Below are 572,509 nucleotides of genomic sequence, written 5' to 3'. Positions count from 1 at the left end.
TGCCAAACTGCATGATGACGGAGTGAGTGGCTCTTTAAGCTAATGGATAGCGTGACAATCAAGTGGACTACTTTTTCCTCTCCTCCGTCGGGGAGCCCATTCTAGGGCCTGTATGGCATCCTTGACGCACCCTCTTTACCCGAGGGGCTGTTCAAATGACTGGTTGCCCAGCCGCCTGGCAAAGCATTATGGTTACACACAAGGTACCCTTAATTGTTTAACCTGATAGTTTCCAGGAGAAGAAGGAATTAACCCCACCTCAGAGGGATCATCTGAACTCACACCTCTCGCTTGTGGAGCTGCCTCCCCTAATGTTTGTTCAATCTCCCGTGTTCTATAAACTTACCCGAAATGAATGAAAAGTTGCTGATAAGTTTATAGACTTAAGATAACAGGCCTCCTTTGAACCACCCACAACTAAACCTTGCTGCACGGGAACAGTGTGCAGTCCACGCAGGGCCAGGAATCAATGCGGAACATTGATAGTAAATCGCTTGGCAGGAGCACTCCAGCTGGGTATAGTCAGGATCTTATTGTGTTACAGTCAGATCCACAATGGGTTTTAAAGTCTTCAGGAACAATTAGATCACTGTAGCTGCCAACCTGGATTCAAGGAACTAATGCTACGGAGTTGCCAACACTTGTTGGAAAGATCATAGCAAATGACTTCCCATCTCCACCCACAAGCTAGACACTCCTTCATTTCCCCGACTCCAATCTTTTTATACTTAATGAGCAAAATGTTCAAAGTAAATGGAAAAAAACCCAATTTATTTCAGTCTCTCTGAAGATTTATCCCCCCCGCACGCGGCAGTTTCCTGGTGATTAATCTTTAATCCTTGGAGACTCCTGGGAAATCCTGGAGGTTTGGCAACCCTACAAGGGCAGCAGACACATGGGGGAACACCACCACCTGGAAGTTCCCCTCCAAGCCACTCACCATCCTGACTTGGAAATATATCGGCCGTTCCTTCACCGTCGCTGGGTCAAAATCCTGGAACTCCCTCCCTAACAGCACGGTGGGTGTACCTGCACCACATGGACTGCAGCGGTTCACCACCACCACCTTTTCAAGGGCAATTAGGGATGGGCAATGAATTTATGGAGCATTTTATCTAGAGTCGTCAACCCTGGTTGGCTGTATTCCAGGATATGTCATCACATGACTACTAACTTCCCGCCTCCTCCATTGGACGCCCCTCATATCCATCAGTGTGGCACACTGACCTGTCGCATGAATTGGAAAGCAAAGGGATTCTTATTGATCTGATTGGACGTTGCTCGACTGTCAATTAAACGTTCCCCACCCCCATTTCCAATATTTTAATGATTAATAAATAGAAGCCTTCAAAGAAAACGGGGGGGGAAAAAGAACACAATTTCTTCAAAGTCCCTGTGAATTTTCTCCTGGGTTATACTTGTAGCGCGAAATGAGTTCCTGGAGGCCTCAGGCTAATCCCAAAGGGTTGGCAAGTCACATTTATCGTTTTTCTCCGAACCACGTTGTAGCCCTTGATTTGCAATGAATTACTTTGAAATGCGGGGTTCATGAGACAGAATCACAAGGATATCAGACTTGCCTCTGTCAATCATTAGTCAACTGCATTTCTCTGTAATGGTTAACTGACTTATTTGTATTTACGTTTCACCCATTTTCCATTCTGAACTTATGAGCCGGGGTTAGGAGCGGGAGAAAGAGTCAGGAGTGTGTAAATATTTGCAGATGGGCCCTCCACGCAAAAAGCAAAACCCTGCAGTCTCCAGGGATTAGTTAACCTTCAGCAGTAAACCCAGCAGAAAACCTCTCACCTAGGAAAACGCATTGATTAATTTAGACACAGTAAGATCCCATAAACACCAGTTAGATGAATTTTTTAATTTATTCTTTCACAGGAGCAATGCAGGCAAGGCCAGCATTTGTTGCCCATCCCTAATTGCCCTTGAGAAGGTGGTGGTGAGCTGCTACCCTGAACCCCTCTAGTCCATGTGGTGTAGGTACACCCACAGTGCTGTTAGGAAAGGGGTTCCAGAATTTTGACCCAGGGACGGTGAAGGAATGACAATATATTTCCAAGTCAGAATGGTGTGTGGCTTGCAAGGGAACTTGCAGGTGGTGGTGTTCCCATACATCTGCTGCTTTTGTCATTCTAGGTAGCAGAGGTCGCAGATTTGGAAGGCGCTGTTGAATAAACCTCGGTGGGTTGCTGCAGTGCATCTTGTAGATGGTACACACTGCTGTCAGGCAGAGTCAACATGGTTTTGTGAAAGGGAAATCATGTTTAACCACCTCATTGGAGTTCTTTGAGGAAGTAACATGTGCTGTGGATAAAGGGGAACTGGTGGATGTACTGTACTTAGATTTCCAGAAGGCATTTGATAAAGTGCCACATCAAAGGTTATTGCAGAAAATAAAGGCTCATGGTGTAGGGAATAACATATTGACATGGATAGAAGATTGGCTAGCGAACAGGAAGCAGAGAGTAGGCATAAATGGGTATTTTTCAGGTTGGCAAGATGCAACGAGTGGTGTGCCAGAGGGATCAGCGCTGGAACCTCATCTGTTTACAAATTATATAAATGACTTGGATGAAGGGATGGATGGGATAATTGCCAAATTTGCTGATGACACAAAGATAAGTAGGAATGTAACTTATGAAGAGAACATGAAGAGGCTACAAAAAGACATAGGTAGGTTAAGTGAGTAAGCAAAGATCTGGCAAATGGAGTATTGTGTGGGAAAATGTGAAATTGTCCGTTTCGGCAGGAAGAATAAAAGAGAAGCATATTATCTAAATGGTGATAGATTGCGGAGCTCTGAGATGCAGAGGGATCTGGGTGTCCTAGTGCATGAATCAAAAAAAGGCTAGTATGCAGGTACAGCAAGTAATTAGGAAAGCTAATAGAATGTTATCATTTATTGCGAGGGGAATTGAATACAAAAGTAGAGAGGTTATTCTTCAGTTGTACAGGGCACAAGTGAGACCACATTTGGAGTACTGTGCACAGTATTGGTCACCTTATTTAAGGGAGGATGTAAATGCGTTGGCAGCAGTTCAGAGAAGGTTTACCAGACTAATACCTGGAATGGGTGGGTTGTCTTATGAGGAAAGGTTGGATAGACCAGGCTTGTGTCCGCTGGAGTTTAGAAGAGTAAGTGACGACTTGATTGAAACATATAAGATCGTGAAGGATCTTGACAGGGTGGATATAGAGAGGATGTTTCCTCTTGTGGGAGAATCTAGAACTAGGGGTCACTGTTTAAAAATAAGGGGTTGCGCATTTAAAACAGAGATGAGGTGAATTTTTTTTCACTCAGAGGGTTGTGAGTCTTTGGAACTCTCTTCCTGAAAAGGTGGTGGAAGCAGAGTCTTTGAATATTTTTAAGGCTGAGGCGGATAGACTCTTGGTAAACAAAGGGATGATAGGTTATCAGGGGTAGGTGGGATACAGATATCAGGTTATTATCAGATCAGCCATGATCTTATTAGATGGCAGAGCAGGCTCGAGGGGCTGAGTGGCCTACTCCTGCCCCTTGTTCGTATGTAGATAATCTATTTTATTGGTGTTAGTTACATCCAGTGTACAGTTCATAAACTGGCCGTTTAGCTTATACCGATGATATTCTCCACGTCAAACTCCTCCCATTCTACTTCATCACACCCTATCAGCATAATGTTGCTCCATCATGTGTTTATCAATGTAATAAACTTGGAATGCAGGGCTAGTTTCTTGTAAGAAACAGTGAACTTTATTTACAGACTCCTGATAAGACTACATGCTTGTTCCCAGACCAAGGCTAAAAAGCTCCGCCCCTAAGATTCCCCGCGCTTAGGGCTGATTCGTCTATACAGTCACATGATCCCATGACATAAAAAATGGTTTAACCTACAATTATTAAGTTTCTCCCCCTTTAATTTTGTTTTACCCTCCTATTTACAAAAACGTCTTAACCCATATTATACACAGTTCATGCCATTATAAATTTAATCCTTGAGGAGGTTTTCGGTTTGGGGTACAGCAGCGCAACTCCACAACTGGAGGTTCTTCCATTGGATCGACTTGCCCAGGAACTGCAGCATCGGGGACAATCCTTAGACAATGGCAGTTCAGAACTATTTACTTCGACAGAGACATCTGGTATGTCTATTCTCTGTCGATCTGGCAGCTCATGGGTTGAATTTTCCACTTTGATTTCAGGTGGATTAACTGTTTGCTGGAACGTTTCTTGACCCCTGAGATGATCCACATGTTTCTTAATAATCCTGTTTTCCACTTCAACTTGATAAGATAAAGGTCCTTTTCCGGGAAAATTGTCTTGGCCCAGTTGCAAAATTTCATACCAAAACTGTCTCTCCCACAGTAAACTCTCGGCCTTTACTGTGAATGTGATGATTCACTTTCTGACTACCCTGGTTTCTCTCCACCTTCCCCTATAAATTAGATGATACTAGGCTCAATCTTGTATGAAGTCAGCACTTCATTAACAGTTCTGAAGGTGTTAAACCAGTGGGGTTGTGCGATAGCTGAACAGGAATCTTGAAATTTGTGTTTCCAATGTTCCCTCTGTTAGTTTCTTCATGCTGTTTTTAAAGGTTTGTACTGCTCTTTCTGCTAACTCATTGGACGAGGGACGTGATGGTGCTGTTCTGACGTGTTTACTCCCATTTAGGCTCATGAATCTTTGGAATTCAGTAGTAGTGAAAGGAATAGCGTTGTCTGACACAATGACCCCAGGTAACTATGAACACTGAAACTCTGGTGCAGTTTTCCAATGGTTGCAGATGAAGTAGGTGATCTCATTCAAACATGTCCATCCATTTGGAATGTGCATCGATAAAGACCAGAAACTTGGTACCTAGAAATGGACCGACATAATCGATATGTAGTCTAACCTAGGGTCAACCAGGCCACTCCAACGGAAACAGTGGAACTGAAACGGGCAACTTCTGCTGTTGCTGACACTGGAGACGGTGTTTCACCATTTTTCCTATATCACTGTCTATACCTGGCCACCAGGTATAACTTCGTGCGAGCATCTGCATTTTCGAAATACCAGGATGCGCACTGTGAAGTTCTTCCAACAATGGTCCTCTTCCTTGCACAGGGATAATGACTTTTACTCCCCATAACAAGATACCATCTTGACAACTCAGTTCAGGTTTCCATACAAAGAATGGTTTTAATTCTTCAGGGACTTGTGCAATTGACCATCCTTGTAATACCTGTTAAAGGACTCTTGTTAAAATTAGATCCTGATTTGTCCAATTCTTTGTCTGTCCTGCGCAGACTGATGAGGAATCCAAGAAATTCAACACAAGTGCTACATCTTGAGGTATTGGTACACGTGTAATACTATCGGGCAAAGGGAGACGACTGAGGGCGTCTGCATTTGCTATATGCACTCCCGGACGGTGCATAAAAGTGTCCCCGTGTGCCGTATGACAAAATTAAAGCCCATCTTTGAATTCTAGCAGAGGCTATTGGTGGGATTGGCTTATCTTCACTAAACAATCCTAACAGTGGCTTGTGATCTGACACTATGGTGGTGTCAACCGTGCAAATATTGATGGAGCTTTTTTACTCCAAGTACAATAGATAAGCCTCTTTTTTAATTTGCGAGTATCCTTTCTCAGCTGCATGTTTTATTGGCTTTTCAGATTTGATTTCTGTCTTTTCCTTTCGGTATTTGCCACAGGCCTTTGCCTCATCTCTCATTTTCATTTCACAAGTCAGCCAAATTTCTCTCCGGTGAAATCTTAACCTGGTTCAGCTCGGGGGGGTTGAGTTACCCATTTGCATCTTGGAAAGTTCCAAGACTTTTCCTTCTAATGCCCCTTTTGTCTCAATCAACTGATCCTTCAGTTCTTCTGACTCAATGTTGAATCTTTTGGCTTTCTCTTGGAACATTGAAGATTGTTGAGTTTTTTTCTGCCCGTTGTTTCTCCAGTTGGTTCAGAGCGGCACTGTATTCCTTTAGCTTCTTTTCACAAATCCCCCATGGAACCAACTCTGACCTGAGGGGTCCTTGCTTCCTGTGAAGGTCCTTTGCTTCTCCTACCTCATTCCAAAAGACACCATCACATTCCCTCGTCAACTCAGGAGTTCTTCCTGGTCGGACTTGAAAAATTCTGACCAGTTTAGTTTGATTTCCTTCAACCGATCGCGGCTCAGGAGGTTAGGTCCTCCTCCAGTTACAACAATTACTGGCAGCTGAGCTGTCTGTTTGTCTGTATGATACAGGTACAGAGGTGATGCCTTTCACCTGTATGGCTTCTCCTGTATAGGTTTTTAACTGAGCAGCGGTTTTCTCCAAACCCAATGGCTGGGTACCTTCTCTGAGGTGTTTGTAGATGTGTTCTCCCACCACTGTGGTCGATGCTCCTGTGTCTGCCTCCATGAGCAGAGGCTTCCCATTTACTTGAAGTGTAACCGTGATTGGTTCAGTTTTCCTGGCCTTCAGATTGTGTTGGGAATAAACGTCAGCCTCAGCAACTCCTGACTCATCTGTATTGTGCATTTCACTTAACTTGACTCACTGTCTGAATGGCTGCCTTGATCTAGTCCTGCACTGTTTAACAACCTGACCTTTTTTGTGGCAGTACTGGCTTTCTGCCTCTTTAAATCTACAGGCTTCGGGTGCATGATTCCCCCCACATTGGTAACACTTTAACTGCTGGGTTACTGGTGAGCTGTTTCCAGTATTTCTTTTTATTTTTCTAGTGCTAGGGAGCGTGTCCCGCTTTGCGGTAGCCTCCCTGATCTTCGTGCCATGCCCAGTAGCAGGTTCCCACCGTAACCGCAGCGTGAAGCCATGTTGCACACTCTGCAGAGCCTGCGAGTCCCTCTCAGCGCTCTCCACCGCTAGCGCTATCTCCAGGGCGCGGTTCAGGCCTATCGCAACTTCTGTAATCAAGCGGCGCTGAATGGCGTCATCATTTATACTGCAGACCAAACAATCTGGAACCTGTCGTTTAAAGTATCACTGAAGTCACAGTGCTCCGTTAACTGTTTTAACTTTGCGATGTACATTACGATCGACTCACCGGGGGCCCTTACTCGAGAGTTAAACTTGAATCTTTGCATGATCATCGATGGTTTAGGCTGAAAATGCCCTTTCACGAGGTCGACTAGCTTGGTGAAGGATCTGGAATTTGACGCGTTCGGAGCTGTCAGGCTACGGATTAGATTAGAGGTTTTGCTCCCTCAGACACTTGGCAGAATCGTCCTCTGTCCCTCTGTTTCTCCTCTGCTGTTATTTCATTAGCTACAAAGTAGAAACCTAATTGCTCAATGTATTGACCCCAGTCCTTAAAGGATGAGTCATATGGGTCAATTCTGCCAAAGAGAGGCATTGCTGGTGAGTAAACTTCTTTTCTTTCTTCCCTTAAAATATCGGAACACCCACAGTCGCGAGGTGGAGGTGCTACATTGGTGCTATTTATCCTCATCGCCAGTTGTGATAAACTTGGACTGGTTTCTTGCAAGAAACAGTAAACTTCATTTACAGACTCCAGGATGAGGCTTGTTCCAAGACCAAGGCTAGGAAGCTCCGCCCCTAAGATTCCCTGCGCTTAGGGCTGATTGGTCTGTACAGTCACATGGTCCCTATAACAGTGAGAAATGGCTTAACCTACAATCATCGCAATCTAGTTTCTCCTTAAATGCATCTATACTATTTTCCTCAACCAGTCCCTGTGGTAGTGATGAATGAATGTCTGGTCAAGAATGAGACAAGTAATTCTAAGACTAATTACATAACGATAATTAAACAGACTACAGAACACTCCTGGAGTGGGATTTAATCCAGTGGTGAAGGGTGTCGCATACCAGCCAGAGAGCTGCATTGCCACCTTTGTGGGAGGCCTGCCCTATTAAGTACCAGTCAGGAAGTGGCCAGTGGTGGGCCTTCCCCGGGAACAATGACCCTGTGGGCAGAAATCGTGTACCCTGAGGGCATATGGTCAATCATTGACGTCTGTGCTATTGGGGGAGCTTAGCAGCTGCCAGCAATGGCACCCACGAGAGTTCAAGGACCAGCGAGGGACCCAGGCCACAGGTGGGTGAGGGTGGGTTGGTGGTCACGGGCAAGGGGGTCACTAGTAATGGTGGGAGGGGGCATTGGCAGCAAGGGCAGGTTGGGTGGCGCTCATTCAGACCCTGCCTTCATGATGCCAGGTCCCTCTACCAAGTATCTTTGAATGAGGGAACCCCCTCCCCAGGGAGCCTGTGAGCAGACTTGACAGGGTTTGCTTTTTGGGTGTCCCAGGTGGGCACTGCCCTATCCCCTGCTGACCGAATGCCAGCAGTGGCAGGATGCGGCCTTTAAATGGGCATTAATGAGGCAGACAATGCAAAATGTGGCAATTTGAGGCAACAATGACCTTGGGTTGCTCAAGCATTCAGTCATTGTGACAAATGTAAAATATGGCTGTTTGGGTTTCCTCCCTCCCCTTTGAGGGAGATTAAATTGGGATAACAACAGCAACAGCTTATATTTATAAAGCAATTTTAATGTAGTGAAACGTCCAAGGTGCTTCACAGGAGCATTATTTAACAAAGTATGGCACTGAGGCATAAGAAAGGAGATATTTGGTCAGTTGACCATAACCTTGATCAAAGAGATAAGTTTTAAGGACTGTCTTATAGGAGGAAAGCGAGATCAAGAGGCAGGAAGCTAGAGGGAGTATTCCAGAGCTAAGGCCAATGAAAGCATGGCCACCAATGATGGAGCAATTAAAATTGGGAATGCTCAAGAGGCCAGGATTAGAAGAGTGTAGAAGTCTTGGAGGGCTATGGGGCTGGAGGAGGATGACAGAGATAGGGATGGGGTGAGGCCACGGAGGGAACATTTGAAAACACGGACGAGAATTTTAAAATCAAGACGTTGCTTGACTGGGTGTCACTGTAGGTCAGCAAGCGCAGGGGTAATAGGGGAATGGGACTTGGTGCGAGTTAAGACAGGGGCAGCAGAGGTTTAGATGACCTCAAGTTTATGGAGGGGAGAATGTGGGAGACCAGTCAGGAGTGCATTGAAATAGTCAAATCGAGAGGTAATTAAGGCATGGATGAAGGGATAAAGATTTTTTTAGTGTCGGAAATGTTGGATACAATTACAATTCACTCAATTCACTGCACCAACAAGAGAGAATCTAACCATCGGCCCTTGACATTCAAAGGCATTACCATTGCTGAATCCCCCACTATCAATGTCTTGGGGGGTTACCATTAACCAGAAACTGAACTGAAACCTGGTTTCTGAAAAATTTGAAGGACATTGAATTTTGGACATTCTTCTGCCTGAGTTATTTTTAAAAGTTTGCAGGTTTAATCCGGGTCTGTGAATATGCCGTCCTTCAAGAAACCACAGGTCAAGATAGATGTCCAGCGGGGAACACCTGGAGAGGGAAGATATACTTTGTATATCTAAGTTAACAAAAGAGCTGCTATTGCCAGACTAAAAGACTCTTGCTGACCGGTTAAAAACACCTGGCCTAAGAAAAGTATTCTCTGAACATCTTAGTCTTAAAATCTTTCAGTCAGTGTGTGTGGGGTGTGCCTTAGAAGCAGGCTGCAAGAAAATACTCTCTCTTTCCCTCTCCCCCACCTTCAGTTTAGAGTGAGTTAAATTTTCCTCAGAAACATCTCATCAGGATAACTCATCTGTTTTATTTTGAAAGTCTGCAAAGTTGTGGCAAGTAAGAGTCATCAAGAACAATTTCAGCAGCAAATCCATCTGAAAGAACTTCCAGACCTAATGCGACCAGAATCCTGTTTGAGTAAAAGCAGGAGATCTCTTCAAATTTTATCCTTTCATGAGAAACATTCCCATCCTCCAGCCCTCAGGGGGCTGTAGGGGAGGTGGGGGGGGGTTTGAATATCTGTTTCCTTTTTTAAAAAAAGGGAGGAAAATTGTTACACTTCTAAACTACACCTTGGGCAGAATTTTCCCCCTGTCGGGAGGCATTGGCTCCCCCGATCTGGGGCGCGCCGCCATTTTACATGGGCGGGCCAATTAAGGCCCTCCCAGCGTGACGTCCGCCAGGAAGCGCTATGCGCTCCCTGTGCTGCCGGGGAGGGAGGATTCCCTAAGCCGAGAGTGCGCTCTTTCGCGCATGCGCACGAAGGAGCGCACTCATCCCCCTGAGGCTAAGTGCAGCCTCAGGGAGATCGGCTGCACATGTAAAAATGCTAAAAATAGAAGAATAAAATTTCCCTGACTTGTCCCCTCATGTGGCACTGTCACATGAGTTGGGACATGTCCGTCACTTTTGGTTGAACTTTTATTAAATTTTTAAAAACCTACATGAAGCCTCATCCCGCCGGTGGATGAGGTTTCAGGCTTTCTCTGAAGCCCGCCAGGGCTCCCGGCCTGCCCTCCAACCTTAAGGCTGGACGGGCAGGTCCATTAATGATGTTAATGTGTTTGTCAATGGCCTCAATAGGCCGTTGACAGGTCGGCGGGCGCACAGCTGACTGGGCTGAGGCCCCGCGCACCTGAAAATTGACATGACGCGGGGTGAGGTCAGGAGTTCCGCCCGACATCATCCCGTGTCATTTTACGCGTCGGCGAGCAGGCCCCGCCCCCCCGCTCGCCGACCGGGAAATCCTGCCCTTTGCATGTTAACCAATTTATTAACTTGTTTTTCAAAAGAAGTTTAAATCAATTATTTCTTTGTGTTTACTGAAAGCAGCCTGGTTAGAGTTTTTTGTATGCTGGGAATAACAGTATCCCCAGGTAACAATTGGCCAGTTTTGTGGATGAGTTAAACATTTAAGCTATTGTTATGAGCTGTGGTGAAGTGGGGCTAGAATTAACCGCGCACTCCTCTCATCTCGGTCCGTAACACCAGCCATATAAATACTGTGGCTACGACAGCAGGTCAGAGGCTAGGAATCCTGTGGTGAGTAACTCACCTCCTGACTCCCCAAAGCCTGTCCACCATCTACAAGGCACAAGCCAAGAGTGTGATGGAATACTCTCCACTTGCCTGAATGAGTGCAGCCCCAACAACACTCAAGAAGCTCAACACCATCCAGGACAAAGCAGCCCGCTTGATTGGCACCACATCCACAAAAAAACATTCACTCTCTCTACCACTGACGCACAGTAGCAGCAGTGTGTACCATCTACAAGATGCACTGCAGCAACTCACCAAGGCTCCTTAGACAGCACTGCCCAAACCCACGACCACTACCATCTAGAAGGACAAGGGTAGCAGATACATGGGAACACCACCACCTGGGAGTTCCCCTCCAAGTCACTCACCATCCTGACTTAGAAATATATCACCGTTCCTTCACTGTTGCTGGGTCAAAATTCTGGAATTTCCTCCCTAACAGCACTGTGGGTGTACCCACACCATGTTGAGTACAGCGGTTCAAGAAGGCAGCTCACCACCACCTTCTCAAGGGCAATTAGGAATGGGCAATAAATGCCAGCCTAGGCTGCAACGCCCACATCCCGTGAATGAATAAAAAAAAATACATAGGTACAATCTGTTGCAGAGGGAATTCCAAACAAGTGGTTTTGACCTGGTGTTCTAATCGATCCTAGTTTTAGAGTCCAATGGCTCTAGCCCAATCAGATGCTAGCTATAAAGAATGACTTTAACAAAAGTGGTGGGACTTGGCTACCTGACCAATGCGACCTTGTTTCTCTAACAAAGCCAACTTCCCTCCCACGAGCCTAATCAGCAGGGTGGTCCAACCTTCCTCAAGTATTGTCCCTTGATTGGTCAAAATGCAGAGGGTCGAGATGGGCGATGGCCGATCCTTTCTCTCCCCAGTCCCCTCCCATTCTTCCCTCGCCACTACACAAGGAAGCATGTACTGACAATGAAGTGCCTTGTATCCAGTCACACAGCCAAAAACTCACGTTGACCCCCAGGGGAGAACTCATTAACTGAAGTCAATAAGGTTGACCATAGAGTGCGGGTCTGGGACTTGCACTCCTGACCTCCGGCCAGCGTACAAAGCAACGTTTGACTGTCCTCCCCCCTCCAGCATGGCAGCTAAAAAAACTCCTGACTCGACAGCTCCCCTGCGCTGGTTGACAACAAACATGGCTACTCACTCATATCAAACGACTCCTGTATCGTTGAAGCTTGTGGCACATCTCTGGCAAAGCTTGCTGACATGCTTTATCACTCTAGGCTGCACATTACACAAAGCGAATCAATAAGCGAACCTTCAAAATTAATCCTTGTTCTCGCGGGAGAAGAAATGTCGGCTGTACCAGAGGAAGGAAAAGTAAATGAACCCTTCCCTCATCCATCACACATCATGCAAACTGGACTTTGCCCTCATTCTGATTGCTAAGATGCAGTAAAATGAAGCTCCACCTAATTGACAGGCTGTGTAATCAGATCAGAACTAGGCCTACAGTTTAGGCTTAGGCCCAGTTATGAAAACTCGCTAAGTGCAAATTCATTTGAAATCTCGGTACGTGTGTGTGTGTGTGCGCGTGTGTGTGTGTGTGTGTGTATGTGTGAAAGACAAACAGGAGATAAAGGTTGTTGACTGAGAGTGAAGAGAGAAAAAAATGATTAACTCAATGATTCCAAGGAATCAGAGTCTTTTTCAAATCATTTTTTCACCAAATTCTCAAAAGAGGCATGAAAGCAAGTAGGTTGGCTTTCTTTAAGAGTCACTAAACTCACCGATCTTCGGAAGGTTCTTTGAGTTTTAATTGTTCCGTGACATTCAATAGTTGCAACAGTAAAAGATGTAACTTTTAGCCAATGTTAGGTTTTAGAATTCCAGTTAATAAGATGATGAGGGGTAACTGTAATTATTTACTGTGGTTGTCACATTTGCCTTATTTTACTAACTTAGGGGGGTCAGAGAGGACATTCTCAGAGTTTAGTACCTCTGCTTTTGTTTTGCCCATCCCAGGAATTGCATGATTGGCCAGGAACGAGCGAGTGGGCTGACGATCCCCGCACTATGTTTGGATGTGACAGACTAGATGAAATTGCTGGTTTTGTCCTGGCCTTTCAGTAGGCCCCGAAGCCTTACAGAATATGGAATGAGATAGCACATAAGGAGGCCACTTGGCCCATCCTGCCTCTGTTTACTCTTTGAAAAGACTATCAAGCAGTCCCATCCCCATGTCCTTCCTCACATAGCCCTGCAAACATTTCCACTTCAAGTATTTAACCAGCTTCCTTTTGAAAGCTACTATTGATTCTGCTTCCACCACCCTTTCAGACAGTGCGTTCCAGATCATAATAACTAGTTGTGTAAAACTTCTCTCCTCACCTCACCTCTGGTTCTTAAGTCTGTCCTCTTTGGTTCCTACCCTCTTGGGCACTCCTTACTTGCTCGATCAAAACACTTCACCGTAAAAGTACTGAAGATCTGGCCAAGTATTGATTTGTGGCTCTCCTCCCATTATCTCTGACCCTCAGGAGACTTCTGTTGATCCATATACTACCATCCAAAGCCTACCTGGCTAGATTGAAACCAGGCCACACTCGGTGGGGAAATGCATGATGCTGCAGAGCAATATGCTCGAGACAACATTCAAGGCAAGATATCAGTTGGGGTTCTGATTCTTAGTGGTGGTGGGTTCCCTTCTCTTTAAGGATATTTGTGTAGTGATTACACCATTGGCACTGAACTAACAGCGAGGGGTCAGGATTTCAAACCAATTGTGGAATTGAGTGCGATAACCTATGGGCTAAGAAGCTTCTGGATTGTCATAAAAACCCAGCAGGTTCACAACTGTTGGCTCACCTTACATGGTTAACTCTCAATGCTGTCAAAATTGGCTCAGCCATTGTAAAAAAAAAGAACTGGTGGGGGACAGATATGCCTGCATCTCCTGAGCTCTGTGGAGGAGATAGTGCTCCGTGTTACAGCACCTGGAAGTGACCGAGACCATTGTGTCCAGCATCACTGAGAACATTCAGGGTGATGGTACGTTCCCGCTTTATGCAGCCTCTCAAGCCTCACATCACAGTCCATGTCCAAATGCAGCAAGACCTGGACAATATCCAGGCTTGAGCTGACAAGTGACAACATTCACGCCACACAAGTGCCAGGCAATGACCATCTCCAACAAGAGAGAATCTAATCATCACTCCTTGTTGTTCAATGGCATTACAATCACTGTATCCCCCAATTTCAACATCCTGGGGGTTACCACTGACCAGAAACTGAACTGGACCAGCCATATAAATACTGTGGCTACAAGAGCAGGTCAGAGGCTAGGAATCCTGCAGTGAGTAACTCACCTCCTGCCTCCCCAAAGCCTGTCTGCCATCTACAAGGCACAAGTCAGGAGTGTGATGGAATATTCTCCGCTTGCCTGGGTCAGTGCAGCTCCCACAACACTCAAGAAGCTTGACACCATCCAGGACAAAGCAGCCCACTTGATTGGCACCCCATCCACAAACATTCACTCCCTCCACCACCAATGCACAGTTGTAGCAGTGTGTACCATCGACAAGATGCACTGCAGCAACTCACCAAGGCTCCTTAGACAGCGCCTTCCAAACCCATGACCACTACTGTCTAGAAGGACAAGGGCAGCAGATAGATGGGAACACCACCACCTGGAAGTTCCCCCCCAAGTCACTTGTTGGAGGGGAACCATCCTGACTTGGAAATATATTGCCGTTCCTTCACTGTCGCTGGGTCAAAATCCTGGATCTCCCTCCCTAACAGCACTGTGGGTGTACATACACCACATGGACTGCAGCGGCTCAAGAAGGCAGCTCACCACCACCTTCTCAAGGGCAACTAGGGATGGGCAATAAATGCTGACCCAGCCAGCGAAGCCCACATCCAGTGAATGAATAATGAATATTAATCACCCTCATCCTGCCCTCTGGCATGAAGTGAAGCTGCGGCAATGGACCTCTTTCTTTCCACCAACCCCCCACTTTCCCTCAGTCTAATCCACTCCTTCAGTATTGCTGCTTTCAGATATCCGAGACCCATGACCACATCCTGTCATCAAAGGTGCTATATAAATGCAAGTTCTTTCTTTCAAAAGAGAACAAGATTATGACAGTGACCATTGGTAGCCATGCCTTCAGCTGCTGAGCTGCTAAGCTCTTAAATTCTCCCCCTAAACCTCTCCCACCTCTCTTTCCTCCTTTGAGACACTCCTTAAAACCTATCTCTTTGACCGAGCTTTTACCTAGCTGCCCTAATGTTGCCTTATTTGGCTCAGTGTCCAATTTTGCTTTGCATGCCTAAGGGAACCAAAAACACTATATAAAAACAAGCTATAGTTGTAATTTGTAGAGCAATTGTAAATTCAGATAAAAAGAAAGCATTTACGATTTTGTCTTAAGTAGTGAACAGACAACATCTCCTCCCTCCATGTTGGGATAGTAATAATCTAGTGTTATGTTTGAAGATAGTACCAGTTATTGCTCTGTAAGTCTGTGATTCCAGGAAGGTGCTTTGTTTAGCAATATTGTGCCCTGATACATGATCGGAGTCTAAAGTAAACATGACATGTCCCAGCCTAATAAACAAAGCATGAACGAGTCCAATTGAAGCCAAAGTATAGTATGATTTTTGAAGCACCAATGAGTGTCAGTTTGTACTTTGGATTATTGCACTAATGAAAAGGAATGGCCAGTTGCCTTGAGTTAACAAAACCCAAGGCCAAATTCTTTGATCAGAGGTCAGTCATTGTGTAGAAACTGTACATCAGCCCAACCGATCAGCGCTCTGCTTTTACAAGGTAGATAACAAATCCATGCGTACTTCCACATTCAGATCGAACATATCATTATGTAGTGCAATGGAATATTATGGTACCTCTCGTATCTCAATACAGTAAAGAGAGTCGTAATATTTGGACACTGCAACGTTAAAATTATACTGTGCGATAATAGCGTATGACTGCTTCATGCACGTGTCTTAATGCCTCTCTGTCAGCTGTTTTGGCAGGCTGTTAGGCCATTCAGTCAAATCTTCCACTGAAATAGACCATAGGGAAACATTATGCACGTACATTGCAGAAAATGCTCAGCAGGCCTAACAGTATCTGTGGAGAGAAAGACGGACAGTTAACGTTTTGAGTCTGTATGACTCTTCTTCAGAGCCAGACTCTTCGTACGGACTCGAAACGTTAACTCTGTCTTTCTCTCCACTGGTGCTGTTAGACCTGCTGAGCTTTTCGCAGCACTTTTCTGTTTTTGTGTCTGAGGTGGTTAAGATTGAGGGCGTTGGAATTATTTTTTAATTATTTCATGGGATGTGGGCATCACTGGCAAGGCCAGCGTTTGTTGCTCATCCCTAATTGCCCTTGAACCGAGTGTCTCACTAGGCCATTTCACAAGGCCAGTTAAGAGTCAACCCCATTGCTGTGGGTCTGGAGTCACATGTAGGGCCAGACCAGGTAAAGACGGCAGATATTCCTTCCCTGAAGGAGTGAACCAGATGGGTTTTTACAGTTTTGCAGTCACCATTACTGAGGCTAGCTTCTAACCCTAACCCTAACCCTAGAGGGGATACAGACGCACCAATCATATTATTGGCGTTGAATTAGAAATCATAGATTTAAATTTTGTTAATTTCCAACTCTAAAAATGTGTTCTGTTGTTATAAAGTTCTCCTTAGGACTTTGTACCATTTTAAGTCTGTGTCAACACTATCTGTTTAGATGTGCAGTAGGAAGCGAAGGAGAGCAGCCAGCAGAAACCTAGCTCACAGCAAATATGGGGGAATGGTTGAACCGCATTTGGCACTCCTCTGTTGCACTGGTTGGGCTGGACTTACCTGTTACAGGCTAAGGTAGCGAATCCTGCCCGTCCTCCTTCAGTCTTTCCAGATCCTATCATTCCCCCAAGGCCAGAGAAACCTTCAGGGCCACCGCAAAATCAAAAAAAAAGGCACCCAGTGACCAATCATTCCTGGAGTGAGCTAATAGGGAGAGTAGGCCCTCCCCCTGCATTGACAGAAATCTGAATCATTCCACTATCCTCAACTTACCAGCACCTTCCTATAGAGTCAGTAGTCCCGGAGACAGCAATCAGGGACAGACAGGAAGGAAATCCACCAGGAATTGCACCTTCCCACAAGAATTTGATTTGGGACACTGACAAATAGGATCTAAAGAGGCTTTGGCCACAATAATGAGTCTTACTATGTTGCATTATGATTGTCATGTGGTTAAAGTGACAATCTCAATGAACATTTTTTAGGTTTTGTACCAGTTGGTAATGTAAGGCTACAGCTAACATTAACCGTTGCAGGGATCAGTAAAGGTTAGCGGAACCAGACTGATGTCCCAGGCCAATGGCCATCAGCCATTCCTCAAGAAAGAAAGAGAGACTTGCGTTCATATAGCACCTTGGACCACCTCAGGATGCCCTGAACATGCTTTGTGTCCACTTCTGAAATGTTGTCACTGTTGCAGCACAGCAAGCTCCCACAAGCAACAATGAGGTAATGACCAGATAAAACGGTCCTTTCTGCTGTGATACACGTTGACCAGACACCTTATTATTCTTCGAAATAGTACCATGGGATCTTTTGCTTCCACCTGAGAGAGCAGGCAGGGCCACGAAAGTTGATGAAAGATCTCCAACTCCATCCTCTTTTTGGGAGTTAATGGGCATAACTGCATTTCCTCGTCTTATCTCATGGTCTCCTTGTACTCAGTCCCTCTTGTGTTGCCGATCAGCTACCTCACTATTGACCCTCCCTAGAAAAAAAGCCTTTCCTGAGCACAGTACTGCTTGTTGGTTGACGCTCATTGAGACTTTAGGAAAGATCTGAAGGCATTAGAGAGAGTGCATGAGTCCCGAATGAGGAACTCCAGTTATGAAGATGGATTGGAGAAGTTGGGACTGTTCTCCGTAGAGAAGGGAAGGCTGAGAGGAGATTTGATAGAGGCGTTCAAAATCATGAGGAGTCTGAACAAAGCAAATAAGCCAAAACTGTTCCCGTTGGTGGAAAGATCGAGAGCGAGAGGGCACAGGTTTAAGGTAATCGGGGGAAAAAAAAAGCAATGGTGACATGAGGAAAAAAATCTTCACAACGATAGTGGTTAGGGTCTGGAATGCACTGTCTGAGAGTGTGGTGGAGGCAGGTTCAATCGAGGCATTCAAAGGCGACTTGAAAAAGAAAAATGTGCAAGGTTACAGGGAGAAGGTGGGGGAAATGGCTCTAGGTGAATTGTTCATTCAGAGAGCTGGTGCAGGCTTGATGGGCCGAATGGTCTCCTTCTGTGCTGTAACAATTCTGTGATTCACTGAACAAAAGCAATTTACTCACCGTTTTAAACCACAAATGATGGTTTAAAGGAAATCAGTTTTTTCTCTTCCGCTCTTGTGAATGGGGGCAGTTTTCACAACACCCAGAAGCACCTACCCCTTATGAGGCGGGACACAGAATCACGCACCCCTCACGTGAATCCCTTCCTGTGTTCTACAAACAGAGATAATTGTAACCAACAGGAAACAGGACCTGGTGTGTAACAGGGGACATAAGATAACAAACTGTGGTGAAAGAGAGGTCAGTAAACATCCAGGATACAACCAAATATTTTGACCGGTGTTGATGATATAACCTTTTCCCAATTTAGATGGGCACGCACCCCTTGCTGAAATGTTAAATGTATAGAAAATTTACCATGAGACTAGCGCAATGCCTGTGCAGCGAAAATTTACGTGTCTTTATGTCTTGAAAAAGCCCTCATATGCTTTTATATCTTCTCCATAGCTGACATACTAAGAACCCCAGCAGCTTGCTCCATCTTCCTTCAGGTTGGGGGGGGCTGTTCTTTACACAGTGTAGACTAGCTATATAATCGGCTATATAATCTAGCTATAGAACAGGCTATATAATCAAGCGCATCGTAGCTGATTCTGATGTACAACCACCAGACCACCAGGCAGTGAGGTGGGGCTATGGGCATTCAGTGTTCACTGAGGCCACTCAGTGCATCATTTTTATCCTCGCTTTCAAATCCATCCATGACTTCGTCCTCCCTTATCTCTGTGATCTTCTTCCACCGCCAAATCCTCCTCCCATTCTGCACTCTTGAGCATCCCTAATTTTAATCGCTCCACCATTGACGCTGGGGGAGGTGGTGGTGGCACAGTGGTATTGTCACTGGACTGGTATTCCAGACTAGGCCCAGGGTAATCCTTCTGGTGGACCTGGGTTCAAATCCCACCACAGCAGATGGTGAAATTTGAATTCAATAAAAATCTGGAATTAAAAGTCTGATGATGACCACAAAACCATTGCCGATTGTTGTAAAAACCCATCTGGCTCACTAATGTCCTTTTTAGGGAAGGAAATCTGCTGTCCTTAACCTGGTCTGGCCTACATGTGACTCCAGACCCACATCAATGTGGTTGACTCCTAAATGCCCTCAGAACAGGGCAATTCAGGATGAGCAATAAATGCTGGCCTAGCCAGTCCCATGAACAATTTAAAAAAAAATTCCCTTCTGAAACCTTGCTGCATCACTACCTCTCTCCTCCTTTAAGGTGCTCTTTAAACCCTACCTCTTTGACTAAGTTTTTGGTCACCTGTCCTGTCAAATTTCGTTTGGCAAACACTCTTGTGAAGTGCCTTGGGGTGTTTTTACAACCTTAAAGGTGATATATAAATGCAAGTTGTTGTTGTAGGTCTTAGTCCAATGGATGATGGTTAGGATGATGTCTTTGCCCAGTCTACCAGGAGAGTTTTATCTGGTTAAGCACAAGATAATTGTGTCAACACTATATTAGCCTTTCTCAATCACCCACTGCAACAATAGACACCTTTCAGCATTGTGAGCCAATGGGCTGGTTAGTGTTAACCATTGTTGTCTTAATTGACCTTTGGTTGAATGAGTGAATCATTGTTTGGAATTAAAAGCAATCATCAGAAGTAAACAGTTGGTTATTCATGGCTGTTAATACTGGAATTCTGGTTTGGGGCAAGAGATTGGAAATTAGATTAATTCCTGGGATGAGAGAATTGTGCTATGAGAAGAGATTGACTAGAACGAACCAATACTCCCTGCAGTTCAGAAGAACTGAGTGGTGTTCAACTGTATCTCTAACACATGGAGAGGCCTTGACAAGGCCCTGGCTGTAAAGTCTCAGATTAGGGGGCATAGCCTTAGGACAAGGGGTCAACCATTTAGAACTGAGATGAGGAGAAATTTCTTAGGGGCAATTTTTTCAGGCTGTGGTTTGGACTTGGGGGTGGGGCAGGACAGGGAATATCAGGAAAAAAGCCACCCAGCCAAAATCCAACGTCAGCCCGCCCCCTTCCTTCTTTCCTGGGGGCAGCTGGGAGTCATATCAGCAACATGCACAGCGACAGGGGGAAGGGAATTAAAGTAAGGAGACAACTGAGAGAAATCTTGCACCTGCAATGACTATTTTCCAACAGCGGATGGGTCATACACATACATACACACACATCTCGAATACTGGGTGCAGTTTTGGTCTCCTTATTTAAGGAAGGATGTAAATGCGTTGGAGGTGGTTCAGAGGAGGTTTACTAGACTGATACCTGGAATGAGTGGGTTGTCTTATGAGGAAAGGTTGGACATTATCACACTCCTGATCTCTGTCAATTCTTCTGTCCATAATCTACAGGGCTTTAAAAAAAGTGACTCATGCTTAGCATCATCGAACTGGCACATCTCGATTCACCTCTTCCCTTAACCCTTTGAACCTGGGTGCTGTCCTGTTCCCTGTGCCTTAGTCTTTCACACAGACCTTTCAATACAACTAAGCCCACTGTTCCTCATGAAATATATTGGCTTTCTGCCAACGAAGTATAAGCCCCAATTTTTGTTCTCCTTATTGATTTTAATCTGATATTTTTGTAGTCAACAGGCTGCGGTCTTGAAGAATTCTCCTTTGTTATTTTAGTTAGCACCTGTAAGAGTTAAGCTATTAATTGAGACGAGGCCAGGTTTCTAGCTTCTACATTAACAATAATTGCATGTGACACTTGTCTGAACAATACATTCTTTTGTTTTAAACACCCATTTCAGTTTGGGAAGTGTCAACCACACAGTGCTTCATTTAAAAAAAATTCTTCCATGGATGCGTGAGTCACTGCCTGGTCAGCACTTGTTGCCCATCACTCAATGCCCCTGAGATGGGTGGTGGTGAACCGTCTTCTGGAACCGCTACAGCCCATCTTGTACAGGTACACCCACAGTGCTTCCAGGGTTTTGATCCCACGACAGTGAAAAGATATAGTTGCAAGCCAGAATAGGGTGCGGCTTTGAGGGGAACTTGCAGGTGGCGAATGTTGATGTACCAACAAGATAAACAGCCATTTATTATAGGGAGCTGCCTCAATGGGCTTCACAGATGGTGGGGTCAAACTTCAAGGGAAATAAGAAGGAAATTAGGCTGAAGCTGTGACTCAGCAAGTAGATCCTAAGGGAGTGGGCTTGTTCCCACTGGAGTTTAGAAGAGTGAGGGGTGATTTGATTGAAGTATATAAGGTGCTGAACAGTCTAGACAAGGTGGATGTGGAATGGATGTTTCCTCTTGTGGGTGAGTCCAGAGCTAGGGAGCGCTGTTTTAAAATTAAGGGTCACCCTTTTAGGACAGAGATGAGGAGAATTTTTTCCTGTCAGAGGATTGTGCGACTCTGGAACTCTCTGCCTCAGAAGGTGGTGGAGGCGGGGTCACTGAATATTATTAAGGCAGAGGTAGATAGGTTCTTGTTCGGCGAGGGAATCGGGAGTGGATGGGAATGTAGAACTCGAAATACAAACAGATCAGCCATGACCTTATTTGAATGGCGGAGCAGGCTCGAAGGGCCGAATGGCCTACTCCTGTTCCTATTTATTATGTTCTTCTGTCTGCAGCTTAAAGAAGGAGGGTACACCATGGAGAAATCATTGAGGCTGGCAACTAGAAAAGGGGGACATGTTGTTCATAGCCTGACACCAGGTGCAATTCCTCTACCTGGAACTCGGGTGCAGCAGGAACCTCTCAGGAGGACAAGAACCCTGTCACAACAGTCTCCGAAAAATGAGTGCGAGTGTGAAGCCTCCACTAAGCCGCTGGATGTATGAATCGTTGACTTTGGTGGCTGATTCCACAATATGGCACTGGCCCTGGGGCATGGGAGGTTTGCAGACAGAGAGCCACTGAAATTTCTATTGACTCATCTCAGCGTCGGTACAAAAAGTGGAGTTTTTTCTCCGGTAGTCCATGCCGTTTTGTCGCTTTTGTTTTGCGCTCCCGCTTGACCAGAGACCATCCCGTAGCAAAGCAAGTCATGGGAAGCGGTGAGGGATTGTAGTTTGTCCCTCCCTCATTTATCAGCGGCGAGGACAGGGTGTGCAGACACGATTATCTGGAAGGATTCGGTGCAGACAATAAGGGTCAACACGGCAGCTTCTTCCATAATCTCCGACTGAAGCAAGTACACAATATTGATATGAACATAATAATAGCCTGTGGCCTTGAACTGAATTTGTAACTAAGCGGTGCTCCCTGAGTGCGCTGCGGAGGTTCTGCTTGAGCCTGAATTTAGAGGCGAAACCTTTTTAGAAATCTTTTCCACACAGCCTCCCCACCCCCTACACCCCCACCACTGCCACCTTTGGTTCCTTTCGGAAGGTTTGAGCTGGAGATTGCAAGGCTTTCCCTATCAGGGGGACAGTGTCAGGGCCTTTCACCTGAGGGAGGTTTTTAAGCCATCATCTCTTCGGACCCCAGCCGTCCTTCCATCCCACACTTCCGGGGTCGGAATTAGGACGTCAGGTGCTAGAAAGCAACCCAGGCCCAGGGACCCATTGCCAACCCCTCCAGGATTGCCCTGGAGTCTCCAGGAATTGTTTTGTTCTCTCATTTTTTTTTGAACTTTTCTGTTCATTAGTTGTAAAAATATTGGGGACAGAAAAAGCAAAGGCTGGTTTGGTTGAGAGTCATCAATCATCTAATTTTTTTAATTCTGTCATGAGACGTGGGCAAGGCCAGCATTTGTTGCCCATCCCTTTGAACTTAGCCACTTAAGAGCCAACCACATTGCTGTGGGTCTGGATTCACATGTAGGCCAGACCAGGTAAGGGTGGCAGATTTCCTTCCCTAAAGTGGCATTAGTGAACCAGATGGGTTTTGTTTTTTTTACAATAATCGCTTTGTGGTCACCATTACTAAGACTAGCTTTATATTCCAGGTTTTATTAATCGAATTTAAATTCCACCAGCTGCTACGGTGGGATTTGAACCCATGTCCTCAGAGCATTAGCTGATGAGTCTCTAATTTACTAGTTCCATCACATTACCACTACCCCACTGTCTCCCCATCTCTAATTCAGTAAAGAAGAACCCTTTCGCTTCCCCATTGGCTGTAGGAAGGCGGGGCGTGGTGAGGTTGGACCAATGGTGGGCGTGTGAGGATGGGTCATGTGATGAAGCCTCCAGGAATACATTCAGAGTTGGCAACCCTTTGCCCAAAGGATGGAGCCCCGAAGCTCAGGTGAATGGTTGGGAGGGGGTACGGAAGGTGAGCGGAAGGGAGTGAAACCTCGGGACAGGGGAGGCCTCAACTTTCCTGGAGAAGGACTTGACCTGCCCCTTCTGCTCTCACAAGGAAAGAAAAACCATTTGTCTTTGGGCTCCGACTCCAATTCCTGCTGATAGGGCTAGCGAGGCTCCACCATGACCTCTCCACTCAGGCAGTCAGGCTCCGAGGCCAAGCAGGGGTAAATCCCACTGGACATATTAACTGCATTCCACTGGGCAGTCCTTACACTCAGGCCCTCCCTCCTTTGCCCCATCAGTATCAGCAATGGCAAGCACTCCCTGTTCAATGCAACATTGCCTGTTTGAGGCAGGATCACCCTGTAGCAATCTGAACCCTAGGACAGCACCCTTACTGACATCAGTTTGCCCTTTACCCAGCCCCACAACACTTGTCCTGCACTTTGCTAATTTTGTACCAAGTATTGTGTAATGAGGGGCGGTTTTACGCTGTGAGGCCGTGGCTAATTGGAATAGAGTAGAAACTGGCTAAGCTCATTTCACTTAGAGCCCTTAGAGCCAAAAGAGAGACAAAACCTTCATCTTAACTGGTTGGTCTTTTAAGGCCTTTGAGTTTGGCTCCCAGGAGCGAGAGGCCAGCCTCTCACCCAACACATGAAAGAAAGAATTTGCCTTTATAAAACCAAGTCAGATCTTTCAGGACCCCTCCAAATGCTTCAGGTATAAAGTGTCAAGCTTGGCTGGAGTGATCCTTGCTGTTGAGTTAGAAGTGGGTGTGTGTTCAAGTCCCAATCCAGAACATGAGCAGAATAAAATGCAGGCTGGCACTTCGATTACAGTACTGAGAGGGTGCTGCACTGCCGGAGGTGCTGTCTTTCACATGAGACGCTAAACGCCATCTGCCCCCTCGAGTGGCCCAACCAATGAAGGGAAGTTCCTTTCAGTATCTTGGCCAATGCTTATATCTCCAATAACATCAGGATAACAGATTCTCTCTTCTTGCTGTCCTCCGATTGCTGTGTGTGGGAGCTTGCTGTGCGCAAATCAGCTGTCACATTTTCTACATCATAACAGTAACTACACTTCAAAACTACTTCATTGGCTGGAAAGTACTTCAGGACATCCCGAGGCCTTATCTACCATGGAGTAGAATAGAAACTGGATGAACGCATTTCATGTTGTGAAAGGCGCTATGTAAATGCAAGTTCTTCTTTTGAAATTGTTGCATCCCGGGTCATGAAACTAGAGTTCTTGCCTCCCTGCGATAAGGCCTGATTCAGGCAGTGGCTGCATTTTGTTATCCAGCCTTTGATGTCCAGGTCAACCTGTCATGTTTTTATTTAATCTGTTTTTGTGACCTTGTTTTTTTCCTAGGATTTGGCATGGTTGCCACTATAAACAGCTCAGATGTCCCTTCATGGATTTGGCACAAGTCCCACTGGGTTTCCATGGAAACTCATGGCAGGTAAGGCCAGAGTGGACACCGGAGAGAAGGATCTTATTCAAACAGAGTCGAAGGAAACCAAAAGTGCCGGGGACACTCAATAGGCCCACCAGCATCTGGAAAAAAACACAAAGGTGCAAGTATTTTACATATTGACCCTTTGTTGGTGAGGCAGAGGCCAAGCCAATGTTGACAAGGTGAAAGGGCAGTGCAACTGGCCCCAATTACGTTGGAAAAATTGCCCCTTTTTAAATGGCCTGAAAGAGAAAAATGACAAATATTTGCATTTATGTTGTGCCTTACAGAAAGTACTCCACACAACACATGAGTACCTTCAACACACAAACTGTAAAGTTTTAAGAATGCAGTTCACCACCACCTTCTCAACGAGCAACAAAGGATGTCCTTTAAACGCTTGACTTGCCAGCAACAATCCCAAGGACTATATAGAATACATAACCCCGAAACAGGCCATTTGGCTCAACCAGACTACGCCAGTGCGTTGCCCCACTCGAGTCTCCTCCCAGCCTTCCTCGAACGTCTAACTCTATCAACATAACCTTCTATTCCCTCCTCCCTCCAACGGATTCCCCTTAAAGGCATCTAAGCTATTCACCTCCACCAGCCGCTGTGGTAGCGAGTTCCATTTTCCATCCGCCTTCTGGGTATTTATAATTGTGTGCGGATCCAAAACACAGAGAGTAGAATTTCGGATTTTTATTTCAACTTTGCGGCAGCTGCAGTATTTTACTGATCTCATCCTGGTTAATCTAGATTGTTCACCTTCTATGGTTTATGCCTTTTCTAGAATAAAACATTGAAAGCTATACTCTAAGTGTGACTGTTATCACAAGACTAATGTTTCTCAAAATATCACCCCAAAGGACATCACTTAATTGATAATACACCATGGGTTAGTCAACACCACATGAGGGTCCCATGCTCAGGGTTATGAGCCATGGTCAACTTTGGAACCAGGAAATTTTCGATGGTGATGGTGAAAGAAATAGAACCTCGAGGGTTAACGGCTGCTTATTGGTGGAGGGGTGACAAGCCCTTCCTGCCAACCCCCAAACCGGTCCCCATAACCCTAACCCTAACCCTAACCCTGTCAACATCGAACCCGGTCCCCACAACCCTAGCCCTAGCCCTAACCCTAACCCTAAGCCTAACCCTGCCAACCCCCAAACTTGGCCGCATAACCCTAACCCTAACCCTGTCAATATCGAACCCGGTCCCCACAACCCTAGCCCTAGCCCAAACTCTAACCCTAAGCCTAACCCTGCCAACCCCCAAGCTGGTCCCCATAACCCTAACCCTGCCAACATCGAACCCGGTCCCCACAACCCTAGCCCTAGCCCAAACCCTAACCCTAAGCTTAACCCTGCCAACCCCCAAACTAGTCCCCATAACCCCAACCCTAACCCTGCCAACCCCCAACCCGGTCCCCACAACCCTAGCCCTAACCCTAACCCTCAGCCTAACCCTGCCAACCCCCAAACTAGTCCCCATAACCCTAACCCTAACCCTGCCAACCCCCAACCCGGTCCCCACAACCCTAGCCCTAACCCTAACCCTGCCAACCCTGAACCCGGTCCCCATAACCCTAGCCCTAACCCTAACCCTGCCAACCCCCAACCCGGTCCCCACAACCCTAGCCCTAACCCTAACCCTGCCAACCCCCAACCTGGTCCCCATAACCCTAACCCTAACCCTAACCCTGCCAACCCCCAACCTGGTCCCCATAACCCTAACCCTAACCCTGCCAACCCCCAACCCGGTCCTCACAACCCTAGCCCTAACCCTAACCCTGCCAACCCCCAACCTGGTCCCCATAATGCTGTGACTGGTGGGCACTGAAATTGGCAGCCCGCCTGTCATCTAAAAAAAAAATTAATGGTCAATTGATCTTGTTGCCAAACCAATTAACCCACATTTCACACTGCCCCTGCCATGAAATGATTGGCATGGGCAGGCGGGTGGGAATGGGAGACCACGTGTGAAACAAAATGTTTGGAAAGGCGGGAAGGGCACAGCATTCAGAGGATGCCCTTAGCACAGTGGGGGCAACACCACCACCCCCCCCCTCAAGATTTTACCACCACCCCTTTGTTCCTCCCCACCTGGCCTCCAAATCCTGTCCCCACCCGCCTCCCAAGCCCCACGCCCCCTCCCTCGGCTCCCTGATCCCTCTCCGCTCTAAAAGCCCGGGACTTACCCGGCCTCCGGGATCTGTGGAAGTTCTTCCTGGGTCCGCTGGCAGCCCCAGTGGCACCCACTACTCAGTCCCGCTGTTGGGGCTGTAAGCAGATTGGCTGGCAGCACTCAAAGGATGGGACTTCCTCCCACCGAAGGGCCTGAAGGCCAACTCCCAGCCTGGTTAGCCCGTCAGCTGTGCAGTATCGCTGCCGAGAGCGGGCTTCTTCTTTTTAGGCCCTTCCACTACCGGCCGAATCTTGCGAGCAACATGCACACCCCCCCACCCCCCAACCCCCAACCCCCACCCCCCACCCCCCACCACCCACCCCCCACCCCCCACCCCCCTGCCCTGTGCAATTCAGCCCAGAAACCAGAGGGCCACTTGAACAGGCATGAAGCCCTTCCAGCCTGATCCTCCATTCAGCGAGCTATACTCTCCATAGCTCCGCAACCCTTCATACCCCTCGCCCAAGAAACATCGTTCAACGATGAGAAATGTTTATTTCATCTACCCTGTCACGTGTGAATTATCCGTTTGGTCGCCCCCCTGTGGAACAGTTATCTTATTGGCCTGCAGTTTGAGGCTTGTACCCAGCATATGTACTCACACTGAATAACATGGGTTTATAGCTCCTTGCTTTCCACTACCACCAAATGGCCCCTTTGAGTAATGCAACTCAATGCTGGCGTGTCCAGTTACTCTGCATGAGTAAAAACCGATCCTTTTTTTTTGTTAAGTTGGCTGACATTAAGGTCAAGATAAGAACTTCAGGTACAGGGCGAGACCATTAAGGCCAACATATCCCTTCCTGATGGACCAGGTATGTCCGGCCACCTTCTCATCATCACATCTCTCAATCCCTTCTCTCACATCGAATCAGTTCCAGCTTTCACTCAGACCTCAGGTGGAAATGAGAGAAGAAACATCAACATTCTTTTTAAGGATAGGAATCTTTCAGTCGACAACCATTTACGTTTAGCCTTTTAACATCCCGAGGCGCACTGTAAAAACCAAAGAGGACACTGGGCCACATGAGGAGAGAGTGGGACGGGTCACCAAAAGCTGGGTTAAAGAGGTGGGTTTTAAGGAGCATCTTCCAGAAGAAAAGTCAGCGGAGTAAATTTTATACATGCACACTCAGCCTCAAGGGTTCCAGTCACTACTGAAATCACCATCGTACTGTCCACATGGTTTCTGTATTGGGCTCATAGTGGCCATCGCCACGAATGGGGAAGCTCAGGTTTTCGTATCTGTGCCTTTTGGCCTGTACGGGCCGCGCTTTTGGCCTGTACAGGCCGCGCTTTTGGCCTGTACGGGCCGCGCTTTTGGCCTGTACGGGCCGCGCTTTTGGCCTGTACGGACCGCGCTTTTGGCCTGTACGGGCCGCGCTTTTGGCCTGTACGGGCCGCGCTTTTGGCCTGTACGGGCCGCGCTTTTGGTCTGTACGGGCCGCGCTTTTGGCCTGTACGGGCCACGCTATCGGCCTGTACGGGCCACGCTTTTCCCTTACAGTCTCCCTTGTGACCCAACCAGCTGGCCCATTGCGGTTGGGCTTGGAAAACGCGAGCCGGGCCATTTCCCCACTTTGGAAACCCGAGCCCGTCGCCCTCTGCCGGCAGCTGCCGCACTTCCGTCTCCTGGGAGACGTGGGCGGGCAGGGTTCGCGTTTGCTGACTCCGGGAACAGCGTCGGGGGAGGAGTGCGGATGCCGGGGTGAGCCGGTTAGAAGGACTGCCTTAGCTCACCGGGGCATCGGTCCAGCTTGCCAACATCGCTCCCTAATTTTAAGGCGACACCTCCTAATCCCAGGCCTCCCAACCGCCAGGAATGTTTTCTTTCTCTCTGTCCTTTCTCCTTATCTTTTGCTTTTCGTATTATCGAGGCTGAAATGAAATGGAAAGCTCCGGCAAAGACGGGCAGACACAAAGACCCTCACGGGCCTGCATCACTCCTTCCGAATTGAGGCTCCGAGGGCAGAGGTGGAAAATCTTCAGCTCCCGGAGGCAGCTCTGCGCCTTCAGGGAGCTTTCACCCAGTGCACCCGTACCCACGCGCCCACTTCTCTGCGCTTTGCCCACCCCAGGCGGCGCTGAGCGTTCTAGCGCGCGATCCACACCGGCTGGCCGTTCAATTGGCCCCGATTGCGGGCAGCGGACACTCCCAGGCCCGTCCGCCACCCCTGCCCGATGAGGGGAAAATCCTTCCTCTACTCTAGCCCACTGTGGACGAGATTTTTCATGCCCCCACCGGGTGGTGGGTGCGCATAAAATAGGCCGGGTGCCAACCCCACCACCTGCCGTGGTCTCTCACTGTCTGCTGCCACCATATATGTTGAGGGCCTCAGTGTAGACCATAAGACCATAAGACATAGGAGCAGAAATTAGGCCATTCGGCCCATCGAGTCCGCTCCGCCTTTCAATCATGGCTGATAAGTTTCTCAACCCCATTCTCCCGCCTTCTCCCCATAACCTTTGATCCCCTTACCAATCAAGATCCTATCTATCTCGGTCTTAAATACACTCAATGACCTGGCCTCCACAGCCTTCTGTGGCAATGAATTCCATAGATTCACCACTCTCTGGCTAAAGAAGTTTCTCCTCATCTTTGTTCTAAAAGGTCTTCCCTTTACTCTGAGGCTGTGCCCTCGGGTCCTAGTCTCTCCTACTAATGGAAACATCTTCCCCACGTCCACTCTATCCAGGCCTTTCAGTATTCTGTAAGTTTCAATCAGATCCCCTCTCATCCTTCTAATCTCCATCAAGTATAGACCCAGAGTCCTCAAACGTTCCTCATATGTTAAGCCTTTCATTCCTGGGATCGTTCTCGTGAACCTCCTCTGGACCCTCTCCAGGGCCAGCACATCCTTCCTGAGGTACAGGGCCCAAAATTTCTCACAATATTCTAAATGTGGTCTGACCAGAGCCTTATAAAGCCTCAGCAGCACATCCCTGCTTTTATATTCTAGTCCTCTCGAAATAAATGCCAACATTGCATTTGCCTTCTAACTACCGACTCAACCTGCAAGTTAACCTTAAGAGAATCCTGGACTAGGACTCCCAAGTCCTTTTGCACTCCAGATTTCTGAATTCTCTCCCCATTTAGAAAATAGTCTATGCCTCTATTCTTCCTACCAAAGTACATGACCTCACACTTCCCCACGTTGTATTCCATCTGCCACTTCTTTGCCCATTCTCCTAACCTGTCCAAATCCTTCTGCAGCCTCCCCGCCTCCTCAATACTACCTGTCCCTCCACCTATCTTTGTAGACTTCAAGGGATTTGTCTCTATGCTATCCATGCTAAGCACGATATTGAGACTAACAAGGGTTCTGGTTGAACACAATTACATGAAGTTTATTACTAGTAACAACTGTACGCATCTCTGCACAAGCCTTGATCTTGCCTGGGTCCTAACAGTTACATAGGCTGATTACTTGACTATATGCCTGACTCATAAGGTATACATAAAGTCTCACTGATAGAGAGTCACAGACAGTAGGGAACATCTGCAGTAGAGATCACAAGCAATAGTGAACATCTAACACGGAGGCTGTACCAGCCTCACACACGGTGATATCACCGCGATGTCACTATGCAGCTTCTTAACGGTACATGTCATTGTCCGCAGACACGAATGCACTTTTAGGGATCATTTCTATAGTTTTTTACTTGAGAAATGTGTTCTAAAAAGGTTGGTCTCACTAACCATGGGGAGGAGTTACAGCATTTCCTCCTGAGCGTGAAGTGGGTGAGAAGTATTGCTTTTTGCAAAATCTTTTAACCATTGATGATGGTTCTTTTTCCTTAATCTGAGGGAAGTGGAGGAGGAAAATGCACTCTGAGTGGTACATGAATGCAATATCAGAACAATGTCCATTATGGAGTTCACCACCACAACACAGTAGGTGACAGGGTGCTGAAATCCTGCTGTAACTCTTTCGAGTTATCAAGTCACAGATTGTAACTCTTTCAAGTCCATTCACAGTTCTTGGTTTCCGGGAGCGGGACATGAACCCACAACCTTCCGATTCAAAGGCGAGGGTGCTATGAACTGAGCCACAACTACCATCTCGAAATGCTGCCGTATTTGAACAAATAATCAAGAGTGGACTGAACTTGTTAACAAGCCAATTGGCCTCAGTGATATGCTGCCCACTCTATAATACACCAGCTGGCTTGGAACAGAATTAAAAGGCAATTTGAAATTCCCTCAATTCAACAAAATCCCCTTCCATTTCCAACCACAATTTTAACCACAATTAAGGGAAATGGAATTAGAAATATTTGGACAAAAGCTAAGGAGTTTAATTTCTAAACAAGCAGCATCGCAGAATACAACTCTCAAAAGATTGACAAAGAAAGATTCTAGAATCTGATATGCTAAAATAGAAATGCAGAAAGAAAAACGCACATTTATATCGCAGGGCCTCAGGGTTTATATCGCAGGGCCTCAGGGTTTATATAGCAGGGCCTCAGGGTTTATATAGCAGGGCCTCAGGGTTTATATCCCAGGGCCTCAGCATTTATATAACAGGGCCTCAGGGTTTATATAGCAGAGTCTCAGGGTTTATATAGCAGGGCCTCAGGGTTTATATAGCAGGCCCTCAGGGTTTATATAGCAGGGCCTCAGGGTTTATACAGCAGGGCCTCAGGGTTTATATAGCAGGGCCTCAGGGTTTATACAGCAGGGCCTCAGGGTTTATATAGCAGGGCCTCAGCGTTTATATAGCAGGGCCTCAGGGTTTATATAGCAGGGCCTCAGGGTTTATATAGCAGGCCCTCAGTGTTTATATAGCAGGGCCTCAGGGTTTATACAGCAGGGCCTCAGGGTTTATATAACAGGGCCTCAACGTTTATATAGCAGGGTCTCAGGGTTTATATAGCAGGGTCTCAGGGTTTATATAGCAGGGCCTCAGCGTTTATATAGCAGGGCCTCAGGGTTTATATAGCAGGGACTCAGGGTTTATATAGCAGGGCCTCAGGGTTTATATAGCAGGGCCTCAGGGTTTATATAGCAGGGCCTCAGGGTTTATATAGCAGGGCCTCAGGGTTTATATAGCAGGGCCTCAGGGTTTATATAGCAGGGCCTCAGCGTTTATATAGCAGGGCCTCAGCGTTTATATAGCAGGGCCTCAGGGTTTATATAGCAGGGCCTCTGGAGAGCGGGGTGAGCGCTGCCTGTGCGGGGGTGGCGAGCGGGGTGAGCGCTGTCTGTGCGGGGGTGGCGAGCGGGGTTAGTGCTGTCTGTGCGGGGGTGGCGAGCGGGGTGAGCGCTGTCTGTGCGGGGGGTGGCGAGCGGGGTGAGCGCTGTCTGTGCGGGGGGTGGCGAGCTGGGTGAGCGCTGTCTGTGCAGGGGTGGAGAGTGGGGTGAGCGCTGTCTGTGCGGGGGGTGGTGAGCGGGGTGAGCGCTGTCTGTGCTGGGGGTGGCGAGCGGGGTGAGCGCTGTCTGTACTGGGGGTGGCGAGAGCGGGGGAGGGCTGTCTGTACTGGGGGTGGCGAGAGCGGGGTGAGCGCTGCCTGTGCGGGGGTGGCGAGCGGGGTGAGCGCTGCCTGTGCGGGGGTGGCGAGCGGGGTGAGCGCTGTCTGTGTGGGGGGTGGCGAGCGGGGTGAGCGCTGCCTGTGCGGGGGTGGCGAGCGGGGTGAGCGGGGTGACCGGGTTAACAGGGTGAGCAGGGGACATTGCGCGTGCTCGCCATTGCGCGCTGGAAAATCTCCCTGAGGCACGGAGCTGGCATCAGGGAAATGAACAGCTTTCCAAAAAGAAAATAAAGGTTTTAAAAACGTTTAGAAACATGTCCCCTCGTGTGTGACTCTGTCCCGTGAGCGGGGACGTCCTATAAACGAAACGTAAAATGCTTTATTTCATGTTTGTTTGCTGTTTGGAACATCGTTACGCCCGTGGACGAGGTTTCCTTAAAAAGTGCCAAGGCCGCAACTTGGCCTTTTCGCCCGCCCGACCACCCTGAGGTTGGGCGGCCGGTGAAAAATGTAAGTTAATTATCTTTTTAACGGACTCAACAGGCCTTTGAATTGTCGGCGGGCGCTCTGCCGCTCTCCCGCGCGTGCCCGCCGACCAAAATATCGGACGACTGCGCGTTGGCACTCGCTCACCCGCCAAGGTAAAAATTCTGCCCAATGCCGTCCTTTCGAAATGTAGCTGCTGCTGTGATGAAGGAAATGCCGCAGCCGATTAGATTTATATTGTCACCGCGAAACTACTGGCTGCGATTGTCAGGATTGTGTAACCACAGACGCCGCCCCCAACTATATATTGTGCGCAAGGTTTCTGATTTTCGCAGAGAGTGAGTATTTGATTAAATCAGTTAGCACTGACTTAACCGGCCGGTGACCCTTTTATTCTATTCCAAATGAGCTGTGCCATTCTCTATGACGGCTAGATGGTGCTGTTGCTGTTTTAATCAGGACCGACAAGCTGTTCAATTGACGTTTCGAGTCCTCACGACCCTTCGACAGAACCTGAAGGGTCATGAGGACTCAAAACGTCAACTGTGTCTCTTCTCCGCCGATGCTGCCAGACCTGCTGAGTTTTTCCAGGTATTTCTGTTTCTGTTTTTGTTTTTGGATTTCCAGCATCCGCAGTTTTTTTTTTCCTTTTAAGCTGTTCGAGTCGGGGGGTAAGAAGCTGTGAAGTGTTTTATTTACCAGCTTGTGTAGATCAGAGAGAGCTGTAGAAAAGAGAGGTCTTTCCGACAAGGGCAGGTTTGTTACTGTGAATTTAACGGCACCTTGCTGTGTGAACACAAGCTGCAGTCTCAGTGCCGTCCCCAATAAGCTCCAGACTTGTGGGCTGGTTATTTTAGTTTTCGCCGACCCTGCCTGGTCCTCCAGCAGACGCCTGTGACAACTGTCTGTGCAGTAGTCACGCTGTGTAGCTGTTTTCCCAGGTGATTGACAGTAATGGGGCATCTTGGACTGTAAGCTGCAGGAGTTTAGTTTAGCCGCAATTTACCATTCCAAATTTCTGTGCCAAGGCCATGAATTATGTCACAACAGAGCCAATTCATTAGAACAATAATTGGGTAGCGTAACATTATAGTTAACAGGGCCAGTCTATACCAGTCTATCTCACAGCTAACAGGGCCAGTCTATACCAGTCAGTCTGACAACTAACAGAGCCAGTCAGTATCAGTCAGTCTCACTGTTAATGCCAGTCTTGCCAGTCAGTACCAGTCAGTCTCACAGAGATAGGGAGATTTGACAGAATCGTACAAGATCATGACAGGTTTAACTAAGGTAGACAAAGAAAAGGTGTTCCCATTTGTTGATGGTGCAAGGACTGGGGGACACAGATTCCAGGTTTTGGGGAAGAGATGCAGGTGGATGTGGAGATGCTGAGTGATTTCTAAAGGAAATTGGATGGGCACTTGATTGGAATAAGCTTATAGAGCAGCAGGGATAGAGTGGGGGTTACGGTGCTGATTGGATTTCACCATCGACATGGACTGGATGAGCTGAATGGCTGTAATGACCTTTGACTGGTAATGACTGGCGGTGTATGGCTTTCTCACAGCCCCGGAAGGTCACCCAGCAAGCCCTATCGGTGGCCTACGTGGACAGCGTCCCTCACTACCAGGCACTCAGTGCCCGATTGAGGGACCTGGCATCGGGCAGAGGGGTGGCTGCTGAAAGCCTCCGACTCCCCTGCCCCCTCCCAGAAACCCCACCCCGTTATCCCCATCCCATCTTCGCCCACCTTTGGCCTGGGACCCCACAATGATCCTGGACCTCTGGTGGGTGCGTTGTCGCTAGCAACCACCACTCCCGCTGGCGACAAGAGGAGGCCGGTAGCTACCGGCGGGCGGGGCTTCTACTGCCATGGTGCTCATCATGGGGTAGGTGCCTGAAAGGCTTGATACCCCCACGGAACTGGAGGGGTTCTCTGGCTGATGGGAGAGACCCAGGGCGGCCTGACAGAACCCCCGGCCTCAGCGCCATTGCCGAGGGAGTGCTGCACTGTCGGAGGCGCTGGTTTTCGGGAGAGACGGTCAATCGAGGTCCCGCCTGCCCTCTCGGGTGAATGTGAAAGCATCTCATTGACGGGGAAACCAGAGTCCTTCACCGTGCCCTGGCCAACCCGTCAACCGGCGTGTCTTAGACGGATTATCTGGCGATTACCTCATTGCTGTTTGTGGGATCTTGCTGTGTGCAAATTGGCTGTTTCCTCTCCTACGTTACAACCGGGACTGCAAAAGGATTCGTTAGCTTCTAAGCACTTCGGAATGTCGGAATCGCACTACGATGCGTTAACATTGAATAATGTACCTCATGCCTCAGCCCCACGATGTGTAACAGGCCTCATCAAACATTCCATTTTCATGGAGATTTGTGCAACATGTCGATGAGGAAAAAGAGATTTGAACTTCTTACGGGATTCAATTCTGCATTAAAATATTCCCCTTGAATCAGCCTGAAGTCTGATGGCAGTTAATAGCTTGTAAAAGACTTAAATTAATCTAATTGGGACCCTACCTTATGTATGTTAAAAAAAAGAGAATCAATCATTGAAAATAAATCACAGGCACCATAAACGCACAACGTTGTTCCAAATGGTTTCCATGGTCGTCTCAATGTGGGTTAAAGGGAGACGTTGGTAAGGATTTTATTCTAATTGTGCTTCATTATCCAGTGCAATCCCACAATAGTTTAATTTGCGCTGACCAAAACAAGCAGGATGTTACCATCCAGGAACCGAAACCATCTAATGTCAGCGTCAAGCACGGCCAGGTTATCGAGTAAAACTTCCTCCTCACTCCCCAAACATCCCATCAGCATCCCCAACTGCACCAGTGAAAGGCCCCCCTCCCATTTCCCACATTCGCCATCTTGTAGCTTCTTCGGAGTGAGATATCACTCTGTGTGTGTGCCAAACCAGCCATCTCTCTGTCTGCCCAAGAGCTCTCGCGAAACCTGATTAATGTTTAAACCTTGTGAAGCAGTGTCCCAATCGCATCAAAGAATTTCAGGGAAAAGAAAGGAAGATTTGCATTTATATAGCGCCTTTCACAGCCGCAAGATGTCCCAAAGTGCTTTTCATGCAATGAGTCCCTCCCGCAATATAGCCATCATTGTAATGTAGGAAATGTGGCAGCCAATTTGCACACAGCAAGCTCCCAAAAAGTGCAATCGTATGTGCCGTGTGTGTTACAATGACATAAAGGCTCAGAAGAGATTGTGCAAACATGTTGTATGCTCATTTATTAATTCCAGGCACATGTGAACAGATATAGATGGATAGAAAGCTTGAGGACCATCAGCAGCAGAGCTGTGTGCCTGTGTCCTGCTGCTGATGCTCTCAAGCAACCGAGGCTGGATCTCATGACACACTTCCCTTAAAGTGATGGCATGCTGTTATGCCTTAAAAGCACATTACCATAACATGATGAATGGGTCGTCTTTTATGTGATGCTGGTTGATGGATAAATATTGGTCAGGGCTCCAGGAAGAGTTCCCTGGCTTTTCTTCAAATATCTACCATGACGTAGAATTGACAGTACTGAAATAGGCCGTTTGGCCCATCTGGTCGATGCTGGTGTTTATGCTTCCCATAAGCCTCCTACCACCTGACTTCACCTCACCCTATCAACATACCCTTCTAGTCCTTTCACTCTCACCTGTTCATCTAGCTTCACCTTAAATGCATCTATAATATTGACCTCAACTATCCACTGTGAGGGCAGTATTTTTTTGTAGTTCTAGTTTTGTAGAGTAGTTCTCACTACTCTGAGTGAAGAGGTTTCTCCTGAATTCTCCATTGTATTAACCGGTCATTATCCTATTCGGAAAGCATCTTTTCTGTATTTATCATATTAAGCCCCTTCATAGTTTTAAAGACCAGCGTCAGGGCTCCCCTCGGCCCTCTCTTTACTTGAGAAAGGAGCCCCAGTTCCGGTCTCATCCCTTTTTGCACTGACTCCAGTGCCTCTAAATCCTCTAGACTAGTGCAATCGGATCTTTAACACCCGCCTGAGAAAGCAGACAGGGCCCTCGGTTTAACAGCACGCGTGAATTAGGGATGGGCAACAAATTCTGGCCTTTCCCATTGATGCCCACATCCCATAAGAACATAAGAAATAGGAGCAGGAGTAGGCCATTCGGCCCCTCAAGCCTGCCCCGCCATTCAATAAGATCATGGCTGATCAGCCCCAGGCCTCAACTCCTCTCTCGTGCCAACTCCCCGGTAGCCCTCAACTCCCCGATATTTCAAAAATCTATCTACCTCCTCTTTAAATACTTTCAGTGATCTGGCCTCCACAACTCTCTGGGGTAGAGGATTCCAGACATTCACTGCCCTCTGAGAGAAGAAATTCCTTTGCATCTCAGTTTTAAATGAGTGTCCCCTTATTCTGTAACTAGTTTGAGATTCCCCCACTCGTGGAAACATCTTCTCAATATCTACCCTGTCAAGCCCCCTGAGAATCCTAAACGTTTCAATAAGATATCCTTCAACAGAAGAATAACTCTTTTAAAAAAAATGAAAGTGCATTTATCTCAGACAGTGCAGCACTCCCTCGGTGCTGTGGTTAATCATTCGTAACAGGTTGAATTTCAGCCAACGAACTGTCAGGAAGGTAAGAAAATATCAGCTGTACAATTAAATCCTTCTCTGCAGAATATCGACATTAATAATGCACACTGTTGTTAAGTTGTGTAACAATTGACAGCTGATTTGGCAGATTGTGAAATAAAATACATCTGTTTCCATGGTGATGGTGGCATTGTTTAAATAAATATTACTTGAGGGCTTGTCTGTTGCTGAGGCAGACAAAAAAAAGTAGAAGGATTGAAAATAGGCCAAGACGAGGCTTTGATTACTGCTCAAGTATGAGTGAAGTGATACTAGGGCTTAAAAAGGCACTGTGGGCCGAATGGCCTCAACCTGTGCTCATTCTACACCCCAACTCAAAAAATGGACATCCTCTGAAAACATGCTGGTATCAAAACCTGCGCTGAATGTTACCTCAATCCTAATGGGCACCAATCTGGAACTTACATGCAAACACTGACACCTTCCGCTGCTCACTATTACACTGACATGTGACGCTGCTCACAATTACACTGACATGTGACGCTGCTCACTATTACACTGACATGTGACACTGCTCACTATTACACTGTCTTGTGACGCTGCTCACTATTACACTGACATGTGACACTGCTCACTATTACACTGACATGTGACACTGCTCACTATTACACTGACATATGATGCTGCTCACTATTACATTGACATATGATGCTGCTCACTATTACACTGACAGCTCACACTGCTCACTATTACACCGACATCTCACACTGCTCACTATTACACTGGCATATCGCACTGCTCATTATTACACTGACATCTCACACTGCTAGCTATTACACTGACATGTGATGCTGCTCACTATTACACTGACATATCACACTGCACATTATTACATTGACATATCATACTGCTCACTATTACACTGATCACTCACACTGCTCACTATTACACTGACATCTCACACTGCTCGCTATTACACTGACATCTCACACTGCTCACTATTACACTGACATATCACACTGCTCATTATTACACTGACATCTCACACTGCTCACTATTACACTGACATTTCACACTGCTCACTATTACACTGACATATCACACTGCTCATTATTACACTGACATATCACACAGCTCATTATTACACTGACATATCACACTGCTCACTATTACACTGACATATCACACTGCTCATTATTACACTGACATGTGATGCTGCACACTATTACACTGACATATCACATTGCTCACTATTACACTGACATCTCACACTGCTCACTATTACACTGACATATCATACTGCTCACTATTACACTGACATATGATGCTGCGCACTATTACACTGACATCTCATAATGCTCATTATTAAACCGACATCTCACACTGCTCACTATTACACTGACATATGATGCTGCTCACTATTACACTGACATCTCACACTGCTCACTATTACACTGACATGTGACACTGCTCGCTATTACACTGACATATGATGCTGCTCACTATTACACTGACATCTCACACTGCTCACTATTACACTGACATGTGACACTGCTCATTATTAAACTGACAGCACACACTGCTCACTATTACACTGACATGTGATGCTGCTAACTATTACACTGACATCCCACACTGCTCACTATTACACTGACATATCACATTGCTCACTATTACACTGATATCTCACACTGCTCACTATTACACTGACATATCATACTGATCACTATTACACTGACATGTGATGCTGCGCACTATTACACTCACATATCACACTGCTCATTATTACACTGACACCTCACACTGCTCACTATTACACTGACATCTCACACTGCTCACTATTACACTGACATATCGCACTGCTCATTATTACACTGACATCTCACACTGCTCACTATTACACTGACATGTAACGCTGCTCACTATTACACTAACATATCACACTGCTCACTATTACACTGACATCTCACACTGCTCACTATTACACTGACATATCACACTGCTCACTATTACACTGACATATCACACTGCTCGCTATTACACTGACATATGATGCTGCTCACTATTACACTGACATATGATGCTGCGCACTATTACACTGACATCTCACACTGCTCATTATTACACCGACATCTCACACTGCTCACTATTACACTGACATATCACACTGCTCACTATTACACTGACATATGATGCTGCTCACTATTACACTGACATATGATGCTGCTCGCTATTACACTGACATGTGATGCTGCGCACTATTACACCGACATCTCACACTGCTCACTATTACACTGACATATGATGCTGCGCATTATTACACTGACATCTCACACTGCTCATTATTACACCGACATCTCACACTGCTCACTATTACACTGACATGTGACGCTGCTCACTATTACATTGACATATCACACTGCTCATTATTACACTGACATGTGATGCTGCTCACTATTACACTGACATATGATGCTGCTCACTATTACACTGACATCTCACACTGCTCATTATTATACCGACATCTCACACTGCTCACTATTACACTGACATCTCACACTGCTCACTATTACACTGACATGTGATGCTGCGCACTATTACACCGACATCTCACACTGCTCACTATTACACTGACATATGATGCTGCGCATTATTACACTGACATCTCACACTGCTCATTATTACACCGACATCTCACACTGCTCACTATTACACTGACATGTGACGCTGCTCACTATTACATTGACATATCACACTGCTCATTATTACACTGACATGTGATGCTGCTCACTATTACACTGACATGTGACGCTGCTCACTATTACACTGACATATCACACTGCTTGCTATTACACTGACAGCACACACTGCTCACTATTAAACTGACAGCACACACTGCTCACTGTTACACTGACAGCTCACACTGCTCACTATTACACTGACATATCACACTGCTCGCTATTACACTGACATATGATGCTGCTCACTATTACACTGACATATGATGCTGCGCACTATTACACTGACATCTCACACTGCTCATTATTACACCGACATCTCACATTGCTCACTATTACACTGACATATCACACTGCTCACTATTACACTGACATATGATGCTGCTCAGTATTACACTGACATATGATGCTGCTCGCTATTATACTGACATGTGATGCTGCACACTATTACACCGACATCTCACACTGCTCACTATTACACCATCATATCACACTGCTCGCTATTACACTGACATATGATGCTGCTCACTATTACACTGACATATGATGCTGCTCACTATTACACTGACATCTCACACTGCTCATTATTATACCGACATCTCACACTGCTCACTATTACACTGACATCTCACACTGCTCACTATTACACTGACATCTCACACTGCTCACTATTACACTGACATATCACACTGCTCACTATTACACTGACATCTCACACTGCTCACTATTACACTGACATATGATGCTGTGCACTACTACACTGACATCTCACACTGCTCACTATTACACTGACATATCACACTGCTCATTATTACACTGACATCTCACACTGCTCACTATTACACTGACATCTCACACTGCTCACTATTACACTGACATGTGACGCTGCTCACTATTACACTGACATATCACACTGCTCACTATTACACTGACATCTCACACTGCTCACTATTACACTGACATATGATGCTGCGCACTATTACACTGACATCTCACACTGTTCATTATTACACCGACATCTCACACTGCTCACTATTACACTGACATGTGACGCTGCTCACTATTACACTGACATGTGACGCTACTCACTATTACACTGACATATCACACTGCTTGCTATTACACTGACAGCACACACTGCTCACTGTTACACTGACAGCACACACTGCTCCCTTTTATACTGACAGCACACACTGCTCACTATTACACTGACAGCTCACACTGCTCACTTTTATACTGACTGCACACACTGCTCACTGCTATACTGACAGCACACACTGCTCACTGTTATACTGACAGCTCACACTGCTCACTGTTACACTGACAGCACACACTGCTCACTGTTATACTGACAGCACACACTGCTCACTGTTACACTGACAGCACACACTGCTCACTGTTACACTGACAGCATACACTGCTCACTGTTACACTGACAGCACACACTGCTCACTGTTACACTGACAGAACACTGCTCACTGTTACACTGACAGCACACGCTGCTCACTGTTACACTGACAGCACACGCTGCTCACTGTTACACTGACAGCACACACAGCTCACTGTTATACTGACAGCACACACTGCTCACTGTTACACTGACAGCTCACACTGCTCACTGTTACACTGACAGCACACACTGCTCACTGTTACACTGACAGCACACACTGCTCACTGTTACACTGACAGCACACACAGCGCACTATTACACTGACAGCTCACACTGCTCACTGTTACACTGACAGCTCATACTGCTCACTGTTACACTGACAGCTCACACTGCTCACTGTTACACTGACAGCTCATACTGCTCACTGTTACACTGACAGCTCACACTGCTCACTGTTACACTGACAGCACACACAGCGCACTATTACACTGACAGCTCATACTGCTCACTGTTATACTGACAGCACACACTGCGCACTATTACACTGACAGCTCACACTGCTCACTGTTACACTGACAGCACACACTGCTCACTGTTACACTGACAGCACACACTGCTCACTGTTACACTGACAGCACACACTGCTCACTGTTACACTGACAGCACACACTGCTCACTGTTATACTGACAGCACACACACTGCTCACTGTTACACTGACAGCACACACTGCTCACTGTTACACTGACAGCACACACTGCTCACTGTTACACTGACAGCACACACTGCTCACTGTTACACTGACAGCACACACTGCTCACTGTTACACTGACAGCTCACACTGCTCACTGTTACACTGACAGCACACACTGCTCACTGTTACACTGACAGCACACACTGCTCACTGTTACACTGACAGCACACACTGCTCACTGTTACACTGACAGCACACACTGCTCACTGTTACACTGACAGCACACACTGCTCACTGTTACACTGACAGCTCACACTGCTCACTGTTACACTGACAGCACACACTGCTCACTGTTACACTGACAGCACACACTGCTCACTGTTACACTGACAGCTCACACTGCTCACTGTTACACTGACAGCTCACACTGCTCACTGTTACACTGACAGCTCACACTGCTCACTGTTACACTGACAGCACACGCTGCTCACTGTTACACTGACAGCTCACACTGCTCACTGTTACACTGACAGCTCACACTGCTCACTGTTACACTGACAGCACACACTGCTCACTGTTACACTGACAGCTCACACTGCTCACTGTTACACTGACAGCACACACTGCTCACTGTTACACTGACAGCTCACACTGCTCACTGTTACACTGACAGCACACACTGCTCACTGTTACACTGACAGCACACACTGCTCACTGTTACACTGACAGCTCACACTGCTCACTGTTACACTGACAGCACACACTGCTCACTGTTACACTGACAGCTCACACTGCTCACTGTTACACTGACAGCACACACTGCTCACTGTTACACTGACAGCTCACACTGCTCACTGTTACACTGACAGCACACACTGCTCACTGTTACACTGACAGCTCACACTGCTCACTGTTACACTGACAGCACACACTGCTCACTGTTACACTGACAGCTCACACTGCTCACTGTTACACTGACAGCACACACTGCTCACTGTTACACTGACAGCTCACACTGCTCACTGTTACACTGACAGCACACACTGCTCACTGTTACACTGACAGCACACACTGCTCACTGTTACACTGACAGCACACACTGCTCACTGTTACACTGACAGCACACACTGCTCACTGTTACACTGACAGCTCACACTGCTCACTGTTACACTGACAGCACACACTGCTCACTGTTACACTGACAGCACACACTGCTCACTGTTACACTGACAGCACACACTGCTCACTGTTACACTGACAGCTCACACTGCTCACTGTTACACTGACAGCTCACACTGCTCACTGTTACACTGACAGCACACACTGCTCACTGTTACACTGACAGCACACACTGCTCACTGTTACACTGACAGCTCACACTGCTCACTGTTACACTGACAGCTCATACTGCTCACTGTTACACTGACAGCTCACACTGCTCACTGTTACACTGACAGCTCACACTGCTCACTGTTACACTGACAGCACACACTGCTCACTGTTACACTGACAGCACACACTGCTCACTGTTACACTGACAGCTCACACTGCTCACTGTTACACTGACAGCACACACTGCTCACTGTTACACTGACAGCACACACTGCTCACTGTTACACTGACAGCACACACTGCTCACTGTTACACTGACAGCTCACACTGCTCACTGTTACACTGACAGCACACACTGCTCACTGTTACACTGACAGCTCACACTGCTCACTGTTACACTGACAGCACACACTGCTCACTGTTACACTGACAGCTCACACTGCTCACTGTTACACTGACAGCACACACTGCTCACTGTTACACTGACAGCTCACACTGCTCACTGTTACACTGACAGCACACACTGCTCACTGTTACACTGACAGCTCACACTGCTCACTGTTACACTGACAGCACACACTGCTCACTGTTACACTGACAGCTCACACTGCTCACTGTTACACTGACAGCACACACTGCTCACTGTTACACTGACAGCACACACTGCTCACTGTTACACTGACAGCACACACTGCTCACTGTTACACTGACAGCACACACTGCTCACTGTTACACTGACAGCTCACACTGCTCACTGTTACACTGACAGCACACACTGCTCACTGTTACACTGACAGCACACACTGCTCACTGTTACACTGACAGCACACACTGCTCACTGTTACACTGACAGCTCACACTGCTCACTGTTACACTGACAGCTCATACTGCTCACTGTTACACTGACAGCTCACACTGCTCACTGTTACACTGACAGCTCACACTGCTCACTGTTACACTGACAGCACACACTGCTCACTGTTACACTGACAGCACACACTGCTCACTGTTACACTGACAGCTCACACTGCTCACTGTTACACTGACAGCACACACTGCTCACTGTTACACTGACAGCACACACTGCTCACTGTTACACTGACAGCACACACTGCTCACTGTTACACTGACAGCTCACACTGCTCACTGTTACACTGACAGCACACACTGCTCACTGTTACACTGACAGCTCACACTGCTCACTGTTACACTGACAGCTCACACTGCTCACTGTTACACTGACAGCACACACTGCTCACTGTTACACTGACAGCTCACACTGCTCACTGTTACACTGACAGCACACACTGCTCACTGTTACACTGACAGCACACACTGCTCACTGTTACACTGACAGCTCACACTGCTCACTGTTACACTGACAGCACACACTGCTCACTGTTACACTGACAGCTCACACTGCTCACTGTTACACTGACAGCACACACTGCTCACTGTTACACTGACAGCACACACTGCTCACTGTTACACTGACAGCTCACACTGCTCACTGTTACACTGACAGCTCACACTGCTCACTATTGCACTGACAGCTCACAGGGAAGGAGGGGAGAAAACTAGGGGCAGTTAAACACGATGTACCCGGAATGACATTAATTCCAATGTTAACACATAGAAACAAGTTTAAGATCTTGTGGTCTTGTGGAAGGAGTTGGTTCAAAGGCTCATGCTTTAAAAAAGTAGCTGTGTTCTCCTGAGAAAGTGAAGAAACACTGATTAACTCTTTCATTTATTCACCTAACAGCCAAAATAATACTAGCAAAATCTCCCGGGGTGTCTTACCGCAACAACATCTGCTTTCCCTTAGCGCCTTCAACACAAACCATCCCTGATGCTTAACAGGAGTGTTACCAAACAAAATTTAGCAATCAGCTTCATTGGGGAGCTTGGAGTAAAGTGGTAGGTTTTGAGGAGCCTCTTAAAACAGGAGAGAGAGGCAGAGTGTTAGAGAGCATGTTGGAGGGAATCCAAGAGCTTAGGGCACAGGAAGCTGAAGACATGGTCATCAATGGTGCAGTGATTCAAATCGAGAACGATCAGGAGACCGGTATTGAAGGAGTGCAGGTATGTCGGCAAGGCAGGTATGGTGTGTAGGATGGTCCAAGTTGATCACTGTTGCGTGCTGCTGAGGAGACTATACTTTGCCCTAATTTCAGAGCACAGAAAAGACCCCGATACATTTTCTCAATGGAGAATGATGAGTTCACCTGAGGTTCTGGGTCAAACCCATTTTCAAATTCATTTCCGGGTCATTCTCATCAAACTCATTCCTCAATTAGCATCCTCAAAACAACCCGCGGAGTGCATACTCTGCACAATTTAGCTGCTGGGTTTGGCCAAGAGACTACATTTCAAAAGGAACTCACTGGTTGTGAAGCACTTTGAGATACCCTGAAAATGCGAAAATTGCTTTACAAATGCTTCTGCCATTTGATTTCCTTGTATTCTGCCCCTAGTTTTCTCCCCTCCTCTCCTGAAGATGCTGATTTGTACGGGGGTATGTTGCACAGGGGGTTGAGAGCTCTTTTGTAACCTCAGTTCAGATTTCTCCAGCTATTCCTCAGAACCTCAGGCACTGGGGATCAATCATAAAGCTGTTCTTTGGACTGTCTCCATTGCTTGATAGCCCCTCACATGGCCTCTGAGCCCCCTCCTCAGTGTATATGTCAGGGGCGGGGGCGGGGAAAGAGGCATCATGGTGTTATAAATGTGAATTACACATTCAAGGAGGGCCCTGCCTGCACATCCCTTATACATAGCGAGAGCGACACCAAGTTGATTTGGTGCAAAGCTCCAGGCCCAAATTACCTTCAACTGCATTATCAATGGCCTTCCCCAACATCATGAGGAAAGGAGTGCGGCTGCTCAGAGAGAACTGTACAGAATTCAGCTCCATGTGTAATTCCTCAGATGATGAAGCAGTCTGTGTCTGCCCCCATCAGGATCTGACAACATCCGGGTTTGTGTTGATAAGTAACAAGTAGCATTTGCACCATCCCAGTGGCCATTTCCAATCAGAGGGAACCTAACCATCTCCCTGTGACGTTCAATGGCATGAACCTGCATCCCGGGATTCACCACTGATCGGAAAACTCAGCTGGACCATCTGTATAAATCCTGCAGCTAGTGGAGCAGGTCAGAGGCTCGGTATTCAGTGATGTGTAGCTCGCCTCTTGATTGGTCAGCTCATTATCATTAGCTGCTATTCATACTCAAAGCTTGAAGCAACTCCTCGCTGAGCTTGGGTAAGTTGGACAATCGGATGGAGATCATGGGATACCCTCCGAACCCAAAATGTAATTGACCTGCGACAGATTAATGCTGGGATCTGACATCCCTGCACTCCACGGACACAGAGATCAGCAAATAGTTCAGCTAACATAAGAGCAACTCACACGCAAGTTTGATTCGTGGTTCACTGACTATGATTAAATGGCATAATCTCCTGAAAATATCCAGGCTTGGGCTGACCAGTGACAAGTAACTTTCGCACCACACATGTGCCAGGCAATAACCATCTCCAACGAGGGAGAATCTAACCATCGCCCTGGACATTCAATGGTATTACCATCGCTGAATCCCCCACTATAAACATCCTGGGGGTTACCATTGACTAGAAACTGAACTGGACCAGCCATATAAATACTGTGGCTACAAGAGCAGGTCAGAGGCTAGGAATCGTGCGATGAATAACTCACCTCCTGACTCCCCAAAGCCTGTCCACCATCTACAAGGCACAAGTCAGGAATGTGATGGAATACTCTCCACTTGCCTGGATGAGTGCAGCTCCCACAACACTCAAGAAGCTCAACACCATCCAGGACAAAGAAGTCCACTTGACTGGCACCCCATCCACAAACATTCACTCCCTCTACCACCGACTCACAGTAGCAGCAGCGTGTACCATCTACAAGATGCACTGCAGGAATGCACCAAGGCTCTTTAGACAGCACCTTCCAAACCCATGACCACTACCATCTAGAAGGACAAGGGCAACAGATAAATGGGAACACCACCACCTGGAATCTCCCCTCCCAGTCACTCACCATCCTGGCTTGGAAATATATCAGCCGTTCCTTCACTGTCACTGGGTTAAAATCCTGGACCTCCCTCCTTAACAGCACTGTGGGTGTACCTACACCACATGGACTGCAACTCACCACCACTTTCTCAAGGGCAATTAGGGATGGGCAATAAATGTTGGTCTTGCCAGCGACACTCACATCCCATGAATGAATGTATAAAAAACGAACATCAAGTATTAGGACAAATGGGTGAATCACAAACCCAACAATCCCTCCAGCAAAATCTCAGTGCCAATTCTTTTGTCTGACTTATGTTGAACTCATTCCAAACCAAATAGTGTTTGATGCTGGAATCCATCTCCAAAAGTAACAGTGATAATTTTCCCACTGCAAGCTCCCACAATGAACAATGTGACAATAACCGGGTGGTCTGTTTTAGTGACATTGGTTTGGTGGATAACTGTTGGCCAGGACACCAGTGAGAACTCCGAACTAGTGACATGGGATCTTTTACATCAACCTGAGATGTGTAATATCTGAAAGATGGCAGTGCAGCACACCCTCAGTACTGCATTGGGAGTGTCAGACAAGTGCCGCAGTGGACGTAGGCCTTGAATCCTGACCAATGGAGGAAACTGAGCTCAGAAGGGAAAGCCAGTCAGTCTAAGGATGTGAATGTCTTCTCACTATGTGGAGGCCGTATTATTAGGAGAATATTTTTATTAGGAGGAGATCAGTTGCCTTAGGAAGAGGTGATTAGTGTGTCTGGCAATTGTAGGTGGATTAACCACGCTGTCTGAAAATGCAAAGACATCTGGTGGAGCGTTGGAAAGACCCAGGACTGTAAACGTTTAGGTTCACAATGACCTTCATCCCCAGTGAAGGAGCTTCCTGTGGAATGAGCTGTTTGGGATTTTCTTTCCTCATTTCACACAGGAAAGCAAATGGGACAGCAGCAGACTGAATACAAAACTGGCTAAGAAATCAATCAGAGAGTTTGGATTTCCAGCATCCGCAGTTTTTTTGCTTTTATCTAGAGAGTTATGAATGACTTCCTGGTATGGGACGGAGGCTACAGAGTGGCTCTCCCGCATTCAGGAATAGTATGACTGTTGTTTTTGATATACGTTAATGACCTTCAATGTACAAGGCAAAATTCATAGCTGGCAGGAAACCCAGAAATGTAAAACGGACAGATGTAGGGCGGAATCGTCCCAGATTTGTACTAAGTGCTGGCCGCGATGGCGTGTTTTCACGCCGCATTGTCCTAAACCCGCCATGTTAGTTACGCATTCCCGGGAAACACGCTGTTTTGATGGTGGGTGGGCTCTCACTTCCCTGTCCACCATCACCTCGCCGCTTCCTCATGCCAAGCGCTATATTTAAAGTCCAGCTGTGCGCGCACCTCTCAGTGCTTCCAGCCCACCACTGCTGCAGGGAAGATGTCCACGAAAGGCAAAGAGACTGCAGCCCCCAGGTTTAGTGACGTGTCACTGGAAAGCCTTTTGGACTCCCTGGAGGCCCACCGCGATGTCCTCTGGCCCCGCTCTGGCCGCAGGATGGGCAGCGGCTTGACCAACCAGGCTTGGGAGGTGATGGCAGTGGTGTCAGTGCCAATGCTGCACAGGAGAGGTTGGCCATCCAATGCAGATAGAGGATGAATGATCTCATCCGTGCAGCCAGGGTAAGGCAACCATCTCCTCACTCTAAACTCACACACTCACAAGCCCATCACACATTCACTGGCATCTCACTCACTGCCAGCTCAAGGGACATCACCACCCATTCTCACACACACACCCCCACATGTCCATCTGGCCTCATCTCCTCTGGAGGCTGCCTCCTCAGCCCTCACCACCTTGAGGCCGCTTGCACAGATCAACATGTGCCCCCCACACACACCCTGGGATACCCTCCTTCCCCAGTACAGCCCTCACCCTGCAGCCTCTTCCCTTGCCTGAGGCCACTTCTCCCGCTTCCCCAAGCAAGACCCAGCCCTGCAGCCGTTGAAAAGTCACCCACATATGGCTGATCTGGTAGGTAGAAACCTGCCCTTGAGCCCCCCCCTAAAAGTGATGTGGTGCTGCCTGTGAAGCCTGGCGCTGATGACTGCGAGTGCCACCCGAAACAAGGTAGGCAAACAAACCTCAAAGTCCCGAGCAAGTGCAGCCCACTAGGTGCACGTCGCTTATGAGCTGTTGTGAAACATGTTGGCGTGTTTTCCCACCGATGTGGGCGGACGATCCAGCGGGAGGGGATGGTTCCAGTGGGCAGGCCGAATAATCATATGTTGATGTATTACAATGAGGTTCCCAACGTCTGATGGCAGAGAACGGGGCCCACCATTGGTGGGCTGAGCGGACGATCATGAACTAGTTGCGCACCATCGTGAAACTGATCATGCCATATTGTCCGCTCATGCCACCGAACACACCCGACGCCGATAGGCACAGAAAATCCCAACTGTAACACAGAGAGAAGTAGAGAGGGTCCCGATTTAGTACGGAGAGATGCAGAGAAGGCCCCAATGTAGTACAGAGACAAGTAGAGAGGGTCCTGATGTAGTACAGGGAGAGGTAGAGAGGGTCCCAATGTAGTACAAGGAGATGTAGAGAGGGTCCAGATGTAGTACAGGGAGAGGTAGAGAGGGTCCCGAGTAGTACAGGGAGAGGTAGAGAGGGTCCAGATGTAGTACAAGGAGATGTAGAGAGGGTCCTGATGTAGTACAGGGAGTGGTAGAGAGGGTCCCGATGTAGTACAGGGAGTGGTAGAGAGGGTCCTGATGTAGTACAAGGAGATGTAGAGAGGGTCCTGATGTAGTACAGGGAGAGGTAGAGAGGGTCCCGAGTAGTACAGGGAGTGGTAGAGAGGGTCCTGATGTAGTACAGGGAGAGGTAGAGAGGGTCCCGAGTAGTACAGGGAGAGGTAGAGAGGGTCCTGATGTAGTACAGGGAGAGGTAGAGAGGGTCCTGATGTAGTACAGGGAGAGGTAGAAAGGGTCCTGATGTAGTACAGGGAGAGGTAGAGAGGGTCCTGATGTAGTACAGGGAGAGGTAGAAAGGGTCCTGATGTAGTACAGGGAGAGGTAGAGAGGGTCCTGATGTAGTACAGGGAGAGGTAGAGAGGGTCCCGAGTAGTACAGGGAGAGGTAGAGAGGGTCCCGATGTAGCACAGAGAGAAGTAGAGAGGGTCCTGATGAAGTACAGAGAGAAGTAGGGAGGGTCCCGATGGAGGTGTCTTAGATTTGGTGCAAATGATCATAGCTGGTCCTGGTGTAGCCTGATTAAACACTATAAGTTATTAGTGCTTTAATTTTAGCGATGCCTTACACAAAATATCATCTTCATGCTGTGATTACACAATTGCATAAGTGTTAGACTCCAGTCCTAACTGTCCTTTGCTGTTTCATCAGTAACCTAGGGGATCTTAAGTGGGATTAGTCAGTGATGATTACAGAGTGTTTATGTCCCCATTCTCAATACCTCAGGGAGTGTACAATAGAATCGCAATCAGTCAGGGAGAGATAGGAGGGCAGATATGTACGCAAATCTCAGAGAAGTACAAAAAAAATAGGATAATAACAGTAGGGGATTTCAAATTCTCCAAGATTAACTGGGATGGACAAAGTGCAAAATGCTTAGAGGGGGCTGAATTCTTAAAATGTAAGCAGGAGAGGTTTTTAAGCCAGCACTTAGAAAGTCCTACAAGAGAGAGGGCAGTGCTGGATCTAATTTTAGGGAACAAAGCCGGGCAAGTGGTAGAAGTGTCAGTGGGGGAGCATTTCAGTGATAGTGACCACAACTCAGTAAGATTTAAGGTCGTTATGGAAAAGGACAAAGATGGGCCGGAATAAAGGTTCTGAATTGGGGGAAGGCTGGTTTTAATATGATAAGACAGAATTTAAGCCAAGTAGAGAATTATTTAAGTTTCTTTCTTTTTTAAAAGAAAAGCTAGAACTCTTACCTTTCCTTAATGTAGCTTTAAAACGGGGAAAAACAACTTACCCACTACCTACCAATCAGCTCTCTGCTTTGCGCTGACATCACTTTTGTCAGCCTTCTTGAACTGTGGCGGGGTTCCTGTTGGGGTTAGCTGCTGCTCCGACTGGCTTGATCTGGGTGTTGACCCTCCGGCTTTTATTGAGAAGCTCCACTGGCGCCGTTCACCCCCAGGTTCACTCCGCTCTCGCTGCTGCTGCTGCTGCTCCGACTGGCTCCTGGATATTGTTGAGATTCTTCAGCTGAAGCTACTCTCATTCAGGCAAGTGGGGAGTATTCTATCGCACACCTGACTTGTGCCTTGTACATGGTGGACAGGCTTTGGGGAGTCAGGAGGTAAGTTACTCACTGCAGAATGGGACATTGTCTGTAGGGTATGATTCCGTGAGGATGCCTATGTCAGGCTGCTGTTATGCCAGCCTATGAGACAACTCTCCCGATTTTGGCACAAGCCCCCAGATGTTAGTGAGGAGGATTTTTCAGGGTTGGATTGGGCTGGGTGTGCCGTTGTCAATTTTGGTGTCTAACTCACTACCAGGTGACCCATTGAGCAATAAATGCTGGCCTTGCCAGTGACGCCCAGATCCAAAATATCGATAAAAGAAAAATACAAGTCACTCTCTCAGTTACACGTGCCTGAACAAGAGTAGATTATTTTAAACATACATGAACTTACTCAATAGAGCTGTCAGAGCTAGAGGTCAAAATTGGAGATTTATGCTTTGTCTTAATGTTAAAGGAACAGATGGTATAGTTCGCATCAACCACCACTGATTTAAAATGGTCTTGAAATCTATCTGTGGGTTCATGCGTCTAGATCTTTGAAGGCGGCAAGGCATATGGAGAGAATGCTTATGCTGAACCTTTCTGGTCAGGCCTCAGCGAGACTATTGTGTCCAGTTCTGGTCACCACGCTTTAGGAAGGTGCAGAGGAGATTTACCGGAATGGACTGAGGGGTGATGGAATTTAGCTGCACAATGCTGTCGGAGAAGGTTGAGAGGAGATCCGATTGGGGTGTGCAAGTTTGACAGGTCCAGATAAGGTTAGTAAAGAGAAGCTGTTCTCCTTAGCTGATTATAGAAGGACAAGGGGACCCAGATTTAAAGTTTTGGGTCGGAGGTGCAGAGGGGAATGTGAGGAAGAGCTTCTGTTTTCATGCAGCGAGTGTTAATGATCTGGAACTTGCTGCCTGTGGACAAGGGCAGTGGAGATGGAGAAGATCAATAATTTCAAAGGGAAATCGGGTGGCCATTTGAGGGAAATAAACTAACAAGGTTAAAGAGGAATGGGACTGACTGGATTGCACTCCAGATCCATTAACTCGATGGATTTAATGGTCTTCTGTGCCAGAAATGGCTCTCTCTCTGTGTATCAGCCTAGTCCTGTACGTTACTTCACTGTTTTTCCTGTCTCTCCAACTCAGGTCAAGTTGAAGGCAAGACCATTTCCTCTCTCCGCCTAGCTTCAAGGCACTCACATACAAGAAGCTCAGTCAGGCGTAACCCAACTTTTTTCTCATTCATCCATGGGATGTGGGCATCGCTGGCTAGGCCAACATTTGTTGCCCATCCCTAACTGCCCTTGAGAAAGTGGTGGTGAGCTGCCTTCTTGAACTTCTGCAGTTTATGTGGTGAAGGTACACCCACAGCGCTGTTAGGGAGGCAGTTCCAGGTGTCAATCTAGTAAACCTCCTTTGAACCGCCTCCAATGCATTTTCATCCTTCCTTAAATAAGGAGGCCAAAACTGCACATAGTATTCGAGGTGTGGTCTCACCAATGCCCTGTATTACTTGCTGTACCTGCATACTAATGTTTTGTGATTCATGTACTGGAATATCTAGATCCATCTGCACCTCAGAATTATGCAGCTGTTCTCCATTTAAGTAATACTCTGCTTTTTTTGTTCTTCCTGCCAAAGTGAACAACTTCACATTTTCTCACATTAAACTTTATTTGCCAGATCTTTGCCCACTCACTCAACCTATCTATATCCATCTGCAACCTCCTCATGTCTTCTTCACAACATACTTTCCTACCTTTCTTTGTGTCATCTGCAAATTCAGTTACCATGTCTTCATTCCCCTCATCTAAGTCATTGATGTAAATTGTAAAATGTTAAGGCCCCAGTCCCTGTGGGACTCCACTCATCACATCCTGCCAATCAAAAAAGACCCATTTATGCATACTCTCAGCTTTCTGCCAGCCAGCCAATCTCCTACCCATGCTAATATGTTAGCCCCTATACCATGCGCTTTTATTTTACGTAAAAATCTTTGATGTGACATCTTATCAATTGCCTTCTGGAAATCCAAGTACAGTACATCTACAGGTTCCCATTTATCTACTGCGCATGTTATTCCTTCAAAAAACTCCAATGAATTGGTTAAACATGATTTTGCTTTCACAAAACCATGCTGACTCTTCCCGATTGCCTTGAGCTCTTCTAAGTGCCCGGCTATAGCCTCCTTAATGATCGATTCTAATAACTTCCCCACGACAGACGTCAAGCTAACTGGCCTGTAGTTTCCTGTTTTCTGCCTCCCTCCCCTTCTTGAATAGAGGGGTTATATTTCCTACTTTCAATCTGATGGAACCTTTCCAGATTCTAGCGAATTTTGGAAAATTATCACCAGTGCATCAACTACCTCATTAGCCACCCCTTTTAAGACCCTAGGATGAAGTCCATCGGGACCCGGAGACTTGTCAGTCTGCAGCTCCATCAATTTGCTCAGTACCGTTTCCCTAGTGATTTCAATTTCACCAAGTTCCTCTCTCCCTTTCACCTCCTGATTTGCAGCTATTACCGGAATGCTTTTTGTATCCTCTATAGTGAACACAGAAGCAAAATATTTGTTCATTTCTTCCACCATTTCCTTATTATCTACTATTAACTCTCCACTGTCACTCTCTAGAGAACCAACACTCACTTTACTTACTCTTTTCCTTTTTAAGTACCTGTAGAAACTCTTGCAATCCGTTCTTACATTTCTAGCTTTCTTTCTCCTGATTAACCTTTTAGACTTGCGAAATTTTTTAACACAATGGGTTTCATGGCATGCAAGTATAATTACAAGTAGGAACCTGTCACAGGATGGAGTAAGGTCCGCTTGCCAAAAACATAATGCTGACTTAATCTCTAAATTTGAGCTGGCCATCAGGCAAGTGAAATTTCAGCACTTGCCCATTTATCACATGGGTATAGTGGGCTACATTAGTGAGACTGGGGCATCATTATTGCTGTTGGTCAACTGAGAATATGATCATTAAATCATAGAATGGCTACAGCACAGAAGGAGGCCATTCAGCCCATCATCCTGCTGAGTTTCTCCAAACTCAGCCCCTGAAAAGTCATATGAAGAATGGATTCACGTGCCTGAGGAATAAAGAAGTCATAATTGGAATCAGTGCAAGCCCATATTCAGATATACGATTCTATTCCTGACAGAAAAACTGAGGTATGTGGAACTCGTAACACAAACAGATCAGCCATTTTTAAAATTTCTTTCACAGGGTGTGGGCTTTGCTGGCTGGGCCAGCATTTATCGCCCTTCCCTAATTGCCCTTGAGAGGGTGGTGGTGAACTGCCTTCTTGAACCGCTGCAGTCCATGTGGTGTAGATACGCCCACAGTGCTGTTAAGGAAGGAGTTCTAGGATATTGACCCAGCAACAGTGAAGGAATGGCGATATATTTCCAAGTTAGGATGGTGAGTGGCTTGGAGGGGAACTTCCAGGTGGCGGTGTTCCCATGTGTCTGCTGCTCTTGTCCTTCTAGATTGTAGCGGCCGTGGGTTTGGAAGGTGCTGTCGAAGGAACCTAAGTTCCTGCAATGCATCTTGTAGATGGTACACACTGCTGCCACTGTGCGTCGGTGGTGGAGGTAGTGAATGTTTGTGGATGTGGTGCCAATCGAGCGGGCTACTTTGCCCTGAATGGGGTCAAGCTTCTTGTGTGTTGTTGGAGCTGCCCTCATCCAGGCCATGATCTTTTTTGAATGGCAGGGCGATCTTGAGGGGCCAAATGGCCAATTCTGCTCCTATTTCTTATGTTCGTACTTCACCAATTCCACAATCCCAGCATAGAAGCTAACTCAAAGGGAGACAGGGCTACAACTGTAGTCCCAATACTATGGCCAGGGTTTTAGTAAAGTGAATTTAGAGAGTAGACTGAATTTACATTTAGTTCGGTCTTTGGTTATGTTGATTTCCTATGATTTAATCTGTGTTTGCAGAAACAATGTTAGCAATAAACATAGCCAGAAATGTGACAATTACATCTCTCTACTGATTGTTAAATTACATGGGCACATTCTGTTTATTTTAAAAAGGGGTTACTATGGTTACCCACAATGCCATTATCCACAGAGGTGATCACCGCAAAAAAGCGTTCGTTGTGGGGCAGTGAAAGATATAAATGTCGATAGTGGTTTTTACATGCAAATTAAAAATAATTCACTGATAAACGATATGTTAGGACAAGTTGTAACTGAGAACCAGAAAGAAGATACAAACATTATCAAATCAAATGAGGGTGGCTTGAGGCTTGATTCCAAAATAAACAATAAAGAACTGTACATGATTGGTGAAAATGAACAGGAGCCAGAAAAGGGTAAAATCTTTCAAATGTTTATTGTCCATCCCTAATTGCCCATGAGAAGGTGGTGGTGAGCCACTTCTTTAACCGCTGCAGTCTATGTGGTGTAAATAATGTTATGGCACAGCAGATGGTAAATGCTGAGCTGCTCAAACCCCAGAAGGAAACTTGAAACATCTGCCACAGCTATTTTACAATTTGTATTTATTTTGAGATGCATGCCTTGAATTCAGTGGTAATAAGACCACTGAGTCTTATAGGTTTCTTACAAAACTAAATTAAACCTTTATTAATAAAAGAAATAATATTAAACACATACATAGGTCTACAAATGACCACAAGATAACTCCTGGCTTCTCTGATTAATTTAACTCCCAGTTACACCACCATTAAGGCAACAGTAAAGCACACAGATTTTAAAAGACCCAGGCAAAGTAACACGATATCCTGAATAGTCGAATTAAAAGTAAGTTTTTCCTCAGCTTCCGTTCCTTGTAGATTGCAACTTGAGGCTTTTCACACTTGTGTAAGATCTTAAAAATGCCTTCTCTTGCACGCAGCCTTCTCTCCTATATACATATTTTCCCCTTTGAAAGCAAATTCCCATTGTTTCACTATGTCTTTGGACTTTACCTCTCTAATAATAAAAATCTATCATAGTACCAATTTTACCAGTAATCTTTGGGAAAATAAACACACTGTTTCTTAACTTCTGGCTAGGTGAAACATTTCACCCCCTCTTTTGAATTCAAGCTACTCTGGTTTATTTATAAATGCAAAAGTTCCCTTTACATCTCACATTTTTTCCTATCGAGCATTTCAAACCTAGCTTCTCTTCTTACATCAAAGTCTTCAGACCAGTTGTCTCTAATTCAGTTAAGTCCCACACACACCAGCACCCACACACACATGTAGACACAGAACCCACTCTTACTCTACTTTGCAATAAATTCCAAATAACACTATGAAAAGTATTATACCTTCCTGACAGTATGCCCACAATTCTGTTAGGGAGTTCCAGGATTTTGGCCCAACGACAGTGAAGGAACGGCGATATATTTCCAAGACAGGATGGTGAGTAGCTTGGAGGGGTACTTGCAGGTGGTGATGTTCCCATGCCCTTGTCCTCCTAAGTGGTACAGGTCACAGGTTTGAAAGGTGCTGTCGAAGGAGCCTTGGTGGATCTGGTAGGTGATACATGCTGTAACCACTGAGTGCTGGTGGTGGAGGGAGCAGATTCATAAAATGCCAAATGCTGCAACCTTCTGCCTGAAGGTCTCTGAAATAGAAGAATAAAAAGTTATGTTTACAGAGAGAGGGTGAGAAATTGGGATAGTGAGCAGAATTTCTTGGAATGCCCTAAAAGCTCCAAATTGGCATCCACTGCATGCGAGCACACACGTGAGATGAATTGCGCCAGATGCCCTATTGGTGGGGATGTTAATGAGTAATCAGTGAATGTTCATCGGAGATGTGCAGAGCAGGCAAATCGTGATGTCAATCAATGTGCAGTGCTGATCTATCATCAGTCAATCAGCACAAAACCTTTCTGACTGTTGCTATGTTGCTGCAAGTGTTTGGTATCTTTGTATAGTTGTTGCCAAAGCCTACAGGGAGTGGTATTGCAGGTGCTGGAGGACGCCTTGTACAACTGGCTTCTGCACAAACTAATTGCTCCCAGACATACGTGCTTTAATAAGCATTGGAATGCAGCATGACTGGAAGAGTTAGCAGAGGGGAGGCAGAGCAGTACAAGCCGCTGAAAGAGGGAGGAGGAGGTGGATGGGTTCCCTGTTGGCTGGATGTTAAAGCTGAATTGCTGCTTGCTTTGCAGTGAACAGTCATGGGATAATCACACATCACGATCCTGTGCTTGTTTTCCGGGGCTATCTAATTCAGGATGTTTCAGATTGTGTGGTTTTGTCTTAACGGACAAGAACATGCTTGCTGCCAATTCAAGGTTTGGACACAGTGTAGTGCTGTTAGCCTTTGGATAGCGCAGTGGGTTAAGTGTCTTTATAGACATCATTTGGTCCATGGAATTTGGACTGGTTTTAGTTAGAAGGGAATTTGACAGTGGATTTTTTTCCCCTTTTTTGCCTCTCTCCGGACATTACATGGTTGTGGTGGCTGATTGCGAGGGAGCAAGTGTTTAGCTATGAAAATCTGACCAATATGGTGTGAGGCAGGCCTAATGGAGCAGCTGATCATTTCCAGTCAGTCATCTCCTATGTTCCCACGTGTGTAACTGCTCAGTGCAGAATTCCGATCAGTGCAATTAGGAATCTGGCGATGATGATGGGTTTAGTGCAGAAGGACAAGGCGGTGTTTCTTTCATCTTCATAAATTACTTTTGGATTATAGTTGCTGTCATTATGTAGAGTTATGGCAGCCAATTGCCCCAGCAGAGATCAACAGTCAGAAAATTGTTTTGTATATCTTTAGTTTGAGAGAATAATGTTCCTCCAAAACCAACGTGGGATTGTTAACTTCTCCCTAAACAGGCAGGCACTTGCCCTCTTGTTGAAGAGGCATCACCTCCAACAGCACGGCACTCCGTCAGGAACTCACCGGGGCGACAGGCTAGTTTACTTGCTCAAGTCCTGGTTCGGGACTTGAACCCACAACCTTCTGACTCAAAGAGAGAAGTGTTTCCAACTGACTGAAGCGGGCACTCAAGTAGGCTGGACAGCATAGAAGGTTGGGGGGCAGGGTGGTGCAGGATGTTCAGGGTAGGAGAGTGGAGGTCTAAATTAAGAATACACTGCATTTTCTCTTTCAGTTGCATTCATAGCATTTGATACACAACTCATTTGTTGAAGGGCTGTATGTGACAGATATTTTGCAAACAGTAAGATTTCACAATCAGCAATGAGATGAACGACCAATCGAACTAGTTCAGATGATTGTCGATTGAGAAAAGAAAACTGAACAAGAATTCAAGGTGAACTCCCTTGCTCTTGCTCAATCTAGTCCCATTGAATCTTGGGCATTTAGTTGAACAGGCAGGGAGAGGTCTGTTGGTGTCAACCATCAAGGTTCACACATTAACAGTCGCTGATTCAGGGGGCTGGATTATGAGAGCGAGGTAACCATACCCCAGCAAGGAATCAGCAAGAGAAAGGGGGAAGGGTTCAAAATTTAGAAGGAAGTTTTTTTAAATTCATTCATGGAATGTGGGCTTCGCTGGCTGGGCCCAGCATTTATTGCCCATCCCTAAATGCACTTGAGAAGGTGGTGGTGAGCTGCCTTCTTGAACCGCTGCAGTCCATGTGGTGTAGGTACATCCACAGTGCTGTTAGGGAGGGGGTTCCAGGATTTTGACCCAGCGACCGTGAAGGAACGGCCGATATATTTCCAAGTCAGGATGGTGAGTGGCTTGGAGGGTGAACTTCCAGGTGGCGGTGTTCTCATGCCTCTGCTGCCATTGTCCTACTAGATGGTAGTGTCGAAGGAGCCTTGGTGAATTCCTGCAATGCATCTTGTAGATGCTACACACACTGCTGCTACTGTGTGCCTTCTGCCTCGCCACACCATACAATGGCCCAGATCTTCCGATCAGGATCAGAACCCCTATTTCTGATCGGACAAAATAAATACGCACTTACCTTCCTCCGATTTCTCTGGCCAATCTTCCAATGAAGGATCCTGCAGAACTGACTCAGTGCAGCAAACCTTGGAAAGAGCAGCGGAGAGAAACCACGCAGAAGCCTGGTCCCCTTTTTACAGCACTAACTGCTATATTCCGGTAAGTAAAGAACTTAAATGTCCTAAAGGTTCCTTGAAAAGCTGCAGAGAGAAGGTAAGGGGGTAGGGCGGGTAAGGTAAGTGGCTAAGAGGGTAGGAGGGGTAAGGGGGTAGAGGTGGTGAGGTAAGTGGGTAAGGGGTAGGATGGGTGAGGTAAGGGGATAGGGCAGGTGAAGCGGGTGGCTAGGGTGGAAGGTTGGCAAATGGGTGACATGGGGTGAGGTGGGTAGGGTGGCAGGTGGTTTTGGGGGTAATCGAGTCATGCCAGGAGGAGCTGTCGGTTCAAGGGCTAGTCAGGTCGGGTTGGAGGAAGTCAGTGGTCAGGGTGGGTGTTGGGTTGATGGGAGCTAGTCAGGTTGGGTCGGGAAGGGTCGAGAGAGTTGGGGAGTCAGGGGGGTTAGTCAGGAGGTCAGGGTGGAGACTGGGGACCAATGTACATCAGCGAACATGGGGTTGATGGGTGAGTGGACCTCTATCACCTGCTAGGAATTATGCCATGTTCCTTGATTTTGAAATCCTGGTGTGCCACTGTGCATTGTTTGCGATGCTCTCCACCAACATTCCCAGATCCTTCTCCCACGCTATTTCCTCTAGAAGATTTGAACGTACGAAATAGGAACAGGAGTAGGCCATTCGGCCCCTCGAGCCTGCTCCACCATTCAATAAGATCATGGCTGATCTATTTGTGTTTCGAGTTCCACATTCCCATCTACCCCCGATACCCTTTGATTCCCTTGCCTAACAAGAATCTATCTACAACACAACAAAAACAAAAGTAAAAATACCTGGAAAAACTCAGCAGGTCTGACAGCATCTACGGAGAGGAACACAGTTAACGTTTCGAGTCCGTATGACTCTTCAACAGAACTAAGGATAAATAGAAGAGGGGTGAAATATAAGCTGGTTTAAGGGCAGGTGGGACAAGTAGAGCTGGATAGAGGGCCAGAATCTATCTACCTCTGTCGTAAAAATATTCAATGACCCTGCCTCCATCACCTTCTGAGGTAGAGGGTTTCAAAATCATCTGGCCCTCTGAGAGAAAAAAATTCACCTCATCTCTGTCCTAAAAGGGCGACCCCTAATTTTAAAACAGTGCCTCCTAGCTCTGGACTCACCCACAAGAGGAAACATCCTTCCCATGTCCACCTTGTTGAGATCATTCAGGATCTTATATACTTCAATCAAATCACCCCTCACTCTTCTAAACTGCAGTAGAAACAAGCCCAGTCTGTCCAACCTTGCCTTATCACCTTACATTTCCACCTGATGTGTTAACTTCATGGTGATTTAAAATAGAGATGGGCACGTAGCCTCAAGACCAAGGCTGTCTGGATACTTTGCTTTCCTCTCACCAATCTCCTGATCTGGGCGGAAGAGTCTTGAGGTTTATCTAATCAAAACAATTTGCATGCAATCAACATGATCTGGCACAACCAGCTCTGTTATATGCAAATATTTTGTTGGAAGAGGAAATGTTTATTCAATCCCAAGTGACCGGCTGTCACTGACCATTAACGTGGTGTTTTCTTGACAATGTGTTGAGTTGAAAAACAGAATGTGTTGCCTGTCTCCTCATAATCTTCCACACACTAGATTACAGAGCAGATTCCACGATGATTTTACCTGGCACTCATTGCCCCTGTGATTCACTCTTGTACAAGGCTATCTCCGTTCATGACCAGTTCACATGCAAACATGACTGCAAGCTGTGACCTCCTCGAGTTTGGAGCTGTGGCGATTTCCCATGGGGAGATGTGGAGAGGGGCCCAGAGTTGGGGGCCTCGGAGTTTGGGGTAGAAGTGTTTTGAAGGAATCATTAACGACTCAGCATCCAGCTGAATGGAAAGTGAAGATTGCCCGTTGAGATGTTTACAAATTCACAACCAATCAAAGTTAACTGAAATTTTGACCCATAAGAAGTCTTTTTAAATCACAGCTCATGGTGACTCAACCAGGTATAATGTTTGCCCATAGGCTCCTTCAAGAGAATCTTATCATAAACAATAACATGACACCAATTAAAGAAATTCAAATGACGCTCAATTGAGCTGGCTATTATCTGGATACAAAATAGGAACAAATTCTGCATTATCACACTCCTGATCTCTGTCATCTCTTCTGTCCATAATCTACAGGGCTTTAAAAAAGTGACCTATGCTGAGCATCATCGAACGGGCACATCTCGATTCACCTCTCCCCTTAACCCTTTGAACCTGGGTGCTGTCCTGTTCCCTGTGCTTTAGCCTTTTCACACAGATCTTTCAACACAACTAAGCCCACTGTTCCTCATGAATTATATTGGCTTTCTGCTAATGAAACAAAAGCCCCAACTTCTGTTCTCCTTATTGATTTTAATCTGATATTTTTGTAGTCAACAGGCTGCGGTCTTGAAGAATTCTCCTTTGTTATTTTAGTTAGGGCCTGAAAACCACTGTGAGTAAGAGTTAAGATATTAATTGAGTCGAGGCCAGGTTTCTAGCTTCTACATTAACAATAATTGCATGTGACACTTGTCTGAACAATACATTCTTTTGTTTTAAACACCCATTTCAGTTTGGGAAGTGTCAACCACACAGTGCTTCATTTTTTTAATATATTCTTCCATGGATGCGGGAGTCACTGACTGGTCAGCACTTGTTGCCCATCACTCAATGCCCCTGAGATGGGCGGTGGTGAACTGTCTTCTGGAACCGCTGCAGCCCATCTTGTACAGGTACACCCACAGTGCTTCCAGGGTTTTGATCCCACGACAGTGAAAAGATATAGTTGCAAGCCAGAATAGGGTGCGGCTTTGAGGGGAACTTGCAGGTGGCGAATGTTGATGTACCAACAAGAAAAACAGCCATTTATTATAGGGAGCTGCCTCAATGCGCTTCACAGATGGTGGGGTCAATCCTAAATGGAAATAAGAAGGAAATTAGGCCGAGGCTGGGACTCAACAAGTAGATCCTAAGGGAGTGGGCTTGTTCCCACTGGAGTTTAGAAGAGTGAGGGGTGATTTGATTGAAGTATATAAGGTCCTGAACAGTCTAGACAAGGTGGATGTGGAATGGATGTTTCCTCTTGTGGGTGAGTCCAGAGCTAGGGGGCACTGTTTTAAAATTAGGCCCACCCTTTTAGGACAGAGATGAGGAGAATTTTTTTTCCCTCTCAGAGGGTCGTGCGACTTTGGAACTCTCTGCCTCAGAAGGTGGTGGATGCGGGGCCACTGAATATTTTTAAGGCGGAGGTAGATAGGTTCTTGATAGGCAAGTTAATCAAAGGTATCGGGAATAGATGGGGATGTAGAACTCGAAACACAAACAGATCAGTCACGATCTCATTGAATGGTGGAGCAGGCCCGAGGGGCCGAATGGCCTACTTCTCCTATTTCGTAGGTAATTCAAGACTTAGAAGGCACAGAGTGGTATAGCAAAGGGAGAGTAGTTGCCGAGTGGAGAGGAAAGATAATTAAAGGCTCTTCTGGTTCTGGTAGACTAGACTGAGTTTGAAAGAATTGAATACATTCAGGCTGGAATGAGGTTGCAGAATGATGGAGAGAAATTAAAAAGTTTTAGAGAAGGTTGGGGGTTTTGATGTCAAAGTGCTGAGGGATGGGATGAAGATGATACCCCAGGTGGTTCTAGGAAGAAGAGGGAGAGTTCTGGCCTTGTCTGCCTCGAGTGAGGTTATTGAACCTCTTGTGGCCTTTCTCACAATTCCTGGGAATGAGAGAGTTGACAACGTGCCCGTGTCACTTAGACAAAAATACAGATGAGCTGGCCACTATCGCATCGTTGTTTGTGGGATCTTGCTGTGTGCGGTTTGGAAGCCATGTGCCCATTATCTCAACAGTGACTGCACTTCAATAGGTGCAGCAGCGGCTGGTGAAGAGCATTGGGACATCTTGAGGTCGTGAAAGGTGCTATATAAATGCAAGTCTCCTCTCTCTATTGAGTCACATAGTCATACTTCCACCACACATCACAATGAAACATGTAACATATATGAGCCACATGCAGCCATACTAGCGACAGTTTGAAACATTACTGCCATTGTTCATACATTGGGATTTGATAATTGTGCCACAGACAATATCAAAGGACTAGAACAGATTTAGCCACAGCCTAACCTAACCTATGATGTGGATGAAACATCGTATATTTAGTCTAATTAATGGACAGTTTTTACGACCAGGGTGGGAGGAGTGCGCAGTTAATCTAGTCCCACTACTCCAGAGATCTCACCGTAAGTGTAAATGTTTAATTCACCCACCATAATGGCTAATTGTTTACCTTCACTATTCTAGGCCCAGAATAAAAGAGACTTTAACCAAACTTCTTTCAATGAACTCAGATTTATTATGAAACAAGTTGCAAAACTGATCAACATATAATTTGTAATCTGGAACAGTACTGATTTACCCCTTTTAAAATCCCAATGCGCACACACACACGCACAGAAAACAAAGTCTCTGCAGGGGTTGGTGTAAAGGGAACACGTAATGAAAAAGGATTAAGTTCGGGAAGGTCTTGACACTGTTGATTTGGTGTTCTTGTGTGCAAAGACAGAGTGCTGATCACAGGGTGTTGCAGCTGCCCCAAACCCAGCTCTCAAACAACACCCCCCCCTAAGCTGATGAGACAGGTGGGTGGCTCACACCCAAACCTCCACCATCTTTCAGGTGAGATGCCAATATGACTCCTACTCCAGTCGGCTGGACGTGAAAGATCCCCGTGGCACTATCTCGAGAAAGAGCAGGGGAGTTCCTCCTGGTGGCCTGGCCAATATTTGCTGCTCAGCCAACATCGCTGAAACAGGTCACTCGGTCATCCATCTCATTGGCAGTTGTGGATCTTGCTGTGCACGGATTGACTGCTGCATTTCGCTACGTTATAACAGTGACTACGCTTCAAGAAAGTAGGTGCAAAATGCATCGGGATCTCCTGTTGGTTTTGAAAGGTGTTATAGAAATTGTAGTCCTAAGCTGGTCCGATGACCTGTAACATTGCAGCTTGATGTAGTGATATTGCTGCACGCCAAATTGGGAATGTTAAGATACCAAACAAATGAGCTCTGAAAGGCCCTGATAGACCTTTCTTAGCCTGGTCCTCTCTTGGGTTGCTGTGTGCCAGTCGAACAATCCCGATCTAACTGTTTGAAGGACAATTCAGTGGACAGATGATAGTCAATTAAACATTATTACCAACCAGAAGAGATATTTTATTTCTCCCAAGAAGTTGCAGTCAGCAGTAAGCAGTTCCACACTATGTTTTTCCTGGTTGTCATAGTGATGTTTGTAATATTGCTATGTTTGTTCCAACAAATGTAAACACTTCATGTGGGAATAATTTGGCTGAGGAAGTGGTTAGAATTTGGCAACGTACAAACATACAAATTAAGAGCAGGAGTAGGCCACTCGGCCCCTCGAGCCTGCTCCGCCATTCAATAAGATCATGGCTGATCTGATTGTAACTTCAACTCCACATTCCCGTCTACCCCCAGTAACCTTTCACCCCCTTGTTAATCAAGAATCTATCTAGGTCTGCCTTAAAAATATTCAAGACTCTGCTTCCACCGCCTTTAGAGGAAGAGTTCCAAAGACTCACAACCCTTCGAGAGAAACAATTTCTCCTCATCTCTGTCTTAAATGAGCGACCCCTTATTTTTAAACAGTGACCCCCTAGTTCTAGATTCTCCCACAAGAGGAACCATCCTCTCCACATCCACCCTGTCAAGACCCCTCTCATCTGTGGAGAGAGAAACAGAGTTACCGTTTCAAGTCAGACCTGCTGAGTTTTTCCAGCATTTTCTTTTGTTTTTCAGATTTCCAGCACCCACAGTATTTTGCTTTTATCACAGTGAGATTGACTGTCTGGAGTTCAAATAAGTTGTTGACATGTTTTTGAAATGCTACTAAATTATAGGGTCAGGCCTCATTTTAACCTGACTGTAACAAACCTCCAACAAGACCCAACTTGCTGAATGATAGTCAACTCTCCTACTATGGTGAACACTCAACTGAGCCCAAGCTGCTTGAGGTCGGAGAGGGGTGGGGTTGATGAAGTGAAGGGATCAGGCGTGGGGTGAGTCTAGCGGTGATCGATGGGGAAGAGGGGGACACCAATGAGGAGAGCCAGTTAACATCGAGCCTGCTATCTTTCAGTTAACCTCAGCCTGAACTTGAGACGTGCCCCAGCTTGGGCTCAGTTGAGTGTTCACCGTAGTAGGAGAGTTGACTATCATTGAGCAAGTTGGGTCTTGGTGGAGGTTTGTTACAGTCAGGTTAAAATCAGACCTGACCCCCATAATTTAGTAGCATTTTGAAAACATGTCATTTTCAATAGTTGCTGAACGGAGGGGACCTGAAACGAGTTGGGGTGGGAGGGAGTGACTGCAGGACCAAGTCCCCCCCATCAGACACTTAGAGCAGGGAACATCACGACCTTCCCTCCCCCCACCAACTCCCCGAAGTCCAGGAATGAGGGCTGTGTTATATTGTTCAGCAAAGTGTTCCTCCCCCCGATCCTCCTGCCAGCAAAGATGTTCATTTGAAGAGAAAATAAATAAATTGTCACGATGGAAAAACTTGCCTCTGTCAGCATTGGCAAGGGAAACAGAAGGGGAGGGATGTCAGTCACCTTTAAGGGTGGGGATCAGTGGGAATCCAATGGGATCTTAGGTGGGCGGGACAACTTCCAACCCTGCCCTTATAAATACAGGTGAATGGGATGCTTGTGGAGTGAGAGGCTTTCTCAGTTGTTGCCCTTTTTCCCTGAAGTTGTAGTTTAGGCTGCAAGTCACGAGGGGAGTTTTTTTTTGTTTTGCCTGCAAGTGGTTAAGAGTTAGCTTTCCCTCCCACCACCACCAACCAACTTAAAGTTCGGTTAAAGCACCCCCCCCCAGTTAAAGGGCCACCATGAGACCTGGTCTGTCCAACTCCTTCCAGTACTCGGGGAGTTCACTGAGTGGATCAGGGGGGTCGATCAGGAGGAGTATGGCTGGGGGTACGCTGGGGTACTCCAGGTCCAGTTTCACAGGATCAGGGCTCGGGGGAGGGGGAGTGGGAGTGGGAGTGGGACTCGGAGGGGGAATGAGACTCGGAGGGGGACTCGGGGGCTCATTGAATGCCGGATGGAGCAGTGTCGGAAGCTCATCCTCAATGTCAGCGCCAGGTGGCTTCGCCAGCAATGAGAAACAAACCATGATAGACCTGAACAGCCGGCTGTCTGTCTACCTGCAGAAGGTCAGGGACCTGGAAGAGGCGAACACTAAGTTGGAACTGCAGCTTAGGGAGTTCCAAGGCGGGAAGGCTATAACAGGCATTGACTATGATGCTTATGATGCGGTGATCAAACCACTGAGAGAGCAGGTGAGAATCCATCCAGGCAACTCCTTGCAGCTCCGCAGCCTGGTCACATCTTCTTTTAGTTACAATGCTGATTTTTGAAAGTCTCAATTGCCCCCAACTATGGGGGCTGGGGGTGGGAGGGAGGGGGTAATTCCTGGGGAACTGCTGCCTCCAATGGGCTTCTGGTTCCCACTCTCTACAATTGACCCAGGCAGCCTTTCTTGCTTGGACCTTGCCTTGACGTTGTGCTGGGGATAGATGCCGAGGCACAAAAGTTGACGATGACCCTGACCAATTTCTGGAGGTGGATTTGAACCCAACCCACCCATCGGGACCCCAGCAGACTGGCAAGAGCACGGGTTTACGTGCCCAGCCTGTTTGCGGCGAGAGTAAAATTGGACAGGGCGTTTTAAAACAGTGTTGCCCCCCAATTCCTGTCTGTCTCTTGATGGGTGTGTTGGGGAATTGCACCCCATTGTGGCAGCTATTCTATTGGGTCCGGCGATATGGATCAGAGAATTGTATCTAACCCTGATCAGACTGACTTGCAGTATAATGGGAGACGTATAACGGATTCTATTCTACAGGCAAAGCTTCTGAAAGGGCCTGACCCTGCTTTTATGCCATCTCTCGCTTGGCTGGGATTAGAGGTCTGTAAATTTAATATGAGGGATTCGGAGTTGCAAGTATTAACACAGAAAGCTGACTGCAACCACAGGAGCATCCGTGTAAAAGGAGCTGAAATCTAAAAGGGAAGGCACTGTTGTGAAGTTAATAATAAAGGCAGAAAATGCTGAGTTTTTCCTGCATTTTCTGTTTTCATTTCAGGTTTACAGCAGCCGCAGCATTATGCTTTTATCTAGCTGTTGTGGAGTTATTCTTACAAACCTGTTTATTGAGTGACTGCCATGTCTCAATTGGTGACTTGGAAACATGTTGCTAATCTGTTTTCTAATTAGAGCTTAAAATTGCCAAAACTCAAAGGTTATTGTCTAACTTATTAATTCATTTTTGTCCACAGCACTGCATGATGTTATTCCAAACTTAAATCCTTTATAAGAATATGGTGATATACAATACCTCCTGCGTTGTTAAATTAATTTACACATGGAGGAAAACAGTAATGAGAGTGCTGGATGTCCTTTAGTACCCAGGCCAGCCAACTCCTCATATCAATAACAATATTTGTGGGTTATTTTGGAATGCTAACATGTTGACGTCCGAACAAAGTTCTTGGAAGCGGGAAGGCTAGCTGTTTAATCGTCCCCCCGCCCCCCCATTCTAACTCTGGGACATTGAGGATAATGATTGTGGCATCCACCTAGTCTAACACCCTAGGTGGGAACACAGACTTAAGGATCGAATCAGCAACCTCACCAATCCATCCGGACCAGACAGCGCAGTTACTCTAATAAAAACAGAAAATGCTGGACAAACTTAGGTCTGGCAGTATCTGTAGAGAGAGAGAAACATTTCGAATCTGTATGACTCTACTTCAGACCCTAACTCTAACCCTGCATTATATGTTTTATTTTATATTAGTGCAGTTCCCAGCTTGCATTATTAAAAGAACTTGACAGAAAAGGTGTTACCAGGAGGGGGAAAAAAACAAAACAAATAAACCCCCAATTCAGTTGCTTTACATTCACTCCAGCCTAATCCCACGTGATGATGAATGTGAAAGATTTATCAGACTCGCCTTAACCTAAAAAAACAGATTTTGTTTAATCGATCCGGCTCTGAACTAAATGGAGAATTGGAATCAATTTGCGGTCTGACTTGTTTTAGTTTAATTCCCAGTTTCAAGAAAGTCCCTAGTTCATTATGGACTTTTAGTTTGTGATTCATTATCCCTCCAGTTCTGGGAACGTAGGCTTGTATATTGGATTCATCCTCCTATCCGGGCCAGTCCAGCATCTCTGGGGTGGGGCACGGGTTCCCATACACGTCAATTATACGATCCACACTCGCGATGACCACAGCTCAGTGTGGCGATGCAGGAGTGATCCTGTGAGTTATTCACTGATCTAAGCTGTACCTCCCCAATCGCCGTGCGTCCTGGGTGAAGAACCGGTCTCCATTCCTGTTCCACATCCAACCACTCTTGGTGCTTAATGCATGATTGGAAGCTGGGTGCTGGGTTAAGATGGGCAATGGTGTTATATAGTCATGGCTTACATGTCAAATGTATGAGACATGCAAACTCTAATGCCCATGACACTGCCCACCTCCCTAAAATATTACAAGCGTTGGATAAAACTTGGGCACAGATGTCTATCCTTAGTACACAAACATAATGCAGCTCAAGAAATGCCCCCACCTTCAAGCACCAATTGAACAGCATCTTGCTCATAAAATCATTGACTGTACATTGCATAAAGTCTGCACACTATAGAAGTTTACCCTCTGTGCTCTTGACTTTAGATTTTGACACTTCACCTTGGCAATGCTCGCCTGGCTCTGGACCTTGACAATGCAGCTCTCGCAGCTAAAGACTTCAAAAATAAGTATGTGTTACATCTTTACTTGTCTTACGATATTCCACTGGTACCTATTTTAAAAATATTCTTGGGATGTAGGCATTGTGGGCAAGGCTACTGTTTATTGCCCATCTCTACTTGTCTTCTGATAAGGCTCTGGTGAGCTGCTTTCTCGCAGCTCTGCGATTTGTGGTGTAGATGTGTTTCACTGCTGTTGGGTAAGGCCACCCCAGGATCCTGACTTTCCGACTGAGCCGGGAATGCATGAAAAGGAATCACTGTTGCGCCTGTCGCTTCCCAGCTTGTACAGCTGTAATGTCAATCCACAGTAACAGCCACTGGAGAAATTGGCCTGTGCAGCTTCTCCCAAGCCTGTTTCCAGAATTGCTGGATTGAGAAAAGTGACAGATTGTAGGGTGGCGGGGTGTGAGTGGGAGGGGGGAAATTGGGAAGAGGTGGATCAAAATTATTGATAAATATTTCATTCTAAAATATGGATACTTTGGTGATCGTTTCTTGGGTGCCTTAGCATTTAATTAGTACATTCTTCCCTTACAAGTGCACAGTTTTGGCATCTCGCATGTGGACCTGACTAGCTGTTGCTATGATTCTTGTTTGAGTTGAGCAATATTTTTTTTTGTATTGTCAAATTAGATTTGAAAATGAGTTCTACATCAAGCAATCCGTGGAAGCTGATATCGCAGACCTGGGAGCACTGAAAGATGAGTATATACGGAATTACAAGGATTTGGAAAGTGAGATAGCAGCCTCCAAGGATGAGCTGGCTTATCTGAAGAAGAACCATGAAGAGGTAAGCTAGGGTTCATCTCCCGTCAAGCATTCCTTTATCCTTTCGAGGTGTGGCATCAATGTCCAGGGGTCATTGTTAGGACACGGGGTAATGGGTGGAGTTGGACCAAGGTCTATCATTGAGCACCATGAATCCAGAGACGGTGTTTAGCCCCTTGGATAGTCGCTCTGTGTTAGAAGGTGGTACAAGTTCAGCATTCGCTAGCATGTTTTTTGTATGCGCTCATCAGTGTTAATATTCTAAATTTCTAGAAGAAGGAACACATAAAGGGTGTATAATTTTTGTTTTCTTAGGAATTGGCAGGACTGCGGCAGCAGGTGACTGGTACTGTCAGTGTGGCTGTTGAACCTGGGCCTACCGTTGACCTTGCAAAGCAACTGCAGACAATGCGGGATGATTATGAGGGTTTTAGCAAGAAAACCCAAGAAGATCTTGATAACTGGTACAAATTACAGGTGAGTTGTTTCTTTCAACATGTGTGCAATAGACCAGCGTAGTCCTGTCAGTCCAGAATAAATCCCAAATCCAATCTAAATCAAGGTTACGAGAGAGTTGGATCCTAACACTATGTCCAGTTCTTTGGATATACTATTTCACTGGACAATCTTGCAAAATTAGATCAAGGTGGGAATTTTACCAGCTCTTTGGAGGTGGGAGTGGTGGTAAAATGATGACGGTAGGTATTGGGAGGCTGCCAGGTTTATTCCCAATGGCGGAGCAGCAGTGACTAAGCTGTTTGCTGACCAGAGGTGGGTAGCCAATGAATCCAATTAATTTGCCAATTGAGTGCCATTGTACCAGGGCACTGGGACTTTTGAACATTGGAACAGTCCTCCCACTGCATGACCAGGTGTCGTCCCAGTAACTCCCTATCCATTTATGAGCCTTGGTGGCCCAAGGAGGGAACTCTCCAGTGGACACCCCCGTTGCCATTGGAGGGCTCACCCCTCTGGTCACCAGGGGCTGCCTGCCTGAGTCTGATCCACCCACCACTCTTACCGGCTCTGTGAGGGTGCCTCAACATGGAAGTGCTCTCGGAGAGAAGAGCGGCACTACTCCAAGGTAGACATTCCTGGAAGAGAAGTGGCGGTGAATTAAACACTTAAGATAAAAGTAAAATACTGTTGATGCTGGAAATCTGAAATAAAGATAGAAAATGCTGGAAAAACTCGGCAGGTCTGACGGTATCTGTGGAGCGAGAAACAGAGTTAACGTTTCCAGTCTGTATGATTCCTCTAGAGACCATTCATTTGATTGAAGATTATCACCTTGGTACATGAACTTGCTCAACATCTAACTCGAATGGGCCCTATTGGCTGCAGTGGCTCCTGGTCTCTCTGCACATTAATTTTTAAATTTTCACCTGTCCCTGAATCCCTCCAGCTCTGGAGAAGGGCCATACAGACTCGAAACATTAGCCCTGTTTCTCTCTCCACAGAGGGGGTCAGACATGCTGAGTTTCTCCAGCATTTTCAGTTTTTATTTCAGATTTCCGGTGTCAGCAGTACTTTGCTTTTATTATTATTATGGAAGCGCCCTCTCCTTGCAGCCTCGGTAGTAGCCAACTCTATCATTGGCATTGCCAAGACCTGTAGAGCTGCCAGCCCTCCACTATGCACCCCTGTGGGTTTGTACCCCGCGTTTGGCCCTGATATTGGGACCCAGGGTGTGACAGTACGATATTCCGCAGCCAATACGACGTTTTGTGAACTTTACTGGACTCCCGTAACGTTTGAAGGATTTCTACAAGCCACTGGTAATCTCTGCAGTGAAATCTGCATTATCCAGTTTTGGGACTGTTTACTGCTATTCGCCCATCACCACAGGATCCTGAATGGAAACAGTTCAGTTACTCCACACAGTCTCACGACAGCCAATAGACAAGACTTTTCATAAAGCTGGGGCTGGATTTGAACCCAGGATCCAGAGATGGAAAAATTAATACCTCATTGTCCAAACATCTTTACCAACGCACACCTTGACAGATATGTAGAGGCCCGTGAGTAGTCATGTTTAAATGCAACTTTCCTTTGATTTCAAGGTTGAAAGCCAGACTGTGCAGACTACTCAGGTCAACGAGGCAGCAGCAGGTGCAAAGCTCGAAGTTTCGGAATTACGCAAACAACTTCAGCCCCTTGAGGTTGAGTACAACTCTCTGCTTAGCGGGGTAAGTCCGTGTGGAAAGTAAGGGTTAAGTAAAGACCGCTCATTTGACTGAAGATTATCTCCTTGGTACGTGAACTTGCTTAACTTCTCCCGCGAATGGGCCCTATGTGGTTCCAGTGGCTCCTGGTCTCTCTGCACATTAATTTTTAAATTTTCATCTGTGTCCAAATCCCTCCATGGTCTCACCCTCTCACCATGTCTGTAACCTCCGCCAGCCCTACAAGCCCCTGAGATGTGGGCTCCTCCAATCCTGCACACCCTTGATTTTCATCACTCCCGCTATTGGCAGCCATGTCTTCAGCTGCTTCAACCTTAAATTCCCTCCTTAAATCACTCTGCTTCTCTCCTACTTTAAGACGCTCTTTAAAAACCTACCTCTTTGACCAAGCTTTTGATCACCTGTCTTAATATCTCCTTGTGTGGTGTGTGAATATGGTCAAGATGTTAGGGGGAGGTGGCGCCATAGTGGTATTGTCACTGGACTAGTGGTCCAGGGACCCAGGATAATTCTTTGGGGACCTGGGTTTGAGCCCATGGCAGATGGTGGAATTTGAATTCAGCAAAAACCCAGAGTTAAAAAGTCTGATGATGATTGTTGTAAAAACCCATCTGGTTCACTAATGTCCTTTTGGAGAAGGAAATCTGCCGTCCTTATCTGGTCTGCACCTGCATTATTGCACCTTTCACAGACATTTAAAATAGACACAATTACAGGGCAGTGTGATTAGTTTTCACTTGTTGTAAGGAGAAGCCAGCACAGGCAAGATGAGCTGAATGGCCGTAAACCCCTCCTAAAACTGAGAGTCTACTTTAAATGAAACTGAATTTCTGGTAATGACATGGAATTGTATATTGAAACTGCACAGAGGAGGTGGCTATTCAGCCCAGTGAGGCAGTGCCTGTAACTCTTTGAAAAAGCTATCCAAATAGTCCCACTCCCCTGCTCTTTCCCCATTGTCCTGCAATTTTATTTTCAAATACTTATCCAATTCCCTTTTGAAAGTTACTATTGAATCTGTTTCCAGGTAGTGTATTCCAGATCACTGACTCTATATTAAATATCATTTAATTTTTTAGTTACATTGATGAGGTCTGAATACAATACCTTCCAGTAAAATTTCTGCATTGCCTGTAACCTTGCATTACTTTTGTTTATATCTTGTCTGATCCAGATAGATATTTAGGAGAGCTTAAAAATGAATGTAAAACATAAGGATACATTCGAAGTATTTTTGTTTTAATCAGCAGAACATAGATCCCAGTGTTTCACCTAGTTCCACTAAATTGTAAACCTGTAACTGTTATGAGAAGGTTTAAAAATGGCCTCTTACCTCGCCTTCTAAAAAAAAACACTTGTTATAAAACATGTCCCCTCATGTGACTGTCACACGAGCAGGGACCTGTTTATAAATGAAATATAAAATGTTTTGTTTTACGTTTATTTGCGGTTGGAAACTTCATCACGTCCGTGGATGAAGTTTCCTTAAAAAGTGCAAAGGCCCACTAAGGTTGGATGGGCAGCGAAAATTTTAAGCTAATTATCTTTTTTAATGGCCTTAATAGGCCTTTTAATTGTTGGCTGATTCCCGTGCGCGCCTGCCGACCGAAACATCACGTGACTGCGCGTTGGTGTCGGGACATTTGCCCCCAACATCAACGCCCATCGTTTTAAGCTCGAGTGGGTCGGGCGTGCGCCCGCCTGGCGAGGTTAAAAACTCTGCCCCTGGTGCTACTGGATAACTGAGGAAGATGCCAGTGTTTACGACAAAAGACAACCTGGCCTTTTAATGAGGTTTTATTGGCCAGTCGCCACATGGAAGGCAGACATTCCTCGAACAAACCTGGATTCCTCCATCCTCTTTGAGGGGCAACAGGGTGAGAGGAATGGCATTGAACCCTAATCCTACTGGCCTGCTGCAATCAGGTACATGACTGGTGAGCCAAGTTCATGTGCAGTCACAAAACTGTCAATGGGCCTATATGAAGAGGGGACTGCACAACAATTAAGTTCCCAGGCTCCCAGGTCTACAGTAACACTGCTGGAAGATCTCTCGAGCATGGTCATTCAAGCAAAACCATTTATCCTGCTACCTTACCTTTACACCACCACTTTAGTCTTTACCACTACCATTAACACTCCCTTTGTCTTGTGTCCATGACATTTTTGTCAATCTCTCCTTAGCTCCCAGCTATCCCTGACTCTCTATCTTTCTCCATCCCCTCTTAAAATCCATTACATTGCTACTTCTCTTTAGCTCTGAGGAAGAGTCATATGGACTCAAAATATTAACTCTGTTTCTCTCTCCACAGATGCTGCCAGGACTGCTGAGTTTCTCCACCATTTTCTGTTTTTATTTCCGATTTCCAGCATCAGCAGTATTTTGCTTTCACCTTAGCATTTATCCTGTCTTTTCAGAATGCTTCCATGGAAGCCTACATTCAAGATATCAATGATAAATATTACCAAAAGCTTCAAACTCTGCAAATGACCATTTCCAAAATGGAGCTCGATCTGACTAACATAAGGAACGAAATGCAGCAGAAAGTTAAAGATTACGACGATCTACTTAACGTAAAGATGAAACTTGAGACAGAGATTGCCAACTACAAGAAGCTCCTTGACGGATCAGCTGTTGGGTACAGTAGCTGCACTGAAATCCCGTTCAAATAGGGGCGCCACTTATTCTCTAACATAGATATGCTGCTTATTAAATGTCAAAGGCGTGACATGTATTTTGCCCTAATTATTGCATTGACTCATGATGGATCAATGGGCAATAGAATCTCCATTCTGTCACTTATCCACAACGATTGGAGATTGAGGCTAACTCTATGTATTTCAGATTAGTTCATCAAGCCTCATCCAATTCCAACCTCCCAACCCTCCAACCTCAACATCATGACAGGTATATTTTTCAGACCAAAAATGTCCCCAATTAGTCATGGGAACCCCAACTTGCCCCAAGCCAAAGGAACCAAGGGCAATTCCATTGCCCTAATCACTGGAGAAGCTGTTTAGCACAGAGGTTGAAGGTTGGTCCTTGCTCCTCAGTTCAGCTCCGCACCCCATTGGATGGTGCCCAAATTGCTGAGCCTTTAGGGGAGCAGAGTTTGGATCTTGAACCACATTTGATAATGTGATTATCCATTGACCATCCACTTGTGATAGCTCCTGGGTAACTGCAATTCTTTGTGTCTGAGAGCCTGGCTATGGTTCAACTCCAGAGATTGCAAAAAAAAATGTTAAACTACTGGACTGCTTTCCAAGTGCAATGACTCACCAATGCCCTAAGGGAAGGGAACCTTGTCTGGCCTACATGTGATTCTAGCCCCAGATTCTACGGTTGACTTCTAATGCTCTCAGACAGTCAGTTTGGCTTCCAAGCCTTGGCACCAACCCAAGAACAAATAGATTTTTTTTTTTAAGAAACGCCACAACATTTCCTAATTAATCCCATTTCCTTTTCTTCAGTCTCGGCCAGGCATCTTCAGACCTAAGAGAAACTTCCGGAACAAGTACAATTTCAACAAAAAAAACTGGTGAGCATTCTGTAATAAACTGGCATTAGTAGCACCGACTACATGGAAAATTCACGTTCAACCCCCCCGACCATCTCCCACAGGATTGGTGCTGAAGGCCAACCGCGTCAAATGACCCCAAAGTTCGCGTAACAACTCCTCCTGTGCTTGCCAAGTTTCCCAATTTAATCTGGGCTCATTTCACTTTGTACAGTGTGAATGGTCAGGTGAGAACCATTTCCAAGCCCCCCACCCCCGCTTTGCTATCCTTGCCTTAGGCACTACTACCTGGGCACTCAGTGTAAGCACTAAGATGCACCTGTGCACTCAGCTGTAGCAACTTTTCTCAGGCTGCCTTTAACCTTTTTTGAAGTAACGCAGGAGTTGCCACAGGACCTTGGTGTAAGAGCGCAACAGACACCCAACGAACTGCTCCCAGCTGACTCAGAGTATCATTTGAATTGGTATCATTCAATAGTGGAGCTGTTCTGTCTGCCACCTTTTAAGTCCCCTTTCTTCCTCAACTGTTCCAGTCATAGGGAGGAGCTATTTTCACCCTAGGCTGACCCTGCTCATTGCAATGGGAGCTTGTAACTCCCAACGTCCTCTACCAGCTAAGCATTGCCAACTGGGCACTGCTGTGTGGCATGTCTTGTTATGGAGGTCAGCGCCAGCCCTAATCAGTGAATAGAACTACTCTGCTCTCCTTAGAGAGCAGATTGAACAGAATTGTTAAAGTTATGAAGGGCTTTGATAAAGTAAATTGGGAGAAACTGGCAGAAAGGCCAGCAGTTAAGATAATTGGCAAAAGAACCTGGTGGGAATTGAGGGGAATGATTAAGACAAAAGCAGTAAGTTATGATCCGGGATGCACTGCTTGAAAGGATGGTGGATACAGATCAATAGTAGCTTGTAAAAAGGGAATTGGATGTAGACTTCAAGAATGTTGCAGGGTGATGGGGAAAGAACAGGGGGTGTGGGATTAATTTGCTGGCTCTTTGAATGGGCTGAATGGCCTCCCTGTGCTGTAAGACTCTTACTTTAATATGCAGACAGCCCTTCCATGCAAGATCCTTGAAGTAACAGGGACTTCTTGGCTCAGGAAAGCCAGGAAATGATCAATATTAGCAGTATTCTATAATAGATAATGGATGTATGGCGAATAGATATGAGATTGAATACAAGAAACTTGGGTAAGTAGACAGCAAAGATATCCCCTGCCCTGTGCAGCTGTGGAATTTACTTTGGAGGTCAGTGGTTGAGGAAGAAACCCTGGGCCCAATTTTTAACTCTGCCTATGCCAATAGGTTTTGAGTTAAAATTGGGGCCCATCAGTTAACAATCAACATAAGATTGGATACATGGAACTATGGAGGGATATAACAAGGCAGAAACCCAGTGACGTGGACTGGTGGTGCCAAATGCCCTAGTTTATGTCGCAAGCTCTATGCCTATAATTGACTTTACAAAGGCTAAGTGAAGGCAGTTAGCTGCCAGTGAACCTTGACCCTCTGATCCCCACTAAATTGTCATTCCTCTCGAGTTGATGTTTTCTTATTCCCGTGGACCAGGATATTCCTTCTTCCTTAATTCAAAGTTTGTAAGTCAGTCACCAATCTTGACTGGGGAGTGACCAGTTGGTAATTTCATCTTCTTGCTTTCCAGAAATTCGCACCATGACGTCGCAATAACCCCTGTGCCCTTCATCCCATCTCAACGCGTCTAATATGGAATCTGGATGAACTGAATGGCTCACCTTGCTTGCATTTGGACAATAGATTGCGCTGTTGACCAATATCTTTTTCTGTGGCTCCTCCAAAACTCTCACTCGCTGACATGCTCTGGCATGTAATGGTTGGCATTTCCCTTGGGCTTTTGATGGGCACCTTTATTTTTGAAGTTTTCTGACTGTTATGGGCAATTGCATGAGGGTATGGCAGGCAAACAAAATAAAGCATTTCACTGCATTTAATGGTGTGTGCATAGTTATTTCACCACAACAGCCTTTTATGTAGTGCCTTTAACATAGTCAAACATCCCAGGAGTACGATGAAACAAATTTGGACGCCCACATTGGAGTTATTAGGACAGGTGATCAAAAGCTTGGTTAAAAGTGATAGGTTTTGAGGAGGAGAGAGAGGCAGAGGTTTAGAGAGGAATTTCAGAGCTTAAGAGTCTAGGCAGTTGAAGGCAGTGTCTCCAATGGTGGCATGATTAAACTCAGGATGAGGCAGGAATTGGGGGAGTGCAGAGACCTGAGGGTCATAGGGCCGGAAGAGGTGAGGCCATGGAGACGTTTGAAAACCAGAGTGAGTTGTCATGAGCTGTGTGGATGCAGATTCTCCTGTATAATATCTCAAACTTGAATTTCTCCTCTTCTCACCTTATTCAATGTGGGACCAGATGAGCTACCTTTCAACTGGATAGTTCTTTCTCTTTGGGTTTAAAAAATACATGGAAGTTACAACACACACAAGCCATTTGGCCTAACTAGATCATGTTGGCCTTTGTCCTTGGTGCAAGAAAATAGCCTAAACACTTCCGTATCTTGTTCTCACATTCCTTCATCTCCTTTTCCACTATCCACCTTTCAATCTGATTTTGAACCATTAACTCTGGAAATGAGTTCCCCAGACTTGCTAATCTGTGTGGAGAAGCTTAGGGGATGTGGTGAGTTCTGGGTTGTGAGTACCTAAGTGGAAGTGTAGGCAAATCCAGTGTTAGTTGCTCACCCAGTTTCCCAAATAGATAAAGAGCTAAAGATAAAGATCTACATTGTGCAACCTAACGGAAGGGTGGTTCTTAAAAACTGGCACAACCTGCAAACATTGAGAATTATGATAATTATATGTGGTTGGCACACACTGATGACATCTATGAATGGACAAAGTACTATTTCTGGCAGGACTTCTCATTTTAAAAGTCATTTATGTGACCTACCCTCAGAGCTTCTCTCACTGCAGCCAATCCAACCTGAGCAGAAACTGCTGTAATTCCATTAATCCCAGGGTCACTTGTGAGGAAATCCCGCTTGTCGCAAAAACAGCCAGAACTTTGCCCAACCTCCAAATCTTTCCCTCTTTTTCCTCATTTTGAACAAGTATTTCAGCCCCTTTCAGCATCTCACTTCATTGCCGTGCCACACAGCCCATGTAGCAGAGAGACAGAATAAAAACACCACTTCCCACACTATTGTCAAGACCGCCTCGTATATTCTGACAGAAACAGGAGTTTAAGAGTGTGGGAGGTTACCTGAATGGCAGATTTTGCCTGACAGCTGTGGCTCAGTCCATAGCACCCTCGCCTTTGAATCAGAGGGTTGTGGGTTCATGTCCCACTCCTGGAAACCAAGAACTGTGATTGTACTCGAAAGAGTTGCAATCTGTGACTGTTGATAACTCGAAAGAGTTTCAAGCTGGTTTTACTGCTCTCTTATCTGGAGGCCCCTAAGAAAGCACCATAAGACCAGGAACAATAAAGTAAAAAAACAGTAAAAAACTGGGAATTTAGCATACTGGTCCAAACTGGTCTTGTATGCCTTAAAGTGGAACACCACTAAAAACTGGGAATTTTAAATACAGGTCCAAGCTGTTTTTTCCCTTACATTCAACTGGTTGTCAACTCCATGGGAATATTACACCAACATGTTGTGCCACTAGGCACCCTCTCGACACTTGAACTGTAGGTCACAATAGGGTGGTACACCAGCAAAAGTGCCCTACATTGTTCTCCCCAATTTCCTCATCAATGCCATCCTCACTTAAACAGAATTTCAGGTCATTATCGCATTGTAGTTTGTGGGAGCTTGCTGACTGCAAATTGGCAGTGTGTTTCTTTGGTGAATACGTTTCATTGGCTGTGAAGTGATTTTGGATGTCCTGAAGTCACGAAAGGTGCATTTTAAATGCCAAGTTCTTTCTTAACAAGAGAACTAACATACATTCCCACGATAGCAACTGGTTATACTTAAAGCCTTGCAGCAGAGTAAGGGGCCATTCAGCCCATTTCCCCTGTGCTACCTCTTTCAAAGCGATGTGCAGTTAGTCTCAGCCCCCGCTATTTTCCCGAATGTTTCCCTTTCAAGTAAATATCCTGTTTCCTTTTGAAAGTTCCTCCTGAATCCGCTTCCACCGCCCCTTTCAGGCAGCACATTGCAGATCACAGCTTGCTGTGTGAACAAAACAATCTCCTCTGATATTTCTGTCACCACCAGTTGTCTTTGATTGTTGTTGCCTAGTGCCACTGTTTGGCCAGAGCTTTATACACTTCTCTCCCATTCACAATATTCATACAGCACAGTTATTGTGGTCACTATGCAATTGAAGTGATTGATCAATGAACATAAACTCTGGTATCATTGCAATTTACACTAGAATCATAGGAAGTTTGCAACACAGAAAGAGGCCGGATGCATGGGAAAACCACTGTCGGAGATTAATCACACTGAGGCATCATTTCGTACGTAGAAACCCCATTTAATACTTGTGCGCAAGGGAGACAATACAATGAGAGCTACTATAGAGTCTCGTAGCAGAATACATGCAGACTTGTTAAAAGCATTTTTACAGTCAATCGGTAAATTTGGCACAAACCTAACCGCTTATTTGCATAAGTTAACTGACCAATCCATGTTCCAGTAAATTTCCATTTCCCTCACAACGGATGTTTGGTTACGCAGTTGCTTATCACAACCCTGATTACATTCGGCCTGAGAAAGAACAAAATGGAATGTCTCAGGGTTCATCCTACAACTGTGGTCAGACAAAATGGTATTGTTTCTCAAGGTTGGAGTATTTTTCTCTTAGGCCTAGGCATACAATTCAACGTCTCCATTAACCCTTCCAGCACCAAATGGGTTCCCTGCAGTTGCCTAGGCCACCACACCACCACCTGGAAGTTCCCCACCAAGCCACACACCATCCTGACTTGGAAATATATCGGCCGTTCCTTCACTGTCACTGGGTCAAAGCCCTGGAACTCCCTCCCTAACAGCACTGTGGGTGTACCTACATCACATGGGCTGCAGCGGTTCAAGAAGGCAGCTCACCCACCACCTTCTCAAGGGCAACTAGGGATAGGTAATAAATGCTGGCCCAGCCAACGAAACCCACATCCCATGAATGAATTATTAAAAACTTGGCCCATCGTGTCTGTGCAGGTCGAAAAATGAGCCACCCAGCCTAATCCCCCTTCCCAGGGGTTGGTCCGTAGCGCTGAGGGTTACTAAGGAGTGCACTGGTTCTGGGGATGAATAGAATTGAAGCATTGAGTTCCAGAGATGTCGTTATCTGACTTTATTTATCAACTTTTTCTAAGATAATTGCACCTGGGACAAAGCGTGATGCCTGGAATTTGCCACCTCATGTGTGACAGGCATGTGTTTAATTCAAAACTTATATCTCCCCAATGTCAAGTATAAACAGTGATATCAAGTGCAACTGAAAACTACTATCTTATTTTACATTCCAATGACTCTGCTCTGAATTAAATGGACCTTTTCACTTACGCCTATCCCAATAATCCAGACAATGTAGGGGGAATTTTAACCCCAAAAAATGGGTGGGCTAGGGTCCAGTGGGAGGTTAAAGTGTTAAAAAACCTGCATTTCTCCCTGGTCAATAATTATCCCTCAATCAATGTCAAAAACAGATCTGCTCATGATCGCAGTGTGGTTTGTGGGAGCTTTCTGTGCAGAAATTGACTGCTGCTTTTCCCTACTTTGCAACAGTGACTACTCATCAAAAAGTGGCTGTAAAGTGCTCTGGGTGGTCCTGGTGTTGTGAAAGTTATATCCATTATCCTTCCTTTCAAATAACCCACCCTATACTTATTGGTGCAGCATCACATGGAGGCCACCAATACATTGTCATCTGTAGATGGAAAGCCTTTTGCTACCTGAAAGCTGAGTGCCCTAACTATTGACCCTGAGGACATCTCCAAAACACTCTTTACCCAGTCTACTCTGAGTGTTGGAGCCTCACAGTAACCCCAGGCTACGATAACATGAATCGGGGATACATTTCAAACGTTGCTGAGTGTGGTTGGCCATTATCCGGAAATCTCATTGTGACAGTTGGACGTCTTTTCCAATCATTACCTTGTGAATGCGTGCTAACCTTTGAGCTATGGTAGAATTACAGAAGTAACATTGAATGTCCTCCCTGAGGTGGGTTGTACTACAAAACCCATTTTGAAGGTGCCAAGACTGACGCATAAGTGGCCCAGCCCACAACACCAACTTGCATTGCATCCACAACCCTCAGATCACTATGCTCCTCTAGTTCTGATCTCTCGAGCATTCCTGGTCATAATTGCTCCATCTTTGCTGGCTGTGTCTTCAGCTGCCTAGACCCCATCTGGAATACCCTCCCCAAACCTCTCTGCCTCTTACCTCCCTTTCCTCTTTTAAGAGGCTTCTTCAAACTTACCTACTTGACCAAGTTTTTGGTCATCTGACCTAATACCTCCTCATGCGGCTTGGTGCCACACTTTATAACACTCCTGTGAAGCGCCTTGGGATGCTTCCTTACATTAAAGGTGCTATATAAATAGAAATTGCCCTTGTTGCTGTTGCCTAATACCTTATAATCTAGTATAACGTCCCAAAGTGCTTCACAGGAGCGTTGTCAAATAACATTGAGCCCCACAGGAGATGTTCGGACAGGTGACAAAAAGTTTGGTCAAAGAGGGTGGTTTTTAAGAAGCTTGTGGTGAGAGAAAATGGAGAAGTTTGGGGAAGGAATTTTGGGGAAGGAAGGTACAACCCCCCGCCTCCCCCCCAATCCTATCCACTTATCTCCTCCCTGGCCTGTCAATTTCAATTGGACCTTTAAACTTACCTGCTTCATGGCAGCTAGTGTCCTAAAGAAGGAGGCGTGTTCTTCTTTAGTTCGACGACGCTGGACTTCAGAGACATCTGTGCTGCCTGGATCTCACCTAGACTGAGTTGGAAGGTTGGGCGAGATGGGCGTGGAAGAAATTTGACGTGGGTAAGTGGGCACGGAGTGGCAATCCGACGCTGATTGCCACCCCGAGGAAGTTATGGCCCTTTGTTTTCAGAAAGGAGCTTGTTCCTAAATTTTCTTGGATTTCCACAGCAAAGCAGATGAGATTGAGGAGCCATGTGGCACACTCAACTAAAGTAGCAGCAGTTTTTGCCTTGGGTAATATTACTGGATTTTGATGGTTAAAATCCTATACGGGAGCTGTTGCCAAGTAGTTTATGTGTGTTCTGACCAAATGGGTTTTTTAGGGGAATGTTTTGTAAGATGTTTTTACAGTATAATTTTAATCTTCTCTGCTTATGTTTTTGTTTCTTCTTGTTCTTCAATCTTTTAATTGTAAAATCCAGAAGTGTTACTGGGATTTTATGCTTCTGGGATCAGTCATTTCCCCTCATTTTCAAAATACAAAAAGAGAAAGGTTGTGATCAGCAAAGATAAGCTTACCTCTGGGATTTGGCTTCCTCAGCAAATAACATCAGCTGCGGCCGTAACCAAGGGCACTGAAAGGAAGGTGGCCAGGATTTTCCGGTCAGCCCCCTGTTTCAGGGTGTGATGGGGAGGTGGGGGTGGTGGTTTAATTGCCCGTGGGTGGGTGCCCAGCGGCAGGCTGGGAGGCCAGTACTCCAAGCAGGCCTACAGGCCCTCACTGCCTGCCTGGGTGTCCATGCAGCCAAAGACCACCCTGTACTCCCCACATTCCCCACCACCAGTGCTAGCCTGGCTGCTTTTCCGCTTTTTATTTAATCTTTTAAAAAAAAGGTTGAAGCCCTCTCGGCTACTTACCCTTTTCTGTAGCCTGCTGCTGCTCCTCTTGAGCTAGAAGGTCTCTGATTGGCCCATCAGCTTTGAGAGCACACCTGCCAACCTGAATTGGACAGGGACCTGGCTCCATACCAAGGCGTACAGCGCCTCTGTGAAAATCCCAGGTCAGTGACTGTTTCTCCCTGTCGGGGGTGTTAAATGGCCGCGTGACACTCCGCGAGTTCTGGAGATGTTGGAGCGTCAACATTTTCACAGGGCACAGGGTGGGAACCCTGTAGGCAGGTAAAATCCTTCCCCACACTCACCTTCGTATAGTGACTTTAATGTAGAAAGTCCACCACAAGGTGCTTCGTTGAGACCTGAGGTATGAAGACATTGAGCCATAGGCGTGATTAGGAGGGGCAACCAGGGGTTGTGTTATAAGGAGGATCTTAACAGGAGCAGCTGGAAGGTTTTAGGGAGGGGATCAGACAGCCTCTGGTCTTGTCGGCTAAAAGTGGGATGACGTGAGTGGGAAATATTCCAAGAGGTTAGAGTTTTGGAGAATTATGGGGTTGGTTGTGGGACTAGAGGAGCTTAGAAAGAGAAAAAAGCTTGCATTTTTATAACACCTTTCATATACAAGATTATGAGGAGCATGGGCAGGGTGGATAGGGAGCAGCTTTTCCCCTTAGTTGAAGGGTCAGTCACGAGGGGACACAAGTTCAAGGTGAGGGGCAGGAGGTTTAGGGGGGATGTGAGGAAAAGCTTTTTTACCCAGAGGGTGGTGACGGTCTGGAATGCGCTGCCCGGGAGGGTGGTGGAGGCGGGTTACCTCATATCCTTTAAAAAGTACCTGGATGAGCACTTGGCACGTCATAACATTCAAGGCTATGGGCCAAGTGCTGGTAAATGGGATTAGGTAGGTAGGTCAGGTGTTTCTCACGTGTCGGTGCAGACTCGATGGGCTGAAGGGCCTCTTGTGCACTGTGCGATTCTATGATTCTGAGACCTCAGGATGTTCCAAAGCCAACGAAGTTTTTCTGAAGTGCAGTCACTGTTGTAATGTGGTAAACACGGCAGCCAATTTGCACACAGCAAGCTCCCACAAACAGCGGTGTGATAATGACCAGGTAATCTTTTGTTTTTTGTCACGATGTCGATGTAGGGATGAATATTTTCAGGAGATTTGGGAGAACTCCCCAACCGTTTGTCAACGCAATGGGATCTTTCTCGTTCACCTGAGAAGGCAGACAGGACCTGGATTTAAAGTCTCATCTGAAAATCAGTGCTTCTGACAGCCTAGTGCAATACCGAGTGAATGTTGCGTTTTCAGCATGAGTTTTGTTCTCAAATGCCATGGACTCAAAGAAATCCATCCCTAGCTTTGGAATTACTATAAATTGGACTGGATGGTGACTGTGTTAAAAGAGGAAAAATGGGAATCTAAATAACAACTTGCATTTATATAGCACCTTTAACTTACTAAAATGTCCCAAAGAGCTTCAGACAACTGTTGTCCAACAAACTTTGACACTGAGTCACATAAGGAGATATTAGAATAGGTGACCATAAGCTTGGTCAAGGTGGAAGATTAAAATGAGTGCCCTGATCCAGAGAGAGAGTTAGAGAGGTGGAGAGGTATAGAGGAAATTGCAAAGCATTGGCCGCTGAAGGTGGTGTGGCCAATGGCGGAGTGATGGAAATCAGGGGGGAAGAAGTGCAGAGATCTCAGAGGGTTGTAGGAGGTTACAGGGAAATGGAGGGCGAGGCCACGGAGGGATTAGAAAGCAAGGATGAATGATTTAATACCGAGGCATTGTTGGACTGGGAATGAAAGTGAGCAATGAACACAGTGCAGAGGGAACACAAAAACCCACCAGAATAAAAACCATTGCAACACTTGTCCTTGTCTGAGTTGTCTCCGTCTGTAACAAAAACAGAAACAGAAATACCTGGAAAAACTCAGCAGGTCTTGGCAGCATCGGCGGAGAAGAGCACAGTTGACTTTTCGAGTCCTCATGACCCTTCAACAGAACTAAGTAAAAATAGGAAAGGGGTGAAATATAAGCTGGTTTAAGGGGGGAGGGGGGGGGTTGTTAGGACAAGCAGACAGTAATAGGTGGAGATAACCAAAAGATGTCACAGACAAAAGGACAAAGGGGTGTTGAAGGTGGTGATATTATCTAAAGGAATGTGCTAATTAAGAGCAGAAAGCAGGACAGGCAAGGTACAGATAGCTAAAAACAAAAAACTACTGCGGATGCTGGAAATCCAAAACAAAAACAGAATTACCTGGAAAAACTCAGCAGGTCTGGCAGCATCGGCGGAGAAGAAAAGAGTTGACATTTCGAGTCCACATGACCCTTCAACAGAACTGAGTGTAGTTAGGAGAGGGGTGAAATATAAGCTGGTTTAAGGTGGGGGGCGGGGGAAGAGAAGTTGAGGGTGGGGTGGTTGTAGGGACAAGCAAGCAGTGATAGGAGCAGATAATCAAAAGATGTCACAGACAAAAGGATCAAAGAGGTGTTGAAGGTGGTGATATTATCTAAGAAAAGTGCTAATTAAGAATGGATGGCAGGATACTCAAGGTACAGCTCTAGTGGGGATGGGGTGGAAAGACTGACAAGGTATTAGTTGTAGATTTAAAAATAATGAAAATAGGTGGGAAAAGAAAAATCTATATAAATTATTGAAAAAAACAAAAGGGAGGGGGAAGAAACGGGGTGGGGATGGGGGGAGGGAGTTTAAGATCTAAAGTTGTTGAATTCAATATTCAGCCCGGAAGACTGTAAAATGCCTAGTCGGAAGATGAGGTGCTGTTCCTCAAGTTTGCGTTGGGCTTCACTGGAACAATGCAGCAAGCCAAGGACAGACATGTGGGCAAGAGAGCAGGGTGGAGTGTTAAAATGGCAAGCGACAGGGAGGTTTGGGTCTTTCTTGCGGACAGACCACAGGTGTTCTGCAAAGTGGTCGCCCAGTTTACGTTTGGTCTCTCCAATGTAGAGGAGACCGCATTAGGAGCAACGAATGCAGTAGACTAAGGGGAAATGCAAGTGAAATGCTGCTTCACTTGAAAGGAGCGTTTGGGCCCTTGGACGGTGAGGAGAGAGGAAGTGAAGGGGCAGGTGTTGCATCTTCTGCGTGGGCATGGGGAGGTGCCATAGGTGGAGGTTGAGGAGTAGGGGGTGATGGAGGAGTGGACCAGGGTGTCCCGGAGGGAACGATCCCTACGGAATGCCGTCGGGGGGGGTGAAGGGAAGATGTGTTTGGTGGTGGCATCATGCTGGAGTTGGCAGAAATGGCGGAGGATGATCCTTTGAATGCGGAGGCTGGTGGGGTGATAAGTGAGGACAAGGGGGACTCTATCATGTTTCTGGGAGGGAGGAGAAGGCGTGAGGGCGGATGCGTGGGAGATGGGCCGGACAGGGTTGAGGGCCCTGTCAACCGCCGTGGGTGGAAAACCTCGGTTAAAGAAGAAGGAGGACATGTCAGAGGAACTGGTTTTGAAGGTAGCATCATCAGAACAGATGCGACGGAGGCGAAGGAACTGAGAGAATGGGATGGAGTCCTTACAGGAAGCGGAGTGTGAGGAGCTGTAGTCGAGGTAGCTGTGGGAGTCGGTAGGCTTGTAATGGATATTGGTGGACAGTCTATCACCAGAAATTGAGACAGAGAGGCCAAGGAAGGGAAGAGAAGTGTCAGAGATGGACCATGTGAAAATGATGGAGGGGTGGAGATTGGAAGCAAAATTAATAAATTTTTCCAGGTCCCGACGAGAGCATGAAGCAGCACCGAAGTAATCATCGATGTACCGGAGAAAGAGTTGTGGGAGGGGGCCGGAGTAGGACTGGAACAAGGAATGTTCCACATACCCCATAAAGAGACAGGCATAGCTGGGGCCCATGCGGGTACCCATAGCCACACCTTTTATTTGGAGGAAGTGAGAGGAGTTAAAGGAGAAATTGTTCAGTGTGAGAACGAGTTCAGCCAGACGGAGGAGAGTAGTGGTGGATGGGGATTGTTGGGGCCTCTGTTCAAGGAAGAAGCTAAGGGCCCTCAGACCATCCTGGTGGGGGATGGAGGTGTAGAGGGATTGGACATCCTTGGTGAAGAGGAAGCGGTTGGGGCCAGGGAACTGGAAATTGTTGATGTGACGTAAGGTGTCAGAGGAATCACAGATGTAGATGGGAAGGGACTGGACAAGGGGAGAGAGAAGGGAGTCAAGATAACGAGAAATGAGTTCCATGGGGCAGGAACAGGCTGACACGATCAGTCTGCTGGGACAGTTCTGTTTGTGGATTTTGGGTAGGAGGTAGAAGCGGGCCGTCCGAGGTTGGGCGACTATCAGGTTGGAAGCTGTGGGAGGAAGATCTCCAGAGGAGATGAGGTCAGTAACAGTCCTGGAAACAATGGCTTGATGTTCTGTGGTGGGGTCATGGTCCAGGGGGAGGTGGGAGGAAACGTCTGCGAGTTGACGCTCAGCCTCCGCGAGGTCGAGGTCAGTGCGCCAGACAACAACAGCACCACCCTTGTCAGCGGGTTTGATGACAATGTTGGGGTTGGACCTGAGAGAACGGAGTGCAGTAAGTTCAGAGAGAGACAGATTAGAATGGGTGAGAGGAGCAGAGAAATTGAGACGGCTAATGTCACGCTGACAGTTCTCAATGAAAAGATCAAGAGAAGGTAAGAATCCAGAGGGAGGGGTCCAGGTGGAGGGAGAATATTGGAGGTGGGTAAAAGGATCAGTTGAACGGGGAGAGGACTCCTGCCCAAAGAAGTGAGCACGGAGACGAAGACGGCGGAAGAAGAGTTCAGCATCGTGCCGAGCCCGAAATTCATTGAGATGAGGGCGTAAGGGTATGAAACTAAGTCCTTTGCTGAACACTGAACGTTCAGCATCGGAGAGGGGAAGGTCAGGGGGTATAGTGAATACGCGGCTGGGGCTGGGATTGGAAGATGGGGTGGGGACGGAGGGACAAGCAGGGGTGGAGAGTCCCAGATGGGTGTTGGTGTCAATGAGTTGTTGGAGCTTGCGTTCCCTAGCACTTGAGAGAAAGAGAAAAACTTTCTTGTTGAGGCGTCGGATGAGGCGAAGAATAAAATGAAACTGGGGGCACGGGCAGCTTTGAAAAAGGGTGCGGCGGTGCTGCTGGAGGGAGAGGTCGAGTGTGTTCATATGGCGGCGCATGGCACTGAGTGTGGATCTCAGAATGCGACGGGAACAGCAGTCCGAGAAACGTTTTATGTCCCGGAGATACCTGTAATCCTGGGGTGGGTTCGAAACAAGAGGGATGGAATTTCAGTTGAAATCCACGTGGGGTAAGTCGGAGACAGAGACAGTCACTGAGAAAGGAAATATGGCTGTGAAAGCGGGTTTTAGTAAACATCTTGTCAAACACCAGGAGAGAAATGGAAAGCAATAAGGGTGAACAAGGCAGAAGAGACAGGCGGAAATCCTGTCGGAGAACAGGACTCAAACTAAAACTCAAGGTACAGATAGCTCTAGTGAGGGTGGGGTGAATAAATACTAAAGGGGCATAAAAGGTAAGGATAAACAATGGGTGGAAATACATTTAAAAATACGCCGCTACTACACCATCCTGTACCCCCCTCACACTCCTCCCCTCTCCTCCAATCAGCTAAAGAACTTCAACCCCCCCTTTACTGAAAGATTAACAAGGTTCTTTGTGAACACTTTCAGAACTCAAAGGATTAAGGAAAGTGGGATTTTTTTTTTGGACAGATTTTTAAATAGAGCCCAAACGAAGAACTCAAAAGATTAGCCCACTCCGTCAAATCTTTCTTCTGGTTTTCAATGTCAGTTTATCTGTCATCGCGCAGACTCTGTTTTAGAAAAGGATTTAGTAACTGCGCCCAACAAGCTCCTCCCTGCTTTTGACTGATCTCAACTCCACCTAGCACCTGCACAGCACGTGCCTTTGTTTCATTTACTCCAGAAGCATATCTACTTGTCTCATTTATATTCTTCACTCGGCTAAATATCTTGACAGGGTAATCATTCAAGAAGCTGTCACCACCTCAAGCAAGCGTCCTTGCACAAACAGACATGTCCACACACACAACAACAATAACTTGCATTTATATAGCGCCTTTAACACGGTAGGACTACACAAGGTGCTTCGCAGGAGCGTTATCAAATAAAAATTTTGTCATGGAGATACGTGAGGAAGTATTAGGACAGATGACCAAACCCTTGGGCAAAGGGGAAGGTTTTAAGGAGCCTGTGAAAGTGGGATAGAAAAGCAGAGAAGTTTAGGGAGGGAATTCCAGAGCTGAGGGACTGAGGCAGCCTGAACGCACAGCCACCGCTGATGGATCAGTGAAAATCAGGGATTCTCAAGAGGCGATAATTGGAGGAGCGCAGAAATCATGAAAGGTTGTCAGACTGGAGGGGGCTACAGAGATGGAGATGGGTGAGGCCATAGTGGGATTTAAAAACAAGCATAAGGACTTTTTAAATTGAGACTTGCATACATATGCACACACATGCACTCGCACACACACGTACTCACACATACAGACGCATGCATGCATGAGGACACACATACGCTCGCACACACACACACTCGTGCACACACGCACACACATTCACACATGTGTGCACTCGTGCACGTACACTTAGACACACACATTTCTTTCTATTCTTAGTAGAATTTATAAGGAGCATGAGAAGCAGTAAGAGTCAAGACTCTTCAAACAAGTTCAGCAAAGTCCCCTTTTTAGCTTGGTGTTTACAATGGCTTTGTTAAAAAATATGTTAGCAGACAAAGAAAGCAAGTTAGTACAAGAGGCTCGATTATGTGAGGTCCTGTGCTATTGATGGGGCCATGCATTCCTACCACAATCTCCTGATAATGCCCCAGTACATGTTGTATCAGTTCTTATTGGTTTATTGTATGCAGGAGTATTGACTTGATAAAGGATTCCATTTGCAATTGAATACAGTGAGCAGGGCAAGGAGCACTTTGTTTCAAATAACTAGTGGAATTAGAGGACAGAGGATTCAGACTGGAAACTTGGAATTACTGGAAAGGCATTTTTAACATTGATATCAGGTATCCTCTTCAGACAGAAAATAATCAATATGTCGGAGAAGCTTTTTCAAATGGAGGCATAAACGCCAGCAAGAGTGCGGAAATAATTGGCAACAATGGGGGCATTTTAGAATCTATCGGAGTGAATTAATTAACTTGAATTTGCCTTTGACATGACTGAAAGCTTGGTCATAGATAGGGTGGATAGGGAAGCACTTTTTCCATGAATAGAGGGGTCAATAACCAGGGGGGCATAGATTTAAGGTAAGAGGGGAGTTGAGGAGAAATATTTTCACCCAGAGGGTGATGAGAGTCTGGAACACACTGCCTGAAAGGGTGGTTGAGTCAGAAACTCTCGTAACATTTAAGAAGCATTTAGATATTCACTTGCGTTGCCATAGCCCCCAGGGCTATGGGCCAAGCGCTGGGGAAATGGGATTAGTGTAGCCAGATCTTTGTTGACCAATACGGACATGATGGGCCAAAGGGCCTCCTTCTGTGTTGTAAGCTCTATGAGTCTATGAGTTAAGGAGGTGACTTCTAGCACATTGGCTGAATGGTATTCCTCATCCAGAACTAACATGCAATCTTGTCCAACAGTATTAGAATCAACCTCATTTTTAATGTATACTTAAAAAGGCAATGGCACCAGTTGGTGTTGCCTCGACCTCAAAGGGTGTCTGGAGTAACCAGCTTGGTGACCTTCATCCAAGCTCTTTAAAGCTGCCATTAGGGAGACACATAACTGCTGAAGTCCAGACTTCTGCAAGATAGTTTGAAGGATTATATTTATTTTTCTGTTCAAATTGTATAGCGCTGTGCACTGAATCAGTCACTTCCTTTTGTTTATTCTTTCATGGGATGTGGGTGTCACTGGCCAGGCCAGCATTTATTACCCATCCCTAATTGCCCTTGAAAAGGTGGTGCCGGCTTCCTGAACCGCTGCAGTCCATGTGGTGTAGGTACACCCACTGTTAGGGAGGCAGTTCCAGGATTTTGATCCAGCAACAGTGAAGGAACGGGCGATATATTTCCAAGTCAGGATGGTGAATGACTTGGAGGGGAACTTCCAGGTGGTGGTGTTCCCATCTATCTGCTGCCCTTGTCCTTCTAGTTGGTAGAGGTCATGGGTTTTGGAGGGTGCTGTGAAAGGAGCCTTGGTGAATTCCTGCAGTGCATCTTGTAGATGGTACACACACTGCTACTACTGTGTGTCGGTGGTGGAGGAGTGAATGTTTGTGGGTGTCGTGCCAATCAAGTGGGGCTGCTTTGTCCTGGGTGGTGTTAAGCTTCTTGAGTGTTGTGGGAGCTGCACTCATCCAGGCAAGTGGAGAGTATTCCATCACACTCCTGACTTGTGCCTTGTAGCTGGTGGACAGGCTTTGGGGAGTCAGGAGGTGAGTTACTCACTGCAGAATTCCAAGCCTCTGACCTGCTCTTGTAGCCACAGTATTTATATGGCTAGTCCAGTTCAGTTTCTGGTCAATGTTAACACCCAGGATGTTGATAGTGGGGGATTCAGTGATGGTAATGCCATTGAATGTAAGGGGAGTTTAGATTCTTTCTTATTGGAGATGGTCATTGCTCTGTATAAAATAATATGTAAGGCGCTTCACAGGGTCATGGTGCTCCTTTATGGACAGGAGGCCAAAAACCGACGGTACTTTACTTTCATGTGAATGTTCATTCTCCTGTTGACTTATAACTAACATGAATCTTTGGAACAAAGAAGATTAAGGGGAGATTTAAAAGGTTTCGCTCAGATTTATGAAGGAGTTTTGATAGGTGAGATGGAGAGAAATGTTTTCCACTGGCTGTGGAGTCAGTAATCAGAAGACATGAATTTAAGATCAATGGCAAAAAAGGCAGAGAGTGATGAGCTACAACACTGGCATCTACCCGGCTAGGTGAAAAGTAGCTCAGGTATGTCCTGTGCGCAACAGGACAAATCCAACCCGACCAGTTACCACCCCGTCAGCCTACTCTCGATCATCAGTAAAGTGATGGAAGGGATCATCAACAATGCTATCCAGCGGCACTTGCTTAGCAATAACCTGCTCACTGATGCTCAGTTTGAGTTCCGCCAGGGCCACTCAGCTCCTGACCTCATTACAGCCTTGGGTCAAACATGGACAAAAGAGCTGAACTCCAGAGGTGAGGTGAGAGTGACTGCCCTTGACACCAAGGCCGCATTTGACCAAGTGTGGCATCAAGGAGCCTGAGAAAAACTAGGGTCAATGGGAATCAGGGGGAAAACTCTCTGCTGGTTGGAGTCATACCTAGCACAAAGGAAGATGGTTGTGGTTGTTGGAGGTCAGTCATCTCAGCTCCAGGACATCACTGCAGGAGTTCCTCAGGGTAGTGTCCTCAGCCCAACCATCTTCAGCTGCTTCATCAATGACCTTCCATCCATTATAAGGTCAGAAGTGGGGATGTTCGCTGATGATTGCACAATGTTCAGCATTATTTGTGATTCCTCAGATACTGAAGCAGCCTATGTCCAAATGCAGCAAGACCCGGACAATATCCAGGCTTTTGCTGACAAATGGCAAGTAACATTCATGCCGCACAAGTGAGAGGCAACAACCATCTCCAATAAGAGAGAATCTAACCAAACCACTCACCATCCTGACTTGGAAATATATCGCCGTTTCTTCACTGTCGCTGGGTCAAAACTCTGAAACTCCCTCCCTAACAGCACTGTGGGTGTACCTACACCACATGGACTGCAGCGGTTCAAGAAGGTGGCTCACCACCACCTTCTCAAGGGCAATTAGGGATTGGGGAATAAATGCTGGCCCAGCCAGTGACACCCACATCCCATGAGTGAGTAAATGTTTAAAAATGTGTTGTGGGAGTGTTTGTTACTGGCGCCATATTCATTTAAAGCAAAGGACTGCACACTCTGTTGCTCACCTATCACAGAGTCAGAGAGCACACCCGAAATTTCCTTCAGGCTACTATACAGTCATTGTATGAGGCTTTTCTCTGGGCTATTTTAAGATAGTGGTGCTACCACTTCAGTGATCCACCCAGATCCATACTATGTCTCATCACCACAGAAGTAATTTAAAGTTTGTTAAAGATTAAAATCCTCCAACATTGGCAACAATTAGAAGAACCCTACCCACAATGTAAATAATGAACACACATTTATATATCACCCTACATGACCTCGGGACATGGCCTCCAGCCAATGAAGAGTGGTACCAACTGAGTCACAGCTTGACATGTTATCGCGGCCACTAAGTAAGTGGATGCTATCACTGTGGAGAGGCTTTTAAAGTGCAGGGAATTACAGTATCCCATTTACAGCTGGTGCAAATCCTAATAGTTTATGTGAACTTCACTTAGGGATTTTGCAAGCAGGTTATACCACAGGTATTATGTCAAAATCACTTTGGAGTGACAGTGTGTGGGATCAGTAGTTGTGTTGGTTTGTCCCTAACCTCCTTGACGTTTTTCTCTCGCTCCTTTTAGTCTCTATCTTTCCCTCTGCCTCTTTTTTTTGCCCCTCTCTCTCCACCATTCAGCTACTGTCAACATCGGTTGTTGCAAAAATTTGCAACAAGGGGAACAAGTACAGAAGCGTGTAGATGCCCTTAGGACTGCCACCTGCCGCTTTTCTGTTGCCAGGTAATCAACAATTACTTCAGCTTAAAACAATCCTCTTTTTGTCCCTCGTTTCTGAAAATGCCGAGAATGTGTTGACAATAGAATAGCCAATGAAGGCGAAAAGCCAGAAATACAGTTTCCCTTCCTGCTCTTAATAAAGACCTCACTGGTGCCAAATGAAGCTGCCTGTATCTCCTTAGATAAATAATATCTCATACCCAAAATAACTGCTTTCTCCCACGTCTACCAGTGATAGGGGTGAGAGAGGGCGCTTTGTGAGCAGGGATTGAGCAGAACGGCCCCTATCCTCTGGGCTTTGGAAGAATGAGAAGTTGATTCGTGAAATGGATAAAATTATGGGAGGGTAGTTGCTGAGTGGCTGTTTCACTTGGCTGGGGCCTTCAGAAGTGGGGGTCACACTCGCAGGACAAGGGCTTTGGTCGTTTAGGACTGAGATGAGGAGAAATTCCTTCGCTCAGAGGGTTGTGAGTCTTTCTCTACCCCACAGGGTTGCGCAAGCTCTGTTGATGGAGAACATTCAAGATTGAGATCGATATATTTTTGGACGCCAAAGGAATCGAGGGATCAGGGGATAGGGCATAAAGTGGAGTTGATGTAGGAGTGCAGCCGTGATCTTATGGAATGGTGGAGCAGGCTTGAGGGGCCGAATGGCCTCCCCCTACTCCTATATCTCATGTTCTTAGAATGAGCAACAGGAAGTGCAGAATATAATCGTAAAGACACAGTTCATACATGAAAAGCATAACATTGAAGGTTATCATTGTGCAGAATCTACACTGTTGCAGGAAAACCTCTGAACTGCAATGGTCAAGACCAATTCTATAACAGGACAGGCTTTTGTAAAATATGTATTTGTTTGTTCTTTGGATGTGGGTAATACTGGTGGGTATGTATTGATGCCCACCGCTAGTTAACTCTTAAATGCCCTCTGAAATGGCCTAGCAAGCCGCTCAGTTGTAACAAACCACAACAAAGTCACAAAAAAGGAATGAAACCAGACGGACCACCCGGCATCGACCTAGGTGCCGGAATCGACAACAGCAATCGCAGCCCTGTCGACCCTGCAAAGTCCTCCTTACTAACATCTGGGGGCTAGTGCCAAAATTGGGAGAGCTGTCTCACAGACTAGTCAAGCAACAGCCTGACAGAGTCATCCTCATGGAATCAGACCTTGCAGACAATGTCCCAACTCCACCATCACCATCCCTGGGTATGTCCTGTCCCACCAGCAGGACAGACCCAGCAGAGGTGGTGGCACAGTGGTATACAGTTGGGAGGGAATTGCCCTGGGAGCCCTCAACGTCGACTCCGGACCCCATGAAGTCTCAGGGCATCAGGTCAAACATGGGCAAGGAAACCTCCTGCTGATTACCACCCAGTGCCCTCTCTCAGCTGATGAATCAGTGCTCCTCCATGTTGAACACCACTTGGAGGAAGTATTGAGGGTGGCTAGGGTACAGAATGTACTGTGGGTGGGAGAATTCAATGTCCATCACCAAGAGTGCCTCGGTAGCACCACTACTGACCGAGCTGGTTGAGTCCTAAAGGACATAGCTGCTAGACTGGGTCTGCGGCAGATGGTGAGGGAACCAACACGAGGGAAAAACATACTTGACCTCATGCTCACCAACCCGCCTGCTGCAGATGCATCTGTCCATGACAGTATCGGTGGGAGGCACCATCACACAGTCATTGTGGAGATGAAGTCCCACCTTCACATTGAGGATACCCTCCATCATGTTGTGTGGCACTACCACCGTGCTAAATGGGATAGATTTCGAACAGATCTAGCAGCTCAAAACTGGGCATCCATGAGGCACTGTGGGCCATCAGCAGCAGCAGAATTGTACTCGAATGCAATCTGCAACCTCATGGCCCAGCATATCCCCCACTCTACCATTACCATCAAGCCAGGGGATCAACCCTGGTTCAATGAAGAGTGCAGGAGGGCATGCCAGGAGCAGCACAACACATACCTAAAAATGAGATGTCAACCTAGTGAAGCTATAACACAGGACTACTTGCGTGCCAAACAACATAAGCAGCAAATGATAGACAGAGCTAAGCGATCCCACAACCAATGGATCAGATCTAAGCTCTGCTGTCCTGCCACATCCAGTCGTGAATGGTGATGGACAATTAAACAACTCACTGGAGGTGGAGGCTCCACAAACATCCCCATCCTCAATCATGGAGGAACCCAGCACATCAGTGCAAATGATAAGGCTGAAGCATTCGCAACAATCTTCAGCCAGAAGTGCCGAGTGGATGATACATCTTGGCCTTCTCGGGAAATCTCCAGCACCACAGATGCAAGTCTTCAGCAAATTCGATTCACTCCACGTGACATCAAGAAATGGCTGAAGACACTGGATATTGCAAAGGCTATGGGCTATGACAATATTCCAGCAATAGCACTGAAGACTTGTGCTCCAGAACTTGCTGCGTCCCTAGCCTAGCTGTTGCAGTACAGAAACAATGCTGGTGTCTACCCGGCTATGTGGAAAATCGCCCAGGTATGTCCTGTACACAAAAAGCAGGACAAATCCAACACAACCAATCACCGCCCATCAGTCTACTCTTGATCATTAGTAAAGTAATGGAAGAGGTCATCAACAGTGCTATCAAGCGGCACTTGCTTAGCAATAACCTGCTCACTGACACCCAGTTTGGGATCTGTCAGGGCCACTCAGCTCCTGACCTCATTACAGCCTTGGTCCAACATGGACAAAGGAGCTGAACTCCCGAGGTGAAGTGAGAGTGACTGCCCCTGACATGAAGGCTGCATTTGACCGAGTGTGGTATCAAGGAGCCCAAGCAAAACTGGAGTCAATGGGAATCGGGGAAAACTCTCGGCTGGTAGGAGTCATACCTAGCACAAAGGAAGATGGTTGTGGTTGTTGGAGGTCAGTCATCTCAGCTCCAGGACATCACTGCAGGAGTTCCTCAGGATATTGTCCTAGACCCAACCATCTTCAGCTGCTTCATCAATGACCTTCCTTTCATCATAAGGTCAGCAGTGGGGATGTTTGCTGATGATTTCACAATGTTCAGCACCATTCACAACTCCTCAGATACTGAAGCAGCCCATGACCAAATGCAGCAAGACCTGGACAATATCCAGGCTTGGGCTGACAAGTGGCAAGTAACATTCACGCCACAAAAGTCAGGCAATGACCATCTCCAACAAGAGAGAATCCAACCATCACCCCTTGATGTTCAATGGCATTACCATCACAGAATCCCCCACTATCAACATCGTGGGGGCTTACCATTGACCAGAAACTGAACTGGACTAGCCATATAAACACTATGGATACAAGAGCTGGTCGGAGGCTAGGAATCGTGTGATGATTTACTCACCTCCTGACTCCCCAAACCTGTCCACCATCTACAAGGCACAAGTCAGGAATGTGATGGAATACTCCCCACTTACCTGGATGAGTGCAGCTCTAGAAGCTGCACAGTGTCCAGGACAAAGCAGCCCACTTGATTGGCACCACATCCACAAACATTCACTCCCTCCACCACCGATGCACAGTAGCAGCAGTGTGTGTACCATCTACAAGATGCACTGTAGGAACTCACCAAGGCTCCTTAGACAGCACCTTCCAAACCCACAATCACTACCATCTAGAAGGACAAGGGCAGCAGATACATGGGAACACCACCACCTGGAAGTTCCCCTCCAAGCCACTCACCATCCTGACTTGGAAACATATCGGCCGTTCCTTCACTGTCGCTGGGTCAAAATCCTGGAACTCCCTCCCTAACAGCACTGTGGGTGTACCTACACCACATGGACTGCAGCGGTTCGAGAAGGCAGCTCACCACCACCTTCTCAAGGGCAACTAGGGATGGGCAATAAATGCTGGCCAAGCTAGCGATGCCCACATCCTGTGAAATAATTTAACAATAGGGCACTGAGGTAACCATGTTTGTATGTAACTGGAACCATGTTTAGACCAAGGCAAGACTGAGCTGGTGGATTCCCTTCCTTGGAGAACATTAGCCAACCATTTGGGTTTCACCCGCACCAGAGCTTTCAAGGTTACTTTTCTAGTGGGAGCACTCTCACCTACAAATCAGGAGACTGTGGGTTTGAGCCCCACGCCAGAGACTGTTTCCTCAATCCTGGAAGCCAACCGTACAATAGACGGAACCCTTCTTACTGGGAAAACAGTGGGTAATGCTGGTGTGCAGTTTTAGCTGGTTAAATGGCAGCAGTACACAAGGTCGAGTTCGGTGCCTGAAAGACTTGTCTCTCGCCAACTGAAACTAAGCTCTCTGGGTTTTGCTAAGTAGAAGAAAGTGAGGAGAGCGTACAATCTACATCAAGCAAACAGAAACTCAAGCAACATGCATTTCTCAGAAGCCGATGGATGGACAATCACTCATACCCACTTTATATGTGTGACCACCTCCATCAGATTATCGTCTCTCCACTGCACCAACATGATCCTTTACGTCTGGGCTCAAGAAGAGGAAATCTAGCCCTTTCTTTCTGTCTATGGGACCTGGAGTTTGAGCCGACTCTAAGCAATGGCCAGAAAGCTTCCATCCGTGGGCACAAATCCAGGTTAGAAACCTCACACAAGTTGGCTGCTGACTTCATTAAACAGGTAATGCCACTCCGGGAAGCTGCAAGAGTGATTGGCGTGGGGAGGCTTCCTCGGAGTTAAACCACGTCACTCCTGGGTTGGAAACAGTGGCATTGGCTTGGAACCAAAAGACAGTGCAACCATCTATTGCTCCATCCAGTCCATTGAAATTGATGTTCTTGTCAAACACCCAATTAACCAACTCCTGTCAACAGTTGTAACTCACTGTGCTGACTATTGAATAGCTGGAATGGTAATCTTTATCGTAGACATATAACTATTCTTCCCACTGTGCTGGCTTTTCAAAAGTGTTACCAGTTAGTCCCAATCCCCTTCCTCTTTCCCAACAGTCCTGCAACTTTTTAGGTATTCATCCAATTCTCCTTTGAAAGTTGCTATCAAATCTTTCTGGCAGTGTATCAGTGGTTCATTGATCATAATAACTCACTGCATTAAAATGTTTAAGGTGGTGGATGTGGTGCCAATCGAGCAGGTGCTCTGATTTAATTAGTACTTTTAACATTTTTTAAAAAACTAATTCTCTCCCACACAATAAGAAGACTTAACATCAACTGCAAGCGCATCAACTTACCTTTCCAAAGCACTTTCTACATGCTCTTGTATACAAATCACAGAAAGTCAGCATGCAGGTAAAGCAGTTAGGAAGGCAAATGGAATAAAAGCGAAATACTGTGGGTGCTGGAAATCTGAAATAAAAACAGAAAATGCTGGAAAAACTCAGCAGGAGGCTTTCTCCATTCAAAGGATCATCCTCCGCCATTTCCACCAACTCCAGCATGATGCCACCACCAAACACATCTTCCCCTCACCCCCGCCCCACCATCAGCATTGTGCAGGGATTGTTCCCTCCAGGACACCCTGGTCCATTCCTCCATCATTCTCTCCCACGGTATCTTCCTATGCAATCGCAGAAGGTGCAACATCTGCCCCTTTACTTCCCTTCTCCTCACCGTCCAAGGGCCCAAACACTCCTTTCAAGTGAAGCAGCATTTCACTTGCACTTCCCTCAATTTAGTCTTCTGCATTCACTGCTCCCAATGTGGTTTCCTCTACATTGGAGAGACCAGATGCAGACTGGGTGACCGCTTTGCGGAACACCTTCGGTCTGCCCGCAAGCATGACCCAGACCTCCCTGTCGCTTGCCATTTCAACACTCCACCCTGCTCTCATGCCCACATGTCTGTCCTTGGCCTGCTGCAATGTTCCAGTGAAGCTCAACGCAAACTGGAGGAACAGCACCTCATCTTCCGACTAGGCATTTTGCAGTGACAATGTCCAGAGTCTTGTGAGGAGGGGGAATTGAAGCGGGAAGCAGGCAGAGAGAGGATGGGAGGACTGCAGGGTGGTACAGCACAACACTGATGTCTTATAGTTGATGTACAACCTCTTGATAGTCAATGGCAGCATTGGTATGATCTCCCCAGTAACCTGATTTAATTCTCTGCCCCCTGTTACTGTTCAACTCTTGTTTTCAAACAGCTTAAGCTGTCTGATCAATCGACCCAACATTTCCTTTATTATTGGGTTTATTGCATTTTCCTTTAGGTTTGGTCTTGCTGACAACACTCACTAGAGTTCAGTAGAACAATGGACGTGCTAAACACAGAACAAAGCCATTCGTTTGATTCATTGTGTGTCTGCCAACGCCTCGCTAGAGAAATCCAAAACAGTTCCCACTGCCATCTTTCAGATGAGACATTAAACTGAGATGGCCTTAAAGACCCCACAAAGAAGGGCAGTGGAGCTCTCCCTGGTATCCTGGCCAATATCTGTCCCTCGGTCAACATCACTAAAACACATGGAGCCAGACCTTCGGGTCTCCGAATGGCCGTACCCTGGAGCTATCCCGGAAGACGCGCTGGGGCACTCCTTGGAGGTCCCGATGCAAGGATTCAATGGGAATTGCCCAGGAAGTTTCAACTTCTGTTGGGCTCCCTGCGTCTGGAACCCTCTGAAACTTTGAGTTAGAGTCAGAGGCTTTGGATGGTTCCGATGGACTTACCAGAATATTTAGAAGGATTAAAACCACTTATAACTCCTGGGTAACTATATTACTGACCCCCTCACCCCACCCCCCACCCCACCATCGCCTACCAACCCCCCAATCAACTCCCTGACCCGATCACCCCCCACAACCCCTGACTACCCTCCTGACCCCCAACTACCCCCTGCCCACCCACCACCCTACTCCCTCACCAACTTACCGTACGCACTTAGCTTCTCTTCGTAGCTTCTGAAAGTAGCTTGGACTTCCATTTAAGCTTAAGGCTGTGCGGCAGCTAGTGCCATAAAAAGGGGGCAATGACTGGGCCTCTTCCCGATGCTCCTGCACTATAAAGTAGGACTCAACACCCCACATTTCTCGGGAGGCCCGGTATGGAAGTCCGGGCGAGAAATGCGGACCTCCGGTGAGCGTTGTCTAAATAGGACTGGAGTGGCGATCTGACAATGAAGATTCAGTCCACGATCTGGCCATTGCCACATTGCTGTTTGTGGGAGCTTGCTGTGCGCAGATTGGCTGCTGCATTTCCTACATTACCACAGTGATCACAGTTTAAAAAAAAAAGGTGCTTCTTTGGCTGTAGGGTGGTTTGAAATGTCCAGAGGTAGTGAAAGGCGCTATTCAAATGCTAATCTTTCTTTCTCCACCTCATATTGCTGTACCTGTTTCAGGTGCAATAACTCCTCTCAATAGGAAAGCTCCGCCATCTCGCTACGTAAAGGAATTTGCCCTCACCGCCTTAATTCTGAGTCATGGCCTCCCATTACTGACTCAGTAACCTGACGAAGTAGAGCTTACACCAAATCAAAATGCCTCACAATTTTAAAAATCTCCATTAAATCTCCTCTAAGCTTTTCACTGAAGGAAGAAATAGTCTCGGTATAGCAAAATCCCTCTAGGTTTGCATCCTCGGCGTCACCCTTAAATTTATTGGCGCGTGATTTAATTTTTTTTGGCGGGGAGAGCCCATTCTTTGTACCAGGCATGGAAGTCAGACAGAAACATGTTACGGAATAATCTAGTCTTGTGAAAACTTGGAACACGCGTTACCAGATTGTTAACTCTGCAAGAAACATGCTCATTTGCTGTGACTACAGTGGATATTGGCCAAATTCATAGAGGTAATCCCTTCCAAAAATAAGTTTTTACTTGGACCATCGCAGGTATTATATTTTGGCTTGGAAACAATAACCAATCATACTCTTGTACATACACGCTGAAATCGCTTCTAATACTATCCCGAAATTGAAGTCTGCAGCATACACCAAAGGATGGACACCCTTGAAGAACTGAACGTGTTTACTTTGTGTAGCTCCTCAAAATAGTTCAGTCAACATGGCAGCCATTTTGCAACTGTACTTCAAAAATTCTTCATTAGCTGCCCAGAAGGAAAGAAACAGTAAAACTTGGGAAATGGTCCAAACTGGTTTTGAGTACCTTTGGAACTCCAGTTGGACCAGTACCAGTCATTTCCAAGTTTTACAGATTTTTCTTTCTGGGTGGAAGCACTTTGAGACATCCAGGAGTCTTGAAAGTTGATATATAAATGTAACCTTTCTTTCTTGAATTGCAGAGATTGGATTCTAGATCCTCCAGGTGGAAAATTAGTTATGAAAACTCCTGGTTTCATTCGTCATAAGAGGTTTCTGTGAATGTTGGCCATGGGGTCAGGTAGTCCGGTGATGTACGATGCAGGTAGCTTTGGAAGAGAAGACTTTAAGGTGACTTACTTTGAATGCTTTAGGATTTATGAAGACAATTGACAATATTCATCCGGGCAAGTCTTCATAATAGACGCCAGGGAACACAATTAAGGAAAAGTTAAGGAAAGTTAGGAGTGACAAGGAAATTCATGAAAAAGTACTCCACACAAAAGGAAATCAAATTTCCAGATAAAACCATTGAGAATGATGCATTGATATTGTAGATTACTTCATGTCTTGGGTGCTTTAAACAAATTACTTTTGAAACATAGCCACTGTTGTTATGCAGGAACAGATGGCAGTCAATTTGAGCACAGCAAGATCTCACGAGCAGCAGTGAGATGACTGATGAACAAAGGCTGGCCAGGACACCAGGAGAATTCCAGTTCCTCAGTCCTCTTGGGCTTTGAGTTCAAGAGGCAACTGATGCATTTCTTCAGAGAGAAGGGATTGATGGACAGGCTAGGAGAATGCAGCAATTTATCTTAATGATGCTTCCCTATTCTTAAAAAGTTTAATATTCCTACAGAAGGTTTTTGAACCATGGTTGCACTGGTTATGTTGCAGAATGTTTGCACTGCACTCAGATCTTTGAACCATGTGGATGTGATCTAAAGATAACAGTTGCAATGGTTGGGGGAACACTAACACCAGCATAGGGCTGTTGGGCTGAATGGCCTGTTTCTCTACTTGTAACCTTGTAACTTTGACCCAGTAGAAGCCAGTGGGAGAGCCAATGGATGTTATCTACTTGGACTTCCTGAAGGCCTTTGACAAGGTGCCGCACAGGAGGCTGCTCAGTAAGATAAGAGCCCATGGTGTTAGAGGCAAGGTACTAGCATGGATAGAAGATTGGTTGTCTGGCAGGAGGCAGAGAGTGGGGATAAGGGGGTCCTTCTCAGGATGGCGGCCGGTGACTAGTGGAGTTCCGCAGGGGTCAGTGTTGGGACCACAACTTTTCACTTTATACATTAATGATCTAGATGAAGGAACTGAGGGCATTCTGGCTAAGTTTGCAAATGATACAAAGATAGGTGGAGGGACAGGTAGTATTGAGGAGGCGGGGAGGCTGCAGAAGGATTTGGACAGGTTAGGAGAATGGGCAAAGAAGTGGCAGATGGAATACAATGTGGGGAAGTGTGAGGTCATGCACTTTGGTAGGAAGAATAGAGGCATAGACTATTTTCTAAATGGGGAGAGAATTCAGAAATCTGGAGTGCAAAGGGACTTGGGAGTCCTAGTCCAGGATTCTCTTAAGGTTAACTTGCAGGTTGAGTCGATAGTTAGGAAGGCAAATGCAATGTTGGCATTTATTTCGAGAGGACTAGAATATAAAAGCAGGGATGTGTGCTGAGGCTTTATAAGGCTCTGGTCAGACCACATTTAGAATATTGTGAGCAATTTTGGGCCCCGTATCTCAGGAAGGATGTGTTGGCCCTGGAGACGGTCCAGAGGAGGTTCACGAGAATGATCCCAGGAATGAAAGGCTTAACATATGAGGAACGTTTGAGGACTCTGGGTCTATACTCGATGGAATTTAGAAGGATGAGGGGGGATCTGATTGAAACTTACAGAATACTGAAAGGCCTGGATAGAGTGGACGTGGGGAAGATGTTTCCATTAGTAGGAGAGACTAGGACCCGAGGGCACAGCCTCAGAGTAAAGGGAAGACCTTTTAGAACAGAGATGAGAAGAAACTTCTTTAGCCAGAGAGTGGTGAATCTATGGAATTCATTGCCACAGAAGGCTGTGGAGGCCAAGTCATTGAGTGTATTTAAGACCGAGATAGATAGGTTCTTGATTGGTAAGGGTATCAAAGGTTACGGGGAGAAGGCGGGAGAATGGGGTTGAGAAACTTATCAGCCACGATTGAATGGCGGAGCAGACTCGATGGGCCGAATGGCCTAATTTCTGCTCCTATGTCTTATGGTCATTTGCAACAAGTAACTAGGATATCCATATTCTATTTGCTTTCCCATTTAAGTTGAAGATTGATGGGCATTTTTTTGACTTGTAAATACTACCTGACAAAACTGTTGAAACTTGTTATTGCTTCAGGCAGAACTCAATGACTATTTTCACCAGAGTTATTAATACTTCTTAAGGGAGACGTGGGGTGTGGCCTTAGGGTAGCTATTCATTTAGATAGCAAATTACTACTCAGTAGAAGAGTTGGCTCTAAGTTTCAAGGGAGAGGTAAGCAAAACAGCGATGTCACATTGAATTACATTGGAGCATAGTCACTGTTGCTATGTGTTGGCCATTTTACACACAGCAGAATCCCACACACACACACACAGGTGAATTAGTAGCTAATGGTTGACAAAGGAATATTAGTTAATACATCAGGAAAACACCCTGATCTATGAATAGTGCCATGGTGAGAGATGGGAATGTATTCACTTAAATTAGCAGGTCATTCAGTTGGGGAAAACATAACTTCATTTCAGTAAAAACCATCAGAGGATTTGTTTCCAACTCTTTATGGATGTAAGAAATGGCAGCCCAGGCAGCCTTCCAGCTTGCTCCGTCATTCAATGCGATCGTGGCTAATCCTTCACCTCAATGCCACTATCCCACCTTATTCTCAAAATCCCTTGATTCCCTTGATGCCCAAAATCCTATTGATTCCAGACACAATGACCAAGCGCCCTCAGCCCTGTGGGCGAGTGAATTCCAAAGGTTCACCGTCCTCCATGAAGAAATTTGGAGTTAGAATGACAGCAAGTCAACTGTACAAAGGGAGATATCGTCCCATCCTCGCTGGTACATTCTCATGACATAGGTGATGCATAAGTTGGCGAATGACATGTAGGGGCCAAAAAATGTCTCCTGGGCAAAAGACTCTTCTGCACCTAAGTGGGACATTGACAGATAAATTAGTGACAGGATCCTGAGGTTCTTCAATGCCCCTGACAGCTTATTCAGCCATTCTATGGGTTCACAACAATGCCAGGGATAGCCTGAGAGAAGAGGTCAGGGCAGGGAGGGAACCTACATATGATCAAGGGAACTTTAATTTGGACAATTATTATTAAAAACTGAAAGGTCAAAAATATGGACCAATTCTGTAATAACAGCAACATTGAGAGAAAGAGCTGGTATCTATAGAATACTCAACAGGCATGGACTTGATGGGCAGAATGGCCTCTATTTGTGCCGTAACGACTCTGGATATCCTGATGCTTAACTATCCCACCATTAGTGAATGGCTTTGGAAGAGCATTCATGGTTGCATGAAGGGATCTGCAGAGGCCAATTTGTGCACAGCAAGGTTCCACAAACTGGAACGACATAAATGACCAGTCAGTCAGTTTGGTAGTACTGATTGTCAGCTGTGGTTCAGTGGGTAGGCCTTTTGCCTCGAAGTCAGAAGGTTGTGGGTCCAAGACCCACTTCAGGACTTGAGTGCAAAATGTAGATTGACACTTGGAGTGCTACACTGTTAGAAACACCATCTTTGCAGAGGAGATGAGGAGCTCAGGGTCTGTCTCCCCTCTGAGGTAGGTGTGAAAGATCCCATGGCACTATTTTGAAGAAGAGCAGGGTAGTCATCCCTTTTTGTCCTGGTCCCATTTATCCCTCAATCAACATCACTAAAACAGATTGGTTATTACCACAAAGATAAAAGCAAAAAACTGCGGGTGCTGGAAATCCAAAACAAAAACAAAAATACCTGGAAAAACTCAGCAGGTCTGATAGCATCTGCGGAGAGGAACACAGTTAACGTTTCGAGTCCATATGACTCTTCAGCAGAACTAAGTAAAAATAGAAAAGAGGTGAAATATAAGCTGGTTTAAGGGGGTGGGGGTGGGGGTGGGTGGGACAAGTAGAGCTGGATAGAGGGCCAGTGATAGGTGGAGATAGCCAAAAGATGTCACAGACAAAGGGAAAAGAGGTGTTGAAGGTGGTGATATTATCTAAGGAATGTGCTAATTAAGGGTAGAAAGCAGGACGAGCAAGGTACAGATAGCCCTAGTGGGGGTGGGGTGGGGTGAAGGAATCGAAAAAGGCTAAAAGGTAGAGATAAAACAATGGATGGAAATACATTTAAAAATAATGGAAATAGGTGGGAAAAGAAAAATCTATATAAATTATTGGAAAAAAAAGGGGGGATCGGAAAGGGGGGTGGGATGGAGGAGAGAGTTCATAATCTAAAATTGTTGAACTCAATATTCAGTCCGGAAGGCTGTAAAGTGCCTAGTCTGAAGATGAGGTATTGTTCCTCCAGTTTGCGTTGAGCTTCACTGGAACAATGCAGCAGGCCAAGGATGGACATGTGGGCATAAATTTTTCCAGGTCCAGAATTTGCTTCCAATTTCCACCCCTCCACCATTTTCACATGGTCTATCTCTGACACTTCCCTTCCCTTCCTTGACGTCTCTGTCCCAATTTCTGGTGATAGAATAAATAGCCCCCAAAGTTGTGGGGGGGGTGCAATGGTGTAGTGGTATTGTTGCTGGGCTAGTAAACCAGAGGGTAATTCTCTGGGGATCCAGATTCAAATCCTGCAATGGTGGAATTTGAATTCAATAAAAATCTGGAGTTATAAGTCTAATGTTGACCATGAAACCATTGTTGATTTGTTGTAAAAACCCATCTGGTTCACTAATACCCTAAATCTGCTGTCCTTACCTGGTCTGGGCCTACATGTGACTTCAGATCCACAGCAACATGGTTGACTCTTAAATACCCTCTGAACAAAGGCAATTAGGGATGGGCAATAAATGCTGGCCCAGCCAGTGACACCCACATCCATGAATGAATTTTAAAAAAACTTGCCGGTGTTGTGAATGTTAAATGGATTCAAGCCAGATGGTGAAGTATGAAACAAGACCCAGTTCTTTTCCTTGATTGTAGGTTTATTCGCAGGATGCAGCATTACAGATTTCTGCCTCTTAACCCAGTTGACTCACTTTATACCCTTTTTGAGCGTAACAAATAAATCTAAACAACTAATTAACTAATGAAAACTGAAGAACCACCTCTAACAAAAGCAAATGTTCAATGGGAACTTATCAAATCAAACTAAAATCTCATTGTGGGGGGGAGGTGGATAATGCGCTACAGTCCCTGCAGTGACGACCAATCGCAGAAGTCCTCAAGTGGCAGACACCACGTGCTCCCTCCCCGTGGACAGCCGGGTGTGGACATAACCATGGAAGAGAGGCAGACAGTGGGGTCTGATGACCCTCTCCATGGCCCATGGCCTGGACCTGTCAAAGACCAGGAGCAGACCCATGAGTGGGTCCTCCGATTTGCCTTCCAGGTCCTGTTAGTCATTATTCCTGACATCTACGCTCCCGTAATCACAAACTAATTATCTTGATTGTTAGCTTCGTATTGTACGCAGTTTCATTAATGATAGCTTGTATTTATATTGCACCATTACTGCAGTAAAATGTCCCCAAGACACTTCTTAGGAGCGATTATCAAAAAAATAAAATTGGCACTGAGTCACATATTAGGAAAGGTGATCCGATGCTTGGTCATTAAGGCAGGTTTTAAGAAACATCTTAATGGAGAGATTGAGAGTCGAGGTTTCTGGAGGGAATTCCAGAGTTGAGGGCCCAGGCAGCTGAAAGCGTGTCCAATGGAGAGGAGAAAGAAATCGGGGGGATGCTCGAGAGACTAGAATTGGAGGAGTGCAGATATCTCGGCGGGTAGAACTGGAGGAGGTCACAGAGACGGGGGGAGGGGGGCAAGGCCACGGAGGAATTTGAAAACAAGGATGAGAATTTTGAAATTGAGGTATTTCCGGTGACCAGGGATCAATGTGGGTCAGTGACCACAAGGGTGATGTGGGTGCACTGAACTTGGTGCTATATCCCTTCCACTTACTCTCCTCTTGTTTTGTATTTTCTTTGGTTCGTGTTGCGAGGTGCGAGATTTTATCCCCGGGGAGGAATATGTATCATTTCGGACATCTTGTGTGAACAAGCACTCACAAGGTCGGTGTGACCTTGCTCTTAGGTGCTTCAGTAATTTGCCTCAGTCTGTCAGGAAGATATAATAACTAATAATTATTGGAATTTATTGTAGAGTAATAGTGGGATGTGTCTGTGCATGTGTGTGTATGTGTAAGGGAGACTTAATTGAATTAAAGGCAGGTAGCCTGGGTGCTTTGATGTAGGAAGAGAAGTTAGGTTTGAAACGTTAATTAGGTAAACATGGGGAAGTTTAGAAACATTGGTGTTGGAGGAACATTTGCCCTTTTAATTCAACCAGACTAGATTGCTTTCAAAGGAGGGAGTGAAATGGGTCACCTTGCCAGGTAAAGTTTAGAAAGAGTGTGCTTATTTTTCCCAAAGATTGCTGGTAAAACTTAGTGCTATGACAGATTTTTTTATTATCGGAAAGATAAAGTCCAAAGACATAGTGAAACAATGGGAATTTGCATTCAAAAGGGAAAATATGTATAAAGGAGTGAAGGTTGTGTGTAAGGGAAGGCATTTTAAGATCTAACAAGTGTGAAAAGCGTTCGGCATCAAGCTACTATTTTCAAAGAACTGTAGTTAAGAAAACTCACTTTGAATTGGATTGTTCAGGGTATCATGTTTCTTTGCCTGGGTCTTTTAAAATCTATGTGTCTTACTGTTGCCTTAACGAAAGTGTAACTTGGAGTTAGATTGATTAGGGGATTTAGAAGTTATCATAGTGGTAATTTGTAGATCTACGTATGTGCTTAAAAATCATTTTTCTTATTAATAAATGTTTAATCTGGTTTTGTAAAAACCTATAAGACTTGGTGGTCTTATTACTACTGAATTCAAGGCCCGCATCTCGAAATTTATACAAATTGCAAAACAAGTTATGGCAGTTGTCTCAAGTTTCCCTTTGGGATTTGAACAACTCAACATTTACCATCGGCTGTGCCATAACAAGTCCTGATATCACTTCCTAGTGGATAATGTGGCATTTCTGCATTCCCGATATAAGCCAACCTATCGCCTGTCTCAGCAAGATTGCCAACTGAAACTGGCCTAGAATTTGAATCCAGGTCCCAGATGTGATGGTTAGTGTCTAACCCACACAAATATTCCAGTCCTCAAAATAAGGTTTCTTTCAAGAGCATTAGAACAAGTATGTCTAAGTGCTGGGGGAGATGGTAGCACAGTGGTAATTTTGCTGGACTAGTAACCCAGATTACTGCCTTGGGGACATGACTTCAAATCCCACCATGGCAGCTAATGGAATTTAAATTAAATTCATAAAATCTGGAGTGGAATTTTGTGGCCCCATCACGGTGGGGGCGGAGTTGTAAAATGCGTCATTCAAAAGTCCATTGACTTGGGCAGCACTGTAAAATCCAGCCACCTTAAAATTCCACCCCTGGAATTGAAAACTGGTCTCAGTCATAGGGACCGTCAAACTATCATCAAATGTCATAAAAACCCCATCTGGTTCACTAATGTCCTTTAGGGAAGGAAATCTGCCGTCCTTACCTGGTCTGGGCCTACGTGTGACTCCAGACCCACAACAATGTGGTTGATTCTTAACTGCCCTCTGAAATGGCTGAACAAGCCACTCAGTCCAAGGGCAATTAGAGATGGGCAACAAACGCTGGCTTTGCCAGCGATGCCCACTTCCCATCAAAGAATGAAAAAAAAAACAAGAGATAAGAGTTGTAGCGGGCCGTTCAAGTCTGCCTTACCATTCATTAAGATTATGGATGATCTTCTACCTCAACTCCACTTTCCTGCACTGTCTGTTGTAAGATGCCGTGTGCAGTTTGGTAGGTTTCATGAAGAAATTCTGAGTATTGTATAGTTTAACAGTAAGTGTTTACTAACAACTTGTAACTATGTATATAATGTTATGAAAGAGATAGTTTAAGTAAGTTATATTGGTATTTGTAGGTTTTAGGAATGAGCATTAGTTTTAAGGTTTAAGTTTGATTTGTATTTCTGTATGTGTGTGTTAAGAAAGGTCAAATTGAGTTGTAGTTTCACTTTAAAAGGTGCTTGCATTTCTGATGAGAGTGTACGACTTAAGAACTTAAGCAAACTTGAGTAGAAGAATTGGGCTGTTGCCTAGCATCAGGAGGGCCAAAGAGTCAGGTCCCTCCGACAGACACACAGAAGAAGACAGACAACAGTTTGATTTGGAAGCTGTTGGAGGTCAGCTGGTTTAGAAGATAGCTGCCAAACAGAAGCCACCTAGAAGGAATAAATAGCCAATCCCACGCTAAAGAAAACCCCCCAAAAAACCAGGAGAGTGGAAGAGGGGAAAGTCCAAAGAAGACCTTCTAGTCAAAGGAAGGACAGAAACCTGGAAAATGTTCTGTTAAGTGAAGTTAAGAGTGAAGGGCAGAGGTAAAGGCTCCAAGCTTCAGATTTAAAGAGACAAAAGCTGCAGAAAGCAGATTTAAAGTGAGAACAGCTTGCAAGAGGCAAGAAGGTCTAAAGAGACAACTGAAGGTCTGTAACTCTTTGCTATGGGCATGTGAAGCAGTGGTGTGCTGTTGAGAGCTGAGTCGGTGAGAGAGAATGCGTGAATGAGAGCTTGAATGCGTGTGGTAACCGAGGGAAGAGGAACATCAAAAGGAGAGTTTGAAACCCTGGGGGTGAACCCTTGCGGAAGGCATCGGAGAGAAAGCATTGGTTTGGGAGAAGATTCCAAAGCGAGTCCTTGAAAAGTGGAGATTTGAAACCCTCATGTGAAAGACGGAGTGCAGTGAGACTGGTTGGCTCAGGGTGTGACAAGCGTCTGGGGGGAGTTGAGGAGAAACCCATAGTATCTGGTTGAGGTGGCATCTGTCACTTGGTTTCAGAGTGTGGCGTGTCTGACCACAGGGTGCCAATTGGTTTACATGGACTGTGAACTTACTATGGACATTAGATTATAAGACAGCTTTTGTAACTTGTATTATCCTTACAAATTTGTATATATCTGTAAAGGTATAGCAGTGGGTGAAGGTGTATTGTAATATAGTTCATAGTTATTATAGTTATTCCTTTGTTAAAAGTTCATCAGCTGATTCCTGTGACTCTGTTCAGTAGCTACTCTCCACATATCTAAAGAAACAAATAAAAGTTAGGATCTATCAAGCTAGGTTCCACCAAGGGATACAGTCTAAGGTCTAAGCAAGGAACTGTCCCAATGCTTGCCTCTACACATGTCTCTGTCCTCAGATACAAGACTGCCCTCTAGACTTGGATCATGTGTTCCTTTACCCCTCAGTGTGGGCGGTAATGTACCCAGTCCCACATTAGCCCTTTCTATGTCAGACCTTTTACTGCACTATCCACACATCTTAGTATCGAAAAATCTCAATCTTCTTTTGAACTCATTTAAATGAACCTTACACTTACTGAAGTTTTAAGCTTTGTTATAAAAATATATTTTTGACCCTCGCGTACATGTTAGTGCAGTTACATATCTCGTTCACACTATTTTCAGGATTAAATTTGAAATGCAGTTGCCAACTCTGGCTGGATGTGTTCCTGGAGGTTTCATCACACGGCCTCCTGTGTCCAATGAGCCCTGCACAGTCAAGCCACCTTATAATTAATCAACATGGGTATTCAAAGAAGATGGAAAAAGCCCTATTTTAATGCCCCAATAATTTTTCTCTTGGCTTTGCTCGGAGAGAATCCTGGAGAGTTGGCAACCCTAACTTAGTGCACAGTGGTACCACGCACTTCATGGGGTTAGGCTGATTTGTAAGCAATGGTCATGGAGGGATAGCTGGCAATGGTTTACAGTTGTTAACTTCACTCGGTTCTATAACCCTCTATCTCCACTCCTTCCTTCTATTCACATTTAAAAATCTACTCGAAATACTTTGTTTCGATTAAGCTTTTGGTTACCCATTCCTAATCTCTCGCTCCTTGGTTTGGTATTCCATCTATTTTGTCTTGGGATGTTTTTCTTATATGCAGCTGGCATTTAGTAGTCTCTCTGTACTTGTGGTGCCTGGCATGGTTGATAATGGTGTTCCATTTTCTTCTATCATAAGGTGAGGTGGTGGCATACTGGTAATGTCACAGGGCTAGCAAGCCAGAGGCCCAGGCTAATGCTTTAATGATATGGGTTCAAATCCCCCCCACTGTATATTGATGTAACAATCAATAAATCTTGAATTGAAAGCTAGTCTTAGAAATAGTGGCCATGACAACTATCATTGATTGTTATAAAAACCCATCTGGTTCACTAATGTCCTTTAGGGAAGGAAATCTGCTGTCTTTACCTGGTCTGGCCTACATATGACTCCAGGAAACCCCAGCAAGGTGGTTGACTCTTAACTGCCCTCTGAAATGGCTGAGCAAGTCACTCAGTTCAAGGCTGATTAGAGATGGGCAACAAATACATCCCATCCCACATCCCACGAAAGGATAAAAAAAAACCTTTCCCTTCATGAGGCCAGTCCCTTACAACACACATAACAAATGCTAAACAGACCAGTAACACTGAAAAAAAAAACAATCAGTTCCTGGGAAATGGTGTATGACAGCTCACAAAGGATGAATTCTGAGAAGGACGGATATCTTTATCAACATTTTTAGCTGACAGATGCAGAGCAGCATCAGTAAAGTGCAGAAAGTGTTGAACCAGTCTGACAGAAACTTATCTGATTTGCAAAGTAATTTAATAGTTAACTTTTCAACTTCAGCCCAAGTTTCAGCCATGTGAAAAGATTGTTGTCGAGCTGGTTGATACATTCTAGATTTTGGATGATATCAATTACTCATGTTGTGTTTTGACAGTGAACTCCATTGAAAGTTAAAGGGCTTGTGTTAACAATGTTCTTGAGTTAAGAGGGTTGCAAAGGTGGAGGACGTTAACTTGGTTAAGCAATGTGCAGTTTCATAAAACATGAGAAAATGCAAAGCTCTTGAATTGCGCAACCTGCATGAAAGCCCAGGACACTCGGTGCAGGATGTTAGTTTTTATTGACAATGAGGGTCTTATATCAGTCTTGGCACACCAAGAGTTGTATATCAGTCTTGGCACACCGAGAGTTGTATATCAGTCTTGGCACTATGAGGGTCTTATATCAGTCTTGGCACACCGAGAGTTGTATATCAGTTTTGGCACACCGAGAGTTGTATATCAGTCTTGGCACTATGAGGGTCTTATATCAGTCTTGGCACACCGAGAGTTGTATATCAGTCTTGGCACACCGAGAGTTGTATATCAGTCTTGGCACTATGAGGGTCTTATAGCAGTCTTGGCACACCGAGAGTTGTATATCAGTCTTGGCACACCGAGAGTTGTATATCAGTCTTGGCACTATGAGGGTCTTATATCAGTCTTGGCACACCGAGAGTTGTATATCAGTCTTGGCACACCGAGAGTTGTATATCAGTCTTGGCACACCGAGAGTTGTATACCAGTCTTGACACACTGAGGGTCTTATATCAGTCTTGGCACACGGAGGGTCGTATATCAGTCATGGTACACCGAGAGTTGTATATCGGTCTTGGTACATGGAGGGTTTTATACTAGTCTTGGCACACTGAGGGTTGAATATGTTAAAAGTCCTGTCACGACTGTGACAGTCATGTCCAATCTTCTGACTTCCCTGACTCCTTTTCAACTTCCCCCCACCATCCCCCCACCCCCTCCCAAGTTTGGCGTAATTAGGCTCAATCTCGCTCGGAGACGGCGTTTCATCAACAGTTCCGCAGGTGTGACACCTGTTGCCGTATGAGGGGCAGTTCTAAAATGGAAAAGGAAACATGCTAATTTAGTCACTATAGAATCGCTAGACAATTTCTTCATACCAGGTTTGAACGTCTGAACTGCTCTCTTGGCCAGTCCATTCGAAGAAGGGTGGCATGGTGAAGTTTTCACATGAGTAATACTGTTGAGGCTGATAAATCGGTGAAATTCAGCACTCATGAATGCTGTTCCATTGTCTGATTTGGGCACTTCAGGTAGTCCGTTGATTGCGAAACATTGCCGTAGTTTATCTATTGTAGCAGAAGATGTCGGCAACCTCACTTCATATATGTCCATCCATTCTGAATGTGCATAAATGATAAGTAGATACATTGTTCTCATAAAAGGTCCCACATAGTCGATGTACACTCGCACCCATGGTCTTCCTGGCCATTCCCAGGGGTGTAACGGAGCTGTTAAAGGTAATTTTTGTGCTTGCTGACACTGCATACAACTTCTCATTAAGTTTCCTATTTCTCCAACCATTCCTGGCCATCACATTTAGCTGTGTGCTATTGCCTTCATTTTGGAAATTCCGGGATGTGCACTGTGAAGTTCAGGTAACAATGGCTTTTTTCCCTTTAGAGGAACAATCACTCGTGCTCCCCGCAATAAGATACCTTCCTGGCTGGTTATTTCGTATCTCTCTGGAAAGACGGTTTCATTTCATCAGATTCTTGTCCTTGTGACCAACCATGAAGAACTTGACCTCGCACTTTGGGTAAGACCGGGTCTCGGTTTGTCCAATCTTTAATCTGTCCGGCACGTATCGGTGATGAATCCAGGAAGTTCAATAACAAAACGAATTCTTGAGGAATTGGAACATCCTCATCTTTTATTTGCACGGACAGACGACTGAGTGCATCTGCGTTTGCAATTTGGTTTCCGGGCCTGTGAATGAAAGTGTACTTGTATGCTGCCAAGATCGATGCCCATCTTTGTACTCTTGCTGAGGCTATGGGGGTTATAGCCTTGTCTTCACCAAATAGTCCTAATAATGGCTTGTGGTCCGATATGATGGTAAAATAAAGACCATGTACATGTTGGTGAAACTTCTTAACACCGAAAATGATTGACAGGCCTGCTTTTTCTATCTGAGAGTACCCTTTTTCTGCTGTATTGAGAGTTCTTGATACATATCCTATAGGTTGTTCTGATCCATCATCCATTTGATGGGAAAGCACTGCTCTCACTCCGTAGGGAGATGCATCACACGTTAATATCAACCCTTTTTTTTGGGGTCAAAATGTGCTAGAAGTGTAGATGATTGTAACAACTTTTTCACTTTTGTGAAAGCTTCTTCCTGTGGTGTTTACCAAGACTTTCGCTGTTTTTTCTTGAGCGAGTAATAAAGGGGTGCCAATACTGTCCGACAAATTAGACATAGAAGCGTCCATAGTAATTGAACATCCCTAAGAATGATTTCAGTTCAGATGTGTTCTTTGGTGCTGGGGCTTCTCTAATGGCTTTCACTTTTTCTTCAACTGGATGTAGGCCTTGTGAATCGACCTTGTGACTGAGGTAAATGACCTCTTTTGCTTGGAATGTGCACTTTTCTTTTTTCAACTGCTCTCCAACCTGCAAAAAAAATGTTTCAAAACTTCTTCCAAGTTCATCAAATGCTCCTTTTCAGTGAGTCCAGTCATGAGAATGTCATTCCAAATAAACTACAACCTGTAGTAAACTTTCCATGGTTCTTTGGAAAATGGCGCAAGCTGAAGATACACCTAAAGGCAAATGGCGTATTGGTACAACCCTTTGTGTGTTTTTATGGTGACAAACTTCTGGGAGGCCTTCTCGAATTCCTTTTGTTGATAAGCTTGACTCATATCAAGCTTTGTGTAGGCAGTTCCACCTGCTAGTTTAATGTACAAGTCTTCAATTTTTGGTATGGGGTGTCTGTCCAACTCAATCACTTTATTGACTGTTAATTTGTAGTCCCCACAAATTCAAATGCTTTGGTCAAGTTTAAGAATGGGTACAGTTGGTGCTGCCCACTCTGAAAACTGCACTGGTTGTATCACTTCCAGTTTTTCTAATCTGTCCAGTTTGGCATTTACCTTTTCCCGCACTGCATAAGGTACTGGTCTTGCCTTCATGAATCTTGGTGTTGCCTTTAGATCTACATGAATCTTTGCTTGTAGTCCCTCACTCTTTCCAAGTTCGTCCTTGAAAACTGAGGCATATTTTTGTAGTAGCTCTGCTAGCCCATTAATTCTCAGCTGGAAGATTTCAGTCCATTCCAATTTAATTTCTTTCAACCAGTTTTGTCTGAGGAGGTTAAGTCCCTCACCTGTTACTACCATCAAGGGTAGTCTCACTGTGTGACCTCCATAGTGTACTGTGACTTTACATCCGCCCTTGACTTGTATGTCTTCTCCCGTGTAAGTTTTCAATTTGCATCAGTTCCTTCCAAATTTAGTTACGTTCCCCGTGATTCAGGTATTTAAAAGTATGCTCACCTATCACAGTAGTGGCTACACCAGTATTCACCTCCATTCTGATAGGCCTTTCATTCACTCTCATGGTTACATAGATGGGTTCTGTTCTTCCTACCTTTATATTATATAACAAATAAATATCTGAATCTATTACTTCAGGCTTTTCAACGCCGTTAATCTGATTGGGTTTTTGCTTTTGTCTGAAAGTCTGCCTGATTCTATCTTTAGAATGTGTCATGAGGCAACTGTTTCGATGACAGAAAAAACATTCAATCTTTTTAAACTGTGTTTCATTACAGGGCTGTCTGCTTCCACCTCCTTTACTATTATGTCACATTTTTGCTGCTAAGTTATCTCTTTTAATTTGTCTGCCAGCGGCGGCTGTTTCCTGCTTCTGAGTAAAGCTTTGCACTTTCGGGCTCTTTTGAGCTGACGCTCCCCACTCAATATAGAGGGTGGCGCCATTTTGCGTTCCTTGTATGGCTTTCGAGTCCCACGCGGCACCTTCCATTGCCAGAGCGATTTCCAATTCCTCCTGAAAATCTAAATTTGTCTCAGACAGTAATCTCTTCTGAATCGCAAGTTCGTTTATACCGCACACCAAACGATCTTTCAGCATATCATTGATAGATGTACCAAACTCGCCAATATTCAGTTAATTGTTTCAGACTTGTCACATAACCAAGCCGCTGTCTCCCCCCCGCGGCTCTATGCCTTGAGTTAACTTTGAACCGTTGCACCGTCACCGACGGCTTGGGCTGGTAATGATCCTTTACCAGGTTCACTAAGTCATCAAAACTATTAGAATCTGGAGCGCCGGGTGCCAACAAATTTCGAATGAATCCATGTGCCCCACTCCCACACGTGGACCCACGAAAGATGGTGCGCCCCCTCCTCCTCCCTCGCAGTGTCGTTCGCCAGGAAGAAGAACGCGAGGCGTTCGACATGGGGAGACCGGTCGTCCGAGTTTGGATTGAAAGGCTCCACTCTTCCGATTTGTGGTAGGCTCTGAGGCGATTGCTTCCACGATCAGGGAGGAAGTTTCTCTTTACTTACAACCACCGTGCGAGGTGCAACTCGATTTCGGTTCTTCTGGTTTCCTTCATTCTTTCACGCTTCTTACCCTGTCATTTTGCGTCTTTTCTTGCTTTTCGCTCTCGTTGCCCGTCTGTTGGACCCAGTGCCCTGGTTTGTTGGGGCTAGAGGACCCGGGTTGCCCACTTGTTTCGGGGGTGACCGAGTTGGTACCAAAGACAGAGACGATCAGTCGACCGTTCTTAGAAGAAACACATTCTGTTTATTTACAAAGGGAACTCAGCAGCTACTCTTGTGTGCTGACAACTCAAAACTCTGTCCTTACTCTTCAGACTCTAACTCAAGAGTCTTACTACTGACTACAGAGGTAGCCCGTGCTACTCTGCTATTGGGTATCAAGATCATGTGATCTTACATTACAACATTTGTCTTAAAGGTATATTCCACATCAGATTACTACAGGTTTGTATACCAGTCTTGACACACTGATAGTTGAATCAACAGAGTTTCCTCATTAATTGTGTCATTTGAACTCATGTCATTTGGGGTAAGATAAAGAGCTGACTACAAAGTCCAGGCTGACACTGCCAGTGCCTCTACTGAGGAAGTGCTACTTCAGATGAGAGATTAAAGCAATACCCCTAAAGAAACAAAATAGGATACTTTACCCAACAAGGCAACCAACATTATTCAACCCTGACCACTCCTGGTTCACATATGACCTCCTCAGCAAACACTATTCCATTCGTGTACTTGATTTATGCAATTATCATTCTGATCGCCAGTCTTGTTCAGATGCTTCTCAAGCTCCTGTGAAAGGGGTTAATGGAATTTATGAGAGTCTACATACTTATTAAAACTGTGACAAATATTGTGATATATTTTTGTTCAAGGATAGCCAATTTGCTACTTATTTCTATTTCTTCTTCGAATCACAGTTTGAATTAAACAACTGGTTGTGTTTGCATTGGCTGTGCCCTTTTCCAGTTGCTAAGGTGAAAATTTGGATGCTCCCAGCCGGTCTCTCTTTTCTGAACTCCCTTGACTTTCTAGTTTAGGCTGAGTCTTGTTTCCATCAGGTACCTTTCAAATTAATGAGCTGGAATTGAAAATGGCTGTTCAGGGTTTGGCTACCCATAGTTGCAAAGTTATATCCAAGTGTTTAGATCAATGGAACAGGTGAGTATTTTTCCATCTCACTTTTCTCCTTTGGTTTTTGCAATGGGTTCATGTTTCTTTTTTAGAGAAGAAACATTTATACTTTCCTCCCCATTTTTGGGGAAGGAAGATGGACAGAGATTTATTCCCAAGTGTCTCCTAGTGTCAAAATGGTCATTGTTGCACTGTTCCCTATGAATCGGTGGTGCAGTTAGAGGTTTAACTTTGTGTTGCTATTAGAAGAAACATATATCTTGGAGACTGGAAGCGAAGGACACACTGTGACTGGCAAGTGACTCATCACCACCTCAAGGACAATCAGGGATGGGCTTATAAATGCTGGCCCAGCCAGCAACACCCACATTCCTGTGAATGAAAAGCTGAATAAAGATCAGTCATTTCACCATCAGGAGGTTTCGGGTGGGGTGCGGTGGGTGGAGGGTAGGAGGTGTGTGTTGTGGAATGTAAGTACACACAGACAGAAAGAAAAGGACTCGCGTTGATATATTTTTCACAACCACCAGAACTCCTCAATTGCTCTACAGCCAGTGAAGTACCTTTGAAGTGTAGTCCACTATTGTAATGTAAGAAACACAGCAGCCAGTTTTGCGCACAGCAAGATCCCACAAACAGCAATGTGATCATGACCATCTCTTTTTGTAATGTTGACTGGGGGATAAATATTGGCCAGGACACTAGGGAGGTTTCCCTTTCTTTAAAATAGTGCCATGAGGATCTTTTGCATTCACCCAAGCAGGCAGGAAGGGCCTTTGTTTAACCTCTCAGCCAAAAGAAAGCACACCTCCAACGCTGCGGCACACCCACAGCGCCGCACTGGAGTGTCAGGCCTCGATTTTCTGCTCGAGTTCTGGAGTGGGACACGAACGTAGAATCTCATGACTCTGTGGTGGGAGTGTCACTGACAGAGGAAGGATCACTTCTGCGTAGCCATTGGAATTACAACTCCATTACCTACGAGACCCTATCCATCCCCTCCCTCGCCCTGCTCAGCTGTGGGTGCAGTGATCAAGGAAGTAAAACGTGGAAAAAAACACATGCTGAGAAAAAAAAACCCCAACAACATTAGGCAGCAAGGGAGCAGGACACTCCCCAAATAAAAGCTTCAATAAATTTGGAATCCTGCCCAACTAACTCAGTATAATGGGTGAGCTGCATTCTTTAATCCCAAGAAAGGCAGGGTAACATGATAATTCTTTACCCAATAGAACGAGCAGCTACGGTGAGATGTCCCACACCAGAACTGGACTTCAACATTACCAAGAGCGGTCAGTCACCGGCAGCTGACCTTACAGGCGAGACTTGCCCGAGTTTTACGATGGCCTCGCTGACAGGAATCCGATGCCCATGGTTTTGAACAGGTTGGAACAGAAGAGCCATTGTCTTCCCTCAAGTGCCTGAGGAATGAGACACAGGCTAACAATAGATATTCATCCTGCTAGGTAAAAGCTGGAGCAAATTTGGCTTGTTTTAATGTCGGAGCAAACACATAACCAGCACTTTGTAAAGCGCACCCACTATTAAAAGAAAAAGCGCACTACAATTTTATCTGATTAGGCCTCCATCTTTATTATATGTCTGCGCTCGTATAGAATTATTGCCAACACGAATCATTATCTAACAATGAAAGATATGTGGGAGATTTTCTATTGCCAACTAAAACAGACAAAGATATATACTAGAAGCTGGAGAATAGACTGGAGAAGCTGGGGTTGTTTACCCTACAGCAGAGAAAGATAAGAAGAGATTTGACAGAGGTGTTTATGAAGGATCGAGACAGAGAAACTGATTCCAGTTGCTGAAGGGGCTGACTAGGAGAAGACACAAATTGAAGGTGACCGGCCAATGAACCAGAGGTGACACGATGAAAATCTTCCTTTTGTGCAATGAGTGGTTAGGATTGGGAAATCGCTGTCTGATAGAGAAGTGGACATAGATTTGATAGCATCCCTCAAAAGAGAATTCGATAAATATTGGACAAAGGTTTGCAAGGATATGGGGAAATAGTGGGAGGGATGAGAATAACTGGATTGCTCTTTGAAAGAGCTGGCACAGACTCAATGGGCTGAATAGCCTCCTTCCATGCCATACTGTTCTCTCGTTTTAACTTACAACTCAGGAAAAGGCCACTCAGGCCGACTGGTCCATGTCAGCCTTTATGCTCCACAAGTCTCTTTCCATCTCAGCTCAGTTTATCCCATCAGCCTATCCGTCTATTCCTTTCTCCCTCGTGCAGTGATCTAGCTTCCCTTTCATGATAGCTTTGCTATTCATCTCAGCTATTCCATGGGGTAGCACACACTCCACATTTGAACCCGTCTCTTCTTAGTGCCCAAGGTTTTCAACATCAGCCCATTCTGCATCTCCTATCCCCTGTGGGATATTTTTGATTTTCCTTCCAATAATTGAGATAATGACCAAGCCAAGAGGCTGATCAACGTTTGGTAAATACTTCAATAGAAGTACAAAGAGGGAAAGTTGTTAAATGGGGTCTGTCGCTCAAAACCAGCCAACCCAGATGGAGAAGGAGCTAATGCAGATTACCGAGAACCTCCTCATCGACGCTAATGCAAACTCTCCTTGACATGAGCAAACATAATCTTCCATATGGCGAGTTGCATCAAAGAAGCTGGATAATACCCCCTCAGAGGAATCCGGCTATTCATTGGCCGCATGTGCCCCACAATGGACTCCGTGGGGCATTAAAAGGACATTGGCTTTTGGGAAAACTTCCAGTCACTTCTTTCTTTTCCCTGTGATCAGGGAGGAACCGACCCAAATTTGGCATCTTTTAGCCAGGCAGGTCCGACAAGCGTGATAATGTTGACTGTTCCCATGCAGCAAAAAGATAATGGGAAGGTTTGGCAAATGGTGTTGAGACAACAACCGATGCATCACAAAAGGTAAAAGTTGACAGCTGAGGTTGTGTTGTGACAGAGATCAAGCCTCCGGCAAAGTCTTCAAACGGCAGTCACGCCTCCAGCTGTCATGGACGAACCAGATCAAAACGTTGTAGCAATGTATAAAAGTCACCCTCAAACTGGTGGAGAAGATTTTCATGCGTAAAATTATCATTTCATATTTTCTGGCTTTCAATACAGGAAATAAAGTCATTCAGCCCATCAACCTTGCTTAGAGTCATAGAGTTATAGAGGTCTACAGCACAGACAAAGGCCCTTCGGCCCATTGAGTCTGCGCCGGTCAAACAAGTACCTAACTATTCCAATCCCATTTCCAGCACTAGGCCCATAGCCTTGTATGCCCTGGCATCGCAAGTGCACATCCAAATACTTCTTAAATGTTATGAGGGTTTCTGCCTCTACCACCCTTTCAGGCAGTGAGTTCCAGATCTCCACCACCCTCTGGGTGAAATAATTCTTCCTCACATCCCCTCTAAACCCCCTACCCCTTACCTTAAATCTATGCCCCCGGGTTATTGATCCCTCCACCAAGGGGAAAAGTTCCTTCCTGTCTACCCTATCTATGCCCCTCATAATTTTATACACCTCAATCATGTCCCCCCTCAATCTCCTCTGCTCCAGGGAAAATAACCATAGTCTATCCAATCTCTCCTCATAACTAAAACTCTCCAGCCCAGGCAACATCCTGGTAAATCTCCTCTGCACTCTCTCTAGTGCAATCACATCCTTCCTATAATGCGGATTCCAGAACTGCACGCAATACTCTAGCTGTGGCCTAACCAGCGTTTTATACAGTTCCAGCATAACCTCCCTGCTCTTATATTCCATGCCTTGGCTAATAAAGGCAAGTATCCCATATGCCTTCTTAACCACCTTATCTACCTGTCCCACTACCTTAAGGGACCAGTGGACATGCACACCAAGGTCCCTCTAATTCTCGGGACTTCCCAGGGTCCTACCGTTCATCGTGTATTCCCGTGCCTTGTTTGTCCTGCCCAAGTGCATCACCTCACACTTATGCTTGCCCTGAGCTCTCTGCTCTGACCAGGTTTTGTAGAACCTTACAGCACAGCGGGGGGGCCTTTCAGCCCATCGTGCCTGTGCTGGCTTGTTCAAAGAGCTACCCAATATTTTTCAAACTCCTCCTGCTCTTTCCCCGCAGCCCTGTAAATTTCTCCTTTTCAAGTATTTATCCACATCTCTTTTGAACTTCACTATTGAATCTGCTTCCTTTCAGACACTGCATTCCAGGTCAGAACAACTCACTGCATTAAAAAAAATCGGGAGTACTGTGTGCAGTTTTGGTCTCCTTATTTAAAAAAAAGATATAATCACTTTAGAAGTTGTTCAGGGAAAGTTCACTGGGCTCATTCCCGGGATGAAGGGGTTGTCTTATGAAGACAGGTTGAGCAGGTTGGGCCTATACCTATTGGAGTTTAGAAGGATGAGAGGTGATCTTTTTGGCGTACTGTGTGCAGTTTTGGTCTCCTTACCTAAGAAAGGATATACTTGCTATAGAGGGAGTGCAGCGAAGGTTCACCAGACCGATTCCTGGGATGGCAGGATTGTCGTAGGAGGAGAGATTGGGTCGACTAGGCATGTATTCACTGGAGTTTAGGAGAACGAGAGAGGATCTCATTGAAATATATAAAATCCTGACAGGGCTGGACAGACTAGATGCAGGGTTGATGTTTCCTCTGGGTGGAGGGCCTAGAACAGGGGGTCACAGTCTCAGGATATGGGGTAGACCATTTAGAACTGATATGAGGAGAAACTTCTTCACTCAGAGGGTGGTGAACCTGTGGAATTCTCTACCACAGAGGGCTGCGAAGGCCAAATCACTGAATATATTTAAGAAGGAAATAGATTTCTAAACTCTAAAGGCATCAAGGGGTATGGGGAGAGTGCGGGAGTATGGAGTTGAGATAGAGGATCAGCCATTATCATATTGAATGGTGGAGAAGGCTCAAAGGGCCAGATGACCTACATCTGCTCCAATTTCTATGTTTCTATGTTCTATAGGATTCTGAGGGGACTTGATAGGGTGTATGCTCAGAGGATGTTTCCTCTTGTGGGGAGACTATGACTAAGGGACATAGTTTAAAAATAAGAGGTCCCCCTTTTAAGACAGGGATGAAGAGAAACTTTTTATCCCAAAGGCTTGTTGGTGTGTGGAATTCTCTTCCCCAGAAAGAATTGGAGGCCAGGTCTTTGAATTTATTCCAGGCTGAGTTAGGTAGACTTTTGTTAGGCAAGGGAGTCAAGAGTTATGGGGAGGGGCAGACTGGAAAGTGGAGCTAAGACCACAACCAGATCAACCATGACCTTATTGAATGGTGGAGCAAACTCAAGGGGCCAAATGGCCTACTCCTGCTCCTATCTTCCTATCTCTTTTTCCAAATATATCTTAAATCTGTGCTTGACCTTGATATTTCCATTTGGTTCAGATGGTTGCACTCTTGGGTCTGATTGACACAGTTGTAGATTCAAGTCCTGGGATTGAACCCCGAGGATTTGAACCGATAATTTAGAATGGAGATTTCGTTGTGGTACCGGGCAAAAACTACACTGCCTGAGCCTCCCCATATCTCTGCAATGTTTTCCTTTTGAAAATTCCTGTTTAGGAATACAAGATAGTCACCAATAAATCCAATAGGGAATTCTAAGGACCTTATTTTCCCAGAGAGAATGGTGAGAATGAAGAAGTCGCTAACACAAGGAACAGGTGAGATGAATAGTACCGGTGCATTTAAGGGAATGCCAGATAATGGAGAAAGGAATAGAAGATTAAGCTGATAGGGTTAGATGAAAAGGAAGTCTCACATTTATGTAAACTCTTTCCCAATCACAGGCAATCCCAAAGGAGTTTACAGCCAATGAAGTGGTTTTGAAGTGTAGTCACTGTTGTAAGGAATGTAGCAATCAGTTTGTGTGCAGCAGACTCCCATAAACAGCAGTTCGATAATTACCAGATAATCTGGTTCAGTGATGTTAGTAGAAGGATAAAAATTGACCAGGACAGTGGGGAGATCTCACCTATTCTTGTTTGAATTATGCTATGGAATCTTTTATGCCCACCTAAGAGGGCAAATTGGTCCTTGGTTTAACGTCTCATCTGAAAGATGGCACATCTTGCTCTGATGGTGCCAGCACTCCTTCAGCAATGCACTGGGAACATCAGCCTAGATTTTGTGTTCAAGGCCCAGGAACAAGTGTGCTCCCAACTGTCCCATAGCTCACCAACCCTAAAGAGGGACGGGAGGAGGCTTGTGTGGAGCTTAAATACTGTCAGTGTCCATTTTAGCATCGTACATTTGATATAGCAACAGATCGTTCCTTGCTTTATTTTATTCTTTCACGGGACATGGGCATCGCTGGCCGGGCCAGCGTTTTTGTTGCCCCCCCTTAATTGCCCTTGAGAAAGTGGTGGTGAGCTGCCTTCATGAACTGCTGCAGTCCTTGGGAAAGCAATGGGTAGCTCTGGTAAGGTGTTCAGTTTTAGCTGATTAAATGGCTACAGTATAATCGACCGTGTTTGGAGCCTTCGAACCTTGTCTCTCACAAACCCATGCCTGGGTTCTCTGGCTAAGTGGAAGTGTGTCCCTACCTGAGGACCATGAACTCCACATCAAGTAAACAGAAGCTCGATAAATCTGAATTCCTCAGGAGCCAATGGATGGAACATTACCCATGTTGCTTCATTGGTGTGTGACCACCTCCATCAGATTATCGTCTCTCCACTGCACCAACATGATCCTTTACATCCGGGCTCAAGAAGAGGAAATCTAGCCCCCTCTTTCTGTCTATGGGACCTGGAGTTTGAGCCGACTCTAAGCAATGGCCAGAAAGCTTCCATCCGTGGGCACAAATCCAGGTTAGAAACCTCACACAAGTTGGGCGCTGACTTCACTAAACAGGTAATGCCACTCCGGGAAGCTGCAAGAGTGATTGGCGTGGGGAGGCTTCCTCGGAGTTAAACCACGTCACTCCTGGGTTGGAAACAGTTGGCATTGACTTGGAACCAAAAGACAGTGCAACCATCTATTGCACCATCCAGTCCATTGAAATTGATGTTCTTGTCAAACACCCAATTAACCAACTCCTGTCAACAGTTGTAATTCACTGTGCTGACTATCGAATAGCTGGAATGGTAATCTTTATCATAGACGTATAACTATTCTTCCCACTGTGTGTGTGTGTCGGTACTTTGAAAGTGCTATCAATTGTTTATGCAATTTAAACACAGAATCATTGCAGCACTGAAGGAGGCCATTCAGCCCGTTGTGTCTGTGCTGGGTTCCCAAAGGAGTAATTCACCTAGTGCCACTCCCCCACTCTCTCCCCGTAACCCTGCACATTCTTCCTTTTCAGATAACAATCCAATTCCCTCTTCAATGCCTCGATTGACCCTGCCTCCAACGCACTCTCAGCATTCCAGATCCTAACCACTCGCCGTGTAAGAAGGTTCCTCCTCATGTCTCCATTGCTTCTTTTGCCAATTACCTTAAATCTGTGCCTTCTTGTTCTCGGTCCTTCCACCAATGGGAACAGTTTCTTCCTATCTACCCTGTCCATACCACTCATGATTTTGAATACCTCCATCAACTCTCCTCTCAACCTTCTCTTCTCTAAGGAGAACAGTCCTAACTACTCCATTATATCTTCATTAATGAAGTTCCTCATCCCTGAAACCATTCTCGTGAATCTTTTCTGCACTCTGTCTAATGCCTTCACATCTTTCCTAAAGTGTGATGCCCAGAACTGGACACAATACTCCAGCTGAGGCTGAACCCTGTGTTCTATACAAGTTTAACAAATTCTTTCCTTTTTGTACTCTGTGCCCCTTTTAACAAAGACAAGGATGCTGTATGCTTTATTGATTGCTTCATTAAGCTGTATAATCATTCGCTATCTGGTTTCCTAATCTGAATAACTTTTGCAGAGAACTTGGACCGATGCCCATTAATGCCAGGCTATACAAGGTGAAACTAACTCCATTTCACGTACAGACTGTATGAGTGTAAGGGGCAGGGGGGGGGGTCAATGCATTTCCTCCAGCACAGTTTCCCACTCCTCCTTGTTTAGCACCTTCCACTCTTGTCCACTTCAGCTTACGAAGGGGGGACATGGAGCAACAGCGTACGTTACAGCCGTTAATATAGCAAAGCTTCCCAAGGCCCGAGCAGGGCAGAAGGCACAGGTCTGAGCAGGAGCGGGGAAAGGAGATGTGGCTGTAATAGTGGGAACAGAGTCTTGTCCTTTTTCAGAAAGTGAGGCTTTTGAAGGTGGAGAGAATTGTAACAAGATGAAGGGCTCAGGTTGATCCAGCATGGTGATACAAACTCACGGCAATAAATCCCCCTTTCTGACCCTCAATTAATGATAACGTTCCGATCTTGCATGTACACATTGACAGCACAGTTACTTTGAGACATTCTGCTCAATTATCCTGCAGCGTCACATCCAGTAGAGGTCACCTTGACAAGTTTGTGTGGGTCCTTTACACCACAGCTTATTCAAAACTCTGAACCAATTCTTTAATAATACCACTCGAGCGGTGGGCAGCTTGTGTGGTTGTAGCTTTGCCAGAGATACACTCTGTGAACTGTTACAGTTACTTTGTGTGGACTCTTACTCCATGTAGTGTTTGCTTTGATTATTGGACGTTCCAGTGGAGGGAATCCTGAGCTGGGAATTTCACTTTGATATTCCTATTTGGACAGTTGGATGCAGAATGCCTTTTGCATCTGGTGTTTACCATTGAGAATGTTTCAGGTCAGGGACCATAGATCTAGAGTTGAAATGCCTCTATCGTGCCCCAGCAAGGCAGCATCTTGCTGAAACATGGTTCCTCAAATGTGCTTTCATTGTTCACTAATGCATGCACAAGTGCACCTTTGCACTCATTGGGCAGAATTTAACACTCCCTGGGCCCAGGGGAATTTAATCTATTCTTTCACAGAATGGTGGGCATCACTAGCTGGGCTGGCTTTTATTGCCCATCCCTAATTGCCCTTGAGAAGGTGGCGGGGCAGGCGAAAGGGCCAAGCGGCCTTTGGACTGTTTAGGAAACCTCATAAATCCGGTAAAATTTTTAAAAATTTCATCCATAACGTGACAGAGCCGCATGAAGGGAGACGTTTTTAACAGGGCTAACTTTTTTCACCTTTCGGTTTATAAATCTTCAGCGCCCTGAGGCAGCTCTGTGCCTCGGGGAGCTTTCATTGTGCGTGCTCCTGCGCATGCGCGAACTTCCGCGCTCGCCCCCCAATCCCATCCCCACCCCCACCCCCGGCAACGCCGCGGCGTGCGTTTCATGTCGGCTGGCCGTTAATTGGCCAGCTAGCGTGAAATCGATATCGGGACCCGATCGCGGGCGCTTCCAGGGCCCCGCCCACCACACCTGCCCCGACGAGGTGAAAATCCCTGACCTTGAACTTGACAATTGGCTAAGGTAGATTTAAATAGTGAGACTCCTGGATTACTGGTCTGGCTGATGACTCCTGCATTTAGTTGTCCGATAGTGACAGAACTTGAGTACTGGTGAAAAAAGACAATTTGTCGATGCTTCGTCTTGGTGTGTCCTGATGAGTGCAAGACCAAAAGCTTCAACAGAATGTCTCTTTTCGGCAACCTTCGACTCTGACATTGCTGTAGCCGTGGATCGAAATCTTCTTTCCTGACTGAATAAAGGCTGCATTGCCTGCACAGCGGTGGGATTTTTTGGGCCCAGCAATGGCGGCCATCATCGTAGGCAGGGCGGGAAAATTTGGAGAGCCGTTAAAAGTCGGTGGATCTCCGAATTTTCCCACCCCCTGCCCGCGACGATGCTCGGAGCCGGGAATAAGATTCAATTGCAATTTTCACAGAAAATTACAATGGTGCTTTTTTTTTTTACGTTCGATTTATCTTCATAAGGGATTATGTCTCAAACTTTGTGGCATTGAATTCCCAAAGGAAGACGGTGTAAAGGAAGTTCCTTCGAATGAAAGGACGGGAATGACAGAAATGTTATGCATATCAACAAGTGCCTTCTTGCATTTCTTTCTCAGGTTGTTGATGGAACTGAGGATTAGGCCTCAGGCTGCAGGTGCAAGGCTCCATGTAATGATTGATAATAATAGTTCCTCTGTCAGTTCAGCTTCAAAATAACTGAGACACTCCAAGCACCTTTCAACAAGGAGCTAATATATTTATATTTAACCTTTCATGAGCTTCACTGCCGTTTCTGTACTGTAACCAGAGGCAAAATCTTTTGCCTCCATTTAGGGGCAAGTTTGGAGGTGGGCAGGAGTGAAAATTCAGCCCCCACCCCACCCTGGGCCATTTTCCCGAATGCAGGATTAGGGTCAGGAGGGCTACCTGCCCTGCAATTTCCACTTGGCCTACGGGCCCCCCCAAGGTTGTCGAGTGCCACCTGTAAGCTGCATCCCAGTGACAGAGTATGGGGCCTGTGCTCCAGACTTGAGGCCTACCCCCCCTCTCGCCTGCCTGGATACCACTTGGCCCGTATGCTGCCCTGCAGAGGGTCTCCCCCTCCACAAAGTTGGTACGAAAGCTGTGGCCATTTTTTACTTGAAAAGTTTTTTGAAATTGCTGAGAGAGTGCCTCAAGAGGGAGGTGCCCTCTCTCTCTCTTACCTACACGGCAGGCTGCTGCTTCATCCATGCTGGGGAGCCACCTATTGGCCCTCCAGCTTTGGGAACCTGCCCGCCGTCCTTCATTGGACAGTGAGTGAGCCTTCTAGCCACTAATTGACCAACTCGGGGATGACCACTGACTGTTTGCCACACAGTGTGGGGTCAGGACCCACAAGTGACCCCAATGTTGGGGTCCCAAACCAAAATCTAAAACTCTGCCGCAATTTCTTTTACATCCATTGAATCCAAGAGTTTTGTCTTTTCAATAGCAACAACAGCTTGCATTTATATAGCGCCTTAAACACAGTGTGTTAACCTATTCAGCTTCTGTCTTTTTATCCAGGCCTGAAGCAATCATGTATCTAAGGACGCTTTTTCTCCAAAGACCCCAATTATGTGATTGATCTGGGCCTCGGATAAGTCCAAATTATCCGAATTCCAGGTCTAGAACCATAGAATCATAGAACACTACAGCACAGAAAAACAGGCCATTCGGCCCTTCTAGTCTGTGCCGAAATATTATTCTGCTAGTCCCATTGACCTACACCCAGTCCATAACCCTCCAGACCTCTCCCATCCATGTATTCATCCAATTTATTCTTAAAACTTAAGAGTGAGCCCGCATATACCACATCAGATGGTAGCTCGTTCCACACTCCCACCATTCTCTGAGTGAAGAAGTTCCCCCTAATGTTCCCACTAAACCTTTCCCCTTTCACCCTAAAGCCATGTCCTCTTGTGTTTATCTCTCCTAATCTAAATGGAAAGAGCCTACTCGCATTTACTCTGTCTATACTCCTCATAATTTTGTAAACTTCTATCAAATCTCCCCTCATTCTTCTACGCTCCAAGGAATAAAGTCCTAACCTGTTTAATCTTTCCCTGTAACTCAACTCCTGAAGACCCGGCAACATCCTAGTAAATCTTCTCTGCACTCTTTCAATCTTACTGATATCCTTCCTGTAGTTAGGCGACCAGAACTGCACACAATACTCCAAAGTTGGCCTCACCAATGTCTTATACAACCTCACCATAACATCCCAACTCCTATACTCAATACTTTGATTTATGAAGGTCAGTATGCCAAAAGCTTTCTTTACAACTCTGTCTACCTGTGACGCCACTTTCAGGGAATTATGTATCTGAACTCCCAGATCCCTTTGTTCCTCCGCACTCTTCAGTGCCCTACCATTTACTGTGTATGTCCTACCTTGGTTTGTCCTTCCAAAATGCAACACCTCACACTTTTCTGCATTAAATTCCATCTGCCATTTTCTGGCCCATTTTTCCAGTTGGTCCAGATCCCTCTGCAAGCTTTGAAAGCCTTCCTCGCTGTCCACAACGCCTCCAATCTTAGTGTCATCAGCAAACTTGGAAGAGTTAATTTCTGATCCATGGTTAAAAGTTTTTAAATTGCAGGTTCAGCTTTAAGAAGTTTCTGAACTTCAAGATGGCGCTGCTGTTCATTTCCCGCTAAAATACTGCTCACGCTCAGTGTTGAAAACAGTTTACACAATGGCTGCTTGGATCGAATGGCTTTAGACTTCTCCGTTTCCACGCAATGGTTTAGGGTTGTGAAAGCATCGAATCATAGCCTCTGATGGTCTTTAAAGCTGATCCTTGAGTCGCGATTCTTACAAATTAATTAATTAATTAATTATCTCTTTTTTTTTTTTGGAGTGAGCTTGAACACCATGTACCCAGGCGCAGACACGGGAATCGGGTTACTTGACTGAGTTTTTTCAAATGGTATATTTCTGACCACCGAACTATTAAAAAATTTCTCAGGACTTGGTGTATCCTGGAATTTAAAAGTTTCAGCTCACCCCTGACAGGTCTGCTGACTCTGCACTCTGGGAATTGAAGCTGGGCATCCAAGGGATCCTATGGAGTCTTCTGCTGCAGTGAGGAATTTTAATTCCTGCCTTCAGCTTCCAAGCCTTTCTTTGGAGCTTCTTTGGTGATTTTCCTCTGCTTCTCGGGCTTTTCTTCAGGTCAGAATGCTTCTTTGGATTTTTCTTCAAGTCTTCCAGGATTTTGGTTTTTCCCTGTTTTTCTCTCTCCATTCACTGCCACCATGTTTTAGGATGTTGGTTACCATTCAGTAAGTCTTAATGAAGTCTTGTAGCCTTAACTAATTTAACAGAATGTATTTATTAACAAGAACTATGTACATATATACAGTAAAGGGTTCAAGCTCAAAGCTGTCTCCATGCTTGCTTATACACATGGCTCTGTCCAACAGTAGACAGACTCCTAGGTGTGGGTCATGTGTTTTCTTACATCACTGTGTGGGCGGTACTATACTAAGTCCCATATTTACCCTATATGCGTCAGAGTCTTAAACTGCATTATGGAGTGTCTTAATGGAGAAGCAAGAGGTAGCAGAATGTTTCTGTGGTTTCTCTAACTGTAGCATTGGTCATTGGAAACTTCTATAAGTATTAAATAGAATCGTGTATTAATCAGGATTAAATAGAAACGAGGCCTGGACTTTTTATTCACTGGGGTTTCTTTTGGAGGGAGAGGGTATATGCCCTTTTCTTATCTGATATTGTTCCTCCTAATCGTGGAATCAGTATCAGAGGCTGGCATACAGTCCACTCCTCATGTCACCTGAAACCAGGAACCTGGGGGTGGGGGTGAGGGGGTGCCAGGAATTGCCCTAGAGAACTAAAGACTTGTGATCCTATCATGCCCGTCCCAACCTCAGGATGTCCCAAAGCGTTTCGCAGCTAGTGAAGTACTTCTTGAAGTGTCGGCACGATTGTAATGTAGGAAATGCAGCAGTCAATTTGTTCAAAGCAAGTTCCCACAAGCAGCAATGTGATAATGACCAAAAAAAATCTGCCTCAGTGATGCTTTTTGAGGGACAAATATTGGTCAAGGCACCCATGAAAACTCCCCCGCCCTTCTTTGAAATAGCACCATGGGATCTTTAACATCCACATAAATGGTTCTCCCTCCATGATATTGTCCCTCTTGATATGATCGCCCCTCCTGAAAAAAAATCAACCCTTGACCCCGCCTGTCTTTCCAAAATATTGTCCCATCTCCTACTTTGCTTCCCTCTCCTTGAACATGTTGTCGTCCCGCCCCAAAATCTGGGTCCGTATTTCCCGCAACTCCACATTGAATCCTGGTTTCTGCCCCTTTCACAGTGCTGAAGCAGCCACTATCAAAACGACTAATGGCGCCCTACGTGAAAGTGTCTGTGATGCACAGAAAAAAACCCTTTGGCTCAGTATCTGGAATGAGGTGAAAGAGACCTTTTAGAATGTTTCCCTTGTACCATTCAGACTAGAGCTAGCAGTATGAGTGGAAGGTCAGAACTGGGTTAGGCATCAGACAGTGCTCCTTTTCCTATAGAATAGTGAACCTGTGGAAGGCTGTTGGCTTGTGTGGTGAATGGTGATTTGTCAAATACCCCGATGCAAAAGCTAGACCAATTTCTGGCTGGGGAGGAGATTGCACCCTACAAAATGTGCACTGCATAAAATTATTCAGAGTGGCCTCCTGGATTTTGTTTTGAATTCTTAAGGAGGTTGAAGAGAATTTCCAGATTTATTTTGTTAACTGGCCTTGTTGGGTTCAATAGTCCTGTGTCTGGTTATGTGAGTTTGTTTACTACTGATGCTCACTGTGCTTGATTAGCTAAGCCTGGGTGTGGTCTCAGAGAAAAGTAAACAAACTGTTGAAGTTGCTGAAGGCAAAGCTCTGTAAACGTGGAGCAGGCATCTTAAAGCACTGTGAATAAATTCCTGGGACACAGATATAAGCTGGTGTGCTATCTCTGCATAGCTGCAAGATACAACATATGCAACAGGCACAGGTTTATAATCTGTTTTTTCACCTCTCTCAGGATATTAGGTGGATTTCTAAGTGGAGTCTATATATTTGGAAGTATGAGATATATTGAATGCATTAAGAAGTTAGGAAAAGATAATTATCTTTTCCTTTCTGTCATTGCTTGTCTGTTTTTACAGCAGTGGGCAAATTAATGAATGTCAAAATTCTATGCCCACACATTGCTAACTATTAGTAGTAATTTGTCATTACCTTCCTTCGCTTTCTGCCTTAATCAATCACTGAGCATTAACCTCAGGGGCACAGAAAGGATACGCTTAAAAACTGCACCTTCCTGATAACTGACCCGCCTCACTCCCACCTGGCAAAAACTTCATAACCACTGGCACTAGAGGGGGAAAGTATTCACCAAGCAAGCTGAACGCCAGAGGGAAACTTGCTTACTGACCATAACCTTTTTTTTTGAATTTTGAAAATGAGGAGAAAACTATTGATCCCAGAAGCATAGAATCTCAGTAACACTTTTGGGATCTTAAAATTAAAAGATTTATTAACAAGAAGGGAAAAAAAAATACAAGATTAAAATGATACAGTTGGAACAGCCTTACAAAACATTCCCCCCAAAAAACTCACTTGGGTCATAACACACAAGTAAACTGCTTGGCACCTGCTTCCTTACTGATTTTTGACCATAAAAATCCAGTAATATTACCCAAGGCAAAAACTGCCGCTATTTTAATAAAGTATCCCACACAACTTCTCAATTTCTTCTTCTCTGTTGTGGAAATCTGAAGAAAGTTCAGAAACTGCTTTCTGAAAACAAAGACTTTTCTGGCTTGAAACTGAATGGCTGCTTCAAATTCACAATTTTTCTCAGCGCAGAACTGGTCTCAGGACATCTCCCCCACCCCGACACAGTCACTTCAACTCAACTAAACAACTTACCTTAAATATCTTTTTTCCCCTTTCACCCTAGACTCCATTGTTCTAAGCACCTCTCTGAACTCAACTTTTCCAAAATATAAAAATCTTCCATGTCTTCCCATTGGGTCAAATACAATGTAATAAGCTTCCCTTGTTTACTTACGAAACCTTTGTAAGTTGCAAAAGTCCCTTGAACTCCCTTTGAAATTTAGTAGCTGAAGTCAAGTCCTTACTTATCACCTAATGCAAATTTACTTGTAAATCCACTCCACCAGAGCCTCTCATTACAAATGCATGCACCTGGCTCCTTTACCTTTCATCTCTCAGTTCCAACAGACAAGCTGTCTTTATTAACCTTCCCCAACTTAACTAAATATGAACACAGAACCTTCTTTACAGAATACCACCACATTCCCAAAAATATTAAAATAATAATAAGAAGAATAATCCCCATCCACCACTACTCTCCTCCGTCTGGCTAAATTTGTCCTCACACTGAACAATTTCTCCTTTAACTCCTCTCACTTCCTCCAAATAAAAGGTGTGGCTATGGTTACCCGCATGGGCCCCAGCTATGCCTGTCTCTTTATGGGGTATGTGGAACATTCCTTGTTCCAGTCCTACTCCGGCTCCCTCCCACAACTCTTTCTCTGGTACATCGATGATTACTTCGGTGCTGCTTCATGCTCTCGTCGGGACCTGGAAAAATTTATTAATTTTGCTTCCAATCTCCACCCCTCCATCATTTTCACATGGTCCATCTCTGACACTTCCCTTTCCTTCCTTGACCTCTCTGTCTCAATTTCTGATGATAGACTGTCCACCAATATCCATTACAAGCCTACCGACTCCCACAGCTACCCCGACTACAGCTCCTCACACCCCGCTTCCTGTAAGGACTCCATCCCATGCTCTCAGTTCCTTCGCCTCCGTCGCATCTGTTCTGATGACGCTACCTTCAAAAACAGTTCTTCTGACATGTCTTCCTTCTTCCTTAACCGAGGTTTTCCACCCACGGTGGTTGACAGGGCCCTCAACCGTGTCCGGCCCATCTCCCGCGCATCCGCCCTCACGCCTTCTCCTCCTTCCCAGAAACATGATAGGGTCCCCCTTGTCCTCACTTATCACCCCACCAGCCTCCGCATTCAAAGGATCATCCTCCGCCATTTCCGCCAACTCCAGCATGATGCCATCACCAAACACATCTTCCCTTCACCCCCCCTGGCGGCATTCCGTAGAGATCGTTCCCTCCGGGACACCCTGGTCAACTCCTCCATCACCCCCTACTCCTCAACCTCCACCTATGGCACCTCCCCATGCCCACACAGAAGATGCAACACCTGCCCCTTCACTTCCTCTCTCCTCACCGTCCAAGGGCCCAAACACTCCTTTCAAGTGAAGCAGCATTTCACTTGCATTTCCCCTAACTTAGTCTACTGCATTCGTTGCTCCCAATGCGGTCTCCTCTACATTGGAGAGACCAAAGGCAAACTGGGCGACCGCTTTGCAGAACACCTGCGGTCTGTCCGCAAGAAAGACCCAAACCTCCCTGTCGCTTGCCATTTTAACACTCCACCCTGTTCTCTTGCCCACATGTCTGTCCTTGGCCTGCTGCATTGTTCCAGTGAAGCCCAACGCAAACTGGAGGAACAGCACCTCATCTTCCGACTAGGCACTTTACAGTCTTCCGGGCTGAATATTGAATTCAACAACTTTAGATCTTAAACTCCCTCCCTCCCATCCCCACCCCGTTTCTTCCCCCTCCCTTTTGTTTTTTTTTCCAATAATTTATATAGATTTTTCTTTTCCCACCTATTTCCATTATTTTTAAATCTACAACTAATACCTTGTCTGTCTTTCCACCCCACCCCCACTAGAGCTGTACCTTGAGTATCCTGCCATCCATTCTTAATTAGCACTTTTCTTAGATAATATCACCACCTTCAACACCTCTTCGATCCTTTTGTCTGTGACATCTTTTGATTATCTGCTCCTATCACTGCTTGCTTGTCCCTACAACCACCCCACCCTCAACTTCTCTCCCCCCGCCCCCCACCTTAAACCAGCTTATATTTCACCCCTCTCCTAACTATACTCAGTTCTGTTGAAGGGTCGTGAGGACTCGAAACGTCAACTCTTTTCTGCTCCACCGATGCTGCCAGACCTGCTGAGTTTTTCCAGGTAATTCTGTTTTTGTTTTAAAATAATAACACCCATCTTCACACTTTGATCAGTAATGGAGATAACAGTAATTTAATGACTGCCCAATTTATTTATTTATTTATTCATGGCATGTGGGTGTCATTGGCAAGGCCAGCATTTATTGCCCATCCCTAATTGCCCTTGAGAAGGTGGTGGTGAGCTGCCTTATTGAACCGCTGCAGTCCATGTGGTGTAGGTACACCCACAGTGCTGTTAGGGAGGGAGTTCCAGGATTTTGACCAAGTGACAGTGAAGGAACGGCCGATGTATTTCCAAGTCAGGATGGTGTGTGACTTGGAGAGGATTAGAGTGGTGGCATTTCCAGTTTCGACTGCGGAGTTTCAATATAAGTCACTCAACACTTACTATAAGACCAACAAAGGCAAGCCTCCCGCCTGCACTTAAGTTATTAAACTTAAAGCCACTTTTCTAAAGGAAATGTTTTAACATATTAAGGAAGGTGGAGTGCTACCTAAAGTATGAGTGTTGAACTACCCATTGTGTTTACTGAACTGCTCACACTCGTACAGCCACAGGCCCGTGGTCAAGTTGGTCAATCTTGTCTGCACTGATGGCCTGAAATGTCAGTGCCACTGGAATTTAGTTTTCTCTATTCTTTCATGGGATGTGGGCGTTGCTGGTGAGCGTTAGTTAAGGGTCAGCTGCATTGCTGTGGGTCTGGAACCACATGTAGGCCCAGGTCAGGTAAGGATGGCAGATTCCACCCCCCCCCCAACTAAAGGACAGTAGTGAACCAGCTGGTACAACAGTTGATGGTGGTCATCATGGTGACCATTACTGAGGCCTATATTCCAGGTTTGTTGATTGAATTTAAATTCTATCAGCTGCCTTTTGAACCCATGTTCCTGGAACATTAGCCTGGGCCTCTGGATTTCTAGTCCCGTGACATTACCATCACACCACCATCTCCCCCTAGCGGAGGGGGAATCAGCCCCGATTCCTGCCCCTGATAATCTCCAACCCGCCCCACCAGGAAAGGCGTACTTGTGTGGATATGGGTCGAGGACCTTATTGTCTCGTGCTGATCCTCTCACTGCAGCCAAGTGATCTGCTGAGGTTTTGGCAAGGTTCGCAGAGAAGAAATGACACTTGGCCCAGGTACCAGGAAGTGGCAGCTTCTGTGCAACTGACTGATCAAAGTCATCCAGGGAGAGAAGGTAGAAAGTTACACAAACAAAACGCTCTTTGCAAGAGACAGCGATAGAAATGAGTGTTATGACATTAGCAGGTGAGCACGAAACAGGTTCGGTGACATCCTCTGGTCCACCTTTAACCCTTCGATGCTCAGTTCCATAGCACCACTAAGCTCGAACTCAATGTCACAGACCAGATAAGCTGCAGGTCTGTACTGGCACAGAGTTGAAGTCTTGGCCTGGGGTGTGAGAGGCACTGACTGGTCTGCAAACGCGAGGGTTCCAGTTTTAACTCCTGGGTTTGCACTGACAGTGAATCAACTGAGGTCATTGAAGTCTTACATTCAAATGCCAGGGAGAGTCAATCAGGGTTCCTACGCTTGATAGTTAGCTGGTGACTCAATATCACTCGAGCGCGGTGGCCCTCATGGTCAACCAGCCCATCAATGGAACGTCCTGATTAAGACGCAGAGGAAGGACCACTTGGGTGGAGAGCCCCTGTCACCTGCAGGGGCTGCAGAAATGAGCATTTCAGCAAAGGACAGAGGAAAGTGGGGGTGAGTCAAAACAGAGTGCAAAGTTCAATACAATCATCAAACTGAGTAGAGAAATATAACATCACCAAAAGTAAAAATTCTCAGGATCTTTAAAGATGACAACTCGTGAGACAATTTTAAGTGAACTCATCATCGGAGATCTGACAGGATCGGGTGTGACGCTGGCATTACTCCCAGTGAAGCTGGGACAGTGATATCGGGTGGGGGAAGGGGAGCGAAGACTGACATTCCGCCCACGCCTGGCATGTTAGGCTTATGCTATCCTCCAATACCATTCGCGATGCACCAAAGCCACTCAGTGTTATTTTTTCTGTGGGCTGAACACACTTGTTTTAACTCGTTGCACAACTGATAGGAATCACTGCACCCTGAGGAAATAAATCTATACATTGGTAATTCACACAGAGAGCAGAAAAACAGTTGTCAGAGCGTGTGTTGGATGGGCAGCTACGATACCCATTACAGTGGAACCAAATGTTCCCTCTGTCCATGCATATGGCCATAAAACAATCTTCAAGTGACTGCAGCGTAACAAACAGGCCTTGCACAATAAAGAGAACATGAAAGGAAATGGATTGGGAGGGTTAAGGACATACGAACGTACGAATTAGGAACACTCGTCTCCCCGAGCCTGCTCTGCCATTCAATAAGATCATGGCTGATCTAATCTTAACCTCAACTCCACATTCCTGCCTACCCCCGATAACCTTTCACCCCCTTGCTTATCAAGAATCTATCTAGCTCTGCCTTAAAGATACTCAAGGACGCTGCCTCAACCACCTTTTGAGGAGGAGAATTCCAAACTCTCGCGGCCCTCTGAGAGAGAAAAAAAAATCCCTCATCTCGGTCTTAAATGGGCGACCCCTTATTTTTAGACAGTGACCCCCTAGTTCTAGATTCTCCCACAAGAGGAAACATCCTCTCCACACCTGCCCTGCCAAAACCCCTCAGGATCTTACATGCTTCAATCAAGTTGCCTCTTACTCTTCTAAATTCCAGTGGATACAAGCCTAACCTGTCCAATTTTTCCCTCATGAGACGACCCGCCCAATCCAGGTATTAGTCCAGTAAATCTTCTCCGAGCTGCTTCCAAGGCATTTACATCTCTCCTTCAATAAGGAGACCAATACTGCGCTTGTGTGAAAGAGGGAGATATTTCACTAATAAGAACATGAAACTGTTGGCCGCAAAATCCAATCTCAGGACATGTAACAGAAAGTTGGAGAGTGGCCAGTATAATATTCATTTTCAGAAAGTGAGCCAGGGCTAACATAGATAATTTAACAATCACAATTACAAGTCAATTTAACTTCCAGGATAAGGGAAAGTTTGGAACCTTTAATGAAAGCTAAAATTACTAATTATCTGAAAGAGGCATTTTGGCAAAGTAAACAAGGAGAGACTGTTTCTACCTGCAGGAGGTGTGAGCAAGCAGAGGACACAGATTTAAAATAATTGGTTAAAATGTCAGGAGGTTCATTGTTTTAATGCAGTGAGTTATTATGATGTGGAATGTGCTGCCTGACAGGGTGATTCAATAGCAACTTTCAAAAGGGAATTGGACTGATGTGAAAAATGTGTAGAGCCATCGGGGAAAGAGTGCGATTAAGTGAAGAGCTCTTTCAAAAAGTTGGCACAGACATGAAGATCTGAATAGCTTCCTTCTGTTCTTTCTTTATTCATTCATGGAATGCAGCTGACTAGGCCAGCATTTATTACCCATCCCTAATTGCCCTTGGTGAACCACATTCTTGAACCGCTGCAGTCAATGTGGTGTAGGTGCACCCACAGTGCTGTAAGGGAGGGAGCTCCAGGATTTTTACCTAGCGACAGTGAAGGAACCAGCAATATATTTCCAGGTCAGGATGGTGAGTGACTTGGAGGGGAACTTCCAGGTGATGGTGTTCCCATGTGTCTGCTGCCCTTGTCCTTCTAGATGGTAAAGGTCATGGGTTTGGAAGGTGCTGTCTAAGGAGGCTTGGTGAGTTGCTGCGGTGCATCTTGTAGATGGTACACACACTGCTGCTACTGTGCGTAGGTGGTGGAGGGAGTGAATGTTTGTGGATGTGGTGCCAATCAAGTGGGCTGTTTTGTCCTGGATGGTGTTGAGTTTCTTGTGTGTTGTGGGAGCTGCACTCATCCAGGCAAGTGGAGAGTATTCCATCACACTCCTGACTTGTGCCTTGTAGATGGTGGACAGGCTTTGGGGAGTCAGGAGGTGAGTTACTCGCCACAGGATTCCTAGTCTCTGACCTGCTCTTGTAGCCACAATATTTATATGGCTAGTCCAGTTCGGTTTTCTTCTGTACTGTTTGGTTCTGAGAGAAAATAGTAGGAAGCAGGCAGGACACATTTCAGAAAGGAGTACCTGAAAAAGGTGGTGGAGGTATATTTAAGCATGGTTTTCAAAAGGAAATTGTATAATCAGATTGATTGTACCTGAGACCACATTAACGCTTAAGAATAGGTTATTAAGATGGTTGAAGGAATAGGGAGAAAGAGATGTGGGAACAGGGTGGGTGACAAGGGATGAGGATTACTGCTCATGTAGGATAATCATCATCACTGGTGTGATTTTTATGAAAACTCATCCAAATGACTGTGCTGATTCGGCACTTATTACTGGCTCAGTGTCCAACTGTCAGAAAAGGTAATTCACTTGTCATGAGATGAATGATTCCGGGGTGTAACACAACATATAATGTAAGGGTTGGGAAGCTGAGGTGGAAAGATCCAGGGCTGGGCGTACCTAGGATGAAAGTCATACCGGTTTGGATTGACCCTGCCTTCACAGCTGGCTCACACACATGGTAAAAGCGTGATAGACGTGCTCTCTTTGCCCCGCTGTGTCTCTCACTATGTATGAACCTATGTTCATCTCTTGTCTTGGTGAGGGCCCTTTGGATGTTCCACGGCAAAGGTGCTACATCAATGCAAGCGCGAATTGTTGTTCTGTTCGGAACAACGCATAACTTTAAGTTTAATTTATATCTGTAGTTGTGCGCTAAGAAAGGTGAAACACGGGCTCTAGTTTCATTTAGAGATGTTTTTGTGAGCTTGGGTGCCGGGAAGTCTGGAGGCTACGTTTGTATACATGTATTTTTACAATGAGGTTATAACCCTCCAAGTGAAGAGAGGGATTACAAAGGGGGTAGTAGTTTAGTGACTTCACAGGGGAAAACAAAACCAGAGAGTGGGTTTTTCTGGCTCGGCCCGTTGCTGGGATCGTCCAGTGCTGCCGAAAATCAATGGACTTTTGGCTCAGCTACCCAATCCCCTCCGGCGGGTCCCACCACAATGGGGCTGGAAAGTCCCGGCCATGAAGTGGAAAAACAACTGCGCTCTTGCCTAGCGACAGGGGTCCGGGGACACAAAAGAGACACAGGGAAGGACAGAAGGGCAGAAGTGAGTCACTGGGCGTCTGCCAGAGAGTGTGCAGGCAGGCGTTCTGTGCTCCCTTGCAAGAAATCCTGGGAGACTGCTGGGAACTGTGCTTAGGGAACCCGTGCACTTGCTCTGAAGTCGAGGTAATAGGGAGCTTAAATTGCGGGGCTTTTTTTTGGGGGGTGTCTCAAGGGAGAGACACCAGCTGAGGGAAAAGCATCCGATGCTCAGAAATCCGCCGGGAGAAGAGTGTTTGGAACTGTGCCGGCCCTGAGCGAGAAGCAGCGGTGTTGAGGTGGCGGCAAATCTTCACTGGGGTCGAGTGTCTGTCAGGGTCTTGCTGGGATAAAAGGAATATTGTGAGTTTGAATCATTTTCTGGGGTTTGCATTCCATGGTAAAGGTGCTATATAAATGCAAGTGTGAACTGTTGTTCTGTTAGGGACAATGCATAACTGTATACTGGCAGACTCTTGTGAATGTGTTCAGTAACTGACCTCCACGGTTTCTGAAAAAAAAAACAAAGTTAAGATCTACCAAGCCAGGTTGCACACTGGGATCTGACTTGTGCAGTATTAAAATCAGCTGGGATTGTAGCATTTCTCTGAGCGTGCTTCTCCATTTCTCTCAGTGTGTTTCTGCGGCCCTCTCTCCTTCCTCCTGCAGTTCTATCCCTTGTGATCCTCTTGTGTCTTGTGGCTCGCTGTCACTCCAAGTCAGAAATGCGATGGAATACTCTCCACTTGCCTGGATGAGCGCAGCTCCCACAACTCAAAGAGCTCAGCATCATCCAGGACAAAGCAGCCCCACTCGATCAGCACCCGCTCAACCACTGTGAACATTCACTCCCTCCCCCGCTGGTGCACAGTGACAGCGATGTGTACCATACACAAGACGTGCATCAGGATCTCACTAAAGCTCCTTCAACAGCACCTCCTTAACAGCGCTCTGGGCACAGCACCAGATGGACTGCAAAGATTCAAGAAGGCGGCTCACCACCACCTTCTCAGGGGCAATTAGGGATGGGCAATAAATGCTGGCCTAGCCAGCGACGCCCACATCCCACAAATGATTAAATTTTAACAACCGATGTATCTCTGTAGCTTTGTCTCTTGTCAATGCCTTTATGTGGTTCACACTCTGTCCTTATGTGCGTATCTCACTGAATCCCCGTCCTCTCTCTCTCTCTCTCTCTCTCGAGCAAAATGAATCATTAAGTGGCTTTAAAGTTATTGAAAATCAGGGGGTTGTTTTAAACTTAACCCTAAAATATGACCTACTACACAACCTGCAAAAGATGGCCTAAAAAAAAAAGCACAAACAACAGAGTCCTGGTTACAAAAGGACCCGGGAATTCTACCCCAGGCCCAGCTTAGAAAGCTGATGTTTGTGTTGTAAAGACGCTAATGTGCACGTGGAATCTGACCCCTCCATGGCTACAGATATAAAGACCAGCCTTCCCATTAGCCTTTCTGATTAACTTCTGTGTCTGGACATGACATTTTAATGATTCAAGTGCCTGGGGTCCCCAAGTCGCTTTGGCCCTCTGACATGTCTGGGAGAATGAAAGCTACACTTACACAAGACAAGAAAGCATATCGACAACTTCAAAACCCTAACTTGCGAAAACTCTTCGGTGGAGTCTGTGCTTCTGTTCACCACTGGGGGGAGGGGGACTGCATGGGACACTACTTTAAACAACTTTGACCTCCAGCAGCAACAGGCTCAGCTCGTAGCCTGGCCAACTTTCCGAAATTTGTTGCCAAGTTTACGATATAAGGTCATTTAGTAATAACAGCAGAATATTTTCAGCATCTCTTCTTAAGTGACTTGTATGGATGTAAGGATTAAAGGGAGATGGTAACATAGCAGAGAACTCATTAGCTAACTGACTTTTATGCCCTATCCCAGGACCATAGAAAGTTTACAGCACAGAAGGAGGCCACTCTGCCCATCGAGTCTGGAAAAACAAGCCCCACAGCCACTTTCCAACATTTGCTTGTAGACTTGCAGATTTCAGCACTTGAGGTTCATGTCCAGACACTTGGTCAATGAGTTGAGGGTTTCCGCCTCTACTCTCCTTTCAGGCAGTGAGCTCCAGACCCCCCACAACCCTTCCGGGTGAAAAGAGTTTTCCTCATCTCCCCTCTAATCTTTCTACCAATCGTAATGCTCCAAAGACACTGACTGTAACTATTCAATAACTTGTGTCAAATTCAATCACTCCAAGATTAAATAAGCAGCTGTAACTGCTTGAATTAAACTGAAACTATTAAGCCACAACCCAAAAATAATGAAGCATTGTACTACAAATCTACTAACTCATTTCTTAGTAAGAGATGTGTAACTAAATAATATACAGATCCGACATAATTCACTTTGGAATTTTCATGGAGCACAAATCCCTCTAGAGCATCACCCTATCCTGGCTCTACCACCTTCCCCAGTGCTCTAACCCCCCATCCACCCCACTTCCCCAACCCCACCTCCCCCAACCCCCACCCCCCAACCCCCATCAACCCACCAACCCCCCCATCCACCCAACCTCCATCCCCCACCTCCCGCAACCCCACCTCCCCCAACCCCCATCCCCCACCAACACCCCCATCCACCCCACCTCCCCCAACCCCCATCACCCCAACCCCCACCTCCCCCAACCCCCATCCCCCATCACCTCAACCCCCACCCCCCAAACCCCATCACCCCACCAACTCCCCCATCCACCCCACCTCCCCCAACCCCCACCTCCCCCAACCCCCATCCCCCACCACCCCAACCCCCGCCCCCAACCCCCATCACCCCACCAACTCCCCCATCCACCCCACCTCCCCCAACCTCCATCCCCCACCACCCCAACCCCCACCCCCCAACCCCCATCACCCCACCAACACCCCCATCCACCCCACCTCCCCCAACCCCCATCACCCCAACACCCACCTCCCCCAACCCCCATCCCCCATCACCCCAACCCCCACCCCCCAACCCCCATCACCCCACCAACTCCCCCATCCACCCCACCTCCCCCAACCTCCATCATCCATCATCCCAACCCCCACCCCCCAACCCCCATCACGCCACCAACCCCCCATCCACCCCACCTCCCCCAACCCCCGTCACCCCAACCCCGACCCCCCAAACCCCATCCCCCACCTCCCCCAACCCCCACCTCCCCCAACCCCCATCCTGCATCACCCCAACCCCTACCCCCCAACCCCCATCCCCCAACCCCCATCCAACCCCAAACCCCAACCCCTAACCCACACCTCCCCAAACCCCCACCCGCCAACCCCCACCCCCAACCCCCACTACCTCCACCCCCCAACCCCTACCCCCCAACCCCCATCCCCCACCTCCCCCAACCCCCACCTCCCCCAACCCCCATCCCCTATCACCCCAACCCCTACCCCCCATTCCCCACCCCCCACCCCCCATCCCCCAACACATTTCCACCCCAACCCCCAACCCCCATCTCCCCCAACCCCCATCCCCGACCCCCACCATCCCCACCCCCCAACCCCCATCACCACCCCATCCACCACACCTCCCCCAACCCCTACCCCCCAACCCCCACCACCCCAACCCCCAACCCTCATCACCCCACCAACCGCCTATCCACCCCCCTCAACCCCCACCTCCCCCAACCCCCATCTCTCCCACCACCCCAACCCATACCCCCCAAACCCCATCTCCCCACAAACCCCCACCCCCATCCCCCAACACCCATCCCCCCAGCCCCCACCTCACCCAACCCCCTCCCCATCACCCCAACCCCTATCCCCCATTCCCCACCACCCCACCCCCCACCCCCCATCCCCCCAACCCCCATCCACCCCAACCCCCATCTCCCCCAACCCCCATCCCCGACCCCCACTATCCCCACCCCCCAACCCCCATCACTACCCCATCCACCCCACCTCCCCCAACCCCTACCCCCCAACTCCCACCACCTCACCCCCCAACCCCCATCTCCCCCACCACCCCCACCCCCCAACCCCCATCTCCCCCACCACCCCCACCCCCCAACCCCCATCTGCCCACCACCCCCACCCCCACCACCCCACCCCCACTCCCCAACCCCCATCTCCCCCACGACCCCCACCCCCACCCCCCAACCCCCGTCTCCCCCACGACCCCCACCCCCACCCCCCAACGCCCATCTCCCCCACCACTCCCACTCCACCCCCCAACCCCCATCTCCCCACCAACCCCCATCCACCCCAACCCGCAACCCCCATCTCCCCCACCAACCCCCATCCACCCCAACACCAAATCCCCCATCCCCCGAACCCCTATCTCCCCCCAACCCCCACCTCCCCACCAACACCCACCTCCCCCTCAGCCCCCACATCCCCACCAATCCCCATCTCCCCCACCACCCCAACCCCTATCTCCCCCCAATCCCCATCTCCCCCCCAACCCCCATCCCCCCTACAAACCCCCACCTCCCCCTCAGGCCCCACCTCCCCACCAACCCCCACCTCCCCTTCAACCCCCACCTCCCCACCAACCCCCGCCTCCCCCTCAGCCCCCACCTCCCCACCAACCCCCACCTCCCCCTCAGCCCCCAACTCCCCACCAACCCCCACCTCCCCCTCAGGCCCCACCTCCCCACCAACCCCCACCTCCCCCTCAGCCCCCACCTCCCCACCATTTTCTCTGCTCCTCTCCACGTCCACCTTTCACTCCAGTTTTGTTATTGCTTCACCGTTGGGTCAAAATTCGGGAACTCCCTTCCTGTGGGTGTACCCATGGTTCAAGAAGGCAGCTCATCACCACCTCCCCAAGGGCATTTAGGGATGGGCGCTAAATGCTGGCCTTGCCAGCGACGTTCGCAGCTGGTAATGAATAAATGATCTTTAAAACCTTCAGCAATCACATTCCCCGCTCCTTGTGCTATATTCCTCTGGCTTGCCAAATCTCTCCTGATCCTTTAAAGATTTCCTCAAGATGGTTAGATTTGGCTGTTCTTAACCCTCTCACACACTGACAGCCAACACAACCTGTACTTCTGGGGCCTGTTTAATATGAAGAATGTCCCCAGGCGTCTTCACAAGATGATATAAGGAAATGGATGGTAAGACGGAAAGGGAGAGGCTGTGAGTGGAGACTGAGTCTTGGCCAGAGATGGGTTTAGAGGAGGTTTTTAAAATAAGGGGGGGAATGAAGGTTGCGGAGTTTGAGGAGAAGAGTTCCAGGTATGGTTCCAGGCAGCTGAAAACCTCTGGCTCCTTCCTTCACCAAACCAGGAAGGGAGGGATTAGCAGACATGTGGGAACACCACCACCTGCAGGTTATTTCCAAGCCACTCACTCTACCGACTGGGAAATATATCGGCCATTCCTTCACTGTTGCTGGGTCAAAATCCTGGAACTCCCTCCCTAACAGCATTGTGGGTGTACCTACACCACATGGACTGCAGCGGCTCAAGAAGGCGGCTCACCCACCACCTTTCTTTAAATTCATTCACGGGATGTGGGCATCGCTGGCTGGGCCCAGCATTTATTGCCCATCCCTAATTGCCCTTGTGAAGGTGGTGGGGAGCTGCCTTCTTGAACCGCTGCAGTCCATGCGGTGTGGCGTAGAGTCAACCACATTGCTGTGGGTCTGGAGTCACATGTAGGCCCAGACCAGGTAAGGACGGCAGATTTCCTTCCCTAAAGAGCATTAGTGAACCAGATGGGTTTTTACAACAATTGACAATGGCAGAAATACTGGAAAGGATGAAGGGCGACAGTAGTTAAGTAGTTAAATAAACTTGTTTGCAGGGCTGAATAAGATCTTGCCACAACTAAGTTAGTAGGGTTAAGCAGCTGACAACATTTTACCACAGAGGTTGCCCAAACAGCACAGGCTCACCTTCTCTAAACCCCCCACTCGTTGCATCTAACAATCCTGTTCCAGCTTGTTTTCTACGGTGTCACAGACACGGTGAACATGATTTGTTCGAGCTCCTACTTTGGCTCATTGAGGCGTTAATGTGGCACTTTTCAGTAATTCAGGATGTCCAAAAGTACTTTCCAGCCAAATGAAGCACTTTCCTGAAGTCTTGTCCCTTCTATAATGTGGAGAAATGCAGCAACCCGTTTGTACACAGCAAGCTCCCACAAACACCATTGAGATGATCAAATAGTCATTTTGAGGTGAGTTGAGGGACAAATGTTGGCCAGGACACTGGGGAGGACTCCCCTGCTCTTCCAATATAGCCACGGGATCTTTTATGCCCACCTGAGAGAGCCTCGCTGTAAGATTTTATCTGAAAGGTGTCACCGCCGACAGTGCAGCACTCCCTCGGCGCTGTCAGTTTAGGTGATGTGCTCAAGCTCCTGATGTGGGATTCAAACCCATAATCTAAACCAACTATGCAGTCAGCTGTAGCTCAATGGGTAACATGCCTCTCAATCAGATGGTCAAGGTTCAAACTCAGAGCATTTAATCCAGGCTGATACTCGAGTACACTACTGAGGGAGTGCTACATTGTTGGACATACCACCTTTCCAATGAAATGTTAACCCCACGTGGTCCAATCTCCCAGGTGAACATAAAAGATTCCATGGCACTTTTTGAAGCAGAGCAGGGGAGATATCCCTAGTATCCTGGCCAATATTTGTCCCTCAACCAACATCATTAAAACAGATTATTCAATTGTTACCACATTGCTGTTTGTGGGAGCTTGCTGTGCGCAAATAGGCCGCTGCATTTCCTACATTACAACAGTGACTACACTTCAAAAAGCACTTCAATGGCTGTAAAGCATTTTGGGACATCCTGAGGCTGTGAAAGGTGCTATAGAAATGCAATTCTTTCTTCCTAGTACACCTAGAATTATAGAATGATTACAACAAAGCAGGCCGCTTAGTCCTTTATGTCTATGTTGGCTCTCTGTCGGAGCTACTTAGCTGGTCCAACTCCCCTACCTTTTTCCCTCTAGCCCCGCAAATGATTTCCCTTCAGACAATGACTGGATTCTCTTTTGGAAGCCACGATTGAATCTGCCTCCACCACGCTCTTGGGCTGTGCGCCCCAGAATCTAACCACTCGATACCCGGAAGAAGTTTTTCCTCATGTCGCATCCGGTTCTTTTCCCACTCATCCTTCTGTTGGCGTCCTCTGGTTCTTGACCCATCCGCCAACTGGAAGAGCTTCTCCCCAGCTACTCTGTCCAGCTACCCCCCTCCTGATTTTGTATAAGGTCCTCCCTTATATCAAACAGGACACAGGAGGTGTGGAGAGCTCCCAGTAACGTTGAGGCAACCTGTGGTGAGTGATGTACCTGCTACCTTCAAACCACTAAATTACTCAATACGCTTAGAGTCCTGAGCAATGTTCCACACGATGTGAACTGATCTGTAAATTAAAGGAAGCTGTTTCAGCTTCTTAATTACCAACGCAATGGTCTTTAATTGAACTGATCACTGAATAAGATCCTATGTCACATTGGCCCTTAAGTTGGAATATTCTACCTTAATAAAACTGATGAATTCAACTTGTTAATTTTTTGCACTGATTTTCTAACTTTAACTCGCATTTGAATATCGAAGGTCTTGAAATAACCTTCAGCTTTCCGGCTACTTCCTGTTGGCTGACAACATCCAGCCTCGGCAAATTTCCTGGTGTTACCTCGCTCAGACTAACCGCTACTCCTTTTGATCGACCTTGCCTGCAATCCAACCTCCAAGCCACAAGGTGGCAGGGTTCAAGTTCCATTCCTGAGGCTTGAGCGCACAAGCCAGGCTGAAACGTTAGCCCGGCACTGGAGGGGGTGCCGCACTGCCAGAGGTACCACTTTTTAACCAGATCTGTTTAAACCCCAGCGCCCCCCTTTGTGCTTATCCAGCTCTCATGGCTATGTTCAGGGATGAGCACAGACGTTCTATCCATGTTCTGGCTATCTTTTGTTCCCCCCAGACCAGCTGCCCATTTGCTGATTGTGGGATCTTGCTGTGCGTCGAGGGGCCAACATGTTGGCTGAGAAAACAGTGGTGACTACGTTCTATGGATCTCTTGCTCTAAGAGCCAGTGTTCAACTAGCCACGTGATTTATTGTGGGGGCAGTATCGTTTTTAACAGGGTAGTTAAATACTATTGCAAAACAACGTAGAGCAGCTAAACCATCGAACACATCTTTAGTTTGGTGATTCTTCGTTATCGGAAATCTCAGGAAAGGCTGACGATTTGGGACCTTTTCTTCAGGAAAAGGGGAGGCTGAGAGGCGACCTAGTAGAAGATGTTGAAAATTATGAAAGATTTTGATGGGACAGAGAGGGAGCAGCTATTTCCACTTGCAGGTGAGACCAGGACTGGGGACCATCAATATAAGATAGTCACTAATTAATCTCAAGGGGGAATTCAGGAGAAACTTCTTTACCCAGAGAATGGTGAGAATGTGGCAAAGGTCAACTATGCTGTCAAAAGCAATTAGTAAAATACAATAGAACCTTTCACTCATCAGGACACTCGCAAGAGTACTAATATAAGGGGGAAAACAACAATTTATACTGTATGTGAAGAGAGTGTTGATTGGCTGGCAAATGGCATTGACATTGGAGAATGCACCACTGATGCTGACTAACAATTAACCGCCAAGCATTGCTTGAAATTTAAACCAGGCAGCTTGACCCTGATTAGTCAAGGCATTGTGTGAGGAATGAGTCAGGGAATGGCTGTCACTTATTTTGTTTAGTTGAAACGGGCGCAATGTGTGTACATGTTCTTTCTGTCTTCAAAGAATAGGGGCCTGTGCATTAATATGCGTAGCTTCCAGTACACGCAAATACGCCACAGAGTGAGTCCGACTGACAATCTTAAATTGGCTGTCAGCGTAACTCTTGGCGCACTGAGGATTATTTAGCAAACGCTGTCCAATCGCGGAATCACATCTAACGTTGGGCACCGTGTTTTGAGTTTGGAGGCTGCAGCTTTTTGTTTAACTTTTTGAAAACTGAAATGAAAGAAAACACAAAGCCTCATAATAAAACTTTAGGCAAAACATCCAGAGGGCTCAGCGCAGCTGGTTTACTGAGCATTAAACCTCTGAGAACTGTGTGGTTTAGTTATCCAACCTCACCACCAACAGGGAAGCTCAGACACTGCGGCTCTTTGCAAAGTTACACCCGCTTACATCCATAGCATTTCGGCTATTTGGGAATTTCCTCTTAGCTCAATTGATAACCCTGCACCCAGACTCTTTTGACGGAGCTGTGAAGAGGCTTCCTGTTAATGAGGATCACACTTGAGGGTGAGAAAAGGAACATTAGTTTCGGTTGGAACTAGCGTGGAATAAAGGAACGAAATTCTCGCCATCCATTCTCATCGTTTCACTCATGGAAAGCAAATGAAGGATCGGGGATTCTAAAACTAGGGGCCATAAATACGAGAAAGTTGCTAATAAATCCAGTAAAGGATTCAGGAGAAATGTCTTTACTCAGAGAGTGATAAGAGTGTGGATCTTGCTGTTACAGGGAGTGGCTGAGGCAAATAGTGTAGATGCATTTACGGAATTCGGTTACAGGAATGTTGTCCTAGCTACATGTTCAAAGCAGGGACTGGATAATGTGTTAGCTCCTGTTCAATAGCACTATATATGCAGCATGCCTACCAATAATTGGTGATGTTTCACAGATCTGACTGCAGTACTGTTTGGGGATGGCTCCTCTGGGTGCCAGTTCTGACCGGATATCTGAACATCATGGACATTGCCAACTTGCATCATTTCAACCGCATTTGTGAAGTTTAATTAAAAACTCCATCCAAAAGTCCTGTCAGTGATATAAAAAATGTATTCACAAAATGTTGTTGTAACCTTTGCACCTGGTTTTGCCTTTAAAGTTGTGCTTGGTATTTTGCTGTGTCTCGCCGCTCTATATAATTGCTCAGCCTCCAATAAACCTAACTATTATTTTTAGCCTGATTGGTCTGAGGGGTTGGTGTTTCCCCATCTAATTTGAAGAGCAGAAATGTGGCAACAGGAGGATGTAATTCAGCCCCTCAAGCCTGATCTGTCACTCATTTAGATCGTGACTTATCTGTATCTTAACTCCATCTAGACACCTTTGTTCAACAAAAACCTATCATTGTGGTGGCGATCTGGATTATACTGCCTGAAGGGGCGATAGAAGCAGATTCAATAGTAACTTTCAGAATGAAAAACCTGCTGGGGAAGAGAAGGGAGAGTGAGACTAATTGGATAACTCTTTCAAAGAGCTGACAGAGACATGTGGGCTGAATGGCCTCTTCCTGTGCTGTAAGATTCTATGAATCTGATGATTATGCACTTAAATAAAATAAACACTGACTCCGTTTGGTCAACAATTGACGATTGCACACTTAAAGCACGTGGATTTCTTCCTCCAGGAGAACCCTCCTTCAACTCTTGACAGAATAAGGTGGGGATAGTTGAAAGCTTCTGCTCAAGTTTGTGTACTCAGTTGAGGTTGTCACATTCCACCAGTAACAAAGTGCAGTGTTCCCAAAACAAAAATAAAAATAAAAATACCTGGACCACCTCTCTTCTATTTTTCCTTAGTTCTGTTGAAGAGTCATACGGACTCGAAACGTTAACTGTGTTCCTCCCCGCAGATGCTGCCAGACCTGCTGAGCTTTTCCAGGTATTTTTATTTTTATTTTTGTTTTGGATTTCCAGCATCCGCAGTTTTTTTGCTTTTATCTGCAGTGTTCCCAAACCTGACCACCAGGTGGAGATGTTGCACCGACTAAAGCAGAAGTTATAATTGACCCCCCATTGGAAAACATTCAGGTGGATTGACTTTAAAATGAGAAACCATAATGGTTTTATCCTGTCACAATTAGCAGTGTGAGGTGATACACTTTGGTACAAAGCACATGGAGAGGCAGTATAAAATAAAGGGTACTATTCTGAAGGGTGTGCAGGAGCAGAGAGACCTGGGTGTAAATGTACATAAGTCATTAAAGGTGGAAGGACAGGTAGAGAGAGATGTTTCTAAAGCATACAGTATTCTATGCTTCATTAATAGGGGCATAGAGTACAAGAGCAGGGAGGTTATGATGAACTTTTATAAGGCACTGGTTAGACCTCAGCTGGAGTATTGTGTACAGCTCTGGGCGCCACATTATAGGAAGAATGTGAATGCATTGGAGAGAGTGCAGAAGAGGTTTACGAGAATGGTTCCGGGGATGAGACACTTCAGTTATGAGGAAAGATTGGAGAAGTTGGGAATGTTTTCCTCGGAGAGGAGAAGGCTGAGAGGAGACTTGATAGAAGTTTTCAAAATCATGCGGGGACTGGACAGAGTAGATAGGGAGAAACTGTTCCCACTTGTAAACAGATCGAGGACCAGAGGGCACAGTTTTAAAGTGTTTTGCAAAAGAAGCAAATGCAAGGAGAGAAAAAACTTCTTCACACAGCGAATAGTCAGGGTTTGAAATGCGCCGCCTGGAAGTGTGGTGCAGGCAGGTTCAATTGAGGCTTTCAAGAGGGCATTGGATGATTATTTAAATAGAAATAATGTGCAGGGTTACAGGGAAAAGGCAGGAGGTTGGCACTAAGTTAAAATGCTCAGAGAGCCAGTACAGAGACGGTGGGCTGAATGGCCTCCTCCTACACTGTAACAATCCTGTGATTCTGTGATGTACAATTCAGACTTGGTCTCTGTAAAAAGGATATTTCAGTCACATTTTACCCCATAATAAAGAAGACATCTCTCCGAATCTGACACGTGTTCAAAACTCACTGAAAGTCAAACTTTGCTTTGTAAGGTCAGCAGGAGATTAATATTCTGCATATTAAACATCGCATTTTCAGTTAGTTGTACCGCTTACTTTCTGGTAACACTTTCCTGTCACAACTTGTTACTGGATATAAGAATTCCATTCATGGTAAATCAATAGTCCAGATGAAGAGTGTCTTCTACTTGAGATCTCTGACTGGAGACAGGTCCTTGACAACTAATTTTCTAACTGTGACAAAGTGCCCTGAATTTTTGCAACGGGTGGAGGGAGGTCACCCTTCTCCCTCAGTCGGACTGGGGACTGAACCTGTACTGTTGGTGTTAATCTGACCCACAGGTTATGGCCATCCAACCAACTGGCTAACCCCACCCCACCCCACCCCACCCCACACAACACCCACCCCACACAACACCCACCAACCCAATGCTGTGTGTACTATACAAAATAATCCCTCTTCTGAAAAACAATGGCCCAAATTTTTGTTCCAGGGTCTGGATCCCGATGCAGGGCTGAATTCCAGATGAACGGACCAATCAGGAGCAGGAGTAGGCCATTCGGCCCAACAAGCCTGCTCTGCCATTCGATAAGATCGTGGCTGATCTTGACTGTGGCCTCAACTCCGTGTTCGTGCCAATTCCTGAAATTCTTTGACTCCCTTTGTTGGTCAAGAGTCTATCTACCTCTGCCTTAAAAGTATCTTAGTGACACTGCCTCCACTGCTCTCTGGGGGAAGAGAGTTCCAAAGATTCGCGGCCCTCTGAGAGGAAATTCAGCGCCGGGAACCCGGAACTGCCAGAAGAGGCGGCCTCAGCTAACCTGCCCATCCTCGTGAATGGGCAGCCCCCTCCACTGGACAGCAGGTGCCCACAGTGAGTATGGCGAGGGAGTGATTGCCGAGCTGGGTGGAGCGTGGGCCCCTGGTCTGCTGCCGGGAGCCCACCTCCTTCCCTCAGTTATGTTTTGGCCTCGGGGGGCGTGTGTCACATGCCACAGGTGGCCCGCCCTCCTGATCCAGCCTGTTCCAAAATGGCAGCAAACCCGTGACGGGAAATTGCCGTCCGGCCCACCTCTGGCCCCGCCTCCTCAACTGAATGAAAATTGGGCCCGATGCTTCTGACTGCTGGAGAGTCCCTGATATATAAATATATATTCACTATAAACTCAGAAAAAGTACATTCCAGAAACGAGTACAAAACCTGCGCTGACGCTCCCAGTACAGGACTGAAGGAGTGCTGCACTATCAGAGATGCCGTCTTTCGAATGAACTGTTCAACTGAGGCACAGTCTGCCCTCTTGGGTAGACGTCAGAGATCCCGTGGCACCATTTGGAAGAAAAGCAGGGGAGTTCCCCCCACCCCCTCTCCCCCCACCCCACCTCGGCGTCCTGGTCAATATTTACCCCTCAACCCACATCACAAAAACAGATGATCTTGGCTCATTCTAACATTGCTGTTCTGTGGGAGCTTAGCAGGGCTAAAAAAAAGCGCCTCGTTTGTTGTGAAGCTCTTTGTGAAGTTGCGAAAGGCGCTATATAAATGCATAAATATATAATCTTTCTTACAAAGTCATGGTTGGAAACATCAGCAAAAGACAACAAGGTAAAAATCAAAGAGGTGCCGAGTTTAGATTTGAAAAGGTGATGCTGAGAACGAGACAGAGACTGGAGAGGGGAGGGGGAAAAGGCAGAGTGAAAACCCACAGAGACTTCGGGATAGCGTCTAGGATTTAATATTCCGTCTGCCACAAACCGTCCAAGAACACTCGAGGGGACCCACTTGAACACATCCAGCGGGATGAGAGATGTCCGGGATATTCCATCCTTTATCTCGCAGCACTCTGCTCGTGTACCAGTAGGGGGTGCTCCTTCCCAAACCCCAGGCACACTGCGGGGAGAGAGGGAACCAGCTTCTGACCCAGGAGTCTTCCTGGAGACCCCAACAAGCATCTAAAGGTCCCATTGCCAACGGCAACATCAGCAACCTCCCTGGGCAACAGTTGGCCAATTGTTGCCCCGTTAACCTGGCCAGAAAGTGAACCGAAACGGGACCCGTGTAGCTCGATCAACACTGGGGCTTGGGTAGGGTACAGTATTGGATATGTTGCTGGATTTGTAATCCAGAGGCCTGGCGATCTGGAGACGTGGGTTCGAATCCCACCCACGGCAACCAGGGCAATTAAATCCAATTCATCAGCCGGGATTTTCTGTGCCCGCTGGCGTCGGGTGGCATGAGCGGGCAGTATGGTGAAGAGGCCGAAAATCGGGTTCGTGACGTGGTGAAACCAGTTTGCGATCGCCCGCTCAGCCCACCAATGGCCTTTTCCTGCCGTCAGGCGTCAGGAACCTCATTGTAAAACATCTGCATATCGTAATAAGGCCAGCCTGGGGGGTGCAGCCTCCTCTACCCCGCTGCCCACATCGGCGGGAAAACACGCCAACGTGTTTCACAACAGCTCATAAGCGACGTGCTCCTGGTGAGCTGCACTTCACTCAGGACTTCAAGGTTTGTTTGCCCACCTTGCTTCGGGCAGCCCTCACAGTCATCAGCGCCAGGCTTCACAGACAGCACCACATCACTTTTAGGGGGGGCTCACGGGAAGGTCTCTACCTACCAGACCAGCCGTGTGTGGGTGGCTTTTCAACGGCTGCAGGGCTGGGTCTTGCTTGGAGAAGGGGGAGAAGTGGCCTCAGGCAAGGGAGGAGGCTGCAGGGTGAGGGTTGTATTGGGGAAGGAGGGTATCCCAGGGTGTGTGTGGGGGGTACACATGTTGATCTGTATGAGTGGCCTCAAGGTGGTAAGGACTGAGGAGGCAGTCTCCAGAGGAGATGAGGCCAGATGGAGATGTGAGGTTGTGTGTGAGAATGGGGCGGTGATGTCCCTTGAGCTGGCAGTGAGTGAGATGCCAGTGAATGTGTGATGGGCTTGTGAGTGTGTGAGTTTAGAGTGATAAGATGGTTGCCTTACCCTGGCTGCAGAGATGAGATCATTCATCCTCTATCTGCATTGGATGGCCAACCTCTTCTGTGCAGCATTGGCACTGACACCACTGCCATGGCCTCCAAAGCCAGAGTGGTGATGTAGCTGCCCCGCCTGTGCCCAGAGCAGGGGTAGAGGATATCACAGAGGCCTCCATGTTATCCAACAGGTGCTCGAGGGCTGCAGTCTTCTTGCCTTTCGGGGCCATGTCTTCTTTGCTGCAGCCCTGGGCTGGAAGCACTGAGCACGGCTGTACTTTAACCGTGGTGCCCGGTGTGGTGAAGCGGCGAGGTGACTGAGAGGCAGGCGAATTGGAGCCAGCCCACCATGGAAACGGAGCGTTTCCCGGGAATGAATACATAACGTGGTGGGTTTTGGGACGATACGGTGTGAAAACCCGTCATCGCGGCCGGCGAGCAAAATGTTTTACCCACCCCGCTAACCGCACTCAGTGCAAACCCGGGACATCTGGGATAAAAAGCTAATGTCGGTGATGGTGACCGTGAAGCTACCGGATTGTCGTAAAACCCCATCTGCTTCACTAATCTCCTCCAGGGGGAGGGAAATCTGCCGTCCTTCCCCTGGTCTGGGCCTACACGTGACTCCAGGCCCCACCGCCATGTGGTTGACCCTTAACCGCCCCCCTCTGAGATGGCCGAGCAAGGCCCACTCAGCTCAGGGGGCAATTAGGGAGATGAGCAACAAATGCTGGCCTAGCCAGCGACACCCACGTCCCGTGAGTGAATTAAAAAAAAAAGGCAGCTGCCAATTTGACCTCCTGCTCATTGCGGGGTGGGGTGGTGGGGGGGGGAGGGGGGCAGGGAAGAGGGGGCATGAAGTCTGTATTGGGTACATGATCATCACTTCCTTACAGTGCCCTCCAAATACAGGAGGGCTCTTGCAAATGGGAAGGGAGTGTTGGGGGGCGGGAAGGATGACAACTCCCATGGACCAAGTTGTCACGACTCTAAACAAAGGACATTTTCATTCTCCTCGCCTGGTGCAGCATTCTATCAGGGTCACACTAAGCGCCTTTTGAAAATGTCAAACCACGTTCTGCTGCACTGCGTCATCCACTGGCACCTGAGAGGTTAGGGTCAGGGTCTGTGTGTTTCCTCTTCCATTCGATTCACCTCCCCCACCGCACCCCGCCCAGCATCACCTCGAAACATTGACACCCTACCCACCCCTCCGCCCGGTGGGGGTCATTAGTGCTAGGGTGCAGGAATATTAGCCATTATTTAGATTATTTCCATTTCAAAGTTTCCATTATCAGGGCTGCCAATCTCAGCAGGTCGTGCCTGGTTTAGCTAGTGCTACCCAGATAAATGTTCGCGGAATAAGGATATTGGTCTGTGATGCTGACACGACTAAAGCAGAAGAAGCAGAAACCATTTTACAAGGACTTATATCAAAACTTACAGCACAGGAGCAGGCCATTCGGCCCGGCTTGTCACTGTTGGTGCTTCTGCTCCACATCAGCGTGCTCCTATCCCCTCTTCATCTCACCCCCATCCTTCATTCCTTTCTCCCTGGTATATTTATCTCACTTCCCCTTAAATGCTTCCAAACTGTTTGCCCTGACTACTGCACATTCTAACCCTCATGGGATTGACCCTCCCGCCCTCTCCCTCCTCCCCCTCCTTCTCCCCGCCCCCATCTCATGTTTTCAGGACCCCTTAGCACTGCTACAGCAAAAACCTGCATTTATATAGCACCACTGACATCGGAAAGCTTTCCAAGCTGCACCATCAAGCAAAGTTTGACACCGAGCTACACGAAGAGATGTTCAGACAGGTGACCAGAAACTTGCCCGGAGAGACAGTTTGTAAGGAGCGCCTTAAAGGAAGGGAGAGAGGTGGAGAGTCAATGGGGGTTTAGCGAGGGAATTCCAGAGCTTAGGGCCCAGGCAGCTGAAGGCACGCCCACCACTAGTGGAACGATTAAAATTGGGGATGAGCAATTGGAGGAGAGCAAAGATCTCGGAGGGTTACAGGGGCTGGAGACGGTTGCAGAGATGGGGAGGAGTCAAACAGCACAGCCCCTTGGACAGAAGCAACCTTGACAGAAGCAGAGCATGGGTGTCAGAATGAGCTTTCAAAGCCTCTATGCGATAATTAAACAGTGTGGTTCACTGAGACAAAGGCACAGTAAATGTCAGGCTTGGGGGGACAAGGGCGGCGATTTTGTTTCGTGTTACGAAGTGAGTGAAATCTCTTTCAGGGGCTAACTTGTGCTGAGGCCTCTTGATGACATACTGGAAAAGGACCATGGTAATACCGTGGAAACAAAGAATGTCTGTTGAAAGGTCAGGGAGGAAGTTAAAGAGCAAATGGAATTAATTTCTATCCAGTTAACGCCCCCTCCCCCCTAGAGAAGGCTTGTTCAATTATCTGATTGTCTTGTATAATTCGAGGTCCATTAAGGAACAAAGTCCTTGGAGGTTTGTTTTCTGCTGACTCTGAGGCTGACTGAATCACCAATGGCAAATACTTTGGTAAAAACACTTTCCTCTCTCCCCTCCCTTCCCTCCACCTACACTTGTTGCGTTATTATAATATGATACCTTTATTACTTATTTACTGTACAAGACACAGGGCCCCCATCGCTCACAAGGGGTTGGGTAAACACGCTGTGGGTTCATTTATTCAGGCTAGGCACATGAGATCAAATATATATATAGATATAAAGCTTGAAGACATCAGAGCTGTGTGTGTGTGCTCTGCTCAAATCAAAAGTGAAACTAAGACTGGATCACATGACATATTTCCCCTCTAGCGATGTCATGCTGATATCTCTTAAAGGCATGTTACAACATCTCCCTTTTTAAAGACACTCTCTCCCCTTCCAAAAAAGTATAACTGTTTACAATACATCTTTATGTTTAATTTCCATTACGTAAGTGTATAAAACTGATGAATCTGAGTCTCTAAAGCGTTGAGGTAACCTGCTGATACACGCAGATCTTGTAATGGTAACCATGTCTGGAGGTTTCTTTAATTGCTCACAGTGTCTGTGGGATTGTCATTCTTGGATGTCATTCCTGGTTGCTTTTGGGATCTAGTCCTCAATGCAATAGGACTGCATGGTGGTTGAGGAGCTGGAATGGATCTGACTTACCCTCGGTTAAACCTCACCATTGCATCTTTGTGTGTAATAGGACCTTGGTTCTGAATAAATCCTTGTCACCTCAGCTGATTGCCAGGTACCTTCTGTGGGATCCTGGCTGCAAACTTGTTGTCTCAACTGCAAACTTGACAATTCTGTTCCTGCACTTTATTCATGTACGTTGGTCACCTTCTCTTGTAGATTTAGAAGCTGCTCTCTAGTTTCTGAGAGAGTAGAATGGGTAACAGCAGGTAAATTGTTACGCATTTGCCTGCCAAACACCAGCTCCACAGATGATGGAATAGTTGCAAAAAGGTGCCACTCTCAGTTGTAACATTGCAATGTGTAAATCTTGTTTGGTCTGTCTACATTTGAGAATTAGCGATTTCACAGTGTGAATCGTTCATTCCACTAGGCCGTTAGATTGAGGGTAATGAGGTGAAGAAGTAGTGTGATGAATATTCCACTTCTCCCACATATGCTAAAATTGTTTACCAATAAATTGCAGACCATTATCCATAAAGATCTCTCACCATACCCAATACACTGAAAATAACACTTAGTGTGTACGTGAAAGTTGTGCTTGACGTATCATGCAATTGTCGAATAATGGGATACTTGGTAAAATAGTCGATGGTGACGATGAAGTCAGTGCCATGGACATGAAAGAGGTTGGATGCGACTTTGGACCAAGGATGTGTAGGAACTTCATGTAAAATCAATGGTTCTTTGTGCTGACTTGGCATACGCTCTTGACATGTCTCGCACTTCTTGACAACCACTTCATTGTCATTGTTCACACCCGGCCAATAGACTGTCTCTCTTGTGAGTCTTCTCCTCTGACCTACACCCCTGTGTGAGTGATGAAGTTGTTGAAGAATATCAGGTCACAAAGATTCCAGTATGATGCCTTCCTTACCTGCCGCTTGCATCAATAAGTGCAGATTATGTTCATGTTCTTGATTTGTTCTTTCCACAACAGCTAAGTCATCTGTGATACAGATGTATCCTGACACAATGCATTTAATGCGGTCCTAGTGAGCCTGAAAGAGACCCTGGCTAGCAAATAGCCTGAAAGGAAGCCGTCAAAAGCAGTACCATCTGAATGGGGTGTGAAATGTAGTAAGCTCCTGCGACTTCTCCATGAGATGTACTGACTCGTAACCATGCTTGGCATCAGGCTTTGAGAAAGATTTCGCACCTGCAAACCTCGGATTTAACTCTTCTAAGGTGGGTATTTTTAGGACAATATTTCAAAGCGGTGTTTCAATGTCGTGGATTGAGGCAAGCTCTCAATGACCTGTCTTTCTTTATGACATATGTGATTGAGCTGCATCAATTTGTGTGCTCTTGTACTCTTCCAATTATTCCATCTTTCTCCATTTTGTCTAGTTCGATCTTCAATTTGTCTCGTATGCGGATGCGCCATTTACGTGGTGGATCAAGTGATGGACTTGCATTCCTCTACAAGTGTAATGTTGCAGCACCCCTGAAACTGCCAATTTTGTAGAAACATTTTGGATATTTTGATGTTAGGTCATGAACTGAGACGCTAGGAGTAGTTTCTAAGTTTGATCTGCCTTGTGATGCCTGACTGATTCCATGGATTGTCACTCATGTGGGATCACGACATGCTGGTAGACCTGCAATTGTTGGGCCTTTAGTTCTCATGATTGTAAAGGAAATATCATTCTTTTCCCTAATATTACTGTGGGATAGACTTATGGACTCTATACATATATTTGTGTATGCGTCTAGTTTAATTAAACTGCAGACAGTCAGACTGCAAGGTTTGAATCATCAAAAGGGTTAAGATATAAAACAGGCATTTTTGAAATGGAGGTGGGTAAACTAGGATGAAGTTTCAGCAGATACAGTGCGACTGGAATTTGCCTTTTTAGATAAGTTGAGAGGCTGTCTGATTTTCAAAGGGACATGATGAGATGTTTACAACTGGCTAGGTAAATAAGACAAAGTTATTAAGTTTATTTTTTCCAAAAGTGCGGGCCATAATGACAGGAATGAAAGAGTTTTATATTCTGGGAAAAGTCACTTCCAAAGTAAGGGTGCAGCAACGGGATTTACAGATCAAAAGGGAGAAATATATTTAAAGAAAGATGGAAAGCTGTATGAGATGTGGCCCTGTAAGATCTTGAAACGTGCACTGTGTGAAACAAACCTGTGGAAAAGCCTCTAGACACCCTGGGGAAGTTTGCTGTTCCAGTAACCAAAGTTGTTAAAAGCTTTGGAATTTCATTATCGAGTGCGAGGGAGAAAGAAGCTGTGAAATACTGAAATACCTCCCTTACAGCCAACAGTGGGTGCTTGTGGTAATATTGTCGAATGTTTCATAGATTAAGAATCTATTTGGACTGTTGCCTGAAAGGGGTGTGTGGTTGGTATTCAAGTTAAGCAGAACTCTTGTGAGAACTGTTATGAAACTAAATGTAACTGTGTAACTGTAGTCTTGTGTGTATAAGTTTTCTTTTCTTTTGTTAATAAATGTTTTACTTTAATATTTAAAATCTCTAAAGGTGGTGATGAACTCATTACTTCTGACTTCAGTGCACAAACCTTCTCTTAATAAATACAAATTGAAAAGGGACAAGTTTCCCTTTGGGATTTGGTCAGCCTAGAAAATACCACCTGCCGTATCATAACATGATTTTTAAAAATTCATTCACGGGATGTGGGCATCGCTGGCTGGGCCAGCGTTTATTGCCCACCCCTAATTGGCCTTGAGAAGGTGGTGGTGAGCTGCTTTCCTGAACCGTTGCAGCCCATGTGCTGTAGATATACCCACAGTGGTATTAGGGAGGGAGTTCCAGGATTTTGACCCAGCTATGGTGAAGGAACGGCGATATAGTTCCAAGACAGGATGGTGATGGTGACACCCAGGAGAATTGATTGCAATTGCACTCCAGAAATATTGATCCTGGATATAGAATGAATGAATTGTTGTACACTGAAAGTTTCACTGCAGTAGGTTTTGCCATGGCCTTCCACATCTGTGGATGCTTGTCTTTTACAATTAGCAGTGGTAGTATGTTGGCACTTGCCCCTGTGTCAATCTTGGCCAATAATGAATAGCTACCAACTTGAATCTTGGCAAACACTTCAGACAGTGTGACAGTATTTATGTTTTCCATGAGATTGACAGTGTGAAACACGTGTCCATTGCTACTCGTCTTGTCGTGCACATCACCATCATTTTCTGGTTTGTCAATCACCTCATGTATATGCTTCTGATGGGATACCAGATGGTCATTCTTATTGCTTGATGATACTCGTTGTGTATGGTCTGATTGGATCAGTGCATGGCTCTCTGTAGCTGCATTAGCCTTTGTTCTAGTGCATTGCTGCTACCAATAGCCCTTTCCGCCATATGCTATGCAGGATTGATTGATAGCTGGGTATTTCCTTGGTGCATGCAGAAGGCCACACCTTCCACGTCTTGCTAGGTTTGGGTGTTCTAGTGAATGCATCAACAATTTGGTTGTACTTAAGACCTGTAAGCTTTGTCAACCTGCAAGGACTCCTTTGTACTTATATCCATCCCTGAATAGCGCTTTGATGCTACATGTTTTGGGCTTGTCCAGCAGATCTTTCTGGAATGCTTCCGTGGGAGTGGCTGCCAACTCAACAATTCTGTTTACTAGCTCTGCGTTTAAAAAATCACAGTATGTATCCTTTTCTCTGCTGACAAAATAATCTATGGATTCTGAAGGCTGTTGTCGAAATGACATGAACCCTAGTCGATGAATACAGAAGTTTAACCTGATTCTGATCCGGCCTTCCAATGTAGTCCATATCTTTTGGGGATCCTTTAGCTCTTCTGCTGTTAATCCTGACATGTTCAGCTTGTGTAGACCTTCATTCCCAATTGCTAGGTGAATTTTTATGGCTTACATGTCTGGTTTGGACACACCTGAATCAAGAAAGCATAGCTCTGTCCTCTGTTTAAAATTTTTGAATTCAGATAGTAGGTCAGTTGTATTCCAATTCAAACTGGGGAATTTTGTGGGCATTCTGACAATATTCCTTTGACCTTCCTTCTTCTGTATTACCTGGGATGAGTGTCGCTGTAGCTGCTTTCAAGTGCTTTTCTGAAACTCTGCCCACGAAGATGAGTTGTGGTGGGAACACACCATGGAGTAATGGTGTACTTGCTTTTTATTCAATTGATTCACTCCTGAAGCCACCTGTTATAATTGCAACTGTCCCGAGCCCAATTTTTATGACTTTTTCTTTTTGTTTGACTCTCCCTTTCTCACTATCGATCCGACCCACACCCTGGTCACTCGCCTTTCCCGACTGAGCTAACCTGGTGCTGGTCCTCTCGACGCGCTGTCCCACTCACGGAACTGACGGCTCTTTACTTGAGCACTAGCTCGGCGCTAGTTTCTCCTCACAGTCGCCACGCTACGTTCTCAACACTCTCCGACACTGTGATTTCATTGCAGCCTGGCCAAAACGTCGAGGGTTATCTCATGCCGTGTAGCACAATCTAAGGCTGTTCACCATGATGTGTCTGTATTTACCCTCGCTGCCACCTGTCTTACCACCGCTGATCACCATGACGTGGTATTATAATGACAGAATACCTTGGGTTTATTGTACCAGACACAAGGCACCAATCGCTCCTAAGGAATTGGGTAAACACGTTGTGAGTTCATTCGTTAAGGCTAGGAACATGAGAACTGTTAGACATGGATATAAACCTTGAAGACATCAGAGCTGTGCGTGTACTCTGCTCAAAGCAAAAGTGAAACTAAGACTGAATCACATGACACATTTCCCTTCTAATGATGTCATGCTGATATCTCTTGAAGGCATATTACAACAACACACACCTCTGAACTTGCTCTGTGCTACAGAGCCCACAGGCTATAGCCAGTCTCTAGTAACCTTCTCAAGAGCTTTTTGACCTGAGCAATAACACAATTCCGTCCTCATCCTAGATCTGCATGCACAGTCGGTGTTTCCATCAGGAATCATGCTGGGTAGGGAACAGGAACACTTGTTGGCCTTTTTGTAGTGCGCAGGATCTCAGAGTGAATCGCTCCAAAGAAGATAAACTAACTCATTGTAAGCTGCGACCTGCACTAGTCTGTGTGACTCAGTTACCAACTCCTGTGAAAATATTCCCATTTGTGAGGGGGTCCTAAACTAAAGAGAATATATTGCTGAAAAGGGAGACGTGTTGTGGAAGCTTTTCGTCTTGCACTCATCAGGACAAACACAAGAATGCCAAATTTCAAACCATCACAACAATTTATACTACAGGAGAAACGGTGCTGATTGGTTGGCCGTTCAACTCTGATTGACTGAGGCATTGCCATGGAGAAAGCAATGGGGAACTATAGGCTCCCCAAGCTCCAGGATAATTCAAAAAAGGTGCAAGGCTTGATCATATGCCTTTTGTTTGCAAGGAATGGGTCTCTGCATATGAATGTTGCTTCTAGCAAGGGTAAATAAGCTACGTTACAAGCTCCACTAATTGTCTTAAATTGGTTATTGGTGTAGCCATTGGCACACTCAGGATTGTTCAGCAAGTGCTACCCAAACGTGGAATCACATCTAACAGAAATAGAAAATAGTCACTGGAAATCCAACAGGAGAAATTTCTTCATCCAGAGAGTGGTGAGAATGTGGAACTCACTAGAACAGGGAATAGTTGAAGTAAATAGTATAGATGCATTTAAGGGGAAACTGGATAAACACAAGGGAGAGAAGAGCAGAAGGAAATGTTGAAAAGGTGAGATGGAGTAGGGTGGGAGGAAGCATAAACAATAACATGGGCCTGATGGGCTGAATGGCCTCTTTCTTTGTTCTATCACAGGGGCAAATTCATTCTACATTGCTGATCATCAAAACAACAGCTAAATGGCCAGTGCTTCCCTTGCACCAATACTGAAGTTATATTGCAAATGGTGCTTGAACCAAAGTACAATGGCAACAACTGGGCCTGATTTTAACTCTGTGTAAGTGAACGGGTTAAAATCTCGCCTAATCTTTCAGTAGACTGAGTATAAACCCTGTTCTTCAGACACCACCATTGGGTCTTAGCTGACAGGTGTCCTGGTTAATCTAGGAAGAGGCACACAGTTCAGCCCTTTCGTTATTTTATAAACCTCCAGTGGGTCACTTCCAAATGCAAAATACCACAGATGCTGGAAATCTGAAATAAACACAGAAAATGCTGGGAATAGTTGGCAGGTCAGGCAGCGTCTGTGGAGAGAGAAAAACGGAGTTAACGTTTCATCAGAAAAGGTTAGAGATCTAACAGGTTTCAAGCAACTGGGGGAAGAGTGGTGGAGGGGAAGAAAGAATCAAAGAGAATATCTGTGATTGGATGGAAGACATGGATGATGGTGCAAGGCAAGAGGAGATGGTAACAGGGCAAGGGAAAGAGACAGGAAACAGCAGGGAGCAAACTGACTCTGGAAATGCTGCCACCTTAAAGAGATGGCTTAGTTGTGTGGGTCTTGTCTCCCTCTGGGCACAGCCCTCAAGAAATACATCTAATCGCTTCTCCTGATAACGAGGCTATTGACAGGTTATTCAAGTTGAGCAGAATTGGAGAGGGCTCGGGGAATTTAAGCGACAGAAGACTAGGTCTAGACTGGATGTTGGGCAGTTTCCCTTTTTCCAGAGAGTAGTGAGTGGTGACTCACTGCCTTCAATAGGGAGGCTGGACTGCTTCCTGACTGGAGTAGAGGTCACATCATATGGATGGTGAGTGAGTGTCTTTACAGATAACACTGGGGTTGTGAGATCTCCATGACTCATTTCACTCGTCTGATGGATCCAGAGAGGAATTTTCTAGAGCATAGTGACTCTTCTGTCTGTTTTATTGCCGTCCCAGGAGATTACATGGCTGTTGGGGAGTGAGGGTGGGGGTGGAAGGAAGGGCGGAAGCATTTAGTTGAGATGTTCCAGGCATCGTGATGTGGGGCAAGCCAGATGGACTGTCTGGTCTTTTGCTTCTCCCGCACTTTCGTGGATTCTTACATCCTGGAACAGCTTCATACCACACAACATCTTGTGTGTGCGCAGTCAAAAGGAGATTTGGGTAAAGCGTTTAAGGGCTTTGATCAGAAGCTGTGAATTGGGCCGCAGAAGTGTGAGTTTTGAACTGACTCCTGCCACGTGTCTGCCTTCAGTTCCGTGGCTCGCTGAGAGTCCTGAGCAGAGTAATTTCCTGGTGTTTTATTATTTGTAGCTACTGGGTTAAGGAGGTCAAAGGTTGACACAATAACGCTCCCTGTAACCTCAGACCAAGAGGTATTAAGTCACAAAATGGTTTGGTCGGGGCATCTAAATATTTACCTTGCAAGTCGTATCTGTTGCTAGTTCATCCCTCAGGAGGGTGAAGTTGATGTACGTCTTACACCTGTTACCATGGCGAGTGAAGAAACAGTGTTAGCCTCGCTGCAGTTTAAGATCCACCATAGCAGTCCAAAGATTATGTTTGCACTGGTCACCCTTATGATGGGAAGGTTCAGTAAACACTTAGGGTTGTAAATCAGACTCGAAGCCCAAGAGTCAGGTCACAGAATTAGCTTCTGGACTCCGATCACACAAATACGACGTTGAGAAAGCACATCCCGGGGTGACCACCAGATAAAGGGCCATTTTATTGGAATGGATGCACCAGGCAGATATCGTTCTCGTACATTGATGCATCATAACACGTTAACCGCTAGAAAGTGCCTTGGCTCCCCATTGCCATCCTCCCTCTATGGGGAGGCATTGTGTGGAGGCAAGGAGCGAGGAGAGAAATTGGCCAAATTATCAATGGCTCATGAGTAGGGCAGATAACCATCCGACTAGTTGGTATGTTGTAGGAAATCAAGAGAGAGAAAATATGGGCTAAAAGTTTGGGTTAAAGACCGATGCCTAGGGCCCATTTTTAACTCAACCCATTTACTTGGAGTTAAAACCAAGCCCTAGCTAGACCTAGCCCAACACGCTGTGTTCCTCTATCACCCCCAACACCTCATCCCCTTCCCACGGCATCTTCTCATGCAATTGCAGGAAGTGCAATCCTCCTCCCTCCTGACCATCCAAGGGCCCAAACACTCCTCCAGGTGAATCAGCGATATACTTGCCCTTCCTTCAGGTTGGTCTACTGTATTCACCGCTCCCAAAGCGCTCTCCTCTACATTGGGGAGACCAAATGCAGACGGGAACACCTTTGATCAGTCTGCAAGCATGGCCCAGATCTTCCCGTCGCTCGCCATTTTAGTTCACCATCTTGCTCTCATGCTCACAGTTCTGTCCTCTGCCTGCTGCAACGTTCCAGTGATGCTCATGACAACCTTGAGGAACAGCACCTCATCTTCTAATTAAGCACTTTACAGCCTTTTGGACTCAACATTGAGTTCAATGACTTCAAACCATGAACTCTGTCCTCCATTTTGATTTGGTTCTTGTTTTGCCAAGGGCCAGTCTGTATCTTGATTTCATGTTTTTGCTTTCAGACAGCGCTGTTCATTATCCTGCCATTAACACCTACTCTGGACCAATGCTTTGTTTTCTTTACCGCAACCATTACCACTTTTGCTCCATGACATCTTTGTCACTTAAATCTCTCCCACCCTCAACCCTAGACCTTCCCCACCTTGCAACTGTATAAAATCTATCACATTTCTACCTCCCTTCAGTTCTGAGGAAAAGTCATATTGGACTTGAAATATTAACTCTGCTTTCTTTGATGGGATGTAGGTGTTGCTGGCTATTCCAGCATTTATTGCCCTTGAACAGAATGGTTTGCTCAGTCAATTCAGAGGGCAGTTAAGAGTCAACCACATTGCTGTGGGTCTGGAGTCACATGTAGGTCAGACCAGGTAAGGATGGCAGATTTCCTTCCCTAAAGGGCATTAGTGAATGGGTTGGGTTCTGATAGTTATATTCGCCATTACTGAGACTGGCTTTCAATTCCAGATTTGATTAATTGGATTTAATTCCACCAGCGGCTGTGGTGGGACTTGAACCCGTGTCCTGAGAGAATTCGGCTGGGTCGTGGGATTACTGGCCCGGCGACGTTACCGCTACGCCACCATCTCTCCACGGATGCTGCCAGACCTGCTGAGTTTTTCCAGTGCATTCAGTTTTCATATCACTGGGATGAGTGGCCCTAAGCTCATAACAGATTAATTTAGGTAGAGCTAAGCTCAGTCCAAGTCCATCGCACCCAGCTTTCTGTAAATCAGAAATCAATGACATGCCTCAGGAGGCTAAGTGAACATGAAGCAGCAGCATTGTAACTTTAACTAAAGCTAGCGAACCAACAAAACTGGACTTCAGAGCTGGCACATTTTAATTCTCTGCTCTCTTAGGATTTTAGTCCTTCAAATTAGTTTCTAGTCTCAAAGGGAATCTAAAGGCTTTTTTGAGCCTGAGACATGGCCATACTGTCATAGCACAGCAGAAGGAAACTTGAAAAAATACACTTAAGCAGGACCTAAAGGAAAATAGCACAGATTAAAGACGATTCAATTCCAAATGTGATACAGGCATCAACATTTTTTCAAACTGAATACAGGGAGGCGAAGGATAATAATAAAAAGAATTTTTAGTTCATTGTTTAGTGAAAAGTGAAGGATGGAGCGGGTCCACTTCAGAGACCTGCGCACATAATTCAGACTGATACTCCCCGTGCAGTACCGTGGGAGTGCTGTGCTTTTTAAAAAATTCATTCACGGGATGTGGGCGTCGCTGGCTGGGCCCAGCATTTATTGCCCATCCCTAATTGCCCTTGAGAAGGTGGTGGTGAGCTGCCTTCTTGAGCCGCTGCAATCCATGTGGTGTAGGTACACCCACAGTGCTGTTAGGAAGGGAGTTCCAGGATTTTGACCCAGTGACAGTGAAGGAACGGCCGATATATTTCCAAGTCAGGATGGTGAGTGACTTGGAGGGGAACTTCCTGGTGGTGGTGTTCCCATGTGTCTGCTGCCCTTGTCCTTCTAGATGGTAGAGGTCGTGGGTTTGTCGAAAGAGCCTTGGTGAATTCCTGCAGTGCATCTTGTAGATGGTACACACTGCTGCTACTGTGCATCGTTGGTGGAGGGAGTGATTATTTGTGGATGGGGTACCAATCAAGCGGGCTGCTTTGTCTGGACAGTGTCAAGCTTCTTGAGTGTTGTTGGTACTGCACTCATCCAGGCAAGTGGGGAGTATCCCATCACACTCCTGACTTGTGCCTTGTAGATGGTGGACAGGCTTTGGGGAGTCAGGAGGTAGGTTACTTGTCGCAGGATTCCTAGCCTCTGACCTGCTCTTGCAGTCACAGTATTTATGTGGCTGGTCTAGTTCAGTTTCTGGTCAATGGTAACCCCCAGGATGTTGATAGTGGGGCATTCAGTGATGGTAATGCCATTGATCATCAAGGGGCGATGGTTAGATTCTGTCTTGATGGAGATGGTCATTGCCTGACACTTGTGCGGCGTGAATGTTACTTGCCACTTGTCAGCCCAAGCCTGGATTTGTCCAGGTCTTGCTGCATTTGGACATGGGCTGCCTCAGTATCTGAGGAGTCATGAATGGTGCTGAACATTGTGTAATTATCAGTGAACATCCTCACTTTTGACCTTATGATGGAAGGAAGGTCATTGATGAAGCAGCTGAAGATGGTTGGGCCGAGGACACTACCCTGAGGAACTCCTGCAGTGATGTCCTCCAGCTAAGATGACTGACCTCCAACAACCACAACCATCTTCCTTTGTGCTAGGTATGACTCCAACCAGTGGAGAGTTTTCCCCCTGATTCCCATTGACTCCAGTTTTGCTAGGGCTCCTTGATGCCACACTCGGTCAAATGCTTCCAGAGGAATAATCTTTCAGATGAAGTGTTAAGCCCTCTGAGCCTGTCAGGCGGGTATATCAAACAAATCCCACTGCACTACTTTGAAAAAGAGCAGGGAAGTTCTCCCAGGAATACGCTGGGCCAATAATTATTCCTTGCTCAACGCCATTAAATGGATTATCTTGTCATTTTCACAAGTGGGAGCTTGTTATGCACGTATTGGTAGCTGTGTTTCCTGCATTGCAACAGTGGCTACAATTTAAGTACTTCATTGGCTGTGAAGCACATTGGGATGCACTGAGGTCCGGGAAAGTCACTAGACAAATGCAAATCTTTCTTCTTAATTGCTGAAGGAATTTTGGAGGGAAATATGCCAACCAGTCATAAATCAGCCTCCTCTCAACACACACATTGGTCTCATGGAAAGACAGAAGCTTGAATGATGTCAGGTGCCTGAGCAAGAATCAGCTTCAGTTCTGGCGCTGGGTATAGAAGCCTAGGTTCTGAACTCGAGTTCTGACTCAGAGACAGGTACATTACCAACTGAGTTACAGCTGGCAGCTGGGCTCCTAGACAGCAAAGGTCCTTTACAATCCTATTTTACCATGTCTGAGTGACAGGTAGGAACGAGAATAACTTTAATCCTTTTCATTCTTTATTGCTTTACAGTTTGTTTCCCCTCAATGGAGCTTCAAGTCTGTTTCTGCCACAGAGCTTAGTCAGTGTATAAATCTGGTAAGGATCTAACTTCACAGAGGAACTGTCTAAAGCACCTGCTGCAAAGAGCTAATCAAGTCCAAAAAAGGCCGTAAAATAACCAATGTGTAAGCTTGGCCTCTGTTGACACAATATAAAACACAATTGCGTTGCAACGCTCTGTGGCTATCGAGAGAAAAGGGCAGCGTAGAGATCCAGGAGCAAAACTCCCCTCACCACGTGGAGTCAGCTGGCGTCGGGCACGAACCCTTCTCCGCTCCGGCTCAGAGCTGGGGAGCCTGGCTCCTGGGGTGTGTGTGTGGGTGAAGGAAGGCTCCTGGCACGCTCACGCTACCCAGGCCAACGCTCCAGGACAATTCTCGGGGAGGGCCATGCCGGTGGGGTTCCTCCAGATGAACGATTCAGCGAAACTCTTGCCTGCCCCGTTCGAGTGACTGCAAAGGACCCTGCGCGCTCTTTGAAGAAGAGCACTGGGATCTCGCCATGTCCTGGACAACATCATCCAGTACCACCACCACTGAAATATAAAAAAAACATACCAATTTAGCAGTAATCAGACTCGATGGGCCGAATGGCCTAATTTCTGCTCCTATGTCTTATGGTCTTATTGTTTTACCTGACCACGTCACTGACGCTAAAACAGTTGCTTCTGTTTTGCAAAATAATTCTCATTGCCCTTCAAGGAATAATCAAATAGTGTGCAGCAATTGTAAGAATATGCAGGCACGATATAAATGCAAGTACTTCTCCGTCGCTTCTTGTGCTAGGGGTGCTCCCTCCCTGACACTGCTCTAGCAAGTGCCTCGCTCCAAGAAGCTAAACTGCCATGAGCCAACATTTGGTGTAACAAACTCCTCAGAGCATCCTAATGGTTCGTTGGTTGACCCATGGAACCCCTCACCCACACAAACACACACACCCACCCCTGCACCTCCCCCTGATGTAAATCCACAAGGGCTTCCTGTGGCCTCAGGAATCCCTAGGATCGATTTGATCAAATATTTATTCCCGCTGGATTTACTCCTCGCGGGTTGTACGCGGCCGTGACACTCTCTCCAAACAGAAGCTGCACCTACGCAGAAGCGTAAGAGGATGGAGTGGAGCAGCTGCAAAAAAACAAAGAGATTTACAAGGTTCATACTAGAAATGGGAAGATATTTATCAGGGTTAGATGGGAATGTGGAAATCGAAACACAAGGAGATCAGCCATGATCTTATTGAATGGCGGAGCGGGCTCGAGGGGCCGAATGGCCTACTCCCTGCTCCTATTTCTTATGTTCTTATGTTATAACTATCAGAGAATGAGCTCGGACGCTTTTCTCTTGAAAAGAGCTGAGCGAGAGGGGTTAGAGTTCTTTAAAATTATGAAAGGGTTTGATAGGATGGGCATGGGGGAGGTGTTTCCGTTTCTTCAGGTGTTTGGAGAGACCAAAACCAGGGGTCGTAAAGATAAAATAGTCACTCGTAAATCCAATGGGGAATTCAGGAGAAGCCCTTACCCAGAGAGCGGTGAGAAAGTGGAACTCGCTGCCACTGGCAGTGGGCGAGGCGAATAGATACTTTTAAAGGGAAGCTGGATAAACGCATGAAGAGGAAAAGAATGGAAGGATATTTCGATGGGAGGAGATTAAGGAGGGTGGGAGGAGGCTTGTGTGGAACATAAACACCAGCATGGACCGGTTGGTTGACTGGCCTGTTTATGTGCTCGATGTTCTCAGTTTGCATGATGCAGAAGCATTATAAATATTGAGATGATGTTTGCATAAACACTATTTAAACATGGCCCTATCGTGTCACCGCAAGTTTAACACACTGATCTCCAGGCATCCTGACTGATGACCTCAACATGAAACAATATAGGAGAGGGATTTTGGAGCCATAGTAGACTTAACATCAACCATGCTTGCGGCTGTGAAGCAATCGAATGATGAATTATATTGCTGAATCAACTGGATTCGAGTTGTAAATTTTCCCATGACTGGGCTTCATCTGCAAGTCAGTGACTAGTCATTCGCAGAAATAGAAGTATCCAGCCCTGGAAACAGCGCAGCAAAGGGTCATTCAGAACTTGGGGCTGTTACAGCATAATGCATGAACTGGGTGTGTGTTTGAAGTTTAAGGTGTGACTGGGTTGAGGATTTTAGGGTTATGAATCGAATTGATAGGGTAGATGGTGAGAAACATTCTCTGCTGGCTGGGGGAGCCTAGGACAAGGGGACACTGCCTTCAAATCAGGGCCAGGCCATTCAGGAGGGAAGTTCGGAAACACTTTGTCACCCATAGGGTGGTCAAAGTGTGGAACTCCCTCCCACAAAACACAGTGGGGCTCAATTCATAATCTTAAGTGTGAGGCTGATAGATTTTTTGCTAGCTGAGGGTATTAAGGGATATGGAGCCCAGGCAAATGAATGGAGTTAAAATACAGATCAGCCATGATCTCACTGAACGGCAGAACAGACTCGAGGGGCTGAATGGCCTCCTCCTGATCCTATGTGCTGAATTTTCTGATCGGCATGTGGGGGAGGGAGCATGACACGCCGACGCGTAAAATGACGCGCGATGACGCCGGACGTGCGTCCCGACGTCATCACGCGCCATCGCGATATTTCGTTCAGCGGGCGCGTGCCGGAGTCAGCTGCGCACCCCCCGAAATGTCCACGGCCTGTTAAGGCCATTAAGAAAGTAATTAAACTTGTTAAGAACGCTGCCCGTCCAGCCTTAAGGTTGGCGGGGGCAGCCGAAAAGCCCAAGCGGCCTTCACGTTTTTCCAGGAAACCTCATTCCCGGGCGGGATGAGGTTTCCTGAAGCTTTTATAAAATCAATGAATTAAGCTACGCGCTTCCTGTGCTGGGCGGGGAGGGGGGGGAAATCCCTAAAATCGAGAGTGCGCTCTTCCGCGCAATGCGCACGAAGGAACGCGCTCATCTCCCTGAGGCTAAGTGCAGCCTCAGGGAGATCGCCTCTACTTTCAAAAATATTAAAAATAGAAAGAAAAAACTTCCCTTACATGTCCCCTCATGTCACATGAGTTGGGACATGTTTGTAATTTCCAAAAAAAACTTCCTTAAAATTTTTTAAACCCTACATGAAAGCTCATCCTGCCGGTGGATGAGGTTTCATGTTTTTTCTATTCCCCGCCGGGGCTCCTGGCCGACCCGCCAACCTTAAGGTTGGACGGGCGGGTCCACGAATTACTTTAATTGACTCTGTCGATGGCCTCAATTGGCCATTGACGGGTCGGCGGGCGCGCAACTGATTTTGCTGCGCCCCCGCCTACCTGAAAATTTAAATGGGGTCACAGTGACGTCGGGAGTTCCGCCCGATGTCACCATGGGTCATTTTACGTGTCGGCGAGCGGGCGGTAAGACGGTAAAATCCCGCCCTATGTTTCTACGTGGCCAATCTCTACAGTGTCAAAGGTCAGCATTACATGCAAAGGCCAGAAAAACTCAACTAGAATGAATCGGAGGTAAATACAAGGCGATCTTACAGCTACAAATTTCAAAGTAGAAGAGAAGGGCTAATCCGCGGTTTTATTACAAGCTAAACCATGAAAGGAAGAGAGACTAGCCTTTTAGCTAGCCTCAGAGCTTAAACAAGGTGGCAGTCAAGAAGGAAAAAACAGTTTGGACCAGTACTCTTATTTCCCAGTTTTACTGGTGTTCCATTTTAAGGTATACAAGACCAGTTCGGACCAGCACTCTTATTTCCCAGTTTTTACTGTTTTTTTCCTCCTGGGAACTAAGGTATTTGTGGACAATAAGCATCAGAAAAGCTACAGCCAAGCGTGACTTGACACTTTCTGGGAGGGGGGTGGGGGTGGGGGCATAAAAAAACGTGGCAAAGAATTTTGACCTTGTAGTCATGGTGTAACACAACATAACTGAGATACCTCTGGATGCTACCCGAGGGGGACAGAAAACAGGTGTGCAAGTTAATAAACCTGATCTGCTCATCAGGAATGATAAATGGGAGCATCCACAGATGGACTGAGCACCAGGTTTATTTTCCCTCTCTCTCAAACTATACTGGCAGGCTCGCTCATGAGGAACACCACAGGCCCAAACGTGTCATGTCAGCAGAATTGGCCAAGCAGCCACTCTTTATTTAGAGAGGGGGGAGATGATCTAAACGCCGCTGACACTTCAAAGGAGGAAGAGAGCGCATTTTATTTCGTGCTCGTTGAGGTTGGTTAAGACACTGGGGAAATGGAACAGTTTTGCCATTTCGGTCAGTGCTTCAGCTGAAGATTTACAGCCAAGAGCAAAATAAAAATCTGGAATTAAAAGTCTAATGGTGACCGTGAAACCATTTGTTGTAAAAACCCATCTGGTTCCCTCATGTCCTTTAGGGGAAGGAAATCTGCTGTCCTTGCCTGGTCTGGGCCTACAGGTGACATCAGACCCGCAGCAATGTGGTTGACTCTTAAATGCCCTCTGAAAAAGGGCAATTAGGGATGGGCAATAAGTGCTGGCCTACCCAGTGATGCCCACACCCCATGAACGAATATTAAAAAAAAGCACTGTCTACACTTTCCAAAAAATGCCTCAGCCCCCACTTTAGAAAAACTACGCCCACCCCCGCCGAGACTCTCCAAGAATCTCAAGGGGCTTGATCAGGGTGGACTCTGAAAGGCTTTTTCCCAGCTGGGGAATCTAGGACAATGGGGGCACAGCCACAGGAGAGGAGACCGATCTGAGGAGGACGGAGATGAGGAGAGATTCCTGCCCTCAGGGGGTTGTGAACCTTCGGAAATCCTCTACCCGTCGTTGAGCGTATCAGATGCTGAGGTAGGCAGATTTTTGGCCGCTCAGGGGAGGGATATCAAGGGCCATGGGGAGGGGCTGGGAAAACGGGGTTGAGATGGAAGGTCAGCCATCGTTGTGTTAAATGGCGAAGCAGGCTCAAGGGCCTACTCCCGCCCCTGTTGCTTGTATTCTGATGGCTCTTGTTAATCCTCAGTACACGGCACCCAGGAGCAAGGTAACCGGGCATTAAAAGAAAAGGTTTTGCTTTTTGCTCTTGGTTTCTCTTTGAGCACTTTTGCTGGCTTGTTCTAAAAGTATTGGCGGATGGGCCGCCGTGGTTGCTTTGACTTTTCCCTGCCATCCCGGCCCTCATTTATCTCTTAAGCAGAAATCGCTAAAAAACCATAAACCAGATTATCACATTGCTGTTGCTAGGACCAGGTTAACAGGGGTGAACTGAACTCCCCTCTTTGCCCCACTCCTGAGTTGGTCACAACACAGTTTGAACTTAAAAGGGTGGCGATATTGCCAATTTAATATACACTTAACAGTGTGGAGCTCGGCGTAAGAAATAAGCCAGCCAGGTCTCTTAAGTTAACAGGTAAAAGGGCAGTTTTATTGCTAAAACTCACTCAGGTAAAGATGCAGAAATTATTAACAAAAGGTTTAAAAGGTACATGTATGTCCAATTACCCACTAATCAAAAAACAAAACACGCACAATATTCCCAAGCGCGCAGAAAAGAAATAAAACTCTCCAGATCTAAAAAAAAGAACTTGACCAAGTGACAAGTAAGGTCAGAAAAATATGATTTGCTTTTATTTTTACTCATTCGTGGGATGGGGCCAGCCTTTATTGCCCATCCCTAATTGCCCCTGAGAACCGAGCGGCTTTGCGAGGGCCATTTCAGAGGGCGTTTTAAGAGTCAACCACATTGCTGTGGGTCTGGAGTCACATGTAGGCCCAGACCAGGTAAGGGCGGCAGGTTTCCTTCCCCAAAAAGGGGCATTGGTGAACCAGATGGGGTTTTTAACAACAATAGACGATGTTTTCGTGGTCATCTTCGTGGATTGGTTCAAAGGCTGGAGGGGCACGGCCCACATTAGCTGCTGGTTCTTAGGCCTGAATTTTCGGGATGGTGGGGCTCGGCCCCTGCCATTTGAGGGGTCAGCGGGGAACACATCCCCATCAACTCCAGCAGCCCCGATGCCATATCATGCTGTAACGAGCATTGATTGGCATAAGGTGGCACTTCAGTCTTCACTCAGGAGAAAGTCCCGCCTTGGAGAGCTGCCTTGCCAATCAGATTAGCCGGTAGCCCTCCAGTCCCTCCAGGCACAGCGCTGCAGTGGCTGGAAGAGGCACTGCAGGGAACTGCCTGGCACTAGGTCCCGGGACCCGGAGGACAGGTCAGTGGCAGGGGTCCAAGGGCAGGGAGGGCAGGAAGCGCCTGGTCGTGAGAGGGTGGATCGGGGTCTTGGAGGATAAGCCTGGGGCGGGGTGGGGGAGGAGGGACAGCCAGATGTCACTGGGCCCTAAGGGGAGAGCGCCCCCAGCTAGAAGGGGCCTTCTGATGGAGGTGTCCCCCAACTCACTGCCCGATATCGAATTTACTTCCAGCCTCCTCCCCTGCCCGCACAAGCTGCATTCTGCCTACCAGCCTAAAAATTGAGGCTGGGTGGGAAAATGCCTGTAAATAGCCATTAACTGGCCACTTAAGGACCTTAACTGGGGCAAGCTGGGCTTCCCATCTGAGGCCCTGCCCACCCTAGCGTAAAATCGCTACCAGGTCGGGGCAGGCATGACTCTCGTCCCTGCGATTTCACGCTCCCTCCCACCTCAGAACCCATCAGGATGGGGCGGGGGGTGTAAAATTCTGGGCTTGGGGTTTCTCACTGGAGACAGTGGTATCTTAAAAAATTCATTCATAGGATGTGGGCTTCACTTGGCTGGGCCCAGCATTTATTGCCCATCCCTAATTGCCCCTTGAGAAGGTGATGGTGAGCTGCCTTCTTGAACCGCTGCAGTCCATGTGGTGTAGGTACACCCACAGTGCTGTTAGGGAGGGAGTTCCAGGATTTTGACCCAGCGACAGTGAAGGAACGGCCGATATATTTCCAAGTCAGGATGGTGAGCGACTTGGAGGGGAGTTCTTTAAGAATCTCGGTCTACAGCAATGAGGTCTTCAAATCACAAGCAGCTCAGCTTTGATGAGAGGGGTTTCAGAAGAAAGAGACATGGGGTAAAGCTGTGCCCTTGTGGCAGTCTCTCTCACTATATCAATTCAGCTTTCTTTATATACCCAAGAGCTGTATCACAGGACCTGCCTCTGAGAGCTCCATAGACTCTGTGTCTCCACAAAAAGAATTGCATCCTTCACAAATGCCACATAGTAGCTGCTGTAAGCCAGTGTCCTTTGCTTCAGATGGTATTCCTTTTTGTTCCCCACTGACCACTCAACCCCCATCCCCCCCCCACTGATCACCCGACCCACCTACACTGACCACTCAACCCCCACGCCCCCCGACTGATCACCCGACCCACCTACACTGACCACTCAACCCCCATCCCCCCTCACTGATCACCCTACCCACTTACACTGACCACTCAACCCCCATCCCCCCTCACTGATCACCCTACCCACCTACACTGACCACTTGACCACCACTCCCCCCACTGATCACCCTACCCACCTACACTGACCACTTGACCACCACTCCCCCACTGATCACCCGACCCACCAAGACTGATCGCTTGACCACCACTCTCCCCACTGATCATCCTACCCACCTACACTGACCATTTGACCACCACTCCCCCCACTGATCACCCTACCCACCTACACTGACCACTTGACCACCACTCTCCCCACTGATCACCCTACCCACCTACACTGACCATTTGACCACCACTCCCCCCACTGATCACCCTACCCAACTACACTGACCACTTGACCACCACTCCCCCCACTGATTACCCGACCCACCTACACTGACCACTTGACCACCACTCCCCCCACTGATCACCCTACCCACCTACACTGACCACTTGACCACCACTCCCCCCACTGATCACCCCACCCACCTACACTGACCACTTGACCACCACTCCCCACACTGATCACCCGACCCACCTACACTGACCACTTGACCACCACTCCCCCCACTGACTACCCAACCCTCTCCCACTGACCGCCCGGCCCATAAACCCCCACTAACTACCCAATCTCCACCCCCACTGACAGCCTGACCCCCCCTCCCCTCCCCGACCACAACCCCCACACCACCCAAAACCACCCCCCCCAAACCAACCGGCCACACCCAACCCCCACCCCCGGTCCACCTTACTACCCCCCGTCCACCCGACCCCCTCTCACCCACCCTGAACCCCCCAAATCCTACCCACTTACCTTACAAACTTACCTCCTCCAAGTCTTCACAAAGTGGCTGGGCCTTCAGATTTACCTGCTTTACAGCAGCTAGTGCCCTAAAAAAGGGGGCGTGGCTTCCTTACCCCCCCCAAACCCACCCGACTCTCCTGCCCTCGACACAAGGGTCTCGGTAACCCACTGCACTGCCCCGGCCTGAGTTGGAAGGACGGGTGAGAAAGGAATGACTTAATTAATGGGTAAGTAAGTGGGAGCGGAGGTTGTGGGTCAACGCCTTTTATAGCACGTCCTCAAAATCAAATCGGCCATTGCGCTTCCCAAATTAGAATGGTGGCTACGCTTCATTGGCTTTAGGGTGTCTGAGGTTGTGAAAGGCGCCATATAAATTCAAGCCCTCCTTTTTTTAACTTGCCTCAATGTTGAGCAAAACTGTGTTTCCCTTAAGTTCTCTCCTCCAGTTACTCCTGCTGCTCCCTTGACCACGAGCAGACCAATAAGCAGCACTTTCACCCTGTCCTGTAATTTAAAGCCTTTCCAGGCACAAGTGAAGCCAGGCATGAGACAATCCATCATTATCCTGTGGAATATATTTGCACCGTCTAATGGACACTCACACAATCACCATTACACATTACGGAGACTCTCATAACAGCAGTACCTCGGAAACAGAATGTTTCACTTAATAAAAACAAAGCGTTTGATTTAAATGTTTGCATCGGTCGTCCGTCCTCTCATGCGAAACCGAACAATCGCCAAACTGTTTTTTTTTATGGGATATGGAATGTAGAACGGGTCGTACGTGGCTTTTAATGCTACGCTCCCTTTTCCTGGTTTGGAGCCAGCGCATTCTGAGCTCAGATGTGCAATGTCGCAATCCGTCCCCGGGCGAGGTTCCCCCCAATCTGTTACGATCCCGGATGTGGCAACCCCAAATTGTTATGCTCCCGGGTGAGGAGGGGTGACCCGGCTCCTTTTCTCTATTCAACCTCCTCGGCCAGTCCCAACAAAGTTAATTTAAACAGGATCCCTTCCCTCGTGGGTACCTTTTCCCCAGTCCAGATGTATTTATGTTTTTTTAAAAGGAGCCAATTTAACCAGGCTGGTCTTGAGTCAGAGAAAGAGCGAGTTTATTAGTTACTAGACGCGAGGTAAAATAATATTAAACGCAACACACACACGCATACACACATTAGAAACGAGAAATTGAGTCCATAAATAAAAGTTTAAAAAGATGTATGAATCAGTCCTTTGGGCTTGTCTGCGAGGAGTAGATGGTGAAACTTTGCAGCCGTTAAGTTGGGGTGATTCGGATAGCACTGACTTTGGTAGTTGAACAGTTGGCTTCCAGATTCTTGGTTCTGCAGATTAGCTGAAAGGAGTTGTCCTGTTTCCTTTTTGACTGTGGCTTTGCTGACTTGCTTTCAGTAATCAGAGAGATAAAGTTTTTTTTTACCTGCAAGCTCAGAGATGCCCAGTTGGTGTTCTTCAGCTGTGACCTACACAGCACACACACACACAGAGCACAGAACACCAGACTAGCACACAGAACTATGGTTGCAGTTGGCTTTTTAACCCCTTTTCTTGTGTATTCCTGGAAGGGAAAAACAAACATGTCTTTTGCCCAGATCTGTTTTCTTTTCAGCTCTGTTCATGTTCACAGTTTGAGATATAACTCAACAGGTGGTGGTTTCGGCTGAGATGGTAATCATTTTCCATTATCTCCACAACCACGGGAGATTACAGTTCAGTTTGCATTGTATTGTTTCCTTTGAAGGGTCTCTGTCTGAAGTAACCGTGTCACACCTTTTAGGTGCGACATTCCGTAGCCTCTGAACTAGTTGGTCAAGTGATCCACACAGGAATTTCCCAACAAGTGGTTACTTTACAGTCTCAGCCAGCTTTTGCTTGTATGTCCTTTTTTAAAAAAAAACGCATGCCTTACTTAAAAAGTCAATATGTCGGTAAGTAATTCAGGGATAGGATCCGTGATCATGACAGCAGCCTTACATTTGCGTATTGCTTTGATTAAACTGGTGTAGCAGCTTATCCCAAAACAGAATTCCCACATTATCGCCATAACACAGCACATGAACAGATGGATAACAGTCCATTCGCTGTCAAAATGATAACATCCTGCATTTATATGGTGTCTTTAACAAAGTATAACATCCCAAGGGACTTCACAGAAGCATTATCAGGTACACTATGGTGTAAGGAAACATTAGGACTGGTGACTAAAGTCTTCGTTTCAAGGAGGAGAGAGGAAGTAAAGAGGCTTCAGGGAAGAGAATTCCAAAGCTTAGGCCTCAGCAACTGAAGCTATGGCCACCACTGGTGCAGCGATGAAAATTGGGCTATGTAAGGTGCCAGGATTAGATAGGCACAGAGATCTCGGAGGCTTTTGGGGCTGGAGGAGATTACAGAGACAGGGTGGGACAAGCCCATTGAGGGGTTTCAAAACTTGGATGAGAATTTTAAAATTGAGGTGTAGCCAGACCAGAAGACAATGCATGTCAGGGAGCACAGGAGTGATCGCTGAACTGGACTTAAGAGTGAGTTAGGATACGGGCAGCAGAGTTTTGGATGAGCACACCACTTCATTACACATGTGCTAATGGGTCTGCTTGCGATATCGTTATATGGGATTCAGAAGGATGGAATCTTGGCCCTAAGGCAAGGCTTCCAGCTATGGTTGGACATTGTCATGGAGGTTTGATCATGTGATGTTCAATCACATGGTAGCCAAGCAGCTGAGACTTGGCTGCAGTTTGTAAATGTTATTGTATTAAGCTTATAACCTTATCTGTGGTAAGTAAATCACCTCCTGACTTCCCAAAGCCTGTCCACCATCTACAAGGCACAAGTCAGGAGTGTGATGGAATACTCTCCATTTGCCTGGATGAGTGCAGCCCCCACAATACTCAAGAAGCTCAACACCACCCAGGACAAAGCAGCCCTCTTGATTGGCACCCCATCCATCACCTTAAACGTTCACGCCCTCCACCACCGACGCACAGTGGCAGCAGTGTGTGCACCATCTACAAGATGCACTGCAGCAACTCACCAAGACTCCTTAAACAGCACCTTCCAAACCCCTGACCACTACCATCTAGAAGGACAAGGGCAGCAGACGCATGGGAACACCATGACTTGGAAGTTCCCCTCCAAGCCACTCACCATCCTGACTTGGAAATATATCACCGTTCCTTCACTGTCACTGGGTCAAAATCCTGGAACTCTCTTCCTAACTGCACTGTGGATGTACCTACACCACATGGACTGCAGCGGTTCAAGACAGTGGTTTGACACCACCTTCTCAAGGGCAATTAGGGGTGGGCACTAAATTCTGGCCCAGCCAGTGGTGCCCACATCCTGTGAAAGAATAATAAAAAATAATGGTTAGGACTCTTCTGACTGAAGGTCTTTGGCCCATAGTTTTTCAAGGGAAACTCTCGAGAATGAAGGGGCCACTGATGAACAAGTGAAAGGAGGGAACAGGCGCAAACCATGGCTGGAAATCACGGGCGAGACGCTGTTGCTGGAGCGCCAGATATTCACCTTCTCTGCTCAGACACTCCCAAAATCAGGGAGCGCTGGCAATCCGAGGTGGGTTAAAAAGTGCCATGGTAAAGCATCGATATTGATGACATTATAACAAAGGGCACTCGTGGGTCAAAGGTAAGGTTACACTGCGACGTTATCAACATCTTTTTAGAAAGCAGGAGGAACAATTTTTGTTTCCCTCGTGAATGAAAGGATTGAGAAAAGTTAGATTCCGCGAGTTGCTTTTGATGGCCTTAAATTTCTGGTAATATTTTAAACGGATGCTGTTTTCCTGGGAAAGGGGATTGAGGGGAGAATTGATGGAGGTGCACAAGATTATGTCAGGTTTGCATAAGGTAGACAAAGAAAAGCTGTCCCCATTAGCTGATGGTACAAGTACTGGGGACACAAATGCAGAGGGGACATGAGGAAACTCGTTTGCATGCAGCAAATGGTAAGGACTTGGAACTTGCTGTCTACGAGGGTGGTGGAAGTGAAGATGATGAATAAGTCAAAAGGAAATTGGACAGGCACTTGAGAGAAATAAACTTACGGGGCCATGGGGATACAGCAGGGGAATGGGACTGACTGGATTGCTCTACAGAGAGCCAGCCTGGACCTCGATGGGCCAAATGGCCTCTTTCTGTGCTGTAACAACCCTAGGAGTGAAAGCTATTTAACCCGTCATTGCAACGCATGGAACATTAATGTGCCGCGAGTTGGCTTGTCCTGCGTTCAGCTCCAAGGGATCACCCATTCTCACTTTGTGAAAGGTTTGCCCAGTTTATGAACATATGGTCTGGTCACCACCGATGTGCCTCGATTGTTGTGTGTGGCCAGTGGCATTGTGCAGCACGTCCGAAGTTGCTGTGTTGCTTCACAGTGCAACCATTGCCTTGGAATAAAACGCGTGAGTGCCAGCCCATCAGGTTCAAGAATGGCTGTCCATTAGTTCAACCGGGCAGTAAAAGTTTGGGTTTTCCATGTTTTTGCCCATTTTCGAAATGTTTTCTGAAATTGTTTATTGTCTGGTATCTGGAACTTGCATTAAAATATGACAACAAGACCCAATTTGACATTTCCCAGAGCTAGGAAACCACCAGCATCAATTAAATGAAGTTCAACATCGCCAACAAAGGAAGAGAACAGCTGGTCCTGACTATAAAAACATGTCGATGAGAAAATAAACATACACCAAAACCAAGATGCTGGATATGGCTCCAAATATAATAAAGAAACTACTATTATTCCCAAACCTGTGAGCTCTTATTGCCAAGGATGACATGGGTGGTTTGGAACATGGAAACACCATCCCTCCAAGTCACTCACCATCCTGACTTGGAAATATATCGGCCGTTCCTTCACTGTCGCTGAGTCAAAATCCTGGAACCCCCTCCCTAACCGCACTGTGGGTGTACCTACACCACATGGACTGCAGCGGTTCAAGAAGGCAGCTCACCCACCACCTTCTCAGGGGCAATTAGGCACAGGCAATACATGCTGGCCTTGCCAGTGATGCCCACATCCCAAGAATGAGTAAAAACGATGGGGAGAATATATACACCAGGCAGTCGGAAGGTACTGTATCTAAACCTGATGCTCAAACCAAATTCGGGTAAGTAGGCAGAACAACAGCTTGCATTTATATAGTGTCCGTAACAAAGCAAAATGCCACAATGTGCTTCACAGAAGTGATATCAGAGTAATTATGTCACCTGGCCACTTGAGGCATTATATTCTGGGGACCCGGGTTCGAATCCTGTCACAGCAGATGGTGGAATATGAATTCAATAGAAATCTGGAATTAAAAGTCTAATGATGACCATGAAACCATTGTCTATTGTTGTACAAACCCATCTGGTTCACTAATGCCCTTTAGGGAAGGAAATCTGCCATCCTCACCTGGTCTGGCCTACATGTGACTCCAGACCCATAGCAATGTGGTTGACTCTAAATGACCTCTGAAATGGCCCAGAAAGACACTCAGTTGTAACAAACCGCTACAAAGACACAAAAAAGGATTGAAACCGGATGGACCACCCGGCATCGACCTCGGCACTGGAAATGACAACGGCAATCTCAGCCCTGTCGACCCTGCAAAGTCCTTCTTACTAACTTCTGGGGGCTAGTGCCAAAATTAGGAGAGCTGCCTCACAGACTAGTCAAGCAACAGACTGACATAGTCATCCTCATGTAATCAAACCCTACAGATAATGTCCCAGACTCCACCATCACCATTCCTGGGTATGTCCTGTCCCACCGGCAGGACAGACCCAGCAGAGGTGGTGGCACAGTGGTATACAGTCGGAAGGGAGTTGCCCTGGGAGTCCTCAACATCGACTCCGGACCCCATGAAGTCTCATGGCATCAGGTCAAACATGGGCAAGGAAACCTCCTGCTGATTACCACCCAGTGCCCTCTCTCAGCTGATGAATCAGTGCTCCTCCATGTTGAACACCACTTGGAGGAAGCATTGAGGGTGGCAAGGGTGCAGAATGTACTCTGGGTGGGAGACTTCAATGTCCATCACCAAGAGTGCCTCGGTAGCACCACTACTGACCGAGCTGGTTGAATCCTAAATGACATAGCTGCTAGACTGGATCTGTGGTAGGTGGTGAGGGAACCAACAAGAGGGAAAAACATACTTGACCTCATTCTCACCAACCTGCTTGCTGCAGATGCATCTGTCCATGACAGTATCGGTATCAGTAGGAGTGACCACTGCACAGTCATTGTGGAGACAAAGTCCCGCCTTCACATTGAGGATACCCTCCATCGTGTTGTGTGGCACTACCACCGTGCTAAATGGGATAGATTTTGAACAGATCTAACAACCCAAGACTGGGTATCCATGAGGCACTGTGGGCCATCAGCAGCAGCAGAATTGTACTTGAACACAATCTGTAACCTCATGGCCCAGCATATCCCCCACTCTACCATTACCATCAAGCCAGGGGATCAACCCTGGTTCAATGAAGAGTGCAGGAGGGCATGCCAGGAGCAGCACCAAGCATACCTAAAAATGAGGTGTCAACCTGGTGAAGCTATAACACAGGACTACTTATGTGCCAAGTAGCATAAGCAGCAAGTGATAGACAGAGCTAAGCGATCCCACAAACAACGGATCAGATCTAAGCTCTGCAGTCCTGCCACATCCAGTTTTGAATGGTGGTGGACAATTAAACAACTCACTGGAGGAGGAGGCTCCACAAATATCCCCATCCTCAATGATGGAGGAGCTCAGTACATCAGTGCAAATGATAAGGCTGAAGCATTTGCTACAATCTTTAGCCAGAAGTGCTGAGTGGATGATCCATCTCGGTCTCCTCCGGAGGTCCCCAGCATCACAGATGCCAGTCTTCAGCCAATTCGATTCACTCCATGTGATATCAAAAAATGGCTGAAGGCACTGGATAGTGCAAAGGCTATGGGCCCTGAAAATATTCCGGCAATAGTACTGAAGACTTGTGCTCCAGAACTTGCCGTGCCCTTAGCCAAGCTGTTCTAGTACAGCTACAACTCTGGCATCTACCCGGCTATGTGGAAAATTGCCCAGGCATGTCCTGTATACAAGAAGCCGGATAAATACAACCCGGCCAATTACCGCCCCATCAGTCTACTCTCCATCATCAGTAAAGTAATGCATGGGTCATCAACAGTGCTATCAAGTGGCACTTGCTTAGCAATAACCTACTCATTGATGTCCAGTTTGGGTTCCGCCAGGGCCACTCAGATCCTGATCCCGTTACAGCCTTTGTTCAAAGTTGGACAAAAGAGCTGAACTCCAAAGGTGAGGTGAGAGTGACTGCCCTTGACATCAAGGCAGCATTTGACTGAGTGTGGCATCAAGGAGCCCAAGCAAAACTGGAGTCAATGGGAATCAGGGGAAAACTCTCCACTGGTTTGAGTCATACCTAGCACAAAGGAAGATGGTTGTGGTTATTGGAGGTCAGTCATCTCAGCTCCAGGACATCACTGCAGGAGTTCCTCAGGGTACTGTCCTAGGTCCAACCATCTTCAGCTGCTTCATCAATGACCTTGCTTCCATCATAAGGTCAGAAATGGGGATGCTTGCTGATTGCACAATGTTCAGCACCATTAGCGACTCCTCAGATACTGAAGCAGTCCATGTCCAAACGCAGCAAGACCTGGACAATATCCAGGCTTCGGCTGAAAGTGGCAAGTAACATTCACGCCACACAAGTGCCAGGCAATGACCATCTCCAACAAGAGAGAATCCAATCAATGGCATTACCATCACTGAATCCCCCACTATCAACATCCTGGGGGCTTACCATTGACCAGAAACTGAACTGGACTAGCCATATAAATACTGTGGCTACAAGAGCAGGTCAGAGGCGAGGAATCCTGGGCGAGGAACTCACCACCTGACTCCCCAAAGCCTGTCCACCATCCACAAGGCACAAGTCAGGAATGTGATGGAATACTCCCCACTTACCTGGATGAGTGCAGCTCCCACAACACTGAAGAAGTTGGACACCATCCAGGACAAGGCAGTCCGCTTGGTTGGCACCACATTCACAAATGTGTACTCCCTCCACCACCGATGCACAGTAGCAGCAGTGTGTGTACCATCTACAAGATGCACTGCAGGAACTCACCAAGGCTCCTTGAACAGCACCTTCCAAACCCATGACCACTACTATCTCGAAGGACAAGGGCAGCAGAAGGATTGGAACACCACCACCTGGAAGTTCTCCTCCAAATCACTCACCATCCTGACTTGGAAATATATCACCATTCCTTCACTGTCGCTGGGTCAAAATCCTGGAACTCCCTCCCTAACAGCACTGTGGGTGTACCTACACCACATGGACTGCAGCGGTTCAAGAAGGCAGCTCACCACCACCTTCTCAATTGTGACTAGGGATGGGCAAAAAATGCTGGCCTAGCCAGTAACGCCCACATCCCGTGAATTAATTTTTAAAAATGAGGATAGGTGACCAAAAGGCTGGTCAAAGAGATAGGTTTTAAACAGTGGCTTTAAAGGGAGAGAGAGAGAGAGAGAGATTGAGAGGTTTAGGGAGGGAATTCTGAGTTTAGTGGTCTGCAGGCAGCTGAGGACATGGCCACCAATGCTGGGGTGATAAAAATCGGGGATGGGCAAGAGATCCGAATTGGAGGAGTGCAGAGGGCTGGAGGAGGTTAGAGGTAGGGAGGCGGGATAGTTGATGGTTTGCTCTCTGAGCCTTGGCCCTTCACTTGGGTTATTAGTGGGGGCCAGGGGATGGGAGAGGGAGGAGAGACAACACTTCAGCTGTCACTCTGAACAAAGTCAAAAAGCTTCCTTGTTTGTCTAGAAACTCGATGCTTAAAAGCAAGCAGCTCTCACCTTTCCCACACTGAAACCTTCCTTTAAAACATTAGATTTTAACATAATAATAGGACGTTAAACTTTATATAACTCACAGCAAGAGGAACTATCAGTTACTTACATTGAAAACTGGTTATTTTAATGTGAGTTTATAGTGGTGCTGGTCCAAATACTTTTAAACCAGTCTGGGTTTTCTGATAGCGAGGGGGGAGCATGAAAATATCTCTAACAGGATCCTTGCCAAATTCATCAACATGCAACACCCTAGAGCAAGCAATACGACCTCTCTCCAACTCTTTTTAGTGTTCATTAATGTGTGGAATGATAGACTGGAGAATAAAACAAGCCTGCAATCCTTCAAGTTTATCTGACAAGATGGATGTAACACTATAATCACAATGCACCAGTGATACAGTTCCAGGAGAGAGATGATCATCATCACAAGAGTTCAGGGACACCTCGTCTGACAGCCCTGCCGATGTATTTAGAGCAGTGACAATTGTAACCAGATTCTCCCACTAACGTTTGATATCTTCAAGCAACGTAATAATAAGGATCCTGGTTGCTAACAATTAACACCACTTCCAAAATGATTAAATTACAAGGACAGGCAGGCATATACTAGACTTGTGACTGTTCTCTTGGGTGTAACAGATTCAAACGAGGTCTAACTGAGGTGTTTAAGATGATTGAAGGATTCAATATGGGAACTAGAGAGAAACTACTTCCCCTGATGGGGGGGCGAGCCATTAAATTAGAGTGAGGCCATATTGGGTGATGCCGGGAAGCAATTCTCCACAATGAGGGGAGTGGGAATCTGGAACTTTCTCGCTGCTGAGGCCGGGGAACCATTAGAAATTTCAAGACTGAGCTTGATAGATTTTTGCGAGTTGAGGTAATGGTTATGAAATCAAGGCAGGTCGACGGAGTCAATCTACAGTGCAGTCAGCCTAAATGAATGGTGGAACCAGGCCTGATGGGCTGAATGGTCTACTCCTGTTGGATTTGCTATTTTTATGGTTCTCTTAAGGACTGCCTTATCACTGGAATCCTTAAACATGAGGAATAGGAGCAGGAGTAGGCCATTTGGCCCTTCGAGCCTATTCCAGCATTCAATGAGATCCCGGTCGATCGCATCTTCCTGTACTATCTACAAATCTCTCGATCCCCTTAGCATCAAAATATACATCAATCTCTGACTTTAATATAGTCACCAAACTAAGTATCGACTGCTCTCTGGGGTAGAGATTTCCGAAAGTTCACAACCCTTTGAGGGAAGGTGTTTCTTCTCATCTCAGTCCTAAAGGGCTGACCCCTTATTCTGAGACTAATGACCCCGTGTTGTAGACTATCCAGGCAGGGGAAACATTTCTCACCGTTTATCCTTGTCAAGTCCCTTATGAATTGGATATGTTTCAATGAGATTACCTCTCATTCTTCTAAATTCTAGGAAATATAGGCCTGGTTTACTCTTCTTAAAGACAGTCTACTAATAGGGAAGCCTTTCAAAAGCTATTGCAAGTGTTGGTGGTGCTCCCAATATTACATTTTGAGTTATAAAAGTGTAAAACCAACTTGTTAAACATGAAAGCAGTTTTCCGATCAATAATGTTCGATAGCTCACTGCAGCCTCCAAATTGTTCTCACGCATTGGTTATTTGAAATGTAATGAGAACGTTTGAAAATAACCATATGTGCTGAGACATTAACAGGTTGATATGAAGGGAACATCTATAGCTTCTCAACTACTTAAACTGACCCCAAAGAATCATCTTTAACAGGGCTACAGATGATAGCAGCTCTTCTTCAAAGAGGCATATTTACCCTTGGGACCATTCTGAAATTGGTCAAAAGAGTCTGGAGTAGTTTTAATTTCCTTTCCATTTGTTTCAGGCCCATCGCTGCTAACCTTTTAAAAATTATGTTTGCATAAGCTATCAGAAATGGTGACTAGTCAGGGGAAACTAGATGGATGAAGTCTATTGCCCAATGGTATCAGATGCATTAATAAATTTAGGTCATTCTGTCATTGTAACTTTGTGCTCACTCAGCTGTTTGCAGACTCAGGCAATATCCTTCATTTTCTAGTTTCCTCTACTCCTTTTCTGCCTCTTGCACATCACCGATTTTAATCGCTCCACTATTGACGGCCGTGCCTTCAGCTGCCTGGGCCCTAAACTCTGGAGTTCTCTCCCTAAACCTCTCCACCTCTCTTTCTTCCTTTAAGATGTTCCTAAAACCAACCCTCTTTTTATCAAGCTTTTGGTCATTTGTCCTAATGTTGCCCTCTTTGGGTCCTGTCATTTTTTTTTTCTCTCATTATGCTTCTGTGAAGTGCATTGAGAGGCAAGCTGGTATAGCGAATAGCAACAGAATACATGACTGGGATGAGGGGGTGGGGGTGGGGGGCTATGTTCTGCAGACATCCACAGTTGCACACCCTGCACCAGACTGGGGATGGAGGCTGAGACTCATGTTTTGAGATATGAAAAATCAAGGGGAACGTCATGTCTCGCCTCAGGTGAGTCACACCTAGCATCGAATAGAGGTCACACCTCACACCTTGCTGGTTAGCGTGGCCCAGCTGCACCCACTGTGCACTCATCGAAAAACCACCAAGAAAGAGTCAAAATTTTAGCCTCTAGGGCTTTGTCAAGCCAAGACAACAGCTACAATCAGCTCTCCGAGGGGGTCCGCAAGCTACCCAAAGTCTTAAAAAATTCCACACGGGAAAACCTTTGGCTTTATTTTGGCTTTTAAGGAAGCATCAGTTTTGAGGAATTTACTCAAGTGTTCACAAAATGGAGGGATTCCAGTTGGCAAGGCCCAACTTGGTAGCAACGTGACCTCGTGAAATTTGAAACTGGCTTGAATCCACCTTGGATTGCCTCTCTCCAGCCTCTCCACTCCTGTCTGACGCGAAGCAGTTTGGAAGTGTGTGCAGTGTCCCTAACTGATTGCTGGGTAACTCGAGTCTTATCGGCATTCTGTCTAATCTCTCAAACCGACCGACTGGAGAAAGTCCAACTGGGAGGACAATGAAGTGATTCGGCCCTCTGCTGATGTCATGGCAACAGAGCATCCCTTCCCCAGAAGCCAAACGAGAAAAGGATTGTCAAAATTGCCATTCATGGTGTACAGTGCAGCAAGCCTATAGAGATTTACAGCTAGCATGGTTTAAATTGCTGCTTTGTACTTTCCAGCCAGCTGAAGGGTATTTAAAAAGGCAACAAAAGCCTTCCTAATTTTAGGAAGCACGCTGTGTGAGAAGGGGATGGGTGGTGGGGGGGGGCGAGATGGTGAGAAAGTGGGAGAGGTAATTGGGAGATTATGATTTTGCCAACAGCCAAAGTATTAACAGCCAAGAATTCTGCTTAAGAATTAATGTAATGTGTGAGCTACCCATTAGTGACCACATCCAAATAGGATAAGGGAACACTACTGAGCCCAAAACATAAATTATGAGTCAGTCAAAATCTCTCAGAGCTCTAACTTAATCTTTCTTTCTGTTCAGATAATGATCTTTCTCCTCGAGTTTTATTTGGCTGCACACCGTACAGATCTTCTCCCCGAACGCATTGACGCTCAACTACAGTCCCACTAGGCCGACAGCTGGCTCCTGCCTCGTGCAACCAGCTCTTCTTCGCGTGAAAGAATGCCAACAAGCTATTTGACTGTGTAAGGGATCACAGCCAAATGCAAGATAAAAGCAAAATGCTGCGGGTGCTGGAAATCTGAAACAAAAAACAGAAAGCGCTGGAAAAACGCAGCAGGACTGACAGCGTCTGTGGAGAGAAAGACAGAAAGCTAATGTTTCGAGTCCGTATGACTCTTCTTCAGATGAAGAAATGTTAACTCTGTCTTTCTCTCCAGAGATGCTGCTAGACCTGCTGAGTTTTTCCAGCATTTTCTGTTTTTGTTACAGTCGAATGCAACCCTGTCTTCAAGCAGCAGTTGGGATACCCCTGGCTGGCTTTTCCTCTCCCTGGGCACCAAGCCAATCTAAAATGCCCTCAATGTTCCATCACCACTGAGATGGTATGAGCCAGACAAGGAAATATTGGGACAATCGATCCCAAAGGTAGATGTGGAAAATCCCATGGCATTACTTTGAAGAATGGGTGAATTCTCTTGGTATCCTGATCAATATTTATTCTGCATCCAACATAGAACCATAGAAAAGTCACAGCACAGAAGGAGGCCATTCAGCCCATCTTGTCCATGCCAGCCCGAGGACACCCAGGTGCCCTTTCTAATCCCACCTTCCTGCACCCAGCCCATAGCCCTGCACCTTACAGCACTTTAGGTGCAGATCCAGGTACTTTTTAAAAGAGTTTAAAGTTTCTGCCTCTACCACCAAGTTGGGCAGCGAATTCCAGACACCCACCACCCTCTGCGTAAAAAAATTCTTCCTCATGTCCCCCCTACACCTTCTGCCACTTATCTTGAACCTTCTGGCTAACAGGAAAACTTCGGTGAATTCCTGAAGTGCATCTTGTGGATGATACACACTATCACTTTAAAAAAATACAGATTACCTGATCACTGCTGTTTGTGGAAGCTTGCTGTGCACAGATTGGCTGCTGCACCTCCTGCATTACAGCAGTGACTCTCACAAAATAAAAATAGAACTGTGGTAATTATAGTTTTGATAAACGTAGGACTGTAGCTTTAAGAATAATCCTGTGTTGTAAGACCACATGATCTGTGAAAACCAATGAGTTGGCAGCATGGGGAACCTCTAGGAGTGAGCTCTTTAGTTACAGAGCTTGATGCACACATGTAGCTGCTGTTGCTGTCTTGTAAATAAAGTTCAACATTTCCACCAAGAAAAGTTGCTTGGAAAATTAACTCTATAACAAACTGGCGATGAGGATAGGATCAGATCCAGTGCCGTCCCTCGTCCAGCAATTGAGTATCTAAGATAATCGAAAAGAAAGGAAGATAGATTCATCCAAGATGCCACAGTTTGGCAGAATCAATCCCTTTGAACTAGCCACAGGCAACTGGTCTCAATATATAGAACATCTTGCCTTCTACTTTCAAGCCAACAAAATCACAGGGGAGGAAAAGAGGAGGGCGATTCTCCTGAGTATTTGTGGGAGCAAAGCCTACAGTTTAATTTGAAGCTTGACTGCTCCCAGTGCCCCAGATTTGAAGACCTTCAAGCCCTCAATCACAATGCAGTGATTCAGGTTCAAATCACAGAATAGAGCCCCGGGGGAGACCATTGCTACCTTTGCGGCGAAATTAAAACAACTAACCAAATATTGTGATTTCGGTGAAGCCCTGAATGATATGCTCAGGGATCGTTTGGTCTGTGGCATGCAAGAGGATGCTATTCATTGAAGGTTGCTGGCTGAAGTGGATCTTGGTTTTAAGAAAGTGTTAGAAATAGCGCTTGCAATGGAAAGCGCTGTAAGGGATTCACAAGCAATTCAAGGTACGCAAAATGGCGCCGTTTTCCAAATTGGGCAGGAATGGTCAGCTGAAAGTGACGCAAAAAACTGGGACGCTGCAGCAAAGTGGGAATCATCCCCCACTAACTGAAAATTTAGAGGAAACAGCTTAGCAGCAAATTTGAAAACTAATTATTATTGACATGGAAACAATCATACTCCTAACGATTGGCAATTTAAAAAGTTAGAGTGTTATTTTTGTCACAAAATAGGGCACATATTGAAACATTGCAAAGTGAGATTAAAACAGGTTTCCAGGCAACAAACAAATTCCCAATGAAGTCTATAGTGCGGAAAACCCAGAACCAGCAACTGTGACTTATGTTCATTATTCAACATGAAAGTTGAGAAGACAGAGCCAATCACTGTCACGCTGCAAGTGAATTCACCATTCACTTGCAACCCTTAAAAATGGAAGTCGATATGGGTATTTCTATCACTGTAATAGGAGAACACACTTTCAGATATTTAGATAAAGGTGCTCAACAATTAGATTTGGAACAAACCTCTGCCAAGTTGAAAACACACAGAGGCAAAGAAATCTGCCAAGTTGAAAACACACAGAGGCAAAGAAATCCAGTAAAAGGTATCACCAGAGTACCTGTTTATTCTAGACACCAAACAGCACAACTAGCAGTGATGGTGTTGGAAGGCAGAGGACCAAGCCTTCTAAGTCAAAATTGGTTGAGGGAAATTAACCCTGATTGGCCAGTGAGATTTCAAAAGGAAGCAGGAAGGGTTCCTGAGTTGGAAAAGGAACAAGGCCAGGTACTTCAGCAAGAGCCTGGGGAGCCCAAGGACTGCAACAGGATGAAAATGGAGTGCGTAAACATTCAGCAGCCTGAAGAAATGAAGACTGTCTTAAACAACGACATGGAAGAACATCAGAAGAAACTCAAGGAGACCCTGCCGAATGATAGAATTCAAGACTAAGTGAGTAACCTTTGCAAGGAAAAGGAAAACCTGTTGAAAGACCTTCACACACTACAAGATTCCCCCAGGTCAAAGTTCGTGCCTCTGGAAAATTACAAAGAGAAACAGGAAGAATTTGACACCTCTCTGAACAAACTGAGGAACCAGTTGGCAGAGAAGATGCAGCAATGTTCAAATTTCCAGGAGGAAGCCAACAGGTACAAGAAGGAGACGGAAGAGCTGAAGGATCAGCTGAATGAAGCTAAAGAGGTTTTGAAAGCAAAAGTCGTAGAACTTTCCAAGATGCGAGTAGATAATGAAATCACGGGTAGCTCAACGACTGAACTCGGGCAAGTTGAGATTTCACCTGAGAGAAGTCAGGCCGACAGTGAAGTCGAAAAGAAGGCCGAGACTAAACTGTGTGGTAGAAGGAAGAAGACAAAAAGGAAAGAAAAAGACAATAAAAGGTGGGAATGAAAAAGTTAACAGGTGAGTCATTGGAAACTAAACTTGCTAGTTTCCTATTTCACTACAGAACAAGCGCCCACACTGCCTCAAGGAGCAACACCTGCAGAATTACTGATGAGGCACCATCTTCAAACAAGACTAAGCCTAATACTTCCCAATTTTTGGGAGCGGGGGAGGTTGGAGAAAAGTCAAGGGAGCCAAAAAGCGACTCACAATTTGCATAGTTGTGAGTGACAATTTACTGCTGGTGAAGCAGTATATGTAAGGAATTTCAGCGGAGGACCAAATGGTTACCTGGTAAAGTAAGCTCTGTGACCGGACCATTGTCATACCATGTGAAAGTGGAGGGCCGGATCACCTGTAAGCATGTGGATCATTTAAGGAAAAGGGAGATACCCCAACAAAATGATGTTCCACCTGTAACCACTGCTGAACCTGTGGTTCCTGTTGAAGTTGCTCAACCAAGGACAGACATGTCTGACGTCTCTGTTGGAGTGGATGACATCAAACTGCCTGTGCCTAACAAGGTGCCTGATGCTAATGCAGTTCCAGAGAATGTGATTCCTGCAAAAGAATCGGAAGTCGTGGAGCTACGATATTCCACACGGATCAGGAAACCACTTGAAAGACTGAACTTGTAATTTCATAACCTGTGTAAATATTGTAATGTCATGAGATAAATACTTTTGTAAATACAAAATGTGCAGAAACGTTAAAGGGGGAGGAATGTAGTAATTATAGTTTTGATAAACATAGGACTGTAGCTTTAAGAATAATCTTGCGTTGTAAGATCACATGATTTGTGTAAACCAATGAGTTATTAGCACAGGGAGCCTCCAGAGGAGAGTTCTTATTTAGCTATAGAATTTGATGCACACATGTAGCTACTGTCCTGTAAATAAAATTCAATGCTTCCACCAAGAAAAGTTGCCTGGAAAATCAACTCTATAACAATAACATACTGGCAAGCACTTTACAGATCAGGCAGCAACTGCGCAGAGAGAAAGAGAGTTTACACCTCGGGTTGATGGCCATTCATCAGAATTTTAAAGGCAATCCACACCTTAAATTAAAGCTGAGATCTTGTGGTATTGAGATGTACGGAATGCCAAACGCGTCGAGGCAGGTGAGAGAATCCAGTTGAGGAGATCAGTTTGCATTGCTGTTTGGCCTGTTGTGCAACCTATTCCCCAGTCACCTGCACTACCAGCTCAGGCGAGCCTAAAACACAAACCACTCAACCCATTTGAGGAAGAACATGACAAAATTCCACCCAAGTTCCCTACGGCAATTAAGCAAACTCCAGGTAACCATGGTCACCGTGATACTTGCCCACTAAAGCGTTAGGGAGCCAGATTACTCTGGGGCAAAAGGAAAATTGGAATAGAAACTGGAGATTTTGTTAGAAACTCACTTTTAAGCTGTGGAATCTACAGTAAGCCCCGATGGCTTTCCTCACATATTATATTAACACTTGACTGTTCTTGTATTGACGCAGTGGTAATTTTTATTCATGTGAAAGACATTATTAAGTATTGCCAAGTTTGGGTATGGATAAAAGGCAAGTTTTCCACTTTCAATGAATTAGATAAATAATTTAGATTTTAAGCCTGGGCATTACCGTTGAAAATTGATCCAAGCCATTACAATAGGTGGCCTAATGGTACCAATTGCCAAGGGGCAATTTGAATTTTTAAAGGAAGACCTGTGTTTTTTTTAAAAAAAGAAATACAAGTAAAGACACTGAGCAAAAGATGGCTGATAATGTAAAGTAACCACTTTCTGGAAATTTCCTATGTGGATTATACTTGACTGACTTGTCCCGAGAGGACATGGAATGTCGCACCTGAAAGGTGCCATGGCCTTCTTCAAACAGAGGCACTTGAAAGGGAGGTAGGAAAGATGCAAAAAGACTGAACTTTAATCTCCTGTGGTTGTGGAGACAAAAGACTGATTTGTACGTTTCAGCAGACATCCAAAATCCACCTCCTGTTTATATATATCTCAGAATGTGTAAATAGTCTGAGATGAAAAGGACATGGACTCTGGGTGTGAGTCATCGTTTTTATCCCTTCCAAGATACACAGGGAAATATCAGTTAAAAAGCTGATGTGCTGATGTGTGACCGTGTGTGACAGCAAGCAGAAGAACAAGAGTCCACTCCCTGCAACTTGCAGGTGCAGGAACTCTCTCTCTCTCTCTCTATTGCTGGAGGCAAAGCTCAGCAGAAACCACAATCTAAAGGAAATAGTACAGCCTTTCAGCCACCCTGCAGAACCAAGTGACTCTAAACTAACTGTGAAACTGCCAAAGTCAGCTCTGCCGGAATCACCCAACTTAACGGCCGCAGCCTACTGCCATCTATGCCTCACAGACAAGCCAAAGACTGATTCGTATATCTTTTTAAGCTTTTATTTGGACTCTTAACTTCTCATTCTGAACTGTGTGCAGTGTGTTGCGTTTTTATTATTTTTCTCAGGTTTTAGTAACTCATAAACTTATTCTTTCTTTGACTCGAGAAAGCCTGGTTAAATTGGCTCCTTCAGAAAAATTAATACATTTGGACTGGGAATAGGTATGCATGAGGGAAGGGGTCGGTTTTTAATTGACCCTGTTGCGATCAACCGAGGGGGTTGAATAAAGAAGAGGGAGCCAGCTCATTCCTCCTCACCCTGAAGGATAACAAAATTGGGGTCCCGTTCAGGAAATTAACAAATTGGGGGACCTCGCCCGGGGACCGGTCTTAACATAACTAAGTATTACTGCCAGAGATTTGATAGGCATTCATACTTTGAAACTGGTTTTGTCTGTTAAATGAACATTTCCTCAGTTTCATCAATCTGCCTCATTTGGCATTCACTCCTGTTGAAGTTTCTTTCATTCAAAGAGGAGAATTCGCATTTTTATGGCACAATTCGCAACCTCAGCGTATCCCAAATCTCTACGCAGCTAATGAAGTTACCTTTAAAATTCTGATGAAAGGTCATCGACCTGAGGCGTTAACTCTCTTTCCCTCTGTGCAGATGCTGTCTGACCCGCTAAGCGTTTTCCAGTGTGTTCTGCTTTTATTTTGTGGCAGTCACTGCTGTAGTGCAGCAGCCAATTGGTGCACAGCAAGCTCCCACAAACAGCATCGACCAGATAATCTGTATTTTTTAAAAGTGACGTTGGATGCAGAATAAACATCAGGATGCTAATAAAGTTCACTCCCTCTTCTTCAAAATAATGCCATGGGATCTTCCACATCCACCTTTGGCTTACATTTAGTACAATTGTCCCAATATCTCCTTGTCTGGCTCTGTAGCACATTCTGTCTGGTAATGCCCCTGCGATAGTGCCTTTCTTGCTTTTACCCCCATTTCCCTTTTCTCCTTAAACCCCTTAGCCCAATCATGCCCATCCCGTCAATTGCCATGAAATGTTCAAAAAGCTCTGCTCCCAAAACTCACTGACAGGAGGCAGCAGAGAATGACTGAGTAGACTTACCCTCGAGTTTCCCCCTCCTATCCCACCTGGCTAGAAGCCGAGGTGCTTAACCGCTTACGATGCTTAACTGCTCCCCATTTTGGGGTGGAATTTCCAGTCACAAGACTTCATTCTAGCACTCCACCACAATGCCCCATCTTGGCACCTCAGATAACCCTGATCCATACGGCACTAATGAGAGGCAGCAAACATTTCTGCCTCCAGAGTTACCTTGTCCAACAGGACCACCAGGACTAATTTTGTTCACACAACTCAGACATGCAAAGGGTTACATCCCAAATTCTGTATGACCTGGATTTTTAAAAACGCGAGTCATTTAAATTTCAGCCAGAGGATTCTCCACATTTAGCAACCTGCCATGTCATCTAGAAATGTTCGTGAGCTTGGAATTGGAAGGAATACATTTGTTCACAACATATACCACAAAGTATATACAAGAGAATTCCAATGCCTTTGTGAGGCAGGGTTAAGTAACGTGACATTTGGGGCTTAAGTTTCACACGCGCTGTTTATTGAATGGTTTATATTATTGAGCCTGCTCTATTTTAACACTTGTCAACAGGAATAGCGGAGTTGTATTTACTGAAAACATATTAAACAGTACAAAAAAATGGCACATGGAGGAAATTAAACTCAGCTTAAACCATTCTAGCTAGGTAGACTTAGAACCTGCCTCCTTACCTCCTCCATGCTTCACTTGAGGTGTCCCTCAAGGTACATAACCAAATTGTCTCTCTCCTTGTAGAGAGAGGTGCCTACAGTCTCTCGTGGACTATGGCTATTCACCTATTCAACTATAGCTATTCAAATTTGTGAGAAGGAGGGTGGGGGTTGGAGAACAGAGGGAAGAAGCTACAGCTGAGCTGGATCCTGTCTGATAAACACTCAAATTGGTGTGGTGAGAACTAGCTGCTTTTATTTCCGGACTTTCTAAAAACATTCTTGTCGGAGGGAAAAAAGCAACACAAGAGGGACCTTGGAGTGTCATTATACAGTATGGTGCTTACTCCTACTAGGGGCTGGCCGTTGAGTGTTTACAGTGTGGGTATCATTGTGCTCCTTCCAATCTACATTCGAGCAGGGGGTCACTGAAGAGCAAAATAAAAGTAGAGACCCGATCCCCTCCTCCTCTCATGTACCGCTAGACAATACAGCTCATTAGCCTCTGAACTCAGAACCATAAGTGGCAGAATCATCCGCACAGTCTTCAAGGGAGTGAACCCCTCTTTCTTGCTGTTCATTGCCTTGCCTTGATGGGGAATAAAAAAGGAAAAGTTATGAGCAAATCCTTAAAATATTCTACTGTTGGATTGAATGCAGTGCCATAAGCAGTCCTGAATTTGGCCAATCGTTCTAAATCAGAACTAAGTTTACTAACTCTGATAGGCTGATTGACTGAGTAGATTTCATGTTTTCACCCAATCCCCAAGCCTCAGTTTATACAATGGGGGCTAACATCACATCTAGATGCTATTATCTAATTGTAGACAGCCCACAAGATCACCTTGGACCAAAGGATATTCAATCTGCAGACAGGACCACTGACGGCCTCCAAGTCCTGACAGCTTAGCTCTCGAAGCGTTGGTAACCCTGTCCTTTTTAAAAATCTACTGCTTTGCCCTCTTTGAATTTTAGAGAGCCTTCACTGGAAAATAAAGCTTCAATAGGTGCTTTCTAAGACCTTCAAACTGGCAGACTCAATGAGGAACGTCTGCAGAAGGCTCTCAGAGCTGCACCTTCAAGAGGTAGACTCCCTACAAGGGCCACTCCCCTCCAGGAGCACCAGCCGTGCTCCTTGCCCTTTATAAAATGTCTCCCTATAATCCCCAGGCCATGCCTCCAGGGTATTCATCAATATGGTCTACAACCAGGGCCACAGAAAGGCGGTGCTGAAACTGAAAGTGGGCTAAGTGTTCAACAGCCTCTAACACAGAACTGGAAAAATGGGTCTGCATGCATAGCTCAAATGGACAGTCACATCCATCCACAACCTTCAGTCAAAGGGTCAGTGCTTTGTAATGGATGGGATACATCGGTCACCCATTATCTTTATCTTCTTTTCATATTTATTCAACATTTAATCTTCGGGCTTCACAGTTTTGAGTCATCCAATCAATTGACAGCTCCATACCCTCTTCTGAACTCCCTACATTCCAACTTTTAACAAGAAGTTGCTTGTTCCTGGAACTTATATATTTTTTTAACTGTGTCTTGCAGGGATGGCCTATTCTGCCTCCTTTCCATTAACCCTTTGAGGGCTTTTTGTTGCGATTTGAGCGGCCAATCATTTCACTTTCACAGTTATTTCAGTTCGCACAAAAGAAATCCGATTAACCGTGCGATGCCTCTCCTGTCGAAGTTTCCCTGCGTCGTTATTAACGGCGCCAGCAGCAGCTATTTTACATTAATGACCCAGGAGTAGCCACAAGGTGGATGTCAATTTGATTTGTAATATGACGGCGAGCTGAGGGATGAGCGCTCCCTGCTCTTTAAGTTCTTTTCTTAATTCATCCACAGAATATGGTTGATTGTGCCTCACCCAGCTGGCCCATCCCTAGCCGCCCTTGACAAGCTGGCGGTGAGCCATTTCCTTGGGTGCGACTCAGTGACTTACGAGGTAATTTCAGCGGGCAGTTAAGTGTCAGTCACATTGTTGTGGGGCTGGAGTCACATGTAGTTAAGGACGGAAGATTTCCTTCCCTAAATATTCGTGAACCAGTTGGGTTTTTTTTTTAACAACAATCCGATAGTTGCACCATTACTGATACTCACATTTAATTAAATGAACTGAATATAAATGACCCGAAGCTGCCTTGGTGGGATCTTAACTCATCCCTCCGGACCATCAGTCCAAGCCTCTGGATTATAACCACTGCGCTACCGTACCCAATATTGCCACGGGACCTTTTAGATCATCCTGCACTCTTGAAACGGGCAGAAAGGGCCTCGATTTTATGCCTCTTCCGAGGTTGGTACTCTAGTACTTAAGTTTTTATTGCTGGGGATAGGGTGGTGCTATGAGTTAGTTTGCTGGATCAATCCTGTCGGGGACTTGGCCTCAAGGCCTATCCAAACCAACAGGATGCAAGCTTCTCTCTGGGTGGCCTATCTGAATGGAGGTTTGGCAGTCAACGCAATTCCTCCTTCGCAAGTCTCCAACACAAGAATCTGCCCGTAATTCAGAGCAAATTGACAGCCTCAGATGCCAAGAGGTAACCAAAGCTGGGTAATGAAACACTGATGGAGTCAGGGCCATCACCTGAAACAGGGCACGGGGGGTGGAGGGGGGGGGGGGTGGCGCAGAGGGTGGGCTCATCATTTTCCCTATTTATGAGTTAATTACTGAGCCGGGTTTTCCTGTCAATGTAGTGATAAAGCTAATGGCACACATTATCTGAGTGCAACTCGTGCAGCAGCTTCAGGACAGGGTTACATGTGTGGCTAAAGTCCAATACCCAAAGCGTGTTATTGGACTCGCACTGCTCCACCGTTAGCTTCACAAAAAATGGCATCTTGCTGTCACTGCCACAACGTTGGCATGTGTTGAATGGTGTGAAGTTATTGTAATTGTGCAGCGAATATGAACTAAACTCACCCACAAGGAGTATTGTCTTGTCCATTTCAGTCGAAATACCGTTTTAACCATGTGATACGTGTTAATTACTGTCAGTCAGCCTTACTGGCACTATAAATTAATAACAAAAGTGTGGTGTCTCATGCCTTCAGGCTTTATTGTTATTGATTTTACAAACGTAAAGTTATAACTTAAAAGTTTTTTTTAAACTTATGTCTCTTTTTTCTCTCTCTCAGTCCCTTTCCTTCCCCAGTCTTTTGGTGGGAATTTATGGCCCCACCCGCTGCTGGGATCATCCGGTCCCTTGAAAGTCAATGGACTTTTGACTGGGCCGTCCGATCTCCTGTAGCACGCCCCACTGTGATGGTGATGGAAAATCCCATCCTTTATTTCTCTTTCGGTACCTGATTCGGCATTGAATGAATCCACTCTCATTTACATTGCCCTTTCAGCCCTTGGGAGGTTACTCTCACAACCCTCCAATCTCTTTGGTTAGGGAATTACCCTGTTGGGCGTCCTGTTCTCTCAGGTCCCAGATGCCCTGTTTCTTTCGCTGCGGCCCAGCAGATGACCCTTGACAGCAAATGATGGTCCATTTAGTTCTTTACCTGAACTTTTATTGTTTTGCAATAACAAGCAGAGAAAACCCCTACACCTACGTTTCACTCTCTACCATCTCCAAAATTACTGGGCGGTATAAAGCTTACTTTTGCCCGCACCTAGCCTATAGTATTTTAACCCGGAAAGACTTCATCACGACACTGGGTGGAAAGGTCAAAGTAGGCTTTACTGCGACGCCGTGCATTGATTGATTAGAAATTGGACTGAAATGATGATATTCAAGCCGTTGTATATATAGTTTTAAGCTGCTCCTTGCCCATTTTCTCAAGGGTGCATCTCAGCCTGTAGCACAGTTCAACTCTCTGAACTAAGCTGTCAGATGGTTCCAGGTAAAATTAGTAACGCCGGCATTTCCATACTTAGCTGACTGAATATTAAAGGGAAAGTGCTCCTTAATTATATGTCAGGTCATCAAAATCCACCAAAGTATATTCACCGACATTTACGAAAATAATCAAACACCGGTTGTGTTATTGTTGCTCCATCAATGCAAGAAGCGGAACATACTTTGACTACACCCATCTCAAACCGCATTCCTTTGGCAAGCAGTGTGTAACAGTAGGGTTGACCACAATTAGTAAGGTTAGAGGGAAAAAAAACCACATTGGGGAGACTGATCACAGAGGGGAAGATTGCTCACATCCCTTTGCTGGTTGTAAAATGTTCCAGTTCTAACAATACTGAAAGTAGAATTGCAAATACAAGTTTAAATGCGTCTCTTCTAATGGAAAGCAGATTTCTCACAACAAAATGAATCTCAGATGACAAAAACGGACTTGCTCCTGGCTGATGGAATTGAGAGAACTACAATCCTTTTCAAGGAATAACCAGGGATGGATTGAACGCTCGTGTAAAGCAAGCGATGCAGAAGACTCCACGTCGTTGACCAGAAACTGAACTGGACCGGGCATATAAAACTGTGGCTAAACAGCAGATCAGAGGCTGGGAATTCTACAGCGAGTAATTCAACTGCTGACTCCCAAAACCCGACCACCATCCACAAGGCACAAGTCAGGAGTGTGATGGAATACTCCGCACTTGCCTGGATGAGTGCAGCTCCAACAACACTCAAGAAGCTTGACACCATTCCAGGACAAAGCAGCCAGCTTGATTGGCACCCCTTCCACAAACATTCACTCCCTCCATCACTGACTCACAATGGGAGCAGTGTGTACCATCTACAAGATGCACTGCAGCTGCTCACCAAGGTTCCTTAGACAGCATCTTCGAAACCCATGACTGTTACCTTCTAGAAGGACAAGGGCAGCAGACACATGAGAACACCACCACCTGGAAGTTCCCCTCCAAGCCACTCACCATCCTGACTTGGAAATGTATCGCTGTTCCTTCAATGTCGCTGGGTTAAAATTATACTTATTTATTCCTATGTGTGATTCAAAGCCCACCCTGAGCACCCACCATCAACAGACCAGTCCTCCACCAAGGTCAAATAAGAGATGGTATTCACTGCTGAATTCACAAGCCCTGGGACAACTTTGGAATATCACAGTCTCTTTCTTACCAGAACTCTACTGATGGAATATCTCCAATCCATGTTGCAACAGAAGGTTTAACCAGGATTAGTCAACTTTGATGTTCAGTATCCACTGTACTTACAGATAGGTTTCTCCAGTCACAGTGAAGAATTATCAAAGAATTCATAGGAGTGGGAGAAGGACATTCGACCCTTGCATTCAATTAGATTATGGCTGATCTGTATATAACCTCAATTGACTCTCCTTGTCTCTATATCCTTTAATAACCTTACCTAGCAAAAAAAATCTATAAATCTCAGTTTTGAAATTCTCCATTGACCTAGATTTTCTGGGAACGAGGTTTCAAGATTCAATCTGTAAGGTTCTTATTTCAAATTTTTTTTAAAGAAGAAAGGGTTTCGTTGTAATCCAAAGTTGCATGAAACAGATATCACATGTTTATGGCTTAAAATAACTGGATATCTGAATAGATATCACTCACCCTTTGTGACAAACCCTATCTTCGGACTCCTGCAGTCTGCATTAAACCCATTGCTAATCCAATGTTGTCAGGTACCGCATTAAGGGACTATCTCCCGCATTAAGGGACCATCTCTAAATTAGAAGAAATGTTTATTGAAGTAAAAGTAAATCTTCACATCTTTACATGGTTCGGGTGCATATTTACTGACACTTAAAATTTATGCGGGAAAAAATATTTGTTTCCTATTTAAAGATGGCACTTTATAAAAGAAATTAGAAATAGGTAATGATGGAGAGAGAGGTAATAAAGATGTAACACGTGGATGGGCGAGTGAAGGGGCTAAAAACCAAACTGCATTAACCTGGTTTGTATCTTTGTCTTCCTGGAAGGACATTATTACAACCACAGCTGATGTTATTGCTGAGCAAGACAGAGCCCAGAGGAAAACCTGTCTTACTGATCAGAGCCTTTTTTTTGTATTTAAAAAATGAGGAGGAAAATCTACTGAACCCAGAAGCATAGGACTCCAGTAAGACCTTTAGGATTTTAAAACGTTAAAAGATTTATTAATAATAAGAAAAAAAGCTCAAACACATAAGATTAAAGTTGCACAGCTCGAGCAGTCTTACAAAACATCCCCCCCTCTCCCCAGCAAAAAATCGCCAATTGGTCAGAACACATAAGTAAACTACTTGACAACAACTCCCTTTTGGATTTTAACCATAAAAATCCAGTAATATTACCCAAGGCAAAAAACAGCTACACCTTTAGTAAAAGGTATACCACACGACTTCTCGATCTCTCCCACTCTGCTGTGGAAATCCAAGAAAGTTCAGAAAACAAACCACTTCCTCACACAAGGACATTTCTGCTCCCACTGAAGGGCTGTTCCAGATTTCACACCTTCTCTCAGCACAGAGCTGGTCTCAGGACATCTCCCCCGCATGGCCACCCCAACTCAGCTCAACATCTTTCCTTAAATATCTTTATTCCTTTTCATCCCAGATTCCATTGTCCTCAGCACCTCTTTGAACTCAATATTTTCAAAATATAAAAATCTTTCATGTTTTCCTATTGCCTCCATGTTTGGGTCAAATAAAATGTAATAATCTTCCCGTGGTTACTTATGAATCCTTTGTAAGTAGTAAAAGTCCCTTAAAATCCCCTTTGAAATTTAACAGCTGAAAAGCCAAGTCCCTACCTATCTACTAATGCAAATTTTTAAAACCCAACCTACTTACTTGTAAATCCAACTTCACCATAGCCTTTCATTACAAATGCATGTATCTAGCTTTTACTCTTTTTACCTCTCAACTCTCACAGACAAGTTGTCTCTATTAACCTTCCCCCAGTATAATTAATCATGGACATACATACACAGACACACACACACACACACAAACATACACACACACACACACACACACACATATCCTTCTTTCCAGAATGCTCCCATATTCCCAAAATATTTTTAAAAGCCCATCTTCACAGCATGCATTGTAAAATCGAGTCAAGAATCGGCACCAACTTAAGGCAAAGACAGCCTGTGAGAGACAATAATGAAAAACCTCAATTTTGAGACAATTTGTGAAAGATCTATAGGCCCTGAAAAAGGGAAAATAGGAAAAAAAAGTCAAATTTTTGTAATGGAGAGGGATTGCCTTACATGGTCCCCAGAAGGAACTATGTGCTTGTTGGGATGTGAGGAGACAATTAGTGTGGGATGATCCTCTACAACACATAAGTTGCTTCTCTAATATTAATTGCAACAGCAACTGGCATTTTTCTAGCACCTTTAAGATAGTAAAACATTCAAACATTGGACAGGAAAAGACTAGCTCCTCCATTAAGCCTCATGGGTACAAAATCATGACTAAACACTTCTTCCCCAACGCACTCAGTGTCTAAAAATGTACAGCGAGGGGGACAACTGAAAAATCTTGCCCATTGCTCTCTACTAAAAATGTCGGGTCCAGAGGTCACCCCTAATTGAGGCTGTTTGAATCACAGAATGATACATCACAGAGCATTATTGTGTTGGGCCTTTAAAGGAGCTCTCCAATTAATCCCACTCTTTGTCCCCAGAGACCTGTGAATGTTTTCCCTTCAAGTATTTATCCAACTCCATTTGAACAGTTACGAATGAATCTGCTTCCACCACCCATTCAGGCAATGCAGTTCCAGGTCATCCTGGAAGCGTCCCAGATTTACACAAAGTGCGGTAGCGGGCGGTAAAAAGGACGTTTCACCTGCCAGTCGCAGTAACAGGTTTCCGTGCTGTTTTGTCCCATTAATAATGCACCCCTGGGAAACACGCCAGATCGCTGGTGAGGCGTCCCCTGCTTTGCCCCGTCCGCCATCACCTCAGGCCTTCAGTAATCCGGGCACTATATTTAAAGGCCGCACCTGCACGGAGTGAGCTCTCTCTAAGGGATCAGTAGCTGCTGGAAAGTCATGGCTGCCAAAGGGAGGAAACGCACTGCCCCCAAATTTAGTGACGCCTCCCTCGAGCGCCTACTGGACACAGTGGAGGCCCGTGTGAAGTCCTCTACACCCCCTCCCTGGGCGATGTCCAGCGACAAGGTCACCAATCCAGCATGGGAGGCGGTGGCTGTGGTGGTCAGTGTCAATGCCCTGCAAAAGAGGATAGCCACCCAGTGCTGCAAGAGGATGAATGATCTCTTCTGTTCCGCCAGGGTAAGTAACTCTTCTCATCACTCTCAACTCGCACACTCACAAACCCAGCACACATCCACAGGAATCTCACTCCCTACCAGTTCAAGGGACATCACCGTTCACCCTCTCACACACACCTTCATCTGCCCTGCGGATCTTGTCCTCATCCTGTCCATGGCACCACTCATCACCCACACATGCCAGGCATCCTTACTATCTGGCCTGGCAGGCATCTTGCTTACTCTCTCTCCATCTGTATTCATGCAGGACAAGCTAGCACACAACAAGAGGGAGAAGTCACAGGCTGGTGGAGGAATGCCTGACATCAAGGTGCTCAAAGACTTTGAAAATAGAGTCATCCAGCTGGCCAAGATGTGACCGACCAGTTCCGTAGACATGCGCAGTCCTCGTTGACACTGGTTCTCGGTCATCTGCAGGAATGACAGGCGGCGTCTATAGACCCTGGGTCTAGCGAGGTATCTATGAGCGACGCCTCTCTGTGGATCTTCAGCTGTGTGCACAACAGGCCCTGCAGCCCCGTCATCTTGAGGGAGATGCTCCTCCCTTTGCTGAGCTAGGTGCCTCCTCCACTCTCTTCTTCTCCTTCTCTGCTCCCTGTCAGCCATGAGGCAGATCACTAATTCACCAGGCTCCATGATCCTGATGTTCTCCTCCTGCAGGATCAAAGAGAGAGACGTGTGGGTTAGTATAGGTGATCCAAGAACTTCTCTTGGTTAAGTCTGAAGGCCCCTTCACTGCAATGAGAGCCAGCCGGGAGAAAGCGACTTGCCTGTGCCTCTGGCCAGCGCGCACTGCCTCTTGCTTGATGCCCTGCAGGCAATTCTCATGAGCACTGCGCAAGGTTGCGTGCACTCACCTCCGAGTTCCCCTTGGAGTTCGGGTCGCCAGGTGCAGCCTTCTAGAGGCAGTCGTGAAACACGCCGTTCTGAGGTCACGCCGACGTGGGGAGTAAATTTGACGTAAATTCGGGGAGCAGGGCTGATAATTAGATGCTAATGTATTAAACTGATTTTCCTGATGTGCGGCAGTGGGAAACGCCCATTAACGGGCGGAGCGGACGATCGCAAACTGGTTTCACGATGGCATAAAACCGATTTTTGGTCTTCTCGTCATACCGCCCGCCATGACACCCAACCCCAGTGGAGCCAGAAAATTCCAGACAACCTCTCCTTGTCTCCCTCTTGTTGGGAGGCGGGAAGTGTGGGGTAGGGGAGTGCTGTAGATGTACTCCCACCTCTCTAAAATTATAATTGTATCTCTATGGCCAGATTTCTCTTCAGACTTTACTGAACCATTAACTAGGCCATAGGCCCTGAACCATGTCCTAGGCCCAACCATCTTCAGCTGCTTCTTCAATGACCTTCCATCCATCATAAGGTCAGAAGTGGGGATGTTCGCTGATGATTTGGTATGGGGCTTCCCGGTGGCCCTCCACTGCATCCAGTAGGCACCCAAGGGAGGCATCAATAAATTTTGGGGGCAGCATGTTTTCACCCTTAGGCAGTCGTAACTTTGCAGCGGCAGCTTCCGATACTTTAGAGAGTGCTAACCCTGTGCAGGGGAGCCCATTAAATATTGCACCCGAATTACTGAAGGCCTGGGATGATGGTGACGGGGGGGTGAATCAGAGGCCACCTCGCCAGCAATCCGGCTTGTCAACCAGGAGTGCATTATCGGAAGGTGGGATATGCCGGGAATGGGATGATATGGCGAAAAAGCCTGCCATTGCCGCCAGCAGGTAAAACATCATTTTTCTCGCACGTTACCGCACTTCATTCAAATCCGGGACAGATATATTTATATATATATATGTGTATATATGAAACCTGACTTAAAATCATTGAAATGACTACAGAGGACTTTACTGAACCATTAACTAGGCCATAGGCCCTGAACCATGTCCTCGGCCCAACCATCTTCAGCTGCTTCTTCAATGACCTTCCTTCCATCATAAGGTCAGAAGTGGGGATGTTCGCTGATGTTTGCACTATGTTCAGCACCATTCATGACTCCTCAGATACTGAAGCAGCCCATGTCCAAATGCAGCAAGACCTGGACAATATCCAGGCTTGGGCTGGCAAGTGGCAAGTAACATTTGCGCCACACAAGTGCCAGGCAATGACTTGGCTCCGACAAGAGAGAATCTTCTCTCTTGTCAGATAACCATTGCTCCTTGACATTCAATGGCATTACCATCACTGAAACCCCACTATCAACATCCTGGGGGTTCCCATTGACCAGAAACTGAACTGGACTAGCCATATAAATACTGTGGCTAAAATAGCAAGTCAGAGGCTAGGAATCCTGTGGTGAGTAACTCACCTCCTGACTCCGCAAAGCCTGTCCACCATCTACAAGGCACAAGTCAGGAGTGTGATGGAATACTCTCCACTTGCCTGAATGAGTGCAGATCCACTCAAGAAGCTCCACACCATCCAGGACAAAGCAGTCCACTTGATTGGCACCCCATCCACAAACATTCACTCCCTCTACCACCAACACACAGTAGCAGCAGGGTGTACCATCTACAAGATGCAATGTAGGAACTTAGCAAGACTCCTAAGACAGCACCTTCCAAACCCACGACCACTACCAGAAGGACAAGGGCTGTAGACTCATGGGAACACTACCATTTGGAAGTTCCTCTCCAAGCCACTCACCATCCTGACTTGAAAGTATATCACCGTTCCTTCACTGTCGCTGGGTCAAAATCCTGGAACTCCCTCCCTAACAGCACTGTGGGTGTACCTACACCACATGGACTGCAGCGGTTCAAGAAGGCAGCTCACCCACCACCTTCTCAAGGGCAATTAGGGGTGGGCAATAAATGCTGGGCCCAGCCAGCGACGCCCACATCCCGTGAACGAATAAAAAAAATGTATTAGTTTCATTTTTCATTTGTGCGCGCTAATCAGTTTCTTGGTTAATTAAATACTTTTTGATACGAAAAGTTAGCGCCGTCCTGAATCAACACAATCAGCAGAATCTTGACGTCTCAGGTTGAGGGGGCGTGACCAGATTTGTGGGTGGGACGTGATGCGAACAAATTGGACCTTGGGAAAAACTGTGAAATACCCAAACGCAAATTGAAAATTCCAAACTTTTTGTCCCGTTTCAGTCAATTGCGCCCGGATTGTGCTGATGGAACTTGCGTGAGCAGACACGAGAGACTGGATGCACGCTTGATCCAACTGGGATTTTCAACCTGTAAAGTGAGCGTTCCTCAATCATATTGATTCAGTGCCAAAATCCTTTAGGAATTAAAATCCTTGTTAAATCAGAGACTTAATTCTCCCTCTGAAGTGATCCACTATAGCAGAGCCTTGCGGATCATCCCAAACCCCAGCTCTTGTCTTGTCTACATAAGTCAAAAAGCTGAGAAAATAAACTGTGATTTGCGTGTGGTTCCAGTAGCTTTATGGTTTTTCTTTGCCGTTTGGTCTGTCCAAACACTACCAAGTCTGGGAATGCCAATATAGACAACCACCAAGTGTTGTGTACATGTTCTGTGGTTTTGCGATCATACTTGCCTTTGAGAATCCCAATTCCCACGGAAGGCTTTCAGTATCTGGATTCAATTCCACTGGAAATCATTTCTGGTCGCGAATGGGACAAATAAACTTCTGCTGATTCATCCCGGGTTTTCTTTTCCTTCCACCGACCAGTTTCAACAAGAGTGAATATTAAACCTACAAGACTTTAAATTTGAGGCTTGGTTGAAGATTGGAAATATCAAAGGCCCAGAATGAATCCCCAGAATGCGCGATCAGCACAACCTGGATGTGAAGCCCCAATTCTGATCCTTGTTTACGCAATTACAATTCAAGCGAACTCAATGATTGTCCGGACTTACAATATTTGGTTGTCTTACTGCGTTGCCTATGTGGTAAAACAAAATTTGGGGGTGGGGTTGGGGGTTGGGGATCGTCAATTAATCTCCGACTCCCCAGAAATTACTGCCTGCATTTGGGTGGGAGACATAGACTCATAGACGTTTACAGCACAGAAGGAGGTCCATCGTGTCCATGCCTCTCAACAAAGATCTGACTACACTAATCCCATTTTCCAGCGCTGGGCCCATAGCCCTAGAGGCTACAGCAACCCAAGTGAATATATAAATTTCTAAATGGACAAGATTTGCATTTGTCCAAATTCCCCAGCTAATGGAAAGAATTCAAGGGATTGACTGATTTATGGACACTTAGGGAATCCAGGGATTTGGGGATAGTTTGGGAAGGTGGAGTTGAGGAGGAAGATCATCCATGATCTTAATGAATTGTAGAACAGACTCGAAGGGGTGAATGGCCTACTCCGGCTCTTAATTTGTTCTTATGTTCTTCTTCAGTCCAAACTACTACTAGGTAATGGCTATCCCCAATGAGCAGTCAAGAGGGAACACCATCACCTTCCCCTTCAAGCCACAGAGCTTTCTGGCTTGGAACTACACCTCTGTTCCTATTCGCTGCTGCTGGGTCAAATCCTGGAACCCCCTCCCTAACCCCAGCACTGTGGGTGTACCTACACCACATGGCTCACAACCACTATCTCAAGGGAAATTAGGAATGGGCAACAAATATTGGCCTTGCCAGTGACACTCCCATCAATGATTTTTTTAAAAAAATGACAATGAAGTGTAATTGTTTATGTTCTTCTCTGCATCTTACGGTCTGGAGTTTTAAAAAAGTGAACCCTTTGGTCAGTACAAGGTCCAAGTACAAGTACACAGGCATGTCTTTCGAATCAGCTGCCTAGATGTTGTAAGGCAGGCTGGAATTAGGATAGTCGATCCTGCCTGAGTCTATTACACTCACAACCTAAACTGTGCAGCAGAGATTCAACTCTACACTTAATTTCCTGTCTAAAAGTCGCATTCTGAGATTTTCTGCTCTATTACAGATCAGTCCTAATCTCCCCATTACTTCCAGCACATAGACATCCAGCCAACCACAGAATCAGTTCTTCACAATCTTTACATTCCATCTTGATGGGTTGTCTACTTTTACCACCTAATTGTTGGTGAGTGAGTGGTCTGTGTGTGGTCAGTCATCCCTAAAATCATATGTAATAAATAATTCCAGTCTTCTATTAGTTTTTGGCCTTGATCCATACCATCCTAACTCAATTTCAGATTAGAGCTTCTTATTTTATGTTTTAGAACATGTCAATGTAATGCTTCATACTTAGAGAGGGATCATTAATGCTCAACTCATGTCTGATTGATTCATATCACCAGGTGTTTCAATGAGGGTCAAACAAGGAAGTTATAGTTTGTAAAATTGCTCATTTTAAGCATTGGTGTGAGAATGACGATGGGGAACCCACTGCTCAACGGGTAATTAGCTCAGATGGAAATCAAAATATCAGCAGTGATGCTCCATCTCTGGCTGAGATGTGAGAGGTAAGTAAGATGAGGAAGCTGAATTTTTACCATGAAGGTACCATTAATCTGTTACCCCTGTTGTAATATGCCGTTAAGGGATAGCAGCGTGACATCACCAGAAGGGAAGTGTCATGTGATCCAGTCTTAGTTTCACCTTTGCTTTGAGCAGAGCCCACACATACAGCTCTGATGCCTTCAAGCGTTATACCCTGTGTATAACTGTTCTTACGTGCCTAGTCTGAATAAGTGAACCCACAGCGTGTTTACCTAATAAAAACAGAAAACACTGCAAAAACTCTGAGCTCCGAGGGAGAGTCATATGGACTTGAAACGTTAACTCTGTTTCTCTCTCCGCAGCTGCTGCCAGACCTGTTGAGTTTTTCCAGCATTTCCTGGTTTTATTTCAGAATTCCAGCATCCGCAGCATTTTGCTTTTGTCTTAGTGTTTACCCAATCCCTTATGAATGATTGATGCCTTGTATCTTGTACAGTAGATAAGCCCGAGGTATTATATCGTTATCATAATGCAACAGTATCTAGAGCATCAGGTTAAATAAAATTGAGAATAAAGAAGGAAAAGGAGGTACACGCCAGTCTATTGGAACGGAGAGACTTGGTGATGCAGGTATTTTCCAAACCATAATTCATGTTCTATGTTGATGGAGATAGGAACATGGGAACATTGGCACAGGAGGAGGCCATTTAGCCCCTTAAACCTCTTCCGCCATTCAGTGAGATCATGGCTGATCTGAGACCTAACTTCATATATCTTCCTTTGCCCCATATCGCTTTGGATAACACAAATCTATAAATCACAGGTTTAAAACAAACACTTGATTTCAATTGAAATCAATTTCCTTTTGAGGAAGAGAGTTCCAAACTTCTACCAGCCTTTGTGTGTAGATGTTTTTCCTAATTTCACTCCTGAAAGGACTGACTCTAACTTTTAGACTATATGTCCCCTAGTCCTATACTCAACCAGTGGAAATGGTTTCTCTCTCTCAACCCTATCTGTTCCCCTTAATATCTTGAAAACTTCAATCAAGTCATCCCTTAATCTTCTAAATTCAAGGGCTGGTTTGTGTGATCCCTCCTTGTAATGTAACCCTTGCAGTCTGGGTGGATGTAAAGTAACAGGGAACTAAATCCGAGGCTATGTTCTATCATCCTTCCATATGTATTCTGTGGTCTTTGGAGGTAGCAATCTGAATTTTAATTTTTCTTGAGAAATTCCACTACTTTGTATTCATATATTACGTATCATTTGGAGAGCACCAACTATCATAAGACTGGCATAAATGTATCAGCCACAATTTTCTTGGCATTACTGATTTGTATCCTAAACCCACGAACCCCACCCATGCTGGTGTAACCAATATTGCATTGGTCTCTGTCAGTTAGGGGCATCCAACAAGAAAATCTACCCCAGAAATAAAACCATCAAAACAGTTTAAAAATAAAAAAAATGAGTAACACCAAAAACAAGTTGAACAAGGTAGCCTTTTCAGTTTACAGAAAACAATCTTCAGTTACTCACTCTCAAATGTATTGTCCTTTGGCAATAGCAACATTGCAAGTGACCAATGTTTTCATCCTTTGCCAATTTTTTTTCTCCTGACATGTGTCATTAGACCTGGAGCACATGCACCTTTCTGGTATAAGTGTGTACACCCCAGGCAGCATCCACAATTGGCCTTCAAATCACACGGCCTGCTGACTTGGAAATGTATCATCATCAATGGCTCAAAACCCTGGAACGCACTCCCTAACAGCACTGTGGGTGTAACCTACACCACATGGACTGCAGCGGCTCAAGAAGGCAGCTCACCCACCACCCTCTCAAGGGCAATTAGGGATGGGCAATAAATGCTGGCCCAGCCAGCGAAGCCCCACATCCCAAGAATGAATAAAACAAACCCAGCCTCATTCGCTTCTAAAATTCGTTTTTCTTTTAAATGGAAAAGAAAACAAAGCCCTCGCTCTATTTGGGAGGGGGATTTCCATTTTTCCTTTCAATACAAAATCCCAACAGCTTATTTGCTTTTGAAAATGTTTAGAAGGAATTCTACACCTGGCAAGGCTAGAGGCTGGAGACAGGAAGCTGTGGTCCGTAGTTGCACTTTCTCATGTGTAGAAAGGAGATGAGAAACACAAAGGCTTATAAGGTAACTTGTAGTAGACAGTTTCCACTTGACAGTGAGGCAGTGACCATAGGGCGTAAATTTATGATCACACAAAGAATGAGGGAGAAGGTTTCTTTACACTGACGTTGATTGGAATGTACACGTCCATGAAGAGTTGCTATAGTAGGCTTGACAAATTTCTTTAAAAGGGAGTTAGGTAGCTGCATAATGAAGAACAGGAAGATTAAAGGCATTGGGGGAGAATGGGATTAAACACAGTGGCACAGGGAGAAAAATGTTAGTGCAGACTTAATGGCCCAGATGGACTATTTCCATATTTGAGCTGTCTATGATTCTGCATACTCGTAGTTGTACAGATTGTGAAATAGGAAATTGCTTTTTTTAATTCCATACAGCATGACTTACTCAGATTCTATTATCCACTTAAAAGCATGTGTGGAGACTGTCCAAACTCAAGCACAGTAGTCCTTTAATGCCAGCAGACAGAAACAATCTTCATCACTGCTGTCACATTGGAAATGTGGAATCAATTTGCACACAGCAAGCTCTCACAATTCAGCAACGACCAGATAATAATTTTTTGTGATTTTTGGCTGAGGGATGAACATTGGCCAGGACGGCGGAGATAACTTCCCTACTCTATTTTGAAATAGCGCTTTAGGATTTTTTCATGTCCGCCTGAGAGAGCAGACAGGGCCTTGACTTAACCTCTCTTCGAAAAGAGAGTACCTCCAGCAGTGTCGCACCTCCAGCAGTGTTGCACTCTCTCAGTGCTCCAACTTAGCTTTTGGACTCAAGTTCTGGACAGGGAACTGAACTGACAAAGTTCTGACTCAGAAATTAGGATGTTACCCACTGAGCCACAGTTGAGACCATTGAGTATGAAGTACATGCAGAAATTCATATTGTGCCAAAACCACTACTTTTAATGATAATGGACAAGCATACTTGTTAGCAAATTACCCACTCCTAAAATCCTGTCCTGTAAATGCAAGTGACATCAATTTAACCAGCCCCCTACCCTACCCATGCTTACTGGACCCTCTAGTCAGGAAGCTGTTACAAGTGGTTGGTCGCTCGATAGGGAATCTGGATCGAGCCTTTGTTAACTTTAAAATATGTTGCAGAAGCTTTGGAAAATGCCTTAAAATCTCTAAACCACAATCCCATACCCAAGTCTCTGACTGCATGTTAAGACGGTTAACAACATAAACTGGGATTATATCTGACTTCATTGAAATTTGGGCTGGGTGACCAAGAACATTCCAAGGCCAGGAAAATTTGATAATGGTCCAGAATATATTGTAGTATTTTCCATGACTTCAGAACCACACTAAAGAAGAACACTTTATACCAGGAGCACACACTCTCTCTCTCTCTCTCTCTCCCTCTCCCTCTCTACATACACTTCTTTGAGTAGCCAGTCACACAATGAGTTTAATGAACTCAGCATTGAGCAGACACTGGGGAGGAGGACTAAGAGAGTGACTGGATTATTCCTACTTACACCCACTGCCTTCTTCAGAAGCTCAGAGGATATTTCGATTGGAAGCACGGTGGGAAAGAAGTAGGAGGCAGATTGGAAAAATTTAGATCTTTTTTTCGGGTGTCTCATGTCCCCCCATGGCCTTTAGAAGAAGCCCAATCTCTCCCACATCTTGGGAGCAGAAGGCCAACTCAATAAAAGGGAAAGCGATGATAAAGCGAATTTCTAGAACCAGAAGCTTGTTGATGTCCCTAGAGTGAATTCATATGGAATGCTACTAAGCATGCCAAGAATGAGAGTTAGCAAATTGGAGGAGAATCTGAGTTTGCATCTCTGGCCCATCACCCTCTGCTCTTCAGGTCCTGGATTCCTGCACAGCCCACAACCCTCCATGTTGCTGTCATGGGAATTGGTTTTGACAATCCAGAATTGTCCTAAATGTGTGAGGCGACTCGCCATCCAACCCCTACCCCAACCCCAAACATGGCCTCTAAAAGTGCCTTCAGCCACCTTTGCAAGCTTTTCTTCCTCTTGGCATCCGCTGCACGTTTCAGAGGCAGTTGTCCAAATTACTATTCCAGAAATGTTTCAAATGCTATTCTGAGAAGGCTTACATTAGCACTCCTTCAAAATTCTAGCTAAAGTCTCCCTTCTGTGAATCTCCGCCGTGCAATCTGTTCCTCGGTTTCTGCCCGTAGCATTCTGTCGCTGGAATGTGAGGAACTATGCGTATGCAAGCTGCTTCCAATTCCTCGTCGAGAGGGGAGAGAAGAACCCAACATTTCCCCTGCAGCGTTCAATTGTTTTGTGTCTGACGATGTGAGTCTGTTTGCTATTCTTGCTCATTGTGCTTGATGGATTACGCCCCCTGGTGGTGGATTCAGAGAAAAACAAAGCGACAGAAAGAGCTGGAAGCCAGAGCATGGAGTAGACATTTTAAAACTCTGGTAAATAAAGCCTGTTACACACTTAGGGCGGAATTTTGCGCTGCAGAGTCAAAGCGCGGTGGGGGGGCGGGAGAAGCAGCGTGTTTCCCGCTGGCGGGTTTCCGCACCAGATCGTCTGTTTTCCTGCTCATTATATATGCATGAATGTGAAGGAGGCCGGATCTTGTGGCAGGGCGGGCTCAAATTTGTCTGCTCTGCCATGACTTCCTTGAATCATCTTTCCAGGCGCCATATTAAAAACGTGCCCACACACATCCTTCACCCTCTGCAGCCCAGGACTGGTCAGAGCAAGCGATGTACGCCCTTGGTCTTGGCCTCCGCTCAATGGCTCTGTCAGCCTCGGCTTCCGGTTCTTGAAGGGGCTCCACTGGCCCTGGTTCATCAGGATGAGGTCCTTCCCTCAGCCCAGCCTGGCGGTGACAGGCCCTTCTTTTCCTCCTCCTTAGTTGCCCAATCGCCGGGATGTATGCAGCGTTGCCCGCTCCATCCGTGAGGCACCTGTACTCGTGCCTGTGGAAACATTGTACAGAAACATGAATGAGCACAAGCCCGCAATGGTCACCTCCCAGTCGCTAACTAGGGAGTCATTGTGGAGCCCGTGAGCTGCTTTCATCCCAGCCGTTACACCTCTACTTAGTCCTTTGGAGCAATATTACAGGCTTCTGGCTCACTGGTAGGGCACCCAAACGCCCCCTCCTCTAAACACCCCCCCGCACCCCCTCAAATGCCACAGGCAGGACAGGGCTTTGACACAGGGGCTTGGATCTGAGTCCTGCCAGGCGAGAGAAGCTTCAATCAGGGCCCTGTCAGACTCTATCCTATGGATGACACACAGCAGCCCCAACCTGCACGCATGCTATGAGAATATTGTGAGGAAAATTGCGAGGGTGGGGGGCCCTTCCAAACCTCAAACTGCCAGTTGCAAGGTTAGAATTCTTAGGGCCATTAGGCATATGCGTTTTGGCCCATGGCCCCTTTTCAGTTGGTTCCTTCTGACACTCGGGATTCCCCACGAGAGGGACACAGGGTCTTTGGAAGCCAATCCTACAATGGCCCCAATCGGGTTTATACCCTCCCAACAATGCACAACATGAGTTAAGGCGCCACATTCCCTACATTGACATTTGACTGTTCCTAACATGTCTCAGCCATGGCTTCCTCTCCATTTGGAAAAGCGGAGATTTTTAGTAGAGTGCCCTTTCAGTCAGCCCACTAGTTGACGCCTCCCACAAGCCCTGACAGCCCTCCCCCTGGACATTTCTTTCAGAGCTTCTTTTTCAACTGTGCCAATGGATCAGTTTGACAAATAGTATGTCCTGAAGCTTTACTATCAGAGCATCTTCGAGCGCCCCCTTTCCCCGCCCCGTGACTATCGAAATCCCTCCCATCGTTCCGGAGGAGCATCATGTGCAGGTTTGCCTCCCTCCAATCACTCCCCTTCCTCTCCCCTAATCCTCAATCCCAGTGTGATAGTTTATTGATGTCCCTGCCTGTCCTCCTGAACCATTCGATGTTGATGTCCTGATACCCCATGTAGGAACATGACCATGACCATGACCCATGACCCCTCGCCATCTTGAGGCCCATTGTACTGTGACTTATCGACAAATCATGAGACCATCGAGTGACTCCCCCACCCCCCCCACATTACCTATTCCCCAACTACAGGCCGCAGATGCCTCGGGACTGTGACTGTGACTGTGCCATCTGCAGCCCAGTGTCAAACCACCAACCCCCAGGACCGACGTGGGTGAGGGACTGACCACGCCCTGCCCACCAGGTTGGGCACAACTGACACAGGACTGACAGGCACCCTCCCTCTCTGGACAAGGACCAGGACAGACGTACCAAGCACAGCCCTCTAAACTGTGGCACAGATCCACAAGACTGACTATGCTTTGTGGCCCCGACTAAATTTGCCAACCCCACCACCCCAACCCTCCCCACCCAGTCATGTGTCTCTGTGCTCCCTTCCCCCGTCATCCCCTCAGTCAAGCCTTTGCCCACCAAGCCCCCACCTTTCCACTGGTCTTGCCTGGCAAGCCTTGGCTCTGATTCCTCTCCCTCCTCCTTGATTTCCAGCTGGTCTTGCCTACCTAGTTGGCATTGGTTGGTATCACTACCTAGCACAAAGGAAGATGGTTGTGGTTGTTGGAGGTCAGTCATCTCAGCTCCAGGACATCACTGCAGGAGTTCCTCAGGGTAGTGTCCTCGGCCCAACCATCTTCAGCTGCTTCATCAATGACCTTCCTTCCATCATAAGGTCAGAAGTGGGATGTTCGCTGATGATTGCACAATGTTCAGTGCCATTCGCGACTCCTCAGATACTGAAACAGTCCATGTCCAAATGCAGCAAGACCTGGACAATATCCAGGCTTGGGCTGACAAGTGGCAAGTAACATTTGCACAACACAAGTCCCAGGCAATGACCATCTCCAACAAGAGAGAATCCAACCATCGCCCCTTGACATTCAATGGCATTACCATCACTGAATCCCCCACTATCAACATCCTGAGGGTTACTATTGACCAGAAACTGAACTGGACTAGCCATATAAATACTGTGACTAAAAAAGCAGGTCAGAGGCTAGGAATTCTGTGGTGAGTAACTCATCTCCTGACTCCCCAAAGCCTGTCCACCATCTACATATCACAAGTCAGGAATGTGATGGAATACTCTCCACTTGCCTGGATGAGTGCAGCTCCTACAACACTGAAGAAGCTGGACACTGTCCAGGACAAAGCAGTCCACTTGATTGGCAACCCATCCACAAACATTCACTCCCTCCACTAGCAATGCACAATAGCAGCAGGATGTCCAATCTACAAGATCCACTGCAGGAATTCACCAAGGCTCCTTAGACAGCACCTTCCAAACCCACAACCACTACCATCTAGAAGGACAAGGGCAGCAGATAGATGAGAACACCACCACCTGGAAGTTCCGCTCCAAGCCACTCACCATCCTGACTTGAAAATATATCGGCCGTTCCTTCACTGTCACTGGGTCAAAATCCTGGAACTCCCTCCCTAACAGCACTGTGGGTGTACCTACACCACATGGACTACAGCGGTTCAAGAAGGCAGCTCACTACCACCTGCTCAAGGGCAATTAGGGATGGGTAATAAATGCTGTTCCAGCCAGTGAAGCCCACATCCCGCGAATGAATTTTAAAAAACCTTTTGGTACATAGTCGGAGCAGCTGTGAGTGCAGCGCAATTAAAGACAGGCGAACATACCTCATGGTCACATGAAGTGATGCTTGCCAAGTGCACGTGACTTGCATCCAGTCGTGAATTGAGCTGGTCTAATTTGCCGCTGGTGTGGCCATTTGATTTGGTGTGGTTCTGGTGAGCTGTCTTTTTAATGAGTATTCATGATATTCAAATGAATGCAAATGCAGTTCCTACCACGGACAGGGCCAGAAAACCCTGCCCTTGCAAACTAGTGTCATCTCTGCGTAGCTCCGAAATATAAAATACACAATATCCCCTTCCAAAAAATGGGGCAGTTAGAGAGGGAGAGCTGCGCAGAGGCCTGAAGTTTACCCTCGGCGGGCGGGCGGGCGCCATCGGCGGGCCCGCAACCAATCGGGAAACAGGCCGCTACCTGTGATTGGCTGCTGGCCACGATTTCAGGCTGGCTGGCCAATTAAGGCCCGCCCAGCGTGAAACGTGTCCTCCCAATGGGGTGGGGCGGGTCATGGGCCTGTCAGCCACCGAGTCCAATGGCGACCCGGCGGCTGGTTTAACCATGGCCCAGGCAGCTCCTTGAAGGCTGCCAGGGAAGAACGTATCTTCTGCGTTGTGAACACTGACGTTATGGCATCAAATGCGGCTGGAGACGCCGAGCGGGAGGGCAGGTCGGGTGTGCAGTTGCCCTCCCTCTCCCCCCATCATCCCCCCGCCAGATTTCGGGCGAGTGCCTCGCGGTCCTCCTGGAGGAGGTGGCTGCCAGGAGGGACACCCTTGTCCACAGGGATGGAAGAAGTGGGGGGGGCCACCACACCTAATAAAAAGAGCTTGGGAGGAGGTGGCAGCCCAGGTCAGCAGCCACGACGTTGTGCAGCGCACATGGGTGCAGGGCCACAAGAGGTTTAACGACCCTCCTGCTCTCGGGAAGGGTGAGCACCATGTTGGCATTGATCAGTGTGTTGAAGTGTTAAGGGCTGGCTGTCCCCCCGCCGTGCAGCTCAGGGGTGTTAGAGCCTGAGTGCCAACTGTCAATGATGCCGGAGCTGGTTGAGGGGGTGAGCCCTGGCTGCTTGGACCGAGTGCCTTGCGGCTCAAGGGCCACGACCTGGATGTGCCCTGCGAGGTGTTCCTCAGCTGGGGTTGGCCAGGCTGCAATGGCGCTGCAGGTAGAGAGTGGACTCATCAATGCTCCTCTATCCTTTCAGGAGAAGATGACCCATAACAACATTGAGAGGTCGCAGACAGGCAGAGGCCCCCAAACCTCCTAGTCCTATCCAGATTTGAGCAGGAGGCCTTGGAGCTGGAGAGCCTCCATGCACCTTGTTCAACTGGCCGTGGAGAGGCTGGGGTGTCAGACGAAGGTCAGAGTGCACAGAGGTGAGAGTTTCGGAGGGTGCAAGCATCCTTCTGTAGTCTCATCATTGGTGGGAGCCTCAAAACTAGATTCCCTATCGATCATTGAAAGACGATGACACCTTGATGCAGATCTCCACTGTCTCACCAGGGTGCCTGGCGTGCACAGTGACAGTGTGAACACTTTAACTGATGACATGTTGTTGTTCTCTCTTAGATTCACCAGCACGCACTCAATCGCAGGACCCCAAAGAGCCACCCCTGACGCTGGAGGACCACCGGGCTTCATTTGCACCTGCATCACACCCGCCCTCTGAACCAGGCACCAGCGCAGATACCAGCACCTCGGTGGGCATTAGAGCCTCGGTTAGAATGACAGTGCACAGCAGTGAGCGCACTTCACACTCACTTGAGGTGCAGGCGGGAAGCAGAGAGTGCCCAGGGCACTGGCAGCTAGGGCACTGCTGGGGACCAGGACGATGCTGGGTCCAAGGCTGATGATGAGCCTCTGGAGTCATCCATTAGGCAGCAGATGCTGGATGTCCAGCGGGATGTGAGGGAGGATCTGGTGGAGATCCATGAGGGTACGTGCTCCATGGTCTCTGTTGTGGAGGAGTCCCTGTGGAGCATGAGCACTGGGTGACCCTCATGGCCGAGTGCAATGCCTCCTCCACTGAGAGAGTGGCGACTCTCAGGGAGAGGCAGCTCCAGGGACAGAGTCAGGAGTTCCTGGGGCTGCACTCGGACCTGCAGCCCTCACACAGGCAATGATCTCAGGTGGTCAGTGTCTGCGTGGGAGATGAATGAAGCACCCAGTATCCCAGCTGGGTGCCCGTCCATCAGTGATGAGCAGGGAGGTCCAGAGCGACCTCACGTTGGCGCACGAGCTGCTTGTCATCTCTGCGGGCTCCTCTCATGGCGTTCCTGAGGATGGCAGCAGCCCCTCTGCCTCTCTGCCAGTGACTGTTGCATCTGATGGGGCTGCAATGACTGGGGGGGTGCCAGCCTTGGCACTGGCCACTCCGTCCCAGGCGGGGCCAGCACGGGCTCCACTGGTCATACGATGACCGCCAAGTTCATCAAGGGCAACAAGACAGCAGAGTCAGCAGGATGTCTCCAACGCCGCTGCCAGAGAGGGGGAGGGGAGGCACTAACACGTAGCACTTGCAAATGTAAGTTTAAGGCACCATGGCCACAAGAGGGACTGGTCACAGGCGACCTTCTGTTGTGTAATGTTTTGTTTATGTTTACTGGCCTGAGAATGACCAGTGTAGTAATTCTGCTTTTATTTAGTGTGTAATGTACCTTTAAGAATAATACTTGTTAAGGAAGATCACATGATCTGTAGTAACCAATAGGAGAGTAGCATGGCCTCCCTTAGCAGTTAGTGTCGAGTTGGAGTTGAAGGCACATGTGTAGTTGCTGTTGAGTATATTGTATATAAACTTAATGTTTCCACCCAGGAAGTGTCTGCAGATCAATTCTATCACTAATAGTACAACTTGGTCACCTTTACAACAACCAGAGAAGGTGCTGTTAATTTTTTTGGATTGTCAAAATGAGGTAAGTTTTGTTTTAGGGGTTGCAATGGCCTGAGTATGCTTCACCTTTGTAATTTTTGGTGCAGGGTACGCCAGTGTGTAATGCTGGGCGTGAGTGCCTCTAAACTTTACTGCACAGGCACTGAGTGGACTTTGGGTTCAAATGAAAGGGTCATTTCAGACATCGGGATGCCGTTCTGCCGAAGGGTCATGAAGACTCGAAACGTTAACTGATTTCTTCTCCACCGATGCTGCCAGACCTGCTGAGTTTTTCCAGGTAATTCTGTTTTTGTGAAGGAGACAGCCCTGGCGTGAGGTGGAAGCAGATCTTTAGCACCCAGCTAAAGGAGCGTTGGATCAATGCGTCCCTGGTGTCCCTGCCTCCCTGAAGGACATGGAGTTCTGCCTCTACACCCTTAGCATTCCCCTCATCGTGCTCCTCTACTGACTCACCACTGCATTCATCCTCTGTGGCCTGTGCAGCTGCATCAAGATCCTCTTCCTCCAGTGGGTCACCCCTTGCCAGTGCCAGATTGTGGAGAGCGCAGCATGCAACCACTATCAGTGACACCCACTCTGGGGGGTATTGCAGTGCGCCCCCTGAATGGTCCAGGCATTGGAAGTGCATCTTGAGAAGACCTATGGTCCTCTCTATCACTGCCCTTGTGAAGGCATGTCTCCTATTGTAACGCTGCTCTGCCTCTGTTCTTGGTGATGGAGAGGCACCATGAGACACCTTTTCAACAGATAGCGTTGTCACTTAGCAGTCATCCACCCAGTCGAGCTGGACCACTGAATCATCTCGGCACCTTGGAGTGTCTGAGCGTCATGGGAGCTGCCAGGGTACCTTGCACAGACTTGCAGAATCTGCATCCCGTGCTCACACACTATCTGCATGTTCATCGAGTGAAATCCCTTCCCTGTTGACGAACGCGCCCGACTGACCCACTGGCGCCTTGATGGCCACACGGGTGCAGTCGATTGCACCCTGGACGCGGGGGAATCCAGCAATTGCTGCAAAGCCTCTGGCTCACTCAGCCTGGCTGGCTTCGTCCATACGGAAATGAAGAAAAGTCAATACCCACCTGAACAGAGCTTCTGTCACCAGCTTGACGCAACTGTGGACAGCTGATTGGGGGATTCCACATAGATCTTCCACTGAGCCTTGGAAAGAGCTGGAGGCATAGAGGTTGAGGGTCACTGTTAGCTTCAGAGCCCCTGGCATGGGGTGTCCACCCACACAGTCGGAGCTGATCTCAGCCCCAATCATCTGACAAATGGAAGTCACAGTCTCCCTGGAGAGGCGGAGCCTCCTTCGACATTGCACCTCAGACATATTGAGGTAGCTGCATCGCTGCCTGTAACCCCTGGCAGCAGGATAGTGGCGTCTTCTGCGGCCTCTTCCGCCTTGGGCTACTTGCTGGTCCTGCGCCCCTTGTGCCTGCACCTCTCCTCCCACAGGTCCCTCCCTAGGAAGCTACATAGGGGCACCTGGCCTCCTCTCCCTTCTGCCCCTCTCTTCCTCCTCAGAGGAGATGCCACCAGCGGAGAGCACAGTCCCCATTCCCAGGGTAACAGAAGGCTGTCCTGGGAGGGTCCACATGGTCTGAATCCTCCAGGGGCCTTGAAGACAGTTTGTGGTCCTGAAATGAAGGCTGGAAATGCTAAGAATGAATCTCAGAACTGAGATGGAGCTGTCGTGTTCAAATAAGCAACCAGCAGCAAAACTAAACTTCTCACTCCCCACACTGGCAACGCCACTAACCCTTTTTATCCGGCCCTCGGATGAGGCTTTGCAAAATGTGGGCTGCCCGCCTGCCTGTTTTGCCCGTGTGATGACCACAAAATCGTAACGGGCAACGTAAAATCGGCTTCAGTTGGGTTTTTAAGGGGCCTTAAGCGGCCTCTTGATTGATGGCTCCGAGTCCCGCCCGTGCCCACCGACCTGTAGATTGAGCGCGTGCGGGATGACATCGGGACGCTCGCCCGACCTCTTCCCGCACAATTTTACCCCCGATCGGATTGCCCGCCCGCGAGGGGTAAAATTCCACCCAGAGAACCACAAGGTCAATCGACACTGCCGGGTGCAGTGCAGTTCCACACGATTGCTTATCCCGTCTTTTACCTGGTTCCCTCTGCTCCAGGAAACCTTTCACATGACGCCCTCTGTCTGGAAATGAAAAGCTAGCACGTGAGGCAAGCAAGGAAGAGAGGGATAAGGAGAGATGAAGTATGGTAGGGGGTGGCCCATGTGGAGTAAAAAGATGAACGGTCTGTCTCGTGATGCTGTAAATCCGATACAAGTTTCATCTCAAATACTGTAGAAGGGGAGAGAAGATGAACTTATTCCCCAATTGCTCAACTGGAATCTACCATTCCTCTTGATTATGTATGAATGCCTTGAGAGAACACCTTGTGAAGATGAAATTAGTGGATAACAGTGAAAATAATGAGTGAAAACTAATTACCCACCTTAAATAATGAAAACATCCCAAAAAAACTCACGTGCTAAAACAGATTGGGCAGTCCTCGGTCTACATGAATTTTAATGGTAAATTATCTCACACAGGTTCATCGCAAAAATTCAGGGCTGGTGTGAGAGTTAACGTAGATAGAGAGTTAGCCGACGGACAAAGTTGTGGTATCACTTTAAGTGAATATATCAATGATGTACCCGCATCATCGGTGAACCAGGATGTGAGGCAGCATGTGACCAACAGGTTGCTGTTGCTGTTGGTGGTGATGTGTGTTATACCCCAAGAGTAGACCTGCCTGTTGAGCTCTCCTGTAACGTGTGTCTATGTTGGTTCAAATAAATAGAACCTACTTAGAGTTTACCAATCCTGTGTGTGGTGAGTTTGAGCAAGGAAACTAGAAACACAATGGACAGGAAAGATTAGAGTAGATTGCAGCTCCTCAATACGGAGAAAGGGCAGAAGTTGTGTACCCCATGGGTGGAGGCCCTTTTGAGGTACACATTTAGGCATCATGTGAACGATAGCCAAGTGTGCTGGTGATAAATGTGGGGAATTAGGCAAACCCAGGATGAGTACTGTTAAAGATTACGGGAGGGCAGACAGACAAGCTGAATAAATGGACAGAGGGCAGATAAAGCCCAATGCAGGAAAATGCATTTTAGGAGGGAAAAAGAAATAATTGGATTACGGTATAAACAAGGTAGCACCATCCAAACCCACGACCTCTACCATCTAGAAGGGCAAGGGCAGCAGACAGATGGGAACACCACCACCTGGAAGTTCCCCTCCCAAGTCGCTCACCATCCTGACTTGGAAATATATCGGCCGTTCCTTCACTGTCACTGGGTCAAAATCCTGGAACTCCCTCCCTAACAGCACTGTGGGTGTACCTACACCACATGGACTGCAGCGGCTCAAGAAGGCAGCTCACCCACCACCTTCTCAAGGGCAATTAGGGATGGGCAATAAATGCTGGCCCAGCCAGCAACACCCACATCCCGTAAGTGAATATAAAAAATGCTGAAGTCTTTGGAGAAAGAGTTTTAAGTAAGTCTGAAGCGCAAATACATAAATCGTTGAAATTCCGTTAAACAAAAGCCAATAGTGTTTTTAGGTTTTCTAATTAGCGGATCACTGGGTATTAGTGGAAAAAGTTTTAACATATCTGCACAAGGCATTGGCGGGGCTATAATTAAGAATATTGGGCTGTGGCTTTGGGTGGAGTGGCAACTGAGTCTGATTCCCTCTCCACTTGAAGTTAGTTACCTTGAAATCCAGCTGCTCCCGACCTCCCGACCCAGGCCGGGCGAGATCTCTCCAGTGGGTTCCCCAGGTCTACTGTCCGGGGCAGCTCAGTCAAAGGTAAGTTAGCCGCGCCCCCTTTTTTTTACTGCGCTAGCTGCCATAAACCAGGTAAATTTAAAGGCCTAGCCGCTGAGAAGCCAAGTGTATAAGGTAAGTGGGTAGGATTGTAGTGGGGGGGGTGGGGGCAGTAAGGGTGTCAAGCTCAGGTGGTCTGGTGGGAGGGGAGGAGAAGTCGTGGGGGTGTGTAGTCGGGGGTGTTTAATAGCTCATCTGAGAGATGGTACTTCTGACAGTACAGCATCCCTCAGGATTGTGCTGAAGTATCAGCTTCTGACCTTCACACTCAACCTCTGGAGTGGGACTTGAACCCAGAACCTTCTGACTCCGAGATGAGGGCGATGCCAACTGAGCCACAGTGACAGCAAGCCTACAAAATTAACAGGACAGAGAAAGACGGACTGCTCCATCAAGCCTGCCCTCGCTATGATGGTCGCAGTCATTTCAGCTGCTAAACAGTAGAGCAAAGGGTCTCTTTACTGTGCCCACCTCGTGTTGGCGTCAGTTTGATAGTTTTAGTGAGCCCACTCCAGAAAAAGCGACCGCATGCAGTTATTAAGTGTTTCACAAAAAATGCAGCAGAAAATAAAACCCCCAAAAACAATTTGCCACCAAACTGACACCAATGAGAATGATCAGGTGCAGTCACATGAGAATCCAGCCTTCGGTGTTGTGCAGTTGAAAATGAAGGAGAAAATACTGGAATGAAGAAAACCAAAAAGAGTGGCCTTAACAACTCAATGAAAGCTTGTCGAAGTGACATTTACTCAGCGTTCAAGGCATTGTTCCAGGAACTTTCATCAATCCAATGCTAATTAGCTGCTTCACAGTAAAGTCAGAGGTGATTCAAGCCTGTAGCTCCTGAGGATTGTTCCCCTAGGCTTTGGACACAAAGCAAAAGGGCCTGATCATTAAAGTATAGATTCATTACATTCCTTTGCTGTGCCTCATATTTTATTCTGTTTCTTCATTCTATTACTTGCCATCTTTGCTCTTCACATGAGGCAAGTTTGTAGGGTGAGAAGTCCAAAGGCATTGAAAAGCAAAATAAAATTATATCAGAAGAAACTTCAGCACATGGGAGGGGATAAATGTCGAGAATGAGCTAGAGGGTGCCATCATTTTTTTCCCCTTCCTACCATCATGAACTCTTGTGGGTTAAATGAACATTGTAAAAGTCTCTTAATTTAATGAAATTGGAAATATCTTTTCCCTTGTCACTAGTGAGCCTCTGGAATGCGTTGGTGGCTGCTACTTCCCTGCTTTCAAGAGGGAGCTGGACCAGTTCTGGTCTGGGGCAGAGACCACGACATGCGGAAAGTGGGAGAGTCTTTACAGATAACACCCAGACAGTCTGACCTCCTGGGCTGGGTTCGATTGCTAGAAGGGATCAGAGAGGAAATATCAAGAGTGTTTTGTCCTTTATTGGCCCTGGGGGTTTCTTATCTCTGTTTAGTTGTGATGCTCTGACCATCGTGAGTGTGGGTTTTTTTCCCTGTTTGTTAATTTTGTGTATTTAAACGTAAGTAACAAACACAGTCAAGATTATCAACACGCATCACTAACCGGGGTAATTTTCTAATACATAACTCGCTTTACTTCTCGTCCTGGATACTTAACCAAGAAATACAACTCCCTCCAATAATTGTAAACTCGACACACTAACTGGAGCCTTCAACAACGATTCTAACTGACTAATAAATAATAAAACTCTTAGTCCAAAAAAGTGAGAAGGAGCCTCTTACTTAATCCCCGGTATCAATGTTCACAAGTGCTCTGCCAGGAGGCAGTTCCTTCGCTCTTTGTCTGCTGATGCTTCACCCTGAGATGTTTTCATTGACAGTTTTGTCAGTGGTCGCTTGCTGTTGCCTTCCACTCTCCGGGGAAGGGCGAGGAGACAGGTACCAAGTCTACCTCAGCTGGAATGGGAATCGAGCTCGTGCGGTTGACATTATTTTTGAATCAAACGCTCGCCATCTAAGCCAACCGGCCCCCAAAACCCCTAGAATACAAACTTTAAGAAAAGTTTCCTTGAATTGATTAACTTTCTGCATGTGATTTAGACCCCTGTACAGTAAAATGGAACAACCAGTAAAACAAGGCAACTAATTCATCAATTGTGATGAAGTCATCACTCATTAAGTCATCAGACTTACCCTGTTGACCTCTTTACCTTACCCTATGTACAGAACTGGGATCTACTATTTCCCAGGAAAATAGATGTGCGACTATCCTGTGGAGACAAATTGTTTTCTTTCGATGAAACTCTGCAACCATCAAATGATTTATTGCTCAATCACTTGAAACATTAGAGGTTGTATTCTTTCTCTCCAATGGCCACTATCTCATTGCTGGGAGCTTCCTGTGCGCAAAAAATGCCTGCCATGTTTCCTAAATTATACCACTTCAAGAATACTTCACTGGCTGTAAGGCACCTTGGGATGTACTGAGGTACTGAAGGGCACTGTGGAAATGCAAGTTTTTTGCTGGGATACGGTGTGGAGAAGAACATCTTATCTGTCAAAATACACGGTCGCTAACAAAATACTATTCCTAAATTCCACTGATTGCCTCGACAAGCTCTGTGTCATTTTGGAAGACTTGTACCCCTCTCTCCTTTACAGTCACACCAAAATCTTGGAACCATATGTAATAAAAATGGCATTTTCAGCCCATATAATCCAATGGGCTCAATTCTGAGATGGATAGAGTAGTGGAATGCCATCCCATAATATTGGTAATAAACTCGAAATGCTATGAAATAAGACAGGATATGTATAGCAACAAACATGACAGATCCATATCTGCAGACTGTTACTAATTAACACTAGACCCCAGCGCTGTGTAGCAATTCACCTTCCAAAAAACTCACCTGGGGTTTACCTAACAACAACTTGCATTTCTGTAGCAGCTTCGGCAAAGCACATCCCAAGATGCTTTAACATCAGTTACATTTTGCCGTACGGTTTGCTGCACATCTACACTTCAGCAGCAGCATAACTCAGGTCTGATAGAGTCAATCTTCCCCATTCTTACAAATCAGCATACTCTCTAAGACATTCTGTAAGTAACACAATTAGATATTTCCCATTAACAACAGTACGCCAGTATGAAAAGAAAAAACTTGCATTTATGCGGCACCTTTCATGACCTTGGGACATCCCTAAGTGCTTTACAATGAAATGCTTTCGACTATAGCTACTGTTGTAATGTAGGAAACGAGGCAGCCAATTTTGTGCGTAGAAAGTTCCAAGAAACAGCAATAGCATAATGGCCAGATCATCTGTTTTAGTCGTTTGGTAGCAAAGAACTTGAGTCTGGCTGAAAAAAGAGAGATGTCAAAGCTTTTTGTCTTGTACTCATCAGGACACTTTGCAAGAATAGCAATATAAGGAGAAAACAGCTCTTCTCATACAGTATAAATTGTTGTTTTCCTCTTATGTTGGTATTCTTGTGAAGTGTCCTGATGTGTGCAGGACAAAAAGCTTCGACACGTCTCTACTTTAGCTACCTTGATTTAGGGCTAAGCTCCCCTGCTCTTCTTCAAGACAGCACCAGGGGATCTTCCACATCCACCGATGGGCCCTTGGTTTAACAACTCACCCTGCTGGAAGCTGGTACTTCCAACCAAATGGCACGCCCCTCAGCGCTGCACCGGAGCATCAGCATCAGATTAGGCACTCGGGTCTCGGAAGAGGGACTTGAACCACAGCTTTCTGACTCAGGATGAGATTGCAACCCCACTGAACCACGGATCTGTTTGCGCCAATATCACATTGTTACAGGTGCAAAAAGATCTTAAAACTTGCTGATATCCTGGGGCATGACAGTTCCGACATTACACTTCTAAGTGTGAAAAGTGCACACACGAAGAGAGAAGGGCAGCCATTTCGCACTGGTCGCTTCTGATTTCGAGCCAGGAATTTACAAGCATCCGCCAAGCCACCAGCCAGCCTCACCCGCAGCAGTTAATCTCTAACTGACCTCTCTTGACTGCAGTTAAACTAACTGGCCTTGAAGCCAGAAAAAACACAGTTGCAGGACAATACATACAAAATAATCTGCCATTAACAAACATTGTGTCATTATCTTACGCCATTAGTAAGTGATGGCAAGCCTGGATAAATTATGAGCACTTTGAAACTGTTAAATTGTTCAACTTGAAAGCATGTTTTTAATTTTCAACTGGAATTAAAATGTTATCAGTCTGTCACTTAATAATCAAACGGATGTAATCTTTAGACCTTCGCAAATGTTTCCAATTAAAGATTTTTTAAAAGGGTTTAAGAGAATACCAGACATAAAAATTCCATTAAAACAATGTTGGCTGCACCTTGCTGAGATTAAACAATCAAATTTGGTTTGAAGAGAATTAAATATTATTGGCAAACGGTTTCCATTTTGATCCCCCTCTCTCTTCACTTACCGCTAGTTTATTTTACTGGAATTTCTTAGTTGTCCAGCCAGAGCACCTTATGCATACTTTGGTGTAATCTTCTTCTGCCCTTAACACTTTCCTCTATATTTGCCCAGTATTTTATTGGTCATCCCTATTTGTGCCAGGAAGGTGTTTTTACATAGGATCGTTTTTTTTTTTGTGCCTTCATGCCAAGGTCAGCATTTATCTCTAGTTGCCCTTGAGAAGGTGGTGGGTGAGCTGCCATCTTGAACCGCTGCAGTCCATGTGGTGTAGGTACACCCGCAGCGCTGTTGGGGAAGGGAGGATTTTGACCCATCGACAGCAAAGAAACATAGAGATAGTTCCAAGTCAGGATATGGTGTGGCTTGGAGGGGAGCTTGCAAGTGGTGGTGTTCCCATATATCTGCTGCCCTTGTCCTTCTAGGTGCTTGAGGTTGTGTGTTTGGAAGGTGCAATCGAAGGAGGCTTGGTGAGTTGCTGCAGTGCGTCTTGTAGATGCTACACACTGCTGCTACTGTGCGTTGGTGGTGGAGGGAGTGAATGTTTAAGGCAGAGGATGGGATGCCAATCAAGCGGGCTGTTTGTCCTGATTGGCTTAATTGGCAGCCCATCCACCACCTTAAACCTTCACTCCCTGCTTTGTTCTGATTTGTCTTCCTGAGCCACTAGCAGTTTTAGACAACCAAATGGCTTGCTAGGCCACGGGAAAACAGTTAGGAGTCAACCAGGCTGGTGTGAGATTGGAGTCACCTGTCGGCCAGACTAGGTGAGAGCAGCAAGTTTTCTTCCCTAGGGGACAGTGGGCAACTATACGGCAAGGGTGGGGGTGGTGGTGGGGTCGCAGAGTTAGACTGATGCCCAATTCAATGAGGAACAGATTTCCCATCTCGGTTTGGGAACCAGCCCATCTCTGGAGCTGCAGATGTGAGGCAGATGAATCTTGGCCTCCAGCCGGCTAACATTGGGCCAGCAAAATGAATTGGAAGAAAGGTTATATTTCTTTGTAAAAAGTTTCTTGTCTGGCGTTCTTTCAAAGAGGGTCAAAGGGGATGTGATGGGGGTTTATGGATTTGTAGTTGGTCTTGGAACTGTCCCCATCCAGTGACGGGCAGGCACTTAGACACAGGTCACGATGGGGGCAGGTGGAGACTGGAGATATGCCCAATGTGGTACCCTCGCTTTGAAAGCTGTTGAACTGTGTTGCTATGGAGGGCAAGAAGGTGACGTGGCAGGGGGGATGAAAGGTGCTTTTACGTTGCACCTTGGCTGAAACATGGTAGACAGCGCGACAGAGTTTCCCCAGCTTGAATGTTTTTAATGAACACGCTACTGTATAAGATTCACCACAGGAGTCAGGGGGTTAATGGCAGCCTGTGAGTAAATTGCTCCTCATTTCAGCAGAGCTGCCTGTTGCATTGCAACTACTTACTTAAAGAGCAGGTCAGCTGGCAACTGTGCTGTGACAGCCAGGGGCTTGCGAGTCCTTTAATCATGTTAAGAAGATGTCACAGGGTCAAGGACAGGGTGGCAAAGTGTATTTCAAGTTGTCAATGGCTTTCATGGTTAGCCAAGAAGTTGTCGGTTTATATATGGAGCTGTCCAAGGAAGCTCTAGAGATCCCCTTAGCAGCACATCCCGATCCAGATATGCTCCTGCCCAATCCCAAAACAAGGACTTCTGATAACAAGATTGGGAAAGATACAGTAACAGCTGCTTGCTTTTAAATTGTGCCGTTAAAGTAGTGAGGCTTTGACCAGAGCGCTTCAATTATCGAATTAATTTGACACGAGTTACGTAAGCAGATAGGACAGGTGACCAAAATCTTCATCCATCGGGTCAGTTTTAAGGAGCGTCTTAAAGAAGGAGAGAGAGGTGGAGAGGTTTAGGGAGGGAATTCCAGAGCAGAGCAGATATAACAAGATGGGTTCTCCCACCCAACAAACTGCCATAGACTGGGCATCCATGAGGCGCTGTGGGCCATCAGCAGCAGCAGAATTGTACTCGAACACAATCTGTAACCTCATGGCCCAGCATATCCCCCACTCTACCATTCCCATCAAGCCAGGGGATCAACCCTGGTTCAATGAAGAGTGCAGGAGGGCATGCCAGGAGCAGCACCAGGCATACCTTAAAATGAGGTGTCAACCTGGTGAAGCTATAAAACAGGACTATTTCCATGCCACACAGCTGAAGTAGCATGCAACAGACAGAGCTAAGGGATTCCACAACCAATGGATTAAATCTAAGCTCTGCAGTCCTGCCACATCCAGTCGTGAATGGTGGCGGACAATTAAACAATACACTGGAGGAGGAGACTCCACAAATATCCCCATCCTCAATGACGGAGGAGCCTAGTACATCAGTGCAAAAGATAAGGCTGAAGCATTTGCAACAATCTTCAGCCAGAAGTGCCAAGTATATGATCCATCTTGGCCTCCTCCGGGGGTCCCCAGCATCACAGATGCAAGTCTTCAGCCAATTTGATTCACTCCACATGATATCAAGAAACGGCTGAAGGCACTGGATAGTGCAAAGGCTATGGGCCCTGATAATATTCAAGCAATAGTGCTGAAGACTTGTGCTCCAGAACTAGCCGCACCCCTAGCCAAGCTGTTCCAGTCCAGCAACAACACTGGCATCTACCCAGCTATGTGGAAAATTGCCCAGGTATGTCCTGAACACACAAAACCCAGCACAAATCCAACCTGGCAATCATCACCCCATCAGTCTGCCCTCAGTCATCAGTAAAGTAATGGAAGGGGTCATCAACAGTGCTATCAAGCAGCGCTTGCTTAGCAATAACCTGCGCACTGATGCCCAGTTTGGGTTCCACCAGGGCCACTCAGCTCCTGACCTCATTACAGCCTTGGTTCAAACATGGACAAAAGAGCTGAACTCCCGAGGCGAGGTGAGAGTGACTGCCCTTGACATCAAGGCAGCATCTGACCGAGTGTGGCATCAAGGAGCCCTAGCAAAACTGGAGTCAATGAGAATCAGTGGGAAAACTCTCCACTGGTTGGAGTCATACCTAACACAAAGGCAAATGATTGTGGTTGTTGGAGGTCAGTCATCTCAGCTCCAGGACATCACTGCAGGAGTTCCTCAGGGTTGTGTCCTTGGCCCAACTATTTTCAGCTGCTTCATCAATGTCCTTCCTTCCATCATAAGGTCAGAAGTGGGGATGTTCGCTGATGATTGCACAATGTTCAGCACTCCAGCGACTCCTCAGATACTGAAGCAGTCCACATCCAAATGCAGCAAGACCTGGACAATATCCAGGCTTGGGCTGACAAGTGGCAAGTAACATTCGCACCACACAAGTATCAGGCAATGACCATCTCCAACAAGAGAGAATCCAACCATCGACCCTTGATGTTCAATGGCATTACCATCATTGAATCCCCCACTATCAACATCCTGGGGTTGCCGTTGACCCGAACCTGAACTGGACTAGCCATATAAATACTGTGGCTACAAGAGTAGGTCAGAGGCTAGGAATCCTGCGACAAGTATCTCACCTCCTGACTCCCCAAAGCCTGTCCACCATCTACAAGGCACAAGTCAGGAGGGGGATGGAATACTCTCCACTTGCCTGGATGAGTCCAGCTCCTACAGCACTCAAGAAGCTTGACACCGTCCAGGACAAAGCAGCCCACTTGATTGGCACCCCATCCACAAACATTCACACTCTTCACCACCGACGCACAGTAGCAGCAGTGCGTACCATCTACAAGATGCACTGCAGCAACTCACCAAGGCTCCTTAGACAGCATCTTCCAAACCCACGACCACTACCATGTAGAAGGACAAGGGCAACAGATGGATGGGAACAGCACCACCTGGAAGTTCCCCTCCAAGCTACTCACCATCCTGACTTGGAAATATATCGCCGTTCCTTCACTGTCACTGGGTCAAAATCCTGGAAATGCCTCCCTAACAGCATTGTGGCTGTACCTACACCATGTGGACAGCAGCGGTTCAAGAAAGCTCACCACCATCTTCCCAATGGCAATTAGGGATGGGCAATAAAGCCCACATCCCTTGAATGAATGAAAAAAAAATATGGGTCTGAGTTGAGTTGGGGTTGCCAATCCTCCAGGATTAGCCTGGAGTCTCCAGCAATTGAAGATTTTATTTTTATTTATTTGTTCATGGCAACAGTTAAGGAAGGTGGGGCATCAGAAAGATGGACAAAGGCGGGAATATTGGGATGAGTCATATGATGAAACATTCAGGAATACCTTCATGCAGAGTTGGCGACTGAAGTGGAGTGGGCTTCCAATGCACGTCTGCCTTCACCTGAGGCCCTGACCATGTACGAAGTAGTGTTCATGTGGCCAAGTGACACCCTTCAAAATGCAAAGACTGAGGATCTAAATATGATGTACAGTCATATCAGTTAAATGGTCAGTAAAATGAAGCATTTTTCCTACTTTTCAGTAAATGTTTACCCTGACAACGACTAACATTTACAAAGCACTCCTGATCTGAAACATCATCTCAAGGCACTTAACAAAGGAGTGTACATCAAGCAGGAAGTAATGTAAAGACCAGTCCAGGAAGACGGGTTTATAATGGACATACAATGGAAGACAGAGACAGCAAGGCTTTGGACGCAAGTGTCAGAGGGTGGACCGCAACAGCTGGAGGATCAGCTTCCAATGCAGGGAGGGAATAGTCCAGGTTCAGTGGAAGCCCTGGATAGCTCTAGTGGAATGTACTTCTGCAAGAGATTGGGTGGGGAGAATTCAAACTGCACTGTATCCCACACAGTGTGCAGATTGTATCCAGAACTACACCATTGCATTTTGCTTAGTTTACACTAATTCATTTAGGAATGTCTGATAGTTCCCATGGTGACACATCTGGAAAGTCATGTAGCAAGCATTTCTTAGTGGCTCACAATGAGAAAGTGAATCCCTGAGCTAACAGCGTAATTTGTGAAGCCTGAGAGACAATAGGCTCTTGATTGAAACCTGATGTTCCACAGTTTTAAACACTCAATCTAAGACTCGAGTATAATTGCAAAGTATCTGTTGCAAGTCCAGCAAATATAGCAGCCAAATTATGCATTGGGCGTGATGCCTCAAAGCAAAAACATTGGGTGAGATTTTAACTCGCTCAAAACCCATTTGCTTATAGTTAAAACCAGGCCCAATGTCTTCCAGGCTGCATCTCAGTGTTAGGGCTCGCTGTCTTAATTTATCTGCTTGTCACAGAGGCTGTGCTCTTTCTGAAGCCTCCACATTGCCTTTTCTCCCCCCTCCCTATCTCCGATTGCTACACACTGACACAGCAGGTTCGCTATTCCCTCTCTGCTTTCTGCTGCTTGTGGTCCTGATAGATGCCACTGATCGGCCCTGCCCAGATCTGCATTTGTAGGAGCATAGGACCGGGAGGAGGCCATTCGGCCCCTCAAGCCCCTGTTCCACCATTCACTGAGATTGCGGCTGATCTGTATCTTAACTCCACTCTGCCTACTGTGTTTCCGTAACCCTCGGTATCTTTGCCTGACAGAAGTCCTGGCAGGAGGTTGACGGCAGATGCTACCTGACCGGTAGAGTATTTTCAGCATTTACTGCTCCTAATTTCAGATTTTCAGCATCTGCAGTGTTTTGCTTTTTTGGTCAAAACCTGGCAATTGCAGTTCAGGCATTTTCAGTTGAACTCTCCAGCCTCGACAGTGTCCTTGTGAGGGAGTTCCAGATTTCCATTACCCTTTGTGTGAAGAAGTGCTTTCTGACATTACTCCTGAACTTCGCTGGAGAAGAGTCGTATGAATCTGAGACACTTTATCTCTGTTTCTCTCTCCACTGGGTGCTGCCAGGACCCGTTGAGTTGTCCCAGCGTTTCCTGTTTTTATATCACCCCTGAATGGCTTGGCTTTACCTTGCCTTGATCAGGACTCCTGCACCAGAGGAAATATTTTCCCTCTATCTACCCTTTTAACTCCTTTAAGGTCCTTGTAATGTCGAAACATTGAGCAGAAATTGGCACTTGCCCTACCTCAAGGGTCTCTTGCACAAAATCGTAGTAGCTCAGACAACTAGTCATGCAGAGAGTGTAGGAACTCCGGAGTAGTGAGAATGTGGAACTTGCTGCTACAGGGAGTGGTTGAAGAGAATAGTAGAGATACATTTAAGGGGAAAGTAGACAAGCAAATTGGAGAAGGGAACGGAGGGTTACGATGATAGATTTAGATGAGGAAAGTTGGGAGAAGGCTCAAGAGTGTCATAAACACTAGCATGGACAGGGTGGGCTGAAGGGTCTCTTTCTGTGCCACGTAGCCTGTGTAATCATGGCATTTCTCACAGAATGTACAAACATATATAAATGGCAGCCAGAATAACCAGCTGGTCTGGCAATCTTGCCCCACACTCACAATGTCTGTGGCTTCTTGAACAGCCCCTGCCCCACCACCACTCTGTCTCCCTTTGCAGCCATGTCACCTCTCGGGAGAAGCGTTAATAACCGGGGAAAAAGCCTCAGGAACTTTCGGGGAATTTTCATTTTTAGGTCATTTCTCTCTGAGCCCCTCAGCTGCTCAAAACTCTTCCAAGAGATCACATTGTCCTTTAGAAGATGTGCTTTTTCCCTGAGTCCGCTCCCTCTTGAGGGTTGTGCTCCCAATATGATTGAAACTGAAACGGTCCATGATACAGCTCTCAACTGATGAAATTCATTAAACATTCTCCATTTCTGTGTGTGGTACACACGCATCCCAGAACATTCCAGAAGCAGCTATAAATCAGGAAATGGAAGGGAGGGAGGAACTCAGGAAAATTGCAATCACCAGAGAAGCGGTACTGAGTAAATTGTTCAAGCTGTAGGCTGACAAGTGCCCTGGTCCTGATGGACTACATCTTAGGGTCTTGAAAGAAGTGGCGAGTGAGATAGTTGATGCATTGGTTTTAATTTTCTGAAACTCCCTAAATTCAGGGAAGGTCCCATTAGACTGGAAGATAGCAAATGCAACTCCATTATTCAAAAAGGGAGGGTGACAGAAAGCAGGAAACTACAGGCCAGTTAGCTTAACATCTGTCAAAAGGAAAATGTTAGAAGCTATTATTAAAGGAGCTATAGCAAGGCACTTGGATAAGTTCAAGGTAATCAGGCAGAGTCAACATGGTTTCGTGAAAGGGAAATCATGTTTAACCAACTTATTGGAGATCCTTGAGGAAGTAACATGTGCTGTGGATAAAGGGGAACGGGTGGATGTACTGTACTTAGTTTTCTAGAAGGCACTTGATGAAGTGCCACATCAAAGGTTATTGCGGAAAATAAAGGTTCATGGTGTATAGGGAGTAACATGTTGGCATGGATAGAAGATTGGCTGGCTAACAGGAAGCAGAGAGTAGGCATAAATGAGTATTTTTCAGGTTGGCAAGATGTAATGAGTGGTGTGCCATAGGGATCAGTCCTGGGACCTCAACTATTTACAATTTATATAAATGACTTGGATGAAGGGATGGATGGGATGGTTGCCAAATTTGCTAATGACACAAAGATAGGCAGGAAAGTAAGCTGTGAAGAGGACATAAGGAAGCTGCAAACAGATATAGATAGGTTAAGTGAATGGGCAAAGATCCGGCAAATGGAGTATAATGTGGGAAATTGTCCATTTTGGCAAGAAGAATAAAAGAGAAGCATATTATCTAAGTGGTGAGAGATTGCAGAGCTCTGAGGTGCAGAGGGATCTGGGTGTCTTAGTGTATGAATTGCAAAAGGCTAGTATGCAAGTACAGCAAGTAATTAGAAAAGCTAATAGAATGTTATCATGTATTGCAAGAGGAATTAAATACAAAAGTAGGGAGAATATGCTTCAGAATAGGGGATTATACAGAGCACTAGTGAGATCACATCTAGAGTACTGTCTACAGTATTGCTCACCTTATTTAAGGAAGGATGTAAATGCATTGGAAGCAATTCAGAGAAGGTTTACCAGACTAATACCTGGAATGGGCAGGTTGTCTTATGAGGAAAGGCTGGACAGCCTAGGCTTGTATCCACTGGAGTTGGGAAGAGTAAGAGGTGAGTTGATTGAAACATATAAGATCCTGAGGGGACTTGACAGGGTGAATGTGGAGAGGATGTTTCCCCTTGTGGGAGAATCTAGAACTAGGGGTCGCTGTTTAAAAATAAGGGGCCGCACATTTAAAATGGAGATGAGGTAAAGTTTTTCTCTGAGGGTGGAGAGTCTTTGGAACTCTCTTCCTGAAAAGGCAGTGGAAGCAGAGACTTTGAATATTTTTAGGGTGGAGGTGGGTAGATTCTTGGTAGGCAAGGGGGTGATATGTTACCTGGGATAGGTGGGATGCAGACTTGAGGTTACTATCAAATCAGCCATGATCTTATTAAATGGTGGAGCAGGCTCAAGGGGCTGAATGGCCTACTCCTGCTCCTTATTCATATATTTGTGTGTTAATCCATTTATGCCAAAGGGGTTAACAGAAGCACAATAATAACGTATATTACAGCATTACAATCCATTGAGATCTGAGGTGGGGTAAGTGACATAATAAATAAAAGATGGAGTCCAGCGACACAGGGGACTGGCAGAGACGGTGGTCGTCTGTTTGCCAATGGACTGGGATAGGAAGGTGGTTGAGTCAAAGCTTACTGTGAAAAAAAGTCGGTCATATGGAACAATTTTCCTAGTCAGCACAAGAAACCTCTCCCTTGTCAGCTTATTCAGGATTTTTGCAAGAGCATTGTCATGCCTGAAAGGGTCTCTCTCTCATCTTTTATTCGCCCGGCAGTCATCATGATCACTTGCTAACAGAAAAGGAAGAAAGAAAGATTTGTGTTTCTACAGCACCTCATCTCATCTCTCAGAAATATCTTCACGTACGGTGAGTTGTGTGGGCAAATGTTCACCCAGCAAACAGCACGACATAAAGAGCACTGGGAGAATCCTCTGCTCTGCAAAGCTGCACAATGAGGTGTTTAACATTCACTGGAGCAAGCAGACGTGACTTCATTTAACATCTGATCCAAAGGGCTGCACCCTCTCAGTATTCTGGGTAGATTATGTACTTGGGTGCTGGAGTGTGAGATTGAACCAATAACCTTTGAACCCAGAGGTGTGGGTGCTATCAGCTGAGCCAAACATTATGATCTCAGATGGATGAGACATAATTGGACTTGGCCTTCAAGATGATGAATGGGTTGGGCAGGGTTTTTTTAAAATTTTATTCTTTCATGGGATGTGGGCAATGCTGGCTAGGCCAGCATTTGTTGCCCATCTGCAGTAGTTATGGTTTTATTTGGTGCATAATGTACCTTCAAGAATAATGCTTGTTAAGGAAGATCACACGATCTGTAGTAACCAATAGGAGAGTAGCACGAGCTACCTCAGGAGCTAGTGTAGAGATAGAGTTGGAGTTGAAAGCAGAGTATATTGTAAATAAACTTAATGTTTCCACCCAAGAAATGTCTGCTGATCCACTCTATTATCAATAGTAGCAACTCAGCCACCCTCACAACACCATCCCTAATTGCACTTGAGCTGAGTCGCTTGCCAGACCATATTGCCATGGCTCTGGAGTCACATGTAGGCCAGACCAGGTAAGGATGGCAGATTTCAACTATCATCAACAATCGATGATAGATTCATGATCACCGAGACTAGCCTTCAATTCCAGATTTATTAATTGAACATAAAATTCCACCAGCTGTCTTAGTGAGATTTGAACCCATGTCCCCAGAGCATTAGTCCGAGGGCCTCTGAATTATTGTTCCAGTGGCGTTACCATTACGCCACTGTCCCCTCCCTGGATAGAATATTTTCCATTAGTGGGAGAGTTTGAAATTAGGAACCGTAAATAGTTACTAATAAATCCAATAGGAGGAATATCTTTGTTCGGAGAGTGGTTGGAACGTGGAACTTGCTACTACGGGAAATGCTCAAGGTGAATAGCTTAAGGGGATTTCAAAAGGAAACTAGATGAGTACAAGAGAGGGAAGGGGATAGAAAGATATTCTTAAAGGTTGAAGTGAGGTAGGTGGAATGGGAGGAGGCTTGTGTGGAGTATAAACAGCAACACAGAATAGTTTTTGTGCGCTGTATAATCCATGTAATTTAGATCTTTTGTGGTTGAAGAGGATGTACTGGATAACAGGAGAAAACCTTGGGGCTGTATCCTAATAACATTTGTCACTTTCAGGAGTGGAAGGGAGCATGAATTTTCAATAAAACAAAAGCGAAATACTGTGGATGCTGGAAATCGGAAATAAAAACAGAAAATGCTGGAAAAACTCAGCAGGTCTGGCAGCGTCTGTGGAGAGAGAGAAACAGTGGGCAGAATTTTCCCAGATTTGAACAAAGTGGGCAGGAAAAAGGGCGTTTTACCCGCCCGGCCACAATGGTGGCTTTTCGTGCTGTATTGTCCCAGTCCCGCCTCATTAATGGTGCATTCCCAGGAAACGCGCCGTTTCCATGGTGGGCAGGCTCTCATTCACCCGCCACGCCATCACCTCGCCACTTCATCTTGCCGGGGGCCATATTTAAAGTGCAGACGCGCGCACATCTCAGAGCGTCCACCCCAGGACCGCTGCAAAGAAGACATGGTTCCAAAAAGCAAGGAAACTGCGGATCCCTGGTTTAATGAATTGTCCCTCGAGTGCCTTTTGGACACAGTGGAGGCTCACCGTGATGTCCTCTATCCCTGCTCTGACCGCAGGATGGGCAACAATCTAGCTTTGGGGAGGTGATGGCGGCGGTGGTCAGTGTCAGTGCCCTACAAAAGAGGACGGCCACCCAGTGCCGAAAGAGGGTGAATGATCTCTTCCGTTCCGCCAGGGTAAGTCACTCTTCTGATAAAAACAAAAAACTACTGTGGATGCTGGAAATCCAAAACAAAAACAGAATTACCTGGAAAAACTCAGCAGGTCTGGCAGCATTGGCGGAGAAGAAAAGAGTTGACGTTTTGAGTCCTCATGACCCTTCAACAGAACTGAGTAATATGAGGAGAGGGGTGAAATATAAGCTGGTTTAAGGTGGGGTGGTGGGGGGAGAGAAGTTGGGCGGGTGGGGTGGTTGTAGGGACAAGCAAGCAGTGATAGGAGCAGATAATCAAAAGATGTCACAGACAAAGGAACAAAGAGGTGTTGAAGGTGGTGATATTATCTAAATGAATGTGCTAATAAAGAATGGATAGCAGGACACTCAAGGTACAGCTCTAGTGGGGGTGGGTTGGAAAGACTGACAGGGCATTGAAGGTATAGATTTAAAAATAATGGAAATAGGTGGGAAAAGAAAAATCTATATAAATTATTGGAAAAAACAAAAGGGAGGGGGAAGAAACGGAAAGGGGGTGGGGATGGAGGAGGGAGTTCAAGATCTAAAGTTGTTGAATTCAATATTCAGTCCGGAAGGCTGTAAAATGCCTAGTCGGAAGATGAGGTGCTGTTCTTCCAGTTTGCGTTGGGCTTCACTGGAACAATGCAGCAGGCCAAGGACAGACATGTGGGCAAGAGAGCAGGGTGGAGTGTTAAAATGGCAAGCGACAGGGAGGTTTGGTCTTTCTTGCGGACAGACCGCAGGTGTTCTGCAAAGCGGTCGCCCAGTTTACGTTTGGTCTCTCCAATGTAGAGGAGACCGCATTAGGAGCAACGAATGCAGTAGACTAAGTTAGGGGAAATGCAAGTGAAATGCTGCTTCACTTGAAAGGAGTGTTTGGGCCCTTGGACGGTGAGGAGAGAGGAAGTGAAGGGGCAGGTGTTGCATCTTCTGCGTGGGCATGGGGAGGTGCCATAGGTGGGGGTTGAGGAGTAGGGGGTGATGGAGGAGTGAACCAGGGTGTCCCGGAGGGAACGATCCCTACGGAATGCCGCCGGGGGGGTGAAGGGAAGATGTGTTTGGTGATGGCATCATGCTGGAGTTGGCGGAAATGGCGGAGGATGATCCTTTGAATGCGGAGGCTGGTGGAGTGATAAGTGAGGACAAGGGGGACACTGTCATGTTTCTGGGAGGGAGGAGAAGGCGTGAGGGCAGATGTGGGGAGATGGGCCGGCCACGGTTGAGGGCCCTGTCAACGAACGTGGGTGGAAAACCTCGGTTAAGGAAGAAGGAGGACATGTCAGAGGAACTGTTTTTGAAGGTAGCATCATCAGAACAGATGCGACGGAGGCGAAGGAACTGAGAGAATGGGATGGAGTCCTTACAGGAAGCGGGGTGTGAGGAGCTGTAGTTGAGGTAGCTGTGGGAGTCGGTAGGCTTGTAATGGATATTGGTGGACAGTCTATCACCAGAAATTGAGACAGAGAGGTCAAGGAAGGGAAGAGAAGTGTCAGAGATGGACCATGTGAAAATGATGGAGGGGTGGAGATTGGAAGCAAATTAATAAATTTTTCCAGGTCCCGACGAGAGCATGAAGCAGCACCGAAGTAATCATCGATGTACCGGAGAAAGAGTTGTGGGAGGGGGCTGGAGTAGGACTGGAACAAGGAATGTTCCACATACCCCATAAAGAGACAGGCATAGCTGGGGCCCATGCGGGTAACCATAGCCACACCTTTTATTTGGAGGAAGTGAGAGGAGTTTAAGGAGAAATTGTTCAGTGTGAGAACAAGTTCAGCCAGACGGAGGAACTGACTGGCTGACTTCCATCTGGCTGAACTTGTTCACACTGAACAATTTCTCCTTAAACTCCTCTCACTTCCTCCAAATAAAAGGTGCGGCTATAGTTACCCGCATGGGCCCCAGCTATGCCTGTCTCTTTATGGGGTATGTGGAACATTCCTTGTTCCAGTCCTACTCCGGCCCCCTCCCACAACTCTTTCTCTGGTACATCGATGATTACTTCGGTGCTGCTTCATGCTCTCGTCGGGACCTGGAAAAATTTATTAATTTTGCTTCCAATCTCCACCCCTCCATCATTTTCACATGGTCCATCTCTGACACTTCCCTTCCCTTCCTTGACCTCTCTGTCTCAATTTCTGGTGATAGACTGTCCACCAATATCCATTACAAGCCTACCGACTCCCACAGCTACCTCGACTACAGCTCCTCACACCCCGCTTCCTGTAAGGACTCCATCCCATTCTCTCAGTTCCTTCGCATCCGTCGCATCTGTTCTGATGATGCTACCTTCAAAAACAGTTCCTCTGACATGTCCTCCTTCTTCCTTAACCGAGGTTTTCCACCCATGTTCGTTGACAGGGCCCTCAACCGTGTCCGGCCCATCTCCCGCACATCTGCCCTCACGCCTTCTCCTCCCTCCCAGAAACATGATAGGGTCCCCCTTGTCCTCACTTATCACCCCACCAGCCTCCGCATTCAAAGGATCATCCTCCGCCATTTCCGCCAACTCCAGCATGATGCCATCACCAAACACATCTTCCCTTCACCCCCCCTGGCGGCATTCCGTAGAGATCGTTCCCTCCGGGACACCCTGGTCAACTCCTCCATCACCCCCTACTCCTCAACCCCCACCTATGGCACCTCCCCATGCCCACGCAGAAGATGCAACACCTGCCCCTTCACTTCCTCTCTCCTCACCGTCCAAGGGCCCAAACATTCCTTTCAAGTGAAGCAGCATTTCACTTGCATTTCCCCTAACTTAGTCTACTGCATTCGTTGCTCCTAATGCGGTCTCCTCTACATTGGAGAGACCAAACGTAAACTGGGCGACCGCTTTGCAGAACACCTGCGGTCTGTCCGCAAGAAAGACCCAAACCTCCCTGTCACTTGCCATTTTACTACTCCACCCTGTTCTCTTGCCCACATGTCTGTCCTTGGCTTGCTGCATTGTTCCAGTGAAGCCCAACGCAAACTGGAAGAACAGCACCTCATCTTCCGACTAGGCATTTTACAGCCTTCCGGGCTGAATATTGAATTCAACAACTTTAGATCTTGAACTCCCTCCTCCTTCCCCACCCCCTTTCCGTTTCTTCCCCCATCCTTTTGTTTTTTCCAATAATTTATATAGATTTTTCTTTTCCCACCTATTTCCATTATTTTTAAATCTATACCTTCAATGCCCTGTCAGTCTTTCCACCCCACCCCCACTAGAGCTGTACCTTGAGTGTCCTGCCATCCATTCTTAATTAGCACATTCATTTAGATAATATCACCACCTGCAACACCTCTTTGTTCCTTTGTCTGTGACATCTTTTGATTATCTGCTCCTATCACTGCTTGCTTGACCCTACAACCACCCCACCCCCCAACTTCTCTCCCCCCACCCTCCCACCTTAAACCAGCTTTATTTCACCCCTCTCCTAACTATGCTCAGTTCTGTTGAAGGGTCATGAGGACTCGAAATGTCAACTCTTTTCTTCTCCGCCAATGCTGCCAGACCTGCTGAGTTTTTCCAGGTAATTCTGTTTTTGTTAAGTCACTCTTCTCATCACTCTCAACTCACACACTCACAAACCCATCACACACCCACAGGGATCTCACTCACTGCCAGTTCAAGGGACATCACCATTCATTCTCTCACACATATCTTCATTGTCCTCATCTCATCCATGGGACCACTCACCACCCACACATGCCAGGTATACTTATCATCTGGCCTGGCAGGCATCCTGCTTACTCTCTCTCCATTTGTATTCATGCAGGACAAGCTGGCACACAACCAGAGGGAGAGGTCACAGACTGGTGGAGGAATGCCTGACATCAAGGCCCTCACAGACTTTGAAAACAGAGTCATCCAGCTGGCCGGCGGGGATCTGGACCGTTCCTGTGCCGACGGTGAGGTCAGCACTGCTCAACTAAGTTTGGATCCAGCAGTGCAACATCCATCAGGCAACCATGCTGTGAGTGAGTTCCCCTGTTGTGTCGTGCCCTGCTGTGCACTAATTATCTCTCCTTGGCACATCTGGGAAACAGCCGAGGGGTTCCAGGAGTCAGGGCCACCAATCAAGCCCCAAATAAACCTCAGAAGAAGAATTTGAAGGCACCTTCATTGAACACCCATCACAGCGCTCACCCACACCCTCCACCAGTGCACCTCGATGGGACCTAGCTTTAGAGTAGCCTCAGTATCACAACCTGGTGAGCACATTGCACTGCCTGGTCCACAGCAGGCAGCCCCAGGGACTTCCCAGGTTTCCGGCACTCAGAGCACTGCTGGAGACCAGAAATCTATTGAGTCCGAGTCAGATGAGGAGCCTCTGGACTTGGTCATGTCACAGTTGCTGGAGCTGCAAAGGCAAGCGAGGGAACATCAGGAAGGGATGTCCGCTGCACTCCTCAGATTGGAAGGCACGATGGAGGAGTCTGCTTATCATCAGTCCGAGGTGATAGCACCGGCATTGCCAACGCACCCAGGTCAACACTGGTAGGATGGCGGCTGTCATGGAGATCTTAGTCCAGGATATCGGTCCTGCACTGCTGCACGGGCTGAACTCCATCACTGATGCCATAGTTGGCCTCCAACATTGTGTACACGAGAGAGGTGCCAGGCAGATCGATCTCATTCCAGCTACTACTCCTCCTCAAGGAGTCAGCCAAGGGCCCTCAGGCACCCATAGGGAGGAGGATCAGCAGGTGCACACACCGGAGCCATCCACCCAGGATACTCCGGGAGTGTCCGGCCCATCCGAATCCCCTCTTCCCGTGACCTCAGCAGCACCAGCTCCACAGGCCGGGGAGGGAGCCGCTGCCACACAGCAGGCCCCTGAAAGCAGGCCGGGGCCCTCCAGGTCTCAGCCCTCCAGAGGACGCTCGCCAAGTTCCCCACAGACAGGGGGTGGCAGTCAGCAGGCTGCCCCCACCTCCGCTGTGGATGTTGGGGGAGCACCAAGACATAGCGGCAGGGTTAGGAAGGTTAAGAAGATGTAGTTGCACAGCCTGGGCACGGGTGTTAATCACTTGTACATAATGTTCACTATTGTCAAAAAACTCCCAAGAATGTCTCTCTGCCTATGGCTCCTTGTTCTGATGAGCAGTGTTCTGGTCACTCAGATGTGAAACCTTTCTGCACAAGATAAAGGCAGGTGTCTCAGTCCAGGGCCTCTTCCCTGTGCTTTGTGCAGCCTTCAGTCCACAGTGATGATCCGGCCTCACACTCACTGGACACGTTACTGATGCCTGTACCTCGATGGTGCTGGTCGTTGCTGCCAGAATGTAGTGGGCAGGTGTCACAGAGTTCTCTCATACTCTTTGTGTGCTCTCAGCACCTCTGAGGTGGGGCTGGCCCCCCTCTCTTCAGCATCTGTGACTGGTGACGCTGTGATCCTGAAGGGGTCAGGTGCTGAAGGCTGAAAAAGTATCAGATGCATTTGAAGTTTTACGGCTGCATCTCTATGATATGACCCTGATCACAGAGCACAAGCGAGCTGCCCTTGACCAGACAGGAGACAGACATTCTCAGAGGCTGAGTGAAGATCTATGGAGTGTGCGCACTGCATGTCATCATCATCCTCCTGCAATCGAGCGACAGTTAGGGCCTCCACTGCGTCTCCATGACAGGAGCATTGTCACAGAGGGTATGTGCGCTGACATAAGCCAGACTGGGGTCAAACATTCACAGGTGCAGTGTGAGAATCTATGGTGTCTCCTCACTGCATCTCGTCATCATCCTCCACAAATCTAGCAGCTATGAGGGCCGCCCGTGTGCACCTGCCCTTTCTGGCCAGTGCGATGGCCTCATCACCATCATCCTCACCTTCGAGGACCTCCTCACCCTCATCCCTGTCGATGTCCTCCTCATCAGAGGAGACCTCCAGCTCCATCTCCTCCTCAGCCAGCTCGCCTCCGCGTTGCCGATTGTAACGGGCGCATCAGGTGACGACGATGCGTGACACCCTCTGTGGACTATATTGCAGGGCTGCACCAGACCGGTCCAGGCACTGGAACCTCATTTTCAGCATCCCGATGGTCACCTCCACCGAGTTGCAGCATGAGCCTCATTATACCGTTGCTCTGCTGTGGTCTGAGGCCGCCGCACGGGTGTCATCAGCCACGACCACTGTGAGTAGCCCTTGTCACTGAGGATCGATCCCTGTAGCTTCTGTGGACCCTGGAAGATGTCAGGGATCTGTGACCGACTGAGAAAGTAGGAGTAAGGGACACTCCCTGGAAACTGTGCACAGGCTGCAGGATACGTTTGTGGTGGTCGCACACCAGCTGCACATTCAGCGAATGGAATCCCTTGCGGTTGACATAGTTGACCGTGTGTTGCGACAGAGATCTGAGCGCCACGTGAGTGCAGTCGATGGTGCCCTGCACCTGTGGGAAACCTGAGATCTGGGCAAGTCCAATCGCTCTTGCATCCTGGCTGTCCTGGTCCTGGGCAAAATGCACAAGTTGTGTGCCCTCACGAAGATGGCATCCGTGACCTCATGGATGCATTTGTGGGTGGAGGCTTGTGAGATCCCACAGAGATCACCTGTGGAGCCCTGGAAGGAGCCACTGCTGTAGAAATTGAACGTCACTGTCACTTTCACAGCCACTGGCAGTGGATACCCTCCATGTCCCCGTGGCACCAAATCCTGCAGTAGCTGGCAGACCAGTTCCCTAGACATGCACAGTCTTTGGCGACACTGATTCTTGGTCACCTGCAGGAATGAAAGGCGGTGTCTATAGCCCCTGGGTCTAGCGAGGTGCCGGCCAGGAACAGCTTACTGTGGCTCTTCAGCAGCGGAGTGTGGGAGCCCAGATGCCCCTCTTCCTGAGGGTGCTGCTCCTCGCTCTGTGCAGCCGGGCACCCCCATCGCTCTCTTCTCCATCGTCTCTGCTCTCTGTACACCATGGGGCATACAGCTAGATCACCAAGCTCCATTTTCCTGATGTACCCCTCCTGTGGGATGAAAGAGAGAGATGTGTGGGTTAGCTTAGGTGTTCTAAGAACCTCTCCCGGTTAAGTCTGAAGGCCCCTTAATGCATTCTGGAGAGTGCCGGACTCCACTTGGATGACCAGGGTTTAGTTGCTTGGCTGTTCAAAACCCCTCCCACCACCGCCCCACTCCACCCAACCGATTGGCAGCAGCTTTGCCCATTGCACTGCACACTGTGCTCTCAGCTCAGAGACAGGAATCCTCCTAGCCACACTGCAAGGCTGCACTGTTAGCTTGAACCATGGGGGAAGACTTGTCCAAACTTGGATGATGACATTGCAAGGAGCTGTGAGTGTCTCCAACAGTGACTGCTCCACGGCTCAGCTTTAGCAAGGGGATTGTACAGCGTGTGCAGTCGTCCGATTGTTCTGCAGTCCAGTAAAATGCTCATTAGTTTGCAGTCCGTGCTCGAGGGGTGAAAAGTTCAGGAACGTTTGGTGGCACTTTGATCCCTCTGCATGGCTTGAGTGGGCAGACAAGCTAGCTGTCCGAACTCCAAGCGCATCCATGTAGCTGCAGCTGAATTATCTCAGCTGCGGAGGAATGGTCACTTTATACAAGGTTTCCCTAATGTGTGGCCACTTCCCTCCCCCCCTCAACCTGCATGTGCTCGGGCACTACCTTCGACCACAGGGCAGTCCTTGCCCACCCCCAAGTCACCTCCTCCTCAGTACAACCCTTGACCCTGGCACCGCACAGTCACAGAAAAGCGGCTTGCCTGCGCCCTCGCCTGAACGCGCGGCGTCTCAACCTGGAGGTCCAACGGGTGACCCTGGGCAGCGCCTAGCGCCACGTTGCTGCGCACCCACCTCCGAGTTCCCCTCGGAGTGCAGCCCGTCAAGTGCACGCCTTATATCTGCTGTTGTGAAACACGTTGGCGTGCCATCGCGTCAAGGTGGATGGACGATCCAGCGTGGTGTGGTGGGGGGGGAGGGGGGATGATTCCGATGAGCTGGGCTTATAATGACATGCAGGTGTCTTACAACGAGGTTCCCGATAGTCCGACAGTGGGAGACGCAGCCCGCCATTGACGGGCAGAGCGGACAACCGTGACCTGGTTTCACAATGTTGTGAAACCGATTTTTGGCCTTCTCGCCATATTGTCTGCTCACGCCCGCCAGACACGCCCGATGCCAGCGGGCACGGAAAATGCCACCCGGAGTTAACGTTTCGAGCCTGTACGTCTCTTCCTCAATTTCCTTCCTTCCTGTGGGATACCAACCCTCGGTTTTACCTCGTGACCCAGCCAGGACTGAGGGTTGATTAAGCGAGAAGCCGCAGGGAGAAGGGTAGAGTTGTGGCTCAGCGGATAGTGCCCTCAGTCCTGCATCAGGAGGTCAAGCATTCAAGTCCCACTCCAAATCTAGGCTGTCCCTCCCAGTGGGTACGGAGGAGTGCTGCACTGTCAGGGGTACCGTCTTTCAGACAAAATGTTCAACCGAGCCGTTCTGTAAGGTGGGTGTGGAAGATCCTACTGCACTATTTCAAAGAAGTTATTCCCTGCATCCTGGCCAATATTTGTCTCTCAACCTACATCAGGGGAACAGATTATCTGGTAATTATTGCCGTTTGCAAGAGCTTTCCATGCTCGAAATTGGCTGCTATGTTTCCTACACTACGACAGTGACTACACTTCAAAGAGTACTTCTGTAAAGCACTTTGACACGTACTAAGTTTATGAAAGGTGCTTAATAAGTATAAGCCTGTCTTTCTTAAATCTTACCTGGTTCACTTAGCAACAAGCTGGTGTAAAACCTTGCGCTGATAGAGAGCTTCAAGGTAAAAACAAAAAACTGCGGATGCTGGAAATCCAAAACAAAAAACAGAAACAGAAATACCTGGAAAAACTCAGCAGGTCTGGCAGCATCGGCGGAGAAGAGCACAGTTGACATTTCGAGTCCTCATGACCCCTTCGAGTCCTCATGACCCCAAGGGGTCATGAGGACTCGAAACGTCAACTGTGCTCTTCTCCGCCGATGCTGCCAGAAGGGGTCATGAGGACTCGAAACGTCAACTGTGCTCTTCTCCGACGATGCTGCCAGACCTGCTGAGTTTTTCCAGAGGGCTTAAACGTCCTGAAGTGTTAAGAGTGTATACATCCCATAAAACGGGTGAAATTTTAGCCTAACCCGCTCCTCTGGAAACCGACGGGATTGGGTGAAATGCTGATTTAACACCCTATCCAAGTTTACTCTCCGGTGATGTCAGGGGACAATAATATCGGGCATGGGGTAATTAGAGTGTGGTACCCACCCCACCCCCAACAACCCTCCCCTAACCCCCCCACCCCCATCCCAGAATATTCCTGCTCAGCAAAAGTTCAAGCTAAGCTGATTTCTCACTCAGTCTGGAATCCATCAAGAGTCACTCCTGCGGCAACTCCCACACCCTCCCTATCGAACCTCACTCTTGCCTGGACGTGATGGAGTGAATTGCTTACGTTGTAAATAATAACTGGGGAACATGCGCTGCACAACGTCTCCTACAGGCTCCCATACCTGCCGACCCGGTTGCATTTGGTCCGTTAAAGATCACTTGCAGCAGGCACTTGCTGGGTTAAAAGTGAGTGATTAAGCACTGCAGAGGAATCTGTTGAAGTCCCAGAGAGATTCTATTGAAGCAAAGCTGATACACTGTACCAGTTGGAGACAAACATTGCTCTAAACGCAGGCATCAGCGCTGGCCAAGGTCTCCCAGTAAACCCTCCAGAATATTGTGCATCGACAACAAACAGATACTGTTCTCTTAATTGGCAATCAGTAAACTTCTCAGAGAGATTCTATTTATCTCTTGTTTCTGTATTAATGTTTGGACAGGACTTCAGGGTAAAATGTCATCAAACTATTTTCTGCTGTCATTTGGCAGGTTTAGCTTGGTTTCAGTTGTGTGTTACTGTTAATTGTACGTTTGAAGACTCTGGGTCCATACTCGATGGAGTTTAGAAGGATGATGGGGGGGTGGGATCTGATTGAAACTTACAGAATACTGAAAGGCCTGGATAGAGTGGACGTGGGGAAGATGTTTCCATTAGTAGGAGAGACTAGGACCCGAGGGCACAGCCTCAGAGTAAAGGGAAGACCTTTTAGAACAAAGATGAGGAGAAACTTCTTTAGCCAGAGAGTGGTGAATCTATGGAATTCATTGCCACAGAAGGCTGTGGAGGCCAGGTCATTGAGTGTATTTAAGACCGAGATAGATAGGTTCTTGATTGGTAAGGGGATCAAAGGTTACGGGGAGAAGGCGGGAGAATGGGGTTGAGAAACTTATCAACCATGATTGAACGGCAGTGCAGACTCGATGGGCCGAATGGCCTAATTTCTGCTCCTATGTCTTATGGTCTAGTTCTGTATCTCTTTCCCAGCTAATATCAGCCAGTTTGCCTGTGTGTGTCTGTACAAGGGTTGTGCACCCTGAGCCATGTTCCTTTTTTTAATGCTTGTGATTTTTTTTTGCAAGTGATGGTATTGGTGCCGGGGCAAGCAATACCTTCACAAAACCCCGGTGTGGGCATTAAACATTTTCAAATGAGTTACAGTGCAGCCATTATGCAAAGTAAAACCCTAAGAGGCCTCACCTATTAGACCTACCCCTGGAATCAGCTACCCTGCAGCCTCTCTTAAGTTCGAGACCAGTTGCATGTCAATTAATTCCAGTCCACTGCTGAGACTGCGAGGAGCTGGCCTACTGCTGCCCAAGTCTGTTTTGCATCGAATGCTTTGTGGGCAACTGATGTAGATTCCTTGCAATCCGGCCTCTGATCCAGGAGGTTGTGAGTTCAAGTCCCACTCCACAGGCATGAGCACAACATCTAGGCTGAAGCTCCCAGTGTGGTGGAGGGAACGTCAGAGGTGCATGGAGTCTTTCCGATGAAAAGTTGGGTCAAGGCCTTGGCTGTCCTTTTGTGTGGATGTGAAAGATCCCAAGGCATTATGCAGAAGAAGAGCAGGGGAGTTCTCCCAAACAAAAACAAAAACAGAAATACCTGGAAAAACTCAGCAGGTCTGGCAGCATCGGCGGAGAGGAACACAGTTGACGTTTCGAGTCCTCATGACCCTTCAACAGAACTAAGTAAAAATAGGAAAGGGGTGAAATATAAGCTGGTTTAAGGTGGGGGGGGGTGTTGGGACAAGAAGAGTTAGGTAAAGGGCCAGTGATAGGTGGAGATAACCAAAAGATGTCACAGACAAAAGAAAAAAGAGGTGTTGAAGGTGGTGATATTATCAATAGGAATGTGCTAATTAAGGGTAGAAAGCAAGATGAGCAAGGTACAGATAGCCCTAGTGGGGGTGGGGTGGGGTGAAGGAATACTAAAAAGGCTAAAAGGTAGAGATAACACAATGGGTGGAAATACATTTAAAATGGAAATAGGTGGGAAAAGAAAAATCTACATAAATTATTGGAAAAAACAAAAGGGAGGGGGAAAAAACGGAAAGTGGGTGGGGATGGAGGAGAGAGTTCATGATCTAAAGTTGTTAAATTCAATATTCAGCCCGGAAGGCTGTAAAGTGCCTAGTCGGAAGATGAGGTGCTGTTCCTCCAGTTTGCGTTGAGCTTCACTGGAACAATGCAGCAGGCCAAGGACAGACATGTGGGCCTGAGAGCAGGGTGGAGTGTTGAAATGGCAAGCGACAGGGAGGTCTGGGTAATGCTTGCGGAAAATGCTTGGGAATTCTCCCTACTGTCCTGAGCTAATATCTAAAGACTTAGGCCTCAGTCAACATCACTGAAACAGATTATCTGGCTATTTGTGGGAGCTTGCTGTGCGCAAATTAACTGCTACATTACAACAGTGATTACGCTCTTGATTGGCTTGTAAAGTACAGTGGGCAGTCCTCTGATTGCGAAAGTTGCTATACAAATGCAAGCCTTTCCTTTCTTTTTTAATCCCATTTGAGCTGGGACTTGAACCCAAGGCTGGAGTGCGGAATATAGTCTAACCTGTAACAGGGACACCTTTTATAGGCTTTCACCCAACACACGCTTTAGTGCTTCCTACCCACGGAGCTGTAACTGTGTTTTAGTAACATGGCTGTATATGACACAGCTGTCAAGCACATCACACAGACAATGACCTGAAAATCAATCTCTGCTTAGTGTGCAGACGCCTAAGCAATTAAGGCAGCAATCAGATCAGGCACCTTTGTTTGGTGAACTTGTTTTGATAAGAATTTAGAAACAGGAAGGCCCACGAGGCATGTCTCTCTTTAATTAACCCTAACCTCGACTGGCCACTCTCTTACCGTAGCCCCTCCACTCCTCTCTGTAGAAACACCTCTTGCAAACGGTTTTGAGCTCGCTGCCCAGAGCTGTTAACTTTGAGTAAATAATCCAGATCATTTATTTTTAACTTGTGTCATCCAGAGCTTGAACTCTTCCTCCCACCCCACCCCACCCTACCCAGCCCCCAACCCCAGAAGGAAAAACCAGTTCAAAATTTTCAAATCCTAATGAAAATCACTAATACTGGCACCAGAAAGACTGGAGTTCCTATTTAAGGTAAACAAGACCAGTTCAGATAAATTTTACCGGTGCCCTTCGTTTCCAAATTTTTATTGGTTTTTTTCCCCTTGTAACCTTACCACCCCCACCGACTTTTGAACAATTTTTAGCCCCTTTGCAATTTTCAAAACTCAAGTTTGGGTTACCTTGAAAATTTCCCATTTAAGCTTTTTTGCTGCTTAAGTGTATCACCCCTCCACGAGCACTGTCAGAGCCAATAATGACCAGTCCACAGGATTCAACATAGGGTTTCTCACGTGTCGGTGCAGACTCGATGGGCCGAAGGGCCTCGTCTGCACTGTGTGATTCTGTGATTGTTGTGAGGATCTGACCAACGTCTTGTCCAGCAATAATATAACCTCAAAGGGCAAATATGGTGGAAACCAGAAATAATAAGTGAAAATGCTGGAAATACTCAACAGGTCAGGCAGCCTCTGTGAAGGGAGAAAGAGAGTTAACATTTAGGAACAGGAGTAGACCATTTCAGCCTCTGGCTGGTCTGTACCTCAACTCAATTCACCCGTCTTTAGTCCACATCGCTCAATACTACAAAAAATTTTCAGTCCCAGCCTTGAAAGACCCAATTTTCACAGCATTCACTAACAATATAATTTATTTTGACTGTGCTCTGTTCCTCCATTACTAACGTAATGCAGTAATTCATTTAATTAGAAGCATCAGTGAACAACCCACTGCTGCGGTAGAAACTCACCACTAGAAGTCCCGATTAAAAAGTATCATTGTTATAGCAAGTAGACATAGCGCTTGCTAGGTTACAAGATAATTATGGATGAGGGAGATCACTTGACTGATCCATCCAAGACATTCCAACACTCCCATTCCAGTGCACATCAAAATATTTCTTAGAGGATTCCTGATTCTTAAGAGCATAAGGAATAGGAGCAGGAGTAGGCCATTTGGCCCCTCAAGCCTGCCCCGCCATTCAATAAGATCATGGCTGATCTGCCCCAGGCCTCAACTCCTCTTTCATGCCAACTCCTCATAGCCCTCAACTCCCCGATATTTCAAAAACCTATCTACCTCCTCTTTAAATACTTTCAGTGATCTCGCCTCACAACTCTCTGGGGTAGAGAATTGCAGACTTTCACTACCCTCTGAGAGAAGAAATTCCTTCGCATCTCAGTTTTAAATGCGTGCCCCCTTATTCTGTAACTATGTTCCCTAGTTCGAGATCCCCCCACTAGTGGAAATATCTTCTCAACATCTACCCTGTCAAGCCCCCTCAGAATCTTGTACGTTTCAATAAGATTACCCCTCATCCATCTAAACTCTGATGAATAATGGCCTAACCTTTTTAGCTGTTCTTGATAAGTCAACCCCTTCATCCCAGGAATCAGCCCAGTGAATATCTTTTGAACTGCCTCCAATGCCAGTATATCCTTTCTTAAATATGGTGACCAAAACTATACATAGTACTCCAGGTACAGCCTCACCAACACCCTGTACAGTTGTAACAAGACTTCCCTATTTTTAAACTCCAACCCCCTAGCAATACTGGCCAAGATTCCATTTGCCTTCTTAATTACTTGCTGCCCCTGCATGCTAACTGTTTGTGTTTCATGCACAAGAACACCCAGATCCCTCTGTGCTGCACTTTTTTGGAGTCTCTCTCCATTTAAATAATAGTCTGCCTTTTGATTTTTCCTACCAAAGTGCATGACCTCACACTTTCCTACATTAAATTCCATCTGCTAAGTTTTTGCCCACTCACTCAACCTGTCTATATCCCTTTGCAGATTCCTTATGTCCTCATCACAACATGCCCTCCCACCTATTTTTGTATTGTCAGCAAATATGGATACATTACCCTCTGCCCCTCCTCCAAGTCATTAATATAGATAGTAAATAATTGAGGCCCTAGGACTGATCCTTGTGGCACTCCACTAGTTACGTCTTTCCAACCTGAAAAAGACCCATTAATCCCGACTTTCTGTCTTCTGTGTGTTAACCAATCCTCAATCCGTACTAATAAATTACCCCCAATACCGTGAGCTCCTATCTTGTGCAATAGCCTTTTATGTGGCACCTTATAGATTGCCTTCTGGAAATCCAAATACTCTACATCTACCATTTCCCCTTTACCAATTCTGCTTGTTATATCCTCAAAGAACTCTAGCAAATTTGTTAAAGATGATTTCTCTTTCACAAAACCATGCTGACTCTGTTTGATTGCGTTAAGCTTTTCTAAATGTCCTGCTATTTCTTCCTTGCCTGCACTACTCTATCATATTTCCGATTATGGGGCGTAGATGACTGAAAGCAGGGTTGCCAATGGTGAGGTTACGGAGGGAGATGGTGGCATTGTGGCAATGTCACTGGACTAGTAATCCAGACTCCCAGGCTAATTCTCTGGGGACATGGGTTCAAATCCCACCATTGCAGCTTTTGGAATCTGGAACCTGGATTGTCTCAGTGATAGAGACCATCAAAACATTATCATAAAAACCTACTGAGTTCACTAATGTCATTTATGGAAGGAAATCTGACTTCCTTACCTGGTCATGTGACTCCAGACCCATAGCAATGAGGTTGACCTTTAACTGCCCTCTGAAACCCAATAACCCAAGGGCAATTAGGGATGGGCAAAAAAATGCTGGCCTTGCCAGCGATGTCTACATCCAATGAAAGAATAAAAAAGACACACAACAGAGTTGAATTAACTGAGATTGGGGTTAGAGAGGGGTGAGACCATGAAGGAATTTAAACATGAGGAAAAGAATGCCCAGGCCCTAACAAGGGGCAGCAGTGATAGGAGCGGGTGAACAGGATAAGATATAGTGTGCTTTGCTTGTTAAAGTTAATAAAAGAATAGCCATGAATGCATTAGTACAAGTGGACCATTCGTCCCTATCTAGCATGGTTCTAAGTATTCCTTCCCACTCTAGACAAGGATTCAGCGGTATTAACATACCGAACACTGGCCAGTTGTGCTTGTTAAGGTTTGTTGAAGGTCAATCATGCGAAACAGATGCCGCGTTACATTGGGGATGGAGCTAATGGAAAGCAGAGCAACTCAAGGCCAGACCTTACATTAACGAGCTGAATGTAGGACTAGAAAATGGAATATCACAACAGCAGTGACAAGTTAATGAATTAAACATGGGCATTTTCTGCCCAGTTGGCAAGACTGTTTGTTTTGCAATACCAATTTCAAGCAAAGCAGAAGAGGGTAGCCCAGGAGCTCAAAGATGTTAGCAATTATATAACTCATAGAACTAAATGCTGAAGAGTCAGTTCCTGCGCACACTGACCATGATATTCAGCCTCAACTGGATTGTTATGAATGAGATATTCCACCTGGTTGACAAAGTCCTGAAGAAATGTACCTCTACGTGCACTGCAATATAAGTCATCACTGCCCTCTATCAGGTGGCATCTGTGGTTCAGTAAGGAGCACTCTCTTTGGGCCTTTGAGTTAGACCCATTGCAGAGAATTGAGTGCAGAAGTTAGGATGACATTTCTGGTGATTGTGTACTGAGGGGGTGCTGCAATGTCAGAGGTGCTGTCTTTCCGGATGAAATGTGAAACTGAGGTCTCCATCTGCTCCCTCAGGTGGATGTAAAAGGTCAACTGACACTAACTCTGTTTCCATCTACACACTTCCCTTCAGTGACGTCATCAGAAAACACGGTGTTAGTTTTCACACGCGCGCTGATGGGATCCAGCTTTACCTCTCTTGACTCCTCCACTGTTGCTAAATTATCAGATTGCATGTCTGACATCCAATACTGCATGAAGTTATGATGTCTGTACAGGCTGATAATTTTAAAAAAAAGATAAATTGACCAATGAAAAGAAGCAAAGGACAAGATTTCACTTTTTAAGACTTTTACTGTAACAACCAAATGAAAATCAACGGAGATCAAACATTAATTAACAGGCAACTAATACGTCAAACTAAAGAAAAGGTACTTTTGAATTAATTAACTAATGCAACTGAAATATGCCTTACAATACCTTTCTATTGTATGCCATTCTTCTGGTAGATATGTTGCATCAAAGGAATAGCCCCAAAGTCACTCACAGCCCTCCAGCTACGCCAAGTCAAAACTTCCGGTGTCCTTCAACAATCATTCCACTCCACTTGAATTTTCCCAGGTATGATTATGCCCAACAAGGCACACCTTGACGATTCACTCTTCCTAAATCTTCAAGAGTCTCGCCTGTTCTGTTTCCTTTCTTCTGAGCAGAAACTGAACTCTTAAAAGCATCCCACTCGGTTGCTAACACAAACCAGTTCTCCCTGCTTTTCCACAGCAGTACTTTTGTTCCCCTTGCTTCTCAACCGCAGCTGCCCCTTTTCTGTGAGATACTGTGAAAGATGTTAAAACTCACATCAATGGGTTTCTATTTGAGTTTCTCTCCCCGTGGCAACCAGATCACATGGGGATTTCTCCGAACTGGGGTGTTGATCAAGAATTGTTACCCCCACTCCCCACCCACCACCCACTTTTCAGAACGTTCTGTCTGACTTTACGTTAAAGGGGACATTTCAAAATGTACTCACCTTGGGAAGTTCAGCATTCATGACAATACGCTGAAATTTCCTCAAACTAAACATTGGGAAGATCAAAGCTATTGACTTCTGTCTGTGCTACAAACTCCATTCCCTAGCAATGGACTCGATCCCCTTCCTGGCAATGATCTGAGGCTGGACCAGACTGTTTACAATCTTTGTGTCATCGTTGACTCAGAGATGAGCTTCCAAGCACATGTTCATGCCATCACTGGGACCATCAACTTCCAACTCTGTAACATTTCCTGACTCAGTTTATCTGCTGCTGAGATTCTTATCCATGCCTTTGTTACTTTTAAACTTCACTGTTTTGGTGCACTCCTGGATGACCTCCCATGAACCATCCAACAAGAACTGTTGTATGTTCTCCCCGTGCCTAATCACAGAGCAGAGACCCAGCTGAGTCAGGGCATGGATCAGACGCTGAGGAGTGAAGCAACACTATATATAAAACTGGACACTGAAGTACCAACAATGTTTCAGAGACAAGTCATTTGATCCTATCAGTCCATGTCAATGCTGTGTGAGCAAAATATTCCTAATCATATTTACTTTTCCTTTAATCTATTTTTTTACACTGCCCTCTTACCTAATTTAAATATGACACCAGAGATTGTACCCATCAGAAAAATTGAACAAGCTGGAACTATTTTCTCTAGAAAAAGGAAGACTGAGGGGTTTTAGGATTAATGAAAGGATTTAATAGGGGAGGTATAAATCTGTTCCATTTGTGGAGCAGTCCAAAACTCAGGACAATTAATATAAACTAATCACTAGAATATCCAATACAGAATTCAGGGGAAAATTTACCCAGAGAGTAGTGAGAAGGTAGAACTCACTATCACAGGGAGAGGTTGAGTCAAATAGTGTAGATGCATTTAAGCTAGAGAGACACATGAGAGAAAATTAAATAGAAGGATACATTAACATGAAGTAGGGTGGGAGGAGGCTTGTGTGAAGTATAAACATTAGCATGGACCAGTTGGGACCAATGGTCTGTTCCTGTGCAGTAAATTCTATGGTGACATAGACAATCATTTTCATATTTGCCAGGAGTGAAAAACACTTTGTAATGGATCAGCTGCCTGACCAAGCCTCTCATCCACTGTCAGAGTATATGATGGTTATCTGATATTATCCACTGTCGGAGTATATGATGATTAGCTGATCTTATCCACTGTCGGAGTACACGATGGTTAGCTGATCTTATCCACTGTCGGAGTATACGATGATTAGCTGATCTTATCCACTGTCGGAGTATATGATGGTTATCTGATGTAATCCACTGTCGGCGTATACGATGATTACCTGATCTTACCCACTGTCAGAGTATACGATGATTATCTGATCTTATCCACTGTCGGAGTATACGATGATTAGCTGATCTTATCCACAGTCGGAGTACTTGATGGTTATCTGATCTTACCCACTGTCGGAGTATACGATGATTAGTTGATCTTACCCACTGTCGGAGTATACGATGATTAGCTGTTCTTATCCACTGTTGGAGTATACGATGATTAGCTGATCTTATCCACTGTCGGAGTATATGATGATTAGCTGTTCTTATCCACTGTCGGAGTATACGATGATTAGCTGTTCTTATCCACTGTCGGAGTATACAATGATTAGCTGCTCTTATCCACTGTCGGAGTATACGAAGATTATCTGATCTTATCCACTGTCGGAATATACAATGATTAGCTGATCTTATCCACTGTCGGAGTGTACGATGATCAGCTGATCTTATTCACTGTCGGATTATACGATGATTAGCTGATCTTATCCACTGTCAGAGTATACGATGATTAGCTGATCTTATCCACTGTCGGAGTATATGATGATTAGCTGATCTTATCCACTGTCGGAGTATACGATGATTTTCTGATCTTATCCACTGTTGGAGTATACGATGATTAGCTGATCTTATCCACTGTCGGAGTATACGATGATTAGCTGATCTTATCCACTGTCGGAGTATACGATGATTAGCTGATCTTATCCACTGTCGGAGTATATGATAATTAGCTGATCATATCCACTGTCAGAGTATACGATGATTAGCTGATCTTATCCACTGTAGGAGTATAAAAAGATTACCTGATCTTATCCACTGTCGGAGTATACGATGATTAGCTGATCTTATCCACTGTTGGAGTATACGATGATTAGCTGATCTTATCCACTGTTGGAGTATACGATGATTAGCTGATCTTATCCACTGTCGGAGTATATGATGATTAGCTGATCTTATCCACTGTCGGAATATACGAAGATTATCTGATCTTATCCACTGTCGGCGTATACGATGATTAGCTGATCTTATCCACAGTCGGAGTACTTGATAGTTATCTGATTTTGCCCACTGTTGGAGTATATGATGATTGGCTGATCTTACCCACTGTCGGAGTATACGATGATTAGCTGATCTTATTCACTGTCGGATTATACGATAATTAGCTGATCTTATCCACTGTGGGAGTATATGATGATTATCAGATCTTACCCACTGTCGGAGTATACGATGATTAGCTGATCTTACCCACTGTTGGAGTATACGATGATTTTCTGATCTTATCCACTGTCGGAGTATACGATGATTAGCTGATCTTATCCACTGTCGGAGTATACGATGATTTTCTGATCTTATCCACTGTCAGAGTATACGATGATTAGCTGATCTTATCCACTGTTGGAGTATACGATGATTAGCTGATCTTATCCACTGTCGGAGTATACGATGATTAGCTGAACTTACCCACTGAAGGAGTATATGATGATTTTCTGATCATATCCACTGTTGGAGTATACGATGATTTTCTGATCTTATCCACTGTCGGAGTATACGATGATTAGCTGATCTTACCCACTGTCGGAGTATACGATGATTAGCTGATCTTATCCACTGTCGGATTATGCGATGATTAGCTGATCTTACCCACTGTCGGAGTATACGATGATTAGCTGATCTTATCCACTGTCGGAGTATACAAAGATTACCTGATCTTATCCATTGTCGGAGTATACGATGATTAGCTGATCTTATCCACTGTCGGAGTATACGATGATTAGCTGATCTTATCCACTGTCGGAGTATACGATGATTAGCTGATCTTATCCACTGTCGGAGTATACGATGATTAGCTGATCTTATCCACTGTCGGAGTATACAAAGATTACCTGATCTTATCCATTGTCGGAGTATACGATGATTAGCTGATCTTATCCACTGTCGGAGTATACGATGATTAGCTGATCTTATCCACTGTAGGAGTACACAAAGATTACCTGATCTTATCCACTGTCGGAGTATACGATGATTAGCTGATCTTACCCACTGTCGGAGTACTTGATGGTTATCTGATCTTACCCACTGTCGGTTTATATAATGATTAGCTGATCTTACCCACTGTCGAAGTACATGATGGTTATCTGATCTTATCCACTGTCGGAGTATACGATGGTTATCTGATCTTATCCACAGTCGGAGTATACAATGATTATCTGATCTCACCCACTGTCGGAGTATACGATGGTTGGCTGATCTTACCCACTGTCGGAGTATATGATGATTAGCTGATCCTACCCACTGTCGGAGTATACGATCATTAGCTGATCTTACCCACTGTCGGAGTATACGATGATTGGCTGATCTGCTTTTGCCAAGATTTTCACCCCTGCCACAGCTCAAAATCATCCCCATAGTTTTTTTCCTCAACCACTAACCCTGGAATTAACCCTTCACAGCTAAGGACTTCTAAAGAAGTTTATCTCTGTGCTAAATCTCTTGCATCTCATTTGTATCTGCAGTCCCTTGATTTAGACCCTTAAACAGCTGGGAAACAGCCTGCAGCTTCTACCTGCCCTGTCCCACCTTTAGATAGCTTGAGGTCCTTCCATCACGTTTCCTCATCAATACTCTAACACTAATACATCCCAGCGTCACTCTGGAACGTGGGCTGTGGTTTCTGAGTTCGAGGTGATAAAGCCAAGCTTTATCCTATATTAGGCCCTTGACTTGATTTATGGAGCTGCACACGCACTATTTTCTCTTGGGGAAATGCATGTTTCCACTTGCTGCTGCTCTAGATATTGTGAGTACTTCCCTGACTTGGCAGTTGAACTTTCTGGATCAGGATGCTTCCTCTGTAATGTATTGACATTGGCAGCCCGTGCTATGTATATTCGAGTAGCTGCCTCGCCAAATGAGGGGTGGCGGGGGCTCCTTCCTAAATCAACCCGACTGTGGATGAGGCACTCCTTGGCTGATTTTAAAATGAGGAAACTGACATATAATTTGACAAGGTAATCGACCACTGGAGTAACTTGTCTGGGAACCTTGCCCCTGTGACTCACTCGCTCCAAGAAATTGCTTCGTCCAGCTGAAATCTGAACATTCCCTCAGCCCCCACTCCCTCCCCCACACAGATTCTCAAGGCCAACTTGTTCACTCCATGAGAATTCAGATCAGTCACGTTAAATGTGTACAATGCATTCGATGTGTTGACATAACTCCATACCGTAGGCACAGGGCTATCTTACCATGTTCGAGTTACTCGCAATGCCTCGGTTTTAACATGATCACCCGTGTTTTCAAATCCTCCCACGTCTGTGTGCCCACCTCCCTATCTCTGTAATCTCCCGCAGCCCCTCAACCCTCCGACGTCTCTGCACTCCACGAACTCTGGCCTCTTTTGCGTCCCCAGTTTTAGTCGCTCCACCATTGGCAGCCTAAGCCTCGGCCCTAAGCTCTGGAATGTCCTCCCTGGACCTCTCCGCCTCTCAAGCTCTCTCCCCCCCTTTTAAGACGCTCCTTAAAACCTACCTCTTTGACCAAGTATTTGGTCACCTGTCCCCCCCCATTGCTTTATGTGGCTCAGTGTCTAACTTTATTTGATAAAGATCTTGTAGATTCCCTTGGAATTTTTACTACATTAAACAGGCTTTATAAATGCAGGTTGCTGTTGATACCCAGACTGGCACAATCAATTCGAGAACCTGCATCCAATACCTTGCTGTCATGGGACATGATGTTTTGTATCTGGGTCTGCTTTTCTTTAAAACAAAAGTTATCACTGATTGTCATAAAAGCCAACCTGGTTCACCAATGTCCTTTAGGGAAGGAAATCTGCCGTCCTTACCTGGTCTGGGCCTACATGTGACTCCAGACCCACAGGAACGTGGTTTTACTCTGAACCACCCTCTGAAATGGCCGAGCGAGACACTCAGTTCAAGGGCAATTAGGGATGGTCTTGACAGCGACGCCCACGTCCCATCAAAGAATAAAGAAAACAAACTCCAGTACGTTGCCCCGTATTTCGATTGTGAGGAACCAGCTCAATAGCAAAGAACCAGGGAGAACTGGGGGAGGGCACCAGTAAATCTGGGATTATGGAGGAGGGCACTAGTAGATGGAGGAGGGGGCAGGATTAGTGAGGATGGCACCAGTAGATGAGGGAGGGGGGGGATTAAGGAGGAGGGCACCAGGAGGTGGGGGGCGCGGATTATGGAGGAGGGCACCAGGAGATGGGAGGGGGCGGTTATGGAGCAGGGTATTTATCGTGGGGGGATTATGGGTGAGGGCACCGGTAGATGGGGCATTATGGAGGAGGGCACTGGTAGATGGGGCATTATGGAGGAGGGCATCAGGAGGTGGGGAGGTGCATTATGGAGGATGGCACCGGGAGATGGGGGGTGGTTATGGAGCAGGGCATCCATCGTGGGGGGATTATGGAGGAGGGCACTGGTAGATGGGGCATTATGGAGGAGGGCATCAGTAGATGGGGGTTTAAGGAGGAGGGCATCAGTAGATGGGGGTTTAAGGAGGAGGGCATCAGTAGATGGGGGTTTAAGGAGGAGGGTATCAGTAGATGGAGGTTTAAGGAGGAGGGCATCAGTAGATGGGGGTTTAAGGAGGAGGGCATCAGTAGATGGGGGTTTAAGGAGGAGGGCATCAGTAGATGGGAGTTTAAGGAGGAGGGCATCAGTAGATGGGGGTTTAAGGAGGAGGGCATCAGTAGATGGGGGTTTAAGGAGGAGGGCATCAGTAGATGGGGGTTTAAGGAGGAGGGCATCAGTTGTTGTGGTGAGAATTTGAAGAGGACATTAGCAAGCGAGCTAGTTTCTCTAAAAAAACACGTGGAGGTTAGAGGTCTTCAAAATTCTGATTGGACTTAATTGGAAGGATGTGGAGAATATGTTTCTATTTGTGGGAGCTCAATTAATAATAAATTCAGCAGTGAACTCAGGAGAAACGTCTTTACCCAGAGAGCGATGAGAATGTGAAACTCGCTACCGCGGGGAGTAGTTGAGATGAACATGCCCTCCTCCATAATTCCCTCCCCCCCCCCGCCCAATCTACTGGTGCTGTAGATGCTAAGCAATTCGATGTAAACAAGCCCAGTCTTGTATTTAACTCATAGTCACGTGTGTATACTTTACAGCAAGGGTCAGCAGATAGCAACCTGGAGCGAGAACATGTGGCTCTTTCCACTTAAAACAGGGCAGACTAGGAGGAGCCCTCACTGATGTATTCACAGTGACAAGGAGTTTTGATAAATACCATGATAAATTATTTCCAGTGGGCGGTGAGTCAGTAATTAGAAAACACATGTAAGATCATTAGCAGAAGGACGAGAGATGAGAGATTTATTTTCTATGCAAAGCGTTGTTTGTATAATTGTGGAACAGAAACATAGAAGCCTTCAAAAAGCAATTGGATAAATAATTGAAAGAACCATTTTAAAGGTTAAGGAGGGGTGGGGGAGGGGGAGGGAAATGGCACAAAATAGACCATTCTTTCAGCAAGCTTGTACAGGCTGGATGGGCCAAATGGCCTCTATTTGTGCTGTTACATAATCGCTGACCCGGTAGAGATCACAAACTGGGGATTCGGGTTCGTTGTGTGGAAAGCTGAAGAGTCGTGACTATTAAAAAAAGGAGGGGGGAAAGAAATCGTAGGTAATCCCCCAGGAAAGATTCCACAAATTGTTTCCCAGTCCCGAAAGGCAAGTGAAGTAAAACTCCAGAAGGCCTATTTCACTTCCCGTCTGACATTACCCATCCTTCGCTACTTGCCTTCCTTCCTGCCCATCGCCCGAGCGTCTCAGGAACCATCAATGCTCCACACGGCAGTTCGGCCAGTCCTCGCTGCAAAAACCTCGAACCCACCTTGGACAAGTCTCTCTCATACGTGGACCTAGCAGCCGACTGCAGAGAAATGTTGTTACTACCTTGGTGGTTCATTAACCCTTTCAGCTGCAACGGTGTGTGACACACACACACACACACACACACACACAGGGCCAGGAGAGGAGGGACAAGACAGACTTGCATTTATATGCTATCTTTCGTGACTTCGGGACAGCCCCAACGTTTAATATTTGAAGTGTAGTGGCTGTTGTAATGTAGGAAATGTAGTAGCCTTGGTGCACACAGCTAAATTCTGTAAATAGTACAGGTGAAAATGGCCAGATAACCTGTTCTTATGATGTTGGTTGAGGGATAAAGATTAGCCAGGAACCTGGGAGAACTCTTCGGCTCTTTCTCAAATTAAATTCCATGAAATCTTTTAAATCCAGCTGGGAAGACAGACTCTTGTTTATTGTTTCATTCAAACAATGGCACTGCCAACAGTGCAGCACTCCCTTAGCACTGCGAGTGTCAGTCTTGAGTGTGTGCTCAAGTCTCTGGAGTGGGACTCAAACCCACAACCTGCCGGAGTGCCACCCACAGAGGCACAGCTGACATCAACTGAGAAGTGGCAGTGGGGGCGGAGGGGGGGGGGGGGAAACTATTGTTTTAAAGGCACTATATAAATGAAAGTTATTGTTGAGGCCCTACCTTCAAGAAAAAAAGGTGAAAATTTGCTGGTCATTGCTTTGCACAATACAATTTCACAATGTTCAGCAGCGTTCAGGACTCCTCAGAAGCAGTCCATGTCCGTATGCAGCAAGGCCTGGACAACATTCTGGCTTGGGCTGATAAAGTGACAAGTTACATTCGTGCCACACAATTACAGAACAAAAGGGTTCTGCTCAAAAAAATGAGTAACTTAATTTCCCCCTTACACAGGGCAATGACCATCTCCAACAAGAGAGAACCCAGCCATCTCCCACTGACGTTCAATGGCATTACCATCACTGAATCCCCCACTATCAACATCCTGGGGGTTTTACCAATGACCAAAACTGAACTGGACCAGCCATATAAATACTATGGCTACAAGAGCAGGTCAGAGGCTGGGAATCCTGTGGTGAGTAACTCACCTCCTGCCTCCCCAAAGCCTGTCCACCATCTACAAGGCACAAGTCAGGAGTGTGATGGAATACTCTCCACTTGCCCGGATGAGTGCAGCTCCCACAACACTCAAGAAGCTTGACACCGTCCAGGACAAAGCAGCCCACTTGATTGGCACCCCATCCACAAACATTCACTCCCTCCACCACCGACGCACAGTAGCAGCAGTGTGTACCATCTACAAGATGCACTGCAGCAACTCACTAAGCCTCCCTCGACAGCACCTTCCAAACCCATGACCACTACCATCTAGAAGGACAAGATGTGCCAGACGCATGTGAACACCACCACCTGCGGGTTCCCCTCCAAGTCACTCACCATCCTGACTTGGAAATATATCGCCGTTCCTTCCCTGTCACTGGGTCAGAACCCTGGAACTCCCTCCCTAACAGCACTGTGGGTGTACCTACACCACATGGACTGCAGCGGCTCAAGAAGGCAGCTCACCACCACCTTCTCACCACCGCCACCTCAAGGGCAGTTAGCGACGGGCAATAAATGCTGGCCTAGCCAGCGATGCCCACATCCTGTGAAAGAGCACTGGTGAGAACTGATATCAGCAACGGAGGCAATCGGACATTGCAATGGGGTTCCTGAATTCATTGAGGGAAGTCAGAGATCCCTCTTATCGTTATCCTTCAGAAGGCAACTGTGTGAACTTATTAACCTGAGCTTGGGTGCCTCTCGTCGTGAGACTTGGACTAGGATGTTAGCTTTTGGGTCAGGTCAGGGTCAGGTGGACCCTGCACTGGGGTGGGGAGCAGTCATATGGCAGTGATTTCCCTGAATTGGCCAATTAGTGGCCAGAGAACACGCTGGCCAATAGGAGGAGCTGCAGCGTCCGTAGGTAAAGAAGAGGGAGGGAGGAGACTTTGAGAGACACTCTCATCAACTTTAAAGAAATTGAAGTGAAAGTAGCCTTTCACTTACCTTAATTGGCTACTCGCTGCTTGTGGTTGGCTAGCCCTTGTACCCCCTGATCCCGCCTCCGGGCAATTACCCGCCTGCAGCCTCCATTCTTGCCCCTGTATTGGGGTGAAAATTCAGCCCTTGCTGTCTAACCGCACACCTGCCTGGGTGCAATACCGGAAGAAGGGCAGTGCCCATGGAACCAATGCCCGCTCACGAGTTGGAAGGGAGACCGAGGAGGGAAGGGAGAAAAATGGGGATTGAGAAGATCGAGAAGAAGCATTTTTAACGAAGCATGTAAAATAAGTGGTGCTGTGTTTGAAGAACGATTTGGAAAAAAGTGGTGGCAGCCCATGAAAAATTAGCGAGAACTGGAATTTATGCCTGAATTTACTCTCCTATACTCTCAGCTGGACTCAATTCCAGCAGAGGCCACTTAACCAAGGGGAGAGATCCACAATACCTTGTGAGGAGATTGATTTAAAAGCTCGGCATTTTATCCGATAAAAGTATGAGATGCACTCGCTGTCCCCTCCTTGGAGCACTTAGTACTCCTTAGGTTATGATTCTCAGGTAGCAGCAACAGAACTTACACAAGCACTCAGAAGAAAAGATTGGCTGTCGCTCATCAATATTTCTACCCAATGAGCCATGTCATGGCTGACAAGGTGCAGACTGATTTTTGGACTGAGATTGTTGAGGTAGTTGATTTTTGTTTTTAAGAGGCAGTGAGGTGATTGACGGACCTTGGTGTGGACTAATACCAGCCAGCTGTTTAATGTAGAACTGCACCTTTGCTAGGAGAGGTAATGGCTTATGCAAACCAGATGTGCGCTGGGTTCAGCAGGTCCACTCCAGGCAAGCTATTAAGATGATTCGGTCCTTAAATAATCCTTGCACGGTTTGGTCCATTTTATTATTACTGTACTGAGAGACGTTGTGGAAAGTTTCGGTTAAGGAGACGACTGAGAGCGAAAAGGGTGGAAGAGAAGGTGAGATAAGTCAGGAACTGTGATTAAGTCCTCAGGGAGTAGACAACCTCAGTGAATTCACATTTCTTGTTCATCCCTACTGTTCAAGAGGAGATCCTTGGGAGCAAGACTCAGTCAGTTGAGTGTTTCTTCACCGTGAATGACAATGTGAATGGGATTTTAGAGCAATCCTTTCACATAACTCATTTCTACCAACTAACCAGCAGATGTATTGATCTAACTTGCTCATGGTTGGATTTGAACTCAATTCCTGGTCTAATTTGGAGTTCTGGTTATGGGATGGCCGGATATTCCTTAAATGTGGAGCACTCCCGGAGCACTCCCACTGCTCCCAGCTCCATGTTCAGGGATGCCAATGTTTAGGTAACAGGTTTGGCTTCATTGAGTACACTCAGTGCTGGCTATCTTCCAGGTATCAGACCCGGATGCCTCTTATTTCGTTTTTTTGTCACCAATGTGGTGGGGGCGGAAATCTGGTCAGAAATGTGCACGTTTCCTGGCCGCCACACTGGGGGGCTCATTAGGGGCTGTCGGTGCCCCGAAAGGAGGGCATCGTGTGGCCAGGATCTCATTTTGGAGGATGTGAGATGTCGTGCAGAAGGTAGTGTCGGTGTTGACGGTAGTGGGGGATGCCGGCCGCCTGGAGGGTCTTTATGTGAATTCCTGAAGCCACTGTGCATGTTTGGAGACATTAAAGAGTTTTGTTTACAAGGAGCATCACTCTTAGCCTCACCCCGAAAATTTGTTTCTTAAAAATCGTAGGTGAGAATGAAACGTTTTCGCCCTTTTCATCTGAAGAAAATGGGTCTTCACCCACAACCCAAGAAGGCTGAAATGAATATAACTGCATTCCAGTAAAGAATGGCTCCAATGCATGGTGGATAACAGAACAAACTGCCTGCATTGCCCTATACTTAGCATATCCCTCTGATATAGGAGTTCGAAATGAGCTGCACAGTAATCTCTTGCTTTCATCTTTCAAAGTTTATAAAACTTCCTAACAACTGATACAAACTTGAGCTTGTCCAAAACTCTGCTAGCTGTATCCTAGCTCACACTACAATTCATTTGCATATCACCTTTGTGCTGGCCAGCCTACCTAGGCTCATAGCTTGGCAACGGGCCTATTTTAAAATGCTCATCCTTTTATTTGAATCACTCCATGGCCTTGACCCTCCCTATCACTGTAACCAGCTCCAGCCCTACAACCCTCAGATCTCCGCACTCTAATCCTGGCCTCATGTGCATCCCAAATTTCCTTCACTCCACCATTGGCAACCGTGCCTTTAGCTGCCTGTGCTCCATGGTCTGGAATTCCCTCCCTAAACCCTTCTCCCTTTCTGACCTCCTTTAAGGCGCTCCTTAAAACCTACCTTATTGATCTAGTTTTTGGTCACCTGTCCTAATATCTCCTTTTATGGCTCTGAGTCATATGTTGTCTGACTACCCAACTGTGAAGCACTTGGGATGTTTTACAACACCAATGTCTTATATAAGTTGAAGTTCATTCTCCAAATCTTTAAAATAAAGCAGATGTCTAATCATTAGGGACGTTTTATAAAAGCGAGCTGAGAAGAATGATGTTTACACATGCTAATATATCATTTTCCCTTCTTTTTTTCTTGCTATTTTTTTATTTTGAATAATTGACATTATCAGTGAGGTGAATTTCAAGGAGTTTCTGATCCTGGCAGAATGACAGACTTGATTTACAGGACACGGTTAAATTAAGTACTTAAATAACGTCTGTATCTTCGCTAATATTAATTCAGCTCCTTCGCCCTGCCACTCACTGTCACTCCTTCATGTCACTCTATGTTGATACGATGAGCATTCATTGTCAATAAAATAGGCGAAAATATCAGTGGATAAAGACATTAAAGGAATGCCTCTAATGTTTATTGCACCGGTTTCACCATTCTTCCTTTTTTTCCAGAGGTGTTGAACGCTTGCTGGTGTACATTTTCTAAGCAGATCATCAACGGTTAATGTTCCCCTTCCTAATTTTTTATTTTTGTTCTTTCATGGGATGTGGGCATCACTGGCAAGGCCAGTATTTGTTGCCCATCCCTAATTGCCCTTGAACTGAGTGGCTTGCTAGGCCATTTTAGAGGGGCAGTTAAGAGTCAACCATATTGCTGTAGGTCTGGAGTCACATGTAGGCCCAGACCAGGTAAGGACGGCAGATTTCCTTCCCTAAAGGACATCAGTGAACCAGATGGGTTTTTATGACAATCGATGCTAGTTTCATGATCACCATTACTGAAACTAGCTTTATATTCAAAGTTTATTAACTGAATTTAAATTCCACTGGGTGGGATTTGAACCCATGTCCCCCAGAGCAGTAGCTGGGTCCCTGAATCACTAGTCCAGTGACATTGCCCCTACATCACTGTTTTCCTATAATCCCATGGTTTCTAAAAACCATTATGTGCCATCACTGAGGTCAATGAAATTGAGAAGCACTTACTTCTACTCCTATGTTTCTAACGTACATCTATCATCTATTTTACAGCAGGCTTCTGTGAGCACAGCATTGATACAAAAACACTTGCTAGCTAAAGGGAACCTTTTTTAATTGAATTGTTTATTCTTTGAGTTGAAGTCGTATTTTCATGCAAGAACAGTTTGCGTTTTAATTGCCTTTGCTGGTGAAGATACCACTCCATATTCTCTTAACAACTCATGCTGTATACATATAGGCTGAGTTTAAATGTTGGGTCATAGGGACAGGAGAGGGCTGCTTGGCGCTGGGAGCCTGTTTCAATAAACTCATGACTGAATCCATCCTATAACTTCATCTACCCTCACCAGCCCCGTAACCCTTAACAACTTGCTTAATATCTGGTTTTTGCACAAGATGGATTGGCTGTGATTATTGTCTGTGCTGTAAAGGTTTACTGCCATCCATTACATTAACTGTCTTTAAGAATAAACAGAATAATCTCCATTAAACCAGGAAAGGACAAGGACGTTAAGTATTAATAGGATAATACTGCTGACAGTAGTTTCTATCCTCATATCTAAGCATCAAATGGATATGAACTGTTGGCCTTTACACTGAGTCACTATAATTCATTTTTTTTCTATGAGTTTGGGTGTTTAATAGGTCTCATTGAGCTTTCATTGCTGAGGATGCACAGCACTTATTTAATGCACATTTAAGCCTTGGAGCTGTACATTACAGGTCTGGTATTCCAAACTTTGCCTGTGCCTGAACTTTGTTCATTTTCCAGGCTGCAGCCCCACAGACTGGGTGTGGCAGGGATTGTCAGATTAATGCTCCATTAAGCAATTAAATGTGCAGCAAATGTGAAGCCTTCAGACATGTCCGAATGGAATGTGACTGGGGGTGTGCAGTCAACCAGGCCTCATGACTCAGCCAGTCTGAGTTAGACTCAGACAAGCATTTGGGAAGGTGAAAGTCATGGGAATTAAGAGCGATTTCTTGGTTAAGAGTGTGTAGACGTTGGAGTGCATCCCAATAATTGACCTGCTAAACCCACACACGTGACATTCGCTCTGTCTGGGGACTCCCTCGAGCTGATTTCATTCACTGGACATTGTGAACAATGCAGCTTTCTCCATCAGCAGTTGGCTAATAAAGCTCCAATTCACTGCTGCCAGTTTGTCTTAAACAAGCTTAATACCCATGTACGTTTGGCACGGAAGTAGGTGTGTTTCTCTTCCAAGTCAGAACGTTGTGGGTTCAAGTCACAGTCCAGAGACGGGAGCACAAAATTGAGGCAACATACCAGTGCAGTACTGAGGGAGTGCTGCACGGTTGGAGGTGCCATCTTTCAAGTGAGACATCAAATCGAGGCCCCGTCTGCACCCTCAGATGACCATAATAGGTCCCATTGAAACTATTTTGAAAAGATTTTGGTGTGCATGTCCACCGGTCCCTTAAGGTAGCGGGACAGGTAGATAAGGTGGTTAAGAAGGCATATGGGGTACTTGCCTTTATTAGCCAAGGCATAGAATATAAGAGCAGGGAGGTTACGCTGGAACTGTATAAAATGCTGGTTAGGCCACAGCTAGAATATTGTGTGCAGTTCTGGATTCCGCATTATAGGAAGGATGTGATTGCACTAGAGAGAGTGCAGAGGAGATTTACTAGGATGTTGCCTGGGCTGGAGAGTTTTAGTTATGAGGAGAGATTGGATAGACTATGGTTATTTTCCCTGGAGAAGAGGAGATTGAGGGGGGACATGATTGAGGTGTATAAAATTATGAGGGGCATAGATAGGGTAGACAGGAAGGAACTTTTCCCCTTGGTGGAGGGATCAATAACCAGGGGGCATAGATTTAAGGTAAGGGGCAGAAGGTTTAGAGGGGATGTGAGGAAGGATTTTTGCAGCCAGAGGGTGGTGGGAATCTGGAACTCACTGCCTGAAAGGGTGGTAGAGGCAGAAACCCTCATAACATTTAAGAAGTATTTGGATGTGCACTTGCAATACCATGGCATACAAGGCTATGGGCCTAGTGCTGGAAAATGGGATTAGAATAGTTAGGTACTTGTTTGACCAACGTAGACTCAATGGGCCGAAGGGCCTTTTTCTGTGCTGTAGACCTCTGTGATTCTATGGCTCTAAGGGGAGAGGAGTCCTTCCCTGTACCCTGGCCAACATTTATCCTTCAACCAACATCACTAAAAATAGATTAATTTGTAGGTCATATTTTCATACAAGAACAGTTTGTGTTTTAATTGCCTTTGCTGGCTAAGATACTGCTCCATATTCTCTTAACAACTCATGCTGTATACATATAGGCCGAGTGTAAATGTTGGGTCATAGGAACAGGAGTGGGCTGCTTGGCGCTGGGAGCCTGTTTCAATAAACTCATGACTGAATCCATCCTATAACTTCATCTACCCTCACCAGCCCCGTAACCCTTAACAACTTGCTTAATATCTGGTCTCTGCACAAGATGGATTGGCTGTGATTATTGTCTGTGCTGTCAAGGTTTACTAAAGGATCATTGTCACACTGGTGCTTGTGGGAACTTACTGTGTGTAAATTGGCTGCCCTGTTTCCAACATTACAATTGTGACCACAAGTCAGAAGAAGTACTTGTTTGGCTGTAAAGGGGACATGGAGGTGCTATATAAATGCACATTCTTTCTCAAAAATTAGAAGGCGAAGGCAGGTAAATCTAGGAATGGGTGTGAGGCTCGTGTGGAGCATAAAGACTGATGTAGACCTATTGGGTGAATGTGCTGTAAATACTTTGTGGTTGGAAAGTGGTTAAATGAACAGGTTTGAAACAAATGCAGAGCTTGGGAACAGTGGAACTGTGGGGACAACAACAGAGCAAGGTTTGTGATGGGGCGGAAGCCAGGAGCGATGATGGTGCAAGGCCAAAGGAGGGCTCCAACAGGACAGTAAAGAATGGATTGAGAGAGGATGTTACACCTTTACAGAATGTCCAACAGAGGGTTGGAGAGGCGGTGAAGATCTAAATGCCGACAACTTCCTTTGACAATTAGGATGATAATTCGGTAGCACCTGCTTTCCCAGTTAAACATTAAATCGCAAGAAAAACATTTACAGAATCACAGAATCTCAACAGTGCAGAAGAGGCCCTTCGGCCCATCGAGTCTGCACCGACACGTGAGAAACACCTGACCTCCCTGCATCACAGCAAAAACGGTGAAGGGAAGAATATTTGAAGGATTTCCCAAATGTAACCCACTCTTTCATCTAATAAATTAGACTGATCCACTATTCTCCATTGAAGAAGGATTCTTTTGTAATGAACCATTTTGTTCTTGGGGGTTTTTTTTAACAGTCATGTGTCACTAATGTTCTTTTTTTTCCCTAACCTCTCAATTCAACACCTTGTCTTCTCCACCATCCCTCACTCCTTTACTTTCCATAACATCTCTCCGCCTGTCAGTCTGGGAGTCTCGCTGTTCTGTAAGCACCTTTTTATTTTACTTGCTCTCCCCTCAACCCTAACCCTAACCCTCCTGTGACGGAGGGAAAGTGTTTACACAGCTGAGCAGCATTAGCATTATCGTTGGCAAATGTGAGACTGAATAAAAATCTTTGAACTGAAACCCCCCCCTTTTTTCTTCTCAGAGCAAAGTGAGTTGCTCAAAAATATAAATAACTTTTAAATGGTTGATACAACGCAGAAGGAGACCATTCAGCCCATCATGCCTGTGCCAGCTCTTTGAAAGAGTTATCCAATTAATCTCACTCCCCTGCTTGTTCCCTATAGCCCTGTACTTCCCCCCCCGCCCCACTTTTCAAGTACTTATCCAATTTCCTTCTGAAAAGTTACTCTTGAATTTGCTTCCACCAACTTTTCAGGCATTCCAAATCACTAGTACTAAAAGCAACGTCTCCTCATCGTCTCCTGTCCATTTTAATTATTATTTTGAAGCCGTGACCTCTGGTGAGCGAGTCTCTTGCCAATGGAAAGTTTCCCCGTGATGCCAAAACCTCTCAGTTTTGAACATGCCCATTAAATCTGCCCTTAAACTTCTCTGCTCCCAAGAGAACAATCCTAGCTTCTCTAATCTTCTGAGATAATTGAGCCCTGTTCTCTACTATTCTGTTTCTGTCCTACAGATGCTGCTTGTCACATCTATGGCCCTGTGAGGAAAACAGAGGCAAGTGAGGAAGATCTTTCCCAGATTCAATCTCCAGGCTGGGCTAATTAAACTGTTTTGGTCGCATAGAAAGGAGAGAGACTCCTGACCATTACCCATCTACAAGATGCCCTTCTGTGTTTTGACTAAGGATTCAGCCATAATGCCCTTCAGACCACATTAGCCTGCCAACGCTTTCATGGCTACTCTCACATTTGAAAAGTGACCACTTGAGAAGAGCAGAGGTTTGAAGGGCCAACGAGGTCCATGTGAAACCATTACCCATCAAAGAAATAAGCAACAACTGCAATCTGTGGAGTTCAAACAGATGTAAAAGATGCCAACTATTTGACAATGAAGGAGCTGTGCTAGTCAATATTGCTTTGGATTAATTACCACTCCATCTCATTTGCGGGTTGATGCTGCTGCATTTCTGACTCTGTATTCCAAAAAAATAATTCATTGGTTAGCAACTGCTTTGTGCATTCCTGAGGATGAGACAAGTTGCCATCTAAATAGGTTTCTCTCTTTATACTGAGTCTCTCTTCAGCAAACGTGTATTGCTTCTGCCTCAAAGGGAAAGGAGAGACCAATCAATCTCAAAACAAAATGAACTGGAAAAGATTGTTAACCCCACAATCCCACACTGTTTGGTGAAATTCAAACGACCTACCAATCTCCCAATCATCTCCCTAAATCCCGTCCCCTCTCAAGAAACACATCTAATTATCTCTTGAATCCTTAACAAAATCACACAATTTTGTAAATACCCAGCAGCACTAACAGCATCAGTGGAGAGGGAAACAGAGTAACCTTCCAATGGCTTTCTCTGGGAATCATTTCACAAGTCAATTACATTTTGTGTAAAATCTTACTCCGAGTTTCTTTTTTTTCCCTCTAATATTATATCTGACCAACTTAGATACTCTTCATGATCTTTCAAACTTCAGATGCCTTCTCTCTTCCAAAGAACTCATGCCCAAAGTTTGAAGGAAAGACCCTTCATGTCCCAATTGCAAAAGAATGATAACTGTCGCCATTGGAAGATGGGCTGTGCTATGACCAAGACCAGAAGGGTGAATCAATTCCTCTCTCTTCCATTCCTGGGGTTGATTATAACGGAGTTTGAATTCTTTTAAAAGTTGCAATTTTTTTTCATTTCAGTATGTACTTGAACATATGTAAGGCTATATGAAGAAACAAGCTAGCCTGATCTCTTCAGTTAACAAATAACGAGTAGTTTTATTGTTAAAACTTACTCAGGTGAAAGTATAAGACTGACTAAAAAGGTTAAAACATGTCCTGAATCCTGTCACACACCCACACAGTAACAGAGATAGGGTCCCGAACTTGAGAATAGTAGGGAGAGGGAGATGATGCTACATACTGGAGTGCTTCTTCTGGTTGTTATTTTTTGCAGACTCTTTCCTTTCTGTAACAAACAGACAAGCTTATAATCATAACCTTTCACATGGGTTTTTGACAACTGGCTATTGGCACACAATGGTGGGCAATCAATATTAATAAAGGAGCTTTGATCTCCCATTGTCAAAGTCATCAGGATTCCATCGAAACAGACAGGGGATCCTTAGCAACTTGCATAATGGGTTTTGTTAGTCCTGCTTTGTTCCTGGCGGTTTCTGCAGTCAGGAAGCCTAGTGGCCTATTGTCCTTATGTTTTCCAGAGAGTTCAGACAATGGCAGGTGTGAAGTCCATCAGGGAACTGCCTAGACATGTACCCTGGTAATCTGAGGCTTCTGGAAACATGGCCAATTTGCAGGTCAGGTGACTTCTGCAGTCATTTTAAAACAGTGTCTTTGTAATTCTAGCTATTTCTTTTCCTTTTTAAAAACAATCCAAGACATTACACCAGCTTATGAAAATAACGATCAGTATTCCACATTGTCATGACACTTCGTCATGACAACTGTTACACCAGTTGCTCCATCCTTCTGAGCCACCAGGGGAAGCTATATTATAGGACTCATTCCACGTGAACCTTTGCTGACTTGAATGGGAATTGGTGCTTAATTTAGTCGGCAGCAAGCTACATGACCCAAGATGGACACCCATTACCAGTTGGATACTCTCATCACGAATTGCTGAGCTCCAACACTTGCATTTATATAGCGGTTTTCACAACCTCAGGACATCCGAAGGCACTTTACAAACAATGAAGTACTTTTTAAATCTAGTCACTGTTACAACACTGCAGCCAAATTGAGCACAGCATGATCCAACAAACAGCAACGTGATAATGACCAGATCATCAGTCTTTGCGTTGCTGATTGAGGGATAAATATTGGCCAGGTCACCAGGGAGCAATTATCTGAAGAAAGCAACATTTTCATGGCTATGAGGAAAAGGTGGGGGTGTGGCGCTAGGCGAGTTGCACTTGAAGAGAGCTGTCACAGACACAATGGGCCAAATGGTCACCTTCTGTGCTGTTACTATTCTCTGATTGTAAACCCTTGCTTCTTACATCCACCTGACAGGGCAGTCATAGCTTTAGTTCATCTGAAAGACTGTATCCCCAACAGTGCTGCACTCTTTCCATACTGTATTGGGAGTATGAAGTTAACATTCGAACATATGAATTAGGAGCAGAAGTTCGGCCATTCGGCCCCTCAAGCCTGGCCGCCATTCAGAAAGATCAAGGCTGATCTGTTTGTGTTTCAATTCCACATTCCCAACTACCCCCACTAACCTGTGATTCCCTTGCCTAACAAGAATCTATCTGCCTCCCCCTCAACCACCCCGCCCCCACCACCTTCTGAGGCAGAGAGTTTCAAAGTCGCACAACCCTCAGAGAAAAATAATTCTCCTCATCTCTGTCCTTTCAGGGCAACCCCTAATTTTAAAACCCCCTGGTTCTGGACTAGCCCACAAGAGGAAACATCCTTTCCATGTCCACCTTATCAAGACCATTCAGGACCTTATATACTTCAATCAAGTCACCCTTCACTCTCCTAAAAAGTGGAAACAAGTCTAGTCTGTCTAAGCTTTCCTCATAAGACAACCCGCTCATTCCAGGTATCAATCTAGTAAACCTCCTCTGAACCGACTCTGGGGTGGAGCTTAAACCCATAACCTTCTGATGTAGAGGAAGGAGTGCTACCCACTGAACCATGTGGGCTTCTTGCTACTGTTGGCCAGGAGGCTTAAAACCTATAAATGGAAAAAATTCATATTGGAAGATCTTTTTGAAAAGTAGGTTTTAATTAACTGGGAGTTTCCTGTTTGCTCATTGCTTAGACTTAAAGCCTGAAGAACATTGGGTTTCTATATATATATATATGTTCATATAAATATATATGCCTGGGAAGCAGTAAGCAATGGGCGACAGCAGCTGGAATCTGATTGAAGATGTTGAAATAGTTTTTGATTTTATGAACACTCCCTCTGCTCAGAGGTCTAACCTCTCAGAGTGATCTTCCAGTGTCCCACTCAGATCAGAACTTGACAGAAATTACTTTTGAAACTCAGGCAGATGGTGCCAATCAGCATCTGAAAGAGAATGATCGGGCAACGGGGTTTGTCACACTTCAGCTGTTTACACGCTCTACTCTGTGCAAGTCTCCCGAGAATCCATTTTGCTTTTCTGGCACGGGTTGCCAACTCCACTTTGACGTCTTCCTGGTGGTTTGAAAACTTGATGTCTTCAAATGCGAATTTGGTGTTTCCTCCAAACTCTTCCACTTCCTGCTCTGTGATATTCTCTCTCTCTCTTTCTCCTCCTCTCCCACTAACTCAGGAGCCTCCAGGATATTCTTTTGCACAAGGTGGGGATGGGGAACAAGCCCTGAAGCCAACTGTCAAAGGCAACTCCTTGCCCAATGCTGTTTGAATGTTGTCCCTTGGCCTTAATCGCCTTCCTTGAGGACGTTGTCTCTTTTCCATATCTACCCCGGCAGGCTTTCTGATGGAGAGGATTTAGGATCAGACTGTCAAGTCTGTTGAGGGGCAGAGTGAAAAGGTGGAAAAGGGACCAGGACATAGATGAGGAAGGGGAAAGGATGGTGGTTAGATCCTTGGGGGACTATGAAGGTCTTGTGGATCCTTGTTGCATGTTTGTTGTGAGTGGTGGCTGAGTTGCTACTATAGATGGAGCTGATTAGCAGACACTTCTTAGGTGGAAAACATTATGTTTATTTGCAAAGGTACTCAGCAGCAACTACATGTGTGCTTTCACTTCAGACCCTATCGCTACACCACTGACTGCTAACTACAGATGTAGCCCGCACTACTCTTCTATTGGTTGCTCAAGATCATGTGATCTTCCTTAACAGCATTCTTCTTAAAGGTATATTACACATTAGGTAAAACTATAATTACCACAGAAGGTGTGAGTGCGGGAGTGGAGGCAGAGAGAGAAGCCATCGCTGGAGGTACTCTGGCTACGACTGGAGAGGTATGAACAAGCGAGGACAAACCCAATGAACCGAGCAACAGAGGAGCGGTGTTTGGGGAGGATGATTTGGCCAATCATGTCCAATGCTGCAGAGAGGTCAAAGAGCACAAGAAGAAAAATGAACTAGAATCACAGGCGAGGTCTGTGATTTTTGATTAAGGCTGTTTAGCGTTGTTGGAGGGATGGAAACCTCATTAGAATAATTCAAACAGGAAGTTATGAGAGAGATGAACAGGGTTTTTTGGATATTGTCAGTATTTTAGTGTCAATGTGTTCCTAAGTATTATATGTCAGCAATGTGCCCTGTTTATTTTCATTGTGCTCTTATTATATGTATGATCAGTGTGCTCCCACTGTAGCAATGGTGGGCAACCTGGGGATCGCATGTGATCCATCAGGGCTCTGAGTGCGCCCCACGAGACATTTTGTTGATCGTTGCCCACACAGGTTGCCAGATTCCTCTGGTTTCCATCCGCGTAGTTTTTTCTCCTACCAGTATTACTAAAGCGATACGTACGCAAAGCAAGGGTACGTGAAGTGAGGGGCGTGCTGATTGCGCACAACTTTGACTGTGAGAACTGTGTGCTCCCTCCACGTCCAATCAAACCACTGCTACGGTCCAATCGGCACGCCCCACAAGAAAGCTGGTGGAGGACAGGTCCAATCAGAAGTCGCACTGAGTATGAGGTAAGGGAAGCATAAATATTTCTTTTGTTTTACCATTTGAAGTTGATAACAGCTCTATTAATGTATGAATGATTAAGCATTTTCTATAACTCGTTATGAAATATCTGGCGTGCATTAAATGTATTTAATCTGATTCATGGGGTCATGGTTAGTGCACATGCCCAACTTCAATCTTACAGCCCACTTGGATGAAGGAAGGTCACTCACTTGCCTAGGTGGCCCATCACTGTACGATAGCGTATATGGTCAATGTGTTACTGGGTCCTTTATATTAACAATATGTTACTGGACATTGTATTAAGGCTCCTCTGCATTGTCCCACCAATACACCTCAGAAGTATACCACCCCCCCTAACCTGGTATTTAATCCTGATGCCCCTTTTTCTCAAATGACCTTGATACAGCTGATGAAATCTGTACCCGTCCTTTTGCCCTCTTTGGAGGAGGATGGTGGGTTAGCACCTGCCGAGGGAGAGTTTTTATTTACCCGTTGAGAGTGCTGTGACTTATTTCGTCTTCGGATCCTTCTTGCAAACTGAGAATTGAACCTTCCCTCGCCCCTGTTTGAATTCAGCTCCCGGAGCTCTAGGCCAGTTTGTCTTGCACCTTAAGGAAGCAACAAACAGCAGGTCAGAAACCCAGCAAAGTGAACCCATTCCCAGCAACCCTCTCCCTCAAAAACTGAAAGACAGTATCAGTGTCTTAAAGCAAAACCTTTGCAGAACACATTTTTAATTACCCCCAGATTTGATTATTCCAGTGCTCTCTTAGCCAGGTTTCCTACATAAAATTGAGTTCCTTCAAAACTCTGCTGCATATCTCCTTCCTCACACTAAGTTCTAACCATCTCCGGACGTGCTGGGCTACATTGGCTTCAGGCCCAGCAGCAGTTAGCTTTTAAAATTCGAGTGCTTGTTTTCAAATCACTCAATGCCTTTTTTAAAAATTTCTTTCATGGGATGTGGGCGTCGCTGGCTGGGCCCAGCATTGATCGTCCATCCCTAATTGCCCTTGAGAAGGTGGTGGTGAGCTGCCTTCTTGAACCGCTGCAGTCCATGTGGTGTAGGTACACCCGCAGTACTGTTAGGGAGTTCCAGGATTTTGACCCAGTGACAGTGAAGGAACAGCCGATATATTTCCAAGTCAGGATGGTGAGTGGCTTGGAGGGGAACTTCCAGCTGATGGTGTTCCCATCTATCTGTTGCCCTTGTCCTTCTAGATGGTAGTGGTCGTGGGTTTGGAAGATGCTGTCGAAGGAGCCTTGGTGAGTTCCTGCAGTGCATCTTGTAGATGTACACACTGCTGCTACTGTGCGTAAGTGGTGGAGGGAGTGAATGTTTGAGGATGTGGTGCCAATCAAGTGGGCTGCTTTGTCCTGGACGGTGTCAAGAATCTTGAGAATGTTGAAGCTGCACTCATCCAGGCAAGTGGGGATTATTCTATCACATTCCTGACTTGTGCATTGTGGATGGTGGACAGGTTTTGGGGAGTCAGGGAGTGAGGTACTTGTCACAGGATTGCTAGTCCCTTCCTGTGTCTGTAATCTCCTTTGGCCCCCAAAACCCTCATATCTGCGCTCCTCCACTTCTGGCCTTTTGCACATCCTTGATTGTAATCGCTCCACCATTGGTGGCTGTGCCTTCAATGGCCTGGACCCCAAGCTCTGGAATTCACTTCAGAATTTACATAGCCCCTTCCCCCTTCTCTTCCTTTGAGACTCTCCTTAAAAAAGCGACCTCTTGGACTCAGCTTTTTGGCACCTGCCCTAATAACTCCCTCTCAGTGGCTCAGTGTCAAAATTTGTTTGATAGCTCTGCTGTGAAGCTCTGGGATGTTTTATGATGAAGGTGCTATGTAAATGCAAGTTGTTGCAGTGATTATGCAGAGGAATAATTTATTGAAAAGTCCATGGGCGCAAAAGCAAGGAGAGAGAGCCAGTGAAATTAATATTAGTGAACCCATCCCAAAGGTCCATCAAGCCCAGTTTGGAAACTTGCGTGTTAGAGGCAGCTGTGTGTGGGTGAGCATCACTCTGTAAAAGAAACTGTAATGTATAAATTACTATGTAAATTACGTAATCCTTCATAATTAATCGCAAGTGTGGCAGGGACAACTGTGGAGGGTGTGGTTTGAGCACATTCAGCATCAATGGGTAATTGGGGAATACTGAGTTCAAAATTACACATTTGGCCAGGTTTCAGGATGAGAAACACTCCATAATGGGAAGGATTTTTTTTTGCTGGGGGAGGGTGTGGGGGGAGGTTGCAGAGAATTGGAATTTTATCCCTGTGAAGGACTGGATGCAAGTATGGAATAAAGACATTTTCATCAGTGCAGCAACTCGCATACTCAATTAATCCACAGAAATGTGCGTTTCTATAGCGCCTTTAATGGAGTAAAACATCCCCAAGCATTTCAGGGAAGGGAGGGGAGAGGAGAATTATCAAACAAAATTTGACCCGGAGCCACAACAGGAGATAAAGCAGCCGAAGACCAAAAGTCTGGTCAGAGGGGATAGTCTTACAGGAGGGATGGGAACCCCGGAGTTGAGAGCCAATGTATTGCGGGCGGTGGGGACGATTTTTGGTCATCAGGGAAAAAAATCTACAGCACACAAGAGGGGAGCTTCCATATTCTGCTCATCTCGTTGTCTCTCTGCCAGCCCGAGAACCAGCCCAGTCCCCCGCTTCCCACCCAGCTCCTGGTCCATACCCCTTGTCGGCTACACCACCTCCCAGTGCCCATCGAAGTATTGTCAAATGTAATAATTCGCTTTGCATTGTTTATTTTGGGCGAGGAATCAATCAGCGATGTTTAATGTTTGGAGCACAGCTTTTAAAAGAATTCATGAATTAAGTTAAAATAGGGCGCCGATGCTGCTCAAGTACAGACAAATATAATAACACCAAATAAAAAAGATCTTCCAGTGAATTTGTCCCCTTTGCCAAAGGTGCCCCTCGTCCTAACTTGCTGCTTACCCCCGAGGTGGGTGGGGGGAGGTAAAAGAAATTGACGAGGAAATGTAGCCAATTGGAAGAGGCTGGAGCAAACTTTGGACCAATTGGAAGAGGCTGGAGCAAACTTTGGACCAATGGGGAGGAGCAGGCATTACTGGAAGACTAGTAGGTTAGGCTGTGAACTGAGGCCAGCTGTGATTTGCTGAGCGTTTGTTCCCCCCCACCTCCCCTCAGTGTCAATTAATAAATTTGTCTTTCTCATTTTCCTCTAGATCCATAATATCGTCATATGGGAATTTTTTTTTGGGGGGGGGGGTGGTGGAAGGGAGGAGGGGAAAAACTCGGCTGTAACTTTCTCAGACTTTTTTTTTGTGTACTCATCTCTTCCCCCCCCCCCCCCTTAAAAATGTTGAGAGAAACACTAATGTAATCAGTGCCCAGAGAGAACAGGAGAGAGAGAGAGAGAGAGTGTGTGTGTGTTTGAGGGGGGGTTTTAAGGCTTAAGTTTGCCTACAGCAGCTCATGGCTCTATCGGAACTGGCTTAACTAATACATGCACTCACACCAACTTGAGAAACTTGTCCCTTCCAGCCGAGCTGTTTTAGGGGGACAAATTCACGTTTGGAAATTTTTCATGTCATTTGGAGATGGGGCGGTGGAAGATGAGAAGGTCTCTGCTGGAAACCAACGTGATTGCATTTGTCCTAGTTCTGCACCACTTTATAATTGTCAAAGCAGGTAAGTGATTTGTAAAATGCAATTTCTCAGCCCAGCATCTTAACTGAACACTCTTTCCCCCCCCCTCCACACCCCCTGCACTGTTTACCTTCGCATATTTTTTTTTAAAACAAAAGAATAGGAACATGTGTTGGAATAGGAATAGTTAGGAAAACGTTGCAGATTATCAAGGAGGTGTTCACTTTAACGAGGCTGAGATTTCTCGGCTTTCTTTCTTTTTTGCAGATCAGTGTTGTGCTCGGGGATTAACTCCCTGCACAGCTCTCTGCTTTGCAAAGAGTCGGAGTAAAATTCTGCCCAGTCCTCTTGTGTTGGCACTGCCGCTCTGCATCTTTTGATTGTCAAGTCTATTTATGATGAATCTGCCCCATTAATTCTCCCAGTTAAGATGTGACAGGACGTTGCTGGCTTGTAAATTGAACTTTGCAGCGTCTATTTATTTGTGAGACTGGGGTGGGGGAAAAGGTGTGTGGACCTGCTTTGATGTGGGGGCCCACTATTGCACTTTCATTAACAACATCATTTGTCAAACTCTCTATCAGGCTGGTGCGTGTTCCTTTTTAATTATTTTTGCAATCCGACATCATTTGCAAGCTGCACGTGAACTGTACAGTAACATTTCAGGGAGTCTATGTTGCAAGTGCTTCGCTGCCGGAATAAGTTGCTGCAGTTATTAATTCTTAAAAGGGCAATTTGTTCTTAAAGAAGTAATGGTGTACTTAGTTTACAAAAAAACCTCTGTTACGCCACGGTTAGGATGGTAATTTGATAAGCACTTTTTACCTAGATGATTTTCTGCTTTTGAAGTCTTCAACCCATGTATGGATTGCAATGGCGAGTCCCATCCTGAGTGTGACAGCTAATTGTGGTGGGCCCCACCTATTGGCATCATTCCAAACTGAAGCCGGAAAGTGGGAAGTACTTCTTGCATAGTTTCTACAGAGCATTGAGATTGGCACAGCGTCAATCGTCCCTCTAGGCTCTATAGTGTAGCCTTACTGAGTTAATGGGATTTCCCCTTTGAGTGCATGTTGTCCTTTTCAAAGGGCACGTCAAACCAGGCAGCACATGATGCCACCTGCAGTGCCACTCCACTTAGCGACGTGAACCAAACTCAATTCATGTGATGCCGGGATGGGATTGGGGACTGGGATTAGAGGTGGGACCTTCCTCTTTGGGTTGACATCCGATTGAATGTTGGAACAGGCTCGAGGGGCTGAAGGGCCACTTCCTCCTGTTCCTATGTCCTTCTTGAGCTTTGTCCTTTTTTTTTTCTGTTCCTTCTGCACGTCGGTAATTTTCTACTCTTTGAAATGTGTAGCTCGCAACATGGTCAACGCCTCTCCTGAGTCTGCAAGCTGTGAGATTGTGCGATTCAGTAGCAGGGACTGGATGGGCCAAATGGCTTGTTTTTTGTATTGTGTATCCAATCCATCACCATAAGATTCCAGTTCTACACGTTCCACGGAAATCCCCAGTTTAAGAATGATGCGCGTTGTGAGATGTGCAGTGTCAGTATCCGTATGGATTGTCGCAGTGGGTTAACTTGGCTGCCTGGAGTTCTGGGAGCATGCTGCTGAAGAATTGTAGCCTGCAAGAACAAGGTCCCTTTTTTAAAATATATATTAAAAAAAAATCCGCTTCCCAGCTGCAGTTTTCCCACTGACTTCCCTGCAGAAGGTCCAGGCGAGGCCTGCTGCTTTGGTTGCACAAGAGCGCCTCCCACACATTTTCCATTGGAATGTGGTGAGGTCACGGCGATTGTAATGGCCATTGTGCCCGATGAGTTCCAGCCAGCCTGCCAGTGTTGGAAACGACTGCATTGGAAGGGAGTCGATGACACAGGCTCTTGGGTTATTCTCTTCTCTAAAACATTCGGACTGCCTTGTGGCACACTAGCCGTCCACCCTCACTGTCTTACCCTTGTGACGAAACATTTTCAGGTTCGCGCAGCCACACGTCCCCATGGGGGCAGAAACAAGCTCGAGGGGCTGAATGCCTTCGTCCTGTTCCTGTGAAGGCAAGTACCTCCAGTGAGGGTTAAACTTTGTAGGACGGATGTCACCATTTCCGATGATCTTTCAAGTTCACTTTGGGGTGACTGCGTTTATATAACACAGCGAGGCATCACAACATTCTTCACAGGAACATTATCAAATAGGATTGCCAACTGTGATTTAACGATATTACTGGAGGTTTTATCACATGTCTTGCCCCCATGTTCCAGGCACCAGTTGGCCAAAACATCCATCCTTGTGATGTACTGCCTTCCTATGCCAATTGGAAAGCAATAGGACACATTACCCAACTTTAGACTCATTACCCAATTGGATGATGCTTGACTATCAGTCAATTAGCCCTTTTTTCCCCCCCATTTTCAATATGTTTATATCGGATAAAGAGAAATGTTCCAGAGAAAATGACAAAAAAAACCCCAATCTTTTTGAATGTCCCGGTGATTTTATCTCCAGGTTTGCACACAGCAGTGTCCTGGAGATTGATCTTCAATTCCTGGAGACTCCAGGCCAATCCTGGAAGGTTGGCAACTCTATAAGCTGAACACTGAGCCACTTTAGGAGATATTAGGACAGGTGACCAAATGTAGCTGAAGAGGTTGGAATGTAGGAGGTAGAGGAGAGCCTTAAAGGAGGAGAGGGGGGGAAGAGTGGTTTAGAGAGGGAATTCCAGAGCTTTGGATCTGGGTGACTGAAGGCACAGCCAGCTATGATGGGGAAATGGCGTTGGGAATGAGAAAGGGGCCAGATTTGGAGGAGTGCAAGATCTTGGAAAGTTGTAGGGCTGGAGGAGGTGACTGAGGTAGCGAGGGTGAGGCTATGGAAGGCTCTGAACACAAGAATGAGAAATTGGAACTCAAGGCGTTGTCGGACTGACTATAAATGGAAAGGTTCATCGAGTGGGGGCTTGACTATCATCAGTGCTTTGGTTGTCATTGTTGATGAAGTATTAACTTTCAATAGAAGCTAGAATAAAATCTGGCACTGAATGACCTGATGCCTAACGATCCATCCTGTACCCAGGTTTCAGCCTGGCTTGTTGAGTAAATAAGGAAAAACAACTCAGATTGAGTCAGGGGGTTGTAAGTTCAAGAACCGTTCTAGAGACTCGAATGCAAAATCTAGGCTTCTACTTCAGGTTTGACATACTGAGGGAATGCTGCACTGTCAGAGGTGCTACCTTTTGCGCTGTCACTCAAGTGGACGTACATAAAAAAAAATCCCATGGCATAATTTTGTAGAACAGCGGGGAAGTTTTTCCTTGCAAATATTTACCCCTTCGCAAAAATAGATCAGCCTGGTCTCTTATTGGTGCTTCTGGGATCTTGCTATACTCTTATCAGCTGCCACATCTCCTATGCTGTATCAGCGACTTAAACTTCAAAAGTAGATTTAAAGCGCTTTGGGATGTCCTGCATTTGTGTAAGGTGCAACATTGTCAAGCCTTACATTCACCTGGTTCTGTACACTAAAGCAGGCTGGCACTGCAGGAGACATCTGCCCCCTCAGAACAAGGTGACATGCAGTCGGTGGGGGGCGGTGATAGTGGGAGGATGGGGGTGGGGGTGGGATGATGGGGGGGCGGGTGGGAGGGGTAATTCCCACTGAGTTGGAAATGCTGCATCATAAGATCTAGAAGGACAGTAAATAGTGTGCCGAGTTCACTGTGCAGCTATATGCAAAGTTCAAATACTGATGTAATCAAACTGCAATCAACACATTCCTGTCTTTTCTTTAAAGCGGTAGAGTAACTATAGACACGCTGTGAATTAACCACCTACTGCGTGTAGGGCGAAGAGATACAGAAATCTAGTTTCAAGTGTCCTGGCCAATATTTGTCTTACATTCAACATTGCAAAAGAAGCAGATTATCTGGTTGTTATCGCATTGCTGTTTGTGGGAGCTCTCTGTACTGAAATTGGCTGTTGTGTTTCCTACTTGACAACAGTGACTATGCTTTTTTTAAAAAAAAAGCAATTCATTGGCTTTAAAGTGTTTTGGGACGTCCTGTGGTCAGGAAAGTCGCCATAGAAATGCAAGCTTTCTTCTCTCCTTTTGAATAAAGTGCCCTCAACAGGCAGAACCCCAACACAGAGCTGAAAAGATCGGTAGGAACGTGACATCATCTTAGAATAGGGCAATGCCATATTGTTTTAAATAGCATGGCAGAACATTGGCAAAGACACTTAATACAGGGCAACAAGTCTTAGAGGCAAATTTCCCCAGTATTTACACACACACACACACACCTGTCAGGTTAGGTCCAGTAAACAAGGCTCCTGCAGGTCAGAGACTGCCCTCATCAATCATTTGTTATTCTCATATAGCCAGCAAGAAGGTGAAATGAAACCAGCCTGTCAATTAGCCCCATTGTTCTGCGCCACAGTGCAGCAGGGTGGGTGGGTGGGTGGGGAGAAAGTCGTACCTGTACAGTGAACCAAACCTCCACAGAATCAGCACAATACATTCAGCTCCTGAAGAAGGCACACTGACTGAGGAAGCAGTTGATGCTGCAGAGGCTGTGTGGTAGGGGCAAAACGTGGAGCTTAGACACCCACGCTGGAGGGCTCTGCGACTCTGACACGCACAGACATCCGCGGTTGTCAGTGTCCCTTGGCTTCCCTTAATGCTTCTGTGTTCAATGAAGTGACAATTGGAGAAAATGGCTGTAATGCAGTTGAAATGTTTTTTTTTCATTTCTCAATGGTGACTGGGCAGTGGAGCTCCCGCAAAGAGAGATTCTCGAACTCCCCATTGTCAGGCAGTTAATAAAGTGGCGTAGGAGAGTAATGCTGATTCAGCCCACTGAAATGAATGGACTTCCTGAGCCCAATTACGGACGAGTCCTTGGATCTTTCTCTGGAACTGCAGCTTCCTGCACTGTTCTTCCCTCCCCTCTGGTCTGTGCTGATTCATTCCGGAATGCATGCCAGCAGCCCTCTGATATTTCTGCCAAATGGCCAATTCCTTCATGTGTGAAACTACGTAGGCAGTGAGTTCACTGGATTGGAAGAGATCTGTCCAGCCTCTGCTGTTTCCTTCCCCTGCTGTTGTCTCGAAGCAAACTCTCTTCCTTGCCTGAACACACAGCTCATATGTTTCTCTAGTTTCTCTGCTCTCTCTACATGATGCCCCGCTGAGCTCATCTTGTCCTTGAGACCCACCTCCTGCTCTGCAAAACTAAACTGCTGACCACCCAACTTTCTTTTCCTTCCTGACATAAATGGTTACCTCTCCTCTGGCACTAATTTAAAAAAGAAATTCATTGATGGGATGTGGGCTTCGCTGGCTGGGTCAGCATTTATTGCCCATCCCTAGTTGCCCTTGAGAAGGCGGTGGTGAGCTGCCTTCTTGAACCGCTGCAGTGCATGTGGTGTAGGTACAGCCACAGTGCTGTTAGGGAGGGAGTTCCAGGATTTTGACCCAGCGACAGTGAAGGAACGGCGATATATTTCCAAGGCAGGATGGTGAGTGGCTTGGAGGGGAACTTCCTGGTGGTGGTGTTCCCATGTGTCTGCTGCCCTTGTCCTTCTAGATGGTAGTGATCGTGGGTATGGAAGGTGCTGTCTAAGGAGCCCTGGTGAATTCTTGTAGATGGTACACACTGCTGCTTCTGTGCGTCGGTGATGAATGTTTGTGGAAGGGGTGCCAGTCAAGTGGGCTGCTTCATCCTGGATGGTGTCGAGCTTCGACTGTTTTGGGAGCTGCACTCATCCAGGACTATTCTGCAACCTTCCCCCTCCCCACCAGAGGAGGAAGCCAATGATAGATTCTTGTTAAACTTCATGGGAGTTGCTCTGGCTATGACTGCATAAGCAAGAGTGGAAGTCAACCAAGAGCATTCCACGCAAGATGGACAACAGAGAGGAGGAGGAAGGTGGTGTGGCCAGAGATTGAAAAGGGATAATGTACTGATCAGAATGATTCATAATTCTGATTCACTTCAGTGCTGTGGGCCAGAAACCTGATTTTTGAAAAGATTTCCCCCACCCCAATAAATACACTTGACCTTACAAACTACCACCCCTCACCAACCTCCCTTCCTTCTTCACCTGAACATCTTGTCTCCTCCAAATCTGTGCCCACCTTTCCCATTCCATTTTGAATCTTTTCAAAATCAGGTCCCTGGCCCACAGCACTGAAGTGAAACAGAATTATGAATCATTCTGATCAGTACATTATTCCTTCTCAACCTCTGGCCACAACACCCTCCTCCTCCTCCTCCTCCTCTTCCTCTTCCTCTCTGTTGTCCATCTTGGCTGGAATGCTCTTGCTTGACTCTGCTCTTGGTTGTGCAGTCATAGCCAGAGCAACTCCCATGCAGTTTACCAAGAATCTTTATCAATGGCTTCCTCCTCTGTCTCATCTACAGGCCGCTGAAGATGTGGACTCAGCTACCACGCAGATGTTGAGAACACCCCAGCTGTACCACTCCATCCCTTCTCTCAATCCCTTCACCGCCTCTGAGCTGTCAGACCATGTCTTTAATATCCAGTGCTGGGTGGACTGTAATTCCACAGCAACCCCCTCCCCGCCCCCTCTGTGTGTGTGTGTGGGGGTGGGGGGTGGTGGGGGGGGGGGAAGAGATCATAAAATTCAGTCAGCATTTTAGAATTTGAGAAATTTTGCATGCTGTAGAATATCTGTGGGCCTCTAGCCAGGGACGCCCACATCCCATGAATCTTGATGGGACTCGAGGGAGATTCTGATTAGATGCAGGATTTTCTTTCCACAATGTTGAGCGGTTTTAATGTTGAATCTTGACACAAAAAAAAAGCCAAAATTGACAGCAGGAAATGGGCACATAGGCAAGATTTTTAATTAAAATGGATCAATATGCAGTTACGTCTGAACGCTAGATTATATCCCTAAACGTATATCCTCTAATGGGTTGGGGAAATTGGAAAGAAAGGGTTCTTCTGTGTATTGTGGGGCAAAATGGTAGAGAACTACTTACAAGAAACAGGGTTATGATGTGATTGCACAGAATGCATTGAGAAACTCTGTTCTCCAGCCTCCACCAGTATGCAAATTCCTTGGTACCATCTCATCCTTCTGGCAGCCATTGCCCATGTATTTCTCAGGGAGGGAATACAGCTTGTATCTATCGCTGGAGAATAATGTACAGTCTTTGATTTGAATTATCTAATCTATGCAGTCTGTAGTTTCCTTGGGACGATTATATGCATGAATGACATAATCACTTGTAGGCATTCCATTCCCCATTAATCTCTCAGGAGTTCACTGACATCTCTAATTCATCTGAATTATTCTAAATTAACTACTGTCAGGTAAATATCCGATACCAGCTGGAGAAGTGCATTACAATCCAGAAGAGTTTAAATTAAATTGTTATTACGTTTTCTCCTCTGGAGGTTTTGAGATTTTTGTGCAGGAGCCAAGTTTACGTGAGGAGCAACATGGCTTTTATTCCGATTTTTAGAGCCCAGTTTCAGTCCTACAAGTTGGTGCAGCTCCTTCATGGCAATGCAATGCTGTCTCTTGACGTGGATTATTTAGGACTATACTGATAGGGTAAGATGGACGAGGCTCATGTGGAGCATAAACATCAGCATGGACCAGTAGGGCTGAATGGCCTGTTTCTGTGCGATGAATACTTTATAATAGTCAAAGTTTGACCAACAATAGTTTCTTAAACTTGTCTGCATCAGTTTTTCTTTTTAAAAAACTTGTTGAATATTTAATTGCTTTTTCAAAAAGTTGAGCTTCCCGCTTTTTGATCGTGTGGTTTCTGTGTCTTGCTCACTAGAGCTAGTGCTCTATGTTACACAGGTGTAACATATGAGTGTAGGGATACTGAGGTGGGCTGATTTGACCTTCTGGGACTCTTGTGGCTAATGCTCTGCCGATACTTGTGATGGGACTTCAGGGTGAATTGTAGCTTCCTTCCCTTCATGTAGGAGGTCTTGTGGTGTCGTGGATTTCACCCCTGCCTTTGGGCCAGAAGCTCGGGGTTCAAGTCCCCAGGACTTGATGGCCGAGGAAGGTGCGTTCATAATGCGGCCGAACAGGTTCAGTATCAACCTGCAAATCCTTTCGGTACCTGCCAGTGGCGGGTGGTAAGAGCGGGAGAGATTCCTGGTCAGCCATGTGACAGAACGTTGGAGCCTCTAGCATCAGTATCCATAGCACCAGGCTACAGCATTCACGTAGAAGTGTAAGTTGTCACAGTAACTTGACCTCCCTGAGTGTTCTGTAACGCACATGCACCGCCCCTATCTAGACCATGGCAGCCTGGCTATCTCTGCAAGTTTCCCTCATTCCTCCCATTCACAGAGAGTTCAGTGAGTTGTGACTCAGTGTCAGTTCCTCTCTTTCCCTTGATTCCTACCAAAGATAAGTTATAGGGAGACAATGTTATCCCAACTTCAATACAACCATTGATTGAATAAGGATCCACTTAGTGGATTTATTGACCCTAGAGTTCCTGCAGTGAGGTTTCCTTTTTGTTCCAGTTGGCATCTGCCCGCAAAGGCATTGTGAAAATCAAGCCTAGTGTACCATTGATGCCCAACAGTAACCCCCATCACCAGTCCCATCTTTCCCTGCCGGTGAGAAAATGAGCTCCCACATCTCGATAGCACAAGGAGGGTCACACGGACTCGAAACGTCAACTCTTGTTTCTCTCTCCACAGAGGCTGCTGGACCGTGCTGAGCTTTTCCAGCATTTTCTGTTTTTGTCTCGATAGGCAAAATCACATTTCCGGGGTTGTGCTATTGGTCCTCTCGATAAGGATGGTGCAACACCGGCGTGGGGAAGGCAGGGCATGGATGTTACTCTTCATTGATCCCAGTTCTGAAGAGTTTGAAGAGTAAACTCTGTGCAGACTGCCCTTCTGTGTAATCTGTGTGAAACCTGGTTCCGAGATGCAACAGTGATTGGAGCTGCATTTAGATGGACGTCTTTCACAACCTCAGAGTATCCTGATGAGTCTTACAGCCAATGAATTGCTTTAGAGTTGTGGCCAATATTGTTTTGTAGGTGAACACAACAGCCAACGTGCACACACAGCGCATGGGGTGAATAACTAGTTAACCTACTACTAGTTGCCTTGGTTGACTTGGGTACAACAGGCCCCTTTGAATAGTGCTGTGGAATCTTTAACATTGACCTGAACCGGCAGACAAGACCCCGTGTTTAATATTTTGTCTGAAAGCGGGGACTGGGCACTGTCTGAGGTGCCGTCTGTCAGTTAAGCTGTTAAAATCGAGGCCCTATCTGCCCACTTGGGCGAATGGAAAAGATCCCATGGCACTATTTGGAAGAAGAGCAGTCAATATTTAACCCCCCCACACCCAATCAACATCACAAAATCTGGTCATTATCACATTGCTGTTTGTGGGAGCTTGCTGTGCATATTTTGGCTGCTATTCCCAACATTCTTTAAGTACCTCATTGGCTGTGATGTCCTCCGAGATGTCTGGCGGGTCGCGAAGAGTGCTATATATAATACAAGTCTTTTTACCCCTCAGGCTGCACTGCAATTCAGCCTCGGTTTTGTGCCCAGCTCTTGGAGTCGGACTTGAATCCATTTCCTTCTGATAAGGTGCTCCCATAAACGGAGGGGTGGGGGGGAGTGATCCCTGTTAGATTTCCTTGTACACAGTTATAAAGCAGGTGGGAGTGAGTGCATTAAAACCGCGGACGGTCGCTAACAGAGTAGAACTGGCAGGAGGTGAGGGACAGGTGCCAGGAGGAGATTATCACAGTTGTTGGATTTACACTTTCAAAGAGATTCTTTAAGACGCACAAAAAGATTTTCGAAGGCTTTTTTGCAGCCACGAAGAGCTGGCTCAGGGTCTGACTCTTCACAGATCTCCGAACGCCAGCTTTTACATTGTAAACGACAGCGGTGAGGGAATGGTGCATTCCTTTTTTCCAATGTGGAGGTGATTTTTCTAGTGTTCCATCTTTTTATCCTAAAGTGTGTATTTCAAGAGGAAAGTAGCCAAGGGCGCAGGTTATTTTTTTTTTAAAAAACCTGTCCGTGGCTGTGAGCATTGCTGGCAAGGTCAGCATTTATGGCCTGTCCATGGAAGGGCTGGAGAAAGCGGTGAGTGAGTTATCTTCTTCAATACAACCGAGCAGCTTGCTTTCCCATTTCGGAGGGCAGTCAGGAGTCAATCACATGTAAGGCCGCACCGGGTAAAAATGGCGGATCCCCTTCCCTCAAGGACGTTAGTGAACCAGGTCAGTTTTTACAGCAGTCCTGGTAGTTTCATGGTCACTGATACTGATTATTCTGCAGCATGCTGTTGTATACTTGCAGTATACTGACTCTGAAGCAGAGTCACACGGACTCGAAACGTTAACTCTGTTTTTCTCTCCACGGATGCTGTCAGACCTGCTGAGTTTTTCCAGCATTTTCTGTTTTTGTTTCCGATTATTAATTTTTTTATTTAAGCTGAATTAAAATTCCCCAACTGTCACAGTGCGATTTAGATTGACAGTCATGTCTCTGGGCAGTAGCTCAGTAACCGAACCGCTATGCTACCAAACCCCAATCACGATCGTTGTTGTTAATATGTGCATGGCCCTGACCCCACAGGCCAATAGTCTCTTGACACCTTGCAGTCTAGGATTATGTGAAGAATGGCCATTCAGTTGAGGTGTCAGAGGTCAGAGCATGAGTCAATATCAGGGGGAGAACTGGATTTGGAGGTGTTGTAGGTGGGTGATTAAAGGGGAAAGATATTCTGCCTGGTTAGCCCCATCTAGATGATTTTATACTGGGAGATGGTGTGAGAAGGGTTTTACCAAATGGCAGGGCCTTCAGATCTGACAGCATCCTCTATTTAAACCAGTACTCCACCAAAGTCAATGCCCAGATAGAACCCCCTCTTTGCTACTTTATCAGGATTTTCCAGTGCTCTGGCCCCTGAGTGATTAGCAGCCTGATTCTCATTGTTTGGTTAGGACCTGACCTTCATTGCCATAGTTGTAACCTCCCTCATCAACCCCATTATAAAGGCGGCTCATGGCGATGACCGCGGGTAGAATGTCCTTTTGGGATGGTTCCTCCCTTAGCTTCAACGTTGAATCAATGTCAAGGGATGTTCCCTGAGAACATCTTTGTGTTCTTTCACCAACCACGTGCGTACATTTGTGTAGACTTGCTTCAATATGAGTAGACTTCAGGGCAAAGTATGACACTGCGGTGGAGTGCTGCACTGTTGCAGGTGGTGTCTCTCCGATGTGACCCTGTCTGCTCTCCTGAGGAGGCATAAAAGGTCCCACAGGACAATTCGGAAGGACAGCGGGGGAGTTCTCCACGATGTCCTGGTCGATATATATCCCTCGATCATCAATTTTTAAAAACCGATTATTGCGGTGTTACTTATGGGAGCTTTCTGTGCGCAATTGGATGCTGCATTTCCCACCTTATTACAGTGACTGCACTTCCAATGGTCAACATTTTGATGTAGCGACCAGGATATGGTGGTCAGGTGTCAATGGGCAGAGCGAGTAAAGGTAAGTCTACAGGTACGGCAAGCACAAAGGGCTGCCCTCAACCTGATCACACACTGACTCAGAGGTTGAGTGTGCAAAATTCAAACTGTTTTAAAAAAAAAATGGAAATAAATTCACCGATTGCACGGGTCGGTTTGCGTTGGTTAAAGTGCAGCACACGCAGGGAAATCCCGTGTGAATAGTTGAGCGTGGAGATTTGCATCTTTCGTGACTTCGCGACCCACTGAGGGGCTTACAGCCAATGTACTATTTTTGAAGTGTAGTCTCTGGCTGCCCAAGTTACCCGTGTTACTACAACCTGCGCACAGCAAGTTCCCACAAACAATGTGACCATGACCCAATAATCTGTTCTGGACAAATAAGAGAAAAATATTGGGCCAGGACCTCAGGGAGAACTCCCCTGCTCGTCTTCGAAATAGTCGCACAGGATTCCTTTCACCCCACCTGAGAGGCCGGGGGCAGAGTCTTTGGCCTAGTGTTTCCTCTGAACGTCGTCACCTCCGCCAGTGCAGCACTCCCTCAGCGCTGGCATTGAGTGGCAGCCTAGATTTGGTGCTCAAGTCCTGGGGCCCTTGAATGCACAACTTTCTGACTTGGGCGAGAGAGCTACCCACTGAGGCACAGCTGGCACCAAGGAAGAACACGGAAGGATTTGGGGGGGCGACGGAGTACGGATTCAATGGGCGCTGGGGCACCCGAATTTAAGCAGGAGACGTGCAGAAAATTAGGCGAGAGAGAAAGAATTGAGCCTGGTCAGAATCATGAGAGCAAACCGTGATAGCTGTGCCAAGGCTTGATCAATGTACCTCTTCGGATGCTAAGTTCATGACCACGTCTTTTTTTTTTTCTTTGGAGGAGGGGGTGGGGAGAGAGGCTTGTCGAAAACATTTTCGGCCTGAGGGAAGCCACTATTGAAGATAACACAAAAGGGCAAAGAGGTCGAGTTTGGAGGCACTTGATCAATTGATGGAATGTGGACTGTCTGAGTGCAGTCACTTCAGGCTGATTGTAAGACTCCTGCGAGTGGGGAATGTGGGCGCCTCTGGAAACTCAGTTGATTCATAAACAAGATAAAGATCACTCCCAACGCATTAGGCATGTTCGCTGTCCCTAACCTCGGCCCGCCTGCTGCCTTTTTAAAGGGCTCCTTTCTCAGCCTGACATCGAGGACCATTGTGGCGCAGAAAACACAGTTGTGTCTGCCCACATTAGCAAACTGAGTTCTCCCTGAGTATCTGGTAACCGGGGCTGTCTTTTTCACTTTCCCTCTTGCCGCACTCTGTTTGACAAAGAGAGGGCGAAACTGCCTCCGACAGTTGTTAACCTGTCCGGTTTCTGGCATTTTATTTTGAGCAGTGTGTGGGGAAGTTCCTGAAACACATGTTGGACAAAGTCCACCCGCCTTTTTGCGCTTTCCCCCGCCTTTCCTTCTGATGCTGACTCTTTGCTAGCAACTCACATCTCCCAATCATTTGCCCACATTATTCAGCAAGGGTCAACGGGCTGTTTGACTGCAGGAGGCATCACAGCCAGGCCCCACCCTTTCTGCACTTGGCGGTGCAGAAGTTGTTGACCCGCAACCAGGAGCTTGAACCCTGAATAATTTTATTTGCCTCCTTTGAGCTCGATGCTACCTTTGGCACTGCTTTCCCTCTTTTTTTCTGGGTCAGGGAGTGGTCAGGTTTAACTCCTGAAAGGCTGAATGGCCTTCTTGTGCTGTGAATTTTCTATATTTCTATCGCATAGCTCTCCTTGAGGCCCATTTAATTGAGCAAAGGCTTAAGGAACAATCCCTGGGCCTCCCTGGTTTAGCTCCTTGCCAATCCACTTGGGCTGGTCAAAGGTCTCATTTTTCAGTTTAGATTTTCTGCATCACGTGAGGTGGAGATTTTGGTTTATTAAAGATTTTCTTCCAATGTAGCTTTCATCACTAGCGGAGCCAAAAATCGAGGCCATGATTTTACTAGGATGTTGCCGGGTCTTAAGGGGTTGAGTTACAGGGAAAGATTAAACAGGTTAGGACTTTATTCCTTGGAGCGTAGAAGAATGAGGGGAGATTTGATAGAAGTTTACAAGATTATGAGGGGTATAGACAGAGTAAATGCGAGTAGGCTCTTTCCACTTAGATTAGGAGAGATAAACACGAGAGGACATGGCTTTAGGATGAAAGGGGAAAGGTTTAGGGGGAACATTAGGGGGAATTTCTTCACTCAGAGAGTGGTGAGAGTGTGGAACGAGCTACCATCTGACGTGGTAAATGCGGGCTCACTCTTAAGTTTTAAGAATAAATTAGATAGATACATGGATGGGAGAGGTCTGGAGGGTTATGGACTAGGTGCAGGTCAATGGGACTAGCAGAATAATATTTCGGCACAGACTAGAAGGGCCGAATGGCCTGTTTTCTGTGCTGTAGTGTTCTATGGTTCTGACTTGCTTCTCACTTTTTGCCTTGCCGTAGTCCTATCTGAGCTTGAACTTAGTAAAACTAGTAAAACTTAGTAAAAGCTGAGGACTCGCACAATAATCTTGTTGATGTCCATGTAATTGAATCTCCTGCTAGCACTTGCAGTTTGGTCTCTGAGTTGAAGAATGGGTGAGGAGTCATTGGAACTGCAACCGCCCAGGCATCATCGCCTTCAGGAGAGGAAGAGGAGGGAGTAAAGAGAACAGGGGGAGACGGTGGTGTAGTGCTAAAGTCGTACTCCAGAGGTCCAGGCTAATGTCCTGGGGACATAGATTCAAATCCCACCATGGCGAAATTTAAGTTTGGTTAATAACTCTGGAATTGAAAGCTAGTCTCAGTTTCATGGTCACCATTACTATCATCGATTGTCGTAAAAACCCACCTGGTTCACTAATGTCCTTTTTAGGGAAGGAAATCTGCCAATCCTTACCTGGTCCGGCCTACCTGTGACCCCAGACCCACAGCAATGTGGTTGACTTTTAACTGCCCCTCTGAAATGGCTGAGCAAGCCACTCAGTTCAAGGGAAATTAGGGATGGGCAACAAATACTGGCCTTGCCAGTGGTGCCCACATCCCATGAAAGAATAAATTTAAAAAAAAACAGACGCAGCACAGAATTTGAATAACTTATAACACCAGCGGTGTACCATAGACCTTAGGGGTATTTGTTATTCTGGCTGAGGACTCACCAATAACTCTTGATTTATTGGCTACTTTCAATGGATCATGTTAAGTATAATGCCATTTTCTTTTTACAGAAGGAATACTGTTGGTAGATTGATTAGAAGAACATTGAATAGTTACAGTCCCTGCTGTAACACATAGATAATCAGCTGTACAGAGTGTTGGTGGAACCACATCTGGAGTACTGTCTATAATTTTGGTCTTCATATTTAAGAAAGGACGTAATTGCATTAGAAGCAGTTCACAAAAGGTTCTCTCGACTGACACCTGGGATAACCCGTCCATCCCATGAGGAAATGTTGGTCAGTCTGGGCCTGTACCCATTGGAGTTCAGAAGAATGAGAGGTGATCATATTGAAACATATATAAGATCCTGAGGGGACTTGACAGGGTCGATGCTGAGAGGATGTTTCCCTTTTATGGGAGAGACTAGAACTAGGGGACACAGATTAAAAATAAGGAGCCTCCCATTAAGACTGAGATAAGGAGAATTGTTTTTTTTCTCTCTCGGGGTTGTCGTTTTGTGGAATTTTCTTCCCCAGAGAGCAGTGGAGGCTGGCTCATTGAATCTCTTCAAGTCTGAGTTAGATACTTTCTTGTCTGACAAGGGACTCAAAGGGTATAGGGGTAGACAGGAAAGTGGAGACTACAATCGGATCTTATCAAATGGCAGTGCAGGCTGGAGGGGCCGAATGGCCTACTCCTGCTAATTCATGTTTGTATAATCGCGTGGTATTTAGCTGTAGGTCCAATATGATATGTTAAATGAATAACAACTTCTCCCATTCTGTTTTCCTATGGTTAGAATTTGCTCTGGAGGCTGTACCTGCAGGAGTGTGATGCGTATACAGTAGCATACGTGACTAAAATGTTTACTCAGCGCATGCTTCAGAGAAAAGCGTGAAAATGTTGGTCTAATACACTCCTGATTCTGGTCGCCAAGGAGACCCTGTCTTGGTGGAAAGCTTGCTAGTGAACTGTCTGTAGACTGCATGGCCTAACGAAGATTGTTGTACCCCCTCTCCTAATTGCCTGGGAGTTTAATTTGGGTCCCAAAGAGTAGGGAGAGTCTGGAAAAACTCTCCATTCTTTGGAGAAAGATCTGGCCTTCGCCAGGCCTACAAGCCCTGGCATTGAGTTAGATTTTTGAAGCACGCAGTGCCCTTTGCCCACTGAGTTAGCCCCCTTCTCGAACCTGTGGGAGTGTTTCCCTACTCTGAGGTGCCTGTTTCTGGTGTAGGACATTTGCATTTGGCCCTGTGAGCTTCACTGCTCCCGCTGTGGAGAAGCCCTAGCTGAAATCAGGGCAAACGCCTGAAGGAGTGAGCTTTTCGCTCTGTGGTGGCACTCCCGCTTCGGAGTCAGAAGGTGCAGGTTCAAACCACACTCCAGCCATGTGGAGACTGGATTGATATCCAGGTGAGATACTTGGGTCTGGTGGGTGAGGGTGGTATTGGGTGGAGCTTAATGCCCTCTCCCGTGGTGAGACGGGAGGGAGGCGGGTGGGGATCCTGCTTCCTTCCCGCCTCCACCACTATTAAATCCATGGTGGGAAGGCCTATGGATGGCTCTCCAACCCTGCCGCCAACTGATGCCTTTAAGTGGGCAGTTAATGCCCAATTAAGGGCTTCATCACGCTGCTGCTGGTATGAACCCAGTGATGGGTGGAGTGGGGCTCCCGGGGTGGAGTGGGGCTCCCGGGGTGGGGTGGGGCTCCGGGGGGGTGGAGTGGGGCTCCCGGGGTGGGGTGGGGCTCCCGGGGGGGGTGGGGTGGGGCTCCCGGGGGGGGTGGGGTGGGGCTCCCGGGGGGGTGGGGTGGGGCTCCCGGGGTGGGGTGGGGCTCCCGGGGGGGGTGGGGTGGGGCTCCCGGGGGGGGTGGGGTGGGGCTCCCGGGGGGGGTGGGGTGGGGCTCCCGGGGGGGTGGAGTGGGGCTCCCGGGGTGGGGTGGCTCCCTCGTTTGAAGGCACTGAAAGGCCTGAATGAGGGACCCTGCCTTGGGGAGCGGGGTAGCCTGCTGAGAGCCACACCCCTGCCCACGCTGCTGTCCTCTCTGTCCCCTTCCCTGTGTCCCCTGCCCCCTGCTCCCTCCATGGCCTCTCTCCTGCCGTCACTCCCCTATGGCCTGGGCCCATCCAGCGATCCTGGGCCTTGGGTGGGTACGTTGCTGGCAGCCGCCACTACTCCCCCACAGGTGCTGGCCAACCATGCACAGCTGCTGGCCTCTGATTGGCTGGCAGCTCTTGCCAGGCGGGGTTTCCTCGCCTGGGGGTCCTTGATCCTGGGGAGGGCCCACGGCTGCCCAGTTGAGTGCCTGATCAGCACTTAATTCGGCAGGCCTTCCTGAAAGGAGGTGGCCAAGGCCTCTCACCAGAGATCTCGGCCTCCAGCTGGAGGAGCCTGTGCCTCCACTAAATACCGCCCATTGTATGGGTTGTGGCGGCTCATTAAAGCCTTGCACTACACAGGACTAAACCCCGTAGTAGTTTGTATAAAGATGCGGACGGCCGTGGGAGGAGTGTTGACATTGAGGCCGGCCTGTGAACCCTTCCTTTATCTCACACTCTCCTCCAAATGTGAGACAAACAGCAACAATCAAGCTGGAGTATTTAGGAGTTTGGAACATCCCAGCCATTCTGTTTCTGTGGTGGGCAGGAAGCCTCAACATTGGGCCACGTTTTGGTGTAAGTTGGTGAGCTGTGTTGCATGGTAGGTGGATAAGGGAGGGGAAGATCAGATGTTTGTGTTGATTTAAGTGCCATTAGTATATCTCTTGGTGGACTCCATGCTCCAGACTAGATGGACCGAATAGCCAGTTTCTGTGCTGCAAATTCTATTTACTGTTCGACTTATTACATTTTTTTTGAAGTGTTATGTAGCAGCTTCGTTTGTGCACAGCAAGATCCCATACACCAGCAAATAGGACGCTGATTTTTAAAAAATGTACATATGGCGTTGTTCGAGGCAGGAGACTGAGATAACTATGCCTTTCAAAAGTTGGCATAGGATATTGGGGTAGTTGGGGAGGGGGCGCCATGACTTGCATTTCATTCATGGACAGCACCTCCTCAGTGCTTAGTTTTTTTTCTTTATTCCTTTATGAGATTACTGACGAGGCCAGCATTTGTTGCCCATCCCTAATTGTCCTTGAACAGAGAGGCTGGCTAGGCTATTCCAGAGGGCAGGGTCAGCCACATTGCTGTGGGCCTGGAGTCACATGGGTAGGCCAGACCGGGTAAGGGCAGCAGATTTCCCCTCCCCTAAAGGGAGGACAAAGGTGGACCAGATGGGCTTTTATGACCCATCGAGATTACAGATTTTGCAAATTGGATTTAAATTCCACTGGCTGACTTGATGGGATTTGAACCCACGCCCCTTGCAAATTAGCCTGGGCCTCCGGGTCACTAGCCCAGTGACATTACCGCTGTGCCGCTGTCTCCCACTGCAGTGAGGAGAATGCTGAACGAGCTCTCCCATCCGCAACTAAGAAAGCAACAGCCTTTAAGTAGGTTCTTTGCCGCCTCGTGTTGCCTTCCCTTAAGGAGGCAGTGCTCTGCTCTCAACAAAATTGGCGGCTGGAGGCTTCTCGTTTCTGCTCGGCAGCACACGGTGTCGTTGGCAGGCTAAGTGTGTGGGCTCCACTGCAACCTCTCTCTCTCTCTCTCTCTCTGTGACACCACAGCGAGGAGAACGATGTCTGGCTGTTCCAGAATGAGCTTTCACTCCTCAGTCCCTGTTCAATCAGTGGCACTGACAGTAGCGGCAGACGATTTAAGATTTGGATGTGTGTTGGCCGTGCGTATCTCAGCATGGTGTGGCCTTGCCAAGAGTTTTCAGGATCATGTCAAGTTTTCTATAAGCAGCCAGTTGGCAACGTTTCACGCTGGGATCTATTGACTCCAGTATTCATTCACCAATTCAATCCAAACAGGAAAATAGATACTTTGAATTTCTGAACTGTACCAAAGTCTGAAAGTCATGTCACGTTGAACTATGAAGCATTAACTCGGTTCCTCTATATCCTTTTCCCTGAGGTTCTAGTCTATTTGAAATCAGACTCCAATCCCACGTAGCCTACTGGAGGCTTTACTGCGAGTGGCAGACTGAAAGCTAAACTCTATCCTGTCCTCGACTCTGCTGTCCACACTTTCCCGGCTCCAGTCTCGGGCCAAGTCCTGTTCGCCATCACACCCGTGCTCGCCGACCTATACTGATCCCCTGTCCACAGCACCTCAACTTATAAATACCTCATCCTTGTTTTCAAATCCCTCCACGACACCACACCCCTCCCCGTCTCTAATCTCCTTCAGCCCCTACAGCTCTGCTAGATTCCTGCGTCCCTCCAATTCTGGCCTCAAGCACATCCTTGATTTTCATCGCTGCGCCGTTGGCGGCCGTGCCTTCAGCTGCCTGGGCCCAAAGCTCTGGAATTCCCTCCCTAAACCTCTCTGTATCTGTACCCCTCTCCCATATTTAAAACCTATCTCTCGACTAAGCTTTTGTCACCTGCTCTAATATCTCCTTCTGTGACACAGTGCTAAGTTTTGCTTGATGACTCTAAATGAAATCCTTTGGACATCTTCCGACAATAAGGGCGTTATATAAAGACAAGTTGTTGTTGTTGTAGAGGTCATTGGCGAGTGATTGGATGCAGGATTCCCACGCAATTTACCTTCACCAGCCCATGGTTCCTGAAGCCAAAATTGGCCGGGCTGCGATCAATTAACTCTGCACTTACTGTGCCTTGATTCTGTGATCATCTTGAGTTAAATGACTGAGTTTTTAAAAAATTCTTTCTTAGGATGTAGGCGTTGCTGGCTAGACCAACTAGACTACCCATCCCTAATTGCCCTTGAGAAGGTGGTGGTTGACCTGCCTTCTTGAACTGCTGCAGTCCATGTGGTGTAGGTACGCCCACAGTGCTGTTAGAGAGGGAGTTCCAGGTTTTTGACCCAGCGACAGTGAAGGAACGGCGATATATTTCCAAGTCAGGATGATGTGTGGCTTGGAGGAGAACTTCCAGGTGGTGGTGTTCCCATCTATCTGCTGCCCTTGTCCTTCTAGATGGTAGTGGTTGTGGGTTTGGAAGGCGCTGTCTGAGGAGGCTTGGTGAGTTCCTACAGTGCATCTTGTAGATGGTACACACTGCTGCTACTGTGCGTCGGTGATGGAGGGAGTGGATGTTTAAGGTGGTGAATGGGGTGCCAATCAAATGGGCTGCTTTGTCTTGAATGGTGTCTTGAATTGTTGTGGGAGCTGCACTCATCCAGGCAAGTAGGGAATATTCCATCACACTCCTGACTTGTGCCTTGTAGATGGTGGACAGGCTTTGGGGAGTCAGGAGGTGAGTTACTCGCTGCAGGATTCCTAGCCCCTGACCTGCCCTTGTAGCCACAGTATTGCCTGAGGAATCCTTACTGACATACCTAATGATCTTCTAACTTTTCCTCACTTTGCTATTCCCCCGCTTAGCTGCCCAGTACCTGTGACCATGGGAGTTTCTCTGATTTCTGTCTTCAGCCCTTCCTCATTGCTCACTACTAACTAAGAATAAAGCAACGGGTCTGAAATCGTAAGCCGTATGCACTTCTTGGGGAGTTGGGGTTGTAGCTAGGCTGAGAGTTATGGTGGACAGGGCCCTGTCACTCAGCCATTCCCTTGAGTAATGGTTCACTGCTTCGGTTGAACCTCCACAACTCCTCTTAAAGTGGGAACACGCTCCTTTTTCATGTGGCAAAGCATCCGGCAGCCCTTGAATTAGTTTGTAGGCGTAGTTACCGTCGCTGTGCGGACAGCCATGTGTACATAGCAAGATCCCACATGAAGGAATGAGCTATTTTAGTGGTACTGGTTCAGGGATGAATGTTAGCCAGCACAGCGGGGAAAAATCTCCTGCTCCTCGAATTAAACCATTGTATTTTTATTTGGGTATCCAACTGACTAGATAGACCCAGGTTTTCACTAGGTCCGAAAGCTAACAGTGCAACAACTCCCTCGCTACGGCACTGAGGTGTTCTCCTGGTGTAGCGGGCGGGGACTGGGGGGACTTGGACTCTCAAAGCTTCCAACTGCAAGATAAGACTGCCAGAAACTGAGGCAAGCTGACAGTTATCTTAAAACAAACCCTCCGTTGTGTTAAGCTGGAAATCCTTCAAACTGGAAGGTGGGAATGAATCCCAAAGGGAATTAAATTGGCAGCTTTTTAAAAAGAGTAATGCCTGAGAAAGTCTCCTGCCCTCCCTGCCCCCTCTCCTGCGAATGCCCTGCTTTGCGATGGAACCATCGGTACTGGCAGCGTACCAATGGGTTGTCTACATCCTGAGCCCAGGCATGAGTTTTTTGGATAGGGTGTTTAACCAAGGGGGGCATCACCGTGGAGCCTGGCCCAGTCTGCACCTGACAGCTCCCCCCCCCACCACACACACACACACACACACACCCCCACACGCACATCTAGTGGGTGTTAGTTGGAAACGTGTGTCCTGGAAGGTTGACCCTTCAGTCTAACTGAACTCGGCGGTGAGTGACGAGGATTGGGAATGACTACAGGCTGATTAACGGGGAGGGCAACAGTAGCATTCCCACTGCTGGAACCAATTGAGATCGGCTGGAAACGACAGATCGTGGATGCAACCTTATTCCCTGCCCCACTCCAGCCATTGAGCTTCCAACTGAATCCATCAAAAGGGGGCAGGGTGAGGGCAGCCTAAAATATTCTGCCTGGTAATTGTCTGTCAGCTTCAATTAGTTTACTTATGGCTGTTGCGTTCTTTAGTGAGAGCTTCAGAAATCAAATTCACATAAATTGCACCTGGGGAATCAGCCTGTAACATTCAGATTTATTATAAATCCCCTGTTTCGCTTCGGGGCTGCAGGTGGTGAATCCATTGAGTCCCAGCACTTAATACAAACATCACTTCAAGCTCCTCTGGCCAGTAATTCCCTCACACCGGTGCTCCGTGCGAGCTCTTAATCTCTCGCTCGCAACCAATTGATTCAAACTGACTTTGGTGAATCCTCTAGCTTTGAGTGCATGTCCCACCCCGACTTGGAGATGTGTATCACCGTTCCTTCACTGGCGCTGGGCCGAGATCCTCGAGCTCCCTTCTCCTAACCGCGCCGGGGAGCATCTTCACCACACAAACCGCGGCAGTTCAAGAAGGAAGAATTTCATTTATGTAGTGCCTTTCATGACCTCGGGATGACCCGAAGCTCTTTACAGCAAATGAAGTACTCTTGTCGTCACCGTCAGTGTAGTCACTGTTGTAGGTGACAGCCAATATGTGCACAGCAAGCTCCCAGAAGCAGCAATATGATAATGACTGGATAATCAGTTTTACTGATGTTCATTTGAGGGGGAAATATTGAGCAGGACGCCAGAGGAGAATTCCCCTGTCTTTTTTTTTTAAAAATAGTGCCACGGGATTCTTTTATACCCCCTTGGGAGGGCGGACGGGATCTCAGTTTAACATTTACCCTCCAAAAGATGGCACCTCCGACACTGCAGCACTCCCTCGGTACTGCACTGGGAGTGTCAGCCAGGAATTTTGTGTTCGGGTTTCTAGAATGGGACTTGAACCCACAGCCACCTCATGAGGGCAGTTAGGAATGGGTAATAACTTGTTGGCCTCGCCAGCAATGCCCACATCCTGCGAATGAATAAACAGCTTTGTGAATCCAAATGCTGTTCTGTAGTTTCTGATTCCCAACACAGGGAGTTTACTCGTGTATTCTTGAATGGTATTTTGCAATTCAGAATTACTACATAAGCAAAACTTTTTATTCCTGTTTTCTCTGTTTGTCTGATGAATACATGAAGGTAGTGTAATAAACCCTGGAGAAGGAGTGGTTTAACAGGGTTCGGGCATATTCCCTGTGTCTTGTAAATCCATAAAAGGAAGATTCTTTCAAGTGTGTGAGTCTTGCTATTTGGTCTTAGTCATCTGGTTGTGCTGTGCAGATCCCCCATCACCATGTATTTCTCACTAAATAATTTAATTATTAATTAATAATCCTGGGATTGAAAGCTAGCCTCTCCATGGTGATCATGAAGCTATCATCGATTGTTGCACCTGGTTCACTGATGCCCCCTGGGGGAGGAAATCTGCCATCTTTACCCGGTCTGGCCTCCATGTGACTCCAGACCCATTGAAATGGGTTTGACTCTGACTCTGAACCACCCTCTGAAATGGCCTCTCAAACCAATCTCAGTTCAAGGGAAATTAGGGATGGGCAACAAACGCTGGCCTTGCCAGTGATGCCCACATCCCATGAAAGAATTTTTTTATATATAAAAAAAAGTTGCTTTGATATCAGCAGAAGACAAAGAGAGAGATGGGTGTCCTTTGCTCAGTTCCCCTTTCGCTTAGAGAGATCATGGTGTTGTAGAGCCAGTTTGTGATTTTTCTATCGGAGTGAACCATGATATTTGCAGTGAATTAAACACAAGGAGCAGGTATCCTTACTCCTCCTGCTGTTTCCACCGATACACCAGATGACCGAACGAGAAGAATGGGTCTCTACTTGCTGGATTTTCGAAGAATGAGAGGTGATCTCGTTGAAATGTATAAAATTCTCTTGGCGGGGTAGATGCTGAGATACTGTTTCCTCTGGCCGGAGAGTGGCAGAACCACGGGGTCACAGTCTCAGGTTCAAGGGTCAGCCACTTCAGGTTGAGATTTCTTCACTCGAGGGTTGTGAATCTTAGAAATTCTCCAGCCAAGAGATTTGTGGAAGCTCAGTCATTGAGTATGTTCGGGACTGAGATTGATAGATGTTGGGGCACTAAGGGAAGGATATGAGTTTAGGGTGGGGAAAGTGGAATTGAGGGAGACAACCAGCCATGATTGGATCGAATGGAGGAGCAAGCCTGAAGGGGCCAAATGGCCTACTCCAGCTCTTGTTTCTTATTTTCTTAACTGGGTCTCTGCCTTTCCCGGCTCAACCAACAAGCCCTGGAAGTAAAAAGGAGAAAGCAACACCTTGGCTGTCCCTGCACAAAGGGCAATCAGCTTGGAAACCTGGAAATGCGATCCAACATCCTGCCTACCAGCTCTCAAAGGGTGCGGCACAACACTCCGATAAGGTGCAGTCGATCCCAGAAGGGTACAGTCGGTAGACTTCGTTCCAGTCCTTTACCTCTCACAGGTGTGGATTCAATAAGATAGGGCGCATCCAAGTCTTTGACGGGAGCCGACATTAGAATTCGATCAGGACCCCGTTACCCACTGCAGTTGCCACAGAATTCTCCCTGGAATTGAGTCCGATTGTCGCACTGAGGACTGTTTCGGGCTTGGTAAGGGGGCTGCCAATGGCTGCCAGCGTTATCACATTGTGCGTTGGCTTCTCCGATGGAGCATTCCCACCGGGTTCATGGGCGTGGATGCCCTGTCAGCCTGGGTTAAAGTGCGGAGCCCAGATAGACTTTCACCTCTTTCTTAGTAAGCCGTGTGACCAAAATAGATGACCTCCCTTTCTCCGTAAGAATGAAATAAAAAGTAATGAGTTATCGTGAAGGGGGTTGCGTTCAATACGTTGCTCTTTATAGATGCTGACTGATTTGTTTTTTTAAGGGTACACCATCTCTCCTTTCCCCGATTTTTCAATGAATGTTGGAGGTTTCGATCCTGATTGGTTTGCCCCTCCCATCCTGGGTGAGCTGTTAAAACCAGTGACAGAAATTTGAAGAACCTCTTCCAAAGCTTGGTCCTGTGTTGGCGAGAAAGCGCTAGCCTTGGGTTATAAGGTCAAATACGGATAAAACGTAAATGACGCGAGCTGGATTTCAGTTTCCTTGGGCCGTGTTGGGCGGTGGATAGATGATAATTCCTCGTGTAAAGCTTTGACCTGTGGATACTTGAGAGGAGATAGGGGCGGAAGGTGGAACACGAGCGTAGGTGGCTGAGACTCTGCAAAACCAAAGTCGCAATGGATGCTTGTTCCAAGCGATGCTCATTGGAGTGAAGAGCTTGCGCGTGATCTGAAATTTTCAAGACAGCCAGAGTATTTATGAATAATAATTTTGCTTTTCCCTGTGAAAGCACAGGCTGTTCTTATTAAAGTATAACTATGCTGGCAGCAAAAGAGAATTTCACAAACTTTACACTTTTCGACAAATATTTCTTGCTCCTTAAGGCTAGATTTTTAACCTCTCCACCTTTTATTCTGTCGGGATTTCCTGGATATGAAATGTTCAGGCAGATTGCAGGATTTGGAGCTTCAGGGAACAGCACCAGTGGCAGTGAGGAGAAGGCAGGAATTGAAGCGATGTGTACAATATTCTTATCTTATTGTTGACCTGTTCTGGCCCGCGGGTGCTGCTTGACACACAGTCTTACAATTTGTTTGTTTCCCCCTCTCCCTCTGAACATCGTGTTTGGAAGCACTCCGATCTATATCGGCAAGTTGTGGGTTCAGGCCGCACTGAACTAGTGTTGCCAACCCTCCAGGGTTGTCCTGGAGTCTCCAGGAATTGAAGGCTAATCTCCAGGACGTTGCTGTGAGCAACACGTAAGGAGGTAAACCCAAGGGGCTTTTTTCAATTTTAAAAAAAAACAGTTACTATTCTAACTAGTAAAGTAAAGTTTTCTTAAAAAAATATTGGGAGGAAAAGGGAAAAAAAAACAACAGTCAAGGTTAATCCACTTTTTAAGAAAAATTCTTTCATGGGATATGGGATGTGGCTAGGCCAGCAATTGTTGCTCATCCCTAATCGCCCCTTGAACTGAATGGCTTGCTCAGCCATTTCAGAGGGCATTTAAGAGGCAACCACATTGCCTTGCGTCTGGAGTCACATGTAGGCCAAATCAGGTAAGGACAGCAGATTTCCCTCCTTTTACGTCTTGGGTAAATGAGTTCGTTGGCCAACCGGACTCTAACCGAACGCCTTCCTATGTTCTCATCAATTGCTGCTTGCAATCAATAACAGGGAGAGACTGAAGTAGGAATAAACAATGATGGCTCATTGAGACATAGGTCAGAGCACCAGATCATACGTGCTCACTCAGAAACCTCCAGAACTAGACTTACAGTTTCCAGTTGTCCGCACTGTACAGTGATTCATCAGCGCTGTCACATGATCAGCACACTTGCATTCTCTTAAAGGGACAGGGTACCTCTCTTTACCGCACTTCCCTAAAGGGCATTAGTGAACCAGGTGGGTTTTAACAACAATTGTAGATAGTGATGGTCTAGATTTTAATTATTAAATTTAAATTCCACCAACTGCTGTGGTGGGGTTTGAACCCCATGTCCCCAGAGCATTAGCTTGGGTTATGGATTGCTAGTCCAGCGGCATTACCACTAGGCCACTGTCTCCTCCCGGGTAACCAAGGCCCTTCTCCATTGGCTGTGGGGTGACAGGATGCATGGAAGATGAAGTGGGGGGTGGGGCAGTTCAAGGCAAGAGGTCATGTGGCGGGGGGGAAAACTCCAGGAATGCACCCCACCAGAGTTGGCAACGCTACACTGTACCCCCCCCAGCTGCAATATTTGAGAGAATGTTGCCTTAACAATTGTTGTCTGTCAGTTGTCCGGGCCCTAGAGGCTGGAGTTCCCTCCCTCAATCTCGCTGCCTCTCTTCCCTCTCTTTTAAAACCCCCTTCTTCGACCAAGCTTTTGGTCACCTGTCCTAATGCCTCCTTTGGCTCAGGTGTGTCAGATAATGCTCCCGTAAAGCCTCTTGAGATGTTTTAAGACACGGGTATGTTAAAGTTTTGATATAAATGCAAGTTATTTAGTACACAACCAGACACGTTGCAGCTACAAGACCGTTGGAAGGAGTGAGGTTTTGTTTTGAGTGGTAGTTCCTAAATCCATAGACTCTTTTAATAGTGACAGAGGATGTATTCTCCATGAGAGCCTGTCAATCAAAGTAAGTCCGACTTTAATAATCCTGCCACTTGCATATCCCCTCGAAATATCTCCCAAGGCCTTTGTAGTGAAACACTTTTCGAAAGGCAGTGTCTCTGTTGGATAGGGAAACAGAATAAAACCTGCCAGGATAATCGAGCTCAAAGCCATCAGCCTGTGCAGGTTTATTGATCAAGAGTACGAACGTGAAGGGAGAAACGGAATTAACGTTTCGGGTCCCTCTGACCCTTCTTCAAACTCCACAGATGCTGCTAGAACTGCTGAGTTTTTCTAACGTTTTCTGTTTTTGTTTCAGATTTCTGGCATCTGCAGTATTTTGCTTTTGTACGAATGCGAAGGGTTTGAGGGAATAAAGGCTGATTTTCTGTCTCTTCTTTCTCTTGCCTTGTTTCTCAAATTTGTGAATAGCTCACCTGTTTGGGCTTGGTGCCCTCCTTACGCTTTAGTTCAGCCTCTCACACTGACACACACACTGACTTTCTACCTGCAGCGCTGTGTGTGTGTGTCTGCCTCTCCCCCCTTTAGCAGGAATCTCTCTTTCTTTGTCGCTCGCCCTCTGCCTGCCTCTCTCGCCCTCTGCCTGCCTCTCTCGCCCTCTGCCTGCCCCTCTCGCGCTCGCCCTCTGCCTGCCCCTCTCGCGCTCGCCCTCTGCCTGCCCCTCTCACGCTCGCCCTCTGCCTGCCTCTCTCGCGCTCGCCCTCTGCCTGCCCCTCTCGCGCTCGCCCTCTGCCTGCCCCTCTCGCGCTCGCCCTCTGCCTGCCTCTCTCGCGCTCGCCCTCTGCCTGCCCCTCTCGCGCTCGCCCTCTGCCTGCCCCTCTCGCGCTCGCCCTCTGCCTGCCCCTCTCGCGCTTGCCCTCTGCCTGCCCCTCTCGCGCTCACCCTCTGCCTGCCTCTCTCGCCCCCTGCCTGCCTCTCTCGCCCCCTGCCTGCCTCTCTCGCCCCCTGCCTGCCTCTCTCGCGCTCGCCCTCTGCCTGCCTCTCTCGCCCTCTGCCTGCCTCTCTCGCGCTGTTTGGCGTGTTGCTGCTATGGCACCTTTTCAAGGGAGAACTGGCGAGCTCTCCCTTTGTCCTGTCACCTCAACCCTCAACCATCACCTCAGGATAATTGTTTATAACCTCAGTGGCTGCATGTGGGATCTTGCTGTGCACAAATTGGCTGCCGCGCCCAGCCATTGTTTCTTAGGCCAGCGTCAGAAGTGGATCATTGTCTGTGACACCCTGAGATTGTGAAATTGCCGTGCGAATGCAACTTCCTTTGTTTTTATCCTTCCTCATTGGTCATGGCGTTGATTTTTTTTTGCTGAGCGGAGGTCAATCGCAGGGTGTCCGGCTACCCGTCCTCTCCCTCCCGCCTCTAATCATGAAGGCTGGGAACTGGGATAAAGATTTGGACGCTTGGGAATTGGTATATGCTACCCTGTGCCCGTGGTGTAGCTGGGTGATTGCCTGCTTCCTTACAGCTGGACAATTGGACAGCTCGCGGACTCCTTCAAACTCCCCATCCCCTCTTGTGTTCAGTAGAACCTGTCGAAAATTCCTCCTGGTCTGAGCGACCGGAGAATAAGGACTAAAAATGGCCATGAGGGTGTTTAAAAACCTTGGCTCTTTAAGAAAAGCTAAGCGTCGGCATTTTGATAAAACTGAAAAGGGGGTTGGGGGGTGGGGGGTAGGTAGTCCTTTAACAATGAGTAACCACCCAGGACTTCCCTTCCCTTTTATGTAGTAAAAAAAAAACCTGCCTGGCAATGCCACAATGCATTAATAATTGTACACATTGAAGGCCACAGTTCCATCTGACGGGCTGGCCTATTTTCAATAGATGGAGATTACATTGGCTGGTTTCCAGGAAGCCTTTGACAGGCTGTGGCTACAAGGGTTTCAGTCACTGAGTTTGGCCCTCTGAGACGTTCTGTCAATTAAAGCATACACAGTTACTAGGAAAGCTGCCTCTCGTGTTTTTTTTTTCTTCTGACCTGATTTGCCAATAAGGCGTGTTTCTCCACGGTGGGTGCACTTTGGGCGTAGGGTACCGGTTGTACCAGTTGTAGATCCTCACCCCCCCCACCCTGTGCCCTGTGTAAAGGCCCCGACTCATCGCTGGAGGGGGAGATCTCTTCCGCCCACAGCATCCCCAAATCAGTTCCTGGAGCCTAGACAGTGAATGTTTAGCTGCAGGGGAAGGGGCATTGCAGCTGAGGCTGAGCTGATCACCTTTGGAGATATAACGACTGGGATTTAAAGTGGGCAATGGGTGGTCTCGCTCACTGGTTGAAGATCCAGTGTCACTTCTGTAGGGGGAGGCCCGACCAATTTAGGCACTTAACTGGTCAGTATTGGACCTTCTTCGGGATTTAAGACCCTGGGGCGGAGGGGGTGGGGTAGAAATCCTGCTTCGCCAAGAGTTGCCAGCCAATCAGAGGCTGGGCAGCCCACCATTTCTGCCACTACCCTCAGGACCAGTGGCTGTTGCTGATTTTAACGCTTTAAAGACTTCATCAGGGGGCATACCCCTGGATGCAGGTGAGCGATGGTGGGATGGGGAGCACAGGGAGTGGGGGCGGGCGGGCAGGGTCACGGGAGGGTCAGGGAAGGGGTTGGCTTTCAGAGCCACCCCCTTTCCTTCCCAATGCTGGGCCCCTCGAAGGGGCAGCGAGTGCCTGACCATGGGGGACCCCCTTACCAGGCTGTGGAAAACCCGGCAGGGTTTGCTGGGTGGCCTTCAGGGGGCGTGGGAAAGCTGTGCGACTCTCAGTTAATCCCTGAGCCACCACTGAATTCTGCTGGGCTCCGGGGTAATGGGCGCCAGTTGGTTCATTAATGAGCCTAACTGACACCCTGTTGCGAGCAGGAGAGTTTCTCCTGCATAGGCCCCTGCCTGCCTTCCACTTAACCCCAGCAGGATTTTCCACACTCGGCAAACTGACCTGCGGCCTCTCCAGGGGGAGCCCGGCCACCATGTTTCTCATTGCGATGGGCAGAATTTAATTTAGCCCAACTCTTATACCAGGTGAGACCTCTTGTCTGCCTGCCTCTCGTTGTCGTTCTCTCTCTCTCGTTCTCTCTCTCTCTCTTGAGCTTTCTCTCGCCCTCGCTCTCTCGCCCTCGCTCTCTCACGCTCGCTCGCTGTCTCTGTTCCCCCCACTCTCTCTCGCTCTCTCTCTCTCCACCCGACTCTCTCTCTCGCTCTCTCTCTCCCCCGACTCTGTCTCGCGCTCTCTCCCCCGACTCTCTCTCGCGCTCTCTCTCTCTCCCCCCCACTTTCTCTCTCGCTCTCTCTCTCCCCCCGCTCTCTCTCGCTCTCTCTCTCTCCCCCCCACTCTCTCTCTCTCTCTCACTCTCTCTCCCCCACTCTCTCTCTTGCTCTCGCTCTCTCTCCCCCCCACTCTCTCTCTCGCTCTCGCTCTCTCTCCCCCCCACTCTCTCTCTCGCTCTCGCTCTCTCTCCCCCCCACTCTCTCTCTCGCTCTCGCTCTCTCTCCCTCCCACTCTCTCTCTCGCTCTCGCTCTCTCTCCCCCCCACTCTCTCTCTCGCTCTCGCTCTCTCTCCCCCCACTCTCTCTCTCGCTCTCGCTCTTTCTCCCCCCCACTCTCTCTCTCGCTCTCGCTCTCTCTCCCCCCCACTCTTTCTCTCGCTCTCGCTCTCTCTCCCCCCCACTCTCTCTCTCGCTCTCGCTCTCTCTCCCCCCCACTCTCTCTCTCGCTCTCGCTCTCTCTCCCCCCACTCTCTCTCTCGCTCTCGCTCTCTCTCCCCCCCACTCTCTCTCTCGTGCTCGCTCTCTCTCTCTCGCTCTCTCTCTCTCTCTCTCTCCCACTTTCTCTTGTTCTATTTGTACCTCACACTCTCGCTGTCTGCCTCTCGCTCGCCCTTTCACTCGCTGCTTCACTCTCTTTCCTCTGCTGCATTTGTAATGTTTCCGAGCACAAGGGAAGAAATATTCGAGGCTTTGACACTCATTTTCCGATCCTCTCTTGCCCCAGGTGTGTTGCAGGGGGAGTGGAGGACGGCTAACATTGTACTGTTGTTTAAAAAGGGAGGATGGGATATCCTGAGTAATTACAAGTCACCCTAATCTCGGTAATGGGCAAATTATTGGAAACATTTCTGAGAGACAGTATAAATTAGAAATGGACGGATTAAAAGGGTAGTTAGCGTGTAATTTAATTTGAATTTTTTGAGACAGTAACAAGGACTGTAAGATGTAGGAGCAGAAGTAGGCCATTCGGCCCATCGAGTCTGTTCGGCCAGTCAATGAGATCATGGCTGATCTGATAATCCTCAACTCCACTTTCCTGCCTTTTCCCCATAACCCTTGATTCCCTTACTGATTAAAAATCTGACTATCTCAGCCTTGAATATACTTAACGACCCAGCCTCTACAGCTCTCTGCGGTAAAGAATTCCTCAGATTCACCACCGTCTGAGAGAAGAAACTCCTCCTCATCTCTGTTTTAAATGGGCAATCACTCTGAGATTATGCCCTCTGGTCCTAGACTCTCCCACAAGGGGAAACGACCTCTCAGCATCTACCCTGTCAAGCCCCCTAAGAATCTTATATGTTTCAATAAGGTCGTCTCTCATTCTTCTAAACTCCAATGAGTACAGAGCATCCACTATCTCTGTAGCTACTTCCTTTAATATCCTAGGATGCAACCCATCAGGTCCATGGGACTTATTGGTCTTTAGCCCCATTGGTTTCCTTTTTATCCCTCCCTTTTGCCCCTTGATTATTTAGTATTTTTGTAATGCTATTAGTATCTGCAACGGTGAAGACTGATGCAAAGTATTTATTCAACTCTGCTGCCATTCCTGGTTGCCCATTACTATTTCCCCAGCCTCACTTTCTAAGGGGCCTATGTTCCCTTTAGCCTCTCTCTCCCTCTCTTCCTTTTTTTAATCGAGATGGATTTCAGCAATGTTTCTGACAAGATCCTACAAGGCAGACTGATCGGAAAATTAAAAGCTCGTGGGATCCAAGGGGAAGTGGCAAGTTGGATCTAAAATGGGCTCACTGGCAGGAATTAAAGGGGAACGGTGGCTAGATGTTTGTGTGTCTGGAATTATGTTTCTAGGGGGGTTCCAAAGGGCTCGGTACTGACTCCCTCGATGTTTGTGGTATATATCAATGACTTAGACTTAAATGTAGAGAGCATTGAGTAGGAAGTTTGCAGATGTTATGGAAATCGGCCATGTGGTTGATGATAGATAGAAGAAAGCTGTAAACCTCAGGAAGATATCAATGGACTGGTCAGGTGGGTAGAAAAATGGGAAATGGAGTTCAATCCAGAGAAGTGTGAGGTAATGCGTATGGGGAGGGAAAACCAAGTAAGGGAATACACAAGAAATGGTGGGATACTGAGAAGTGTAGAGGAACAGAGGCACCTTGGTGTGTATGTCTACCGATCCCTGTAGGTGGCTGGACAGGCAGCTAAGGTGGGCAAGAAGGCATCAGGGATACTTACCTTCATTGGCTAAGGTCTCTCTCGACTGCCACAGACACAATGGGCAAAATGGCCTCCTCCTGCGCCATGAATATCTATGTTTCTACCACAAACGTTGGACAAACTAGGCCACCACATGAGTGTGATAAAGGAAAGGGCAGCTTTCCAACAGATGGAGCCTGCATCTTGTCACGTTTATGCAAAGAGTTAGTTCATTGTTATAAATTCCAGCTCGTTGGAACTCGTGCGTTAGGGGAAATGTGGAACAGACTCACATGAAATGAAGCCTCTTGCCATTTGAACTGGTATGCAGTCTGTGTGCGCGCGTCTCTGCACTGCCAGAGAAGGGATGGGGGTGGGGTGCTGTGGGCGGGACCTCCTTTGATGGGGAGAACTGAAGGCTGAGTAGGTTATGAGGAGATGCGATAGAGGTGTTCAGAATCATGGATGGGTTTTGATGGAGTAAATAAGGAGGAACCATTCCCAGTAGGTAGTGGGGGAGGGTCAGTGACCCCAGGGACACAAATTTCGGGTGGTTGGCCAAAGAGCCAGAGGGGAGTTGGGAAATCTATTTTTTTTTTTTAAAAGCAGCAGGTTGTTGTGATCTGGAATGCGCTGCCTGAAAGGGCTGTGGAAGCAGGTTCGATAGGGACTCTTTCAAAAGGGAATTGACTGGAAGGGGGAAGAGATGACAGGGCTGTGGGGAAATAACAGGGATGTGAGCACCCCTACCAAGGAGCTAGCACAGACACTGTGGGCTGAATGGCTTCATTCTGTTTTGTATCATCTTACAAAGTGGTATGGATGGAGGAAGGGGATACATGGAGCAGTATGAATGTCTGGAGAGGACACACTGCAGTAGTCAAATTGTGCATAGCTGATTGTAGAATACCCCCAAGTTGACACTGATATGAAGGCCATCCTGAGATTGGCCTAGTTAAATTTGGCACATGTTCAATGGGACAATATCAATGATTGATTATTATGGTTCATCGGAGATTAAATTTCAGGCAACCATAGGCATTGTGGCTTGGCTGTATGAGTAATGTTTGCTTGTGTGCGTGACTGACATCTCTGGGGCTGTTTGAGTCTGACAGACATTGTGCTCCTGTGTCATGGAAGGTGAGATGACATGAGGGCTGTGAGCTTCTGTTATACCTGATCCCACATTCTCGCAGTAATACCAGCCAAACCCCACCCACCTGCTCCATTCTAATCTCCCATCATTGCTGGGAAACTCTTGTTGGTAGCAAACCTGCACAAAGTTAAGATCCAGAGTTCAAATACTTGGCTTCAGTCCAACATCGTGTGAATTAACAGACAATCAGTGTCTGGCTCCTGGTGACTGAATACATTTTCTCCTGTTATTGAGAGTTAGGGATTTTTGTTGGTGCTTTGCAGACTGCATTCTGCAAACTGCCCATTTTTTTTTCTTTCTGTGCAAGCTAGCTAGCGAGCTATGCTTTGGTCTCTCTCTCACTCACTCTCTCTCTCATTCCGCTCTCTCTCTCTCTCGCACTCTCACTCGCACCCTCTCTCTCACTCTCCCTCCCTCTCCCTCCCTCTCCCTCTCCCTCTCTCTCCCTCTCCCTCTCTCTCCCTCTCCCTCTCTCTCACTCGCACCCTCTCTCTCACTCTCCCTCCCTCTCCCTCTCCCTCCCTCTCCCTCTCCCTCTCTCTCCCTCTCCCTCCCTCTCCCTCTCTCTCCCTCTCCCTCTCTCTCCCTCTCGCTCTCTCTCCCTCTCCCTCTCTCTCCCTCTCCCTCTCTCTCACTCTCCCTCTCTCTCCCTCTCTCTCTCTCTCTCTCCCTCTCCCCCTCTCTCTCTCTCTCTCTCCCCCTCTCCCCCTCTCTCTCTCCCCCTCTCCCCCTCTCTCTCTCCCCCCTCTCTCTCTCTCTCTCTCTCCCCCCTCTCTCTCTCTCTCTCCCCCTCTCTCTCTCACACTCCCTCTCCCCCTCTCTCTCTCACACTCCCTCTCTCTTTCGCACTCTCTCTTCCTCTCTCATTCTCCCTCTCTCTCACTCTCTCTTACTCTCACTCTCTCTCTCTCTCTCCTGGTCTCTGTCTCTCTCTGTCTCTCTCTCTCTCTCTCTGAAAAAGAAAATCTTGTACTTATATACCCCTTGTAGAATATTCAGTGATTATCTCATTGCTTTTTGTGGGAGCTTGCTGTGCACCTTGGCGGGGAACACCATCACCTGGAAGTTCCCTTCCAAGCCACTCACCATCCTGACGTGGAACTACATCACCGTTCCTTCACTGTCACTGGGTCAAAATCCTGGAACTCCCTCCCTAACAGCACTGTGGGTGCACCTACACCACAGGGACTGCAGCGGTTCAAGAAGGCAGCTCACCACCACCTTCTCTAGGGGCAATTAGGGATGGGCAATAAATGCTGGGCCCAGCCAGCGAAGCCCACATCCCGTGAATGAATAAAAAAATAAATAAATTGGCTGTTGCCTTTTCTACATTTATAACAGTGGCTACACTTGAAAGTAAAATGCCTCATTGACAGTGAAGTGCTCTGGGATATTCTGAGGTCATGAATCACAGAATTGTTACAGCATCCAGGAGGCCATTCAGCCCATCAGGTCTGCGCTGGCTCTCCAAACGAACAATTTACCTAGTGCCACTCCAGGAAGGCCCTAAATCCAAGGGTATCTTTCTTTACTTGAGTCAGTGCCTTCTGATGTGATTCACTGGGTGAAGCACCTTGAGGTACTTCCATTGCCTGGTATGTTGTAAACCTTTGAATATCTACTTCCTTAACATTTGCTGCAAATACTAGTGGCTACATACTACAAATAAGCTGCTTTGTATTGTAAGATGCTACATTCTATCCACTTTCCTGTCTGCCTTAGAAACCTGGGCAATAAACAATCTGTGGAAGAAAATAAGAGTACTTTGAAATGTGGATGCAGTAGTATAAGGGTCTAGCACATATAGGGTTAATGTGGGACTGAGTTCAGTACCCCACATAGTGATGTAAGGGTCTAGCACATATAGGGTTAATGTGGGACTGAGTTCAGTACCCCACATAGTGATGTAAGGGAACACATGACCGCATCTAGGGGTAAGCCTAGTGTTGGTCAGAGACGTGTGTACAGGCAAGCATGGAGACAGCTCCTAGCCTGATCCGTTTACTGTATATACGTACATAGTTCTTGTAGTTAATAAATACATAAACTACTTAAGACTACAAAGACTTCAGTCAGACTTACTGAATGGCATACAACACCCTACAACAGATGCTAAGACATAAGTTTAAAATTCCACATACAGACCGTAAGACAAATGAAGAGGTGCTTGATGTTGCGAGAGCAAAAGGAACTCTTGAGAAAAGTGACATCCAGGGAGGGAAATGTCAGCTGTTTGATCAGAGCTGAAAAGCCTCTGAGATCTCCTCTGGAGGGCGGAGGAAAGAGAGGTCGGACCTGGGTGCAGTTGGATGAGGGACGTCCCAGAGCGGTTGCAGACGAGCGACACTGGACGCGTGGGGACCGGCGAGTGTGATGTACCAGGGGAGCAGGTCTCCTGGTCAGAGTTACTACCAGCAGCACAGGATAGGAGAGGACAGGGGGAGGATATTGTAAGACTTACACAGTAAGTCCACCATTTTAAAAGTATGGAGGTGGGAATAAACCCAAGATCTGAACTCCTCCATACCTGAGGACGGCAAGATTTGACCACACTGCAGTCCGCTCAATTCCCACTACAACGGGCAGCAGTGGGAGTCCGTGGGCCAAATTTTACAGCCCTGTCGTGGGCAGGGATGGGGGCTGTAACCTGCGGTGAGCCATTGAATAGCCCACTGACTTCGGCGAGACCAGAAAATCCCATCCGGCGTAAAATTCCAGCCCGTGTATGTTTCCACAGTGTGATTTTAATGTAACATTCTTCCTGTGGAACTTGGCAGGATAAACCTGCTCCATCTCCCAGCTTTAGGGGAGATGTGTGTTCTACATGTCACTTTCAGTCAGCCCCCTTTTTTATCCTTTTAAATCCTTTTTCACTAGACACCGGGTCTGAAGAAGAGGAGTTTGTCAACTTCCCTGTCACGGACCAGTGTCTTGATTTGGTTAACCTCCCAGGGCCAAAGCTGAAGTCCCCTCTCTCTCTCTCTCTCTCTCTCTGTTTTTTTGCCTTGACTTTGCTGCATTTGTCTGTCTGCCACTGGGAGGCCACTTGGCCACAAGTCAACCTGAAAGGATGGAGGTAACGAGAGGGAGTCTGTCAGGTTTTAGAAAAATAAATAGAAGGTGAAGGGCACACACACACACACACACACACACACACACCCCGCCACATTTAATGACTTGCTCCCAGCCTTTGGAAAGCTTGCCCTGTTCGCTGAGGGTTAGATGCCCCTTTTGACCTTCCGATGTTATTCCATCAGCTCAATAAACTTAGTTACGATGCTGTCACAGTCCCCAACAGGGCAATAATCCCAGTCATTTCACTTTTCTAATGGACTGACTGCACTTTGCCCAACAGGCCTGTTAGAATCGACGAATCTGAGATGACCCGTTAACTGGAGATTGAAATTTCATGTCCGACAACTTATTAATGCGCCTCAACTCGCATGTTAGTCGTCAAACTACAGCAACTTTTGGGCAAGGTAGTGTTCCTGTGGCCGCTGGGTGTTATTGGTCAAGTCTGACACTGGAGTCAAGGCGATGGTGAGGTGGGGTTGGTGACGTCTGCTTGATTTCTGGCATTGCCTAGGCGGATTGAAATGGCCTCATCCGAGTCTCGTACATTTCTAGCTTAAAGAACGATCTTGCATTTGTATAGCGCCTTTCGCTTGTCCCAAAGTGCTTTGCACCTGATGAGGTAAATTCCAAAAACAACTTGCGTTTATCTAGCGCGTTTATTGCAGTAAAACATCCTAAGGCGCTTCACGTGAGTGTAAAGTATTATTGTAACTGTCCCATTGATAATGTGCACAGGGTTATGTATCTGTGTGAAGCAGGGTGTAATTTTTTTTAATCAGGCGCATCTTTTGACAAAATCACAGAATTATTACAGTGCAGAAGGAGGCCATTTGGCCCATCACCACTACACAGGCTGTCCGATTGAGCAATTCACTTAATGCTCACGTGAAGAGCCTTGGTGTTCCACTCCCGTCTTCTGCCCGTAACCCGGAACGTTCTTCCTTTTCAGATAACGGTCTAATTCCCTTTTGAGTGCTTCACTTGAACCTACCTCCACCACTCTCTCTCAGGCTGTGCATTCCAGACCCTAACCACTCACTGCGTGAAAAAGATTTTCCTCATGTCACTTTTTTGCTTCTTTCCCCAATCACTGTGCCCTTTCATTCCCGGTCCTTTCACGAGTGAGAATAGTTTCTCCCTATTTACTTTGAACATAAGAAATAGGAGCAGGAGTAGACCATTTGGCCCCTCGAACCTGCTGCACCATTCAATAAGATTTCCTTGTGTTTCGATTCCCACGTTCCCATCCAACCCCGATAACCTTAGGTTCTTGCTAGGCAAGGGAATCAATCTACCTCTGCCTTAAAAATATTCAGTGACTCCGCCTCCACCGACTTCTGAGGTAGAAAATTCCAAAGTCGCACAACCCTCTGAGAGAAAAAAATTCTCCTCATCTCTGTCCTAAAAGGGTGACCCCTATTTTTAAAACAGTGTCCTATAGTTCTGGACTCACCCACAAGAGGAAACATCCCCTCAACGTCCACCTTGTCAAGGCCGTTCAGGATCTTAGAAACTTCAATCAAGTCACCCCTCACTCTTCTAAACTCCAGTGGAAACAAGCCCAGTCTGTCCAACCTTTCCTCATAAGACAACCCATTCATTCCAGGTATCAATCTAGTAAACCTCCCCTGAACCACCTCCAACGCATTTACATCCTTCCTTAAATAAGGAGACCAAAACTGCACCCAGTATTCAAGATGTGGTCTCACCAATGCCCTGTATAACTGAAGCATAACATCCTTACTTTTATGCTCAATCCCTCTTGTGATGAAGGGTAGTATTCCATTAGCCTTCTTGATTACTTGCTGTGCCTGCTACTAACTTTTTGTGACTCGTACTAGAACACCAAGATCCCTCTGCACCTCCGAATCATGCATTTAAGTAATACTCTGCTTTTTTGTTCTTCCTGCCAAAGTGAACAACTTCACATTTTGCCACATTAAACACCATTTTCCAGATCTTTGCCCACTCACTCAACCTATCTATATCCATCTGCAACCTCCTTATGTCCTCTTCACAACATACTTTCCTACCTATCTTTGTGTCATCTGGAAATTTAGCTACCATGTCTCCACTCCCGTCGTCTAAGTCATTGATGTAAATTGTGAAAAGCTGAGGCCCCAGCACAGACCCCTGTGGGTCTCCACTCATCACATCCTGCCAATCAGAAAAAGACCCATTTATGCATACTCTCTGCATTCTGCCAGCCAGCCAATCTTCTACCCATGTTACTATGTTACCCCCTACACCATGCGCTTTTATTTTCTGTAATAATCTTTGATGTGGCACCTTATCAAATGCCTTCTGGAAATCCAAGTACAGTACGTCTACAGGTTCCCCTTTATCTACTGCGCATGTTATTCCTTCAAAAAATTGGTTAAACATGATTTTGCTTTCACAGAACCATGCTGACTCTTCCCTATTGCCTTTAGCTCTTCTAGATGCCCAGCCTCCTTAATGATCGATTCGAATAACTTCCACATGACAGGCGTCAAGCTAACTGGCCTATAGTTTCCTGTTTTCTGCCTCCCTCCCCTCTTGAATAGAGGGTTATATTTGCTACTTTCCAATCTGATGGAACCTTTCCAGACTCTAGCAAATTTTGGAAAATTAACACCAGTGCATTGACTACCTCATTAGCCACATCCTTTTAAGACCCTTGGATGTAATCCATCGGGAACTGGAGATTTTCCAGTCCACAACTCCATCAATTTGCTCAGTACCATTTCCCTAGTGACTTCAGTTTCACCAAGTTCCTTTCTCCCGGCCTGTCCAGATCCCTCGTGATTTTGAACACCTCTATCAAATCTCCTCCCAACCTCTCCTCCAAGAAAAATAGTCCCAACTTCTCCAATCCATGTTCATAACTGAAGCTCCTCGTCCCTGGAACCATTCTCATGAATTTCTTTTCTGCAAATCTTTTGACTGCATCATGCTATTGCCAATGGTTAACTCTCTCTTCCTATCACCTGATGTGGAGCTGGATGAAGGAAGGTGTTTTATGTGACCATGGCCAACAAGTTCCATTGTTAGTGAGCCCCGTTGGGTAGGCCTCGTCAAAGAGGCAGTCCCAGCCAGACTGTACAATTCACAAGCTCACTCCAATCTGAGCAAGTTCCCTGCCTAGACTATTTCCCCCCCCGACCTGCTTCCTCCCACCCTACCTTGAGGCATCACTGCTGGTGACTCTACTCAACTTACAGCTCCCATTGCCACAGCCTGCCTTCAAAGGAAGGTAGATTTCCATTCTTTGTTCTGAAGCTTCCTTTCTTTCTGTTTGCTTCAAAGGTTAATTACACCCCTTAAAACATTAATTGGATCAACAACAAAGCAACATTCCAGTGATCAAGATTTACAGTAGACATCAGTGGGACTAACGAGCCAATTAGTACCGCATTGACAGATACGCAGTTATCTCCTCCTACCCCACATGCGTTCTCTATGGCAATCTCCCCCTCCTTTGATCTGTGGCCTCCCACAACCGTGTTAGTGCTGGGAGTGACCAGGATGGTATTTTAACTGCACACAGGTCGATAAGGCTTCCAATCCAGACGAGCATTTTACCACCCTGTGCGCACCAGAAATTGCTGCTCCATTTATTAAAGATTAACCAGGTTGAGTTTAAAATTCTGCTTCTTGATTTGGTTTGTTTAAAACTGCAAAAGCAACATTTATTTTCATTGACTTGCAGCTGTCAGTATGTACGATATTGGCTGTTAATGTTTAGGTGGGTTGTTATATGCTGCCCCTTAGTTGTTCACCAGCGATCAAAGGCAGCTTAGGGGGAACGTAAAGATAATTATTTGAATGCAGGATTTGTAGCGCCTTTCGCAACTTCTCATCGTGAAGCACTTTACAGCCATTCAGTAGTTTCTGAAATATAGTCACTTGTAATGTAATGTAATGAAGGAAATGTGGCAGCCAGTTTGCACACAGCAAGATCCCAGAAACGGCAGTGTGATAAACGGTTGGATAATCGGCTTGAGTGATTTTGATTGAGGGATAAGCATTAGACGGGACAATAGGGAGGTTTGTGCATTCCCGCCGATGCCTCGACTTCTCCTCTGTACATTCCCGATTTAAGTCTCTGTGTTTGGCAACTTCCCGAATGAACCTTCTCCACTTTGTTTGGCCACAAGGCAGGGGCTCCCATTTGTCAGTGGATGCATTTGGCCGTTTCAGGGATGCTTTTGAGGACATTCCTAACGCGTCTCCACTCTTTCCCCCTTGGAGTCTGCTTCGGGACTGAGGTCCGAGTGGAGCAGTCGCTTCGGGACTGGGGTCCGAGTAGAGCAGTCGCTTGGGGACTGAGGTCCGAGGAGAGCAGTCGCTTGGGGACTAAGGTCCGAGTGGAGCGGTCGCTTGGGGACTGAGATCCGAGTAAAGCGGTCGCTTGGGGACTGAGGTCCGAGTAGAGCGGTCGCTGCTGGGCTGAGGTCCGAGTAGAGCAGTCGCTTGGGGACTGAGGTCCGAGTAGAGCGGTCGCTTGGGGACTGAGGTCCGAGTAGAGCAGTCGCTTCGGGACTGGGGTCCGAGTAGAGCGGTCGCTTGGGGTCTGAGGTCCGAGTAGAGCGGTCGCTTGGGGACTGAGGTCCGAGTAGAGCGGTCGCTTGGGGACTGAGGTCCGAGTAGAGCAGTCGCTTCGGGACTGAGGTCCGAGTAGAGCGGTCGCTGCTGGGCTGAGGTCCGAGTAGAGCAGTCGCTTGGGGACTGAGGTCCGAGTGGAGCGGTCGCTGCTGGGCTGAGGTCCGAGTAGAGCGGTCGCTTGGGGACTGAGGTCCGAGTAGAGCGGTCGCTGCTGGTCTGAGGTCCGAGTAGAGCGGTCGCTTGGGGACTGAGGTCCGAGTAGAGCGGTCGCTTGGGGACTGAGGTCGGAGTAGAGCGGTCGCTTGGGGACTGAGGTCCGGGTAGAGCGGTCGCTTGGGGACTGAGGTCCGAGTAGAGCGGTCGCTTGGGGACTGAGGTCCGAGTAGAGCGGTCGCTTGGGGACTGAGGTCCGAGTAGAGCGGTCGCTTGGGGACTGAGGTCCGAGTAGAGCGGTCGCTTGGGGACTGAGGTCCGAGTAGAGCGGTCGCTTGGGGACTGAGGTCCGAGTAGAGCGGTCGCTTGGGGACTGAGGTCCGAGTAGAGCGGTCGCTTGGGGACTGAGGTCCGAGTAGAGCGGTCGCTTGGGGACTGAGGTCCGAGTAGAGCGGTCGCTTGGGGACTGAGGTCCGAGTGGAGCGGTCGCTTGGGGACTGGGGTCCGAGTAGAGCGGTCGCTTCGGGACTGGGGTCCGAGTAGAGCGGTCGCTTTGGGGACTGAGGTCCGAGCAGAGCGGTCGCTTGGGGACTGAGGTCCGAGTAGAGTGGTCGCTGCTGGTCTGAGGTCCGAGTAGAGCAGTTGCTTGGGGACTGAGGTCCGAGTAGAGCGGTCGCTTGGGGACTGAGGTCCGAGTAGAGCAGTCGCTTCGGGAGGACGATGTTGGGCATACGAGTGACGTCCTGCCCAGCGGAGCTGGCTCTGAGTGACTGGTGCCTCCATGCTGGGCATGTTAGCTTTGGAGCGATGCTGCTATTGGACTGCCTTTCTTGCCAGTGGATTTAGAGGATCTTGTGAAGACACAGTTGATCGTACTTCTCCAGTGCTTTAGGTGCCGTCTGTAGGTTGTCCAAGTCTCAGGCATATTGGAGTGCGGTATCGCTGCTGCCCAAGAAATCATGACCTTAGTCTCAGGTCTGAGATCCTGGACCTCAAATACCCTGTCCACAGCTGTCGAAAAGCTGAACTAGCACATTGGAGATAATGATGAATTGCACCATAGCCACAGGGATCAAATCCTGATTTCCATGGTGTAATTCGAAGTTTTTTATTCTTTCACAGGATGTGGGTGTCGCTGGCTAAATCAGCATTTTTATTACCTATCCCTAATTGCCCTTGAGAAGGTGGTGGGTGAGCTGCCTTCTTGAACCGCTGCAGTCCATGTGGTGTAGGTACACCCACTGCGCTGTTAGGGAGGGCGTTCCAGGATTTTGACCCAGTGACAGTGAAGGAACGGCCGATATATTTCCAAGTCAAGATGGTGAGTAGCTTGGAGGGGAACTTGCAGGTGATGGTGTTCCCATCTATCTGCTGCCCTTGTCCTTCTAGATGGTAGTGGTCGTGGGCTTGGAAGGTGCTGTCAAAGGAGCCTTGGTGAGTTGCTGCAGTGCATCTTGTAGATGGTACACACTGTTTTAACTGTGCATTGGTGATGGAGGGAGTGAATATTGAAGGTGGCTGATGGGTTGCCAATCAAGCTTTGCCCAGGAGGGTGTCGCATTTCTTGAGTGTTGGAGCTGCACTCATCCAGACAAATGGAGAGTATTCCACCACACTCCTGACTTGTGCCTTGTAGATGGTGGGCAGGCTTTAGGGAGTCAGGAGGTGAGTTACTTGCTGCAGGATTCCTAGTCTCTGACCTGTTCTTGTAGCCACAGTATTTATATGACTATTCCAGTTCAGTTTCTGGTCAATGGTAACCTCCAGGATGTTGATTGTGGGGTATTCAATGATGGTAATGCCATTAAATGTCAAGGGGTGATGGTTGGATTCTCTCTTGTTGGAGATGGTCATTGCCTGGCACTTGGTGTGGCACGAATGTTACTTGCCACTGATCAGCCCAAGCCTGGATATTGTCCAGGTCTTGCTGCATTTGGACATGGGCTGCTTCAGTATCTGAGGAGTCACGAATGGTGCTGAACATTGTACAATCATCAGTGAACATCCCCACTTCTGACTTTATGATGGAAGAAAGATCGTTGATTAAGCAGCTGAAGATGGTTGGGCGTAGGTCACCGCCCTGAGGAACTCCTGCGGTGATGTCCTGGAGCTGAGATGATTGACCTCCAACAATCACAACCATCTTCCTTTGTGCTAGGTATGACTCCAACCAGTGGAGAGTTTTCTCCAGATTCCCATTGACTCCAGTTTTGCTGAGGCTCCTTGATGCCACACTGGGTCAAATACTGCTTTGATATCAAGGGCAGTCACTCTCATCTCACCTCTGGAGTTCAGTTCTTTTATCTATGTTGGACTAAGGGTGTAATGAGATCAGGAGCTGAGTGGCCCTGGCGGAACCCAAACTGAGCGTTAGTGAGCAGGTTATTGCTAAGCAAGTGCCACTTGATATCACTGCTGATGACCCTTGCATTACTTTACTGATGATTGAGAGTAGACTGATGGGGCAGTAATTGGCCAGGTTGGATTTGCCCTGCTGTTTGTGGACAGGACATGCCTGGGCAATTTCCCACATAGCCGGGTAGCTGCCAGTGTTGTAGCTGTACTGGAACAGTTTGGCTAGGGGGGCAACTAGTTCTGGAGCACAAGCCTTCAGTACTATTGAGGGAATGTTGTCAGGGCCCATAGCCTTTGCAGTACCCAGTGCCTTCAGCCATTTCTTGATGATGTGTGGAGTGAATCGAATTGGCTGAAGACTGGCATCTGTGATGCTGGGGACCTCGGGAGGAGGGTGAGGTGGATCATCCACTCAGCACTTCTGGCTGAAGATTGTTGTGAATGCTTCAGCCTTATCTTTTGCACTGGGCTCCTCCATCATTGAGGATGGGGATATTTGTGGAGCCTCCTCCTCCAATGAGTTGTTTAATTGTCCACCACCATTCACTACTGGATGTGGCAGGACTGCAGAGCTTAGATCTGATCCGTTGGTTGTGGGATCACTTAGCTCTGTCTATCACTTGCTGCTTATGCTGCTTGGCACGCAAGTAATCCTGTTTTATAGCTTCACCAGGTTGACACCTCATTTTTAGGTATGCCTGGCATGCCCTCCTGCACTGTTCTTTGAACCATCTTTCCATTAGAAATGTAGCTTGGTCAGAATGCCATTTACAGTGTTCTTAAATGTGGCTCATTGGCGCCAAACCTCTTTTCATGTCCTTCTTTCTTCCCTTTGTTCTTGTGACCAAGGTGCTCACCCACAATGAGCTAGCGTTCCATAAGTTGCTCTCCACCTCAATGGATTTGTCATTCTTGACCGTGTTGGCAAGTTGTTAGATGGGGCATAGATGGGCTTGAACCTGTTCTAAATATGATGTCCACTCTGTTCTCCTGCACCCTGTTTTAGAAGCGGGGAGTTTTATTTTAAATTCAGTCAGGGGAGGTGGAAGTCAGTGGCAAGTCGGGCATTGCTGCCCATCCCTGGCTAGTTTGCTTCTTTTGTCTCTGTGACTCAAAGCCAATGTCTGCCCTCCATAACCATTCCAGCTTGAGATCTTGTGAACCCTATTGCTTCAAGTCTGTCAGGAAAAAAGCTTCCCATTGTATCTTGTCCGGGGGTTAGACAGCAGCCTAGGAATGCTTCCAAGATGACAAAGGAAATTTGAAGAACAGTCAATACTTCGAATCTAATGCTCTCAGGTCAAATGTAGCTTTGTTTGGCCGGGGAGCAGAGCTGCCGAAATCTCTGCTGGCAGAGAGTCCGAACTCCCGCAACAAAGGAACCAATTGTAAAGGGTGAAATCTCAAACCCGTTGTAAAGGGAAAATGCAGCAGACCCACCTTGCAGAGTCAATCTTCATCCCTCCTGAACAGACTTGCCTTCCAGATGCGTTTGTTTTCATTTTGTTTCAGTAGCCCTAGAGCAGGAGTCATCCTGCTTCAAATCGGAGTCATTCCAAGTCCTGATTTAATAAGGGAACTTGTCGAGTTAAAGGGTGTGATTAATGTCTGTCTAACAAGTAAAAACAAATAGTTATTTCCTGAGTAAAACAATATAAAACATCTTGCTCTCTGCTCTAGAAAGCTGGGAATATAGAACCTTGCAGACACAGTATCCTGATGCATTGTTCTCAGTTGGACTTGTAGCAGAGAATAAGACATGAACCGGCAGTCTGTGTATTTACTTTGCGTTATCTTGGCAGAGGAGCAGTAAATTGAGCCCAATAAACAGATGCTGGGGATCTTGAGAAAAACCGGATGTGCTAGAAATACTCAGCAGCGTCGGCGGAGAGGGAGTCAGAGTTAATGCTTCAGATCAATGACCCTTCGGCCAAATTTGGCCCGTGTCTGCCCTGTACACTCCGTGTAACATTTTTCATGTGCAGTTTATGTACCAAACACTTGAGATACCTGAAACAAGAGCCAAAGGCACAATGTTGGAAAAGGTACAACAGAGGAATTAAGAAAAATTTAAGATCGCCTTTCAAAAGGCCACAGTTGTTAGGAGGAGGGAAGACGGAGGTAAGCAATTTTAATCAAGAATGTGTAGGCGAGTAATTCTAAAAGGTGGGCTAATTTTATAATAAATAATACTAGGAAATGCTGTAAATACTCAGCAGGTCAGGCAGCATCTATGTACATCTCTTATTCACTCTACCCCTAAAATCTGTGGCCTTTTAGAAGTCGTTCTAATCTTTTTTCTTAAATCCTGTTTTGTTATGGGTTCATTTGATGGCTCGATGATCAGATCTTGTATGTTTAAACATGAACCATTTATTGTTAGTCTTTTAACTCTGTACAGATCCCAGTTCATATCATGCATGGTGCTGCTGCCATGCAGGTGGGCTGCTTCTAGACTCTCAGTCTATTGCCATATGACTTTATACATCATACTCTGGGTGCTGCTGTTCTCTAATCCCACATTAACCCTCACTCTGCTGAGCACCTTTACATTACATTACCGTGGCATGCAGGCATAGACAACAGTTCCTCTGTTGCGCGTTTTTCAACATCGTGCTTTTAGTTCTTGTTTCAGGTATCTCAGTGTTTGGTATATAAACTGTACAAGAAAATATTACATGGCGTGCACTGCACAGAAACAAGCCCTTTGGCCCGACTGGTCCATGCCAGTATTTATGCTTCACATGAGCCTTCCCCCACCCTACTTTAGCTCATCCTCTCAACATAACCGTTTTGTTCCTTTCTCCCTCATGTACTTACCTAGCTTTCCCTTAAATGCGCCTGTGTTGGTGAGATGAATGAACTTTCCCATTAACACTGGGATGGCTGGTACATCACAAGAAGCAAGGATGAATCTTTATTTTAACGTTGCATCATTCTATTTAATTTCATCTGCTGTTGGTTGGCGGTGTTCCTGTCTCTGGGTGGAGAGGCTGCGGGTCCTGAGCCCCAGTCTTGACTCGGACGTATAATCTCCGCTGACGTTTAATGGACGTATCAAGGGAGTGCTGCGCTGACAGTCCAGCCGGTAAACTGAGGCCCTGCCTCGGTGCACAGCTGTGCAAAAGATCCCGTGGAAACAGCTGGAAGAGGAGCAAGGAGGAGCTCCCTCTGGTGTCCCGACCAACACTCCGTCCTCGACCACCATCGCCAAAAGCAGACTAGCTGGCCGTCTTGTTTTAGATGCTGTTGTGGGACCTTTCTGTGTGCAAATTGGCTATTGTGATTCCATGTCGAACTGCAGGGACCACATGTGCTGTAGTCCTATCTTTGACACCCCCCCTTCCTTGACCTTTACTGGTAGTAGAGGTTTGGTAAGTTTTTTTACTCCAGAATGTTCAGTGCCAGGCACCGGGCAGAATTACCTTGTTGAACTAAACCGAAGGCTGCATTGCAGTAGTTGAAATAGGTGAGAAGCTGGGACAAATAGAGCAGGACTCGTGAGGTGACGCCAAGCTTAGACTTTTCCAAACCTATGGATTATGGGAGACTGAGTGAGTTGGTGGATACTGTTAGTAGCTGCTGTATGGTGGTGACTGGTTGATCTTTGAGAAATAAATCCATCTCAACATTAGCCAGAATGAAAACGAAGCCTTGCATTCCTGTCGCGCCTTTCATAACCTCAGGGTGCCCCTGACCTCTTAACGTCCGATGAAGCGCTTTTTGATGTGCAGTTGCTGTCGCGCTGCAGGAAATGTGGGAGGCAATTTGTGCACAGCAAGCTCCCATAAGCAGCAATATGATAATGGACAGATTTTTTTTTGTGTGGTGCTGATTTGAAGGATGTACATTGTCTAGAAAACTGGGGATAATTCTCCCCCCTTTTTTTTTTGTCGTGCCACGGGATTATTTTCCGACAGATTGAGAGGACAGATGGGGCCTCGATTTAAAGTCCCATCCAAAAGACTGCGCTTTGGACAGTGCTGCACTCCCCCAGTACTGCACTGGAAGTGTCAGCCTAGATTCTTGTGTCCAATTGGCAAAGGTGACACTGCCTAGTTGGTGGGGGCTGGGTGGAGGGAAAGCGATTTAGAATTATCGAAAACATCTTGAACAAATTTCTAACCTAACCTAACCTAACAGTGGAGCTGGGAATAAAGCAAGATCCTGTTGATGTGAACCCATTTAAAGATCATGTGTGTGAATGAATGTGCGACTCAGTGTTGTGAATTTTCAAGAGCCTGGGTCTTTTTCTCCCTACCCTCAGAACTTCCAATGGAAAGTTTCTTTCTAAATGACCTGATCGTTTTGAGATGTAGCTGAGTAGCTTGAAATGCATTTGGAATGGCTCATTCTAATAAGTATGCCCTTGACTCTTGCAGAGAATCCAGTTGATATCCTACAGATACTGAACCTCCAAGACACCATGGAAGGAGTCGTGACTGTTGCAGGATTTTGCACACATCGGAAAGGCTCTGAAGACACAGACCTTGCACTCCGTATAGAAAATAAGACTCATTTTAGTGCCTTAACGACACAATTATTCCCCGGTAAGTTTAGGTTGAGAATTGTAAACTTTATTTGACGCAGGCATTTCTCTTTGGGTCCTCCTTCACCGGAGACTGTGGGATAGGTGTTGGTTTGGGGCTGAGCACGATGGCCTTTTGTGCACTGGTGAGTTCATCGGCTTGCCCTGCAGGTGAAATTGGGAAAGCCCATGTTGGGGGCACTCCACGCCAGCGGCCACTGGCTGCTTGGTCCAAGTGGCTTGGGCTGCATTGACTAAATTTTCAGCCAAGCCACTAAATGAAGCAATGTGGCGATGTGAGGAAACTTGCGACCTCATCCTGCTTGGATTGTACTTACTGAATCATACAGCACAGGAAGAGGACAACCTTGTTATCATCAGGATAGCCAGTTGGTGAGGCAATCTTTGCTTAGTCTTAGATTTATTCACAGAGTGAAACGTTACAAGCATATGCCTCCTAACTCAACCCTGCCACAGTGACAGTTCGTGTCTCTTTATATGTGTTCAAGTAAAGCTCTCTAATCAATATCCTCCACCTGCATATAATTAAACACAATTAATATACAATTAACAATTTCACTCGCTCTTTGGTAAATCTATCCAACTGGCCCCACTCCACTGCTTTTTCCTTTTAATCTTATCCTTTTATAAATCCCAGCATATCAACTATTTATCCGGTCCCCTTTTTAGTTTTCATGCAGCACATTCCAGATCATAACAATTTGTTGTGTTTAAATAAAACTGCTCCCCCCCCGTCTCCCCTTGATCATTTTACCAATTATCTTAAATCGTTTGTCCTCTGGTTACAGGCTCTCCTGCCTGCAGAAACAGTTTCTCCCTATCCACTCTCTCAAAACCTTCCACGATTTTCAGCACTACTGTTAAGCCTCCCTGAATCTTCTCTGCTCAGTGGAGAACGATCCCAGCTTCTCCAGTTTCTCCACATAGCAATATAAGATCATAGGAATTAGGGGCAGGCGTAGGTCATTTGGTCCCTCGAGCCTGCACGGCCATTCAATAAGTTCTTGGCTGGTCTTGCCTTAACCCCACCTTCCAGCCTGTTCCCCCATAACTCTTGACTCCCTTGGAGATTAATGATCTGTTTGACTCATGCTTGGATGTATTCAGTGACTTGGCCTCCACTGTGCTGTGGGGAAGAGAATTCCAAAGACCAATGACCCTCTGAGAGAAGAAATTCCTCCTTATCTCCTTAAAATTGGAGAGCTAGACAAGTGAAACCTCTGAAGTTTTGGCTTTTTGTGGAGATACCCTACAGCTCAGACCGTGGCCCCATGACTCTGGAAAGTGACATTAGGGGAGGGGGAGAGAGAGAGCGCGATGGAGAAAAATATTTTTGGTGCAATGAGTAGACCACATGTGTGAGATGTAGAAGACAAATTTAAAAAAAAAGGGTTATGATGAATTTTGATGTATGTGTCTTCAGGTATTGTAATAGGGCCGCATTTTGTCAATGAATATGTTTATAAATTTGGCCTTTTTTTTTCAAATTGTAGATGGAAACTTTCCAGAGAATTTCTCCATCCTAACCACACTGAAGGCCAAGAAAATGTCTCAGTTTTTCCTGCTGTCCATCTACAATGACCAAGGGATACAACAACTTGGGGTGGAGATTGGCCGCTCCCCTGTTTTCCTCTATGAGGATCAAACGGGCAAACCAACCCCTGAGGATTATCCCATCTTCAAAAAAATTAACCTGTCTGATGGCAAGTAAGTTTGACTTCATTCCCCCACCTTGGCTGCCTACCTTTCAGTCGTGTGACACAACTTTCCTCTGACAAAGCTCGACACCCAGTCATCGACCTAGCTGATGAGATTTGACGATGGTGGTGACCCAGTAAACTGATGATTTTCTTTGTCTGCCATGTACTTATCCGAATTCTGAAACCAGAGTGTTCAACAAGTTCCATTTATATAGTGCCTTTAAGTAATAAGACATCGTAATGTTAGGAGCAGGAGTAGGCCATTCGGCCCTTCAAACCTGCTCCATCATTCAATAAGATCATGGTTGATCTGATTGTGGCCTTAACTCCATTTTCCTGCCTGCCGCCCCCCCATAACCCTTGACTCCCTCGTAGATCAAAAATCTCTCCAACTCAGCCTTGAATACATGTAAAGACCCAACCTCCACTGCTCTCCGGGGAAGAGGATTCCAACAAACCTTTGGGAGAAAAAAAACTCTCCTCATCTCTGTCTTTAAAGAAAGACCTCTTATTTTTAAACTATGTCCCCAAATTTTAGTCTCCCCCCCCACCCCCCCGCAACAGGATCACCTTGCACCACGTCTCGTCGTGAGATCATGTCCCAAAGGGGGTTGACAGGAGCATTATCAAACAAAGCTTGACACCATGGGCTATGTAAGGACATGATAAGCCAGGTGACCAAAAGCTTGGTCAAAGAGGGATGTTTGGAGAACTGGTGTATTGCTGTGCCACAGTGTAAGGTGACTTTAAATTGGTGGGCGCGATTAATCGCACAGTCAATATACCTTACCAGCAGCGCAATCAACAGTGTTACAGTGAAAATCAATGGCGAAACATGATATTTCCATTCCCCCCTCCACGTTGACTGTGGAATACCTGGGACAACATTGAGAAACGTTAGGATAGGTAAAAGCAAAATACTTAGGACGCTGGAAAACCAAAATTAAAAACCAGAAAATGCTGTGAAAACTTAGCAGGTCTGGCAACCTCTGAGGAGAGAGAAACAGAGTTGATGTTTCAAGTCCAATATGGCTCTTCTCCAGAAGTGGAAATACGTGAAATTTTGGGAATTGGGTTGGCTGGGAGGAAGTAGGTTGAGTGAAGTGCCAGTGATTAAAAAAGGGTGGTCGCCGATGATGGCAACAGTGGGAATGAGTTGAGTATTAGCACGTGGGTAACATCCCTCCCCATCTCTCTCGTCCTTTTTAAGACGCTCTCCTAAGCCAACCTCTTCGCCCGAGCTTTTGGTCACCCCTCCCTCCCCCTTCATGTTTGCTGCTGTGAATTTGTTTTGTCTGATAACGCTCCTGTGAAACATGTTGGGACACTTTACAATGTTTAAAGGTGCTATATAAATGCAAGTTGTTGTGGTGAAGTGGGTGAACTGAGCAGAGTATTGTTGTTTATGGGGGATCATCACTGGTGTTCGGAATGAGTGGCGCACAACCAATAACGCAATACTGGTACCAAAATTCCTTCGATTCATATATTTCAATGTGGTGAACAATCCCTTGTGCCAACAATGCGTTATGCTGAGTGACCCTGTGCCATGAGTGACTATGTCTTTCCTGATGGGACCACAGCAGTACCTGCCGGTTGTGTTTTGCAGGTGGCACCGGGTGGCGCTCAGTGTTGAAGGGAAGAATGTTACGATGATTGTCGACTGCAACAAGCAGACGTCTGAGCATTTGGCTCGGAGTGACAACCCAGTGGTCAGCACAAATGGAATCACCGTCTTTGGCACTAGGATATTGGATGAGGAAGTGTTTGAGGTTAGTGAGAAAGTTCGTCAGTCGATGGGGTCCAGTTGCTTATTCCTGGCTCTTTCTATGCCCATCTCTGTCTCCCCTCCATTGATCAGTCACTAAAGGCACTGGACAGTGCTGAGCTGATTCAGACAGAGAGGGAGGGGATATGTACTAAGTGCATTGTGCTGTTGTGATCCCAGAGCCATTTACTGATCTCCTCATCTTGGCCTGTGGTAGAATTACTTTAAATTGACTTTGCCTCTGTTTGGAGCGGGATATGTCTGCTTTATCACCTTCCATGGGTTCTGATAGGCATTGGTCTAGTATGTGTTGCCTTTCATAGTTGAACAGTCTCACTCACTATCTAGGCTTATATGTGAAGAAGTGCCGTTGCAACGAGATACTGGTAGGTACTCGTGGACTAAAACCCCCAACACAAGATGGGCAGAAAATTGGGAAGAGGCGGGAGAAGGTGGGGCAAGTGGAATATGTTCCTGTTTGAAGTTGTTGCTTATGGTTAGACTTGAAGCTGTAGTGGCTGGCCGCTGTTCATTTATTAGTTGGAATGCATCTCCAGCAACTAACTGGAACCTTCCATCATAATAAAAGAAATCATTTTGTGTAAGGGCAGAATTGAGAGGTGGTCAAATCCAAGAGCCCAGCATCGCAAAGACCCAGTTCTTGGGGCATGACAAATCCTGTTGGGGGTGGGGCGGGGGAAGAAGCGCTGGGATGCGTCCAAAATGAGTTGGGTGGGAAATGTCTGCTCGCGACCCAGAGACACTGGGTAGAACGTAGCACAGATCTGCTGGTAAACCATCATCGAGTTCCTTTATCCAGCAGCTACTGGTGTTTTGTGACGCGGTCCGAGCTTTGTGGCTGCGTGTGGTCGAAACGAGAGGCGAGTAATTCGGAATATCTTGGGACAACTCTGACCAAGGGGGATACGGACCAGGAAGACCATTCGACCAATCCATCTATCCAGAAAGAGCCTCTCCTTCATCAGAGCCACCTTGTGCTTTCTTAAATAATCCCCAGCTCCCTCCCTTCACTAATCTACATAGAGGTCCATTCTAAATGACAGTCACATCAGTCCTAAATCTTCAAGTTTGAATCCGGTGCTGTAAAGTTCCAGTTTCGTTTGATGGACTGTCCTAGGTGGACCTTATTCTGGCCCTTTTGTTGTTGTTTGGCACACACCTCAGCGAATGTTTTGAGTTGGAAAGTGTGTTAAACTTGTTTTTACAGTCACCTGGTGTGAGGCTGAAGCTGTGTGCAACTCACTTCTGAAGGGGACCCCTTAAGTGTGCACCCGATTTGATTCAGGCAAATTTCTACCTCCAACAACTCTCCCATGACTTGCTTCAAAGAGAAGCCTCTTCGTCTTGATGCGGGTAGTGTGTCAGTACCGGCCTGCAGTGGGCCAGGAAATTTGTAAACCACAGCTTCGGCTGCAGGCACTGGTGCTGAGAACTGGTTGTCGGAAGGCTGGCATCGCTGAGCAGCATTCTAGATGTCCTCCAGATGTTTTGCACACCTGGCTCATGTCTTTTGATGTGATGTTTATCAACTGTGCAACATTTTTTTTTTTGATGTGCTGAGCAGGTGTATCCCATTGTTATCACATCCAGTGTGTTGGAACCTGTTTGTAGGATTATCACAGACATCAAACCAGAGTTGTTGGGAGGCCACGTGGTACCTCTCAGTTATTAGTCAGCTCGCTCTTTCCACCCTCGGTGAAGTTGCAAGTTCAAACAAGCTCGTGATCCAACTCCGCCATCTCAGATCCAGTCACGGGCCATTAAATGCATAACTACTTTGTAAATGAAATGTGCATCAATTAGGAACACGCTTGGATTAATTTGAGATAAGCTGCAAATGAAAATAACTTGTTGGCAACTGCCTGCTACCCAAGTCTGTTTGTTCATTCATTCAGCAACTGAAATGATGAGGGTAAAATAAGTGCATCTCAGAGAGATTCAACTTCTCATGATTGTTGATCTTTTTCAGTGTTGGCTCTCTCTCTCCCTCTCTCACTCACTCACTCTCTGTCTCTGTCTCTCTCTTCTCCCTCACGTGCTCTCTCTCTCTCTCTCCTCTTTCTGACTTGTGATTGCATGCTCAGCTAAAATACCTTTCTCAAGTGCTCTTTTCTCCGGGGTGAATCCTGGTTGCGCTCACACACGTTATCTGCATGAGCGCAAATTTCAGCCATGGGACGACGCCACTTGGGTCAGTTGTGATGCCTCTTGTTGCCGGCCAGCTGCAGTGGACTGACAGCACCAAACGTGGGTTATTCCTGAATAGGGGAAATATGAAGTGCAGGAGAATGTCAGAGCGTAAATTTAAAAAGAAGACGGTTCTAATTAAAATTGTACAGAGGGTAATTAAGATAATATTTCTCAAGATAATTGGGGTTATCACTGTATTAGTCGGGTCACTTGAAATCTCAGGAGATCACCTGCTGTGGGGCTGATCACCCCTATTACTGTTGCCAAGGGCAGGAGAGGATTTTGGAGGTTCCAGTGTTTCCACCTCTCTTTGTGCAGCGTTACCTGACAATTCAGGAAGCTGCCCTTTCCAGTGTCACTGCTGTTTGTTCCTTTTCAAATAATTCCAAGTTCTAATTGCAAGACCCTGGTGGGGGAACCATAAAAAAAAATGCAACCAGCCAGGAAACCGTGGCCCAGTGCCGCCAACCTTTTGAGCTCTGAAAAAATCTCTGCCTCGCAGGGAGAAGGGGAAGCTCAGGGCTTTGATAGTCTAGGAGCTTTGTACAGTTTTGAGACCCAGGGAAAGACTGAATCTGTTTAGGGTGATTAGGTTATGGGTTCTTTTTTAAAATTGGCTCTTGACTTTGGAGATGAGTCAAGTAAAGCTTCAGTTAAATATTTCCAGATCCTCCCTGAGAAACAGTTGATGCACACCACGCCCCAAAGCAGATTGTCTGATAAGTGGCTCACTGCTGCCTCTGCTGGCCTCTCGTTGCATTGTATAAAGAAGGAAAGAAACTTGCCTTTTCTGTCGTGCCTACCACAATCTCGGACCACCCCAAAGCGCTTTACAACCAATGAAGCACTTTTAAGTGGGATTTACACAGATGTACTCTCCTCGCTGCTAATCCAAAAACCCACCTTTCTAAAAAAAATAAATGCTGTTTATATATTTTGGGTTGTTAGAAATTTCGGAGGTAATAACAGTTGTCCTGATGCCTGTACGTTCCCTTAAATCAATTCAAACAGGAGGATTCTCATAATCGTGCAATTCTCGCAGCTCCAGTTGGCAGTCCAGTATTTCAGGACCAATGAATGTTCTCTTGGGCCAGGCAATTACAATGGCAGTGTCCTGCCCCTTCACATGTTAGTGTATTCTCAGATCCAATTGACGGGAATTTTTGGCCATGAGAATGCTGGGCTGAGGACCTTTGCAAGTGTCTTTACTCCTGTTGGAAACGTGAACAAGTTGGTAGATCCTGTTATCGCGCCACTCCGGTATTCCTGGTGCAAGTCGCTTCTCTCCTGTGTGGGTTTGCCAAACCCTGACCTAGTGCTTTCAGAGTTCAGCAAGAAGGAGAGAAAGGTTTGAGGAGCACGGAGCTGGAAAAGGCTCATCAGGCTGGATGGTTTGACATCTCAGAAGTTTGTGACTGATTTACAACACACAGGAAAGAATGCAGATAATTCGCGAGCCCCAGTACCAAGAAAATCTTTGTTCTGAATTGAGGCCAGGAGCTGGTTTTCGCTAGGCCAAACCAGCATCTGGGATGGTAGGGAGGTTTACAAATTCCAAGCATATGTTTAAATATAACAGAATGTTTTTGGCACTGAATGACAATTAGTCTTGGGTATCTTCAGGCTTTTGGTGCAGTTGAGCAGAATAGAATTAGAACAAAGAACAAAGAAAAGTACAGCACAGGAACAGGCCCTTCGGCCCTCCAAGCCTGTGCTGGCCATATTGCCCGTCAACTGAAACATTTCGCACTTCCGGGGTCCGTATCCCTCTATTCCCGTCCTATTCATGTATTTGTCAAGCTGCCTCTTAAACACCACGATCGTACCTGCTTCCACCACCTCCTCTGGCAGCGAATTCCAGACACTCACTACCCTCTGCGTAAAAAAAAAACTTGCCCCGCACATCTCCTCTATAGTTTTCTCCTCTCACCTTAAATCTAATTGTTTGAAGATGGGTGCTGGGAGGTGGGAGGGTGGGGGTGCTGTTTATGGAAAGCTGACAGCGTGCCCAGGATTTAGTTCTGGGTTTGGACAATTGACTTCAGTCCAGACTAGATGAACCGACGTGTTTGAATTTTTTGACGTATCTATTTGTTAGCGAATGTGCTGAGATACTTTCAAGGTCAACATTGTGTGCTCAAACCTTATTTAGGTGTGATTTCTGTGGAGATTTTTGAAGTTTGACTATCTAGGGTTAAAGAAATGCTTTCAAAATATTTGACAAAAAAAAAAAGCACTTGCACCCCTTGTTGGAGTGTGACCGGGACTCCTGGTGCGGTGTTGAGCCCTGTGTGTCACAAAGGGGCCGCAGGTTCTCATCACTGGTCTCTGCTGGGTTAGTTGAGCTCAGCTTGGATGAAATCAAGGCACAGTGGGTGTGCCTTCGACACCACCTAAACTAGGGTTGGGGGGGAGTGGCGAAGAGTCATCACTTCTGGTATAAGAACGCAGGTCGTTGGAAACACTCCGCAAGTCAGGCAGCACCGGTGATGAGAGACAGAGCTAACACTTCTGGACAATGACCTTTTCATCAAAGCTGGGAAGATGAATGGCTGTTAAAGCAAAATGTGGAATCACATAATTGTTACAGCACAGAAGGAGGCCTTTCGGCCTGTCCTGTCTATGCTGGCTGTCCAAATGAATGATGCTCCTATTGCCATTACCCCCGTAACACATTCTTTTCAAATAATGATCCAATGCCCTCTTTTAACGGAGCTAAGACCTCGCATCATGTTTTTATTAAATATATATATCATGCCTGCTTCCTAACATTTTAAAATTGGATAATTACGGGGAGGCTGTGGCATAGTGGTATTGACACTTGACTAATAATCTAGAGACCCCCCCAGGGGTAATGCCCTGGGGACCCGGGTTCGAATCCTACCACGGCAGATGGTGGAATTTGAATTCAACCAATTAAAATCTGGAATTAAAAGCCTAACGATGACCGTGAAGTCATTGTCGACTGTTGTTAAAAACCCATCTGGTTCACTAATGTCCTTTTAGGGAAGGAAATCTGCCGTCCTTACCCGGTCTGGCCTACATGTGACTCCAGACCCACAGCAACGTGGTTGACTCTTAACTATTCCATATGTTCATACGCTCTCTGAAATGGCCTTTCAAGCCACCCCCTTGTATCAAACCACGAGAAAGTCTAAAAGGCCCGAACAGCACCCTGGGTGTACCTCTACTAAACGGACTGCAGTGGTTCAAAAAGCCAGCTCACCACCACCTTCTCAAGGGCAGGTAGTGATTGGCAATAAATGCTGGCCTAGTCACATCCTATGATTTGAATTTTTTTTTTTTAAATGACCATTTTTAAAATGTCTGAAGCCATGTCTGACTGTGACCTTTTTTGAGCAGTAGGAGTGAATCTAGCAGTTTCAAATAAATTTGCACCTTATTATCTTTGAAGAGATGCTAACGACCCTGTGGACTGCAGAGACCAAATTCAAAGAGAATTAGACAAAGGCCATTTATATTTCATAAGGAAGCCCTGGCCACCGCAGCTTCCCAGTCTGCTGGGACAAAGGACCCTGCAAACTCCTTTCAAATTCTTAACGGTTGGAACACTAATATTCTCAGGAACCCAGGCAAAGGAATATACACCCTTTGTCCAAGCCAAAGTAGAGAGGTGGGAGTCATGTGACATGACACCCCTAGCTGGAGGAACCTGTAATATTGCCTTGTGGAGCTGCAAAGCTCAGTCTGCCATCTTCCACCCAGCAAGCAGCAGCACAGAACCAGGGCTCGGAACAGGTTTGAATGATTGGCCCCCATCTACACTGTTTCTACTGGGACTTCTGAACTTCTATACCATCGTGTGCAAGGCTAATTCATTTCTGAGTGCCAATTTCATTATGGAAATCAACTGTACTGGAAAAGTGAATTATCCAGCATTAGTTCAATCTGCAGACCTCTGTGAAGGAATTCACTGTGGACTTTTAATTCTGGACCTTGGACTCGTGAAACAATGATTCTTTGCTCTGTTGTCTTTGCCCTGTAACTCTTTCTTTCTCTATCCCTTTTTATTGTATGAATGCACAAGGGGCTGCGTAGTAACACCACCATCCCCGCACCCCCCCTCCGTGTTTTGAATGTGCACGAATAAACTAACTCTCTGAGTTTACCTTGCTCGAGTTTGCTATGGTGTTATTGATAAAAATTGAATTACGCTAAAATGAGGGATTGGGAAATACACCGCTGCTTATAAAGGCGGAAATTAAAATCAAAGCAGTTTCTGTTTATGGATGGCTGGTGAGAGGAGAAATCAGCACTGTTTAAGTTAAATCCTGTCCTATGCTTAACACCTTTTTGAAAGCCTCAATTGAACCTGCTTCTCCAACACCCTCAGGCAGTGCAGACCCTAATCACTCGCTGCGTGAAAAAGTTTCTCCTCATGTCACCATTGCTTCTTCTGCCAATTTCTTTAAACCTGTGCCCCCTGGTTCTCAATCCTTCCACCAATGGGAACAGTTTCTCTCTCTCCATCCTCATGATTTTGAACACCTCTATCAAATCTCCTCTCCGTCTTCTCTTCTCCAAGGAAAACAGCCCCAACTTCTCCAATCTATCCACGTATCTGACATTCCTCATCCCTGGAGCAGAGAAAACTGAGGGGCGACCTGATCGAGGTGTACAAGATTATGAGGGGCGTGGACAGGGAGGATAGGGAGCAGCTGCTCCCCTTAGTTGAAGGGTCAGTCACAAGGGAACATAAGTTCAAGGTGAGGGGCAGGAGGTTTAGGGGGGATGTGAGGAAAAACTTTTTTACCCAGAGGGTGGTGACGGTCTGGGATGCGCTGCCTGGGAGGGTGGTGGAGGCGGGTTGCCTCACATCTTTTAAAAAGCACCTGGATGAGCACTTGGCACGTCATAACATTCAAGGCTATGGGCCAAGTGCTGGTAAATGGGGTTAGGTAGGTAGGTCAGGTGTTTCTCATGTGTCGGTGCAGACTCGATGGGCCGAAGGGCCTCTTCTGCCCTGTGTGATTCTGTGGAACCATTCCCGTGGTGGAGTCAGGGAAAAGTTGGGTGTGGGGTTTGGAGGGGTAGCTGGAAAAGAATAAAATGGAGAGGTCTCTAATGGGGTGAGAGTGCGCTCACACCCGATCATAGCAACACCTGCCAGAAGTCGGTGTGGTTAGGGATCCTTTGAGTAGTGGAGCCCTTGAAGTGGAAATCTAGACATGACCATGATAAAGAGTGATTCAGCTTTTGAGGATGGTGTTTGCCACAGTCTGGCTCAAAATCTCTGACAGGAATTCTGCGTTGGTTGGGGTTTATGTGGGAAACTTGAACAAAACAGATGTCTTTTAATCTATATCTGTCTAGATATCTCCCCTTGGAAGTTTAACATAACAAGTACTTAAGGCTGTTTGAGGCAAAGAGTATGTTTAATCACTACATAATAGGAACCAGTAAGTGTTCAGTGGGAGCACGGAGGTGAAGTGATCCCTTTCTAGTAAGAGTTGAAACTGGTTAGACAGTACAATAGGGTTTAAATCTCAGTGTATGAGTTAAGAACTGAAACATCCTTAAAAGAAAGGGCTCAATTCAGCACCCCCACTCCAGGGCTTTAGCATATAATAGGAAGAATTTGCATTTGTCTAGTAGCTTCCCCATCCTAAGCTCATCAGATAGTGCCATGGGACCCTCAACATCGACCAGAGAGAGTAGGTGTGGCGAGAGAGACAGAGACAGCGTTTCGACTCCGTATGACTCTTCTTCAGATCGGTCGAAGAGTCATACAGACTCGAAACGTTATCTCTGTCTCTCTCTCGCCACAGATGTTGTCAGACCTGCTGAGTTTTTCCAGCATTTTTTTGTTGTCGTTTCAGATTTCCAGCATCCACAGTATTTTGCCTTTTTATACTAGGGTAGATGTGGCCTTGGCTTAACATCTTATCTTGGAAGGCAGCACCTTTGACAGTGCAGCACTCCCTGAAATGTCAGCCTTCAGTAGGATTCTGGTCTGGTGGTGCGGGTGCCATCCACTGAACCACAAGAGTCGAAGTAATTGAAGAACGGGGATGTTCTCCTGAGGTCCTTCCAATACTTATCGATCAAGTCAACGTCACCAGAAACAGGTTACCTGGTTGTGAATCCCTTTGCCGTTTGAGGCACCTTGCTGTTTGGAAACTGGTGGCCACATTATGGCAGAAACTACCCTTCAAAAAGCCCTTTATCGACTGTTAAGACACTCTGGGGAAATACCAAGGTTGTAAAAGGCGCTATGGAAATACAGGCTCTGCCTTTTAATTATTTCCCACATGGGTTTCCAATGTGAAGGCTGGAACTTGGCATCTTACCATTAGCAACAGCTGCCATGAAGGCAAACATTAATAACATCTGGTCTTGATGGATTTATGGGAATCAGGAGAGATTAGGAGATCGGGAGTTGTTTTCTCTCCAAAGATGAATATGGAACAAAGACGGTACCTAATGTAATGTTCTCAAAGTGGCAGAAAGCTCTTGGTCATCCCATAATTTTGAGATCACTCTAAGGACAAGGGCAGCAGACACATGGGAACACCACCACCTGCAAGTTCCCCTGCAAGCCACTCACCATCCTGACTTGGAAATATATCGGCCGTTGCTTTACTGTCACTGGGTCAAAATCCTAGAACTTCCTCCCTAACAGCGCTGTGGGTGTACCTACACCACATGGACTGCAGCGGTTCAAGAAGGCAGCTCACCACCACCTTCTCAAGGGCAATTAGGGGTGGGCAATAAATGCTGGCCTAGTCAATGACACCAACATCCCGTGAATGAATTTTAAAAAAAAAATTAATAAATCATTATTTTTTTTAAGGCTGCAATACTTGGGTGGGATGCCTGGATCAAAGTGGGGAATTAGAGGGGGAATGGGGGTAGGGGTATGAGCAGGAGAAGTTCAGCTTCTGATGTAGCTGGTCTCTGGCAATGAGTTCCAGAGCTCTTGACCTCCATTGTAAACTATCCTTCAATCGGGGGATTGGTGGCTAGCTTCAAAACCACTGAAGCCATTAATAAGTCATTAACAGATGCACAAGTGACCAGGGTCATAACCCTGGCATTATACAGTAATAGGAATCCAGTTGGCTTGATTCTTGAATTATCATTTTAGTATGAATGATCTAGCAAACTTCCGTTGTCTGTATACTTCTGTTTCGGGCATGGCTCAGTGGGTAGCACTCCTGTCTCTGAGTCAGGGGGGTTCAGGGTTTGAGTCCCACGCCATAGACTTGAGTACAAAACTGAGGCTGACACTTCAGTGCAGTGTTGAGTGAGGTGCTGCACTGTCGGAGGTGCTGCTTATCAGCTGAGGCGTTAAAGTGCTTGTTTGCCCTCCCAATTGGATGTAAAAGATCCCGTGGCACTATTTTGGAGAAGAGCAGGGATGCTCCCTCTAATGTCTTGGACAATTTTTATTCCCCAATCAGCATCGCTAAGACAGATATATCTGGTCATAATCACGTTGCTGTTTGTGGGAGCTTGCTGTGCACAAATTGGCTGCTACGATTCCTACATCACAACAGCGACTACACTTCCAAAGCATGTCATTGAAGGTAAAAGCACTTGGGGAATTTTTTAAGTTGTGAAAGACGCTATCTCAATGCGAGTCTTTCTTTCTCATCAGCTGAACCATGATATGGCCATCGCCTGAGGATTCCATTTTGTTCTTTGTGTTTGAATTCTCCTTTCCTGATGGACGTTTTGTCCCATTTATCATTTTCTGTACTGGAGACAAAATGCGAGGGAATCTCTTGCCAGCAGAATTCCATCTGTCAGCGCTGGCTAAGGAAGTGTCCAAAACCAATAGATTAGATCTTGGCATTTGATTCGGGATCTAGGCTGCCCCAAGATCTGAGCACAACCCAGCTATCCTGGGGCAGTTCCAGCTGTTTTCAGTGGGGGAAGGGAGGGTTATACCCCCGGTCACTTGTGCATTTGTTCGTGGCTTATTAATGGCTTTAGTGGGTTTTGAAGCTAAGCCATCTACCCCCCAGCTGAAGGGTAGCTTACAATGGTGGTCAAGAGCCCTAGAACTCATTAACTGAGACCAACTACATCAGAACAGGAGCTTCTCCTGCTTGTTCTCATTCCATCACCTCCCGCTCCCCCACTCCTCCCTCCATCGCCCCCTGTTCCCTCCCACCGCCGACTCTTCACCCACCCCTCCCCCCCCCCCACTGTATCTGAGAATTATATTTAGTGGCAAGTTGGACTCTTTGTTGGGGGTTTATATTCACTAATCCAGCCTGTCTCGTGGGGAGCAGACTTGAAGGGAGCATATTGGAGAATCCAAACTATTGTGTTGTTCCGATCTACCTGACCATCACTTCCACAGCAGAAGGAGACTAATTGGCTCATCAAGTCTGAACGTTTTGACAGAGCTTCCCAATTCCCTTTGGAAAGTTAGCATTGAATCTGCTTCCACTACCCTGACAGGCAGTGCATCACCATAACTCACTGTGGGGAGGGGTGGGGGGGGGAATTCTCCTCATCTTCCCTATGGACATTTTTGCCAAATATTTTAAATCTGGACACTACTCCTACCATTGGAAACGGTTTTTCATTTTCATTCCAACAGCACCCTTCTTAATTTTGAACAAGCCTGTTAAATCTCTCCTTAGCCTTCTTCTCTGAGGCGAAGGATTCCAGCTTCCCTAGCATTTGAGATTCACTCCCAATAACCTACAGGAATGAGAGCAAGAGTGACAGTCAGGGGAACTGCTGGCTCACCTGTAATGTAGAGAGAATGTATTTGAAGATGACTTTTCGATAGGAAATAATCCACAGTGTAGGTTAGGTTTTATGCAAGCAGTTTATCAAATGGAAGGCGTGCGCCATATGGAAGTTTGCCTTGAGTGGATTATTGCCAACAAAGCCTGCAACCTATTCCGGTCCAGATAATTTGCCAATCTGTTGTCGGGTTAACCCGTTGTACGTGCTAAGCGCATTGCAGGCTTTGGGGAGAAATGAGCAGTGAAATAATGATGAGTTCTGTTGACACACTTTGTGATGTCTCTGTCAAATCTGCTGCATTGGCACATTCCTCAGGTCGGCCATTTCCCCCCCCCATCGTCCAGGGGTTGCACAGACCTATTGCCCATTTCGACATATCCTTCCCCCCGGTGCGTTTGGTCAGTGCCACTCTGGCTCTCGAGGGCAGCTGTTCCATTGGGAGAGACGGCCTTTTTGCCTTTCCAGCTTGCATCTTCTACCAGCATTGCCCCTGAGCGTTGGAGAGCCCCGCTGTTGGTGACAAATGTTGTGACCCTTCGACATTTCCCTTTTCTCTTCTGTTCATTCGAGGCAGGACTTTAATGCAGCTTGTTTATGGCCCCGAGTGTCTATGTTGTACAGCAGCCTGCCAAACTACAAACAGTATTCAACATGCTGTGGTTGACTTTATACCAGCTGTGGCAACTACTTTCAATTTCTAACTCTGCGTATGAGTGAGGGTGACCTCGAGCAAGCCACTGTGTGGGTGCGGGTTCGTTGCAACTATTTCATTGGGTGGGAATATGTTAATAGATGGGCAGCGTTTGATTTTTTCCCTTTCTGCTAGTTCTCACCCTGTACTCGAGCTCTTCAAATTGATGAAGATCTTGAGCCAGCCAAGAACAACTTTCCCTCCAACTTCTCCTTGGAGTCCACCTGGTTTCTCAGCAGCACAGATGACCTTTCCTATGTTAATTCTTTTTTTTTCCCCAAGAATACGTTTATTTTTCCTCACTTGCTGCCTCTTGCCGCTTTTCTTTCCACCTTCTTGCATTGACTCGTTGCTGATGTCCAGTTTTAAAGACGCTTGGGGATTCCAAGTCTGGACGTTATTCCTTGAGGTTTGGCCTCTCGCCTCCAACTCCCCTTCCCAGGTTAGACTAAATTTTCCACATTTTTCAATATGTTTATAATTAGTAAACAAGTGCTCAAAGGAATTCAACACAATAAATCACTATTTTTAAATGCTCCTACAAATTTTGTTTGCCCTGTGTTTGCTTGCAGCTGCATCCTAGGAATTAATCTTTCATTTCTATAGACTCCAGGGCACACCAGGATGGTTGCCAGCCCCCTCCAGAAGCTCCTCCAAGGACCTGATTAGCAGTCCCCTTGAGAGACTTAGCTAAAGTTGAAGCTCATGGAATTGAAGGCTAGTTATTGACCTGGATAGGATGTTGGACTGAGGGGCAGGAGCCGGAGAGCAGGGATAATGGGCAGGTACTCGAGTTGGCAAGGTGTGAACACTGATATCCCACGAGGGTCTGTGTCGTGGACTCAACAGTTTGTTGTATTTATTGATGATGGGATAGAAAGTTGCATATCTAAATTTGCTGAAACTTATATAGGCGGCATTGTAAGCAGTGTAGGTGGAAGCATAAAATAGCAAAGAAATACTGATAGGTTCAGTGATTGGGCAGGTCTGAGCAAATGTGATGTCAGCTACTTTGGACTGGGAAAGGATAGAACAGAGTGGCCTCTAAATGATGGAAAGCTCAAAGCAGCAGAGGTCCAAAGAGGCTTGGGGGGGTCCAGGTCCAATGTCTGAGGTCGTGAAGGCTTTTGTTTTCTTTTGTTGTTGGCCTCAGGACCCGAGCCCACATTTGCACTTGAGCGCAATGGGAACATGGGCCGGGAGCAACTCAGACCGTTTCTATGGTGCACCACGGTTGGGGGTTGGGGGTTGGGGGGGGTTGTTTGTACAGTATCATGTTGGTATTATTTTAAAAGGTTTTAGTTTAAGAAGTGTGGATTGGGTAAGACGTCTGGAGCAGATTACATCATTGTGAAATGCTCTCGAGCTCAGACGGCCTTGCCACCACTGAAACGAGGAGCAAAATGTAATTTGATGCTGATTGAAGTTCCTCACGTCCCCAATTGGTTCCCGGTTTATTTGTACCCATATTAACCTTTTGGGCTCTGGAGAATTTCAGGAATTTTCAGTGAGGTTGGTCTGGACGCTTTCCTGAGTGAGGGTTCAAACTCATTCCGTTTTAAAAGAGGGGAGGATGAAAACGAAACCCCGCAGCCTGTTAAGAGGGCCTGAGCGTGATACCATCAAGTCTGCTGGAAAGGAAACACGGGGAGGGGGGACGGGGGATATCTGTGGCTACACTGAGTTACCACCCTCAATCTCACCCAGGAGCGATCAAACAAATTAAAATCGGATGGGATTCGCCCTGATAGCTCTCGCTGATTAGCTAAAAAATGGCCACTCTGTAACATTTAGATTCACTGCGTGAAAAGCAGTGCCTGGCCAAACACTGAGTAATAACCTGTCTGAAAGGGTTTCCTTGCGGTAGGCGAGTGCGTTTTGTTCCTTCGATAACTGGGGAACCTTCACAAGCTCTTTCATTTCATTCCACAGCGCAAGTAGAGAGAGCAGATAAGATTCTCCGATGTTATCAGGGGGCCAGCGTGTAGACTGTAAGATCTCAATTGGCAATTTATGTCATATCCCGAAGAATGTGTTTTGTGAGTCAGTGATTCATTTTACAGTTTGTTTTGACTGGGTGAAAGAAAATGTGTTTCTTTCTCTGCAAGTGGCTGCTGGCATTTTCTTTTGCTCCTTCCTTCTTTATTAATAAAGCTTTAGAGTTCCCAAGTGTCCTCACAGATATTGCTTTATTAAAACAAAAACTTATTGCTGCGAATACTGCAGAGCATCTGGCATCCAAACAGAAAATGCTCAGAAAATGGCAGCATCTGTGGAAAGAGAACCAGGGTCAATGTTTCAGAAGATTGTTGCTTTCTGTTTATTTGACACATACTTATCAATCTCACCCAGGACTGGTAAATGAAATGCAGGTTCGATTTATTTGAAGATGTATACAGGGTTGCTCTGCTGACGTATTTGCTATAAAGTTTCAACTATTGTTAATAGGAAAGTACAGCTGCAATTCCTTCACACCACATACTGCTAGCTGAACTGAAAGCTTTCCTGAAAAATGTCTACTGGTCACATGGTTTGCACCCTAACTATTTATCATTAACGTATTCTCTCTTAAAGCAATATCACAACATTCCCCTTTTCCCCCCAAAGCAACAGTGCATACGTTAAGAGTGAAAATACATATGTGTTAGGGTAGTTGCGAAAACTATTTACACAAACAATAAACCCCTGTTCAAGATAGTAAAGATTTAAGAGTTTGAGTCTGCATAATGTATAGGCAGTTTAACAATCCTCCTGGATTTTATAATGTATGACCTTCCTGAGATCTAGACTGGGTGTCCTTGACTTGTCAGTGTTTTGGTATCTTGTGTATTGTCGGAGTGCTGATTGTTTTCATGGTGAGTGAAATTTTGAAAGACCACAACGCCCACCTTTGGATGTGTGTTAAACACAATTGGACTGTGAGGTGTTATACAGTTGTACAATTCCTTTAGCTGGCTTCTGTTCCTTCTTAACGCTGCTCCATTTGGTGGTGTGACATCATAGGATCTGGGCTCATTGCACACTTTGGATATTTCTGTGGGTAACCAAGTTCTTTGAGTAGGATGTCTGACTCGAACCTTTTATCCTATGCGTAGACTAGGTAGTTCTGCACCTGCATGTTGGTCGTACACCATCTTCATTCTCCCTCGTTTATTGAGAAGTCTCTCCTGTACTCCTGAGAAATGGGACAGTTGGTGTCTTGGCAAAGTTGTCCTAAACTGCCTTCCGAACACGTTTTCTGTTGGTGATGGTGAACCCATGTCTAAAGGTACAAAATCAGAAAATGCTGGGGAAAACTCAGTGGGTCTGACAACAGCTGTGGAGAGAGAGAGAGAAATGGAGTTGACATTTCGAGTCCGTATGACCCTTCTTCAGTGCTGTCCAAAGGTGTTGATCTTAAATGTAACATGGCGATATGGAGATCTTGTTTTATTTTCCTGCATTCTGTGATTAATGACGTAATAGTGCGGACTGTTCACCTGACGAGACTTCAGATCTGGAATGGTGTGGCAAGGCTGTTGGATGGTTCATGTCCCATTTTTCACACATGTCCCTAAAAGGCCTGCCAGTATACGGTGGACCATTGTTTAGGTACAATCTTGGAAGGTAGTGCTCCCAGATATCACCCTTTGGTTTGTCTGTCAATTAGGATCTGTTCCACCCGCATATGAATGGAATTACAAAAAATATCGCTGGCTGCCAGTGCATCACTGATCATATTGCAGTGATGGGCAAAGTGAAAGAAGGGCTTGACCAAAGTCTACACTCTCACTGATGGTGGTGGCTCATCGTGACGAATGTCAGGTGAATGTGACTCGGGTTAACTTTCTCCATTCTACCCATTCGACTTCTGGGATCCAGCCTGACCCAGGCAGACTCGAAGATGTATGAGATGCGTCTACTCCCCAGGACAAAGAGGACTTGCAGAGATGCCATTTTTCAGCTACTTAGTGTCATACAAACCCAACTTTACCAATGGAGCATCATCACTTAGAGAGCTGCTAAGGAAGGCTGTTCGGTATACATGGCTGGAGGGCCATGTTTGAGATAGGGTGTGTGTGATATCGCTTTAAGAGATAATATGATCATGATTAGGTTGCCATGATGTAATGCCGCTAATAGACATTGTTCAGAGGAGCTTTCAGTTTAGCTAGCAGCATGTGGTGTGAAGGAATTTCAGCTGTACTTTCCTATTAACAATAGTTGTTGAATTTATATAGTAAATCTGCCCGCTGAGTGAATTGCTCTACATTGTACGACATCTACAAATAAACCGAACCTGTTTTTAGTTTACCAGCCCTGTGTGAGATTGGCAAGTTTGTATCATGCAAACATGGAAATACAACAAACGCAGATATGGTTAAATAATGAAATGGATGATGCTACAAGGTTAAAGGGAATGGTACAGGAAGAAACGAAAGATGGGCTCTGAGGGAGATGTAAATGGTTATAGTAGGGGTGGGGGTACGTGAATAACCTGGTCAAGAGAAGCAGTGACCCTTGGCCTGGAAATGTGACAAACAAAGGTGGGTAGACCCCTGAGGTACAGACTAACCCCATCAGTACATATCCCGAGCCCTAGCATCTGCACCCCTTTCTCTGCTGGGAGAATGAGACCAGGCTTATCCTTGATGTGTGTTCATGGGGTTTGGCAACTCTCCAGGCTAGTTTGCAAAAGTGGGGCACTGTTACCAGCTATGTGATCTGCTGCATTGTCAACATTACAGCAGTGGCCAATATGGAGGGCCACAGGGGAATTTCCCAGGTAACCTTCCGAACAAACTCCCCTGTCCTGAAGACCCCTTGATGGTGCTACTCCACAGTGGCTGCACACACTCTAATACGTCACCCAGCGGTCAGCGCTTGGTTACCTGATGGTGACTCTGTTTCTGTAATAAAATAAACGCAAAATACTGTGGGCGCTGGAAATCTGAAATAAAATCAGAAAAATGCTGGAGAAGCTCAGCAGGTCTGGCAGCAGCTGTGAAGAGGGAAACAGTTAACGTTTCGAGTCCGTATCACTCTGCTCTGCAGAAGAGTCACACTGGACTCGAAACCTTAACCCTGTTTCTCTCTCCGCCGATACTGCCAGGCCTGCTGAGCTTTTCCAGCATTTTTCTGTTTCCCCTGTTTCAACATCACAGATTAACATCTGTATTCCAGCAACAATTTATGTGATAATGACCGGATAATCTGCTTTTTTTTGTGATGTTGATTTGAGGGGTAAATATTGGCCAGGACACCGGGAATAATTCTCCTGTTAGCGCCGTGGGATCTTTTACATCCACCCAAATGAGGCAGATGGGGTTTTGGTTTAATGTCTCATCTGAAAGATGACACTTTCGACAGTGCAGTGCTCCCTCTGTACCACACGGGAGTGTCAACCTTGATTGCCGTACTCAAGCCGATGGAGTGGGCGTAGAATACAGAACCTTGTTGTTCAGGGGTGAGTATGCTACCAACTGAGCCACAGCTGATCTGTGCTCAGACCTCATGTTCACACACAATAGCAATGCAGCAGTTATGTATTTCTAGCAATCGGGAAGCAGCACAGTGTCTTCAATTCCCTATCACAGAATTGTTCCAGTGCAGAAAGAGGCCATTCAGCCCATCTGCACCGGCTCTCCGAATGAGCGTTATGACTCCTTGCTGTTCTCCTGCCTTTTCCCTGTAACCCTTGCACATTGTTTCTATTCAAGTAATCACCTAATGCCCTCTCCAATGCCGTGATTGAAGCTGCCTCCACCACATTTCCAGGCAGTGTATTCCAGACTCGAACCACTCGCTGAGTGAAAAAGGCTTTGTTTATCCGGGCCGTCCTCCCTCCTCTCTCTCTCTCCTCTCTCTCTCTCTCTCTCCCTCCTCTCTCTCCCTCCTCTCTCTCTCTCTCTCTCCTCCTCTCTCTCTCTCTCCCCTCTCTCTCTCTCCCTCCTCTCTCTCTCTCCCTCCTCTCTCTCTCTCCCTCCTCTCTCTCTCTCCCTCCTCTCTCTCTCTCCCTCCTCTCTCTCTCTCCCTCCTCTCTCTCTCTCCCTCCTCTCTCTCTCTCCCTCCTCTCTCTCTCTCTCCCCTCTCTCTCTCTCCCTCCTCTCTCTCTCTCCCCTCTCTCTCTCTCCCTCCTCTCTCTCTCTCCCTCCTCTCTCTCTCTCCCACCTCTCCCTCCTCTCTCTCTCTCCCACCTCTCCCTCCTCTCTCTCTCTCCCACCTCTCTCTCTCTCCCTCCTCTCTCTCTCTCCCTCCTCTCTCTCTCTCTCCCCTCCTCTCTCCCTCCTCTCTCTCTCTCCCCTCTCTCTCTCTCCCCTCTCTCTCCCTCCTCTCTCTCTCTCTCCCTCCTCTCTCTCTCTCTCCCCCCTCTCTCTCCCTCCCCTCTCTCTCCCTCCTCTCTCTCTCCCTCCTCTCTCTCCCTCCTCTCTTTCCCTCACACATCTCTGGCTCTTTGGCCTTCAGACTAAAGAAGAGGGGAGTAATGATACCCAACATCTAATAGGGATTTAATTCTCCTGGCTCCAGTGTGCAAGTTGCCTTTGCCAGAAGTTTCATAAGGGAGTGACTAGTTAACTTTCACTTTATTATAGTAAAGACGCAATTCCCTCTTCATCAGAAGGATACAGCCTCACTGGTCTAAAACACGTTTCCCTGTTTCCAAAATTTCCCCTGTTCCTTAAGTTTATAAACTATATAAAAGGCCTTTTAAATGTTGATTGTTCCACAAATACCATTTCAGTGTTTGGTTCCCTCAGCCCTGCTCATGGTTCTGGTCACACAAAGTTCAACATGTGGAACAAATATTTGGAATAACTACTAACATACGTTTAATAGGAAAAGTTTAATTTGGCATTGTGCTTGTGCAGTACACAGTGAGTGCTGAATTATTCAAAAGCTGTACCTCTTGGTTAAGCATCGCATGATCTTTTACAGCATTTGAAGGCGCTATCTGAATGCAGGTGGTTGTTTGTCGGGATCAGAAGATAAATATAGTCATAGCTTTCAAAAGGGAATTGGATAACTATTTGAAGGGGAAATGTTTGCAGGGCTTTGACTAAAGAGCCAGAGAGTGCGATGAATTGGATAGCTTTACCAAAGAGCCCGCAGAGGCACAATGGGCCGAATGGCCTCCTTTTGTGCTGTATCATCCGATGATTCCAGTACCAGACTTTACGGCGGGGAGGGAGTTGGGATGCGTTGATGGACACTGTTCTTCAGTAGTCACGTCCCTTCGCCTTATGACCTGTTAGCCGCCCTCTCGAGATTAAAAAAATTTCAAGATTTAAAATCCCTGAGTTCATTAGCCATCTGCTGGAATATTGTTTATGGAACAATAAGTTCTTCTCATGTGTTTTTAAGCTTCTTAACCCATTTGGCTCGGCTGATATGGACACAAATGTGCATGTTTGTGATGTCTGGCTGAAAGACCAAGTCAGTTCTCTGCTGAGCTATAACTGCTTGTGATTAACTGTGAAGACATTCACAGGGGTAATCAGGCGCACTTCCACCGATATTGTTGTGATTGGCAGTTGCTGGGAGTTGGTAACGTTTCTTTTTTGAGAATGAGACCCTCCGGAAGGGAGCAGCCTGGTATGGCATTGAACCACCTGGACAAAGAAGGTTGTTTGGTTAACTCCTTTCAGCCTGACAGCCCTCTGGGGTCTCTGCGCTCCTCCAGTTCCAGCCTGTTGCACATCCCCAATTTTCATCGCTCCGCCAATGGTTGCCGTGCCTTCAGCTGCTCAGGCCGTAAGCTCGGGGATTCCCCAAATCTCTCCGCCTCTCTACCTCTCTTCTCCTTTTCAGACGGTCCTTAAAACCGACCTCTGTGGTGGCTCGGTGTCAGATTTTGATTGGTAACGCTCCCGTGAAGTGACTTATGACGTTTTGCTAAGTGAAAGGTGCTCTATAAACGCAAGCTTTTGTTGTTGTTCACCATAGCAATGGTGGAATGCTGAAAAAGTTGTTGCTTGCATCTCTAATGAACCTACCAACCGTAGCATAAGGGTATCTGGCATAGTAAAGGGTAATGTGGAACTGGAAAACAGCACTGCCCACAATGTGATGTAAAAAGACACATGACTTGAGACTTAGGTCAGTTGTGGACTGGACAGAGACCTGTGTGGAAGCAAGCATGGAGTTAGCTCATAGCTTGGGCCATACCTTGTATATATGTACATAGCTATGTGTTATCAATAAAACTTAAATGTTCAACCATACAAGAGTCAGAACCTCTCTATGCATTCAACACCAACAAGTCATTGGAATTAGATAAACACTTGAAAGGGAGAAAATTTGCAGAGCTATGGGAGAAGAGCAAGAGGGTGAGCAGGATTGACCCAAGTACGATGGACCGAGTGGCTTCCTCCTGTGCTGTAAGACTCGAATTCTAAGTGAGTTGGATGGGCTTGTGGGTCAGAGAGTGGTCAGGGGAAAAGAGGAGTGGAGTTGAATGGCCACAGACGTCAAGAATTTTAAGGGGAGATTGGGAAAAATTAGCCAGGTTTCCTGATCACAGAATACTGAGATGTGGATCTTTAGTCATGGCTAGGAAAGGCTCATTGCAGTGAAAATGGGGTCCTGGGTTTTATACATGGGCCGGGGTGGGGTGGATTTCAATATAAAATCAAGAAGGCACACTAAATTTTTCAATTGACCACTGGAGTTTTGCGCACAGCATTTCTGGGCACCCTGTTAAAGAAGACATATATGGTTAAGAATGCAGAAAAAAGTTCTCTTGGATGGGACCATGAATGGGAACAGTGAGCTACAAAGAATGGATGGAAACATTGGCGTTATTTTATTGAACAAAAGTAGAGCAACAATCAGAGGGAGCTTATCAGAAATTTGGAAGCTTTTGAGAGGATAAGCGACCAAAGATTGTTTTTCTTTTGCTGGTTTGCAACGAGAAGGCACAGGCTGAGGGTTATCTGTGACAGGAAAAACCAAAGGGAGAGTCAAAATCAGTCGCTTGATAGTACAGAACTTGTATCTTGCTGAAAAGAGAGACATGTGACCCAAGCTTTTCATCATGCACTCATCAGGAATTCCAAATTTCAAACTACCACAACAATTTATACTACTGGAGAAAAGGGATGTTGATTGGTTGGCAGCTGATGAGTACAAAATGTAACATGTCTCTTTTAATCAATATGGAAGTTAAATGTTTTACATTCAGAGCTTTATTAGAATTTGGGGCTCTTTCCCTTAACTGGCTATTGAGGTAGAGATTGGAATATCACTTGGAATGGAAAGGAAATGTCTAAAGGGACAGAGGGAAAGGTGAGGGAATGGGATTGGAGTGAACATTCTTGGGTGAGGGGCTGAATGCCCATTTCTGTAATTTTTCTATCAAGTGACTCCTATTGGTGAGTGCCATTTGAGAATAGGTGGGATTAGGAATGTGGGTTTTTACAGTGATCAGTAATAGTTCCACTTTGCCTAAGTGTCACCAGAGTAGAGAGGAGAAATTTAGCAGCTCCTCATCCCTACCCCCTCACTCCTGTGTGTCTGCGTGTACAATGAGTGGAGTACTGGACTGTGATATCCCACCAGCAGAACAGCCTGTTCTAGTGGTTAGTGTTGACTCTTGTTGTCTAAAGTACCAAAGGGTGGTGGATCCTGTCCGTTGTATGTAAAAGGCTTCATTGGTACTATTTCAATCTCTCATCTTAAGCATAGGTGTGGATAGTGCCTGATGTGTCCTCTTTTTAAAAAAAAAAATGGTTGTTGGGATGTGGGCATCGCTAGCAAAGCCAACATTTATTCCCATCCCCAATTGCCCTTGAGAAGGTGGTGGTGAGCAGCCATCTTGAACCACTGCAGTCCATGTGGTGTAGGTACACCCACAGTGCTGTTAGGGAGGGAGTTCCAGGATTTTGTGTCTAATCCTTTCTTCTCTGCCTGCTCTTTAATAAATACCGCCTTTAATTGCAAGTTTCCCAATCGTCCATCTTTCTCTGAAGTGACCTCTATTCCGGTTTCTCTGTTACAGCACACAGCCAAGTGGCCAAGATCACTTATCTCCACCTATCGCTGGCCCTCTATCCAGCTCTACCTGTCCCACCCCCTCTTAAACCAGATTATATTTCACCTCTTTTCTATTTTTCCTTAGTTCTGTTGAAGAGTCATACGGACTCGAAACGTTAACTGTGTTCCTCTCCGCAGATGCTGTCGGACCTGCTGACTTTTTCCAGGTATTTCTGTTTTTTTGTTTTGGCCAAGATCACTGCCTCACCTGCTCAGAGCTGGATGGAATTTGCTGGAACATTTGGAAAGCTGGCCATATCCCCAGCTAGACCAAGGGCTGCTGACCCTGGTTGATGAGTTCCTGGAGGTTTCATTCTATGACCTCCCATCTTCACCTCAGTCGCGTTTCCTATCTCCAATAACTGGATAGACAAGAGTGTTCAAAGAGTGTGAAGCAAAATGTACGCTTGCCTTCTTGATTTTTCTCCTGGGTTGCTTGTATCATTGTCTGTGGGAACTGAACCCTTAATTCCTGGAAAGCTGATGATCCAACCTTGTGTAGGCAGTCCCCCACAAGTGCTGACTCCAGACATGACCGTTCCTTCCAACCATTCCCACGTGTCATGCCCTGGCTTCCATTTCTGAATTCTTGGGCAGGCTGTTTCATCCTCACACCCACACTGTTTGGCCTCCTATCCCTTCCCATGACCCAAATAACAACACTTAGGCACAGACTCAATTCATTGGGAATGCTGATGCCAAAATCTGCACTAACAAGGAGAGTCAAGGGGCTGCGGGAGATGAATTTGTAACTGTAGGATGGGCTATGGGCTATTGTCTGTATGGGCCTCACCCTCACCTCGGAGCCGGAAGGTTCCAGGTTCGAGTGCCACCCTGGAGACTTGAGCAGAAAATCCTACGCAGCCACTCCCAGTGCAGCACTGAGGGAATGCCGCACTGTTGCAGGTGCTGCCTTTGAGATGAGATGCCAAACTGAGACCCTCTCTGCCCCTGCAGGTAAGTGTAAAAAGTCCCGTGGCACTAATTCGAAGAGGGGCAGCCGGACTTTCCCCAAGGTGGTGTCCCTTCAAATCAGCGTCACAAAAACAGGTCACGCGTCACTATCTCATTGCCGTTTGTGGGATCTTGTTGTGCACAAGTTGGCTGCGTTCCCTATGTTACTGCAGTGAATATGCTTCAGAAGTGCTCCCTTAGCTGCGAAGTGTTTTGGGAGGTGCTGAGGCTGTGAAAGGCCCTATAGAAATGCAAGTCTTTCTTCAAGTACAGAGCTGTGGTGATTACAGGGCCTTTGATATCATTTGGGCTTTGGGCTTAGCCCTAGATTCACTCCCAGTGCATAATGGCCTTCACTGTTGGCACTGCTCGAATAATCAAGTGGTGTGTGAGCATGTCCCCAACTTCAAATTGTAAATCCTGACACATCAGAAAGAAACGGTTGATATACAGACACTGAGCTACAGATAAACCTCGAGGTATTTTTAACAGACTGCAAGCACCTAAGCTAATAAAAATGCCACATTTAATGCTGCTGCAGATTGACTTCCACACCCAACTTTGCTTGGGGGTGGGCTTTGTAGTGAAAAGCAATAGGGTTAGTTAAGAAAATAATCATTTGGTGTATGAGTTAGAATTCTCTCTCTATGCCCCTCTCTACTCCTTCTTCTCATTATGAACACACCCCTGCCCCTAATTTGTATATTCGTATCAACATCCTGGGGGCTACCATTAACCAGAAACTGAACTGGACCAGCTATATAAATACTGTGGCTACAAGAGCAGGTCAGAGGCGAGGAATCCTGTGGCGAGTAACTCACCCCTTGACTTCCCAAAGCCTGTCCACCATCTACAAGGCACAAGTCAGGAGTGTGATGGAATACTCTTCACTTGCCTGGATGAGTGCAGCTCCCACAACACTCAAGAAGCTTGACACCATCCAGGACAAAGCAGCCCGCTTGATTGGCACCCCATCCACAAACATTCACTCCCTCCCCCACCAACGCACAGTGGCAGCAGTGTGTACCATCTACAAGGTGCACTTCAGGAACTCAGCAATGTCCCTTAGTCAGCATCTTCCAAACACATGAGCACTACCATCTAGAAGGACAAGAGCAGCAGACACATGGGAACACCACCACCTGGTAGTTCCCCTCCAAGTCACTCACCATCCTGACTTGGAAATATATCGCCGTTCCTTCACTGTCACTGGGTCAAAATCCTGGAACTCCCTTCCTTACAGCACTGTGGGTGTACCTACACCACATGGACTGCAGCGGCTCAAGAAGGCAGCTCACCGCCACCTTCTCAAGGGCAATTAGGGATGGGCAATAAATGCTGGCCTAGCCAGCGATGAACACATCCCTTGGATGAATTTTATAAAAGGCCATTCGGCCCCTTGTGCCTGTTCTGCCATTCAATAAGGCTGATCTGACTGTGGCCTCAACTCTATTTTCCTTCCTACTCCCTATACCCTTGGACTCCCTCTTCAATCAAGAATCTACAAACATGCGATTCAGGACTCTTGCCTTATCCTCTCGTCTCATGCATTTCACCAATAAATATAAAGATAGACAGTCGTTTGGTAGTACAGAACTTGAGTATTGCTGAAAAACAGACATTTTCTTGTCAAAGCTTTCATCTTGTAGTCATCAGGTCAATTCGCAAGAATACCAAATGTAAAGGGAACAACGATTTATACTTCATGAGAAGTGAGTGTTGATTGGTAGAGTCCACTTACCAACCAATCACAGTCTACTTGCCAACCAAGCAGCACACTCCTCTCGTTTAGTATAAATTGTGGTTCCCTTTATATTTGTTATTCTGGTGAATTGTCCTGATGAGTGCAAGATGAAAAGCTTCCGCAAAAAATGTATTTTTTTCCAGCGATAAGAAGATAGACTTGCGTGCACGTAGCGTCTCTTCAGCCCTCAGGACGTCGCAAAGCGTTTTACAACCAACAAAGTACTTTCTGAATTGTAGTCGCTGTCGTAATGTCGAAAAGGTGGCAGCGGATTTGTGCACAGCAAGATCCCACAAACAGCAAAATGCTAATGCCCAGACAACCTGTGAAAAGATGCTGGTTGAGCCTTGAGTTTTGTCCGGGGAAATCTCCCCTGCTCTTTTCTCGAAATAGCGTCGTGGGATCTTTCTCGTCGGCTGCGGTTTAATACCTCATCTGAAAAATGGCACCTCTGATGGTTCAACCACTGGCACTGGCGTGTCAGTTGAGATTTTAACCGGACAAACTGAAAAATGGGAAGACTCAGCAGGTCTGGCAGCATCGGCAGAGAAGAGCAAGTTGACGTTTCGAGTCCTCATGACCCTTCAACAGAACGTCAGTTCTGTTGAAGGGTCATGAGGACTCGAAACGTCAACTGTGCTCTTCTCTGCTGATGCTGCCAGACCTGCTGAGTTTTTCCAGGTATTTCTATTTCTGTTTTGGATTTCCAGCATCCGCAGTATTTTGTTTTTATCTTATGAAAAATGGGGAGGTCTTCCCCGGATGGCGAACGTTGCAATGTACAAAACGGAGGCCTGTGACTTTGTGTTCTCCCTATGCATCCTTCCCTCCCCTTAATGGCTGACTCTGGATGAAACACTGGGCCATGCTCTACTCTGGTTCCTCAGCCAAGCTCTTGCTGGTTTAAGTATGAGTTCAGACTGTGAGTTGGCAAATTCATTGATTGTGTGAGTATCCATGCTGAGTCTAATCGTATTCTACCATGGATCACTGGGTAGAAATTCCACCTCTCTTACCCCAGCCCCTTCTCACGGGGAGCAGAAAAGGGCTAGAATTCCCTTAGATGTAGGAATGTAGTGCCAGCTAGGTGGGTTGTAAGCTTCTCTGTCTGTCTGTCTGTGTCTCTCTCTCTCTCTGTCTCGCTCTCTCTATCTGTGTGTCTCTTGCTGTCTCTGCCTGCCTGCCTGTCTGTGTGTGTCTCTCTCTCTCTCTTCTCTCTCTCTGCTTTCGTGCCGTGTCATGCTAGGCCAGGATTTGTTGTGACTGACTGCCAGTGTTCCAATCCACATCAAGTATCTGTTCCGTGCCTATAACTCACTCCAACGGAGGGAACCTGTCGATGGAGTGCAGCTGAATCTGAAAGTGGCTGAGGGAGGATCTGAATGTGTGTGGTCTTAGCAGGAGAACAGCTTAACTTGGAATATGCTGTACAGTTCACCATGACTTACCCAGAGCCTCTTCACCAATTCAAGGACAATGTGTCTTTTTCTCCCGTGTGTGTGTGTGTGTGTGTGTGTGTGTGTGTGTCTCTCTCTGTTCTCTCACCCTCTCGTGCTCTCTGTCTGTTGCATTGATCATCTCACTCTGCACATCAATCAATCTCGATGTTATCTATTTTTCTTTAATTTTCTCATTTATTTTCTCTTTTTTTAATGTGTCTCCTTTGCATTCTCTCTCTCTCTCTCTCTACACTTCACAAACTGGCCCATGTGTGTGTTCAAATCTTAGCTGGTGAGATAGTACATTGTCTCTTCTCGTCTTTTGTTTGTTTCTCCCTGTGATCGTCTGTGTGTCTGTCTCTCTCTCTCTCTCTTTGATCGCCTGTGTGTCTCTCTCTGATTCTCTGTCTGTCTGTCTGTGTCTCTCTCTTTCTATCTCTCCCTCTTTCTCTGTCTATCAGTGGGCCTGGGGATCTTTCAGCCTGTCACTTCTTCCCTGTTGTATGTGTTGCCAATCCATAGTGGTAAGAGCGAATTTAAAAAAAAAATTCATTTCTGTTGAATGCTTTTGTTTATCAATTATAAAAATATTTTAAGTTTGGGGAGTAAATAGACTGTTTGGGTGGATGGTTGAGTGATAAAACTTCCAGGAATACTTCCAGCCTGAGTTGGCAACTGTAGCTCCCTATATCGCTACTGAAACTATCCCTCTCTCTTTCTCATTACCTACCTCCCTTGATGTAATTTTCATTGTGCACACACCCATCTCCCTGACTTTCCACCACCCTAGATTAGAAATCGCCGATCGAGTCTCCTGCTGTGTGGATTTAACTATTAGCTCTCCGGTTAAAACATAAACACCTTCTAATTGCAACCTCCCATTCTTATTGGTTTAAAACTTTTTTAAACATGTGCAATTCTGTTGATTGCTTATTTAATCAGCCTTCCTGGGCGACAGTGTGAAGCCCCATTTTTCATCTGTGATTTATATCTTTTTATTCTTTCAAGGCCAGCATTTGTTGCCCCTTCCCTAATTACCCCTGGAGCTGAGTGGCTTGCTCGGTCATCGCAGAGGGGGCAGTTGAGAGTCAACGACATTGCTGTGGGCCTGGGGCCACAGACCTGGGTAAGGACGGCAGATTTCCTTCCCTAAAGGGGCATTAGTGAACCAGATGGGCTTTTGCAACCATCAGTGATAGTTTCGTGGTCACAGTTACTGAGACTGCCCCCAGAGCATCAGCCTGGGCCTCTGGATTGCCAGTTCAGTGACATTACCACTGTCCCACCGTCTTTCCCCCATCGTTCCTGCTACTTGCCAGTGAGCTTAACGTCATCTACATGTTGCATTGTGTCCCTCCCAGTGCAGCAGAGAAAGGAATCTAACCTGAATCCTTAATATTGCCTCTTACTGTTGCCTGGACTGGCTCATGAGGATTATCTGACAGCTTTGGTCTGTTCACTGACCCTTCGGGAGCTGCCAAAAGCCGTTCCCTCTCCCTCTCTCTCTCTCTCTCTCTGTCCCCTCTCCCTCCCCCTCGGCCCTTCAAGAGTTGGGACTTTATTTACGCCTCCTGTTTTTTCCCCGGGAAGCGGAATTCCTCTCCGCTGGGCCTGCCCTCCCCTAGATACGCAGAGGGTGAAAAGATCGGAATTTTCCGGCAAATATTTGAACACCCGAGCTCCCACATTGAGCAGCGCAGGTGCAACGCTGGTAATGAAGTCTCAATCACAGGGAATTTCTATGCCCCTTGTGTTCGTAGTTGCTGGAATGGAGGGTGGCGTGGAGGAAAGTTGTACAATTCAGAGCATGAAATGCCTTCGACTCTTCCAATAAATAGTGTAACTTGATCGTGAGTGGGCCGTGAGGGAACAAAAGGGGCTTTCTGTGTTATGATCTTTCGACACTAATCGAGTCAGTGACTCCAAATGAAAATATTTGACCATGGGCCTAATTTTTTCTCAGAAATTTAAAGATCAAGGTTCAGGATTTTCTTTTCTCTCTCTCTCTGTCCTGATTTGCCAAGCCCCTGAGAGAGGCTCCCTGATTCTGTTGAAGTCTGACTTAATGTACCCATCAGATTGGATTGAGCCCCAGTTCCCAGAGATGAATGGAAGCTGACTGATTCCCTGCACCGGGCTTTCTTTTGCTTTTGTATTTCAGTAAAGATTGACCCAAATAAAGGGACGACTTGAAAAGTGAATTATTCTGGAGATCCCTGTTCAGCCCCGTCCGTGTCTGTGTGTTTCTGTCTCTGTCTGTGTGCACTTCTCTGTATATCTGTCTTTTTTGTGCCTCTGTACTCATCTCTCCGTGTGCGTGTCTGTGTTTTTGTGTCTCTGTGTGTCTCTGTGTATGCTTGTCCAAGTGTGTGTCTCTGAGTGTGTATCTGTTTTCTTTACATGTGTTTGTGTCTGTTTGTTGTTTTGTGTGTGTGTGTGTGTCTCTGTGCTAGGCTGCCTGTCTCTCTCTGTCTGTTTGTCTTTGTGTGTGTCTCTGAGTGTGTATCTGTTTTCTTTACATGCGTTTGTGTCTGTTGTTTTGTGTGTGTGTGACTGTTCGTCTTTGTGTATGTGTGTGTGTGTGTGTGTCTCTGTGCTAGGCTGCCTGTCTCTCTCTGTCTGTTTGTCTTTGTGTGTGCCTCTGTGTGCATCTTGTTACGGGAGGAGTGCACTGTCTGTCTCTAGTTCCACTACTCCACGGGTCTGAACATATATTTAAACGATTTCTCCAGGTAGCTATATGGCCAGTTATGTGCTTTACCAATGAATCTCAGAATTGCACACGCACACATAAGACATAGGAATTCTGTCAAATGGTTAAAGGTCAGTGGTGGTGGAGTCAGTTAACACCTTCAAGTGAGGGAGACTATTCCCTGTTGTCCTCACTGTGTATCGCGCTGATTGTTTCATTTCTGCAGTTTTAGTTCCTGACTCCTCAGTTGGAATGCGCTGGAATGTCCTAGTCCGAGAATCATTCCAAACCAGGCCAACTCAGCTCAGTGAAGAGTGGAACCCAGGATTGGCCCCCAGGGCTTTGCTGAGTGACTGACTTCAGCAGGGATGTTGGTAGGGGAGCAGGCGATGAAAGCCAGGGAGGTCTGCAGGCAAAATATTTATTGCGTTAAAGGAAAATATTAATAAAGGATAGATTAAATCGTAAGGTGTAAATAAATATGGACGCAGAATGGGGAGGGAGATTGAATCGATAGGATCGGGTCTGTTTGTGAAGCACCTCATCAGGGATCACAGGACATTGCAGAGCATCACACTATGTATTATTTTCAAGTGCCGTCACTGTTATGAGGCAGACATTTGGTTCGCAACAAGTTCCCACTAGAGGTTGCTCAGATTTTTGGCTGGTCGCCCAGGATATGGGGAGGGCTCCCCATTTCCCAAATCAAATAATGCTGTGGAATTGTGATTCCCAGCGAAGGGACTGCACCTCCTGGATTTAATCGAGATTTTCAAGATGTTAAGTGGAGCATGTAGGGTACAGAGAGAGAGAGAGAGAGAGAGAAACTATTTCCGCTGGTTGGGGAGTCTAGAACTTAGGGGCAGGGTCTAGAAAATTAGAATCAGACCTTTCAGAAGTGAGATTAGAAAATACTTCCACACGCAAAGGATCCCAGGAATGAAAGGCTTATCATATGAGGAACGTTTGAGGACTCTGGGTCCATACTCGATGGAGTTTAGAAGGATGAGGGGGGATCTGATTGAAACTTACAGAATACTGAAAGGTCTGGATAGAGTGGACGTGGGGAAGATGTTTCCAGTATTAGGAGAGACTAGGACCCGAGGGCACAGCCTCAGAGTAAAGGGAAGACCTTTTAGAACAGAGATGAGGAGAAACTTCTTTAGCCAGAGAGTGGTGAATCTATGGAATTCATTGCCACAGAAGGCTGTGGAGGCCAGGTCATTGAGTGTATTTAAGACCGAGATAGATAGGGTTCTTGATTGGTAAGGGGATCAAAGGTTACGGGGAGAAGGCGGGAGAATGGGGTTGAGAAACTTATCAGCCATGATTGAATGGCGGAGCAGACTCGATGGGCCGATTGGCCTAATTTCTGCTCCTATGATTTATGGTCTTAGAACTTTGCAATGCTCTTTGCAAACGGCAATTGGTGCGGTTGTTAATTTTAAATCCGAGATTAATAGATTCTTGTTAGACAAAGGTCTTAGGGGATGTGGGGCAAAGGTGCATATCAGCCATGTAGTCATTGAATGGCAAGCAGGTTTGAGGGGCTGAATGGCCTCCCGGTTCTTCAGTGTCACCCTCCCTCAGTGCTGCGCTGCGGTGTTGGCCTTTGGGACTTGAACACACACCCTTCAGAGGCCAGAGAACTAGTCGTTGAGCCGATTGGAAATTATAGTCAAACAGTACCAAGCATACGAATTAGGAGCAAGCCACTTGGCCCTTCGAGACTGCTCTGCCATTCAGTAAGATGATGGCTGGTCTGATTGTGGCCTCAACTCCACATTCCCACCTTACCCAGCCCTCCGGTAACCTTTCACCACGCCGCCCCCCCACCCCCCCTGCCCCAACCCAACCTTTCTTATCAAGAATCTATCTCGCTCTGCCTTAAAAGTATTCAAAGACTCTGCTTCCACTTCCTTTTGAGGAAGAGAGTTCCAAAGACTCATGACCCCCTAAGAGAAAAAAAAATTCCCATCTCTGCCCTAAATGGGCGACCCCTTATATTTTAAACAGTGACCTGTGGTTCTAGACTCTCCCGCAAGAGGAAACATCCTCTTCACCTCGACCCTCAGGATCCCATGTTTCAATCAACCTGGCTGTCCTATTTTTAGACTTGAGAAAGACCTGAAGTGGTTCTAAAGGGTTAATAGCACAGTGATACTGCAGTGAGGTTTACATTGCAGTTATGGCCGCCTGATTCTGTCACTGTCAAAGCTTGCAAGACTGTCATTTAGATGGTTTCGCTGACAGACTAAGGGTTAATTTAAAGGGGAAAGCCACCCCAGTTCAAGAAACCTACCTTTGCCTTTTTGAAAGTAGGGTTGAAAACCCCTCCTGGGATTGGCCTGGAGTTTCCAGGAGTTGAAGATCAATCTCCAGGGTGCTGTTTTGTGCAGCCCTGGAGAAAAATCATTGGGACGTTCAAAAAGGTTGAACATTTTTCTTGACCAGATATAAAAACATTGAAAATGGGAGAAGAAAAGGCTGTTTGGCCGACAGTCAAGCATCAAGCAGTTGGATAATGAGTCTGTTTGCTTTCCAATTGGCGTAGGAAGGCAGTGTGTCACAAGGATGGATGTGTAATGGCTGGAGCGTGGGGGCAAGTCACGTGACGAAACCTCCAGGAATATATTTAATCACAGTTGGCAACCCTGGTAGAAAGCTGGACTTTATTCCCGGTTCCTGACTACAAGTGATCTCGACTGGGAACTACCCTGGCTTTCTGCAGCCTTTTTTTGCAAAGACCCTTTCAAATGGCAGGAGGGGATGACAATTCCTGAAGCGGGGAAAGTTTGGTTGGCCTGTGGTGGGGTGGAGGGGGAGGAATGTAGAGATAGGTGAAATAAACTTTGTGGGAACAGATGCGTAAACAGTCAATGTTGAATGAGCACAGAAAACATGCTATGGCTCTTTTTTCATAGGAGAATTGAATGATTCATGAAGGGGGGAATCCCTACAGACTTTAATTGCTTCTCCATGTTATATGTGGAGACTGTACAATGTAAAAACTGAAGCTTTTATTTCCTGACTGAAAATGTACAATAAAATGTAACTCCGTATGTTAATACTGCTCGGGAATTTTCTTCACTCTTGGAAGTATCTTATTCTACATGGGATGTGATCTTCGCTGGCTGGGCCAGCATTTATTGCCCACCCCTAATTGCCCTTGAGAAAGTGGTGGTGAGCTGCCTTCAACAGAACTGTTGAAGAGTCATACGGACTCGAAACGTTAACTGTGTTCCTCTCCGCAGATGCTGCCAGACCTGCTGAGTTTTTCCAGGTATTATTTTTGTTTTGGATTTCCAGCATCCGCAGTTTTTTGCTTTTATCTTAGTGGTATAATCTCCCTGCTCTTGTACTCTATGCCCCTATTGATAAAGCCTAGGATACTGTAAGCTTTATTAACTGTTCCCTCAAGTGCCTGCCACTTTTAATGACGTGCACATGACTTATCCACTCATGTGGCCACCATATGATATAGCACAACATAATTTCCATGTTGGGAACATGCTTCCCCGTTCTGTAGAATGTGTTCACTGAAGCAAGAATCTTCTTTAACTTATTCCTCCCATTAACATTTAAGGTTCTTAGAGGATTTGACAGGGTGGATACGGAGAGGCCCTTTGCCTTGCTTAGGGGCACGGGGGCAGAGCCTTGGGGTAAGGTGTCGACCGTTTTGGACATGAGATGACTTGAGTTGACCGGGATACCTGGGAGAGCTTGGCTGCCCTTCTTTCAGAATAGTGCTGTGGGTCTTTTACAACCCCTGAGAGAGCAGATGGGGTCCCGGTTGGGGTCTCATCCAACTCTTGCGACAATGCAGCACCTCCTCAGCCCTGCACTAGACTGTCAATCCAGATTTTGTACTCCAGTCTCTAGAGTGGAACTTGAACCCCCACAGCCTTCTGACTCAGACACAGGAGAGCTACCCATTGGGAAGCAGCTGGCAACAACTCTTAAAGTTAGAAACAGCTATGCCCTTGTGTACTGCATTAACGTTCATTGGATGTTGGCAATTCAGCTCAGCTCCTGTTTTCAAACATCCCATGTCTATATTCAAACCCCTTTAAGGCGCTTGCATCCTGCATTTGAAGATTTTAGTCAGCATTTGAACTGCCTTCTTGAACCGCTGCAGTCCATGTCGTGTAGGTACACCCACAGTGCTGTTAGGGAGGGAGTTCCAGGATTGTGACTCAGTGACAATGAAGGAACGGGGATATGTTTCCAAGTCAGGATGGTGAGTGTTCCCATCTATCTGCTGCCCTTGTCCTTCTAGATGGTAGTGATCGTGGGTTTGGCAAGTGCTGTCTAAGGAGGCTTGGTGAATTCCTGCAGTGCATCTTGTAGATGGTACAGACTACTGCTATTGTGTGTCGGTGATGGGGGGAGTGAACGTTTGTGCATGTGGTGCCAATCAAGCGGGCTGCTTTGTCCTGGATGGTATCGAGTTTCTTGAGTGGTGTGGGAGCTGCATTCATCCAGGCAAGTGGGGACTATTCCATCACACTCCTGACTTGTACCTTGTAGATGATAGACAGGTTTTGGAGAGTCAAGAGGTGAGTTACTCGCTGCAGGATCCCCAGCGTCTGACCTGCTGTTGTATCCACAGTATTTATAAGGCTAGCCCAGTTCAGTTTTTGGTCAGTGGGTAACCCCCCAGGATGTTGATAGTGGGGGATTCAGCAATGGTGATGCCATTGAATGTCAAGGGTCAATGGTTAAATTCTCTTTTATTCAAAATGGTCATTGTCTGGCACTTGTGTGGTGTGAATGTTACTTGCCACTTGTCAGCCCAAGCCTGGATGTTGTCCAGGTCTTGCTGCATTTGGACATAGACTGCTTCAGTATCTGAGGAGTCGCGAATGGTGCTGAACATTGTGCAATCAACAGCGAACATCCCCACTTCTGTCATTGATGAAGCAGCTGAAGATGGTTGGGCCGAGGACACTACCCTGAGGAACTCCTGCAGTGATGTCCTGGAGCTGAGATGACTGACCTCCAACAATCACAACCATCTTTGTGCTAGGTATGACTCCAACTAACAGAGAGTTTTCCCCTGATTCCCATTGACTCCAGTTTTGCTAGGGCTCCTTGATGCCACACTTGGTCAGATGCCGTCTTGATGTCAAGGACAGTCACTCTCACCTCACCTCAGGAGCTCAACTCTTTTGTCCATGTTTGGACCAAGGCTGTAATGAGATCAGGAGCTGAGTGGCCCGGGCAGAACCCTAACTGAGCATCAGTGAGCAGGTTATTGCTAAGCAAGTGTTGCTTGATAGCACTGTTGATGACCCCTTCCATTACTTTATTACTGATTGAGAATAGACTGATGGGGCAATAATTGGCCGGGTTGGATTTGTCCTCCTTCTTGTGTACAGGACATACCTGGGCAATTTTCCACATAGCCGGGTAGATGCCAGTGTTGTTGCTGGACTGGAACAGCTTGGCTAGGAGCGCAGCAAGTTCTGGAGCACAAGTCTTCAGTACTATTGCTGGAATATTGTCAGGGCCCATAGCCTTTGCAGTATCCAGTGCCTTCAGCCACTTCTTGGTATCACATGGAATGAATCAAATTGGCTGAAGACTGACATCTGTGATGCTGGGAACCTCGGTACATGTTTATTACCTCAATAAACAGGAGGTTCCCTGTAAACGCTATGGGCCCTGACATGGTAAATCATGCCAGACAAATCATGTCAGTCATTGCTGAGAGGTATGTTACATTCTAATCACAGAATCAGATTTTACATGGGGAAAACAATGGACCATTTCCCATAGTACAGAATGCCATGGAATTAGAAAGAACGGGGGAGGAAGGGAGGTAGATATACGAGGAGTGAGACGGATGATGCTGAGCCTGGATTTTCAAACACTGCTATTACGAGGTGGAGAAGATTGACCAGGATTCCCGTTTGTGTTGAAGTTTGAGTGAAGGAGTTAAGAGTAGGACAAAGGGCCAAGTGCTTTGAGAGCAACATGAGGATGAAGGTGTTGGATAGTGTATAATGGAGAGTTAGTGTTGGAATACGTATTTAAGGGATATCAGCATGACATCACTAAAAGGGAAATGTGTCATGTGATCCAGTCTTGGTTTCACTTTTGCTTTGAGCAGAGCACACACACACAGCTCTGATGCCTTCATGCTTTATACCAATGTTTATCTATTCTCAGGTGCCTCGTCTAAATAAACAAATCCAAAACATGTTTACCAAACCCGTTATGAGCGATTGGTGCCTTGTACAGTACATGAGCCCAAGGTATTATATCAGTATCATAACACGACAAGCCGGAGAACTGTGTGGCTGTGGCCAACATTCTGGTAAAGGTCACAATTCATCAAAGGAACCTGCTTTACCTAGAATAGTTTCTGAATAAAAGCTGAAACGTTCTGGCCACTCCCTATTGATCTATAAGTGACCTGGAGATTAGCATTGGCCACAGTGGCTGAGACATGCAGAGCATTAGTACTGTGTTTTGTTTTGTGACACCGTGACCTTTGGCCTCTGTCGTGACCTTGCTTGTTCTGCTTCCCCCCACCCCCCCCCCCCCACCCCTCTACCTCCCCAGGGTGATATCCAGCAGCTGCTGATGTCGTCGGACCCGAAAGCAGCCTACAGCTACTGCGAGAACTACATCCCCGACTGCGACAGCCTCCTACCCTACCCCATGAAGTTTCCGGAACCTGTCTATGAGGAAGAGGTGGGTGCTCTCCGTGTTTATTCCGCCACTTGCGGTGCCCTTTGGGCTAATTCTTCCACCCTGTCCAAACCTGGGGGAAAAGGTGACCTTCCACAGGAAACACTGCGTCCATGGCCTGGCTTTGCAGTGTTGACGGTATAACCACACTGCTCTGCTCTTTGGCAGACGTTTGATGTAAGTCGAGGGAAATAAGTGCAACCCAGTGGAATTCAAGAGAAGTTCCACCATTTCCAAACGTGAAAACTGTTGGCTCTCAATTAGAAAGCCACACGTCAAGGGATCATCTCCCGTGCGTGACCTTGCTGTTCCCTCCGCTTGCTGCCAATCCGAAGGCTCTCCTTCAGCGAGTGCTTGGTTCTCCTCGTCCCCCAAAGCCCGAACGCCCCACCCCTATGGCAATAAGCTCTCTGCTTGGAGTACTGCCCAAGTTGTGTGTCAGTGATAATGACCCGTCTGGAGCTCCCAATAAATTAGGGAGGTGGCACTTAGCACATCATTGAAAGTTAAATAAACAAGAATGTGTTGGGAAAACCGCCAATCTCTCGCCTGCACGCCAATTGACGAGTTTGACCTTTGACACCTGAGGAAAAAGGCTGTGTAAATTGTCAACTTAGTGGCTTGCTGGTTTATACTCTCTCTACCTCCCTCCACGATGTGGTATGTGAGGGAGGAGAAGCAGGAGTGCCATTTTTAACCTTTTTTTAAATTGGAAAACAGGTCTCGAGGAAGGCTTGGGTGCTGGTCCAGTGCTCGTCATTAAGTTGCTGTTTATGTTTGTGATGAGAATTTTTCTTTGAGTATTTCTCTGTTGGAAGGTGAGTGATGTTGAAGCCCTGACCTGCAAAGGACTTGGATTTCCCACGTTCTGTGTGATATATATATATTTTTTTAACAAAGCTGTTTCACACCGTTGGAATTCTGCTACTGTTTGTCACCAGCGTGGATATCCGAGGGATCGCCAATCCTGGTTGGATCTGTTTCTGGTGATTTTATTTATTTTTTTTTGCAGCTGTGTCCTGGAGGTCCCTGTTCAATTCCTGGACACTCCAGGCCAAATGATGTGGGAGGGATGTGAGAAAGAACCCTTTCACGCAGCGAGCGATAATGACCTGGAACTCGCTGTCTCCGAGGGTGGGTGGAATCAGTGATTCCCAAAGGAAATTGGCTGGCCACTTTGAGGGAAATAAAGTTACAGTGTTAGAGGGATAGAACAGGGAAATGGGATGGACTGCAGAGAGCCTCGATGGGCTGCATGGGCTCCATCTGTGCCATAAAGACTCAATGGCTCTATCCTGCAAGTCTGGAATAGCTCAACTTCCAGACACTTGGCAGCGCTGCACGCCCATGGATTCAGGTGTGTCTGCTGTGTAGTGTAATGACTATTGTTCCAGGGTTTATAGACGCTTCCTTCCTTCAAGCGCCATCGCTTCAGTAACCAAAGGACTGGAACAGTCTCGTTGGTCTGGTACATTGCCATCTTCATACTCCACGAGTTCAGCGTTCCTGACTGGCTGATTTTGTGTCATGTCAGTGTTTACGTTAGAGTGTAAATCCAGAGACGGCCCAGAGTGAGACCGCCGACTCCAGGAGTGTCTCGCTGCTCTTCACCCTGTTACCAAGATGGACTCTGACTTTAGATCCTGTTTCTTAACAACGACAGTATGTGTGTGAAGCAACACCGCGTCACTTCAATGCTCAGAGTTTTAATAAACTAAATTGAGGTGTTCCCTTCATCAGCACATCAGTCAGGTAGCTGGTTAGATCCTCGCTGTAAGTTAGGGGAACTGACCGATGGTGGGGCAGTTAAAGTGCCCGGGCCATCTTAACCCACCCTGATCCTGCAGGGTAATAACTAGGTCACTTTAGCAGGCAAGGTGTTGGGGACACCCTCCAGAAATCAGACGGGCCTTTTCTTAACACAGACTGGACGTCAATGGCATCATCAGGGCCCGGCCCCAATCTCAACATGAGGCCTGCTGTGGGTAGGCCCATCATAGCCACATCACAGACTCCTGTGAGGTTAGAGTCAGTGAGTGAATGCTTTCAACTTACGACAGCAGTTCCCTGGAAAGCTGGTGTTTCCTGGTGAGCCATGCCAACCCGTTTGCCAGCTTGCAGTGATCGGGAGAGGGGTTCGATTTCCGGAACCCGCCAAGCACCAGGCCCGAAGGGAAACTTGCCCGTTTATTCCGGACTTGGGTTGAATTGTTTTATTCTGTGTGTGACGTGCTTTTTGTTCACAGGGTGACACATAAATGTGAAGCCTCAATAAGCCAACATAACCACAACGTAGAGATATGGCGCAGGCCAAAGGGGAAACTCATCCCAATCTGGGTCATCTTTCCTTTTCACTCGATCATTTGTCAACCATCTTCACTCTGATCTTTTCTCTTGCTTTTTCATCGTTTCTGTCAGTGGACCACTCCGTGCTCATCCTATTTGGGCTACTTCGCTCCCCGTGACAACCCTCCCTTTTCCTGCTGGGAAATAGTGCATGACCTCCCTCCAGCCCCTCTCCTTATCAACGGGGGGGAACCACCACTGAACTTATCCAAAACTCTTGGGGCCGACCGTCCACCTCTCGCCCTCCATAAACTTCGGCTCATTGGCAACGCCTGCGGTGCACGTTCTGGTTCATATCAGGCTCCACTCGCCCATTTCCTCCTCTTCCCACTGTCCTGGGTTGTCACCTGGTCCGACAACGCTTCGGATTTAAATGCTTGTACGTCCAATCCCTCCCTGGCCTCACTCCTCCCGATCTCTAACCTTCTTCAGCCCTGTAACCCTCCGAGATCTCTACCCTCCTCCAGTTCCGACCTCTTGCACATTCCCGATTTTTTAACTGCCCCACCCATTGGTGACTGTGCCATCAGCTGCCTGGACTCCAAGCTTCCTCCCAAAACACCTCTTCCCCTCTCTTTTTTCCTTTAAGACGCTCCTTAAAACCTGCCCCTTTGGTCGAATCCCCACTTTCCTTTGCTCCCCTCTATTGATGCCATATCCTCAACTCCGGAATTTCCTCCTTTAAATCTCTGTCCCCACCCCCACTCCCAAGATGCTCCTTAAAACCCAAGTCTTTGACCAAGCTAGTTTTTCCATGGACCTCAGCAGCTGATTGGCAAGACATAAGTGGGATTGAACCCTCACTGCCCCACTAGTCATGTCAAAGGGTCTGGCTAGTAATTTGATGATGTTTGTTTGTTTATTTGTTTGTTGCTGTCTACTTTTTGCAAAGGTGTTTTGTGGATGCAGGGCACGTGCCTGGGTAATGTATTCTCGTTCTTTGTCTTGATAATCCCGGTGCGTATCTGAGTAGACTGTACGTCCTTCTCTTGCTGTACTGTGTTGTGTCTGTCAGGCAAATTATTCCCTTAGAAATAGGACTTCCAGCTTTTGGTTGGATGTATTCCTTGAGGTTTCATTTGCATGGCCTCCCATCTGCAAACATCTGGCCTGTTCAAAAGCAGCTCCCGAATCCACCACCAACCCCCACTCAATCCCTCAATATTTTTGAAACTTGGAGGTGAAAATACTCATGACGCTTCTGATTTTCCCTTTGGTTTGCTCTCAGCAACTCTAGGGGGGTTAATCTTTAATTCTTGAGGACAAACCACCTCTTTACCCCCACCGATTTTTAACCGCAAGTGCAAACCTCCGGGCATGGCGACCTCCAAGCCAGTGTACGACGGATAAAAACAAAAAAAACTACTGTGGATGCTGGAAATCCAAAACAGAAATGGAATGACCTGGAAAAACTCAGCAGGTCTGGCAGCATCGGCGGAGAAGAAAGGAGTTGACGTTTCGAGTCCTCATGACCTCGGCGGAGAAGAAAAGAGTTGACGTTTCGAGTCCTCATGACCTCGGCGGAGAAAAGAGTTGACGTTTCGAGTCCTCATGACCCTTCAGGGTCATGAGGACTCGAAACGTCAACTCTTTTCTTCTCCGCCGATGCTGCCAGACCTGCTGAGTTTTTCCCAGTGTACAATGGAGGCTGACATCCCCCCACCCCACCCCGTCGCACAATGAAAGATCTGGTCTTGTCAGCTATTTTGTTCCCTCCCACCCAACTCCCACTCCCATCTCCTCCTCCCCTCTCTCTCTCTCTCTTTGTACGTCTCCTCTGCTTTAGTTTCTCTTTCTCGCTGCTTTTTACAGACGACAACCACTCGGCCCCGCCACAAAAAAAGGAGGAAGGGTCGCAAGCGGTCTAAAAAGAAGGGCAAGGGCAGATCAAAGAAATCGAAAAAAAACCGCAGAAAGAAGAAGAAAGATCGGGCTGCCCGGCAAAAGATAGAAACATTTGGGGTTGGGGAACAGGTTAGACAAAAAACCAAAAAATCCCAGAAAAAAACCAATCGAGCTCCTTCTTAGGGCGATGTGGGAGGAGCTTTGATGACTGACGCGTATGATTCCGCTAACACAGACTTAACACAGGCTTACTAAACTCTACAAAGCCCTGTTCACATTACATCCCCACCATTGATGTCCTTGCCACTATTTACCAGTCGCTTCACAGGATGTGAGTTTGGTGAAGGAAGGGAGGTGGGTGGAAGGAAAAAAAAATCGCATTTGAACTTGTGCCGTTGACAGTTTGCTAGCCATCGGTTTGTTAGTGTGGTATTTAATTTATTAACGTTAATCAGAAACCAGAACTGAAAATTGTCAGCCAATGGCTTCTGACCAATGACCTCCATGGTGCTTTTTTTTCCAAAGAGTCTGATGCTTGTCCAAATCGTCTGTTTGGATCATACAAACCTTCTAGATTCTCTAAATTTTAAATTCTTAAATTTTTAATCACCTAAGAACTTCCATGAGACGGGCTTGGCTCCTGATTGTTTGAGGCCCAGACACTTATGTTACCTGAAAGGTTTGTAATCTAAGCCCAACCCAAGCCTGAATGACAAGTGTTAAGTTCCATGTCTCTCCCCGCCCCCCAAAATCGTTCTCTGCAATATTGAGACACTCACTGGGACCCCCCCCCCATCCTAAACGTCTCAATGAATGTGCCAGATACCGAAAGGAACTTAGGAACAGGAGAGGCCATTCAGCCCCTCGAGCCTGCTCCACCATTCGATGAAACCGTGATTGATCTTTGTTTTAACGCCCTCTAACCACCTTCCATTCACTTAATCACCTGATCCAACAAACATCTATCGATGTTCATCTTGAATTTTTCGATTGGCTCGACAGCTTTTCGAGCGCAAGAGCTCCAGACTTTCTAAGAAAAGGCATATTGTTTGGCCAGGGGGGCGGCGGGGGAGGGGGGTTACGGTGGGTGGTAATGTTTAGGATACTGAAGTTGTTGGGAGTAAAATGGTGGATACAAAGGAACAGAGATCCAACAGCATCAGAAAATGCGGTTCAGATTTCATACTATAGCCTCCTGGTAGCAATCTTATCCCGTGAAGGGATTCCCTGGGAAGTACTTGGCAAGATTATGGTAACTCGCCCCTCCCTCCCACCCTCCCCCCTTCCCCTCTCACCCTCCCCCCTTCCCCTCCCACCCTCCCAGTGATTTTGATGCAATCTGAATGGGGCTTGAAGAGTTTATTTGTCGCAAATGAATTAATGCGTCACTGAGAAATTGCTGATAATTGGAATGTGTGCTTCACAGCAGTAACTGAAAGCAATAATCCAGCTTTTTGCAATTGAGTTGCTAGACTTTAACATCACGCATTGTTTGGAGTCTCATTTTGAGCTGTGCCACAAGCTTATTTTTAATCTCCTGAGGTTTGTTTTTATCTTTGAATTATTGACTTGATTTCGTTTGAAGGTATGTGACTAGGTACGAACAAACGTGGATGGGCAGCTCATTGTTTTAGAAGTCTGGAGGGGACTAGCTAGACCAGGTGGGGCCTACAGGACTGTCCTCAGCCTTCCCAATAGCCTGCCCCCTTCAAATGTTGCACCGGTCATCGAGACTCCTTCAGGTAGGGGGTTAAACCCAAAACCCGCAGGGAGGTAGGAGAAACTGGAGAGCTTGAATTGACTCCAGGATTCACTGGATCATTCTTTCAGAGTCTGGCTCAAGACGCAATGTTGACCAGAGCCTTAGGAACAGGCCTAATCACTACCAGGTTTGGGAGGACTGTGTATGGTGAAGAGAGAGGAAAAAGAAGGCGTGAGCAACACCGAACCTCACTGTGCCTTGCAACAGAAAAGAAAAAAATATATTTTAAAATGGAATTAAAACTGATTGAAGCACCCTTTGTTTAGAATATTTGGGTCAATGCACCATGGGCCATGTTCCAGTCAATAAGCAGGTAACTTGACAATTGCTGCAAATAAGCATTATAGTCCTGCAACTGTCTGGGGGGGAAAAAAGCAGCCCATCAAATGCTTCCCAAATTTCTTTCCTCCTAAGGCCGGGTACTTGACTGCCGTCTGAGGTGTTCCTACTCCTGTGGATCCAGAATATGATGTCCTGTCGCGTGGCAAATTGCATTGAGACTCTGACGTGTTACCATTGTCGATAGATCAGTGAGGTATCTAGTCAGGTCTGGCAGGTGACCACCATCCTATTCGGATCACCTGAAGTCACAACCAGAGTTGGCCGTTGTGGACAGGTTCCTCTGATTTGCTGACGCCTCATACCCTTGCTTTTTCATCTAGGATAAGGAGCTGACTACACCAGAAGAAGTAGAGAATGCTTATGATTATTTCCTTGGTGCAGACTATTACACGGATTTGGAGTCCGCCATCTACAATGCCTCGGTGAATGCGGAAGCTGTAGCAGACAACGTAACGAATCATGAGGTAATCCCCGTTGCTGTAGGGTATTTATTGGTGCCTCCAGAGCCAAGGAACATGGCGGCCTTTAAGCTTCATAGACTGTAAGGTCACTTGTGCCTCGTGCACGAAATGAAGTTCAGTTGAGAGTGAAAACATGGCCAGTGATCAAAGCTTCCAGAGTGATTAACATTCGGGTGCCGTGCTCGATACAAGTTGTACTTTTGTTAGAATCGTGGAATAGTACAGCACAGAAGGAGGCCGCTCAGCCCATTGAGTCTGTGCTGGCTCCTTCAAAGAGCATTCCAGTAATAACTCCAAAATCATTCTCGTGCTCCTTCCCCACCACCTCTCTCCCCCCACTGTACAAGGCATGTTGTAATAATGTTGAAATGTCATTCTTCCTGGAACCATTGCTTCTTGGCCACCCCTCTCCTCCTACATTGTGTGTTTTATTTTAACCGCGTGGCTACAGAAGGGGAAGTGCACAGAGGGAACTCTGTGTAAAATGGCGTTGAGGCACATCATTGAAACACAAGTGTCATATGTCCCGGTCTGAGTCCTACCCACTGATGACTGGTGACATGGGGTCCCATCCTGATGGAGAATTCACAGCACCGGCCTCTCTCTGTGTTAAGCTCTCAGTCGATGGGCCTTGGATAAGGGGATTAATGATCTGAGGCTGATCTCCCCTGGTACTGACCTCAGGCTTACTGGAAAGATCAAACGTGTTTCACCTGGGAAAAGCTGGGTCAGCCAGTTCACTGCTGGCTGACTGTAGCTATTTGTCCAGCTTGGCAAATTGGCTTCCACTAATGGTTAAGTGGCTCCTATTATTTTGCAATGCTTTTGGCCTCTGGAATTTCTCTATTGTTGAGTAATGTGGGATGTAAGGACACTCCTTTGTTTCCTGGTAGATTGTCTTCTCACTTTTCCTTAGCCAGGGATTTTTGGCCTTCCTTGCCTCTACCAGCAGAGAAAAGATAGACTGGCCACTCATCTCATGTGTGACATGTGGGATCTTCCTGTGTGCAAGTTGGGGGGCCAGGTTTGTCTGAATGCCAGCGACTGAACATCAAGAAAGCAGTTTGTTGGCTGTCAAACACTTTATAGTATAGTATAGAATGATAGGCTGTTACATCAAAAAAAACCCGAGGCCATTCATCCCATTGTACCTGTGCCAGCTCTTTGGTGGAATTATTCAATTAAATGCAGGTTCTTTCTGAAATCAAGATTTGAACCCCGTTTCCTGTCAAATGTCATACGTTGAGCAAGGCTCTGAAAACATTCCAGTTTGTGTTCAGGGGACCAGTTTAGTTAGAAGTTTAATTGCATTTGCAGGATGCATTAGCAAATGGTTCAGAGCCAGACCCAGATCCGATCCTCTGTACAGTCCATTCCTGTTACATGAATCATCACTTCTCTGTGGAATATTATTCCCTTATCAGGAACGTTCCCTTTTCAGGAATTTGCAGTGAGCATTGGTGTCTGGTTGCAGTGGGTGATTTCTTATGCTTGAGGCTTTTAATACCTCTGGTAGATGTACCAGAAAATGTGCCATTTCATCCTGGTCACTTTTTAAAGAGGAATTTACTCTCAACACAAACAGATTTTACCCGTTTAAAGACTCGAGAGAAAGCACTTATTCCCCTGGTGCAATTTTATCTCACTAGGGGTTTGGCCTTTATGTTAAATTGCTGTCTGTGCTGTTAATCCATTGCAATAAATGAGTGAATCGGTGCTTTAAAATAGGGAGTTTAGTGTGAATGTGTCTGAAGCGTGCTAAACAATGGGAGAATTGATTGAAGCCAGAAGACTGGAAGTATTGACAAAACAGCTAAAGGAAGGAAATAAACCTCCCGATATCTTTGTGGCAGAGTGATGGGGGAGGTGGAGGAAAGCCGGGCATTTGACAAAGATGAGTTCAGATAGGCTGAAGGGTCATTGAACCCATCTTTGTGAAAGTAATTTAAGGCCGGAAGTGTGGTCACTTCAGGAACTTCTTTGCTGTCTTTGCAGACCATGCAAGAGGAGCTCATCGAAGAATCAGAAGGTCCCTTCACAAACGAGTATGAAATCCGAGAGTATGATGCAAATTTCTATGATTACTTCGATCGAGACAATGAGGACCAATGGAATCAGAGATTTGGGCCAGCTGAGCGAGGCGAGTCTGAGACACAGGATACGAGGGTAAGATTGACTTCCACGTCCTTCATTCAAGCTATTTATTTCAAATCTCGTTTGCATTTAGATATACTACAATTAAACTGTTAGCAGGAAGATGCTAGAACATGCATTAGTAGCAGTACTTAAAGCTGGCCTCCAGTCTAGAATCATAGCGTCATAGAGGTCGACACCACAGAAATTGGCCCTTCGGCCCATCGAGTCTACGCCAGTCAAACAAGTACCTAACTATTCCAATCCCATTTTCCAGCACTAGGCCCATAGCCTTGTATGCCCTGGCATCGCAAGTGCACATCCAAATACTTCTTAAATGTTATGAGGGTTTCTGCCTCTACCACCCTTTCAGGCAGTGAGTTCCAGATTCCCACCACCCTCTGGGTGAAAAAGATCTTCCTCACATCCCCTCTAAGCCTCCTGCCCCTTTCCTTAAACCTATGCCCCCTGGTTATTGATCCCTCCACCAAGGGGAAAAGTTCCTTCCTGTCTCCCCTATCTATGCCCTTCATAATTTTATACACAAATTACACAGAGCCTCCCTGACTACCTCACCCAGCCCCACCCTCCACCTTGCCATTGGTGACACAACACATCAATCCTCACAGCGTCCTGATTTCCCATGACCAATTAGAAACCGAATAGACTCTTTTGTCACCTGATTGGATGATTCCTGCCTGGCAGGTTTCCAGCCCCCTCCCTCTCAGTCATGTCCAAGGCTCATATAAAAGTGTTTAGAATTGTTTTAAAATGACAGTTTTTAATATCTGTGTGATTTGTTTCCCAGGTATTGCTCTCAGCAGTGCCCTGGGGATTAATCGTTCAATCCTGGAAAGTTGACAACTGTATTTAGAGAGGTTTATCCTTGTCCTGAATTCGCAGCACAGTTATTTTCCTTTTATGTGAATTACACCATTGTACTGAGACTTCTCAATAGAAGCATATTCCATTGAATGAAGATTTCTTCCTGGACTTCATCCTCGAGTATCTTGTCTTCACTCTAAATCCTCCTCCTCCAGTGGCCTCACAGTCTGGAACATTTCTTCTGAAACCACTTATCTTTCCACCCCTCCACCACACTCCCAGGCAGAGGTTCCCAGACCCTAACCACTCGCTGAATGAAAAAGTTTTTCCTTGGGTCGCTTTTTTTCTCCGATTACTTTAAACCTGTGCCCCCTCATTCTTGACCCTTTCATAAGCAGGAACATTTTTCCCCCTGTCTACTCTGCCCTGACCCCTCATGATTTTGAATACCTCCATCAAATCTCCATTCAGATGATGAAGAATGAATCTGGACACAAATCCTTTTCTTGATGCTCGGTTTATTCACAGAATGCAAGTATTATAGATCTCTGCCTTCTATATCAGCCCAGTGTCCCAACAGTCCCTCTTTATATGTGCTCAAGATACTTGATTAATCAATACCCCTCCTTTAAAAATAAAATTAACATAATATTAATAGGAAACACGTCAGGCCTTTTTACTGTGGCGTGTGAATGCGACTTGCTGTAAACGTGGCACGTTTGGAAAATGTTATTTTTACTGTGAATGGTTGTGTTCACTGGCCCTCATTCTGGTGCTTTGTGCTACTTTTAGATGGAGAACCTGAAGGGTGACAAAGGAGAGAAGGGAGAGCCCGCGATCTTTGAGCCTGTGAGTATGGAAAGCTCAGTGCCTGAGTCCACGCTGCCCCCTCTGAATCCCCGATATTTGCCAGGCCCCTCTTGCACTCGTTAACAGGATCCAAGCTGGTTGGTGAATACGAAACCAAGACACAGGAGCTTTTCTTTACTGAGAGTTTATTGACTTGTTCAGCCTCATCGCTCTTCTCCCACCAACCCAGTGTCCCAGCTATCCCCTATTTATACGTGCTCAAAGACCATTAATACCCATCACCTATTTCTCTTCACCTTAAGATGTTGAAACCGCTAACATAGGAGTCTTAGCCCCTCCTACTCCAGTAACTCTTCCTTATGCACAATCCCAGAACTGTTAATTATCCTGTGGTACCTTGCCCGTTTTTCCCCTCTCCTTGTGAGAACCAAGATGATGAGCATTAGTTGCCTATTCCACCATATAAGGCATCACACCCATGCCCTATCCTAGCCTCACTTTGTCTGCATGTGGACAGTCTTGATAAGAGTCACTGGATTGTGATCAGGAGCGTGAGATTTGACTGACCTCTTTCTCTTACCCATTCATGGTCTAACGTCAGTTGCAATCCAAGGAAGCAGCATGAGTGGGGAACTGAAGCTGGCTCAATATGACTCCTTTCTGCACAGGGTGGTTCCTTTACTCACTGAGAAGAAAGAAAGCCTCTTTTAAGAATTCTGACCCTTCCCCAGACACTTGCAAATTATCTGCTTGGAGTGTAATAAATGAGGGCACCTTGATCACCCCAGTTTAGATACCAAACTGCAAAAGGGAACTGCAGCCAACTTGGATAATCTATTTCATTTTTTCTGTTATTGGAAAGAAACATAACTGAAAGATGGCTTGCGATATTCATTCATTTGGCTGATCTAACACAGACTTTAACCCATCGAGTTAACCCACTACAATAGCAGAAGAGAAAATGTCAGTCGTGCATGTTAGGGCCTTCACAAATGTTACGCTCACTTCCAGATGTGTACTCTCTCTTTGAAGACTGATCACGTTGTTGGGCGGCGCAGTATGATCGATACCAATGTGGCTGCTGCCAAAACCATTGGAGATCGCCATTGACCAAGGATGTTTCAGACATTTATACAGTTCAGCTTTACCTGGGTGTTGTATTCTGCCTTCTCCCTCAGCAGACCTTTTCTCCGTCCCATTATAAAACTATAACAATATTCATAAATCGTCACCGCTCCAACCAGCAGCAGGGAAATTGTTAAACAGTAAGTAACGTTGAATTGAAACATGTACATGATTTTCTTTCTGTTTTCTTTGAAGGGAATGCTGCTGCCTGGACCTGCAGGACCTCAAGGATCTCAGGTAATTGTTCATTCAGCTTCTTTCTGGCCTTAAGATACACCTTAAATTAAAATTACATGTCCCGTGAGCCATTCATCTCAAAGGCCAACTCCAGCCCGGGATTTGGTGCGGAGATCTTCACCCGCCGACAGAGATACCCCTCAATCGAGGGTGTTGAAATGTTTCAGTTCATTCGACTAAGCAGGTTCATGACTGTCACGGGTTCAGAATAGACCTGTGGTCCACGGCTCAGTCCTGGTTTCTGAGGGATAAATGGTTCTCCACACTTGGTCAAGTGAACTTGCCCTCATTGGGTTAAAAGCAAAACACTGCGGATGCTGGAAATCTGAAACAAAAACAGAAGGTGCTGGAAAAAGCTCAGCAGGCCTGGCAGCATCTGTGGAGATAGAAAAAGAGTTAACGTTTCGAGTCCGTGTGACTCCCCTTCTTCAGAGCTAAAGAGAAGTAAAAATGTGATTAAGTTTATACTTTCTAAGAGGGTGGGGGGTGGTGGAGCAGGTGAAGCTGGATAGAAGGCCGGCAATAGGTGGGGGCAAAGGAGAGATTGACCAAGATGTCGTGAACAAAAGGACGAAGGGGGTGTTAATGGGGAGTGGTAAGGGCTAAAGGAGGTGTTGATAGTGGTATTAAGGTAAGAAAGCAGAATGTGATGATAGCAGGACAAGAGTTAAGTACCTTTTTGGTATAGCTCTACTTGCTTCAATGGCCCACTGTCCTCAAACATATCTGTTGCGCAAGCATGGATGTGAAATTTGCCTTTGGCCTCCAGGATTTGGATTTAGGTCCGAATGAGACTGATGGGATGGAAGTCTCCCCGCTGAGTGGTGGTCTTCCTATTTACAATGGCCTTCAAACCCCTCTCGGTGTCAGCAATCTTCTTCAGCCCTGCAACCCTCTGAGATCTCTGCGCTCCTCTTATTCCAGCCTCTTTCGCACCCGCAGTTTTTCTCACTCTGCCCTTCTATAAATTGCAGCAAGCGTCAGAAAAGAAATGACCAGCAGAGCTGCCAGATTTTGGTGAAAATCTAACTGCTCCGATAATGTCCTTCAAGGCGGTAACCCTTACTGTCACCTACCCAGCCTACATGTGACTCTGGCCAGTACTAAAGTGGGTGAACTGCTAATACTTTCTGAAGTGATTTAGTTATTTGAGGATGGGCAATACATATGCACTTGCCAGTTTCGTTCACGTCCCAATAACAAATAAGAGAAACCGAAACAAATCCTTAGTCTTAAGGTCAAGCCACCCAGAGCTAGGTAATAATTGCACGAGATTATCTTAACTGCATAGAGGCCACAAGGCTGGTTTTGGAATTCACTGTTGCGTTAAGAGTGCTTTTTTACTCTGGTACCAACACCAATTTCTCCAGTTCTGAATCGCTGTTGATACCTGCCTCTTTCTGCTGCTGAAACACTAGTCCTGCCACCTTCATTACCTCATGTCTTTTCCAACACTCTTCTGGTTGTCCTTCTCCCGCCCCCGCTTTTGACAAGCCTCAGCTCACCCAAAATCTCGGGAATTCCTGTCCTCCCTCTTCGGTTTCCGTACTCAATTTCCAAGCCTCCTGGCGCTATCAAAAACCTCAGTCTAATTGTAGACTCCCCTGTGGTCTCGTGCCGCTCTGATTTCATTGGTTTCCTGCTGTCTCGTGTAACCAGCCGCACTCTTTGCTTCTCTAACGCAGGATTTCTCCCCCCTCCTTCTGCGTCCACAGTGCTCTCACACTCAGCTGTTCTTTGCACTCTTCCCTCTGCCCTGCCAGCAGCCTCCCCGCTGTTTAAAAACCACCCAAACTTCCTCTTCCTGTCTGTGCCGTTGGTTCCCCGTCAAAGCCTCTCCATTCGCCGCCTTTCACCCGTGTCCGTTCACCATGGTGTTGCCCTTTCTTCCTTATTCACTAGGGCTGTGATCAAGGCTCACCAAGGGCAGAGAGCGATGTATTCTGCACTCTTAACAACAGCAGCATTGTAATATAGCAAAACGCCCCAAGGTGGTTATTAACCCATAATTGAGCCACGTAAGGAGAGATGAAGGTAGGCGATCAAACGCTTGGTCAAAGAGGTAGGTTTGAAGGAGCACCTTAAAGGTGGACAGAGAGAGGTAGAGCGGGTCAGGGAGGGGATTCCAGAGCTTTTGGGCCCAGGCAGCTGGAGACGTGGCTGTCATTGGTAGAGCGCTGACAATTAGGGGCGGTCAAAGGGGGCAGAGTTGGAGCAACATAAAAAAACGTCAGAGGGTCGGAGTGAACGCTAGAAAATCTGAACTTGATGCAGAAAAAAGCAACCCCCTCCCAGGCAGTGAGGGCCTTGCTTTGGCGAGTGGGACAATCCTTTCTATGCCCAGTCTTTTGCTGTTTCACTTGGAAACATCCAGTGACAGTGCCTCTGTTTTAATGAAGTAGATTTGACGTTACCCAGAGCGCTTGCTTTTATGGAGATGTTTTGCTCAGCTTCCCGTTTTTTTTTGGGGTCTGCTGCCAGTGAGATAGCGATCTGTACTGCAGTGCCAGAGCCTGGACTCAGACGTCGACTTTTGAGTGGGTGTTCGGAGGTTACATATGAAGTCAAAAGAACAAGAGGGAAATTAAAAAGAAGTTTCAGCCTGTTCCTCGCAGCAAAACCCAACCAGCAACATTGTTTTTGGCTTAACTGGCTATGGGCTCCAGTGTTTGTTTTACTGTTACTGGGAAGAGGCACAAGTTTCCCACTGTCATCAAAAAATTCCTTGTCTTGGCTCTTGTGAAAACTGCCTAAGAAAACTGTAGCCCTTCTGGGTAGCAACGCTTGGTCTAGTTTTTACTTCAAAGTGTGCCAGCTTTGCTTGGCCATTAACTCTCTGGATCCTGAGCCGATAAAAAGCCGAAAAAGAAAAACTTATTTATATAACGCCTTTCACATCCTGAAGCGCTTCACAACCCATGAAGTATTTTTTGAAGGGCAGTCACTGCTGTTGTCCGTAAATCCAGCGGTCAGTTTGTGCACAGCAAGCTCCCAGCCATGTGATCATGACCAGTTTTAGTGATAGCGAGTTTAGTGAGGGGTGAATATTGCCAAGGCTACCAGGGAGAACTCTCTTGCCCTTCTTCCAAATAGCGCCACTGGATCTTTTACTTCTGCTTAGATGCCAGGAGGAGCCTCAAGTCTATTGTCCCATTCAAAAGATGGCACCTGAAACAGTTCAGCACTCCCTCAGTACCGCACTGGGAGTGTCAACCTACATTTTGTGCTCGAGTCTCTGGAGTGGGACTTGAACCCACAATCTTCAAGCACGGCTCAAGAGCGTTACCCACAGAGTCACATGAGATGTGGGTTGGATTCCCCCTGCTAGGTAGTCTGGGCCAACAGTCCAGTGCATTGCTGAGGGAGTGCTGCATTGTTGGATGAGACATTGAACAGAGGTGCTGTCTGCCTGCTCTAATACATGTTGAAAACTTGCCAATACGATGTAAAGCAAGAGTTCTCCTGATATTTCTGGCCAGCATTCCTCCTCACTCAACACCACTAAAAGAAAATAAATTAACCACTCATTTATCTCGTGATATTTTTAGTACAAAATGGTTGCTGTGTTTATTGTCATGACAGCCAAACTATAGTGTTTGAAGTGCTTTGGGAGAATTTCATCATAAAGCTGATGTTTCATAAATGCAAATCTTTTTTTTTTAATTAAGATTGTTTATTATTGAACCTTCTGCAGATGATATTCTGCAATGGTTGTCAAGTGTAATTTTGAAAGTTTAATATTGAAGTGATTGCAAACTTGCAGAGCTGAAACCACTTAGCTTTGTTGCTCTCTTGTGAAGGAGCGAGCATCACTTTAAGGAGCTACTTCCCCCAGGGCTCCCAGAAGGATGTGCACGTGTAGTTTACCTTTTCCGACCGGTCCCTGGGAAGTGAGTGTCATCGTTGAGGCCCAACTGCTGACTGCCCATCGCCAATCCTACCAAGAGAGATTGGCCATCTTCTTGAGCTGCAGCTGTGCTGATGGTGATGGTACACCCACAAACCTTGAGCCAGCAGCGATGAAGGCATTCAGGGTGGTGTGACCACAAGAACACATGAGATAGCAGCAGAGTAGACTGTAGGGCCCATCGAGCATGGTCTGCCATTCAATACTGTCATGGCTGATCTTTGACTTTAACTCCACTTTCCTGCCTGTTCTCTATATCCCTTAATTCCCCGTGAAACCAAAAATCTCTCTCGGCCTTAAATATATTGAACGATGGAGCATCTACAACCCTCTGGGGTAGAGAGTTCCAAAGATTTACAACCCTGTGAGTGAAGAAATTTCTCCTCACCTCAGCTCTAAATGATCGGCCCCCTTATCCTGAGGCTGTGCCCCCCTGTGTTTTAGGCTCCCCGACCAGCGGAAACAATCTCTCAGCGACTACCCTATCAAACCCCTTCGGTATCCTGCATGTTTCAGTGAGATTGCCTCTCATTCGTTTAAACTCCATAGGCCCAAGCTACTCGTCCTCTCGTCATAGGACAGCCCCCTCACCCCAGGGGGTTAATCTAATGAAGCTTTGTTGCACTGCATCCAGTGCGAGTATAACCTCCCTTAAACGTGGAGACCAAAACTGCGCACAGTGTTCCGGGTGGGGTCTCACCAAATGTGGCTTAGCGATGCTGCCATTCCTACTCAATCTGTCTTGGATGGGTGGAAGTGCTGACAGAGGAACTGTTGGCACTCTACGATCCACATTCTTACCCAGTGTAAATGGGAGAAATGTCATCTGTCCTTTTTTGCTCTCTCTGGAACCTAGAGTAACCAAATAACCCTTGTATCATCCTGCTGAGGGAAGGGTGACGAAATTGAGAAGCTTGCTCCTCAGAATCCTGACAAACTAAACGTTGATTTTGCTTCGCATTTTCCTTGAAACCAAAAAAAGAAGAGAGAGAAAAGTCTGGTTCACGTTAAATGTCTCTGAAGAATATCTCTTGTGGTCTCCAATAGCAATCAGATATTGTCCGATTCCTTGCGAGGCCTTGACCTTGGTCTGAATTCCTTTTCTTGCAGGGCCCTCCGGGATCTCCAGGTTCGATGGGCCTGCGTGGACAGCCTGGTGACCCAGGACCAACGGTAAGCGTCGCCATTTAACCGTTACCGTGGTTACACGTGGACGTGAATGCCTGGCCGCACTGAAGAGTGTAGCCGCACCGAGGTAGGGCGATGGTCAGTTGGGGCATTGTTGTTATTTTTAACCTCGTGCAGCGCAGGTTGCCAAGCTGGTCTCCATGGATACAGTGGGATCCTCCATGGTATCTCGGGTAGGGCGTTGGAAGTCAGCACATTTTCTGAAGCCACATTCGAGGCACCAGGGATCATTGAGAACCCCCGAGGGAAGATTGTATATGATCCATGGCCAGAGCAGTCCCCTGGGACCAAGGAACTTCCATGTGTTCTGATGATGCTCAATGATTTCCATGTGATGTTCCCTCTTGCGTGCACAATAAATACCACACATGCTGTTGTTCCTCTATGTTGAGAGGGGAGGCCATTTAAAAAAGATGAATTTGAGCCAACAGATGATTTGAAACACATAATGAGTGTCTTCTAGTCTAGTACAAAATACCATGTTTTGCAACAGCAAAACAAGCAAGCCACCGGTTTAAAGGAGAATGGTGGTTTTTGAGGTAAGTATTAGAGGTCAACAGAGACCATCAGAGATGTTTTGACCATGAACTAAGCAGGTTCTCTGAACCTTGTGTAACTCGCTAATGAGGCCACTCATTTTCATAAGGATATTGATCACACTAAGATAAATGTCAGACAATTAGTGTATCTGAGTTCGTTAATTTACTATCTTTAAACAAACCCTGATTATCAAATCAATCTCCCTCAGTCCATCTCCATCACTCTTGTTCTTCCTTTTCGTGTTAATTTCTCTCTTTTTCATTCTCTCCATCTCCCTCCCTCCCTTTATTTCTCCTCCTCCTTCTTCTCCCTATTCTCCATCTCTTCCATTCCTTTTTATTTCCCTCCCCTCTCCCTCATTTTCTTGTCTTGTTCTTTAATCTCTCGTTCCCTCGCTCTCTCTGGTTCTTTCCCTCCTTGCTTCTCTCTCTCCCTCATTTTCTTGTCGTGTCCTTTAATCTCTCGTTCCCTCGCTCTCTCTGGTTCTTTCCCTCCTTGTTTCTCTCTCTCTCTCTCATTTTCTTGTCTTGTTCTTTAATCTCTCGTTCCCTCGCTCTCTCTGGTTCTTTCCCTCCTTGTTTCTCTCTCTCCCTCCCTCCCTCCCTGCCGCTCGTTTTTACATAATCGGACCCTATCCCTGTATTCACCTTCTGTGGCATCGGAAGATCTGTTGGCTGAAGGAATCTCCTTGAAAACTCCCCTGCTTTGCAGCCCAGTAAGTCAGTGTCTTCCTTGAGTGGCTGGGTCCAGCTGTGCTGTTACCCTCCAGTATTGTGTGTGTGTGTGTCGGTGATGTACCGCAGCCATCTCGCTGACAGCCGCCTGAAGGAGCTGACGCCTTCTGAGAGCTGATGCCAGTCCCACCACACAAGGGGAACATTTACAGCGCTCTGCGGAGGACCACTGCAGCTGACGGCTTTAACTCTTCAACCTGTCATTTAGATGTAAATATCCCTCGGCCTGTTGCATTTACCTCAGCGGTCCCCGCTCGCTTCTTAAAAATGCACACACACCATGAAGAGCTTTTGACAAGTGTTACACCAAAGGCACGACTAAATATAGAAGTGCTACAAGACTGCACTGCGATCTGGTTCAAAAGCTGACCTGCAGAGTTCAGTCGCACCCTCTGTTTCTTTGTTTATTCTTGTATTTCTGTTACATGTACAATTATATAGAAACTGCAGCTCAGAAACAGGCTATTTGGCCCACCTGCTCCATACTAGCTCCCCACAAGTCTCCTTTCACCTTACTTCGTCTCACCCTATCAGCCTAACCTTTTATTCCTTTCTCCCTCATCCCCTCATCTAACTTCCCCTTAAATGTGCCTACGCTATTTGCATCAACCGCTCCCTGCAGTAGTGAGTTCCACATTCCCGCCACTCTCTGGTTAAAGAGGTTTCTCCTAAACCCCCCATTGGATTTATTAGTGACGGTCTTATGTTGGCGAGCCCTAGTTTTGGATTAGTAACTTGAACCGAGATGCCCCCGGCGTCTTTATTTTGTGAGCACCTCGGCATGTTTAGAAACCTCCAGGCGACAAATTGAAAAAGCGTTTTGAGAGTCATCTGGTTTGGATCATGCTGGACCGTGTTGGCACCCCCCCCCAATCGGTACCGCTTTTCTGTAAGTAAATCGGAGAGGCATTCCCAGATCTGACCAGCTTCTGCGGTTGCCCGTGTCCCACCTCTGAAAAGTAGGATTGCCTTAAAAGGATTGTGTGTTAGACTAGCCCCCGCTGTGGCCCACCTTCTCAGAACCTTCTCTCCAGAGTGCATCACATTGCTCTGTGTTAGGAACACGCGGCTTTGCAAGTAACTCACTGGCTTTGAAACACTTTGGGGAACTCTGAGGATGTGAAAGGCCCAATATTTGTTCCATATTGATCCCACGTTTAGTGTTGACTTTCACTGGCAATATTTCCCCAATCCTTCAGATGAAATAACTCTTGTCTTTTAACTCCTTTCTTGCCCCTGCGCGGCATCCCTTAGCATCGATCCTTCCTCCGGAGCAAAGAGTTTCTAGATTTTGTTTATCCTTTCCCTAATTCAGTCTTGGGACCGAATGTATGCCTAGTCAAAGATCGAGTGATAAAGGATGGCCTTTAAGGGACATCTGCTCATTGTTACTGAACTTGGAGCAAACATTGCATCGGAATGACTGAGCGCGGAGTCGTGGCTGCTCCATATGAGTTAAATTACACACTGCGAACTGTAGAATGTGTCTACTTCTCCGTACACCCCCACACCCCGACCATGTGAATGACCCGCTGCTCGTCGAACCCTTTGTTCTTTACATTCATTAAACGCGGATGAAAATCCTCAGATCTTTGGCTGATTTCACATCGCAGACAGCTTGCCTCCAGAGCTCTCCTTTTTTACTTAAACTGAAAAGGGAAATTTTGACTGTTGTAGCGAGCGGTGGTCGCTCAAAAAGACACACACACACAGGCTGTCCCTTCAGCAGTCCCGACCATTCTCCCCGCCCCCTCCCCATTTCCTCCTCCTGGGTATGTTTTTTGTTAGGGTCGCAAGCTCCAGTCATAACAATTTTATTTTTGGGTCCTCTCAGTTCCAAAAGTCAGGGGCCCTGGGAGAAAATCGAACCCTGCCTTCAATAGACCTGCCCGCCTAGCTCTTCAAGGGAAGAGGAGAGAACGAGAGAGAGAGAGAGAGAGAAAACGTAAGAAGGGCAGATGAGTTTTGTTAGGGTTTCTTCATTTCCCTTGGGAGAAGACCTGGAAAACTGCCTCGGCAGTTTGAAGAAAGAGGCTCTTCCCTTTCAAACGCCACTGGCGTCCTTTCCTGCATTGGTGACATGTGGTTTGCATTGTTCTGACCCCTGGGCTATGGATATAGAGCTGCCAGTTTCAGAGGGAGGAAGGAAAGTGTATCCTTATGCAGCAAGACTTCTGAAATAAAAGCTCCAGATAGCTCACGTTACAGGGTGCCCACTAGGGCCAAGCCCGATGGAGGATCCCTGCACAATGTACAATGACAAACGGGATTAGCTCAGTTTGTGCCACTCCGAACGTTTTTTTAATCTTCACTGCTTGTTTACTTGGAACCTCTCAGACTTGCTCGTTCCGCACCGAGAGTCCCTGTTTCTCATTTGGTACTGGGTTTCTCGGTGTTCCTGACCCTGGGACATTGGTGCTCTATCCAGTCAGCTCCTGACCATGGGGTATTTACACACTGCCCCATCAACTCCTGACCCTGGGGTATTTACACACTACCCCATCAACTCCTGACCCTGGGGTATTTACACGCTGCCCCATCAGCTCCTGACCCTGGGGTATTTACACACTGCCCCATCAACTCCTGACCCTGGGGTAGTTACACACTGCCCATCAACTCCTGACCCTGGGGTATTTACACACTGCCCCATCAACTCCTGACCCTGGGGTATTTACACACTGCCCCATCAACTCCTGATCCTGGGGTATTTACACACTGACCCATCAACTCCTGACCCCGGGGTATTTACACACTGCCCCATCAACTCCTGATCCTGGGGTATTTTCACACTGCCCCATCAGCTCCTGACCCTGGGGTATTTACACACTGACCCATCAACTCCTGACCCCGGGGTATTTACACACTGCCCCATCAACTCCTGACCCCGGGGTATTTACACACTGCCCCATCAACTCCTGATCCTGGGGTATTTACACACTGCCCCATCAGCTCCTGACCCTGGGGTATCAGTTCACTGCCCCTATCGCCTGCTAAGATCCCGGTTTATCTCGCAGAGTTTCCCTGTGATGGGCCCGGTACCCCGGCCGCTGAGTCTAGCTGTCAGGGTAAGTCGGCTCACTGGACCTTGTGGGCCTGCTGGGTGGGTCACCCTTATCTCCACTTGTGCAAAGCCGGGAGTTGTGCCCCTAAGCACAGTCTCATTCCCGGTTGTCAGACACGTGCCCAGCAATACGCACACCTCCGCTCCGTCTTACTGACTTCAGGCACTGTTACACCCCCCGCCCCCCTCGGGAGACATGCAGACGCTAATTTGTTTCTCTGGCTGAACCTTGGTATGTCAGTGGAAAGGTTGTTGTACAGCAGCGAAACATGTCGAGTGGAAGGCTGCTTGCTGTCTTAGATTGACGTGAGGTAAGATATTCATCATTCCACTGACAGATAGTGAGGCGTGTGAAACATGTCTGCGGTATCAGCCAGTATTTGCTCCGGGCTTTATGTTCCTTTGCTGTCAACAAGACATGACTGTACCTGACCTCTGGCTTTTCGTTTTGACAGGCGTTTCTATTTTCTTTTTTCTCTCTCTCTCTCCCTGTTTAAACGTAGGGTCCCCCAGGACGTGCCGGACTCCCAGGTGTCGATGGTTTACAGGGCCCCCCTGGGACCATGCTGATGTTACCGGTGAGTTCTCTGATCTGCGCTCGGGTTTTATTTCAGGAACGGTGATTCCCATTGCCCCTGCGCGCTGCTGCGGCTCGGTGGGGGGAGGGGGCAGCTTATCCCTACCCCCCCCCCCACCCACCCCCCCCCCCCCCCCACCCCCCACCCCCCACCCCCCACCCCCCACCCCCCACCCCCCGAGCAATTGGCGATGGACGATGGGCGCTGACTTTGCCAGGAACAAATGAAATGAAAGCTATTGGTGTGCCGTTATTTTAAAAGGAGCATAGAATGGTACGGCTGAGAAGGAGGCCATTCAGCCCATCATGCCTGTGCTGGCTCTTTGATTAGTCCCAATCTCCAGCTCTTTCCCTCATAGCCCTGCATTTTGTTTCCTCTTCCTTTCTCCTTCAAGGATTCATCCAATTCAATTTTGAACGTTGTTATTGAATCTGCTTCCACCGCCCTTTCAGGCAGCGCCTTCCAGCGCGTGAGCCCACCTGGGTTCACTAGTGCCCTTTTAGGGAAGGAAATCTGCCGTCCTTACCCGGTCTGGACCTACACGTGACCCCAGGCCCCACAGCAATGGTGGTTGGCTTTTAACTACTGTCTGGAATGGCCGAGCAAGGCCACTCAGTTCAAGGGGCAATTAGGGAAGGGCAACAAATGCTGGCCTGGCCGGCGACACCCACACCCCATGAAAGAAAAATAAAAAGAAATGATAACTTGCCAGGTTTTTCTTCAAAAGCTCTCCTCATCTTCCTCCTGATAATTTTTTTAACCAATTATTTTAAATCTGTGTCCACCTACTTGGTGTCAGCTGTGGCTCGGTTCATAGCACCCTCGCCTTTGAATCAGAGGGTTGTGGGTTCACGTCCCACTCCTGGAAAAACCAAGAACTGTGATTGTACTCGAAAGAGTTACAATCTGTGACTGTTGATAACTCGAAAGAGTTACTTACAGACCCTCCTGCCTCTGGATGCAGTTTTTCCCCCTCTCCACAATATTAAGAAACCCTTGTAATTTTGAAAGCTCCTATTCGATTTCCCAGGGGGAAATAGGGTGGGGGAAAAGAGGAGTTGAGGTAGAAAAATAGCCACGATCTTATTAAATGGCGGTGCAGGCTTGAAGGGCCGTATAGCGTCGCTACCAGCACGGTGGGTGTACCTACACCACACGGACGGCAGCGATTCCAAGGCAGCGGGTGACTCACCATCACCATCTCAAGGGCAATTAGGGACGGGCAATAAATGCTGGCAACACCCGCATCCCGTGATTGAATAAAGAAAACCTACTCGTGCCCCTATTTCCTGTGTTTCAAATGCCACAAGAGTCCCCCACTCATAATTTGGCTGCTGCCTAGTGATGGTGAGTGGAGGGCGATGTTGTGCCCTCCATCCCATCATAATCAAGATTTCACTTACGTTTCCTCCTGTGCTCTCCTCCTTCTGTTTCTGCCTGGGAGCTAAGTAGAAGGTAACTCAGATAAAATAGCGAGAGATCACTTTTTGACAGCTGAAAATTGAATTTAGGCTGCGCAGCTTACCGGGCCGACTTCAGAATGAATTACCTTGGAGAAGCACTGACGCGCTTTCCCTCAGCTCAGAACACATCAGAAAATCGGCCGCAGACGACATCGGAGGTCAAATCTTCACAGGGAGAAGTTTTCTCCGCCCCCCCATCCCCCACCTCTCCCACCACCACCACACACCCCCCCACCCCCCCACCACCCCCCCCACCCCACCACCGCCTTTGCTCCTGTGAAGCCACCCTTTGATTGACAGCGAGAAAAATTGGTTCCAGAACCGAGAAGCCTGGCGTGTCCCGAGGCTGGGGAAGCTAGAAGGCTGAGGTAGCCGGTGCCCGTTCTGAAGGTGGGGTGGGGGCGGGGATGGTGCTCAGGTTGGCGTGGATTGGAGGACGCTGCCCTCGATTTTAAGCTGCTCTTGACGCCTGGTTTGCCAAGAAAACAGGGGAGTCATTTCACCTTCCGATAGACCGAAAGGGCTGTGACCCTCTTTGTCTTTCAGCATGAGGACTGACAGCTTGTTATCAGGGACTCTGTGCGCGGAGTGTGGTAGAATTTCAAGAGCTGAGAGACGTTAACAGTTTAATCTCGGGCATCTCTGGAGACTGCACTGCAGCGAAAGGCCCTCGGTTTAGTACGTTGCTTTTTATTTTCCGTCTTGGCTTGCTTAATCGGGCCCGCACCCCCCCATGCCATGGGCGAGGTGGGCGCCCCCTGCTGGAAGTCCATTGACTTGCGGTGGGGCAGCAAGATCCCAGTGGGTGGGCGGGCGGGCGGGTGGGGAAAATCCCGCCGTGCGAGTGCAAAACGTTCTCCCGTCAAGCGCAGCGCGGCCCAGGGCAGAGAGAAGCTTTGACCCAACCACGTACCGTAACAGGACCTCAAAACGTTCCTTCCAGTACCTGGTCTGACGCTTCCCTTCCCTCCACGCCTCATCGTTGTGCCCTTCCAAGTGCAGTTAGGGTCTTTAATTAGGGTCTTTGGATTCTGAAAAAGAGTCACACGGATTTGAAACGTTAACTCTCTTTCTCTCTCCACAGACGCTGTCAGTCCCGCTGACTCTTTCCCAGCGTTTTCTGTTTTTGTTTCCGATTTCCAGCATCCGCAGTATTTTGCTTTTGCCCCAATAACTTTGTCCCGCCCTCCCGGTTGAATAGTGAAGATTTCAAAGGAGAGCTCGGGGGGTGGGGGGGGTTCTCCCCAGTCTCCTGGGCAATATTTACCTCCCAGTCCAACGTCACTGACGCAGATTATCTGGCTGTTTATTTTCTTTGCAGTTTCGTGGGATCTTGCTGTGCCCAGATTGGGTGTCGCTTTTCCCCAGCATTCGTAGCTAGTGTCAGCTCCAAGAACTCTTTGGGGTGGATACAGATTATATATTCCTGAACCTTGTTCCAACAGCCTGTACTCATGGCAACTCCCTCTGTGAATTAAGACTAAATATCGTTGCTTTTGCCTTTCCCTGTTTTCTAGCAGCATGAGAGGCTATTAAAGCTTGTCACCTAGAACTGGAGGCTTAGAGTGATTGACAATAGATTACAAGGGAGAATTCATTCTTGTACCTTTTTCGAACTCATTTACTACTTCATCCATGGGATGTTGGCTTCACTGGCTAGGCCAGCATTTATTGCCCATTCCTAATTGCCCTTGAGAAGGTGGTGGTGAGCTGCCTTATTGAGCCGCTGCAGTCCATGTGGTGTAGGTACACCCACAGTGCTGTTAGGAAGGGAGTTCCAGGATTTTGACCCAGCGACAGTGAAGGAACGGCCGATACATTTCCAAGTCAGGATGGTGAGTGACTTGGAGGGGAACTTCCACTTGGTGGTGTTCCCATGTGTCTGCTGCCCTTGTCCTTCTAGGTGGTAGAGGTCGTGGGTTTGGAAGGCTCTGTCTAAGGAGGCTTGGCGAGTTGCTGCAGTGCGTCTTTTGCCTGTTATACTATGGATACAGCAGCAGGTTTAAGGGAGTGGTTAATTCAGTCATCTTACTCTTGTAGCTGTTCACTACCCAGTTGGATGCTTTGAACTATTGGTTTATAATAATCTCCTTCAGAAGAGGCTTTAAGCCAAGGTCCCACCTGCAATGTTCTAAGGGTTTAGGTAGAATGTGCTGCTACATAAGGAACACTGAGCTCTCCCAGTATCCTGGCCAGTGATGCTCCCTCAACTGTTTCTTTAAAAAACAATGGTCTGCTTATTTTCCTCTTTGCTGGTTGCAGATGATGTGTAGAATGGCCATCACTATGTGACAAGTCAATGTTTCAGAAATGACTTCACTCTGCTTCCACAACCCAATGAGCTGTGACGTAAATATAAGCTTTCCCTCAGAATTCCTCGGTTAAACCGTTACCATGGCGTCCCCTGCCTGCCCACTACTTGACTAATAACTGCTGGTTATGCTAAACCTGTAACTTAGTTGTGTAACGTTAGGCCTTCAGGCCTTCGTGAAGTTAAGTGGCTGATGTCGTTATGTGATGGCTATTCAGATAAATGGTCAATAGGGTTCCTGACTCTAGGCTGTTCATGTGCACAGTCTCTGATAGAAATAGGCTGCGTTCACAACGAGGTGAGATTGATGGAGGTAGAGAAAACCATGAATCTGGAAATCTGGAAACAAAAAGAAGAAAGATGCTTAAAAATGGCAGGGAAAACACTCTGGACAAAGGGGAGACTGGTTAGTGTTTTACGCAGAGATCTCTTCATTAGCATCAACTCTAAAGGACCCTAAAGAAAGACGTGTCTCTGTGTAAAGCCTTTCATGATCCCAGGACATCCTGAAGTGCCTTACACCCAATTAAGCACCTTGAAAGTGTAGTCGCCCTCATAACGTAGGAAGTACAGGAGCCAATTTGGGCACAGCAAGATCCCACAAACAGCAGTGCAACAATGACCAGATAACCTATTTTAATCTTGTTGTTGAGGAATAATTACCAACTAGGGCAGCTGGAAGAAGTCCTGCGCTCGTCCACAATGTTAACCACCCTCCTCCGTCTATCAGAGGCAAAAAGACGTTTGCAGCATTTTCCCTTTTGTTCTTTCATTGATCTTAGAGTGGCCCAGAACAGCACAGCATCCGAAATTTGCAGGTGAGGGGCTAAGTAGAGGAGTAGACCACTGGAGAGAGAGCAACACAGAGTAACAGGCACTGGAGAGGGAGCCATACAGGGTAACAGGCACTGAGGAGAGCCACACAGAGTAACAGGCACTGGGGAGGGAGCCGTACAGGGTAACAGGCACTGGGGAGAGAGCTACACAGGGTAACAGGCACTGGGGAGAGAGCTACACAGAGTAACAGGCACTGGGGAGAGAGCTACACAGGGTAACAGGCACTGGGGAGAGAGCTACACAGGGTAACAGGCACTGGGGAGAGAGCTACACAGGGTAACAGGCACTGGGGAGAGAGCTACACAGAGTAACAGGCACTGGGGAGGGAGCCGTATAGGGTAACAGGCACTGGGGAGAGAGCTACACAGAGTAACAGGCACTGGGGAGGGAGCCGTACAGGGTAACAGGCACTGGGGAGAGAGCTACACAGAGTAACAGGCACTGGGGAGAGAGCTACACAGGGTAACAGGCACTGGGGAGAGAGCTACACAGAGTAACAGGCACTGGGGAGAGAGCTACACAGGGTAACAGGCACTGGGCGGAGAGCTACACAGAGTAACAGGCACTGGGGAGAGAGCTACACAGGGTAACAGGCACTGGGGAGAGAGCTACACAGGGTAACAGGCACTGGGGAGAGAACTACACAGGGTAACAGGCACTGAGGAGAGAGCTACACAGGGTAACAGGCACTGGGGAGAGAACTTCACAAGGTAACAGGCACTGGGGAGAGAACTACACAGAGCAACAGGCACTGGGGAGGGAGGAACATGGTGGGTAATCGATACCGAATAATGAGGTACAAGAGAAAGAACAAATATTGGAAGAGGAAGATAAACATGGTGTAGATACCAGAATAGCAAGTTACATGGGATTTACAACGATGAGTTATATGGAGAGTATGAGATATTGGAGAGAACGTTGCACTGGAAGTACAAACTCCTGCTGAATACAGAATAGAATCCATTCTGGGTTAGAAGGAGAGCGAGAGGTAACATGAGCTGAACATCAGAGGTGATTGAGATGCCATCTCCGAGCCAGCCTAATGGGTTTCAGAAGGCAGGAGAATGACACTAAGTGAATTGCTCATTCCGAGAGCTGGTGCAGATACGATGGGCTGAATGGCCTCCTTTTTGCACTGTAATGATTTTGTGTGACTGCAGAATCGGATCAAGCACGCGTACTCTTGACGTCTGCTTTGCCTTTCATATTTCCAGTTCCAGTTTGGTGGAGATGGTGCTAAGGGCCCCGTTGTCTCAGCCCAAGAATATCAAGCTCAGTCCATCCTGCAACAAGCAAGGGTAAGTGATTGTCTATCCTCCAACAAGCAAGGGTAAGTGATTGTCTATCCTGCAACAAGCAAGGGTAAGTGATTGTCTATCAGTCCCAGACCTAACTGCAGGGGCTCAGTAACCTCAGAACTTTTGACACTGAAGACTTTTGGCAAGCAAATGTTGGAAGTGATATAGAACCAAGGTTGGCCAGCTGTGATCTAATTGAATGAAGGAACAGGCTCAAGGGACTGAATGGCCTCCTGTTCCCAATGTTCCAATAAATAAGGGACTGATACAGGGGGTTTGCTCGAATCTGTAATACCCCCAGGACGAGAACTAAAAATTCAACCCGATCGACAAAAAGCCCGACTGCCTCCAGAAGCCTATCACATGTTTCTCATTCCCAGAGCATTGTGGAGAGGCACATCTGAGCACAGAAACAGGCCATTCGGCCCGACGGGTCAATGCTGGCGCTTATGCTCCAAGTGTGTCTCCTCCCCCTCTACTTCATCTCACCCTACCTGCATGCCGTTCTATACCCGTCTCCCTCATATGTTTATCCAGCTGCCCCTTCAGTGCATCCACGCTGTTCATTTCAACCACTCCTTATGCTGGAGAGCGGTGAGAATGTGGAACATGCTGGGTAAAGACGTTTCTCCTGAATATCCTATTGGATTAATTAGTGGCTTCCTTGTGCTTATGATGCCGAGTTTTGGTCTCTCCACAAGTGGAAACATCTCTATATTTACCCTATCAAACCCTTTCATAATCTGAAAGGCCCTAAGCCTTGGCCTTTCTGAACTGACTTGTTTGTAACTCACAGCCTCTCTTGTGTTTATTTTCTAGCTTGCTATGAAGGGCCCATCTGGTTCAGTAGGCCTCACAGGAAGACCAGGCCCTATGGTGAGTCTGAGGTTTGATCAGTGAGAAAGTAATTGGGAGGTTCCAGCATCAACAGCGTCTCGTTATGCTGTTGTTTCAACTGAGCCTTTGATTTGGAGACACTATTGGTCACTTTTGCACTTCAGTTGCTTCCAGTAATAAGCTGTGAACGTGTTTGGGCTTTTTCCATATTTTATTGACTTCCCAAGAACTTCCTCTCCTGAATGTGGGGGCTCGCGCTGCTCCTCACACCGGAGAGAGTCCAGGAAGACATTCTTCATGTGTGACCTGAGGGGACAAGTGCCAAACAGCTCAATGACCATTGGGAGAGGGGCATTGGATCGGCCTGACCTCTTCTTCACTCCATGTCCCCATTCACACACTTTTTCTGGTGGTGGACTTTGGATAGTGACCAGCTGGCGGCAAGTGTGGCACTGCTAATCCTACTAAACCCACCCCACCTCCACCTCCCCCCCCACCCCCAATCCGACACAGGTTAGAGCTTTGGACCTCTCTGCGTAACTCAATATCATGAAGGATTGGAGTTAAGTCGGTAGTTTCGGTTGTAGTTGGTTTGTCTTGTGGTAAACTTACAGGGGTGTGAGTTTGTCTCCACGTTTCCCAATGGCCAAGTACGTGTGAAGAGAGGGTGGGAGAGGGGGGCTACGGTTAGTTAGTGGTCCCCTGAAGGACCTTGGGCAGGATTTTTCACCGAGCAGGTGAGCGGTGACATTGCGCGATGTTTCATTCGGCGGGCACGCGCAGGAGTCGGTAGCGCAGCCGCCGACAACTGAAAGGCCTGTTAAGGCCGTTAACAATGTAACTGGATTAAATTATTTGCTGCCTGTCCAGCCTTGTGGTAGGCAGGGGTGGGCGAAAAGGCCAAGCGGCCTTTGGGTTTTTTTGCCAAACCTCATCCACGGGCGGGATCCGCCGTTTAAAAAAAAATTAAAAATTTTCCGAACTAATTTCTAACGTGTCCCCTGCTCGTGTGACAGAGTCACACACGAGGGGACGTGTTTCTTAACATGCTAAAGCTCTTTCGTTTTTTAATTTTCAAAACTCTCTTCGTCTCCCTGCGGCAGCTCTGTGCTCTTGTGTGAACCTGCGCACTCGCCCTCCCCTCCACCTCCACACGGGGCAGCGCCGAGCGCTGAAGCATGCGTTTCACGCTGGGCGGGCCTCAATCGGCGCGAAATCGCGGTCCGGCCCCCCCCCCGATCGCGGGCAGCGGTCAGCTGCCCACTCGAGCCCGCCCGACGAAGGGAGAATCCTGGCCCGTGGAAGCGAAGCTGATGAATCTCCAGTCCGGGCCTGGGAATGACCTAAGGGTCAGAGTCAACATGCCTCATCGAGCATGGAAAACTTTAGTCACTATCGGCGACCAGAGGGAGAGGGAGGATGGTTAGTCGGATCGTAGATCCCCACCAGCTGTCTGTCTGCGGTTCGACGCTGGGAGTTGCCCAACTGATTTAACGCTTTTGTTTCTGTCTCCCCTCCTGCTATGCCCTTTGGCCAATTCTTACAGCCTCCCTACACTTGAGATGGGGACAGGGGCCTGGAACAGCGTCCTACTCTTTCGAGGTCGGAGGTTATTAGTGGGGAAAGTTCACCGTCGTCTTTTTTTTTCCAAAATTATTTCCAATTGAAAATTGTTACTGAATTTCATTAAGTCCTATTGCGCCTGTGTAACACTGAAGAAGGAAGGACCTGTAGATAGAATGGTTAAGGGAGAACAATAATGGTATCTAACCAGACTTATTTTAATGTTTCTTTTCTCACCTCCCTCCCCCCCACCCCCCTCTCCCTTTACAGGGTCTCCCTGGTAGCGAAGGTCAGAAAGGAGATTCTGGTGAAATGGGTCCACAGGTAAAAGCTGAAACCATGGTGGTGGAATTTTACGCCAGCGGGATTTTATGGTCCCGCCAAAGCCAATGGCGATTAGGACGCGGCGCGTTGCATTTTACAGCCCGCTTCCCGGCATGACAGGGCCGTAAAATTCCAGCCCATGTCTGACAAATCTTTACCCGCGCTCACGTTGTGGTGCGATTCGGCGCGTAACCATTGGCTCCACGCGCACAACTCAGGGCTGTGTAGAGAGGGACGCTTGAAAGACACTGTGGGTCAGCGCAAGATAACTCCCCCTCCCCCCTCGTCCCGCAACAATATGACGGCCCTGACGGAAACATCTCCAGGTCAAAACGGAGAGCTTTTGAAAGACACCAAAAGAACCAGAACCCGAAGGACTGTGTTTAAATAGTAAACGGAGAAAGTTGGATGAGGACTGTTAAAGTTCTTACACGCTTTGCTGTGCCTGTTGAGGTGGTGCTGCACTGTCAGTGGGCGCCGTCTTTTGGACGAGCCATTAAGCAGAGGCTCCCTCTGCCCTCTCGGGTGGACATCCCGGGGCACTTTATTCCGAGATCAAGGGCGTTCTCCCTGGTGTGCATTCATCCCTCAGTCCACATCACCAAAACAGATTATCTGGTTATTATCACACTGCTGTTTGTGGGAGCTTGCTGTGCGCAAATTGGTTTCCATGTTTCCTACGTTATAACAGTGACTACGCCACGTTAAGTGAGGGACACCTTGAGGTTGTTAAAGGTGCTATGTAAATGCAAGTCTCTCTTTCTGTTCTAGGGTCCTCCAGGTATCCACGGATCTATGGGGCCGACAGGAAAGCCGGGAAGAAGGGTAGGAGCCTCCTTTGTTCAAATTAACAGGGTTCGTTTTCGAGAAAGGGGGGGGTTCGGCAGAGTTTCTAATGGATCGTTGCTCCACAATCTCCAGCTCACCGCTTGGTCCAAACTGAAAATGACCATCAACCCGTGTCATATCCAATCTCCAAGGGAGAAACCTCTTTATCCAGAGAGCGGTGAGATGTGGAACTCGCTACCACAGGGAGGCGATTTAGCACAGTCGCATTTATGGGGAACCAAACAGAACAGCCATTGACAGACGAGAGTTCCCAATTCTAACACTGGTTGTGTGTAGAAGCGTTTCCTGATTCGATTCCTGAAAGCTCTGACTATAATGTTTAGACTCTGTCCCACCGAGCCCTAGGCTCCCCAACCAGCAGAGACATTTCCTCTCCTTCTACCATATCTTAAAAACTTCAATCAAATCACCCCTTAAGCTTCCAAATTCGAGGGAATGTTATCTAGTTTGCCTCTGCTCATAATCAGAACTCATGTTCTGCATCAACTGGTGTTGGATAATCATTCTTGGGCAGATTCACATCACTTCTGTGCATTCAGTCTTTCTTTACCCTCCCCCTTCTCGATTATATTCTAGTGTTTTTGCCAATTAAACAATGGAAGCTGTGTTGTAGCAGTGTTAAAACCTGCAATACAGCCAGAACGCTCGCTATCCTGATCAAGCCATATCTCAAGGGGCCGCGATCTTAGGGCCGCTCCCTCATCTACAGTTTAAATCTCGTGTCAACTTGATGTTTGCAAATATTATCGCCAAGCTTTCAAAACCGCCATCACGAACCTCCTGCGCTTCAGAGTAGTTATTTCTAAAGCTGCGAGTGTGGTGACGCTGTTCACTCAGTGACCTGCCTCGAGTGATTGTGGCTCCCTGAATGTCCTCAGTGAACGGTATATAATGCGACATTCTTGGCCGAGGGTTTGCAAGTGAGCTGGCAGGAGTCCAAGCTCCTGCTCTCTAATCCCGAAGGTTGGCTGAGACCTTTTGTTGCAGACTTGGACTGTGTACAAGGAACATGTACATTCTTGTACAAAAGCCACCCGAGCTTTGCTTGGGATTGCTTCACACTGATCCGCACAGAAATCAGGAATCCAGTGAAGAGCTGGCATCACCTCACCCTAATGATGTTGTAGATGCTGCACCTGTCTCATGTTATCATGTCTCTTTATCTGGTTCGCAGGCTCTATTTCTCTTTTTCTCTCTTCTCATTCCTTCTCTTCCTTGTGTTCTCTCTTTCATTATTCTTAATCCATTCCCCTCTTCAACCTGCCCACAATTCCCCCTCTGCACCCCCTCCTCTCTCATCCCTACCTCTCCCCTGCTCCCTCCCACTCTCTCCTCTCTTTTTCTCTTACTCTCCATCCCCCTTCCACCCTCACCCTTTCCACTCTGCCCTGATTCCCCCCCCCAACCTTTCGGCCCTGCTCCCCCTCCCTTTCCGCTCTCCCACCTGCCCCATTCACCCCCTCCCCCTCCCTGTCTCCTCTTTTCTTTTCCGTCTGCCTCGTCTCTCCCTATGTCCGCCTCGTCTCGTCTCTGCATCCCTCCGTCTCACGCTCACAAACTCTCATTACCTGCTATCCTGTCCGTGTGGCCCTTATGCATGATTGAGCTGGGGGGTGGGGTGGCGATTGAGTGATGGTTACTTGTTTACAAAGTGAAAGTCTCAGAATCTTTGATGAACTCTGTGTCTGAGGACCGCTAGCTTTGCTCGAATAGTGAGTAATCATCTGGAGTAAGTGAGTAATCATTGCCACACCGCTTCCCTTACAATTTCATTTTAAGCTCCATAAAGCAACTCTTTATCTCCTAGAACGTTTAGTAGACCAATATAAATTAGCAATACGTGTGTGAGGGAGTTGGTAATAACACTTGACCAAACTTAATGATTTAGTTAGGATCAAAGCGATAAGTTAATTACTTGCGTCATAACTCAAGAAAAGTCAAGGGTAAGAGAAGGTAATTTGGCCCATCAAAGCCTATCCCTCCAGTCTTTTAACTCATCCATCGTAGCATCCAACTGTATTTGAAACATTAATTCTGTGCAGTTTTGCTTCCACTGCTGAGTCAGGGAAATTATCCCCGTCATTGAGCACCTGTAAAGTGAAAAAGTTCTCCCTGACATTCAAGTTGATGTTGAACCAATTTAAGTTTGTAGGCCAGTTAAAACTCGCTGTGTTCTGGTGGTGACCAGAATGGCCGCTTTGCATGAGAAGATGGAAAATAACCTATTTTGTGATTAATATTGTAGTCAGCGTGGGAAGGAAAATGTGGGAAAAACCCTTCAGATCTTTTGTCGGTGTTTCCTTTGAGAATCTGCCTTTTGAGTGAGGCATTAAACTAAGATTCTGCCCCTCTGGTCCAGGCCTGAGCCATAGCGTTAGACAAAAGTAAAGAGTGGGTGTCTTGTCATGGAGGACCGGTCAATGTCCCTTCATCAGCCACTACCAAGAAAACCGGTCAATGTTCCTTCGACACAACCTTCCAAACCCATGACCTCTACCATCTAGAAGGACAAGGGCAGCAGACACATGGGAACACCACCACCTGCAAGTCCCCCCCCTCCCAAGTCACACGCCATCCTGACTTGGAAATATATCGGCCGTTCCTTCACTGTCGCTGGGTCAAAACCCTGGAACTCCCTCCCTAACCGCACTGTGGGTGTACCTACACCGCATGGGCTGCAGCGGTTCAAGAAGGCAGCTCACCCACCACCTTCTCAAGGGGCATTTAGGGATGGGCAATAAATGCCGGGCCCAGCCAAGGACGCTCACGTCTCGTGAACGAGTTTATTAAAAACAAAATTGCTGACACAAAAAAGGTGGCTGAATTTGCTGATGCAACCAGGTCAGTGAAGACAATCTATTGTGTGTGAGGGTGTTTTGATCTGAAATGGAACTGTTAAAATGCAAATACTCTTTATTCAACGGATGCAAACCTTGGTCACAATTAACCCCGGTGTAAAACTTTTACGAGGTGTGAATGCAGCTTGCTTTTTATTTTATTGAACAGGGTCGTCCTGGAGTAAATGGAGTCCGAGGGTTACCAGGGGAACCAGGAATAAAGGTTGGTGTGTTTTATCCAGAGAAGGCCGTGGTTTATCGCCGGGTAAGAGACTAGTCCCATTTAGATCCTGTAACGCTGTTGGAAGACTAGGCGGGTTCTCCCCGGGTGTCCTGGACACTATTTATCCCTCAACCAGCATCACCAGAGCAGGTTATTTGGCCATTGTCGGGTTGCCTTTAGTGGGAGCTTGTGGGTGGCCATACTCGCTGCCGTGTTTTCTACAATACGGCGCTAACCATGCTTCAGAACTTCATTCGTTGTGGAGCACTGGTGGCCGGGGAAGACTTTACATAAACGCGAGCTTTCCTTTAGGGTTGAGTTTCGATGAAGAGGTCTCCGCCTAAAGGCCCACGAACCGGCCTTCCCTTTTGCCAGATGCTGGACGCTTTCCCTACCTTTTTTTTTTCAGCGTCTTTCCTGTTTTTATTTCAGATTTCCTGCAGATTCCTCTCCCTCCATCAATCTCGCCTCCATGCCAATCCAACCTGTTTCTATCAGGGAATCAGGGACTGTGTGTGTGTGTGTGTGTGTGTGAACAGCCTCGAGCCAGGATCTCTGTTGACCATTTATCTGAATAACCATCACGTTACGACATCAGCGACTCAAACTTTAGGAAGGCTGGGAGGCCTAAAATTATAAAATTAAGTGGGAGGTTTAGAGTAACTGGGTAGGTATTAGTCAGTAGAGGGCAGGCAAGGAACTCCATGCAACGGTACAATCAGGGAACTGTGAGGAAAAGCTTACATTTATGTAGCCGCTTATTAGGGTTGTTGAAACAGATGCAAAGTAAGTTCTGAAGCACAGTGACTGGGCGAGGAAATGTGACACTATCCTGGAGTGCATTCCTACATCAGTCATGGTGTTGCAGTTAAGAGCAAATGTCTCATGTAGTCGTTCCTTCCTCTAAACCAGGCCAATTTAAATTTAAAGAGATTATTTAAGGTCCTGAAAGGCTTAGCGAGGGTAGGTGTAGGGAAAATGAAGGGGGCGGGGGATACCAAAATTAGCGGCGTAAATGTAAGGCAGTCACTAATAAACCCACCGGGGGATTCAGGAGAAATCCAGTGGTGAGAATGTGGAACTCGCTACCACAGGGAGTGGTTGAGGCGAATAGAGTAGGTGTGTTTGAGGAGAATCTGGATAAACGCGTGAGGGAGAGAGGAATAGAAGGCGTGCTAATGGGGCAGGAGGAGGCTTGCTGGGAGCATCGACACCAGCATGGACTAGTTGAGCTGAATGGTCTGTTTCTGCGATGTAAAGACTTGGTAGTTTGTGGACACCGTTTTCAATCCACGAGTCGAGATGGTAAAGCAGGAAATTTATTATTCCGGAACTAAAGGGGGCAGTGGGAAGCAGAATGTTGTAAAGGCTGTGCAATTATATGATCCAATAAAAGTGCCCAATCACCGGGAGCGTGCCCTGGCATTATCCCGCGAAACTGGATATTAAACTGAGATTGATATGTATCTTGCTCTAATTGAAAGTTCTTATTCCTTTTTGCACCACGTTTAAAAACTCATTTAAATATTGTTGAATTAAAAAGAGCAGTTTGGAAAAAAAACGTCCTTTTGTGGTTAAGATTACTCAGCAAAGTGATGTTCTGTTCTGGCAATTGGGTGGTTCATCCCTCTCCAGCTGGAGCTGTGTGTGTTAGGACATCTTGGTTTGTGCAATTGGAACATGACAAGAGCGCAGAATGACCCGACCCATTTCTTTATTTCGTGGGATGTGGGCGTCGCTGGCTAGGCCAGCATTTGCTGCCCACCTTGTTCAGAGGGCGTTTTTAAGAGCCAACCAAATTGTTGTTGTGGGCCTGGAGTTGCATGTCGGCCAGACCAGGTAAGGGCGGCAGATTTCCTTCCCTAAAGGGAATTAGTGAACCAGATGGGTTTTTTTTTACAACAATCAGTAATGGCTTCATGGTCATCATTAGACTTTTAATTCCAGGTTGAATTGAATTCAAATTGGTGGTGGGATTTGAACCCGGGTTCCCCCAGAGTATTACCCTGGGTGTGTGGAATACCAGCCCAGTGACAATACCACTGCGCCACCCCCTCCCTGTCTGTGCTGGCTCTCTTGGGAAGAGCTATCAGCAGAGAAGGTGACGCGGACAGCATCGGGTGAAGAGGGATGGGAGGGGGAATCATTTGTGGGGGTTGGCTGCTGTGTGTTGTACTGAGATGTAAATGTGAGTCATGCCCCCCTAGTGTTTATTCACTGGGTTATTACAGTGTGCCTTAATTTGTCGTTGTTTTTCTTGTAATAGGGAAATCGGGGGTTCGATGGTTTACCTGGCTTGCCTGGGAATAAAGGAGACAGGGTAAGAAAACAGCTGGTGTTTGACTTTGTCGATTGGAGAAATGGGCACGGTTCGGGTGAATGCCACTGTGCCATTTTCCCGGGTCGGTTGTGATTACCTCCAGGAGGAAGGAAGGAGGAGTATTGGCCGTGTCACTGGGGTACGGTTGCCACGGCTACTTGCTGGTGCCCCTTACCTTGCCCAAGTGGCCATCATGGATGTGTGAGGGTCGATGATTGGGGTCGGCAGGGCTATCCGGCTAGAATGGGCATCACAGTCGAACTGGAGGTTGCCCTTACTTCGCACTCACTCGTTTCAGATATGCTTTACTCTTCCAGCAAGGCTCACTGGACGGGAATCAGAAGCAGAGGCCCATCCAATTTTATGTCCGTTTTAATTCAGAAATGCCGCTGTTGACCATAAGGAAGATTAGATTATTCGGCACAGAGAGGGAATCAAACCAGGGACGTTTACCTGCTTTGTGGCTTGTCTGATGATGGATTAACCGTGTCATTGCCCACTTAGCTTTCTTGGACCTTGACCAGCCACAGAAATGTGCCACCCCAGAGTTATTGCGTCTCTCGTGGTTATGCCAATGATGTAAGGGTAAAACACTTCCTGATTACGCACATTAGGCAACGAAAGCTGCCCAGTCAGCTGACTATTGCTGCCTTGGCGCAGTAATCTCCCTGCCTCGATTGGATTTGGCCTGGTGTGTTGGTCTCGGACTGCGCTCTGCCATCTTGACCGGGTTTTGACCGGGCTGTCAGGTTTGTCCGAGGTGTGTGTGCCCCGTTCTGCTCCCTCGTTGCCAATACCCAGCACAGCGGGAGCTTCGGAGCTCTCTGCTGCTCAAGGAGAGCTGTCCAATATAAATTAAGCTCCCTCCGGGGGCCCTCAGCAGTACACAGCCCTCAGCCCCTTCCGTTTCAGACAGCAGAAGCCCAGGATTGGCTCCTCATGTTTTGGGAGACCCCTCACCTGGCGAATTTCTGAAACTACATTAACACGGGTTCCGTCCACTCGGTCCCTGGGCCTTGAGGGAATCCTTTCTCAGCAGGTTTTTGCCGTGTGGACCAGGAGCCTGGTGTGGCCGGGGTTCGGCCGCCTTTCTTGACTTTCCCCCTCAAAAAAAATAGAACCCGCCTGCCTGCCCGAAATCCCGTAGCCCCTACTGGAACGCACCCCCCCGCGCCCTCCAAACCGATAGCAGCCCCACCTCTCGATGGAGCACCGCCCGGTCGATTGTAGGCGTCGCCACCCGCAACCCGGGGACTGCGCCGAGAGGTGAGGCCCCAGGTGTCGACTTTCCGTTGGGAGATTCGGACAACCCTCGGCCGCTCGAGGGCAGGCCGGGGAAGATGTGGACCCCTCGCTCCAGGAGCGGAAGGCGAGGGAAATGGCTCGAACCGTGACGGCGGCCGCCCAGGCCAGACCATTGCCCTGTGAGGCCCATTCCTTGGCAGTGTCACCACCACCCACAATGCACCAGCCGGAGCTGGTGACCTCGACGCCAATCGCCAGCCGTCCGAATGATTAAAAAGCGCTCGGTGAAACCGGCCCTTTGCGATTCGGGTGTCTGGCTCCGTTGGCGTCCCTCTGGTTAAAGGAACGCCCCGGGTGTGGGGGAACTTTTACAAGGCGTCTGGTCAGGCGATGAGCTGTAAGTGACCTCCTTGCCTCGTGCGTCTGTCACTATTGCTTTCACTTCCATCGGAAGCTGCAGCTCGGGGTCAGGGGGAAACATTCTCACCTCGGAGTTTGAGGCTGGAATTTTATGCCCTCTGCCCCCTCTCACCCCGGGGGTAGGATGGCAGGCAGGGGGCTGATGGAACATTGGGCGCAGGACAATTTAGTCATGCCCGTCACCTACCTGCCCCCCCCCAAGTGTAATTTTCCCAGCGGCGGGGGAGGTGTTGGGTGCCCGTATACCCATGGGCCATTTGACGCCCTTAAGCGGCCAATGAAAGGCATCTTAACATCCTCCCGCATCCACCACTGCCGGGATTTTCCCTGCGATAGGGGAGGCTGCTGCTGAATGTCCAGTTGGACTGGTAGCCAGGCAATGTCGGGGAGGGGGGGGTGGAGAAGCCTCCTTTTCGCCCACCCATGCCCATCGGTGGCTCCCCCCCCTCCCCCAAGGTAACTCTCACTTTCCCCCAACCACTTCCCCGGGTTCCCCTTCTCACCCAACCCTGATGATCCCAGTGCCACCCACCCCCCACCCCCCCAAACCCCTCGTGAAACCCCAAACTCCATGACTGAATGCCTTCCTCAGGCCTGTTGCAGTCCCGGTAGTGGCCACCGTCGCCGGGTGGCGCTGCTGGGACAAGAGAGCTGCCGGTCGCAGCTCCCTGAGGCGGGGTGGGCGGAAGTCCTGCCTCAAGCCAATAACAGCCATTTAAATGGCCGCGGGAGAGCCAGTTAGGAGGAGGCGGACTCCCCTCTGCCTCTTATGCCAGTGGTCAGGGGACCCCCCCTTCGGCAGCATAAAATTCAGCGCCAAAGATTGCGGGTCCAAGTCCCCCTCCGGAGATTTGAGCACACAGTTCCAGGCTGACGCTCCCGGTGCGCTACCGAGGGGGTGCCGCAGTGTAGCAGGCGCTGTCTTTTGGAGGGGATCCTAAACCGGAGCCCTGTCTCGGTGGGGGGGGGAGGGTGCGCGCGAGGTCTTGCAGCAGGACCCAGAGGGGAGCGGGGAAGGGGGGGGGGTGGAAGCTGTAGTCCCACATTCATTATTCAACGCACATCACAAAAGCAGATTCTCTGCACTCCCACAAAGGGCTCCACTGGCTGTCAGTGCTCTGAGGCATCCTGAGGTCGCGAGGGGGTCAATATAAACAAGAAATCTTTTCATTTCTTTCCATTTGTGAAAGTGAAGAAGGGGCCAGCGTTATAATGTCGGAGTTTGGAGAGCAGCAGAAAATGGTCCTGAACAACAGCAATTAAAGCTGTCAGAACCTCTACTTAAATTGGATGTCGTAAATTATTGACTGAACCTACTCTGCTACAATCCTTCCTCTTCAGCTTTTATTTTTAATTTGATTTTCTTTCCCTATCGTTCCTGCCCCAAGGCCCAGTTAAATATTAGTTTTCAGTCGCGATGGTTCTTCATCCGTCTCGTGAAGGACCAGCCAAAGTAAAGAGGAAACGACTAACCGGGAGGTTTTAAAAACTCCCGCGATGCGGTTCCTGTGTGGGACATGGCGCAAGGTTTGGCTGGGGGGTGGTGAGGCGGACCGGAGAACGCTCACGGTGTGAACCGGACGGGGGATTTCGGCCAAAGTGACCGCAGAAAACGCCGGGGACCCTCGGCAGCTCCGGCAACATCTGCGGAGAGAGAAGCAGAATTGACGGGGGTGGGGGGGATAATTTTACCAGACCCTTGGAGCCGGGGAGGGTGGGGTGAACAAATGTAGAGCGTCACCATAGGTTTTTTTCCCCCCTCTGGTGGCCGGGAGTCCTGGGGGTGTCCCTCCTGGGTGCGGCCATCTTGTCCGATTGCATTGTGTTGTTGTTTTGTGGTGGCACTAAAATTTTCACCTTGGGCACTGTTGGGTATTGCCACCTTGTGTATGGGCTGGTCTACAAGCAAACACAGCCTGTACTGGTGGAGAAAAAACGTGCCTGGCTGGCTTCCCGCCTTTTCCCGCGGACGGGCTGATTGGCTGCCTGAGGCGGACAACCGGTCAATTGACCGCCGCCCTCCGCCAACTTTGCGATTTTCCCCAGTGTTGCTCGGGCCCCGCGCTGGGCCGACGCCCTTGGCAACTCTGAGGAGGCAGCTTACGCACAGCGGGAGGTCAGGGCAGGGTGAGAGTTCAAGGCTTCCTAACCTTTAAAGGCCAGGCTGGTTGTCTTGCCTTGTGGGGGCTTGCCGTTGCACAAGGAGCTCGAAGAGACTGATGGTGCGGGGGGTAGGGGTGGGGGCGGGGTGTGGGGGGAGAGTGATGGAGTAGCTGCCTTTCCTGCCTCCAATGCATCCCTCCCTCGCTGACTGCACTCCCCTCAGCAACATTCTTACTGAGGTGGAGGCCGAGGAGCGCCGTTCCCATGGGGCGTGCGAATCGATCTCCCATCCCCCTCAGGCCACACCCCCTCCGCTATCCCCAATTGGAAGGCGATCCAGGGAGCGGAGAATTGGCCGGAAGGTTGAATTGGTGGGCGTGGCGCTTCTGCTATGAAGGCGGTCGGGGTGGTGGGGGGGAGGGGAACGAGAGTAAACCTTACCTCATTTCTCAGATTGAGTTGGTTCCTTAATGTGAGTGCGACTCTTATGAGTTGGAGCTCTTAAGTAAGATAGACCTTAAGCATCATGACTAGTGCTTGTGTTTCCACATTACATTCAGTCCTTTCTTTTCCAGGGTAATTACGGTCCAAAGGGGCCACTTGGCCCTTCAGGAGAGAATGGTGTCAGGGTAAGTGTGGCATTAAACCTCAGTCATTCTGTAAAACCGTGATCTGCTTGAATGGTGGAACAGTCTAGAGGGGCTGAGTGGCCTCCTCCTGTTCCTGCCTTCTTAGGTAACCGTGCACGTTGTATATCTGCCATCTATCTCGGCACTGGGGATGTGGGTTCTTTGAATGGGATTTGCGCACCATGCTGAAGCCATTATCATCTCCCTCCTGTCTGAAGGAGTCTCCTCTCCTGGGCCCCTTTAACATGAAGAGTGTATTAAGATGGTCCCTGTAACCTGAGTAAGGTCACGTCCTATTTCCGGCCCTGCTCTGTGTTCAGAGTTTACTCTGCTGGAAATGATTCTTAAACGATCGATTCCTGTTCAGCAGATATAACTGAAACCATACAGAGGAATTGGCAAATGGCAGCAAAATATTTACCGTGAGTGTCTGACCCAGAATATTACTGATTTCTTCCCTCTCTCTCTCTCTCTTCCTTTGCAGGGAGGTGATGGAGCCGTAGGACCTAGAGGGTTGCCTGGTGAACCAGTGAGTAAGGCTCTTTATAATTGGCTCGTGGATTGTACTCATTCAAAACTAGATGTTAATCATGTGCTTTTCTTCTTTTTTAGGGTCCGCGTGGGTTGCCAGGCCCAAGAGGACATATTGGTCCCCCTGGACTGCAGGTATGTGCATTGGTTCATGGATCATTGCTTATTTGGCCCAGTCCATGACTGTCTGGCAGGGCGAAGACTGCTCAGGAATTAAGAGTGACCCCATGGGTAGCGACTGTCTTCAGATCAGTCCCTTGGATGAGAGTCAGTCCCAAAGGTTCCTTGATCTCAGCCTTATCGTCAAGAGAAGGAGACTCTCAATGCAAAGCAAATAGTCCCCCCGGCATCAGCGCCTACCACCAAGAGTGGGCTACTAGCTCTGGTTCAGAGGTCTGGTCATGTGCTCATCTTTGTTGTGGTCTTGTGGATTGGTTTACACCAAGTCCAAACAGGGAGTAGGGAAAATAAGTGACAAAACTTGCCATTGAAAAGAGAAGGTATATGAAAGTAGCATGTGCGTAGGATGATAGAATAACACAACATAGAAGGGAGGCGATTGGGCCCATTGAGTTTCTGCTGGCTCTTTCGAAGAGTTAGTCCCACCCCCTCCCCCCCACCCCCTGCTCTTTCCACTTATCCCTGCAATGGTTTTCTCTGCCAGCTATTTATCCAATTCCCTATTGGAAGCTATGATTGAATCTGTATCCACCACCCTATCAGTGCATTGCAAATGTCTCATTGCCACGACTTCAAAGGGCAACAAATACTGGCCGTGTTCCCAACGCCCACATCCCCATGAAAGAATTTTTAAACAATTTAATTGCTCATTCTATAAAGGGCCTTTTCCCCCACATCAGAGGAGTGGCTGGGTGAAGGGTGATTAATCCAGATCTGACCTTGGACACATCGACGCGCCAGTGAAAAATTCAACTTGAGTGTTACACGCGTGGAGGAAACACCAATTTTGGATGAGCATGGACATGATGTAAGATCAGGATCGCAATGACCAAAGCACTTCCTGTGGTAGCTTCTGTTCCAATAGATAGTCCCCCCGCCATCATCCAAGTACCATTTTGTTTTCAATTCCACACTTTTCACTGCATGTCAAGGTACCTTGAGCTGTGGAACAAAGAGTTGCCTCACATCTGGTCAGCTAGCCAACCGGACACTCAATAAAAAAAGTCTACAGTGCCGAATAGCAGTCAGGAACAAGGAGCTCGCTTGCAGGTTGATATGTGGTGTAAGTGGTGGCAGAAGAGTTATACTCTTTCAGGCCACCCCTATGTCAATCACCTTTAATTTACAACCCCTGGTTATTGACCATTCAGCCATTAGCAACAGCTTCTCTTTATTTACTCGCTCTGGACCCTTCAATCAAATCCCCAGTCAGCCTTCTCTCCTCTAAGGAGAACAGCTTTACTGTGGATAAGTGTTCCCCTTTGAGGAGTTAGGATCTCTGGAGATTGAGAAAATACAAAGAGTAGAAACAGCGTCCTTGCTCCTTCCTACACACATTGATGATTCATCACTTCCCTCTCAAGAGGAATCCCCTCCCCCGCCACCTCTCGGACTGGGAAAGCACAGTCAAGAAGCACTTGGGAAATTTTTTACAGTTCTCAAGGCCTGACCAAAGGATTAGCTGATCTGGTGTTAATTGTGTGGGTTTCTTTCATTGTATTGGACCAGATGCCTCACTCTCATGGATTGTTAACAGTAATTCAGCTGTGAATTCCAGCCAATTCCGGAGCCAAAATGCAGGCCTTGTCCGTTCTCACACACCACACACACTTGTACGTGCACACGTGTGTCTCTGGTAACAGTCCGTGCCCCTCGCAGGAAATCCATTTGCTTGGCTGACACTCTGGTTCTTCAGAGTAAGCGTGGAGGCTTGACAGAAAGCCAGGTTCCTCCTTTGCTGTGCAGCTGGAGACTGGTCTCGGGGGTTCAGCTTCAACAATGATTCATCCCAATTAATAAATCGAGTGTGTTCCAGTGACACGTGCCAATGCACAGAATTCCAATAAAGGGAAGCTCCTTCCCTTTGTTCCCGTTTTGGGGAATTCTGTGAGGGAGGCGGTGGTGTAGTGTGGTATTGTCACTGGACTGGTATTTCAGAGACCCAGGGTAATCCTCTGGGGACCCGGGTTCGAATCCCGCCACGGCAGATAGTGGAATATGAATTCAATAATTCAATTCAAAGTCTAATGAAGCCATTGCCGATTGTTGTAAAAACCCACCTGGTTCACTAATGTCCCTTAGGGAAGGAAATCTGCCGCCCTTACCTGGTCTGGCCTACATGTGACTTGTGGTTGACTCTCAACTACCCTCTGAACAAGGACAATAAATGCTGGCCAGTGACGCCACAAACTAATAATTTTTTTTTTAAAAAGGGAGCTCTTCCTCCTTACTGCTGAAGCCTTCAGGTTGTACCAGCCCCCACTCTACAGAATCGCCATCCATCAAACCACTCCCATTGTAGAGACTGAATCCTCTTCCCAATCATTGTCTTTGTGTGGAATCCCAATGCATCACACATGAACTGGTTCACTCATATTGTTCGGGGAAAGGAACCTGGCATCTGTATTCGGTCTGTTCGCGACTCCTAATGCACATTAAGTACAGGGCAACACTGGATGGGCAGTAAATGTCCTCATCACAGGAGCCTCGGCATCCTATTTGACCCTGAGCCAAGTTTCCAGTCCCTTGTCCTCTCCATCACAGAGACCTTTCTAACATTGTCCATCTCCTCCCCACCCACACCAGCAGCAGTCACTGAAATTCTCACCTTTATTACCTCCAGGTCGACTATTCCAATGCTCTCTTGGCTGGCTTCTCATTCCCCGCCCCCGCCCCCCTCCTCCAAACTTTAGTTCATTCTAATCTCTACTGCCCATGTTCTATGCCTCTCACCCATTCACATCCTGTCGATGTCCAACGCACACAGCTCTTGGATCGATGTGTGCCAGTTAGCCCTGACTGCTGATGCTTTCTCTACCATTTTCACCGCGCAATATCGTCTCAGCAGCAGTCAGTCAGATTCTCCGTCCTCCGGGTGAAGAGCTTCCTCCTCATCTCATTCCTAAATGATCTTCCCCTTATTCTAAGACTGTCCCCTGGTTCGAGACACCCCCCCCACCCCCATTCTCTACCAGTCAGGGGAAACATCCTTCTTCCATCTACCCTGTCGAGACCTGTAAGGATTTTGCACGTTTGAATGAGATCACCTCTCATTCTTCTAAACTCCAGAGAATGAAGGCCTCTTTTTCACAAAGGACAATCCCTGCATCCTGGAATTAGTTTGGTGGAACTATCGTTGCGTTCCCTCTATGGCAAGTATATCCTTCTTAGGTAAGGAGACCAGAACTGCACACCAGGTGTGGCCTATCCAAGGCCCTATATAATTGCCGTAAGACATCTGCTCCTATACTCAAATCCTCTTTCAATAAAGGCCAACACAGCATTTGCCTTCTTAATTGCTTGAATACCATCTCCAACAAGAGACAATCTAACCATCTTCCCTTGATGTTCAATGGCATTACCATCACTTGAATCCCCCACTGGGAGTTACCATTGACCAGAAACTGAACTGGACCAGCCATATAAATACTGTGACTGCAAGAACAGGTCAGAGCCTAGGAATCGTGTAGCAAGTAACTCACCACCTGACTCCCCAAAGCCTGTCCACCATCTACAAGGCAAAAGTCAGGAGTGTGATGGAATACTCCCCACTTGCTTGGATGAGTGCAGCTCCCACAACACTCAAGAAGCTCAACACCATCCAGGACAAAGCAGCCCCGCTTGATTGGCACCACATCCACAAACACTGACTCCCTCCACCACTGACGCACAGTGGCAGCAGTGTGTACCATCTACAAGATGCACTGCAGGAACTCAGCAACACCTCTTCAACAGCACCTTCCAAACCCACAACCACCACCATCTAGAAGGACAAGGGCAGCAGACACATGGGAACACTACCACCTGGGACTTCCCCTCCAAGCCACTCACCATCCTGCCTTGGAAATATATCGGCCGTTCCTTTACTGTCGCTGGGTCAAAATCCTGGAACTCCCTAACAGCACTGTGGGTGTACCTACACCACAGGGACTGCAGCGGTTCAAGAATGCGGCTCACCACCACCTTCTCAAGGGCAATTAGATATGGGCAATAAATGCTGGGCCCAGCCAGCGACTCCCACGCACCTTTAAAGAGTCAAAAAAGAGATCCCCTGACTGCAGCTGTCTGCTGTTCCCACCCCAGCCATCCATACCACCCTGTGCCAGGATGATAGTTCAACAACAAGTCCCCTGGGTACCTGCTGCAGTGGAGAGTCAAATCCACTTGACTTTGTTGGAAACCTTTTTTCCTTGCTGCAGTTCTGACTTTCAACCCATCAGTCACGGCTGAATTCCAACTCCTGTGGATGAAAGTTGTGCTGGTGAGTTACTCCGTGCCCTTGGGCTGAACTAGGAACTGGCAATGTTCATTTAAAGTAGAGACCGGAATAAGCTGCACGGTTATAATATCAGCAGCAGCTTATGATGGGTTTAATGGTAGTTCATGCAGTGGTTAACTTTGACAATCAAAGCCTTTAACCGAGAAAGACATGAATAAGTGGGCCTTTGAAGCTGAAACTTTATTATCCAACTAATTAAAGTACCAGTTGTAAGCCTTTCTGGCACAAGACCTTTACTCAGCAATCCCATCTTTATTAAAGTGTGTAACAGTTATATTTAATTCCCAGACAAAAGCCTTGAAACTTGTGCCATTTTCTTTAGGAGTGTTGTAAACTGGATAATTGGGTAACGTTATATCCTTGGGGGGTTGGGTCTTTTGCAATTAAGTTAGGATTGTGAACTTTACATATTGTGTGAGTCAGAGGGTGGAAGGCTTGACAGAGAGAGATCCCGTGCTTGGATTGTGTTTATATTCATCTAAAGTCAACTGTACCAAACTCGTGGAGAAATCTGAGTAATTGTTGACTATGGATTCAGCCTTGTTGTGAGCAGAGCCAAGGCCAGCGACAGTTCAATTGATGTTGTTTATCCTTGATGACTAAACATTCATCAAGTACTTGATGGCATGAAAGGTTCTGTATAGCCTCCTTCAGCTGTGAGAGCAAGTCAGCCATATAGACCCATGAGTCAACATGTAATAAAAACCCAACCGGCTCTTCGAAATAAATCCCTCTTGTACCCGAAATCTCCTCGACACAAGTTCCAGGTGTCCCATAGATACGTCGACCCAGTGGTGTGCAGTAAAGCAAGCCGGCCTCTCACGAGATTTAACCCTTGCTTTGCAATATCTATTTTTGACGATAGTATAATCCAGGGACGTTTACACAGATATGAACTGGGAATCTTACTATCCGAGTGTCTTACCCTCACCCTGCATGACTCTTCAATATTTCTGACGGTGGACTGAATTAACACTTAAACGGCTTAAGGCTTTAGTCACCAAACTGCTTTATTTTGCAGTACGATGAATGTACAGAGCAACAATTACGATCCAATTCACTTAGTCCAGTCAATTCAGCTTATCCTCATGTGATGTTACAAAATAAAGAGTATTTCCCCACAAAGATGTGTTGTCCCACTCGACATTGAACATGCAGTTTCTCTGCCTTTTCTGCAGTTACTCACAGCATTCCCTATAACGAGCCTCCCTCTCCCCCAGCCTAGATTCCAGTCTTTACCTTGTACCTTTTTCACAGTCTCAGAAGACCGATCCAACACCATGCGTGTCCCTCACTGGGCCAGAGAAGTTAACAACTTCAGTTAGACCTACCTCACCCTTTTAAAACTCATCTGGGCACCCAATGCTTTTAAGAAGAATAGCTCTCATTTTCCACATCATTGGTTAGGAACTGTTAGGAAACGATGGCCTAAGAGATGGTCCAAAGGTTTTGTTCGCTTGCAATCGCCACTGAATTGTAGATAGATAATTTGAGTTTTCTGCCTGTGCAACCAATGTAAAACAGTGCTTTTGGAAAATAAGAGATGAGGCCGCATTAATTTATTCCAAAACAAAGACAGAATTACCTGGAAAAACTCAGCAGGTCTGGCAGCATCGGCGGAGAAGAAAAGAGTTGACTTTTCGAGTCCTCATGACCCTTCAACAGAACTGATTTATTCCATGTTGTTTCAGGGAATGTGGGAAAATTAATCAAAAACGTTCTTTAAAATGACTTTGCGGCAAAAGTAAATAGAAGCAGGAAATTATGGAAATACTCAGTGGGTCGGGCAGACCCTATGAAGGGAGAAAGGTTGAACTAATGTTTCTACATCTACAACCCTTCTCCAGCATTTCTAGCAGTAGTTTCCTTCATGTTTTCTTCCAACTGGAGTGTCCGAATACATCTAGAACATTCCAAACTTTATTGCCGATCTTACCCCAGTTGTTGACCACTCTTTGAATAGAGGCAAGCTGTTCCTAATGCATCTGTTCTGGACAGATGGAACTCTTGCGAATATGAGGGAGGGTGGGCTGTTCTAATAAACCTTTCTGATCCCCCTTAGCCCGTGAAAAAGATACAAGACGAAGACTGGGATCTGGGATGGGGATAGAAAGAAAAACTTGTATTGTATAGCTCCGTCCATGACCTCAGAATGTCCCAGTCAAGTACTTTTTGAGGTGTAGTCACTGTTGTAACGTAGGTAAGTCCATGAAGCTTTGAATGAAAAGTGTGCTGACCCACGATTGAAACTCGACCCAAAGACTTTCTAAGAAGCAATTTTAACAGTGCGCCGGTTAAGAAATAGAAACAGAAAAGGCTAGAAAATCTCAGCAGGCCTGGCAGCATCTGTGGAGGGAGCAACAGAGTCCGTGTGACCCTTCAGAGCTCTGACACGTTAACTCTCTTTCTCTCTCTCTCTCTCCACAGAGAGGCAGCCAGACCTACTAAGTTTTTCCAGCATTTCCCGGCTTTTGTTTCAGATTTCCAGCATCGGCAGTGCTTTGCTTTCGTCTCGCTGTCAGGAAATGACGGTCTAAGAGGTGGTTCAAAGGTTTTGTTCTCTTACAATCCCCACTGAATTGCAGATAGATAACTTGAGATTTCTGCCTGCATGAACGATGCAAAACAGTATCAAGTTTTTGGAAAGCAAGGGGATGAGGCCGCATTAATTTATTCTTATGTTGTTTCAGGGAATCGGAGGTACCGATGGTCACCACGGTCACAAGGGAAACTTGGTAAGGTGTAATTTGAAGTCTGACTTGGATTATTTTTAGTTATCCAGGCGGGGGGAAAGGAGCATTAAAAAGTGGCCCCTATTCACTAGAAAAAAGAAGGCTGAACATAGACACCTGATTTAGAGGCCCTCGAGGGGGTTCTGATATCGTGGAGTTAGAGAAAATGCTTCCGCTCGTAGTGGAGGATTCATAAATATAAGATATTCACTAATTAATCTAACAACAACGACTTATATTTAGATAATGCCTGTAACGTAGTAAAACCTCCCAAGGTGCTTCACAGAAGCATTTCAGGCTGAATTGGGCACCAAGTCATGAGGAGAATGTAGGACCAATAACCAAAACCTTGGCCAAAGGGGTAAGTTCTAGGGAGGAAATTTCAGGGCTTAGGGTCCAGGCAGCTGAAGGCATTGCCACCAGTGGTGTGGCAATTAAATTTGGGAGTGTGCCAGAGGCCAGAGTTAGAGCAGGGAAGAGACCTAGGGGAAGATGGTGGTGTAGTAGTGGTAATATCACTGGACTGGTCATCCAGAAGCCCAAGCTAATGTTCTGGGTTCAAATCCCACCATGGCAGCTGGTGGAGTTTAAATTAATTTTTTTTTAAAAAGCTGGACTTAAAAGCTAATCTCAGTAATGGTGACCATGAAACTATCATCGATTGTCCTAAAAACCCCGTCATTTGGTTCACTAATGTCCCCTTAGAGAAGGAAATCTGCTGTCCTTACCTAGTCTGACATAACTGCCCTCTGAAATAGCCTGGCAAGCCATTCAGTTCAACAACGTCCACACCCATCTCTTGGAGGGTTGTGAGTTTACAGGGGTGAACCCATGGAGGGATTTGAAAAACAGTCCACAAATTCAGTAGGAAATCCAGGAGAAACTTCTTTAGCCAGTGGATAGAATGAGGTGAGTAGTTTAGGTGCAGTTAAAGGGAAGCTAGATAAATGCATGAGCGAGAGAGAGAGGAATAGGAGGTTATGTTGATAGGATTAGGGAAGGGTGATGGGAGGAAGCTCAAATGGAGCACAAAGATTGGCAGAGACCATTTGGGCCAAATGGCCATTTTCTGTGCTGGGTAATTCTATGTACCATGATTGCCCGCCTCCATCTCGAATTGCTCCGCTAGATTCATCAGAATATACCAACAGAATAAACCCTCCTTGTGGACGCAGAACAAATTGATGGCCCAAAACCAGCCCCTCTAACAAAGGCCTCATGGACAATCAGACAAGGCCTCGGAGACCCTCCTACTCACCGGCTGTTATTCAGGAGCAGTCGATTCCTGTCGGTCACCTGGTGTGATTGGCTGAGTCTTGACGATTCCATGATGGCTTCTCGAAGGCCACGTGACATGTCAGCCTTCACTCCCACCATGCTGCTCGTCTGGAGGGCAAGAAGAGACCATCTGACCTCGTTCCTGTTTGCTGAGTCTGTGTACGGGTGGCCTGGAATTCTACCAATCCCCATCAGATCGCCTGTCAGTGAATTGTTGAATATAATTTCATCGAGTATGAATAACTCAGTGCAGCATGCTCACTGGTTTTACTAATACATCATTTCCAACGAGATACTTTCATTGGAAACAGTTCAGTTGAGAACAAGAAGTTCAACTCTATAAATTACAACAGATTTATAAGGACTAGATGATGGTTCAGAGGAGAAGGCTAAGAGAGAGGTTGGAGTTGAGTTTTAAATCTATTATAGAAAGCTTCCTTGGTGTCTTTTCTAATTGACTCCTTGACACTAATGGCTCCTCTGGCTCAGGCTAGTTTCTTATTGAGTCACAAGCCTTTAAAGGATTAGTGCAGGAATTCTAAAACTCCCCGATACTGGATCAGGTTACCCCTAAAACCAGAGAGGGAGTGTTTCCCTGGGCTCCGTGCTGACATTAAACAGTACAATAATGACCATGACATGACATAACACTTAAGCGACTTCTGAATGTTGTCCAGCATGCTTGAGGGAGGTCCTGTAGTGTTTTAAGAGCAGCACTACATCACAATGTGCAGGAGCACGCATTTTACATGTTAGTTGTGCAGCTGTACCGGAATATAAATCCCATTAAAGTGAACAGGCTGCAAATAGTCCTGCGCTCGCCATCTTGTCCATGGCATCATTTCTACACTGAAGCTGAAAGAGCTTGCAGGAGATTTGCCAAGGTAGTGATCGTGCTTCTGTGCACTTGTGGGCAATAGTTGCTTTTAGGGCGGGTATGAGTTTGTTTAAAGTTATTATGAATTTTCCCAGTGCAGTGATTTTGACAGATTGTCAAGTCAACCATAAATATGTCAACAGGTCTCTCATTTATCAACGAGCCCTGGTATGGGCGACCCCCGTACCACCTTTCGTGTCCTGACAATATCTTAAAGTGCTTCACAGGGGAGTAAAGAGCTTGTGAAAGGCAGCGAGCTGTTATACAGCCAAACGTGGTGGCCAGTTTTCACACAGCAAGATCCTGTTCATCGCAGTGCAACAGGCGATCAGGTAACCCGAGTTGGTGGTGTCAGCCGAGGAATAAATATCAGTCAGTAACACCGAGAGTGTGTCCTGCTCTCCGAGTATCACCAGTGGATCTCTTATATCCTCCCGAGAGGGCAGACGCGTTCATGTCTCCTGGTCCTTCTGAAATAATCTTATCGAGAGGTACAAAGTCCAGCTTGCTCTCCATTATTTATTTTATAAACCTCCATCAGGTCGCCACCAAGCCCGCAAAGACAAAATCCAGCGGCGTGTTACAGGCACAGGTTGACGTGTTGAAATCTGATGTTGGGATAGGGGCAACCAATTAGGGATGTCCAGGTGGGGGGGAGGAGGGGGAGAGCTAAACTGGGCAGCCCCAGCTCCAGAGACAGCTTCGGTTACAAGAATCCTCCAGTGTAACGTTTCCCTGCCACGATACAGACTGACCCCCCTACTTCAAAACTCCTCCTCACTTTCAGCACTCGCATTCGAGAGCTCTGGTCCCACTGTGCTAAGGCAGGAGTAACGCACGAAGACCCTCTTTGCTAATTCCCCCCCCACCCTTTTTATGCAAAGGATTAAATGGCTGCCGCTTTAGTGAAGGGCGCCCTGCAGTGTAGACACCTCATCTTCTTGGGACGAGGTACGGACACACCGTGGAGCCCGTGCGCCCCTGACAAAATTGCACCCCATGTGGCAAAGCACCCGTCGATTGCCCGTTGAATCGCCCTGACTGCCGGATGGCTGTGATCCACCAGAAGGTGCTTCTGGGGAGATTGTGAGAAGGCAGCAACACATCAGACAACTGAGAGACTGTCCTGTATAGAATATATAGAATTGTCGATAGCCCCGCCTCCGATCCCGCCTGGCAAAATTCAGCTCATCGTTTCAGGTCAATAACCTTTGATCAGAACTGGAAACGGTTAGAGACGTAACTGGCTTTAAGCAAGTACAGAGGCTGCGAGAGAAGGAAAGGGGCCTGTGATAGACTGGGAGGCAGGAGAGATTAAACGAACAGCAGAATTGTTGCCCAGGCCTGCTGCCCGACAGAATGGGAGCGGTGGTTACAATCTAAATTAGTTGAACTCAATGTTAAGCTGCCATTTCGCTGCAGACCGAGGACAGAGAGATCAGACTTGGAGCGAGGTGGAGAATTGAAATGAAAGGTGAATGGAAGCTTAGGGTCATGCTTGTGGACTCAAAGGGAGGTGTTCCCCAAGGCGGTCACCCAACCTGCTTTTGGTCTCTGTTATAAAGTAGAGCTTTATAGAATATAGAAATATAGGATAAATGTGGAATGCATCTCTATATCTGAGCTTCTGTAGAGTAAATAGACCCAGCTCTTTTGAAGTCTATGTGAGTAACAAAGGTGAGCGTATCATGGTCTAGGACTAATACTGTGTAACTCCTCCCTCAGGGCCTTCAAGGTGAACCTGGACCTCCAGGCCAACAAGGTAACCCAGGATCTCAGGTGAGAAAGCGCTGAAACTGTATTAAAATGATGGACGTGGGTCTTAACGAGAGAGAGAGAGAATTGAACCCAGTCACATCAAAGTAGTGCACCTTTCACCATGTTTGCTATTCTTTGATCTCACTTGTATAATTCTCTATGAAGTTCTGAACTTGGCTTTCTCTAGTTCCCAAGCTAATTAAGGGAAAGAGCAAAACTGTTCCTTTCAATCTGTCTTACCAACTTTTCTAAGGTTTTAATAGATGAAGAGCCTCGAAGCAATTAATAACGATTTGTTGCGTTGGGCAATATTTATTGCAACACGCAATAAGCTGTTATTTAGTCACTTTTGTGGTTCTCGGTGATTATTAGTTATTGAAAATTGGTTCTGGGATGCAGTGGAACATAGGAATCTGCAGGACTGCCAAAGACCAGGTCCCAGGGTCTAGGAAATCTCTCATTTTACAGTAAACTCAATCCAATCATTCTCCAGGTACTAAACCATTCATTTCGGATGTGCTGATCCAATTAGACTCCTGTTGGCCCCCTTGGCAGTCCATTCCTTCCATTCATCAGGCCCTGTATAATCTAGTTAAATCTTAAAATGCCTTGTTGCTTGGACATTTCTGTAAGAATGAGCAATGCCTCTTTAATTAGCAAATTATATTGCACACTGTTGGAGGAAGAGGTGCCTTGCTTCTTAAAAGGGTAATCACACCATCACTGCTCGATTTTTAAATCCCATGTCCCCAATAAGTTGTTTATTTCTCAAGCTGCTGATTGAGATTTGGGTATCTGGTTGAGGATTTCAGCACCAATTAGAAAAACAAAAAAAAAAACTCAGTCCTTTCCAAACCTCTGGGCCAAAACACTCAAAGAGGAACAACTAGCGAGTACAGAAGTGGAACACCGAACGGCCTATGAATCGGATTATCAAGTTCTCTGAGGTTGTTATCTGCCCCTCAGGCTTCCTGGGGTGAGTTACTTTAACCTCTTTCTTAAAGAAGTTGTTTTCATTTTTATTTTTATTTTGGCAGGGTTTTCCTGGACCTCAAGGCCCAATTGGACTTCCTGGCGAAAAGGTGAGTTCCCAAACGGTTTCAGTCGCCCTGCCTTGTGCGGCCTGAGCAGAGTCGCTTCGTGACAAACTGAATGTGGAGATGGGAGGGAGGGGACAAAAATGAGACCTTGCGCTAGTGGGACAGGGATTTGGAGATTTGCACTTGAGCTTCAGGCGGCTACCCATAACCGAAAGGCATGACACACTATAGTATGCAGCCAGAAAGACGAGGATGTTTACTCATGCCATTTGCAGTCTTTTGAATGCAGCATTAAACTGAGGCCCCTGTCTGCCCTTACAGGTGGATGTAAAAGATCCCCTAGCACTATTCCAAAGAAGAGCAAGGGGAGCTTTGCCTGGCCAACATGAATCCCTCAACTATTATCGCAGGTTATCTGGTCATGATCTCCATTGCGGTTTGTGGGATCTTGCTGTGCACACGTTGGCTGCCATGTTTCCTTACACGACCCCAGTTTAACTTTATTTCGCACAACCCGCACTAGCGATCAGATTTGTTGAAGCAAAGACGCATCCTCGGCTTCACATTTGCAGCCCATTAAACCCATGCCAAGAATTTGGATATGAACAGAAATGACTCGAGTGTTCCACTGATGATGTGTGCTTTCATCCCTAACTTGCGCGTGGTGCTGACCCGTGTTACAACACGTTCAACTGCAGTTGAATGAACAAAGGCTGGTTCCAGCTTGTTTCAGAATATACTCATTTTATTTGTTATGGTGCGACTCTACTTGACTTGACCGTGTGCCATGGATCTACAGCCTTTGCACTTGTCCAAACCGTATTCTGCGTCGGGAGCTACCTACATTATAGACTGTATCACTGAACGAAGAGACCTGTCGAAGCTTTTAGTCCTGCACTCATCAGGACACTTCGCAATAAGGGGAGAAACAACAATTTATAATGTATGTGAAGAGATTGGTTGGCAAGTCGACTCTGATTGGTGGAGGCGTAGCCATGGAGAATGGTCAAGGCATTGCCCAATCAGGGTCAAGCTGCCTGGTTTAAATTTCAAACAATGCTTGACAGTTAACTGTCAGTCGCCATTACAGGTGCATTTTCCATGGCAACGCCTCTACCAATCAGAGTGCCACCCAATCAGCACTCTCTCCACATACAGTATAAATGGTTGTTTTCTCCTTATATTGGTACTCTTGTGAAGTGTCCTGATGAGTGCAGGATGAGGAGCTTTGACGTGTCTCTTTCAGCCACACTCAAGTTCTGTGCGACCAAATGACTATTGTAGACTGTGTTGGTTGGTAGGAGGGAAGGCCAGGTGGTTGAGTGTTCATTGCATACGGTTCAGGAGCTGGGATAGACACGGTAACTCACTCTTGGAACTGGTTTTACTGACATGTTGTTTTTCTCCCAATGTTCCAGGGTCCTCCAGGCAAGCAGGGTCTGCCGGGGCTAATAGGAGCGGATGGTCCTCTGGTGAGCTATGTGGATTGCGTAATGTTAACTCTGTGACCATTGGCACGACATGTCTTTCTGCCTTTGAAGTTGCTGCCCATGAGTATTAATGTTACACAAACTGTTTCAGCATCTTAGGTACTCCGGTCTCTCGCTTGCTAAAGTTGCCTCCAATTGCCTTTGGTTTTCCCTTTTTTTTTTACTCACTTGAAGTTCTTGATTCTATCTAATGATCAAGACTTGGTCGCTGCTCCCATATCTGTGGAACCTCTGCCCTGCTCAAGTGCATCATGTTGTTAGACATGTGGCTCTTCCCCCATCACTAATAAATTCCCTACTTCTAATCCCTCACCCATCTTTCTTGTGTCTGTCTGTCTTTCTCATTGATAGTCATCATCATCATGGCTTCTCTAAGTTTCACCCTAGCCTTCATTCCCTTCCCCTCTCTCATTCGTCCTCACTCTGTTGAAATGAAGACCTATCATTTTTTTTTTAACTCTTAACTCATTCTCTTTGGGCTCCACAATAGAGGAAAGGGATTGAGACAACAGCAAAGGTTCAATACGGTTTCTCAGAACCTTGACTGCTGTGAGGAAGCACAGATAGGTACAAAGACTTGGAAAAACTTACTTTAGAGAAGACTGGATGACAAAGTCATTTGATAGTTGAACAGGGATGGGGTATTCCCAATCGAATCAGACTGTTTCCAGTGATTGAGTGGTCTAGAATGAAGGGGCCTAGGTATCAGGTTCGATGTAAGAAGTTCAAGACAGTGAATGAGAGAAACCTTTTATTGTACGCACTGACTTTTTTTTATTCTTTTTAATGGGATGTGGGCATTGTCGCGTTAGGCCAGCATTTGTTGCCCATCCCTAATTGCCCCGTGAACTGAGTGGGGGCAGTTAAGAGTCAACCACGTTGCTGTGGGCCTGGAGTCACATGTAGGCCCAGACCAGGTAAGGACGGCAGATTTCCTTCCCTAAAGGACTAATTGGTGAAGCAGATGGGTTTTTACAACAGTTAATGATAGTTGTCATGGTCACCATTACTGAGACTAGATTTCAATTCCAGATTTTATTAATTGAATTTAAGTTCCACCAGCTGCCATGGTGGGATTTGGACCTGTGTCACCAGGGCATTAGCCTGGGCTCCTGAATTATATGCCCAGTGATATCACCACTATGGCACCATCTCCTGAGTCTGTGGTGTTAAGTGATTTGACACAGAGACCATGTATGGGGATAGGCTGGAATAGGAGTTAAAGTCGCAATCTGATCAGCCAGTATCTTGTTGAATGGTGGAGCAGGTTTGAAGGGTCAAATGTCCCGCTCCTGCTCCTATTTCTCACGTTCTTATCAGCACCCCCCAAAATGGCAGCTGGCTGACATTTAAATTCAATTCATTAAACCTGGAATTGTAAATCTAGCCTCAGTAATGGTGTCCATGACAACTATCATCGATTGTCGTGAAAAGTTCACTAACGCCCTTTATAGGGAAGGAAATCTGCCGTCCTTACCTGGTCTGGGCCTACACCTGGCCCCAGGCTCACAGCAATGGTGGTTGCCTCTTAACTGCCCCTCTGAAATGGCACAGCAAGCCACTCAGTTCAAGGGGCAATTAGGGATGGGCAACAAATGCTGGCCTTGCCATCGACACTCATGAAAGAATAAATTTTTAGAAATGTAAGGAACACTGGTTGAAGGAATAGGGGGCACAGACGAAGCAGAGCATTCTGGCCAAATGGAGGTTGGCATGAACGTGGCTGAATGGTCTGTTACTGTGTTTACAGTCCCCATTTCATTCTCAGAGCCTCAGCACTGGGAGGAGAGACAGATTGGCGTACAAAACGGTGGTGTCACTGTAGCAGGTTAATGAGGGGTATTGGGACTTTTGGCGCCTGTGTTTGAAAGGACCGATAGAATATTGCAGACTGAAGTGACGGAACCCAGCGCGGAGAAAACCTTCCCTGCAAACGTTGAAATTATTTGGACGCATCGGGATCTGTATTGTGGTGAGCAGCTGCGCTTTAGCACTGCACACACACGGCAGAAGAGATGTTACTGCAGCTGTGCCAGTAGATGTTAGGCTTGCGAGTTTTCCCGAGGACCAGATGTGTTTGAAGCAAGCTTTTTCATTGTTAGACCTTCAGCTTGGGCCTTAAAAGGTGGGATTTAGTTTTTCAAGGTTTTTCAGCTAATGGAAGGTGTAAACAATCATTACAGTGCCCGACGTTGTGAAGGGATCAGTGCTCTCCAGAGTTCTACAGGAGAGTGCCATTGTAGAAACGAACCTCCCCATAAACAGGAACAAGTTAAACTCCCAATATCTACTGGGGAAATCGGGGAAGTGTACCACTAATTTTTAAAATTCTTCCAGGGGATGTGGTTGTCGCTGGCAAGGCCAGCATTTGTTGCCCATCCCTAATTGCCCTTGAACTGAGTGGCTTGCTCGGCCATTTCAGGGGGCAGTTTAGAGTCAACCACATTGCTGTGGGCCCGGAGTCACATGTAGGCCCAGACCGGGTAAGGACGGCAGATGTCCTTCCCCTAAAGGACATTAATGAACCAGATGGGTTTTTACAGCCAGCAATGATAGTTTCATGGTCACCATTACTGAGACTAGCTTTCAATTAAAGATTTTATTAATTGGATTGAAGCTGCTGTGATAGGATTTGAACCCGTGCCCCCAGAGCATTAGCCCCTCTGGAGTTCTAATCCAGTGACGTTACCACGACAACACCATCTTCCCCTGTAAGTGGAGGAATGGAGGGAATAGATCAGTAAAGGGCCTATTATCTCTTGGTTTAGAGAAGACAGGTGGGTTGGAAGAAGTTGTTCAAATTCCGGAGGCGTTCGATCGGGTAGACCTAGAAAAGATGTTTCCACTTGTATGGAGGCGTTGCTGATAAATCCAATCGGGAATTCAGGAGAAACTTCCTTACCCTGGAAGCGGTGAGAATGTGGGACTCGCAATCTCAGGGTGTGGTTGAGGTGAATAGCGTGGATACTTTTAAGGAGAGTCTAGTTAAACGCGTGAGGGGGTGGGGGAAGGAATGGAAGGTGCTGAAAAAGGGCAGAGGCTCATGTGGGGCATAAACTCTGGTTCCGCCCAGTTGGACCGATGTTTTGTTGCTGTCAGTTCTGTTTTTATACGTACGCTTGTGTTGTGTGTTATCTGTATTTGATAGACGAGTTAGTAAACGAGACCGAGATCTGTGTCTTTCACATTCTGATCCCACACTCTTCGGGTGGTTGGTTTGAACTTGCCCTGTCCATGATGGGAATGTAGATGTGCAATTAGGGTGGGAACTAACAATTCCAGGACACAGCTACAGACCAAAATAATAGCTGCTACCTTCCCGACCATGGGGGGGCAAATATCATTGGACTGAAGAAGAGCTGGGCTGGCGCTGTCCCCAGATCCTTACCCTGAAGGCCTGGGAACAGGCTGCTTCTCAGGGCCCCCTGGGATTGTTACCAACCCTCCAGGATTGCCCCTGGAGTCTCCAGGAATTGAAGACTAATCTCCTGGGCCACTGCTGTGAGCAACCCTGGAGGAATGCAACGAGAGGAAGTATAATTTTAAAAAAAACATTAATTTTTAAAAAAAAAGTTATTGGAATTGTGGATGGAAAAGACTGTTTGAGAGGAAGGGCCGTTTGATGGAACCTCCTGGAATAATGCTCAGCTAGAGTTGGGAACCCTGGACCGCAAGGCCCAGGATCGAGAAAGCAAGAGTTGGGGGCGCACAAGGTAATTTTGAAAGTATCGGAATGCGTCCTTTTAAAGGATTGTGAAGTGTCTGCAGCCCATGTAACACTCTGGAAACCTCCGCGGCGCCGATTTCTGAAGTGTTTTGTCCGCAATGAGTTAAGAACAACTTTTCTTTTTTTGCTTTTCAGGGTCATCCTGGTCGTGAGGGCCCAACAGGCGATAAGGGGAACGCGGTAGGTTGTTTACTGACTGGTTGGTGCGACAGTGAATGGGCGCTAATGGCTGCTGATTGTCATGTCCAGTTGCTCTCTCTGTTTGATTTAAGCTCCCACAGAGGAAATGATTCGATGATTTCCCCCCTCCCCCCAACCACCGGCCCCCGAATCTTCGCTGAGCGATTTTAAATATCAGCTCCACTGCTCCTCCTCCCAAACACCGTCAGGGGTTTCTGTACACCTGCGAGGGAAAGATGATTGACGTCTCATCCGAAATGGCACCTCCGGCAGTGCAGCAGCCCCTCAGGACTGCGCCGGGGTGCCCGGCCTCGACTGCATTGCTTATGCCCCATGGAGTGGGGGCCTTGAACCCCCACGCTGCTCTGACTCGAGAGTCTGACTACCCATGGAACCCCGGCCGACACCATCAGTCAGCGGTTCTGGATTATTTCTGTTCTCTTTGCAGTTCCCCGGCATGCCACAGACTCGCTCCAGCTGAGTGGGCTTTGCTGCAGCTGTAATCTCCCTCACCGTGCACTGTGCTGCCCCCTCTCGGTGTTTCTCTCTCTCACACACACTCTTCCTTTTGTGGGCCTGCACTCTTTTCCCACGCTACGAACTGGTGCTCCCAGTCCCAGCTGTTCTGGGCAGGTGTGGAGCACTTGAGTTCTTGCCCACAGGGATAGCCAGAGAATAAGGAAGGAAGGAAAAGCCCCTGAGCGCAGCAGAACAGGCTTATACTGCGTCTTGGCGCAGCTGTCTTGTTTGCGCCTCAACAGCGCCCCCACCTCACCCCACCCCCCCCGCATCAGCAGCACTGACCACACGCTCCCATACCTGACCACTATCCAGTGACCCCTACTGGAAAGCGAGCAAACTTCAGGGGAGGACGGAACGTGGGCTTGACTGCGATGCCCAACATGGTCAAATAGCCTGCTGACTCGCAGCGTTTAGGCTCACATGTAAAGGGCACCTTGCCTGAGGAATGGCAGGCTGCGGGATTCAGCCTGCGCTCTGGGCTGTAGAAGTTAAGGTAGCAGAAAGTAAGCACTCGTGCAAGGATTCGAAAGGGTTAAAGGGAAGATACGGAGATAAATAACTGCTGGAATAATAGACAACTCAGCTTCTGATCAGTCAGTGTTCTACTACAAGGAAGAATGCTCTGATTTTTTTTCCTCCAGTATCTGTTTACTACAAAGTGCCATTGGAAATATAACCCAGGCCCAAACTTTTTCACACAGCGAGTAGTTGGGGTTTGGAATGCGCTGCCTGGAAGTGTGGTGGAGGCAGGTTCAATTGAGGCATTCAAGAGGGCACTGGGTGGTTATTTAAATAGAAACAATGTGCAGGGTTATGGGGAAAGGGCAGGAGATTGGCACCAAGTTAAAAATGCTCAGAGAGCTGGTGCAGACTCAATGGGTTGAATGGCCTCCTTCAACACCATAATGATTCTGTGATTCTGTGATTTTTTTTTTTAAATAGGGTCCTCCTGGTGCACAGGGTCCAGTAGGATACCCTGGAGTTCGAGGTGTCAAGGTAAGTGTGGGTGTGTGTGGATGGTTGGGTTGTGGTGGGTATGTGTGTGTGGGTGTGTGTGAATGTGGTTGAGGTGTGTGGATGTAAGTGGTGGTTGTGCCTGTGGTTGTGTCGGGGTGTGCCTGTGTTGTGTGGTGGTGAGTGGGTGTGTCGTGTGGTGTGGTGTGGTGGTGAGCGGGCGTGTTGTGTCGTATGGTGGTGAGCGGACGTGTCGTGTCATGTGGTGGTGAGCGGGCGTGTCGTGTGGTGTGGTGGTGAGCGGGCGTGTTGTGTCGTATGGTGGTGAGCGGACGTGTCGTGTGGTGTGGTGGTGAGCGGGCGTGTCGTGTGGTGTGGTGGTGAGCGGGCGTGTCGTGTGGTGAGCGGGCGTGTCGTGTGGTGTGGTGGTGAGCGGGCGTGTCGTGTGGTGTGGTGGTGAGCGGGCATGTCGTGTGGTGTGGTGGTGAGCGGGCGTGTCGTGTGGTGTGGTGGTGAGCGGTGGTGAGCGGGCGTGTTGTGTGGTGGTGAGCGGGCGTGTTGTGTGGTGGTGAGCGGGCGTGTTGTGTGGTGGTGAGCGGGCGTGTTGTGTGGTGGTGAGCGGGCGTGTTGTGTGGTGGTGAGCGGGCGTGTTGTGTGGTGGTGAGCGGGCGTGTTGTGTGGTGGTGAGCGGGCGTGTTGTGTGGTGGTGAGCGGGCGTGTTGTGTGGTGGTGAGCGGGCGTGTTGTGTGGTGGTGAGCAGTGGTGGTGAGCGGTGTTGAGCGGGCGTGTCGTGTGGTGGTGAGCGGTGGTGAGCGGGCGTGTCATGTGGTGGTGAGCATGCATGTCGTGTGGTGGTGAGCGGGCGTGAGCGGGCGTGTCACGTGGTGGTGAGCAGTGGCGAGCGGGCGTGTCGTGTGGTGGTGAGCGGTGGCGAGCGGGCGTGTCCTGTGGTGGCGAGCGGGCATGTCGTGTGGTGGCGAGCGGGCGTGTCGTGTGGTGATGAGCGGGTGTGTCTGGTGGTGTGCGGGTGTGTCGTGTGGTGGTGAGTGGTGGTGAGCGGGCGTGTCGTGTGGTGGTGAGCGGTGGTGAGCGGGCGTGTCGTGTGGTGGTGAGCGGTGGTGAGCGGGCGTGTCGTGTGGTGGTGAGCGGGCATGTCGTGTGGTGGTGAGCGGGCGTGTCGTGTGGTGGTGAGCGGTGGTGAGTGGGTGTGTTGTGTGGTGGTGAGTGGGCGTGTCGTGTGGTGGTGAGCGGTGGTGAGCGGGCGTGTCGTGTGGTGGTGAGCGGGCGTGTCGTGTGTTGGTGAGCAGTGGTGAGCAGGCGTGTCGTGTGTTGGTGAGCAGTGGTGAGCGGGCGTGTCGTGTGGTGGTGAGCGGTGGTGAGCGGGCGTGTCGTGTGGTGGTGAGCGGGCGTGTCGTGTGGTGGTGAGCGGGCGTGTCGTGTGGTGGTGAGCGGGCGTGTCGTGTGGTTGTGAGCGGTGGTGAGCGGGCGTGTCGTGTGGTGTGGTGGTGAGCGGTGGTGAGCGGGCGTGTTGTGTGGTGGTGAGCGGGCGTGTTGTGTGGTGGTGAGCGGGCGTGTTGTGTGGTGGTGAGCGGGCATGTTGTGTGGTGGTGAGCGGGCGTGTTGTGTGGTGGTGAGCTGGCGTGTTGTGTGGTGGTGAGCGGGCGTGTTGTGTGGTGGTGAGCGGGCGTGTTGTGTGGTGGTGAGCGGGCGTGTTGTGTGGTGGTGAGCGGGCGTGTTGTGTGGTGGTGAGCGGGCGTGTTGTGTGGTGGTGAGCGGGCGTGTTGTGTGGTGGAGAGCAGTGGTGGTGAGCGGTGGTGAGCGGGCGTGTCGTGTGGTGGTGAGCGGTGGTGAGCGGGCCTGTCGTGTGGTGGTGAGCGGTGGTGAGCGGGCGTGTCGTGTGGTGGTGAGCGGTGGTGAGCGGGCGTGTCGTGCGGTGGTGAGCGGGTGTGTTGTGTGGTGGTGAGCGGGCGTGTTGTGTGGTGGTGAGCGGGCGTGTTGTGTGGTGGTGAGCGGGCGTGTTGTGTGGTGGTGAGCGGGCGTGTTGTGTGGTGGTGAGCGGGCGTGTTGTGTGGTGGTGAGCGGGCGTGTTGTGTGGTGGTGAGCGGGCGTGTTGTGTGGTGGTGAGCGGGCGTGTTGTGTGGTGGTGAGCGGGCGTGTTGTGTGGTGGTGAGCGGGCGTGTTGTGTGGTGGTGAGCAGTGGTGAGCGGTGGTGAGCGGGCGTGTCGTGTGGTGGTGAGCGGTGGTGAGCGGGCGTGTCGTGTGGTGGTGAGCGGTGGTGAGCGGGCGTGTCGTGTGGTGGTGAGCGGTGGTGAGCGGGCGTGTCGTGTGGTGGTGAGCGGTGGTGAGCGGGCGTGTCGTGTGGTGGTGAGCGGTGGTGAGCGGGCGTGTCGTGTGGTGGTGAGCGGTGGTGAGCGGGCGTGTCGTGTGGTGGTGAGCGGGCGTGTCGTGTGGTGGTGAGCGGGCGTGTCGTGTGGTGGTGAGCGGGCGTGTCGTGTGGTGGTGAGCGGGCGTGTCGTGTGATGGTGAGCGGGCGTGTCGTGTGTTGGTGAGCAGTGGTGAGCGGGCGTGTCGTGTGGTGGTGAGCGGGCGTGTCGTGTGGTTGTGAGCGGTGGTGAGCAGGCGTGTCGTGTGGTGGTGAGCGGTGGTGAGCAGGCGTGTCGTGTGGTGATGAGCGGTGGTGAGCGGGCGTGTCGTGTGGTGGTGAGCGGTGGTGAGCAGGCGTGTCGTGTGGTGGTGAGTGGTGGTGAGCAGGCGTGTCGTGTGGTGGTGAGCGGTGGTGAGCGGGCGTGTCGTGTGGTGGTGAGTGGTGGTGAGCAGGCGTGTCGTGTGGTGGTGAGTGGTGGTGAGCAGGCGTGTTGTGTGGTGGTGAGCGGGCGTGTCGTGTGGTGGTGAGCAGTGGTGAGCGGGCGTGTCGTGGTGGTGAGCGGGCGTGTCGTGTTGCGTTGCGTTGTGGTGAGCGGGCGTGTCTGTGGTGGTGAGCGGGCGTGTCGTGTGGTTGTGAGCGGTGGTGAGCGGGCGTGTCGTGTGGTGGTGAGTGGTGGTGAGCAGGCGTGTCGTGTGGTGGTGAGCGGGCGTGTTGTGTTGCGTTGCGTTGTGGTGAGCGGGCGTGTTGTGTTGCGTTGTGGTGAGTGGGTGTGTCTGTGGTGGTGTGTGCATGTGTATGTATGGTCTGCGCACGGTCTAATGTCAGCACCCTCTCCCCAGCCTACATTTCTAACATTGAGGCTCTAATCACACACCATCAGCTTGGCTGGGCAGCCACACCATTTGCCTGCCTGATACCAGGTGCCTAAAACAACTGCTCTACTCCGAACTTTACTGTGGCAAGCGACCCCCAGGAGGGCACAGGGAACGTTTGAGAGACATTCTCGAAGCAGCCCTGAAGAGATCCAACATCATCACTGGCTCCTCGCCTTCGATCACCCAAAACGGAGAGGAGCGCTGGGGAAAGCACCGAGTACTGGAGAGAGGCTGGAGTATGTGGAGATGGCAGGGAGTGCACAGGCCACAGCAGAATCTCACCTACCCGGCCCTTCACACAGCAGCTGCCGCGCACATGGTAGAGCCTGTGGTTTGCCATCTTCAAACACACTGAACTGGTGTTGAAGCAAGTCATCCTCAATCTCAAGAGACTGAGAAGAAGAGTGTGTGTGCCTGTGTGCACACGCCTCCCTGTGTCTGTGTGTGTGTGTCTGTGTGTTTGTGTGTGTGTGCCTGTGTGCACACGCCTCCCTGTCTGCGTGTGTGTGTGCGCCTGCGTGTGTGCACGCCTGTGTGTGTGTGTCTGTGTGTGTGTGTGCCTGTGTGCACACACCTCCCTGTGTCTGTGTGTGTGTGTGCCCGTGTGTGTGTTCCTGCCTGTGTGTGTGTGTGCGCCTGTGTGTGCGCCTGTGTGTGTGCGCGTGTGTGTGCACGCCTGTGTGTGTGTGTCTGTGTGTGTGTGTGCCTGTGTGCACACACCTCCCTGTGTCTGTGTGTGTGTGTGCCCGTGTGTGTGTTCCTGCCTGTGTGTGTGTGCGCGCCTGTGTGCGCGCCTGTGTGTGTGCGCGTGTGTGTGTGCACGCCTGTGTGTGTGTGTCTGTGTGTGTGTGTGCCTGTGTGCACACACCTCCCTGTGTCTGTGTGTGTGTGTGCCCGTGTGTGTGTTCCTGCCTGTGTGTGTGTGTGCGCCTGTGTGTGCGCCTGTGTGTGTGCGCGTGTGTGTGTGGATTCACCAGTTTGTCATGAAAGAAATTGGACAAACGGTTTGTTGCACACGATGTGCCTGTCACGTAATTCAGTTTATTAAAACGTTCAGTGTCTCGTATGGCAGATGAAGAATAAAACCCCGGGGCTTGAGGAGGAGGGGGGAAGATCCCCGGGGTGCTGTCTGACTCCCTAGGGCGATTGAGATCGGTTCCGGTTGACACATGCCAGGTGTTACCCATAAAATCGTTGACCCTTGTTTTTTTTTCTCACAACGTGATCCCTGCGTGAGATAGGAGCCGGCCCAGCTCCCCGCTTGAAAGCGGAGAGTCAGCACTCACCACAGCAGAGTCGCCGACACATACCAGACAGCCACCACCCACTGGGAAATGAGGAACAATACAATTTAATTCGAGCGTTTTGCAGCTTGTTTGACAACTCTCTCATCTACCACTAACTTCTTTTGGCAGGGCGCCGATGGAATCCGAGGATTGAAGGGGCACAAGGGAGAGAAGGTGAGGTGAAACCCACGCTGTGTATAACTTGCACCGGAGGGTTGCCAACCCCTCCAGGGTTGCCCTGGAGTCTCCAGGAGTTCTCCAGGAATCTGCTCGGAGCCAAGATAAGGGAGAGAGAAAGAAAAACCATAGGGGCTTTAAAAGCTTTTGCATTTTTCTTTTCAAATTCTTGCTACGCTTTATAGTTGCTTATTTATATATATTTTTTTAAATCGTAGATTAGGGGATAGGCTGTTTAACCAGGTGAGGCTGGAGGTCTTAGGTTGGAACCAGTCAGAGTTGGTAACTGTATTCCACCTCCACTTCTACTTTAAGTGAAAGCGGCACCAACCAGGAGGGAGCTGCCGATTGGGATACGGACAGTACCCCTCAGTCAAGCCATCCTGGCGTACGTCTCCATGCTTTATCAGAATCACCGACATGCACTTTACAACAGGCAGCCCCTGGGCCTCCTGGTCCTTGACCTAGGATGAGGTGGTCCAAGCCAAAGTGAGGGGGGAAATCTACCCCGTGTTGCCCTGACCCTCTCCCCTTGCTCTAGTTCTGGAGAAACGAGAGGCAATGTACCAGCCTCTTGCTGCCTTGTAATAATCGATTCTCTGCTTCTGTCGGGTTTTACAGAGTTGTGTCGCTAAAGACGATGCTCAATCATCTCATCCATGATTTTTTGACTTCTGTGTTGATATAGGGGGAGGATGGATTCCCTGGTTATAAAGGTGACATGGGACCCAAAGGGGACAGGGTAAGTTTTGTGTGTGCGTTTTTGTGTTAGCAAGCCTGAATATAATAGAATTACATACTCAGCAGGGTATCTGTGCTGCTTGTTTGTTCTTACTTTCTTTAAAACATCCTCTCTTTCTGTCCCTCTTTCCTCCCCTTTGGCTGACTCTGGAGTTGCCTAGTTTAGAAGGGCTTCACATTGGGGCAGAGACAGTTACCTATTCCAATCAGGTGTTATCTCTTTTTCTCTCTCTGCCTCTCCCTCTCTCTCTCTCTCTCTGCCTCTCCCTCATCCCTCTCTCTCTGCCTCTTCCTCTCTCTCTCTCTGCCTCTCCCTCTCTCTCTCTCTCTGCCTCTCCCTCTCTCTTTTTCTCTCTCTGCCTCTCCCTCTCTCTCTCTCTCTGCCTCTCCCTCTCTCTCTCTCTCTGCCTCTCCCTCATCCCTCTCTCTCTGCCTCTTCCTCTCTCTCTCTCTGCCTCTCCCTCTCTCTCTCTCTCTTTCTGCCTCTCCCTCTCTCTCTCTCTCTGCCTCTCCCTCTCTCTCTCTCTCTGCCTCTCCCTCTCTCTCTCTGCCTCTCCCTCTCTCTCTGCCTCTCCCCCTCTCTCTCTCTCTGCCTCTCCCTCGCTCTCTCTCTGCCTCTCCCTCTCTCTCTCTCTGCCTCTTCCTCTCTCTCTCTCTCTCTCTCTCTGCCTCTTCCTCTCTCTCTCTCTCTTTCTGCCTCTCCCTCTCTCTCTCTCTCTGCCTCTCCCTCTCTCTCTCTGCCTCTCCCCCTCTCTCTCTCTCTGCCTCTCCCTCTCTCTCTCTGCCTCTCCCTCTCTCTCTCTCTGCCTCTCCCTCTCTCTCTCTCTGCCTCTCCCTCTCTCTCTCTCTCTGCCTCTCCCTCTCTCTCTCTCTCTCTCTGCCTCTCCCTCTCTCTCTCTGCCTCTCCCTCTCTCTTTCTCTCTCTCTGCCTCTCCCTCTCTCTCTCTCTCTCTCTGCCTCTCCCTCTCTCTCTCTCTCTGCCTCTCCCTCTCTCTCTCTCTCTCTCTGCCTCTCCCTCTCTCTCTCTCTGCCTCTCCCTCTCTCTCTCTCTCTCTCTGCCTCTCCCTCTCTCTCTCTCTCTCTCTGCCTCTCCCTCTCTCTCTCTCTCTGCCTCTCCCTCTCTCCCTCTCTCTCTTTCTCTGCCTCTCCCTCTCTCTCTCTCTCTGCCTCTGCCTCTCTCTCTGTCTCCCTCCATCTCTCTCTCCCTCTTTGTCTTTCCTCAACCCTTCCCCAGAGTTATCCATTCCAATCAGATGTTATGTCTCTCTCTCTCTCTCTGCCCTGTCCCTGTCTGGCAGTGGTGCCCAGTGCCTTCAATAATTTCCAGCCTCGGTGCAGTGGAATTGTATCAGCCCCTGCTATAGAATCTCACAGAAAGGGCCATTCAGCCCATCATGCCCATGCCAGCACTTTGACAATTATCCCCACTCCCCCTGCTGTTTCTGCATAGCCGAGATGGATTCCAAACCATTGACTAAATTCCCTGTTTGGGGGATCATTTTATAATCATTAATTATTAACCTTCCTCCTCTCAACAATAGATAAAGCTTTGCATGAAATATCACACCGGTCATGGAGGGATCCTGAAGAAAGCTAAGGATTCTGATTAAAAATAGAACTTTGTTATTTCCAGTAAGGGTCAAGTTTTTTTTTATACAATTCCCACGTTGTCCCAAAGTGTTCTCCAGCCAGTAGATTGCTCTGAAATGCCGACACACCGGTTATGTTTTCCGATGTTTCACCTGCCCTCTCATCACATCACATCACATCGCCTGGCCAAGTACTTCACCATCAGCGCTTCCGATCGTTGCCGCACCTCTCGAGTCCTTGGGAACGTGCCCACGCTATGTCATTTTTCCCAGTGTCAACCATCTTGTCGCTTCCTCTGTTCCTTCGTGACCAACCCTCACTATTCACTCTCTACCAGTTCATTTTCAGTACAACATGGTTCACTAGGGCTGCCTTATGGGCAGGGGAAGGGTTGGGTCTACATCATCAGAAGAACGAGAGGTGATCTTATTGAAAGATACGAGGATTTGACAGGGTGGATGCTGAGAGGATGTTTCCCCCTCTTTTTTTTTCTTTTTATTCATTTGTGGGTGTCGCTGGAGAGACCAGCATGTGTTGCCCATCCCTAATTGCCCTTGAACTGAGTGGCTCGCTCGGCCATTCCAGAGGACAGTTAAGAGTCAACTACGTTGCTGTCGTCATGTGTAGGCCAGACCGGTTAAGGATGGCAGATTTCCTTCATTAGTGAAGCACGTGGGTTTTTACAACTAATCAGTAGTAGTGGTTATCTGAGACTAGTTTTATGCCAGGTTTTATTAATTGAATTTACATTCCACCAGCTACCATGATGGGATTTGAACCCATATCCTCAGAGCCTTAGCCTGGGCCTCTGGATTACTAACCCGGTGACATCACCACGATGCCACTGTTTCAGAATAAGGGCCTCCTATTTAAGGCGGAGTTGAGGAGGAATTTCTTCCCCCGGGAGTCATCGCTCCTTTGGGATTCTCTACCCCGGACAGCAGTGTAGGCTGTATGATTGTTTAAAATCAAAGTGGAGTTAGACATTGGGGGGGGGGTCAAGGGTTATGGGGAACGGCTGGGAAAGTGGAGTTGAGGCCACAATCCAGTCAGCCAGGCTCTTGTTGAATGGGGGGGGGAGGGCGGGGAGCAGGCTCGAGGGGCTGAATGGCCTACTCCTGCCCCTATTTCTCAGCTGGGGCAGAGAGTTTAAATCCTTGCTCCAGTCATGTGTATATAAATGGAAGGTTTCTTGGCATAGTTAGCCTGGCATGAGACCCTTATGTGCTGTGTCCAATGGGGATTTGCTTCTGAGAAACTGAAAATAAGGGAGTTATTTTTGTGTGTTTGTGCTTGTGTGTGTGTGTGTGTGTGTGTGTGGTGGAATTCCAGCCCTCTGGGATGAAGTCTTACTGACCACTTAATCCTACAAACTTCATCTGAATTCGTCAATTTGGAAGGACTCGATGCCAAATATGGTATGTTTTACTGGTCTGGCATTCACAGGACGTGCCTGCTGGGAGGCTGGGGAGCTGGGGTGGGGGTGGGGTGGGGGGGTGGGTGATGGGGTCTATCTTATTCACAAAGGCTGGGGGGGATTGGAGTAGGAAGCGAATTTTGGTGAGCGGGGATTCTAAGGAGTGGGGAATCTGGTTCGGTGTTGTGTCCTTCAACAGGAAGTAGAAAGCGTCGGCATTTGGGAGAATGATTTAACTTGAGCAAGCCTGAGTGTGGGCCACATTGTGGAAAATAAACGCGTCGCAGATATTGCTCAGCATTGCAGCCTTCTCCACCCCCTTGTCTCTAACAATGCAGCAAAAACCCACCCGCTGTCCCTTTGCCTGTTAGCCTTGAGCCTGTGGGAAGAAGCACCCTCGTGCCTTGGTGTCAGAAATCCCACTCACCAGAGGCTCGGGCGCGACAATACCCAGGCTGACCCTCCTAGTGCAGCGCCCGAGAGAGTGCTGCACTGCCAGAGGTGACCTCTGTCAGGCGAGTTGTTAAAGCCAAGACCCTGTGTTTCGAAGCAGAGCAGTCAGGATCTGCTCACCGTCCCATCGCTCTTTGCTGTGCGCAGATCGTGGCTGCTGCATTTTGTGCATTGCAGCCGTTACTACTCGTCCAAAAAGTGCCCCGTTGGCCGGCAGGGCGCTTGGGGGAGCGCCCTGCGGTCGCGAAAGGTGCTATACCAATGCAAACCTGCCTTCTTGCCCAGCCACCCCCTTTGCCGAAGGGTTGCAGTGGAGATATACAGCCCCCTTGTGGCAGCTGCGCAGCACAGCAGCGGGTGCGAGGTCCTGGCGGCTGGTGTCAATGTGCTGATGTGAGCTGATTGGTCTTTCTTCCTTCGTCCGCAGGGTGAAGCTGGGTTATTGGGCCTGCGAGGCGAGGACGGCCCGGAAGGATTCAAGGGTCAGATGGGTCCGATTGGCGAGTCCGGCCCCAACGGTCAACCGGGCGATAAGGTCAGATTGTGCTCCTTGCCCTTTAGGGCTTCTTGCCTTGGTTTTGGGTTCCTCCTGCATTGTTCCAAAGTAACAGCCCTACCCCCCTCAGCCCCCTCTCAGTCTAGATTTGTCACAACTACATTGATCTGTTGCTAATATTTCAGAGCACGAGGACTTAGCAGGCAGCCTGGTCTGAGGGTGGGTAAGAAGGCAGAACTCTGCCAACAGTGCCCGCCTTTTTAAATTTTGTGATGCCAACATTGCTCCAATAGCCACCGTTCAGCTCACGTTACAACTCAGAAGAGTTGAAATGAAACCGTTGTCACCTTTTTCCCCTCTTCCGGAGGTTTTGGTGCAGGAGCCTGGTTTTTCCCTGAGGATCGGCGCCACTTTTGATTCCGACCTTACTTACCGCTGAATGTCGGCGTGGGTCCGTTCGCGAGAGCTGACTGATGTGGATTAGAAGGGGTGTGGGGGTTACGAGGTAGAAGGGGTGGTTGTGTGGAGCGTAAACACCAGCTTGCTATCTGTCGGGCAGAATGGTTTGTTTCTAGTGTTTTAGACACGACGTAAGACCAACGCAATCACAGTCATGCACGTTTCTATCATCGGACTGGGTGCCCCCGACCAGCGGAGTTCATGGATGTTCCTGTAGCAAAAGCGTCTGTGCAGTCACGTGACCTCGTTGCAATGGGGTCACGTGCCTGATATGTCTGAACACAATGACATTGGCAGTTCGAGGGGTAGGGAGGGTTACATGATGAAGTGGCATTGCTCTGGCGCAGTTATTTATTTGTTCTGTGGGCGTCGCTGGCTAGGCCAGCATTTATTGCCCGTCCCTAATTGCCCTTCTGGGCGGTGAGCTACCACCTTGTACCACTGCAGACCAGCCCAGAAGGAAAAAAACAGTAAAAACTGGGGAAATAAGAGTACTGGTCCAAACTGTTTTTTTCCTTCTGAGAGGTGGTGTAGGTACATCCACAGTGCTGTTAGGGAGGGAGTTCCAGGATTTTGTCCATGTGGTGTAGGTACACCCACAGTGCTGGTAGGGAGGGAGTTCCAGGATTTTGACCCAGCGACAGTGAAGGAACGGCGATATATTTCCAAGTCAGGATGGTGAGTGGCTGGGAGGGTAACTTCCAGGCGGTGGTGCTTCCATCTATCTGCTGCCCTTGTCCTTCTAGATGGTAGTGGTCGTAGGTTTGGAAGGTTTGAAAGTTAATTAAAGGTCTAAAGTTGACTGGGCAACAGGGACAAGGGCCCAATGGAAAAGGACCACCGTGGCTGACAAAACTCTGGCTTGACCCACACTTGGGGCAGGATTTTCTGGACCCCACAATGTTCCTCAAATGGGAACGACTCAGTCGTCCTCCAACAATTGGCCTTAAGTGGTCATTAATGAGCCACACTGGTTACCTGCCACTCGCGAGTGGGTAGCGCAGCTGCCTGTCTCCGGGGTAAATCTCAGCTGCCTGTCTCCGGGGTAAACCTCAGCTGCCTGTCTCCGGGGTAAATCTCAGCTGCCTGTCTCCGGGGTAAATCTCAGCTGCCTGTCTCCGGGATAAATGGCCCTGAGCCGGGATAGAGCCTGCGAACCAGTCCACCGACCAGAGGTGTGAAATTCCTCACGCGCCCACCTCCACCCACCCCCACCCCCACCCCCCCTCTCTAACGGGGGGCCAAAAAGCCAGCCTTTCGCCTCTGGCTGTGGGAGGCCAGGACCATCGGAGCCAGTGATTGAAGGTGTAAAGTGAAGGAGCCAAGAGGCAAGGCAGTAGCTAGATTATCAGTACAGAGGAGGACCAGGCAGGTTATAATGTAGCTTGTTGGAAAGTCGAGTTAAGGAAGATTGCCTGACCAAGACTCAATGTCACATGCACCTGTATTCTGTATGAGACGCCTGATAAATTAGGCCATCCTTGCGTTGGATGAAAAGTTGAAAGTAACAACAACACCTTGCATTTATATAGCTCCCTTTTAACATTCTTAAACATCCCAAGGTGCTTCACAAGAGCATCATCAGTCAGAATTTGACAGTCAGCCAATAGGAAAAGGACAGATGGCCAAACGATTGGTCATGGAGGTAGGTTATGAGGTCTGACTTAAAGAAGGAGAGGGAAGGAAGAGTGGAGAGGTTTAGGGAGAGAGGGATGGAAGAGTGGAGAGGTTTAGGGAGAGAGGGATGGAAGAGGAGAGAGGGATGGAAGAGGAGAGAGGGATGGAAGAGGAGAGAGGGATGGAAGAGGAGAGAGGGATGGAAGAGGAGAGAGATTTAGAGAGAGGGGGATGACAGAGCAGAGAGGTTTACGGAGAGAGGGATGGAAGAGTGGAGAGGTTTAGAGAGAAAGGGATGGAAGAGTGGAGAGGTTTAGGGAGAGAGGGATGGAAGAGGAGAGAGGTTTAGAGAGAGAGAGAGGGATGGAAGAGTGGAGAGGTTTAGAGAGAGGGATGGAAGAGTGGAGAGGTTTAGAGAGAAGGATGGAAGAGTGGAGAGGTTTAGGGAGAGAGGGATGGAAGAGTGGGGAGGTTTAGAGAGAGGGATGGAAGAGTGGAGAGGTTTAGGGAGAGAGGGATGGAAGAGTGGAGAGGTTTAGAGAGAGAGAGGGATGGAAGAGGAGAGAGGTTTAGAGAGAGAGAGGGATGGAAGAGGAGAGAGGTTTAGAGAGAGAGAGGGATGGAAGAGTGGAGAGGTTTAGAGAGAGAGAGGGATGGAAGAGGAGAGAGGTTTAGAGAGAGAGAGGGATGGAAGAGGAGAGAAGTTTAGAGAGAGAGAGAGGGATGGAAGAGGAGAGAGGTTTAGAGAGAGAGAGGGATGGAAGAGTGGAGTGGTTTAGGGAGAGAGGGATGGAAGAGGAGAGAGGTTTAGACAGAGAAAGGGATGGAAGAGTGGAGAGGCTTAGGGAGAGAGGGATGGAAGAGGTGAGAAGTTGAGAGAGAGAGGGATGGAATAGTGGAGAGGTTTAGAGAGAGAGAGGGATGGAAGAGTGGAGAGGCTTAGGGAGAGAGGGATGGAAGAGGTGAGAGGTTGAGAGAGAGAGGGATGGAATAGTGGAGAGGTTTAGAGAGAGAGAGGGATGGAAGAGTGGAGAGGCTTAGGGAGAGAGGGATGGAAGAGGTGAGAGGTTGAGAGAGAGAGGGATGGAATAGTGGAGAGGTTTAGAGAGAGAGAGGGATGGAAGAGTGGAGAGGCTTAGGGAGAGAGAGATGGAAGAGGTGAGAGGTTGAGAGAGAGAGGGATGGAATAGTGGAGAGGTTTAGGGAGAGAGGGATGGAAGAGTGGAGAGGCTTAGGGAGAGAGAGATGGAAGAGGTGAGAGGTTGAGAGAGAGAGGGATGGAATAGTGGAGAGGTTTAGGGAGAGAGGGATGGAAGAGTGGAGAGGCTTAGGGAGAGAGAGATGGAAGAGTGGAGAGGCTTAGGGAGAGAGAGATGGAAGAGGTGAGAGGTTGAGAGAGAGAGGGATGGAATAGTGGAGAGGTTTAGGGAGAGAGGGATGGAAGAGTGGAGAGGCTTAGGGAGAGAGAGATGGAAGAGTGGAGAGGCTTAGGGAGAGAGAGATGGAAGAGGTGAGAGGTTGAGAGAGAGAGGGATGGAATAGTGGAGAGGTTTAGGGAGAGAGGGATGGAAGAGTGGAGAGGCTTAGGGAGAGAGAGATGGAAGAGGTGAGAGGTTGAGAGAGAGAGGGATGGAAGAGTGGAGAGGCTTAGGGAGAGAGAGATGGAAGAGTGGAGAGGCTTAGGGAGAGAGAGATGGAAGAGTGGAGAGGCTTAGGGAGGGAATTCCAGAACTTGGGGCCCAGGCAACTGAAGGCATGTCCAGCAACAGTGGAGCAATAAACTCGGAGATGTAGGCCAGAATTAGCAGAGGGGCGAGACCTCAGAGGGTTTTAGGGCTGGAGGAGGTTACAGAGATAGAGAGGGGACGAGGCGATGGAACTTAAAAACATGGATAAGAATTTTTAAATCGAGGCATTTAAAAATAAAAGCAGGCAATTGAATAGAATGCGGTCACCATCAAGGGACAGAGAATTATCGGGGGAAGTACAGACGAGTGACGACAGTTGCTCCTGTTGAATTGAGCTGTGTGTTGGTTTGTCTTCTAACACCCATAAGCCTAACAACGTCTCACAGCTTTCCCTTGACAGGTTGGGCTGATTGCTTTTCAGCTGTGATATTCCAAGGCAGCCCAATAGAAGATTGAAAGGGTTTGGTTTATTACAGGAGCTTGGCTGATTGATTGGTGTTTGGATTCTGAACCTTGGGTGTCAGTCATAATGTGTCACAGAACCGATGGAGCTTTTATTTGAAGGCAGAGGTTGCTAACTGTGAATTAAATGCCTTCAGTGAAGCAGCTGAACTCCAAGACAAAACGCAATGAATTATTTTAGCTTCAAGCCTTTGCTTTAAGTATTACAGCCAGTGTTAAATTGTGAGGGGCTTCCACAGTTACATGTTGCTCATTAAGTGAATGAACACTAAGCTCTCCCTCCATTCCCTTCCCCACCCCACTGCCTTTACTCCTGAGACCAGCAAGTCGCTGCATCAATGGTGGCGTAGTGGTATTGTCACTGGACTAGTAATCCAGACACCCAGGGTAATGCTCTGAGGAACTGGGTTCAAATCCCACCACAGCAGATGGTGAAACTTGAATTTAATTTAAAAAAAAAAGCCTGGAATTAAAAGTCAAATGTTTAATTGTTGTAAAAACCCATCTGGTTCCCCTGTTGGGAAGGAAATCTGCCATCCTTACCCGGTCTGGGCCTACATGTGACTCCAGACCCACAGTAATGTGGTTGACTCTTGAATGCCCAAGCAAGACACTCAGCTCACCACTACCATCTCAGTTAGGGATGGGCAATAAGTGCTGGCCCAGCCCAGCGACGCCCACAATGAATAAATTTTTAAAACACACATTGTGTTTAAAGAACTCCTCTCCCCTCACAACTCTCGGGTACACTGTGTTGGTCCAAGTCCCATGATCTGAAAACTCAGCACAGAGATGTGTCGATGGAAAAGCAGTTACGTCCATCCATCCAATCTAGGGTTACCATTCCCTTGGATAGTTTTGGAGTTGCCTCAGATTAATCCATCAGATACCCTGGGAGAAAAATCTTCAGGACATTTTCTCTCTTCACCCTTCCCCAACCAGACTCTCATCAAGAACCAGCCACCTTCACCCTCTGGTGGTAGCCAGGTGGTGGATGGAGCACTTTCTGTAGTGTATGGAATTGTGGGTACTGGAGCGGCCATTATTGGCTGACTTTTTTTTTGAATCCACAGGATGTGGGTGTTGCCGGCCAGGCCAGCATTTGTTTCCCATCCTGGCTTGCCCTGGTTCAGAGGGCATTTAAGAGTCAACTGCATTGCTGTGGGTCTGGAGTCACATGTAGACTTCCCTAGTGAACTAGGATGGGTTTTTACGACAATCGGCAATGGTTTTATGGCCATCATCCGACTTTTAATTCCAGATTTTTATTGAATTCACATTTCACCATCTGCCATGGTGGGATTCGAACCCGGGTCCCCAGAGCATTACCCTGGACGGTGATAATACCACAATGCCATCACCTCCCCCACCCCTATGTCAACAGCTGGCAGGCACACGGGGAAGCGGGCAGGAGGCGATGTGATCTCCCAGACTGGTGAACGGAAGCTGAGTCCGAACGGGTAGTTTATTCAAGGAGCTTCTTGAAGGAGGAGAGGGAACTGGTGAGGCCTAGGGATGGAATTCCAGAGCTGAGGGCCTTGACACTTTCCCAAAGGCGCAAGCGACGAAAATTGGGGACGTGTAGAAGGTCAGAATTGGAGGAACACAAAAGTCCCCGGGGGCTGTCGGCTGCGGGAAGTTACGGGGATGGGAAGGGTTGGCCGTGGAGGGATTTGAAAGCAAGGATAAGAATTTTAAAATTAGATGAGTCTCCAGACCAGGAACCAATGTAGGCCCAGTGATTTAAGAATAGTGGCAACAGTTGGTCAAACGATTCCACGCCATTTTGCCAAATGAAGTGATACTTGGAAGTGCTTTCGTCATTTTAACAACCTTCAGTATGGATTTTATACTCATCTTGATTTTTTTTTCTCTTTTCTGTATAATAGGGAAATCTCGGTGTTCCTGGCCTGCCTGGGTACCCAGGAAGAAAGGGTCCAAAGGTGAGTGAGATGGGGGGAGTGGGGGTTAAAGTTCAAAGCACCGATGTTTGTTACGTCACTTTCTTGAGTTAACTTGTGAGAATAAAACGTGGAAAAGCAGCGTCAGTTTGTTTTCCGGGAGCTGAAGAGAAAGATTGGTTCACCTTGAACCCAAACTGAAATCGTACCAGCCTCAGATATTTAATTTGTTCTCAAGGTGTGCACATCACTGGCAAGACCAGCATTTGTTGTCCATCCCTAATTGGGATGAAAAGCTAGTCTCAGTAAGTGCTGACCATCAAAAGAACTGGATTGCTGTAAAGACCCACACGGTTCATTAATGCTCATTAGGGAAGGAACACAAGACCTGGTCTGGCCTACACATGACTCCAGACCCACAGCAATGTGGTGGACTCTGGCCTCGAAAGCCACTCGGTTCTCAAGAAGGCGGCTCACCACCTCCTTCTCGAGATGGCAAGAGAAAGCAGGTTAAATAGGGGCATAGGACTTGGGAGCAGGAATCGGCCATTCAGCCCTTCGAGCCTCCTCCACCACGTGGTAGGGTCATGACTGATCTGATTGTGTCTCATCTCCACTTTCCTGCTGCCCCCTATAACCCCTGACTGTCAAAAGTCTGTCTAACTCAGCCTTGAATATAATCAATGACCCGGCCTCCACTTCTCCCTGGGGGAAGAGAATTCCTCACCTCTGTCTTAAAAGGGAGACCTGGTTAAACTGTGTTAAAATATTTGAGACCAGGACGGGTGCAGGGCTGTGAGGAAGAGGTCAATGAGGATAGTTTTGGGAAAGAAATAGCACAGGGACGATGGGCTGAATGGCCTCCTCCTGTGCTGTTGACCTCTTTGGTCCTATGGCAGATTTACACATGTTATCGATGAAAACCACAAGGCTTGCTGATCATAGAGTCTCCCCTCACTCTGTGCTTTCCTCATTAAGAAGTAGTAAGGGAGGGAAGATTTAATTGTGACATTGTCGTCCTAACACCCGCTGAATCCTCTGTCTTTTTGATCAGCTTTATATTTTTGAAAATTTTTCTTCTCTCCTTTACAGGGTTCAACGAGTTTCGCAGGACCTCCAGGTCTGAGCGGAGAAAAGGGCAGAAGGGTATGTGTGTCTCTTTACATCATCTGCATCTGGCTGTTCCCCTCCAGAAGACATCTAGCTCATTAATGCCCCTTTAAGGCAGGAAATCTGCCATCCTCGCCCGGTCTGGCCTGCGAAGCCAAAACCGAGAGCTTTTCTTTATTAAGAAAGATTATTGACTTGTTCAGTCCTCGCAGCCGCCCTCCCACTCAACCCAGTGTCCCAGCTATCCCCCATTTGCATGTGCTCAAAGACAGATAATAGCCATCACCTGTTTCTTTTAAGCGTAACAATGTAATTAACATTAACAAACGTTAAGAATGCAATTGATGGGACATTAACGTGGCCTTCATGTGGCTCCAGACCCACAGCAATGGCCGAGCAAGCGACTCAGTTATCGAGAAGGCAGCTCACCGCCATTCTCCCAGGCAGCAGTAGAATGGCGGAGAGCAGTTATATGGAGATGAGGACTGAGGAGGTTAATCTGCCGACACTGTGCTTGTTTGGCCATAAAATGGGAATAAAATCTTCCCACATCAACTCAAGTCATGAGTGAGCTGTAGAAGATATGGCAGAGTGTCAAATGCCACCCTACCCGTGTAATACCTGACCTGAGAATGCTATTCAAATAGCCTTGAGCCCAACGCTAACATCCTTGAACTTGACCTGTACGCACACAATGGAGTAGAGAAAGAAAAATAGTGGCCAAGTATTAATGCAAAAGCCCCTGCCCCAAGCCTCCAATTGTCCAAGCACTCCACACCTGAGAGACCCTTGGGAATTGGGGCTTCTCAAGCCTGAACCTTACAGAGGGCTTGGTACATGAATTGGCCCCTTTCAGCTTTCCAAGTGAAAGGAAATCTACAATGCAACAATAGTGGGGGATATATGTTCTTGGGAATTATCTGGGAGGAGCTCAGGAATTGAGATTGACACGTGGGGGGCAGAATTTTATGGCCCCTGTTTCGGCGGGGACGGGGTCGGTAAAATGCGGCGAGACATTATAAACCCCGCTGACTGCACGGGGAAGGTAAAATCCCGCCCATTGAGTGAGGGAGGGCCATTTTTAGGGAAGAAGGTCAGGATACAGAGGAGCTCCCTGCTGGCTGGAAACCACCAGGACTGTGATACATGCCCTGGTTGAGAGATGTGGACACACTGCAATCAGACAGTACGTTTACACAGTAAAGTGCTGGTGGTAGAGATGGTCAAATGCCAACGCCTGTAACAGTTAATATTGCTTGTATCTGTTGCAGCGCACAGGGGCTGTGGATTGTTGAAGCAAATGTTCCTCTGGCTTGGATTGATCTCCCTGTCTCAACGTGATAATAAAGCTTTTCTTTCAATTCCCTAACAGGGCAGAGCAGGGCCCCCTGGAGTCCGTGGACAGCGGGGACCCACGGTGAGTGTCTCCTGCTAATTAAAAAAATTAACTTATTGTAAATGAGATGATTTTGAAAGACTACACTCAAATCAGAATAATACCCCATGGGGCTTCTATATCTTTTTCTCTCTCTCCCTTTTTCTCACTCTCCCTCTCTCTACTTTCTTTCACTCACTCTCACTCTTTTTCTCTCTCTTTCTCTCTCTCGCCCTTTCTCTCTTGCTCTTCCTCACTCTCTCTCGCTCCCCCTTTCTCTCTCTCTCTCTCTCTCGCTCCCCCTTTCTCTCTCTCTCGCGCTCCCCCTTTCTCTCTCTCTCTCTCTCTCTTGCTCCCCCTTTCTCTCTCCCTCTCTCTCTCTCTCTCGCTCCCCCTTTCTCTCTCCCTCTCTCTCTCTCTCTCTCGCTCCCCCTTTCTCTCTCCCTCTCTCTCTCTCTCTCTCTTGCTCCCCCTTTCTCCCTCTCTCTCTCTCTCTCTCGCTCCCCCTTTCTCTCTCCCTCTCTCTCTCTCTCTCTCGCTCCCCCTTTCTCTCTCTCTCTCTCTCTCTTGCTCCCCCTTTCTCTCTCCCTCTCTCTCGCCCCCTTTCTCTCCCTCTCGCCCCCTTTCTCTCTCTCTCTCTTTCTCTCTCTCTCTCTCTCTCTCTACCTCTCTCGCTCCCCCTTTCTCTCTACCTCTCTCGCTCCCCCTCTCTCTCTCTCTCTCTCTCGCTCCCCCTTTCTCTCTCTCTCTCTCTCTCTTGCTCCCCCTTTCTCTCTCCCTCTCTCTCGCCCCCTTTCTCTCCCTCTCGCCCCCTTTCTCTCTCTCTTTCTCTCTCTCTCTCTCTCTCTCTCTCTACCTCTCTCGCTCCCCCTTTCTCTCTACCTCTCTCGCTCCCCCTTTCTTTCTCTCTCTCTCTCTCTCTCTTGCTCCCCCTTTTGGGGGGTGTCTCCCCTTTTTCTCTCTCTCCACCCATCGTTCTCTCTCACTCTCTCTCCCTTTCTCCTCTTCTTCTCACTATCGCACTACCTTTTGAACTCGCTCTCTTTTTCTATCTCTGTAAGTCTCTGTATCTCTCCCTATATATTTCTATATTACAATCAAAAATTCACTGTGATACTTGCACTTCCTGCACAGTCTTTGTGTTTTTCCCACTCTTCTGTGAAGATCTTTGCGTGTTTCTGTGTTAAAGCTGCTGTAAGAACCAAGGTGATCTCCCAAAGTACTTTACAGCCAATGAAATACTTTTGGAAGTGTGATCACTGTTATAACATAGGAAACGCAGCAGCCAATTTGCACACAGCAAGCTCCCACAGCGAGCAATGTGACAGTGATCAGCTCCTGTGCTTTAGGTGTGTTTGTGAGATAATCTTGGCCAGGACTTCAGGGTGAATTCTCCTGCTCATCTTAGAAAGTGCTGAGGGAGTTTTTTCTGTCCACCTGAGAGGACAGACGGGGTCTTAGCCTAACATCTCATCTAAAAGATGCAACTGCGACACTGCAGCACTCCCTCAGCATTGCACTGGGATTGTCAGCCTCGATTTTTGTACTCAAGCCTTTGGAATGGAACTCCTTTTTTTTAACCTTTTATGCAATGTGGCCATCACTGGTTAGGCCAGCATTTATATTACTCTCTCTCCCCGCTCTTTCTCCTTCTGCCCACCCCCTGCTCTTTCTCCTTCTTCCCCCCCCCCCCGCTCTTTCTCCCTCTCCCCCCGCTCTCTTTCCCCCTCTCCCCCCCGCTCTCTTTCTCCCTCTCCCCCGCTCTCTTTCTCCCTCTCCCCCTGCTCTTTCTCCCTCTCTCCCTGCTCTTTCTCCCTCTCTCCCCCGCTCTCTTTCTCCCTCTCCCCCCGCTCTCTTTCTCCCTCTCCCCCTGCTCTTTCTCCCTCTCCCCCCCGCTCTCTCTCTCTCTCTCCCCCCGCTCTCTCTCTCTCTCCCCCCTGCTCTTTCTCGCACTCCCCCGGCTCTTTCTCGCACTCCCCCGGCTCTTTCTCGCACTCCCCCCGCTCCTTCTCCCTCTCCCCCCGCTCCTTCTCCCTCTCCCCCCGCTCTCTTTCTCCCTCTCCACCCGCTCTCTTTCTCCTTTTCCCCCTGCTCTCTTTCTCCCTCTCCCCCCACTCTCTTTCTCCCTCTCCCCCCGCTCTCTTTCTCCCTCTCCCCCCGCTCTCTTTCTCCCTCTCCCCCCGCTCTCTTTCTCCCTCTCCCCCCGCTCTCTTTCTCCCTCTCCCCCTGCTCTCTTTCTCGCTATCTCACTACCTTTCTGACTCTTTATGACCCATCCCTAATTGCCCTTGAGAAGGTGCTGGTGAGCTGCCTTCTTGAACCGCTGCAGTCCATGTGGTGTAGGTACACCCACAGTGCTGTTAGGGAGGGAATTCCAGGATTTTGACCCAGTGACAGTGAAGGAACGGTGATATCTTTCCAAGTCAGGATGGTGAGTGGTTTGGAGGGGAACTTCCAGGTGGTGGTGTTCCCATCTATCTGCTGCCCTTGTCCTTCTAGATGGTAGTGGTCATGGGTTTGGAATGCGCTGTCTAAGGAGCCTTGGTGAGTTGCTGCAGTGCATCTTGTAGACGGTACACACTGCTGCTACTGTGCACCGGTGGTGGAGGGAATGAATATTTGTGGATGGGGTACCAATCAACTGGGCTGCTTTATCCTGGGTGGTGTTGAGCTTCTTGTGTGTTGTTGGAGCTGTACTCATCCAGGGAAGTGGAGAGTATTCCATCACACTCCTGACTTGTGCCTTGTAGATGGGGGACAGCCTTTGGGGAGTCAGGAGGTGAGTTACTCGTTGTAGGATTCCTAACCTCTGACCTGTAGCCACAGTATTTATATGGCTGGTCCAGTTCAGTTTCTAGTCAATGGGAGCTCCCAGGATATTGAACCCACAGCCTTTAGACTCAGGGCAAGAGTGTAACCCACTGAGCTGCAGTGTCCAAGTCGTCTTCATTAAATTAAATAAGGGGGATGTATTGGACCGGACCGGGCTACGATGTTAAAATCTGCACCCCAAGGAGCTGTTGTGTGATTTACCAGGGAGACAATGGTACCACACTGCTTCTTGGGGAGGAGGAGGAAGAATGAGATTAAACAAAAGGGAGACTGAGAAAAACCAGAATGAAGCACAATTCACAATCTTCTGTTTTATATTGTTAGGGGGAGCGGGGTGAGAGAGGACACAGAGGAGCTTCAGGCAAGCCAGGCCCAAAGGTAAGTTATTTATCTGGTTAATGAAATGGACACTCAAACATATATTGGTAAATATTCCAAAATATATATAAAATATACCTTGATAAGCCTTTGCTTCTGTTTACATGGAAGTGATGGGCTGAACTCTCAGTACATCAATGGTTTGCATTCACCCCTCTCCTGCTGTTTCCCTGAGCTGGAGAGTCTAGAACTAAGGGTCTTTTTTTCATGGGATGTGGGCATCGCTGGCCAGGCCCAGCATTTATTGCCCATCCCTAGTTGCCCTTGAGAAGGTGGTGGTGAGCTGCCTTCTTGAACCGCTGCAGTCCATGTGGTGTGGGTACACCCACAGTGCTGTTAGGGAGGGAGTTCCAGGATTTTGACTCAGCGACAGTGAAGGAACGGTGATATATTTCCAAGTCAGGGTGGTGAGTGACTTGGAGGGGAACTTCCAGGTGGTGGTGTTCCCACGTGCCCTTGTCCTTCAAGTTGGTAGAGGTCGCAGGTATGGAAGGTGTTGCTGAAGGAGTAAATGGGAATCCATGTTAAATGAATCATTTTTGAGATAGATTAATTTGAGTATTCCAACAGAGCACTGATGTAATCCACCCGTTGTTCTTCCATAATGACTGGGGTTTGGCCACGTGGTTGATTAACGGGGAAGGATTGTGTATTCACAATACAAGTGTTTGCTGATTACCAGTATTGGCACCATCAATTAAGATTGTTTTATAAAAAATTCGTTTTTCGGAAATGAATTCTGGAAACCACCATGTGTTTTGGTGATGTGGGAATGATGGCTCTCTGATGATGGGGTGGGGGGGTGAGGTGTGGCAGGGGTGGGTGGGGAGGGGGTTTGCAACTGCGCAATTTTCTAACTGTATCTTTAATTCCGCACTAACGCTCATCAACCCTAGTTCCTGATTTTTAGCTGCAGAAACTGCCTCTCCACTCTACAGATGTTCACCAAATAGATCAGCCGCATTGTGGAGGTGCAGTTGCTGACATTCTGAGGCCGACTGTTGGAATTTCCAAAAGTGCCTGAACGTGACTTTCCCTCTTGTTCCCTCTCCTTGTTGTGACTTGTGTTTTCCGCACTTGATCCTCCTCGGTAGTGATTTCCCCCGGCCTTGATGCCGACCTGTACTTGTCAGTAAGTTGGTTGTTGTTCAGGGCTTGGGGGGGGCGGGGGGGCCTGATCCCTATCCTCCAGCCCCATGGTAACGCCTGCCAACGCGAGATGGCCGCCAATGCAAGATGGCCACCGACAGTGCTTCCGCACATGTGCAGTGGCCAATGACATCATTTGCAGGTGACACAAACCCACCCTCATAAGCGACGGCAGCCTCTCCCTGGCATTCTTCCAACTTTTAATAATGAATCTTATTTCGTGGCCCAGTTATCCCCAAAATGAGTTAGACCACAAAAAGAAAACGCAACCAGGCTGGACCATCGCTCTGAACTAATCAAACGGCCGGTCTGAAATTTCGAGCAATCCCACACTTCCTGGGCGGGCAGTTGGGGGAGTGACCGTTTCCCTGTCTCTGTCTCTCCTGCTTTCTCCGCCTCCCTCTCCCCAGCCGTTTCTTTCGATCTTTCACCTTTTTAATAAATTTCTACAACGACGCCGACGCGCTGCCCCATTTTAATCGAGGGTTGGCGGGTGAGGATGGACAGACAGACGGACGGACGGACGGAGTGGGTCCCGTTTGCCACTTGCTCTCCCCGCAGCACTGCCTGTGAGGTAGGTGGGGTGGTGGGTGGGTGAGCTGTGAACAGAGGGCATTGTTAGAAGTGTTAAATTGATGGTGCCAGCACTGTAATGTTTGCCATTCCAGGGCCAATAATGACTGCGCACGCGCCCTGCTGCACACTGCCCTCTATAAAGGTGGCAGGCACATGTGCGACAGCGCATGCACAGCATTGGCAGCGAACGCATCCTCTCCAGCCCATGGCCAAGTCCAGTCTCTGATGTATTTTTTTCCTCTCCCTAGTGATGATCTTTTCCTACCTTTTGTTTTTCTGCAGGGAAATGCTGGCAGTGACGGTCCACAAGGCATTCCGGGCGAAAAGGTAAAACTTCGACTGTAAAAACAAAACAAAAAGCACCAAACTGTTCACGCTCCGAGGAGCAGTTGGAACCCTGTGCACGTCTCTGGTCTCCGTATTATAAAAAGGATATCGAGGCACCGGAGGCGGTGCGAGAAAGATGAACAAGAATTCATATAACGTGGTTATAACTAGCAGGAAAGGTTGAACAGGCTGGGGCTCGTTCCTCTAGAAAAGAGAAAGCTTGAGGGGGGTGGGGGGGCGACCTGATAAGGCCTTTGAAGTTATGAAAGAGTTTGATGGGGTAGGTGTAAAGACGATGTTTCCCACTTGGAATGGAGACCAGAGCTAGGGGCCATCAATTATAGGATAGTCACTAATAAATCCGATCGGGAATTCAGGAGAAACTTCTTTACCCAGAGAGTGGCGAGAATGTGGGACTCGCTACCACAAGGAGTGGTTGAGATGAATAACATTGACGATCTTCAGGAGAAGCTAGATAAGCACATGAGGGAGAAAGGGATAGAAGTATATGGTGATAGGGGTTAGACGGAGAGGAGTGGGAGGAAGCTCATGTGAAGCATAAACACTGAGATGGATTGGCTGGGCCGAATGTGCTGTAAAATCTGTGCAACTCCAACAGCACTTCCTCAAGTCAGGATACGAGGGGGAATTGAACACGTGGAGAAATCCTTGTGATTAAGTGATCAAGTGTTAAGATCCAAGTTCTCGCATACAATAAATTATCTATCCCATTGGTAGCCATTAAGTAGCAAATGGGCACGCATAACTCTGGAAAAATGTTTCCTGTACTTTTGCACTCATGCAATACAGCCAACAGGATGGGATTGATCAGTTGGAAACAAATGTTCTATTCCGGAAAGCCAGTTGGTGAAGGGTGAACCAAGAGCCAATCTTCACTCAGTCTAACATTTACTTGCATGTTGATACATTGCAAGCATACACTGCCTAACTCAACCACCGTTTGTGTTTCTTTTTTAAAAAAATTATTCTTTTATGGGATGTGGGCGTCGCTGGCAAGGCCAACGTTTGTTGCCCATCCCTAATTGCCCTTGAACTGAGTGCCATTTCAGGGGGCAGTTTAAGATTCAACCACATTGTAGCGGGTCTGGAGTCACATCTAGGCCAGGCCAGACCATTAGCGGTTTTACAATTGGGGATTTTACAACAACCTGGTCACCACTCCTGAGATTCGCTTTGAATTCCAAATTTATTGAATTGAATTTAAATTTACACCAGCGGACGGGGTGGGATTTGAACCCACGGCCCCAGGTCATTAGCCTGGGCCTGGGGCTTACTAGTCTGGCGATATTACCACTTTGCCACCATCTCCTCTTCGGAGATGTGCTCAAGTGAAGCTCCATTTAATGCCCTCCTCCCACATGTAATTAAACGCAATCGAGATACAACTAACAACAAGTGTGTGATTGAATACTTCATGCGGGAGGTGGTTGATCAGGAAGCATTGGAGACTCCCTCATTTGCAGCTCCTAAGGTCAGTTTACTGCTTGTAAAAAATAAATCATATTTTTGTACAATGCTAAATGCTTTCTTCGAACTTGTGCCAATCATAACCTGTCACGTTTTCAGATGCAAGGCAGGGAAGGAAGCCGTTATAGGTGACCAACACCCAGCTTGCCCCGATTGGCTACTGTTGTGAAGACAGCAGCTAACCACTCCTGCTGCCTCCAGAAAAACCTATTTAGCGATAAGGCTGCGGAGCTGTGGTCACAGGGTTTGTGTATCAGCAGGACCACCAAGCGCAGAGTTGTGCCGTCCGCCTCAAGGGCGACAGAGCGAACCTGCGGCCTAGCAGGGCTGGCGCACGCAGTGGCGGCAATGGCCAAATGTGTCCCAAGCCTTGGCTCCGCCTCGTTCGCGGATGCTCTGCAACTAGGGTCGCCAACCCTCCAGGATTGGCCGGGAGTCTCCAGGAATTGAAGATCAATCTCCAGGACGCAGCTGTGTGCAACCCTGGGGATAATATCATCGGGGCAGGGCATTGGTGAGACCACATCTCGAATACTGGGTGCCGTTTTGGTCTCCTTATTTAAGGAAGGATGTAAATGCATTGGAGGCGGTTCAGAGGAGGTTTACTAGATTGATACCTGGAATGAGCGGGTTGTCTTATGAGGAAAGGTTGGACAGACTGGGCTTGTTTCCACTGGAGTTTAGAAGAGTGAGGGGTGACTTGATTGACGTATGTAAGATCCTGAACAATCTTGACAAGGTGGACGTGGAAAGGATGTTTCCTCTTGTGGGTGAGTCCAAGACTAGGGGGCACTGTTTTAAAATTAAGGGTCAGCCTTTTAGGACAGAGATGAGGAGAAATTTTCTCTGAGGGTTGTGCGACTTTGGAATTCTCTGCCTTAGAAGGTGGTGGAGGTGGGGTCATTGAATATTTTTAAGGCAGCGGTAGATAGATTCTTGTTAGGCAAGGGAATCAAAGGCTATCGGGGGTTGATGGGAATGTGGGAATTGAAACACAAACAGATCAGCCATGATATTATTGAATGGCAGAGCAGGCTCGAGGGGCTGAATGGTCTCTTCCCGCTCCTATTTCATATTTTCGTACATATATCTAACCTCCCATTTACGGTGTCCTGTGTAATGATGTATTGGTTTGAGCACGAGCATTAAGAGATGGCCCCTTAACACTCCACTAATGAGACAGACTGTGACTGAGGTCACTTAGTCTGCCAGCTAACTGAAACGCTGATGTAAAGTCACTTTCAAACATAGGCAAAACATTGCCATTGAGCTTGAGTTATCTTGGAGGGGCTAGCACTGGTACAGGTTCAAGGGACTGAATGGTCTCCGGTATCGACCTTTCAGAGACTCGAACAATGTTCAGGAATATGTGCAAAGCATCAGAAACCCAGGAACACAAACTACGTTTAACTTTACTGGAGAGTTACCTTAAAGCAGAGGATGACTACATTGCCCTGTGCTGATACACAGCAGCAGCTCACTCCCTCAGAACGAACACACACACAGCTCATTTCTCAGGCTCGGTTGTTCCTCTGCTTAACTGGGCAGAAACTCCGAGTGCGTGTTGGGAGGGTGAAAACCGAGGATATCCTCTCTCGACGTTTGAGAAATCCTTCTACTGTGGACTTTTGGCGCTTTATTTCCATCCCTGCCACACTGCTGTTATTCTAGGGCAGACATCAGACCCACTTTGCGGCAGGAATCCATCTCCCCGACCTGTGGCTTTTTGCGCTCCGGCTGAGAATGAGGATAAGCAAATTGTGGTGGGCCTCGAGGCCAGTGATGGAGGGGGAGCCTGAGGCGGGCAAGGGCTGAGGAACATCGTGAGCTGGGTCACCCATGGGGCAAGCTGTGGGGAAGGGCAAAGGCTGGTTGTGGGAGGTACACAGGGGGCAACCTTAGAGGAATAATTCAGGCCAAGTCACTCTGCTTCGATACCCTTGTTGAACTGGCTCTGCTGATCGCAACAAGGAACTGGCGTTGCATTGCAACCACCTGGAAGAAAAAGCTTTTGTAATGAGGAAAGATTACAAAACATTGAACCAATGAGAAAGTTCTGATCGGATCCCACACTGAACCAATTAGAAAAACTGAGGCATGAGCTTAAGGCTATGTCAATAGATGTGGAATATGTGAAATATTTGCTATTGAGTGTATCAATAGCATTTAAATTATATGGTGTACATGCAGTGCCCAGTGTGTATACTGTACACAGATACCATCATAGAAACATAGAAAAATAGGAGCAGGAGTAGGCCATTCGGCCCTTCGAGCCTGCTCCGCCATTCAATATGACCATGGCTGATCCTCAATCCTAACGCCATACTCCCGCTCTCTCCCCATACCCCTTGATACTAGGGCCTAGAAATCGATTTATTTCCTTAAATTTATTCAGTGACTTGGCCTCCACAGCCCTGTGTGGTAGAGAATTCCACAGGTTCACCACCCTCTGAGTGAAGACGTTTCTCCTCATCTCTGTCCTAAATGGCCTACCCCGTATCCTGAGATTGTGACCCCCTGTTCTAGACCCCCCCAACCAGAGGAAATATCATCCCTGCATCCGGTCTGTCCAGCCCCGTCAGAATTATCTACATTTTAACGAGATCCCCTCATTCTTTTAAAACTCCAGTGAATGCAGGCCTAGTCGACCCAATCTCTCCTCATGTGACAATCCTGCCATCCCGGGTATCAGTCTGGATGTGGAACGCCATCATAAAATTACAAGATACATTATAATATCATCTGTCCCCTTCAATGGAAACTATAAATTGTGATGTAAGAGCTGTTTCCCCGAGCAGGAGAGTCTAGAACTAGGGATCATTTTTTTTCCCCACAGGCTGTGGGCATCGCTGGCTAGGTCAGCATTTTATGCCCATCCCTAGTTGCCCTTGAGAAGGTGGTGGGTGAGCTGCCTTCTTGAGCCGCTGCAGTCCATGTGGTGTAGGTACACCCACAGTGCTGTTAGGGAGGGAGTTCTAGGATTTTGACCCAGTGACAGTGAAGGAACGGCCGATATATTTCCAATTCAGGTGGAAGTAATGTTTAAGGTGGTGGAGGGAGTGAATGTTTGTGGATGGGGTGCCAATCAAGTGGGTTGCTTTGTCCTGGATGGTGTCGAGCTTCTTGAGTGTTGTGGGAGCTGCACTCATCCAGGCAAGTGGGGAGTATTCCATCACACTCCTGACTTGTGCCTTGTAGATGGTGGACAGGCTTTGGGAAGTCAGGAGGTGAGTTACCCTCCATAGAGTTCCCAACCTCTGACCTGCTCTTGTAGCCACAGTGTTTATATGGCTGTTCCAGGTCAGTTTCTGGTCAATGGTAACCCCCAAGATGTTGATAGTGGGGGATTCAGTGATGGTGATGCCATTGAATGTCAAGGGGAGATGATTAGATTCTCTCTTGTTGGAGATGGTCATTGCCTGGCACTTGTGTGGCACGAATGTTACTTGCCACTTATCAGCCCAAAACTGAATGTTGTCCAGGTCTTGCTGCATGTGGGCACGGACTGCTTCAGTATCTGAGGAGTCGCGAATGATGCTGAACATTGTGCAATCATCAGCGAACATCCCCACTTCTGCCTGTCAGTCTCAGATAAAGGATTGCCACTTAGATCTGAGACGAGGAGAAATGTCTTCACTCCGGAGGCGCTGAATCTTTGGAATTCTCTGCCCCAGGTCGCTGTGGATGCTCTGTCATTGAGCATCTTCAAGGTTGAGGTCACAAGATATTTGGGCACTAATGGGTTTGGAGATAGGGTGGGAAAGTGGGGTTAAGCCAGAAGATCAGTCACCATCGCATTGAATGGTGAAACAGGCTCAAAAAAACCCACTCCTCCTCCTATTCCTTATGGCCTTATCTACACTGAGAAATCTCCACCATAATTCCTCATTTTGTTTAGTGTGCACTCCTTACGCAAGTATAAGAAGTAGTTCGTAAACCGCAGACTCTATATATTGAAGATGATCAAACTGGCATTGATTTTATTTAACCCTTTCTGAACTGGGTTCAAAGTTTGAGATCCCAGCGCATCCATTCAATTGATTTCATGACTCCCGAACCAATAGCCCACTATTTCTACATTCCAAATTCTGTAACCTCCGGGATCAAATTAATTTTTACTGACCTGAGATATACAAGAAACGACTGATGTGTGTGGTCCTGACCAGTTTGATGGCTTGCAGTGTGGTCAGCCTCACTGCCCTCTGGCAGGTGTGGCTCCTTCAAGTCAAGGTGTTGTTAGGTCTGATTTGAGTGGAATCGCAGTGAAACGCTTTGCTCCGCGGAAGCTGATGGTGTAATCTGTGCTCTTTCAGGGACCTCAAGGACCTCAGGGGCCGAATGGGTTTCCTGGACCCAAAGGGCCTCCGGTAAGTCATGTTTCCTTGTTTCGTTTTACTCGGGAGGTGGAGCAGAGGGAGGGGAGGAGATTTGCAAGCCCGGGTGGATTCTCTGTTGAGAGGCTGTAGATCCCAGTCTTAGATCCGTTCATACTCTCGCTGAAGCATCAGTGAAGGATGAGTTCGGTGATCTTCACCTGGGGTAGTGCCGAGGTGCCCTTGGGATGGGATATCCCGCCCTCTCCATCGAGGAATATGGTGATCAATTCATATTGCAGGGAGGGAGCTCGGTGTCATCTGGGTCCTTTCTTGGTATGGTGCAATAAAACCTCCTGAAGCAGGAGGCTGATGTACAGCAAGGGGAGGAGAGTAAGAGGAGGGGGGGGTGTTCTGTGGAATTGTGGGTGTGCGGGGGCTACAGAATTGCCCAGAGTTGCTCTTGAATATTTCCTATCACCGGTTCTGGAAGAATTTCGGTGGAGATCTAGAAAGGAGGTGGTTGACTGGGGATACAAGTTCTGACCTAGGTGGGAGAGAGTGGCAGTGCAGTGGACCAACAGAACGTAAACAGAGTTTGAGAGAGGGGTCTTGCCACTAACGTTTTTTTTAAAAGCTTGACCAAGTGTGTCTACTTTCAGACTGTTCGAAGGCAAGACAGAGTGAAAGATGACAAACCAATTGGAAGAGCCAGTGGTGAAACCTGACTGAACCCCAAAGGGAAATAAAACCTGTAAATGAAACAGGCACAAATATTTTGACAAACTTAAGAGATATTAAAACTGTTGAACTAAATAAATGAGGCTTTGAAGTCTTATGAAGTTCAGCTTAACCCAAGACGCTACATTTGAATATATCTCAAGTAATGACATAGCTCTTGTGATATCGCTGAAAGCTTATCAACCATTCCATGCCCCAACTCCACCCCAACCAGTAAGGGATGACCAATGGGATCAAGATAATTATCAGGAAAAGATTGGAACAGAATTGCCCAGAGCTGCTCTTGAATATTTCCCATAACCAGTTCTGGAAGAATTTTGGCTGGGATTCTTTACTCTTATCAGGTCACCCCCTCAGCCTTCTGGTTTTTAGAGGGTCTTTAATATGATGAAAGGGTTTCTTTGGGGTCGATACAGGGAAAGTGTTTCCACTGTCAGGGAGACCAAAACTGGGAGTCGTCAAACACAAGATAGTCACTGATAAATTCAACTGGAAATTCAGGAGAGACTTCAGTACCTCCGGAGGGTGGTGAGGATGTGGAACTCGCTACTATTCCATGTCCCAACTCCACCTCAACCAGTAAGGGATGCCCAGTGGGATCAAGATAATTATCAGGAGAAGATTGGAATGGAATTGCCCAGAGCAATTTCATTCTGTCTTGCCTTTGAAGAGTTGTTGAGGTGAACGGCAGAGATGCATTGAAGTAGAAGCTAGATAAAGACCATCAGGGAGAAAGAAATCGAACATTGTGCAGACTGGTGAGAGGAGGTTGGTGTGGAGCAGTTGGGCCAAATACTGTAGAGCCATTTTAGCGACCTACGATCTGGGATTTTTTTTTAAGGTTCCATTAGGATGAGCTAAGAGATTTGGTAATGTCCGCTCCCTCTCACAAAATGTTCCTCCTTCACAAGGACCTTTTCCTCAGGTAAGTTGGGATGGTTAATGGCTGGAAAAGTGAGACAAAATGGGCTTGAAGGGCGGTACCTTCTCCCACATCTCCCCCCCCCACCAAAAATACATCTTGTGATCTTGAGGTTGATTTTGGTAGACGTTTGGCCATGAATAATCGGGAAGATGCTGCTTCATACTCATGACTCTTGTCATTCCTTCAGGGGCCTGCCGGAAAGGATGGGATACCAGGACACCCAGGTCAACGCGGGGAGCCTGTAAGTTTTTACCTTTGTAATGTTCTGTTTTTAATCAGTGACATAAGATGCCCTTGGGGGATTTTCCCACCCAATTGATCCTCATGATGCAGAGGACAGAGCACGGAGCCTGGAGATCAAGGAAGCCCACCACTGCTTGTACAAGTGGCTGAGAATCTTCTTCCCAAGCCTTGAGATGGCAGCCTCTTCCTCCAGTTGCACCCTTCATATTTGGTGGGTCCTAAGACACCCCGAGGCCCTGGTGTTGCTGCTAATGGAGCAAGGATGAGGTCAAAGGGTTAGTGTTGGCTAATATGTGCTGTGTGTGTTTTTTTTAAATATTTATATATATATTAACTGGCACTCTTCAAGAAGACCACATATTCAGGGTGATGTCATGGGCACTATTCATCTTGTTGCCATCTCCATTCATTTCTCCAGGAAGTAAGAAAAAAAATGCTTTGCCTGTTTCCCATTGAGTTCCTGTACAGAACAACCTATCAAAGGAACACAGGAAATAGGAGCAGGAGTAGGCCATTCGGCCCCTCGAGGCTGCCCTTCAATGAGATCATGGCTGATCTACCTCAACACCATTTCCCTGCACTATCCCCTGATATCTTTAAGAATTAGAAATCTATCGATCTCTGTCTTGAACATACTCAATGACTGAGCCTCCACAGCCCTCTTGGGTAGAGAATTCCAAAGATTCACCACCCTCTGAGTGAAGGGATTCCTCCTCATCTCAGGTGTTAAATGGCCTGCCCCTTATTCTGAGACTATGTCTCCTGGTTCTAGACCTCCCACCCGGCCAGGGGGAAACAACCTTCCCACATCTACCCTGTCGAGCCCTGTAAGAATTTTGTAAACTTCTAAATTCTTCTAAACTCTAGGGAATACAGGCCCAGTCTCCTCAATGTCCCCTTCAAAGGGACAATTGCTCCATCCCAGAAATCAGTCGGTCCTAATGCTTGCCATTCTTTTTCAGCTTTGGATTAACTCGCTTTCATCCTCATTTTTTTTTTAAATCCACTCTGCAGGGTTTCCAAGGCAAAACGGGTCCCCCAGGCCCCTCCGGAGTTGTTGGTCCCCAGGTAAGCCCAGCGAGAGCTGAGACAGCCTTAAACACGCGGGAGCGTTTCCCACACGGACGATCCGAATCGGAGTTTTTACTTTTGGAAGCCGACAAGTGGCGCGTTGCAGTGCGCAGGGTTGGAGTTGGGTGAGGCACCCACCCACCCCTTCAGTCCTTGGTTTGAAGCCGGTTGATGCTGAAGTAACGGGGCGGGGTTTTACGTCCCGCGGGGCGGACACGCGCCCGGCCCGATCGGGCGAACGTCCTGAGGTCATCGCGCAATATTTCGGTTGGCGGGCGTGCGTTAGAGTTGGCAGCGCGCCCGCCGACAGTTGAGAGGTTCATTTAAGCCCCTCAATCGATGAATTAAAACCCGTTCTTCGCTGCCCGTCCAACCTTAGGGTTGGCGGACGGGCTAATCGACTAAGCGGCCTTTTGATTTTTTTTAGTCAACCTCATCCACGGGCGGGAGGAGGTCTCCGCCTCTAAATAAAAAAAATAGATATAAGTTTTTGGGCAGAATTTTTATTCTCTTGATGTTAGAGTGAGTTAGTCGGGACATTTTTTTCACGTTTTAAAAATCTTTCTTATTGAATTTACAATTGTTCAGATCCCTAAGGCTGGGAGCTTTCAGTGAGCGCGCAACCCCCCCGCTCCCCCCACAACGCAGATCTCTGCGCTCGCACTCACCCCTCCCCCGCCCCCGCGCTTCTCAGTGCGCATTTCATTGGCCAGTCAGTGTGAAATCGCGGTCAGGGGCCAATTGCGCCCGGCGGACCGTTTCCCGGCTGCTCCCAGGACCGCCCACCGCACCCGCCCAGGAGCTGATCACAGGGAAAACCTAACAAAATGCCACCTGCAGTTGTGACCCTCGTAAGGAAAGCGTAATATATTTTATACATGTGTCATCGACTTAAACAAAGGGCAGTTGGGGGTAGGCAATAAATGCTGACCTAACCAGCGATACCCATATCCTGTGAAACAATAATGAAAAGTGTGTGTATATGTACGTGTGTGTGTGTATATGTACGTGTGTGTGTGTATATGTACGTGTGTGTGTGTATATGTACGTGTGTGTGTGTATATGTACGTGTGTGTGTATATGTGTGTGTGTGTGTATATGTATGTGTGTGTGTATATGTATGTGTGTGTGTATATGTATGTGTGTGTGTATATGTATGTGTGTGTGTGTATATGTATGTGTGTGTGTGTATATGTATGTGTGTGTATATGTATGTGTGTGTGTGTGTATATGTGTGTGTGTGTTGATATGTGTGTGTGTGTTGATGTGTGTGTGTGTATATGTATGTGTGTGTGTATATGTATGTGTGTATATGTATGTGTATGTATGTGTGTGTGTGTATATGTATGTGTGTATATGTATGTGTGTATATGTGTGTGTGTCTGTGTATATGTATGTGTGTCTGTGTATATGTATGTGTGTCTGTGTATATGTTTATGTATATGTGTGTGTGTATATGTTCATGTATATGTGTGTGTGTATATGTTTATGTATATGTGTGTGTATATGTTTATGTATATGTGTGTGCGTGTATGTGTGTGCGTGTATGTGTGTGCGTGTATGTGTGCGCGTGTATGTGTGCGCGTGTATGTGTGCGCGTGTATGTGTGCACGTGTATGTGTGTGCGTGTGTATATGTATATATGTGTGTGCGTGTGTATATGTATATATGTGTGTGTGTGCGTGCATGTGTATATGTATGCATGCGTGCATGTGTATATGTATGCATGTGTGTGTGTGGGTGTATATGTGTGTGTGTATATATACATTACACACACACACTTTTTTTATTGTTTCACAGGATATGGGTATCGCTGGTTAGGCCAGCATAGATATATATAATATATATAGATATATATAATATTTTTAAAATTGATAACACCAGTGAAGTTCCTGCAACAAGAAAATGACTCTCCTCAAACTGTTTAATGAATATTGTTAGATTACGTCTGCAGCAAGAAATCCCAAGGACCATTCGTTAGGCAGAGCTATTTGTACCAGTGTGTTCCTGTATTATTAGTGATGAGTGCAGACTGTGAGAAAGCTCTGTCAAATCAGTTCAGATATAAATTAAGTGTGAGCTCTTGCTCAGTTGGTTGCAATCCCGTCTCTGAGGTTGGAAGGTCATGGGCCCAACGCCTACACAGAATCAAGGCTGGCACTCCAGCGCAGTACTGAGGGAGTGCTTTACTGTCCAAGATGCTATCCTTTCAGTTGGATATAAAAGATCTCATGACATTCCTCAAAGGAGAGCAGGGGAGATCTTCCTGGTGCCCTGACCAATAGTTATTCCTCAGTCAAAATTGCAGAAGCAGATTATCCAGCCATTATTCTATTGCTTTTTTTTTTGTGTGGGATCTTGCTATGCAAATTAGCTGCCGTGTTCCCTGCATTACAATAGTGACCACGCTTACTTCACTATGAAAAGTGCTATATAAATGCAGGTTTTTCCCTCCCCTATCGATTAGGGTCCCGCGGGTGACAGTGGGCCAGTGGGAGAACGTGGACATCCAGGTGCTCCAGGCCCTCCCGGTGAACAAGGAATCCCAGGCACCGCTGGAAAGGAAGGAGCTAAGGTAGGTTTGCTGGTGGCTCTCTGCGTCGCTAGGGACTTTCCAATTCCGTTAACCCCCCCCCTCCTCCTCCCCTGCCCCCCCAAAGTTGGTACCCCGGAAATCGGAAGCCGGTTCCTCAGGGAAGTTTTCTCAGCTTGGCCAAAGTTAGTGGGCTGGGCAAAACCTTCTCCTGTTCAGGGAGCTTGATTCTGCTACCCCCCACCAACCCCCCGAAGTCCTCTCGCACTCCCTGTCTCCCTGAGTTCAGGTCAACTGAAGCCACTTAACGCGGTGCCCGTTGTAATCCTGGCTGAGCTTGTTGCTCAGAGCCTGGGAGTTTTTCCCCAGCCCAAAGCAGTCGATGCGTTCGCGCGCTCAGCTGGAGAGCTGTCGGTGAGCCTGCTCTTGTGCGTTCCGGAGGGTAATGCAGGCACCGCACCTGAAGCTTAAACCTCAAGCTCTGCGGAGCGGCAAGGTGTGAGGCTTTGAGTTTGAGAAGCCCCCCCCACCCCCACCAACTCATGACTTTCTGATCTCCCCCGCTTTTCCTATCCCCCCCACGCCCACTCGGGTTGGCAATGCTGGTTTCAGAAGCGAGGCTGATGGTTTACAGGGAGACGACGGCAGGACTACACGAGTGTCGACTGGGGATATACTGCTCAGTCAAGCCCAGCCCACACCGTGATGACCAGGGTTCCGATAGGAAACACCTCCTCCCTCCCCATTCCAGTCCTCTAATCACCTGGCAAAAATACGCAAGACCAATAATGGAGTCAATACGGCACAGAAGGAGACCATTCAGCCCATCAAGTCCATGATGGCTCGCTCTCTCTCTATAGAGCAAACCAATCAGTCCCATCCACCCCACTGCTCTATCCCCCCATTACCCCTGCAAGTTTATTTCCTTTTGAGATTATTCATCGCCTCCACTTCCATCACCCGCGTGGGCAGCGAGTTCCGAATGACCACACGCTGTGTAAAATAGTTTTTTTCCTCACATCACCACCTGTATCTCTTGCCCAAAACCTTAAACCCGTGCCTCCTGGTCCTTGCACCATCAGCTCATGGGAACAATCAGATAAGAAGTGATCCGCAAAATCCTTCTCTGAGGCCCCCTCCAGCAATCGGAACGAGTCCAGGGATCACACAGACCTCTAAAGGCCTTTATCTCCTCTCCGGTGCACCCGAGGAAAGTTTGAGGTGACGCGAGGAAATTGAATTTTACCCCAGAAAGAAATTCTGGAAATGTTAATGCGAGTTCTCTGGGAATTTTAATGCCCTTTCTTCCTTCCTTCCAGGGAGACCCCGGTCCCTTTGGCTCTCCCGGTAAATCAGGTCCGGCTGGATTACGGGGATTCGGAGGGGCTCGAGGACTACCAGGTTCCACGGTAAGGCCCCGGCACTTGCCGAAAGCGTGGCAAGGACGGAGAAATTGGTCCCTCGGTTTTTTGCTGCAACTCTGATTCTGGGGAAGTGGTTTGCGGCAGAGTGTTACTGTCATTGGAGGCAGTTCAGAGAAGGTTCACTCAGCTGATTCCTGGGGATGAAGGGATAGTGTTATAAGGCAAGGTTGAGAAGGTTAGACTACGCTCGCTGGAGTTTAGAAAAACGAGTGGTGATCCTGTTGAAACATATAAGGTCCTGAGGGCGCTTGGCAGATGCTGAGAAGATGTTTCCCCTCGTTGGGGAATCTAGAACCAGGGGCCATGTTTAAAACGAAGGAGTCACTCATTTAAGATGGAGATGAGGAAGGATTTTTTCCCCTGACAGTCGTGAATCTTTGGAATTCTCTACCCCCAGAGAGCAAGTGGAGGCTGGGTCATCGAGTATATTCAAGGCTGAGTTAGACAGATTTGTGAACCAAAGCGGAGCCTCGGATTACGGGGAACAGGCAGGAAAGTGGAGTTGAGGCCGAGATCAAGTCAACTATGATCTTATTGAATGGGGGGTTGGCGGGGGGGAGGCAGGCTCGAGGGGCCGAATGGCCTACCCCTGCTCCTATTTCTTACCTTCATATTATCTGGATGCTTGGCGTGTAAGACCACCCAGTCACCAAGTTAAGCCGGCAAGCGCCTGAGCCATCGGCCTGGAAGGCTGAGTTATGGTCATTGAGATCCAATTGACTTTGGGTCAGTTACAGTGGAGGGAAAACTGAGGATGATTTCGGAGTTAAATCGATCTTTTTATTGGCCATGTAGGCATGGTCATCCTGGGTCTGACTGGCACCCCACTGAATTCCCATTGTAAACTCTTGGGTTCTCAGTGTGATATTGGTTCAATTGGTTTATGGCATTGCCTTGTGATCTGTTGATGAACACAGAGGCCTGCATATAAAATGGCGTCAGAGATGGGCCTTAAACTCACTGTATTGTGACAGTTAGGTAACAATATTAAACAAGAAGCGTTGCCCTGACCATTTACAATGGCAAATGTTGACAGGGAAAAGCGGGCAGACTTGCAACAAGAGGAAGTATATTTGTGAACAGGAAGTGGGAGCCTGGGGCAAGGTTTCTCTTGAGGAATGAGGTAACTGACCATTTTGGAACTGGGTCAGTTAAGCTGCAACGCTCAGGAGGAATTTCAGTCAGCGTTTCCAATCTGATTATTCTACTTTGCTGGAAAGAAGCTGCTGGCCGTAGAATCCAAGGTGTCAGAAGGAGGCCATTCAGCCCATCCTGCCTGTGGAGGCTTGAAAGAGCTATCCAATTACTTCCACTCCCCATGCCCTTTCTCCATGGCTTCACACTATTCCCCTTCATGTATTTATCCAGTTCCATTTATTATTATTACTATTATTATTGCTATGATTATTATTATTGTTGATTCCAGATCACAACAACTCTCTGTGTGTATAATATAAAAAAAAATCTTTTGTCATCTCCGTTTCTTTTGTCAATTACCTGAAATCTGGTCCCACAAGTTGCTAAACCCTTCTGCTGGAAACCGCTCTTTATTTTTTACATATCAAACCCTTTCATGAATTTACATGCCTCTGTTAAATTCCCTGTAACCGTCTCTGATCTAAGGAGAGCAATCCCAGCCTCGCTGGCATCTCCATTTAACCGAAGCCCCCTTATCACTGGTACCGTGCTAGTAAATCTCCTCTGCACCCTAAGGCTTTGACATCCTTCCTGTCCAGCATTGGACGCACTAATCCAGGGCAGGCCTGACCATTGTGATGTAAAGGTTTAACTGTTACTTCCTGACTCCCGCATTTTATACAAAGTCAAGGGTCCAGTGTGTTTCTAAGCGGCCTTCTCAACCTGTCCCACCACCTTCAAACACCTGTGTCGCTGAACGCCCTTATCTTGTCGTTGTAAAATGTACTTTTTGCTGATTTGTTCTATAGCTGCAGCATTACTGGTTTGTGCTTCCTGTCCTGCAGGGTACCCCTGGACTGAAAGGAGCAGAAGGGCCAATGGGCCCACCAGGTCCGACGGTAAGTGAGATTCCTCGTCTATACTGTATCTCGCCGTGCTCCCCGCCTTGGGGACTGAATAAGACCAATCTGCTGGTGACTGGAGCTGGTGACAATGCTTCCTCCTTAAGTGACCAGTGCTCAGGGTAAACTGGCCCTTGGAAGGAGCAGAGCGCAGATTCACCAGGACATTACCATGACTTAGATTGTGAAGATCGATTACACAAACTTGCCATGTATTTCCTGGGACAGAGAAGGGTTAAAGGGGCTGAGGTTTTTTTGGACTTTGAAAGGAATCGGTGGGGTAGATAGAGAGTAACGTTTTCTGCTGATGGGGGGGTGGGGGGGAAGTCTAGGACAAGGGGACAGAAGGTTAAAATTGGGCCCAGGGCGTGCAGGAGGGAAAGTTACACAGCACTTCACATAAAGTGTGGAACTTTCTGGTACAGAATGCAGTAGAGGCTGGCTCGATTAACGACTTAAAATCTTGAGCCTGATAGGTTTCGGCGAATCAGAGGTATATAGAGGGGAAATGGAGCCAAGGGGGCGGAGTGGAATGGAGAGGCAGCTCAGCTATGACCCCGTTTAATGTCAGAGCAGCCTCACGGGATCGAATAGCCTCTCCCTCCTGCTTCTATTTCTCATGTTCTTAAGGTGATGTGTTTGTTAACGTGTGGCCAAAAACTCCTCACTGGCAAATTAACCCAGTGACCAACAAAAATTTACATTTTAAGTCTTGGCCATTGACCTAAAATGTTTAGAGGGGTGGAGTGGGGTGGGGAGGGGGAAGGGGGGGTGGTAAGCTGATCCCATTCACAGCCACAACCTCTAGCAGCACTGGATGACTTCACTCTCGCTGTCTTTGTGCAGGGGTCTACAGGAGAACGTGGGTCGAATGGCCCGGCTGGTGCCATCGGCCTACCTGGTCGACCCGGGAACCCAGGCCCCCCCGGCCCCATTGGAGAGAAAGGATCCCCCGTAAGTCTTGCCGTCAGCTTCTTAAATCAAAACAGTCGCGGTCAGTGCTTAAACATGTTCCTTTTTGTCCGCAGGGCACTTGGAGATGGAGTGGAGGACAGGACGGTGGGGGGGGAAATGCCCATTCTTGTTTCTCACTTTGAATAACCTTTTTCCTCGCTCAAGTGGTCCCTGCTAAACAGGTTCAGGACGTGAGCTTGTTATTAAGACATTTCCATCCTCTTCATTGGCACTAGTATGAAGGCGGCTTTGTTTACATTGCCCTGTAGTAAGCTGGATACCCATCAGATGGGCAAGGTACCTAACCACTGGGCAGGTTGAACAAATCTCTTAACCGCTGCTTTTCCTCTTCCACTTACAGGGTGACAAAGGCCTTTTGGGTCCTGCAGGCGATGATGGGATCCAGGGTCCCATGGGTTTACCGGGTGCCATTGGTTCTCGAGGTCCTCCAGGCGATGATGGGGACAAGGTAAATTGAATGTTCTTTGATATGTAATCCAGTCACGCACCCCCCTCGTGCGCCACCTGGTGTACCCTCGCTAACTTTAACGGGCCGAGGCTGCAGTTGTGGAGCCATTTTTTGTTTGCATCGTTGTTAAAGTGGTTTCCCAGAGCTGGGTAATACAGAAGGGGACCTGATGACCCATGATGTCAGGGACACTGAAAGCGCCACCCAGGGGAATGGAGTCAAGTGGCATTTCTTGTATTATCCCTACACACTCGGACTTGGGTTGCTGAATTCTTATTCCCGGTTTTACTGCACCCTTAATATCCAGATTCTTCTCATCTGAGAAGTGAGTATATTCTACACGGATGGATTCTTGGATGATGTAGATTAATGGAGGTGGTGACTTCCAGCAGTTAGGGGGGGAGATCTTGCGGGACAGCCCAACGAGGCAGAAGCTCGGGGTTCGAGTCCCGTGCCAGGGCCAGAATATTGCTCTCGTCGTGCGGGTGAGGGCCTGATCCGAACGAGCGTAAAATGATGGCGTGGGGGCGACATCATCGCGCGCTCCTGCGATATTTCGGTTGGCGGGCGCGTGTGTGTGACAATTAACGGGATGAGGTTTCCATCCGTCATTGAAAATGAAATTAAAAATTTTCCACCTAATTTCTAACATGTCCCTGCTCGTCGAGGGCAAAATTCCAACCCACAACTCGATGACTCATAACTCAGCCACTCAACTCAACCTTGGAAATGCTTCCAACACGCCCACAGCAGGTGGTAAGAGCCGGAGAGGCTCCTTGTCAGTCATTCTTCATGCCGAGTGACACCCCCTCAAGCTATTAGCCCCTGGCTTCCTGCTCGTGACCTGTTCCAGGGCAAATGAGCTCTGAAAACAGGCGCCTTTGCCTGTGGGAAGAAGTACAGACGAAGTAGGGTAAGCGAGCTCCTCTTCCACATTTGTTCAGATCAGTCCTCTTCCAAAGCATTTGGTCTGAGAGAATTTTTGGATGCCTGGTCATATGTTCATCATATTCAGAAGCTTTCCCGTAACTCGTCTCCATCAAACTGCGGGGACAACTTTCCTGTTGTGATAATCACTAAATCCAGAACGCACAAAATGGTGACATGAACACTGGCCTTCCATCATCTACCCACTTTCATCTCCACTGAACCATCAAGGCCATCAATGCAGAAGTTTGTGTGTTCAAGCCCACTCTAGAACTTGAGCATCTAATTGGAGCTAACATCTCAGCGCATCATCCAGAGAGAGGATGCGGCCGATGGTGAGGTAGCTAATCTTTTTAACAGATCTAATGGTTCATGTGAAGTGTTACATTGTCTAGGATACCAGTTAAAGAAGAGTAGGGATGCCTTGTCCTTCTTCCAACGCTGCTGTCAAATTTATGTAGACAGTCACCTCACTGCTCTTTGTAGGACTTTGCCGTTTTCAAAATAAATCCTGCATTTGCCCACTTCCTCCCTCTCCCCACCCCTACGTCTAGTCACCAGGCTTCAAAGCAGTTCCATTGTCTGAGCAGCTCGAGATGTTTCTGAGATATGAGGTTTCCTAACTTATAAATATGTCACCGTTCCTTCACTGCCGCTAGTCCAAAGGCCTGGAACTCCCTCCCTAACAGCACTGTGGGTGTACCTACACCACGTGGTTCAAGAAGGCAGCTCACCCACCACCTTCTCAAGGGCAATTAGGGATGGGCAACAAATGCTGGGCCCAGCCAGTGAAGCTCACGCCCCATAAATGAATTTGTTTTAAAAAGTAATGCAAGCTCTACCTGCAACTCTTCTCCCTCCCTCTTCTCCCACCTCAGTCCTTTTCTTCTCTCTCTTATCCTCTCTCCAACATTTAATTCACCGTTATAACCAGCCGTAAAATAAAACCTGTTAACTCTGAATCGGGGAGCAGTTTCCTACCCGCCTCGGTCCACCTTTTAAAAAGTGAAGCCAGAGGTTCTCCGGTATGACATGTGAACGTTGCGATGCGGGTTAACCTCAGAGCTGGCTTTCCTGGCGCCAGTTGTGGCTGAGAGACCAGAAATACAGCCGGGAGCTGCAATTTGCCCTGTACTTGTACCTAATGCGTGTTTGATCTGACTGCTGTGTAAGTGTTGCTACCCACCTTTGGTGCTGACCGTTGTTCTTTGCTGCCTCCTAGTCCTGTCTGCAAGAGCGTTACCAACCCTTCCTCGCTCATCAGGCATAAAAGTGCCAGGAGGAGTTTGATTTCGTTTACCCTCCACTCTTTTGCCAAGCTATCTTCTCTTTTTTTTATCTTCTGACCTGCGCAAATCTTCACGGTCAAATAAGAAGAAGCAACTTCTTTTGAAAGCCACAATGACTGTTTCCTGGTGAGATGCGCTAGGTAACCCCATGCGCTATTGCCCAGGTTAACTTGCATGTTGCAGCTTCTGGCTTGACATTCTGCGATTACAATCGTAGCCAACAGAGGGAGCTCCGCCCCAGAGGCGAGCTCTTGGCTTGAACGTCCGGGACCAACCAACAGTTTTAATTTGTGGTAACGTTACTGAATAAACTTAGTAACGTCTGGTTGACCCGTGTGTGAATCTTAATGAACAGGGTCGTCTCAACTCCTGACGAAAGCCTGTGTTTAATGCACTTGCGTTTTAAATGGAGTGCTTGGTCAATGAGCTGACGCAGTGCTCAAATGAAGAATTAAAATGAAATGCGTGTGTCCTTCTGAAGTCGGGGATGAGGGACGAGCGGCTAATGTTGACCTGGCCTCTGACGCTCACATCCCACGAAAGATTAAAAGGCAAAAATGGTCGGTGTAGACCCAACCTGATTCGCTTTGTATTTTACCTCCATCGATCGTACGTGATCATTGTCCGTGGAGTAGTTTTCCCATCACCTTACACACAATTAACAGCCTGTCTCCACTGGTCAGCTGCTTTTGTGTTTTTTTTGTTATCTCAAGACTCGACTATTCCAGAGCTCTTGGCCATGAATCTTAACCCCCCTACCCCGCACCACCCACCCACCCAATCAGTTCTGCAGTGGAACAGCTTTTCGCTGCCCTGATTGGCCGCCCCCATCAAAATGCTCTGATTGGCTAGTCAGGGATCTCCGTGGGCGCGTTCATATGAAAGCTGGTTTGAAACCGCTTTGGCGTGTGCATGTGGTGCATTGGAGCTACTGTCTGCGGGGGAGGGGGGGGGGAAATGGCCCTTGGAAAAGCAAACTTCCATACAAGCCCCTGCATGGAAGTCCCTGATTGGCCATTCCATCAGAACATTCCGATTTGGCCAATTAGGGCATTGAAGCGTGAACCAATCAGGGCAGTGAAAAGCTGTCCCATCGCAGAACGCTGCCCTCACACCCTCCTCTCCCTCCCAGAACCATGATAGGGTCCCCCTTGTCCTCACTTATCACCCCACCAGCCTCCATGTTCAAAGGATCATCCTCCGCCATTTCCGCCAACTCCAGCATGATGCCACCATCAAACACATCTTCCCTTCACCCCTGCTGTCAGCATTCCGCAGGGACCGTTCCCTCCGGACACCCTGGTCCACTCCTCCATCACCCCCTACTCCTCAACCCCCTCCCACGGCACCTTCCCATGCAACCACAGAAGGTGCAACACCTGCCCCTTTACTTCCCCCCTCCTCACCGTCCAGGGGCCCAAACACTCCTTTCAAGTGAAACAGCATTTCACTTGCACATCTCTCAATTTAGTCTACTGCATTCACTGCTCCCAATGCGGTTTCCTCTACATTGGAGAGACCAAACGCAGACTGGGTGACCGCTTTGCAGAACACCTTCGGTCTGTCTGCAAGCATGACCCAGGCCTCCCTGTCGCTTGCCATTTCAACACTCCACCCTGCTCTCATGCCCACATGTCCGTCCTTGGCCTGCTGCATTGTTCCAGTGAAGCTCAACGCAAACTGGAGGAACAGCACCTCATCTTCCGACTAGGCACTTTACAGCCTTCCGGGCTTAACACTGAGTTCAACAACTTCAGATCATGAACTCTCTCCTCTATCCCCACCCCTTTTTGATCTCTTTTTTTCAAATATTTATTTTTCCATTTTAATTTTTATATATACATTTTTTCTCACCCATTTCTATTATTATTTTTAAAATTTATTTCCATCCATTGTTTTACCTCCACCTTTTAGCCTATTTCGATCCCTTCACCCCACCCCACCCCAACTAGGGCCATCTGTCACTTGCTCACCCTGCTTTCTACTCTTGGTGTCACCATTAGCACATCCGTTAGTCAGTATCATCACCATCAACACCCCTTCGACCTTTTGTTTATGATGTCTTTTGCAATCTCTCCTTTGCCTCCACTTATCACTGACCTTCTATCTAGCTTCACCTGTCCCACCCCACCCTTAAACAGTATATATTTCACCACATTTCTACTTCTCTTAAGGTCTGAAGAAGAGTCATATGGACTCGAAACGTTAACTCTGTCCTTCTCTCCACAGATGCTGTCAGACCTGCTGAGTTTTTCCAGCAATTTTTATTTTTGCTTTTGTTTCCCATTGTTTGGGGGAAGAAAACAATTGCATTCGGCTTCCCATCGTCAACAAACTTGACTATTAACTCTCATGAGCATGAATTCGCCCTCCCCAAACATTGTATGAAGTACTTGGGGCTTTGATCCAAATATATGACATTATCGGTTTTAAGACAGCCCTTTGACTGATCACTTTGTTCAGTTTTTACTTTTACATGTTTAATGAATTGGAGTTTAACTTGATCATAATCAATGGCTCTGATTAATTCGGCTACCCAGTATTGACCCAGTTAATTTAAGCCTTTTTAATTAAACATTAGCATTCCAGCTTGTGTAGAGTTTTTCTTAAATTAATTATAGGGTGTTTGGCCAAGGGACCCCACCAGGATAGTTGGTGTTCGATTTATTGCAAACAACTTACAGCACAGGCACAGGCCATTCAGCCCAGCTGGTCCATGCTATGCCCCTCATGAACCTCTTCCCACCTCTCTTCATCTCACCCTATCAGCATGTCCTTCTATTCCTTTCTTCCTCATAAGTGTACCTTTGTTTCCCTTAAATGCTATTCATCCCAATCACTCCCTGTGGGAGCAAATTCCACACTATCACCACCCTCTGGGCAAAGAAGTTTCTCCTGAATTTCCTGTTATTAATGACTAGCTTATATTTATTCCCCCTAGTGTGTTAATAGGATCCAGGCTGGTTGGTGAAGTCAAAACTAAGACACGGAGCCTTTCATTGCTGAGAGAGTTTATTGACTTTCTTCAGTGTCAACACTCCTCATATCCCCCCAGTGTCCCAGATATCCCCTATTTATATGTGTTCAAATACCCGTCACCTTTTTCCCTTAACTCTTTCGAGTTATCAACAGTCACAGATTGTAACTCTTTCGAGTACATTCACAGTTCTTGGTTTCCGGGAGTGGGACATGAACCCACAACCTTCTGATTCAAAGGCGAGGGTGCTATGGACTGAGCCACAGCCGATGTACTTGACATTAACAAAGCTTAACAATGTCATTGATAAGACAACGACATAGTGTTTGCTTTCCTCCCTAAGTGGGAAACTTCAGCTGAGATTTTAACTCATTCAAAATCCATCCACTTGCACAGAGTTAAAATCTGGCCATTATTTTTCTTTTCAAAGTCTACGTACCCTATCAAACCCTTTCATAATGTTATAAAGCGCTATCAGGCCAGAGCAACCTATATGTTCCCTTTAAGGGATTTTACTGGGTTAACCTGTATTTTTTATATAGCTCAGAAAGTCTAGGTTTGAAACGCTTCAACAAAGTTAAATTTAGTTGCATAAAATTACATTGAGTACAGAAATAGGCCATTCAGCCCAGGTGATCAGTGCTTGTGTTGATATCCCACCCGAATGCATGTATCATCTCGGGCATGACCCAATGAAGCGGCATATTCCTCGCACAATGGGAACACTCCATCTGACAGAGGGACCCTGTGAATGAACTGCCTAAATTGGCTGTGATAAATAGCAGCCCATCCATTGCTGTCTCTAATGTACATTTGCAAACTTGCGGGAAGTGTGTGTGTGAGATCACTCAGTGAAATATGGGCAGACTGTGCATTAAAGTGGCTTAATCACCAAAGTGGAAGTATACAGTACTCGGGTAGGTAATGTTGCTGGTAAAGCCAGGGATATAGCCTGTTCTAAAAACAATGCAGATTAAGTTGCGAAGCTGTTTGGGTTCAGGCAAGATGAGGGATCACAATAGTTCATCACTGTTGGGCGGGCGCCCACTTACAAAGTGGTGGCGATAGGTTCCTCTTGCTCAGAAGAAGGGTCACACAGTCTCGAAATGTTAATTCTGTCCCTCTCTCCACAGACCTGAGTTTTTCCAGCATTTTCTGTTTTTGCTCCAGTTTCTTGCTCCTGTTCTGTTCCAGTTCCAAGTGAAGTTAATGACTGTTACCCCTCCCACTTCTACTCTTGGATCGTATATTGGTTGCGGCGAGAGAGGTTGTGGGTCAGACCACAGAGAGGACGAAGTGTGTATAACCACAGTTACCTTAGCAACATTCCCACCCAAGTTGCAATAAGTGTCTCTAATGGAGTAACATCTGCTCTTCTCTATTTTTGTCACATTTATTTCATGTGTAAGCTCTCACGTAAAAGATTGGAATCCTGGCCACCTGCCAAGCGCCTTTTTTGTTTTCAAGTTGGTGAAGATTTAAGTCCACTTGTGGGGAAAGTGGAAGCAGCAGGTGGAGAGGTGATGGAAAAGCACAGGAGTGGGAGAAAAATTGACCCTACAACATGTCGAGAGTCATCCTGCTTTGAAAAAAGCATTTCATTGCTAGATGATATTGTCAATTATTTTCAAGGGTCACTCAGTTTAAGTGAGATATGGGGTCTTAGAAAGCCTTGTTTGCAGTGTGTGTACAGAGTCCATTGTTCTGCACACTGCCTAGTTACATCTGGCAATGCTGAGTGCTTTGAGAATGTTGACGGTCTCAGTCCCCTGTGCTGTAGAATGCAGGCCACCTCCTATTCATTTGTGACTCATCTCCACACCCCCCTCCGCCCCCTAGGATGAAGGCAGGTTGCTCTGGAAAGTGCAGGCAAGCTAAATCCTCTCCAGAGCGTTCAGGTTAACCTGCTTGATTGTGAACAGTGTCGACTGTGGTTCAGTCAGAAGTACTCTCGCCCGAGGGCTGTGGGCTCAGGTTTCAGTCCTGACACCCGGGGTAGGTGTAAAAGATCCCATGGCACTGCTCCTGGATGACCAGGGAAGTTCTCCTCCCTTATGTTCCAGTCAATACTTATCCCACAACCAACATCACTTTAAAAAAGACCGGATTATCCAGCCGTTACCTTATTGCTGGTTGTGGGAGATTGCTGCGTGTAAATTGGTTTCTTACACTACAGCAGTGACTGTACGTTAATTACGTACATTGCCTGGTGTGGTTGAGGAGTCCCTCTGGGGCATGGCAGCCTCTGCAGGGGAAGACAGTGGGCTGAGAAACGGTAGGCAATGCTCGACATAGAGTTGACCACCATTGCGTAGATCATGGCCGTACGAAGTGAAGGCTGCCACCATTTCACTGGCTGTAAAACACTTCGGGACATCCTGAGGTTGCGAAAGGTGTTGTATAAACGCAAATACTTTCATTCATTTGTGATTATGATGTCAATCACACTGCAGCGAGGAGTGAGTTCATGGGGCATGAGCATGAGATTCCAGAAGTATTTCTCTACAAAGAGGATGATGGCCACCTGAGGCTAATTGCCTGGAAAAGTGGCTTGAGGTGAGGACATCACTGGGCTCAAGGGATGGTCGTCGAAATGGACGGATAAAGAGCTTCCAGCCAATCATGTCAGGAGTTGAAATTCCAAGTAGCCATTGACTACCAAATGACTAGTCAATTACATTTCATCACGGTGCCCTTGTTGTCCACTGTGGTAACTGGGGGTGTGGCCCCTCCCTTCTGTCAATCGGAGGTCACGTGATGTATTGCGCGGGCAATCCAGGCCAGTGGGGGAGGGGGTGGGAGGGGGAGTGGTGGGGGGGGAGACAGCTTCCTGATGCGTTCTGGTCAAGGGTGAAGGCATCTGTAAACCTCCCTGTAATAAAGTTAACTGTTTCTTGTTGAAACCTGTCTGCTCCGTCGAGTCATGGCCATCTGCTCTGACTCTGCGCCTCTCCCTGTTACTGTGCGTACGTGGAAATTTCAAACGAAAGCTGTTTCTCGCCAGTCCTGCCGCTCTCTGGCAGAACTGATCTGTATGATGCCACGATGGAGGACACTGGAGCCGGTTTGTAGCGTGCCTTGAATTTTACTCTGTGACAGATGAGATTACCGTGGAAGAGAAGCAGAAAGCGATCCCCCTGAGCGCGTGTGCGGCAGTAAAACACACAACCTCATTCGCAGCCCGACAGCCCCGAACGCGCCCGTTTCCAAGTCCGGTAATGAGTTGGCGGACCTCGTGAAAACACACTTCCAACCGAAGCCGTCCGTAATAACGCAGCATTTTAAATTTAATTCAAGAGTTAGGGCCCCCACGGGAGTCCCTCCCGACCCTATGTCGCCAACCTCAAGCAGTTAACAGAACACTGCAACTCTGGGGGCATGTGAAACGATTATGATGCGGGAATGATTGGTTTGTGGAGTTAAGGACAATGCCGTACAGCGCTGTCTACTCGCCGAGGTCAATATCGGCTTTAAGCGCGCCCTAGAAATCTCCCTCGCCGTGGAAAGTGCTGCGGGAGACTTGCGGGCTGTGCCACACATGGGAAAATGGTGCCGTCCTTCATGTTGGGTGGGTACCTCCCGCCGAGCGTGGCGCGAAAGCCAGACCTGCAGACTTAAAGCGTGATTCAGTGTCCGCCGTGAGAAACATTAAAAAGCCCGGCAGAAATGATGCAGCAGCGAGTTCAGCAGATGTGGGGGTGACCACGGAGCAGCAGATAACCTGTAAATTCAAAGAGGCAGAATGTCCATTACTGTCATCTGAAGGGCCATGTGGTTAGGCAATGCCGGACAAAGCTAAAGTAGTCTGCGAAACAGCAAACAAACTTGGTAGAAGTAAGGGGCACGGCAAAGGCTGAAGCTGCTGCTCCTGACATTTGCTCCTTATATAATGTGACTGCTGTGAAGACCAAACCGACCACTGTAACAGTGCAAGTCCAATGAGAAGCTGCTGAAAATGGAAGCAGACACGGGTGCCTTGCGCACGGTGATGGGAGAGCACACTTACAGGTACCTTAACGAAGGAAGACGGCCAATAAACCTGGAGTGGACAACCGCTAAATACACTGGAGAATCCATTCAGGTAAAGGGCATCGCCACAGCTCCAGTCTCTTACCGGCAACAGGCAGCCCAATAATGAGAGGAGAAGGACCCAGTCTTTAAGCTTGGGGTTGGCTACTGAAGATCAAACTCAACCGGTCTGAGATGTTTCGCCTAAAATCAGCTGGAGTTCCAGAACTTCTGAGAAAATACAACGTGGTTTTTCGGGATGAACCAGGAAAGTTAAAAGGCGTGCAGGCCAAGATACACGTGGAGCCACAGGAGACACCTCATTTCTTTAAGGCAAGACCTGCGCCTCCTACAATGAAAGAAAAGGTTGACGAGGAAGCTGTGCCAGTTAGAAAAGCCGGGCATTATCCGACCTGTTCAATTCTCGGAATGGGCTGCCCGTAGTTCCAGTGGTTAAGCCTGGCCCCACCATACGGTATCCGTGGAGAATATAAATTGGCCGTAAATAAGGCAGCCAAACTAGACAAGTGCCCTAACCCAAGGATAGATGAGTTATATGCCATACTGGCTGGAGAAAAGTCCTATACGAAATTGAATATGAGCCACGCTTAGCAGCAACTGGAGCTGGGTAGCACATCGAGGGAGCTCGTAACCATTAACACACACCAGGGTCTCTATCACTACACCCATCTACCCTTCGGGGTCTCATTGGTGTGTGCAATCTTCCAGAGAACAATGGAGAGCCTTTTGCAAAGACTCGCCCGAGTAATTGTGTATCTAGATGGTGCCCTCATCACGGGGTTAACCGAGACAGACCGCTTGGCCAACCTAGAGGAGGTGCTAAGGAGGTTCATGGAAGCCAGCGCATGGTTAAAGAAGGAAAAGTGCACTTTTCAGGCACCATAAGTCACTTTTCTTGGCCACAGATTGGACGCCACGGGTTTGCATCTGATAGAAGATAAAGTTCAGGCAATAAAAGATGCACCATCACCATCCAGTGTAACAGAATTCAAATCCTTCTTGGGCATGATCAATACTATAGCCGCTTCTTAGCTAACCTATCAACTGTGTTGGCACCGTTACACCCGTTACTAAAAAATTAACCAACGTTGGTCTTGGGGTCACAACAGGAAGAAACCTTTGTGAAAGCTAAGGACTTGCTGCATTCGTCGTGTCTATTGGTACACCACGACCCCTCGAAAGAGCTGGTATTAACTTGTGATGCCTCTCCCTACTCTCTCTGAGCTGTGTATTCCCTTAAAATGGAAAATGGGTCAGAAAGGCCCATTTGCCTCGAGATCCCTCTCCACAGCTGAGAAGGATTATTCCCAGCTGGAAAAGGAAGGTTTATCGGTGATATTCGGGGTGAAGAAATTCCACCAGTACCCGCATGGTCGCCATTTCTCCATTGTGTCAGACCATAAACCATGAATGGGTTTATTCAGCGATGACAAGGCCATCCCACCAATAGCATGATGGGCTCTGACATAATCTGCATACGAGTATACTTTTATGTACCGTCCTGGCCTACACATTGCAAATGCAGATGCCCTCCGTCGCCTCTCGTTGCCAGACAGTATTGTGCATACTCCTGTTCCACAGGAATTAGTACGATTATTGAATTTCTCAGATTATTCCCCTGTGTGTGTGAAACAAATTAGAAACTGGATGAACAGAGATCCAACATTATTGAAAGTCAGAGACTTTGTCTTAAAAGGACGGCCAAACTCACCTGTCTCTGAAGAATTGAGACCGTACCGTGTCAGACAGACGGAATTGAGCTGCCAAGGTGGGATTTTGTTGTGGGGGTCAAGAGTGGTGGTCCTACCACAAGGCAGAGAGACGCTCTTGACAGAGCTCCGCAGTACCCATCCCGATATATCAAAGATGAACATGTTTGCGCGGAGCTATGTGCGGTGGCCAGGCGTTGCTGGGGATATTGAAAGCTTGGTCAAGCACTGTCCCCTCTTTCAGCAACAACAGAAGTTGCCTGTTCCAGCTCCCCTGCATCCGTGGGAGTGGCCTGGGTTCAATTACATATCGACTACATCGGACCATTCTTAGATACCATCTTATTGTTAATTGTAGATGAACATTCCAAACGGATGGATGTGTATCAAGTCAATCCGCCGACGTCAAACGCAACTATCGAGAAGCTACCTCACAGTTTCAGCACGCGTGGCCTACCTGAAATTGTCATTTCAGATAATAGCATTGCTTTTACCAGCACAGAGTTTCAGAAGATCTGAATGGAATCCGACATATTAAAACAGCCCCTCACCTCCTCTCATCGAGCGGCCTAGCCGATGGGGCAGTACAACCTTTTAAGTCTGGTATGAAAAAGCTATTGGAAGGCCCTCTGGAATCTCAACTTTCCCGGTTTCTTTTCAGTTATCGTACGACACCACGTTCGACCACGGGTTCAGCACTGTCGGAGTTATTAATGAAACACCATCTGCATCCACATCTACATCTCGTGTTTCCAAACTTAGAGGGAAGGTGGTGCAGAACCAGAATAATCAGGAGTTTAACCATGACGTGCACTGTAAAGCTCGCACTTTTGGTGTAGGTGACGTGGTGTACGCGTGGAATTTTGGCACTGGACCCTGTCGGGCTCCTGCAGCTACTGTCTCAGAGACCGTGAGAGATAGAAAACTCTGAAAGCGCGTAGATCGTATTCGTGCCAGAGAGACATTCCAACAAATGAAGTGATCCACCTGTGATTAAAGTAGAACTGTCCAATCCTGAGGTTTCTGATCGATTCGAGGGAAGGCATTGTGGTATTGTCACTGGATTGGTAATCCAGAGACCCAGGGCAACACCCTCGACCCGGGTTCAAACCCCACCACGGCAGATGGTGAAATTTGAATTCAATAAAAAATCTGGAATTAAAAGTCTAATGACCTTGAAGCCAATGTCAATTGTGGTAAAAAAAAAACCCCATCTAGTTCACTAATATTCTTTAGGGAAGGAAATCTGCCATCCTTACCCAGTCTGGCCTACATGTGACTCCAGACCCACAGCAATGTGGTTGACTCTTAAAATGCCCTCTGAAATGGCCTCGCAAGCCACTCGATTCTCAAGGGCAGTTAGGGATGGGCAATAAATGCTGGCCTAGCCAGCGACGCGCCCGCCCCCCCCTCCCATGAACGAATAAAAAAAAAAGAGCCAAATATCCCTGAAGAGTTGCCAAATCCTGAACTGCCTAGTTCCAATGATGTGTCTCATACTGCAGTTCCAGACCCCGTCGATCCTGTGCAGGAACCTGCAGTGGTAGAGTTACGCTGCTCTAGCCGCATAAGAAGAGCACCTCAGGGACTTGATTTATAATCACCTGAAATTGTATTGGATTGTTCAAATGTTTTCCTATAAATAGAAATTGTAAAAAAAAACTAAAGTGGGGGTGGTAACTGGCAATATAGACCCTCCCTACTAACATCAGGGGTCATGTGATGTACTGCGTGGGCTCTGAGCAGTGAGCTTTTAGCGCGGGCAATCCAAGGGGCAGAGCTTCCTGATGAGAGCCCTGGTTGAAGGCATCTGTAAACCTCTCTGTAATAAGGTTAACGGTTTCTTGACGAAACCTGTCTGCTCCGTCAAGTCATCACATCCACCTTTTTTAACAATATTGACGATTTCCCTCTCGGCTCGTTTACCGTTTCACCCTCACGGCGGCCCGGAGAATGTGTCTGCGGGTGGGTGGGTGGGTGGGAGGGGTGAAATTGAGGCTTATCACATATAACGAAGCAGTAAATGGAGTTAGGAATGGAGGAGTTAGGAACACGGGCCCTGGAGCCTGAGAGCCTTGGGGTTAGAAAGTGCCTCGATAGTTTGGATTTGCTTTCTCATTCCCGTTTCTGCTTTACAGGGGGAGCTGGGCAAACCAGGACAAAAAGGCAGCAAAGGAGACAAAGGAGAGTCCGTGAGTAAAGATTCTGGCCGACTCTGTGCTGTACTTCAGGTGAAGGGTGTGTCGCACTGAATTAATAATTGGATGCAATCTGTTACCACAGAAGGTCTCATCCATTGATCCCAATAGTTCAGCTCAACCTTCATGATTCCATGTCGCTTTCTGAAGAAGGGTGTGGGTAGTTCTCCCTCGATCCAGTCCGATATTCTTCATTGAAGACAGATTAGCTGATCACTCATCTCGTTCCTGGTGATTTGCTCACAGGATGAAAGGCTGATTTTTGCCTATATAGAGGCAGATGGGCATAGCAATAATAAATAGTGCGTATGTAATGTACATATGGAAAGATGCTGTAAGTACAAATGGGTATTATAAGAAATAAGGTGGGAGCTATTTTCTGTCCAAGTTTGGACCACTCGAGTTTTTGAACAGATCCACCATCATCAATAGCCCTGAAATGTGTAGTTTGGGATTGTCCATGGGATCTTGTTGCTGAGACTGTCCAGATTTTTCTCTGTGGCAAAGTGAATCCTAAAACAGCTCTCTGCAGATAGGCGGTGGCGCAGTGGTATTGTCACTGGACTAGTATTCCAGGGACCCAGGGCAATGCTCTGGGGAGCCGGGTTCGAATCCTGCCACGGCAGATGGTGAAAGTTAAATCAATAAATACCTGGAATTAACGGTCTGATGATGACCATGAAACCGTTGTCAATTGCTGTAAAAACCCACCTGGTTCACTAATGCCCTTTAGGGAAGGAAACCTGCCGTCCTTACCTGGTCTGGCCTACATGTGACTCCTGACCCACAGCAATGTGATTGACTCTTAAAAATGCCCTCTGAATGAGGGCAATTAGGGATGGGTAAATAAATGCTGGCCTAGCCAGCGATGCCCACATCCCATGAGCGAATATAAGAAAAGATAAATGCCATGACTTATTACAATCGTTAGATTATTTGGGCTGAGCAGAACTCAGCTGCAGTCACAGTTTGATTAATGCTCGAATCGGAGGCAGCGTGAGGTTTAAAGGATCAATTCTAATTTAATATTAACACCTTTTCTCTTCCATTACAGGGTCCCCCAGGGCCTATAGGAATACAAGGTCCAATTGGACACCCTGGTCCCATTGTAAGTATTAATTGCATTTGAATTTTTTCCCCTCCGGTGCCCGGCTGAGGGTCGGTCTATGATATGCTTGCGCATTCCTTTATGTGCTCCGCATAATGGGCCAATAAGACTGCTAGCACAGCCTGGTACCGAGGTCAAGTGTCAAGGTCAGAAAAACAGATCCGAGAGTGACATAGCCCGATAAAGCCAGAGTTGTGACACGAGTTGAAATTATAGGTCAAGTTTCAGCTCAATATTTTCCAGATTAGTGTCTCCAGAGGAAGGCTACATTTCAAGGCATGTTGGCTAGATTTCAGGTCCTATGTGATCTTTCTTTGCGAGGGCCTTGTTTGAAGAGGGGGTTGGGGGAGGAGGGGTTCTGAATTTTATTAAGGTGAGGCTTATTGTACTGGAGCAGATCATGATGCTAACAATGTTGCTCTAAGTTTCATGGTTTGACCAGGACAATCTCGGTGACTGAATTCGTTTAACTTTTTTGAGCAGCAACTCGGAGAAATCTGCACAGAACCTTTTGCCGCTCGCATGCCAGAGTTTAGGAAGGTGCATGTTTGTTGCTCTTCCTGTACACAGGCAGACAGTACAGGCCCTGTGCCACAGGTGGGGTACAATGCTTTCGAGGCACACCCCCTACTGAATTCACAGCTATGAGCTAAGTGTACAGTCTTGGCTGTACAACAGGAGAGAGAGAGATCGGAAGAATAACAGCCTTTTTTTTTTATGGCATCGCTTGTTCAGTTGTGACCTGTTGTTATATTATGTGAACGATTTCGACCAATTGGTCGAAATGTCAGGAACTATATTGTTATGCAGATGTATAAATATATATCCAGAATGCCACATCACTCACTACCGCGTTACAGTTAGGGTTACCGAGCAACGACTATAGTCCGCATCACGGGGTGTGATCTGAGGAGCACATTCGAAGGAAGTTCCAGCCTTTATGTCTCAACGTGTGATCACTTTAAGCTTCTGGGAATCACGAGACATATCTCTCTCAATCTACCCCCTCTCCACCAGTTAGTCAGCGGTGATTTGTGTGTCCGTATAGGGTTCTGATGGTGATTCGGGACCGAGAGGCTATCAGGGAATGCGTGGACAGAAGGGCGACGATGGAGTTCGTGGACTCCCAGGTTCCTCTGGCCCTGTTGGACTTCAGGTAAGTGAGCTGCGTAAGGCCCCGTTCGGCGGGAGCGCAATTCCCAACCGCCGGCACAGAGGCGATTGGCCTTGGTTCCATAACCCTTAAAAAAAAAATGAGGGGGGTGGGGGTGGGCCAAGCTTAGTGGGGGGGGTGGAGCTGGTATCAACTTAGGAATTGCACTGGGGAGGATAATGGGAGGCAAATGCCCGTGTGCAGAAAATCTACACAAAAACACTAAAGGAAGTGCATGAGGAGATTTGGGAAATCGAGGGGATTAGCAGATAAGAGGAAGGAAGGTGGAGTGAGTTGAGAAACTTAGAGCAGAAAGCTGTGCAAGCTCTTAAACCAGGGGCGTGGGTAGCAGCTCAGGTTGTCCAGTAACCCTGTTCTTCTTAAAGAGGGCGCGCAGATCATTTCTACATCACGGTTACATAAGGCTCTAGGTGAATGACTGCATTCAGATCTGGGGACCCCACACCTCTGGGTGGGGAGGGGGGGTTTGGGGTGGGGGGGATGTGTTGCCCACCCAGCTGCACAGGTCCATCAGATTCTGGAACCAAAAGGGTTAAATTACGACGGTAGGCTGCACCGACTAGGCCTGCGCTCCCTTGAAGACGAAGGGGTGACCTCGTTAAAGTGTTTAAGATGATTAAAGGATTCGATAGAGAAGAAACTATTTCCTCTGGTGGGGGGAGTCCAGAACAAGGGGGCAGAACCTTAAAGTTCGAGCCCGGCCGTTCAGGGGTGATGTCAGGAAGCACTTCCTCTCACGGAGTAGTGTACATCTAACAACCAAGGTGGGTAACTGGAGTTGAGATACAGATCAGCCATGATCTCTTTGAATGGTAGAAGAGACATGAGAAGTTGAATGACTCTTCCTGTTCCCGTGTTCTGAAGTTTAACCATTTGGGAACACCACCACCTGGAAGTTCCCCTCTGAGCCACTCACCATCCTGACTTGGAAATATATCAGCCGTTCCTTCACTGTCGCTGGGTCAAAATCCTGGAACCCCCCTCCCTAACAGCACTGTGGGTGTACCTACACCACATGGACTGCAGCGGCTCAAGAAGGCAGTTCACCCACCACCTTCCCAAGGGCAATTAGGGATGGGCAATAAATGCTGGCCCAGCCAGTAATGCCCACATCCCGTGAATGAATGAATAAAAGTAACTTCTCCATGGTCCGCTCTGACATTGCCCTCACCTACTTCCATTATGACATGTCCCAACGCAACTAGAGTAACTCCCAGTGTGTCTTCACCTCCTGTCCATGTTACCACTTTGGAGAATTACCCAAAGCCTATCTTTGACCCCCTCCTCCTTTTTTCAAGTTAATGCTGTCCCTCAGTGATGCTATCTCTGGGTACAGAGCCAACTCCCACATGTATTGGGATAGCACCCAGTTCTACCACCCCCAAAACAGCCTTGCTGTCTCAGTGGGCAGTTTGATTCTTGGTTGCTTGTCTGATATCAAGTCATGGATGGGTCATAACTTGTGGCAAATTAACATCAAGCTGAAGCCTCGTGAGCAAGAAAGTTCTCCCTGGATTAATATTTATCCCTTAGCCAATGTTGTAAGGGTGGCCGAGTGCTACTATTAGTGATAGAGCTGATCTGCAGACACTTCTTGGGTGGAAACATTAAGTTTATTTGCAATAATCTCAGCAGCAATTACACGTGTGCTTTCAACTCCAACTCTAACTCTACACTACTGAACAAGTTGAGGTCTATATGAGTATACTGCTGAGGTAGCCCGCGCTACTCTCCTATTGGCTACTACAGGTCATGTGATCTTAAGCATTATTCTTAAAATACATTACACACTAAATCTGTAATTACTACAACCTACATCACTGAAACAGATTCACCCTGACCAGCCGTGGTTCACTGACTGACAAAGACTTTGGGACACACCGATGTTGGGTATCTGGTTCCTTCTTTTTGCCTTTGTTTCTCCCCCTTTCCCTTTTTTTTTCACCTTTGCGCTTTCTCTCTTTTCTCATTCTCTTTTTCTTCTGTTTCTCTCAATTTCCTTCCCCTCTCTCCATTCCCCCCTCTCTCTCCATTTTCCCCTCACCGTTTCGCTTTCTCTCTTTTGTATTCTTTCTTTCTTCTGTTTCTCTCAATTTCCTCCCCCCTCTCCATTTTGCCCCCCCCTCTCCGTTTTCCCCCCTCTCCGTTCCCCCTCTCTCTCTCCGTTCCCCCCTCTCTCTCCGTTTCCCCCTCTCTCTCCGTTCCCCCCTCTCTCTCCGTTGCCCCCCTCTCTCTTTCCGTTCCCCCCTCTCTCTCCGTTTCCCCCTCTCCGTTTTCTCCCCTCTCTCTCTCTTTCTCTTTCTCTCTCTCTCTCTCTTTTTCTATCTCCGTTTCTCCCCTCCTCTCTCCGCTGTCTGATTCTGGAACAGTCATGTCTCAGCTCAACAGCGAGGGAGAGATCCCAGCCAGTGCTGAATGGAAGTTTGAATAGACTAACTTCCTGTGCTATTCTCGACCGGAGGAAGCTTTGGGCTGATTGAATTGACCCTGTAATAATGACCCTAACCTTCCTCCCTCCGTGCTCCAGATTGATAGTTATCAGTCTGATGGCCGGGTTTCCTGCCTGTGGCCCGACATCACACAGCCTCCTGGCTGGGGGTGGGGGGGGTTTGCCATCTCTCGGCAGAGAGACCAACTGACAGGAATAAGAGATTTTCACCTGCTTCAATTAATGGTTCGGAAAGATGTGCCGTCCTTCATTGCGAAAAGGTGGAAGGTCCTTGCGTGACCTCTGACCTGCTCCGCAGCAGCCCAATCTGTCACTGAGCAGGAAGCAACGTGACCCTGTCCGTTAACCAGGTCGGCAGCCAGCTGGTGTCAGCAATAGGAACCTCAAGCCGCCCTTAACTGGGTTTGTTTTGTACGCCCGTCCTGGTTAAAAACACGAAGTAACTCAGTTTGTCGGACAGTTTTTGATTCACCCTCAGAATTTATAGCGGTTTGACGGTGAACTGAAGGGTAGGAAGGTTCCCACATTGAATGAGGGAGAAGCTGACTGTGGAAGGCCCAGTGCACAGCGGGAAGCTGCTGTTTGGAAGGCGATGTTGGGTTATGTGTAGGAGTCGGTATTTATTTGTCTGGGATCTGACGAATAGGCAATCCACACCGAGGCTTCCAGGTGCTGCCGGACTGCCCCTGCGCACGATGACTTTACACGGGCACCATACTTTACAGGGTTGGCACACTTGGTAGCATTCCTGCCTCTGAATCAGCAGGTTACAGGCCCCACTCTCCCTCTAGACAGGAGTGAAACGCCGAGGGAATGCAGCACTGTCGGTGACATCCTTTGGTTCTGATGTTGAGCGGAGGCTGCTCAGCTAGACATTAAAGATCACAGGAAACTCTTCCGGGGGAAGAGCAGCGGGTCACCCTGGTTCAAGTTCCTCCTCCAGCCGGCAATTAACTGGTCATTTACCTCGTTTGCCGATCACTGGCGCTTGCTTTGATGCGCTGATTGGCTGCAGCTTTGCCGATGTCAGAACAGTGAACGCACTTGTGTAAAGTAACGCTTTTTTTTTGTTGTAGAGTAATTCAGTGTGATGCTTTGTAAATATGGAATTGATAGTGCGCCACAGAGCCTGGTGAGAGCGCGTGTGTCAAAGACCAGGCGAGATGATATAGCTGTGCTCGCTCAAGGTGCTGCTCTGGAGGCTGAAACTTTCTGTCTCTGCCCGTGTCTCCGGTCGCCTGTGACAAGCCTTTGAGCTCAGAATTAAACTAGAAACGTGAATGGATAGACGAAGTGGAACCTAATGCCTTTAACCCCTGATGGTGCTGACCTGCCTTTGTGTTTTACAGGGACTGCCTGGTCCTCCTGGCGACAAGGGCGAAAGTGGAGACGTTGGGCCTATGGTAGGTGGACCGTAATGTGGCACGAGGATCATGGGTAGACGGTGGTGTGGTGGTAATATTACTGGGCCAGTCACCCAGAGGCCCGGCCTAATGCCCTGCGCACACAGGTTCGAATCCCACCACGGCAGCTGCTGGCATTTAAATTCAATTAAACCTGGGGTTGAAAGTGGGTCTCCGTGACGACCATCGTTGATGGTTCACTCAGGCCCTTCAGAGAAGTAAATCTGCCTGGGCTGCACCTGACCTTGCCAGCTATTAAATGACCTAGCCCACCAAGCCGCTCTGGAAAAGCCCCGCAACCCACCTGGGCTAAGGCGGCGGCTCACCGCAGGCTTCTCGAGGGCCGTGAGGGATGGGCCACAAACGCCGGCCTGGTCCGTGGTTGCCCACGTCCCGTGAGGGGATCCCAGCGACCGTCCTCGTCGAGTGGAAATGTCTTGCAGCATCACGTCAGCAAAGCCAATTGATTTACCGGATTGTATAGAAGGTTCCGAATGCCAAGTCAGAACCAATCCTTTCCCCGCACGGGAGAGTCATTCGAACGCGGAGGCAAATTGGATGAATTAGGGTGTGTCAGCAGCACTGTTTGTTTGACCGTTTTGGAGCCTCGTTTATGAAAATAATGGGCCACGAAAACAGCCTGGTTAATCTCTACGCTCGGCTATTCTGACTGAAAACCGGTTCACCCACCCCCCACCCCGTCCCCCACCCCGACTCGCCACCGGCTACAGCTTCGTATCGGGGTCAAAGGTCAAGAGGACCCCACGGCGACAAAACCGTGACTTGGGCCAGAATTTTACATTGATCGGGCGGGTGCTGCACGGCCGACACGAACGTGCGTGAAACCGCCAAACCCGCGCCGGGCGTGCGCCCTGACCCCATCGCGAACGCGGGCCGACATTTAAAGGGCCAATCAAGGCCATTAAAAACCCTCTTGTCCACGATTTTTACGTTGCCTGTGCGATTTTTGCACTCGTAGCACAGGCAAAACGGGCAGGCGGGCAGCCCGATTCTAATCAAACCTCACCCGAGGGCCGGATGAAATGTCCGGGATGAAATATAGTTTAAAAAAAACAGATGTCTGGGGATTGCTATTTTTTTGATTTTTTGCTGTCAGGTGTTTGAATGTGCGACACGGACACAGTTTGGTACATTTTTTTCCCCCGATGTTTAGTCTGTCCGGGTCTGCAGCTCCCTGAGGGCGACTCCCCAGCCTCCGGGGAGCTCGCTAGAGGCGCCCGCCCTCACCCTCACTTTTGTCAGCGCCCGCCCTCCCTCCCTCGGCAGAGCTGAACCTTTCCGGCCGTTAATTGACCAGCCAGCATGAAATCGCGTTCGGGGGGCCGACTGCGGGCAGGAGCGCGTTTGGCGTCCGCTTCCGAGCCCGAGCCAACCTGGAGCGCCCGTCAGGCGTGAAACTCAGGCCTCGGCCTACTAAATTTGAAAATGCTTCCAATGGTTGTTGATTATTCTTGAACGTAAGGACAGTGATGTTCGGGGCTTTATAACATAGTGAGGGCTGGTGTGTCGTGCAGCACCGACTAACGCTTCTCTCATCATGTCCGTCTCTGCAGGGTCCCCCTGGTTCCCCAGGTGCACGAGGTCCTCCGGGTGCTAACGGTGCCACTGTAAGTTATCTCATTCTCTCATTTCCCTTCTCAATGTTTCTTGAGGCTACACGTTGCCCAACTTGGCAAAAGAAAGGAGCATTGATTACGGCTCTGAGCTTTAGATGGGTCAAGTGTGGAACTCTCATGAAGTGTATCGTGGAGTTGGTGCCCACTGCCCTCTGTGGGTGGTTCACACACTCAGAGATGCGGGTAGTAGGTGAAGACGCGAGGCTGAAAGAAGAGGGGGAAGCCTATTGGGAAATGGTGGTTTGGCCTGGGTAAACCGTGTATTTAACGCTTATTTGTTTGAGGAAGAAGAGAAGACGGAGGGAGGTGAGGAGTTCCACAGCTTTGAAGGAGCTGAGAAAAGTGTAAGACAGGAAGGGGGTACAACTCCATGAAGAATATAGGAAGGACAGTGATCTGAAACTCTCCCCACCCTGAGCCCCCTACAACCTCACCATGAAGATGTTGAGATAATGGAAAAGTTCAAAACAGAGATTAACAGAGTTAGATAACGATAAAGGTCTAGAGGCTTATGGAACCAAGGCAGTTAGATTGAGTTAAGATAAGGATCAGCTACAATCTAATTGAATGGTATATCGGTCTGGAGGAGCTGAATGGCTGCCTTCTGTTCCGATGTTTCTATTCACTGTAAAGCTGGTGTGTATGGAGAAGTGTTTACATTCCTTTCCAGTCTAACTTATAGACTGGTGGATAATTAAGCTCCAGAGTGAGTCTCCCTGATATAGTCTCCTTCCTGGGAAATTCCAGTGTTTAGCTCGGCACTACTTAAAGAAAATAAGGACATAAGTAATAGGACCTGGAGTAGGCCATTTGGCCCTTCGAGCCTGCTCTGCCATTCAGCAAGATCACCGCCGATCTTCTCCCTCAGCTCCACCTTCTTGCATTATCCCTGTATCCCTCAGCACCTTTAGTACCCAAAAACCTAGCAACTTGCACCTTGAGTATACTCAATGACTGAGCATCCATAACTCTCCAGTAGAGAATTCCAAAGATTCACAACCCTCTGGGTGACGAAATTTCTCCTCCCCTCAGCCCTAAATCTTATTCTGAGACTGTGACCCCCGTGGTAAACTGGATTGTGTGTAAAAACACGCAGGAGAACTCCAAAACCTGCAACGCATTAATCCGCTATGTTTAATCGTCCAGTCCCACTTTGGCCTCTTGAGTGAAAAGGTTGAGAGTTCCAGTCCAGTTCCAGAGACTTGAGCACAATATCTAGGTTGACACGCTCCGTGCAGTGCTGAGGGAGTGCTGCACTATTGGAGGTGCCGTCTTTCAGATTAGGTGGAAAACTGAGAACCCCCCATCTCCCCCACTCAAGTGCACAATTACATGACGAGCTGGGGAGTTCTCCCCAGTGTCCTGGCCAGTATTTATCCCTTAGCCAACTTTCACTATAAACAGATGGTCTGGTCATTGTCACACTGTTGCTGTGGGAGCTTGCTGTGTGCAAGTTGACTGCCACGTTTCCTAAGTTACAGCCACATTTGGGAACATAGGAAATAGAAGCAAGAGAAGGCCATTCGGCCCCTCAAGCCTGCTCTGACATCTGGTCTTCCATCTCAATGCCATTTTCCCGCACTGCCTCCATAATCCCTGGATACCTTAAACATCTAGAAATCCAGCGATCTCTGTCTTGAACATACTCGATGACTGAGCCTCCACAGCCCTCAGGGGTTGAGAATTCTAAAGATTTACCACCCTCTGAGTGAAGAAATTGCTCCTCACCTCGGCCCTAAATGGCTGACTCTTTATCAGAACTTCAGTAGTACTGAATTGAACCGACAGCGCTTTGGGATGACCCGAGATGGTGAAAGACGCTATAGAAATGCAACTCTATCTTTCATCTACAACCAAACCCAACAAACTGAGGAAATAAATCCAGGGTCTTGTGTGTGTTTCCTCACCGCACCCTTGTGTGTAAGCGGCATTACGACTCTGGGTTTCTCACCAGGCGGCTGGGAGGGGACTGACAGACGGAGGCCAACTCCTTGAAATCTTTAACAAAAATACAAAAACACCTGGAAAAACTCAGCAGGTCTGGCAGCATCTGCGGAGAGGAACACAGTTAACGTTTCGAGTCCGCATGACTCTTCAACAGAACTAAGTAAAAATAGAAAAGGGGTGAAATATAAGCTAGTTGAAGGGGGGGGTGCGGTGGGACAGGTAGAGCTGGATAGAGGGCCAGTGATAGGTGGAGATAACCAAAAGATGTCACAGACAAAAGGACAAAGAGGTGTTGAAGCACATTCCTTTAGATAATATCACCACCTTCAACACCTCTTTGTCCTTTTGTCTGTGTCATCTTTTGGTTTTTTTTTTGCAAAAATATACTTTATTCATAAAATATCTTCAATCACATTCCAAACCATTTCAAAAACACCATTACAAGGGTACAATCTAGGTTAAACTTTTACAAATTGTATCACCAGGTGCATCAGTACAAACAATATTACAATCATTTACAGCCTTTCATTTTGAGCTGTACAGCCCGAGGGGCTCTAAACAGTTCCCAGTCTCTCGGTGCGCTGTGGCAGAAAGGTCTTAGACAGCGACCCTTCCCCATTGCGCCTTTGCGGCAGCTGCCCCAAGCTTTAGTGCGTCCCTCAGCACGTAGTCCTGGACTTTGGATTGTGCCAGTCCTCAACAATCGGTCGGGGACAACTCTTTGTGCTGGAAGGCCAACAAGTTTCGGGCAGACCAAAGCGCGTCTTTCACCGAGTTGATGATCCTCCAGCTGCAGTTGATGTTTGTCTCGGTGTGTGTCCCTGGGAACAGCCCGTAGAGCACAGAGTCCTGTGTCACAGAACTGCTCGGGATGAACCTCGACAGCAACCACTGCATCTCTCTCCAGACTTTCTTTGCAAAGGCACAATCCACAAGGAGGTGAACAACGGTCTCTTCCCCACCACAGCCACCTCGAGGGCAACGTGCAGAGGGGGTGAGACTCCTGGTGTGTAGGAAGGATCTGACGGGGAGGGCCTTTCTCACCACCAGCCAAGCCACGTCTTGGTGCTTGCCTATCACTGGCCCTCTATCCAGCTCTACCTATCCCACCCCCCCCCTTAAACCAGCTTATATTTCACCCCTTTTCTATTTTTACTTAGTTCTGTTGAAGAGTCATGCGGACTCAAAACGTTAACTGTGTTCCTCTCCGCCGATGCTGCCAGACCTGCTGAGTTTTTCCGGGTGTTTTTGTTTTTGTTTTGGATTTCCAGCATCCGCAGTTTTTTTGCTTTTATCCTTGAAATATTTTATTTGCATAATTACTGACTTTGTTTAGTCAACAGATTTTGCAGATCTCTTGAGGCACGGGGGAGTGTAACAGCAAACAACAGATGCTTCAGCAGAATGTGTGTGTGTGTGTGTGTGTGTGTGTGTGTGATCAGACAGAATTAACTGTATATATTCACCGTGCATTAAAGGAGGGTGACGGGGACCATTTCATGTTGCGAATTTGGCAGGCCCTCATCGCTCCAGCTTCTGAAACCCGCGGCAGGATTTCGCATTCTGACTTGGGGCCCTGGCATTTTGGGGTCCTGACCACCCCCCCCTGCCTCCGTGGCGTGTTGGGACCGTTTGCCCGCTTTAGCCTTGATCGGTCTCGTGGTGACCAGGAGGCACCCCTGCCACCCGGTTTAAGGATGGCTGGTGGCCTCTCGAAGCTGGAGGGGCCAACCCCCCTCCCACCCACCGACGCTGAGAGGGGGGCCCCCACAGGCCATCTGGGAAAATACCAGTCGGCCTCTAACCCGTTGCCTTATTTGGCCTGTTGATGACCTTAACTAGCTACCCACACTGTTTGCAAGCAGTCGCTGTTCTGTCCCGTCCCCACGGCCCAAGCCTCCCCCACAATGGCTCGGAACGATGCAGATAAGCTGGCATTGCCAGGCCCCTGGCGCAAAACTACACACCTTACCCGTCCAGCTTCCACCCCGTATCAGGGTGAAAATCCTGCTCCTCCTCCCACCCGAATTTCAGGTGGCTTCTCGTACTGTTCCTCACACGTTTCAAATAATTGTTCCCCTTTTCTCCCTCCTTGCCCGAAAGCGCTTGCTCCCTCCACGGTGCCGTTTGTACAGACAGTAGCAGCGCTCGAACAGGAACAGGGGTCGGCCCTCCTAGAACCAGGGGACATAGATTCAGGATAAGTGGCAGAAGGTGTAGGGGGGACATGAGGAAGAACTTTTTTACACAGAGGGTAGTGGGTATCTAGAATTCGCTGCCCAAGTTGGTGGTAGAGGCAGAAACTTTAAACTCTTTTTAAAAAGTACCTGGATCTGCACCTAAAGTGCTGTAAGCTGCAGGGCTATGGGCCGGGTGCAGGAAGATGGGATTAGAAAGGGCACCTGGGTATCCTCGGGCTGGCATGGACAAGATGGGCTGAATGGCCCCTTCTGTGCTGTCACTTTTCTATGGTTCATTGCCTGGAGCCTGTCCCATTATTTCGCTAGATCATGGACGACCTGCATCTCTACTCCAGTAACACGGCCTTGCTCTCTCTATCCCTGCATCCCCTTACCCAATGACAACTCGTCGATCTCGGCTTCGAAAGCTTCAATCGTCCCAGCGCCCTCATCTTTTACAGGGAGTCCGTGTCAAATTTCTACTGTCCTTTGTGTGAAAAGTGTCCCCTGATCTTCACACCCGTGTGGCCTGGTTCCGTAGTTAAGATTGTGCTCCCTGGTTCTGGATTCTTTCAATGGAATGAATTCCTCCTTTTATCAGTTGAAACATTTCCACCCACGGAAGCACAGAAGGAGGCCATTTGGCCCGTCGCGTGTGAGCCGAGTCTCCGAATGAGCAATTCACTTAGTGCCACTCCCCCCCCGCCTTCTTCCCCGTAGCCCTGCACATTCGTCCTTTTCAGATAATGATCCAATTCCCTCTTCAATCCCTCGATTGACCCCTGCCTCCACTGCACTCTCGGGCAGCGCTTTCCAGATCCCAACCGCTCGCTGTGTGAACAGATTTCTCCTCTTCTCGCTTATGCTTCTTTTGCCAATCACCTTTAGATCTGTGCCCTCTCATTCTTGACCCTGCCACCAATGGGAACCCCCCCTATCTACTCTGTTCAGACCCCTCATGATCTTGAAGACCTCTATCAAATCTCCTCTCCACCTTCTCTCCTCTAAGGAGAAGAGCCCCAGCTTCACCGATCTGTCTACGTAACTGAAGTTCCTCAGGCCTGGAGCCATTTTCCTCACCACCTGGAGATTCCCCTCCAAGCCACTCACCATCCTGACTTGGAAATATATCGGCCGTTCCTTCACTGTCGCTGGGTCAAAATCCTGGAACTCCCTCCCTAACAGCGCTGTGGGTGTACCTACACCACAGGGACTGCAGCGGTTCAAGAAGGCGGCTCACCACCACCTTCTCAAGGGCAACTAGAGACGGGCAATAAATGCTGGGCCCAGCCAGCGAAGCCCACACCCCCGTGAATGAATAAAAACTCCTCAAATCCTTTAAAACTCATGGGAAGACAAAGCCACCTTTATGAAATGTGTCTCCTCTCTCTCTGAGAATCCTATCCTCAACCAGTATTCCACATCACTGTAATTCCCAGTGGCAGTGAGAATCCCACCACTTCCCTTCCCACTTTCCCTGCCATTTTTTTTTTTCCACACTTGCCCTGCCCAGGGACTGAGGCCAGTTGTAGATCCCATGTTGGGAGTGACTTTATATGACTGCTTCCTGCTGGGGTCAAAGTCCTGGGACTCCCTACCTCACAGCACTGTGGGAGCACCGTCACCCTATGGACTGCACTGTCTCTAGGGCAAGCACTGTCGGGCAGTAAATGCCCAACTTGCCAGCGGATGCCAGCCTCATGAGAAACGCCACAAAGAAAAGTATTCCCCTGTGCCCAGTCCAAAACTCTCTCGTATCCAGTCGGAAATAGTGCAATCAAATCTATAATCAAAAGTCTAAAAAAGCAATCACGCCGTAAATCGGATACCCGGGGAACAGAATACCAAAGGAGCTGTTTCCATTCCGATCACTGAGAGCTGCAATTTTACCACACACTGATGGTGTGATGTGACTAGCATTTCATAACCTATGTGCTGTAAGTGACTGTTTCAATAAAAGAGGATTTCCTCTTGGGTTTCTTACCAGTGTGAGAGCCCAGCTAACAATATACTAGGGCCACAACGACCAAACCCAATGGCTCACTGATTCAGCCTTGAGTCAACTTAACACCTTACACAGTCTCAGGGAGCCTCAAAGCCAATAAAGCTCTTTTTGAGGTGTGGCTGCTGTTGTGATGTAGGAAACGCAGTGGCCAATTTGCGCACAGCAAGCTCCCACAAACAGCAACGTGAGAATGGCCAGATAGTCTGTTTTGGCGACGTTGGGTTGAGGGATAAATACTGGTCAAGACCCCAGAGAAAACTCTCCCGCTCTTCTTTGAAATAGTATTATCGGATCTCTTTATGTCTCCCAGAGAGTGGTCAATATTTTATCCTCCATCCGTCGCCTTAAACAAAAAACAGGTTATCTCGGCAATTGTTTCATTGCTGTTTATGGGAACTTGTGGTGCGGCAAATTAGCTGCTACATTTCCTACATTTCCATAGAGGCTGTGCTGCAAAAGTAATTCATTTGCTGTAAAGCACTTTAAGGTAACACAGGTGCTACAGAACAGCATGATCTTTGTCCCTGTCTATTGTAGACTGGTAATATTAGCCCTCTGTGGATAGAATATTGACTACAACAGCCCTGGGACATCAACACCTGATTCCTGACCCATGACCTGACACTATTTGGTGACCTTCCAGATGTTTTGGGGTCAATGGACCCCAGTTGGAAAATGTTCGCGTTGGTGTATAAAGGAATACTCTTCATTAACCAACATTGATCTTGGCTAATCTTCTCTTTGAAACCTTAACGCAACCTTGCATTCAAATTTTTTGTGGGCCAAAAACTTCACAGAGCTTAATCCCTCGAGGCGCGGGTAAGTAGATAGAATGTGGAACTGGCTACCACAGGGAGTAGTTGATGTGAATAGCATGGATTAAAGGGAAGCTAGGTATCCATGAGAGAAAGTAATCGAAGGTTATAATGAAAGGGTGAGATGAAGAAGAATGAGAGGAGGCTCATGTGGAACTCTAGAATGGACCAGTTGGGCTGAATGGCCTGTTTCTGTGTTGTGCATTCTATGTCATTTTTTGGGAAGACTCAAAGTGTTTTTGAGATCCTTTTCAAGAAAGAACATAGTCTCACTCAGCGACTGCTGGCCGGTTGGATATGTACTTGTGCTTTTCATTCATGCAGTTCCCCTTTTTTCAGGGATCTCAGTCTGCAGCCTGACGATTGTGAGAGTTAAAGGTCTAACAATCTTGAACCGAACTGTGCTGAGAGTTCAGCTTTCCTTTTTGTGTCTTCACAGGGCCCTCCAGGCCTCACAGGAGGCGTTGGCTCCCCAGGATCAGTGGGTGAAAAGGTGAGCGATTTTCCTTTTTGTCTGAGTACGGTTCATGGGACTTGACAAGTTCTGGTCAGCTGCTTGCTTGACACCTGGTGGTTGTAGAGCAGGGGGCAGGCGGTTGTGGGGAATGGTAGGGATGCAGTTTTGACAGAGCAGTATTTTTTACTGTGCTCAGTTTGGGTGCGGCGGGGTGGGGGAAGAAAACCTTGACATGTACCAACGGGCCTTCCGGCTAAAGACCTTAGTCTTCGCTCTCCCTGAGAGGCCATTTGGAGTCCTTGTTAAAAGCTGTATCTTTATATCTCCCAGAATTTCCAAACCCCTGAGGCGTTTCGATGGAACAAGTCAGGAGAGACTGTTTCACTCGCAGGAGGGTCGGTAACCAGAGGATGTAGATTTAAAATACTCAGTGAAGAAGTTTGGCAGGGGCGCAAGGGGGGTGCGTTGGGCAATGAGGAGAATTAACTTCACCCAGTAGATTGTTACGATCTGGAAGGCGCTGCCTGAAAGGGCAGTGCCGGCAGATTCAATAGCAACTGTCAAAAGGGAGTTGAGTGCGTACTGGAAGGGGAGAAAACTTACAGATCTCTGGGAAAAAGGGCAGCACAACTAATTGGATAGATCTTTCCAAGAGTCAGCAGGGTGAGGATGGGCTGAACAGCCTCCAGTTCTGTATCATTCCATGATCAGCGAATAGGGGTTATGGGAGGACCTGTGGAATATGGATGGAGAGACGAGAGCCCATACATAAAATGATTTATGGTCACATTTCCTCCTACCTAGATGACCAAGCTGAACTGTTTAACCCTGTTTTTGGTTCATCTCAATTCCCCTGCACATACGTCCTGTTGTAGTTGAGTACAAGTGAGTTATTAATACTCGTATCTGCTCAGAAGCTGGCATATTCATCAGTCAACATGATAAATTCCCAGATAGATGGTGTCAGAGACGAGGGGAGAACGGTTATCAATAAACACTGAGGATATTAGGGATTCACTGAAGCAGTGAGATGTCATGATTCGAGAGGGTAAATAATAGATTACTCTCACAGGAAAATTGGTAACAGTAGAGTATAAAAATCAGGATTTGGAAGCACAAAGGGAGAACGAATGTGAAGCCTTTGTGTGAAAAAGAAAATATAGAACACCATGGTGTTGAGGTAGAGTCGATCGCCAAGCTTAGCAGGAGGATAGAGAAACCGGTTGAAGGGCTATGGGCCCCAAGTGCTGGAAAATGGGATTAGAATAGATAGGGTGCTTGATGGCCAGCATGGACATGATGGGCCGAAGGGCCTGTTTCTGTGCTGTAGTACTGTATGACTGTATGACGTGAGGAGATATATTAAAGGGTGCAGAGAAGGAGCAGGGTGACAGAGCTGGTTATATATGTGAAAGGAGAATGGGGACAGGATCTGGAGGGGCGGTGATTCTTCTCAAGGTTAAATTGCCCCATTAGCAGCGCGGCCAATTCCGGAGGACATCAGACTGCTGCCGGAGCCCAAGAGCTTTATCCAAGCAAGAATCAGCGTGTTGAAGAGAAAAGCTATGCAAAGCCCTGGTCAGAGCACACCTGGAGAGCTCTGTTCAGTTCTGGCACCACACCTCATGGGGGGAGTGCAGCATCGGTTTACCAGAATGCTACCTGCACTCCCAACTGTTAACTGAGGAGCGATCACACAAACTAGGGTTGGAATTCAGCAGGTTGAAGGGTGATTTGATTAAGGGCAGCAAATAGGGCAGATAGATAGAAACTCTTTCCACTGTTTGGGGAGTCTGGGACGGAGGGGATGTGGCCTAAACATTCGAGCCAGGCCTGTGTGTGTGTGAAGAAGGTTTTCCTATCCTCACTCCCGAGAGTGAGGCTTGGAGCTCTTCTGCAAATGGCAATTGGTGTTGGGTCAATTATTAATTTTCAATCTGAGATCGATAGATTATTTTGTTAACCAGAGGTGTTAAGAGATGAGGAGGAAAAGGTGGGTATGTGGAGGGAGGTCTCACTGAAGAGGCTAGTTTCTACGCTCCTGTGTTCCTAAAGCATGGAGCAAGACAGGGATTGGAATCCACGGCTTTGAGGTTGAGGAAACGCTGGGAAATACGTAATTAAGGGAGGGGAGGAAGGCTTTGAGATCCACAAAAATCTCTTTCCGATTGCAGCTTTGTGGCACAGCTTGGGGAGAAGTCCTTCGGCCTTGGCTTGCGCCATTCCCCGGAGAGTCACCTCACGTCTCATGTTCTATAGGCTTAGTTGCGTCAGTCCTGTAACTATGTGCTGCGCCGGATACGGTTTTGGTTGAGAGAAGCTCAACTCTGTGTAAATATTGTGTTTGACCTTCCCGACAGGGAGAGAGGGGAGACGCTGGGGACCCTGGCTCACCTGGAGAGCCAGGTATCGCTGTGAGTATCCTGCATCAACAGAGCAAGAACAACCCTATTGCATTCAGAACCAAGGAAGCTGCCATTGTCTAAGACAAAATCTTATCACAGGTTGTAAAGATCCATAGCATAAACATCAATTTGAAAAAAAAACCTGTCTTTAGTTGAAGCCCCACTGAAGATGTGTGTGTGTCTGTGTGTCTGTGTGTGTGTGTCTGTGTGTGTGTCTGTGTGTCTGTGTGTGTGTCTGTGTGTGTGTGTGTGTGTGTGTGTGCCTGTATGTGTGTGTGCCTGTATGTGTGTGTGTCTGTGTTTGTGTGTGTGTCTGTGTGTGTGTGTGTCTGTGTGTGTGTGTGTCTGTGTGTGTATGTGTGTCTGTGTGTGTGTGTGTGTGTGTGTATGTGTGTCTGTGTGTGTGTATGTGTGTATGTGTGTCTGTGTGTGTGTATGTGTGTCTGTGTGTGTGTCTGTGTGTGTGTGTGTGTGTGTGTGTTCCAATCTCCCTCACTCCTGAATTGCCCATCTCAGCCAAGCTACTAACTGCTGATTGTCTGATGATTTGGGGCACTGTTGACCCTCACCTGAAGGAGCAAGTCCGCAAAATTTTGCATCAACTTGCAGTAAAGCACTCGTCTCCCCCCATGTGGTCACTCCTGGTCTGGTGCCGGAGAGAGAATTTTTTTCTTTATTCTTTCATGGGATGTGGGTGTCGCTGGCGAGGCCAGCATTTGTTGCCCATCCCTAATTGCCCCTTGAACTGAGTGGCTTGCTCGGCCATTCTAGAGGGCAGTTAAGAGTCAACCACATTGTTGTGGGTCTGGAGTCACACGTAGGCCCAGACCAGGTAAGGACGGCAGATTTCCTTCCCTAAAGGACATTGGTGAACCAGATAGGGTTTTTAGCACAATCGATGACAGTTTCATGGTCACCGTTACTGAGATTAGCTTTCTAATTCCAGATTTTATTAAAATAAAAGCAAAATACTGCGGACACTGGAAATCTGAAATAAAAACAGAAAATGCTGGAAAAAAACTCAGCAGGTCTGGCAGCGTCTGTGGAGAGAGAAACAGAGTTAATGTTTGCAGCCCGAAGAAAAGTCGTACGGCATTCAAAATGTTAACTCTGTTTCTCTCTCCACAGATGCTGCCAGACCTGCTGAGTTTCACCAGCATTTTCTGTTTCTATTCCAGATTTTATTAATTGGGTTTAAATTCCACCAGCAGCCATGGTGGGATTTGAACCCGCGTTCCCAGAGCGTTAGCCTGGGGGCCTCTGGATTACTGGTCCAGTTGACATTACCACCATCTTCCCCCTAAATGCCACACGAATGCAGCAGGAGGTATTGGACTGAGGCCGGAGTGAAGGGTTGATGCTCAGATGGAGCAAGGGGAATCTCTCTCTGTATCTGATCTGCACCATATGTGCCCTGGGAGATCTTGACACTGACATACGAATAGATAAATGACCATTCAGCCCATCAAGCCAGAAACTTGATTCAGGGGCTGCATGGAATCATCAAGCAGACCTGCTGGTGTGAGAACATCAGAGTGCTTGGCTATAAATACATGGTTTCTCAATGGTTCCCATTTTGCTGCAGTTTCCTTCTAGCGAGGTCCTTGCTATAAAGGCTTTGCATACAAGTCAAATTCCAAAGTGAAATTCCAAATTCCAAGTGAAATTCCAAAGAAATGAGAATATGGTTTGGAAATTCCAAAGTGAAATTCCAAATTCCAAGTGAAATTCCAAAGTGAAATTCCAAATTCCAAAGTGAAATTCCAAATTCCAAGTGAAATTCCAAAGAAATGAGAATATGGTTTGGAAATTCGTGCCGAGCTTGAAATGATTTGTTTTTAAAATATCTTCCCTTACCTAAGGGCCCGAAAGGCGAACTCGGTGAGAAAGGTGATTCGGGCGCCTCGGGTGCAGCGGGACCGGCAGGGGTCAAAGGTCCTCCAGGTGAAGATGGAGCCAAGGGCAACGTGGTAAGTTGATCAGCCTCTGTCTGTGTGCGGGCGGTTGGTGCAGGTTCTTCCCGGCCAGGCCGTGGCTTTATCGCTGAGCCCTGGCGGGAGTGCGACAAGGGTAAAGTGCCACTCGATACTTTACAGCCTTCTGGACGCAACATTGGGTTCAACAACTTCAGACCGTGAACCCTGTCCTCCGTTTTGATTTGGGTTTTTTAGTGTCAGCTGCCAGTCTGTACCTTGTTTCCATGTTTTTGCTTTCAGACCGAACTCCCCTTTATGCTTTATTAGCGCTTACCAGTGTTTTGTTTCTTTACTACAACCATTACCGCCCCCTTTCATAAGATCATAAGACACAGGAGCAGAAATTAGGCCAATCGGCCCATCGAGTCTGCTCCGCCGTTCAATCATGGCTGATAAGTTTCTCAACCCCATTCTCCCGCCTTCTCCCCGTAACCTTTGACCCCCTTACCAATCCTTTTACCTTTTGTTCCGAGACATCTTTGCTATTTAATCTCTCCCACCTTCTAGCCTATCCCCAACCTTCGCTTTTGTACTACCTGACCCTCTCCCCTTTTCAAGAGTGTAAAACCCATCACGTTTCTATCTCTTCGTTTCTGAAGAAGAGCCATATTGGACTTGAAATGTTAACCCTGTTTCCCTATCCACAGATGCTGCCAGACCTGCTGAGTTTTTTTTCCAGCACTCTGTTTTCATCTCACTAGACTGGTTCCTGAGATAATGGGCTTATCCGATGAGGAGAGGTTGAGCAGACCGGGCCTATATTCCTTGGGAGTTTGGATGAATGAGAGATGATGCCATCGAAACATATAAAATTCTTAAGGGACTTGACCGTGTGGATGCTGGAAGGGGAAATCCCCTGACTGAGGAATCTGGAACATAGAGGCTCACTCTCAGGATAAGGAATCATTTAGGATTGAGATGAGGAGAAAGATGGTGAATCTTTGGGACTGTCTGCCTCAACGAGTTGTGGGTACTCAGTCATTGAGCATTTCCAAGACTGAGATTGCGAGATATTTGGACGCTGAGGGAAATTAAGAGATACAGGGATAGTGCAGGAGGTGAAGTTGAGGTAGAAGATCGGTCATGATCTTGTTGGATAGTAGAACAGACTCAAAGGCCTAAATGACCTAATCCAACTCAATGTTTCTTATGTCCTTGTTCCAACTTGCATTAATATAGCGCCTTTAGCGTAGTGAACCATCCAAAGTGCTTCACAGGAGTGTTATCAGTGTCTGGAATTTGCTGCCAGAGGAGGTGGTGGAAGCAGGTATGATAGTGGTATTTAAGGGGCAGCTTGACAAATACATGAATAGGATGGGAATAGAGGGATACGGACCCCGGAAGTGCAAAATGTTTTAGTTGACGGGCAATATGATCGGCGCAGGGTTGGAGGGCCGAAGGGCCTGTTCCTGTGCTGTACTTTTCTTTGTTCTAAAACTGACACCTGGTCACATGAGATATTCAGACAGGTGAACAAAAGTCGGTCAAAGAGGTTGGTTTTAAGGGGTGAGAAAGGAGGAGAGAGGGAGAGAGAGGCGGAGAGGTTTACGGAGGGAATTCCAGAGCTCGGGCCCCAGCTGAAGGCACAGCTACCGATAGTGAATTGGTTAAAATCGAAGAGGATGCTCAAGAGGCTGGAATTGGAGGAGCTCGGAGATCTCGGAGGTTTGTGGAGCTGGGGGAGATTACCGGGATGGGGAGAGTCCGATGCCTTGGAGGGCTTTAAAAACCAACTTGAGAATTTTATAATCGAGGTATTTCCGGATTGTCAACAGTGGGTCCGGGTGATGGGTGAACAGGACTTGGTACGAATCAAGTGTGACTAGAGAAGAGTTTACTGAGAAATAGTAGACATTTATGTTAAAAATGTGATTCCGAAAAGTAGTGTTCGATTTTATGCAGAGATAACTACCCTAAGTGTAAAATGTAATAGTAAATCATTGTTGCGTTCTAGAGTATCACAGCTAGGCCTATTTCCTGCATAATCTAAAAGTTACTATTGTCTAATGCTCGCTGTCATCCTCCATCTCTATTTTGGTCCTCAGGGTCCAGCTGGTTTTCCTGGTGATCCCGGTCCTTCAGGCGAGCCCGGTACTCCGGTAAGACACGAAACCTCAGCATGGCCCTCCTGGAACTTTAATCACAAGTCAGTGAGGCACCTAAGGTGCCATACGCGCGACTGGCTAAATTGTGGGGCGGGTTTATTCAGCCGCTTTTATTCCCCCCCACACCCCCCCCAACCTGTCTTTGGTTTTCCTTTTAGCTCATTGAGTAAAAAAAATCTCCTCACTGACCCCCTTTGGTTTGTTTTTGCATGTACCTTAACTCATTGTTGCTATGACAATCAAACATATCTCGATTTTTATCTTAGGGTACCGATGGCGGAGTCGGTGAGAAAGGCAGCCTTGGGGATTCCGGCCGACCGGTAGGTTTTTCACAGTCCAGGTGAAACTATGCAAGCGTCAAAAATTGCTGAGAAATTGTCTTACGAGTATTTTTATAGTTTTAAACTCCCCACTTGAGTTCGGGGTCTAGATGAGGTTTCTTTAGGGTTTGCCTGTTTCCCTAAGAATGTTACTGTAGACTGTTATTGGTTAGAAACCATTCTTGTTTATTTACAGATCTATATAAATCTCAGTACTCTCCACGAGGTTGTGCTTCTCCTCCCCACCAGATCTCAGTCTCTTAGTCGTGTGACGTTGCACCATAGTTATATCGGTAGTTACATCAGTATCAGGTGTTCCTGATGTTAATCTTCACTCTACATCTTCCCCACCCAAGTCTTTATCCCAATATATACAAAAATCCTACACTCACTCCCCACTAATCATGGAGGGTTTGTTTCTTTCTTTTTATTCATTCACGGGATGTGGGTTTCGCTGGCTGGGTCAGCACTTACTGCCCATCACGTGGTGGGTGAGCTGCCTTCTTGAACCGCTGCAGTCCATGTGGTGTAGGTACACCCACAGTGCTGTTAGGGAAGGGAGCTCCAGGATTTTGACCCAGCGACAGTGAAGGAACGGCGATACATTTCCCAGTCTGGATGGTGAGTGACTAACTAGTTGACACCATGGGAATAACCGGGTACCAATCACCATGGTTTCTCCTTACACTAGAGTGTAAGATGGCCTCATCATGATAGGGAAGGGAAGAGTAACAGAGCTCTGAGGCTGGCCAGCAGCTGGGCTTTTAAGCTTTAATCGCCACTTACGAAATGCTTTATTGCTTCAAACTGTGATGTGACAGGGATAGAGAAACATCTAGGCCCAGGACATGTAGTCCATTTCTATCTGGACACAAGTCCATAGAAAAGAAAATCTTACTCTCTCGTGCTCCCGGATAGTCACCCGCTTTGCTCATGAATACCTGACATGTCCTGAGTCCTATCTCTTTGTAATTACCCGTTACCATCTACGCAATCTCCTAATTGGTGTGAAATGCAAACCTGGGTATACAGGTATTAGTTCCTTCATTAATGTCTGTGGTTATAAAGAGAGAGATTTTCCTTAATTCAGGGCTTTTTCGTGAATCCATGGCTTTTCGAAGCACTTAACTACCAGTGGAGTACTTTTGAAGTGTAGTTTTGAAGTGTTGTAAAGTAGGGAAAACATTTCCTTTATTCCCCATTCTCTGTGCCCTAACTCCCGATCAATCACTCAACTGTTAGCTCAACAATCCTAGTAATGCGTGAATGGAAATCATAGCAACACAGCAGCCAGTTTTTTGTTCATCCGGCTAATTGCATGTTCTCAAAGCTGGCAAAAAGGAGGAATCTATGTAATGTTCCTTTTTTGGATTTGCAGGGCCCAGCCGGTGCGTCTGGTGAACCAGGTCCCCCTGGATCTCCTGGAAAGAGAGTAAGTACTGGTGAATAATGAAGAAGGACTTACATTTACATAGAGCCTTTCATGACCTTGGGATGGCCCATAGGAAATAGGAGCCAGAATAGGCCATTCAGCCCCGTGAACCTGCTCCACCATTCAACTAGGTCATGGCTGATCTCCCTTAACACCATTTTCCCACACTATCCCCATATCCCTTGATATCTAGAAATCTTATCAATCTCGGTCCTGAACATGCTCAATGACTGAGCCTCCACAGCCCTCTGGGAACCAAAGTGCTTTACTGCCCATGTGGTACTTTTGAAGTGTTGGAATGTGGGCAACATGGATCCCACAATCAGCAACGAGGTAATGACCAGAGAAAGACTACAGAAAGCGGCAGCACAGAGGGATTTGGGGGTCCTCGTGCATGAATCACAAAAAGCTAACATACAAGTTCAGCTGGTAATAGGGAAGGTAAATGGAATGTTGGCCTTTATTTCAAAAGGAATGGAGTATAAAAATAGGGAAGTCTTGCTAAAACTATACAAGGCACTAGTTAGACCACACCTAGAATACTGGGAACAGTTTTGGTCCCCTTGTCTAAGGGGAGATATACTGGCATTGGAGGCAGTCCAGAGAAGGTTCACTAGGTTGATCCCGAGTATGGAGGGATTTTCTCTTGAGGAGAGGTTGAGTAGGTTGGGCCTGTACTCATTGGAATTTAGAAGAATGAGAGGCGACCTTATTGAAACATTATAAGATTCTTAGGGGGCTTGACAGGGTAGATGCTGAGAGGTTGTTTCCCCATGTGGGAGAGTCTAGGACCAGAGGGCATAACCTCAGAGTAAGGGGTTGCCCATTTAAAACAGAGATGAGGAGGAATTTCTTCTGAGGGTGGTGAATCTGTGGGATTCTTTACCGCAGAGGGCTGTGGAGGCTGGGTTGTTAAGTACATTCAAGGCTGAGATAGACAGATTTTTAATCAGTAAGGGAATCAAGGGTTAGGGGGAAAAGGCAGGAAAGTGGAGTTGAGGATTATCAGATTGGCCATGATCTCATTGAATGGTGGAGCAGACTCGATGGGCTGAATAGCCTACTTCTGCTCCTATATCTTATGGTCTTATAGATATTCTGTTTAGGTGAAGTTGCCAAGGACACCAGGCAGAACTCCCCTGCCCTTCAAAATAATGCTGTGGGATCTGTTACATCCTCCTGGAAAGGGCAGACGAGCCTCGGCTTATTGACTTATCTGAAAGACGGCACCACTGACAGCGCAGCACTCCTTCAGTACAGCTGTGGGAGTGTCAGCCTGGGCTCTCTGCTCCCTGATGTGCCATCCCTGATTGGGAGCAGTTTTTAAGTCTCGTTTTACGCTATCAAAGTAGTTCTTTTGCTGGTTGTGCGTCATTTAGGCCATGGGGTTGATTTTTCAGAAAACTACATAACCATATTACATTACATCCTACTTACATAAGGACAATTACATGAGGTTACTCTGAACTTTATAAACTGCTGTGTGCGTGCAAACCTTGTACAATTAATGCAACTTCACGTTTGCAAGCTTGAGAGCTGCCAAAGGCCTTTCCTGATGTCAGCAGACACCAGGGTTGGCCAGCACACATTACTGGGGGAGTCTGTGGCATAGTGGGTATTGTCACTGGACTAGTATTCCAGAGACCCAGGGTAATGCTGCGGGGACCTGGGTTCGAATCCCACCAAAGTATGACAACCGCAAAACCATTGTCCACTGTTGTTAAAAACCCATCTGGTTCACTAATGTCCCTTTAGGGAAGGAAATCTGCCGTCCTTACCTGGTCTGGGCCTACATGTGACCAGACCCACAGCAATGTGGTTGACTCTTAACTGCCCCTGATAAAGGGCAATTAGGGATGGGCAATAAATGCTGGCCTGGCCAGCGACGCCCAAACCCTAAGCACAAATTTTTTTCTAAATGACCCTCAAAGAGAGGTTAAGGGGTCTGATGACTCGTGTGGATCGAACAAGTCCTGCTGAGGGCTCCCATATAGGACCACCCTTCTCATCAACATTTGGTATTCCTGGTAACATCGGCACCAAATATATGCTCTTCATGTTTTAGAAACCCTGCTGTAAAGTGAAGCAGGATGTGTGTCTGTTAGTTACATTAACCTCCACTTGGTCCAGCATTGAGCATCATGGTGTGTAGCTTGTGTTGCTCACGGGCCCCTCTTAGAACCAGAGAAACGTTACGAAGCAGAAAGAGGCCATTCGGCCCATAGTGTCTGCACCGGCCAGAAAACGAGAAAAAGGGAAACTAGCCGCTCATTTTTAATCCCACTTTCCAGTACCCGGCCACGTAGCCTTACAGGCTACAGCCCTTCAGATGCAGATCCAGGCACCTTTTTAAATGAGTTGAGCGTTTCAGCCTCAACCACCAACTTAGGCAGTGAATTCCAGATGCCCACCACCCTCTGGGTGAAAATGTTTCTCCTCACGTCCCTTCTAATCCTTCACCCAATCACCGTAAATCTATAGCCGCCCCCCCCCCCGCCCCCCTGGTAATTGACCCCTCAGCTAGGGGAAAGCAGTACTCTTCGCATCCTGACCAACATTCCTTCCTTTCCCACTTTCGCCAACCAAATAAACTGAGTCAAGACTGTTCATTTCCTTGCCATATGTTGAACGAAAATGTAACTTTTTGGAGAGGTTCCTTGGCAAATGGGATAAAATGGAAATTTTCACATCACCTTCTCAAAGTGTTTCAGCGCCAATGAATCGCGTTTGAAGTGTTGGCGTTTGATGTAGCAGAGTGCAGAATGGCAGCCAAGATACACCACGAGTAATACACCGGGTAAATCACTGGGGGGGGGATGTTTTAGTGATGCTTCAGCGGCAAATGTTTCCTTAAAGGTGACTAACCTTTGGCCACAAACTTTAACATCACAGGAAAGTCAATGAAACTATGGAATGCAACCTCTAAAGGCCTGATGACAATCCCAGAAAATACCACGAAAGAAGTGTGATTTATCCAGCCACCCTAGCTCCGAGCCTGACAGTATTCCTCAGAGTCGCTTGACATCCTATTTCCTTTGGTAGTCATTGAACGGTCTATATTTTTGCCACTTTAGATCTGGCTAATGCAATGTTGACATCCAAGAGCAGGCTCTTGTGGAATCCACTGCATCATTTTCTTTTGTCACAAACAGCGCCACATAAAGGGAAGAGTTTTGTAAATCGCCATGCTACCAAAAGCAGTGACTGAAGCTTAAATGAATTTAATTAACTGCTTAGTTCTCAGCGCAGTTCACACGGTCCATATACAGCAAAAAAATCTGCAAATTGAAGCGTTTTCTTGGAAGGGGTTTGGATGGGACTTCAATACAGATACATCACAGTGACAGCCTATATACAAGGTCCCTGCCCTTCTGAGTATGAGGCTGGTGAAACACTGCAATTCGTTTTGTGCACTGTAATTAATTGCACTCAATTCGCATGCGTCAAATACTGGAACTCGAGGTGATGGCACTGTCACGCTGTGTGACCACGAGGCCCCACTCTGCGACTTGGCCTGTCACTTCTGAATCATTGAATGATTTTAGAAGCTCACTGGTTTCACACGCGGCTTCTCTCTTTTCCAGGGGCCGCATGGACCTCCAGGGCCAGAGGGTCGAGAGGGTCTCAAGGGTTCGAAGGTATGACCTCTTTGTTTTTTTTTTGGAAAAATAACCATGACTTAATACGAATTACAGCAATTGTTAACTTTGCTCAGGGCCCATTCCATGAGTGCTGGTCGGTCTGCTCTGAGGCACCCCACACAGGGAGTCTGATAGTGAGCGTCGATGGGCTATCTGACCTGGGGATTGCATTGCTGATGAATACAAACTGTCCATCAGCTCTCACCTTCCACTCCACTGGTATGGCTGTCAGAATGAGAAACGTGGATATTTCCCTTGGGAGCGTTGTGGCAAGTAATCGTGACTTTACACCTCTGGCGATGAGGACTGGGATGGCCCCAAGTGTAACAGCCGCTCCCCGTTCCCAAAGCAGCCTCCCTGTAACCCATGGGACTTAAATCGGGAAACCGAGCACGGCGGGAATCGGGACATCCTTTTGTAACTCCCTCTGGCGTGGACTCGATCAGCTGAATGGTCTCCTTCTGTGCCACTATGACTCCATGTCAATAGTGTCCACCTCGTTATGACCCTTTGGGATTCTATCCTGTGGGATAAATGGGAAGGGGTTTGATATATCTGAATTGGATGTAGTGCAATATTCAGTTTAATTAGTGACCTCTCCAAAATCGCACTGCTAGAACTCACGTTTAGTCTCAAAATGGGCAGAATTTGATTTTTTTAAACATTTACATTTCCTATGTTAAAATTTCCTGCATGCTTCTGAGCACTAAAAATAAAATTCTAATGTAGCTCACAGGGAATTGCCAGCACTGACAAAAGCTGCTAAAACCAATTTTGGACTTTCCACTCACTGGGTCTCTGGGGGGACATGACAGATTGTCTGTAATTCTGCATTTAAAATGTCATTTATTTCAAGAGACATTTTCACAGTGCTTGACTTTTTGGAAAAAAAAAACTTATTCTCGAGATGTGAGCGTCGCTGGCCGGGCCCAGCATTTATTGCCCATCACTAATTGCCCTTGAGAAGGTGGTGTGGGTGAGCTGCCTTCTTGAACCGCTGCAGTCCATGTGGTGTAGGTACACCCACCGTGCTGTTAGGGAGGGGGGTGGTTCCAGGATTTTGACCCAGCGACAGTGAAGGAACGGCCAATATATTTCCAAGTCAGGATGGTGAGTGGCTTGGAGGGGAACTTCCAGGCGGTGGTGTTCCCATGTGTCTGCTGCCCTTGTCCTTCCAGACAGGTTTGGAAGGTGCAGTTCCATTGACTTAACAGAAAAGATTCTTAACTCAATCATGCGGTGAAAAAACTGCCTTTTAAAGTGCACTCTTTACAACCACAGCAGTCTGTATATTTACTGGAAAACTCCATGTGGCCTTGTCGTTTGTCACTAGGGCTCACCTGGGCGAGACGGCCCACCAGGCAGGACTGGGCCTGTGGGCCCACAAGGGTCACCAGGCAACTCCGGACCTGAAGGCCTCAGAGGGATACCTGGCCCTGCAGTAAGTAGAGGAAGCAAAGAAAATTCTATCGTTATGCGTTAATTGCAAACTGTACCCACTGCGTCGAGTATCAATGAATGACCCCTTCCAATGTCTTTTCTTCCAAAACAGGGAGAACAAGGGCTTACCGGACCACCTGGCCAGTCTGGCCCCCCAGGCCCAATGGTAAGATAGGAACAACTTCTCAAGCCTGTGCTGCCACTCAGTGTCACCATAGCTGATCTGTACCTTAACTCCATCCACCTGCCCTTGGCTCTATATTCTGCTATACCCTCGGCGAGCAAACTTCTATTCAATCCCACCATTAAAATTATGAATTCGTCTAGTACCTCCTGCTTTTTGTAGGAGAGGGTTCCACACTTCGACCCCACCCTCCTTAGTGTGAAGAGGTATTTCCTAATCTTCTCTCCTGAATGGCCCTGATTTTTTTCCCCCTTGTCCCAGTCATGGGGGAGATGGTGGTGCCATGGTAACGTCACTGGGCTAGTAATCCAGAGGCCCAGGCTAATGCCCACGGCAACTGGTGGATTTTAAATTCAGTTAATAAAAACCGGAAATTAGCCTCAGTAATGGTGACCATGACAACTATCATCAATTCTTGGGAAGACTCATCTCGTTCACAAACGCCCTTTAGGGAAGGAAATCTGCCGTCCTTACCTGGTCTGGGCCTACATGTGACCCCAGGCCCACAGCAATGCGGTTGACCCTAACTGCCCTCTTGAAATGGCCGAGCAAGACACTCAGTTCAAGGGCAATTAGGGATGGGCAACAAATGCTGGCCTCGCCAGCGACGCCCACATCCCATGAAAGGGTAAATAAAGCTCCCCCATCAGCACAAAAGGTTTCAGTCTACCCTAAAAATTCCTCTCAAAATCCTAAACATCCCTTAACCCCATAATCCCTAGTGGGACAGTCCTCCCAGGGCCAGTATATTCTTTATTCTTTCCTGATGTGGCCGTAACATGTGGGCCAGGCCGGGTAAGGACGGCAGATTTCCTTCCCTAAAGGACGTTCGTGAACCAGGTGGGTTTTTACGACAATCGATGAGAGCTGTCTGAGACTGAGAGCGGCTTTGTATTCCAAATTTTAGTCATTGAATTTAAATTCTGCCAGCTGTCTTGTGGTGGGGTTTGAACCCGTGTCCCCAGAGCATTAACCTTAGTCTCTGGATTACCCCTACAGTAACATCACCACCGCACACTACTGTCTTCCACTGAGATCCCTTCTAAAGTGCAACGCCCAGATCTACACACAATTACTCCTAGTGTGGTCTACCAGAGATTTGGGTATTTGCAGCAAAACTCCCCTTTCTATTCGAGCTGTCTGCTTGTGAATGCCAACATTCTGTTTGTATCTTTGATTATTTTATGAACCTGACTGCAACATTTTAGTGATGCAGGACGTTTAATCTGAGACTGATGATTTGGCTGTCTGATTACAGTCTATTTGAGAACCTCCTACCTCTAGGCAAACAGCCCTATTTATTTTCTGTTCATGGACTGTGACAATGAACCCAACCGCAATATTACAGCAAAGATAATCTACTCAAGCGCAGAACATCCTTATTGGAGTATTAACTCTAACACCAGCAAATTAAATACCTTGAATAATTTTATACTAAAAATCACCTTACCTGGTACACATACAATTATCTATTCTGCTCTCCCAAGGATCTATTGCCTTTTAGCATCATGGAATCCTACAGAACAGAAGGAGGCCATTCGGCCCATAGTGCCTCTGCCAGCGCTTAGAGCTATCCAATTAGTCCCACTTCTCTACTCTTTCCCTGTATCCCTGCAATTTCCTTTCCTTCGAATGTTTAACCAATTCCCTTATGGGAATTACTGTTGAATCTGCTTCCACCTCCCTTTCAGACAGCGATTTCTAACATTCTCTTTAACAAAAATGTTTTCTTTTCTGCCCTATTGCAAGTCTTTCCATCTCTTTTCCTTAAAGTTTACACTGTTTAATTTCTTGGTTTTCCTGCTTCCGTCTCCTACCCTCCATTTTGAAGACAGAAGCCATTAAAATGAGACTGCACTTTCCATGTTGGGCAAAGGGAAACTCTGCCCGTGTGGAATTTTGGGGAGCTTCATGTGGAGATTCTTAAACACGGTGATGGGTGTCCATATAACAGCTGACCCGGACAAAAATGCCCCCCTTTCTTGATCTCCCTCCCTCCCTCTCTCGGAATGATTTGCAGATGTTATCGGTGGCTTATGGGAGAGGCAGAGGCTAACTACATAGAGCGGGTTAAGCCATCACTCATAGCCATTGCAGAAGGGTTTATAGGTTCCATATCAGGACCTTCAGAATCAAAATGAAACCCAACCCCTCTCACTCTCACTCTCCAAAGAAAGACAAAGAGCACCATGTGCCCAACTACTGGGATTAGGAGATGGCAGTCTGAGGGGAGGGCAGGAGGCTGTCGACATCTGTGTGTGGCACACCTACTTGCCTTGAATGTATTTAACCATCTGTTTTCTGCTGTTGTATAGGGCCCTCCTGGTATGCCTGGTCTTAAGGGTGTTCAAGGGTTAAAAGGTGACAAGGTAGGTAATTCAGATCTGATGAAGAAATGATGTGCTAATGATGGGTACTTGACTCTGATGGCGATTTTGTTCTAATCACTTTCTGTAAACCCACTAGTATCTAGAATCAAATTCCCATTTACTCCCAACTCAGTTGACTTATCAATGGTGGTGGATATGATACACGCGCACATGCAGACACACAGGCATGCACACACATGCAGACATAGACATGCGTGGGGAAATTAACACACACACACACACACACGTGCATGGGGAAACACGCAAATATATACATACACACATGCACCGCACACGCACCACACACAAACTCACTTTAATTCACTGATTTAACACTAAAGGATTTGAAAAGTAACTGAAATAACTTGAGATAAGTTAGAAAATTGGCAGGAAACTATCTATGTGCCTTGCTTCTCTTTATCTAAGTGTTATTTTTATCTGGGGTTTTTACTCTGGAGCAAGACCGAACCTTTGAGTTTGGTGTCACCAGCCCTTCGATGAAGAGACCTCACACCTGCTATGGACGAATGTGTGTCTTTACCTGTTCACTGCTGGGATAATAAACGTGAGAGCCAGAGTTTGCACAGTGAATCCAATTACCGTCCTCCCGTCTCCTGGTTATGTTTCACATGTTCCCAGGTGACCTTGCCTTCCGTAGAGCAATAAACACCAGTGAGAGGGAGGGCCCAGGCCCTAATCCAGGTGATATTGAACATGAACTGGTCAATACCCAGTGCTGGGTACAACTGGTATAATTACAGGTACATAGGCACTTAGTAACCCCAAAAATGTCAGAGCATTAAACTAACGCACGAAACTCTTTGCGTTATTGGTGATTGCTCAGAAGAGACTCAGCCTTTTCCCTTTACAGCTTTGGCGTGACTGCAACTGCTGCCCTTTGTGCAGCATGGCCCAGGATAGGATTCCAAACCCCTGTCGCTCAGAGTGAACGAAATTCAAAGCTGTACTCCCCCGGGCTAGATTAGACGGCCAACCCTTCTGTGCATCCTTCTGATTTGAATGGGATCACTCGACTCCGCCGGGAATTCTATTGAGCTCCGAGTGTTTTGGATGACTGGTCTAAGGGCAATGGCGGTGTTATTATTCTCCTGTTGTTTTTTTTCCCAGGGGCACGTTGGTTTAATCGGCTTGATTGGACCTCCTGGCGAAATTGGCGAGAAGGGAGATCGAGGCCTTCCGGGAATCCAAGGAACACAAGGTCCCAAGGGGGATATTGTGAGTCACTGGGTTGATTCTGACCTAATGTGTTTTTTGGCAGCAAAACCTCGCTTAGATTGTGGGGGTTGGGAAGCCAGTCGATGTTCACTTGTCCGTGGTATCTTGCCTCTGGAGAGGTAACTGTAAATGAAGCATTAATCAGATGTCACTCTGATTGAGGTATTTCCACATTTGGATACCAGTTTTTCCTCGCCTCATTTTTTGGGGCCATTTTTTTTTTCCTTTATTCTTTCGTGGGATGTGGGTGTCGCTGGCAAGGCCAGCATTTGTTGCCCATCCTTAATTGCCCCTTCAGTGGCTTGCCAGGCCATTTCGGAGGGCAGTTAAGAGTCAACCACATAGCTGTGGGTCTGGAGTCACATGTAAGCCAGACCTGGTAAGGGTGACAGATTTCCTTTCCTACGTGGTCACTATTACTGAGATTAGCTCTGGATTCCAGTTTTATTAATTGGCCTTAAATTCCACCAGCTACCGTGGTGGGATTTGAACCCATATTCCCAGAGCATTCGTCTGGGCCTCTGGATTACTAGTCCAGTGACATTACCACTATGCTGCTATCTCCCCGCCCCTGGCATGTGTCATATGCTCATGGAGAATGCTCTGGGGTTTCTAAGGGTGTCGTCTCAACATGTTCCATTCGCACAGAGCATCCACTACGCAGCTCAAGAGAATGAGGGAGCTGAGCAGTTCCAACTCTTCAACAAGTAATATGATGTGCAATAGCTTTCCAAAATGTCTACCTGTTTCACCGTCAGCTCTCAATTTATCTTTGCAACTATGCTGTCCCACACCATTCCCACGGATACTACTATTTCAGCGTGAGATATGATTCAGAACTTAACGACCTTTTATTTTCTTCCCATTTTAGGGTGTTCCGGGTTTGGGCGGTCCCTTAGGCCCACCTGGATCTCCTGGTTTACCAGTAAGTAGATAGTCTTTTTTTCCTTACAGTGGAGATGACTCCAATTTAGTTTTTTGGTCTTTCTGTTGCATACTTTGCTGGCTTCCTACATTCCCCTTGGAATTCGGGTCAGAAACAAAGGACCAAGCAGCTGTCTCGATGGTGCCTGCAACTCTGCACAGACTGCTCTAGAATCCGGAAATTCCTGATTAATTGTTGACTAAAATCTGTCATGTTTCCTTCCCCCCGCCTCTGCCCCTTTCTTTTCGTTTTAGGGTCAACAGGGTCCGAAAGGTTCTAAGGGTTCTGACGTAAGTAGCTTCAATGATTGCACAACTTCATCCGTCGCGATGACTAATTAAACAAAGTCATTCATGGTCCTTGAACTGAATATCGTGTGGTCTCTCCCTTGCAGGGACCAATTGGCTTCAAAGGCGATGAGGGGCCTCCCGGTCCTCCAGGTCCACCTGTAAGCTTTCATTCATCTTTTTTTTTCATTTCTTGGTGATGGGGGAGGGCTGTGGAAAGTAACTGGGTTTTCTCTGGGCTCGGGTGTATGAAACTTCAGTCACCGCTCAAACTGCTTACTTGTGGCCAGTTATGGTTGGAATACTGGATACTTTTGTCCAGTTGGAATGTGAGGAGATACTCGAGCCATTTATTTTTTGTTAATTGTTGCAGAATTTCTTTGTCACTTAGCGAAGGGTCAAAATGATTCTCACTACGATTGGGAAGAGGAGGTCCTTGTGGCAGAGAGGGTGGCGTCCCAGCCTCTGAGCCAGAAGCTCTGGGTTCAAGTCCCAACCCAGGACTTGGCGCCCAAGGAAGGTGTGTTCATAATGTGGCCAAACAGGTTGAGTATCAGCCTGGAAATCCTTCCAACATATGCCAATGGCAAACGGTAAGCGCCAGGAGAGATTCCCGGTCAGCCACATGATGGAAAGGATGTTGGAGCCTCAACCATCACTATTCATAGTTGCGGACTACAACATGCGTGTAAAAGTGTATGTTGCCACAGCAACTCCGACTCCCTGAGTGAACTGTAACGTGCCACTGCTATTGGGAAATGTATCCTCAATGATCTCTCCTGTTGCTTATTGTCTCGTAATGTTATCTTTTCCGAGGGTTAACACACACTATCTGCAATTCTGTACCCGAGCGTCCAGCTTGCTAACCTACTGCCAGGCCTGTTTCGAACTCTGGGGAAAGTTTCGGGCCGATGACATTTCATCCAAACATCATTGACCTGAAACAAAAACAAAAATAGCTGGAAAAACTCAGCAGGTCTGACAGCGTCTGCGGAGAGGAACACCGTTAACGTTTCGAGTCCATATGACTCTTCAACAAAACTAAAGAAATATAGAAATGTGGTGAAATATAAGCTGGTTTGAGGGTGGGGGGGGTGTGGGACAGGTAGAGCTGGATAGGGGGGCCAGTGATAGGTGGAGGCAAAGACTTGAAATGTTAACTCCTGTTTCTCTCTCTGCCGATGTTGCCTGACTTGCAGCCATTTTCTGATTTTCTTTCAGACCCTCCCCACCCCCAACGGTGTTTTAATTTCGTTTTCCTGTTTTTAAACTGTGATGTTAACCGTGTTCCATTGTGAATCCGGTCACTGTTTTTTTTTCCCTTCGTCGGTGTGGAGGCTCTTGGCCACTTCCTCGGAACCTGTTCCTGGAGCTTCCCCGAGCTTTACTGTGGGTTATTTCTGGGGCCTGAGATGGGGGTGAGGGGGGGGGTAAACGGTCCATGTGGTCACTCAACGAAATGGGTTTGGCCTGTTCTGTTTGTCCATGCACCATCCTGATACAAATGAGCTCCTAGAATCAAAAAAATGGATAGAACACAGGAGGCCATTCAGCCCATCTGTGCTGGCCCTTTGCAAGGGCAACTCACCTCGTCCCAATCCCCCATCTTCTCCCCATAGCCCTGAACATTCTCCCTGTTCAGATCACATCCAATTCCCTCTTGAATGCCTCAACTGAACCTGCTCCATGAAAACGTTCTTTTTTCTCTCTCATGTTGCCTGTAGTTAACAAAATAAATTAGGGAAAGCATCAAACTTAAGGAAAAAGCATGGAACTGCGCAAAGATGAGTGGCAGGACAGATGACCGGTCAGAATATAAAAAACGGCAGAGAATGACTAAAAGGTTAATGAGGAGAAAGAAATTAGAGTATGAGAGGAAGCTAGCTAGAAATATGAAAATGGTTAGCAAGAGTTTCTACAGATATTTAAAAAGGAAAAGAGTAAGTAAAGTGAGTGTTGGTTCTCTAGAGAGTGACAATGGGGAGTTAATAGTAGATAATAAGGAAATGGTGGACGAAATGAACAAATATTTTGCTTCTGTCTTCACTATAGAGGATACAAAAAGCATTCCGGTAATATCTATAAATCAGGAGGAGGAGGGGAGAGAGAGACTTGTTGAAATTGCAATCACTAGGGAAACGGTACTGAGCAAACTGATGGAGCTGTGGGCTGACAAGTCTCCGGGTCCCGATGGACTTCATCCTAGGGCCTTAAAAAAGGTGGCTAATGAGGTAGTCGATGCATTGGTGTTAATTTTCCAAAGTTCCCTAGATTCTGGAAATATTCCATTCGACTAGAAAGTAGCAAATATAACCCCTCTATTCAAGAGGGGAGGGAGGCAGAAAACAGGAAACTATAGGTTGGTTAGCTTCATGTCTGTCATGGGGAAGGTGTTAGAATCAATCATTAAAGAGGTTATAGCTGAGCACTTAGAAAAACACAAGGTAATCAGGCAGAGTCAGCACGGTTTTGTGAAAGGGAAATCATGTTTAACCAATTTATTGGAGTTCTTTGAAGGAGCAACATGTGCAGTGGATAAAGGGGAGCCAGTAGATGTGCTGTACTTGGATTTCCAGAAGGCAATTGATAAGGTGCCACATCAAAGATTATTGCAGAAAATAAAAGTTCATGGTGTAGGGGTAACATATTAGCCTGGATAGAAGATTGGCTGAAGTAAGAAAACAGAGAGTATGTATAAATGGGTTGTTTTCGGACTAGCAGGATGTGACGAGTGGAGTCCCGCAGGGGTCTGTGCTGGGCCTCAACTTTTTACAATTTACATCAGTGACTTAGATGAGGGAGTTCTTGAATCCGCATTATAGGAAGGATGTGATTGAACTAGAGAGAGTGCAGAGGAGATTTACCAGGATGTTGCCTGGGCTGGAGAGTTTGAGTTATGAGGAGAGATTGGGTAGACTGGATTTTTTTCCTTGGAGCAGAGGAGATTGAGGGGGGAGATGATTGAGATGTATAAAATTATGAGGGAGTAGACAGGAAGGAATTTTTCCCCTTGGTGGAGGGATCAATAACCAGGGGGCATAGATTTAAGGTGAGGGGCAGGAGGTTTAGAGGGGATGTGAGGAAGAATTTTTTCACCCAAAGGGTGGTGGGAATCTGGAACTCACTACCTGAAAGGGTGGTAGAGACAGAAACCCTCATAACATTTAAGAAGTATTTGGATGTGCACTTGCGATGCCAGGGCATACAAGGCTATGGGCCTGGAAAATGGGATTAGAATAGTTAGGTACTTGTTTGACTGGCGCAGACTCAATGGGCTGAAGGGCCTTTTTCTGTGCTGTAGACCTCTATGACTCTGTGAGCAAAGGCATGGTAGCTAAATTTTCAGACGACACAAAGATCGGTAGGAAAGTATGTCATGAAGAGGACATATGGAATTTGCAGACAGATATAGATAGGTTGAGTGAGTGGGCAAAAATCTGGCAGGTGGAGTATGATGTGGGAATATGTGAAGTTGTTCACTTTGCCAGGAAGGACAAAAAAGCAGAGTATTACTTAAACAGGGAACAACTGGAGAATTCCAAGGTGCAGAGGGATCAGGGTGTCCTAGTACATGAGTTACATAAAGTTAGTATGCAGGTACAGCAAGTAGTTAAGAAGGCTAATGGGAAGTTATCCTTCATTATGAGAGGGATTGAACATAAAAGTAAGGATGTTATGCTTCAGTTATACAGGGCATTGGTGAGACCACGCCTCGAATACTGTGTGCAGTTTTGGTCTCCTTATTTAAGGAAGGATGTAAATGCATTGGAGGTGGTTCAGAGGAGGTTTACTAGATTGATACCTGGAATGAGGGGGTTGTCTTATGAGGAAAGGTTGGACAGACTGGGCTTGTTTCCACTGGAGTTTAGAAGAGTGAGGAGTGACTTGATTGAAGTATATAAGATACTGAACGGTATTGACAAGGTGGACATGGAAAGTATGTTTCCTCTTGTGGGTGAGTCCAGAACTAGGGGTCACTGTTTTAAAATTAGGGGTCGCCCTTTTAGGACAGAGACGAGGAGACATTTTTTCTCTCAGAGGGTCGTGCGACTTTGGAACTCTCTGCCTCAGAAGGTGATGGAGGCGGGGTCAGTGAATATTTTTAAGGCAGAAGTAGATAGATTCTTGTTAGGCAAGGGAATCAAAGGTTATCGGGGGTAGATGGGAATGTGGAATTCGAAACTCAGACAGATCAGCCATGATCTTATTGAATGGTGGAGCAGGCTCAAGGGGCTGAATAGCCTACTTCTACTCCTATTTTGTATGTCCACATGTTCGTGGCTCTTTGCCAATTACCTTCTAACAGTGTCTTCTAGTTCTTGACACTTCCGCCAAGGGGAACAGTCCACTCCGTCCAGACCCCTTCCGATTTTGATCACCCCTCTCAAACCCCTTCTCGTCTCCAAGGAGAACAAACCCGGCTTCTCCAATCTATCGACGTACCTGAAGTCCCTAATCCCTGGAATCGTTCTCGTGAATCATTTCAGCACTCCCTCCAATGCCTCCGCACCCTTCCTAAAGCGCAGTGTCCAGAATTGGATACAATAGTTCAGCTGAGGCTGAACCAGTGTTTTAGACAGGTTCATCGTAACTTCCTTGCTTTTGTACTCTCTGTCCCTATTAATAAAGCCAAGGGTATGGTATATGCCTCCTTAACTGCTTTGTCAACCTGTCCTGCCACCTTTCATTATTTGTGCACCCAGGTCCTTCTGCTCCTGCACCCCTGTTCGAATTATATCCTTTATTTTATATTGGCTCTCCTCATCTTCCTAACAAATGTCTGACTTCACACGTCTCTGCTTTGAATTTCACCTGCCATGTGTCCCTGTCCTGACCAGGGCCCACCACCTGAGGTTATACAGCCACTACCGATGTACAGGATGAAGACGAGGAGGTACGCTGAGGCTGAACAGTCCGACGATGCCGGCGGGAACCCCTTTGACTACGCTGAAGGAATGGAGGAGATCTTCGGGGCCCTGACTTCACTGAAAGATGAGGTGGAGCAGATGAGACGTCCAGTGGGGACACAGGACAACCCGGGGCGTACCTGCAAGGAGCTTCAGCTCTGTCACCCACACTTCAAAGATGGTAAAGTTGGAAAACTCCTTTGGTAGCACGCTCCCTTCTGAAGCCTGCTCAACAAAGCAGGGTTCCCACCCGAAAACCTACGTCCCTGACGCGTTTGCTCCCCATCACTCCTGCTTCGTGCCTTCTCTGTTCCCTTTCCTGAAGGGGCTTGGGTGACACTGAGCTAGAGTCACGTGGACACCCACCAGCCTGTGATATCCCACCCGACTGATCGTTCTCTCTGGGCTGAGCTCAGGACGTGAGTGTTGGCGGGTCACATGACATCGTCGCAATTGACATGCAGCTAACTTGCTGCAAATCAGGCCGTGCGGTGAATTAACCAAATAAACGATCAGTTAGCCCACAAACCGTTCACGAATTCTTTAAAAAAATAAAAGAATGGATACATTATTGAAGCTTCCTCAAACCGCAAAAGCTTAAAACATAAAATTCTAGAATATTCCAGCATAGAAGGAGGCTGAGCTGAACACCCTCAGCTTCTAGTCATTCTCTCCCTTTCATGGGATGTGGGCATCGCTGGCAAGACCAGCAATTGTTGCCCATCCCTAATTGCCTCTTGGACTGAGTGGCTCGCTCGGCCATTTCAGAGTCAACTACGTTGCTGTGGGCCTGGAGTCACGTGTAGGCCGGACCAGCTAAGAATGGCAGATTCCCTTCCCTGAAGGACATTAATGCACCAGATGGGTCTTTACGACAACTGGCGATAGTTTCATGGTCACCGTTACTGAGAGTAGCTTTCTATCCCAGCTTTGTTCATTGAATTTAAATTCCAACAGCTGCCTTTGAACCCATGGCCCCAGAGCATTAGCCTGGACCTCTGGATCACTAGTCCAGTGACAATGCCACGATGCCACCATCTTGCCCATTGATGTAACTTCCCTCATGCCTGGAACCATTGCTGTGATGGTAAATAGGATGTGTCTTTTTTTTCCCCATTGTACAAGTTTCCAAGCCATCTGCTTGTTAGTCTGCCCGACTGACACATTGGATGTATTGATTGAAAATGTGGAACTGCATATCCTTCCTTACTTGACCTTACAAGAAATCAGACAAAAATGTTCACCATCCTATGGCAGAACCATTGTACCCTATTCCAAATATTCAGTTATATTCAGCAAAGGATGTTGCGATTGGGTTGCCAGGATGACTTGGGAGCACTTGTGCCTCTGGGTCAAGCGGTTGTGGGTTCAAGTCCGAGATCGGGACTTGAGTAACGAGTCCGATACTTTGTGCAGCAGTGTCAGTGGAACCACCCTTTTGTTAAAATCTTTCTCTAAAGCTCTCACTCGCCAGTTCGTTTAATGGAGTTGTAATACGAGGTTGAGATCAAAGAGTCTTTTTCCTTTGCACCCTATCCTGTGAATTTATTAATCATCCCCCAGCAACCTGATAAATACATTGGAATATTTAAAAGGGAATTGGATAAATACTTGAAGGGAAAAATTTGCCGGTCTGTGAGTAAAGAGCAGGGAGTGGTGGGACTAATTGGCTAGCTCTTTCGAGGAGTTGGCATGGACATACTGTGCTAAGTGGCCCCCTCTCTGTGCTGTACCATTCTGTGGCTCTACATGCTCTTCAGTTTGCGTTCTTTGAAATTGTTCATTCTAGCAAAACTTTTTTCTCCCATAGTAACGCCACCGGAAGGGATTCTAGACCACCTAATGTTTTGTGCTGTAGTTACAGCGATGTTGTTAATCCTTGCACCTCTCAAAGGGCATCCCTTCACAGCTCGAACCCCAAGTTAGTAGCGGAATGAAGCGTGACATGTTCCCAGTCCTACCTAGACTATTCTAACTGGACATTGAGAATCGGGAGCCTTTACAATGTACCAGCTACAAAGGCTCATCTTTAGTTGGGACTCCTTGGGGTGTTTCACCTTGCTGAAGGCACTATATAAATGCAAGTTGCTGTTGTTGTGGAGGGCGTAACTTTCCTTTAGCTTTTTTTGGCCCTTCTCGGTGATCTCCCTCACAGAAGAGGAGAGTGTTTCAGGCCTTCACATTTCATGTGTGGCCTCTCTTTGGGTTTCATGTACACTGAGGGCGGGACTCCCCACATCCTCTGTATCAATGTTGGAGGTGAGTCTGCCACCTCTTAGTGAGCTCAGTCGGAGTCCATCAGCTCTACCCACCACTGATGCTGCAGGTAGGTCAAGGAGTTGGTCTTCAGCAGTGGACCCGGACATTCAGGTATGTCAGGGATCTCGCTGGCGCAAGACTGACGGGCCCTGGGATGGGGCTGGGGGGGCAGGTTGGATGGGGCGGGGGGGGATGATGGATATGGGGAGAGGCATCTGATTAGCAGTGGGGCCCTGGCAAGAGGCACCTCCGCTTTACCTGGCCCACGGGTTGAGAAGTTCCAGGCTGCACGTTGAGCGCCAGCCTCTCCCGCTGCCCGTTAAATCAGAGCGGCGGCAGGATGAGGCCCTCAATTGGGCGTTAACTGCCCATTTAAAGGCTTCAGTTGAGTCATGGGCATGCGGCCCACTCAACGCCTCTCCCCGCTGGTCATGAAAACACGGTGCAAGGGTGGGTGGGCAGGCAGCAGGCACGGCACCGGTGACACGGCGCCCTAATTTACTGATCCACCCACTGGCTTTCCCGCTTGTGGGTGACCCATAAAATGCAGCCCCTGGTGTTGAATTCACACATCCCCCTCCGAGCTGCAGCACATCTTGTAGGCTCTCCATGGGGAAGGTCAGATGGAGCAATCAAAAGATAAAGAAAAGAATTTGGAAGGACAGAACTCATGATCTGAAATGACGAAGAAGGCTGATTTATCTGCCCCTTCTCGAGGGCATTTAAGAATGGGCAATAAATGCTGGCCACGAATTAATTTTTTTTAAATGTAGTAGTCGTGGTCCTGGACTTATTGATAAGGCTGGAAGCGACACTATTAACAAACTCTATCTCTTATTCAGTATTACGCTATTTATAAGGTGGTCACTACACGATGCTCTACATAGAACTGTCTCTCTCCATGCTCTGTTATCATGTGACCTTACGTCACTGATGCTGCCCTGTGAGGAATAGACTGGGTCTTTATTCTTTGGAGTTTAGAAGAATGAGAGGTGCCTCTCATTTGAACACACACAATCCATACAGGGCTCGACAGGGGAGGTTCAGGAAGGATGTTTGCCCTGGGTTGGGGGCGATGTCTAGAACCAGGGACACAGTCTCCGAATAAGGGATAGGCCGTTTAGGACTGAGATGGGGAGGAATTTCTTCACTCAGAGGGTGGTGATCTTCGGCCCCTCGATCTTGCTCCGCCATTTAATAAGATCATGGTTGACCTAGTAGTGACCTCAACTCTGCATCCTGCCTACCCCCCGATAACCTATCACCCCCCTTGCTTACCAAGAGTCTATCCGCCTCTGCCTTAAAAATATTCAAAGACTTTGCTTCCACCGCCTTTTCAGGAAGAGAGTTCCAAAGACTCTCCACCCTCTGAGTGAAAAAATTTCACCTCATCCCTGTTTTAATCCTTTATTTTTAAACAGTGACCCCTAGTTCTAAGTTCTCCCACAAGAAGAAACATCCTCTCCACATCCACCCTGTCAAGACCCCTCAGGATCTTATATGTTACAATCAAGTCGCCTCTTACTCTTCAAAACTCCAGTGGACACAAGCCCTGTCTGTCCTACCTTTCCTCATAAGACAACCCACCCAATCCAGGTATTAGTCTGGTAAACCTTCTCTGAACTCCAACGCATTTATATCCTTCCTTAAATAAGGTGACCAATACTGTACACAGTACTCCAAATGTGGTCTCACTAGTGCCCTGTACACAACTAGAGTATAACCTCCCTATTTTTGGATTCGGTTCTCCTCGCAATAAATGATAACATTCTATTAGCTTTCCTAATTTCGTGGGATCATAGAAAAGAATAATACTGCACAAAGGAGAGCAGTCGGTGCCTGTGCTGGCTCCTGGAAAGAGCTATTCAATTCGTCCCTCTCCTTTGCTCTCTTTTTAAAATTAATTTTTCATGCGGTGTGAGTGACACTGGCAAAACCAGCCTTTATTGCCCACCCCCAATTTTGAGTGTTGGTGAGCGGCCTTCTTGAACTGCACTATTTAGTGTGGCTACACCCACTTTGTTGTTAGGAAGGTTTTTGACTCGGCAACAGTGAAGGCACAGCAATAAGGTTTCTCGTCAGAGTGGTGTGTGGCTTGGAGGGAGACTTTCAAGTTGTGATGTTCCCACGCATCTGCTGCACTTGTTCTTCTAGGTAGTAGAGGTCATAGGTTTGGAAGGTGCTGTTGAAGGAGCCTTGGTGAGTTGCCGCAATGTATCCAGTAGATGGTACACACTGCTGCCACTGTGCATCGGTGGTGGAGGGAGTGAATGTTTGTGGATGGGTTGCCAATCAAGTGGAGCTGCTTTGTCCTGGACGGTGTCAAGCTTCTTGAGTGTTGTTGGAGCTACACTCATCCAGGCAAGTGGGGAGTATTCCATTGCACTCCTGCCTTGTGCCTTGTAGATGGTGGATAGGCTTTGGGAAGTCAGGAGGTGAGTTACTCTCCACAGGATTCCAAGCCTCTGTCCTGCTCTTGTAGCCACAGTATTTATATGGCTAGTCCAGTTCAGTTTCTGCTCAATGGTAAGCCCCCAAGATGTTGATAGTGGGGGATTCAGCAATGGTAATGCCATTGAATGTCATGGGGGGATGATTAGTTTCTCTCTTGTTGGAGATGGTCATTGCCTGATACTTGTGTGGCGCAAATATTACTTGCCGCTTATCAGCCCGAGCTTGAATATTGTCCAGGTCTTGCTTCACATGGGCACGGACTGCTTCAGTATCTGAGGAGTTGCAATTGACACTGAGCACTGTCATAAGCCAACATCTCTACTTCTGACTTTCGGTCATGGATGAAGCAGCTGAAGATGGTTGGGCCGAGGACACTCCCTGAGGAACTCCTGCAGTGATGTCCTGGGACTGAGATGATTGACCTCCAACAACCACAATCATCTTCCTTTGTGCTCGGTATGACTACAACCAGTGGAGAGTTTTCCCCTCCGTTTCCCATTGACTCCAGTTTTGCTGAGGCTTCTTGATGCCACACTCGGTCAAATGCTGCTTTGATGTCAAGGGCAGTCACACTCGCCTCACCTCGGGAGTTCAGCTGTCTTGCCCACGTTTGGACCAAGGCTGTAATGAGGTCAGGAGCTGAGCAGCCCGAGCAGAACCGAAGCTGAGCCTCAGTGAGCAGGTGAGTAAGTGCTGCTTGTTAGCGCTACCGACAACACCTGTCAACACATTGCTGACGATCGAGAGTAGGCTGATGGGATTGTCATTGGCTGGGTTGGATTTGTCTTGCTTTTTGTGGACAGGATATACCTGGGCAATTTTCTACATTGTCATTAAAGCAAACAGTGCTGGAAAAACTCAGCACCTGTGGAGAGGAAAACAGAGTCCAATGTGACTTCTTCAGAACAGTTTCCACATAGCCGGGTAGATGGAGTGTTGTAGCTGTACTGGAACAGCTTGGCTAGGGGTTTGTTCTGGAGCATAGACCTTTCCCCACAGCTTTGCGAATGTTTCCCCCTTTGAGTATATATCTAATTCCCTTTTGAATCTTACACTTAAATCTGCTTTCACTGCCTTTTTCAGGCAGCGGCTGATCGGAACAACTTAATTGCTGTGTTTTTTAAAGAATTAAAAATTCTCCTCAGCTTCACCCCCTGGTTTTTTTTGCCAATCTTCTTCCTTCAATGTCCTCTCTTCACCGTCCCTCCAGCCAGCGGAGGGGCTTACTCTATCAAAACCCCTTGTAATTTTGAACAACTCGATTTAAAATCCCTTAACATTTGATGCTCTAAGGAGAACAATCTCAGCTTCTCCAATCTCTCCACATTAACTGAAGTCCCTCATGCCTGGTACTGTTCCAGTAAATCTCCTCTCCTTGACATCCTTCCTAAAGTGCGGTGCCCAGAACTGGATGCAACACTCTGGTTGGCGATTTATAAAGATTTACAGTAACGTCCTTGGTTTTTGTGCACTCTCTTTTTATTTATAAAGCTAAGGAACCCGCGTGTTTGGTTTTTTTTAAAAAAAAGTTTTCTCAATTTGTCCGACCGGCAAAGATTTGTGTATGTGACCTCTCGGAGGTCTCTGTTCCTGCATGCCATTTAAAATGTGCCATTTGTTTTATTTACAATTCTGCACCAGAGATATTAAAAGACACCCATTGTTCCCCTCCCCCAGGTAATTATTGGATCGACCCCAATCAAGGTTGTGCCAAGGATTCTTTCAAGGTTTTCTGTAACTTCACTGCTGGCGGAGAAACCTGTATCTTCCCTGACAAGAAAACTGAAGGAGTAAGTTAGCAAGGGCATTACATGGTACAGCGATATCAGAATGGATCTTTTAATGGAGCACTGCACACAATTTAATTCGAGCCGCAGCGTTTGGAGGCTCTCATTATTCACTCACTCGGCTAGCTAATGTGAGTCGGCCCTCTGCTTTCCCTCCTCCCTCATTGGCCTTTGCCTTGATCATTTTCCTACGTTAGAAAAAGAAATGCTCACGCTTATGTGACACTTAATCTTGTGCTCAAAGTGCTATACCGCAGTGATAGGTTTATCTTGAAGATCAGTGTTTGCAACTATTGTTCAGTTGGGCCTCTTAAAATTGACAGCACAGAAACAGGCCCAATTGCTCTCTCATCAGTGCTTATGCTGCACAAGAGCCTCTTCTCACCCACTTCACCTCACCCTAACAACATATCCCTTTATTCCTCCCTCCCTCATGTGTTTATCCAAGCTTCCCCTTAAACATATCTATGGCTGTTCACATCACAAGCACTCCCGGCAGTAGCAAGTTCCACCTTCTCACCGCTCTCTGGGTAAGCTTGCCTTGCATTTCCTATGGGATTTATTGGCAGCTTTATTCCTGACCCCGAGTTTTGTTTCTCCTGGAGTGGATTCGTTCCCTATACCCTATTAAAATCCCCTTCATAATTTTATATCAGCTTTAGTCAAGTGCACTTTTCCACAAATACCATGGGGACACTTCACATGGAATATGAAAGGGTTCCCACAGTAGGAGTAGGAGTGTCCCTGAGGATTTGCATTAGGGTACAGTGATGGGGCAGAATACAGGAAGCAGGGGGATGGGGTCTTCCTCTGCCTCGCTGCCCCCATCCCTGCCCTCGGAGTGTTGGATACCAGCTCTGAGCAGCAAAAAAGTTCCAACGTGAAACGAAAGCAGAAAATGCGGGGAAAAAACTCAGCGGGTCTGGCGGCCTGTGTGGAGAGAGAAACAGAGTCAACGGTTCGAGTCCGTGTCAGAACTCGGCACAGACTCGAAACGTTAACTCTGTTTCTCTCTCCACCGACGCTGCCAGACCTGCTGAGCATTTCCAGCATTTTCTGTCTTGATTTCAGATTTCCAGCGTCCGCAGTATTTTGCTTTTAACCAAAAGCACCAACACGTCCCTTTCTCAAGCCCCTGGCTGTTCCCTCCTGTCGACTTCAGCAGCGCCAACTTTAATGGGCAGAATCTCACCCTTGTCGGGCGGGCTTGGCGAGCAGGGAGGGGGGGTGGTTGGTGGGGGTGTAGGGGGGAGGGGGGAGCTGCCTCAGGGAGATGAAGCATTTCAAAACAGTAAATAAAGAAAGAAATAACGTAACAAAACGTGTCCCCCTCATGTGATTCTGTCCCATGAGCAGGGACATGTCATTCATTAAAATTCAAAACATTTTTTATTTTATTTTTATTTGCTTTAGGAAACTTCATCTCCCCCCCGCCCCCGTGGACGAGGTTTCCTAAAAAGCGCAAAGGCCACTTGGCCTTAACGCCCACCCGCCCGCCCACCCACCATCAGGTTGGACGGGCAGCGAAAAAATTCTACTCGATGGACCCTTCAATGGCCTTGACAGGCCTTTTAATTGACGGCGGGTGCGCAGCCAACTCCGGCACGCTCCCGCCAGACGAAATATCGCGCCACTGCGCGTTGACATCGGGACACTCGGCCGACGTCAACGCGCCCCAGTTTACCCTCGAGCGGGCCGGGCATCACGCCCACCTTCCCAGCTTAAAATTCTGCTCAGTGTTGTGTGTTTGTGAGTGTGTGTTTCTTTTTTAATGTCATTTGTTCCTGAGGTGCGGTTTGTGATAGCAAAGAGCGGTGGTTATTGTTTGTGATATATCCTGTAAGTCTGGGCTGTGGCTGACGCGATGCTGTTTGGATGTAAAGCTGTGTCTGAAGTTTGGTGGTCATGACCCTGCTTTATGACTTTTGCAGGTTAAAGTTTCTTCCTGGCAAAGGGACAAACCTGGAACTTGGTACAGCAAATTCAAACGAGGCAAGCAGGTAAGATCTCCGGGACAAAACGGTGCCTGGAATTAAAAATATATCACGCATTCCGTAGGAACAGGGGAATGAAGAACTCGAGTACAAACTGGTTTTTATTCACAAACAGTGTCATGGAAGATCAGATTGATATGTGTTGCTGCATGCAGTGCTCTTACCACTCTGCCCACAACATAAGACCATAAGACATAGGAGCAGAAATTAGGCCATTCGGCCCATCGAGTCTGCTCCGCCATTCAATCATGGCCGATAAGTTTCTCAACCCCATTCTCCCGCCTTCTCCCCGTAACCTTTGATCCCCTTACCAATCAAGAACCTATCTATCTCGGTCTTAAATACACTCAATAATAATGTGTCAACGGTTGTGGATTGAAGAGCACTCTTGCCTCTGAGCCAGAAGGTTGTGGGTTCAAGTCCCACACCCAGCGCCTTGAGCACAAAAACCTCGGCTGACCCTCTCAGTGCAGTGCTGAGGGAGTGCCGCACTGTCTTTCAGATCAGATGTGTAAACGGAACCCCAGCCTGGCCCCTCAGGTGGACAGGAGGGATTCCATGGCACTCTTCAAAGAAGATCAGGGAAATATTGATCCCTCAGCCAACGGAGGATCGGTTATTATCAGGCTCGTTGGACCTTGCTGTGCGCAGTTTGGCTGCCTTGTTACAATGACCACATTTCATTGGCTGTAAAGAACTTTAGCATGTGTGGCCATACACTGTGTAAGCACAAACTCAATCATTTTTTTTTGTCTTTCTGATATTCGCGCCTGGCTAGTTCCTTTGCACCAACGATTTCAGGCACCACATCAGCGCATGAACCATTAGGTTTCATGAAATGTTCAGTAATCTCTGGCTCTGTTGAGCCCCCCAGCCTTCGGCTTCACTCCAGATCAACGATTTACCTAGTTTGTTTTTGTGAAAGCTTAAGCAAGTTGGGCTCGTGTGAGAAATAACGGAGTTTGTGTCAGTTGGGATTCTCCTCGGGATGGTGACAAAGGATGCGGACAAATCTGGCAATGGCCTCGTTGCTCCAATGACGGATTCCTCTCCCCGCTCATACCTTCTTGCCACCCTTCCCCAAGGCCACCGTACAGAAGACGGCAATAGGTCAAATGAAGTGGTGACAGGGAGCCTTGCCGTAGAAGCAGAGGCTGTTGTTACAACCTCCCGTTGGAGGCCTATAAGTTTAGGAAAGACTTTGATAGGGCAGACGTAGAGAAGACGCTCCTATTGGTGGAGGGGGTCAAAATATAAGACCGTCACTAATAAATCCAATTGGGAATACAGGAGAAACTTATTTACCCAGAGAGTGGTGAGAATGTGGAACTCGCTACTGCACAGAATGGTTGAGGTGGATGGCGTAGACACATTTAAGGAAAGGCTAGGTAAGCACATGGGAGAGAAAGGAATACTGATAGAGTGAGATGAAAAGGAGTGGGAGGAGGCTTATGTGGATGGGCCAAATGGCCTGTTTCTTTGCTGTACAATCGGTGTCATTCTAAGGAATTCCTGTTCCTCAAAGCCAGGGCCCAGCCTTTGCCAGCTGAAGATCTCCGTGTTGGACAAGTACCTCAATTGCTCTTGATGCCATCTTTGGGGTGCGTCTGTCCCTTTAAGAGGTCCCTTACTGACTCTTCTTGCGCTATGTCCCTATCGTCATTGGGATTTTCTGCCCCCTCACTGCCGGACTCTCGTTTCAGAGCGAGAAAGGTACCAGGCATCCCCGGGACATTGCAACCGGCTTAGGGTTGGGGTGGGTTTGGAGAAGAATCGAGGCCACTACCCTTCAGAGCCGCGTATAATTTAGTGAATTGTATGATTGGCTGTTCTTCAGTTAAGTACAGTCCACAATATAGGACTGAATAGCCTTGATGAGCAACATATGGTCATTTTAGATGGATCTGTTGGAAAAGCCCATGTACCCACTGGAGTTGCGCTAAGTAACATGTGGAGAATTTCTTTACTGATGACAATACACTTATTCTGATCTCCGGAGGCAATCACTAATGTTGTAACAATTCAACTAATGACTACAAAGAACTGCATTGAATTCAAAGAACAGAAAAAGGCCATTCGGCCCAACCGGTCCATGCTGGTGTTCGTGCTCCAAACAAGCCTCCTCCCATCTTATTTCACACCCCCCCCCTGTAAGCAAAACCTCCCATCCCTTCCTGCCACATGCGCTTATTTAGCTTTCCCCCTGGCTAGGCATGGAACGATCCCAATCCAAACCCGCCCTGGCCTGATGTAGGGCCACCTGTTTCCGGCCGTTTTGATTCCACCCGCTCAGCGTTCGCTCTGGTCTTTTCCCCATCAGCTTATGTACACGGACTCCGATGGCAATCCTGTCCATGTGGTTCAGATGACCTTCCTGCGCCTTCTGAGTGCCGCAGCCCGTCAGAGATTCGTTTACAACTGCCAGCAGTCCATCGCCTGGTTTGACTCTGCCACGAAAAGCTACAAGAAGGCCGTGCGCTTCTTAGGAGCCAACGACGAGGAGCTGTCGTACACCAGGACACCGTACATCAGTGCCATCTATGATGGCTGTAAAGTAAGGAACGATTGTTTTTACCGGGGTTGCAGTACGCGTGTGTGGGGCCTAAAGAGCCTCGAGGGCCCATGTTCAGCATTAAACAGCACATTGTGTCCTTGCAACACTCCTTATCCTCTTAGGCTGGACCTCCCAGTGTAGTACTTGAGGGAGTGCTGCACTGTGGGAGGTGCCGTCATTCAGACGAGATGTCAAACCCAGCTCGTCCATCCTCTCGGGCGGTAAAAGGGTCACAAGTCACTGTGGGAGGGGAGTTCTCCCCGGTGTCCTGGTTAATATTTACCCCCTCGGTTAACATCACTGAAACAGTTTACCTGGTCATTCCCACGTTGCTGTTTATGGTATCTTGTTGCACTGTCGTGTTTCCCGTGTTATAACGGTAACCACACGTCCAAAGTTTTTCACCGGCCGTAAAGTGCTTTGCCACATCCTGAGCTTGTGAAAGGCGCCACAGAAATGCAAGACCTTCATTTTCTGCTTTTCTAGTGGAACCTCATTTATTGAAGATGTGGGGGGGGGTGGGGGGGAGGGAATTGAAATTGGTGAATGACCCAAACTGTGGCCGCACATTCTCATGGGGGAGAATGTCCTCCCTGTCAGGTCGGGAGCAGGCGCGGAGATGATCGCCGCCCGCTGCCATTTTACACGGGCACACCAATTAAGGCCCGCCCAGCGTGACACGCGTCCGGCAGCGCTCAGCGCCACCTGTACGGGCGGGCGGGGGGGGGAGAGTCGGGGCCTGCCCCCATTTCGTGCACGCCCTCCAACAACCACTTCAATCACCCTGAGGCACGGAGCTTCCTCAGGGAGATTAAGCGCCGTTGTGTAGTTTAAAATAAAGAAGGTTAAAAAATCATTTACACGTGTCCCCTCATGTGACAGCATCATGTTTATGAAGTGTTTAAAAAAAATATTTATTAATTTAATAAATCCTTCATGAAACCTCATCCCGCCCGTGGATGAGGCTTCATGAAAATTGCGAAGGCCGCCTGGGCTCTTCGCCTGCCCCCCCACCCCCGCCAACCCTTAAGGTCGGACAGGCAGCCCTGTCAAATTGGTTAGTTGGTTTATTAATGGCCTTAACGGGCCGACTCCAGCGCACGCCCGCCGAACGGAAGATCGGAATGACGCGCGGTGACGTCGGGACACGGGGGTCACTTTACGGCGTTCGGCGTGCGGGGCCTGCTCCTGCAGGCCGAACAGGAAATTCTGCCCCATAGTGCAGCAAGGGAACGGAGATAAAACGGGATAACAAATGGAATTGAATTTTCTTTGGGCTACGAGGTTAATTTGCGTGAGATATGGTGACCTGCACAATTCGGCAACAAGATGGATCTTGTTAAAAATTCTGGCAGGTATCGAAGGCAATAATTGGAGTCACGACAATTAGTTAAAGGAGATTCCACATCAGTTTTCGAGTAATAGATACGGGGAAGGTCTCGACATGAGTTCAAACAAGAGCGTAGCCTTTTATGTATTACTGGAGGGTTTCCGTCTATCAGGATTTGCCGGAGTTCAGATGATCATGGATCCCATTCCAATTTATTTACAGTCATTGGAAACACACACAAGAGGCACCCTTTGGTCGTCTCCTCCAGAGCCAAAGTGTTTTTTTATCAAGATGAGCCACATGGAGCCTAGCTAGAGAGAGCTTTAATCAACTTCACCATTTAGAGACCCGCAGCTGTATTTTTAGGCCTCTCTGAGTAGGCAGTTGAGCGTGCTAATGGCCCCTTGAAGCCATTGGGATTTTCCAGTTGGCCTCCAGATCCCCACAGGCCGTGGGGGTGGGGGGAGGTGGAGGGGGGCAGTACAGCTGTCTGGAGCTGGCCTCTCAGCGGCAGGGCAGAGAGCTTAGCCTTGCCTGCCCATGCTCAGCCACAGACTGCCCGGTGGAGAGGTTCCTCCTGACGATAGCGGCCTAGCTGCAAAGGCCGGGTTTTATTTTAAATTTGTGGAAAGGTTGGAGAGAGGGCACCTCCGTTTTGGGGACCTGTGAGGACATGTCCTGCTGCTGTTTTCAGGTTAGAGGACTTCCTGTTGGCCGTCCGGTTTTGAGAGCCTGCCCGATCTCCTTAATTGGAAAGCGAGGCTGCCCTCTTGGCCACTAATTGACCAATTGGAAGAAAATCGCAGCGAGTGACTGTTTTCCACACAGTTTGCACTTCTCACCCCGCCCTCCCCCTCCCAAATTTGAACCTGACAATGGGGCCCCGAAATACTCAGGAAGATCCCGTTCTTTGACTTCCCTAGAAAGTCTTCAGCCTGATGACCTCAGCACGTCAAAAACGAGGGATTTTGGATTCATCACTCTTGACGATTGGACCTTATTCACACTCCGAGCTGAATGCTGTATAATAAGAATGAAAGATTTGTGGTACTGAAAAATATTAAAGGCAAGAGGATTAGGGAGAGAGGAGAGGGAACTGTCAGGAGAAATGAAGGGATTATTCCAAACCTGAGTCAATTCTTCAAACTTAATCGGTGGTTTGAGCAGTGCTGGCTTAGTTTGGATCATTGTGAGAGTTGGTGGCTTAGTGGTAATATCACTGGAGACCCAGGCTAATGCTCTGGAGACATGTGTTCAAAGCCCACCACGGCAGCTGGTGGAATTTAAAATTTAATTAATAAATCTCGAATTGAAAGCTAGACCATGAAACCATTGTTGTTGTTGTTAAAAACCCATCTGTCATCCATACCTGGTCTGGGCCTACATGTGACTCCAGATCCACAGCAATGCGCTTGACTCTTAAATGCCTCCTGAACAAGGGCAGTTAGGGATGAACAACAAATCACAGAATCTCACAGTGCAGTAGAGGCCTTTCGGCCCATCCAGTCTGTACTGACACGTGAGAAACACATGGCCTACCTACCTAATCCCAGTTACCAGCACTTGGCCCATAGCCTTGAATGTTATGACGTGCCAAGTGCTTCATCCAGGTACTTTTTAAAGGATGTGATGCTGGCCTTGTCAGCGATGCCCGCATCCCATGAAAGAATAAAGGAAAATAAACTCAAGAGGAAATGACTTGCTAATTCAGGGGATGCAGGTTTGGCTCCGAGAAAGACGATGTATAAAACTAAGTTTGGGTCCAAAAAGAGAGCACTTGACAGCAATGGGCAAATTAGGCCCTCCTCCCATCTCGCCCTCTCCCGTGTCCAAATTTGGATTATGCAGGTCCGCACAATCCCAGCAGGAAAAGGCAGTGTCTCGGTGAGAGGGAAAAGTACGCGTGAGAGTTGCTAGACCCATGGATCGTTTTTTGCTTTGTTTGAATTCCCTCTCGTTTACTTTGCTCTCTGTTTTCACTTGCAGCTAAGGAAGGGCTCCGAGAGGACAGTGCTGGAGATTGACTCGCCGCGGGTTATTGACCTGCCCATCAAAGACATAGCCGTGACTGATTTCGGTGAACACCAGCAGAAGTTTGGCTTTGAGGTTGGCCCTGTCTGTTTCAGCAGCTAAGCCTCAGAAAAACAGAACTGCTTGTCCAACTATCCTCTCTCTCTTTTTTTTTAAAATGCAAAATGCACATTTTTTTTTTGTATTTCATTTTGTCTCTATTAATCATGCTGCAGATGGGTTTTTTTTTTTATTGTGTGTTAATGACAATAAATAATTCCTGCCCTTGTGGGGCCAAAGTCTTATGACCTTCTGAAGAGGCCAAGTCAGTGGTGGTTGTCTCTGGGTCATCCCACGTTCCACAATCATTCCACGCGGGTGGGAGATAGCTGGAGGGTCTTAGACCAGCATCCCTTCATTTCTGCAGAGGACCTTTGCGCACCAAGCCGCCTCCCTTTAACAAGTGTCCTTTCTCCAGTAAGGTCCAGCGTGTGGCCTGGTCCTTGAATCTCTTAACACATGGACATTTGCAAGTGAAGTGTTAAAGCCAAGAGATTATGTTGGAATCTAAAGCACCAGTAGGCTCTCACTGCTGCCTTGCTGTTTAAACTGGGAAAGCTGGTCGATTGACCCCCCCCCCACCACCTCCCCAACCACTGTCAGCCACTTAGAAAAAAATACCTGAAACTAATGTTTTGATCACAACAAAGTTGACTACCCCCCCACCTCCCCTCAACCTTTCAAGGTCGACAATACAATATTTAGCAGCACTGTCACATGTAGCAGTGTATTGGACCCATAAGGTTTAGGCCTGAGCCATGGACGTTTCTAGCACTCGAGATGCTCTTGGGCTCGTTCTGTTTGCAGTGAGAGGTGATGGCTTCCTTTTTCATCGAGTGACAGTGAGCCTACAACTCAGAAGTCACTTGGACCGAATGGGTCTATGCTGGCGTTTCTCCAGCCCCCTCCCAACCCCCCTCCCTTCATAAGTTAATGTGAAGTGGGGAGAGGGTAATTGTTCTAAAGATAGAGAGGAGTGGAATATTCAACATCCAGGTCTACCGTATCTGGACTTGTCCGACATTCCCACCTATTGGCCTTCCTGCTTTGGATGGCGAGGCAGCCCTCTGGCCACTAACTGACCAACTGGAGGAACGTCACAGGTGAGTGTTTCCCACACCGTGTGGGCTTCTCATCCCCATTTGAGCCTGACAATGGGGCCCCGAAACACGCAAGGAAAACTGTGGCTACGTTTTGCTCCATTTTATTCCAACTAGTTGCATCTGCTGGTCTTGCCACCAATGCCACGAAAGCTATTATTATCACCAAATGGAACAGCAGTCCACCGTTTGGTTAAAAGCAAAGTACTGCAGCTGCTGGGAATCTGAACTAAAAACAGAAAATGCTGGAAAAAACACTCAGCAGGCCTGACAGCGTCTGTGGAGAGAGAAACAGAGCTGAGAAGAACGCACCTGCTCTGAAGAAGGGTCATACGGACTCGAAACGTTAACGCAGTTTCTCCTTCCGCAGATGCTGTGAGACCTGCCGAGTTTTGCTAGCGTTTTCTGTTTTTTAATTCTACAATTTGGGTTTTGATACCCTCCAATATTTCTAAATCCAACAAATGTCGCATCTATTGGAACGTTCTCTGGAATATTTCATTTTCTGCACAATGCCTTGAGACACACCACACCTTGCCTTGCAATACTCTGTTGGATGGATTTGCAGAAATGAATCACAGGTTTTTCCCAAGGGAAAGGTTGACCAACTTTGTTCAGTGACCAAAGGTCAAAACTGAACAGGAGATGGAGCAATTCTTTGTAAGATTCCAACTCTAAGCAATCAGCCGCAACCTGTTCTTTAATGCAAAAGCTAATGACTCGGTTTGCTTTAGATTAATCGGTGAAGGGTTTTCGACAATCCAGAATTCTGACACGTTTGGCTACGCTTTGTGCCTTCAGTCTTCCCGTCACGCAGAACACCTCGGGTTAAAGTTAGTGACAAAACAACCAGAGGAAAGATGAGGGGAATTTTTCACCCAGTGAATTGTGATGAGCTGAAATGCGCTGCCTTAAACGACAGTGGAAGGAGATTCAGTTGTAACTTTCCAGAGGGATTTGGGTAAGCACTTGACGGTGGGAAGAAAATTTGCTGGGCTGTGAAAAGGGCAAGGGGGAGTGGGATTAATTGGATAGCTCTTTCAGAGATCCAGCATAGACGCAATGGGCTGAATGGCCTCCTTCTGTGCTGTCTGATTCCATGCGATTGGGAGGAAAGTGCAAATGGTGCTAAATCTCAGGGCAAAGAGTCCCTCTCTTGTACAGAGCTCCCATGTAACACTGGCGTGACACAGTCAACGGTAGTCTTCATAGGTGCATACAGTAGTAAACAGCCATGAGCCTTCCAAGTTAAACCAATTGGAAAGCGGTTGAAAAGTGACCACCAAAAAATTAAAATTAGTCAATTTAAATAAGCAAATAAAATGCCCTTTTTTAAAAATATACATTGGTTGTTCCTTGTTTGTGGCCTGCCTCATGTTTGGACAATCATTGCCCAGTTCCTCTTTAGATCAACCCCACCACACACCATTTCCCCGTACTGAAGATTGACCGCTTCACTCAGGTATCCACTGGCGTCAAGGGACCCATAGCAAATGAATTTGGGCGATTGCTACCCAGTTGCTAGGGGCATTGAGTGTAAATGGTGCCCACAGCACTAATTGGATAGCTCCTTCGAAAAGCCAGCACAGACATGATGGGCTGAATGGCCTCCTTCTGGGCTGCCTGATTCTGAGGTTGGAAGGAAAGTGCAAATGGTGTAACACCCCAGAATAAAGAGTCCCCTCTGTTGCACAGAACTCCTGCATAACATCGGTTTGACAGACCATCAGCCCCAACTTTCATAGGCACGACATTGCCCCATGCCCTGTACGGTGTTGGCACTCCTGAGGGAGATCAGTGGGTGACTGATAGGGAAAAGTGAGAAGATCACATGGGCACCCTGGGTAACCTCGGAGGTTGAAGCTGTGGACCTTTGGAGGGGAACAAGGGTCTCAGACGGGCAATTTCCACAATCCTGCCCAGTGAAGGACTGGTAATTTTCCTTCAGGCTTGGGGGCACCCCAGTCAAGGGAATTCTGCCTCTAACCCTACCATATCTAACATGATGGCATTGGGTGCCTGAAATGAAAACCTTTCCATTCCCCAGCGCAAAACCTTACTAAGCACAATTACAAAAAGAAAAATCATCACTGTGTAGCCTATTAATAGTCCGGAACAAGTGACAATATTGTTGTTCAAACCATCAATGACCTTCTTAAAGGGGCAAATGTTACCTTTCCAATAGGCATAGCACCTCGTCTCTCATCAGAAGAATACAAATTTAATATATATTGAGGTAAAAATAAAATGGGGTAGATCAATTTTTGCAAAATTGCTACAGACCGTTTCAGTTTTGGAGAAGAGTGATCAGTTCAGACTATTTCTTATTGATCCTCTCCCCAATTCCTCCTAGTCTTACTGTGACAGATACAATTCCTCTCAAACCAAATTTTAAATGGTGCTAATCTCAACATACCAAAACTGTATTAAACTGTGTTGCTTGACTTTTTTTTGTTACAAAAAAATAATTTATGGAGTTGTGTTATTTTTAGATGCTTCTTGAATTAAGTGTTGGCATAATTTATTTCAGTTTAAGATGCCTTTGTGTATATAAATATTTTTTTTTAAAAAAAGAAAACATTTGGATTAGATCTATTAAACCTTGAGCAGAGACTAGAAATTCGCGTTAACATTAAGGGTCAGTAGCCTTAGGCTACCAAAATATCGGGCGTTTGGAAGCCTTTTCTTGTAGGTGGTCTTGACGGCTTATTCAAGACTGCCATAAAAGAGAGTTTCTTTGATGACACACGGATTAACTTTACTGCTTCGTGAGTTACTGATTTAGGAGGCGAGACTGATCCGGGATTTGATCGTTTACCTGAGGTGCCAATGGCGTCCTCCCATTGGCCTCACCATGCTACTAGCTAGGGAGAGGAAAATTATCCAGGGTGCCCATCCCTGATAGTTATCCAGTGATTTCCACGGGTATGAGTCAACCTGAATGGGCGTTGGGTGAGTAGGACGGTCTTGGGGCTGAATGGCCTGTCGGGCATTCACCATCTCGGCTCACAAAGTGGAGTGTGGCCACTTGGGTGAGGGCTTCTGGAACCATATTCCAGCAAGAGTTTGGAGGGGAGTGATGAGAAGTCCCATGAGTGACACCAAAGGGCCTGTTGTAACTTCTGGTTTTTAAAAAGCGATGAATTAAAAATGATGTAAAATGGCTGGACTGTACCCACTGGAGTTTTCATTGTGCCAGTAGACCTCAGATTCCCACCCCGGGATAATTACATAAGATATACGGCACAGAAACAGGCCTAACCAGCCCATGCCAATGTTTATGCTGCACATGATCCTCCTCCCATCTTTCCTCGTCTAAATCTACCATCGTAACCCTCTATTCTCTTCTCCCCCATACGCTCTCTCGCAAATCCATCTATACTATTTGTTTCAACCAATCCCTGTGGGAGTGAGTTCCGCATTCTCACCCCTCTTTGGGTGAAGAAGTTTCTTCTGAATTTTCTATTGGGTTTCTTGGCGACTGTCTTATATTGATGGCCTCTAGTTCTGCTGTCCCCCCACGCAAGAGGAAACGTTCTCTCTCTCTATCCACTCTGTTAAAAGATACTCCAACCCGTGTCACATTGTCCCCATGCTTATCCTGGATATGGAAAGGGGGGGACACTCAGTTACATAAGCTACTCACCTTCCAGATTGGCCATTTTGCTGCTCTTCTGACCAGCCTCCCACCCTGCAACTTATCGAAAACTCTGCCGTCTGTGTCCTGTCCCGCACCTGGCTTACACTGTCTCCTGGTCCCCAAGGCCTGGAAAACCAAAATTCCATTCACATCCATAATCCTCTTCAATGCCACGGCCAGAAATTCCTATTCCCGTCTCTGATTTCCCGTGTATCCCTCTCTTCCCTTTACCCTGCCATTGGCAGCTGTGACTTCGCTACCTGGGCCCTAAGCTCTGGAGTGCCCTCCTCAAACCTCTTCACCCACCTCTCTCTCGTCCTTTGTGACCGTCCTTAAAACCCACCTGTTTGACCAAGCCTGATGTTATCTCCTTCCCTCCCTCTGGCTAGGCAGTTAGCTTTTCTCTATGATCTGTGAAGCGTCTTGGGGAATTTCCTCACAACACTCTTAAAAGTGGAGACATGAACACAAGTTGTTGTGTAAACTTAAGCTTTTAAATTGTGGGGCTACTGATCTTTAAGGTTGAAGAATCTGTATTAGAAGGAATTTCTACCTCTTCCTAAGTGCTACTGTGTATGTACTGCCACTATATCCTATACCACTGTATCACATGCTGCACTCTTGAGGCATGTGCTGTACTGTGCCTGTTCCACGTGCTCGACTGCTATATAGGGGAGGGGAAACATAAGTAGGAATGCCTCTGCATAATTTGACATGCTACTTAATTCCTAGTTAGCGCACTTATAGGGTGTCGGCATATTCTTTCTGTATCAATAAGCATACAAATATTCATATATCATTTCTCCTGAAGCATCACCTGGGCTCTCATATTGTTTCTCTTTCAAAGGCCAAGCAAAATTAAAAAAACAAAAAAGTTTATTTGCTTGTAACATGCACTGGAGCTACGAATGCACAGGCATTACGGCCGGGGGGGGCGATGGGGGAGAACCTAATTTAAAGGGTGCATGCACGTCAGTAATTTGAGGTGTGCAACTAAAACTAACTGAGGCGAACAGATGTCAACTTGTTGATGGAGGGCAGTGCATTGCTGTAAAGGGGTTTTCCTTATGTGCTGGAGGTTCAGCCGTTAAGGCCAAGAAGGCCTGGGCTCTACCTGATCCCGATGGAAGTGACAGAGCATTCTACAATTGTACCAACGGGCTGAGAGAGATGGGGAGTTGGTGGGGCGTTGCTCCTGCTATGATTGCTAACCAGTGACTCTTATCGGACTTTGGGTCTTGGGCTTCAGGTCAATTTTGGCCTGGGTGATGATGCCCTCTTCAGCCCTTTTGGGCAGCACCCTTTAGAACCACAACGCCCTCCTCATGCCGGCAGCCTCCCAAATAAAGAGAAAACGAGACAGACAGGGCACCCATCACTCTCCCAACTCCACCTTCAGGTTTCTTCCCTGCAATGACCTGGTGCTAACTTCATGTGGTGCTTTTATAGATTGGCTCCCTCTGTATTATGACATGTGATATATGTTTCTACATTGGAATGTCAAGCACTGAAGAAATACAAAAATTGTTTTGTTATAAGGTCTGTAGCATATTAATGCAGTAAAAATTGATATTCAGGAAAAAAAAATGTAAATTTAGTTACAAAATTAAAAAAAAATTGCAACTGAGTTTGTCTTGGAATTCTGCTTCTTTTTAGCTCCCCCTTCCTTATCTGAAGGTATAGTCACAAAGTATTCACAGCCAGAAATGGGCCATTTGGCCAAACAGGCATGTGGTCTAAAGGCTCCCACATGAGCCTCCTCCCATTCCACTTCATCTCTTCCAGTGAACAAATCCTTCTATTCCCTTTTCCCTCATCTAGCTTCCCCTTAAGCCAACGATACCAGCGGAAGATGGTGGCCTAGCGATAATGTCACTAGAGTAGTAATCCAGAGGCCCCAGCTTAATGTCCTGGGTACCTGGGCTCAAATCCCATGGCAACAGCTGACGGCACAAAATATGGGATTTAGAGCCAGCCTCAGTCATGGTGACATGACAACTAGCGTTGCTGGCTGTAAAAACCCATCTGGTTCGCTAATGCCCTTTAGGGAAGGAAATCTGCCGTCCTTACCTGGTCTGGGGCCTACATGTGACTCCAGACCCAACAGCAATGGTGGTTGACTCTTAACTGCCCCCTGAAATGGCTGAGCAAGCCACTCAGTTCAAGGGCAATTAGGGATGGACAACAAATGTTGGCCTTTGCCAGTGACACCCACATCCCATGAAAGAACGAAAAAGTATTTGTCTCAACTAGTCCTAGTGGTAGCAACAATAAAAGCAAAAAACTGCGGATGCTGGAAATCAAAAACAGAAACAGAAATACCTGGATAAACTCAGCAGGTCTGGCAGCAGAAGGGTCATGAGGACTCGAAACGTCAACTGTGCTCTCCTCTGCCGATGCTGCCAGACCTGCTGAGTTTTTCCAGGTATTTCTGTTTCTGTTTTTGTCCTAGTGGTAGCAAGTTCCATTCTCTCACCACTTTCTGAATAAAGAGGTTTCTCCTGAGTTATTTATTAGTGACAATCTTATAAAATATTTGGTCTTGCCCACTAGTGGCAATATCTCAATATCTACCCCATCAAACTCTCATAATCTTTAAAACCCCTCGGGTCATTTCTGACTCAGAGAAAATAGCCCCAAGCTGTTCAATCTTACCTGATAGGTATAACCCCTCGGGTCTAAGAGGTGCTCCTCTCTCTCTCTGCCATATAGGGACAGCAATCACACGCAAATCACTAACACCTTGCGTGCAGTCATTCCTCAGTGTGAGGTAGGTCACACTAGAAAGGAATATGAAATGAAGAGATTGAAAGAATTCCCTCCCATTACATGCAGTGTAAACACCAACGTATGCCTGATGGACTGAATAGCCTGTTTCTCTGCAGTAAATTGTATTTAATTTGCTTGAATCAAATTCGCCAACCAGCTGCATCATGTTGAAAGCTTCAGGCTATACTTTCATCAGTTGAACTGACAGTAAACAGCTGAGCCTTCGAGTACCTCTTCTGAAAACAAGACTCTCTCAAGGCTTCGGTTTTAAAATTCTCGTCTTTGCTTTAAAAATTCTTTCATGGCCTCGCCTGCTCCCCCATCTCCTGTATCCTCCTCCTCCAGCCCTACAACACTCTGAGATTTCTGTGCTCCTCCTGGCCTCTTGTGTATCCTGGATTTTCATCACTCCACCGTTAGCAGTTGTGCTTTCAACCACCTAAGCCCTAAGCTCTGGAATTCCCTCCTAACCCCCTCTCCCCCCACCAGCTGCCTCTCCTCCCTTAAGGCACTCCTTAAAACCTACCTCTTTTTGATCACCCGCTCCTAATATCTCCTCCTGTGACTCGGTCTCAGATCTTGTTTGGTAGCTCTCTGTGCCTTTTGGAAAGTTTTACTCCATTAAGGGCGCTATATAGATGCAAGTTGTTGTTGTTATGTCCAAAACAACAGAGGGCGCTGGTGAGAAGTGACTGAAGCATTCTGGGAGAAGTCACCGCAGACACCATGACTCAGGAGGGAATCAAGGAGAAGGACTCTTGCACTCAACAGGAGGAAGAGCATCCAACAGAGGGCGCTGGTGAGAAGTGACTGAAGCATTCTGGGAGAAGTCACCGCAGACACCACGACTCAGAAGGGAATCAAGGAGAAGGACTCTTGCACTCAACAGGAGGAAGAGCATCCAACAGAGGGCGCTGGTGAGAATTGACTGAAGCATTCTGGGAGAAATCACCACAGCCACTGTGACTCAGTGGGGAATTGAGGAGGACCCACTGTCAAAGAACGAAATAGCCCCAAACATTACATTGCTGTAGTGTTTCCATCCCTCCCTCCTCCTCAAACCTAAAAAAAAGAGAGAAGAAGAGGCAGTGCCTTCAGGAGTGCCCCAGACCTGCGAGGGACACTCTTCTGAAAGTGGATTTTAAAGAAAAAGCAGCTGATTGGTGAGTAAATCCTGGGAGCAGACTTGGAGGGAGGAGCAGTGAGTATAAATCTAGCTTACCTCGGAGATTCACAGCCTTGTCTCCAGGGAGCAGACTCGGAGGGAGGAACACCAGAGCGGTGACCTAGGGGCACAGAGTAACTGAAGCCAAAACTGAAAAAGTGACATCACAGGAAAGCTGTGACCTGATTGGTAGGAAATCTGCGCCAAATTTGAGGAAAAAAACACTACAAAACTAATTAATAAATTAATTATCTAAGTCGAGATGGCTGGGCATGTGATGTGCTGTAGCTGTATGATGTGGGAGCTGGCAGATCCCATTGCGAGCCGCAGTGATCACATCTGCAGCAAGTGTTGGTTGCTAGAGGAACTCCGGCTCAGAATTGATGAGCTGGAGTCCAAGCTCCGGACACTGTGGTACATCTGGGAGGAGGAGAGTTACCTGGACTCTTTGTATCAGGAGGCGGTCACACCCGGTAGATTAAGTACCTCAAGTCCGGTCAGTGGTCAGGGTCAGCAGGGTGTGACTGCAAGTGAGGCAGGTAGAGGGATCCTGTGTTCAGGAACAGAGGAGCCTCAGCTCTTGACCTTGTCCAACAGGCACGAGGTACTTGCTCCCTGTGTGGATGAGGAACAGGGCTGTAGGGAGGATGAGCCAGCTGACCACGGCACCGTGGCACAGGAGGCCATTCAAGAGTGGGGAGCAAAAAGACAAGAGGTAGTTGTAGGGGATTCTATAATTAGGGGAATTGATAGCTTCCTTTGTAAACAGGATCGAAAGTCCCGCATGTATGTTGCCTGCCTGGTGCCAGGGTGAGGGACATCTCTGACCGGCTTGAAAGGATATTGTAGAGGGAGGGAGAGGATCCAGTTGTTGTGGTCCACGTCGGGACAAATAACATAGGTAAGACTAGGAAAGAGGACCTGTTTGGGGATTATCAGGAACTAGGAACTAAATTATAGAACAGGTCCTCAAGGGTTATAATCTCCGGATTACTACCCGAGCCACATGCAAATTGGCATAGGAACGCGAGAATAAGGGAAGTAAACACGTGGCTAAAGGAGTGGTGCGGGAAAGAGGGGTCCATTTCGTGGGGCACTGGCATCAGTATTGGAACAGGAGGGATCTGTACCGTTGGGAGAGTGTCCACCTGAACCGATCTGGGACCAATGTTCTAGCGAAAAGGGTAAATAGGGTGGTCAACAGGACTTTAAACTAGAAAATGGGGGGGAGGGAAGGGTAAAACTCCAAGAAGTATGACTAATGGGAAACAAAGCAGCAGGTTAGCGTGTGGGGGGATGGATTCAACTTCATGGAAAATTATGAAAAAACTGAAAAGAAAGGAGAGCCCAGGAGAGGCTATTAAAGTCCCTAGAACACAAAATAGGACAGAGTGTTTGGAAAGGGTTGGGAATCTAACCTCAAGCACATCAGATAAAGGGATGACAATGAGAAAGGGGACGGGAAATACAGGACTGAAGGTGTTGTATCTGAATGCATGCAGTATACGAAATAAGGTAAATGAGCTCGTGGTGCAGATTGAAATTGGCAGGTATGATGTGGTGGGCATCACGGAGACATGGCTGCAAGGGGATCAGGACTGGGAGCTAAATATCCAAGGATTTACATCCTATCGAAAAGATAGGCAGGTTGGCAGAGGGGGTGGGGTTGCTTTGTTAGTAAAAAATGAAATTAAATTGATAGCAAGAAATGACGTAGGGTCAGATGATGTAGAATCTGTGTGGGTAGAGTTGAGGAACCGCAAAGGTAAAAAAACCATATTGGGAGTTATGTACAGGCCTCCGAACAGTAGTCAGGATGTGGGGCACAAGATACACCAGGAGATAGAAAAGGCGTGTAAGAAAGGCAAGGTTACAGTGATCATGGGGGATTTCAATATGCAGGTAGACTGGGAAAATCAGGTTGGTAGTGGATCCCAAGAAAAGGAATTTGTGGAATGCCTACGAGATGGCTTTTTGGAGCAGCTTGTGGTGGAGCCCACTAGGGAACAGGCAATTCTAGATTTAGTGATGTGTAATGAGGCAGATTTGATAAGGGAGCTTAAGGTGAAGGAACCTTTAGGAGGAAGTGACCGTAATATGATAGAATTTAGCCTGCAATTTGAGAGGAAAAAGCTGGAATCAGATGTAACGGTATTACAGTTGAATAAAGGCAACTACAGAGGCATGAGGGAGGAGCTGGCCAGAATTGACTAGGAGATGAGCCTAGCAGGAAAGACAGTGCAACAGCAATAGCAGGAGTTTCTGGGAGTAATTTTGGAGACACAGCAAAAATTCATCCCTAGGAAGAAGAAACAGACTAAAGGGAGGACGAGGCAACTATGGCTAACAAGGGAAGTCAGGAACAGCATAAAAGCTAAAGAGAAAGCATGCAATGTGGCGAAGAGCAGTGGGAAACCAGGGGATTGGGAAGCCTACAAAGACCAACAGAGGACAACTAAAAAAGAAATAAGGAGGGAGAAGATTAAATATGAGGGTAAACTAGCCAGTAATATAAAAGAAGATTGCAAGAGTTTTTTAGATATATAAAGGGTAAGAGAGAGGCAAAAGTGGACATTGGGCCGCTGGAAAATGATGCTGGAGAAGTAGTAGTGGGGAACAAAGAAATGGCGGAGGAACTGAATAGATACTTTGCGTCAGTCTTCACGGTGGAAGACACGAGTAACATCCCCAAAGTTCAAGAGAGTCGGGGGGCAGAGGTGAGTATGGTGGCCATTACCAAGGAAAAGGTGCTAGGAAAACTGAAAGGTCTGAAGGTGGATAAATCACCTGGACCAGATGGATTACACCCCAGAGTTCTGAAGGAGATAGCTGAAGAGATAGTGGAGGCGTTAGTGGTGATCTTTCAAGAATCACTTGAGTCAGGGAGGGTCCCAGAGGACTGGAAAATCGCTAATGTAACCCCCCTGTTTAAGAAGGGAGTGAGGCAAAAGACGGGAAATTACAGGCCGATTAGCCTGACCTCAGTCATTGGTAAGATTTTAGAGTCCATTATTAAGGATGAGATTTCAGAATACTTGGAAATGCATGGTAAAATAGGGCAAAGTCAGCATGATTTCATCAAGGGGAGGTCATGCCTGACAAATCTGTTAGAATTCTTTGAGGAGGTAACAAGTAGGTTAGACAAAGGAGAGCCAATGGATGTTATCTACTTGGACTTCCAGAAGGCCTTTGACAAGGTGCTGCACAGGAGGCTGCTCAGTAAGATAAGAGCCCATGGTGTTACAGGCAAGGTACTAGCATGGATAGAAGATTGGCTGTCTGGCAGGAGGCAGAGAGTGGGGATAAAGGGGTCCTTCTCAGGATGGTGGCCAGTAACTGGTGGAGTTCCACAGGGATCAGTTTTGGGACCACAACTTTTCACTTTATACATTAATGATCTAGATGAAGGAACTGAGGGCATCCTGGCTAAGTTTGCAGATGATACAAAGATAGGTGGAAGGACAGGTAGTATTGAGGAGGCGGGGAGGCTGCAGAAGGAGTGGCAGATGGAATACAACGTGGGGAAGTGTGAGGTCATGCACTTTGGTAGGAAGAATAGAGGCATAGACTATTTTCTAAATGGGGAGAGAATTCAGAAATCTGGAGTGCAAAGGGACTTGGGAGTCCTAGTCCAGGATTCTCTTAAGGTTAACTTGCAGGTTGAGTCGGCAGTTAGGAAGGCAAATGCAATGTTGGCATTTATTTCGAGAGGACTAGAATATAAAAGCAGGGATGTGCTGCTGAGGCTTTATAAGGCTCTGGTCAGACCACATTTAGAATATTGTGAGCAATTTTGGGCCCCGTATCTCAGGAAGGATGTTCTGGCCCTGGAGAGGGTTCAGAGGAGGTTCACGAGAACAATCCCAGGACTGAAAGGCTTAACATACGAGGAACGTTTGAGGACTCTGGGTCTATACTCGATGGAGTTTAGAAGGATGAGGAGAGATCTGATTGAAACTTACAGAATACTGAAAGGCCTGGATAGAGTGGACATGGGGAAGATGTTTCCATTAGTAGGAGACACTAGGGCCCGAGGGCACAGCCTCAGAGTAAAGGGAAGACCTTTTAGAACAGAGATGAGGAGAAACTTCTTTAGCCAGAGAGTGGTGAATCTATGGAATTCATTGCCACAGAAGGCTGTGGAGGCCAGGTCATTGAGTGTATTTAAGACCGAGATAGATAGGTTCTTGATTGGTAAGGGGATCAAAGGTTACGGGGAGAAGGCGGGAGAATGGGGTTGAGAAACTTATCAGCCATGATTGAATGGCGGAGCAGACTCGATGGGCCGATTGGCCTAATTTCTGCTCCGGTCTAAAAGTGGCCTCAGCAGCCCTTTTGGGGACCGTTCTAAGATGATTGAGTACAGGTTTGATCGTAAACAGGGCTTCCCGGTAAGCGTCTTACAAAGTCAAATTCAGCTGCTATTTCAAGGACAATCTCCACTTCCCTTCAGCAGGAACTGTTACTCAAGCTTCATTTATCAGGTTTTAACCAGAGCGCTCCATGGGGAGAGAGAGCAAATCTGTACCCCAGGAGCCTACTCTGCAATGTCTTGGCAGCTTTAATTCCAGCTATATAGATATATATATATATAGCCTGACCCACAGGAGGAATACAAGGCCTTTCACAAATTGATGTACGTGAGTGTCATGCTTTGTGAAGCTGATTCATTGTGATCAGCGGTTTAGTATTTAAGCAATAAAGCTCCTAATGCACCCAAAGAAGAAATTAACAATTTCACTTTCAAAGTGTTAAGAGAGCGGGTCCCGTAAGATCCCTCTGTCTTCACCTGTAATTCTATAACTCCCTCACTCACTCTCACTTTCTTTGGCTCTTTATGTCTGTCTCTATGTTTGCTGCCTCCATTGCTGTGGTTACTGTGGAACTGCTGGGCTACTAGCATAAGCTTGCCAGAGGGGGGGGTGCAACAAAAGTTCACTAGATTGATTCCTGGTGTGAAAGAGCTGTGCTATGAGGAGAGATTGAGTAAGGTTGGCCTATATTCTCCAGTGTTTAGAAGAATGGGAAGTGACCTCATTGAAATGCATAGGATTCTCAAAAGAGCTTTGTTACAATGGTATTGGTTACACAACGAGTCTGTTAAGGAAGTCTTCGTAGTCTGTATGCTAAGAGCAAGAGTTGAAAGGTCATGAGGACTCGAAACGTCAACTCTTTTCTTCTCCGCCGATGCTGCCAGACCTGCTGAGTTTTTCCAGGTAATTCTGTTTTTGCTAAGAGCAAGGCTTTATTAACTACTTGTAACTATATACATATATACAATAAAGGGTACAGGCAAGGAGCTATCTCCATGCCTAGGTCTTAACACTACGCTGGCCAACACTATACTGACTCTCGCTCTGGCTCATGTGCCTTCTTACATCACTGTGTGGGTGATACTGTACTCAGTCCCACATTAATCCAGACCGTTATACTACAGGCTTGACAAGGTAGATGCTGAGAGGCTGTTTCCCCTCGACTAGAACTAGGGAGCCTAGTCTTAGGTTGCAGGATCGGTTATTTAAGACTGAGTTAAGGAGGAGTTTCTTTTTTTTCATTCTTTCACAGGATGTGGGCATCACTGGCTAGGCCAACATTTATTGCTCATTCCTAATTGACTTTGAGAAGGTGGTGGTGAGCCAACTTCTTGAACCGCTGCAGTCCATGTGGTGTAGGTACACCCACAGTGCTGTTAGGAAGTGAGTTCCTGGATTTTGACCTAGCGACAGTGAAGGAACGGCGAATATTTCCAAGTCAGGATGGTGAGTGACTTGGAGGAGAACTTGCAGGTAGCGGTGTTCCCATGTGTCTGCTGCCCTTGTCCTTCTATATGGTAGTGGTCGTAGGTTTGGAGGGTGCTGTCGAAGGAACTATGCTGCGTTGCTAAAATGCATCTTGTAGATGGTACACGCTGCTGCTACTGTGTGTTGGTGGTGGAGGGAGTGAATGTTGAAGGTGGTGGATGGGGTGCTGATCAAGTTGTCTGGTTTGTACTGGGTGGTGTCGAGCGTCTTGAGTGTTGTGGGAGCTGCACTCACCCAGGCAAGTGGACAGTATTCCATCACACTCCTGACTTGTGCCTTGTAGATTGTTGTAGCAATTATGGTTTTGGGAAATGTAGGACTGTAGCTTTAAAAATAACCCTGTGTTGTAAGATCACATGATCTGTGTAAACCAATGGGGTTAACAGCACTGGGAATCTCGACAGAGAGAGGTTCTTCTTTAGTTATGGAGTTTGATGCACACATGCAGTTGCTGGTGCTGTCTTGTAAATAAAGTTAAATGTTTCCACTAAGAAAAGGTATCTGAAATCAACTCTATAACAATTGTGGACAGGCTTTGGGGAGTCAGGAGATGAGTTACTCGCTGCAGGATTCCCAGCCTCTGACCTGCTCTTGTAGCCACAGTATTTATATGGCTGGTCCAGTTCAGTTTCTGGTCAATGGTAACCCCCAGGATGCTGATAGTGGAGGACTCAGCGATGGTCATGCCATTGGCTAGCAAGGGGAGATTCACTTAGAGGATTGTGAATTTTGAAATATTCCAACCCAGAAGGCTGTGGAATGCTCAGTCATTGATTATATTCGTCAATATTGATATATTTTGGACACTGTGGAATGGGTGGAAAGGTGCAGGTGAAGGTGATATAAGAGATCAGCCATGATCTTACTGAGTGGGCCCAAGGGGTTGTAGCGCCTACTCCTGTTGCCAGTGGTGTTGTCACTGGACCTGTACTCGGGATTCCCAGGCCAATGCTCCAGGAACGTGGGTTCAAATCCCGCCACGGCAGCTGGTGGAATTTAAATTTAATTAATAAAATCGGGAATTGAAAGCTAGTCTCAGTCATGGTGGCCATGAAACTATCATCGATTGTCGTAAAAACCCATCTGGTTCACTAATGCCCTTTAGGGATGGAAATCTGCCGTCCTTACCCAGCCTACATGTGCCTCCAGGGCTGACTCTTAACTGCCCTCTCAAATGGCCGAGCAAGCCACTCAGCTCAAGGGCAATTAGGGATGGGCAACAAATACTGGCCTTGCCAGTGACACCCACATCCCATGCAAGAATAAATGAATAATATTGCCAACAAGACAAAAAGGCAACTTCTCCAGTTATACGAGAGTTTTACACTGTCTACGAGGTGCCTTATTCTCTACAGTGCCCCCATTCGTTCTATTCCAGTGTGCTTCATTTAGCCATTAAAATAATCTGCATCCAATCCAGACAGGTTGCTATGGTGATCTGCTCTTCTCCCTGTGGTCTTTATGAGCTGTAATTTAGCAACCTGCGTTAGTCTGCTGGGTAAATAACTTTTATTTATGCAGCGTATTTCAGCTGCACATTGTGGATTGGGGAAAGGGCAGAGTCTGTGAATGGGCAATCTATTTTCAAATGTAAATAATGTTATAATTTACATTTGCAGTCAAAATTGGTGGCTTGGGAACTGGTGTAAAATGAGAAATATCAATTCAGCTGTCACAGTACACTTTTCTCAGTTTTAATCTCCTTTGTGGAAATTACCCTTCCCAACGCCCCTTCATGATACAGATAATAAAAAAACAAAGCGCTACTTCTGTGTTTATGTTTTATTTTGAATGTCTTTTATGTGTAGGGTTGCATCTTCGGTGTTATTGCTTTCAATCGGGTATGAACCGACTCTTAGCAGAATCCTCCTCCTGTCGTTGGTGATGGCTGGTGATCCTGTGGCACAATCTGGCACATTGGCACAATGGTGGTGTGACAGGGGGACAGTATCTCTTTTTCAAGTGGACAAACTCAGGTGGGGGAGACGCTTTTGGTGACTGGCTCCCTGTTGGTTGTGGAATAGAATCGGTTGTTCTTTGAAGAATGCGATTAGCGAATTAAAAGAAACAGGAAGGTCTTTGACCGCGCCATTGGGCAATTGGAATGGGCAATAAATGCTGGCTCTGCCACACCTCATGAACAAATAAAAATATAATTAGGAAGCAGAAAAAAAACTAGCTGGGCAGTGAGAAAATACAGAACTGATATGCACTGAGGCAACGAGAGAAAACTACGTAGCAGAAGTATGTGGAGACAAAAAGCAATAGATAATGTATTTTTATTGCACGTTTCGCTAAATAATATACAGCTAAGGATAGTTAGTTTCTCTTGTGGGTGTGTTTTGGTTTAGTTTGGATCATTGGTAACTCTTTCCTTTAAGGCAGAATGTTGTGGTTTCAGATGCCACTCCTAGATCTGTGCCCACAACCTCGCCTTGGCAGTCCGAGTGCAACGGAGGGAGCGCTGCACTGCTGGACACGCTGTCTTTTGGATATGGCCCGTGGCTCAGTGTGTCCTGCCTCTAGAGTGAGAAGGCTGTAGGCTCGAGCCGCACACCTTGGGCACATGCACATAGTCCAGCTTGGCATTCCCAGTTCCAGTACTGAGGGAGCGCTGCACTGTTGGAAGCGCTGTCTCCCAGATACAATGGCTCAGATCTTCCAGTCTCCCGATCGTTGGAACACCAGATGCTTTGGGACCCTGAGGACGTACTAGCATAAGGACTCTTTGGGAATTGCACGGGACGTTTGAACGGTCGATGGGAAATTCCCCAGGACCCTCTGCAAAGCTCTCCAAATCTCAGAGTTGGAAAGCTGACTTAGTTACCTGGATAGTTACTCAGGAAATTTAGACTAAAAATCCTAGTCTAACTCCTGGGTAACTATACAACTAACTCCATGACCCCCCCCCTCAGCCCCCAACTAACCTGCTGACCTCCCCAGCTCCCTCCTGACCCACCGATTTCTCCCCAACTCAACCTGACTCGCTCCCACCACTCGACTCCACCCTGACCCCTAACTCCCCCCACCCCCTCTCCCGACCTGACCTGACTACCCCCTGACCCACCTACCCACTCACCCACCTACCACTCTGGCCAGCTGCCACCCTACCCACCTGTCCAATTACACATCTGCATGCTCACCCATTCACTCACTAACACACTGAGAAACCTGGGGATCTTTAAACACTTTGTCAGAATATGGCATCTAGTGCCGTAAACATGGGGCGTGATTTCTGCACCGATTTGCTTTCATTCCCGCTGTGAGGATTCCTGCGCTACGGGAGTTCTGCAGAATTCTCCATTGGAAATCAGAGCCTTTTCAGCATATGCAGGTGAGTAGGTAGTTTCCTGTCTGATCAGTCAGACACAGGGGTTACGATTCTGGTCAGAAGTTTGGGGCCAATGTTAATGAGCGAACCATTGAACCATATTCAACCACTGAAGTTATCACAGCTAACCCTCAAGCAGCGTCTGAACATGGACCTTTCAATACCAATTAACTGATTTGCTCCCTTCTTCCTTTTAGAGCACAAAGTCAAACTAACTCCTCTACTTTTAGCTCAAACATCTCAGTGCAAAACCGGATATCAAACCTGGGTATTTCGGGCCTGTGTAGCTCAACAGGACATTGGAAAATCCTTTACCTGCAAGGAAATGTAGCAAGTTTCCATCAGGTACCAGCCATAGGTCAGTGCATAGGATGCTTACTACAAAAACAGAAGGTTGCAGGTTCCAATCCCATGTTATGATATGGCAGGTGGTATTTGCCAGGCTTGGCCAAGCTATCACAACGATTTTGCAATTTGTATCTGTTATGACCACTGTTTGTGCACTGATGTCAGAAGTAATAAGTCCACTACCACCTTTAGAGATTTTAAAGATTAAATTAAACATTTATTAACAAAAGAAAAAACCTAAACACACAAGACTACAGTTACACAGTTACATTTAGTTTTATAACATTTCTCACAAGATTTCTACTTAACTAAGCATCCAACTACACACCCCTTTCAGTAAACACTCCAAATAGATTCTTAATCTATAAGACATTCAGCAATTTTACCACAAGCACCCACTGCTGCTATAAGGGAGGGATTTCACAGCTTCTTTCACCCTCTTACGCGACAATGGAACTCCAAAGGTTTTTAACAAAACCTTGGGTACTGAAACGGGAAAGTTGCCCAGGTTGGCTATAGGCTCCTTCAGTGAACCTTCCAAGATCTCTCATGGCCACATCCCACACAGCTTTCCATCTTTCTCTAATTATATTTTCTCCCTCCCTTTTGATCTGTCAATCCCAATTGTTTCAACCTGTCTTTGGAAGTTACTTTTCCCCAGAATATAAAACCTTTTCATGCTGTCATTGTGGCCTGCATTTTTGGGAAAAATAAACTTAATAACTTTGCATTATTTATCTTGCCAGTTGTAAATATTTTATCATGTCCCTTTGAAAATCAACCAACCTCTCAACTTACCTAAAAAAATGCAAATTTCATTCACACAGTATCTGCTGAGCCTTCCTCCTAGCTTACCCATCTCCATTTCAGATGCCTGTTTTACACCTAACCCCTTCTGATGATTCCAATCTTGCAGCCTAACTGTCTGCAGTTTGATTAAACTAAACCCACACACACACACATACAGTCCCCATAAGCCTGCTGGAAAGTATCTCTCAGCAATATGAGGGAAAGGATGATCTTTCCTTTGCACCCGCTCCAGAGACTTGAGCATGTGATCCTGCTGACGCTCCAGTGCAGAACTGAGGGAGTGCAGCACTGTCAGAGGCGTGCAGTCTTTTGGATGCGATGTGAAGGTCCTGTTTGCATTCTCAGGTGGCTGTCAAAGATCCCATGACCACTATTTCAGAGAAGAGCAGGGGAGTTCTCCCCGGTGTCCTGACGAATATTTACCCCTCTATCAACATCATCACATTGCTGTTTGTGGGAGCCTGTTGGTGCACAAGGTGGCTGCTGCATTTCCTACATTACAACAGTGACAAGACTTCAGAAGTATTTCATTACATGTAAAGTACTTTGAGATGTGCTGAGGTTGTGAAAGGTGCTCTGTAAGTATAAGTTTTCTCTCATCCAGTTTGGTCACCCAATGCAAAACTTTCTCATCCATCTTCACAAAACTCGTTCCTAAATTTTAAGGTCGGCATCTCAGAAGACCAGGAAGGTGTATTGTACCAAGGAGTCATTCAGTAACATTGCTGCTTAATCCTTTATCAGAAATAAGAGTCACTTTCCCCTATAACTACCTCCGTGTCTCACCACAAGTTTCCCTGTCATCACGCCCAGCATCCACTTTAATTTTTCTTAATTGCCCTGATGCTTCTGTTTGAAAATATTCAGAACAAGCCCTATACCAGGTGATTGGAGCAGCGTGAAATTGTTTGAGAGTCAAATGATGGTGAATGCATCATCATCCACAATTTATATTTGTTAAACAATTCCAAGATGATCATTTTCCTTATTTGCACCAGAGTGTCTGATAGTTTCATGGCTAAGTTTGTTGCCCCTGTAATCATTGTCTGTCGATGCAAAACTCACCTCACTGTAAGCTTCTCTCACTTTGTGCAGTTTTGCAGTTCTTATTTTTTTCCCCCTCATCTCCTAACACTTGATGCAGCAGCTACCTCAGCTGCAACCCCTAATGGCCACACTCCGAGTGTTAGCCAAAACTGTAAGTGTTGGCAACTATTGTTCCCTTTGAGCCATCTACGAGCACGTACTGTCCATTAGGATCACTGGATAACACTTAGGAATGTGAACCCTGGCTGATTTCCTCCCCCTCCCTCCCTCCCTCCCTTACAGGGGCTAAAGACCTGCAATCAGCTCTTTAATGGTTTCCTTTAGATCAGTAGGGGAGGCGGTGGCTTAGTGGTATTGTCACTGGACTGGTAATCTGGAGACCCAGGGTAATTCCCTGGGTTTTGAATCCCACCACAGTAGATGTTGGGATTTGAAAATTCAATAAATATCTGGAATTAAAAGCCCAACCATTGTCGTAGAGACCTATCTGGAAATCTGCTGTCCTCACCTGGCCAGGTCTGGCCTACATGAGACTTCAAACCCACAGCAATGCGGTTGACTCTTAACTGTCCTCTGAACAAGGGCAATTGGGGATGGGCAATAAATGCTGGTCCAGCCAGCGACACCGGCATCCCATGAACAAATAAAAACAAGTTCACCGAAGACAAGACAGACCAGAGGCCAAGCTTTATTGGACCTCCTGATCTGTACAAGTCCTAATGAAGATATCTTTCAAAGATTCTCCAACAGGAATTGAAGACCAAATACAGATTAGTGACATAGTATTAAAATAAGGTTAGAGAACAGAGCGTGTTTCAAAAGTATTCAGTGTTAGATGTTTAATCCTGTCCACTGGCCTTAATCATTGACACCCATTTTAAAAATCAAGAGAGGAGACAGATGGACTGATTTGTTCTGCCTTTAAAACACTTGCTATTCATTTGGTAATGGACCAGATCAAGTTTGAAATAATTCCCCTGGACAATGCATTTGGAGTAGTTATTAGTGTAGGCTTCACATAGACACGTGGATTGACCACTCTATATCCTCTGCCTGTCCTCCTCACTGTGTGCGCCATTTTGTCAAGTTTTGTGTCATCTGAAAACTTTGAAACTGTGGCCCTTATACCCAAGCCAAGTCATGCATACATATCAAAGAGCAGTGGTCCAGTATCGATTCCAACCCATTCAGTCCGAGGAACAACCATTCATCACTGCTCACTGTTGTAATATGCCTTTAAGGGATGGCAGCATGTTGTCACTTTAAGGGACGTGTGTCATGTGATCCAGGCCAAAGTGACATCACTTTAAGGCATATGTCAACAGTCACTGCTTTCTGTCTCTTAGCCAATTTCGTATGCATCCTGCTACCCTTGCTGTATTCCTATGTGCTTCAATTCTGCTGACAAGTCTATGATGTGTCTTTGTGCATATGGACTTTCAAAAGGTGTTTGACAATGTCAATTACACTATCTTCATGAGCTATCTCCGTTATTTAATTAAACAACTCAATCAAGTTTGTTACGTTAAATTTGCCTTTAAAAATTCTATCTAGGAGCAGACCTTTGTTGTTTTCCCAAGTGAAAATTAATTTTTGTTCCGAATTATATTCTCCAGATGTTTCCCCACCTGTCGGCACTAGTCGACTGTCCTGCAGCTTATCTCTCTCTCCCCTTATTTAAGGGCTATAACAGGTGTGACCCTCCAGCCTGGTACACTCCACATCCAACAATGTCTGAAAGGTTGCGACCAGAGCGTCTGTAATTTCTGCCCAGGCTTCCTTCAGCAACTTAGGATGCAACCCATCCAGGCTTGGTGGCCTATCTACTTTGAGTTCTGCCTATCATTTCGGTGCCAGGCATTAAAGAGAACACTTTCTCTTTAATGACTTGAAAGACATCATTTGAGAAGGTAGATTATTTTCTAAGTTGCAGGGACTGTGGGCATTGTTATTAACTTCTGTATCTTGGTGAAAAAGCTGATTATTGTCTGCTACATCAACTTACTATGTCCAATTGCTTCATTCAATAGTCATCAGACTTGTCTTGGTGCAGTAAGAATATAAATGATAATTCACAGCAGCAAGTTTATGCCTGGCACAGAAAACATCGCCGTAGAATCCTGCCAGGATCTATCAAGAGAGGCCAAATAGAGCATTGTGCTGAATCCAACAAATGCCAGACCTTAAACTGCAAAACAATTGCCATCATTATGTAGCCTAAAGCAGTTTCACTCCAATTATTAATAATTGCACCAATTATTCATGATTTGTAAACCTCCTGATGTGCTCTTCAATGTGGGAAAAGCAGACACTTGATTGGCTCCTGGGGGTCTGCTGATCAGCCACCATGTCAGAGTTTTGAGTGCGGTGCCCAGAAATTTCAAACAATAAGCTGGAGATGAGGGGGATAGAGATTTTGCTTGGTGTACCTCTGATATAATTAGAAGCATCAACAGTGACTCGGTTGGTAATGTAGCCTCTAAGCCAGGAGGTTGCGTATTCAAGTCAGCCTCAGAACACAAAATCCAGCCTGATGGACAGTGCTGAGTGAGTGCCGCTCTGTCAGAGGTGCTGCTTTTAGGATGAGATGTTAGGCCGAGGGCCTGCCTGTCCTTTCAGGTGGGTATAAAAAGATCCTGAGGCAATTTTCAAAAAAGAGCAGGGGCGTTAGCCCTGGAGTCCTGGGCAATATTTACCTTTTGACCATCATTACTAAAAAAAACAGATCACCAACATATTGCAGATTGTGGGAGCTTGCTGTGCACAAATTGACTGCCACCATTCCTGCATTAAAATGGTGACTACACTTCAAAAATACTTCATTGGCTGTAGAACACGCTGGGATCCCCCACGTTGTTGAATGGAGGCCAGAACCATTGAAAACAATTAAGAAGACACCTACTTAACATGCCACGTACTTGGGCATTTGTATGTGAAATTCTACGGTTAAAACACAAGCTGAGCTGCCCATTTTGCTAGCGCTCTCAGCTCAGTTACTAAATGTATTGCCATAAAAAAACGAGGAGTAATTTTCTGAAGTTGTCTTTACTGGCTGATCGTCTCTAATGATATTGGGTGAAAAATGATGAGCAGTGCAGCTGTGTTTGTCAGATATAACACTGTTGCCTCGAACGCCAGCGAGAATCAGGAAAATGGCCACCAGCCGCCTTTATATTAAAATCAAGTGGTATCTGGAAAGTAGGGGGCTGCGGCAATAAGGATTAAAATGGCCAAGAAAGGAGAAGCAAGAAGATAGTTTTTGATTGGGTTGAATTTTTAAACTTGTAATTCTTATTGCTGAGGAAAGGAAGGGATTAAAAATCATATCACAAAGACTTACATTCAGCCCTGGCCAGTGATTTTCTGCCTCACATGAGATGCAATTTACACTAGAGTTGAATGTGCGCAAGAATTCAATCCGGTGTTATGATCCTGGCTGATGTTACTACTGGACAAATCAGATCCCAGGGTGGAACCCGGCTTGATAGATCCTAACTTTTATTTTTTCTTTAGAAACATGGAGGATGGCTACTGAACAGAGTCACAGCTGTTGAACTTTTAACAAAGGAATAAAGCATTTATTAAACAAGAAAAGATGAACTATTTTGCAATACTCCTTCACCCACAACTATACCTTTACAGATATATACAGATTCATAAGGATAACAATTTTCAAAAGATATCTCATACTCTTACGTTCCCAATAAGTACACAGTCCATGTAAACCAATAGGCAACCTATGGTCAGGCACAGCACACCCTAAAACCAAGTGAGAGATGACACCCCAAACAGTTGCTATGGATCCCTCATCAACTCCCCCAGACCATGGGCCAATCGGTCTCACTGAACTCAATCTTTCACATGAGGGTTTCCAAATGCCACCCTCTAAAACCAGCTTTGGAATCTTTTCCCAAATGTCACTTTCTCTCACACACCTTCCACAAGGCTCCACCTCCAGGGTTTCAAACTCTCCTTCCATTGTTCCTCTCCCCTGGATCACCATGTACATTCAATCTTTGCCTTCCACGCATTCTCTCTGACTCAGCCATGCCAACAGAACACCATTGCTTCACATGCCCATAGTAAAGACTTATAGACCTTCAACTGTCTCCTTGGATCTTCTGGCTTCTCGCAAGTCTACTTTGCTTTAAGTTCTCGTCTTGCAGCTTGCGCCCTTTAAGCTTGGAGCCTTCCTCTCTGCTCCTTGCTTTCACTTTCACTTAACAGAACTTTTTCCAGACTCCTGTTCTTCCTCTGACTAGGTGGTCTTCTTGGGATATTTCTCCTATTCCACTCCCTTGGTTTTGGCTTCTTCTTTAGTTTGGGACTTGCTTTCTGTCCCTCTCCTGTGTTGCTTCTCCTGGCAACTCCCTTCAGCTGAACTTAAACTACTTTTTGTTTTGGTTTCTCCCTGTCTCTGTGTGGGCCTCCTGTTGCTAGGCAACAGCCCAGTTTTTTTCTACCTTGTTTTAACTCCCCTTCAAGATTTGTAAAACCTCATGAGAATGCAGGCATCTTTTAAAGTGAAAATAAACTCAAGCTCCTCCTCCCTTAACAGACAAATACAGAAACACAAATTCAACTTAAAGCTAAAACTCATTCCTAACACCCCTAAATACAAATATAACTTACTTAAACTATTTGTAGTTCCTAACACTAGGAGTGATTGTATTTCAGAAACACTTCATTGTTTAAGTATGACTCTGTTCAAGTTAGTCAAATTATTGTTTACATTACAAGCTGTGGGTAATGAGACATTGCCATTCTTTATTGGAAGGGGTAGTTGTCTCTGGGTTGACAAATACTCCAACTAATGGTTAACTTGACTTTTGATCTGTTGTAATTATGTGAGACGATACTGCATATTACCCTTTGTGTCAGTATATCTTCAAAAGGGGTTGAATTGTCCTGTTGTGGGCAAGGTTGTCAGGGAAGGAAGTATAAAGTCAGAGTTCATCATTTCAGCCAACAGCAGAAAGAGCTTTTGTAGTCTTCAATGGACCAATTTGTTCTGTGTTTGACTATGAGAGTCTAGGAAATAATCTATACTCACTCTGCTTAGTTGGTTAAGCCATGGGTGATGACTCAGAGAAAAGAAAACAGACACCACAGAAGGAGCTGGAAGCACGATAGGGTAGACATTTTGAAGCACTGTAAATAAAACCTGTTACAGACATAAAAACTAGTGTCATCTCTGCGTAGATCCTAGGTATAAAATGCACAACAGCTTTAAATTGGGGGTTAGCTGAACGGGGAAGGTAGGTCTGAATGAATCTTTTGTTGTAAAACCTGTGTTTGGAGGGAAAGTGAGCGATAGCTCTTATCTTCTGCTTCAAGAAAAATAGTCAATCCGATGGTCGGGATTTTCCAGTCCCAGCACCAGTGGGCACTGTTGCAGGCGGGATGGGAAAACCTGACTCCTAATGGCTCTCAAAACGTCCCCGTCCTGCCCGTGATGATGCCCTGCCAGTGTCCGGGTCAGAAAGTCCCGCCCTGTGATTCGCTGCTTTATGTTATATACCCTTTAGTTGTATAAATAAAGCCACCGAATCAGAGCCCGTGTTCTTGATCTGATCAAATGTATATTCAAGCTGCCTTTTGAAGAGAGGAATTACAGAGAATGTTCAGCACAGAAACAGGCCATTCAGCCCAACTGGTTCGTGCCAGCGTTCATACTCCACACGGGCCCTCTCCCACCCCTCAACAACTCACCCCCCATCAACATATCCCTCTATTCCTTCCTACCTCATGTGTTCATCCGGCTTGGCCACAACCAGCCCCTGTGACAGTGAGCTCCACGTTCTCTGAGTAAAGATGTTTCCATTCAATCAGACGGCAGTGCATGATACATTCCAATAGCTGGCGTAAAGAATAAGGATTCTCTTATTGCCCGTGGGTCTTGCTATCATTGACTGAGATATTAGGCACTTTAAGCACAATACAGTCAATGAGCTCTACGTAGCTAAAACGAAAGGTTAGAAATGCAAAAGTAAATCTTCTCTAGGTGAAGGGAAAATGGAGGCACTGGGTAAACCCTGGCTCAATTTACACAGAACACTGCAAATTAAATGCGTAAATAGCTCTAAATATCACTTGTGCTTCGAACTTTCAATTCATGAAGTGAATTTTATAGTAAGACTCCAGCTATATCACATTTATCATGCCCTGCGCGTGCCCATCTTTCGTTACATTTGCCAACACAGAGAACTTATTCAGTCTATAGAGGAACCGCTAATTAAATTGAATAGATGTCAGCTTCTCATGCACTCAGCCACAGTTAGAAACTGTGCTGTGTTGGGTCGAATTGGATTGGGGGTTTAGTTTGCCTGAGCATTGATTACAGGAGGAGGAACGATACTTCAGCATCAACTGTTGGATTTCTCAGTGGCCCACGGCTGCCTTTTGGCTGTCTGACTCTATAACAATTATCAACTGGGGCACGTTTGACGAGGGTCTCCAGTCACACTCCGTCCATGCCAACCATTCGTTCTCGTTGCAGCCGGAAGCTACAGAGTGAGGTGATTGAAGGAATGACTGGGTAACTAAACGGGTATTTCCTGTCAGTGGTCGCAGTGGAAATGGAAGATTATTTGACTTTAATGTGGAGGCACGAGGTTAATCCCTAGCCTGGGGGCTCGGTGACACCTGGAGGAAATGGAACTTCCCAGAAGGAAGAAACAGTAAAAGCCGGGAAGCAAGAGTACTGGTCCGAACTGGTCTTGTGTACCTTAAAATGGAACACCAGTAAAAACTGGGAAATAAGAGTACTGGTCCGAGCTGGTCTTGTATACTTTAAAGTAGAACACCAGTATAAACTGGGAAATAAGAGTACTGGTCCGAGCTGGTCTTGTATACCTTAAAGTAGAACACCAGTATAAACTGGGAAATAAGAGTACTGGTCCGAACTGTTTTTTCCTTCTGGGTTATCACCAAGGACCCAGTTCTTTCTGATAGCTGAAGAACAAACTTTCTCAGCTGTGAGTAACACTTTTTGTAAGAAAGGATGGCTTGCCTTAGGCAGTGCCCAAAGTGTCTCTCAGCCAAGTGCGGTCCGCCAATTCTCAATGGATTTTCACTTGAGCTCACTTAGGGTGGGAGTTGTATGGCCCCTCCCACCGGCGGGATTGGAAAATCCCGCCGAAACCGAAGGACGTTTGAACGGCTCCCGCATTTTCCAGCCCCGGCCCCACCACCACCGCAATGGGGCTGTAAAATTCCTGGTGTCAATTGCGGTCGTGGTGGATTCACAATCTTACTATTCATGGTGCATTCATGTCATGCTCCACTGGCGCTCACAATTCCTTACACACCATCCCATTCACTGTGTACGCTCACTATACCAGCTCACAGTTAAAGTGTGTTTACACTTCATAGGCTTAGCATGGGAGCAAGCTTGGAACCAGTAGCATTAGGCTTGGGATGTAAAAGCCTAAACGAAGAGGAAAAACTTTCCTCCAGCGACACTTAGTTTGATCCCAATATCATATCAAAAACCTGAGGATGAACTGGCAAACTGAAACAGAGGCAGGGGTTGGAACACCTGAATATTCTTATAAAGCACAGACATCTCAGAGACAGCAATGCTATACACTGAACCACAATTGACATGACAGAATATCAGGAACTAAACCTAAAGTAATGAACGCTAAAAGATGCTTAAATTCATAGCCTTAATTCGACTACAAGGTTGGAAATTAATCGTGGGCAAAAGAACATTAACACAGATTTAAATGTCACTGAATCGGGAAAGCTCAATAGAAAGTCAATGAGCAGGTAATAACAACAGAAAATATTGGTAAAGTTCAGCTGGTCTGGCGGCATCTGTGGAGAGCGAAACCGTTCATGTTTTGAGTCCAATATGACTCTTGGGAACTGAAAATGTGAAGATAACCTTGACACTTAATAGAGATGTTCAAAGTTGAGAAGAGTTTTGATAAGTTAAATGTGTTAAATAAAACCGATTTCTATTGGCTGGTATATCAGTAACCAAAGGGTGTAAATTTTAAGATCAGCAAAATAATGAGGGGAAAGGTTAGAAAATACTTTTTCACACTGCCGGAAGCAGTGATAGATGCAGAATATGTAACAGCTTTTAAAAGGGAAATGGACTTTTATATGAAACAATTCAAAAGGCTAGAGAGAGAGGTCAGGGGAATGGTGGATAACTCCTCCAGAGAGCTGGCAGAAATGCTATGGGCTGAATGGTCCCTTTCTTTGCTGTGAAGTTCTGCTTAAATTATTGAATGAGAGGGGCCCAGCAACAACAGAGCAATGCTTGGCAGTTTTCAATCCTAAAGACTTGAAGGTCTTCATTCACAAGAAGAGAGGCGTTTGAGTCACATGGTGTCAGCATTGCCTCAGTGGGTAGCACAAAAATCCAGGCTGACAATCCAGTGTGATACTGAGGGAGTGCCGCGCTGTTGAAGGTGCCATTTTTCAAATGGGATGTTAAACCCTTCTGCCCCCTGAAGTGGATATAACAGGATCCATGGCACTGTTTCAGATATGAGCAGGGGAGTTCTCTTTGGTTTCCTGGCCAATGTTTATCCCTCAAATGAACATCACAACAAACAGATTATTCTGCCATTAGCACATTGCTGCTTGTGGGAGCTTGCTGTGCACAAATTGGCTATGAAGAATAAATGACTACGTATTTTCCATTGCGTGATAGGGTGGATGATCAAAAACTGGCCACGAGGAAGATTGCAACGACATGTACAGTTGGGACCTTGAGATATAACATGGGGAAGTCAGCGATGAATCACAGTGAGACAAAGGTTAGAATTTTATCCTCCCCACAGGGGCGGGTAAGCAGGCAGGGAGGTAAAATTGGGCACCATGGTGGCAGTGCTTTTCCCACTGCCCACACACTCATATGGGTATTTTACCCACAGCAGGGACGGCTGGTGCCAGGTGTTCAGGCCTTATGGCTGGAGGAGAGGGGCACCTGTGTCCAATGGGGGTCCCCACTCCAAGGAGTACCCTCTCTGCCCCTGCCCTGCCCACCCTGGCCCCTTAACCCCCCCGCCCCTTCACCAGGTCTGCCAACCTGGCCCTGGTGGGACCCCAGACTTCATCCGAGCTCCATAGGGTCCTCATCTTCATGGACTGTCTGCAGTCCCAGCAGTGCCCTCCTGGTGGCACTGCAGGGACCAGAGAGCCGCTGGCCATTTGATTGGTCAGCAGCTCTCGGAGGCGGAACCTCTTCCCCAATGGGAGTTGTAGTCCCGCCTCCAGGTGTAAAATGGCTGCAGGGTGACCCGGCCAAGCGGAGGTGGGCTTACCCCCTGACCTTTACGTTGGAAGGTGGGGCCACTATCTCTCACACAAAATTCAGCCCATCAGATCAAGGCAATTCCTGGAGCTTAGCTCGATATGCCATTTATTGGGGAGGGAGGCATGATGGGATTCTCAAGATAACACATAATAAAATAAATAATTGAATATTTGTGGAATTTTCAAGCTGAATGACCATTCTCAAATTCCTTGGTGTTCCCTTGCGGCTTGCTTAACAAATGAAAGATGTTAATGGCCCAGAATCATTGAATCATAGAATGATGATTGGATAGAGTGGACATGGGGAAGATGTTTCCATTAGCAGGAGAGACTAGGACCAGGGGGCACAGCCTCAGAGTAAAGGGAAGACCTTTTAGAACAGAGATGAGGAGAAACTTCTTTAGCCAGAGAGGGGTGAATCTATGGAATTCATTGCCACAGAAGGCTGTGGAGGCCAGGTCATTGAGTGTATTTAAGACCGAGATAGATAGGTTCTTGATTGGTAAGGGGATCAAAGGTTACGGGGAGAAGGCGGGAGAATGGGGTTGAGAAACTTATCAGCCATGATTGAATGGCGGAGCAGACTCGATGGGCCGAATGGCCTAATTTCTGCTCCTATGTCTTATGGTCTTATGATGCAGCACAGAAGGAGGTCATTTGACCTACCATGCCTGTACTGACCCTTTGAAAGAGTTATCCAATTAGTCCTACCGCCTTGCTCTTTTCGCATAGCCCTGAAAATGTTTTCCCTCCAAGTATTTATTCAATTCCCTCTCTCCCTCCTATTGAATCTGCTTCCAGTGCCCTTTCGGGCAGCGCATTCCAGATCGCAGCAGCACACTGTGTAAAAGCATTATTTCCTCATTTGCCTCTGGTTATTTTTGCCAAATCTCTGCCCTTCGGTTACCAACCCTTCCATCATTGGAAACGGTTTCCTCTGATTTACCCTACGTGATTTTGAACGCCTCGATCAAATCAGCCCTTAACCTCCTCTGCTCTCAGGAGAACAAGCCCAGCTTCTCCAGTCTCTCTACATCACTGAAATGCCTGACCTGTTCCTTTTCACTTGGTATTGAGGGGGGGGCGAGAAACAATTTTACAAAATATTGGAGGAGGAGAGAGGCCATCCCAGGAACCCAATCTCTAGTAAATGCCTCATTTTAATCATTCATTAAATGGCCACTTCTTGTTTGAAGGTTTGGAAAGTTGTTTTACAGGATTTTGATGCTTAATATGAAGGACGGTCTCCGACAACATAAAATATACAGCAGAGGGAAAGGCCATTCGGCCCACCCTGCCCATGCTAGTTCGTCTGCTCCACTTGGGGTCAGGTTATATACTGCAGCCTTGAAGTGGAGTTCCAGCTCACAGCCTTGCCATTAAAACCAGTGAGCCAAACTGATATATGCAAAAGGACAAGCAAAGAGAAAGCCCCCTTTGAGACCAGAATTCGATGCTCCAACAGCAAACCCATTTTCTTTCGTTCCCAAAGTTTTTCACAGCTTTTTTTTTCAGGACAGGATGTGGAGTTACTTGAAGCCAGTAAGGGAAGGCAGCCATGTTCGGTGTCAGCCACGTACTTTTCCCTTAGTTTCCCTACTAATCCGGTACCGGGTGAAGTACACAACGTACGCAGCAAGGAGAATCCCCTCAAAGTGGAAACATCACCGCAGTAGTTCCAGAGGCAGAATATCGTTGGAGTTTTGAATACTGCTGAAAAGAAACGTCGCCAAAATTTTTCATCTTGCACTCATCAGGACAAATGCAAGAGTGCCAAATTTCAAACACAATCACAACTAATTTATAGTACAGGAGAAAAAAAAAATGTGCCAACCAATCAGCACCCTTTTCTCTTGTAGTATATACTGTTGCGATTGTTTGAAATTTGACACTCTTGCATTTGTCCTGATGAGTGCAAGACGAAAAGCATCAGCAGCATGTCTCTCTTTTCAGCAATGTCTTTGGAGGTTCCGCTAAGCTGAGTTAGCTGGGAGGTCAGATGGGAAGAGTTTATTTGTTCTGTCCTTGACTGAAGTTCTCTGCAGCTATTAATTGCGAGGGTATATTGAATAGAGCAGGGTGAATAAACTGACTGTTGACAAATCGAGAGCAGGAATTTAGATGACTCGAGTTGCTGCCTAATTGGTGCTTTAATTGTGTTTCTGCAGGGTTTTGCTGCCCTTTCATCTCATTCCCACTCCTTTGGAGTTGGAGCTTAATTATGCATGTCTTCACCACACTAATGAAGGCTACTGGCAGGATCTTTCTAACATGCAGGAAGCTGTACCCAGTGGGACTTCTGCTCATTATCCCTTGCCAGTGAAAGAGGTGCGATGGCTTCAGTCCTAGTTTGCAGGAACTAAAGGAAAGAATTCTGAAAGTGCTTGTTTTTTTTTTGGTTTTCAGGTGTTGGAGTAACTTTTTTTCTGAATGTGGAAAATCTTCTTGTGACGGAAGAAGCAATAGAATTATTGCTACTAACTGTAACACGCTGTCTTTTTTTTAAACCAATTTTGCATTGGTGTCTAATCGATTTTAAAGTGTTCCTGTAGGGTTAGACTCAGCTCGTTGATAACTAATTCCAACAGACACACCATCTATCTAGGATTAACTAAGGTAATTAGATGGAATAACAGGCAGTACAGTCAATATGATGGCAAATGCCTGCATAGCATCTGTTCCACGACAATGGAAAATAATTAAATATATCCTTAAGCAGTTTACACCTTATAAAACCTTGAATAGTTTTTATTGAATGTAGTCAGTGCATGAAGTTGGCTAAATGGACAACATAGTTGGGGGGTAGAGTGGTGGCTGCTGATCGTAAAATGACATAGCAGAAGAAGGGGGCCATTCAGCCCATTCTGCCTGTGCTAGCTCTTTGAAGGAGCCAACTAATTAAGTCCCACCATCCCTCTGTTCTTCCCCTGCAGCCCCGCAAATACTTCCACTGCAAGGGTCTGTCCAATTATTAGGATTAATGCAGAAGGCGAGTTTGAGGCGCAAGAAGAATAGGTTACCTCTGCCCGCTGAAGAGGCTGCTGCCAATGGCACAATAAAAGGAGGAGGTAGTAAAGAATTTGGATAGGATAAAAATTAAGAGGAGGCACGAAAGAGTTTGGCAGTTCTCCCAATGGAAAAGTCACCTGGTTTGGATGGAATGCACCCTAGCTTAATGAGGGAAATAAGGAGAAAATTGGCTGAAGCTCCGACCTCAATCTCCCAATTCGCCTTAGACACAGGGTGGGACCAGACGTCTGAAGGATTGCAAATATTAGACATTTGTTTAAAAAGAGGGAGAGGGATAAATCCAGCATCTAAAGACTAATCAGCTGAACCCTGGTGGTGGGAAAACATGTAGAGAAATTAATGGGGACAAAATGAATTGGCACTTGGAAAAATGTGGGTTAATAAACGAAAGCTAGCAGAGTTTGGCTAATGGCAAATTATTCAGGTGAAAGGTGAAGTGTTTTGTCATTTCTTAACAATTAAGAATACACACACACACACACACAGCTATTTGCTTCTGAACTCCAACTTCCTGTATGAAAGAGAGAAGGTTCCTTTACTCCTTATTCTGCACCAGAGGGCAATACATCCAGGACTTAGCACACCTGACTGTCAGGTTTTATATAACAAATTTTTTTAACCAAAATGTCCTTTTACAAAAAAGGCATAAACATTAAACACAAACATCACATCTCCTCCCCCTTTAGCCAGGAACAAATCAGTCAGGCGGTTTGCAGATTCGCTTTGGTCTAGAGAGGAGTGTTGGGTTAGATATCTCAGTTTGTTTGTTTAGAAATGTAAGGTTCTGCTGTTCCACTTGATTCTGTTCAGGTTCAACGGTTGCAGCTACAGGTTTGTCAATTGAATCAAGTCGGGTTTCACCAACTGGAGCAGATGTTTCCCAGAAATCTTCCACTGTGACTGGAGATCCCTGGAAATTTGGTTCCTAGGATTTGGCTTCTCTAATCTGGTCAGTGTGCCTCTTCCAGGTTCCACAGGAAGATTCAACATCATGGGTCAGTGGTCCCCAACGCTTGATGATTCTTCCCAGGAGCCACTTTGGTGTCCCACAGTAATTTCGGACCCAAGCAGACTGACCCAGATTAAACTCACGAGCTGGTTTACTTGTGTCATGTGACCTTTTCTGATCAAGTTGCCTTGAACCAATCTTTCCTTTCAAATTCGGGCACAGCAAATCCATTCTGGTACGCAGTCATCTTCCAAACATCAGCTCAGCAGGAGAAACGCCTGTTGTTGAATGTGGAGTGTTACAATACAACATCAAAACGTTCTTCAGCTTCAACTTCCAACCTGTTTGTGTCCTCCCCTTCAATATGGCCATTTTGAATGTCTGGACAAAGCGCTCTACCTCACCATTTGAGGATGGGTGGTAAGGCGAGGTGAGAATCTGTTTGATCCCATTGTTTTTCAGGAATGTTTGAAATTCTCATGATGTGAACTGTGTGCCATTGTCAGGCACAACCTGCTCTGGCAATCCAAAACTAGCGAACACATTCCGGAGAGCATCAATGATCTTTGCTGAAGTAGTCGACTTCATGGGAATAACATGAGGCCACTTTGTGTGGGCGTCCACCACAATCAGGAACGTATGTCCAAGAAGTGGTCCAGCAAAGTGCACATGAAGTCTCTACCATGGGTGGTCAGGCCAGGCCCACAGTTGTAATGGGGCAGGTGCAGGAGAAGACTTCATTTCTTGGCATGGAAGGCAATCACTGACCATGCCTTCAATGTCTTTATCCAGGTGTGGCCACCATACATGTAGACGAGCTAATGCTTTCACTTTGACGATTCCCATGTGACTGAGGTGAAGTTCTTCTAACACTCAGGGTTTGGAATTTTGTAGGAATAACAACTCCGATTCCCCATAACAGACAACCATTCTGAAGAGTCAGCTCAAATCTATGCATGTAGTAAAACTTAAGCTCAGTAGTCACTTCTTGAGGTACACACCAACCCTTATGTGTGTACAGCTAAACTTTAGAGAGCACAGCATCCCTCTGCGTTTCAAGTCGAATTTGATCCAATTTAATAGGTAATGTGTCTATCTGGTTCACATTGAAAGCAATGACTTCACTTCGGGTTGTGGAGTTGTGGTGTAACAGAAGTCTGGAAAGTGCGTCCGCATTTCCATGATTCTCAGTCGAGCGAAATGTGGTTTCGCACTGATAAGCAGGTAAGATCGGTGCCCACCTTTGTAGGTGTGCAGCAGCAAGTGTTGGGG

General features: G+C 47.0%; 2 protein-coding genes and 1 non-coding gene across 4 annotated transcripts; all 3 read left to right on the top strand.

Moving 5' to 3' along the window:
* The first annotated feature begins 30,704 nt into the window (after positions 1–30,704).
* On the top strand, positions 30,705–30,921 carry LOC144669213 (small nucleolar RNA U3). The gene has a single exon (XR_013573633.1). It is a non-coding gene; the product is annotated as a small nucleolar RNA U3 (small nucleolar RNA).
* Positions 30,922–66,873: 35,952 nt separating this feature from the next.
* LOC144668907 (keratin, type I cytoskeletal 18-like) lies at positions 66,874–78,428 on the top strand. 2 transcript variants are annotated; one of them, XM_078531378.1, is made up of 8 exons: positions 66,874–67,506; positions 69,910–69,992; positions 70,620–70,776; positions 71,070–71,231; positions 72,818–72,943; positions 75,359–75,579; positions 76,415–76,482; positions 78,127–78,428. In XM_078531378.1, the coding sequence occupies exons 1-8, from the start codon at positions 67,054–67,056 to the stop codon at positions 78,150–78,152; spliced, it is 1,296 nt and encodes a 431-aa protein (XP_078387504.1). In that variant the 5' UTR covers positions 66,874–67,053; the 3' UTR covers positions 78,153–78,428. The 2 variants fall into 2 exon arrangements, with proteins under 2 accessions (XP_078387504.1, XP_078387503.1); XM_078531377.1 differs by lacking the exons at positions 76,415–76,482; positions 78,127–78,428 and having other exon boundaries at positions 67,034–67,506; positions 75,359–75,628.
* Positions 78,429–284,775: 206,347 nt separating this feature from the next.
* Positions 284,776–538,576, top strand: LOC144668908 (uncharacterized). The gene is made up of 67 exons (XM_078531379.1): positions 284,776–285,360; positions 333,012–333,179; positions 334,672–334,885; positions 336,488–336,650; positions 371,689–371,820; positions 375,976–376,137; positions 378,433–378,576; positions 380,569–380,739; positions 382,324–382,380; positions 383,662–383,703; positions 388,721–388,783; positions 393,637–393,711; positions 399,537–399,620; positions 400,440–400,496; positions 402,291–402,344; positions 403,116–403,169; positions 406,200–406,253; positions 408,520–408,573; positions 412,917–412,970; positions 413,455–413,499; positions 413,583–413,636; positions 420,651–420,695; positions 424,573–424,626; positions 425,643–425,687; positions 427,064–427,117; positions 430,998–431,042; positions 432,507–432,560; positions 437,174–437,218; positions 437,910–437,963; positions 441,850–441,957; positions 448,034–448,087; positions 449,138–449,191; positions 450,528–450,572; positions 453,687–453,740; positions 455,748–455,792; positions 461,594–461,647; positions 463,447–463,500; positions 464,517–464,570; positions 467,041–467,148; positions 468,426–468,515; positions 470,513–470,566; positions 471,416–471,523; positions 471,885–471,992; positions 485,062–485,115; positions 486,176–486,229; positions 487,278–487,385; positions 491,202–491,255; positions 492,830–492,883; positions 500,279–500,332; positions 502,657–502,710; positions 504,564–504,671; positions 506,723–506,776; positions 507,049–507,102; positions 508,481–508,534; positions 512,119–512,172; positions 513,509–513,616; positions 513,728–513,781; positions 516,115–516,168; positions 517,297–517,404; positions 518,276–518,329; positions 518,584–518,619; positions 518,724–518,777; positions 523,455–523,704; positions 529,914–530,026; positions 531,955–532,023; positions 534,338–534,571; positions 537,888–538,576. The coding sequence occupies exons 1-67, from the start codon at positions 285,270–285,272 to the stop codon at positions 538,032–538,034; spliced, it is 5,415 nt and encodes a 1,804-aa protein (XP_078387505.1). The 5' UTR covers positions 284,776–285,269; the 3' UTR covers positions 538,035–538,576.
* The last annotated feature ends 33,933 nt before the right edge of the window (positions 538,577–572,509 follow it).

Source organism: Cetorhinus maximus, chromosome 28 (assembly GCF_964194155.1).
Source record: "Cetorhinus maximus chromosome 28, sCetMax3.hap1.1, whole genome shotgun sequence".
Classification (NCBI taxonomy): Eukaryota; Metazoa; Chordata; class Chondrichthyes; order Lamniformes; family Cetorhinidae; genus Cetorhinus; species Cetorhinus maximus.
Note: the sequence above shows the minus strand (reverse complement) of the source record. Positions and strands in the feature narration are given on the sequence as shown.

What these genes read in the sequence shown, in the direction of transcription:
- LOC144668908 (XM_078531379.1), top strand. Translation starts at nt 285,270, where the DNA reads ATGGGGCGGTGGAAGATGAGAAGGTCTCTGCTGGAAACCAACGTGATT. An exon ending in CTGGTGACCCAGGACCAACG is followed by an intron (nt 388,784 to 393,636) that starts GTAAGCGTCGCC and finishes GTTTAAACGTAG; the next exon opens with GGTCCCCCAGGACGTGCCGG. An exon ending in TCACCCACACTTCAAAGATG is followed by an intron (nt 523,705 to 529,913) that starts GTAAAGTTGGAA and finishes CCCCTCCCCCAG; the next exon opens with GTAATTATTGGATCGACCCC.
- LOC144668907 (XM_078531378.1), top strand. Translation starts at nt 67,054, where the DNA reads ATGAGACCTGGTCTGTCCAACTCCTTCCAGTACTCGGGGAGTTCACTG. An exon ending in GCTAAAGACTTCAAAAATAA is followed by an intron (nt 69,993 to 70,619) that starts GTATGTGTTACA and finishes TTGTCAAATTAG; the next exon opens with ATTTGAAAATGAGTTCTACA. An exon ending in AATTTCAACAAAAAAAACTG is followed by an intron (nt 76,483 to 78,126) that starts GTGAGCATTCTG and finishes CTTGCTTTCCAG; the next exon opens with AAATTCGCACCATGACGTCG.